General features: G+C 42.7%; 7 protein-coding genes and 2 pseudogenes across 21 annotated transcripts; 2 read left to right on the forward strand and 7 right to left on the reverse strand.

The window, feature by feature from the left end:
• Nucleotides 1-607: 607 nt before the first annotated feature.
• Nucleotides 608-78408, reverse strand: LOC144942147 (unconventional myosin-X-like). Its single transcript, XM_078868911.1, has 41 exons — nucleotides 78070-78408; nucleotides 54143-54241; nucleotides 46331-46489; nucleotides 45383-45570; nucleotides 42239-42376; nucleotides 39609-39733; nucleotides 39039-39052; nucleotides 38165-38249; nucleotides 37854-37957; nucleotides 37034-37163; nucleotides 35778-35896; nucleotides 34417-34563; nucleotides 33775-33875; nucleotides 33329-33395; nucleotides 32708-32800; nucleotides 32090-32158; nucleotides 30666-30748; nucleotides 29904-30012; nucleotides 28825-28905; nucleotides 25584-25708; nucleotides 24905-25019; nucleotides 23820-23926; nucleotides 22250-22483; nucleotides 21742-21772; nucleotides 20693-21595; nucleotides 20470-20590; nucleotides 19694-19937; nucleotides 17791-17886; nucleotides 16619-16712; nucleotides 15962-16017; nucleotides 14855-14997; nucleotides 10246-10455; nucleotides 9036-9193; nucleotides 7498-7621; nucleotides 6544-6841; nucleotides 5886-6093; nucleotides 5028-5164; nucleotides 4388-4535; nucleotides 3440-4045; nucleotides 2576-2767; nucleotides 608-1940 (listed from the first exon to the last, which is right to left on the reverse strand). The coding sequence occupies exons 1-41, from the start codon at nucleotides 78088-78090 to the stop codon at nucleotides 1824-1826; spliced, it is 6399 nt and encodes a 2132-aa protein (XP_078725037.1). The 5' UTR covers nucleotides 78091-78408; the 3' UTR covers nucleotides 608-1823.
• Nucleotides 78409-89367: 10959 nt separating this feature from the next.
• On the reverse strand, nucleotides 89368-101224 carry LOC144942244 (mitochondrial potassium channel ATP-binding subunit-like). Its single transcript, XM_078868992.1, has 16 exons — nucleotides 100701-101224; nucleotides 99240-99573; nucleotides 98673-98828; nucleotides 98367-98461; nucleotides 97983-98088; nucleotides 97699-97860; nucleotides 96302-96387; nucleotides 96115-96212; nucleotides 95847-95952; nucleotides 94972-95005; nucleotides 94315-94451; nucleotides 94093-94187; nucleotides 93821-93954; nucleotides 92567-92714; nucleotides 91542-91792; nucleotides 89368-91086 (listed from the first exon to the last, which is right to left on the reverse strand). The coding sequence occupies exons 1-16, from the start codon at nucleotides 100790-100792 to the stop codon at nucleotides 91003-91005; spliced, it is 2118 nt and encodes a 705-aa protein (XP_078725118.1). The 5' UTR covers nucleotides 100793-101224; the 3' UTR covers nucleotides 89368-91002.
• A 372-nt stretch (nucleotides 101225-101596) lies between these two features.
• Nucleotides 101597-120288, forward strand: LOC144942158 (autophagy-related protein 9A-like). 7 transcript variants are annotated; one of them, XM_078868934.1, is made up of 17 exons: nucleotides 101597-102110; nucleotides 105420-105559; nucleotides 106932-106975; nucleotides 109010-109074; nucleotides 109193-109342; nucleotides 111210-111351; nucleotides 112607-113014; nucleotides 113879-114042; nucleotides 114651-114827; nucleotides 114937-115090; nucleotides 115264-115443; nucleotides 115632-115856; nucleotides 116381-116670; nucleotides 117401-117527; nucleotides 117858-118215; nucleotides 118512-118666; nucleotides 119020-120288. In XM_078868934.1, exons 2-17 carry the CDS (start codon nucleotides 105454-105456, stop codon nucleotides 119023-119025), a joined length of 2751 nt encoding a protein of 916 aa, XP_078725060.1. In that variant the 5' UTR covers nucleotides 101597-102110; nucleotides 105420-105453; the 3' UTR covers nucleotides 119026-120288. The 7 variants fall into 7 exon arrangements, with proteins under 7 accessions (XP_078725060.1, XP_078725074.1, XP_078725067.1 ...); XM_078868948.1 differs by having other exon boundaries at nucleotides 117858-118179; XM_078868941.1 differs by having other exon boundaries at nucleotides 109025-109074.
• Nucleotides 120289-120378: 90 nt separating this feature from the next.
• Nucleotides 120379-143130, reverse strand: LOC144942209 (SWI/SNF-related matrix-associated actin-dependent regulator of chromatin subfamily D member 1-like). 4 transcript variants are annotated; one of them, XM_078868982.1, is made up of 13 exons: nucleotides 142976-143130; nucleotides 132616-132869; nucleotides 131799-131841; nucleotides 129759-129881; nucleotides 128146-128268; nucleotides 127563-127679; nucleotides 124904-125005; nucleotides 123966-124127; nucleotides 123376-123473; nucleotides 123134-123272; nucleotides 122637-122759; nucleotides 122225-122326; nucleotides 120379-120899 (listed from the first exon to the last, which is right to left on the reverse strand). In XM_078868982.1, exons 2-13 carry the CDS (start codon nucleotides 132858-132860, stop codon nucleotides 120846-120848), a joined length of 1431 nt encoding a protein of 476 aa, XP_078725108.1. In that variant the 5' UTR covers nucleotides 132861-132869; nucleotides 142976-143130; the 3' UTR covers nucleotides 120379-120845. The 4 variants fall into 4 exon arrangements, with proteins under 4 accessions (XP_078725108.1, XP_078725098.1, XP_078725094.1 ...); XM_078868972.1 differs by having other exon boundaries at nucleotides 123134-123269; nucleotides 142658-143130; XM_078868968.1 differs by having other exon boundaries at nucleotides 142658-143130.
• A 49565-nt stretch (nucleotides 143131-192695) lies between these two features.
• Nucleotides 192696-393960, forward strand: LOC144942254 (acid-sensing ion channel 1-like). Of its 4 annotated transcripts, none has more exons than XM_078869009.1 (11): nucleotides 192696-192872; nucleotides 214772-215461; nucleotides 380204-380354; nucleotides 381174-381301; nucleotides 384893-385043; nucleotides 387665-387721; nucleotides 388526-388679; nucleotides 389398-389489; nucleotides 389947-390026; nucleotides 390422-390484; nucleotides 391282-393959. In XM_078869009.1, exons 2-11 carry the CDS (start codon nucleotides 214901-214903, stop codon nucleotides 391387-391389), a joined length of 1545 nt encoding a protein of 514 aa, XP_078725135.1. In that variant the 5' UTR covers nucleotides 192696-192872; nucleotides 214772-214900; the 3' UTR covers nucleotides 391390-393959. The 4 variants fall into 4 exon arrangements, with proteins under 4 accessions (XP_078725135.1, XP_078725144.1, XP_078725153.1 ...); XM_078869018.1 differs by lacking the exon at nucleotides 381174-381301 and adding an exon at nucleotides 381874-382001; XM_078869027.1 differs by lacking the exon at nucleotides 381174-381301 and having other exon boundaries at nucleotides 384948-385043; nucleotides 391282-393960.
• LOC144946985 (large ribosomal subunit protein uL23 pseudogene) lies at nucleotides 265960-266433 on the reverse strand (annotated as a pseudogene).
• Nucleotides 393961-423999: 30039 nt separating the features above from the next.
• Nucleotides 424000-502835, reverse strand: LRP2 (LDL receptor related protein 2). Its single transcript, XM_078869039.1, has 81 exons — nucleotides 502648-502835; nucleotides 495267-495374; nucleotides 494287-494409; nucleotides 489393-489509; nucleotides 488078-488188; nucleotides 486478-486591; nucleotides 486112-486228; nucleotides 485350-485493; nucleotides 485013-485129; nucleotides 484609-484737; nucleotides 483888-484057; nucleotides 482168-482391; nucleotides 481074-481280; nucleotides 480266-480468; nucleotides 478508-478648; nucleotides 477828-478031; nucleotides 477275-477467; nucleotides 476655-476789; nucleotides 476398-476528; nucleotides 476136-476273; nucleotides 475042-475323; nucleotides 473593-473835; nucleotides 472582-472701; nucleotides 471520-471636; nucleotides 470864-471244; nucleotides 469720-469968; nucleotides 468565-468776; nucleotides 467699-467883; nucleotides 467245-467473; nucleotides 466480-466657; nucleotides 465869-465997; nucleotides 465478-465644; nucleotides 465146-465289; nucleotides 464854-464963; nucleotides 464206-464383; nucleotides 462859-463069; nucleotides 461785-462024; nucleotides 461116-461301; nucleotides 460166-460593; nucleotides 459315-459638; nucleotides 458117-458285; nucleotides 457026-457191; nucleotides 456119-456277; nucleotides 455445-455734; nucleotides 454476-454679; nucleotides 452858-453100; nucleotides 452241-452366; nucleotides 451607-451726; nucleotides 449941-450274; nucleotides 449168-449463; nucleotides 448495-448649; nucleotides 447645-448006; nucleotides 445749-445901; nucleotides 443453-443623; nucleotides 442431-442654; nucleotides 441158-441335; nucleotides 439801-439997; nucleotides 439434-439679; nucleotides 438101-438229; nucleotides 436976-437095; nucleotides 436632-436748; nucleotides 435427-435543; nucleotides 434726-434863; nucleotides 434215-434337; nucleotides 433843-433971; nucleotides 432933-433064; nucleotides 432351-432482; nucleotides 431794-431937; nucleotides 431417-431582; nucleotides 431138-431266; nucleotides 430445-430665; nucleotides 429129-429308; nucleotides 428436-428555; nucleotides 428148-428238; nucleotides 427948-428015; nucleotides 427649-427763; nucleotides 427412-427538; nucleotides 427119-427220; nucleotides 425701-425799; nucleotides 424846-424920; nucleotides 424000-424340 (listed from the first exon to the last, which is right to left on the reverse strand). The coding sequence occupies exons 1-81, from the start codon at nucleotides 502709-502711 to the stop codon at nucleotides 424302-424304; spliced, it is 13809 nt and encodes a 4602-aa protein (XP_078725165.1). The 5' UTR covers nucleotides 502712-502835; the 3' UTR covers nucleotides 424000-424301.
• LOC144947115 (5S ribosomal RNA) lies at nucleotides 475927-476045 on the reverse strand (annotated as a pseudogene).
• Nucleotides 502836-525831: 22996 nt separating the features above from the next.
• Nucleotides 525832-537177, reverse strand: LOC144942283 (CD63 antigen-like). Of its 3 annotated transcripts, none has more exons than XM_078869052.1 (9): nucleotides 537022-537177; nucleotides 536489-536587; nucleotides 530087-530272; nucleotides 529892-529966; nucleotides 528961-529050; nucleotides 528669-528839; nucleotides 528420-528503; nucleotides 527830-527896; nucleotides 525832-527123 (listed from the first exon to the last, which is right to left on the reverse strand). In XM_078869052.1, the coding sequence occupies exons 2-8, from the start codon at nucleotides 536552-536554 to the stop codon at nucleotides 527831-527833; spliced, it is 738 nt and encodes a 245-aa protein (XP_078725178.1). In that variant the 5' UTR covers nucleotides 536555-536587; nucleotides 537022-537177; the 3' UTR covers nucleotides 525832-527123; nucleotide 527830. The 3 variants fall into 3 exon arrangements, with proteins under 3 accessions (XP_078725178.1, XP_078725187.1, XP_078725194.1); XM_078869061.1 differs by lacking the exon at nucleotides 537022-537177 and adding an exon at nucleotides 536690-536799; XM_078869068.1 differs by lacking the exon at nucleotides 527830-527896.
• Between the last annotated feature and the right edge of the window lie 39539 nt (nucleotides 537178-576716).

Below are 576716 nucleotides of genomic sequence, written 5' to 3' on the forward strand. Positions count from 1 at the left end.
TGTGTTGCAATCGAAACGTCGTATTCTATTATTTAATTTATTTTCTTTCTACGTGACTTTACCGAAAGAACCAAAGAGTAATTATAACAGCCATTTAAAAAAAAGCTATCGGGCAAAATCTGTTTAAACCTGATCGATATAAAACCCAATTTATGAAATTGACCAGCCACTAATGCAGGACCATCAAAAGCGCTTTGAGACTCGCTTCCCTAGATAAATCTAAATCATTACTAGAGTATTATTTAAATTGTTGATTAATTCACAATTCCTTTAGAAAATGTTCCATTGTCTGCCTTTTTGAATGAGAAATTTTGCAACGTTTAAAATGTAGTGCTTTTAAAATGTAAAGTGATGGGGTGACTTTTTACAAAGCATTTTATACAAATGCTACATTTATAGTTTTAACAACACCAAAACGATGGCTGAAAATTAATTACCACCATTATACATTAACACGGAACGCCTCATATATGGAAAATATTTAACCTCTTTCAGGTTACTGAAACTGTTTTTCTGATTGTGTTTTGAACAATGACTAAAACGGGAAAAGTGTCGAAAATATGAAAGTCAAAAAAGTCACACTCGTGCAACCCAAAACATCTTCAGAACTTTGTAAACTTTATTGTAATGTTTTAAAAGAGCTTTAAAAAAACATTTGATAAATTAGTATACATAGGCAATGTACAGGTAAAATATTCACAGGTCACTCGGCGGCATTTGATAAATTCAAGTCTGTTTTGGAAATATGCGTGTAGCAGTGACCATCTTGAGTACGAGTTTGTGCTTGAAAGTAAAGAGACACATGTGAAAATATACTGGCAAGTGATAACAAGTTAGGCAAATTATACTAATTCCCTTAAACGGTAAATCATGAGAGTATGATTTTGCATAGACAACAAACTATGTTTTTTTATGATTGTTTTTTATTTGAGCATAACTGCCAAAACATAATATATTACTTCCCAAAGTGTCTTCCACACTGTCTATAAAACACATTTGTCCACAGGTAGTGAATCAAGTAATTCAACTTAATATGCCTGAGGGTTTCAATTAAACATTTTGGTCATTACCCACACTCACTGCACACCGGATGAGGAATGTGCACATTCTGGTCAGTAATTAAAACAGAGCAGCGTAATATACAGTTAAACAAACTAAATATGATTTTCTTAAAATTATTTGAAAGAATTAAAAAGCAACCATTTGTAATGATCTCTCTACCATCGAAATTGTTTACATTAACACTGCTTGTTTTAAATACCCGATGCTAACTTTAGTAAAAGCCGGGTCATGTATAAAAAAGTTGAAAAAAGGACACATTTCTGGGTGGAAAAAAAAATTAAGATAGATATCTAAAAGTTGTGCAAATCTTAACAGCATAAAAATAACGCTATATATGCAGGGTTAGCACTCACTGACAGTTTTGGAAAACTTGCACTATAGGCAGTGATAGATACTGTAAAAAGGCAATTCAAACCTTTAATTCAAGTTAACATGTTAAACTGGGTAAGCCGCTGTGAGTTGTGTTTTGCCTGTCGGAGCAGAATAACCCATGCATTTACATAAAAGACCACATAGGAATCTCAGTGTTGCCTGTACCTGTTGTAACAACCCAACAATCACTTGGCATGTGTGCTGGGGTCAATCCGTGCCTGGTGTGATGCGGACAGCAAAGAGTAAAACAAACGTCAGAGCACAGCCTTGGAGAGGATGCGAGAATGACACTGCGTTCCAAGTACCCCCGGCCCCCTGGGATCTCTAGGGTGTTTCTGAGCTTCCGATCACCCTATGGGAAACGTTCCTGGCCACACACTCGGCAGGCCTCATCTTGTCCTGACGATGGGGCCTGTGCTGCTGCGGCTGCTGAGAGAGTGGCGGCTGTAGCGCTTGTGCACGATGCTGTTGATGTATGCCTTCATGAGCTTGGCGACCTCCAACACCTGTGGTGAGACAAACATCAAACGTGGAGCAGGCTCAGTGGCGACGTTACAGGAGCATTGCTAAAGTGTGACCAATTGATTGCCCGCGATGGTTCTTTGCATATCAATGCGCTATATAAAAACTACCACAGGCTGTGAAGCAGTTGTATAAATAACAATAATTAACAATACATTTTTATGTTCCCGGGTAAGGAGTCAATAAGAATCTTGTGGATGGTGGAATTTGTTGTTGTTGTGTGTACGCAGGTGTATATACATTTTAGAGACACGAAACACTTTTCGTGTTTTTTTAGATGACAAGTTTAGGCACACATAATTATTTTATATATATGCATAAAACCCTGAACATGATTTTATCCAGCAGATTAATTAAAGAAAAGGCCATTCTTAATACAGTCGGAAAAAAGATTGTATAAGTTACCATATATCAAAGCACATTTGACTGGGAAAGATATTTTATTGACTTGTATTGTAGTTACATTATGGCTGATCTCGTTAGCGATTGCAGCTAATTATTTTACATGTGTCTGTGATATCTGCCGCACGCTTTTAGCGTTTGACAAATCAAGTTAGGCACCGACGATGGCCAGATGCCACACCCCCCCCCCCCCCTCTATGGCCAAGCGCTCACTCACCTGGATGGTCTCGAAAAGCATCTCGCGACCCTCCAGCGCAATCCGGTAAGAGCTGGGCTGTGGGGCCCCGAACGACAGGATCTGCTCGTAGGTGAAGGACTCCAGGGGCCGTGGCTCGCCCCTCTTGTGCACCGCCACGCCGTCCTTGCCCACGGCCAGCCACAGCTCCTTGGGGAATCCGCCCTCCTTGCTCTGCAACAAAGTGGGGTGGGGGGGGCGTGGAAACGCACAGGCGCACATGAGGTTCGCGAGCAAAACCTGTAGATGATGCGGCTCAACCGGGTTTAAATTGCGCGTGTGTGGAAAAGGGAACCGGCAACAATTTTTTTTTTCAAAGAATAAAATCGTCATTCGCAACATTTGACAACGCTTTTCCAATTTCACTTGCTATTGCTGTCATTGTGTACTGTAGTTACATGTAAACAATGTTATCAATAAGGACACGTATAAATGAAAATGTTTAAACAAAAATGATGAACAGCCTTATTTTGTGCTTACTAAAATAAAATACAGCTTAATTATCAGCATCTATTGAAGCTTGGAATGGTGGCAAAGTGGTATGTACACTGTGCAGAAAACCAAGTTAGATTTCTAGCCGTGGTTCAATGTCAGTAGCGAGTTAATTCTAAACTTGGTCCTGGCCTCTCTTTTACCAACCCACACCAACGAGCTTGTGAAGTATGGTCAAACAACCACAACGACCGATGTGACATGGGGAGAATGTCATCCAAAAGTAGATTACAAACGGCTGTTTACGATGACTAATGATCAATTAAGATGACAGTACATTTATCGTATATTAACTACTTATAAATTATTCAATAGGGAGCAGACCTGCATACGGCAATTAGTGGCGAGTCTCACCTCCACGTCAAAGAGGGTGGAGCCGTACCCCGCCCACTCTTGGACGATGGCCATGTAGCGTGCCATGGCTTGCTCCTGCCCCAGGCCTCGCAGCTGCTGCCACTTGTCGAGGATTCCGGCACGAGCCGCCTGGATCTCCTCCTTCACCCACAGCTCCAGCAGCTGGCCCTGCCCTCCTCCAGCGCCGGGCGGGGTGTGCGATGCCCCGCCGCTGCCGGGCGACCCGCTCCCAGAACCGTCGCACTCTTTGCCTGCCTCCACCTCGAACGACGGCGCCTTCTGCCTGCGCAGCGTCCGCCGCAGCGTGCCCTCCAGGAAGCCCGTGAGCCGCCGCTCGCCCGCTCCGCTCGAGGGCGACGCGGGGCTGCCCGGGCTGCTTGCGCCGGTGGCCGGCGGACTCGCTCCCATGCCGACGGGCGTTTTGGTGGCAGCGGTGATGCGCGAGCGAAGGCGGGCTACGGGGTAGACGCTGTCGAGTCCCGGCGGTTGGGGGAAGCTCGCTTGATTGCTGTTGTCACCGAGGATGTACTGGAGGCGCAGGGCAGCCAGCTGCTGCAAGGTCTCTTCGGGTGCCGGGAAGTGTCCTCGCACGAGACCTTCGTGCGCCTGAAAGTGGACGGGAGTGGCCGACGGGAATCACATAACTGCGTCGCTGATTGCTCATTTGTTAACCACCACCCTTGGTTAAGATGCATTGTTTCAGTTGTAATTGCGGTAGTCTGAACACATGTGTTAATGAGTATGGCTGTGCAATGATTTACAAGAGTAGGCCATAATGTGAGCTTGTATCAGAGTTCAAATATGACACTTGTGTATGAGTTTAGCTACATCACCTCTCTGTGACCAATATTGCACATCATATTTGCTTCAGGCTTTGAACTTAAAACGAAACCACTAATTTACGCATGCGTCACATGAGGCGAGTCCCCGTGGGGACAACAGCGTCACCTGCTCGAACATGAAGGCGAACTCGACGCTGTCGCTCGGAACGTGCCCCGTGTCCAGAAAGCAGTAGAGCTTGAAATAAAGACGCCAGGAATTGCTGCTGCTGCCATCATCCATCATCACCTCTTCTATCTCGTTCTCTGCTCCCATCCTGGCACACCGAGCATAAGGGGACATTATTAGTGATGATGCCACTTTCGCTTGAAAAATACTGAAGGAATGGGGTTCAGAACATCCTGCAGCATGGCCCGATTTAGAGGTACGCACACAAAAACTCGGGGGGGGGGGGGGGGACACGACTCAGTCAATGATAAACAAACTTTGAACACATTTTAAACGATTAACAGAATGAGTAATTGTACTATGTACTTTTGTTTACCTATGTATATGACAGGCTGCGACACCCATGGCTTAAATGTACTTATTTTCACTGCAACAACTTAGAAGGGGGCCTGGGTCTTAAGCACGGGGGGCTCAGCCCCCTAACCCCACACCCCACCCTGACACTACTAACGGAGCTCGTTCCAGAGCTCATTCAATAAAATAAAACCTCAAATACGTTTGTCAATACCACTGCCAACGCAGCATCACAAAGTAATTTAGTTGGGGAGTTGCTATGCGAGATTGCTGGATCACAGCGTACTTCTCGAACTTGGCGAGCACGTCCGCCACGATGGTGCGGTTCTCCAGGGCTTTTTCCATTTTCCCTCGGCGCTCAAAGAGTGAGAATGTGTTCCTGCTGCCCTCCATGGCCAGGCCGCGCATCAGCTTGACAACCACCTGCATGGGACCACGACGGGGCGGGCGGCGATGTACGGAGATGGTGGGGTTGGGACAAGAAAAAAAATAACATTTAGTCGAACAGTAGGAAGTTTAAAAAAAAAATTACAGCCAACCCAAAAGTGCCCATTTCATGAAATTATGTCATTTTAATGAAGGTAAAAGTAAATACTGATAGCTCTATATGCAACTTTTCTACAATTTCTGGGTTTAAATAGTAATTTAAGTTTAATAAGAACAAAACTATTGTTATTAATACCGGAATATGCCCATAATATGTCAGCTTATACCCCCCAAAAAGACTCAATTTTCACCTCCCCCCCTCACATATTTCTTAGATTTTTCTTAATTTTACCAACTGTCAGAATACTGAGGAATAAGAAGGCAGTTAAGAAGTTCGTAAATCCACGTAAGATTGCCGTGGTTAATAATTTCAGTCAAAGGTCGTAGGTCACTGCACTTTACGCTCTGTAACGTAATTTACTCAAGTCAGTCCTTTTGACTTAGAAACTGACTGAGTCAAACAAAGTTGTTTTTCTTTACGTGGATACCATCTATTAACATAGGTTGTAACGGTTGTGCTGTATCGCTCTCTGATACATCTTAAAGTTTTACCCCGTGTTTGCTTGGCATGATGTTTGACGTATTGCGCCACGTGCCAAACAATGCGCGGTACAACCCAAAAGCATTTAGACATCACGTGAACAGGCGGGTGTCCCACCTCGCCGGCGGTGGTGTGCGAGTCGATGGTGATTTTGCACGAGCCCCCGCCGTGGCAGTAGATGGTGGTGGTCATCTCTTGCCGGCTCACGATAGCCTGGATCTCCTCTTGTGACGGAATGAATTCCCGCAACTTTGTCTTCCTCAGCGAGTCCAGGATGAAGGAGGCATACTGTTCGGTCTCTGTGCCGGGGAACCGATCCTTTACTCTGTGGAGACAAGGGGCTCTCTATAAGGCCGATTTATTTATTTCCCTTGGCACTGCTTAATTACCCTAGTACACAATGGATGTATACAGATATACAAGGGTATCTCTTTATGATATAAAACTCAGTGCCACTGTCAGGACTCGACATGACAATAAATGTGCCTGGAGAGGATCGTGAAGCGTACACAAACGTGGGTGGAAAAAGGAGTGGGGAAGATTCAAAATCAGGTGGAGAGATGTGGTGGGAAAAGATTTAGATGAAGAGCGCATTGATATTGGCTCAAGAAAGAGAACCATGGGCGAAATTAATTCTGCCCTACAGTTGCTAACGTATGTCGATGGTGATAAGAATTTATATTGGGAGGTTTCAGCCTCCAGTAAGGGTTAGAGAGGGGGGGGGGCGAGGAGGAGGAGGGGCTCACAGCACCCTCCGGCCGATCGCTCGCAGCACCTCTTCAGGTGGAAGCGGACGTATCGCAAGACGACGCGGCCCGGCGGGAACGTGCAGCTCAAGCAGGCGAACAGGCGCCACGTGCGCAGGCCGCCGGTGCTGAGCGGCTGGGGCGCGAAGCTCGTCTGCTTGACGAGCTGGCAGTAGAGCTCGTCGTGCAGCGGGCGCAGGTCATGGCACGTCTGCAGCACCCCCTGGTAGATGGGCAGCGGCTCAGGCACGGCGTCGAGGCCCTGCAGCGTGTGGAAGATGCGCACCGCCTCTTCCTGCAGCGTCGTGTAGCCGCGCTCCTTGGGCACTGCTCTCCCGCCGGGCGCGGCGCCACCGGCACACGGACACCGAGGATCAACGCGGCCGCTCATGGTTTGGTATTTTTAAAAGCGTATTTCGTTGGGTGCATCGTCGATTTCACTGTTAGTAAAATCTGGAGTCACTATATACATGCTGGAGATAGTTAAAGGCATCACATTCTAAGAAAAGTAAGCCACTTACATTTGTCTTCGGTGTGGGTTCATGCACAAATTTATAGATTCGTTTTTTTATATCCAAACTTTATCAGTAGCGCCACGTGTCTAAACTAGACAGTGACGATATGTGACACAGAGTGAGGACAATCTAACAACAACAGAAACTTCCATTTTACATCACGTTCAAATGGAACCTACATCTCAAAAGCGCCTAACAACTCTGAACGAACATACAAGGGAAAAAAGGAAGGTGGAGGCGGAGAGGACAGGAAACATGGCTAAGAGCAACGCGAGTGACACCGTGATGCGGGTCGGGACAAAGGAACCAGAGCCCAGGATGAACCCCAAGTCCCATGATCAGCTGGGGCAGCATCACCACCACAAGATCATAATCATCAACAACATCATCCAGCTTGGTGGCACTGCACCTCTGTGGATGCTGCTTCACCAACGCAGCATTCTGAGGGTGGGGGGGCCTCAAACTCACGGTTGGGGCTGACGTCACCGTATGGCAGTGGCAGCAGCGGCGAGCGCAGTGGGTGTTGGCTGTAGCGCAGGATCGGGTTCCGCTTGTAAATCTGATCCACCACCTCTGCACTGCACATGTTCTCCTGCACCAGCGGGAAGAGCGCCATTACATCACACTCCGGTGTACTGTGCATACGTGTGCGTGTCTGTCAGGAGGTCACGGAACAGACCGAGGTGCCATGGGTGCCAGTCACCTCAGTCAATCAACCCACGGCACCTGGGTCTGTTCCGTGACCTGCCAGGGGGGCATTTAAAGTGCACCTAGCATGGCACAAGCGCCGTGTTGACGTCACTGCGGCTGTTGTTATTGTTGTCTGTGTATACAAGGTGTATATATGGCTATGGATGACATCGGGGTGAGCGAGGTGCAGGGTGTATAAAACATTAGCACTGGGGAGAAAAAGGTGACCCGGCATGATGGATAGCCAGATCACCATGCTGACCTTAATAGGTGCTCGCTAATAGCACTTGCCGCAGTGGCCCATATGGCTAAATGGGGACCCCTTTGTCTTTGTATGCGTATCATCTGAAGATGGCCTGGGCCCCACAAGGTCAACTCAGCCTAAAACGAGTAACCGATTGTTCTCGACAGGGAAGTAGTGCAATGCAATTCAAAGCGAAACTGGTGTTGAATGTCTCTGGTTGCTATTTGTGTTAATACACATGCTTACTTAGACTATGCGGTGTTAGGGATGGTAACAATGTCTGAGCAGCATACAAAATGAATGTTGAATCCTTAAAAAAAAATCAGCTGTATCTTAACTCACTTCTGTATGGAGGCTTCCCCATGACATGGGGGTTGTTTGACCATACTTCTGTTACTATTTATTCTTTTAATTTTACCAGGTAAGGTCCATTGTGCTATATATAAGCAACCTGGCCACAAATTATAGCTTAACGAAGTAGCTTATCATTTGGATATTTACAGAAACCAAACAATCTCAACATATGTTTCTAAATGTGGAGGGAAAAACCGAAGGACCCGGAAAAAAAATGCACGCGACCACGGGGAGAACATGCAAACTCCTAATATACACGCCTCAGTGTCAGGATTGAACTCACGACCTCCTGTATACCAGGCAAGGTAATTATTAACCTCTTTGCCACTTCACCACGCTGGTCAGTGTGAGTGGGTGAAGAGGAGGCATTGACCGATTTAGAGATCACTCTCTAATGACGATAGCCGTCGTTGGGAATTTAATGTTGCCAGGTTTATTGTGCACTTCTCTAACCACTGCGTGACCGCTCTGCACCCACTTCCCCTCTCCCTCCACCACCCTATACATTTTAGGCATAGCCCAACTTCCTATACAAGTAAATAAACATTTGAAAACAAACTTAAAAGGAACATAAACTTGGATGCTTACATTTGTGGTTCGACCGAAACAAAAATGCAAAAATCAATGACAGGAAGAGCGTTGAGTCGTGGCCAAAGAAGATGTCCACGCTTTGGAGCGTGGGACGTGAAGCAGAGGGGGACGTGGGGAGAGCCGCCACCTTAATGTCCTGGATGAGCTGCTGAGTGGGCGTCTCGATGGGAGTCTTGGAGTCGATGACGGTCTGCACAGCGCTCGCCCAGCGTGACGCCTCCGACAGCAGCTTTGTGTAAAGGTGGTACGAGTGCTTGCGTCCGTGCACCGTGATGCTCCAGTAGCCTGGAGGAAGGACAGCATGGACAGCGGCCGTGCTCGGACATTTAAAACGACGACATTGAGATGAACCGGGCAGGGACACACGGCTAGCATCGTTGGGATCGTGGGGTTGACAAACACAGGTTTGCTCCCGGAATAATATAGAATGTTTGTGTGCAGAGCATGTGACGGTGTTACGTGTGTCAGCAACAATGGTCAAAGAAAAATCCAAGTGTAAATTTCTATTCGCACCCGATTCAGACAGATACGATTTCTAAACTAAATAAAGTCAGGCATGGAGTGACACTTGCTTTAGTAGCAGAAAGAGCACTTCTTAATAGGCATGTAATTATGCATGGATAATCATTGATTCTTATGCTCATGATCTATCTATTCAATTATGTATGTGATGATGATTGAATAAATATCCAAATTAGAATCTAATAATTTGCTAATGTGTGTTGTGTTTTTAGGACACAGAACTCTAAAATGAGAAGTAATAAATGTGCCACAATGCAAACTATTAAACAAAATCGATGGGCCAATAAATAATCGATTCTTGAATGTAACTGCGACCACGAATGGTGGCAATGCCTCCAATCACTGGGCGTGTGAACGGCCCGACCTTTCTGACACATTTAATTCCACTTTCAACATCCAAAACTTTTCAGCTAATTTCCATAGCCGTCCCTTGTCACAACGTGCACAGCTCCACTGCTCCGGAAGGTTCTTTTTACAAAACACCTTTGCCCTGTGAGCACCGCTCTGCACGAGGGTAGTGGCCGTCCACTGGTTGCGTGTCTCGTGCTGTGCTTCTTATATTACAACCGGAATGGTCCAGAACGCTGTTCTGGGAATTACTTTGGCATGCCACATCTGTGTCAACTTACTTCGTACTAATTTTTAGAATCCCGTTCACAGGATCATAGGATTACAGGACACGACAATACAGGGTTATTACTGATAGGCTTACCTTGTGCTCTAGTGGTAGTGCATTACGACAATAATCCGTACCCCAAGCAAGCTCGGCAGCATTCCGGATAACATCGAGTGAAGAATCAAGCCCTACTCCTCACCCGTTTCCTTGAAGGTCCTCTCGTCGGGCTGCGTGATGCAGCACAGGCTGTTGAGCACCAGCGTGCCCAGCTTGGTGGTGCCGCGCTCCGAGCTTCGGTAGTAGTCGAGCGAGTTGTGCGTCAGCACCACCCAGCGCTTCTTGAGCCGCTGCGTGAGCGCCGACCTCACGGTGCCCTTGCTAGAGCCCTTCACCTCCTTGTGCAGCCACCCTGGTGGGCAACACACGGAACGCAGCGAGCACAATGCACGTGGTTATTACGCAGCAAACTCTCCATTGTCTCGGGTAATGGGATGGAGGGGATGGCCCGGATAAAACAAAAGCAATGGCAATGTCAAATGTGTTTAGTTACTGCTATATATATATAAATGTAGTGATTGTATACCTGTGTATAGTGTGGGTGGAGATGCAGAATATGTGTTGTCCTGTTTTTCATTGCTAATGAAATGTAACCGGTTTACTTGCCAAACTGATTGCGGTCTTGTGGGAACCAAGTCAATGACCTTTGAAAAGCGAGAAGCTGCTAATAATTATATAACAGACCCAGTGCGCGATTAACAGGTGCGAATTAGCAAGGTTAATCTGCAATCTGGATAATCCACTCACAGCTAATGGAGAGTTAACTGCACTCCTTGTGCGGACACACACACAAAGGTTCCTCGTTTAGCCATATGGACGATTGTGGTAAGTGCTGCTAATGAGCACTTATTAAAGCTGGCATGGTGCATGAAGCAGGGGTGTGGTCAGCACCATGCCTGGTCACCGAAGTTAAGGCTGTCTTGACCTAGACACCTGCTGATACTACTACTTGCTACTCATCTCATCTGTGGACGAGAATCAAACTCGGGTCACCATATTTGTAGCTAAATGCGCGAGTACTATCCCAAACCAACAGGAATCATTCGGTCGTGCATTCTCCGACAATTCCTCCGTGCTTATCCATAGTTTCGTTTGGCTTTATTTCTATTCATTTTCGGAACAGAGATTGAATGTTTCTCATTGGAATTTCACACGCAGCTTAGAGAGCACTGGGGTAATATGAAACCAGCACACGGGGCTCAAGAAGGCAAAAGCTTTCGCAACATGGAATACCCACACAGCTGCAGGCAGCTGTGCAAGTTGAGAATTTCAAAGAATTTCAGAAATCATTGTGAGCTATTTGAGACTTCGCTTCAAGTTTTTGGCTGTTGACATTGTTGTGTGTCACTACAAAGTGTCAAGAATACCTCCCAAGAATGTTCAGGTAGGTGTGTGTGTGTGCATGCATGCGTGTATATGTGTAATAAACGACTGGACCACGATGTCTGGCTCAGTGTCCTTTATTATTCGGTTCGTGCTGTACACCCACACGGCTGTCTTTACTCTGTAGCTTCTCCACGGTGCTGACTCCAATGTCGGCCCGATCCACAACAGCAGCTCCGCTGCTGTTTCTCTCACACAGCCCCCCTTGGCTGTACTCCAGCTCTGACAGCTTCTTGCTCTCTCTCTCTCTCTCCGCAGCTCCTCCTGGCAGCCACACCGCTGCCTCTAACAAGCAGCCCCCTCTCTCTCTCTCTCCGCAGCTCCTCCTGGCAGCCACACCGCTGCCTCTAACACGCAGCCCTCCTGGCTGTCTCCTCTGCAGCTGCACACCACTCCGCAGCTTCCTCTTATCTTCGGGGTTGGCTCCCGATGGCCGTCGGCGCCCCCCCTCTCCACACTCGCCCGCGTGGCCTCACTCTTTTCCGCTCACACCCCGACTGCCTTCCCCTTCCGGTTTACCCGCTTAAGGCCCCGAACCTTCCCCCCACGTCACATGACTCCACCCCCCGTGACGTCACATCCGGAAGGTCGCTTACGCCCGCATTACACCACCCTCCCCCGTAGAAAAATCCCAGCCGACCTCGGCTGACCAATAGCAAATCGTAATGCGGCGAACCGAGCTTCCCCCCCTAAAGGACACTAAGCATACAATGTAACAGCAAGAACAACAACAACAACGCAATTACCTCAACGAACGTACAAAAAGCATGCAATAAATACAACTGTAAGAAAAAAATAACAAGACAGCAACAATCAACGAAACGTAAGCGATTTGGAACGTGTGCGGGTCGCCGGCCCGTCCCGGACGGTCGGCGGCCCACTCGCAGAACGGGAACGCGATGAAAGTCGAGGAATGACAGGGGGTAATCCCCCTGTCGCAGCTGGAAGTCCACCGCCGTCCCGTGTCTCTAAAGAGTTAGTCTTGGGCTTGTCCTGTGACCGTGCCCGCAGCTGGGTCGGAAAGGCTGCAGGGCTCGAAGGTCCCGCAGACCTGGCAGGCGTCCTCCGAGCAGGGCCCCTCGTCCCCCGCAATGTCACGGCCGGCCTGTTTCGGAGGATCTTCAGCCGACTTGACCGGTGCCGAGGCCTCCTGCTGCGGCGGAGCCGGGAAGCGGGCCCAGCAGTCTCTGGCGTAGTGGCCCCTACGCCCGCAGCGGAAACATTCGGCCTCGTTGCGCCGAAGCGCAGGCCTCGCCTCCTGACGGCCCCGTTCTGGTAGCGCCGCGCGCGGTCTCGGCCCGCCGCATCCCGTCCATGGAGCGGAGGCGGCCGTCAGTTGTTGAGGGCCCCGGTCATCCGGAACATAGACAGCCTGCGCAGGGTTCCACCCCAGCGCATCCTCTTCTTTGACGGGCCCCCCCGTCCACGCCGTCACTTGTTTCCAGCGACGGAGGTTGAATTGCGCATCGAGACACTTAGCAGCCGTCCGGGAAGTTAGCTTCTCATGCCCACACACAGGCATGGGGATCCCTAGATCCCGAGACAGCTCCAACATTTTCCCTAATATGAGAGGCTCGAGCAGGTCCTGTGGCGTCTCAGGATAAGCTGCCATGGCCAGCTCCAGCACCGCACCCCTGAACGCCACGGGCGACTCCTCTGGTGCTCGTTGTCGTTGAGCGAATCGCCGATGCGCATCATCTGGTGGCTCATAAGCATCGGCCATTTCTTGAAAAACACCACATAAAGTTGCCTTCTTATCGGTCGTTATGGAACGGAAGAATCGGACAGATTCGTCGTCCAGGAGAGTCGGCAACACCTCCAAAGCCTCCGCATCGGTCCATCTTGCCGTGCGTACCGCCGCCAAGAAGCGGCAGGCGAACGCGCTCCAGTCCCCACCGACGGAAAATTCTTTAACCGTTGTAAGGTGGCGACTCCGACTCCTCTTCCCGCCGTCTTCCAATGGTGGTGGTTGTGATGGCAAATTCAAAATGGCGTCGGCCCGCGGCGTGGCCAAGATGGCGGTTTGGCGCCACGGAGCGCGCAAAATGGCGGCCTCCTGCCGCGTGGGCAATGGCGGCGGCAGGACAGGCAACGTGGCGGCCCGCGGAGCACCAACTGCATCATCCATCGTCCCTGGCGCGACGAGATGGCATAGATGCGCCAGGACGTCCTTAAGTGCCTCCAGTTGTACCGCCATCGCTTGCCATCGTTGATCCGCGTCTGATGATGTCGACGGACCCGCCACCGCGCCAACATCCTCCACTCCTGTTCCCGTGGTCGCCTCAGCCGGGCTCTCCTCCACCACCCCAACAGGATCCGTGGTTGGAGGGAGTTCGTCGTCGTCGGACGAAGAAGCCGATGCAGGCGCCGGAGTAACTTTCTTCCTCACTTGTTTCGACATGCCGTTGCACTTCCGACACCAGTGTAATAAACGACTGGACCACGATGTCTGGCTCAGTGTCCTTTATTATTCGGTTCGTGCTGTACACCCACACGGCTGTCTTTACTCTGTAGCTTCTCCACGGTGCTGACTCCAATGTCGGCCCGATCCACAACAGCAGCTCCGCTGCTGTTTCTCTCACACAGCCCCCCTTGGCTGTACTCCAGCTCTGACAGCTTCTTGCTCTCTCTCTCTCTCTCCGCAGCTCCTCCTGGCAGCCACACCGCTGCCTCTAACAAGCAGCCCCCTCTCTCTCTCTCTCCGCAGCTCCTCCTGGCAGCCACACCGCTGCCTCTAACACGCAGCCCTCCTGGCTGTCTCCTCTGCAGCTGCACACCACTCCGCAGCTTCCTCTTATCTTCGGGGTTGGCTCCCGATGGCCGTCGGCGCCCCCCCTCTCCACACTCGCCCGCGTGGCCTCACTCTTTTCCGCTCACACCCCGACTGCCTTCCCCTTCCGGTTTACCCGCTTAAGGCCCCGAACCTTCCCCCCACGTCACATGACTCCACCCCCCGTGACGTCACATCCGGAAGGTCGCTTACGCCCGCATTACATATGTATGCTGTGTGCATATGTGTGTGTGTGCGCGTATCTTAGTGTGCATATCTGTGCATTTATGTACGTGAATATGTGCAAGCTTCTACACGTTTCTGTGTGCGTGTTAGCAAGCATGCATACGTTCACGCGTGTGTATGTATATGTGTAGGTGTAAACATCGCCACTGGGGAAACAAAGGCGGTCGGGCGTGGTGCTGGCCATCCACCCCCTCGTGTACCGTTCCAGCCATCATAGGTGCTCGCTAACAGCACTTGCCCCTACAGTCTGTTAAGGCCATACGGGGGATCTTTGTCTTTGTACGTGCGTGTATGTGCACGCGTGTACGTGTCTGTGCGTGCTCCCGTATGCGCGCGCCATTTCATCGTGCACCTCGCACGATGAACTCCTGTCCCTCGACGCGCGCATCGCCCTTGCTGCGCTGCAGCAGCGCGATCCAGTGGTGCATCTCCTCAGCCGTGTCAGTGTTGCACTGCAGCACGCGGTTCGCCGTGATGATCACAAACGAGTTTTGTCTGAATGCGCGCCACATCAGAACATCAGAGGATCGGAGCGTCAGAAAGTGTACTAACGAGAGGCGGCCATTCCGTCCATCCAGCTAGTTACTGCAACAAACTAGACAAGCGAGAAGGCAGCCAGAAATCGGCTCCAACAATTGCCTCAGCTCTGTGGTGGGGTGGGGGACACTGACTATGTAGAATCACAAATGAGTATTTACATTTTTAAACATTTTGAATTGCATAAAAAAATTGGTCAATTTAGACCATGACGCGGTCACGCAATGCTAGAGACATCAAGGGATTTTTTTACCATCCGCTGTGAAGTAGGTTAATATACCCGCAGATACATGCAACTATAAAAGACAAAGATCCCCCATATAGCCTGAACAGACTGTTGGGGCAGTGCTGTTAGCGAGCACCCATGAAGGCCAGCATGCCACACGAGGGGGTGGCTGGCCAGCACCACGCCCGGCCGCCTTTGTCTCCCGAGTAGCAATGTTCACACAATGCTCCAGGTACTCATTTGAGGCGGAGTCAAACTAGGGGAAGCCCAGGACCGGTTCAAATAATCGTCACTGGTCTTGGCCGTGAGCGGGAATCGAACCCGGGTCGCCAGGTTTGTAGTGCAGCACGCTAACTACTACACTACTGCACGCGCACACACACACACAGGCTCGATTGTACACGTGTACATACATAAGCTCTCCAGACGGTCCATCTATGCTCCCCACCTTCACTACACTACACTGACGAGCATTGTGAAGTACGGTCAAATAACCCCCGTGACTGCATTGAAAATACAGCGCGTCACTGTCACTCGTGCCATTGGCCTACATGGGACACAGTCGAGGTATGTATGAAAATAAGCACAGTTCGCTTTTTGGTGAGTCTTCATTTCATATTTAATCACTACTGTGGGCAATCAGCCACGGCTCTGAACTACCACCACACACTCAAGGCAACAGAGTATTGTACAAACCTGTCTGGGTTGTCAGAGGCGCAGGCTGCATCTATTAAACCAACATCCAGAGTTCCCTGAAACATTACAGAGGACAGAGAAACAGTCTTATTTCAGAGGCAATATGACCGTATTCAAATTCTCTTCCATCGTATTCGTTTAATAATTGATCATTGAGAAGTTCAAGTCTATGTAATTGTCGGCTGGAAGTGTGAGTGGGGCAGGTGTGAGGAATAGGCAGGGCCACGGGACTGTCAGTTGATTAAATGAGTGGCGAATGCTGGCTTAGCGAGGCAGTGAGGAGCAGCGACCACCGTGCATTTGTGTACTTACCAAACATGCTCATCTAAGCGGGAGCCAATATTTAAAATATTTTGCCCCTGACCGATTTTCAAAGCCAAACATCAAACTGAAAAATAGTAAAAAAAAAAATCCACAGGCCACCACTTAAATCGGTCAGGTTGGAAAGTGTGGAACTGTACTAGGGCTGTTTAACACGTAGGCTTATGGATGTACTGGGGCTCTCAGGCCAGAGGTGTCCATGGGCCAGGGGGGGCTCGGACACTGGGTTATGAAAAAAGGGAGGGAGATCGGGCAGGGAAAATAACCAACTTAATTCGTTGCATCAGGACCTAGAGAAACCAAGCTCCACCACCACTGGCAAGGCGATGTGCTCACCACAGCGTTCTTGGGATTGGCCATCTCGTCGTGCATGGTCTGCAGCTCCTGCTCGGAAGAGCCGTGCACGCGGCTCATAGCGCTGAACCACTCACTGTGCTCGACCGAACACACACATACACACACGCAGAAAGACACATACACACACGCAGAAAGACACATACACACACGCAGAAAGACACACATACACACACACAGAAAGACACACATACACACACACAGAAAGACACACATACACACACACAGAAAGACACACATACACACACACAGAAAGACACACATACACACACACAGAAAGACACACATACACACACACAGAAAGACACACATACACACACACAGAAAGACACACATACACACACACAGAAAGACACACACACACACAGAAAGACACACACACACAGAAAGACACACACACATGGCCACATGGTCACGTCGTGAGACATCCAGCAGCGGCAAACAACCACAGACACATCTGGCAGTGACTCATCACAGGCACAATGCCAGCAGCTGCCATGGATTTTCTGAAGACGGAATTTCTTTGAAATGAAAACATACACGGACAAAGGGACTCTCGTAGGCGGCTGGGCATGGTGCTGGCCACCCACACCTTCTTCGCGAGCCGCGCTGGCCTTCATCGGTGCTTGCTGGCAGCACTTGCTCCTACAGTCTTGTTAAGGCTATACGGGGGATCATTGTCTTTATATATACGCACACACATCACCATAGGCCAATAGGTGCCTGGTAACAGCACTTGTCCCAACAGTCCATTAAAGGCTCACTATCAGAAATTGCCCAAACAGCCTAGGTAGGTTACACAGAGGATTTTCGTCTTTGTACTATGTATATATGTGTGAAGACGAAATAGAGAAATATTAAAAAAACATTGTTTGTAAGTGTATCAAAGCTTGCTCTTATTATTCAATTCCACTTACATAATTGGCACTTATTATTAAAAAAAAACTCACAAGTACTGCATTATATAACTCGCGGGAGCTGATTTCTTTATTACAGCACCTCATTGGATAACCTTTTTACTATGGTTGCATTTGTCTTGTAATTCTCTTCCCACCAAATAGCCCACATGCAAAGGAACACATGTACGGCACCGTGTGCATGTGTCATGTGACATATTTACAGACACACTCACAACATTGCTTCCGGCGTCTCACCTGGCATCTTCAGGAGACTCGGCAATGAGCTGGTACGTCCGTTCTTTCATCACCACGTTGATGCCGTTCTCCTTGTCTGTGTTGTCAATAATTTCTCTGCCAGGGCAACAGCAGCCACAGGACGTGCAGGCAGCAAGGGGTATTTTTTTTAACCATATTTCACCATACCGTCCATAATTAATAGAAGTTTTTTTGGGTTAGATCGCGTAAATATATGTGTCGTTAAAACCCGCCACCACCCGACACAACCAACTAGTAAGGGTTGTCACGTAAACAGAACGTGCCAATTCGTCACTAGTACAGCACACCGGTGTGTTGGAGAGCCAAGCCAAAACAAAACAAAACCTCTATTATGGATGATATTGGTCGCGAAAGCCAACGTGTTAAATTCACCATACCGGTCAGTGACGCAAGAGGGCAGACCAGAACAAGAGGTTGCAATGCACCTTACACCTCTTCTGCCCACAGTGCCTATAACACCTGATTTATGCAGGGTGGTCACCCATCCGAGCACTAACCAGGCTCAAAGCTGCTTGGCTTTCATCGGATGACATTGGGGTTACTTTGGGCGATTTGGTCAGAGACGTACATCTCCTCGCCACTGGTTTCATATCATGCACCACCGGCTCATTGTGGAAGTGGAGCATACATAGTTTCGATCGGAGGCAAAGCTCACCAAAACAATCGCTTAATCGTCGTGACCTTAAGACTAAATTGAGCTAAACTATGCTGTTCTATTCCTGAACAAAGGCTTTCATACACAATGGGAGGAACGAGCCCATGCACATAATCCACCCCATTTCAGGTTGACGAATGTGAGCACAAGTGGCGTGAAGAATGTGCAGGTCCACTGCGGCTGTGAGCGGAGGGAATGAGAGGCCCAGGTGAGCCAAGTGAGGTCACAACGCTCACCACACCAGACCCGATACAAACCAGAATGTTCCGATTCTCACTAATCTTACACTACGAGACATCTCCTTTACCAGTGGCAAAATATAGTCATAGGTTTTTACCCTTTCAACTGGTACAAAAACTGACACCTTTATACAAGGCATCATGTTTGCAATAACCACAACACAAGCAGTGTTGTCGTCATCTGGTCCAACACCAATGGAGACTAGGCTCTAAGAAAAGCTGTCTCGGGTGTGGACCAATCAACTTTAAGAACAGTGCATATCATTATCATCATCAGAGTTGTTTCTTTTTGATTTGCAAACATGATGCCTTGTATAAAGGTGTCAGTTTTTGTACCAGTTGAAAGGGTAAAAACCTATTACTATCTCACTAATCTTGTTCACATAGCCTTGAGCGCAGTGATGTAGTGAGGTATGCATGGACTCTGGTGTAAAGAATGAAATGGCACCCCCCATCCAATTTCCCAATTTCCCATCCTCTTCGGTTCATGGGCCCCCCTGTGCAGTTGCACCATCTGCACACTCGATAGCTACGCCGCTGTTGGAGATGAGCCCGAAGTCACTCGTCACACCCGGGTGAACTTTCCTTCTGTTCATCTCCACTTGTTTCGCTCGACAAAACATCGTGTTATTTCGTTGGCGTCGGTGCATAGCCACAAACAACAAGAGCTCGGGACAATGGTCAACACACTTTCTAAAAGAGAGAAAATAAACAAGTACGTCTATATAAAATTTACGACATTGCAGGAAATGGCCCTTCTCCATGGCTCTGGATCACTGTGTTATGGGGGTCATTTCCCCAGAACGTCACCGATTCGATACTTTTTCTTGTTTATTCCACTTTAGTTTGGAGCTCTGGTCGGAGTCTGTGCCTGTTAAAAACTTGGTTCCATTTCTCCTCGTGCTCCCAACGAGCGTGGATGTTTTGCAGAGCATCAGCCGCCCCCCCCCCCCCCCGCCTGGTGGAAACGCGGCCGAGCTGTTCTCACCTGGCCGAGCGAACGTTGAGGACGCCCTTGAGCTTCTCCTCGCTGTCGCTCTCGAAGTACATGAGCTTGGCGTCGCGCAGCACGAACCAGCGGCGCTTCCAGTTCCGGCGCGACAGCGTGGAGGTGCCGCCGCCCTTCTTGTGGAGCCAGCCGGCCTTGAGGGCCTCCTGCTTGGCGCGGAACCACATGAAGGTGTCGTCCTTGAGCACGCACCAGCGCCGCTTCCACATGTTCATCATGCCCACTGCAGGGTGGCAGCGCACGCACGTGCAAAGACAAAGATCCCCCATAATCCGATTAGCACGGTTGGCTACGTAGGGTGCGAAAGACGTTCAACGTACAGTACATGCATGCATAGCCTTAACAGGCTTTTGGGGCAAGTGCTGTTATCGAGCACCTATGAAGGCCGGCACAGCACACGAGGAGGTGGTTGGTCAACACCGCACCCAGCCGCCTTTGTCTGCCGAGTGGTGATGTTCACACACAGCACCAGGTACTCATGTGAGGCTGAGTCGACCTAGGGAAGACCTATGACCAGTTCAAATATTTTCAACTTATGGATCGTGAGTGGGAACAAACTCGGGTGGCTGGATTCATAGCGCAGCGCGCTAACCGCTGCACCACACACACAGACACATGCGGAAAATCACATGCTCATCACAAGGGGTATCATGGGAGGGAGTGGAAATAAGCAAATGTTCTTTGAGTGAGGTGCATTTTTGTTTGTATATCTTTGGAAATCCTAGCAATGTTCGTCAGCTGGTCTCGCAGCCCACCTTTGATGTGGAGGTAGCTATGGAAGTAAGGCGTGCCCAGGGAGCTGTAGATGGTTTCCCGACGGGATGCCAGATCCTCCTCATCAAACCCTCGGTCGAAATCTTCATCGCTCTCTCCCACCTGACCACAACAACAAAAACAAGACCACATCCGTGCTCACACGACCATCGCACGGAACGCAGTGTCATCGAAGGAGCAGAACGTGGCGGCGTGTGTGCTCACCGACAACTGGGGCCCGTCCAGCGAGCCGTAGGGGTAGGCCGAGCCGTTGTACGTGTTTACGGAGTAGCGGAACTCGCGCTCGGGGGACAGCGGCTGCCGGCTGGTGCGTCGCATCCTGACCGTCTCGGTGCCGGTGACGGAGGCCGTGTCCTCGCCCTCCAGGTCAAACTCCTCGAGCAGCGGGGCGTCATACACAGGCTCCTCCTGCGCCTCGGCCACGGCGGCGTCGGACGCCGTCCTGCCCGCCAGCTGGTCCTCCTCGAACGACTCGTCGCTCGTGTGTATTCCGCTCGTGCGCTGGTCGTACGAGCCCTTGCTGCCCACGACCCCCTCGCCGCTGGTGCCTTCGCCCCCTTCGCCGAGCTCCCCGACGGCACTGCCGGCGCCCGTGCCGCGGCTGCCCGGTCGCGACGAGCCCCTGCGGTGCTCTTCGGCGCCGCCGCCGACGAAGCCCTCGTCGTCCTCCTCTTCGGGCGCCTTGCCCCCACTCTCAGGCCTCGGCGGCCCCTCCAGCGAGCCGCCGCTGCTCCGGCTGAGGGCACCGCCCTCGCTGTCGTAGCCCTCGCCGAAGTCGAGCGACTCGAGGAAGTCTTGGGCGGCGCACGCGGCCTCCTGCTCCAGCCGGCGGATTGCCTGCTCACGAGCCAGCCACTCGCCCTCCGCCTCGGAGCCCAGTTCCGTGGGCGATGGCCGGGCGAGCGGGTCCTTGGCCGGGGCGGCGGTGTCAGCTGCCGCCAGCTGCAGCTGCCGGAGCTCGTCGATCTCGCGCTCCAGCCGCTGGATCACCAGCAGCTGCTCCGTCTCCTGCATCGGGTCCGACCCCGCAGTTGTTGGGTTTTCGCCATCGGTCGCGCCAGCGGCTGCGTCCATCGTGGCTTTCTTCCGCATTTCCTCTTCCTCCTGCTGAAGACGTAAGCATGAAGCCGCATTACTTTGGCACACGAACTGGGAAATTCCACACCAGCTGTGAGTTGTGTCATGCGCTGCAAAGGCTTTAGTGTGTTTATTTTTTTATGGAAAAGGTGCGAATAGGTCACGTGGATAAATACCTTCTGAGCCAGCTCTGCTTCTAGTTTTCGCCTGCAAGTGACAAATATTTTTAGACAATGTGAAATTGTGACGCATACTGTATTTCATGAGCCAAGCAATTTAAAAAAACGTCTTTAATTGTATCGATGAGCCCCCTTTCTCACGTGTTTTCTTTTTCTCCATTTTTATCCCTGGAGGTGTCATGTAGCGAGTTGAATACTACATTTGGATCTCTCGCAAAGCAGTGCAGCCCCTCGTTGGGGAATGGCTCACACAGTTGGAGAGTGTGGCCCTCTCTAAATACCTCTGCCACAACAAGTCATCTTCAGCACGAGAAAGTAAATCCCACGTTTTATTTTTGAGAGCTGGAATTTAACCAAATGAAGTACAAAACCATACTTAATGGGATGCTTTTTTTTTCTTTCATTCAGTAATTTTGTGACCACGCCAAGACCATCTGCTCAACAGAACCTGGCAGCTGAAAACCCAGATTCGAACCCCCAACATCCGAGCGGTGCGAATCCTTACTGCTCCTCCTCCATCCTCCTCAGCTCCTCCTCCCTCCTCCTGCGCTCCTCCTCCTCGCGCCTACGCTTCTCCTCCAGCAGAGCACGGTAGAGGCGGCGGGCCAGCGCGCTGCGCCGGTGCTTCTGCAGCGTGATGGCGCTCGTCCGCAGCCTGGAGAAGCGGCGCTGGCACGAGCGGCAGCGGAACCACGCCTGCACGGCCACGGCGCACGCACGCAGCCGGCGGAAACGCTTCCTGCTCCACGGCACGCGCGCACACACGACACACGCACATTACACTGTAAACATTTTATTTTTTTTTACCAGGTAAGGCCCACTGAGCTATTTAGCTCTTTTTCAAAAGCAACCTGGCCACAAATTATAGCTCAACAAAGTGGCGTATTGTGTGGATATGTATAGCAGCCAAATACTCTAAACTAGTGCTTCTTAACTTGGAGTGCATGCACCCCCTAGGGGTGCGAGATGCCCTTTCTTGGGGTGTGAGACATGCCAGACTTTTTTAGAAAGTAAATCGTCGATACACAAATTAAGCACAGGCACGTAAATACAACTACTTTGTTTAATCAAACCTATGCATTTATTAACATTATAAATGTTTTAACGATTGAAAATCAAAGGGGTGCAAGGCTGCAGTAAAGGTTAAGAACGACTGCTCTAAACGCATGTTTCTAAATGTGGAGGCAAAAACCGGAGCACCACGTGACCACGGGGAGAACATGGAAACTCCAAATATATAACAGGCGTCAGGGTCGGGATCGATCCCACGAACTCCTGTATACCAGGCGAGGTAGTTAACATTTCGACACTGTGGCGCACCTCACATGATATAGAGATTCACAATGCACGCGCAACTATGCGCATGCACATTACACATTACACGCTCACATGACCGCATGGACATCATGTGTACACTCAGATGTACACGATGCACATATATATACACACACGCGCTTGCACACGCCAAGCACATGTAATGCACACGCTCGTATACGGTACACAAACAATGCCCGCACATGACGTTATTGCGTTGCGCTGAAATGTGCGCGTTTAAAGTTCTTTATTTGACATTTGGGAGCTGAATGACTTGTTAGGGATGCGGATAATCATTCATTCTTAAAAGTAAATATACAAAAGGTGATTTTAAAAGTCTATTTGTATCGAGGAAGTAATCATAACCACAATGCACTGCATATGGATATGTAACATCCACTAAATAGTGATAAATGCGGGGCATAAACGCTGTGACATTTTACATTTGCTGCTGATCTGTATCACATTAATACAGCATATGAATGCTCCAAGGAATTATTTACATTCAGAATTCATTTGAATTCGATAGACCTCCTCTGGACGGAGATCCCAGCACGTGGAGAGCAATATCGCACATCGTGGCGAACAATGGGCGGTTAAACATGGGAAACGCTTCGGAGTGCCGCACGTCACAACCGAGATTCACCTGCACAGTGGAGGCAGCAGACAAGCAACAGGAAAGGCAGTGCAAACATGTTCACATGCAGCCTGGCACTTCCATCCACTGCTGGCCCCTGCCCTTTGACCTACAATCTGCTGACCTTGCAAGGTAGGCGAGCACATGCGCGCGGATGAGAGTGGCGGATTTGTGCAGCTCGGTGTCGCGCAGCTTCTCCAGGTTCTGCTCCAGCGTGTCGCGTAGGAACACCTGGCGAGACGACACACGCACGGGCTCGCGTGTGTCACCCCGCGCACCACGATAGCAGAATCCCAAAATCCTCCGCCCCCGCCCCCGTAATCGAGATCACGTCACCCCAGCGCTGCGCTCGCTCCGTTGGCTCCCAATCCAAATCCCAGACGTATTTCATGCTGGCACCGTCTTCAAGATCTTCCATGGATACGCCCCTGCGTACTACTCCCCTCTCATCTCTGTCTACTCCCTTTCACGCACTCTCCTTCCTATCCCTCGCATCGCCCTAGTACTCGCATCCATGCGCTATTATACTCGTCCGCTCTCATCTCACTCTTCTGTCTTTCATGCAACTCTCTTGCCCCAGCAACCAACGCCTGCAGTTGAAGCTCCCCGTCAATCTTCGCTCAGTGGGAGATCACTCATTCTCCTCTGCTGCCCCCAGCGTCTGGAACTCTCCAGTCGTCCGTGCTGTCAAACACTTTGCGACGAATCAAGTCCACGTTCAAGACCTTCTTGTTTTGTTTGCCTATGACTTACTGCCTCTCCCCTCACGCAATGAACGCGCCCACTGTTTCTCTACAGCGTCTGCATATGCGGTCGTTTTAAGACACTACGGTGCAATAAATTCAGCCAGATTGCATTGCACGGTACCTGCATTGCATTGATAAACCATAGGTGACAGAAATAGCGCCCCCTACCGTTTCAACGCAAGAACAGGAGCCCCAATGCCGCCGAACTTCGTGCAGTCTCAATATCTCACTCACGCATACATTACACAGGCTTAGCATTGTGGTTTTCAATGTTCCATGAATAAAGTTTCATAAAATCCTCTACGTCTCTATGGAATAATGAATAATACATTAATGATCTCGGCGAAGCAAAAAATTGCGGCAAAGCAGCTCGTCACAGGATGTGCTTCCAGTTAAATTGATGCCCTTGAAAAAAAAAACAGAAAAAATCGTCAATCAGCGCAGCATCTCTCGTCTCACGCACCTTGGTTTTCCCGAGCTGCCAGGCAGCATTCTTCGCGTCGTACACGCGGAGGAGTGCGATGCACTTGCCCTTGGGGTCGTCGGGCACCTCGCGGTTCCCAAGCAGCACCTTGTACCTGCGGCGGCGAAGGTGCCAGGAGAGTGGGAAGTGGCAACGGAGGCAGAGAGGCGCGGTTTTGCACGACACTACTGTGTGCGGGCGCAGCATGGGGGTGCGATGACGATGGTGGCGATGGTGGTGCCGGAGATCGTGTTTGCATAGTGTTGGTTGTGGTGCCTCACACCTTGTCAATGCAATGTTGGTGCACCGCTGGGTGCGGTGTTAAGAGATTTCATCCTTGAAATATTAGTGACATAACTGGCAGCGGTGTTGACGATTTTGTTGGTGCGGTGCCAGCTCGGGGTCAACGTGGCGTGAGTGCGGCGTCGGCAATGGAGTTACTGTGCTGTCGTCGACGATTTTGCCGGCGAGCGAGCGGGTATCGTCCATGTCGTGTCAGGTACTGCATTGGTGCAGTTCCGGCAATGGTGTCAGTGCTGCGTCCACTTGATGCAGGCCGAGTCTCAACGTGTCGGAGATTTTCTCGGTGTCGTGTTTTTGTTGCCGTGTCTGTGCGATGTCGGCGTGGAACTGGCGCGGTGTCAGGCCGGTAGCGCCGTCGTGGTTTTTGCGCCGGTACCTGCTGTAGAAATCTTGGAAGGGTCGGCGCACTGGGTAGCCGGCGCGGCGAATGCGTACGGTCTCCAGCATGCCCGAGTAGCGCAGCTGGTTCAGCACCACCACGTGCTCAAACCGCTGGGCCAGCTGCAGGCGGCAACGGCGGTGGTGAGATAAAAGATTGCGCACAGAAATGTTTGTTGTTATTTGGTTGCCTTGGTAGCAACAGCTACAAGGTAATGTTATTTACAGTGATCCCAAATAAATAAGGTAACAACGTTAATTATGGCTCTCGGAAGTGCCACCTATGAAACGAAAGTATTTTCTTCGAAAAAAACTGCATTTAGTTCAACAAAAAGAGCAACCGTATAATTTTAGTATTTGGTTGAACACTTACTTAAAAAACTAAGAAAGTTGCATTGTCACAAAATAATTAAGTGGCATGCAGTTACAATAAATGCAACGGAATTAAATGAATCGAATTCAATTACAATGAATGCAATATACAAATACAATAGAAACACTGCGTGTTGCATTTAACATACTTAGTTCATGTTACTAAATGTAAGAGCAGCACTGTGAACATTGAATAACATCAAATGAATGCTGCAGTTACAACACTGATCATGAGACAGAAAACAGCCATGATGAATGAATGAATATAAAGAGAGTCATTTCTACCGGGACTTTTGGAATAGATCACCCACACCCTGCCCGGCAGCCATTTCCACAGTCAGCAGCCAGGTGACTCATCGGTAACATCTCACAGTACTTTCTGTTTTTGTAATGACTCAAAACACACAATGTGTCACACAGCTTGTTCTGTGACGTGACCTACATTAGACTGGCTAAGACATAACGCACAAAAGAACCATCTTACGTGCCATATAATTAGAACGCACCACATATACTTGGCAAATCTCAATAGCTCGTTCAGGATATACCGCATATTTTTTTTTCTCCAGGTTATACCGTGTTTGTTATGGCATGTTGTTCGTCGTTTTGCTCCACATGCTAGGGGCTTCTTGAGGAATGGAATTCAGAAACTGGAGAAGTAGCTGAAGAAGCTACCAGCACGTGGAGCAAAACGTCGGACATCAAACCGAATAGCACGAGGCACAACCCCAGAACATAGCAGAGAGCTTTACAGTACAACCGCGGTTAAAATGTTGCAGCAGATCACAATGCGGCACAAAATTAATGCGGCTAAAAACGTTCACGTAGCTTCAGTCAGATACCTGCTGGCAGTATTCAAGAACAATTACTGGCTTCTGTTTCACTCACATAACTCGAGAACGGACACAGCAGTCAGCGCAACTCCTGCCCTGTAGCATCGGGTCGAGAGGATGCACGGCGCTGACCGTCACGCTCATGTTTACAAGCGAGTGCTCGCAAATAACTCGCGCCGCGACTTTATAGCAGCGCGGCAAAGCTGTGCACTGGCAAACGGAGCCGTGGGGCTAGGAGGGGCGAGAGGGTGCAGTCTGAGAGTGCGGATTCATGTAAACCACAAAACCTAGGGTGCAATAATAATTCCAGCCAGTAACGTGCCACACAGCATTCGCTCACTCTGGAAGAGATAGGACGACTTGGAAGCATAAGGAACCACAGACAGGTGGGAAAGGCCGCAGCCAGGTGATGAGCAAGAGCCAACAATTGGCAAACTTTGTGGTCCCCTATATATTTAGATGTGTACAGCCAATTCACGAGTGTTTACATGTGGGAGGAAACCGGAGCACTCAGAGAAAACCGACGCATGCGAGGGGACAACACTCTATCCCATAAAGACGGAAAAGGTGGAGTCCACACTTTTGCTCAACTGCCTTCTTCTAAAAAGTCAGAGTATGGCACCTCGACGCCCACAAGAAAAGAGTTTCACAACATGTGTGACCCACCAAGCCCTCGGCCTCCACAACGCTGGATCACAGGTGCACGGCGCAACCTAAGCAACCTGTGCTATTTCGCCAAGAGAGCCCACATCACTCGTTCCCGCGCGATTCGGTTATTGCACACGTGCTTTGCAGGAATTGAATATGCAGCACCTGAAGATGTTCCGAGCATGTGGAGTGAAACGTGGGAAATCGCGCCGGACAATAATCGGTACAACCCGAAAACGCAGCTGAGAGCCGTGCGGTGCAACCGCGAATAAACAAAACCTATGCAGCACAGTCCACAATAAAAGACATGAACACATTTTGACCAGAGGGTCCCTTGCGGGAAGGCTGGCTCTGACCTCGTGTGATGCGATCAGCACCACGCTGGGTTCTTGGCATTGCGCACTTGTGGGCGAACAAGTGCGTAATGAGCCCATGCAGTGATCACATGTTATTTTTTTAATTATCTATAAATGGGAAGCTGCCTTTCATTACATCAAGTCTGTGTAGCAATTTCTTGCGGTTGGCTTAAAAGAGATTAATTCAAGACTCGGGTTTCACCGGTGTCATTTTTCACCGATGTCAGTTCGGAAAAGGTCCACCATGAGTTGAAATTGGTTGTGCTTAAAATTGTATGGAAACTCTTACAAAAACAGTTTTGTTACATTCATAACTTCCTTCAGATTTTCATATTTGGCATACTCAAATGAAACTACCATAACATGGACCTGTGAGGAAAAATTACATTATTATTTTACATGACTTTTAAATGGTCATATTCCCCCCCCCCACAGATCAAACCAAGACTGCACATGGAAAGATCCTGTCGATACAGTATCTCATATTAAATGGGGGGGGGGGGGGGGGGGAAGAGAGAGAGCGAATACTGAATACTGTGCGAAGAGAGAGAGCAACACAGACAAGGAGGAGAGTGCAGCCACGTGGTCAGCCGCTATCAAATTCCCCCCACAAAGCTTTGCGGTCCCCTATATGAACCTTATGGCGGCACCCCAGGGTTCCATAGTACCCCGGTTCTCGCATAATGTCCGTGATGCAGTCATTTTTAGCCTGTTGATGGTCGGCGATGCGGCAATCGACTCATCTCGACGAGCTGTACACGATGAACTATTCAAAGTTGAATTTTTCGATAACGGATTTTTTTATGCTATAATGTTTGGCGTTTCGACATCGCGGAGTAGCACTGATGTCGGATTGATTGGTATCCCAGTCGCGGAGTTAAGTACAGAAATAAAATATTTAATTGCCTCGGCCATTTTGTATTATTTGGTACCCCGGGGTACCACCATAAGGATCACATATTAAGGTTTTACTGGACATTCAAGAGATGCCAGCCTCTGCGAAAAGGCACAGCCTGCCGTAGGGTCTCACCTTCTCCATGTTGGGCTTTATGCAACGCACAAAGAATGGGTTGGAAGTACTCAGGCTCGCCATCAGCGAGTGCAGAGAGTCCTGGAGAAGAGATCATGCGCAGTCCGGGGCGAACGCACACAAAGCATGAGCACGAGAACAGATACTCCATTTCACACTTGCAGTGGCAATAAACCATGCAGGCCCGCATAGAGACTTCCTAAGCTACTGCTGTGAGCAAGCAATCCTGAGCCGTCGTTTCAAAATAATGACCTGACAATGATGTCACCCAGATTATAGAGGCAAGTTGGGAAATCAATTATCCAATTGTGTGTGTGTGTCACTGACTGTTTAATTAAAAAGCGCAGCTCTACAAAGTGTTTTTACCACTGATGTTCTTAAACCAAAGTAATCATGTCTTATTCAAGCAGTTGCACTCACTAAAGAATTAACTCTGAGTTGGTCTTTCCTCATTTCCATACCAATTGTGTTTTCAGTGGCATCATGGCAATCAATGTCGATGGCTCGCTCACTATGTGCTCCTCATCTACCCCTGAGGGAAAGTTTGCCAAGTCGAGCCGCAAGTGGGTTATAAACCTGCAACCTTATGATTGTGAGTCAAGAGCTTTAACCACAGTGTCCCCAAGGCCAGATGTACATTGAGGCAAAATTAAAACTTACTACGCTTAGACCAGAAAGAGTCGGAATTAGAATTTGAATTACTGTTTGCAGTCCACGCATTAACACACACTCTCAGTTAGGTCCTTGCAGTAACAGAAGCGACTGAACGCAATAAAATTAGAAACACAGTGGTACTGATTCGTGTGGCCAATATGCTCGCAGTGATGGATAAATATTGTTTGTGATCTGTTTCTAATGGGCCTCATGTCGTTAATGGTCATGTAAAATGAAGCCGCAGGCTGTGTGTGTGTGTGTATGTAGAACTTCTTTTGCACCGTATGTCGCCAACCGTGCTAATCGGAGGGCTGTAGCCTCTCCACGCTTGGTTTCACCGCTGCAATGAAACGCTGTAAAAACTCGTATTCGGACGGCGCTCGCAAGGCCCAAAGTTCAGCACGCAAAAGGGCCGTGGACATCACCTTGAACTGGGAACTGACGGTCGGCCGGCGCTGCTTGGCTCCCGCCTTCAGGGTCTCCTCGCCTCCCCCGCCGCTCACGCGCTCAAACAGGTCGTAGATGAAGTCGATTCTGCACAAAAAGGCGGTGCAGAGTGAGGCGTCGCACACTGCCAGCCTGGCCGCCGGGCAAATTTAAACCCAAACCTGTTTGTTTTTTCTGTGTTATTATTTCCTTGGGGGGAGATTAAGAGCAAAAACGCACGGTTCACGTAATCACCTACTGTACTCATGACTTCATCGTGCAGCCAACGCAATCAAATTACTTTGTTTCCTTGCTGATACAGACTTCACTTCCAAACGCACTTAAACAATTGACAACATCAAGATTACTTTCAATTGTGCACTTGTAATGATTGTACTGTCTTTATTTCCATACATTAATTTACATCGATGGTTTAAATGAAAAGATATCAGTTAGGGTTAACGCTTAACAAAAGTACAAAACAATTTAATGCCCAGGCATGCCCGTTCAGAATAAAAGATCTGTTCAAGCTTATGGTAGTGAACCGTTTCTGAAAATATAATTATTTTAATCACCACTATAATAGCAGACTCCTTTCTGCACGGTTCGTGGAATTTTGAACGTTACAGCTGATGAAACTCACACTGGCAGTTAAAGGCAGTGAGGTGGCGGCCACCCTAATGGGCTAGAAGACAGGTAAGAAAGGGGAGGACAGGGCGAGGGAGGAGGGAGACACGTGTTTGGCTGGGAGGGACTCTCACCCACTCTCCCGCAAGACGTTAAGGAGGTCGTCTCGGAATGTGTCTCTGTTTTTCTCCAGGAAGCCCCTCACATCATACAGCACCTTGTAACCATGAATGCGAACACACAGCGCACGAGTGAGAGATACATGACCAGCACGATCTGAGATACATTGTAGTAGGTTTATACCCTTTAAACTGGTACAAAACTGACACCTTTATACAAGGCATCATGTTTGCAATAACCACAACACAAGCAGTCAAAATGCAAACTAAAATATACAACTCTGATAATGATAATAATATGCACTGTCCTTGAAGTTAATTGGTCCACACCCGAAACAGCTTTTCTTAGAGCCTAGTCTTACATTGGTGTTGGACCAGATGACACCAAAAGGCGTACTGAGATACATTATCACCATGACGACCCAAGCTTCGCTGAACCCCGCCGCTCGGTTCAAGTTAAAGTTGTTTAACCCATGCGACAAGCCAAGAGATCAGGAGGATTCTCATTTGCAAGTGTAACCTGGGTCACCAACATGAACAAAGAAATAACATTAAAAAAAAATAAGCACAACAATGAAGCGAATAGAAAATCGGAGCCAAAATAACCGATTAGAAATCCTTGAAAAAATAACTGTGTTACAGAAGAAATTGAAAACAGTGCACAAACATAATCGTTATTCAAAAAAGTATAAACATTCCAGCAACGAAATTTGACATGGACAAATTACTTTTAAAAATATGCCATGTAAAATGTTTTTAAACAAACATTAAAATGTATTTCATGTAATTATTGCACAACACTGTCAACAGACAAGGCTACATGTCTTTTTATATCATACCCCCATCACTCATAGCGCAACAGGTCAGACCCTAACTACCAGCGCGACGGACTCCGGACTACCATGTGCCACTGCAAAGGCCACCACCCCAGTGCTGGCATGAGGCGTACGCAAAACAAAGCAAAATCTTTAGGGGCCCTGGATTCATGAAAAAAATATCCATTGATCAAATAGCAGCTTGAATTCGGATACAATGAACATAAAGAAGGCAATTAACATGAGAAAGCAAATTAACCTATCTCATATGTATCTTGTTTACAGCTCTCTTCTCTCATATTCCTATATTTGTATCTCATCTCGATCTCTCTTAACTCATCTTATTACACCGCTATCTTTGCCCACATGTTTCTCATCTCTTCCGTCATCTCACTCGGAGTTTATAAAATGAAAGGGTCCCCCCCCCCTCCCCATCGACACATTATTTCTGCTTAGGGCCCCCTATGGGCCAGCAGCATCACTGCAACCCACCTTCCTTTGTGACGTTACAAAATGAAAATGAGATCAATAACGTTTTCATGAACGAGAGCGCGGCGCTGTCACGTGGGACTCAATGAAACGCACACAAGGCAGGCCAAGTGGTCACTGCACAAGGCATTGTACCTCTCCGGCGTAATGCTTGATGCCGAACTGGTGGTCGGCCACTCTTGGCTTCGTGTAAAATTGGTTCGTCTATCGAGAGAGGAAAAAAAAGATTGGTAAAATCATTACAGCGGCCAGCAATGATGAAAGTGGAAAGTGGATTTTTTCACCCATGACAAATGTAAACCGTGAAACAAAGGAAGCTGTCACACTTCTGCAGACAGCCGCAGGGGTTTGCAATGGTAGGAAAAGCCCAGCACACACATGCGTACACACACACATCATTCGAATCGCAAGAAAACAGTTTATATTTTATCGTGATCATTTGCTCGAGGGGAAAGGCAAGAGTAAGAAAATGCCCGAAGGCATGGCTGTCTTTATTTTGCCCCCCTTGAGGATTTTGACTTCAACCTTTGACCTTGCCTGTTAAAAGGGACTTTTCCAGACCCGCAGAGCCACTGAAGTGGAGACTGCGGTTTCTCACCATTTCCATTCAGGACGCTATCTCCAGACATCAAATCGTAAAAGATCGATGGCCCGTGAGCCACAGGGATTCGTTGTCTCTTGTTGGAGAAAGGGTTGCTGGAAAGAGAGACGAGGCTTCGGGAAATGTGGAGAGAGGGGCATGTGTGACCTCACCGCGTGCTGACCGTGCAGCTTCTCCAGCATGGTGAAGTCTGTGCCCTTGGGGAAGCGGCTCTCCTCATTAATCAGTGCCAGCATGCCCAGTTTCTGTCCCGACAAGTGCAACAAAGACACAGATCGTTGTATCAAACAGTGCGGGTGTCAGATATTTCACTACCAAAGCGTTACATTATGTGGGATGTGCTTAAAATCCACTTTGACACATGGGTCAGAAACATTCACATCGGGCCTGACAAATAAAGTGTGCAAAGAAGTGTAGAGAGGTGCAAGCTTAAGATTATATCGAAATATGGAAATAGGAACGCATGGGTCAGACAATAAACTAAAATTGCAGACATTACATTGACTGTTAAGAAATTCAAGTGAACTTGGGTAAGACTCATTGCTCGAAGGGATTATGGCTGATGGACCGAGACTGGTGATGGAATGGCAGCTAAAGGAAAGAACACACTAAAGACAGTGACCAATACAGAGATGGAGTGATAAGATGAGTTCATGTACAGGTGTAGACTGTGACATCTAAGGACCGTGACGAAGAGCGACAACGTGTGAGAGGCATTCATCTACCAGTGGATAGAAAATAGTGATCATGAGTATGATCAAAAGCAGTCAAACCTTTTCAATCAAATCCAGGCACTCTCCATTATCCATCCAGTTTATGTCCTCCCACATGATCCCTTCCCTGGAACATGGCACACATTTCCCATTTAGAAAAGAAACACTTATACAGTCACGGCTCAACCTAAGTGCAAATTTCACATGCGGCATTGACCATTCCAGGTGTAGTGGTAGTTGTGATTCACCACCCTGCTCCCCCCCTGCCCCCGAAATATTTTATGAATCGTTGAGGTGCGGTATCACGATTCGATCTAAGAATCGATTTTTATTGTTTACATTGTGACGACTGTAAGTGGCCACTAACGGCTGCCAGTGGTTACGTGGCAGCCATTTTGTACAATTTTTGTACATGCGATTCAGTGACCTGAGTAATTGACTGACGTGCATCGTTGCTCCCTCAGTGATTGTGTGCCAGCACACATTAGATGTGCCGGCGACTGCACCTGTTGTACTCCAGCTGCTCCAGGGAGAAAATGTGCTTGTTGAAGTACTCCTGCAGCTTCTCATTGGCGTAGTTGATGTTGAACTGCTCGAAACGATTCACCTGTCGGTGGGGAGGCGCGCGAGAAGAGACAGAGCCACGCACATTAATAAGATAGAGATGTATGGATGTTGAACTTCTCTCGCATCGTACGTAGCCAATCGTGCTAATTGGAGGTGCAGGGGGAAGGACAACAAACTAAACACAAAAAGCAGTTTTGAAAAAATGAGTTTTCCATCTAGATTTAAAAGTGCATAGCTCGGTGAATTCCTAATATCGGAAGGAAGAGCATTGCAGATGGCCGCAGAGGCGCATCTAAAAGCCCGCAATGCAGTGACTGTGTTTGTTCGATGGCCAGCCAAAAGCCGTTGCTGTGAGGATGACCGGAGTTCACGTGATGCTTTATGCTCTTTAGAAATGTAGTGAGATAACATTTGCATTTAATTTGTATCAACAAAACATCATAATTTGCTCTCAATGCTTGCATCGTGAGCGTAAGATTCGTGAATTGATGATTCGTTACATGCGTTGGATGTTATGGCCCCCTTTGCTTGTAAATGCCTCCCACGTGCCAAGCCGTGTAACGATCTCACAGGTGTCGAACCTCAAAGTTCTCAAATCCAAAAATGTCCAGGATGCCGATGGACTTGAAGTTGTCCTTGCCCTTAATGCGACCGTTGATCTTCTGGATGATCCAGGAGAAGCACTGTGAGTAAAGCGCCATGGCCATGGAGTTTCTCGAATCCTCGGCCTGCAATTCCAACAGGAATGTATGGGGAGAGGCATAAGCATACAGGGACATACTGCACAACACACACAGATGCACAGTGGCGTAAGTAACGCTACCTAACGTCCTGGTGCTGATTTGGCCAGGACAATCCAGAAACACTGTCGCAGTCTACGGAAGCATTAACAAGAAATCACGATTTTGTCCAAGTTTAACCTTTTCTGGCTTCATGCTCGTCTCACGATTTTGGCAAAGGGGACCTATGAGCACTGTGCGGCGTCAATGGGCGAGGCTCGTGATCGAGTGAGTGTGGCTACGTGAACCTGGGAGGGGCTGACAGAGGGAGTTCGCTGGCGGCTCACTCTGTGTCCCGGTTGAGCCTCCCAGAAACACGGTAGCCTCGTAGATATGATCAAGCGTGAGAAGGCCGCTGCTTGGCATTTTCTGGCTGAGCTGTTTATTTTTCATACTCCACGGATATTATTGACAGTGTTTGTAGTTTTTCTATTCATGAAAATGCACACTCTTGCTTCATTTTGAAATCTGCTCACTCGGCTGAGCCACAGCTGAGTGAAGCCACACCCAAATAAATCCTGAAATCGCATCCATGCAGCACATATGCCAAGATTAGAGCAGCTGGCCTTTCTTGTTAGCACTTTCAGCTGAACAATTATTTATTCCGCATTGTGAAATGCTTATGGAAGCAAAACGAATGCCAATAAAAAAAATCTGCATTTTAGTGGCCTGCAAATATTGTAATTTCCAGGTCACGGAGAATTGTAGCACAGCTGGAAACACAGCCGATGCTGCGTGCAACCCAAATGCGACTGGTTATGTTGTGTTTGAATAAGCTCCCCAGTGGTGGTGCTAGCCCATTGGGGGAACGGGGCCCTGCTTTCAATTCACAAAATCCTAGTGAGACGACAAAATAGAAAGACAAGAGATAGAGAAGTAGTGAGATAAGAGACATTTAGTTGAACATAGAAATGTAGGAAGATGAGAGATGCAGACAAGCTAGGAATGAGAGATGTTAATTTGGCATTTAGGTTAATTAGCTTGTTCTGCTTTTTATAATTTGTATTTCAGCTGACATGTGATCCACCCATATTTTTTTCACGAATCCCAGACCCGATGCACCGCATAGTGCCCTACGCTTTTGCTTGGTTTGCTAACACCGAGCGCTGCCGCTCCTCCCTGGAGCAGGCATCGGCACGAGCAATTGCGCGAGCCGCCCTCACCTGCTCGATGGTAAGCGGGGTGCTGATCTCCTCGCCCCGCAGGATCATGGAGCGCTGCGTCAGCACCTCGGAGAGCTGCAGCGAGTCGAGGCCGAGCAGCTCGGACACCATGCTCACCACTACGACGCGGAGTGAGGAAAACGGAAAGACACGGAACATTGGCGGCAGCAGCAGAAATCGCATCAGCACCACCAGGAGTATCACCAGCATCACCAGCAGCAGCAACATCGTCAGCACAAGCGGCAGCACCAGCAGCAACAACAGCATTAGCACAAGCAGTAGCACCAGAATCACACGCAGCAGCAACATTAGCAACACAAGCAGCACTAGCAGCTTTAGAACCAGAAGCACCAGCAGTAATTGGCCAGTGTCCATTACTTACACCGCACGCACACTCACATACGTAAATACAAGGACAAATAAAAAAAGACAAAGTGCCCCCTTGTAGCCAGTACTTATTTAGGCTCAAATGGCATATGAAAGGGCAGTTTGGTTAGCGCCATGCGCGGCCACTTTCACATCCCCGGGAGTCAATGTTTACACGCTGCGCCAGCAAGTCACATTTACGGCTGAGTCCACCCAGGGGAGGCTCAGGATCAGTAGAGATACCACTTGGAAGTGACGTTAGCCATAACCCAAGTCAAATCACGGGGCTTGTAGCACAGTGTGCTAACCGCTAGACCACAGCTACACCCCACTGTATAATAGATATCCCTACTTTATAGAATATACATATACATATGTTAATCATATAACAGTAATTTTATCCGTATACTGACAACTTTAAACAGGAATACAAATTCAGTTGCTATGCTTGTAGCACAGCCTGCTAACCACTGCTTGCATTTGTCTCCGACACATATAAATACAAAGATCTCATGCATAGCCTTAACAGTCTATTGGGGCAAGTGTTGTTCGCAAACACCTATGGAAAGCTGGCACGGCAGACGACGGGGTGGGTGGCCCAGCAATACAACTGGCCACTTTTGTCTTCCGAGTGGCGAAATTTACACATCACATCGGGTACTCATTTGAGGCCGAGTCGAACTCAGAGAAGCCCAGAACCGGTTCAGATAATCGTCATTCGCCACTAAGTGACGGCAACGTCACCACAGCGCTTGTGCCATGCTATGTGCACTTTAAGGCCACGTGAAGTATCGATCGAACGCCCGCTGGCAGGAGGTCATGGGACACAGACCACCTGTGTCCCCTACTGTGCATATTACGCGCAATCACGATAACCCGGCTTGTATTACCGTCCTTGTTGGAAATCTGAGCACCTCCGGCGGTCACGAACTCGATGTTTCCGAGCTGCAGCACCCCGGAGAGCAGCTTGAGCACCTCCCGCACCTCCTCCGTGCCGAAGCCCATCACCTGCATGGCCGTCTGTCGGGAAACGTGCGGAGAGGAACGGGCGAATGTTGAGTGAACGTCAGCGCAGGTGGCGAGTCAAGCGCCACCCACCAGGCGCTGTCCCACCGAGTTGCAGCAGCGCCACCACCAACACCACACCGTGCTGGACATAAGCACACACCGCCCTCGGGAGCGCTGAGCTCATTTTCCAAGTAGTGTGCCTGTTATCAAAAGTTGTCCCTCACCTTCCCGTCAAGAAGAAACATACGTATTGATACTGGAGGAATCCGATGAGCTATAAAGCTCTTTGTCACAGACACCCAGTAGGGGCGGGTCAGAACGTTACTCGTCGATGTGTTTAACATCAGAGCTGTGCTTATACGAGGTGTGCTTATATCCAGCTGCCACTAACCTCACACCTGGAATAAGCCTCACATGAATGTAGCGTGCAGAGCCCATTGTCAATACACTGGTGAAAGGGGATATTTCTCGAGCCGTTGCCATCTCTCGTGGTTCAATTCACTTGGCGCCTGCAAAGGAGCTGGTTTCATTGCTCCATCTTCATCTCTGGGGCGGACGTTCTCCGAACCTCGGTAAATGGTTACTCGCCTCAAAGAAATGGGGCACGTGTCTCAGCGTGCCCTCCGGCACCGACACATTAAATGGTTCGAGGCATCCACACGCTCACACAGTGCGATGGCCAGAGTCGAGAGATTCACTCACCATGACTTTCTCAAAAGACTTCACATCATCACACGCATCGTCAGAGATGCATCCCGATTGAGCCAGGTACTTATAGCTGTTAGGCTCCGATAGGCAGAGCGATTCTGGAATCGGGGCACAAATAAACACAGGATCATACAAACAAAAACCATGCACCGAAACATGAACTCTTCCGTTTAAGCAATTGAAATCCACTGTAATTTTACATTCAAATGTTCGTGACTGTTTTACGAGGCATTATTAGTGCAATTACTTATTCATGTGTCACAGTGAAATAACTAAAAGCACCCACTCGTCATCACCATCCCCACCTTTCTGCTCAGCCGTCGTTCCCGCGAGTAGCGCATAGAAAACGTGAAAATTCCTCTCCCCAGGGTTCTGCCGCACCACTCGGTTCTGTAACAACAACAAGCGGCACAACGACCATAACAATCGCCGTTCGTCACTAAGAGACGGTGACATCACAACCCATTGCCATAATAATCACTATATGGGGCAGTATGAAACTGGGGCTGTCCAGCGTCCAACGTTTTAGTGCAGCATGGAAACAGCTAACAAACAAAGCAACATTGGCTGTGCACATTGTTCTATTTTTGAGCGATTGTAATTTTCCCGTTTTTTTGTCAACATTCGAAGGTCCCTAATAAACCCCGTTATTTCGAGAACAAACTTTGTGTCCGCATGTTGTTGTGGATGTGCGTGTGTGGGGAGCCGTGGTGCAGTGGTTGGTGAACTGTGCTACGAACCCAACGATCCGAGTTCTATTCTCGCTCACGGCCAAGATTGGTGACAATAACCTGAACCGGTGCCGGGCCTCCCCTAGTTCGATTAAGCCATCTTTGAGTAACTGCTGCGGTGTGCAAATATCAGCGCTGGGGAGACAAAGGTGGCCGGGTGTAGTGCTGGCCACCCATCTCCTTCGTGTGCTGTGCCAGCTTTAATATGTGTTCGCTAATAGCACTTGCCCCAAGAGTCTATTGAGGCTGTATGGGGGAACTTTGTCTTTGTATGAATGCAGCCATGTAAAAGAAAATTCCTTTGTTTGCAAGACACACAGCATACTAACCTCACATGACGAGTCTCAAACATTCCAATCAATCAATGTTTGGTTAAGATTGAAGATCACTCTGGCATTTATTGTCGGCATTGGCATTCAAGTCTCATTCTGCAGGCACTTTATCTTACCTTCTCCAGCAAATCTGATATATGGTCGATGTTAAAGATAGGTCAGAGGTAAGCACAGGCACACAAATGATTCATGATATATGGTTACGTTATGTCCAGGCTTGTAATTTCTCCAATTTTGTTGTGGTCAAAATGAGCAAGGGCCAATTTGCTTTAAAGCTATAATGGAGTACATAAGGAAGCTCAGGGTCTAATACAGCGATTTCAAAATAATTACCGTATTTCGCTCCCCCACCAATGGTTACGAATGAATACAACTCCTCACAAATCTTAAAATCTACTCTTCCATTATACGCCACTGAACTACGTTAAGAAAACATTTCACGCATCCACTGGTGGATGAAGGGCAGCCTATGATGAGTTTAAAGATCAGTTGCCACGAATGTCAGCAGCTTCTGTGAAGTAATCTCTGGCCGTTGGGCTCGCTTGCAGCGCAGTGCGCGAACCACTCGGCCATTATACTTTTTGACCAATGTAATTGTATCCCTGAAAGCAAGGGGGGAGGGGGCTTGTTACGGAGCCTGGGTCATCATCTCGTTGCCCGGCCTCTGCACGCGTAGAGGAGGATACAGTCGAGGATGCGGCCGCCCTGGATGAAGCCCTGCTGCGAGAAGTGTAGCTGGATGAACTTGCCGAAGCGGCTGGAGTTGTTGTTGTACACCGTCTTCGCGTTGCCAAACGCCTCCATTATGGGACTGAGAGACACAGGCAAACCAACAACAACAAAACTTGAGTTACACCGCGAGTGTATCGCATTTGAAGAGGAGAGGTTGCAAACTCACCTTGTTCAAAGCTAAACAAAAACACAAACATGCAAACAATGTTACCCGGTGGTGTTGGTCAAACATCTCAATTGTTGACAGGAAATGTCTCAATATGGATTACACACAGAAACATTAACCCTCTTCTGTGAAGCTTTGGCGGGACCCTGCAAAAAGAGTTGAGAATCGGGCAGGCTTTCCTGTGTAAACAAGTGTAACCATAAAAAAACAGTAATATATCTCAAGCACACAATTATGTGTGAAGTTCTGTGTGTTTGTCTACCCACGTGTGCTCTGAGCCATGTACCTGTGCGAGGTGTGATCCACTAATAAATGATGATGAAGATTAATCATAATTACGTCACGCACTGGACACACAGACATTCTTGGGTAAATATATTAGTAAATTCGTTCAAAAATCCACCCGCTGCGCTACTATCTCCTGGCCACCTCACAGCCCAGCAGATTTTGGAGTTTCACAAATCTACACATGATCCACCAACCCTGGTCTCCAAAGCGCTGGATCACAAGCACGTGGCATCACATTCAGCAACAGCAACTGCAGTACCACCACCACCACCCACATCTGCGGCCTGCAAACCTTGTTGTTTATTTCATATCTCGATGTCCTGTTCAGGCCAAATTAAATAATGATGCAGAATAATTGGGCTGTTTATTACATCTTTCCCAAGGCCAAGATCCATTATGTTGTAAAGTTATTGAATAGTATATCGTTAATGGGTTTGTGATATTTTAATGCAATTCTGAAGGCAATGGGCGAATCAATCCTTAGTTTGAATTACAAAGAGCCCTTGTAGTACAGTATTGGATATGCTCGGCTTCACGTGCATGATCATCCCTCGTGCACATGGAATGAGATTGCGTCTGCGTTGCATTCATCTTCCCTCACCGTCGCTGTCAAATATCATTACTCCGATTGAATCACTAGGAAACGTGAATGCCAATATTTTCGAAATTCACAATGCAGATAACTACAGCGATTACTGGAAGAATATTGCATCACTACCCCCCATCATATTATTTTAAAGAAAGAAACTGGATAAATTGCTTTAGACAATTTCAATGTAGATGCTTTTTCAACCCATTTAGCTCATCTAATATCTCTCTTCATAGTACGTGTCATTGAACTCATATCCCCAATTGTTACATTCGTACACACTCTAATTTATTGCTTTAATTTAGCATTGACACGTGTTTGTCTTTCTACTTTTCGATGCACCTGCTTCTGTATGCTTTTAAAACCCAAGTCTCGCTTGAAAGAGCGACCTGCAATCTCTCTCTGGGCTCTCACCTGGTGAGACATCCTGCATCTCTCGAGGTTGCCGTTGTAGGTGACATAATGGCCAGAGACTCGTGTTATACTGGTAGGAACGAAGTGAACCAGCCTACAATAGATTATATCGTCCGTCCGTCCGATGTCCGATTAGGTGTAGCAACATCGCCCCCTACTGCAAACACTTGGCAGGACCCTACAAAAACCTTTACACTCAGTGAGGCTTTCCTGGCTAAACAAGTGTAATAATACATTATGTTTATATTCTTTGGTTATTCGTTCCTACCAGCCCACCCCGAAGGGACCTGTTATCTGTTATGTAATCATGTTACCTCTTAAATTGATTCAGCGATGCATCATTCCATCCCGAGAATGTACCGATGCATTCTACATAAATGAGGGCCTCTGACAGAAGCTGCCCTCACAACCGCAGAGGGGATACCACCCCGTCCTACGAGATTTAAATGTTTTTATCTGCAAAGAGTGACGACCATAGGTGACAGGTTTAATTATTATTTGAAGGGAGGGGGGGGGATGCTAAAATACAATTTTGGAGTGCTGAAATGGATGTTTCATAAAAATTTTACAATAACGAGTGAATATAAAAAAAATCTGTCATGTTTTCAGACAAAACTAGTGTTCAAAAACGAGAGAGTGCACGGTTGCCATTAGTAGAGCCCCGTGACTCGACTAATGGCGAGAGAGAGCGCACGCGTTCACCGATTTTAATGGTTAACCACGAACTGTGCCGGTGGTGGCCTTGCGCACTCTCTCTCTCACCGAGTCAGGCTTCCAGAGATTGAGCCATATGGGGTTGCGGTTAGAACAATGCAAGCTGTTCGGATAGGTTTGAGGAGCTAGGCCCTGTTAGCAGAGGTGTGGACTCGAGTCATGTGACTTGGACTCGAGTCAGACTCGAGTCATGAATTTGATGACTTGCGACTCGACTTGGACTTGCATAACAATGACTTTGTCCCACCTATGAGATGTGGACTCGAGTCATGTGACTTGGACTCGAGTCAGACTCGAGTCATGAATTTGATGACTTGCGACTCGACTTGGACTTGCATAACAATGACTTTGTCCCACCTCTGCCTGTTAGCCCTTGGCCACAGCCGCCTCCGCCCGTGGTCGACGCGGCTTACCTGCTCTCGAGAATGGCCGTCTCCACGTTGGTGCTCGTGGGGCCAGACTGCGCCGCCCTCCCCGCTCCCTGGCTCGTCTCCGACAGGAAGTTGAGGATGAGCTTCGTGCTCTCCGTCTTCCCGGCACCACTCTCCCCACTGGAAGCAAAACGAGTTGGACGGTCATCAGCGAGATTGCTCTGGCTGCTAGCCATGCATGGGGCGAACAAAACTCAGGAGGGGACAACCCCCCCCCCCCCCCCAATATGGGGGTGGTGGTGACTTCACCGGCCTGTGGGCGGGAGACGCATAAAGCTGCTACTAAATCGATGCGAGTTTTCCATCCACCTAATTCAGCCCCAATAGGGGCAATGAGATTACACCTTCCATTAAGTCACCCAATTTTTCAAAGCTAAAGATCTGCACATGGAGATTACTGGTAATTGTGACAATGACTGATATACCACCTGTATGCAAAGCTACCATTTTCCAAAGCTTTTAATTCTTTGTTTGCATGTTATGGCCCCATTTGGTATGTTATAAAACATCTGGTGAACCATCAAAGATTTTCAAAGGTACGTAACATTTTTATAAAAATTTCGTGTCCAATAGGATACGTCATGATGATATAATATGTCTCCTAAGGTGGCAATGGCACTAATGATGGTGTCAGCGCTATAGTACCATCTGTTGACATCCACCAATCACAACTCGAGCTCATTAAACTTTAACATCTCCACCCTCCTCCGCGTGCCAACTGGCCGTCGCTGCGCATCCTTTCCCTGTGCTGCCGTTAATCTCCTTAAATATTTCATGTATGAGCCCAACCATACGAGGAAAAGAAATACGTAACACAAGTGGCCCCAGAGAATTGGCTAAATCTGCTCGTAATGGATGGCAGTTTTCCTGTCTCGCGCACGCATGCACACGTGCAAGTGCATAGCCGTATGCACTCAAGCACACACATACATGTACATTCTCTGGCGTTATCAGTTGTCAGAGTGGCTATTATTTCCATTAGTGGCTCTACTTTCAAATGCGCATAATTGGAACGAGAACCTCACGTGTCAGAGGGTATGGGTCAGCCTCGTATGAATATGTCAAACACGGACCCTAACAGCATTGCAAACAGGGGAAATGCCAATACTGGTTTTTTTTGCTGTCTAATGTGATCAGAAAATTACCATCAGCAAAGCGATTTTTTTTTAGCCATGAGTACAATTTACTCAACGTATTTATGCTCATTGTTTTAAGCAATTCTGGGACTTTTTCACTTCATTCAAACGTCAAAAAATAATTACCTGTGTTTTCGACAAAGTGAGCTATGGATTATTTGTACGTGCTATGAAGAAGGCCCATTGCCCACAACGTCATCGACTATACTTTTTGAGGCCACGATGTTTTTCGTGAATGAGTTTACATTGCCTTTGTGTGGGTTATTAATTAACAAAACTGCAACGTAACCTAACAAGTTTAACACACATATAACAGCCCTGGCTTAAAGAGAGTGCTTTTTCTGAATTTATTACACACAAACTTAAATAAAATAGCACATGGTTATTTCAAAATCAACAGCATAGCTATCATACTAATTATACAACAACACAAAGATTCCTCATATAGCCTATTAAGACTGTTGAGGCAAGGGCTGTCAGTGAGCACCTATTAAGGCCAGGATTGCACACAAGGGCGGTCCTGTCAGTAGTATGCCTATCCACCTTGGTCTCCACAGTCCTGATGTTTACACACCGAACCAGGTACTGAGTTAAGTTGACCTTGGGGAGGCCCAATACAAGTCCAACAGCACTCACTCATGATGTTGGCCGCGGCTGGGAATTGAACTCAGGTTTCCGGGTTTGTAGCTCAGCGTGCTAACCATTCGGCTACCAATCCCTTCATCACCCACTTCCACATATATACATTTCCAGAACCCTGTAATCTAAGTAATCACCAAGCTTAAATCTAGATTTAAAATGTATGCGTACTGTGAACTGCAAACGACGCGAAAAATTATTTGTAGAGAAGACTAATATAAGCATGTATTGATTAGGACCATTAAATACCACAGTCAAATGCATTTGCACAACTTAGACCGATGCAATGCATGCACATTACACAGACATGCATAACGTAAAGTGGGAGAGTGCATACGTAAGGACAATTCAATACAGCAAGGTTGGAATGATTCACAAATTCCCATGAATCAGCGATGAGTCCATTAAGTTATCTCCAAGGACGTCTGTTTCACACAAAATATTACGGCAGTGGCAGGCAATATGCGCCTTTTATGGGCTGCAGTGTGGAGAGAGCAGGTGGGAGGGGTAACTGGAGGTGGAAGGTGAGCAGGTGGACAGAGCAGGGAGGAGGTGGAGTTTGCAGGTAGAGTCAGGGCTGGAAATGGGAAGAAATTAGTGGGGGATCGCATAAATGATTCACCCCCCCCCCCCCCACTAAATCTGAGGAGGAGGGGGAGGAGCTTTGCTCCATGTGTGGGTCTCTGTGCGTCTCTGTGGGTCTGTGTGTGTCTGTGGGTAGCGGTTGTGTAGCGGTTAGTGCGCTGCACTACGAACCCGGTGACACGAGTGCGATTCCCCGCTCACAGCCAACATCAGTGACAATTATCTGAACTGGTACTGGGCCTCCTCCCCTAGGTCGACTCAGCCTCAAATAAGTGCCTGGTACAGTGTGTAAACATCGCCACTAGGGAGACAAAGGCGATCGGGCGTGGTGCTGGCCACCCACCTCCTCGTGTACTGTGCCGGCCTTCATAGGTTCTCGCTAATAGCACTTGCGCCAGCAGTCCGTTAAGGTTATACGGGGGATCTTTGTCTTGTGTCTGTGGGTCTCTCTATTAGCCTAGGGGTCTATCTGTGAGTCAAATACATTTACAATCTACGAATCCTTGATTCCTTCCAGAACGCATTCCTGGTTCAAATATTCAGTCCCACCATGGCATTCTGGGGGGGGGGGGGGGGGGGTGGGGAGGTTCCAGTCCATTTCCACCACTGGGTAGAGTTAATCAGGTGGATTTCGCAGGTAGAAGAGAGCAGGTGTAGGGAGACAGGTGGGGGAGCAGTTGGAGGTAGCACATCAATTTAGCAGGTGGAGGGATGCGCCGGAGGGCAGCGTGCACACTTCCCCCCTGCGCCCCTGGCTGCTGCCCACCTGATGAGCACGCACTGGCTGTCCAGCCGCTTCCACAGGCAGCGGTAGCACTCGTTGGCTATGGCATAGATGTGGGGTGGCAGCTCGCCCAGGAGGTTCTGGGCGTAGAGGCCCACGGCCGCCTTGTCGTAGAGGCCGTCGATCAGCCTGTACGGGTTCACCGCCGCCAGGATGGAACCAATGTACGTCTGCAGCACCGAAGAGGAGGGACAGATGTCGGAGGCCGGAAAACAACAGTGTGCACAGAGTGGGCTTTTTTCTCTCTCTCCGTGGGAACCGCTTGAGTAATGAGATTAATCAGAAGGCATTGCTCATGAGAGAGACTGATGTTCCTTCCTCATTTCGTGGGCAGCAGCGATGCTTCTCTTTCGTAATAGCGTTTGGTCATTCTTCTGCATATAGGCTAAAAATCTCTGCAGTGAACTAGTGCGTACAGTTGTTTATGAAGAGTTACAACCATCGAACTTGAAGCGCTTCTTAAATGTGTGTATTGCAATTAATTGTGCATCAAGTTTAATTACCGCGTGTCTCCGATAAGTTAAGATTAATGAACGTTCACTGCAAGTCATGTTAAAACAAGCCGTGCAGTCATATCAAGGCAACACAGGGGTGAATAACCTCTCACTCTATCAACCAAATTAATTATTTGCTGGCTGTATTCATAATTAGTGATAATCAACTGCAGTAAAGCAACCAAGACTGGGTCATTTTAAGCCTTGGAGCATGATCGACAAAGCAACTCCAAATATCAGTCCACTGTGCTCATGTAAACCCAGATGCCTCATTCTCTCTCTCGGCCTGTACCTCTAAAGAAGGCCCAAAGGAAATCTCAGAGCAGTTATGTCCACGAGGGGATGGATGACTATTGTGTGAATTGAGTTTTACTGGGCTTTCCAGGTATCTGGTTACTGCAGGAGGGAGGGGGAGGGAATAGATAAAACTGCGTACGTAGATTTTGTTGTCGTGGAACCGCAGGTGCAGGTTGTGCATGATGGCGCCCTCGTGCAGGTCGGCCAGGGCACTCATGTCCTCCACGCCCTCGACGCTGCTGCTGTGCATCGGTGACACCTTGTCGTGAGAGAGCGCGGCCTGCGGGAGGCAGAACGCCTGTCGGGGGGGGGGGGGAGGACGTGGGGGGGGGGGGAGGTCATGAAGATTGTGGAAGGTCAGGGATTTACACGTCGCACAGGGAAGCGATGCTCTTAGATGTTGCCGTTACCTTTTGTTGCGTTGCTCATCCACGCGTGTTTGGCAAAACATTATAGCTTCGCACGAGTTCCCAAAACAAAAACAACAACAGATAAATCAACAAAACTACCCACAATATTAAAGATATACGATGTAATTGGTTTATTATTAATTCAAAGCAGAGATGTCTGCTCTTAAGCAGAGATATTTGCTCTGAATTCCCCGCCACTGCCCGGAGCGTCGACAATTTATCCATCACTTTCCTCTCCAGGGCAGTGCTATTGACGACTTGTGCCGAGTTCCACGCACGCTTGGCTCACACGTCGGACCTGCCGCTGTTCCCTCGCAACAGGGACAGACCGTCTCTCGTGCTCTGCCGTCACGTTAAAATATGCATTAAAGAGATAGTTCCAGTAAGTGTACTTTATTTGTGTAAATAAAATAACGTTGTGAAATTAAAGCCGCGGCTCAACAAAAAAATCAGCATTAAGATATGCAAGTGTGCTGCGAATTATATGAAGGTATCGTTCAGATATTGTTTTTGTACCGTACATAGTCAAATACAAACTAAAGAAGCCACGCTGGCTGAAATGTTGATCTTGTCCTTGCAATAAAAAAACGTTGAATTTTAATTTTAACAAGCCAGATAATTATTTCAACAACAAAAAAACCCACAGATATTTATCCATCTATTAAATACACAGGCGAGCGGTGGCATAGTCGTTAGCGCCTGGTCACCTGAGTTCGATTCCTGGCCACAAGATATCATGAGCAACGACAGTGACATCTGAAGCTGTCATATGTCTGTCCCATACACCAACCCGCACTGGCCAATGTCAAGTTCGGACAAATCAACCCCACAGCCGACACAATTTATGAAGCAATTAATCCACCAGTACATTAACAAAGGGCTGTAAAATGTAAATATAGTTACATGAAATACCACCAATTATTACTTTGCAGAATGGTATTGTTAAACATGTAGCTTGTATATCAAAGCAAATATGAGAGAGCTTTAATTTTGAAGTCTGCGAATGTCAGCATCAGTGCAATGGCATCTGAAGATATGAGAAGCAAGCGGCGTGAGGAGGAAAACTGCGCCGCCATGTTTCATTTCCTCTTCAGCAGAGGACAAGGTTGGCTGCTTCGCTTGCTTAGTGGTTCTTAAGCCAGCCCAGCACCCCCCCCAGCACCCCCAGACCCCTTGGGGACTACAATCCGATCCATTAGATGGGGGATATCTCATCGCTGGTCCAAAGGTTGCGGAGGAAAGGTGAGGGATACACAGGGCTCAATATCACTCATCTCGCAGAGTGGGGGGGGGGGGCTCTCTCAGCAAATGTACGGAACGCAAAAGACAAGGCAATGAAACCAGCGCTTTGAACGTGCGACGAGCGCTCTCTCCAAACAGCCAGCCGTGGAAATGTGTTCATACTGCCCGTTGCAAGGGCAGCATGAATACAACTCACTCTGATGTAAACATTTGGTCAGGATTTACTGCGTGGCGCTACGCAACAAGTCGTACGGTTTATTTAGTAATTTCAACGGTTGTTCGCAAATCTTCAGGTCGAGGCATTTTGCGATGGAGAGCTGGGATGACAATATACACTGCAGATTACAGCAAACATAATCAAATATGACTTGAATGTGTTAAGCATCGCAATGTATCTCACGTGGCTGTATGACAAAGGAGACATGCCTGAACGTCGTTCGTCATTTCGGACAATTACCAGCAGCAAATGAAACAAGTGGTTGGTACGCAATTCTGAAATTGACAATAAATCATGCAGCGAAAAGCGTGGTCAGAACTGTTTCAAATATTGCATTTTTGAATAACAGATGGTAGGCGGCGCATCAATAGCGAAGGACGGGGTATTGATGCATTCATGATACATCCCATTAGGTACAGTGCATGACAGTGCCTTATTGAGCAGTGTGGCTCAGGAGATGGCTGTGGGAGGCACTCAAGGTAATCGGCCAACGCCCCGCGCTGCTCACGGTGCACAGCTGCGCTGCAGACGCTCCCAATATCCACAGCTCCCATTAAAAATTCACAGAAGAACGACACAACTAGAGGCCGCCGATTGGTGGGAAAGCAACGTGAACAAACTGGGTCACCTGTGGACAAAGCCGCTCGTTTATGCGATTGCGACTTAAACGCATTGACTGACAAGCCCTTTATTTCAATATTCCTTTATCCTTCCCGCAGTGGCCAAAACCACGTATCGGGCTACAACGCAACAAGAATGGTCATCGTTGCATTGCATGGCCCCACGGGAAAAGTGCCTTATGACCCGCAGTGTTCCTGATGGACGCACGGCGTAGAGACTGGATTTACAAAAGAACTGCATATATAGACGTACGTATGTTGTGCTCCCCCAGTCCAGTCTCATGATCAGGGGAGGAGTATTGTTGCAGATTAAATAAAAGATACAAATTTTTCACGTTGCAGCTGCTGTTCAATCGGAGAAATTAAATGGGAATTCTTCTCGTGGAGGAAGGTGGATTATCTCTTGTGCTAATAACTGGGGGTGCAGGACCACACCTCTCTCCCCGGGTTAATTTGACTCTCGTGCATCAGAGCCAAGATGCCATTTCAGAGGAGCTGCTGCAGGGTAGTGAACGAGTGGGCCGCTGTGTATTCCGGAACAACCCTGGCGCAGGTCGACACCATCGCCCAGGTGCTATTCACACGAGTCAGCCGTGTGCTCTTCATGAGTCAGCCGTGCACAGGCTGCATTGGCTGCATTGGCAAGAGGTGCGCGATTGGATTGGCGAGTACGGAATTAACATTCCGTTGTCAATTCACCGCTGGATGTCTCTCCAGGTCGTGTTGGTCATGGGGGTGGTTTGCCCAAACTTCATCGTGCTGGTTAGGCCAGGCTGGTGAAAGAGGGAAGCCTAAGATTGGGTCTGTGGTATCAGTTGCCACTGATGTTAGCCATAGCTGAGAATCTAACCGAGGTCTCAGAGTTAAACGTGCAGTGTGCGAACCGCTGCGCCACCACTCCACCATGGCCACTTAACCTGGGTTGAAATTATGCGGGTAATTATTTTTTACGCATGGTAGTTATATTTGGCTTTGAAAAAGACGTTTAATGTATGTGTGCCTGCTTTTCTACACCTGAAATCCCTTTACAAAATAATGGGAAAAAAATCATTCAAGAGAAATTGATGCAAAATCACGGACGAGCCAGGGAGCGATGGCTCTTGTTGTGGCAAAATTCCATTTTGTACGAAACTCTTGAGAAACACAAAGCCACATGGCTCTCAAGCACACGTGACTCGCATGCACACGATGTGACGCCCGCACTTCCCAAAGACCAAGGCAAATATCCCTCGTATAGCCTGGTCAGACTGTTGGGGCAAGCGCTGTTACAGAACACCTATTGAAGGCCGTCATAGCACACGAAGGGGTGGGTGGCCACCACCACCTCTTCCGAGTGCTGTTCCTTTATACATCGCACCAGGTACTTATTTGAGGCTGAGTCGATCTAGGGGAGGCCCAGGACCGGCTCAGATAATCGTCACTTGTGTTGTTGGCCATGGGAGGGGAATCGAACTCGGGTAGTTGAGTTTCTAGCGCCGCACGCTAGCCGCTCCCCCATTTCCCACATGCGCACACCCACACACCCACACAGCTCGCACCCAGCCAAGAGCATTCACTGCGCCTGCTTGAAGGCTTCCGAATGTTTAAAGAGAGACTAGAGCTGCCACTAAAGCCCTTGGCAAGTAAAGTATTTCTGTGTAATTCCATTCCATAATTGAAACCAGAAAGCAAGACTATATATATTGATTCGAGTATTGTATTGAGCAAAGAAGAACCAATTGTGTAGAGAGTTTAACGCTATCCTCCGGGAGTAAGGATTCACATTCCTTAATCAATTTAGTGATGGTAATTTTAAGTAGTGTATTGTATGAATCTCACTGCAGCATTTAGCAATGTTGGTACAGTATATTCCCATTTCAATATTTTCACTCCCATTAAGCTTCATTATAAATGCTCGGCATTATTGATTCATTGCTTCCTCAATTATGGATGATGTATACAACTTCTACAAGGCGAATAGAATGGTCACGCAACATTTCCTTTTACGCACGTGAACAGGCAGTCACAAATAGACGTAAATAATGATTCCTTCCATAGAGGCTGCATAAACCGTTTTAGGTTATTTTTCACTCAAGTGCCATTGCATTAAATGACAGTATCGAACATTTCAATGATGTTTAATTTGGAGACCTCAAAACCACACACACATTGAGAATAGAAAGGGGCTACAGAAGAGGCTACACGTGCAGCAAACACAACGGTCTGGCTATCTTCAAACAGACAACAGGAATGTTTGGCAGAAGTGAACAGCCAAGCCCTTGCCTGTGTTTAAATGTGTGGCTCAGGGTTTTGTAAACGATGACTCAGACGAGAGACGGTGCTTTCATATTACCATATCTTTGCCTTCATTATCACTATCCATAATCAATCCACTGCTGGATGAAGACCTCCCCGAGCGACTGCCAACAAAGATTTAACAATCCATCGAGCACCGCAGCTCGTGCGTTATGATAAATGTATTTGTTATGATATAGGATACATTTGAAATAAAAATAACAAACTATAACTATCAGCCCTGATCAATCCGCTGCAAGATGAAGGCTTCCCAACACTGTGTTGATCACCGAAATTAGTTTTGACCATACTTCGCCACGTCAGTGCAGGTTTGTGACGGGAGTGCTCAGGACCGGTTCGGACATTACTCGTCACTCTAGGCAGCTTTTGCCAAGAATCAAACTCAGTTCACGGGGGTTCCCACTGCGGTACGCTAACTACCGTGCCACCGCTCCGCCCCAGCATACATTTTCGTTTTCGAATAATGAGAGGGCTTCATAATTTTGGACAACGCGTGGCATTGAGATGCCCTCATGTGACTGGTCAAATGTTGCAAACAACAAAAAAAACAAGCACAATTGTTTATTGTCCAGGAATTCCAGAGCGAGGGCCCCGAGTCGGTTTCCCATAGATGCAGAATATTGCAACTGTACGTGGAACGGACGAGGAAGCTTCACCCCAGCGTATCAGCCACGGCGCACTCCTGTGACCACATGACCTGCCATGGAATTTCCGGCCACAATGCCAGGTGGGATTGAGATCCACCATCAGCAAATCACATTTCTGTGCCGTGGTCGCAAGAGCCATATAGAATGAAAAGCAGCAGGGTTGAATGTCGAGTTCTGCAGCGGATTTCGTTCATGACCTACGCGAATTACTAAATGATGTATGGATCAAGGATGGCCTGTGCTCCCCATTGCACGTTAAATAAAACAAGCATTTAGCTTTTTTGAATACAGTTACTCGACCAAGTCTTTCCCTTAGAAGAACATCCTTTATTGTTGAGGTTTCCCCATGAGGCTTCTACTGGCTTTATAACCTTGAAAGCATTTATGCTCTGCATTATTCCTCGTCTACGTTGTATAAAAGGCAACGTGCTACAATTGGCTGCGTGTAATTATGAATTTTGAAATATCTTGAAATGTAATGTTGCAGATTATTTTGAATTAATCTAAAAATATAAAACTTCAAAAGTATTTAAAATAAACAGTTACGCAGTTATGCTCTATCTTAACAATCATCTTCATATGCTCAGAATGTATTTTTCTGAACAAATATGTTCACTACCAGGAAACTGGCATCGTTTAAATCACTACGCATCTGCGGCCACAACCACCATGATACATTCCTTCTAACATTATATAAATATATCACATATTTCGTGGTTTAACCATGCATTAAACGTTAAACAAAACCCACGTGTAGAACTTTGCCGAGGCGGGCTCAGAGAGCGCCAACTTGACACCCAATTGAGGGCTCTCTTGCCATAGCACAAGCGCTGCAAGGCATTTTCAAGTACGGACAATAAGGAACGGCAATCAAACGGTAATCCACATTTGCTCATATGACAAAAAAGTTGTTTCCGCTCGTGACTTGTGGCTTCTGGCACCAGCAGCATTGCAGACAAGTCCCTCTGGCATGGATCATCGTCCTCAAAATCAGGAGCAGGCGTCCCACGGACCCAGACAGCATGTGTGGTTTCATCGCTCGAGTGAGACGCTGCCCGTTATTTCACCTCCCTCTACAGACACAAGATAGCGGCGCTGAAAGGCAGTCAGTGCACGGCTGCCACGCTGATATATTTCACTGTGGGAGGCGTGATAAATGTTTTGTATGCATTGTGCTACACGACATAAATAAGCCAAAAAGGGATATAGTTATTTTCTAAAAAGGGAAAGTTACTAAAAGCTACAACCTGCAGCTGTACGTATTCTTGGTGGCACCAATTACTGCAGAGATAAAGGCGAGACCAATTTTTTTTTTAATCGGACCCAAAAACCCACGAGTGAACTTTTTGTAATCCTTTTGTGGTATTCTTTCATACATTATCCAACGAACAGAGCGAGACGAAGCGACAAACGTGTGACTGGGTTAGTGAAAATTTTACGCGGCAGTCAAACACGCATTCATCATATGCATCTGCAGATGAGCACGAGGTGCTGTGCACGACACCCACGTTCACAGAGCCTTAACGGGACAAGGTGGCAGAGGCTCGGGCTCATCCACCTATTACGCTCATGCCTTAAGCAGGTACAGATCAATGCAGACAATTACAAGGTCACAGGAGCCAGTTATAAATCTGGCACCATGCAATGCAGTTGCAGTACGAGGGCACTTGTTGCTAAATTTTGCTCTCTAAGAGGCTTCATAATATTCAATGTTTGTGACAATTTGGGGAGGTCTTTATGAAGCAGGGGATTCATCATGGCTGCTGATGATTGTTAAAATATACATACAGCAATTAATTCATAGCGGATACAGCTGAACGTATTCGAATGTGCAAATAATATGAATATTTATGTAATTATATACGCAAATATGCTGAAGGCACATGATGGCATCTTTTTTTTTAAAACACTAAACGAAACTGATCGGCCAACCTACTTCCAGATAATTTACTTAGGCTGATTAAAACACTGTATGAACAAATGTCCTTATATCTGGGATCATTGAACCAGTTACACAAGTTAATCCCAAAACAAAGTGTAGGTACAAATTCTAAACACTTAAAAAAGCAGAGCATCCTTCTACTGCCTCCAGTTAATTAAACCTGGCTTAGCAGATCAGCTTTGGTGCCTAAATAGTTGCCTTACAACGGAAACCGGAGTGAATGCGTCCTCTGTTTTTCTGCGTACAGGACTACGTGCCTGACGTTACCATGTTGTATAAAAACAGACAATTCCAAGAGCATGAGCAGGAGACGTCATCATAATACGGTGCGCTCATTTTAACGCAATCATTGCCATCCATTGTCACCAGAAACGAATTCACTGTGAGCAAATATGGAAACTTGGTACCACAGACACAAAAAGTAACAGACTCATGTACTTCCAATGAAAACAGTCTTTTTTTTATGTGTTTTACGAACAAATGATTGGTCTACAGAGCACACAACCTCAGGCAGTCATGTGACCTCTCTATCTGCGATCTCAGTTGCCTTGGTGCTGGTAAGGCATTGAGGCACCCACCTGCCCATAGTCGCTGGTGAGCTCGACGGTGCCAGCTCTTGAGGGGCCCACGGTGCATGGCAGAGTCTGGTCCCCGTCCCGCAGCCACACACGGGCGCCCTGGCAAGGAGATGGCACATGGGGCAAGCATGGGGTGAGCACAGGGTGAGTATGGGGGTGAGAATGTGGGACACGGCACCAGCCGTTGCAAAGCACTGCTCACTTTTTGGGTGACTACTTGGGCATGATGAGAATGGATGTAACATCTATCAGACAGTGTGCATACTCCTCGGCAGTATATTGCCTCTTTTTGAGTCTTTAAATAGCTTTTACAATATTATGCCATTGTCCCAAACACCTTTTTGTCAGGAGTTGAGACTCAGAAGTCTAGTCAAACACTTTCATGCATGATCTTTGCCCATAGTTTAATAAATTTAAAGGTGGCAACCCGAGTTGCTCACCTTCGTTAAACTCCAACCAGGCCTCACTAATGCTGCGTCCACAGAACCGCTCTTTGTGGTAGTTAAACGTTAATTCCATGAATGTTACATCAGTTATGGCACAAACAAGCAGACGGATTATTATCTTGTTAAACGCATGGGGATTTTTACGTTGCCTGTAACTGGACCGTACATTTTTTTTTTCACAAGACAATAATACGCTGTGCTGGTTTTTTTTCATGAGCAACATAATGCATTGGTTTATGAAATTGTGCTGGGTAATACACGTTTCGCAGCGGGAAAGGGCCTTAATGTTTAATCCACTCTAATGGGCTTTATTTTTTTGTAACCTTCTGTCAATGCATGAATGGAGGAAGGCCTTTCCATGCTGTGTATGTTGTGGAGGTTATTTGACCATACTTCACCATGCTGGTCAGTGTAGGTTGTTGGTAATAGATTGGGATGGGGCAGTGGTGGGGCGGGGGGGAGGTGTGGGGGGGAAGCAGGACCAGTTCAGATATCACTCACCAATGATGTTCGTCATGGCCGGAAATCAAACTCACGTCGCTGGGTTCGTGACACATTGCACTAAACCACTTCGCGTACCCCTTGACAATGGTTTATAGTTAATTGGACAAAACATTTTCCACTATTATGTTTTCATTCGCATTCCCGTATATAGCAGCTAGAGTGAGTGTGTGAATGACATAATATGTGAATGTCTTCAGTGCTTTCAGCCAGGACTGTGGGGGTCGGCGACCCAGAAAAAAATTCCCCACCCATCTCGCCATGTGTTGCCCTCTCCCAGTCTACGAGCGACCTAGGAAATGTGCCGTGCAAAATTAACCTCCAGGTGTAGTTGTTGAATGGCGGTCGTCCGACAAAATAAAATCGAGTATACAACATATATCACACATTACATTGTTATATTACGCTTACAATAATGTGGTATCTCATAAATAAATAACTGGTGGTGCGCATGATAACTAGACACATGCGGAAAAGAGTTGTAGAGCTCATCGGATTCCTCCAGTATAAATAAAGCGTATGATTATATCAATATCGCACATTTATAACGGTAAGTAAAAATGTAATCCGAATATATTTTTAGACCACCGAGAAAAAAAACAAGAGCGGCCATATTAGTCACGAGCCAGCACTTCTGGCAACGCTGTGTCAGAAAATAAATGACGAGGCCAGCGGATGCCTCCCTCGACTGGAAGTCACTTGTGCAGTGCAGAGCATTTCCCCTCCGCTGGGAGGCTGTCTCGAAGACTCGCCACCCAGAATTGTGTCACTACAGCTCGTCTCTCTCTGTCATGGCAGTGACATCACTTCTGCTGTGCATTTGTGTTGCAGGAACGCTTTCTATGCTGGGTGGCAGCTGCTTGTTTCGTTAAATGTCGTGGATAATAACCAAAAAACACTGCACCGCTGGAGCAGTCAATTATATAGAAATCGCAGTCTGCTCTTCCCCGCTGCCGGACGCCGTGGAATAGATGGCGGTTACCCACACTTTACCCCACCACAAAAGACCTCCCAATCGATTAAATGCGCTATACTCTTTTACACTGCTGGATGGACAGAAGCAGTGGCGGTGGTGGGGGGGGGGGGATTAAAACAATTCCCATTGTAATTAAACCGATGTGCTATCACACCCCATGGCAGCGTCTCAGGATCAGTCAATATATTTCAGTTGAAAAGTGTTCCAGTCTGCGTTCCTGCTACGGTCAGTCTCTAGTGAGTAACCGCGGTAGGAAACATTAGAGTGTAAGAATCGACTGCAATGGAAAGAGGATATAAGGGCATAAGGCCACGTTGCTCATTATAGTAACTGTGAACAATTAAGAGTATTAAAATACAAATAAAAAACCAATTGCACTTCCTGCCTTTGTAGAATAATAATCGTGCAAAATGAAGTTAAAATAAACTATTATTCACAGAGGGCGATTGCAGTCTGTTTATGACATTGTCAAAATAAAACAAGGAGTAATAGGACAGCTAATTGCTGCTAAATTACTGCCGTGTGCAGAAATTCCGAAAACGGACAATTCGTTGAGTAAAAATAAACATAATAAACACTTAATGTGATGCTCACAAAGTGCTGAATGTAATTTTCTCAGAAATGCGGCCGATTGTTTTTCGGGACCTCAGGGTGTAACTGTACAGTAATAATACAGATACGCATTCTAGCAAATCATTGTATTACTGCATAGGTTACTCTGTTGCGCAGCACAGCTCTCCGATGTGTTTTTGAGTTGTACCACGTGTTGTCCAGCAGAATGATCGACTGAATTTCTATCTTTAGGAACTGAATTTTCCTGAAAAAGCTCCCAGCACATGAAGTGAAATGTTGGACATCATACCGAACACGTGGTTACAACTCGAAAACACATCACAGAGCTTAGTTATTTTAACGGTTAAACGTATTTTCTCTCTCGCTTATTGTATTAGATATGTTTTTGTTATTACTGAATTATACACATATCTTAACCTCATTGCCCAAATAGAGTAACAATAGCATTAATAATGCAATTGGAGTACAGTACTTTGAAAACATGGATTTAAACAAAAGAAGGTTTGTTGCCAAAACCACTTGAGGAAAGTTGGACGGATCCCTTGGCTGGCTGGCTGCCTGACATCACTTTCGGAGGCAATGATAATCATAGATGTTGAAACAAGGGACAGTTTGGGATAAAGGTGGTTTTGGTTGCTCAGATGCCCATGCCATGTCGTGGCAATGAGCCAGCAATCTCTGCGCTCTTCGGCTCAGATTCAGGGAGCCAACTGTGCTTGAGAGCCAGGGCTATCGAGTCGGTTAATGGTCTCAGCCACTAATATTCTGGTTGTATTGATATGCTACGAAAACACTCCTTTGCTGGGCATATTAAAAGTAATAATATGACTTTGAAACCCCCCGCCCACCTCCTACGTATTTCACAAGTAGGTCAAATCACATATCTGCATTTCCCATAAATATGCTAAATTCCTCTTGATATGCAAATTATTTTGTCAAGGCGCTCTTCCACCTCCAACCCAGCTTAAATATACGCTCCAAGCGTGGTGGTGTTTCATTCAGACGCTGTCTCCCCGACAGACCTGGTCTTCACCTGAGGACGGCTGCTTGCGTTATGGCCGAAACGTCGTGAGAATTATTTTATTATGTTTTATTTTTATTATTTTATTATTTCCCTTCTACGTGACTTTACCGAAAGAACCAAGAAGATATTAAAAGTACGCACCGATTGCTGAAGGCAAGGCCTGAGCAAAATTAATTTAGAAGTAGTTCTGTGACGTCATTTTCAATCTCCGACACAAGGTTGCGCAATGATAGCTGTGCCAGTTCCAAAAGTGAATTTCTTCATCTCATTACATGACACCTATAAACACAATGGGGTTTGTACAATTTTGTGGGAAAAATTATATCTTTTATTGGAGGACATGGCAGTTGGAAATAAACTTGGGTTACCAGGGCGAATGACCAGGCCACTAACCCTCACTGATCACCCTATTAAGATTTGTAGTTCAACAATGTGACATGATGTCAATGTAATTCTATATCAAAATACTGTGCACACAAACATTATTTTATATATAAATCATAGAGTTATATGTAATGTAAATATCGTATACAGGGCAGCCTACTATTAATGCGTTTCTATTTAAATAAATATGACAATTTTGTAGAAGCTGCTGCATGATGCGCTAGTCGTTCTGCCCTGGATTTAATGGTTCTTCTGAATCCTAGTGATTATTATGGCACTCTGGTTATGATTATCAGGCAACCACAACACCCACACAATTTGCGTGCTGCGGTGAACTCGAATGACAAGGTCAAAACTGCGTTAACATGTGATGATGCCTATAATATTTACAGTATGCATACATAACCATTTACAACTAGATACACAAACTGGCCAGGTAACACACATCAATACAACACTCATTTGAATGTATACAGCATTTAAATGCCACCGCATCTCAAAGCACTGTAGGAAAAGGAAGACATTTGTGTTATGAGATTGTGGGGAAGAGGAAGGGGTTTTTTTAAGTGAAAGGGGGAAGTCAGGGGGAAGACAGTACAGGGAGAGAAGAATTGTGTACGGCAAAAAGACGTAAGAATATATGAGCCATGGGAGCTCGGCTGGACGACGACCGAGAGCCCAAGTCATCTCTACAATCCCCGGCAAGTCGCGGCACCTCACACGCTCGGCCTGTTTATTCGGCACACATGGGACGCGGAGGAGGGCCGGTTAAGGTTCGGGGATTCGGTTCGGCGAGGGGGGTTCGGCCGGGACCAGGGAGACATTGAATGGGCGGAATTGGGGCATAGAATTGTGGCTGCTTCGGCGGGTTCGTCCGTTGTTACGGGATCTATTGATGGGGTTGAGATTAGGGTGTTAGTGGACACGGGGGCATCGGCAACTATTATATCGGACCTCATTTATAATATTCTTCCGGTCCAATGTCGTCCGCTGCTTCCAGTGGATGTGCCATTTTACGCCGCTAATGGGGGATCGTTGGGCATTATCGGTCAGGTTAGGGCGTCCATTTGCATTGGAGATATCAAATTGTCGGGACCCGTTTTCGTTTCGTCTTCTTTGGCAGTTCCGTGTCTTTTGGGCACTGACTTTTTGGCTAAAATGCCCATTAAAATTCTTATCGATCAACGATGCATTGAACTGCCATCGGGTCGCCGGATTTCATTTTTGACGGGCCCTACTGACATTCGGACGGCGTGCGCTACGATACAAGCGGTGGCGACGCAGACAGTGCAAGTGCCCCCGGGTTCACAGATGTTGATTCCCCTCCGGTTGCGGAAACCATGGGTGAGGGAGGCTTCGGGACAGAGTATGCTTTTGGGTCCTTCTAACAAGGCTGTCGGGGGTCTTGATTTATCGGTGGCTCACACTTTGGTGCGGGCTGACAGGGATCCGTTTGTGATGGTTTTGAACGCGGGGTCGCGACCAGCTGTCATTCCGCAGGGCACCGTGCTGGCTCACGCGGCGCAGGTCCCTGGGGATGATGGGTTGGTTGCGCAGGTGGGCTCGAGCCCCGCGCGGAACGTTGAGCCAAGGGAAGACCTTGAGTGGGTCCATTCGTTATGTGCCGCCTCGGACGATTTGTCGGCGGCGCAGTTGGGTGCGCTGCGCGAGTTGCTCATTGAATTCTCTGATGTATTCAGTAAACATAAGTATGACATTGGGTGCACGGATTTGTTGCACCATCACATTGAAACGGGCGATGCGGCGCCGGTCAGGCTAAATCCCTTCCGACTGAGTCCCGTGGAGAAGGAACATGTTCAGTCGGCTGTTAACGATATGCTAGAAGCCGATATTATTTCGCCCTCCTCTAGCCCGTGGGGAGCGCCTATTGTGCTGGTTAAGAAGCAGGACGGGTCCCTGCGATTCTGCGTTGATTTCCGTCGCCTGAATAAGATCTCTGTGGCTGACGCGTATCCGCTCCCCAGGATGGATGAGTCCCTCGATGCATTGTCTGGTGCGCGATATTTTTCGACTCTTGATTTGTTATCGGGGTTTTGGCAGTTGCCGCTCGACGAAGAGTCGAAACCTAAGACAGCATTTCGGACTCCAGGGGGGCTGTTCCAGTTTAACCGGTTACCCATGGGACTTCACTCCTCTCCAGCGACGTTTCAGCGACTTATGGAGCTGGTTTTGTCGGGCTTGCAGTGGGATACATGCTTGATTTATATGGACGATGTCATTGTTTTCAGTAAAACGTTTGAGGAACACCTCCGGCGATTGAGAGGGGTGTTCTTGCGAATGCGATCGGCTAAGTTGAAATTTAAACCGGCCAAATGTCACCTCCTTCGTAGTTCCGTTAGATACTTGGGTCACATTGTCGATTCTTCGGGGATCTCCACCGATCCCGCGAAGACGGATTGTGTCGGTTCGTGGCCGACACCTACGTCCGTTTCCGACGTGCGTAGTTTCATCGGGTTTGCTTCTTATTATCGGCGGTTCGTTGAGCACTTCGCCACTATTGCAAAACCCTTGCACGCTCTAACGGCGAAGGGAGTGAAGTTCAAATGGGGACCGGAGGAGGAGGCCGCGTTTCGCTCCCTCCGGGACGCCTTGGTGGGTGCCCCACCCTTGTGTTATCCCGATTTTGCCAGTCCCTTTTTGCTGGACACGGATGCTAGCAACACGGGCATTGGGGGGGTGCTATCCCAAGTCGTTGGGGGTGTCGAAAGAGTTGTCGCCTACGGTAGTAGGGTGTTGTCTCCGGCGGAGCAGCGCTACAGTGTCACCCGTCGCGAGCTGCTTGCCATTGTTTTTTTTGTGCAGCAGTTTAGGCCATATCTTTATGGTCGTCACTTTACAGTCCGAACGGACCACGCGGCGCTACAGTATTCATTGAGGGTCGCCCAGCCCTCGGGCCAGTTGTCGCGTTGGTTGGAAGTCCTCCAGGACTATCAGTTTACGACTACGTACCGTAAGGGGTTGCGACACACGAATGCCGATTGCTTGTCGCGGTTGTTGCCTTGTGATGAATGCGCGTGTTTGTCGGGATCGGCGCGCTGTAAACCGACGCTTGCGGGGGAGATGGGGGCACTGGCTGCGACAGCGGGCGCACCGATCGGGGATGATTCCACTGCCTCTCAGGGTCGGGACTCGCTGCTCTCGCTGTCGCTCAGCGAATGGGGCCGCCTCCAGATGGCGGACAGCTCGCTGCTAGCATTGCGCCGCAAGGTTGGGGGTCCCGAGGGGGACCAGGAGCGTACCGGCTCCTATGTACTTGAGCGGGGCGTGTTATTGAAATGGGACAGTTTGTCCCGGCGGAACGCACTCGTGGTGCCTTCCGCTGTGAGGGGGAGGGTTGTCTTGGCGGCACACGAACGCCTCTTGCACTTGGGAGTTAACAAGACGCTTGCCCTGCTTCAGCGTGACTATTACTGGCCGGGAATGGGAAGTGATGTGGTGCATATTCTGAAGGGGTGCGTTGAGTGCGCCAGGCGTAAACCACCGGCCGTGGCAGCTAATCCACCGCTGCAATCTATTCAGGTCTCGCGTACCAACGAGCTCGTTGCACTCGATATTTTGGGGCCCTTCCCAGTCACGCCGAGAGGGAATAAATATTTGTTAGTGGGGGTCGAATACTTTACCCGATGGCCTATGGCGTGGCCTCTCGCTAACCAGTCGGCAGCGGCTGTGACGGATGCCTTCGTCCAGGGCTATGTCCTGGACAAGGGGGCTCCCGAACGCCTGCTGACCGACCAAGGTAAAAAATTTTCGAGTAAATTGTTGCAAGAGGTGTGCGATCTGTTGGGTACCAAGAAGGTGCGTACCTCCCCGTACCACCCGCAGACTGACGGGATGGTGGAGAGACTCCACAAAACCTTGACTTCCATGCTGTGCCAGCAGGTGTGCGAGGCACATGTAGATTGGGACCTGCAGGTCCCGGGAGTCCTTGCCGCGTATAGAATGGCCCCCCATGCAGCTACGGGGTTTTCCCCATTCTATTTGATGTACGGTCGGGAAGCTGACCCGCCAATAGAAACGCAACTTGGCCTGTCCGCCCCACGAACTAATTCTAATTTGGCAGAACATATTAAGTTTAATATTCACAAGCTGACAGAGGCGAGGGAGGCCGCGCGGCTTAATTCGCGGGCTCGCCAAATTGCTAATGAACGGTTGCGGGCACGGAAGGTGTCCATGCACGAATGGAAACCAGGTGACAGGGCCTGGCTGCATTGCCCTCAGGCACCCTTGGCTACGTCGCCTAAATTGTTGAGACCGTGGAGGGGACCCGTGGAGGTCGTGCGCGTTGCACGGCCCCAGTGCGTTCAGATAAAGTGGGGAAAGCGCCGGTGGTACGTTCACCCCTCCCGACTGAAACCGTTCTCGCCTCCATATGGCCTCCCCTTGTGTCGTGATGGCCGGGCGTGTGACGTGACCGGCGACCCAGAGGGGGAAATGTCTCTGCCTGATCCACACGTATTTTCGCCTGATCTGCTCCCAGGTGTCTCGGAACTGACAGCTGCCGATCACCGGCGGCCGGATCTCCGTGGCGGGGCCGGCCCTTTCAGGCCCGTTCCGCGCCGTCTGGAGCAGCCGGAACCGCCGGACGGTCGTCAGTGTCCCGCCCCATACGATGGACCAGCCAGACGGACTCGCGCCAGGTCGTGCTACTTTGCATGACCTGCCTCGTGAGGAGTCGGGGCAGTTGGAGCGCCTCGTCACTGCGTGTAGTCGCAGGGACGTGGGGCGCGTTCGTTTCGAATTTGCTCGTATCGTGTTATTGTTGACTTTTCGGGTTCATTGTCAATCTGTACATAGTTATTCTTGTTGTTGTTGTTGTTGTGTTATGTTACGGGGCACACTCGGGGGGTTACGGGGTTTTTTTTGTTGGTTGTCGTTTTATCGTCGCGGTTGGTTGTTGTTAGCAGCCGGGCCGGCTGCGAGCTATGTGGGAGGGGGTGATGTAGTGGTGATACGCGCTGGGTGTATATGTCGTGTGCCAGCGCGTATGTACGGGTGTGTGTGTGGTGACGCGCGCTGACGGGGAGGAGCAGGCGTCAGTGCGCGGGTGGGGGTAGTGCTGCTGATTGGCTGTGTGCCGGTGACGCGCCCAGAGGGAGTGATCGGGTAGCAGCGCGGTGTGATTGGTCGGGGAGTGGAAACACGCGCTGAGCGGAACCGGATCGTAGGGATAGCGCGTGGGGATTGGGTAACTGAGGAGCGGTGCCGACGTTGAGGTCCGCATCCGCTCCGTCTCCCGGGAAGAAGGGGTATATAAGGTGATGCACAGAGGAGCAGGGGCAGAAGTGGAACCATCTAAGAATGAAGACGAAGGTGCAGAGATAGAGCCCGGAGAGGAGAGTAATGGAGAGTAGAGGAGAGTAAGGTATAAGTGTGTAGCCAGTGAGAGAGAACGGTCTACACGAGCTGAGTAATGTATAGTGTGTAGCCAGCGAGAGAGAACGGTCTACACGAGCTGAGTAATGTATAGTGTGTAGCCAGCGAGAGAGAACGGTCTACACGAGCTGAGTAATGTATAGTGTGTAGCCAGCGAGAGAGAACGGTCTACACGAGCTGAGTAATGTATAGTGTGTAGCCAGCGAGAGAGAACGGTCTACACGAGCCGAGTATGCATACGGTGTAGCCAGCGAGAGAGGAAGGTCTACACGAGCCGAGTATGCATACGGTGTAGCCAGAGAGAGAGATGCAAAGTCTACACGAGGCGAGTGGAGAGTGTAGCAGAGGCGCAGAGTCTACACGAGGCGAGAGAGGAGTGTAGCCGAGGCGCGGAGTCTACACGAGGCACAGAGAGCCGGCAGCACAGAATCCAGAGTCAAGAGAAGCGCATTGTGAAGAAGAGAGGCCACGCGTTGTATTGTTACAAGTCAAGATTTAATAAAAGAAGTGTGTTCCCGTCAAGGAGTTTCCTGCCGTCATTTTCCAATACTTCAGTAGTAAAGGAGACAGGTGATGAAGGCTTGGATAGAGCTCTTTATCTGCAGAGGGAGGAAGAGAGTGGTGGGTGTAGGGATATCTCACAGGTATATAAAGTATACTGAACATATTTCAAACCGTACATAGCCAACCGTGTTAATCGGAAGTTGAGTTGTGAGAGGAAAAATAGTATTCACCATTTAGGATGACACCCAGGTTTTAGAAAATCTTGGCAAGTTTAACACCAGTGTTTCTGAGGAGTGCGTTGTAGGTGGAGGCATTATTGAGGACTGATTTCCTGCCAATGATAAAGACTCGTGCTTTTGGTGCATTGAACGCGATAACGGCAGAGATTATCCACAACGCGGTGTAAAAGAATGGACAGCGATTAGGCTGGATATGTAAAGCTGTGTGCCATCAGTATAGAAATTATGATCAATATTACCAAACAGAAGAAAGTATGATTGAGTATATCTATATGCAAACACAGACGATCACACAACTCACAAATCGATGTGATTACACACACACACCAAGGCTCACCACTGATAGAAGACGTGGGAGAAGAGCCACAAGCATTTTCACAAATACTGTAGACACATTTACCCCTGTGGTCACGATTTTCTGAAATAAAACCCCCTGCTGGCAAGTGGAGGTCTAATGCAATGGACTGCAGGGCAGTGATACGAGCCTGGACATGGTATCTATTCCGTGCTCCAATTCTTAAAAGATAACCGCAAAATAATATATTTGTGTTTTGATGACGTTCTGCAAATGCTGCGTTTTTATAGTATGTACCAATCCCCTTGTGAATGTATTTCATGTATAAATACTGTGATTAAATATTTTACTTCCATGTAAAAAAACTATTATTTTATATTGTAGTTTGCATTGGACATCTACCAATTAGGAACACTTGCTCTATGCACCATGCACCAGACCGTACAATATCTGTATGGGGATGGAGCTGCTGCAAAGTCGGTAGTTCACTGCACTATGAACCCGTTGAACAGAGTTCAATTCCCCCACCATGGCGAAGCATCAGTGGTGAGTGATACTGGTAGGAACCTCCTGGTTACACCAGCCCACAGGGGATTATTGTGTCCGTCCATCGTGCAGGGAGGGGCTGGGTGGGGAGGGAGGGGCTGGGTGGGGAGGGAGGGGCTGGATGGGGAGGGGAGGGCGGGGAGGGGCTGGGTGGGGAGGGTGGGGCTGGGTGGGGAGGGGAGGGTGGGGAGGGTGGGGCTGGGTGGGGAGGGGAGGGTGGGGAGGGGCTGGGAGGGGGGTGGGAGGGGTGGGGTTGGGTGCGGAGGGGCTGGTCACCCCGTGGTGCCCTGATAAAACTCAACGTTTAACCTACTCACGCCGGCTTGTGCCCGCCCTCAGTCGGGCATATTTGCGGAATACACCACGCCGCCGTTGACCCTGGCCATTGACCGAGAAACCCAACGTTCCTACCAACTCCCTCCGCAGAAATGTGTTATTCCGGTCCTGGCTCCACCTTACCCCTTCTCCAACCCGCAGACTGCTAATTTTATCCAATTAATTCCAGACCACAGCACAGTACTTACACCATCTTTAACTGCGCTGAATGTGGATGTTAGTAATGTGTTTGATGTTTTCTGTAAGTTATCTTTCATATGAATTATATATTCATAAATGGATCACTTCCATATAAACTGACTTTTCATGTAGGAGGTAGACAGTTTAATGTTAGTCTACAATAAGAAGACTTAAAAGCGGACAAAATGTACAAAGTTATAATAAAAAAAAATATAAGCTTCATCTAATTTTCTCCCACGAGAACTTGAGCATGTTTGTTCAAAGCAAAGTGAAGGATGCACGCTGATGTGACGGGGGACCCGCATTCTGTGAAATCGCCAAATCCAGCAACGGCTTATATCTGACAACCACAAGTGCAACCAGCCTCAGCTGTTTGCGTTGATATTGCTCAACTCACAGCAACTATGGTTGACACTGATATGTCCATTTTACGGTAAAACAAATTGTGGGCGAGTGTTGTCACATTGGTCAGTAATTTTATTTCGGGGAAGGCCCGTTGAGCTTAAGAAACTCTTTTCCATCGTGACCCAGCCAAAGTGGCTGAGCACGTTACACGGGAAAGAAATGTTTACAGGGTTTTATCGAACAAACGATACAACGGTGCAAGCACATTACATGCAAAAGGGAGGGTTTACAGAGCTTGTATAGAATCAAAACAGGGCCAGTTCATAAACAGGACTAATACATAATAGGAATAATAGATGATAATGATATGAATAACCGTAACTATGTACATTGGAAATCTAGCATTGAGCACTGTAAGAGAGCCTTACTCAGAAAAATGCAATTTTCATTAATTTGATTCTGTAAATGTTTATATGTAACAATTGAATAATTAGCAAAAAAAATGCTACACTGACACTCAGAAGCATTTTGCGCTGATAAACGGGTATGAAAGAGGATTTGAGTGCCTCTCGCATCTGCCCAGACATTCTCAACTTATATCCAATGTCAACGCGATGCACGTCACCAACTTAACTACAAACCACGGGTTTTTTGCGCCCGTCTGGGTTTCGGTTGTGATAAGTTATAAATGCATATCAATCCACAGCCATTTCCCACCCACACCAAACCCACCGAGAGGGAAGTTGATAACACCGTATGGTGCAAAGGATAAACTGCTGTTGTTTTTATGATGCCAATACAGCATAAACGATAGCTACTACTGCAATTATTGTATTTTAACAGAGTAAAACAAATCCAGTACATGCATTTTTACCTTTGCAAAGTGCATCGCATCATATAAAAAATACACCCAAAGAGAAAAACTAAAACTTTAATCTAAATTATAGATCGTTACTTTAAATTTCTATCAAAGTAATTTTAGCATACAAATGTAAATTTACAAAGTGAAAGTGTGCAATTGGCATCCAGTGCCAACACATTTATAACAACGGTGCCATTGAACACTGACACGATGTAAGTCTCGAATCATGATGGAAAAAGAAAATCAATCTCTCTCCACCATTTACCACTCCATTAAGACAAATATGACGGTACAGTGGCATCCAGCTATATCCCAGGAAATTTTGCACCCCTTGCAACCAAAGCCATTTCACCAAAATGACTACAATTTGTTGAATCGACAAAATTACGCTTGTGGATCTTCCTTAAAGAACAAATTACTGGCTTCCAAAGTTTTACAGTTTTATATGTGTAAAAATATTTATTTAGAACAATGCGTGCAAAACATATAGCTTGTAGCTGAAAGTGGGCCAATGCACAAGGACCTTTTGGAATTATCCATTACGGGCACTGCACGTGATTAATGAAACATTCACAACGGTCATCTGAAAATCGAACATCCTTTACCTGGAAAAGTTTGGCATAAAAATAAAGTGCTTTGAATTAATTATGAAAGTGGTATCAGCAAACACAGCCGGGCCAGAAGGACACTGCCATATGCATACTCAGCAGTCGTTCCTGCATTTTCATAGCTGATTTGAAGGGATAATATGAGCTATTAACAAAAGGTCTTTTTATTAAACACAAAAGAAAAAAACATGGCAAACTCTCTCCACAATATAAACATTTATAGCACTATACTTATTATTATTATTTGATCAAATTACCCGGAATATTCCCAATCTCCTCAAATGTCATTACTGTACTGTACTAACATATAACCCACATATCTATGTGCCCCCACCTCCACCAACCCACACTGACCTTTGAATGCTCAAATAACCCCCATGACCAGCATGGTGTGGGGAGGCCCTCATTCAGCAGTGGATAGAATTGTACCGTTATTTCAGCTGGAGTGGTGGAGGAGTGGGCTGCGCATTTTGCTATGAACCTTGCGACGCGAGTATGGATTCCCAACCCCTGTTAACATCGTGGCCGAGCGAAACAGTGTCTGAACTTGTCCTGGTGCACCCCCCCCCCCCCCTACATTCATCCCCAACTAGCCATAGTGGTGAAGGTGAAACACACCCTATGGCCAACACTAGGAGAGCCTTTATCCAGTAGCAGATTTGCAAATTGATATAAACGATTAGTACAGTGCAATGCAATGTGTATATGCTGCAAGCACACCTTACCAATCGCAGTTGAGATATAAGTAATACATCCTCACATTATTTCAGTGCCTCCATCTTTTTGTTTCGAGGCACCCAAAATCACCCCACTGGCCCCTTCGGGTGCCCCCCCGGGTGCCCCCCGACCCTCAAATCCACTCATGGCACTTAACAATCTTGGTGCGTTGTTGTGTATTCTTGTGTTTTGTCGCTGCAACGTGGCACTGACGTTCCCCATGCACATTTTAAAAATGTATCATGCACGGTATCCATGTGAGGGCCTACCCCCCTACCATCTCCCAGTAGGCTTTGGCCTCCCCACCCCCTGGGAGGCGTGCGTGATCTATGGGTTGAAAACCACTGCATTACACAAAAGGGGGTTAAAGGCAATTTTTGTATACAAGCCCACTCGTAATATAAGCACACGTGGCCTCGCTGCCACGGAGTGTGCTTATATCCAGCTTTTGCTATGGTATTTTTGTAAAATATTATCATTCATTTCTGTACATTGGGAACATTCTACTGTGCAGTTTTACATTTCTTCCTTGGCAAGTTAGTACTGCATGGTAGAGTACTTCCAATATTGTAATGTATATGCCTTCAAAGTGTCTTGTATAACAACATCCTGTGTTTATATATATAAACTACACATTATGCATACATCTTTATTCAAAAACGATTTGTCCTACTGCTGAAAAAATGCAATGGTGGTAACATTCCATATCCAACGCTAGCAATGTAGTGCATAAAGAACATTGTTTTATATCTAATATTGCACAGAGTTGTTTATAATAGAAATAACAGAAGTCATCATCCATTACAAGTGACGAGCCTATGTTAGGAGTCTGGAACCGGAACCAGCTTTGTTTGGTATCCCTATCAAGAAGGAGACAAGGATCAAAACAATGTGCCAACAGCCAAAGCAGCAGCACATGGCAGCTAGCCATACAAATCAGCAGAGATAAACATAAGAGAAAGTACACACCCGGCCCTCTGTGTCAAAAACAAAAAAAAGCAGCTGGCTGAGCCCGGCTGCATTAAAGAAAGGAAATCTGGTTTGCCATTCCACTGGTTAAGGGCATCACTGGAGCAGCAGCGTGCGTGTGGCGGATGGGGGTTCGTAATAAATGCTTCACTTGGCACAATACAAGGAGATGCGCTGCTCCCTCTCCGATACCAAGCACAACGTCTGTGTCATTTCCCCAACCCATGTTTATTTCCCCCTGAAGCGCCGCGGAAAACTGCTGAAAGGAACACTGCGCAATTTGCTTAGTCTACAGGACAGTTGTTGATGCTAAACTTGGACATAGTTCAGTTGGCAGAGTAGCAGCGTTCCAGTCATAAAATCGTCGGTTTCATTCCCGGCCGTATTGACTCAGCTCATCAACCCCATGGGGGTGAGTGAAATTCCCGTCATGTGGTTAGTCGACATGTGACGATGCCATCGACTCATTGGATTAAAATATATTCTTAAGATGATGACTCGTGTCTGAAATAATTTACAATGTTCAGTATGCACATCGTTTTTTGTTACATTTAGGATAACACAGTGAACAAAATAGCACAACCGAGAATAACAAATATGAGCGAGATGGGAAATATAATGTAAATTAAAGATCATTGATTTTAGTTTACTCAATTGTGACCCTGAATGATGCAAATTTATAAAACTGCTGGGAATGGAGATATAGGAGGACGAAATTTTACTTGCCTAAGCATTGAAGCACTTCATATGAAATCGTGGAAGAGTTACTTGTCCCTACCAATACAAATGCAATGAATTCTATGCATTCATGTGAAATAAGAGCCATTGGAAATATGCATGTTTAGAGATTCACCAGCAGAGCACGGCTTATCTGACACCCCTACAGTTAGATGGAATGTTTATGGAGCACATTTCTAATTGACGCAGTGAATGATAAATCACAAATCTCTCTCTAGTTTCAAGGCATTTTTGGGCACGAGAGGTTTCTACTAAGATGTTTTTTTTGCCCACTCTCTCAGGTCGTTCCGCTCCCATTACAGCGACCTCGCCTTATGTTAATCCACTGACAAGAGACGATTTTTTCATTCGAGATTCATTCAGCACTGGCATAAACATGACCCCAGTGGGTACCTCCCCAGCGCACGAGGCTAATTGTCTCTGGCTGACACGCTTATCAGGAGCCATGTGGCAGGAGAAACCTGAGCTGTTTGAAAAGCCACTTGGTGCATCATCATCATTGTTGTTCTCGGATTTGCTCTTTTTGGAAAATTACCTGGAAGATTTTGTAACCTTTTTGTTTTGTCATAGACTATATTTTCCAAAAAAAGACACAACAAACAGTTATGCTTTTGGGGGGGGGAGGTTGAGTGAGGAGTGGTGGCAAAGCGGTGAACGTGATGCGGTTTAAACTCGGAGGAACTGCGTTTGGTTCCCAGTTGCATCTAAAACCAGTGGGGTTTGAGATCTGAACTGGTCCTCCCTGGGCCCCCCATTCACAAACATGCATTGACCAGCGTGGTGAAGTATGGTCAAACAACCCCCATGAATGATGCAGGATGGGGGGGGGGGGCTCATCTAGCAGTTGATCGACAAAGGGCTGGGAATTACCAACGTATTATGAACGCGTATTTGACGCAATTTGTGATTTCACGTACGTGTTATCCCGTTAAACAGAAACCTGCCTGACAAGTCCGTTAGAATAAAATTAGCGGAAAAAAATTAGATTATCGACTTGTCATGATCAATATCATTCTATTGAAATAGCAATGGTTTGCGCATGGAATACAGAGCATGGAATTATTCAGCCGCTGTCACAGGTCTGCTAAGTGAATGGGGACAAAGGCCTGAGACGAGACACTCCCCGGCTCTCCGAGTGAGAACCGGTGAGCAGCCTTTTCTCCTGTGAATGCTCCAATCAAAAGCAATCGCAAACCCTGTACAGAACTGTCATAAAACCACAACTAACTTCCCATTTTCCATTAAATAAATAGTTTTCCACAAAAACAAGGCTTGTGAAATATAAATTATGAATATCTATTTTTTTTCTCCCACTCTAGTAAAAAAAAATCGTGGAATTATTTTAACATGTGACGGTGTACAAGAGTAAAACGAGAAAATATAATTTTTCCAATGCGAATAAACTTTTGGACTTGTACACCATTTGTGGGTGTGTCATATACAAGGAGTTTCGCTGTACAGTATTGTAATGTGATCATTAAAATGATTCCAAAACATTCAAATGTATGCTTTACAAGCATCATCAATCTCTGTGATCTATCCGCTGTTGGATGAAGGTCTTGCAAAGTCGTCAGCATCCCTCAATGAAACAAAGATCTCCCGTATATCCTTAACAGACTTTTGGGGAAAATGTTGTTAGCGAGCACCTATTAAGGCCGGGACAGTACACAGAGGGGTGGGTGGCCAGCACCACGCCTTTGTCACACACCACACCAGGTACTCATTTGAGGCTGAGTAGACCTAGGGGAGACCCAGGACCGGTTCAGATAAATCGTCACTGGTGATGGCCGTGTGAATTGAACTCGGGACGCCAGGTTCGTAGTGCAGCGCGCTAACCACTACACTACCGTTCCCCACCACAATCCATCTGGCTCCTGCACACGAGCTCATCTCGTCCTCTTGGGCATGTTCCCTCCTTTGGCTGTTATTGTAAAGCAGTGGGTTTTTTTTACAAAAGCAACCAAAGGACTATTTTACAATACTCTCATGTAAAATACTTTAGTCTGGACACAGAATATATTCTTGATTTGAAGCTTTCGTGACTGCAGGAATCCATAATCTTTGGTTCTTTCAGTAAAGTCACATAGGTATAAAATAAAATAGATCACATGATCTATTTTATTTTAATTTATACCTACGTGACTTTACTGAAAGAACCAAAGAGTACAGAACATATTGTTCAGTCCTACATTCATCCTCAACTACATGCGAGTTTATTGCACCGAGTATCCGATTAACACTTTGCTTCCAGACAAGAGGCAAAAAACGGGCATTTACAGCTCAAGTTAGCGGCTCACGAGTTTCCACACCGTGCCACCAAAAGGACTATCCCCGGAGGGGGTCTAAGTCTGGCAGTCACCTATCCATCACCCAAGGCAGCAGCCGAGCAAGGCTCCACACGTGGGGGCTTCCATTGAAGTGGCAGCACCACAGATGGCACGCCAAATGTCACTGGCCTCTGTGAATAAAAAAATAAAAATAAAACAGCGGCCGCTTGCTCCCTCTCTGGCCTGTTGCCAGCAGCTAATGGTTATGGACTCCTTTTCAAAGGACATTGCACCTTTTATTAAATTACAACAATGCTTTGTTTGCTGTTTACACAAACCCCGCTAATTTTGTTTTTGTTTCTTATATTCCCCACATTGAAACACCAGATTCTCTGTTTCTCGGAGGTTTGCTGGAAGGAAACACCCTCAGCCTCCATCAGCCTCCTCCTCCTCCAGCAACTGTACTAACGTGGTTATTTCATTCGGCTGATCTCAGACCACCAGCTGTCGGGCTGAGAGTGCAGTCATTAAAATGAATTAGAGAGTCAGGGGCTGCGCTACTGGCTTTAATTTAGTTAACAAATGGCACAGCGACGAGAGTAAAGTGCGATTGCTAGGCCAATGACAAAAGACAGTATATACTACAAGATCGTGTTAGTATTTTGTTCATCCTTGCTACGGATACAGTCAAATTATGTTTTCCAAGGGTTATCAGTTCCATACGTGTGAATCACGGCGTCTAGCAACACCGATGGAACTTGACAGAATTTGCTTAACACAGCATTTAAATATTATTCAACAAGAAAGGAAGACCAAGCTCGTAATTTGTTTACTCATATACAGTAATGGGTACGCCACAGTTCGTCCATCAGCAGGTCGTGTGTGGTGGGGTAAAGTGTGGGGACATCCACCTTGCCCATACAAGAGTAGGCCAAAATACCCTCCAGAGGGGGTGGGGGCTCTCGTGATGACCCCCCCCTTCCACGAGACGTGATGCAAGCCATAAATTGCAGAGCTGCACCTTTACCTTAACACAGTAATCACTTTTCATTATTGTGTAAAACTAAGTTGTGTTTGTGGTAAAATAACCTTGTTAAAAGTACTCTATGCAATATTTTGTTGACGTGTGTTTGTATGAGCAGTGCAGTTTTACTATATAAGGTAAAGGGCTCTTTTTTTGGGTGACGTAATCTGCATAGACCTATTGTTCTCAATCTGGGCTGTGTTACAGAAAATGGTTGAAAGATCAAAGATCAAACGTTTTGGTTTGCTACTGTAACATACGCTTTTTGGGATTATGCCTTCCAAATAACACGGACACGATTATGTCAGCCGTGATGCAATTACGCAATTGCACGTGCCATTTGGGCAATGAAGCATTGGCAGCACTAATCAACGTAGAAGGGACCACATGAGTCACAAGCAAAATGGTAAAAATGTCACTTCTCAAATTACTATCCGAATGCTGATCGCAACTGGGATGCAATAAATAAATTAGGGCGTGCCATCAGGCTCGGCGCAATACACTTTCACATGAGCATGCAGATTTCCAATGTACTGTATGTGTCCTTTTCATACACATTACAAGAGGGGGAAAATGTAACGATGATGCTAAACGTTGCTATACGCACCAATGTGCAGATCAATAAGATAATCCATTTAGGAAAGAAAGCATTTAAGCATTCAAAATATAAGAGGCAACCATGTCGCACGAATGTAAAATCAGCATATTGCAGCTTCCCAATGCACACACATAAAGTGTTTAATTCAGTAATGGGCTGTATTTTTCAAGCTGAGAGCCCATTGAGCCAACAGTCTCATTTGCAAGGGATACGTGGGGGTCTAATGACTCAAGTGTAAGACGATGCCTGCATTCCCCACATTCGCCAATGAGCCGAAGAGCATTTAAAAAAACAGTGTTGGCATCTGCAAACACCAGTCAATTCCCCCATACCCAGGGGAGTGTGGATGGAGTCGAGAGGCAGGATGGAATAAGAGGGTGGGAGGAGCAAATCAATTGAGTGCCATAAATTCGTGGTTTCTATTTAGAAGCTAAAACCCAGGTTTTGGGTCAAACAAGTGCAGGGGTGGCGGTGGGAGGCTCCCGTGTGGCCTCTAACTTGGACGCTGTTGAATTTGCGAGGCAACGCTACCGTGAATCACTGCCCACCGAAGCCTCGTTAAGCAGACTCAGATGGTGCGCAGCTTCAACGCTTGGCATTTGCGGAATTATATTTTCACAGAGCCCATTGGGTCCCATTAAGCAAAGCTGTGCACAATTTCAATTATCTAAAATGTATTTTTTTAAACCCCCCCATAACAGAAATGCCGGGCAGTAAAATAATGAGTATATGTTATGTTGACTTAATTTGACCATTTGTTGATAAAACGGTAAATTGTACACATTGCAAAATGTTACATTTTGTAAATTTAATTAAAGATGTTTTCTCCGTACAGAATTATTAGTGGGTTTCAAACAAACATCCGTAAAAATACGCGGACAAATTATGTAAGCACAGTACTCCTATATTACTTGATTTGAATCAGTGATTGATAAAAAAAAACGTCGTTGATAATAAATGTAGCTTGTGCATCTCGTGATGCTACATTTTCAAAATTATAATTTTGATATATTTTTCACCGCTCAGTAATTTTCAACAAAAATGAGCACATTTGTTCAGGCATTATTCAGTCATCCGGAAAATATCCCAGCCATATAAATACACACTCTTTGGGTCTTTCGGTGAATTCCTGCAGTCACGAAAGCTTTAAGTCAACATATAAATACATATAGTATTTGTCTATATTTTTTTTATTAAGCTTACCCATTCACACATTTCCTGCTCAGCTGCTCAAAAGAATATCCATTATGTTATAACATCAACACATGTTAGCTCATAGCAAGTTAATACATTGTAATGTGTCGTTTTAAAAAATAGTGTACATTGCTAAGGGTGTGGAACCAGTTCCAAAGTCAATAAATCAAGACTTTTGGCCCCACTTTGTCCAGGATCCGGTAATATGGAAGGAAATGGTCGCTGATCTCAACAAAGGCAGGAAAACAACTCACAGCATCCACGATGGATTTCAAACAACCCGCAGCAGATGCTGTAGCATGAGCTGTCAACTCCGTCATGACCCCCCCCCACCTCGTGACGTGGCGCAATGATAATACCGCTGCAGTGATCACGCCCGTCCGTCTGTGCGAAACCCGCGTCAATTGCGCCTTGTGTGTCTGTCTCGGTGCCAGAACGGGGACCCTGTCCTTCTGTCTGCGTCACTGCCAGCACCATCCCCGACCTCAAGTCTCCACGCCCCAACTCCCTGCCGAGTTCCAATAGCGACACCGCAGTGCTTCACCGTTCTCGCACCACCCACGTGCCCCCACGACTGCCGTGTTTAAAAAAGTCAACAACCCAGCTGTAGTCACCAATGTCTCACCCACACTTCCTGCCTCCCCGTGAGACAGCGGCTCGAACCAGACTCTCAACGCCACGCTTTCGTCTGAAATGTTAAACCCAGGCTCGCGGAAACCGTTGACTTTTTTTAGGTTCGGGATTTCCACCCCAAGCATCCAAAGTCCGCGCCAGTCAATAAGTTGCTTGTTGTAACGACTGTGGGCGTTTAAATTAAGGCGGGATATGGAGCACCGCGCTGTGAACACTCTTAACGGTGATGTAAATGTTCTTCGTTTAATAAGTTACTCAATGATGTCTACAGCTTAACACAGACTAATGTGAAAAATATGCACGTGTCTCTGTGTCCAGAGTACTATTCATTCATAGTGTCCTAGTTAATGGTACTGACTGAGTCAATGGTGGAAATTCCACATTCCTAAGAGGGTAAACCAGACTATCCATGAGGATCACATTGGACCCTCCACAAAGTGGAGTGTAACTCATTTGAAAGAAGATGTATGAGGTATGATTGGCTGAGTCAAAATTCGACGAACACCACAACAATAACATGTACTGTATATATCTTAACTGATACAGGTTAGGCAATATTAGGTATTGGATTGTGCCAATGATAATATTGGTTTAACACTTAGGCTTTCGCGACCAATATCCATAATACAGTTTTTGGAGGGTTAGAGCACGTAAATTTACACGTAAATTTACGCGTAAATTTACGCGATCTAACCCAAAAAAAACGGTATTATGAATATTAGAATATTGCAGCTGTATGGTGCTTATCAGTGCAATATATAACTAGGAAGTGATATCAAGTTTCAGTTAAGTTGATTGTCACACTCCATGGGATGCGAATCACTAAGTGCACACAATGCACTTTAAAACTTTAGACTGAGCCTGCGCTGAGTGAAACCCATGATAACTTCCCAGCTGTCAGTTTTGGGGCGACAAATTCCAAAATGCTGGTTCATAATTTTTATTGCTATAGTCATGGACCCGACTTTATTTGTGCTACATTATTTTAAGCTTTTTGTAGCCCATTTGGAGCATCATACATATTTACATCAGTTTCTCAGCCACAATTGTTTTTTATGTATCAGATATCAATATTGCCCGAGTCAAGTACGGCATATCTCTTGTAAAATCCATCACAGTTACACAATGTATAGCAGTGCATCTACTGCGACGTGGACACACTCTGGCATTGGACAAGCAACATCTTTGAATTACAGTGCAGAAATGTTCGTGTTGTATAGGCTAGCCAGATTAGTTTAAACTTGCTTGCTATCCGCTGTCAAGATTCCTCGAGGCCATTATAATCAACCATCAATTCACTGCTAGATGAAGGCGTCACCACGCCGTCACAATCTCTCACAATCCTGCGATGTACTAAATCCAACAAGCTCATGCACTTCAACTGATCTCACCGCTCAACATTCCAGGTTGACGTCCTATCGGATGGTTTCAACCCCGAGGCTGCCACGACGTCATTATTCATGACCATCGGCTACAATCCCTTCAAGGGATGTCCTGCCCAAGCCCATTTGCACTTCTTAACAGTTTGGAGTTGGTAATTCACCAACCATTTGTTCCCGAATTCATGCAATCCTCTTTTTGTCTCTCAGTGTATTCCCAAACAATCACATCTCCATGCTTCTGTGCAAACTTTTTAGTTTTTGTTCCTTGTTCATCATTAATGACCATGTTTCGGACCCACGTCTTAGCAGGTAGCATGTATTGATTACAAACTTGAGGTCGTATACGTTCAAAATATTATAGATAGGGCATTATATGAATTAATTGAATGAGTATCCTGCATATAGAGGCGAGTATTAAATTTGACACAAACTCTACTACGAGCCACCTTACGTCTCCATGAGCGCTGTGTTTACTTACAATCCATTGGCACCGAGCGCCACTTTTATTTAGTGCGAGACTGAAAATACAATTGGTTACATCGGTCTACAGTACACGCTCGTTTGATTAAACAATCCTAACCTTAACACCATAGGCATATAGGGAAGTGGATAATATTTGAAGCATCAGCATCATAAACAGTATTTTCAAGTTGAAACATCTCCTGCGATTTTGCAACCAACACCATGGCCGTCTTTGGATCACGTGTCTGCTCTTTTTAGGAAGTGATCATCTCGATTGACCATGGTTGTTGAATATGATGATGAATCATAGCGGTAAATATGGACCTGCAGTAGATCACGAGTACTACACCATGCATGAACACAATCACTGATCTCACCGGGCACAGAATGCGAGGCATATGTGTAAGGATGCGTTAATAAACCAACGCAGCCTGGCCAACGCGTCAAGTATTCCTCGATCTGGTAGCACCTAATGAAAATCAAGTAAGACCCCTCCCCCCCCCCCCATTCATCATTAGCACTGCCTAATAAACATATACTGTATATACAACAGGCTGACGATTCTGGCAATGATCCTTCTTCAGTTCTTAACCCGGCGCCCCACTGCAAGCACAGTCATTCAATTCGTCGTTTCATTTTGAGCAGCAGCAGCATGATCAACAAACAGCAGCAGCACCACGAGGAGTCGAGTGCCCTCAACCCCCAGGTGTGTGTGCAAGAGGCAGCTCACCTCTCGCAGGACGCAGTCCATCCCTGTGCGCTTCACCGCTCCTCCTCCTCCACCACTTACTCCGCTGGCTCACAGCGCGGACATCACCGCCGGTGCCGGCGTTTGCGTCCGCTGGATGATAACACGAACAGCAGCAGTAGCAGCAGCACACGCCGAGTGATGTCGAGCGGTCTAAACCCCAGAATCCTCGAACCAACCTTCTCTTCCTCTTGGTCCAGCTGTTAATCCCGATGGGCGAGTGGAACGGGCAAAAGAAGGAGGATTCTCTCGTGCCGCCGGCAGCCGGCGCGTGCGGCGTGTGTGCGCGCGTGTGGGGAGGGGGGGACAGAGCAACGCACGCGGTTTTGCGCGTTGTGGGGAAGGGCTTGGAGCGTTCTCGCCAATGGACGGGACATTTGCACACCCACCCACCTACCTCCCCACCACATTGCACCCCGCCCGCCCACTCGCCGTGACGCACGGCACAATCCTCACATCCCCCCCCCATCCCTCTCGGTCCTCGCAGCAAGACTTTTAAAAACCTCACGCTGGCGTGAATCGAGAGCAAGAGGCGAGGAGAGCGGGGTAGGCGTGCGTCTTTGTGGTTTAAATTGGAAACAGCACAAGAGCAGCATGGTCAGAATTATATTTTACACAGAAAAAAAATGTGCGGGGAGGTGGGTGGGTGGTGTTATTTGGCCATACTTTGCTCCGCTGGACACGACGGGATTGGTGACGGCAAGCAGCGTCAAGCACGCCGTCAACATTGATTTCCAGCTCAAATGAGCATTGAGGCGCTGCTCATTTCCTGTGTTTACAGCCCTGAGCCAGTGGTGGAATTTCCACATTCCTGCGGCGTGGGTGAGCCTATCCATAGGACAGCCACTCTCGAATTTCCCCAAGAAGTGGTACTGTTTTAATTTTACAGCCCCCTACCCCCGTCAATGATGATGGGCTGAGTCAACCGCCAACCACGATTTGAAGCCACAACCTTCCGATTGCGAGATGCTCGCTCCACCGCTGAGCCACAGGGCTGCCCAAAAGCAGCCTATAACGTCTGTTTTAATGCATGGTGGTCTCACATTCAATCCATGGACCCGATAAACTTTCGCGGATGACTCGACACTGACGCGACATAAGCAGCTCTCTCCGTTATGTTGTCTCCACAAACATACAAACAAATGTGTTTTAGTCCATTAGCCTATAGGGCTCTCCAATACCCATATCGTCAGGGCAGGGAGGGGAGGCATTCGTGCGTCTTGTGTTTTAAATTGGAACCAGCGCAGCATTGATAGCTCGGGCAGAAGAATGCGAGTGCGGTTTTGGGAACGCATTGCTCAATACCCATGGGCGTTGTAAGGAGAAGACATATTGTTTCGACGACTATCGTATTATATTAATCATTTGCCTTTTATTTATTTTAATAACGTTTAGTCAGCAAACACTTATAGCATAGCTATTAATATTTTAGAACGTCGGGAAGAGCCGTAGCACATTGGTCCACGGATGATGCGTTATGGACAAGCTACCTCGTTAGGATAAATTGTACAGCCCTTTGCAAGTCCACTGCTGGATGAAGCCACCCCACGCTGTGTCCGCCATGAGGGTTGTTTGACCATACTTCACCACGCTGGTCAATGCGTGTTGTTGATTAAGGTAGGCAGCACAGGCGTGTGAGCATATACGTACAGTACAACGTAGCCAGGCAACAGCCTATAGCACCTGCAATGCATGGTGGTTTCCCAATTCAATAACTTTTCAGGGCTCGGATAACACATGATAGGTATAATAATCACAAAGCAGTTACTGGAAGCTGACTGAATTGCAGGCAATGCTTCTCCAATTGCATTACATCCAGGCTCCACCATTCTGATTATAGGAGGAAGATGATGGTTGCGAAAGAAGTTTAACATACGTCCGTTATACAACTTGCAAACCGCATGTGCGTCAACGCAGACCTGTGGCCACAGTTTATCATCATCAGCCATGTTCACTCCACTTCTGGATGAGAGCCGATGCTCTAATCAACCCGCCTCCGTCTCTCAAAATACTGCGATGTAATAATTGACCCAAAAGTGGAAAGAGCTCCACAAAACACGAGCCTAGCGAACGTGTTTATAGTTTATACCCAACATGAGAGAAGGCATAACTCGTTTGTTTTATATATTTATCAACAGAAAACAACACATACAGTACTAAACACAACACTCAACACGCTTGTCAATAACACTGCGCTAAAAGAAAACGTCCATGGTATACTGGACTGCCATGGTCAACTGAACTCCCATGGTAAACTTTATTTCCATGGTCAGGGGTCGGAAACAAAAATAACAAGAAGAGCAATTTTTTTCGAATTCGGTAAAAAAAAACACCCCCCTCAATATTTCAATAGCCGCAATGTAGTCCTTAAAGAGGATCCACAGGTTACCGACCAACGGCCTAGGAGATGGAGCAATTAAATGAGCCCGTATGCAGGTGCTAGATGGATTAGTACATCGCAGGATCTTGAGAGATAAAAACGGCGTCGGAAGGCCTTCGTCTAGCAGAGGGGTTGATCATGGCTAATACTAATAATAATTCTGATTTAAAGCTTTCGTGACTGCAGGGATTCATCTTCTTTGTTCTTTCGGTAAAGTCACGTAGAATGGAAATAATAAAATAATAAAATAATAAAAATAAACCATTATAAAATTATTTTATTATAATAAAATTATTTTATTAGTCTTCTTCTTGGTTCTTTCGGTAAAGTCACGTAGAATGGAAATAATAAAATAATTTCATTATGTTTCATTTTTATTATTTTATTATTTCCATTCTACGTGACTTTACCGAAAGAACCAAGAAGAAGACTAATAATTCTCATCATCTCCCAGTCCGTCTGTCCATCCATATTCGCGTGCACTTATTAAACTGGTCGTCCGGTCGTCATCGCAAAAGAACCGTTTAGTTCAATGGACATGACCAGCTGGAATAAAGTATGAGTCTGAAGTGGAAGTGTATGTAGTTGTGCACCACAGGAAGGCGGACGCGGTACATGCTAATTCTTTGCCGTTGCGATGAGAACGCGTTACATAAGAGACGCATGCCCAGGAAAACCTCACGGAGAACCTGCAGGAGGGAGTTCCTGCTTGGGATGTAGGGGCAGTTTCTAGTTACGAGATTGCCTATTTTACACAAATATATCATAGAACTTGCCTACACCCATACCACGCATAATGCGTCCGAACTCGTTAGAGCTCCAAAGATTACACTGGTCAACACACTTTTTCTGGCATAAGGTATTCCAACGGTTTTTAAGGTAATTTTGGGGTGCTGATTCCAAATCTGGCATCAGTTTTTGTCTATCACATCAGGTTTTTGAGATATCAAATATTTTATTTTCAATAAAAACTGCAGAAGAAAAATATGAAATAAATGTGGATATCTACATAAAATTATATTATACACACACTATCCTAAAAATACAGCACCATATTTTAACACTAAAGCAGTCACTGACTCGCAACAACTTGCAATCATAAGTGACAGAGTTAATTTCGGGTAAAATCAATGAAAATGGGGTATGCCGATAGCATAAAAATGAGATGTGATAGAGCAAATCTGAGATCAGATTTGGAATCAGCACCCTGAAATTAGTCTAAAACAGCTGCAAAAGTCCAGGCCAGAAAAAAAAATGTTTTTTTGTTGTTGACCAGTGTTATTACATCGCAGTATCTTGACAGATGGCGGCGGATTGGTTAGGGCATTAGGCCCTCATCCAGAAGTGGAGTGAACGTGGCTGATGATGGGAAATTGTCGCCACAGGTCTCCGTTGACGCACATGCGGTTTGCAATTTGGTGAAGTATGATCATGTAACCCCCCCCCCCCACGGCCGCACGGCATGGCGAGGCCCTCATCCACACGTGGATTGACAACGGGCTGCTCACACAGACAGACAGGTACTGGCGTCGGTGTGATTAACGCGTTAATTAGAACTGTAATTGGATGGAATCCGTTACGTGTGACCTACGGTGCATTGACTTCAATCCCATCAATCAACATCATCGGTCACGATCTATCCACTGAAAAAAGGAATGTCTTCTCGATCTTACAACGCAATTAAATTGAATGTTAAGAACAGCGTGCTCGGTTGGGCAGGGCCCATTGGAAGAAGGGATAATTGCGTATGGACGAGTACAACGGCGTCGTGGCATGGCCACGAGAGAAGGGAAAACGCTCGAGGCGAACGCGATGTCCCCCGCGGAGATGGAACGATGAAATGAGCTCGTATGCAGGAGCTAGATGGATTGTTAACAACTAATTCATTGCGTCCTAAACGCATCGCATTCGCGACAGAGTACAGAGGACACGTTGCACGTTGATCATGTTCTCGAGTTTTAATTGGGGAAGGGATCTGAGCATTTAATATCGGTCAATATCGATTTCCAAACCGATAGTGCGTCGAATAAACGACATGTAGTCAAGCAATGCGAGACAACACCAATTCCAGCGTATGTCTACAGAAACACTTCGCTAAATGTGCTGCTTAGGGACCGCGATGTGATCTCCTCCTCCTATTTGTTTGTATATCCTCCTCCATCCCCATTCCTCCCCTTCATTCGCATCCGAGATCAACCCTTGAGCCCGGGCCACACGGCGCTGGGTATAATCCCTGCCCCTTAGACCAATCGCCCCATGTAATGGGCTACGACGGTGTTCGGTTACAGGCAATCAGCGTTACCAGCAGGAAGCCGCCCTTTAATCGTGTCGACTTCGGCGGAGATGCCATGGCAACAGAGCTAATGGGTAGATTTATCTCGATTGTAAAGACATCTTGGATTGTTTTTGTTTACGGACGAGCTCACTGTGGGGTGGGTTTGGTGTAGATTTGTCGCCGTATCCTTGCATCCACGGATTAATTTCTTACGAAATATGTTTTCGTCCTGGTCGCTGGTTCACCTGAAGGTGGCACTTGACCAGCAGCCACAGCCGACTATTAGCGATGTGGTGGGCCGGGTGTGGATTTTTTGAAATGTGGAACTTATTTCGTACCGTACGTATCCAACCGTGATAATCGGAGGTGCGGATCACCGATCCGGACCCGGGTCGGACGACCGACCCAAACAATGATGATGGCATCGCTTGATTGGCAGACACTGAAAGAGGGTTAGAGGAACTTGCTATCAGACCCTGTGAACTGGCGCTCGGCGTTTAAAGTAACGCGTTACATTACTCAGGGCTTCAAGTGTACATGGGCAAGAAAAACAACGGACACATTCGGCCTTAAAACAGAATATATATAAAATGTGACCTTCTTCCCTGCCGTTCCTCGTCACGGTCCTCGCCCTGAACGTCACTTTCCTACACTGCAAATATATTCTGCTATAAGGCAGTGCGAATGTCAAAATAGTTGAGGTTATGTACGCATTATTGTGTGCCTGTGCATCGCACAAACAACGCAAGGCCGTCAGTCGTGTTTGATATTCGTGTTGCTATTGTGTTGTGCGTGACAACGTTGTTTCGGTGTGCGTGGTCCTGTGGCATTAGCTACTCGACAGTGGTGCAAGGTCTATTGCTGTTGTCTAACTTCTTCTGCAGTGTGCATGTACCAGGCTGGTCCAGATGTCGTGTAACCCCCAAATAATTGACCCCAAACATCATTTTTCCTCTCCATACTCATTTCTGTTTTAAATACAACTTACTTTAACAATATTAAGTTCTAGAGAATTAAATGGGGGTCACGAGACATCTAGACTACCTTTGTACATGTTGTGGATTTGTATTAGCGTGTGCATCCACCGGTTTTATCTGTGAGAGAGGCGAGGGGGGGGGGTCTCGTGATAAGCGCGGTAGCAGGCGCAAGCCTTGGCGGGGCAGATGCGTTGAGAAGCTGTGCTCACAGCACGCGGTATTCACAATGCACGAAGCAGTGTCAGTCCCACGCAAACTCTCAATACACATCCGTAGCCCTCTCTCAATCCACTTCTGGATGAAGGCCTCCGCACATGTGACGGTCATTGAAAGTTGTTTAGTCACTGGATAGTATTTCAATCTGGTCACCGCGGGTTGGTGAAGGGGTAAGCGGAGGCAGGTTGACATTTTATTCGCTAATGAGTTTAGACGTGGCCTGGGAATCGAACTCAGGTTCAGAGTGCAGTGACGCTCACCACTGCTTTGCCGATGGAGAGAAAGTTCCAGTCTCGTCCCTGCGTCGGCTCATGTCGCAAATGGGCACGGGTTCAATTTGGGTACGGAATATACAGGGTGTTTCAAATGGATGGACACAATTTCAAAGCAGGATATTTCACGATGGCAACATGTTACAATTACATAAAAAGTTACAAACGGTTTAATGAGTTATCAAGTTTTATTAGCCATTTTATAAATGCTCTACGTGCCCTCCACCTGCTGTACGGACAACATCGAGACGATAGTTGAATTCGTCCCAAACGCCTCTCTTCTCACGTTTTCCTCTGAGGTGCGTGGTCGCCCTGTGCTCTTCCCCTTACATAAACAGCCTGTTTCCTCAAATCGTCGGTACCAACGACGAATGCTCTTTGACATTGGCGGATCAATGCCAAAACGCCGTTGAAACGCACCCTGCACCGCAATGACGGATTCAGTCTTGCTGAACTGCAGAACGCAAAACGCCTTGAGTTTCGGGGGTCACCGCCTTGCGAATGACTGAGGCTAGGGGCTGTTTGTGCGCTGGGAGAGGCATCTAGCGGTAATCATTTGAAACTCTATGCCCCACCATTTCAAGTGGTAAGAGTTTCATTCATGGGCGGTTCGTGGTTGCAGAGATATAACGATTTCAAATTGGGTCAATCTTTTTGAAACACGCTGTATTATCATCAACCTCTCCTCCACATACAATAGACACCGCCAGAGAGCCTGCCCCACGCCTGGATTCTCTGTCCAAGGGTGGGGTTAAAGAAAACAGGAAGGGAAACAGGAAGGTAAGCTGTCAGTGGGCAGATGCTCATTTCTCTTGCCAGTGACCAGTGACCAAGCCATTCCGAAAATACTCGGAATTCCTTTATCTTTCTCACACACACACACGCGGAAATGTCTTCAAGTAACCATCTCTTCAATGGTATGTAAACACTATTCTATTTTACCGAATATATACATCTTCTGCATACTTATACTAATTCTTACTTTTATAATAATTATTACGTTTGTAATTATTATAGATGTATAACAATGATTATTTTTGGGATGATTCAGTGGTGTAATGGACTGGACTTGCCAATCCAGAGGTTGCCAGTTCGATCGCCTGTCGCGACAGTGGATACAATGAATGTTTTGTTAAATCCACCGGCCTGTCCACCCAGCAGTACACACGGATAGACCAGTTAATATATCTGAAGGTCACGTGTGGTTACGCACAAATCTCCCAAGAGTAGGCCAAGCTTCCCTCTGGAGGGGCTCTCGAGTGCTCCCTCGTTTGGAGGCCCATCCACCAGCAGTGGCATGAGCGAGCAATTGCAGGGCTGCACCTTTTACCTTTATTATAATAATATGAAGTGGTGATCGCATGCACTGCCGTTTTGTGATGGAATGCTTAACGCTGGTCCACGGTTGAGAAAAATCATCTGAATGACGCGTCTACTTAATCCGGCACATTCACTCAGCCTACACAATGGGAACCGCGAGCCTTTTTCCAGACACGCGCACGTGTATCAATCTCGGCATTGTTTTGGGAGCAACATCTTACGGCCAGTTATATTCATGTGTATGTGTGAATAATAATAATAATAACAACCACCTCGTGAAATGTGTGTGTGTGTGCGCGCGCTCGATGAAAGGTTGCTCTGGCACCCCTGTGGTCTTACCCAGAGCTGCTTGCTGAAGAAACAGCTGGGCCAAATTGATGGCGGCTTGAGATAAAGCCAGAATAAACACCACTGCTGTGGGTCTGAATTTCCATACATATTGCGCGTTATGCAATTTAAACATATTTTTGTCAAAAAAATGTGTATGGAAGGAAAAAAACACATAACACTGTATAAATAACGGCAGTCATTTCACCGAGTTCACTGGAAAAAAACAAAGCTCCACGAACATGTAGCGAGTAATTACATGCGTTATTTAAACGCATTTACAATGAAATGTCGCAGTAAGAACAAAATGTTGCTTTGATTTGAAATAATTGTAAATGAAGCCATGTATTACGGGAATTGGAACGTATATTATTCCACACATACAGAACTTTGGAAGAAATTCGGACTTTGGAATGTAACATGTTTTAAAATAAAAAAGTATAAACAAGGCTTATAGCACACAATTATTCCTTGTTACCTTTTTAAAGATTTCTGTCTTGAAACATTTAGCCATTGTTGTTACCCAATTGCATTGCAATTATGCTGTCAGCATCATGTCACGAGACAGAATACATTCAGAAATCCTGCAGTGTGACCTCATGTCACACAATGGCTACAGTAGCATTTTTTTCAAAGGACTTATAAATAAAAACTCAATTGAAGTTCCCTTTTATATAATTTACATAGTTGAGGTCACATTTTCCCACACTACTGAGAGACTGGCGGATGGGAATCAAAATGGTATATTTAATTCTTAGAGCGTGAAACCAAATTTGATGTTTTGTGCAGTCATTGGTGACCGAAAATCGACTATCATCTCGCTATACTTGAGTTGTCCTTCGCCGCACCTCCGATGAGTTAAAAGTACACATACTTGAGAGCGTCGCTTTAATCATGGGTGGCTGAAACATGGATTCGAACCCAGGTGTTGACCCAGTGCTCTCACATCTAAAAACTTCCAGCTTTTCTCAGGTGATTATTAAATGTTTTATAAAATAAAATTGTCTTTTAAAATATATACTGTACTTCCAAGTCGGGTCAGCACCCGGGGAGGGGAGGTGTTCTGGGGTGGGCCCTGTCACCCCCGAATCTCCCTTTGACCAACTTTATTTTATCAGGTAAGGCCCACCGAGCTATATAGCTTTTTCAGAAGCGACCTGGCCACATATTATAACGAAGTGGCTACTCATGTGGAAAGTTATAGCGGCCAAATACTCTAAAAGCATGTTTCTGGACCCCGAAAAAATCCACATGACCACGGGGAGAAAGACATGCAAACTCCAAATATACAGACGTCAGGGTCGAGATCGAACCGACAACCTCATGCATACCAGGCGAGGTAGTTCACATCTCGCAACCGTGGCTCCCAAGTGGCGTGTCACTGTTATGGTGGCTCCACACACAACAGCTCCACTGCCCACCTCGGCACCCGAGAGGAGCTGGAGCCGGGCCTGCTTCCACGTGTTTTGTAAGTAAAGCCGAGTAGATTACTTTCATATATGCACTTTCATGTTAAAACTACAGTACTTGGTATTTGGTGGCTTACTGAGCCGAATGGCAACACTATGGTAAGGACACAAGTTGTGTACATTTTCAGTATGCAGTATGTGAATTAATAGCCACAACATGGTTTGCTCTTGTTAGGTCAGTTGCACAAACAGGAAAATGGAAATGAATACAAGTTCCTTGAAATGCGTACGAATTGCAACATATTACAACAGCACTGTGGTTAGGGCATGGCAAGGTCAGTCATGCCAGATGGTTGCAAACGGTTTCATATCTATACAAGTTGTTTATGTCGCTCAGATGCTATGTAACTACTAAATGCCCGAATACAAATTTAGTGTAGTGCTTCCACAGAATTGTATGCAATTTATTTTTTATGAAACGTTTGCTTCATTAATCACGCAAGTTTTGATCTATTTTTTGTAAAATAAACCTAATGCGGTGCTGCGTATTTTCCCAAATGGAATGTACTCAACATATTGGCAGATTGACATTGACCAACCTGTTCTGTGATAATTATTCTTGCATGTTATATATTTGCATATAACCAAATTACCTGTAATTTGCCCGATTTCTTCAGATCTCAGGTCAGCTGATTTTAGCCTGGGCAGTACTTTAACGGGCAACCACCACACACAAGAGGTTGTAAGATGGAAATAAAGTACAGCGGAATCCATTATTGGTCCTCTATGTTCCCCGTGTCTTATTCACCAATCCGCACAGACCAGCGTCGTTAAATAACGCCAATGGCCCCCATGGCCCGCACAGCGTAGGGAGGTCCTCATCTAGGAGTGGACTGAGAAAGAGCTGTACATATGACTTTAATTTTCTCAATCCATGTTTATACAACCGTTACTGGACACTTTCCAACTGTATCCATTGAACGTGCTTTTAACTAATAAAATCAAAAGAAATGTCACTCGAATGCCATCATATGAAACGCCCTTTCTACATCCACCAGCTCTACAGGAATATGCTACATGAAGGAAAATGTACTTAGTTGATTAAGATAAGTTTTTCACTTTTAAGGATACAACTTGGCAGTCTTCACGACATTACTATAGATAAGATCTACAAGCATTTGCACAATGATATTTGACAAAGAGATATATTTCTGATGGGCCATACAGGGAATAATTGTTTCACTTAATGATTCGAGAAAAAAAACAAGCCTGGGATTTGCAGTGTTCATAAGCGATACGCCAAGTACCCCAATTGTAGTAATTGTAGGGGAAACTAAATGACCAAATTTAATGAAAAATCTTGTTAAGTGCCGAGGTCTATGAATCACCCAGAATTCACCCAAGTCATATCTCAGAAGCTAAGCATGGTTGAGCCTGGAAAGTGCTTTGATTGATGCCCACCATGTGCAAGAGATTGGTGTAATAAGCATTATGGGCAGCAGAGAGCAGTGAAGACAAATCCATAGTTGTACTGCACTCCAGCCATCTTCGACTAAGCCACACGAACCAGTGTGGTGAAGTATGGTAAAATATCCCTTACAACCCGCATCCAGCAGTGGACTGGCAACAGACTGTAGATGTGCATGCACTTGCAGAGACAAGAAAACTCTTAACTTCCAACAGTGACCCCAGAAAAATCTATAAGAACAAGATGGCAATGAGCCCGAGCAAATAATCGAAACTACAATTGCAGGAAATACTTTTAACTCTTCTTTCAGCACACTTAAAGCATATATAGTAGAAGAATGTACATAGCGCAGCATTAACCAGCATCGCTGCCCCATTACGTAAACCACAAATTGGCTTGGAAGCTGGGGATGGGTAGGAATGTATGTATGATAAAAACCATCTGGTAGGGAATGCATGTTAAAGTTTGAGTTGACAACCTCTTACGGGAATATTAACAGGGGTAGCAGTGAATGCTGTGTAGTGTGTACTTTTTTATTTTACTTTCACATTACACTTATTATCATCCATTTCTAGATATCTCACTAAAATGAGCAATTAGGAAAACAGTTTCATTTGGAAGCCTATATACGCCTTCACCAAATCTCAATCCACTTATCAAGTTCATGAACATTAGCCTGATGCACATAGACATGGCGCCATCGCTTCGACAATATTCAATTACTTGTTGAGAATAAAGCTCATTAGAAATCACTGGGGTATATAAAAAATGGATCACCCTGCATGGCACAGAACCGAAATGTTTCACTGGCAAAGATGTGTGCCCTCTACTGGGGGTAAGCGAGTAGAGGCGGTGAATGTTTTGGTTTTACGCGAAAACGCTAAAACATTTCTCACAAAAAATAGCCACAAACATCGCCAAGAGAGACACGAGCCAAAGCGCAATGGGTGAAAATTAAGTGGATCCCTTGCCAATATGCATGCTCGTAGGCCGGCTGGGTCACAAGACCAAATTGATTTAAAGGTGTTCAACTGTAACTATGAATGTTTAATTTCATTTCAGAAATTAAAAACTTTTAACAAGTGCACGCCTTTGATCATTTTTATTTTCACAGTAAAACTGTTAACGTTAGCATAATAAATTGATACAATCATGTTATATTTCACCATTACACACAGACAACTAATGTTTTTGTCTGAAATGGCCACATTTTTGTTCCAAGTTCGCACAATTCTTCAACACATTGTGTTGTATTAATGCCCTTATTCAGTAATGTAGTACATCGTAAATCATCTGAAATGTTGCATTGATTATATACACATACAGTACTAGGATGGACATAAAAAAGGAAGAATTCCAAATCATATTTTCTTATGAAGTACAAATCAGAAACAATGTTTTCTAATTGGTCACAGTCCTGATTCCTGGTCCACACATGTGCAAATATGTCAACAGATAATTAATATTATTTATTTTTTACCTACATGACTTTACCCGAAAAAATCCTAAGAGTATGAATCCTTGCAGTCACGAAAGCTTCAAATCTAGAATTAATATGGATTGTGTCAAACAGTTCTGAAAAAAACCTTTTACAGTATTCCATTAAAAGTACAATTGTGGTGCCATATTCCTTTCTCAAACATTTCACTACATTCCAAGATATTCCACTGTGCTGAGGTGACTTCGTTGCCAATCCCAGTTTTTTTTAATGGAAGACAGAGAATAATTGGATGTAAGTTGATTTGAAAGCCGACTGACAAATAAAGATTCTGACAGACGCTGGTTTAACTTAGAACAGCAATAGGACAGACACACCCCCTTCTGGTAATATGAGCGTACAGCAGCAACATTTTCCACAAGTCATTACAGAGCTCACAAATCTTGACTTAAAGCTTTCGTGACTGCAGGAATTCATATTGTTTGGGTCTTTCGGTCAAATCACGTAGATAGGTTCAAAGAAAATAACAAAAAAACGCTTGTGTTGCGATCGAAACGTCGTAGTTTTTTGTTATTTTCTTTTAACCTATCTACGTGACTTTACCGAAAGACCCAAAGAATACAGAGCTCTTTTTACAGTAATATAGACATTTAATTAAAATCAGTCTTGTAAAACATGACCCACTCAAAAGGGTTAACATTATGGGCATTCAATAGAAGTATTGCTTTTGCCCTGATTTCTCTGCCAATGGCAACACAGTACCACAGTAAAAGCCATGACGCAGGCCGTAAACTTGCTGCTCCCCTTCTTCCACGGTGGAATAATCCACCACGTTACTTGTGTTGCTCCATGTTTTGTCGTCTGATGAGCTCCGCATAAAGGCCCCCTTTCTTCAGTAACTCAGCATGGGTGCCCATCTGTCAGTTACAAGACACAGTCACGTTTATTTCACTGCAATTAAGTATCTACTTGAAACTATCACAGGGCAATGCAACTCCACATTCCAGAGAAGTAGATATCAAGTGACATTTTTCATCCAAATACAATGGGATGCACTGTATCATACACCCTGCAATAGAAAGAACCATCTGTTACATTAAATTTAAACCAACAAATAAAACAATTCAGAGTTGGAGTATTCCGTAAAAAACTAAATTTCAAGTGATTATTTCTTTAAACACATTGTGAACCGTGCCGAAACCGTCAACTCACTACACTTGAAAACTCTGTTACATCGCTGACCCTTAATTCAAATGTATGAGCTCAGCGGTGTCAGCTCAGCCCTCCGACCCCCTGAACGACCTGACCTCTCCTTCCAAGTGTTCTCATTTTGGAAAGAGACGGGACACGAGCGAGACGGCCTCCTTTTCACCTCCTGCACCGTTCCACCGGCCACCACGCAGATGAGGTTGGCGCCAGCGACGGTGCTGAGGCGGTGCGCAATGACAAGCACGGTGCGGCCGTGCGCGGCACGCTCCAGCGCTTCCTGCACGGCGCCCTCGGCTTCGGCGTCCAGCGCGCTCGTTGCCTCGTCTAGCACCAGCACCGCGGGCTGCTTGATGAGCGCGCGCGCGATCGCCACCCGCTGCTTCTGCCCGCCCGACAGCGTGGCGCCGCGCTCGCCTGAGAGTGGCACCGCCGCAAAACGATGGCTCGTGAGCACAATTTAGAGGAAGAGGCATTTCAAGGAATGAGCCGGCCCTGAACTTATAGATACGTAACCTAAGCAGTGGGCTGTCCAACATGGGCTTGAGGCTTCGTTTATCAGAAAATACTTTGTAGTCGCGACATGGCCTAGCACGTTTGACACGTGTTGAAGAAGTTCGAGGTTTGAGGCGAATGGCCGCCCTGGTTAATACTGCGGATATAATTATACATACTCGGGCTCTACATCACTGACGGACGAAGACCACCCAATGGCATGTCGGTCATAGTCATGGGGGTTGTTTGGCCATATTTTACCATGCTAAAGTTCTTGTCATTAACACTCCACCTCCTGATAACATTGTCACGTACACAAAGTGGTTATATGTGCCCATGTATTGATAACATTCCAACCAATGAAGTTGGACTGTTCACTCAAACTGCTTTCAGCTTTAGCATGAAACAAGCATGGGGCCTAACTACAAAACAAATATGGATATTTGTACAGCATTGGCGAAGAAAGCCTATGTTTTAAATTCACCATGCCATCAGTGCGAGTGGGTGAATAGGGGAGGCCTCGGACTGGTTCAGATATAATTCACCACTGATGTTAGCCATGGCCGTGAATTGAACTTTGGTCACTGGGCACGTAGCCTGGTGTGCTAACCACTGTATCACCGCTCCAAGACCAGAACAATAATACCATGGAAGCAGGCCAGATCTTTACATGTGGCAAATGCGCAGCTTTCTTACCAACAACAGTGTTGTATCCATCAGGGAAGCTCCTGATGAAATCGTCGGCATTCGCGAGCCGAGCTGCAGCATAAACCTCATCGTCTGTGGCTCCGGGCTTCCCAAAGCGAATGTTCTCAATGATGGTCGTGCCGAACAGCACAGGCTCCTAAAGGGTGAGACAAGACGACGGTCAGTCTGCTACTCTGTCAAACAGAACATGCGGGATTGACAGTGTGCCAAACAGCAGAGGCTCATGGAAAGAAAGGCACACAGTACCATAGATCTGCTGCTATAGGCTCACAAAACTTCTGTCACTTTGCACACATTAAGAGTTACACAGCAAGCTGCATCAATCAGGCGTGTAATTATTTAATCCCCCACTACCGATTTTATGTACTGCCACAATCTGGGGGTCACGATTTGATTTTCAAAAATATATTATTTAACTATACTGTCTTAATTGTACAGTCTAACCTAGACTGTCATACACTGTAGTGCCTGCATCCTTTGTATGCAACATTTAATCTGGTGTTTTGCTTTTATTGTTTAATTGTACTGTCTCTACCGTCTGATTGCGTGCTGCTGATACTGTATCATTTGTACAGTCTCATTTATTTACCATGTCTCATTTGTTCTGTTTGTCTTGCCAAATTTGCACAGTCCGGTTTATACATGAGCAGTCTCGATTATTGATATCTTTAGCATACAGGTAAATTCAGCAACAATGTGCATTTTAATCAATGAACCATTGCACACTTACTGTGGTGTAAATGGCCGATAATTACCTATCAGTTACATCATGGGACCTCCTTTGCCAGTACCAAAATATGAGAATAGGTTTTCCCCTTGTTTATGGCAACAAAAACAGGTGTTAAGATGTTAAAACACCAAACTGAAACCTTTTACAAGGAATCATGTCTGCATTAACCACAATATCTGTGGTCAGAATAACATCTTAACACCTGTTTTGATGCCAGAAACAAGGGGGAAACCTATTATCATACCTATCAGTTATTGGTGCAGAATAAATAACAATGAGGTGAATATCCCACTTAACTAAGAAGGAGGAGAAAACATGCCTAAGAGACCAACTGCCGTGTAGACAGAGCAATAAGATCAGTTCATAAGCAGGAGTGAGATTGATGGTATCTGCACTGGACCAGGAGAGATTGCGATGGTGTGGGGAGCCCTTGACGCATGACGATGAATGTCCCAGCATGCATTCATCATATCTATCCCTGGAAACTGTGGTTATATTTTTGTTGCCGTTACTTGGTTGATGAAGCCGATAACTCGGCCCCGTAACCAGGAGGGGTCGAGAGTGCGAAGGTCCTTCCCGTCCAGCGTGATCGAACCACTCGCTGGGTCGTAAAACCGCTCCAGAAGCGCCGCGACTGTCGACTTTCCTACGGTCAACGCACAAACATCACAACAATTGGCCTCGTCAAAAAATAGCGGCGCTGGGAGATTCAGTACCTCAATTATTTTTTGTTGTTTTATTTCAGCCAAAATGTACACATGCGAGCACTGCGTTGATCACTCACCTCCTCCAGACAACCCCACAATGGCAATAGTCTGGGAGGGAGGAAGGTTCAGGTTGAAATTGCGCAGGACCACCTGCCCTGGCCGTGTTGGGTAGCTGTGTTCATCACACGTAGGATGCAACAAAATCCCAAAACATTTAAGTCACACACCATAATTTGAGGTGTGCAAGGCAGTAAACACGGGGCGCAAGAACACGCATGCGTGTGGGTGGAAGTACAAACCTGAACGTGACGTTGTTGAAGCGCACGTGACCGAGGAGGGAGTGGTGGGGAATGATGCCGCCACCTCGGACTGGGATGGAGGGCTCCAGCTCCATGTACTCAAACAAACGAGCGCCTGCGCTGAGCCCCCGCACCATCTTCCAACAAAAAGCCACATAAGCCCATCACACGATGATGGTACCACAATGACCAAAACACGCTCGACTCCTTTTAAACGTCAGAGCACTGAGTTGGCACAGGGGAGATCCTCCCTTCACATTAATTAAAGCAGGTTTCAAGTGTAGCGAGTTTGAGGACTCAGCTTGATCACTAATGACTGCAAGTAACCATCATATTATAATTGGGTCTGCAATTCATTTAGCGAAATTTCAGCTGTGAGAATGAAAAATGTTCCTGTGACTGTTATGCAACAAATATTTATCTCTTTAACAGGGTGCATAGGAAAGTGCTTCCCCCTACTGTGTGAAACATTGGTTATTTGAAGATATCTCACAGGCAAGCTATTTGATATCTACTTCCATGGTTATCTTTTTTACATGAAAGATGCACCATCCTGCGAGAGATCCAAACAAATACTTTGTCCCATGCCACAACGCCGATAGCAAAATTGTGATAATTTTTTTAAAAATAAAAAACAAGTGTTATGTTGACACATACCTGTCCAAAGAGAATGGATACGCTAGCCATTGACCTGCAAATAGAACAATCTATTTAGCAAAGGGGGTTGAAGTAAATAGTATATCACTCTACCAAAAGGTAAATGCATTCATCACTTAAAACTTTCGTGACTGCAGGAATTCAAATTCTTTGGTTCTTTCGGTAAAGTCACGTAGATAGAAAAATCTAAATTAAGTGAATAAAAATGTAAATGTTAACATTGACAGAAAAAATGTCTACATCTGATTGGGAACATGTAGATAACATGTCAGCTAAATGTAAAGATGACCTGATTTCCAAGTTCAACCTCCTTTCCAAGAAGAAACCAGATCCACACATTAAAAAGTTATACATTGACAAGGTTGCTATTAATCTGAGTAATAGCCCAATTTCTGATGGTCTGAAGTCGTTTTTGGCTAAAAGGTTGAACTTCACTAGTGGATGACATTATTGCCCAGGTCGATGTAGCTCTTAAGGGTTTGGGACAAATCGCTGCAGACATATTGTAATTCTATAATAGATTAGTAATCAGTGAATTGTTATTAGTAATCAGTTGTCGATTAGTAATTAGTTGTAATGTGTATTATTTAATAACTGAACCCAATCACTATACCCAATCAAGTACATAAATCAGAGGTGGCGGAGGGGAGGGGGTTATTGTAATTATATACGTTAGTAATAAGTTAATTAGTATGTGTTTCCCCTATAATTATTTAACCGGTTTAGCTAAAGTAGCGAATTATTTAAATATTTTTTTATTCTCTTTTTTTTTACAATTTTTCTATCTACGTGACTTTACTGAAAGAACCAAAGAATATGCATTAATCACAACTGTGAAAAATATCGATAAAAAATATAAAGAGATCACAAGGTACCGTTGCACAGTCTGGGAAGCAACCAAAAACGACATGAGTTCTCCAGCAGAAAGCTCCTCTCCAGCCATGAGTGAGCCACCAACAAAAATGGTGCCCAGTACAATGCCTGACGAAGCATTGAAGTTTTACAAAGTGTGTTATTGAAAAAAAACATCAGTGGTGCAAAAAATATATGCTTTGCATAACAGTATGTAAGTTAAAATTATTTCGCACCATATGTAGCCAACCCCCCCAACATCAATTGTCTGGTGTGCTATAATATACTCACAATTAAGAACAATATTGGAGAGGCCTTGAAATATTGCTATTCCAATCCCTAAATTCTCATTCATTTTGCACGATTTATCCACTTCAACTGCATACTGCCTACAAAGACAAATGGAGACAAGTGAGCATATGACATTTGAAGATGGTTTGAAAAGTGTTAATGCCGAGTATCAAACAGCAAGCCTTACTCAGACTTGCTATCTTCCATAGCAAAGGCTCTCACAGTCCGCACATTGCCCAAGGTTTCATCTGCTACTCCAGTTGCCTGGGAAATCTGCAACACAGTAGATGAAAATTACCTGTATGCAGATAATAACATGTACTGCTATTTTAGTGCATACAAAGGACAGGAGGTAAAAGAGCAATGTGCATGCATAATGTACGTTGATTACCATACGAATAACCCACCCGGCAATGGATACCCATTGTCATTTATATGCATTCATTTATCGCACGTGAAGGGCTTACAAATTTGGCTGTCCGTCTGATGATGCTTGTTGTAATTACTGGCGAAACGTCATACTCAGATTATAAATGTTGTGGATTTGCTCTCCAACACACTGGTGAGCTGTACTCGTAACGAATTGGCATGTTCTGTTTTCGTGACAAACCTTACTAATTGCCTGTGTCAGGTGGTGGCGGGTTTAACGACACATTTATATTACCGCGATCTAACCCAAAAAAACCTATATTATGAACAGTACGAGAAACATGCAAGAATTTGCAGCAACAAATAAAAAAACCATCACCTATTGTATTTACAAACACTAATACAATTTTAATGCATGTGTTGCACCATTATTGAGGCGCTGTCTTCTGACTTGTCACCACGCTCACAGACCGATAGGGGGCAGCCGGGAGAGTGAGCGGGAGGTGGAGTGGTGAAGCTAAGGTACCCCCCCCCCCCCCCCGGGTGCCCCGTGACTGGAGGTAGAGACCCCAGACCCCCAAGGGGTGGAGGCTGAGGGCTGACGGTTCACTCCTGACCCTTCGAGATCCCTCTGGAAGGTTCGAGGGAAGGTGTGGCGAAGGGCGGGGTAAGCCCCAACTTGTGTATAAAAGCCGGTCCTCTCAACGGGACCGGCAGTGTTCATCCACTCAAGACTCGAAGACATCAGAAGACTAGACCAGCACCCTGGGACCCTCAACCGAGGCTCTTGTAAGAGCCGGGTTGTAGCGGACCAGCGGTGGGACCCGTACCCTGGCTAGGTCGGGTCAGTCTAGCCTCCCCTAGCTCTCGTAGCGGAGGACCCGTGAGGGCATAGTCCGGAGTCTGTAGGGCCAGCTAGAAGGGAGGCTGTACCTCCCTCAGGTTATCGGGTCAAGGGGCCGTACCCCTTAGTGTTACAGGGGCCATACCCCTTGCTGTTATAGCTATTGTTATCGTTTATCTGAAATAAATGCGTTGCCTCTAAGAAGACGTCCCCCGAAGTTTTTGCCCACAACATGTGTATTTATGGGGTAGAGCCTCACTAAGCTTCAAGACTCTTATAGGTTAGATGTGAGCATCACACTGCTCAGAATCCCAGCAAGGAATATAGTAAGAACACAAAATCTTTTGTAAATAAATTATGTTAATACAAACCTGTTCTTGTGCTCGCCTGGAGAGTTTACGCAGGAATGAACCAATTAAAGCTCCACCACCAACCATGGCTGTCATCACCACCACCATCAAGCCCGTGAGCTTGGGGGATATCAGATACAATGAGGCCACGCAGCCAACAGTCTGCGTCACACTGCGGAGACCCTATAGGAGACAGAGATGCAACAGAGAGCATGACATCAACAGTACACACGAGTCCCATAAAACTGCAACTAGAAAGTGAGACGCAAGTCATGAATGCAAAAGTACAATTGAGCAGACTTTACTTGGGAAATGACAAGTTTGAAGGATGACTTAAACTCTTGCACATCCGAGGTCAGTCGGTTTACTAGGTGGCCTGTCCGGTTAGCATCGAAAAATGCCACGTCCTGCCTGCAAAATCAAACATTCGCTCCTTCAAAACCTTTAAGAAATGAGATATGACAAACATAATACAATAGCGTTGCTCGAAAAATAATTCCTGAAAATCAATGAAGAAAATGTTCAAGTTAAGAGCGTAGCGTACATAAAACGTGGTCATTGAAACATTGGTGATATAGCAGTGGCTGTAGTGTATGCATTAAAATGTTAATCACAGGTGTCCAAAACAAAAAGTAACATTGTGACAGTCAGTTTATGTTAACAATAAGTAAATAGATAAACAAACACACCTGATAAGTGCCTCAAATAGGCTTTTCCTCATAGAGGCTGCAATCCTCTCACCAACTTGGGAGAGCATTGCAATGTATCCAAAGGTCAGTGCGCCCTATATGCAAACAAACATGAATCTGTCAAATAAAGGGACTGCAAACAACATTTCCTGACAAAGTATAATTAGAAACATTACACAAATTTGAATATAGAGTGAATATATCATCTAACCAACTGCACAGCATTTTGTACACAAGTGCAGAGCCGATAACATTTTATTACCAAATGTATATCCCGATTGTTGCTAATACAATTGAAGTATTTACCTGGAAGCCGTACATGACCAGAAGGCGAGTGGCTGGCACCCTCATGTCTGCGAGGTAGTCCCCTGCTTGCTCCTGCACGTAACGAGACACCACGTTCACCAGCTCCCCCAGCAGCATGGGGATCTTAATGTTCAAAATGGCAGCACCAAATGCCAGCTGAAATAAAACATAAACATTATTAAAATCAAATAATAATAGAATACGACGTTTCGGTTGCAACACAAGCAACCATCGTCAGGTAAGAATGAACGAGAAAACTTTACCGAAAGAACCAAAGAATAATTCCTGCAGTCACGAAAGCTTCGAATCTAGTATAAACATTATTCTCAATGTATTGAAATGTTTAATTCCTATTGCAAAACGAGTACATGAATGACATTGCTAATAACATATTTTCTTTCATTTGTGTTCAATCTGTTCACCACTAACAGCTGAAGTCCTCTCATCCTTTTTCCGATGTTGGCACATAATGGGTTAGTTTAGAAAATTAATGTTCAAGTTGGCTTGGGGCACTTCACTTCATTATAAGGAAATAATTACCAATACATATTTTGCAAAACTACTCACCACAACAGCTAAAGCCAATGCCAGTATCTCCTTATTCAAGAACTTCCAGAAGAGTTTCCACTTGAAGGATGGCTCGCTGTTGTTCTTGACATGAATGTTGCTCTTGTTATTGTTAATGTCCACATCACAGTGAACTTTGCTACCACACAGTCTCAGCCCCACTACAAGCGAAGCACTCCCAGTGAATAACACGGCCCGATAGGAAGATGATACCGCAGAGCGCCCGGCAGCTCTGCCCACTCTGGCCACACTTGTCCCCACCAATCGGCTCCAGGTGCGTATGGCACTGTCCAACGTGCCATTCTTGCCGAAGGCAGAGGAGCTCAGAGGCCATCTGAAAAGCGAGTTGTGGGACAACACAGCAAATTAGATTTCGTACATTCACGTGCGTTTATTTAAGTGCAAAGGCATGCAAGTTATGTCAATAATAAATGGCAGATGGTCAACAATAGTCAAGTGGCAGCCAAGGAATGGAATGCATCCACGAGAAAATTAAGTGATGAAATCATTGTGTGTGCAGGTGTTAGATGGATTATTGTATCACTGAAGAGTGGGAGATGGAGACGTCTTAGGGAGGCATCCATCCGGAATTAGATTGATGACCATGACCTTTATTTATCAACATGTAAGCAGCCATTGAGATCAAGTCTTTTTAAAAGGAGAGCTGCCTCTTAAAATAGCAAAATAGATACAAGTTCAAATCACGTATTAGTTGCTAAATACCACGAGAAAACGCCAAAATAAAGAGCAATTAAAACAATTATGTTGATATGAATTGTTGCAAATTTGGATTCCATTCTACCAGTGTTGAAGCATTGGGCTGAAAGCTCTCTTTTAACCTACTCGACCTCAACATCGGCACGGAGTGGCTGTTCCTGGTGCTGAAAGGGAGCACTTTTGAGCAACTAAATTGGGTAACGCATCCTACGGCGAGCGTACAAGGACACACACAGTTCCATTGTTGCTGAAACGCCATTTACGTTATTACCAGTTGTGACAAAACGGAGTGCTTTCGCAAGTCTTAATTCCCTCTCCATTAACATGGGCAGTGCCATGGCTTAGTGGTCGCGCATTTGCGGAAGATAACGATTCTATTCCAGCGGCCGCCCTGGTTATTACTGCGGGTATTGACCATAAAAAAATGCGCACAATCTGCTTCACGGTGGACGTTAATAATCCCATGATGTTATTCGCAAAAGTAGGCAATTGTGTACTGGCGTCATGGTCCAAGTTAAAAAAATAAACTCGCAAATTACTCAATCGGAATTATGCACAGCAATCATCGCAAAAAATTGGCAGGGACTTCCTGAAAATGAGTCACGAGGCTCAATGGGACTTTTGTAGGTAAACAAAAGCATTCTAAAAACATAAACATCAAGCCATACAACTTTGCGCTGTGGCTAATTTTACAACAGATTTAAACGACTGCCTAGGGGTGAAGGGGGGGGAGACACATCTCACCTGTGAGCGACAGCGCCTCCTCGGGCTCTCAGCTGTGCGGCCCCGCGAAGGGTGGAGACGCTCGCGCGCAACGTTGCTGTCAAAAGGTACATTGCGTCCGCTGGAGCCCAATTAAACCTTTACCGATGACATTGGCAGGACAGTAATAGAGTAACACTACCCTGGTTTCAGTGACCCCTTCAAGTGCTCCAATGCTGTGCTTTTCAAGCCTATTGGGACCCAGTCCAACAACCTCACGCACTAAACTTTCAGTCTCTAATACGTTAACAATAAAACAAAAACTCCCACACAACTACAAAACAAGTTTTAAACTTCAGCCGTCATTCGCCACTGAGGCGACGGTGTGTGTGCCACCACTGCCAGCGGCTTTGTGCACTTCAACGAGTGCACATGTTTCGAACACACACACTGCACGCGTACGGCGTCTAAATAAACGAGAGAGAGAGATCTCAGCAAACACAGCAGCGGCAATAACTCCTCTACCGACCTCACCGGGCGCACGTGGGCGCGGCCATGTTCGCGTCAGTGAGGGGTGGAGGTAGCCGGCTATGGACGTCACGTCCGGTACGAGGGGGTTGGGGTAGCCGGTGATGGACGTCACGTCCGGGACAGGGGGGGGGTGGTAACCGGCGATGTGCGTCACGTCCGGTATGGTCGGGGTTGATTAATTTGTTTTCATATTCTTTGTGTCTTTCGGTAAATCCACATACTGTAGATAGAAAAATAATAAAACAAATATCACGACGTTTCGATCGCAACACAAGCAATCGTCATCAGGTGAAAACATATATCGCGGGATGTTATGGACGTTATATCGGTCTTGTTGTGGCGGAAATCGCGCGCGCGCGTGGTGACGTCACGTCCGACTGTGTGACGTCACGGGGGGGGGCGGGGCTCTCCGCGTCAGTTTGCGGCCGTCTGTTTACGGACCGCTCGCTGCTCGGCGGCGGCGGCGGCTTCTCGCAATTCTCCTCACGTTTAAATAACTAAAAAATAACAACACACGAAGCCAATTTAGACGGACTCCTAATGCGTTTTGAAACAACAAGAACAACAGTTATGTACGTTTAGAGTCATTGATGAAGCCGAGTAGTCTCGTCGAAGGGAGAGAGAGAGGCGGCTGCCGCTGTGTGTTTTTTGACAGCGGGACGCGGTGTTGGGTGGGGGGCGGGGCTATCGGGACGATCGTCATCGGCCGCCGAGGAATCGCGAGCGCTCGCCTCGTTGTTTAGTGCGGAGCGCGCGTGGTGGTGACGGTGGTGACGGTCGTGGTGGTGGTGACGGTGGTGGTGGCCCCACCGGCTTAAGCTGAGTTCTAGTGGCTGTGAGTTTGTTCGGCTCCGTGTTTTTTTGTTGTTGTCGTCAGCGGTTCTGCGAGCAAGTCAACTCCATGGCCGTGGCCTGACCCAGGTGAGTCGCGTCTCTGCTGGTACAGGAATTAATTTGGCGAGGTCTCTTTAACGGGATGATGAGAGAGGAAGGTTGCTGGCGTTGTCCCCTATTTTACCAGGGTGAGAGATAGATACATTGACGGGGACCGGTCGATATCTCTCACTCGCAACAGATGTTCGCCTTGGCTGGTTACGAACTTGGGTTTCAGGGCTCACAGGACATTGTGTTCACCATCGCCACACCGCTCCACTCCTGCCATCCTCCTCCCCCCATCGTTTGTGGTCCTGTTTTTAAGCAGATAAGAGGGATGAGGAAGGGGTATTACACACAGTCTTTATTCAACCAGTTGTTGAGAGGTAAATCCTAACGCTTGTCTAACCAGGTGTGAGGTGGGATATTGATGTCGCTTGCCTAACGTAGTTTATAGAGGACAGCTTAGGCCCTTTTTTAATTGTGTGAGGAAATACATCTGTCATGGCATTCGTCTGATCCTATGAGCGTTAAGGCCCGGAGGCATATGTCTTAGCAAGCTGAGCGGTAGAACCAATTGGTTCTAGTAATCGTAGACTTAATTGATATATATATTGTGCATGTGTAACTGTGTGGCAGGTGAGGCAAAGATGCCATTTGTCTTACCAGACGAGAGCGGTCATGTTTATGGCTCTCTTTGTTTGACAAAGACGCAAGCCCACAAACAAATTGTTTTCATTACGTAGATGTGTATTTAGGCTATGTGTCGTAGACTGACACAAATGTGAAGCTTTGTTTAAAAAAACACACCCAACGCATTGTCTGTTGTGGTGCCATGAGGTTATCGTGCAATTTCAGTTATGTACAGTATATGGGAGTGACGTTGCATTGTCATGATTATCGTGCTATGAAAGCACATGTGACGTAATCTTCCATAGCAAACCTTCACATGCGTATCTGGCAGCCCACAACACACATCCTAGGTAGACATCTACAAGCTAAGAGCTGTTTGGTGTATTGTGTTTGCCTCGAAGGAGGTAAGGTTGGTGAAACATTTACTCTCTAGGCCTTTGTTCATGTGAGTGTTGGGTGGCACACACTGGCCCAGCTCGCCACTATCCTTTCACCGGGAAAGAGAGCCCATTGATGTGGTCACCCTTGTAAGGGAGACCTGCGTGACTTGTTAGGCAGGGAGATTTGTGTTAATCTGTATAGCGTAGCTATTAACCATCTGCTGTGCCCAAAAGCCGACATTGGCTGACTAAGCTTGTAAGCGAATTGTTATTGGCCGTGGCAGTGTCTCATTTCATTGGCCCCTCCAGCTGACAGCCAACACGACAGCGTAAAAAATAATTTAAAGACAAAAATGAAACTTGGCCAACGTTCGCCGAAGGGTCACGTTCAAGTTCAAAATCGTACAACTAGCTCACTCTGATAGTACAGTATATGACAGACAGTGAGAGGGCTGTATTGCTCTTGAGTCTTGGTTCGCTAAAATGTGGGCGTTGACCTGTAAGGAAGCACGGCACTTTGGTATGCCTGCCAATGTCCGAATGGTCAAACAAATTTGACGGATTTGGGGTCATGGTAATGGGAACAGCTTCCTGTGGTTTCAGGTCTGCCCCCTGTCAGAAGGTTACTCTGGTAGCAGCTTTGTCCAGCGACTCTCTTTTGTCACTGAATGCCCACTACGACTATTCTTAGTCACTGTAACAAACCGAAACAATGGACTTGTGGTTCAACGCTTCCCCTTTTAAAAGTACAGTTTTTCTCATTGATAACTAGGAGAGTTTTTTCTTAGACAATAGTTGATGCTGGTAGATCTCAATCCCAACGTGTCATTCGTAAGGTCATGATGCTCAAATTCGTTTGTTGGAAAGGTTGAGGTTTAGAAATGGACTGTGGCTGTCTTGCAACCTTGTACAGAAGAGGTGGAATCATCGTCTGAAGCGTCTAGTGGCGTAAACACTGCAGAACAAAACGGCGCCTTCCTGTTTATATTCGCACCCCATTATAGTGAGCAGTGTAAATGTGTGCTTTACACCAGGCTGGAAAACCGGAGAGCTGACATTTGAGTCATGCAACGAATGTGAAAGCCATACCAGGGTTAATGGTTTTGTTGAGAGAGTATAAACGACCTTAAAAATCATTTGTTATTACATGCACAGTATACAAAGTGTATATATTTACTTGCAGAGTTTTATGCCAATGAAGGATAATGCAAGACTGTATTGATATGTTTAAAAAATTATATACATTTCTGTGCAGTTAAACATTTTAACAATGAATTATTTCGAATTTCCAATGTGGGCTTATTTGCATAATGGGTTACACTACCAGGCAAGTTTGTCACGTGTTGCGGTGATTCATAACCTGCGAGTGGAGCAATGCCACAGTGTTTAACGCATTGTACAGTGCTATGAGTCCGTGTCAGTGTGGTTCCCTGCCTTGGCCAACAGTGGCGAGAGAGAGTTGAACTGTGCCTGACCCCAGCTTCACCAAATTGCTCTGACAATCGTGGTGAAGTATGGTAAAATAACCACCTTGAATGACACAGCCGTAGCGGCCTTCATCCAGCATCTGATTGACAAAGACCCCTACATTTATTTGTATTTCATCCTTCATTGGGCCCTGTCACGCCAAAATCGGGTTGTTGTTTGTGGAGTTTCTGTTTCCCAGCCGTTCCGTGATCGGCGTCTTGTAATAAAAATACAAAAAACATATTAATCGTAAGATGAAGTGAACAAAAATTATTCAGAAAATAAGTTTATCAGCATTCCACCTAATACATCTGATAAATCATCGGTTTGTTGGTAATAATAATCAGGGTATGGAATCATGCTTATTTTGTCTGTTATAAATTTAAGTTGTTTCCATACATTTTGAAATGTATAACTTGTGGAGTTTTTAAAATTTGGGATATTAATAGCACATGAGCTAAAAAAGTTTAATATGGCATGTAGAGCAAATTTAATATGTAAATATGTAGTATTTTTTACCGCCTCTTGTCATTCCATTTCTGAATGAAGAGCTCCCACACACCTTGTGTCGGTCATAGGGTTGTTTCACCATACTTCATCATGCTCGTTTCTGCAAGTTAGTGAAGGAGGCCCTGAGGACCGGTTCATATATCACCTCGCCACTGATGTCAGCTGTGGTCAAGAATCGAACTCGGGTTCGCAGGTTCAGAACGCATTGTACTAACTATTGTAAATTGGTATGTAAAGCATATCATAAATATATATGAAAGCATCTATTAAATGAGGTAAACATGTCATACAAAAATAGCAATGCAGTAATGGAATATGAGCGATATTAATATGTGCAGGGTTATGCACCCACCGGCATCTGCTGTAGACATGTAAAGACGCGCTGATCGACCCAGACAGAGATGGCGGAAGCGGAGACAGCCTATCGCAGGCTGGACTCTTACGATGATGAAGAGTCCCCGAACCATGAGCGGGAGGTTCTCGTGCACGTTCCCGAGGGCAGCAAAGGTACACGTGTTTCAGTCACTGTTGAATTTCCGAATTGAATTAAGTTAATGCTTTGTTTTAACTTGAAACTGTTTTTAAACTTGAAAGGAAACAGAGATGTAAAATACTTACAAACATGTGTCCTGGCTTGCTGCCTCGTTTGCACTGTCCTTAGAATTATGGCTCAAATTGTATTGTAAAGTTAACATTTTTGAGAAATGTGTGAGCTGTATATTACAGTGCACATAATAGACGATGCCAAGAGATGCACCATTTGGTGACTTTACTAACTAGATAAAACACATGTCATACAAAACCCGAGCTTACTAAGTGTTTTGAAGCTACATTTTCAGATTGTATTCATCATTTTTTACTTCAAAGTATAAAAATGTAGTCAAGTGGTTCCTTGTACCCCTGAAGGTCAACATGTGTTTTTTTTGTCACTGCTGCTTGTTCATCTGCAAGGATTAAAAGCCCCATAATGATATGCGGTACAAACATAACGAGAATATCACCCTGAATGTTGTAGCTTACGATAAACATTGTTACGTACCCTGATGTCATTTAGAAAGCTATTGATGTAATGAAGATATGTACAGTAGCTTTGCTTACATAGAACATTGGGTTCTTGAGAAAATATTTTTAAAAGTGATGCGTGTCATGTGAGTGGTGTCCTGTTATGTGCTATTTTAAGGGAGTAATCTATAAGGAGGTGACTTTGTAAACGGCATGGTAGGGACATTTTTGTAACTGTTATACATTTAGATTTTAATGCAGGTGTCCCTCGCATAAAGCGTGACATGCATTCCTGAAAAGCAGCACGTTAATCAAATCGCGGATGAAGCCTATTTTTCCATGTGAAAACGGGGGGGGGGGGGGTGTTACTTTACCAAAAGTATAATTTAATGATTTTACCCCTGGATTTACCAAGCACGTATACATTGCATACATAATAATAACATTAAAAATTTCTTAATAAGGAGTTTATAACAAATAAATTAAATATGTTACTAATTATAAAGGTTACTGAACGCTTCTGTGAGCTGCTTGCAGTAGCACACAATGCAAACAAAGTTAGCAGATTTAAAATGGCTATGCCCAGCCCGTGATGCAATGACGCCATCAGAAATATATATTTTTTTACTTTGAAATGTTATAATGGAAAAGATATATTTTTATATTAAATAAAATTAGCGTATAACTATGAAACGCATCGCTTAAGTGTGTGAAGTATGACCCTAAAAGATGAATCGCGTACCTGCGAATTTGCGCTATTGGGGAGTGTGTTACGCAAGGGATGCCTGTGTGGAAAATTATTGGTTTCTTTAAATAACTGCTTGTTTGGCTTTGTATTCATTGTCAATGTTCTAAAAGTATATTTTTATTATTTCAGCCCGGTGGAACCACATTGAAAACTTGGACTACTTCTTCACAAGAATATCCTTTTTATGTGGCGGAATTCTAATATTTAAATGTTTTTAATCTTTCAGGAATGGTGTCATGTAAGGATGATAGGACCATCAATCTTTTAGAATTTAATTCATTGATCGCTATTGCTTTGTCTTTTAACTGCATTTAAACCTTCTGGCAGCTGGGGATGTACATGATGTCATCTACCGGAAAATGAGGTCACATCCTCCTGTTGTTATGACCCAGAAGGTCTGGTTTTCTGAACAACCTGTGCACTTGACAATTCCCACCTGTCTGCTGTATTAGAAACAAATACGGTGAATTGCAGTGTTACCATGAGGGCACTAGTGATTTGTATGTGTCGGCAGCGGTGGTGACTCCTTTATTAAAATACATTGAATCTGGAATTATATAGCGTCTCAATGTAATTTGCATGGGGGTGAGAATTAACAAGCTGTTTGTTGCAATTGCAAAAAAATATATATTTACGTTGTCGCTAATGTAAATCTTATGTAACTCATAATCATTTTCCTTAATGCCAGGCCAGTTTTCTGACACATTGAGATCTTGCTTTCCTCTTAGTGACAGTAGAGAAACGTGTTGATATATTTGTATTCACCTGTTATTTTTTTATCCACAATGTTATCAAGTAATTTATCAACAATATTCTATCAATATATAAAAATGATGAGACATTTAAAATGTATAAATGCTATATAAAATATATACATTTTCCCATTGGTGAGGCTGATTTTTATTTCTCAGCTTATATATTATTTGTATTTGGGAATGTAGTGAATATGTACTTTTTGTTGTTGCAACATTTATCTTTTCAATTAATACTACTTTGGTATAAGAGGAATTACTTTTTACACAATCATTTAAAATGGTGTAGACTTCCCAATTTTTGACTTAAAACTTTCGTGACTGCAGGAATTTATATTCTTGGTTCTTTCGGTAAAGTCATGTAGATAGAAAATAAAAATAATAAAAGAAAACAAAAAATACAAATAAATTGAAAATAATAAAGGCAAAAACCCCACGATGTTTCGATCGCAACACAAGCTGTCTTCATGAGGCGGAAGAAGACCGCTTGTGTTGCGATCGAAACGTCGTGGGTTTTTTGCTTTTATTATTTTCAATTTATTTTTAATTTGAATTTTATTTTATTATTTGTATTTTCTATCTACGTGGCTTTACCGAAATAACCAAGAATATGACACTTCCCAATGTTGCCGTTTCTTGAAAACCTTGTGGTAGTTGTGAGTATCATATGTACAATCTCTTCCAGGAAATGTCCTAAATTGTTTGTCGGTCACTGAACTCCCAACCTTCCGAGTTGTTCCAAAGGTGGTTAGCAGTTACTCTCTAATCAGTTATTGTAATTGGATCCCGATTTTTGAGCCTGTGTATACATCCAAATGCAAATTTGCACATTGGTGTTTATGTTTGTGAAAATGATTATCTTGCGTTTTGGCACTGCTGACTGTACAGTAATGTTTCCATCGTCACGTGTAGAAATGTAATATTTTCCACACCATTTGATCTCTTGTTTTACCTCCACTGAGATGGTTGTTTAGTTAGGCACATTTCCTAGAAGAGATTTGTTTAGGTTTTGGGAGCTTCCCATCAGTATGACATTCGGAGCTCTGTTTAAAAGAACTACTTTTTTACTTCACAGTAACTTTCGTCCAATGTTATATACACTGTCAGACTCACTCTGAAAATGTAGTTATTTGGGCAAATTTATCAGTATAATGTCTAGTGACAAAATAAGATATATCTAGCATTCTGACCTTGTACTTTTTACTCAAACAATTCATCATTAAACACTATTGATAGATCATAGTATTTGTAATAAATATATCATCCATAAAGGGCGGATAGTATGGTAACTTATATAACCCCTGTTTACATTTGATGGTTAAACAGTAAACCATGAAAGGCTGCTATGGTGACATGTTTGTTAATTTTACTGCTGAAGTTTTTGTGTTGAACTCTTAAGTTTCACTTGAGAACACATTGATTGTTCCCCTCATTTTCCTTAATTAAATGTCTTACATATATCATTTCCACCAGAAACATGGTTTTGCCTGCATGATGCTAGCAGAATTCTTTGAATTGGTGTAAGTATATATATATTTTTTTCAAAATTATTTAGTTGTCACAAATGTGAATACTGGTGTTAAGTGTATATAGTCTGTCCTGTTGATCTCACGTCTGGATCACACGTTTGTTTTACAGACAATTCCTCTTTGTTGTGACCTTCACGACGTTTCTGATCAACTGTGTGGACTACGATATCCTCTTTGCCAATAAGCAAGTACATCCACAACCCAGCAGAAAAGTGACTCTCTACGATGCTTTGCTTTCCAGTGAAAAATGTACCGAGAGGTAGGAATGTTTATTTAAAGTCTTGACCTTCACACATGCTTTCAGTACAATTCAGGTTTGCCAAGAGCTCAAATCGAGTGGCCAAGTATAATGATGTACGTACAATGTAAACTTCTGAATTATTCAATGCTCTGACTAATACTCAAGACAGGTACTCTGAGATTTGTTTCCAAGAAAGGTGCTGAACATAAGTCCTTATTGTGTTGTATGTTAATTAAGAGAATATACACAATCAAGTGGTGGGTGATAAACTGCATGATTTACAAGACTTTTAATACACAAAGTCTTATACCTTTGAAACATTGCTCTTGATTATAGTGTATCATATGACACATTACTATTACGTGAATGAATCCATCAAAACCACATGTCATTTTGTGAACCACTGCCAAAATAATTGACAGCTGTGTTTTGAATATGCTTTTTTTTCTTGAACTTGGGTTGGTATACCTGTGGTATTTACAAAACTATTCATCTGTTTTTTAGCATTGCCTACAGTTTTATACTTGATTTATATCTAGGGGGGAGTTATTTTTTGAAAGTCCATTCACTTAAGATACTTTGTTTCTGGCACACAATCGCTCTTTTCAGATGGCAATTATCAGGCTGTCATATTGACAACAATATTTAAAAGTATTATATTGCCTTCAGATAAAAGCGTTATTCAACCAAAAATACAAACACTCTTCATGCATTGAATCAATGCTAAAACGGAAATTTGTGCTCTGCCTCATAATTTGAAGGTTTGCATTCGAAGTTAATCTTTCGAATCTGCTCATGAAAGTGTGAAATTACCTTTGTGAAGTAGATTAAATGTATCTCAATGTGTAGCACTTTTCACGTTCTCAAAAGCAAATAACAATTTGCACTAATGTATTAATTAGCCAAACATTGTTTGATGTAAGTGGAGTTTGAGACTGTAAGTTGGTGACTGTTGTGTTATCAACTAAATTAAGGATTATATAATTTGTGTATTGCCGAGTTGGACTAAAGTATCTCCGTTTCACACCAGTCAAGATGTGTATTCTTGGTGCCACCAGTTAGGTGACAGCCACTATGAAGATATATGTGCGAGCAATTATGAACTAGCACCTGTTTTGACCTGGGGGAGGGGGGAGCGTGGGGTAAATTCTAGCCCCTGCGTCAATTTATATTGAGAAAAGCACAGACAGACTTGTTGCCATGCATTGGTCACATTTTGTTTTGAAAATGTATGTGCGTGGCAAGGACAAAATTAGGAGTGAGTCACATGCTTTTGCTCACGTGTTTCATTTCCCAGTGCAAACCTTGGGACATACACAGGTGCTGTTAACACCATATATAGATCATGTTTACAAAACTGCCATCAGTGTTAGATAAGTGGAATGAAGTATGAAGTTATGATTTCTAAACGGCTATTTCAAATAATTTTAACATGAACAAAGTTTGGAACCCATGACACTGAGTAAGCACTGTACACAATCTGTTATTCGTTAAAAATAGATTTGGCACATGTTTGTTTATGTGTAACATCACATATGTGTGTTTTTATACTATGTTGGGTAAGGGATAATTGTACTAAATGTCAGCTGTAATTGGTGTTTACATATTTAAAAAAATTGTTATGTTTTATAAACTGCTAAATATATGGCAGTTTATCAAGTGGATACCTTTTATAATATAGAATCATAAAATGGGAGCTAGATATGTATATCTGTAATTACATGTGTTTTGGTCTTTAACGAAGGATTTCAATCATATTACTGTTAGAGAAACCTACTGTGACAAAAAAACTCCAAACCTTAAACCGCTTTGCAGTTGTAAACACATAAAAACCTGCACATGTCAAGAGGTGATCATCTGCTCCCCTCGTCTGATGCATGAGCAGGATTCGTGGAAACAGTTGGATCATCTTCCTGATCGTGATGGCAGGGACATTCTGGCTGTATCGTCTCATCAAGGTCATCTACAACTTCTCCAGCTATTTAGAGATCCGTGCTTTCTACATTAACGCTCTCAAGATCCCCATGGTTAGTGGGCACATGCAGTGGGTGCCTTGAGAAAATGTGTGGAACACCTGTGACACTTTTCACCGTGTATATATTGTTTATGTACGCACGTTGCTATGAGCTGACTTGTTTTAAAGTTAAATATAAATGACAATGAGACAACTGATATATTGCATATGCCTTTAACATTTGTAGATAATGTGGTGCAGTATAAACATGGTTTTGGTATTTGTTTTTGGTCATGGCATTTAAAGTAATATATATTTGGGATATTTATTACATTCACATAGTATAACTTTGCTAATATCAGGCATATTTAATGTAAAGAGCAATATTTCTAAATGGAACAAGAGGGTATGTTTTAAACTGAATAGAGCTGAGGATATCCCTAAAAGAACACGATGCCACTTTATTATGTGTTGTGTACCACAACCATGTAGCCCATTGATGAAGCATATATTTATGACCTCTTTGACAATACCTGAAACTTTAACACGTAGGCTTTCGCAGGCCAATATCCATAATGCAATATTTTTTTTTGGTCAGATCGTTTAAATATATAAATGTGTAATTAAACCGCCACCACCTGACAGTCTGTTAGTAAGGTTTGTCATGTAAACCGAACAGGCCAATTCATTACTAGTACAGCACACCGGTGTGTTGGAGAGTAAAGCAATAAAACCTGTATTATGAATATCTGAAAGGTTCCACCTGTTACCCAGAAATAAATACTGTATTGTGATTGTACTTATTTACAGTATGGTAAAAGCATGAAAATACCCACTGAACACGAAAGCAGATCATTTTGATTTATAATAAGTTTGGAAACATCAAGGCTAATGCTTATTCCACCCCCTACTGGCAAGATTTGGAAATGTTTTTAAAGATAATTTGCAAACGTGGATTAATGAAGGTGAACGTTCGGTGGCACAGTTGTTAATTCATTGCACTAGGAACTTAGCGTCCTGAGTTTGATTCCCAGCCATGGCAAACATGAGTGACGAGTTATAGCTGAACTTCATTAACCTACACTGACTAGCATGATTAAGTATGGTTATACAACCCCTGTGATTGACACAGAGTTGGAGGGGCCTTCTTCTGGTATTGAAATGACCAAAGGCTGAATATCCTAAAGATCTCTACCATCCAGATTTTTGCCACTACACACAAATTCATTTGTGAGAAGTTACACATAATCCCGTTCACCATGAAATCACCAGAGAAGAATTGTCATGTAAATATGGAGTTGTGCATTTTCGTGTGGTGGCGTGTACAGGCAGAGCTTCAGAACTTCTCGTGGCAGGAGGTTCAGGAGCGTGTGCTGGCAGTGCAGAAAGAGCAGCAAATGTGCATCCACAAGCGCGAGCTCACCGAGCTCGACATGCACCATCGTATCCTGCGCTTCAAGAACTATCTGGTGGCCATGGTCAACAAATCGCTGCTGCCCGTGCGTGTCCGCGTGCCCTTCGCCGGCGAGAGCGCCCTCCTCACGCAGGGCCTCAAATACAACCTGGAAATGCTGCTCTTCTGGGGCCCTGGCGCGCCATTCCAGAGTGCCTGGAGCCTTCGGCCCGAGTACAAGCGGGCTGGCTGCCGGCTGGAGCTGGCTGAGCGACTAGGCCGCACTATCTTGCTCGTTGGCCTTGCCAACCTCGTCCTCTGCCCGTTAGTCGTCGTCTGGCAGGTACTGCGAGTGTGATATTCCATATAGTGCGCTGCCAGCGCTGTAGTCGCACGTCAGAAATGTATTTTCCACAAACACTGCCCTTTAAAAAGATTGTAAGCTAACATTTTTGTAAATGCCAAAACGTTACATGAATATCGAATGCCTGATAAATTAATACAGTAGACTCTCAATTATCCACGTGCGGGTTTATCTGATTTGTGGATTAACCGCCGCACTTAAGATTTTGGCATGAATGACTCATGGATTTTCCCTCAATCCCAAATGAATAATCTAAAAACAGTTATACATTGTTATTCTTAGAAATTTTGTTTACACGTCACGTGCTTAAACTAAACAAAGATGTGCTCCAGTTAATCCGAAAATTCACGTGATCGCCTCTGCAGTACAATAGTTGCATATCTTTACAAGTGGAGGGAGTTTTATATTGATTGCCGTGGCACTGCTCTCACTGAGTACGTGCATTGATCAGTCGATTTTTTGACTTTTTTTTTCATTAACAAGCAAAATGTTCTTTACTTAAACATAATTTAGACCAATATTAGTGTTTTTTGGCATAGAGATCTGCGGAAAATTTTTATTCTTAGATTATCCGCAATTTTTAATTATCTGCGGCAGTCCTCTCCATCATTGGCGCGAATATTCGAGAGTCGACTGTAATCATATTGCCAATTTAATATAATCAGTTTTTTTGCATGCGATCTTTGTAACTGTAATTTCTACTTTTTCATTGAAATCATGTTCTGGAAATATGCATCAATATAAACTTCGTGAACATATTTGAATTCTTGGCTGCTGTATATAAGGTTCTTTATGTACAGTATATGGAATCTGTATAATTTATGAATGTGGTTCTCTGGCCAGGTGTTGCATGCCTTCTTCCGGTACGCAGAAGTACTGAAGCGCGAGCCCGGTAGCCTGGGTGCGCGCCGCTGGTCCCTGTATGGGCAGCTCTACCTGCGCCACCTCAATGAGCTGGACCACGAGCTGCGTGCGCGGCTGGGACGTGGATACCGCCACGCCGCCAGGTGCTTGTGCCGCACGTTAACCACATACCTGTCAACACATACGGTTTGCCCGTATTCGTGTACAGGGACATTTGAGTTTTCAGGTTCATACGGCGTACAGTCGTTTTAATATGGGCAACATTCTTTTGCCGCTTTTGTGTTTCTCCCTTGTGATGGGACTTTGTAGGATGAACGTTGAGATTTATAAGGGCACGGGGTGACCAATAAGATTTGAATTGGTCTGTAATAAGGTAGGCACTGATAAGGGGTTGACAGTTATGGAACCACTACTGCGCTGAAGTCGGCTAGTAAGGGCTCCCTACAGCTCTTGGCATTCTTAAAGCAGGATACAGCTGCGGGTTTTGAATTGTGGTAGTAAAGGATGCAAATGCTAGTGGGTGTTCAGGATACTTGCAGTGCCTGCAATTGATAGGTTATGTATGCATGACAGGCCAGCATCCTTGAGCTAAATATTTGATGTAATCCATGAGGATTCAATGAAATTCTTGCAGCTAATCAAGTTGGGTAATAAAAGTGCTTTGTTAATAAAATGGTCTCACTGCTCATTGTCAGTTTCAAGTGCAGAATCCTTCGGTTCAAGGGGCTTCTCTCTTGATGTGTCGGGATAGGTACATGGACTCGTTTACGGCACCTATGATGGCTGTGCTTGCCAAGAACGTGACGTTTTTTGCCGGCTCATTGTTGGCTGTGCTGCTGGCGCTTACGGTGTATGACGAGGATGTGCTGTCCGTGGAACACGTGTTGACCGCTATCACGGCACTGGGTGTCCTGCTCACCGTCTGCCGGTAAGTACGATTTCTTCCCAAATCTGATCCCTAATTTTTTTTTCCCGTATCTAGACAATTAGAATATTTTTCTAACCACCCTCTCAATGTTTTGTGATCCTTTCCAAAGGGCATTTATTCCAGATGAACACCTGGTGTGGAACCCTGAACACCTGCTACAGGCAGTTCTTGCTCACATACACTATATGCCCGAGCACTGGAAGGGCATCGCCCACAAGACAGAAACCAGAGATGAGTTTTCTCAACTTTTCCAGTACAAGGCAGTAAGTACTACAAGAGCCACACTGCGTGTATATGTATACCCTGATGTGTATATAGCGTGTTTTTATTTCCCTGATTGCTATGGTTAGATTTTACAGTGAGTAAACAATTAACAACAAGAGTAAACAATTATGCCTGGTAATTGAGAAACTATTTGTGTCCAAAATGCTGATAGGCATTCATCATGGAAGAGCTGCTGAGCCCTATCATCACACCCTTCATCCTCATATTTGGTGTGAGGCCAAAGGCCCTGGAGATTGTCGACTTCTTCCGAAACTTCACTGTGGAGGTGGTGGGCGTGGGCGATGTCTGCTCCTTCGCACAGATGGACATCCGCCGGCATGGCAACCCCACGGTCTGCGGATTCATCCTTGTCCTTTGTCGTCGTGTGTGATAATTACCCAATTTTATCTTTTTCAGATGAATGCTTAATTCATTTAAGTGGCTTAACAACTTTCCAGTCTCAGAATTAATTCACAAGCCAAATATCAATCCATTGCGTTAACTTGGTAATTAAATGTTTCTCTCCCTTTTAAATCACAGTGGATGTCGGCGGGGCAGACGGAAGCATCCTATTATCAACAAGCCGAAGACGGAAAGACGGAACTCTCTCTCGTTCACTTCGCCATCTCGAATCCCCGCTGGCGCCCGCCACGTGGCAGCAATGTGTATCTCAACCAGCTGAGAGAGCAAGTGCAGCGTGACAGCACTGCCAATCCGCAGCCCCTGCTCTTCAGCTCATTGCAAACTATCGAGTCGCAATCAGGGGTCAGTAACATTTGAAACGGTGCATGCACAACAAGATAATGCATTAGTGCTATGTTTTGCTGCCTTAGGTGGTAAACATTTCTGATTTGACCCATGGACTATGTCTTTTCTTCTTTGGTGACCGCTGTTATTAATCATGATGACGGACCATTATCCAAAATTTTTTACTTTGCCTGTTAAGAAAAGTGGGCTGGGCAGGCCGCATTACAAGATTTGGTGGTCGATGGATGAAACCGATGGAACACTTGTAATACTAAAAGTACAGGCTTTTTTTCTGCATGAGTTTTTTTCAGTGTTAAAGATAACTTTTTAATCATCAGCATAATGTGCTTTATGTGCACTCTCAAGTTACGGTACTGTGCGAATCAGATTGAACATGTGGTGTGGCTTTATCAGTTTGGGGTCATGGTGTACTTTAAAAGTATTTCTATTCCGTGTCTTATTACTTTGTTTTTACTGCATTCATGATTTAATTCAAGTCGGGAACATTGTGCTTCTCTTTTACGTTTCGGTGTTCTGTGCAGCCATACGGCTTGCTGGGCAGCATGTTGGGAGGCCCTTCCTCGCTGACGGCATACCGATCGACGCGCGACGCCACCTGCAGTCTTCCTGAAATGTCTGCGGCTACGGCTGCTGCCACAGCACTCATGTCGCTCTCCATGCCATCTGCGTCCCTCACTCCGGGGCCCAGGGAGGAGCTCGCCGAGATGCCGGATGCCACCCCTGGAAATACCACTGTCACCGCACGCCCCGGCACATCCACTGGCGCTGTGGGGGGCATGTCCATGAGCACCGGTGGTAGAGGAAAAGTCAGGTATACAGCATAGTTTCGTAATGAAAACTTTATCACAGTAGTAAATGTCCGGTATCGGTTTTAGATTTGACAGGTCCTTATCTTCATGTGAATATAATGCAGACTGTTTTGACAGAGACCAGCCTCGTCATAAGACATCAGCTCTTGTTTGAACCTTAGTAGTGTCCAACAAAAACCATGCTCTGGTAGTATACGCACTCTCTCTGGTGTGGACCATTCAGTTTCAAAGACAATGCATATACTCTCAGAGCATGTTTTTTTTGTTTGCATAATCACAAGTACGTGTGGTTAATGCAGACATTATTCCTGGCAAAAGGTTTCAGTTTCGTGTTTTTAACATCTTAACACCTGTTTTATTGCCAGTAAGGGTAAAACCGATTCTTATATGTTGATACTGGCAAGAGGTCCCAAGAATAATGGTAAAAATTTGGAAAACTCAAATGTACCCACAAATTGGGATTACACATAGCAGACTAATGCCCGTTGTTAGGCCAAGTGCCTCAGCAACCTTGTGCCCACAGGGACAGCCACTTGGGGTGCATTTTCAAATATTTGAGATTGCATGCAAATTCCTTCTCGCTTGTATCGTGTTCCAAAGATGCTATTGTGTAAAGAGCACGCCATGAAGAACAAATACACTCATAATTCTAGGAAAATGTTTCATAGTCGTGTCTCATGTATCATCAATGCATTGTTGAATGTAATGAGTGTGTTTTGGACACTGTTGCAGTTTCGGAGGAACGGATTTCCGTTCCAGCAGTGTAGGCAGCAGCTTCAGGGAAGGTCCTTCACAAAGCAGCATTTTATCAGAGTTTGCTTCGGCCGAAATGAGCCTGCACGCGATCTACATGCATGAGGTATCTTACTCGATGTTGTGCCGTACAATATCCATACCTTTATTAGACATGGGGCATTTAAACGAAAATCATATTTTAGTAATTACGTTTTTTTAAATTGTTTTGTGCAAACGTTGAAATGATAAAGTAACACAAACTGATATAAATATATTATGTTCCCAAGAAAGTTTGTATGTTAAACAGTATTCCTTTGAATAAATATGTAAACAAAATTTTGTATATTGAACAATAATAAAGTGGGTTTCCAACATTTGGCATAAAGCATTAGTTATCAAGATGCTAGTATTGACGTATTTGCTGAAAACTGTCTCATGGCGTTTCTGTAACCAGGCACGCAGGAATTATGGGACAAGCGACGCCCAGGCTCGGTACCACTGGCAGCAGCCTGAGAACAATGGAGACGAAGACACAATGGACGAGGTCAATGCCCTGTCTGGTTTCAGGGAGTCAAGTTTGCAGCTGCACAACACTGGCTCGAACTCTGGTTCGCACTCAAGCTCAGTTTTGGGCTCAGGCCAAAGAGAGACGTATGTGTCTCCTTCTGCAAGCATAGGCCACTCTGGGGACTATATGCCATCCAACATTGGCTCCTTGCAGGACACTCACGGCGACAGCCTGGGGCTAATGGTGACAAGAGAGAACACAGAACTAGGTGCGTTCCCCTTTCGGCACTACGGCGGCACGTCAGGTGAGCACTCAACTTCACCGGTTGTCTTTTTACAAGAATGACCAGTACTAATAAAAAATATTTGAATACATTAGAATCCCATTACAGTATCATGCAACACCTATAGTTTAACAATTTTGAGTGCCTTATTATTTGTTCTAAAATAACTTCAACCATATTTTGGAAAACATTGTTACTGACGGAATTGTCTTTTTGCCTAAATTTATTGAGAAATGTGCAAACCAATGCTAGTTTTCTTCATGGTTGTATCAATGGCTTGTGCTTGTGCTGCTCCACTTTCATGTTGACCCCTGAAGCATCGGAAAATATGCTGCAGCCCGAGCGAGGCTCTCCCAGGTTTGGGTTAATGCCCATGGGCGGCTGGCAGGAGGACATGGCCGGATTGGGGACCATTGACCCACATGGGGGTGTGCCCAGCTGCATGTCTCCCAACCCGCAACAGATCAACGAGGTTGCTTACACTTTCCACTCGCTGTCCCTCAACACTTGATTTGAGTTTATAGTTAATTACTAATGCGGGTAACAAAGTTTAAGGACGAACATGACTTTGTGACATTACTGAAAAAACCTAAGAATATGAATACTTGCAGTCACGAAAGCTTCAAATCTAGAATTAGGACGAACATGTATTGCCTATATAAAAACTTTGCATTAAATTTAAAACCAGGTACATGTTTTTTAAATTCCTTTGTTAAAAAAGTAGAGGTTTTTTTGTCAACGTTTTGACCTTTTTTTTGCATATTTAGTTTGTCAAAGCAATATTTTAACTTTGAAATGACATGAACCAATTTCTTTCCATTACAGAATTAAATGAAAGGCTGCTCCTGGAAAAATGGAAGTTGAGCTCTACAATTACTGGCATGTCTCATTTGGCCAGCAGTGGCAAAGGGTGTGTGCATCCTGTGCAATGGTGATTATGTGCTCAATGTAACAAAACAAGTACTGCATGTACTGTGTGTTTAATTTAAATGGAAATGTCTGAATCATTTACTGCAATTGATGTCCACTAGGTGTAATTGAGAACATGACTGTGTTCCTTAGAGCTTTAAAAACACATCTCTTTAACCTGCGTAGGCATTTAACTTTTCTTACGTACTTTAATTTGTTATGAAAATGTATTAAAACAAGAATGCATGCTTAGATTTAAAGTTTATATTGAAAACTTTACAGTTTTTGAATCAAAGTGGTCAAAAGCCACATTCTCTACATTAATGCTGCAGTAAAAAAGGTAAAAACACGGTTGTGAATTTACTGATAGACAAATGTGGTAATAGATGCTGCAGCATTTTCTTCCTGGCAAAAACTGGCCAATAAACATATTTTATAAATGTAACCATTGAAACCTAGGTTATTACCCGAGCTGTAAATAATTACCGCTTAGATGTTAACTATGTCATGCATCCACTTTTTACTTTCTCCAAGTATACCGAGAACATAACATGGTCACATGGTCATTATTTTAATTGTTGTTATTTTTTTACAGTTTTAATACTTAAGTGTTAAGATATGTTGTGCTATGTACAACATACACAAATATTACAACGATGGTGTAATACTAATACATGCAATCTGAAAAGAAATTATTTTCTGAAAGTTACCTATTAATGATATATTAACGGTGCTCATACGCTAAGCTTAAAATCGTTTCTGATCTCTGCTCAGTTGTACGACAGCACTTCCCCAAAGCGCATCCCACCGGGTGGCAGTGTTTGACCTTTAAGCTGTCTGATCCATGCCATTGCTTATGAATACATGTACTTTGTGCGTGCAGTGTGTTTAAAAGGACAAGTTACCCAGGTAATGAAAAGTTATAATGATGAATATGTAAAATACATGTGTAAAAATTACTCCGCGTATGCAAGTTATGGTGGAAGCTTGCATACATTGCCATGTAGTGGAATTTTAAGGCTGTTATTCCGCTGCCTATAAACATGGGCTCAGTTTGACACTTTTTTTTAATTGTACAAGAAACGCTAATATAAGAATGTAATATAAACATTTTCAAATAGATTTGTTTTCATAGCGATGCACTGTTAAATTGTAAGATATTTAATAAATTAATATAAAACCATTGCCCGTTTTGTAAACTTGACTGCAAATGACGTGTTCATGTTTTGTTTATGCAAGAAAATAATTTTATTCCTCACTTTCTGAACACCTGTGGACATTAAAAAAAAGCTTTATTTCCATCAGTTTATCGGCATTCAAAGTGCACCACAAATATTGTGCCTTGGTCCCTTAACGTCAGATAAAAAACACTGATTCAACATAGATGCGCTATTATAAAGATATTGCAAATGGCTTGCAAAAAGCTCACAGAGGCTACACAATACAAATGTTATAAAGCAGTACAAACTTTACGGCAGTTAAAGCAGTGCATGTTTTCAAGCAGATACACTACACGGATGCTGTTAATAATTACTATATTAAAATAAATCACATTAACACTTTTTTTTAAGAGTGAAAAAAAATCATCCCGAAGCTTTGCTTGGGAGGCTCAATATTAATACTAGGTTTCACGTTTTAAATGTAATAAGCAGTTTGGTTTTTAACCACGTGTGGGCATACACGCATGTGCATTGGGCGAATACTGTGCAGGGAATGGCTGTGGCTGGCCAAACTTGATGCAGTTAGGTGTTACGGATGCCAAGGGCTTGTTCCAGCTCCTGTCTGCGCTGCTGCACCTATAAGTACAACACATGCAAGCAACAAATCGTGCACCTAAGGACATTCAAGTACATTGTATATGATCTTGCATCATGGTTCCAACTCGTGTATTCGTGAATAAATGTGCTGCCAGTTACAAATACTTCCAAGTGTTAATGGCAATTATTATGAATACTTGGACCAATGAGATTGAGCGTAATGTTAGTCTATATGTTATAAATCATTAACCCTTATGAATATCTGTAAACCTTTGAAGTTGTGAAAATGCTGTTTGCCGCAAGACTGCACAAAATTAAATGAGCGGTTAATGTTTTAAGTGAAGAACAATTTGGGCGAGAGGGGGTTAAGGATGGTTTTGGCTCCCCATTTCCAGGAAATATTTAGCAGCAATGTCTAGTAGCATGAATGCAGCAGTTTACATTGTATTGTCTGCCATTTAAACAGCGACACCATAGACTACTGATAACTTAATCACGAATTAACACCATTCCACAAACAATATAATGCAGCATGTCATGCTGTGCAGACTATTAAACGTAAAATTGAAACATTTCATGTGACTAATGTCAGCCAATCCAAGGATAACATGAAATATGCACCTGACCTCAAGAGGGTTTTTATAATAGTGTGAATCATTTCACCATTGTTATTTAAAAGACAACCGGTTTACTCACATGCTTTGGGTTAAGCAAGATCTGGAATCGTATATTTTCACATTACAAAATTATAAATGAACAAATAATAGCCACTGAAGGCTATTAAAATGGCTTCTTATGATTAGGTATACTATTCATGGCAAGGAAATAAACTTGGAACATTGATACAGCCTGATGTTTTCAATGAGATGAAAAAATGCTGCAGACATGCAGAAAGTCATTCAATAAGGTTGGATATTTGGGGAAATACTTTTTGCTAAATTACATTGTTTATATTCCATTACCATGATGGGAGATTTAAATAACAAACGCATATTTACTTATTCACAAATGAGTGATTGTGGGTTAGGTTTATTTGATCTGCCTCTGTCATCAAGGAAGAAGAGTTCAACCCAGATACATACACTGACATGTTTGGACCACATTTACTGGACTGGCCATGTAACTATATTTTAAGGTAACATCATGCAGGACAGCTCTCTGAAGCAGTATCTGTTTAAATACAATTAAATTCATGAAGATTGTTGGCTGTAGGTTGCCTTTAAGGGATCAAGCTGCTGGTGATTATGATTAAAGTGATGAGAAGGCATCTTATATTGCCTTGTCAATAACAGCATTGATTTAAATTATTAAACAGGCAAGCTGAATTGAAAGTGAATTTCACTGTAGGCAGAATCATGTTCAACCTTGGAATAGAAGTAGCGACAGACAGCCTCCTGCGACCACGGCTGAAAGTAAAACTCAGCACGCCGTTCCTCCTCAGGGTTCCCCACAACATCTGTCATAGTCTGCAGGAGGAATATAAAACAGGAAGTTAAATTGCAATGCGCAAGCAGACAGAATCAGCACTCCAACAGATGGGAGGCACAGCCTGCTGCTTCTGAAAATACCCTTGTACATTTGCATTTTATTGTTCTACATTATTATGAAATATGGAATTTTCACAAAGTAGAAGAAATGCAATATTAATAATACTTTTGTAGCAATGTTAATCCTTTTAAAAAGGAACACTTGGATACAATCAATACTACAGCAGGTGCACTGTTAATCCTGTTTTATTGTGAACCGTGTTTCATGTGAGCCAAGAGGGCTCCCTACTTTGAGGTCGCGGCTCTGTGACTGCAGCCAGTCGTTGATGAAACCCTGTGGGTCTTGTGCGAAGCCAAGCATGAACTCGCGATGGATCTTGAGCTGATTGATCGTTTCAATTGTCTCGTGGATCTGCAGAAGCAACACATGAGCAGGCCCGTACACACGTCGGTTGATCTTGTCTGGAACAAAGGATTCATTATTGTGATTCTGCAATTTTCAATGGCTGCTTTTTCATTAAAAAATACATTTATTGAGACTTTAGGCAATGCGTGGAAAGTGAAAATATGCCAATTAGAAAAACATGCTATTTCAATAGTACAATGTAAACTGCTCCATTAATTTCAGTAAAATCCACATTAAAACATGACTTTATTTTGACTGATACAAAACTGGTGCTAAAATATGGAAATGAAACAATACTTATGGATTCATTATGACAAAGCCATACTAATCTGCAAAGTGGCTAGGCACGTCCAAATTGGACAAGTGCAGTTGGTTGATACCTTGTTATCAAGGGCGGCGATCTCCTGCTGGCTTGCTGTCGACAGCAAAAATGAGTTCATCTGAGCCTTCAGCATGTCATCCACCTCCACATCCACGTCATAACATGCTGTCTTCTTCTGGTCATTCGGGTCAACACTGCTGACAATATCGCATCATACATTTAGAATCGACTTGATTGTTACATAAATGTAAATGCAGTAAACCTACTGATAGTAAGTTCGGGACCTGACCCGCGCACTACCTGATTGTGTGGTTGATGACAATGGGATCTGGAGGCATCAGGAGTCCATGAAGCCGTTGAGGAATCTCAGAGAATTTCATTCTCGGACAGTCAAAAATCTGGGCAGTGTACAATTTTTTAGAAACAAGTTAATTCAACTTACGATTTACACCCAGCCATCGTCCTCTGATCCCCCATTAACATGCTCACTTATCTCACATTAACATAGACACCTCCGCGCACTCAACGTGGAGGTCGCCTTCCGATCTAACATTAACATGCTAATTTCTCGCATTAACATCAACAGCCCCGCCCACTTCGTTAATGAGCCTTGGGCTACACCCATTTAAAACCTTTAAAACAGCCTGCCTCAGCAGCTTTCCTCTCTTTTTTCAGCCTGATGACGACCGCTTGCGTTGCGATTGAAACGTAGTTTTTTTTGTTATTTTCTTTGAACCTATCTACGCGACTTTACCGAAATATCCAAAGAATACAATTTCCACCTGCAAGTAAATGCACACCACTTTGTAATGTTATTTATCATGTGGCAGTGGACATTATTGATGCAGCATGTGGTGAGATGGGCACCACTGGGGTTCGCGGTGGCAGACCTGCTGGAAGTAGGAGTCACAGTTGATGTACTCGCGCTCATGAGAGTCCTGCAGGCGATGTGTCTTAATATACTGCCACAGTGCCTGGATGATGGCGGGCCGAGTCTGCGTGTGGATGCCCAGCAAGCGAGCCAGGTGCGAGTTCAGCTTAAACTGTGGGGGCTGTGGGACACGGCGGTGGAGACAAGCAAAGTGAATTTGCAATACACTGAAAAAACATTCGGAATGGATTACATTAAGAAATGACGAGACTTTTTCACAAAATCAGAACAGTATTGGTACAATGTTGCACCCTTTGTGACATGCACTTTTAGCTTGCTTTTAAGTGCCACACACTAACTGTTCAAGACAACATAAAAGGTTTGCATTTGCATTCAACCTATATTTACCAGCAACCATCTCCACAAACAGTATCCAACTTGGAGGCAGTTCAACACCGTTGATTGTGATTTTAAGTAGTCATCACTGACATAAAAATGTTACTTATACAGTTTCAAAATGCTACAAATGCATCTTCAGATGCCATACAGGGTCAACGTCTCAAAAGCCAATGAAAAATAATATTAAGTAAAAATATTAAGGGAAAAAAACGAAAAACGCAGGTTGGGAAGACTGAGTAGTGGTATGGCACTTCACAAAATCCAATCTCAACCACCATAATCCCACGCAGATGGTGAATTGTACTGAAATGCATATTTAGAGATTGATGCAACATCTCTTATGCTACCAGGAGAAGGAAGTGGGTGGGGGGTGGGGGGGGCAAAGGGTGGGAGAAATTACAAATGCCATTATGTAACCATTCAACAGCAGAGAGGACTTGTCTGAACTTAAAATGTGGGGAGGGAAATCAGCATGGACCAATATATGAGAATCATAATCAACGGTAGCAGAGGAGAAGGATCAACCTCTCAATGTTACAATCGGACTTCTGGCCATACCTGATAATCCAGCATGAGAAGCACTTTGCAACGAACGTTGACGTCACCTGGACGCTTCACCTGGAATCCGTCTGTCTCCTGGGTGGAGGATGTGCGGTGCCACTGGAGCAGAGGAACAGTTAAAGAATCATACATCTCCCACCACAAACCATTCATATCTGCTGGAAATTACAATTTAGTTTTCAGCATATGTCTATGCCCAAACTGAATGTGTACCCAAGACTGCAAGTACTGTGAATGCACTTGTTGCAGAGGTCCACTGCTTGAATCCAGCAGGCCGCCCTAGTTATTACTGCGAGTGTACGGACTATAAAATGTGCTTTCTGGTTCAGAATTGAAGTTAAAAATCTCCTGGCATCATTTGGAATGAGTAGACCATTGTGTGCTGGAATCATGGTCCGAATTTTTTTTTACAATTACACATCGCAATCATCGCCCCTTTTGGCAGGCCAGGTGCATTAGTCTGCCAATAGTGCCTTTTCAACTGCTTGCATCACAATAATTCCTATTATAAAACGCAGTGTGTGCACGTCTGATTTTAATGCTTTTTTCACGCAAGATCTGTGCATTATTCGGCCTGTAGGGAAACATCAATAGCAGGAGTATTGTGGAGGCTTTGGCAGTAAGATGCAGTGTGTTTTTAAAAGAGTTATGCAAAACTATCACCATTACTACTACCACCACTGTTGCTGCAATAACAACGATTGCTGCTGCAGAAATCTTGTGCAATGAAAGACCATTTGGTATATAAAAACAGGAAGTCACTGCACCACAAACAGTTATTCTGCTGTCAGTTGACTGGTATTTTACTAAATCTGCTATTAATAACATACTAAATTATATATTAAATTACAATAACACAATGGGTATACAGGTTGCAAATGTGCAGGCTGTTGTGCAGTCACACGATCACCCCCCACAGAAATCCTCTCTCATCAAGACACTCCTACATCAAGCTAAGAAAGTGTCAGATGGTGATAGTCTGAGAAGTTAAATGAAACATGTTAAAGCAGCGCTGCAATTGAACGGTTACAATGGTGCACAAACCAACAGGGCACTAAATGCCAAAACCAAATCAAATAACAGAGTTGAAACTGACCAAGTCATTAAAACTATTAAAATACCGTACATTGCAGGAGTAACTGATAAACTAGCCAGATGTTTGGAAAAACAAAACATCCGAGTCAGATTTGCACAGTACATAAAATACTGAAACTAATATCTGGTACTAAAGATGTATTACCGAAGCTATCAACAGGTGTGCACCGGATTAATTGCACTTGTGGCAAATGCTATGTTGGGCAGACAGGACGAATAATCAGCACAGACTGAAAGAACACTAAAGAAATATTAAACACTCCCAAATACAACTTTCGGCAGTGACAGAACACACGTGCCAAAAAGTACACTCAATTAATTACTACTGGCCAAGACTAAGATAACCTATCGAAATTGAGAGAAATACAAATTGTAACGTTTGGATAGCTACAGGCTTAGTGCTGCTTGGAAGCAAATAATAAAATAATACATTGTGTAAATGCATGCCTATACAGCTCACCATACATCAATGGGGATTACCTGTACAGAACTACAGGTACTGCTATTTTAATGCACTCAAACGACAGGAGGTACAAGAGCAATATGCATGCATAATGTACGTAGATTACCATATGAATAACCCAACCGGAAATAGATACCCATTGTACTTTATATGCACTCATTAAACCCCCCCCATTCGCACGTGAAAGGCTCACAAGTGACGTCCTCACATCTAACCCTCTATTTAAGGAACAAAACAGGAGGATTTCTCCACAAATCTGGCTGTCCCCCTGATGATGCTAGTTGTAATTGCTGGCGAAATTTTATACTCCGATTGTAAATTGTGGATTTGCTCTCCAACACACCAGTGTGCTGTACTAATAACGAATTGGCATATTCTGTTTACGTGACAAACCTTACTAATTGGCTGTGTCGGGTGGAGGCGGGTTTAACGACACATTTAGATGTATGCGATCTAACCCAAAAAACAATATTATGTTGTGCAGTGTTATATATCTTGGGAATGCTCTGCCTATTAATGTTCCTGACAATCTAATAATTTACCTAACTCGCATTCGTCAATAATACTACATTAAAAAGTTAAAACGTATTATTAAATATATACAAAAATATTAAAATATACCATTTGGGAAATGGTCATTCTTCACGCTATGAAGGGTTATTTTCCCAAACATTGCCAATTATAGATTCTTCCTTTTCAAGGCAACGATGTGCATCACTTCCAATGCAGTATCACCAAATAATTTTCTAAACAATTAACTTCAGTTCCTCATACGAGAAACTAATCCAAGATGTTCATTCTAGCTGTATCATCCTTCAGAGATGCCGCGATGGCACCAAACCACACGGCAGTACAAATGGAATGAATAAATGCATCATCTTCCCAGTAAAAGCATGGATGAAAAACATGTCTGAAAAGAACATTTTTGCAATCATGTGTGCAGCTGGCTGAAGCACCCACGTAATTGCATGGCACAATGGTAATATACAGAATGCTATTTCGAACAAGAGAAAGGCATTTGTAACAGACAGGTGCTGTGTGGTGAAATGGTTCGATTCAGTAGGTGTCATGTCCCATCACACTACAGAAAATGTTTACCTCCACCAGATGGTTGTCAGGTCCATAAAGGTCTTTGTCTAGCTCAATAACTAGACTCTTGAAGAAAGATGAGAATTTTCTCTTCTGCTTGTTGGCATCAAACTTGGAAGAGGCAGGCTGACAGCAGAAATATGCAACACAATGCAATGAATGCATGACACATTTTACAATTCTCAAGCAATATAAAGTGTATTATTAAATCAGCACAGAGCTTGAGGCACAATGATGCAATATGAATTGCAGTAATGTATTTAAATTCTTATTGCATTTTTCCAGTGTGTTCTTCTGCTTGTTGGCATGTTTACAACAAACATTATCGTGACAAATATTATAAATATGCAACAATTGGTCTTAGAAATTTCATAAAGTTTGTCTCATATAGTTCCATTTTTAATGAAACACAAGCAATAACCACTATGAGACCTTCTTTACCAGTGGCAAAATATAATAGTAGGTTTTTACCCTTTAAACTGGTACAAAACTGACACCTTTATACAAGGCATCATGATGCCTTGTATAAGAGTATCAGTTTTGTACCAGTTTAAAGGGGTAAAAACCTACTACTATAAGCAATAACCCTCACATCATCCAGCAGTCGTCCTTCCACACGTAGTTCCCATGACGCCACACTTCCTTCTTCATCGTCTGCATCTGGCTTGGCTGGGTTGAACGTGTTCGAGATGAAAACCCGCAGCTTGCGCTTTTGCTGCCAGCACAATACACACGTCAGAATCATCACCCCTCTCTTGTTTTAGTCTCACCTTTTGCTGTAGCAGAAACCTTCCCCACTAGTTTGCATCAGAAAGGAAATCCTGGAACACTCAGCAGGTGAGCAAACTCAACATTACACACATTCCTCTTTTAAATTGCTCATGTAATTAGGAATTATTGCTTGGTTCAGTGGCTCAACTCGTTTATGCAATGTTATCTCCCTTAATTTATACGGTTTAAAATTATTTTCAAAAGTGAAAATTTAAACCGATATCCTGGCCACAAGGAAGCAGTGCCACAGATCACCCTGTGACTGCATCTGAATAGAAGTTATTATCACCAGTGCCCACCTAAGAATTGCTATTAGAGAATAGGCTACAACGAGATAGATTAAAATTATAGACATGCTGCCAACAAAGCTGGAAAACATACGTGAGAAAAAAAGTTATTTCAGAAATGCATTTATTTTCACGAGCAAACTTGAGCATTTTCTGAATCCCAATTCTTTTTAATTATAACAATTTTAAATACAAGGCACACATAGGGAAAAGCGTTTACAATTTATATTTAAAAATCTGAAAAATTAATAGGAATTGAGTGTGGGTAATAACGTTTTAGGATTTAATAAAGTCAAAATACATTAGCCCTCAGACCTGAAGAGAAACCTAAATTCATTGCAATATAAATATAAAATTTCCAGAGTCTACAAATTTCGACCGGATAAAGAATGGGTTAAGGACCTCACACTCTAGTGCCGTTTTTTTGTTGAAAATTTAATTTGCCGCTCAGCTGCCAGACAACGGGGACCGTTTTATAAAATCTCCTTATAGGCAGGGAGAATAGTGCAGGCGGCGGTGGGGCGGTGAGGGAGATGGGGGAGGGGGCGCCCGTATGTGACGAAGCGCATGAGTGGGAAGGCGAGCGAGCGTGCGCACACTAGCGCCAGTGGGCCACGACGCGGCGGTGCGAGCTGTCAGGGAGATGGATGGCAGCTCCATCATACATCTGCCAGTGGGACTGCGCATCTCCCTTTATACACCCACCCGGATAAACAACAACAAACGTGCCCGCCCATCTTGCGCAGCCGCCCGCATCTGCCGCATATGGCACCCGCAGCCGCGCTCTATTTCTACACCTTTCAAAGCACCGCGTTGAGGTGAAAGCATCCACCAGTGCCGCACGACTTTCCACGCCAATCACAACGACACTTTTGTATTCGTGGAGCAATTTCACTCAGTATAAAACAGTCTGTAAGGACAGCAGGACTTTGTGCAACTTTTCAAAAATAACAATTCTGCATTTTGTTTAAAGCTGATAGGATTAAGAACACAATATGAAACTTTTGGACCTTAAACAATTGCATTGTTTTTTACTTTGTATACAAACGTGTTATGAAATATAAAAATTCGTAATTCCATTTTACATAGCAAGCAGCACGATAATAAAAAGCAAGAAGCATGGGCAATTTCATAGCCAAGGCAACACCTTCATTGGCCTCTTGAGAGCTTCCTGGATGTCCAGACGTTTGCGCATGATGGTCTGGTCCAGCTTGCGCTCAAAAGCCAGCAGGTCCATGTAAGCCTGCGACTCGGGAACAAGCTCCCGCACCTGGATGTGGAAGCGCACATGCCCGCCCACACACTCAACCGGGCTCGCCGATGAAAACATCTGTCGCGCTAAATGCATATCTTATTAATTAGTCTGGTAATATCTTGAAAATGTCTACAATATAAGTTATCAATACGTTGTACGTATCTGCTTGAGGTCGTCTCACAAAATGGTCAGCAAAGAGAACCGCGTTTGTTAAGTGCAAGACATTTGGTTATTTATGAAGAGGGCTTCCAATTACCATCTTGCTTTTCATACGAGCAAATTAAATATTTTAACTATTATATTCCATGCCGAGTTTGTATAAAAACATTTCTTGTTTAGATACATTTTAATTATATTTTATATATATATCCTTTTTTCTACACAGACCTCCAGGTGTTGTCAGCTATGTGAATTAATCTGTATTCTCAACCTGTTATTTTAAGTAAGCGGCTACAGAAATAAGGTGCACGGGGCAAATCCTTAACAAACTTTTGGATGAATGAAGCTCATTGAGCTCCCATGATTGCACAAGAGTTGAGGGGCGCACGGGAAAACATTCCAGTTATTATTCCAAGGGCTCTCTCTATTGAAAAGCTCAGAAATCTTTTATAACGTGTATCGAATTAACTTGAATAGTAGCAGAAGAAGAGGGATTGAATAATGAATTTTAAAGGGAAAAGCAGAGCTCAGGAATGTAAAGATATCTACTTTCTCAGCGCACGGACCACACAGTGTGCAAAAAACATCTTTTGTTCCTCTTTCTCAGAACTGAAATCGTCTGCAGACACTGCTGCCATGCATGCTCATACTGAAAAACCCACAAAGAAAAAAGGTTTTATTTATTCAACAGCTCTGTGGACAGCTCCTCTGGAATAACCAAATCCGAGGGACCATCCCCTGTCACCACACTCCTTTAATCGGATACGCATTTCACTGGCTTGCTTTTCACTGCAGCAATCAGCAACGTTAAGTCTCTTTGGATGGTGGAGAATTTCATTTTTCCCAAGTCACGATCTCATCCCAGCTAGTTACCCACCCTTCCCCCCCCCCCACAGCTCCTCACCACAAGCCAAAGCCAACCCAACCCGTGCTTATAAGATTGTAACACTCGGCTGCCCCAGTCGCCTTCATCTCGGTCTGCGTGTAATCGTGCCGACAATGTGATGAACTGCAGCACCGGTCCCAGCCGCATCGCCGACAGCCTGAGAATTTTCTGGTCCTTAAGAAGCTGGCAATTTTTTTCCTTTTCCTCCCCTTCCCATCCATCCAACCCACCCCTCTTCCCGTGGCCGGAGGATTTCAGGCTCTGTGAAGTGCAGCTTCTGAGCTCAGATTACGCAGACGATTTGCATAATCAATGCACTTTAACTCCAAGGCTGTAGAGGTGTTTATTTAAATTTTGTGAAATGCCCTTAAAACCAAAAAGTAATCTTTGCTGTATTGCACCCGTAAAATAATTGTGCAGTTGAAAATCTTATTTAATATTTACAAGTGCGCATTTAGTTTTACCTTTGTAATTTTCCATCACCGATAAAAATACGGAAAATATTTGGGGTTTTTTTGCATGTAAAAATGTGTTTATTTCACATGAACTGTGAAAACACCTCTGGATATAAAGGTTACGGGAGCTTTGCTTCAGTAAACCACGTTCTGAACATTTCAGAGTTTCAGAATATTACGTATTGTTATTTAAGGTTTCTTTTCTTTTTTCTTGAGCCTCAGACATGAGCGGCCAGGTTCCAAAAAGGACATCTTCTTGAGGAATGTAGAAATAAACTCAGAATGCCACAGAGCAAAAGGGACCACTGTTTGTGCTGCCATTCGGGAGCTGGACAGGCTCTCGTTATGAATAGGGGGCGAGTATATTTATAGTGAGTCGTAAAGAAAATGGAGGTGGTGGGGTGTACAGTAGGTGGGAAAAGCCGACCTTACCCTCTGCGGCAGAATCTTATCAGCCATCTTTTTCTTCTTGGTGCTGAGAAAAAAGAAAAAAACAAACGGTGGGAACAGGGAGGAAAATATCAGTCACCACGGCAACCGCAGAGCAGACACGAGCCATCCATCTGCTAAATTTTAGCCGACACATTTTGTGCAATTCTGCTTCTCCCCACCCATTGCCCCACCCCTCTGCCCAAAACCCTCCCCCCTCGCCCCCCTGCAACAATCTTCCTTTATACAGCAAAGAAATGTAGCTAGTCACGCACTGCAGAGACAAAAATAATGAGCTTTAGCTTCTTGGGCTGGCGAAGCTGCATCAGAGTAAAAAAAACCTGCAAAAGACACATTTTTCGGGTAAACCTGCTCCAATTTTGTGCTGGAAATTACATAAAACTACTCCGCAGTAATTTTCTACCTGCTGTGCGCTTTTTGAAAGACCCACCAAAGTGAAGCACACAGGCAAATTGCAGCGGCAATACGTGAATAACATTTTTTATCAAAATGTTCCACCATTCACGCAGCGATGGAGTTGCTATATTTATAGAGAACAGAACGCACACACACTTCTTGATAGTATTGGGATTAATTTCAGGTAAAGCAAAAGCAGAGTCGCCAGTGGAAAAAAACTAATTGATCAACCCATAACATAGAACACCAAACACTTCAAAAAATTGAATGTGCCTATGGTGCATTCACAATACATTTATTCTTGAATAACAACACATTTATAAAAAGATAATCATAACGACAACAATAACGATAGCACTGATATGAGCACATCACATTGTAAAATTATTTATCGAGGCTTTACCTGCGGCTGCGGCTCTGTGCCTGTTGCTGCTGCTGCTGAGACTGCTGCTGCTGCGATTGCTGCTGCTGCTGCTGGGACTGCTGTCCCGGCTGCTGCGTGAGCGGCTGAGTAGCCGGCCGCTTGCGAGAGGGCTCCATGACGGACTGAAGCATGCCCGGGCGCACCGCCCCACTCCCTCCGTATGGGGGGCCTGACGGAGGACCCATAGGTGTCCCCTGAGGAGCCAGCCGGCTGCCTGCCGGCATCCCCGCCCGCTTGTGAAGGTTGAGCACGTGCGCACGCACCCAACCACATGCACACACGCACGCAAACACACACACACACACACGGAGGGGAAAAAAGCAATAAATACATGGGATGCACAGCTGCACTGCACTCAGTGTGGCTTGGCATATTAACACTGCAAATAACCAAGCGAAATACCTCTAGATGTTTTTTTCATATATTAAATTCCCTACAACAACATGTTTTTCCTGCATTTCTTAGGTATGGAATTGCCCAGACTATTTCTACTCTTTGCCGCAAAGCAAAACAAACACCTTATTCAAACAAGCACAGCTATACAGCGTGACTTTCATTCCAAAGCCTCTTGACATAAAACGTGCATGCAAACCCCCATTTTCTGCCCCCATAGATGAGAACAGATGATTATGAATATGACTTGTCAAAATACTTTAAATGACACCCGTTACTTATATTTATCACAGAAATGAATTAAAATTCCATAAATGCAAGCACCTTTATGATGGCAAATGGAGAAGACAGCTGTTGGGGCCGTAATTGCTTTAATGTCAAGTTTGGTTTGCTCTAAGCATCTAACAAATTCATCAACAGGGTAAAACCAACACTTTAGAGTATTAAAAATAATGGAAGATGGTCACATCGCAGTTATCCATATCCCATTTCGTTCAGCCTCACTATCGAATTACAATGTACCTTCATGGGCTCAAATTGCTCTGCAGTATAGCGCTGTAGATACCGTACAGCGCACAAAGCCTATTCAATATTTTGACCCATAACTTGTAACCTGAGCAGGTGGCCGAGCCACTGTAGGATTTGTAAACCTCAAATCACTGAGTACCAAGCAGAGGGACAGCTGGCATGCAATTATTTTAAGTGCCTGCTTCATCACTAGCCAGGCAACCAAACGCCTAACAAACTGAGCGTGGCACTCAAAACACAAAACCATTGCGCCCTACAGACTCGGCCGACATATTCAGCAATTCCAAGACAAGAGAAGTGCCTCTTGTGCACGACGACAATGTGCCACACATCGACAGTTGAATGAATAAATTATTTGAACCTCTCTATTCTTTATGCAAGCATGGCAACACAATATGCAGTGTGTTACCGGAGCATGCAAAGGGAAGTTAATGGGTATGGGGGTTGGGTGGGGGGGTAACAAGGGCAGATTTTTTTTGAGGGATGAATTAAAGCGGAGGTAATTGGTCAGTTCGTCGACAGTCAATGAAAGCTGTATGCATCCCTCCCAATCGGTTTGCCTGTAGACTTGGAGCAAATCCAAACATCAGAAAAGGGGGGTTGGGGGAGGCAGTAAGAATGGCTTGCACAAAAAATAGGGCCGAGCATCACAATGCATCTAAAACCCTTCCCAAAAGAGGGTAATAAATGAAACCGAAAGCTCTCCGTGGGATTTATCCCAAGTTTGTTCTAGCCACCCATGTACTTACGTGATGAGGTTTTGTAATCAAGAAAGTGCAATTTTTTATAATTTTCCAAACTACTTTAGAAGCCCCATTAATATAAATCTGCACTACTTTTAAGCAAAAGAAAAACTTTTACATCTTGTCACTTCCATGGAAAAACTCCTGTTTAGCTGGGAAAGCTGCAATGCTACACAGTCACTTTAAAAAGCAGCTGTCCCGTGTTTCACTCTTCCCTCAGTGTAATATGGCAACTGTAAACATGGTGCGAATTGGCAAAATTAATTTACATTCCCAATGGTAATTAGCAATGCGTTTATCCAATTATTTTTCAAATTAGTGGCTTCTTTAACACCTGCCCAGCTGCAGTCTGCCTATCGCAGTCCATCAGGCATATGCTTACATCGGCTCCTACTGTACATGTGCCTAATCTCTGCAGGCAGGCTCCCATGGGAATTGGGATGGCGGCAAAGCCATTATGGAAAGCTGCCGCCACCCCACAGGGCTCTGCCTGGGACTTAAATTGGATTCTCCGTATTGATAGATTGCCCGGCCATCAATTGTGGTCGCCTGGGACCAGCCACCTGCACTTGGCTTAAAAAAAAAGCCCTGAAATGAAATTCTTACAGTAAAATCCTGCCAATCGTGACGATGAGCAATTCTTACCACTTTACGTTTGTGGCAGAGGCAGCAAATACTTTTCTGAAGTGTTGTGAACACAGATGTGTGGGACATCTGAAATGCCAGAAGGCTTGGTTGATCCATAGCAGCTTGCATTTGTTTTTGTGAAAATTGCTTTTTTGTAAAAGTAGTTTCAAAAGTTAGAATTTCAGACAGTTACAATGCATTTCTCAAACTGCACAATGTATTTGGGTAGATGCAGAGTTATGCAGGCCGGATGTCAAGATTTTATTACATTTCATCCATTTTGAAACTACTTTTTCATTATCACCACATTATTACTTTTTACAGTTTACATAATTTACGAAACACTAATGGCACGTTTTTATTTTAGTGCAAGATGTTACATACATAGCACCAGAAGGCATAGTAATTTAAGGTGAGCAGCACAACTGCTGACAGAATTTTTATGAAACTTTAATGGACACACTATACCTCAAATGGCAGTGGCTCTAATGTCCGCATTGGAATTCCACATGCATCTGATTCCAACTGCACACATTTTTATTTCACATCTTATATTCCTGCTGAGCCGCGGAATGCTATTTCTATCCATTTATATTAGCATTCATTTTAGTACGATTCTCCTTCCTATTATTACTTATACTTAGTTCCTATGGCAACCTGTGCGTCATTACTTCTCAAAAGGGCAATTTTGCACCAGATTCCCATTTCTTTCCAGCCCATTACTGTGTCTCGAACACTGTACATTAGTGTGCGTGCATGTAGCAGCGTACAGCTGCGGTGCTCCCATTCAGTAGCGCGTCCCGCACGCGGGTGCGCTTCGACACAAGTGCACGTGCAGGGAGGGTGATGCGCACTTGAAGCAAAATAACAAAAAGGCAAAATTTTGGGTTCCCACGGAGTCATCTACTTTCTATTAAATGTGCGCAACAGTTAAGACAACGCACACTTGGGTTGAGGGCTCGCTCACAAAACGTCACAGCGAATTCCATCTCAAATGCAAAGCCATCATGATATTAAAAGTGCCCCGCTCCTACACCGTCCCCAGATCTACTGTTTTACACACAAAGAGAAAGGATTAATTTGAATTACTGTACAGTATATTGCATCGCTTTCACTCACTACGCGCTTGCCAGCAACGAAAGAGTATTAGGGCTGGGGTAGCGGTAAAAATATAGATCTGCATATTCATGACAAGAAAGCTATGCCTAATAGAAATACATCACAGTTCTGTATTTCATCTCAGCAATATAAATGTAATTTTCTCAATACATTTTGGCGAGCATGTGGGCCTTGTTATTTATTTAATATGTAACACTTTATTACCAGTGGCTGAGGCATTTAGAAAACCCAGAGCAGCCTTGACATACCCTATTAATACTGTTATGCAGAAGCCCAAACTTACAACGCAGCTGGCATTTTAATTTGCTCACTCGCACGTAATAAGCTCTATGATCATAAAGTGGACTCGTAACAAAAATAATCAGAAATCAGCCATACGTGAAAATTAACTTTTTAGAATGACATTGCCGCTTTGAATACTCAATGTGCGTACATTTACAGACATGGTTTTATAATTCCCAGCGCTCCCAAGTGCCAATGAGAATCACTGGGATTACAAAGCCCCATTTCATTGCCGTGAATTTCACATGTCAATACGAAAACGACCTCACGTGGCAGCTACAGAAACTGGAAGGGTACAGTGTAAATTATAAAGCTACACAGACAACGGCAACCCTGAATCAAGCACTGAACTACGATACATATGAACAAATCTGCAGCAACCTGAATTGACTACGGATGGCCAATTAAGGTGTACTAGTAGTTGTATGTCCCCGCTGGGGTTAAACAGCTTCAGCAATGCACTTGGCAACACTTCAAATGCAAGTGTGCATACGGTGCACAGTATGTCAACATTGTGAAGTGTAGCACGCTTTGAAAAGGGTTTTGGTTGACGGGGAAACGTACGTGCAATTATAACCTTTTTCACAGAATTGAAGTTTATAAGCCACTTCGATGAGTTGCCTGCCAAAAAAAAAGTGACAAAAAGTGACCTGATTGAGCAGAATTATTAATCCACTTTTGAGCAAAACGACAGCTTCTTAGATTAACGGTTCACGGTATTGAAATAAATCGTACACGTTTTATTGATTGTTAATGAGTACTCTTGCAAACGTTGACAAAATAATCTGAAATCATTGTTGCCACGCAAATGGTATTTTACTTTGAAAAACACATGTTAAAAGCTGAAAATGTGTGCGAGTACACGAGTCATATGCAACGGAATTTGTTTTTTTAAGCCCAATGAGGTTTGCATACTTTTTATTCTGTGCTGTATTCTTGCTTCCAGATTGTTTTTTTCTTATATATAGTTTAATGGTGCAGCATTTCTAAATGTTTCAGATTAATATTGAGGCATACATGAGGCCAATTGCAGAAACGAGGCTCCTGACCAATTTAAAGGATTACAGACAGCAGTGGCAGAATGTGAATACTGCCCTCAGAATTTCAAGCCGAGTGCATCAGACATTGCATTGGAGGCACTGTATTATATCTTTGCCTACAAAAATACAATTCAGGACACAAAAGCTAGAAGCTTTAGCAGCATTTAAATGTAACTAAAGCAGCATTGTGACCTGACAGCCACATTACCATCTCCTTTGTTGACATCCTTTCCAATAGCTATAGCTCAGTTGTCAGGAAATAACCTCTACCCCCAGCACATTTGCATTTCCAGCAGCCAAGAAAACATTAAAAAGTACTTTTTCGCATAAGAGTGTGAATGAAACATGGAGGGTTATAAACTGGCCTTTTATTTTCAAACAACTTATATATAGTAATATAAATCATGCTGCTGAGAACAAAGAGATTGTCGATTCAAATTCAATGGTGTAGGCTCTAGGTCAGCAGTTCCAAACCTGTGGTACGCGGACCCCTGGTGGTACGCGAAGCTACTACAGGGGGTCTGCGGAAAAGAAGACAAATAATAACATTCTCACCAAGGGAAACGTACAATTTTCAAACAACTAGTAGAAGGTCCGCGAAATCTTTGTAGGGGTTGCAAAGGTGTGCGCAAACCCTAAAAACCGCTGCACCGGGTGGGTAATGTAACCGCCTCGCATGTCCACCAGAGGGCGCTGATGAGCGGTCCTGGGCTTAACACAGCCTCTTAACAAACAATTGATGAATTCGGAGGCTTTGATGATTCATATGCATGCCACCCCATAATGTAGTGCAATACGCCTAGTTATGACATGACACCAATGTCCTGCTTGTGAGCAAGGCGAGTATAATGTGCACTTTTCCTGTGAAAGGCAGAAAGCCGACCACATGTTTAACCAGCTCACAAAGCTACATTTTGACTTTTGCACCACTTGATGAAAACGATTATAATTTGCTCTTCCCTGGTGCTGTGGGCAGCTACAACTGCTTATTTAGGAGTTAGTACCGCAGGTACAGAACAGTGTAGCACTCCACATGTAACATGCAACTGGTATCAGGCTAGCAGAGTTGGCTAGAAAAAAATTACAAGACAGGACTTCCTGCCTGCCAGGTCAATTCAGACGACCGTTTTTCCAAAAGCCAATCTAAAAAAGAGGCCAGAACAGGGGTTGCACAGCGCAAATACAAATTTTAGCTGTTTAACGTGAATTTTACATACGGTCAAGTTAATCTATAATGCAAACAAACCCATTTTTCACATGCTATTTGCTTAACACTGTAATGCACCTTTTCCCGGCCCATATTCCAGCCCCTACAAGGCTAATAATTATATGAACCAATGCCAAGCTTATATTTGTGTATGAACGTGCTCACAAACCTTTTGCAAGCTTAAGCAAACAAACTGCAGACAACCTAAATAGACGAGCAATAGGAATAAACAATGTCTGTCCTAAGTCCAGTATTGTATGTCAATTTTGGCACATAACCAGAAATCATGCATACCATATGGCTGTTTGGTCAGTTATACTGTATATGTAATGTCATGTGACTATATAGTCGTTCCAGTGAACATAAAAACAATCAATATTTTGACAAGATAACCCGTATACTGTACTTGTTTCCACTGGAAATTACAAATTTTAGTGGAATTATCCTTAAAAATCGTGGTGTTAATCCTATTTGTATTGCACATGATTGCAAAAACATCAGCCAAGATGAAGTTATGTAATTAAACATGAGCCACCTGACTGAAGTAAGCTGTAATTGGCCAGAGTTCCACAAATTAGGCAACCTCAATCAACATTTTAAAATAATCTAATACATATTGGATGTAAATTTTAAGGAAATTATCTACAGCTTTATACAATAATATTTAGGAATAAATAAATGGTTTGTCACATGCAATATGTGAAATTGAATGCACCATCACCATCTCAGTGTGGATAACACTAGTCAACAAAAAATAAAAACATTTCTGGCCTGGACTTTTGCAGCTGTTTTAGACTAATTTCAGGGTGCTGATTCCAAATCTGATCTCAGATTTGCTCTATCACATCTCATACTCGTAGGAACGAAGTGGACCAGACCACCAATAGATTATATCGTCCATCCGTCCGTCCGTCCGTGTATCAACATCGCCCCCTACTGCAAACACTTGGCATGACCCTGTCCGACAAGATGGCCGCCCACTCCCCCTGCGATCTGTGAAATAAACAAGATGGCCGTCGCTTCCGGCGCCTCACGGCGAAACTTTAAACACTAGAATACAGTAATTTTTTCTTTAACTCCTCTATACCCAGTCGATATCCCTGTACCGGTACTAAGTATTATTCCTACCAGCCCACCCCGCAGGGTCCTGTTTTTATACTAGCAGCATACCCCATTTTCATTGATTTTACCCGAAATTAACTGTCACTTATGATTGCAAGTTGTTGCGAGTCAGTGGCTGCTTTAGTGTTAAAATATGGTGCTGTATTTTTAGGAAAGTGTGTTTATAATATCATTTTATGTAGATATCCACATTTATTTAATATGTTTCTTCTGCAGTTTTATTGAAAATGCAATATTTGATATCTCAAAAACCTGATGTGATAGACAAAAACTGATGCCAGATTTTGAATCAGCACCCCAAAATTACCTTAAAACCGTTGTAATGCCTTATGCGAGAAAAAGTGTGTTGACCAGTGTAATAGATCAATCAGTTTGTTGCAGTCCATCTGATACCATCGTGTTTTTATGAAAGTTTCTCCCTTCATTTTTGTGGACAAGTTACAATATACTTTGCCCAAATAAAACAGCACTTGATTATATTCATGATTACTCACATCTACACTTGATTATATTCATGATTACTCACATCTACAATAAATGTTTGAAATTGTGGAACAGCCCAATTGTAATGTATGTGGCAAACAGAATGTTAAAAAAATAAATGCTCAATACAGTTTCAGGTATTTGATCATCTTGGGTTAGCAATCTCATGAGTCCAATCGATAGGCTGCTTGTGGTCACTTGATCAGATTACAGAAGGAGGCAACTTTAAAATGCTTTCCATTGAGATGGTCAGGTGGCTCAGAGGTCAAAGGTCAGAGCACTGAGCTGACACTACTGAGATCCCGTGTTTCAATCCAGGCAGCCACCTATGATTAAAATGGGTTCTCAATTATAGAGGTGATGGTCTCAGCCGGTCACCAATGGCTGTATGAAAAAAACGATCACATTAAATTTGCTTGTGTACTTATTTTGGCTAAATTCCAGCTGGCAAATATGATTACAGTATTTTATGGGCGAGTGACAAAGTGCTGTTTCTAATTTCTGGACCAGAGGTCACATGAGACTTCAGAGGTTCCTCTGGTGGTATCTGCTTCTGTGGGCCATTCTCTAACATTAAGGGTTACACCGTTTTGCGAGAGCTCTATATTATGCCATCAGTCGCATGGATATAACATCAACATGACACCGATAGCACAATTGTGGAAAAAGAAATGGCAAAATTTGCAAATCTATCAATTTGTACAATGGTTCACATTACCTGTTTTAAAGTTGTGTAAATATGTACCACATTAATAGTTATATCGCGAATATAAAACATTTGTAGCACAGTAATGTAGTATCTAATTCTCAGACTAGAAATATGCAGTGTGTCGCCGACTTTACTGCAGACACAAATATTGTTATATGCAAAGAGAGTGCAATATTGTGATAAAGCATATTTCCTGCCACACGTGCATCCACGTGTTCTCCATACTTTGCTGTAGAAAATAAGTCGCAACTTACTTGACAACTTCTATGTTAACTATGAAGGGCAATGGTATGCCTGTAAGTAATGTTCAAATCCGACAATGACAGCATCATTACGTCATAAATGTCATCTTTGTAAATAATCTACTCGATAATACAGCAAACTACAGTATGACCAAAGATTGTGCAGACTGCATAGACACACTTATCTAAATTAAAAGTCTAGTATTAAATACCGAATGTCTTTGCAATCAGAATACAAGTTGACACTGGGCCTTAATAGGGGGATTGAACTGCATGCCATTAATGGTAAATGGTGACAAATCAGCTCCGTAATAATGACCACAGTGAAAAAAAAGCTGGCGACACCAATACCTAAATGAACAATAAACCCAACAAAGGCAAGCAATTACAACCCATTAATGCTCCGACGGAAAACAAAAAAACCCATCACCCCATATAAAAACAGCAATCCCCTACCAATGCCGCACACCCAAATGGCAAGGTCTATAATAGTAGCCCACACACACACACAAAACCCAGCTGATGTGGCCTGTGGCGTCAAGCGATACTTGATGCCAATCACACGTGGTGGTAAATAGTTTGATAGGGGGGGGTGGTCGTGATTGCGTCACAGAAGTATGAGCTGTTGAAGCTTCTTCACGTCACACAACCCGCTGCCTCCACACAAACCCACCACCACCCACCCACCCTGCACACATGCTCAAAAGCAAACCATTTTTAGAGGAAGTTAATTGCACGATTTAACAGCCAAAAATAAACGAATTGCACATTTGTGAATTGTTTCATTTTTTTGTGGGGGGGGTGGCACGTTCAGCGCCGCCTTCCGTTTTCATTCCACGTCGCCAAATCCACGACGGCATTGTGTGGGGGGCCAAGGCGAGCGGAGCTACAGCTCACCAAAACGGGGGGCTCTAATCACGAATTGGTGGAGCCACACATCTCACATCATCATCATCGACATCATCATCGTCACCCTCGCCACGTCCTTCACCCCCCACTGTACTGGCCACTGTACACCGGGTGGCTCCTCGTCACCGCCGTCCTCATCCTCCCAATCCCCACCAAATCGGCACGAATCGTAGCGACAGCCCCCCCTGGCACCTCCAAAATAACAACAATAACAACAACATACTGCAACATAATGGTATCGTTATTTGTGGGCGGAAATTACACCCGTCGTGCGATTCGGTGGGGATGCAACGTGAACAACAACAACATTGCTCGCATAATCGCAATAACACGATGTACTATTATATATCACGGCGTACTATTACATATCACGGCGTGTATTAGATAATCACACAGCAGCAGCAGCACAAAGTCTCAACTCCACGCATTCGCTACGAACGAGGAGTTTCGCGAACACCACCACCACTACCACCCAGCCTGCAACTCTACAACGTGTGTGGCTGCCTCTGGAATTTCCATTGTGTAGCAAGGATGTAATATGTTGAACTGCAATACAGCAACAGAGAAATGGTCACAATAATCCTGGCTCCATCCATCCAGCAGCAGCGCCCCGTTACCTTTTTCTCCATGTGGGGGGGTGGCGGTGGCCACCTCGCTCGGGCCCCGCGTGGTTTAATCGGCGAGGGGAGGACGGCGCTGGGGGTGGGAGCACATCGCGGAGGGAGGATGGAGGGAGGAAGGAGGAGGAGGATGGGGAAGAAGGGGAGGCGATGCACTGCGCTAAGGAGACGGAGGAAGAGAGGAGGAGGCGGGGAAGGGGTTGTGGGTGGAGGGGGTGAAAACGCAGACGACGGGAGAGAAAGACGGAGCCACTAGCAATGCCACTACCACTGAGCTGTCATCACCACCATCATCATCAGCACCATCATCAGTACCACCACGAGCAGCAGCAGCACCAGCAGCAGCCTCGGCTCTCCCTGCCCCGTTCTCTCAATGCGCCAGGGGCTCTCACGCGACGCTCGCCGTGTGCGCCTGCGTCGTAGCAGAACAGAAAAAGAGTACTACATATACAGTACACACTGTGTGTGTGTGGGGGGGGGTAGGGGGAGGCAGGATGGTTGAGGGTGACCGTGGTGAATGAAATGAAGAGGGGGGGAAAAAAAGATTTTCCAATCGTTTTCACCACCACCACCACCCCACCCCCGTTTAGCTTCCCAACCACGAACCTTGCCGTGCACAAAAACCCAACCACCAAAATGCGCCGAATTAAAGGCAATCGATGTGCTCGGCGTCGTGTCAATGATGATAAACCGTGAGCAACATCGATTAATCGTCAATTCCCGATCGCTGTGTGTATCGCACAATGTAAACGCCGCAGCGCGGGGAATATCAAGAAGCAAAGGAAGACGCCGAGATCCTGAATCGGCTCGTTGTTTTGCGTTAATATTCTATACTGTAACGGTGTCAGCAACGGATATGGTTAATAACACTGTAGGCAATGTATACTGTAGGACAATTACGTTGTCCAAGGCTCCGTATTGCAATGCTCGCGTAGTTTGACTCTCAATAGAAAGTCTTTCTCCATGTTCTTGTGTGTACAGAGAAGAGGGCCTCGGTGGGGTGGGTGGGTGGTGGTGGGTGCCTCTCAAAACCAACAAAGAAGACTCGCAAAGCCACGGGTTACATTGAATCGCACAATCTCTAAATCTCTCTTTTTTACGATCAGTGGAAACAAGACGATGTTCGGTGTAGTCGGCACTTTGCTTCGTTCATCATTTAGTATTTTTTTTATGCTTTGCTTTATGTACCCCCCCCCCTCTCTTCTCTCGCTCACTCTCGCTCTCTCTGCACGCCATCTAATATTCATATTATTATTGTTTTGCTTTTTAAACCAACAAAAAACCGTGCAAACGCGAGAGGGAAAAGAGAGGAGTGTGGAAGGAAGATCTAGACACATAACAACAACAAAACTCCGCCAACATCAGCAACAAGATCAGCACAACCACCTCCCTCTCTACCTCCCCCATCCACCGCTAAGCATTCCCCGCACATCCACGCAATGATCCGTGGGAGAGGAGGGGGGGAGTTACCATGGCGAAAGTTTACACGGCGGCAGGAAGGTGGGGAAAGTTGAGCCGTGGGGAGGGCGTGCGACCACTCACGGGGTAGGCGGCGGTGGCAGAGGTCGCGGGCGACCGGTACAGAGGCAGAGGGCCCATCAGAGGGCCCAGCAGCGGCCTCGCCGGGTGTCCGTGGCCGCTCACCGCGGGGCTCGTCGCAAAGCCACGCGTCGCCATTTTTCAGAAACACACCCAAAAAAAAACCCAGCAGCAGCACGATGGCGCGTCCAGCACAACACGGTTCAGCCACACACACCACAGGCCAGCCAGCCAGCCAACCATACACCACAGGCCCAGCCACTCTAACAGGCCAGCCACACACACCACAGAGGCCAGCCAGCCACACAAACCACAAGCCGGCCAGCCAGAGCCCAACCTACTGTCTTGCACGCTTGTCCAGACTGCTGATGATCATGCAAATTATAACCTCCCCCCCCCCCCCCCGGCTGGTAATTTGTAATTAATATGGACGGTTTCTAATTTTTATTAATATTACTGACGAGTTGTGATGAAAGTGATTGGTGTGGGGGGTGCATGGGTTTGGGAGGAAATCAAAATGGGCATAAATTAAGATAGGTTTATGACTTTGGAGCGAATATGTTGGGAGTGGGATGTGATGTTTATTGGAGGTGACTTATTTGGTACGAGCAGTGTGTGGGATTATTTAGAGGTACAGTATTTGCCAACTGTGCTTTTTATGCAACTGATTTCAACAAGGTCTGGTTCAAGCCAAGCCCTATTTATTGCCCATGGAAGCCATTTGGTACTGTAATCTAGTCCTATACATATAATAGCAGGCTAATACCCCTATATTTAATATCCTACACCAAGTGTCACGGTAACAGCTCGGCTTGTTAACGTGTAGCCGTTATTTCCACTGGGTTGCTCGTTGTATTGTTTGTTGTACAAGACCACTGCTGTTGCATTTACAAATCTCAAATTACAATACATTGCGACATAATTCCATTCCCACACATCACCCCTCATCCTAGTTGGCTGCTGCTGTGTGCTTTCAAACGTCGTGAATGGTGCTTTATAACTGAATTGGTTCATATCAATAAAGTGGTGGAGCACATTTTATTTTGTTTACAAAAAATGTGGACATGACTAGTTATTCTGTGCTCTGATTTTCGACAAGTCACATGTTTACATCTAGAATGTGATGAGATTATGCACCGGCTTGACTGTCGTGACTTGTTTTTCCAAAAGTCCATTTTGAATTTAAACAATCCATGCATTTTTGTTATAACCATGTTAAGATAAAACGTAACGAAAGATATTTAAATTCTCTGTAAGAAAACACATTGTTGCGGCACAGTGCTGTAAGCCACATCTGTGGGAGATTAAAACACCGCACTGTCAGAAAATATCTTAAGATATTATTGAAATTCTATATTTTCAGGATAAAGCCAATTGCAGACAAACTATTTTATTTGTAACCACTGTACTGTACAGTATTCTGAGATGTGGATATTTTCTAAATAAGACTGTATCCATGATATGTAAAGCTTATATTGAAGCTCAATTTTATATACAGTACCGTGGCATATTTCAACACTTTAGTTCTACATTACAGTACAGCATGTTGGGTGGTTTTTATTGAAAACGTACGACAGGAAGTGAATCATTGTTCTCTGGATGATTGTGCCTATGTTGATTTAAATTTTTAAATAATTTTTCTAAGTAGAGAATGTCTCGTGTTTAACTGTATATTTTGGTTTCAATCCAGTTTTAGATACTCTATTTGCCATGGTAAATATTTATTTATTTTCATGACTTGCCCATAAGCTAGAGGAGCTTGTTTAGGAGCACTTCCATCATCCTGCTTCTCTACATGTTGCTTAGAACCACATTTTTGTTGTGAACAATCTGAGCCTGCAGGACTGGGGCGTCCTCTGCTGTCAATTGTTGTGTTCTTAGCTGGATAAAACAACAGGGAGTTCAGGTGAAGTGAAAAATCAAGAAATGAATTCCCTCAGGATAAATGATACATACAGTACTGTATTGTAGTTAACGATTCAAGTTCCGTGGTATTGTTGATGTTCAGGTATACATTTAAAAAGCTATCGATCTATCTGTAAGCACAATACTGTATGGCCATTTTACATGATTGAAGCCCATGGACTATATTTCAAAACTATTCGATTATAATTAGTTTGCAATAGATTAACTGTATACACATTAGACATGTAGATAATATTGACATTAATAGGGCTGCTATTAAGAATGAGACATCCATGCTTTTATCATCTTCATACACTATCCACAGTTGCAATTTAAAAAGGAAGCCACGAATTTGCATGTTCTCTGATCCACGTATTGCACTTTCAGTCTCTCGGTTTAATTCCCAGAATGCATCTGCACGTTTCTTTAAGTACTTTTCAGATGTTTGTTTTTTATGTTCATCAGAGACCACGTTTCCTATCCATATGCCATGCCAGGCAATATGCACTGACTGCACACTTTTATTTTTATTTTGGCACACTGTATTGGTATGTTTCTTTTCATGATCAAATTATGATAATCCAGGTTCACTTTCAATAATTGACCAAGACATGATATTTATCTTGAGCCTTCGATGTTAAGCTTTTAATTATACCGTGTTGCTTATTATCATTGCTTGTTATAATGGTTGTCTTCAGCGAATCACTATAGGTATGCGTTCTTCAAAAAAACACGTGAAATGAAATTTCGTAAATCAGAATGGCTTTTCCCATTAATTTAATAAATAAAAATAAGGGAAGTGTTTTAGATCGTCATTCCATCTATACTCCTAACCTAACAAATATACACCTATATCACTTTTGACAATACAGAGATGAAAATAAATAACATAAATAAGTCATGTAAAATCAGTGAATACACAATACATTTAATAAGCAGGTTATTATGAATATGTATTTACAAAATACATCATGAATGTACATTGTCATTTAATATTTTTGCTGATATTTTATTCCACTGTATGTGCAATATTGTTTGGTGATGGTCTGAGAATGATATGCTCGTCATGTGCAGAATATGTAAAATAATATGTATACCGTGCCCATATTTTATTCAACAAATGTGTTATGTATGCATGAATTAATATTGTATAACATTCTACTCTATCTCATGCCAATACTAATTCTACTGTACTCGGTGTGCCTATGTCAGGTTTTCAGGAATTGGAAAATGTAGCAAATATGGGACAAGCATAGCACATTATTTTTAGTGTGGTCTTATTAAGTCTCTTTAATGCAATATAGTGCTTTAAATATACTGTATATGACTTTACACATTACATTGTACTCCCATATTACAAATGACAAGAACTTCATCCTTGCCATGAGGGCTATATTGATTCCCTCCTCTCACAATTCAATCAATAGTTGCAATTAACAAACCTATGACTTAAAGCTTTCGTGACTGCAGAAACCTATGTTTTACATTGCAGTGGGTTTCGCGGCCTCTAGTGGCAAGAGCAGTTATTCAAACCCATTACATACAACATACAAAATAGCCATATGTTGTATGGCATGGCTGACTAAAAAGCAAATAGTCAACACGGTACCATTGTAAAACTAAGTTATTGTTACCAAAACATGTTCTGGATTCACTTGTTTATTTGCCAAGAACATAGAGAGCTAGTTGGTGGCTTGGCCTGTATAAAACCAAGACCGCGCTCTAAAAAGTAATTCCAGTATTGTAGGTTCCACTGCCAATATACCATGCATCAATCACTTACAATCGCCTCCCACAGGCCTCTGTAAATACTTTGCCTTTATTCTAGATTTGAAGCTTTCGTGACTGCAAGGATTCATACTCTTAGTTATTTCGGTAAAGTCACGTAGGTAAAAAATGAAATAAAAATGAATAAAAATAAAACAATAAAATCACGACGTTTCGGAGGCAACACAAGTCTCCGTCATCAGCAAATCTGGCTGTGACGGTCCCACCTGATGACGGAGACTTGTGTTGCCTCCGAAACGTCGTGATTTTATTGTTTTATTTTTATTAATTTTACCTACGTGACTTTACCGAAAGAACTAAGAGTATACTTTACCTTTATCTTCATGGTCTCCGTCTGCACGGATAGTCACACCCAGTAAGCAAGACTTTCATGTGCAAGGGTTTTCTGTGGATGTGCTGGGCTGCCAGGTGGTGCAAAGACTGAGTTATCAATGAATACTTTTGACCGTATATCCGAATCAGCAGCATCAAATTGGTAATTAAAACATATACTGCACAAGTGGTACGTAGTTATGGCTACCACATTTCTGGGAGGCTCAACAGGGACATTTAGTGAGCTGACAGCCTCTCCCACTGTCAGCCCCACTAATGTTTACATAGCCATGCCCACTAAATAATTAGCTTTATCTACCCACGCAGTGTGACCTCACTCATTATGACCCTGTCCTCACCTACTGCTCAACCCTGTCCACGACTCAGGTAGCCCCGCCATTTTGTCCACATCACGAGTCAAGTATGAAGATATATTTCGATTTAAAGCTTTCGTGACTGCAGGGATTCATCTTCTTGGTTCTTTCGGTAAAGTCACGTAGAAGGGAAATAATAAAATAATACAAATAAAACACGACGTTTCGGCCACAACGCAAGCAGCCGTCCTCAGGTGAAGAACAGAGCTGTCGGAAAGACAGCGTCCTAATGACAGCCCTGTTCTTCACCTGAGGACGGCTGCTTGTGTTGTGGCCGAAACGTCGTGAGAATTGTATTTTATTATGTTTTATTTTTATTCTTTTATTATTTCCCTTCTACGTGACTTATGAGGATATACACTGTCGTGGTGATGTAGCTATTAGCTCACCAACCTGCTCCAGTACTGTTGACAGCTTTGTATATTGTCACATGTTAGCGTGCAAACATGGTAATGTATCACTATTGCCAACGTGTTATATAGGCTCAGGCAAGGATATCAAAGTTACTCATGAAATTTCTACCTGGGCACTTAAATGGGTTGGATGTATATTTTAGGCACATTTAAGATGTAGATAATCATTATTACTGCACTGTATAATTATGAAATGGCTTTTTATTCCGGGATAGTATGATAACCATTCGCATAGAATCAAATTATATACATTTAAATTCACCTTTCTTGATAAGGGAGAAATTCCATGGTGTCGGACATACAGTACTCCGAATTAACTGATTATTTCAACCATGCTGGAATGATGATGGTGCATTCAGTTTCATGAATATGTCAACCAAATTTTGTATTCCATATGCTTCCTATAACTAGATATATAAAAACGACAGACAATCCCCGGGTTACGGAAGGATTAGGTTCCCGAGAACGATCCTTAACCCGAATTTTCCTTACGTCGGACACTGAACAATTTCCCCCCAAAATCAAGATAAATTCCATTCACCTTAGTCCTAGTGAAACTCGAGTGAGACTTAAGGCTGCCCGCCTTACACTTCGCTCCACGGTATCCATCCGCAACCTCCCCGCGCTGCACTACTTGCGTGTACACAACTCAAAAAAATTCCACGTATTGATTATTTTGTAACATGATATATGGGAGGATTTCCGTAAGTCGGGTCTTCCGCAACCCGGAGACTGTCTGTATACCCCAGATGCATTGTTTGGATGAGTTTGAAATGTTTACTGACTTTACTGCTGTGAGTGATGGGAAGTCATGGAAAAATGTTTTTTTGGGCAAAAAAAACGTCAATGTAACGAAATATCGTACAGCAATGTAATAAAAACAATCTTCTATGGGCAGCTGAACAAAGGACACCTAAGATTGCACTCCGTGTGGGAAATTGATGTCTGAATTCGGTGGCTGGGCCTCAGTATGCAGATATGCTGATTAAATGTCAACTTCATTTATTGCCATATATTTAGAAAATCAATACAACACCCCTTGCTATGTGCTTCATGATGTAGAGGTGCACGTGGGAATGCTACATTGAACTTCAAAAATAAATGAATTCTGCGTTTCTTATTAAAGCAACATATTACATTATGGTGGCATTTTAAAATGTATCACGTAATATTGTGCACATATGCATGATTTACTATGACTAACAGTTCCATCAAATTTGCAGTTACTTTGATGTATATGTAATATACTCTTACATGTATATTACTTATATATATTTTTTGTAAAAAAAACCCAGTAAGATGAATTATATAACCTTGTAAATACAGTATTACATACATTGTTCTACATAAAGTTACATTAAAATGATAACGCATGCTTGCATGGTTATGTGATAGACTAATGGAGTAAAAAAAAGTGATATGTAGAAACGTTAAATTAATTTAAGTCAAATACATATTTCACCAATCTATATTCAATTTATATTTTGCGTATAAAACAATATAATGCACAATGTGCAGAACAAAGTGATACCAAATGCGCAATACTGTAACTGGCAAACACAGCAGCAGTTATTAAGCTTACCACCAGATGGAGATACTTTCCCACATCTCATCGGTCGGTGGTTATTCCATCCAATTTCTGAAAAAATAGCACCATTAAGCATCAAGCAGTACACATCATTTCCGTTATTGGCCAGAATGTGATTGAATGTGAAATATTCTATTCACCATAATCATGATGATAATCTTATCATAATTTGCCTTGAACTAAATGACCCTGCATGTGTACCAGCTGATGTCACGTCTCGCACCTCTGATTAGCACGTTGGCTATGTACGGTGCAAAAGAAGTTCAATATACATCTCAGAAGCCAAACAGGGGTTTCCGGGCTAGTAATTGATTGGGGGTGTTCCTGATAATAACAGGTTTTGGCCTGAGAGGTGACCAGAAGACCATTGTATTATTACATCTAGGCCGGGTTTTGAGTGTTCCCCCTCTGTCTCCCTATTTCACACCTGTATCCTCGTCGGTCCTCGTGTCTGACCTGTGTCTGTGTGTATCCCAGTTTTTGTCCATGTCTCAATCTGAATTTGACACGTATCCTTTTTTAATTACACAGTAGTACAATAGTCAACCTGTATCTAATTCATGATTATGTTGCTTAATCTTTTTATATTTACGCTGTGATCATTCTCAGTGTTCAATGAATTTAACATTGATATATACGTCCAATATTTTAATGTGATACCGTTGTTTTGATTTGTAATCACCTCATTGTTGTAATTTATTTCATTTACTTTACTTTGATAATTTTGGTGACCCAAGGTCACTCTTGCAAATGAGACTATCCTGGTCTCTTGAGTTATCACCATGTTTAAACAAAATAATTATGGCAACTTTAACGTCTATGGGCTGTTCTCTAACACAAATGGGTTCACCGCTCTGTAAGATATACCAAATATAATGTTGTCACGTGACATGACGTTGATTGAAAATATTGAATACAATGGATTTTAAACAAAATCAGTTGGTTATGGTGAATCATTACTATCACATTTCACTTCCCTTCAGTGGCACGTGACCTGACTTCATATCATTTAGCAATTTTAAGTATTGTACCGAAAACAAAATGCACGACAGTAATTCAAATACATATTGCATAGAATAAAAAAAATCGGTTTGTTGACAATGTTTTAACAGAAAAAGTAAGATTAATTCATTATGGCAACTTAATTCATTTTTCATTATTCCCCCCCCCCCCCCCCCCCATTATTTGGAGGATTGCAGACTGGTCGTCATTTTTTTTATAATGGTTTAATGTGATCTCATTTACTGCTTAAGCACACTGATGTTATGGGTGAGTCGTGTTGAGCTGTCTGGGTGAGAAATCCCGCTTACTCTGAAAACATGCAGACATTATTCATGTTTAACAGGTTGCAGTGAAATCTATGTTGGGCATTTACCTGTTAACCGTATGCCTAATAACTCTTCCTTTTTCTCCGTCTTGAGTTGCAGGTGCATTTGGATGTATACGTGTAAAATTTATGTAGTATTGTTATTTATACCAAGGTTGAATGTAACATGATTACAATCCAAATGCCACCGGTTTGATTCCATCTCCCCAGTGCAGCAGTTGAAACACGGGAGTAAGTTCCTTAAACACCCATGCCTCTGGCCACACACCAGTAGCAATGGGTACACCACACTTAACCGGCAGGTCACATGCGGTGGGGGGTAAAGTGTGTGTATGCCCACCTCTTCCAAGAGGTCTGGTCAACGTGGAAGAATAAACCAATACAGGTAGTCCCCGACTTACGATGGTTCGACTTACGATATTTCGATCTTACGATGGCGATATGACAAAATTGTAAAATATTTTACATTTCACGCGGCAGGGAAACGGAGCAGCGTACGAGGTACGATGCTGTACGTTGGGACGCTGCCGGGATGTAGGCATCTCCTGCCTTGTGTGGTGATGCCTCACTCTCACCAGTGGTCGACGGGGTTAAGTTGTCCCGGTGTTCAATGCATGTTAAACGTTTTTATAGCAGATAGGACTGTTTCCTGAAAAAACTTTCTATGAAATTGCAGTTCGTATAGGTAGGCTAAGAATTTACCTTGTTTTTTACTTTAAATTTTACTGTGCAATACAGTATTGTAATTAATAAATACATACAGTATATAGTGTATACAGTACGGTATTGTTAATTGCTCTGTTTTGCTAAATTACCACCATTCTTTAAGACTCCTGGGTAGGCTAAGCCATTTTCGACTTACGATATTTTTGACTTACGATGGGGTCGTCGTAACGCATCTCCATCGTACGTCGGGCACTACCTGAACCCTCTAGAGCTCCCTCTAGTGGAGGCCTTTCCCACCCGCAGTGGCACAAGCAAGCAAATGCAGGGTTTGTGCCTTTAGCTGAGAAACAAGGGCGCATGTGATGGGATGCCGTCGTTCTGTGTGTATGTTCATGCGTGCCGGTTAGGGCTTTCGTTACTTAATTCCACTGGAAATTATGCCCGCTTCCTGACTTTCAGAACCGGTAATCGATTTTGAAAACAGTTACCACTTTACCGGTTATCGTTAAACATTTTAACGCATACTCTTTGGTTCTTTCGGTAAAGTCACGTAGGTTTAAATTAAAATAAATCACGACGTTTCGGGCGCACACAAGCGTCCCGAAACGTGATTTTATTGATTTATTTCATACCTACGTGACTTTACCGAAATAACAAAAGAGTATGGATTCCTGCAGTTACGAATGCTTCAAATAATTTTAATGCAATTACCGTTACAGAATAACTCCTCGTATCTCCGGCCCCACAGCCGTATGGTCCGAGAACACTTCTATTGACTTTACCATAAAGTAGAACTCTACATATTGTATCGTTCCAAGAGGGATGAAGAGTCAAGTCGGCCAGGCGCCGGAATTAGAACTCGCAACAATAACTGGAAAGATTAGTTGGTGAGTCGCTAATAAAAATCGAATACTTTTTTGTGGATTACTCAGGCCGCTTTAAAGATTCCGGCTGTCCCATATTTTGCCTCCCGAAGGTGGGAAACCCCCTACAAACCACGCCCAGAGCGACGGGGATTACGATGACCCACATATAAAAACACAGTTAGACTTTTTTTTACAACTATTATACGTTCGTGTTATCCGATGAGTAGAATAATGGAACCAATATTGTGTAGAGGAATCAAACACATTCTTGCGGAGGGAGCTGGTAGGAACGTTGGGTTGCTCGATCAATGTCCAGGGTCAACGGCGGAGTGGTGGATTCCGCAAATATGCCCGACTGTGAGGGCGGGCACAAGCCGGCGTGAGTAGGTTAAACATTGAGTTTTATAAGGGCACCACGGGGTGACCAGCCCCTCCCCACCCAGCCCCACCCTCCCCACCCAGCCCCTCCCCACCCTCCCCACCCAGCCCAGCCCCTCCCCACCCAGCCCCACCCTCCCACCGAGCCCCTCCCCACCCTCCCCACCCAGCCCCTCCCTCCCCACCCAGCCCCTCCCTATACGACGGACGGACACAATAATCCCCTGTGGACTGGTGGAACCAGTGGGTTCCTACCAGTATTTAATACAGTCGTATCCCAGTTCCACTCATAGCCTTTTTCAAGTCATCCACTCTACCGCTGCGCCACCTGGTGGATACTATAACTACAGCATCAATACAATTATTGTATGCATATTCTTGGTTCTTTCGGTAAAGTCACGTAGATAGAAAATAAAAAATTAAATAAAAATTAAAGTAAACAGAATAAATGTAAAATAATAAAAGCAAAAAATGGTATGATATTTTTGAAAATAAAGTATTTCCCCCCCAAGCAATTCGCACCAAGTATTTTACCACACAAGCTTCACCTTACTTACCTTTTTTACAAAAGTTCAGTGATATTAGCATCGGAAATTTCTTCCATCAGCTTCTTGGTTCTTTCGGTAAAGTCACGTAGAAGGGAAATAATAAAGTAATACAAATAAAACATAATAAAACAATTCTCACAACGTTTCGGCCACAACGGCAAGCAGCCGTCCTCAGGTGAAGAACAGGTCTGTCGGAAAGACAGCGTCTGAATGGGCACCACCAGGCGCTGTCTTTTCGACAGACCTGTTCTTCACCTGAGGACGGCTGCTTGCGTTGTGGCCGAAACGTCGTTGGAATTATTTTATTATGTTTTATTTTTATTATTTTATGATTTCCCTTATACGTGACTTTACCGAAAGAACCCAGAAGATGAATCCCTGCAATCATGAAAGCTTTAAATCGAAATTTTCTTCCATCAGCTTCAAGAGTCAAGAACAAGCAGAACAAAATGTGTTCCATCTACATTGAATAAAGTACCTATGACATTCTTTGACGAGAGATAATGCAAAGAGAGCTTTTGTCCTTGGTTACAATGAAAGACTCCATCGGGATTTTTTTTTTCAATAAAACCACAATGTGTTGTGCAGTTTCCTTTTGATGTTTCGTCCGTGAGTGGCTTGCATTGTTGGTCTATATGCTTATATTAGAGTGTTTATGATGAATATGGATGTTTCACTGGTTTTCTCAAGTGTAGGAAAGGCCATTTGTATGAAAATGGTTACAGTACGTTGTTTTGTTTTCTTCAATTGCAAGCGATGGCGAATGCACTGCACTGTGAACTCAACTAGTCAAGTTTTATTCCTGTTCGTTGCTACCACTGAGATAACCATTGGATAATAATTGTCTGTTTAGAATAAAATACAGTATTTAGTTATAAATAAAATTAAGTGTCAATGAGGCTTTTTAAAACTTAATTATAGCATCAAACCAAACACTATTTAGTTCAACTCAACCTGAAGTGTGTGTTCATTAAATGGCGTTAAAATGAAAATTGGGTCTTGTGCTTAAACGTGCCAATTGTATAACTGGCCTCAAGGCGCGGTGTTTTGTATAACACAGCAGGATGTACCATCTGGTTAAAGCAATCCGTGACCAGAATTTCTTTCCTGTCTTGTGCCATATCTCCACGCTGACCCAGTGGTTAAGTCAAGTGAACCTAAGCACACACGTTGCTTGTTAAGCAAACACCATAGTAGATCAGTGCAATATAACCTTTCTAATACCCTTGCCCTATGCGCAGCTTTGTCAAAATTCAATTCCAGCAATAATGGGTCTGACATTAAATTGTGAAGACAATTTTTCAAGGAACAAAATAGATGATGTTTTTTGTGAAATGCTTGGCATCTTTTGAAAAATCTTATCGTGAAAAAACTATTTTCATACTTTTTTTTATTGCTTTGATTACTTGAAAATTTTATAGATATATATGTAGAAGTAATACTGTATGAGCACCATGTGAGTATTACGATTGATTTTAATCATGCATATGCATTCCTTTACCGATAATAGCTGCTCTTGATACTCAGTAGGAAGATAAAACGTGTAAAGATATACATCTCAAATTATAATTAATCTCATTATCATCATAATCTTTGTTTTTTTCAGTAGCGTCACGTAGGTCGAAAGATTAATAGATCACGGCGTTTCGATCGCCACACAAGCAATCGTCCTCAGGTGGGATAGAGAAACAGGCTGCTGAAACAAGTCCTTATATATAGAGAGCCGAGAGTGGGGGGGGGGTTGCCGCATCGAGCAAGAGGGGGGGGGGCTTGAGATTGGTGCCTAAGCCAGTGGGAAATCCAAAGATGGGAACCGAGATGGGGGGGGGGATGCAAGAGCTGCGAGAGCCGAGGGGGTGGCCATTGTATTGTGAGAAATTAGAATGTCAATGTAAACGAACCAACGGCAACGGTGGCTGTGCTAGTGAGACATCCAACGACATTTCGTGTGAATGTTCTCTCGTCGTTAAGTAGATGGCCTTGCTGGGGGTTCGGTTCGATGCGGACTTTCACCTGTTTGGGATTGCGGGATCGAGATAAGGCAACATAGAGCTGGCCGTGCGAGAAGACCGCCGTCTGCAGATCGATTCCAACGTAATCGAACGTCCGCCCCTGCGCCTCCGTCGTTCATGCATGAAAACGACGGAAAGTGCAGCTTTCATCACAGATAGATAAAGTTGTGCGCTTATCTATATATATAAAAGGGAAATTTGCGAATATGTCTCTGTTCGAAATGTTTAGCATACTTTCCAACATGCAACAAACTTGAAATTTGGCATGTGGGTAGCTTCCAGACTGTACACAATGCAAAAAGTATATTTTAAAAAAAGCGGTGTCACCCGCATGCGGAAGCGTCACGCAGTGTGCCTGCTGACGTCACGCATCCCCCCCCCACCCTCCGCGTAGGCCGTGTATCAATCCCAAGACAAGAATCCAAGTCTTGGGCGAAGCCGGGTAATCAAGCTAGTAAGAGTATATATTACTACTCTGAGCCAAGATATCTCCAACCACCACTCCCATGAGATTTTGTTTTGGATACGTTCCAACACACTTAAATTGGAATGCCTATTTGTAATAACAGGTGAATTGTTATTTTTTCATATTGAACTCAGGTAAAATCTCTATCTGCTTGGCTTGGGGCAGAATGTGTGTTTTCCATTAATTCCTGATAGCTTCCGACACAGCATTAACACGACATCCTTCGTGCCAGTACAGCTAAGCTCAAGCCCCATAGTATAGCAATAGTCAGTAACTCTTACACTGGCTTGTTCAGAATATAAATAGGATTGCTTAAATTGAGAACATGAGAACCACCATTCTAACATAAAATAAATACAAATAAGGTTTCGAGACACGTATCCTCTCACCTTTGTGAGTTACTTTTGTTCAAACTTGACATTTTGCAAAAAAAAGGTAAATTGACAATTAGATTCCTGGCAGTTTTGAGATTTAAAAGACACATTCAAGAATGTAGGTGTATCGTAAAGTTCAAACCAAGGAGTGTGCTTTGTTACAATTATTGTTAAAGGCCACCTTCTCACGTCCATTCTGCCTTTGTATATTCTTGAGACCCTTTCAAGTGGCCACATTTGGAATTCAAATGCACACTGGGTTGCATTTACTAACCCATGTATTCCTCATATTTATCATTTTCATTGAATGTATGTGGAATCAAAACGCAGAAAGCTGACACAGCAGTCTGAATTGGTATTTCTATTATCATTGAGATGTCAAAGGCTGGACTGATAAAAAAGTACACAATTTCTGAAATAAATAACACAAAATTGCACAGAATTATTTGAAACTGCAATCCACCTGCAACCATGCATGTACATTCCATTAATTTGGGGCCTCTTGTTGGTTTTATACTTTTGTACATTATGGACCTCAGAGATAGACGACTGATTTACATCCAGTAGCAGAGTGCGGTTAGCATAGGCCCTCACGCAAGGAATGAAATGGGGTCCCCTGTCCAATTTCCTCCCTCTTCATAGCTGGCGACTGGGCCTCTTTGGCCCGTAGGCCCTGGTCAAATGTACCACCTGCAAACTCGATAGCTATACCACTGGGCAAGTCGTGTATGGTTGGGAACAGTTAGATGAAGTGTGTGCAATTTTATGAAAGGATCTGCATGTCTGCCAGCATGGCTATATTTCATCGCGGGCACCCCACACCTTGATTTACAATGTACAAGCATTTGATGACATTTGCAAGTACATTCATAAATAACGATATACCGTATTTCACAAAGAACATTAATTTAAGAGATGTCAAAAATCTTTAATAGTTAGGGATGCTCATGCATACACTGGCATATGTGCATGCATTGTGAAAAAACACTGGCTACACCTCTGTGGCATGGAAAACATGTCTTCATCTGCCTAGCAAAATGTAATTCACTGTCGTCAGATAAATATGTTTTGTGTTTAAAGGAATATGCGAATCCTCTTTACCTTAGGCAATTTCAAATATGAACGCAAGCATTATTAAAAAAAACCTTCGGAAAAATAAAATTTTCTGCTGTAAAAAAATACAAATCTCTCAAAAATGGACTGAAGAGTATTGTGGGATAACTTTAAGCAGAAACCATTTTGATTAAGCCATATTCTCAGGGTTTAAGGACATGGTTTAAAATGTCTGCAAATTATCTTGTGCAAAAAGCAGAGCCATACTTTATTACAGTGCAGTAGAATGGCAAAAACCTTAGCGACATGCAGTTCCATTCCCTTGAAGGATTTCTTTAAAACGAAGCCAACCAAGTAAAGTAGTTTTCTAATAACCACAGATTCCCTAAACAAAAAAAATAATTTCGCAAAATGTGCTGTACCAACGAAGCATCATGCTGAAATTGATTAAAATTCCGCTTTCACCATATGCAACACCCACACCTGATATTGCTGATGTGTTTCACATCATATACACAAAATATCCAAAAGATTGCTTGAATCTGTAACATAGATGATATAATTGGCTGGGACAGCATTTTATTAATATTTTTTTAATTCCTCTTGCAAAGTAAAAAATAATATTGTAATAAATGTTTGGTTAACATACTATTATCACTCACTCTTATCCCTTGATTTAATTTGCAGGGGGAAAAATGGCACTTACGTGGATGTTGAATGCAGGAGGGCAAGGAAAAAGCTCATTCAGAATTTTTGCCACACCAATGCAATGCCAACTGCTCATGGTTTGTCCATAAAGTAATTCTATTCTATTCTTGCATATGGTAACAATATGTTCAGGAGCTAAATATACATGTCCAAGTCTGATATTAATAACAAGGCTTAAGGAGAGAGTTCATGTAGTTTTGCTATTCCTCCTCCTTTGAAGGAGCGCAGACTGCAGTGGTTTACTATATGGTCCATCGTAATTTAAAGTAATTTAAGAGTAAGCATACATGAGGATTTTTTTTCTGCAAAAGGGTGCCTATTTATTCCACAATTATCTGTATTTTTTACAGCAGTGTTCATTCCCTTAAAGGTTCCTTGCAGTTAATCAGCCTTAGGACTACAACATAATATATGACTCTTGTACCAGTATAAGGGCACTAAACCTTTTGGATGTCAGACATTTGGAAATCGTGATTACTGATATGTAATTTATATTTTCTTGTAATAGTGGTTCGGGTACTGCACTACAAAGCTGGCGACCTGGGTATGGTTCTTAGGCAACGTAAAACAGTGACGAGTGATATTTTAAACCAGTCTCTGATAAAACCCCCGTGATTAACACGGTGTGAGGAGGTCTTTATCCAGCAGTGGACTAATAATGTAAATTAATGTAATGATTACATTCGAATAAAGGATATCCTACAAATGAGGGATGTGTTAGCATTTATTGATGCATTTAGCTTACTACATTTCATATGTAGTGTTTGATAATTTAAGTGCAACATATTTTGGTACTTGGCAATGCTGCCCAGAGGGACCTTGCACAAAAGAGGGCTCTACACCGAGCCTGGTTTTTGGTGTTGCTATGAATAAGGGGGCTCCACGTGACATCCTTTTCTGGGCCCTCAGCTCCAAGTTTTACCGTATCCTCTTGGCGGTCCTGGTACTGGGATCCTATAATTTCCACCATTTACTAGCTTGTGAACCTTCATCATTCGATGGGTAAGATGGCACATCTGAGCACGCAATAATATCAATGGTAAAGACTTAAAAACCCCCTCAAATTTCCAAGGTGAAGCCCAGTGAACTATGAGCTCTGTTTCAGAGCTGACCTGGCTAAACTTGATAACTCTTCGAAGTGGCTTATATCATATGTGCGGATATATAATGGCCAAATAATAGAAACACATTTATAAATGTGGAGGGTAAAACGAGAGAACCCAGAGAAAAATCCCTATGACCATGAGGAGAGAATACACGAACTTCAAATATACAGGCGTCAGGGTCGGGATCAAAACCACGCACTCCGACATACCAGATGGCGGATATATCATCGTGCCACCTTGGAACCACACCACGGTAAAGGAGCAGCTCTGCAATTTCTCGCTCATGCCACTGCTCATGGAAGGGCCTCAACTCGAGGGAGCTCTGGAGATCCCCTTCTGGAGGGTATTTCGTCTATTTTTCCACTCTTGCCAAATGTCTTGGAAGAGATGGAAGTACTCACACTTTACTCCACCATATGTGACCTGCCAATTGATGACCTGGCATTTTAGAATATGTACCGTGCTTTTTACTTTGCAACTTGATAGGCAGATATCATGCAGGGTGATGGCTTTATTTAGACTGAAGATGAATCTATTATTCGCACTTTGGATCATTTTCACCTCGATAATTGCACCGATGCTTGCTCATTACTCGATCTATATTACAGTTTGAGGATTCATAGTACGTAGTTTTGGGTCACGTGTTTCTGCGTGTCAGTTGTATTATGGTGCAGTGTGCTTTGGTAAGTTTTGTTGATGTGAAGTGCTCCATGAATACCATCTGATGAAGAAGGCATTGCGGTTTTAAAAAAAACAGGCTGAAAGACATGTATTTTTTTTAAAATAATCTCTTTTATCAATGTAGAACTAATGTGTATGCTTTGTATCGTTTCGTGAAACTTACATTTTTTAAAAATTGTTATGTTATATTTACTTGCGCTGTGACAATTTTATTTTGAAGGGCATAATATCGAATAACGTTTAACTGATTGATTTATTGATAAATGGTTTCCTAATCTGTCTAATTATATGCTTTAAAAAGGTAAAAGGGCAGCCATAGATTTTCTTAATCATACCACTGCCTGTAGAAGGGCCTCGACTAGAAGTAACTAGAGAACCCATCTATGAGGTATTTTGGCCGATTCCTCAATGGCATTTATCGACGATAAATACTCTGAATAGCCTTACAATAATATTAATTTCCCATGCCGTGTTGGTCATGGTGGTTGTTTTTTTAAATCGAATTTCACCACGCTGGTCCGTGCAGGTTGGTGAAATAGGAGGCCAGGCCCGTTTCAGATATCACTCGCCGCGGATGATAGCCATGACTGGGAATCAAATATATTGCGGTGCACTAACTGCTCCACCCATAAATAAATGGACAAAAAATATATAAATATACATGTATACTAATACATTCAGTGACTGTACATAAAGGTGGGCTGCTTGATTCATGAGATGTCAAAGCTACACCGGATGCTATTTGTTTTTCAAACTTCAAACATATGTGTCTGGCATTTTTAGGACTATGCTGTACATATATTATTTAAAACATGGTTGTGTATAACAAACTTTGACTCTGACATAGCCTTTAGCAAAACAGATGTATCCGTTTTTTCCCTATACACTATTCCTTTTCAACGTTCCCAAATGAAGGTTTGATGACACTCACCTCTGAAGATGTATTTTTTAGGTAATTTAAGTGGTAATAACTAGATAGCCATGTAATGATGTATAAAGTAAAGAATAAAAATTCGATTATAATATCCTTTGGTTCTTTAGGTCAAGTCACGTAGATAGAAGAAAAATAGTAATAAAAAAGAAAGTTAATAAAAATAATAAAAATAAAATAATAATTAAACAAAACCAGTAATGTTGACTGTAGACTGGTTCTTTATCGGAGTGAGTGTACTGGCAGTCTATAATCTAGACTGTAGCCTGGTTATTAAGTTTGGTGAGTGTACTGGCAGTCTATAATGTAGACTGTAGCAATGCTTATTAAGCTGGGTGAGTGTACTGAAAGTCTATAATGTAGACTGTAGCCTGGTTCTTAACCTCGGTGAGCGTACTGGTAGTCTATAATGTAGACTGTAGCCTGGTTCTTAACCTCGGTGAGTAGACTGGCAGTCTATGATGTAGACTGTAGCAATGCTTATTCAACTGAGTGAGCATACTGGCAGTCTATAATGTAGACTGTAGCCTGGTTCTTAACCTGAGTGAGTGTACTGGCAGTCTATAATGTAGACTTATTCTTGGTTCTTTCAGTAATTTTAATATAATAAAACATATTTATAAATAAAAATGAAAACTATGACGTTTCGATTGCAACACAAGCGGTCGTCATCAGGAAAAGGGGGGTTAGCCTCTAAAGGCAAACTGTTTAAAAAGGTTAAGAGATGGGCGTAGCCTAAGTGAGTCACCAGCATGGGCGGGGCAGCTGATGTTAATGTAGGAGAAAGCAATGCCAACGCAGTGGGTCTACACCAATCAAAGGGCCGCTAGGCAATCATTGCACCTCGCTCCACACACCACACTGCTGACGGTGGAGGTTGACAAGAAAACACAAATCAAGTCATGACCCAAAGTGGTTGATGACATCTTTCCAATGATTGCTGAGTGTATAACCATCCTCTCGGTTGAAATTGTGTTTGTATACATGGATGGCTTCATGAACGATTTTTTGTTGATAGCCAGTAGGCTTGCAAAGTACCATCGTCTTAGAGAAATAAATTTCGTGTGAACCAGCCGCATTAAAATAATGATCAGCCACGGCAGAAGTATTGGTCCTACCGTGTTTCAAATCTGCCTTATGCTCACGAACACGGTCCGAGACATGTCGCTTAGTTTCCTCCATGTAACTTGTGAACAAAATGTTCACAAGACTTGCATCAGATCTTGCATGCAAGAATGTATTCTGTAAATGCCATGCTAATTATATGTACATGTTGTGTTATAGGCTATTGGAACGAACAAGACAGGACAAATCAAACAAACAAGTATGAATTACACGCAAAATGCAATTATTGAGTGGAAGCTTGTCCCCAAATTGTGACAATCGTATTCTATGTAGCGGGAAGTGGGGTCAGTGAGATTGGGGGGGGGTGAATTCTTACAAGTCAAGCATAAAAGCAAACTCGACCATTTTTATGACATTGAGTATGGCAAAAAAATTCATATTCTTTTAGACTGATGTTAGTGTTTGGAGTAATGTTAGTGGTAGGAATAATGGTATGTTAATTTGCCATCTTTGTTAGTACGAAACGTAATTAGTTTTTTTACGTTACGAAACGGCTTTCCCAGCGAAATGCAACAAATGTTACATTATGAAAAGATGTATGTTGTATTTCTTTAGCATACGCGTATAAAGTCACACGTGTAAAAGTCAAAATATGGGACTACCATGAAATTACAGTACTTGCTCATGCCACTATGGGAGGAAAGGCCTCCGCAAGAGAGAGCTCTAGAGAACCCCTCTAGAGGGCATCTTGTGCATGCTCTTCCACGCTTGCTCTGGCATCTGTGAAGAGGTGGGAGCAGCCACACCTTTGCCCTACCACACGCGACCTGCTGTCGATGGACTGTGGCGTAACCATTTATACTGGCTGGGTGGACAAAGACGGGGAGAGAGTAAAGAACTGCCCATTGTTTCAACTGCCACATCAAGAGACTGCAAGTCCAGCGTGTGAACCATTACACCATGGCAGCATAGCACATGTGTACGTATTGTTAATTAACTTTGACCCTTGAATTAAATTACTCACTCATTATTTTCTGACGATATTTTTTATTTATTAACAATGCATGTGTATGTGCTCTAAGTTACGTAACATTTTATTATTATCACCGCCAGTCGCATATGCAATTAATGCACAAGCTAGCCATCAATTGCTTTCAGTGTCAGATCCATAGTGGATCGCGTCATCGAATTAAATGGTTGCAATGATCTGATCATTCATATTTTATCTGCAAACAGCTTTCTGATCCCTTGAGTGAGAAGCTGGTGAGGGGGCATTTTTAAAAGCAAGAGTTGAGACTTTTACTGTTCGTCTGGAAAATGTATTTACAGGGACAACATTTCCAAAATAACTTTTCTTTAGGCAGCAAACAACGGCAGTTTCAGTTACACTTGAGCAGTGGCTCAGATAGAATATGTGAAAGCTGTTACAGCGCTCCTATGAGGTTGCTAGGTTGGTATCTATCCTTTACACTTCTTAATGCTGTCCAACTAAGGTAAGAAAACAATCATGCTTTAGTTCTCCATGCATCTGTCTGTAGGGGGGTGGGGGTCTAAAGGGCTCTCTTAAGGAAAATGTAACCTCAGTACAGTATGAAGTTGTGCTACTATTGGGTACTTACCCAATAGAAAACCGGCGAAATTGGTCAAAGCTTCATAAGAGTTTTTTTGGGTTAGATCGCGTAAATATAAATGTGTCGTTAAACCCGCCACCACTCGACACAGTCAATTAGTAAGGTTTGTCATGTAAACAAAACATGCCAGATTTGTCGCTGTCGCCTAATGATGCAAGTTGTAATTATTGGCGAAACGCCGTACTCAAATTGTCAATGTTGTGGGGTTTTTCTCCAACACACCAGTGTGCTGTACTAGTAACAAATTGGCATGTTTTGTTTACGTGACAAACCTTACTAATTGGCTGTGTCAGGTGATGGCGGGTTTAACGACACATATTTACGTGATCTTACCCAAAATCTCTTTTATGGAAAATATTGGTGGCGAAAGCCTACGTGTTAAACTGGTCAAGACTCATACTATGTAACATCATCTCATTGTGTGGCTTGGAATGTAATATTATTGCTGATGAAATACTTCCAAGGACAAATGCATTTTGGAAAAGGTTGTAGAATTTTTGCATACGGATGTTTTTTTCTTTCTTGTTTCTTTTTGACGAGGCAACTACCTAGAGTGAATTTTAGGAGCTTGCATCTCATTGAGTATTTATTTCTCTCCTCTTCCTGTACTACGCTTATATGAACCTCACAATTGCACTTCCATCTGTGGATAGTTAAACTCTCATTATTTAAAACATCTCATTGCAATATATCATGTATGCAGCAACATGCATTACAGTACGTACAAAGCACAACACATACACTAAAGATAAACATCTATATTTTATTCTGGGTAGGCTGTTAAGACATGTGCTATTATAAATAGCTATTGTAGCCAACACATCATATAAAGGGCTGGTTTGTCCAAAACTGTATCAGGCCAACTATATTTACTCCATTTGAGTGGTGATTCATTGGTGAACATTTTGCATCAAGAATTTGATGAGTTTGACTCCTGGCCATGGCTAACCTAAATGGCAGGCGATATCTGAACTGTTCCTGCCCCCCCCCAAACTCACCAACCTTCATTCTAGATGTACTTATTCGCACGGTTAAGTATGGTCAAACAGCCCCCATGAACAACACATTATGGGAAGGCCTTCATCCAGCAGTGGATTGACAAAGGGCTGAAAATTAGAATAATCATTTACTGCTGTTCACCCAGCTCTGATGAGTGAAAATTGCATGGGTACTGTACTTGTTTCAGGTTGAGCTAACCTAGTGGATGAATGGATTCCAACTCCAGGAAAATAAATACCAATTATCCATCAGGCATCCTGGTTAAGACACCCACACATAGAAAATAAACACACGGCTTCTGAATACAGGTGCATGTGGAGGATAGTTGGGATTGTATGGAAGGATAAGCAACTTGTAAGTTTATATAGCAGAAGGAAGGAATGTTTTGGGGATTTCACCAGAAAGAAGAGGATTTGATGGGTTGGACACGTGTAGAATGTAGGAGGACAGGTGACCAAGACAGGGATTGGAAGGGCACTCAAAGGTTGACAAGCGCGAGAAAGATTTGAAGCCAAATGGTGGGATACTGTAACAACATCTGTGAGGTATGGTGTCACCAACATTCAACATGATGACCTCTTGACCTCGAATAAACATTTTGAATAGGTATTATTACAGCTTGTGCTCTGACTACTAAGCAATAACACTCACAAACACACATTTCAGATACTGTAATATATGATTGTAATGGACAAACGCTGATACGTAAAAATACTGCATTCATAAAATATCAGCAGTCAAATGTAATCAGTTGGTCCTTTGGGCATATTATGACCTTGACATTTTACCATTTAATAAAAAAAACAATATCAGTTTAAATATAATAGCCATGGTCAATAGAATAAAATGTATAAATTTAAGGGATATTGTGACTGAACATGAAAATATGAGAATAATAGACTTGGAAACCATTGCGACCTGAGTTATCGACCTGCTGTTAACTCTTCACATGCAAGACATATGCGGGTCATTCACTCATTCATACCTTAATATATACACGTCTGGAAATAACTTTAAACATTAGTCTTCGTAACCATTACAATGATACATATGTCTTTGCATGAGGCCCCCGTGGTAGTTTTGTGTGAAAATTATTGTCAATAACCCTCCCACCACCCGACAAAATATAATTTCTAATTTCCAATGTATTGATCAAGTTCTGACCAAAAAAATCTCACCTCGGAAATCGAGTGGGCTGCTTCATCTACATACGCACAGAGTTCGATGAAGCAGTGCACTCGATGTCTCAGCTCACGACCTGATGAAGCTCAACGCAGTTCAAGCGAAATGTCGTATGTTGATGGTTAAATTCAGGCATGAAAAGTCTTAAGCTACTAGTGAGCAGTTCTAGATTTGAAGTTTTCGTGACTGCAAGGATTCATACTCTTTGTTTTTTTCGGTAAAGTCACGTAGGTAAAAAATTAAAATAAATTAAATCACGACGTTTCGGGCGCAACACAAGGAGAAGGATGCTTGTGTTGCACCCGAAACGTCGTGATTTCTTTAAATTTTTTACCTACATGACTTTACCGAAAAAACCAAAGAGTACTAGTGAGGAGATTTGTTTCTTAGCACTTGATCAACACATTGGCACGTATAAATAAAATATTCGTAAATATGATCATCTTGTCGGGTTGTGGAGGGTTAATGGGAACAATTTTAGCATAAAACTACCACATGTCCTAACCCAAAACAACATTTTGGATCATGCTTGCAAATGCTTACTTAAATTGTTGAATGGCTAAAGAGCTGTTAAAACAGAGACACATAAATAATATTAAATACTTCATTTGTCTTCATTTAGAAAGCTACAATGTACAATCTGTGTGGAATAGTTCATGTATATACTGCACGTATTTAAACACTCCAATAGTTTGTTTCAGCAATTATAGTTAATAAGCATTGAGCCGACACACACCGACATATTCATCATATATTAAAGCGTAGCTGAGGTGGAAAATTGAGAATTTTAAGCAAAAGAAAATACACTTGCTGAAAGAGTGGCTTGCCATGTCCCCCATATTATTCCTATTCTTCTGCCACATCCATTGCACCAGATGCGTGGACGTATTTACACATTGTGTTGTTCATCTGCTTGTCTGTGATTAAGTAAGTCACGTAGGGTCGCTAGCTGCCACATATGGAAAAACAAATTGGTGAGAAGAAAAGGCAGTGTTGTAGGATGGTGCAGCAGGCAGCATAAATTTGTGTGGAGAGGCAGTGGGCGAAAGGCACTCTCTTGAGTAGACCAGGCCACTCATTCGAAATGAATAGCCTACGCCAGCTTTGGAAGTTCCTGAAGCAATTCGCAATTAATGGTCTTCCTGTTGACAGTTGTCCCTTCAGGCTTGAACTACAAGTGAAAAAAAAAATCCATCTCCGTACCTGCGAACATGACCTTTCCAGCTTAGCACTAGAATTGAACTCCTTCAGGTGAGTGGAAGATGAATGGTGCGATTCCAAACTCACCCTCTGGCTGTCTGCTATGACGTCGCTGGGGAGAAATCTCTCCCAACATCACCACACAATTCAGAACAGGCTTGAATACTTCAAGGCAGGGTTTTTGCTACATCATATGGCCAATACCCTTGGCACCCAATATGAGCGTCCTCTGATGCTGCTTTGCTCACACTTCAAATTTTCATCAGACCAGGAGGGCATGTTTTTTTTTTATTGCAAATGATATGGAGTCAAGAAAAACTGTCAAAAGGTCCGACAAGACCTGGTAAGACAGTTAAAATCTTCATCATGCCTTGGTAAAAAAACATTTAATCCATAACGATTGCTAATGAGTGTGGCTTTGATGTGCGTTGACGCGTGACATTGACACAATTTAATATAATTTATATCTTACACGGACCGTGGAGATAATAAATACAAATATATATACATAATCAACGCATTAGCAATCAATACATTTTAAGTCCACAAGAACACCCCTACTTTTAATATAATAAATTAATAGAATAAATTAACAGAATAAATCAAATGCATGTGCTTTGTCCTTCAAACGTGATTAAGCTCGGTGGATCCTATGATTGCACATTGCAATGGCTCAACACAGCCAATGCTTCATTTTATATATATATAAACACTGTTTCTTTACCTTTCTAACATATAGTTATGCAGTGCCCAACACGTGCATTCCGATTTACAGAAGTCATCGAACACAATGATTATTTTGTTGAATGTGGTTATTTTATTTGCGATTGACTGCTTATATATAATATGTATTGACTGATAGTATATATGTGGTTGATGAGAATGAAACCTGTTTGAAATACAATTTGCTCATGTGGTTAGTCGTCCTTTCAATATTCTGTTATACTGTTCTTGATTATGTGCATGAACAATTTATATATGTACGATAAGTCTCATGAGTCAGTAATTTTTCAGTGACATTTTAACAAGATTTGGAAAAGGAAAAAATATTCCTCAGTCAATTCGGAAGGCACACATTGTGCATTGCATACACATTCAGTTAATAGGTCCACTATTTTTGTTTGCACAATTGCTCCTGCTCATTTGATGATGTCCAAAGTTATACCATATGGATTTTTTTCATCATTATTTTAAAAAAGTTTTTTTTATCTTGGAATGCTTTATTTTTATCTGCTGTATGCCAATGTGTATAAAGTGACTAATGTGTCTAAAGTGGATGTTTTCAAAGCAGTGTACAGTACTTGCTATGATGTATTGATTATAAACATGGACTTTGACAGAGAAAATGTAACAACTGCTGTGAAGTGGACAAAGAAGTATGGCGAGGTGTATGTTTGGAATTGCAATGAGTGGCAGAAAGAGGAAAACATGAATCAGAGAACATACATAACCTCAAGACACCATATTGACTGTTAAGAAGGTAAGTGGGCTTGGGTAGGTCATGTCACTGAAAGGGATAATGTCCAGTGGTCGAGACGAATGATGGAGTGGAAGCCAAAGGAAGGAACATGATGGAGTTATGAGATTAGCTCGTGTGCAGGAGCTAGATGGATCGTTTCATCACATGACTGTGAGAGATGGATGCGGCTTAGGGAATTCTTCATTCAGCGGTAGATAGATCAAGGCTGATAATGATGATAAAAAAAGAAACATAAACTTTACTATATTATACATTAGCTCCAAAAATTTTAGAAATGTTTTATTTCTTGGATATTTTGAATTTTAACATAGCCCAGACCTTCATTATTTCAAAAGACATTTATAGTGTGCTATCTATGTTTTAATCTAATTTCAAATTTTTTAATCTTTTGTTCCTTTTATTTAATCAATGTCCTTGTATAAACGAGACTATAAATAATTGAAGTTCCATACAGAGACGGACACCAAATTCATAATTCTGTGCCTTGATCTGGAATGACCAAACCACAGTGCAGAGGGGATTTTTTGCAGGGTTTGAGATGAGTGTCTCTAGGCTTTGTAAAAGCTTCCCAGAAGAAATCCTTGTGGTGGCCATCACTGCAGCGTTGGTGTACCCATGCCTTCCTGCTATTATTGATTTTCACTCAAAACATCCATTGACATTAATCCACGTGGACACAAGGAAACCACGTTCAAACAGAGCCTGCCACTCCTCTTTAAAACACATTTATTGGATCTCTTTACATGCTATCGCACCTCCAATTAGCACGGTTGGCTACGTATGGTGAGAAAGAAGTTCAACATACATACACATACATACTTCTGGCACTGAGCATGATAGAGAACTTGCATGTAGGAAACTTGGCAATGTTGTTTCTGTTGAGAAGTAATTCCGAAGACAAAGCACTTTGACATTCACAACTGGCAGTGGTGATGCACATTTCCATCCTCAGATTCAGTTCTTTATTGCACGGGGCATAGTTTTCGCCAAACAGCAGCTCTGACAATATGTTTGCATCGCCTTATTTTAAAAAATTCAAAGGCAAATGCATCAATAATGAAATAAAAATATAAATGGTTAACTGGACTCTTTGAAGTATGTTATCCATGTGAGTTAAGAATGTTCAACGTGGGAATATGTGTGAGGTTTGAACGATTACATTGGGTTCAGGTCAGGGTGACCACTATTGCCATTTTAAACACAATGTCCCTTGAGTGAGGTGTGGTGGCAATGCACGCCTGTCATCCAGTGGTTTGGAGGCATGGGTTTGGTGGATCCGATAGGTTTTTGTGACACTGGTTAGCAGATGGCAGTATAGTAAATGGGTTGTGAGTCCACCTGTGTGAAACCTTGAGTGTTATCCCCTCTAACGTGTCAGTTTTCGCTGGGTACTCTGGTTTCCTTTCATCTTGCCCTCATATTCCTTTCATGTTATAATTTCCCATCATCTTAGATATCACAATACAATATCGAAACATATAACGATGACTATACTCTTTGGTTCTTTCGGTATAGTCACGTAGAAAATAAAATCAAACAATAATAGAATACGATGTTTCGGTTGCAACACTGCAACCGAAACGTTGTATTCTATTATTATTTTATTTTCTACGTGACTTTACCGAAAGAACCCAAGAGTAATTCCTGCAGTCACGAAAGCTTCGAATCTATATGATGACTTAAAGCTTTCGTGACTGCAGGAATTCATATGCTTGGGTCTTTCGGTAAAGTTACGTTGATAGGTTCAAATAAAAGTAAAAAATAACAGAAAACTACGACGTTTCGATCGCAACGCAAGCGGTCGTCTTCAGGAAAAGGGGGGTTAGCTTCCAAGGGAAACTGTTTATAAGGGTTTGAAATGGATGTAGCCCAAATGTCAGCAACCAATGATAATGGAAGTGTTCGGCAGCGAGCCCGGCGGTGGTTCGTGTTCCACCAATCAAAGGGCTGCCAGGTGAGAATTAGTAGGTTAAAGAGAGATTAGCATGTTAATGGAACCTCGCAGAACCGCAACCAAGAGGTTGGCGCGCAAAGTGACTGTGAAAGTGCAAGTATGAAATGGGCGTAAAGCACAACTAACATCGGAAGGTGGTAGGATGAGAACATCATAGCCAGTTATGACTTAAACTGGTTGATAACATCCTTCTAATGATTGCTCAGTTTGTACCCATTTTCTCGGTTAACATTGTGTCTGTGTCTATATATGGATGACTTCATGAACGAATCTTTATTGATAGCCAGTGGGCTTGCAAAGTACCTTCGTCTTAGGAAAATCAATTTCGTGTGAGCCAGCCACATTAAAATAATGATCAGCCACGGCCGAGGTATTGGTCCTACCGTGTTTCAGATCTGCCTTATGTTCACAAACACGGTCCGAGACATGTCCCTTAGTTTCCCCAATGTAACTACTGCCTGTCAGGGATCATAATTGGTTTTTTTGGAAGGGTAAAAAACCAATTATCATATTTTTTACTGGCAAATGAGGTTCCAATGGTGTAAATGCTTACCCCGAGCTCTCATACTCTGATGGTGCATTGTCTTTGAGTTGTGCGCCTTTTGGCGTCATCTGGTCCAACATCAGAGTTATTGTTTTTTTTTGCATTATGACTGCAGGTATTGTGGTCTATGCAAACATGACTCCTTGTAAAAAAAGGTGTCAGTTTTGTTGCCAGATGGAAGGGTAAGAAACCAATTATTAGCACTTGTACCGTCTGGTAAAGGCTATTTGGGGGATCTTTGTATGGGTGTGAATGTTGATACAGTTGTATGTTTTTTTTTACAGATGCTGAATAAAGAATAGCAAACATTTAAATGGTACAGTTCTTTAAAAGTGTGGTATGTGTACCTAGCACCTGAAAAAAAACACTACAAATAAAGTTTGTTAAAGCGTACATAGTTATTCAAATAAAAGTATACGATTGAACAAACATTTTTAACATATTCGTTCCCTTCAACAAATTATCACTGAGTGTGATTCATCTGTAGTAGTAATGCCATCTCATTAGAAAATGTTGTTGCAATACGCCAAGTATTATGTACGATGAAACGATATTTCATGGGCAACATGAGAATATGAAAACTATTTAGCTGCCTCGTAAATTATATCATGGGGGGAAAAAGTTAATATACACTTCACGTGCATTCTATTACTTGCGCATCCTCTACGTCCAATCACAAAGATGTCAACATGCGCAGGTGTCTCATCAAAATACAGGCTATTAACGATATTGGAATTCTGAGACTATAACATAACATTGCCTTCTGTCTGATGGACGGGCGGTCGTGCAATAAAGTCTAATTCTTACCACTTATGAGGGCCTCAAGTCACAGCGATTTGATGGATTAGGCAAGGTGACCGCTTGTATAATGGGATGTTCTCTAGACAGCAGCAGCACAAAGGAAATGATTAGCCACTAAAATCCTTGCTTGTCAAATGAGCTGGACTGGTGTGCGTGCCCCGAAGTAGGACAAAGCAGGTATTGCTATGTCTTATTAACCTTTGAACTACCAATGCCGACCACAATATGCACTGCTTGGGATTCCTCTGCCAGCTTTACGACGGCATACAAAACCCATGCTTGTGAGTGAAACCCAAAGATATGATTTCAGTAATTATTATTCGCGGGAGCTGCATGAAGATTGAAAAAAATACATTCCATTGCATTAGCACCATTGCCGTCTGTAATGGAAATAAGCTGATTGCGAGCATTGTTAAAATGTGCAGATTTAATTTTCACAAAATTTCTGCCGGTGTGAAGACTGCCAAATGTTAGAGTGTAGCAAATTCATGAATAGTCACAAATGAAATATGATATTTGTGACCTCACGATCATCATTATTGTCACATTCAAACATTTGTCATGTCTAATCTTTGTACACTGAAAAATAAAATGTGAAGTGTGTAATAAGGGTAATGATGCACATTATTTACCCAGGAATAACTATCTGAGTTTCAAGAATATTATTTCAGGAAGGTCTTGCATTGTGAGATGTGTGGCTGATGATTGAGTTATTTCAGTAAATCCTCCTACCGAAAGCACTGAAAATGGCATAATAATACTTAACAATGTAGTATGGTTAGATGAGTGTTGGGGTTAGCCTTTGTTAATAAACAATATACAAAGCATTGTTTAAAACATGTTTTTTTGTATAAATATCATTATTTACTTACACATCAAGACAAAGACCCACCATTTGCCTGCAATGTGTTGCTGCTTGAATATATATAAACAATACATGTACTGTATATATATACACCAGAATGTTTTTCATTATATTTTTTTCGTAAATTAAACCTAACGTAAAAGATCTGTCAAAGTCATAGCAATTGTATGCAAGTAATTTTCATGGTTAAAGGGGTTACAATATGACAGTCACTGCATATTGAGGTTCTTAAAGGGTCAGATTAACCATTATTGTGAAAGTAGTTTTATGACATGTCAGATGGTCTCATTTATGAAATCCTGTGTAGGTAAAGATATTGCGTGGTAGTTGCATCCACAGCAATTGATCATGTATGACAGTTTGATGCAGCGACTTCTCATAAGGCTCCACTTTAAGCTAAGAATATGCTCTGCTTATCAAAACGAAACCATGGTATTTCAATACCTGTAATAAAACTAGAGCCCTAGCTTACACTGGGGGTTGACGCTAGATTATTGTCTTTGAATTTTTTTCCCACCTGGCATATTCTTATTTTCTCTTCATTACAGGCATTAATGTCACATAATAGTTATTAATTTTCCTATGCAGAGGATATTTGGGTTAAAATAATGTTAAGTAAAATCAATCACTCAATCAATGACTTGAAACAATCTTTTAAGTAATCAAATACTTTAGCTTCAATACAGTTAAAAGAAAATGCCTTTGGAATATGTAATAAAATATTTAATAAAAATGTGTTGTCTTATTCACAGCATCTACATGTGCATGTCCCCCCAGGTTCAGAGTATGAGGACGCACACACGGATACGTAGAATGTAATTTCAAAGGAAACTAATACAAATCAGACAAAAAACATTGACCGTTAAGGAAAGACAATGGGCTTGAGCAGGACACGCTGCTAGAAGGGATAATGGCTGATGGAGGACACTGGAGACGGAATGGCAGTCAAATGAGGGAACGTACCCACGAGGGTGGCCGCTGTGGGACATGGAGCTACGTAATCAGCTCATGTGCAGACGCGAGATAGATTGTGGCATCACGTGATCATGAAGGGTGGTGGCGGTGTGGGCACACCTTAATCCAGCAGTGGGCAGACAATATCCGATGATGATGATGAAGTAGATACGCATTGGTTTAATTATTGAAATGTATAAAACAAAACCGATACGCTTCAGTATTGCAAGTTGTGTAATTGAAGCCCCCTCACTGTTCATGTATTTGTTGATGTACATACATTCGTTCAGTTTAAACATGTGGTAAGCATTTGTTAACTAATTCTCACCAGGTTGTGTTTACACTGACAAAGTGCCCCGTGCTGTGTTGAGTATTTCCTGGTGCGTGTGAAATACTGCATTTTCCAGCTTCTGAACCTGGCTGGCGCCTCGAGAGTGGATACGAAATCAATGTTGAATTGGGAATGATTTACAGTGATTCATAACCACTAATTAAAAAACACCACCATTTGAAACCTAACAATCACACTCTTGAACCGTTATAATGAGCTCATTCTGCTGGAAGAATGTGACACGGGCATGTTGTTGGCAGCAGGGGTATGACTTGCCCTGTGAGATGACGTACTGAAATGATCCTGGCAGAGAACCCCTAACACCCTCCTTTTGCTGCAGGCATTTAGCCACTCCGCCTCAGTTGGTAGCCGACGTTTAATAAATTCTGCAGCTTCTTGCGGCTTTGTCGTGCTGGTGAACGATGGCTTTGCCGCAAGAGTTAAAATCATATCGTTTTGTTGCTTTTGGAGAAAATCGAGGTTTTTGGACGGCCTTTAGGTTTCAAACAAAGAGGAATTGCTCTTACCCAGGGCATTAAGGAGGCTTCGCACACAGGGGGCATGGTCGTGTTTGAGCACTCGTTGAGATCATGAAATTTGTACTGTATGAAAACGTGTGCTTGCATGCTGAAACAGGTTGGGGAATGTAATCAGGTATTGCTAAAGGGCACATTTGTGGGTGTGATTAGTAGGTTTACCACATCAATGTTTGTGACTGTGTAATGGTTCAGTTTCACTCATATAGGCACAACCAGAGGTGTGTGCATGATTTACCACGTTATTCCATTATCATGTCATGTTTTAGTCCCAGCAATGTACTCAATATATTTTAAGTAGTACCACATACAAGTTCGATAATTATATATTTTGTAGGTAATGCTCATTATTATTGGTATTATTAAGAATCTCAAGACTCTCTTTATGAAGGGTCCTGCCAAGTTGTACAATGATAGGATGATTTTGCAATGCATGATCCCAATTAAGTCATTTTGAAATAATTATTTTAGCATTGGGATGTTTGTTTTTTTGTTTGTTTTAGCTATTGGAGGAAACCGGAGGACAGGAATCTCAGTCGGGAGTCGAACTCAGATGCTTCTTGCTCGAGGCACAACTGTTACCCACCGCACCACCCTTTCTGACGTGGTTTCCAAGAAGCGCCTTGAAGGATTGGTATGCCATCATTTTCCTTGCTCTTTTTAATAAGCGCTCCCTAAATAGACACTAAGCACACGCCGTTCAGGTGAAGCCATGCTTGATGCTTTTTCTCATTATAGCCCAGATCAGGTTCCCTGTGCGGTCAAAGCGTCACGCTGTTCGTGAATGTCTTCCTGAGATGGAACATTGAATGCACCTTTGGATACCATTAAAACATTTTTTTGTGCCTGCCTCAGTAGTGTACTAATGCTGCAAGATGTTGAACATGCATGATATAGCCACGAGTAAACCACTTGTGATTTTTATTCATGCTGCTTATCACATGCAGCTGTTTTATGTAAATTGCTACCATCGTCATGTGCAGCAATGCCTATCTCATTCGTCTAATAACAATTAAAGCCCTTTGTTAATCCCCTTTGAGATGAAGGCCTCCCCATGTTAGTTCACAGGGGTTGTTTTTCCATACTTCACCACCCTGGTTGGTATGGATTGAAGCAAGGGCGTGTGCAGGACCGGTTCAGATATCACTTGCCGCTGATGTCAGCAATGGCTGAGAATCTAACTTAGATTGCTTGGTTCAAAACGCAGTTGCCTAAACCACTGGGCCACTGCTCGACCCCTGCAAAGGGCTGATTAGTCTTAGATATGCTCTGTATCCGTCGCAATAGTGTCATGCCTTGAATACGTCAGATCAGGCCACTTGTCGGCATTGGGCCGTGTCTAACTACTAATGCCACATTTAACTCCTCCATAACTGTCGATCCTTTGCCAGTTCCCAAAAAACGATCTGGTTTCTCCAGATTTTGTTATCCCGTGTGGTGATAATCCCGCCATGCCCAAGTCTTTTCCCCAGATGGTATTTGGTCAACCGCCCCGATCTTTTGGCTTGGGAGATTCCACTTGTATATTCACTTTGCCAATATATCTTCCATCCGTAATACATGGCCTGCCCACTTCATTCATCTTTTCCTGATGCCACTGCTTAACTGTGCTTGCTTAGTCATTTTTTGCCTGATTGTAATATTTGTGCATTTTCACTTTGTGTTATTTGTCAAATTCGCCAAAGCACATTTGTTTTCACACAAATGCAATAATTTTTCATTGGGTGTTAGGCTCCATAATCCACTGCCATATATATTAATACGGCATGCGATATGTGAGATCAGCAAATATCCACATACAATTTGTCGTGCATATTTGCGCCCTGCTTACATTGCACTTTCTTGTTCATTGCATCGAGGTTCTTGCCTCTGGCCGTCAAGTATTCTAGCTACACTAAGAATTTGTTCATGAGATTGAGTGATGAATTACTGCATTTACAGGAAATAGTAAAAAGAAAATCACCTAATATGCAGAATTGAAAACTTTGCTTTTTAATTAGAATTTTGCCTTCTCTTTTGGAAATCTTTCATATAATATCAAGCATTATACTTTTGTTATCTTGTTCCATTAAACCTTTTCCACCACCTTGACTTTGTCCTCATTCTGTCTTTTACAGTAATTCAAATATTTCTGCTCGAAGCCAGCGCATCTGGCTGCATGCGCATGCCCCATTACATAGTTTAATGTGTCCTTTTGTTGACTCCGCGAACATATGTTTCCATTTGGGATTCGTTATTTGGAATCGCAAGCAATAAGACGCCCGGGGTGAGCAATGGCAATGAAAGGCGAGCAATGGCAGTGAGGAACCGAGAGGCCCTCTGTAGTTGAAATGCCAGTTATCTTTCCAGTCCAGGTGTGCGTGCGGCACACAAGGCTGGTGGACCATGCTGCGAAGCCACGGCGCGTCCTTCACTGTTGCCCTCGCAGCGAGACATGGTTTTGATGGCACAGGCGAAGGTGGGTGGATTAACATGTAGCCCGGGCAGCCTGCCGGACAGAATCTGCTCTATGGGATAAGAGCTCATTCCCTTTGGGAGGATGAAAGCAGTGTTACATCTTGGCACAGGAATATAGGATTAAGAGATTTTAAGAAACCAATTATAGTCCCGTTACAAGTTAAGGTTTCTTAACATGGTCAGTTGGTCATTGTAAACATGACAATGTGAGGTACTGAACTTTACACGGGAGCATATTTTTTCTGAATGTTAGCAACTTAATAGCAGCAGACTCGATTATATTGATTTCCTGTTTGTCTCACTGCAGGACATGATGCAACGCTGCTATTTATTTGTTAAATATTTTAATGCGCTGCATACAAATGCGTTTGCAGGAATTGTGCGCGTGCAATATATACAGAGAATACTGACAACATGTGAATTTCTTTTTCACTCGTGCTTTCGACTGAATGCAGTAGACATTTGTGTATACAGTTATACAATTCCCCCAACCGCCCTGCAATTTATTTACGTCTGACATTTTCAACTAACGTGTGTTTACCCAAGAAGGTGGGCGGAGAGCGTTAAGCAGGACGGTGGCTGAAGCACAATGGCTTCTCAGCTTGCACCAATATTGGAGGGGAGGCTTCTAAATGTTGTTTTGTTGGAATTTTTTAGTCCCAGAAGTGGTGGCCGCGCGCACACATGAGTATCGTTTGCTATATTTTATTTTCACAGTAATTTCTGTGAAATTGTAAACAAAGGTTTTTATTTACACGTGACTACGGATTATTGTGATCGGCAATCAGCCAAGAAACACGATGCATCTATTTTTTTTAACACAAAGGGTGGAAATTACATTAGCGTTTGGTAACGTCCGCATGTTACCACAGCCGAGTACAGAGTAGATGTTAAGCGAGACACTGCATCCCCATGATCCGCTGCTAGTTGAAGGCCGCCTCGCATGATTTTGTTTGGTGACGTGTCCCGCCCAAGCCCGTAGTAGATTTGATGTCTCTAACTCTGCATTTGCAAAGCATCTACCGATATCCGATCAATAATTGTGTTCTCCTTGTTTGTAATAATGTACTCCCTGCTTGTTGAGTTCATAATTGAAATTGTCTCTTCAACAATCTATCGTTTCAAAACTACAATACAGCCGAGAAAGGTCACAATCATGTCAACTATCTAACCAATTAATGTGTTTGTATTTTTTTAATTGAAACTCAGCTTGATAAAAAAACAATGGAAAGTGTATTTTAATTAGATAGTTTTAGCAGTTGCTCCACAGAGACCCACCGCCTTATATGTCTTAATGATCATAATCATCACACTCCATATATCCAGGCATTGCCGACGTTGATTGATACACATCTCACTATACCTTCCAATGTTCCTGTCTTCTCTACATCCCCATCACTCTCCAGTGCTGTCCTCTCTTTTACGAGGCCTTTATACTGGTAGGAACCTCCTGGTTACACGAGCCCACAGGGGATTATTGTGTCCGTCGTGCAGGGAGGGGCTGGGTGGGGAGGGAGGGGAGGGGAGGATGGGGAGGGGCTGGGTGGGGAGGGGAGGGGCTGGGTGGGGGGTGGGAGGGGTGGGGCTGGGTGGGGAGGGGCTGGTCACCCCGTGGTGCCCTTAAAAAAATCAACGTTTAACCTACTCACGCCGGCTTATGCCCGCCCTCACAGTCGGGCATATTTGCGGAATACACCACGCCGCCGTTGACCCTTGCCATTGACCGAGCAACCCAACGTTCCTACCAGCTCCCTCCACAGGAATGTGTTAACATTGCCTTCTCAACTCCTTCTTGGCCCTACCTCTTGGTATTTCCCCCTCTGTCCACGTCTCAAAAGATGATGATCCCACAAATCGGTTTCCTCCATGCACTCGTGTGACCGCATTGCTCTAGGCCTAACCGACACCATCCTGCCTTCACCATCCGTTTGTTCCTCACGTTGAATTGTCCGGATTTTGCCACGTCGTCTTCGAGAAATCACATTTCAGCTGCTGGTATTTTACTCTTCTCTCTCCAGTCTGAAAGTCTCACAGCAAAGCAACGTCGTTTAAACAGCTGCACCCATCAGTCTTTAATATCAAGCTTCTCTTCAAACACTGGATGCCTGACAATGTGCTTGCACATGGCCAAAAGTATTATTGGTGCACCTGCTGTTTTTGCAAATATTGTTACAAGTATCAAGGTGTGTTTCATCTCTACAAAAATACAAATCGCTTTACTGTTCTTTGAGCTCAATATATGTTAATAGTGTAAGTGCAAACCGAATATTTTAGGTATATCACTAATGGTATGGAATGAATATAACTTCCCACATATAAACATGAATAAAATGCAGGGCAGTAATTTAATGTCATAGAAAAATAAATACAGTTTGAATATGCTTTCTCTTGTTTACCATTGCAGGATGGAGATGCATTTGGTCCAATAGAGCATTAAAAAAAATTGTTTTCACAAAAGTGATTTTATTTTTCATACATTTAAATGAAATGATTTGTTAACTGGACAAAACTGACAGCTGCTGTTTTAGATATGGAAATAAATTTCCTTTACTGTCTTGCTACTCGATTAGAATTTCAAATGGCATCCTATCTCTGCCGTAGATGCTGTTTAGGGCCGACAATGCACTTTTTGTGAACAGGACATGGCCAGTGTGAGCAGCTGCTCTTGCCACAATATTGATAACTGCAATTTCCTTAATTAAAACAGTGCAGAGTGCATGGCGACTTACCTTGCATGAATGCACTGTATATAGTCTTACGAAAGAGCATGATGAAAAGTGGTTTTCATAATGCGGTGTTTAAGGTTAATATAATTTGTGTGCATTGAGCAGCGCTCCACAATGCGTTCATAAATATACAACTAATTATACAAAATTGACTGCAATAGTACGTTTAATTTGAATACTTTTCTATATGTGTTGCAAAGTAGAACATGTGGAAAGCAGTGTTTTTTATTCCATTAAACACAACAGGACTTCAAGAAAATGTAATGAGTTGGCTGCTACAGCTTATCATAAGTAGATGCTAATTAGCAGTGCTTTATCGACATCAATCCGTATTTTTCTTACTGCATACAATAATCAGCGAATATATCACTTTCTTCTTGATGACATTGCTTGTCCACCAAAGATTGAATACATACCACCTGTCGAAAAAATATCCTTTGTGAAGAGTTAGAAGAGGTGTATTTGCTAGTTCATGCACAAATGACTGAAGTCTAAAATTCCTACATGTAAATTATATATATATCTAAATGATAAGTAATAACGTGGCAGTCTATCACATCAATTGATGACGTTGTGGGGCTTTTTGCCATGTGGCTGACAATGTTAATTGCTATGTTTGTTGCTGAAACAACAGCCTTGTAAATTTGAATGTAAATTGAAAATCTATGTTGCTGTGACTGCTTGCAATTATAGCCGCTTTAGGGCTTGACACATGTGGCAGGCACAAATTTAGACTGAGGGTTGAGGTTTGTCATTGTCTCTCATTAGATCAGGCCAAAGGCTGTGTCCTTCATGTTATTTCACACAGACGTTTTGAAATATCAATTTACCATATTTGTGAAAACTCAGAACCACGGATACCTGAATTGTAAATGCTATAAAAATGAATTGCCAAATGCTAAAGGGAAAATGACACTTCACTGAATCGTTTTTGGAAAGATTCTCCTTTAGTTATATTGCTGGCTAAATACTCGGTGTTTAAAAAGATGGACCCAATTTCAAAGCAGTATATTTCACGATGGCAACCTGTTACAATTACACAAAAGTTACAAACGGTTTCATGAGTTATCAAGTTTTACTAACCATTTTATAAATGCTCTATGTGCCCTCCACCTGCAGTACGGACAACATCGAGACGATAGTTGAATTCGTCCCAAACGACTCTCCTCACGTTTTCCTCTGAGGTGCGTGATCGCCCTGTGCTCTTCCCCAAATTGTCAGTACCAACGACGAATGTTCTTTGACATTGGCGGATCAATGCCAAAACGCCGTTGAAACGCACGCTGCACCGCAATTACGGATTCAGTCTTGCTGAACTGCAGAACGCAACACGCATTGTGTTGTGGGGTCACCACCTTGCAAATGACTGAGGCTAGGGGCGGTTTGTGCACTGGGAGAGGCATCTAGCGGTAATCATTTGAAACTCTATGCCCCGCCCTCTCTATGTCCCGCCCTCTCTATGCCCCGCCCTCTCTATGCCCCGCCCTTTCAAGTGGTAAGAGTTGCATTCATGGGCGGTTCGTGGTTGCAGAGATATAGCGATTTCAAATCGGGTCCATCTTTTTCAAACACCCTGTACTTCCTTCAGTGGAAAAACTAAATGAAATTGCTGAGGGTGATGCACCTTGCATTACAGGAAATGAGTGTTGGACATCATTTTAAATGGTTATACATCATTTGTAAAAATGTATTCCGATTGTAAATGCTGACCTGTGGACACAGTCATGTTAAACTATGCATACAATACATGTCTGGTTACATCGTCCTTGCTACAATAGAGGCATTCTCACATGTTAATAGCAATCAGTGGTTTATGGGCTATTGATGGATTGGCAAGGAACTATTTTGTCGGATGAATGAAAGCCTTATATGAATAAATTTAGAAACAGCCCACTGTAATAGGCTATAGCACAACACAGAACGAAAGTAGAAGTATCCAAAATGACCTCGAAGAAAAATTATACGGAACTGTATGATGATCAATGTTATTTAGCTGATTTAGACCATCAATGGTGTTAACAAAAAATTGCATTTGTCTAAAATAAAAGTGGGAATAGTGTAATGTAATTTTACCGTAGCTATCCATATTCACACTAAGTATTTAGTCCTAGGTCATTGCATGCAGAACTTTATGTGCATTTTCAAAATGTTTTACAATTCTCTGGCTTAGAGCAATGGTGCATTGCGCTATAAATGCGGTCATCTGAGTTATATTCCTGGCCATGGCTAAAATCAGTGGCGCATGGCATCTGAACGACTTGCACTTGGGCATCCTTCCATTGACCATCCTGTATTGACCAGCGTGGTGAAGTATGACCACTTCCCACAATTCGTGCAGGATTGTGATGTTTGTTCGGTGAGTTTTGCTTCACGTACCGTTCATTTGAATCATCAACAAAAGTGCTTGCTCTTCATATGGCCAATGAATTGAATACGTAAATACACTTTAAAATTGGTAGCTCATAAGTATATCTTTTTCCCATTACAAATTCATACGCAACTATCTGTTGCCTCCTCAGGTGGTAAGTGAACTATCTGATCTTGGGCCCATGGGCCAAGACCTGAGTCCATTTACCTTCCCGGATTTATTTCACTGCCTTTTTCACCAAATCACTCAGAATGCACCCGACCTTGTCAGATCTCAGAAGTTAATCAGGGCTGAGCCTGGATAGTGCTTGGATGGATGGCCACAGTGCACACATTGTCATAGCACTTGGGGGGGGGGTCTATACGGTGGTGGGCATCAGAGGGCACTGCAGCAACATCTATCATTGTGCTGTACCTCTATGCAACAATGTCCACGCTCCCTGCACTTGACCAACTCGCTCTGACCAGTGCAGTGAAGTATGGTCAAATAACATCTTAGACTCGCATGGCGTGGGGAGGCGCTCATCCAGCAGTTACTTGATAAAAGGGATGTACAAAGTTGTTTGGTACATCGATTTACGGATAACAAAGTGCACTGAAAAGATCATTACCTATGTATTACATATCTATTAATCTTGGTTAATCAGGTATTTGCTGCCAATGCAAAAATATGGTTGGTTTTATAACCGGGGCTTAATATACGGACACATTTTGTTCGGTTTTACGTTGTCACACATGCCCATAAATGTTCCCACAAATTAAAATATAATTAAAGATGGTCTTGAAATGCAACACTGCATTTCATACATTATAACTAGCATTTGACGAATTTTTTGGAATAAAAATTCCCAACAGGATGTGATTAGTTCACGAGCTAAGATTGTCATGTGATGCATGCCAATCTTACCTTTTAAAAATAAAATCCCATGTGCATTTGGTATTACAGTTAAGATTAGACCCGAGTATACTCACAGCAGGCACCAAGAAGACTAACAATAAACATAATAGGACTAAAATACTCTTCGTTCAATTTCTATTTGTTCACACCTATAACTTGGTGCCCATTTATACACATGTGTGCTGTAGTCGAAGCAGATCCAGTATTTATGACAATAGGGATTTAGGGAGAGGTGTATTTTATGAATGCTCCAGTTTTATGCCTTGGGCTGCAGGAAAACGGGTGTCTTACAGAAAATCGAGCCGTTACTGAGAAAAAGAGCTGAGAATGGAAAACTTGGCGTCTAACTGCAATCCCTGAACCTGAGAGTAAGTAGCGTGTGGTGGAGCCATTCACAAGCTTTCCGTGAGCAGGGTAAGGTTGTGAATGTTATTAGTTTCACATTGATGCAACCAATGACAATGATACATTGTTGTTGATGGCATCAAAGCAGAAATCACACACGTAGACATTTCCCGACTGTAAAGTATTTCCTGGTTGTGGAGCTTTCGTGAGGACAGGCATCCTAGGCCTTGGCTACCATAGTAAATACCATGGGTGGCCAAACTTCCTGACTCTGAGCCACATACCAAACACTTCATATGGCAGAAAGCCACAAAGCAGACACACTCGTGTACACGTGCATCTCGGGTCACATGGGGTGGACACACGACCAGGATAACTCATGCTGACTAGTTGTGGATTTGTTTTGAAATTTAGAAATCTGCAGGAGCGCCCTGGGAGTATTCATGTCTGGTTTGAGCCGCACTTTAACTTCTGATTGAGCCATAGTTAAGCCAACCCTAGTATATACTATACATAGCCAACTCCATGGTAATGGAATTCCAGAGACACAGAACTTCATCATTGCAACATTCAACATTCACGTCATTTTGGCTTTCAGAGTTTCTAAATGTTGCACAATAGGTTGGTGTGCTGTACAAACGTGTAGCAAAGAGCCAGTTTAATTTCCATGTCTAACATGTATGCATTGTTCTTTTAATCCTGGTACCATATGCCCTTTCTTGACCATCCATCAACAAACACTGTACTGCAATGTCTTCAGTTAGAGGCCTCTTTATGGTAATCGTCTGGTTCAGGAAAAAACTATAAGATCTGCCACTATATTGTAGGGGCTTTTTCCTTAGGGCATTTATGTCAAATAAATAAACTATTTTGGCATCCATATATGATGGGGCATCCCATGGAAATAATACACGTATCTTTGATGTTCAAAAACACACTCGGATGCATTTAATTATTTATTGCTTTTTTACACTTTCATGCTGGAAAAAGTCGCTGATGTGTTTGTGTAATTTTTAACCTTCAATGAATAAATATTATATTTTGAATTATGAAGGCCAGGCAAGGGACTCTATAAACCTGTATATAGTTTTCAGATGTTTTCTTCTTTTGTTTCGACAAATAGTGCGTGTGGACCGGTGGTGGGTCATCGCGACTTCCACAACAATCGACCTTGTATGTATGTATGTTGAACTTATTTTGCACCGTACGTAGCCAACCGTGCTAATAGGAGGTGCAGGGGAAGGATAACAAACTAAACACAAAAAACACTGAAAAAGAAACGAGTTTTCAATCTAGATTTAAAAGTGGATAACTCCAGTGGCTTTTTTATATTGGAAGGAAGAGCGTTCCAGATGGCCGCAGAAGCGCATCTAAAAGCACGCGATGCAGTGACCGTCTTTGTTTGATGGTCAGCCAAAAGCAGCTGAGAGGACTACCGGAGTTTGCCTAATGGTTTATGCTCCTTGACGAGATCAGCAAGGTATTGTGGTTCATTTGTGACAAGCACTTTATTTCGAATGAGTGCGACCTTATAATGTATTAGTTCGGCAACCAGAAGCCAATGCAAGTCTGTGAGCACTGGGCGGACATAGTCGGATCTTGCAGTACTCGTCACAACACATGCCAGAGAATTTTGTACACGCTGCAACTTGGTAATGTTTTTTTTCAGACGTTCCATAGCATAATGCATTGCAATAATCGAGCCTAGTCAATATTATGCTACACGCCACCGTGTTTGGATTTATCACCTTGAGCTCCAGGCCCCATCAAGCCTATGGCTCAAAACCCGAGTTAGTCCTGATCTGCTACAACCATGTATGCCTCTTCCAGCTTCATTCTGCGGTTCATTCGAATAGCAAGCAAAAAAACCCGGGTGTGCCGGAGCCAGATCATTCAGCAGGCAGACATAACTCGTCAGATTCCTCCAGTCTAAATAAAGATTCTGATTCTGATGCCTGACAAGCGAGTGATGTCTTCTCACCATTACAGTTCCAGTACAGCAATCGCCCTCAAAGTCAAGTTTTATGTCAGAAGGTCGTCACGGCCATTGCCGTTGATACATCCATACATCACCGTCACTTCCTTCTTTTATGAAAGCATAATACTTTCTTCTGCCTGATGACAATTGCTTGCGTTGCGATCGAAACGTCGTGATATTTTTTATTTATATCTACGTGACTTTACCGAAAGACCCAAATAATATGAATATAATAGACAAGGCCTTTGTAATAAAGATGGATGAAAGGATATTTCAAACATTACAGTTCCCTTTTAGATTATGCAGCCTTTAAGTCAAAAAAGATATATTCTCTACAAAGCATACAACCAAACATCTGGTTGAGACATGATATTTATATATTTCCTCTCTGGTAATTTTTTTTAAATCTAGGTGCTGTCCAAGCTGATTTAAATGTAGCTTTTTATGTCTGAAATGATTATATTTTAAGGTGGTATACCTGCAGTGTGACTGATAATTTAATTGCTAATGATGTAACAGTTTATAAAATGCAACAGAGCATGGCACAAAGTGGATACTATTTTATCAAGCTGATGTCTGCCAACCTCTGTACCCATAATATTAATGACCAACCATTTACTGGCAGCATGCTCAAAATGTATACATTAAACAATGCTGTCGGGATCCCAGTAATTAAGACCGTTAGCAAAATCTACCACAATTCCTTTTGGTTATCATATATTAGGGCTGACTAGACTTCTGTTTGTTTACGTCTTGGTCTCAACCTTGGGCTGGACACATATATTCAATCGTCATCACCCAACTTTATGAAGAATAAGAATTTCCGTATGACAGGTCCCTCCAATAAAATTCCAAAAGCACCTTCACTAACATTGCCTTCCTTAATGATGGGTACTATGGTGACAGGTCTAAAGATTATAATACATCAACAGTGACTGACAGTGGGTTGGTTTTGATTATTGCTCTTTACGTAAAGGTGCAGCCCTGCAATTGATTGCTCACGACACTGCTGGAAGTAGGGTCTCTATTCGAGGGAGCTCTCGTAAGTCCTTCTGGAGGGTATTTGGCCTACTCTTTCATTGTGTACAAACATCCTAGAAGAGGTGGGAGTACCCACCCGCTTACCCTCACGATACACAGCCTGCCGAAGGACGAATTATGGTACACACGTACTGCTAGGTTCGACAAGAGGCAGAGGGATTTGGGAAACGTACTGTAATACAAAAGTAATTCGACTTTACTCGAAAAGAAACGTCAAAGTATGCATAACTTTACTGGTGTTAAACTCACATGGCATGCATGTTGGTAAAATAAAAATCGCAATTAGACATTCAATTTTCATTTCCCTTTACCAGGAAAGAGCGTATCAAGATATAGTTTTTCCTTAGCAATGATACCTGCGCAATCTATACAAGGAATAGATCGCTATTTGCTAAGTAGTTGCTAAGTTGTGGGGTTTTCTTTTTGTATTATCTGTGTATGGAACTTGATAATTGATGTGCAGCGTTGTAGGATGCAAATGCATGAATGATGTATTATACAATTGAATTATTATTTATTTTCAAATTTATAGTTTGGGTGATACTACCTTGACCAACAATACAGTTGTAGGTATTCAACTGTCCACTTTATAGCAGATGGTGTGCTTTACTCATATCCTGCAGAAATACTTAAGTGGGATCATGAATTGGACCACTGCGTGAGTAAAAACGACTCTTTTGAAAGTAAGCTCATCACTAAGCTATCTGGTCACGATCACATACCTGTCAACCCTTTATCAGTGCCTAGCTTATTACAGACCAATTCCGACTTTATTGGTTACCCTGTGCCCTTATAAATCTCAATGTTCGTCCTAAAAAGTCCCATCACATGAGAGAAACACAAATAAATAGACTTTTTTTTTGCCCGTATTGAAACGGCTGTACGCCGTATGGACCTGCACACTCAATTCCCTTACACAAGAATACGAGTAAACCGTATGAGTTCAGTTTTTCCATTTATTAGGTATAGCCCTGTGAGCCATGCGGCTCTTGACTCGGGTGCAACCGCAACAAAACAAAAACATGAACAACATCTTAAAGTGACTAAACATAACAGATATGCTACCAACGCGAAGGCAAACAATCGTTTACCTGTGTCTCCTTGATTGTGCAGCACAGCTCAACAAAGCTCCTGTATCCAGGAACAAAGAAGGAAAGTTCTAAAGTCTGAACACTATTAAGCCGGAAAACTGGAAGTTTGGACCCTATCTCTGGAAAGTTAAACACACTGACAGCATTACCTTTGTTTTGTGGTAATGTTTATTCAAAAACCTCATGCATATTAACTACAGTCTTAAATAAATAAATAACCCCACCCCTGGTTAGAGTGGAATGATAATGTGGAGTAGTAGATGAGAGGCTGAAATGTCATGACCCGAATATAAAAAAACCAACCCTAACTTTAATCATTGACGGCCTGGACATTTGGAGTGCCGTCAGATAACATAACATAACCTTTTATACATTTTCTTCTTAAAACCAAGACTGACTGATGCTTACACATTTACATTCAAGATTTGAAAAATATTTGCAGGGTAAATATGTTCATATCAAATTGTCCGTATGGGCAGTAAAGGCGTACAGATGCATTCATTCACTGATTAATTTGTATTATTAATCTCACGATACATGCATTGCATCACATAAGAATCTATGTTTTTTTCCATTTGCATTTTATGTAATGGCATCACATTATTCCAGTGGCCACTATCTGCTGCTAAATTTCAGCAACGTAAAAAATGTCATATTTTTCAATAAAATGTTTCCATGAATCGTGAGAACTCGTTGAATTGTTGTGGGTTGGGGTATATGCATATGCATATACGGTATCTTGCATATGTTTTCCATTCATTCTTATGGTCATACAGTCAAATGTGTCTAGTTTGCGTTACATTGTTATCTTCAAATTGAGTTCTACATTGTTTCATTTAATCATACCAGAGCCATATGCATTTACGTCCTCCGCTGAGCGGACAAACCGCCACTCTATTTAAATCCGCTCATGTCGCGTTGAATCTCCCACCACGCGAGCACGTCACGTAGTGGGCTCTTGTTCAGAGTGGTCCCCTACTGCAGGTAATGTTCGCTCTAATAAGGTTAGTCATTCTTAAGGGACATTTAAAGACAGTTTCGTGCTTGAAGAATACGTTTATACATGCACAGCTGTCATGTCAATCCACTGCTGGTTGATGGCCTCCTCACGTGGTGCAGGTTGCGGTAGTTATTGGACCATACTTCCCCACGCGAAAAGCAATAGAAAGTACAATACAGTACAAACGACAATTTGTATTCACTCCCTCTGCTGCTCACCACATGGCCCTGCAGTTACTCATGCCAACCTAGCATAATTCTTGGTGGTCACCCATCCAAGCACTATCCGAACTCAACCCTCCTGCTTAGCTTATGAAATCTGGACTGGAAGTAATTTACAATGCATACTTCTGTGTTTAAGACCTGTTGCCTTTCGTAAATGTAGGACAAGCACAAACCTAAACAAACACATTTCATATGTGACGTGCACAAAACCAGCAAGAAGTGTCATTTAATGATATCCATTGCTCAAGAAAGGTTCCATTTGTGTAGGTTCATAAATGCTGTGTCTGTGGTCAGAAAGCTTAAAAACTGTGTACACAGCACGCTGAGAAGAACTCGATATAAAATGTATGCTCTCACAGACGGTTGAGTGTTGGATGTCCGATGATGCATTACATTTTAGAAGCGAACATTTCATGCAACAAGCATGCATGGATTTCCTTTGTTTGACATTACTGTGAAGCACTCAATTTGTTGCTGTTTGGTTTTAGAAGTCTGTATTTGATTTATTACATATCTCCTGGAACAGTTTTTTAAATATACATGTAGTAATATATAATGGGTCACACAGGCACCGAGCGCCAGTTACTGATAATAGAGGGCAACTGGGAGTGTACTAGCCCTCTCTGCAAGCAGGGTATGCTATGTCATGGAAAGGGTCCCTAGGGGAGCATGGTTCTGGTGGCTGGCAGAGAGGGGGCATCTGAGGACGTGGCAGCCCGGTTGGCTGGCGCGGGCACGTGACAGGACAGGGTAAGGTTGTTGGCCAAAGGTGATAGAAGGGACACGTGGTGTAGGCCCAGAACCCTCTGGTGAGGTCCAGAAGGGGGCGTGGCTGAGAGCGGAGCCAGGCCACGCTGGGGGCCATAAAAGGGAGGTCCGGGGCCGCATCGGGGCTGTCTGCTGAAATGGAACCCACCGTGTTACGGCTTCTCCTCGGTCTCCGGTCTTCGTGCTCGGCATCATGGGTCAGGCAGTGTGCCGACTGACCTGACCGATTTATATAGTTACCGTGTGGTGGCTACCGGTTATGTAGTTATCCCGTTGTGGTTACTGGTTATGTAGTTACCCCGTTGTGGTCATAGAATAAACGTGTTGCTTCATGAATAAGTGTGTCTCTCAAGTGAACCCACTACATATAGATTGATTGAATTTATTCCGAGTTTTACCAATAATTATTTATGTATTTCCTATTCATATCAATGACCAATCCCATCTGTGTTACTTTGAATGGCAAACAGCTAATTGTGTGTATAGGGCAAACAATTGCATTGACAGTGTAACTTTTACTTTATTTACAATGATAATTTATTCTCCACGCAATATTTCACGGACAAATAACTGTGACTGAGTTCAGCGTTACTCGAAAAGCCAGGTGATAGAGGGGGGCCTTAAGTGTCTCTCCTGATGAGATTTAGATTGAATGCTGTGAATGTACAGTGGGACGGCGTTGCAGAAAGTGGGGTTGCCAAGGAGATACGGCGCCTGGTGGGTTGATGGTCTTGTTCTTTGATATAGAGAGGGGGTTGCGAGTCACACTGTGGAGAGTTCTTAGATGAGCTGTAGTGCGGTGGCGACAGAAGCCGATGAAAGATGCAGTTAACTACTGAAAGTAGAAGCGATGTTGTATCGGACCCTGCTGGCAATAGAGACGCCAGTGGAGGGAGCAGAGGGAGGTGAGGGAATCCAGACGAGAGTGGTAGGCTCCGCGGACGATGCGGGCGAGATGTTTTGCAACCTTTGGAGTTTGTTGCGGTGACTTGGTAAGTATTTTGCCCTCCCTTTGATGTTTCCCCTGTATTCTTTACTCTTGAAAAAAACACGCTTTTAAAATAAAGAGAACGAACAAGGACCGAGTTAAAGAAGGCGATATCTGACTGTGCTGCATGCAAGGGTGTTGGCAATGTCAGTGACGAGAAGCAAATGCAGGTCTGCGAGCACTGGACGGACATAGTCGGATCTTGCAGTACTCGTCACGACACATGCCAGAGAATGTTGTACACGCTGCAACTTGGTAATGTTTTTTTTTTTAGACGTTCCGTAGCATAGTGAGTTGCAATAATCGAGCCTAGTCAATATTATACTACACGCCACCGTGTTTGGCTTTGTCACCTTGAGCTCCAGGCCCCATCAAGCCTATGGCTCAAAACCCGAGTTAGTCCTGATCTGTTACAACCAGGTATGCCTCTTCCAGGTGCATTCCAGCTTCATTCTGTGGTTCATTCGAATAGCAAGCAAAAAAAACCCCGGGTGTGTCGGAAGTAGATTGCGCAGGTCCCTGAGGTGTTAGTTAGAACATCTGTTGTGGTTAGCTGACGAAGGATGAGGTGGAGTTGAGAGTGACGCCCAGGATCTTGATGTGGTGAAAGGGAGCGTGGACATGGTGAGATGATGTCTGATGCCGACCAGGGTGGTTTAGATTGGAAGCATTCAAGGAGATGTCGTGAGCTGATAAGCATTGCTGCCGGAGCGGTGGTGCACTCCAAGAGCCTCTCGAATCCAGAGGCATCATTGGAATCAATGGAGAAGAGTAGGGTGTCATCTGCATATATATATTTTTTTCATTTTTCATTATATGCCAGGTAACCTTTGATAGCTTGTATTCTTACGAACAACAATATAAAAATGATGGAAATGTAAAGGTTTTTTGCGTACGTCTCGGTTATCAGGCACAAAGGACACAGAATCTCATATTTTCACTATTGTATTCTATCTTTACTGGCAACAATAGTGAGCTGAGAGTGAATAGATGATTTGAAGGGGTCGGTGCGGTGGGGATTTCTACGTGGGAGTTGTATCACAGGCCTGGGAACCAATGATAAATCTAGAAAATGTCAATGGTACATCGCGAACAAGATGTGTAGGAGGGCCTGTTACCAAGACATGCTTTAGAATGTTCTCCAAGAGTCCGGTGATCAAAGGAATGACCTAAGAGCAGTTGGTGGGATCTTGTGCGGGCAGATCTTGGAGGTCGCGTGTCTACTGCGCAACAGCTACGGAATCTAACAGAGGCTGTAAAGTGTTTGGCAAAGAGGTGCAGTGGTGGCATCAGTGGCTTTGGCCACGGTGACTTCTCGATCTCGGTCGCGTGCGTGTATTCCTAGCGACACTTGGTGGCATACGCGCACGTGCGCAGTGTGTTCACGACGCCAGTGTGGTCAGGGAGCAGCATCGCCGCAGCTGCCGCTGCCGCTGCAAATCCCATATCTCGCTCGCAGCTTTGGTTGCTGTTTTGGATTCTGGAGAGCCAGCGCAGGACCCAGTTAGCCCAAGGGGAGGACGGGAGGGGCGTGGGGGGGGGAAGAAATGTGGGGAGGGTTTTGTGGGGGTGGCGCGGTGTTGAATGCTGATGGGGTTGCCGGCGGGTATTGATCTTAATCCACTGTGTGGTGGCAAATGAGTGCGGGCGTGCTGCGTGTTCTCGCTGGTGCCTGCTGCACACACCGACCGGGGGAAGCTCGCAAACTGTTCCGCACAGCGCAAGTCTCCGGGATTCTGCCCCCATATCCTTGTACGTATGCGGAGGAGCGTGCATTTCTTATGCATGCATATATTTTTTTTTTACGTGTGTGTATATGTATAAAATAACCCTTTTCCGTGATTTGTAAAAGGAGTATGTTGTGGTCGATGCGCGCGTTATCAACCACAAAAGGGAGTGAATAGTAGATGCTGCGTCATGGTTCGCACTTCAGCTGCCCGCTGTTGGACAGCACTTTGCATGCGCGGTTTCTCAGAGCTCGTTGTTACTCCCATCAGTGTTACCTCCTTGTCCGGCTCGTGATTGTGTGAACATCTATTACAGGAGGTATGCGGAGTGTAGTTATTTGGATACAAAGGGACGATTTAAGACGTGTCTTTTTCTGTGCGCACATCTTTACATTACCAAGACAGAGTATAAAAACTAGGCGGGCTCAGGTTGTATTTAATGCCATCTGCGCGTACTTTACTTGATACACCGCGAGCTTGATGCGAGCCACGTGTAGGAACCGTTACATATTCACGCAGTTGTGTCTTTTTCTCCTCTCAAGGGCAACAAATGTTCCCAATGAGTACGTGCCCACCTGCGTGAGAGTAATCTGAAAGGGACTGCTATGTGTTGAATAATGCATGCGAGTTGCACTCCGTGCCACCGTACCTGTGGGCACAGGGTCGCTTCTTTCCTGCGCGAGAGTTCCATTTGTCCACCACTGTCGTGTCATCTTTGCTTTGGTCACCGGCCTCTTGAAGAACATCACGCCGGTTGCGCACTGTCAGTGGAAAGGGGCCACGCAAATGTCAGAAGAAACACGAAGCGTTTTTGTTCAACACGTTGACCCTTGCTCCCGGTGTGCATATAAATTGTATGAAGACGTACGAACAACTGATCAAAGGGCATAACCGCACTCCACGATAGTGCAGTATATATCGGTTATCTTTTTTTAGGCAGATTAGCACGGTTCAGTTTTCAGTTTCAGTTTTCATTTATTTGGTATAGCCCTATGAGCCATTCGGCTGTTTGGCTACGTACTGTGTGAAATAAGTTCAACGTAGATATACACACACACGCACGTGTCAAGTAACTATTTTGATGGGAATTAAATAGTTTATATAAAATAACATCTTAAAACCTTTTTTCAAACTGCATTTGATCAGCGCGGTGAAGTATGGTCAAACAACCCCCCATTACTGACACGGCTTTGGGGAGGCTTTCATTCGGCCGTGGCTTGACAATGGCCTGATATCTGTCTTGTATTGTTGTCTTTAAATATTAATTCTAGCATTGTAACTACACAACATATTGTATGTTAAACAAAAATACCAGTGGTTCAATGCTCAAACAAGCATTGGCTGTAGCTCATATCCATTGATGGTTCGGAAGCAGTAAACAGAAACTCGAGAATCGTAAAGCGGGGATCAGTCTCTCCACAGGAAAACACTTGAATCCCCACTCAGTGGTGCAGACCCCGGCGGATATGTGGGTCGAGTTGACCTTGCTCAGGATTTAAACCTCGCAACCTACCAAGATAGCTATATCGTGGCCATATATTGTGTACGGTCGTGTGCGGATTATGCTATTTAACATTGACGATGCGTAACCTGACATAGACACTGATGTCCACTAACACTGACATGAACACTGTGTGAAAGAGTCACACACACACACGTTTGTCGCTGTAACAAGAGTAGAGCTTTCAAAGTGTGGCTCTTGCATTACAAGATTATGGATGTTGAGATTTGAGCACAGCACCTCGAAGTCAAGATTGTTGTCACTTTGAATAGGGTGTGCGCACTTGAACGGGAACATTTTAACACAAATTTGTTACACAACCACTGCAATCAGTAAACGAGCTGTTCGTTGTTGTTGTCGTTGTACATCAATAAGGTGCTGTATGTGTTATATTTGTTAATGTGTATTATAGTGATGCAGACACCACAAAATGGGTTTTGTCACAGATTCAAACATCAATAGTATGTATGAAAATGAAAAAATACCTTCAAATGTATTCGCTCAAATGGGTGATTAGCTCTGGCCTCATGGTCCATAGAAAAGAGGGGGTATTGTTTATGCTATTATGGTAGGACGTGAAAAAATATTTGATAATGGATTATGGGCAGCCTCTCCATGAAAAGGATTTGTTAATTAAAAATGTAAAAAAAATATTACTTATATTTTTGCAATAGCCGTGGATATATGACCACCCTGAGCAAAATTTTTGGTGACAGGTGCATACTGAGTTCCATTCTACAAGCATTGTAGTTTCTCAAATGCACAGTCGTGAAGATAAAGATGTCTACTTGTAGGTGGCCCTTCACGTCCAAATGATCTGTATATTCCAAGATTTAGCGAGATGACTATTAGCTGACGTGATATACAGTACGGTTTGTCCCTCTTTGAGAGTAATGAGATTGCAAAGCACTCATGCATCCATACAATTTGTGGTTCAAACACCTATTGTGTCTTACTCACTTAGTAATTTTATTGCACAAACTATTCTCAAAATACATTAAGCTTGGAAGGGATGATTTGAGAACACATTATGTTTTTTCCACAGAATAAAAAACAATCTATGATTTAAATGCACATAAAAAGTACAATTGATTATTTTCAAGGGAATACTTTTATGAGATGAACCCAGGTTATAAATGTGAAATTTGCATATAACTTTATTAAATGGTGAAAATAAATCAGATATTTGTACGAACGTTTTCCAGCAATTCAATAAATAGTCTGGAGCACATGGTGGAATTGTAAAATGTATTACCATTCCCGAATTCCTATATTGAAGATTGTTTAAAATGTTAACCCTGAGTGTGTATATGTAGGTATTGTGTAATTTAAGTGGGGAGCGGTGGTGAAGCGGTTAACGCGCTGCGCTACGAACCCGCCGATCCGTGTTCGATTCCTACTCACGGTGAACACCGGTGAACCGGTAATGGGTCTCTCCTAGGTCGATTTAGTCTGAAATAAGTACCTGGTGCGGTGTGTAAACATTGCCATAAGGGAGAGAAGTGCGGCCGTCCATGGTGATAGCCACCCACCCCTTCGTGTGCCATGACGCCCTTCATAGGTGCTCCTATGAAAGAAGTTAAACGTATGCATATTATTTCTTTAGAACTGCTTTTTGTATTTAGTTCGTTGTCCTTCCCCTGCACCTCCGATTACCACTATTGGCTACGTACGGTGCAAAATAAGTTCAACATGCATACATGCTCAACAGCACTTGATCCTACAGTTTGTTAAGGCTATACCGGGGATGTTTGTTGTTGTTGTGTCGTTTCTCAAGATAAGTTACATTCCCTCATTGTAATACTCTACCGAGTGAAGGCATCCTTATTTGAACATTTTTAATTGGTACATTTTTGTTCTGTCAGTATCAAATGTGTGCTTGGGCATCTGTCGTGTATAAAAAACATAAACACGACATGGTGCATGAATAAGCATGCCCTATATCGTGCATTGCGTTCCTAAATGTTTGATGCCTTGTGCGTTTGAGGTCCTCTTGCTTCCTGTTAGCACATGGGTCAGTAGGCACATTGTTTGAGTAACCATGCCTGGAGAGAGATATCTGTGATTCACACTTCAATACCTAGCACATTCTATTGCTTCCATGCTGTTTTTGTGAGTATAGCCTTTCGGAAACATTGATTTGGAATTTCATAGACTATGATATTGCGTTGAAATAAAATCCGTTTTTAGCTGAAGGCTGTACAAACATCTGGATTCATAAGGAACTTTGGTTGATATCAGTCAAACATTTTTCAATTAATCAAGACATTGTTACGACCTATTTGATCAAAAACAGGGCAATTTAAAACATGGTGCCAATTTGCATCATGTCACACTAACCCAACACTAACATTGTACTGATTGGATAAGTTTTGAATGTGTGTTTAAGTTGTAGTGTTCTTTACTCCAATTAAGGTCTTCTTTCCCAGTTCATGGAGTTATTGGTGAATCATAAATTCTGATTACATTTGCAACAAACATGAAACTAAAGGTAGCAATTTATGTTTCCTATAATTCTACAGTTGATTATAATTGTTTCAGCCCACTGCATATCTACACTGGAGGGCTTCTCTCTCCATGTTGTGTCAGCCTCGAATTAATTGAATTCTGCATTTAACAAAATGGTATTTTACAAGAGCCAAGGGAAAAAAACTCTTCATAAATAACATTAAAATTAACTGTGAAACAATCAAGGCAGCATATTTTGGAAATGTTACTTTGTAATTTTATATCAAATTAATCAATCAACATCGCGTGTATCTTTACAAGGAATTTTAAATCACTTTAAACTGTATTTGACTACAGAGATGTCTTAAACTAAATATAGCTTAGCAGCGTGTGCATCGCCGAAACTGAACGTTCTGTTTCGATTTAAAGCTTTCGTGACGGCTGCTTGTGTTGTGGCCGAAACGTCGTGAGAATTTTATTATGTTTTATTTTCATTATTTCCCTTCTACGTGACTTTACCGAAAGATCCAAGAATATGAACGTTCTGTCTTGCCTTCCATTGTTGGAGCCTCCAGTATATTCAGTAAAATACCATCATCTTTCTACCTTCATGACACAAGTGTGATGGCATTTTGATATGACGTGCAATATAGTACATGACTAAAGAATGGCATATTAAAACAATATTTGACATTCAGTGTCTCCTCTTGTTGTGTTCAAGACACGTACGACACATTGAACGGTGGTCATGATTTGCTGTTCTTTTTTTAGAATGTCTTAAGTGGGCTTTTGTACATAGTTACAAAAGCTAACATTAATTAGAAATGTTCATTTATAATCAAATAGAACAAAAATAATGCATGCAAGATAACTGTGTGTGCGATCCCTAGCTTCCCTGAAAGAGGCAATATCCTATGTCAACGTGCAATGCGCTTCGTATTTGCTCAGTCCCGGAGAATGACTCGGGGGGCGCGAGGTACCACAGACAAGTGGGAAAGGCAGCCAGGCGGTGAACCGGTACCAACAATTACCCAAGCTCTGTGGTCCCATATATATTAAGATATTTTCAGACAAATAATGAGTAATATTTTTATTTAAAGCTTTCGTGACTGCAGGGATTCATATTCTTGGTTATTTCGGTAAAGTCTTTCTGTGGATTTCACACCTGATGATGATTGCCTGTGTTGCAGTCGAAACGTCGTGAGAATTTTTCTTGTTTTATATTAATATTATTTTATTATTTCCCTTCTACGTGACTTTACCGAAAGAACCAAGAATATAAATAATGAGTATTTACATGTGGGAAGAAACCAGAGCACCTGGATAAAACTGACGTGTCCGAAGGGGCAACACTCTATCCCATACATAAGGAACAGGTGGAGTCCAAATTTTTGCTGTTCTACTTTCTCGTGACAAGCCAGGGTAGGAATTACTCTTTGGTTCTTTCGGTGAAGTCACGTAGAAAGAGAAAATAATAAATTAAATACTAGCATACGACGTTTCGATTGCAACACAAGCAATCATCATCAGGTACAAATGTAATGTAATACAACACAGATAGTTGGCTAACATGATGTTAGCCGTTTATCTGTGTTGTATTACATTATATTTCTAAGTTTAGGTTTTGTTTTCTCTTGCATTTGTACCTGATGATGATTGCTTGTGTTGCAATCGAAACGTCGTATGCTATTATTTAATTTATTGTTTTCTATTTCTACGTGACTTTACCGAAATAACCAAAGAGTAAGTTAGGGTAGAGCACCTCGACGCCCACAGGAAAGGAGTTTCACAACGTTATGCTATCTTCTTGGTTCTTTCGGTAAAGTCACGTAGAAGGGAAATAATAAAAATAAAACATAATAAAATACAATTTTCACGACGTTTCGGCCACAACGCAAGCAGCCGTCCTCAGGTGAAGAACAGTCATGTACATTCAGACGCTGTCTTTCCGACAGACCTGTTCTTCACCTGAGAGGACGGCTGCTTGCGTTGTGGCCGAAACGTCGTGAGAATTGTATTTTATTGTGTTTTATTTTTATTATTTCCCTTCTACGTGACTTTACCGAAAGAACCAAGAAGATGAATCCCTGCAGTCACGAAAGAAGCTTTAAATCGAAACATTATGCTATCCATCAACCCTCGCCTCCACATTGCCGGATTACGGGCGTGTGCCACGTGGCTATCCCGGTGTGGCGCATAGGCAGTGCGAGGTGGTGATGTCATCTTGGCAGATGCAGCCGTTGCTCCGTGATAGGTCGAGCATGGTCTGCACAGGCTGTGTGACCTTTTAATTGGGGACCACTTGCCCGCCAATCTCGTTGCACATCTCGTTTGATGACCAACTCAGAACAGGTCACAGGATTTTTTGGGTTCACTTAGGAAGTGCTTTGGCCTCACCTAGATAAGCACCCGCACAAGGCAGATTACCAATTAGAGAATGTGGTGCAGGTGACGGTTCACTAGACTGGGACAAAATATATAACAGAATATATAACTACTGTATATTCTGTGTAGTGTAGCATTCCATTCACCCCATATGCTTAGTTATTTGTGTATGTGAATTTTCACCTTCATCTTGAAATTAAAGTACATGTGGTAATAATGAATTGTTTCACAAAACAAGGAAATAAGCCATTAGCCTCCTGGCTATGAAAATGAATTCCTGACTATTTTTTTCCCCCCTAAACATTCTAAGATGATACTTATTTTTTGTTATTTCAAATACAATTTCACGACAATATACTGTCAAGTAAGCGACATATTATATGAACTGTATGCTGTAGACCGGTATACCGTTACACATAATGGATGTAGATATCCAACATTCTAGTTAGACCTTTTTGGTGTGATTTATGACTCGCACCTCAAGACCACTTTTTTAAAACTTATATTGAAGTAGGCTTTAGGTCCTTTCGGATAAAGGCTTCCCGATGACAGCGCCCAGAATCCATATCTCGCTCTTGCACACGAGGCCGAACTCACCAGGCCATCTTCCTGGTCTTCCTCTCGGGGTGTTTACTTCTTCCGGTTGTCATTCCATCAGCAAGCGTCATCACTTCCACCGTCTTCCCTTCTCGCAATGTGTGTCCTGCCCTAGTCCACTTATTTTTTTACAAGTCATCACGATGTCCCTAATGTGTTTGTTTGTGATCCGCGAGTAAAATTTTACGTCTCAGTGTCATTCCAAACACGCCTCGCTCCATACTTCTTTTCAGCTTTAGTTCAATGTTTTTTTTATGTCAATTGTCTCTTGTTTTATCCATGCCACAGTAGTTCATATGCACTGATTGAAAACTGCATTCTTTAGGCGCATTGGCATCTTTGCTTTTCATTGTTAAATGAAGTTTTCCAAAACACACTGCCACCATAAACTTACTTGCCTCTGCATCTCTTCAATTTAATCATGGTAGTCTTCAATAATTGCCTTAGGTATATATTGTGTTGTGTTTACCAGTTTTTTGTTATCAATTTGTGGTATTTTGCTTTGCTCATCTTTATCTTGACACCAACTACAGGCATGTTGCTGAGTTCTGCTATAATTTCCTGTAGTTCATATCCACGAGTTGCTATAATGATCTTATCAGCAAATCTGCTGATGATTAAATGTGTTTCGTTTATGTTTATGTCTTTATTCATAAAATAAAAAATTATAAGAATACCTTCAAAATATCACTGTGAATGGCCTTGGTGAAATATGTTTTTGATGAGTATGGTATAGCCAGACCCTTCTTATGATTAGAAATGCTAATGGATATTTAATTATTGAAGTTAGTCTTATCGCCCTCCTATTGAATATAATGATCACATCAATTTTACGTAAACATTGAGGAAATAGTTTTGCCAATTAGTTTCAACGATTGTCCCCATATATTTGATTGATGTCTAACGTTATGTCATCTCATCCAGGAATTTTCCTTTTTCATACTATTAAGGTCAGTAGTTACCTCTTCAAGTGTGAGATCTGGAACATTCTGTACATCAGAAAAATAAGTAAAAAACTTTTTTTTAAACACGCTTTTATGAAATGTACTAGTAATGGCAGAACTCCACGACTCCAGGAAGTGGCCCCGGAGCTTACCATAACGTAAGGGACCGTGGCCAATTACAGCCAACGTCAGTTGACCGTGGACAATTAGACCCAAGCCGAAACATAACATTAAAATAATGTTTACAAATATATATATATTTGATGAGAGAATATAGCAGAGGTGGGACAAAGTCATTGTTATGCAAGTCACAAGTAAGTCTCAAGTCTTTGCTCTCGAGTCCCGAGTCAAGTCGAGTCAAAGATGAGGCAAGTCCAAGTCGAGTCTGAAGTCATCAAAATCATGACTCGAGTCTGACTCGAGTCCAAGTCGCATGACTCGAGTCCACACCTCTGAGGTGGGACAAAGTCATTGTTGTGCAAGTCACAAGTAAGTCTCAAGTCTTTGCTCTCGAGTCCCGAGTCAAGTCGAGTCAAAGATGAGGCAAGTCCAAGTCGAGTCTGAAGTGATCAAAATCATGACTCGAGTCTGACTCGAGTCCAAGTCGCATGACTCGAGTCCACACCTCTGGAATATAGTATTGTCATCAGTATGACATAAGTATACCAAGTTTGCAGTCGATACCACATTGGGAAGTGGGTTAAAATTGAGTTACAAGATTTGAGGATACAACAACGACAACAACATCGACGACAACAACAACAGAGTGAGTTAAATGAAAGCGTGTCAAAACGATTAATTCCATTTGAGTATATGCAGATGTTTTCTGTATAGAAATACATAATATTATGAAGATGTTATAACAAGAAATGGGAGTCTAATAGGAAGAAAAAGGGAAGTAATTTTTTGATAATTCCCAAATTATTGCCCTTAGAGAATGAGCTGGAACCATAACGTGTGATAGAGACAGAATCATGAGGCCATCCAGGCGCTTAAACACCCGATGTAATGTGGCTGGTCACAGACGATAGATTTTTGTGATGCTTTGCTTGCTCGCTGTGTCAACTCTGAGGTTCATCCCCATCCACCAGTGTGACACGAGGTCGGCTTTAATCAGACCTGCAGCACAGACTGGAGATTGGCCCACCCCATCTCCTTACAGTTCATGCACCCTGGGATTCTCCATCCTTCTACCCTCAGTCTCCAGGAAGTACCAGCGAAATCGTCCCTCAATGTATTTTTTGTTTTCATGATTGTAATATTCGGACATTTATGCATACTATCCAATGCCATTGATCCCACAAAACTAGCACGTATTTATATTTGTGAGTGACACACTGGCATAAAATGAATTTGCCAATTAATTTATTAATGCTGAAGACTGATTGAAGTTCACTTATATGTCCTTCATTGGACGATGACAATAACATTACCGTTTGCATATTCTTGGTTCTATCAGTAAAGTCAAACCGACTTTACCGAAAGAATATGAATTCCTGCAGTCACGACAGTTTTAAGTTAAAATTACTGTTTGCACTTGCAAAAAGCGTCGATTAGAAATGTAATTTTGCAAGTGTTTAAAAAAACTATCGCATTGAGTAAATCAAAGTATGCTATGCTGGTACTTTGATAAACATGCAGTATAGATTTATGAACCTATCATTATGTTTGTTTACCCAGAAAGGCCTCAGAAAAATAGACTGAGTCTCTTTTTTTCTCATTGTAAGGGACAACGATGTCTACGTATAACTCTAATTGAGTAACAACGATGGCTACGTATAATCCCAATCGAGTAATTTTCGGGTATTTTTGGGGATTTAGCATCGAAATTTTGGACAACATTAAGGTGAGTAAAATGAACATGAGGCAGAATAAATACCAATATGCACTTTCGAAGCAATTTTCCTCCATTCAATTATACTTGCATTCTCCTGTCATTAGATAATATGGGGTTTATAAAAAAAAAAGGCCACGGTGGGATGATCAGTAATTAACAGACTTATTGGGTTTCTTCTGACAGTAAATCATTAGGATCACATCTTTTGTGAGGTCACCTTCTGTGGTATCGACATTTTAAAACGCGTATCAGCATATGGAGAAAACAAAGTGATTTTCATATGCAGAACGCCATGCAGAATATCGATACGTATTGTGCAAATGAAATCCGGTACTTTCTGGAGCATTTTATAAACCAGAGTATACGTTACGTTTATAACCAATTAATGTGCAGATTTTTTTTTTTTTTACAAAATAGGCCTCGGACATGATTTAATTTAATCTTCAGATCTTCATGCTGGAAAGCTAATACTCATGGACCTATGCACTCCTGCATTGCACGTTATGTAATGCTGAGATGGTCATCTCTCTGCTGGAGGTCACATCCATGAAATTGCTACTTAGTATCAAGCAAAGTAATACAATAGACGCGTGTCTCATACCAATGAATCCATATGTAGCAGTCATCATTTGGCCGATTCGAAACATGATTTGTGAATCATGTGTAATGGTAATAACGATCAAAGTTTTGACACCGTAAGGGGCCATCCATTTTAGTGAGTTCGCAAAAATCTGTCAAAACTTGACCCCTCCCCCCCCCCCCCTGTACGCTCGCGTACTTTTTACACCCCCACCCCCGAATCCTATAGAATGGCCGATATTTAATCCACGCAGAAACGATCAAAGATTCATAATATTAACTTGTTTAAGCAAACAGATCGTCCACCGCCGAAATATCAAACTCATTTGAAGTCTAATGTAGACAAATTATCGAGGCTTCACCCCCCCCCCCCGTTTCCTATGTGTACGTACATTGTCAGTTGACCCCCCATACGCATTTGGGTTAACCCCCCCTCCCCCTCCATGCGTACGTACTAAATGGATGGCCCCTAAAGTCGCAGGTCTCTTGATATCCAGTGATAGAACCTGCTATAGGTGTGAATTCCAAATTGTATCACGTTTTTGAAACAAGGCCCATTTGTAAGTAATTGTGTACAGACTAACCTGAATAAATAATGTCGTCTGAAATTACAAGCCTCCATGAAAATTTATTCTCACTGTTCCCAAAGGGAAACTAGTCGTCATTGCAGTCAGAAGTCAGATTTGAATTCATTTTGCAATGGCAATGGAAACCAACTGAATGGGGTTATGAATGTAACAAAATTAAAGTTTATTATAGCCTTTCGTCTTTAGCTACATTTTTGTATGGAACATATGTGCACATATAATGCAGGATTGACTACATGAAACATTTTGATGACAATATTTTTACCGTTGTTAAACTTGGCTTCCACATATACACATTTGTATTGCATAATTTTAGTATCTTTCATATATTACATTACATTTAATGTGATCAAGGAGTTACTAGGAACTGTCAAACTGTATTTTTTTTATATGCTATAAGTATATGTGCAGCATATATTGATTATGTACAGCTTCATTTAATTTTTTTTAACTGCATATGACTGGAATATATATAGAAATGTATGAACCATAGCAAAATAAATCAAGGCTTCTCTTGGGCCTTGAAGAAAATGTGTGTTTTGATGAGCCATTCCAAATTACAGTAAAAGGGACTTAATCTCCAATAGCACCGATGCATTTCGCTTGGTAATGGAAATATGGATTAAGAGGTGGAATACACAACAACAAAAGCTTAAAGTAAAACATTCTGGGCTTTTCTCTTGGAGTTGAGTGATGGTCTTATAATAAACTGCAGGGGAAAAAGATACATTTGTTAATGTGTATTCACTGCATGCATATTAAGTTAAAGAAACGCACATCATACACATGCTATGGTTGGGTAACTTGTAAATGAAATCATTTAATATTTTAGAATGTTGTTCAATAACAGAAAGGGTATTATGTAAAGGATGTTACAACAGTATTGAACTGTTTATTAATTTCACAGTGAAGAAAAACGTTAGATTACAACGATAAATTAACAGTAATTTGAGATAATTTTCCAATGCATGATTGATAAAACTAGGACGTTATGTTAAATAAAATAATCTAAAAACATGCAGTAATTATTTATACTCATCAAAATAATGTTTGCTCAGTTTAATTTTCCATCCATATGGACTGAATTAAGTGTCCAATGTGGCACATAAATCATTGCATCATTTACAAAATAATTTCGATATCCGTGGGTTTTGTGAATCTTAGTTGTTTTCTAGTGAGATGGATGTAAGAATTGAAATGTAATAATGCCCCTTTAATGCAATATGACCGTTATACAGTATTTGTTTTTTCTGATACATGTCTTGCATTAACTTATGTCTGTAAATTATGGTCACACTGAATTAGATGTTTCCACATTCTCATGAGTCACTTCAGATACACACAATAATTATACATGAATTCGAATTTAAAATAACTATTACATTGTTGCAATTTTATGATACGAGTTTTAGTATTGAGTGCGAGTACATTTCACAGGCAAAGAGATGTTGACTTTTCAGATGGTTTTAGAATAGACCACCAAATTTATTGTAAGTATTTTATATGTACAGCTCTTTTGTCAATCTACTGCTGGTTAAGGACGTCTCCATGCTATGCAGGCCACGAGGGTTATTTGACCATACTTCACCACGGTGGTCGTGCGAGCCAGTGAAGGCAAGGTGCATAGACATTGGAGCATAGTACAGTGCAGTAATTGATTTATCTGCATTGCTGTCTGCTGACAGTGTAGCCCTGTAGCAGCCTATATAAGTCCTCTTTTTAATGCATGGTTCTTTCCCATCCAAACACTACCTAGGCTCATACCCGCTGATCTTCCGAGATCTGACGAGACTGGGCACATTCTGGGTACGTTTGTCATAGGCAGTGTGATAATAGTAATCAAAATGTGATAATAGTCATGAAACTTATCTACAAAAATCCATTTTTGCCAATAATGATTATTATAAAAAATATATATTAATCTGTCATCATCTGCCTTGATCAATCCACTGCTGGATGAAGGCATATCCAAGTCAACACCATCCTTCATGGTCTCATTGTCACAATCAGATGAAAATAAGTAATATTTAAAAAAACGTTTTTAAAAACACGCTTTAATGAAATGTACCGTACGAGTAATGGCAGAACTGCACGACTCTAGGAAGTGGCCCCGAGGCTTGCCATAATTACAGCTAACGTCAGTTTAGCTTGGACAATTAGACCCAAGCCGAAACATAAAAGAAAGAAAATAATGTTTTAATTTGTTTTTTTTAAAATGATAGAATATAGTATTATCATCAGTATGACATAAGTATACCAAGTTTGCAGTCGATACCACATTGGAAAGTGGGTACAAGATTTGAGGATACGACAACAACAACAACAGACACAGTGAGTTAAATAAAAGCTTGTAAAATAATTGTTAGTATCATTTGTCTACATTAACCTTGAAATGTGTTAGATAGTCCGGCGGTGGACTATCTGTTTGCTTAAACACGTTAATATTATTAATCCTTGATCGTTTCTGCGTGGATTAAATATCGCTCGTTCTATAGGATTCGGGTGGGGGGGGGTAAAAAGTCCACGTGCGTACAGGGAGGGTTCAGGCTTTGACAGATTGTTGCGTACCTACTCAATGGATGGCCCCTAATCTGTTTTAAAGATTAATGGTCACACTGATTTTACTATATATATATTACAATGTTCAATGTATTCATATACAATGTGTAATGGACACACACAAAAAACCTCACACGTATTGTTTATGGGCGAATTCAGGTAATGACATTGCATACGTGAATGTCTAACATCCAGATACGGGTATAGGTCAGGAGAAGTACTCATAAATGATGCAAAATTGTCCAGACATGAAATCAATCATGGGAATGTATGGAAAAGCCTAATGTTTTATCCCTTCAACAATCACATGAAGTGCAATGCATCCCCAGTAACATGTCCTCGTCAGCACGTGTTGTAAATATATGGACGTTTAGCATACTCGTGCCAATGGCATTCATCATGATAATCAGCTGCGATCAATCCACTGCTCGATGAGTGCCTGCCCCCCACACCGCGGCCACCTCTCACGATCCCGCAATGCAACAACCCACGCGTCTCATCGCTCTCGACCTCACGAGGAGGGAGGAGGGCAGCAGCCTGCTCAGACACGCTCCATTCCTTGGCATTGGCATCGATGAAACCATTTCCGTTCACGATATTTAGAAAATAGCCGTATCATAAATATGAAAGGAATGCGGACAAAAAAACCCCAGATTGTCTTCATTAGCAACACATGCAACACATACGTTCTATGCTAGACGTGGTACGTTAAAACGCAACGCTCCCTTCCCTTTCTCCAAAACCGCTGCCTATTTCTCTCCGCAGCTCCCATTAATCTTGGCACAGTCGAAGGTCAATCCCTCTTCTCCGCAGCTTCTACAGGACGATGATGATGATAATAATACATGATATACATCAGCCGCCGTGTGTGCGTCAGCATGTTTGGTCATTATCCGTGTCGCGATTCATCGAACGAAGGAAAAAATTCCGACGCTCGTGATGCACACAACGTCGCATGCAACGACGCATGTCACGTCGCTCGTGATGGAATTAGAGCGCACGTGCAGGCGTTGATACCACACCTATGAATTGTCCACGGAATGCACGTTTTGCATTCATTTAAATGAGTGGCGTTTGTAAATGGTGTTACATTTAACGAAATAACAGAAACAATACGAACATTTAAACGTATATACACGCAATGAACTAAGCAATACTTTAATAACAATGAACTATATACTTACCAAATTACGGACACTTTAATGGCACTTAAAACAATCTATACTGTACAACAATAATTGGAGTCAGTTATACCATCATCATGAAACAGCGGTGGAAGCTCGAAGGCTCACGTGATATGAAAGGCAGAATAGATTTTTCTGACGCACGGAATAAGTAAATTGTAATATAAATGTGATAAATGAGAGAGAGCAGGCACGATCACAGTACGTGGATAGCAGAGGCTTCCCACGCGTTCGCCACATTGCATACACCAGATATGAGTGCATCGTTTGAGAATTAACACCGCGTGGCCATTCGCCACGTAACCGCCACCGTTACGTGAATTGCCTCGTGCACCACCCAAAAGGTGTCACGCCTTCCATACACCAGAGGTGTGCACGCCACGGCGTGACAACATTCACTGCTCTAGAGTCATAGAATGCGACTCCATTCACAAACATTGCCGGTAGTGACTGCAGGAATCCATACTCTTTGGTTCTTTCGGTAAAGTCACGTAGGTATAAAAATAAAATAAATCACGACGTTTCGGGCGCGACACACGCGTCCGTCATCAGGTGGGAAAGCATGGTCTGCTGCTGATGCAGACTGTTTTAAAAGAGAATAGATTTTTAAAACAGTCTGCATCAGCAGCATGCCATGCTTTCCCACCTGATGATGGACGCTTGTGTTGCGCCCGAAACGTCGTGATTTATTTTATTTTAATACCTACGTGACTTTACTGAAAGAATCAAAGAGTATTACCAGTAGTGTAATGGAATGGGCTACATTGTTTGTAAACCTTACCTTTAAAGCAATAGAATGAGACATTGCAGAGCAGCATTGTCAACTTCACGACTCTCAAATGTTTTACTCTACATCCCTCAAGCTTTCATTGCTTGTGGTGATGGCTTCAGTGATTCTTACTGTGATGTCTTTAATGCGTGCGTGCGTTGTGTCCTTCAATGCATTCTCTCATTCTTTACCTAATCGTTGTACAGAGTCTTGTGGATTCGATCTTTAGTTTAGTGTTATCGTCTCTCGATCTCTGCCCCCTTCCTCAGCATGTATTTTCTGGTTTCAGGTAATTTGTTTTGCTATGTAACCTTTAACACCACTTTAAATGTACTAAATATCACTGCACTCGGCATTGCATTAAAGAGGCATTATCCATTTATAATACTGCTCCTCTGAGCATTTGAATCTTTGTAGAGAAGAGGGTTTTCCCCTTTTATCTGGCAATAAAACAGGTGTTAAGTGTTTTCGTTAAAGTCACGTAGGTAAAAAAATCGCTTAAGCGGTTGTGCTTTCGCTACGTTATCCCCACCTGTGTTGCGCCCAAAACGTCGTGATTTAATTTAGTTGTTTACTTTATTTTATTTTTTACCTACGCGACTTTACCGACAAAACCAAAGAGTAAGAATCCTTGCAGTCACGAAAGCTTCAAATCTAGAAGGTGTTAAGTTGTTAAAACACCAAACTAAAACCTTTTACAAGAAATCATGTCAGCATTAACCACAATACTTGTGGTCAAAATGCAAAAAAAACATACTCTAATAATATATGCATTGTCTTGAAACTGATTGGTCCACACCAGAGACAGCTTTCGATGCAAAACGTGCATTCCGTGGACAATTGATAGGTGTGGTATGCGGTACTCAACGCCTGCACGCGCGGTCTAATTCCATCACTCGCGACGTGATGTTTGCATGCGACGTTGTGCATCACGAGCATCGGAATTTGCCTTCACTCTATTCTCGAGTTTTACCTGCGATGACAAACAGATCAGAAACATGTACATTGATAAATAAATTGAAACAGAAGTTTCAACGTGCACAACGAAGCATGGAGGGGTTGCATTCTTGGAATCACAATGAGGGACATAAATAAGAAAACGTGGATCAGATAACATACTCATCTTAGAGACATCATATTTACTTAAGTAATGTGGGTTTGGGCAGGACACCGTTACTAGAAGCGTTGCTGGCCGGTGCTTGACACGAAGAATGGAGTGGCAGCTAAAGGAGGAACATGCCGATGCAGATGTCCACCGCAGAGATGGTGTCATGAAATCAACTCAGGTGGAGAATCTAAACAGATGCTTGCAAGCACCATACCGTGAGAGATGGTGATGGCTTGGGGAGGCCTTCATCCAGCAGATATGGTGATGGCGACTGTTACTGATTACACAGTATGTACACATGTGTAGTGCCTGAAAGTACGCGTCACGCGGCGTACAGTGGGAGCAAATAAGGACACGGGGCGCTGATTGGCTGGTCGTTGTTGTTGTCGGGATGTGGGGCCGCGCTGTCTGAAGATGATAGCAGGTGGCAGAGAGTAATTAAGGACGCCGGGCGCTGATTGGCCGAGAGGGTGTTGTTGTCAAGGAGTGGCGCCGCATTGTCTGGAAAAACATGGCAAGTGGCAGGGGGGGGGGGCGAGTGGCGTCGCGGGGGATGCCCCTGATTAATTGGGGATTAATTGGCTCGGGGATAAAGACAGGGGGTTTTTGGAGGAGACGAGAGTTCGCGCCTGGGAGGAGACAGAGGATGGAAGAGTCGGAGCAGCAGAGCTAGTAACAGTATAGAGTAGCAGTGGAGAAGTGTAGGGTGGCAGTGGAGAATCGTAGGGTAGCAGTGGAGAAGTGTAGGGTAGCAGTGGAGAAGTGTAGAGTAACAGTGAGACGACGAAGCCAGTAGGAAGCGGCTGGAGTGTGGGAAGAGAAGCTGATGTAGTTACGACAGAGTGAGACGGCGGAGCTGATAAAGAGCAGCCAAACTGTGGCGGAGAGAGTGGAGAGGAGAGTCGACGGAGGAGTGATTGGGAGCGAGTGAGGCTGGCCGAACGCGGCGAGCGAGCGGAGAGCGCGGAGGAGAACTGTAGATCGGTGTTAGCGGGAGGAACGTTGAGCGATGCTGGATGGAGGAGTGTTGATCGAAATACGCTAAATAACGTGAAGAGGAAAGACAAGAAGCTGTCGTGTCGGTGCGAGCACTACACATGTACACGCGATGTTAGAGAAGCACAGGCAGCATTTAACAATTGTTTGGCGGGGAAATGAGTGAACAAGTATTGTCTTTGGTTACGAGGTGCCGATTAAAATGCTATGACGTGGAGAAATGAATTCCCTGGAAAATATACATTATATGCCAACTCCCATGAAAGGTAAAAAAAACATCTCATGCACAACGTCATATAGCTCTTCTCTTAATGAAATGAGAGTGGATGACAATCATGCTTGGCTGTACAACAAAAGTCAAGCTGGCAGGAGGCAACGATTAGACGGATGTGTAATTCTTATCCTGCCAAAAGTATCTCGGCAGCTCACACTAATCAGAGGACTTGTATGGGCATAATACTAAATGTAAGGAGTCAAACTACCAATGGCACTAGCAGTGCCTGCAGTGTATTATCACTCCGCCTCCCTGAGAGTCATGGGGTTCAGGAAAAACAATGGTGTCCATGCCCCTTTCATATTGTCACCCAGTTGGTATGACTTATAAGCATTTAGTTCATGCTGGTTGATGCATCCTCCATATGGTATCTGGAATGATCATTACGCTCTGCGCCAGCCATATAAATTGGCTGATATTGCTGTGAAACAGACGGTGGTATTTTGTGCAGAATAGCTGGGGGCCGAGTCCTTTTTAATGTGCTCTAAACATCAGCCTATTTACCAAAACATGCCACTTTAGTTCCTGAAATAGGATTTCTGTTGAATTTAGAAGTCATTACAATGTCACTTACCTTTTCATGCCGCACTGCTCAAGTGGTATAAAAGTTAAGCTGGGTTTTGAAAACTGAAGATCGCTGAACGGGTAACGTGTGCAACGAGGGTATCGTCCACAATATGATTTTCCACATACTAGAGCACAACACACTCGTGGCAAATGGCAGTTCATATACCAGCTGTTTACATTACAGTGAGTACAAAGCTTTCAACATCTTGCTATCTGAGCCAACCCATAAGGTTGACAGAAAGAAAATGCATTCTTACTACCCATTTAAAATCTCTATACAGTATGTTACATACATAAGCGTTTTGTGGATTATGTACTGCATAGGTTACATGTTTTTCCCTCGAAAGAACGGTATAAAACACATGCCCCTGCAGATTATCATTATCATTGTCATCAGCGGCCATGGTCAATCCACTGCTGGATGAAGGACTCCCCAGCCTATCTTGATGGACATCCGCTTTGGCTGCCACTCCTGTGTCAGTATCAACCATGGGATAGCGTCCCTTCGAGTGGTGTCCTGTCCACGCTCGTGTCTCCAACTTCCTGTCTCTCGTTTTAATCCCAGGCATGCACCTCTTAATGATTCTTTGGGCACTTTTCAGTATCTGTTCCATTTTCTTGGTCAATGTCAATTCTTCTCATTCATATGTCAGAACAAGTAGTATACTTTACATTGATGAAAACATTTCTTATTTAGGCACATTGGTAATTTGATTTCCATCTGAGTATTAAGTAATTTTTTACAAAAGTATTCCAACCTGCTCTTGTCCTCTCTATTTCAATGTTTTGATCCCCGTCTACCTTCAATATCTGCCATAGATATACTTTATTTATTTTTCTCCAGTTGTGCTCCTCCTGCAGATATCTTCAGTGTTTTAGATACATTCTTGTACGTGACTTTTGTTTAGCGTATACCTATTCTGAGTCTAACTTAGGAGCCTTTTTTATAATTAAGTTCTTCAATCATTTTTCGTACTTAATTTTAATTGGTAGTCATCATGACTATCATGGGCAAATCCGAGATGGTTAATATTTCATCCATTTACGCGTGTGTCTACCCAATACTGTTTTCAGACATCCATGTCCCTGTGTACAACTTTGGTGGAAGCGTCTTGCCTTGTCTGCCTCCCCCTTGTAAATGTATTTACATTGTTATTTTCTTCACACAATATTACTGTGGCTGTTGATTTGTTGCAAATGGGTTTAATTTATGCATTTATATTTTTTTGTTTTATTTAGGTCTTTGTGTGCACTTCAATGAATGCATCAGAATTTATAATCAGAATATTTATTTCTCCTGGAGAAATCGGAGGAGCTATGACGCTTTTTTTTTTTACAGATGTCCAGTAGGGGCAGGTCAGATAGTTACAACAAACAATACAAAAAAACGATTGGAGTGCAGTCTAGGAAAAATAAGCAAATCACTCGAAATAAGTAGAATGAACGAAACAATGTTTTATTTTACAAGGTAAAGCCCATAAAGCTATGCGTTATTTTTCAGAAGCGACCTGGCCACAAATGATAGCTTGACGAAGTGGCTTATCATGTGGAAATAAATAGCATCAATTTACACCCAGTTAATGTATTTTTATAGTCTAACAAAGGCTCAGTATAATGCTACAATATTTGTTATTAATTCATCACTTCGACAATCTGATTGCTATATCAGTATAGTATTTTGCATTATATACGTATATTTGAGTAATATTTTAACATAAAGCATATATTTATATAGCTATCATGTGGTTTCCCTGGGTTTTATCTCACCAGGGATGCTGTGGTGTAATGGTCAGCGGACTGGGCTTACAGTCACCGGTTCAGTACCTTGGCGTAGTGGATGAAACAATGGCAACTTTTATTAAATCCCCCACCTCTGTCTGCTCGGCTGTAAAAAATTAGTACACCATAGTTAGTCTATCGACAGGTCGTGATTGGTGGGGTAAAGTGTGAGTACGCCCATCTTTTCCAGGACTTATGACCTACTTGGAAGATTAGGCCAAAATACCTCCTAGATGGGCCTTCTAGTGAGCCCTATCTTGCAGCAGTGGCACGAGGAAGTATCTGCAGGACCGCTGCGCCTTTACGGTTTTATCTCATTAAAAAAGAAATCACTTTCAATATGTGTAGCCATGGCAGTTCTTCGAGGTGTAGTTTTTTTTATTTTACAAAAATTGCCAGAGATTAAAATGTACCCTGATGTGTTTTTGTAAAAATCATCATGGGGAGTGTGAATACATGTCCAATGTCTCCCTGGTAGTTGGGAGAAGAAGTTAAAGTGGGTTCCATTGTATATTGGATACAGATAAACCAACAGCTTTCATATGAAAATTAACGCAAAACACCTCAGTGGTACAGGTGAGAGGTTGAGTTACAAAAAATATATGGTTCACAACAAAAAAAATACGAGATTATTTAATTTTGCAGCATAGCAATGGTAATACCATAATCTTTGTGTTGTCCTTTTGGAATCGGGTAAAATGGCACAGCGTACACAAATTATTCTCGGGAATTTGTTCCTTTTTGAGCTCCGCTGCAATATCAGAGGTGGCTTTTGCATCTGATGCAACTGGTTAGTGGGAAGATTGGATTGTAGCCAAATAGCAATGGAAATGTGCATAGCTGCTCTTTTTGGTCTGGCTCCCGAGCACCTTTGGGATGTCAAGCAAATGTTAAGGTTACTGTATGTGTTATACACTTCAGGCATATCATTATTGTGAGAATAGGTTTTACCCTTTTTTCTGGCAACAAAACAGGTGTTAAGATGTTAAAACACCAAACTGAAACCTTTTACAAGGAATCATGTCTGCATTTACCACGATACTTGTGGTCAGAATTCAAACAAAAAACATACTCTGATAATATATGCATTCTGGTCTAACGGTGTTAGACCAGAAGACACCAAAAGGTGCCTCGAAAGAAAGCTGTCTCTGGTGTGGACCAATCAGTTTCAAAGACAATGCATATATTATCAGTGCGTTTTTTGTTTGCATTCTGACCACAAGTATTGTGGTAAATGCAGATATGATTCCTTGTAAAAGGTTACAGTTTGGTGTTTTAACATGCTAACACCTGTTTTGTTGCCAGAAAAAAGGGGAAAACCTATTCTCATATTTTGGTACATGACATATAATTATTGTTGGGCCATTGTACCACACAGTTACATTTGAAATGCAGAATGTAAAAACAATTAAAAGACGCTTTCAAAAATTATTTCTACTTGCAAATAAACATCACTTCAGTCTGAGGCTAAACGGAAATAAATGCGGCTGATGCACAGCATATGAGGACAAAAACATCACTGATAAAGGAATTAGGTATTGCAAATTCCAGATTGCTTGTTGCTGTGCTATATTTGTTAACAATTTAACATTCCTTTAAACACATTCTTTAGATTGCTTTGCAGTCATTTATGATGATGTCGTGGCTGCCGCAGATTAGAATGAACCGATTTTACCCACGTTTCCACATTAAGTGCTTGAAAAGTACTTTTACTTAAAGAAGGTATTACCACTGCAGCATAGTCTTCTGTCTGGAGTAGCATTTGTATTGAAATGTATTCTAACACATTTTTGTTGTTGTTGTGTGCAAGGCTTGAAAACGAAAAGACAAGACGTCGTTCGTTCAAAGGTCACCACAGTCTGACACCTGCAAATCATTTGGCGGCAGAGTGTATGACTTTTTCATCAATAACTGGAAGAGTGCAAAGTAGCCTTCAGAGATGGATCTAAAGGTTGGCTCAGAGGACAGCATTGACAGTCTTCCGCCGTCCAACCTGCAGGCATTTGCAAACAGCTCTACGCTCCATGGCATCAACCACATCTTCGTGTTCGGGCGTCTGTCGGTGCGACGCGCCATCTGGACTCTCGCCTTCTTGGGTTCGCTGGGCCTACTGCTGCTCGAGTGCGCCGAGCGCGTGCAGTACTTCTTCGAGTACCCGCACGTGACCGCGCTCGACGAGGTGGCCGCCCGTCGCATGAACTTCCCAGCCGTCACGTTTTGCAACCTCAACGAGTTCCGCTTCTCCCGCATGACGCGCAACGACCTGTACCATGCCGGCTGGTTTCTGGCTCTCCTCAACGAGCGCCTGGAGGTGCCCGACCCGGACCTGGTGGATCCCCACATCCTGGCGCAGTTGCGGGAGCGAGCCGACTTCAGGAACTTCAAGTCTCGTCCGTTCAGCATGCGGGAATTCTATGAGCGCACGGGCCACGAGCTCAAAGACATGATGCTCAACTGCAAGTTTCGAGGAGTGACCTGCACGCCCAGTAACTTCACAACTGTGAGTTGCATATCGCACGATAAGACAATGTCGTAATGATAAAAAAAAAATTCGGTGTTAAAATTTCAATATTGTTGACCTTGGACTTGGCAGAGATAGTTTTTTGAAATGCCATGCTCTCTGCCATTGCAAGCACAGTCAAGTAACTTCCTTTCCTTTCCTAACCTTTCGAAATGCCTGTTTATGCATCCAAATGCTCAATTACACTTGGTATGCTGGCGAATTGCTTGGAGGTCTAGCGCATTGATATTTAGAATCAAGGCTAGAATAACATCTGCTTTGTTCACATATTGCTCATGGCGTGCTCGAAACACAATATTTTCGTGCCTAATTAAACATCTTAACCTACCAAGATCCCGAATGAGATTTATGAAGGTCTCTAATGTCTAATTGTGCATTTTTCAAACAAACTGACAGACCTACATATTACTACACAGTCTACAGTAATATATCGAAACATTTATTCTTTAAGCTCTCAATACTCGCGTGATATTCATATCAGAATCGATGTTTATTTTTTACACTTGTTTGTATCGTGTAATAGGCTCACGTGATACCTGCAGCCACCAGAGGCTGCTACATTCACTGGAATGTAAAAAAAAAAATCTTATGACCATGAATCAGGACAAATAAGCGAATCGCTGGGGCATGAATCGTTAACAAACCTAATCACAGCCTCGCAAGAGTGTTGCAATAGTTGTAAACTTGTTTAGCAAGAGAAAGGCAAGATACAAGTTCTTGCTCAACTTCTCAGTGCATAATGTAAGATGCACATTTTAGAAAATGTAATTTCCAGTGCTACAATACAGCTGATGATGTAAGATGCAGACAATATTGGTTTAAATTGGTATAATTGACAGTATTTAATGTTTTTAAATTTCACTTTTAAAGTATAAATGTGTTAAGGTGCTATTTATTTATTAGTTGAAGTGGAAACACGGGTAACATGAAATATTTAGTAAAATTGACAATTACATCTGAAAAACACAGGTTTTGGAAAATTATATACAGTACTCAAAAAACACACCAATATAATGCTTGGAAAATGTAGAAGTTGCTGTGTGCCATTGCACCAGTAAAATGATGATAGTTTTTTTTTATTAACATGAAGGCCAAGAGTAAGAGGACACATAACCAGTTAAGATTGTTTTGAAATTTGCATGCGGGAATCTCATATATGTAATGTGTTCCCTTTTTACACATCGACAAATAGATTTTGTTTTAAGTTCACTGAATCCTTGCCATACTTATGTGAAAAATGTGCGAATCAGTTGGCTACACAGGGTGCTAAAAGAAGTTCAGCATACATTTTGACAAATTCTATGGCAGCAACACAACTTCACAAGTGGTTCTCATCTTTTGAGTATATTCTAAATTTCTTTGGTACTGTTGATGCTGCGTCATCTGTCGTAGAGAAACAGCTGACGTCTACATGCTTGGCTTTTTGGGGCTTTTTAGACATGCATGTTGACCATCGATTCAGAATCCTCTAAGGCACAGTGAAAAATCAACCAAGCACACGTCCCTGCCGCTGGAAGGTTTAAGGCGTGACCTAATTGCTAGAGTCTGAAAAGACTCAGCTATCAAATGATGGATAGGTGAATGTTATTACCGCGATGAAATAAAACAGAGCAAATGCGACTGTCATTTCATGAAAGACATGCATAGCAATTTTCACAGCATATGGCAGCTCATCACAATTTGGAAAAATGCACCAGGATGCAGAATATCAACTTCGATTTCTATCGAATGTCCCATCTAGGTTTAAGTAAATGAGGTCATGGAACAGCACAGTAGAAACAATATTAACTCAGCTGAGTGGTAGCTGTTGGCTTAAGATTTAAAGAAAAGAAAACCCCCATAGAGAATCCCTGTGACTCTCATATCTACTACAGGAGCTTGGTAGGATACGAAAAATGACAGTCAAAGCAAAGTTTTCAAATTAAAAAGGCAGTCTAAGAAATATGTACTGTAGCACAATGTGATAGACTCAGCGCAAACCATGTTTCTCTGCACCTGATTCAGAAAACAATAAACCAATGCCAAAATGGACAAATATCCACACGGTCACAGTCTAGTATCACCTGCTTTGCACAAGTGTTGGGTGATACTTTCAGGAATTACTTTTTATCTATGGGAGATAAACACGTATTCAACTCTACAATTCCCTTAAAAGGGGTCCTCTACAGGGATTCTGTCACCAAAAGTAATCATCATGTAGAACCAAATTCATGCATATGGAGATGCAGGAATCACCATCAAAATGAATGATCCGAAGAATAATTTGGTAGACTACCTGTTCCTTCCAATGGTGATTTATGTATCTCCATTTAAAGAATTGGTATTCCATGAGAGTCCGAAGAATTGTCGCCTAGAATCCGAATCCATTTCAATAGCAATGGCACGAATCTTTATCGAAATGAGTGGTGATTGTTTTAATTAATAGGAATCATCCAGTAGAAACCCTATTAATTTCAATAGCAATACTACAAGGCCAGCCAGGCAATATGAGCCTCCTTTCTTGCCTGAATTCCACACCAAGATTAAGGTGAATTTGGGCCAATTCCATGCACTAGGCATCAGGCATACATTTCAATGCAAATATCGTCAATATAGAGTGGCTGGTATTGACCAGAATCTGGTCGATACCAGCTAGTTAGACCAAGTCAGGCCCAATGGGTCCTCCCTTCTTGGCTGAACAGCACACAGGACTATATGTTGGCCGTGCCTCCCGCACAACGATTCCAATATTCCACTGTTCCCCCCAAAAAACCTGTTAGGAATTGTATTTGATTCTAAGAATACGGTGGTGACAATTTTAGCCTAGGATTCTGGGAAATTGCCCAGCTCTATTTGCTAGATATGTGTAATCCAGCTAAACGTATGCCCTCTTTGGTTAATGTACACTAACGTGAATTGGGTGAAATATCAAATGCGGTAAACAAGAAGATACATAAGTAATGGATGTGTTGCCTCTGAGACTGAGATGATTCTGGAAGTGCGTGTTACGAAGGCTCTCGTTATCTCACAGACACAAAGTCTCTTACTCTTCGACAAAAAAAGGTAAATTCCAGAACTAATGGTGAATGTGATTACAACAAACCGTTTACAGGAAATAACGCAAAAAATGTTTCCTATATTGAAAAAATGCTCTATTTCAATCAATTGCAACAAGATTTCTTTTCAAATGTCAAATTGGTCCAGTAACGTTTCTAAATAGACCATCTGCTTGGCCGTAATGCTTTACTAAATCGTGTGCAGTGTGCAAAAAAAATAGAGCCTTACCCTTGGCCACAGCAAATTATTTTACTTTGATGGTCATAAGAACCAGAAAGCTCCCCTTGACCTCGGAAGAGCATTTGTGCTTTATGTTCAAACCTGGGCGTCTATCATATATCCTTCGGCTATTAACTGTTTTTTTACACTAAGGTCATTAAAAACGATTGTGGCTAACCAATTTTGACTTACCATTCTTTTTAACGAATCTTTAATTGAAAGGTTTAACGAAGTACATATTACCTATAAGTTAATTTTGCGTGTAAATAATTTATAAATAATTTATGTTTTGGAGATTGTGAATACAATGACTTGCTTAATTTGACAACATAAACAGAATTAATCATTTAGTCTGGTGCAGGCTGAGTAGGGTTTTCAAATATAGGGCACAAAGAAAGATATATTGCTAATTGTCACCTGCAAGCCTTCACAATTGAGAATGTATGTAACGGAGCAGTAAGTGATAAAATGGGTAGAAATGGCATTACAGGAATTATTCAGAAATATTGCAGACATTCCCCTAATCTCGTAAGGGTTAATAATTGCCAGATTAAAACCCATGGATTAATTTCAGCCACGTCTGGGTCTGCAACGTGGATAATATTCCTCGACATGGCAAACCATATCCACTGAACTTCGACTCTGGCTCTGGATATTAGTCGAACGCCCATTCTAGTCAGTCTACCAGTGACTCAGTATATAATCAGTGATAAATTTAGTGCCGTTTAAAGTTCAAATGAACTGGTAAAACACATTAATTATTTACGTTTTAAGTCATAGTGCTGTCATTACGATTTGGGAAATGTTTACATGAAGTACTGTGTTGGAAATACACAGATGGTTAATATTGGTCTGATGACAACGTGTGTTTTGATCTGGAAAAAAATAATTTTCCACATAAATCCTTGACAGATGTTGTTAAAAATCATGTATCACATCGTGTTGAATACGATATTGCTATGTTTATCACATGGGAAATGTAAACCGGTTTATTTGGCATCTGGGATTTCGGATGAGGCATCAGTGAATTGTTGATGTTTGGCTTTTTGTGAGAAAGCAGGTGAGAAACGGCAGCAGCTGTCCTGTGTTTCAGCAAGCCTGTTATTGTTCTAATTTATCGAAAGGCACATCACGTATATTTTACCCGACAAATGTGATAAGGTTATCCGCACATGTTGTGTTAACTTTTATTTTTCTCCTTGAGAAGTGGAAGAGAATAGAGTTGACACAGCCGATGTCTGTGCAACTTTTCACCTGGAAGATTTATATTGATTGCAGCGCCGAGTTTGTTACAACCCAGCAGACTGGTGGGTGGGGGGCATCTCACGAAATCCCAGCAGTACATGTTGTTTCTAAACTTTTCTTTTTATACATATAACTGGGCTGTATACAGATAAAAGCACAGGATATTATATAATACATTACCGTATATGTTTGTAGACAATAAAGTAGTTGTATATATTATATATGCTGTACCAGGGTGGAATGATAGTGCAGTGGTTAGTAGGGTTGCTAAACCGTTAACGGATATCAGAATTGATAACTGGTTTTGAAAGTGAGAAATTCGTAATATGGGGAATCTTTGTCTTCATGGAAATATATGCAAATGTGTGCATGTTTGTTTCGTGTTTATTTTGTAGATCTTTTATTTATAGGAAATGTCTCAGAATATTTCAGAAATTATGTATATGAAGTCAGGCAACTGATATGAGAAATATGATTGTAGAATCAACAGAACATGTTATTATGATCAATTTGTTACCGGTGTACTGAAAGGATATCGAAATGGCACGTTTTGTTTACGTGACAAACCTTACTAATTAGCTGTGTCGGGTGGTGGTGAGTTTAACGACACACTTATATTTAAGCGATCTAACCCAAAACAACCTCTATTATGGACAATTAAGTTATGATGACTTGAGTTATTACATTCAATGTTTTTGTTAGGCCGTAATGTCACTGCCAAATCTATGCAGCTTGATACTAGTGTAGTAGGTTCCAATTAGGTGCACACACACGCAGCTTGGAGGCAACACTATTTATTAAACGGTAAGTAATATAACACTGTACATAAGGTGGTGACCACCTTCCTCAACTCACTAACACTCTGGAACACGACACAGACTGGACCAGGCAGGCAACGGCCTGCCTGGCCCAGGACGACGACTCGGGACTTGACGACCGATGATGTCTTCACTTTGGAGTACAGTACAACAGCCTTGCTCTCCGTTCACACCACGCTTATATCTCCTTTGGCGTGGCCGGCTCCGCCCAGGCGTGGCTGGCTCTCTCCAGGCCACGCCTCCCTTCCCAGGACACGCCTCACTTCCCCCACCTCTGGGAAGGTCCGGATCCCTCCAGCACGTGACCCCCCAGGCACCCCCTTGGGGCCTCCAGCCCTCGTACGGGCCAACACAGTAGTGACCGTTCTATGTCACTACACTAGAACCTGGGAATCCGAGTTCAATTCCCAACTATGGCTTACATCAGCAGTGAGTAGAGTATACTCTTTGGTTCTTTCGGTAAAGTCACGTAGGTGGAAAAAAATAAGAATAAAAATAACTAAATTAAATCACGACGTTTCGGAAGCAACACAAGCTTCCGTCACAAGGTGGGACAGCCAAAGCAAAAAACTAAATTACTGTAGTGGGCAAAGACACAGTATTTAGTTTTTTGCTGTGGTTGTCCCACCTGATGACGGAAGCTTGTGTTGCTTCCGAAACGTCGTGATTTAATTTAGTTATTTTTATTCTTATTTTTTTTCTCTTTCTTCTTTCACTTACGTGACTTTACCGAAAGAACCAAAGAGTATGGATCCTTGCAGTCACGAAAACTTCAAATCTAGAGTGAGTAGAGTAATTGTTTTAGGTCCTTGGCAATCCTTCTCACCAACTCGCACTGGCCAGATTGGCAATGTCTGGTCAAACAACCCACGTGACTAATCCCATCTAAATAAAAAAAACCTGTCTCTTTACTTATTATTTATTTTTATTTACTACTTACCCTTCTTATGCTATTCGCAATGCAGGATTGCACTTTATTTTGCGCGCGGTTGAAAATTTACTTTGCTCAGTCGGTGTTAGCCACTGAGGTCGTTGACGGGTCTCTTTTTGTCATTCCTGTTGCTCGGTGCCTCCTGTACAATTTCCATTCCGTTGTAATGTGCACTGGTGCATACTTTATTGAGGGCAATATTGCCACGTAAAATAAAGATTTATTTATTGATTGAGTGTGGGCTGACACAAGGTTGTAAATGATCACCATCAGCCGTGATCTATTCACTGTTGGATGAAGCCTTCTCTAAGCTGTTGCCATCTTGCATGATTTAGTGATGCAACAATCAATTGAGCTCGTATACATGGGCCGATCTCATCGCATCTCCATGGTGGATGTTCTTCCAGGGCTATTCTCTCCTTTTGCTGTCACTCCACCATGAATCTCAACTACCGGCCATCATCCCCTTATAGCGACTTGTCCTGCCCATGCCCACTTATGCATCTGAACAGTTAATACTGTGTCGATATCTTACATATGTCGTCTGATTAATGTTTTCCTCGTTCTGTGTCAGTGTAATTACAAGCATGCACCTTCCCATGATTCTTTGTGCGCATTTTAGCTGTTGTTCTTTTTTCGATGGCAATGTCCTCATCCATTTGGTAGCAGGCAATGTGCAATGATGATCACTTTCTGCGTCAGGCGCATTGGTATGCTGCTTTTCACGATCAAATTCAGTTTTACAAGAGCGCTGCAGCCAGCTCCACCTCTTTATTGCATAATTTTCGTCCCAGTCTGCCTTCAATAACTAACTGGCTTCAGTATTTACACTCTGATATGTTTTGCAGTTGCGTCCCTGCATAAGATGCGATATCTTCAATTAGTAAGCACAACTTTGCGGCCTTATTAAATTACATTTTCAATAATGTCCTGTGTTATTACATTCATCTTACAGTATTAGTAACAAATATAAGCAAAGTGATATCACTCTCATTGTTGCAAGTGCGGTGCAATGTGTTTCAGGTATTCGTGATTAAAAAGTAATGCAGGTAATGCTAAAAATATCTAAAAACAACAACAAAAATTCTGCGAATTTATTTTAAGAGACAAAACATAACAAAAATTAGCATATGTAACGGAAATCATAATACTAAAAATACAACTGAAACTATATTAATAATCCTCATATGTAAAAATGCGGGTTTAAAGAATAACGTTCAGTCTTATTTTCTGAAAAATCTCCAATTGAAACATTTTTGTTCATTCAGCAGAGCACCGTGCAAAAGGTGAATGCACGTGCTGTTCAAGGTGATGGCTGCTTTAGTCCGACCTGCGTTAATACCTCAAGTCGGTAACACCGACAGGCTCTTGTAAGACTGACCTACATTACAATGTACACGTGTAAAAAATAAAGCTTTAAAATAGTGATATTTTAATACATAGCTGTCAACTCATACGGTTTACCCCGTATTCTTGTACAGGGAAATTGAGTTTTGAGGTCCATGCGGCGTACAGCTGTTTCAATACGACAACAACATTTCTTGTTGTCGATTTGTTTGTGTTTGTCCCTTATGATGGGACTTTGTAGGATGAATGGTGAGATTTAAAAGGCCACGGGGTGACCAATACGGTCTGAATTGGTCTGTAATAAGCTGGCACTGATAAGGGGTTGACAGGTATATTAATATAGGACAGTTAAATGAAGATACAGTGATGTTAAGAGGCCTTCAGCAGTGGATTGATAAAATAATGGTTGATATACAGCATATACATTAATAACCCCAATAACAGGGCCGAATTAAAGTTCTTGTAGGTCCTAGGCACTTCTGTTTCGTCGGCCTTCAGTGATAACTTTTCAGTTCGTACTGCTGCTGCCCATGTCATGACCACCGCTGTCACTTGCTTGTTTCACACATACTTCATCTAGAGAACAACAATGCTCGTCTTCCCATGCACTACTTCCTATTGGGAATGAGAGTGTGCGTAAAACACCATTTGAAGATGTTGTTGCTAATTTTGCAATACACACTCGAAAGTTCATCTTCGGCGTTAATTTCTCACCTTTTGAAAAAAAAAAAACGATTGACATTGACGTGACTCTGCCTCTTTGGCTATATACACTGTGCCTATCCTTGCTATATACATCTATTAAGAACATATCTTGGTAAACATTTTTTTATCATAGACAAAAAAACACATGGTATTTTTTTTTGTAGACCCTTTAGTTTGCATAGGCCCTAGGCACAGTGCCTACTATTTATTTTGCATAATACGGGCCTGCCCAGTAAACATTGAACGTTGGGCGAACATTGGGCCAACAGTTCCATCCACTTGCCAACATTGGGCCGACTCTGCATGGGACAGTCTATATACTTCATGTGTAGCATTAGCATCTACTATACTATATACTGCACATCCATTACATATACATTGTGTATATTGTGTATTTACATGTGTAGAGGAGTAGAGTGAGCAACCATGAGAGGGCGTACACAGGGAGGTGCGAACGAGTTGACAGCGGAGAATGATGTCATGTCACGGGTGCTGTAAGGGGGTACCTTCGGGAACAAAGGCAGGTCCGAGCTAGGGGGAGGAGCCGCCAAGGGGTACTTAAGGGGGACCCCGTGACGACGGTGGGGTCGCCGTAGGGAGAGTGAAGTTGTCGCCGTTGGGAGAGGAATGAGAGCCTGCGTAGATGACATCCCAGCCGCCGCCAAAGAAGGGCTAGAGATGTAGAGGTCTCACCTCATTGCTGGGCGGTGATGGCTGATCCCCCGCCCGGGCAGACGAGGGGGTAGACAAAGGGGAGCCATACCGGGGCGTAGATAGCTGAAGGGATGTCCGCGTGAAGGACAGAGTTCTGACGTGCGCCATAACGGGTGTAAGCGTCGAGTGCAGAGAGTGTAACAACCAGTGAGTGTACAGTGGACAGAGTGTGTAAGAGTGTGAATAAACGGCAAACAGCCTTAAGTAAGAATCCTCGTCTCCGTCTGGTTCTACAAGTCTCCTGGGTGTCAAGAAGTACTATACAACACATGTGTAGTGTGCTAATTCACACACTAGTAGGAGGTACTCTCATATATGCTGGCCTTCACAGCCTTAGGGGATAACTATATACCGGGTCGGGACAGCCAACATGCTGCCAGACCCACAGCTTGCAGAGGGCGAAGATGACGACGACGACGGCACGACGAGTTCCACTCCAGATTGCAGCAGCCCCGACTGTGAGTCGGAGCTCACCTTATATTCTGAACATCGTGGCCAGGCTTCGCCCTCGGCCCCACACCCCTCTGGATCCCCTAGAGGGCTCCGTGCCTTGCTCACAGGTGCAACTGGTAGAATGGGCTGTTACCCCTAATTCTATTGTCTATAAATCTCCCAGCAGCACACGCTACCAGTGACTCATTCAATGTCACTACATCACCCCCTCCCCCCCCATGAAAAAAAACCAGCCGTCCCGGCTGACTGCCATACATCGCGTAGCGGGACAACGAACAATGCAATATCCACGCAAGATTTGCAATGCATGTCAACAATCCAGCCCTCAAAATAACAGCAACCCAACAACGAGTAGGGGCGGTCATCTCATATGGGCCTGGCATGGGTTTCCCAGGGACCCCGGGGGAGACTTGCAGCTGGCTCAATGGGCGTGGTCCCCGCCAGGACGAAGATGGAGGAGAGGAAGAAGCGGGTGATGGTTGTACCGTCCACCCTGGTCCGCCTGTGGGCGGCACCGCTGGCGGTTCCATGGGCGTCAAGCCCTGGGAGTCTCGCAGAGGCACAACCTCCGTAAACGTATGTCTGTCCCTGGTGGACATATCACACACTCAGCCATCAGATGGTAGAGATGAATGCCCCTCAAGGTGGAAAATATGGTTTCAGTCGTGACGGGTGCACATACCAATGCCTGCAACCAACCTGGATCCATACACACTGTGGCCTCCTAACCTCAATTACCTCCAGCGGGCCCTGCCATGGCCTATGTAATTTAGGAGGCGCCCCCATTCCTCGTGCGCAAGACTAATAGTATTATTGCATGCCACCCCTGGTATGGGTAGCGGAGCATCCACCGATGCTACCACGGCGCCCGGCTCTCCCGCATCCACCTGCTTACAACAGCTGGCGCCCATGAAACATGCGCACTGGTTCTTCGGCGATAACCGTGACAGAGCATCCAGGTTGCAGTGGCACAACCCTTTCCTCTCGGTGACTTCGAATGAATAATATTGCAAGATTTCCAAGCATCGCTACGTGGAGCGGCTTGGCGGCGGTAAAATGACACAAACCCCACAAAACTGCAGACCTCAGCCACCGACGTGGGGGTCAGCCATTTATGCATGCACTCTTGTCAGGTCCGTGGAGATGCCAGACTCGCTAACAATGTGCCCCAGGTATTGAACCCATTTTTGCAAGAGGTAACATTTCTGTGGCTTGAATTTCAAATTAACCGCCCGCATTTGAACAAATACCACACGTAACTGCTGCAGATGTTCCTGGAACGTGCGGCCAAAGACAATCACGTCATCCAAATAAATCAGACATGACTCCCATTGGAGCCCCGTCAGTACCAACTCCATAAGTCGCTGTAATGTGGCCAGAGCCGAGTGAAGCCCCATCGGAAGCACGTTAAATTGAAACAGCCCTTGTGGTGTCCTGAAAATGGTTTTAGGTTTTTAACTTTCTTCAATGGGCAACTGCCAAAACCCTGACAATAGATCCATGGTGGAGAAAACCCATGCCCCCGACAGGGCATCCAACAAATCGTCCATCCATGGGAGCGAATATGCGGCCGCCACAGAGATTTTATTTAATTTCCGAAAGTCTACCAGAACAATGGGAGCACCCCACGGACTGGTTCACGGGGAGATTATATTGGTGGCCAACATCTCGTCGACCGCTTGACGAATGTACCGCACTGGCACACCTTCGTAACTCGTATCCCTATGAGGGGCGATAGTGTGTGCACCCAACACGGACTGCAATGGGGATGCATGAGATGGCTGTGTCGGCCGGGTGTGTGACGTATCGCGACCTGCCTTTGGACCCAGAGGAGCGGAGGCCGGCAGGGCTGAGGACGGCGAAGCCGGGAAAAACTGCCCCAAATCAGCACGGCAGCCCCTGGAGATGTGGCCCAGCAGGCCACACCTGAAGCAGGTATCAGGGCCCTGCCATGGCGGAGGCAAGGTCCCCCCCCTGCTGGTCCCTTCGTCGTCCCGACTCTTGGTGCCCCTGGTCGCCCTCTTCTCCCGGAAATCCAGCCCTGGCCGTCACCCCGGCACGTCATCGCAGGTTACAGTGGGCCTGGATGCATCGGGCTACCTGAATCGAGGACAAGTCGTCCTCGGCTGTGGCCGGCAAAAAAACATTCATTTCTTGAGCCAGCATCAACAGTTTCTCTCGCACCAGAGAATCCAGTCCTGCCCACTTCATCCTTGGGTATGCATCCTGGGCCAGCGACAGTAGTGCGCTGCAGAAGGCGAGGGGTGTCTGTCTCCCCCCGACTCCGCATCACGAATTTCTGCCTCGCGTTGGATGGCGGGTCAAAAATTGCCGCCAACTGGGCATACGGCTGACGCAGCGTCGTTCTGTCCGCCTCGGGAATGGAAAAAAACGCAGCCAAGGCTGTGTCGTCCAATGTGGTGGGAAGAATACGTAGCACCTCTGCATCGGACCATCCCGCGAGCTCGCAAGTGACGGCGAACCACCGCCAGAAGGCCACCCAATCACCCCCCGCAGCTGAAAACTCTTTGAGAAGGGTCAATCGAGAAGGTGCCCCCGGATGAGCTGTCGGCGGCAGGTTAAATTCAGCGGGACCCGATTCTTGCCCTTGGTCAGCAGAGACGGCGGAGTCGCCCCCTCGCTGCCCCCGAGCCGCAGCCCCTTCCTTCGGCACTTCCCTACCCAGCTGCCCCACCAGCGTTGACATCGTGGAGAGCAGCCCCACGATGGGCGTGCTGAGTGCCCACAGTCCTCCTTTAGCCGGCGGCGGCATGGAACCGTCGTCCTTTGCCCGCTGCCCCGCTGGGATCGCCACTCCGGGGCCCCCCACAAGGGTCCCGGCTGCCGGCCCCGCCCGGGAATTCTCATCGCCCGAGGATATGCGGGTGAGAGCCTTCCTCTTCACGGGTTTCAGCATAGTCTATTTCCCCCTCAAGGATTCAAAAGGAAAAAAAGAAAATTCCGAACAACCCTACAATATATATAAAAAAAATGGTAACACTCCTGACACCAAATGTAGTGTGCTAATTCACAGACACTAGTGGGATGTACTCTCTCTCTTTTATTCCGGCCTCAAAGCCTTAGGGGATAACTATATACTGGGTCAGCCAACATGCTGCTAGACCCACAGCTTGCAGAGGGCGAAGATCACAATGATGACGGCACGATGAATTCCACTCCAGATTGCAGCAGCCCCGACTGTGAGTCGGAGCTCGACTTATATCCTGAACAGCGTGGCCAGGCTCTGCCCTCGGCACCGCACCCCTCTGGATCCCCCAGAGGGCTCCGTGCCTTGCTCACAGGTGCAACTGGTAGAACGGGCTGTTACCCCTAATTCTATTGTCTACCAATCTCCCAGCGGCATGCGCTACCAGTGAATCATTCAATGTCACTACACATGTATCTCCTCTATATACATGCTTCTCACATGCTTCTCACATGCTCCGCGTAATCCTTATCACCGTAAATCACATTCAATTCCAGCCGCGAGATCTGTACGCACGGTACTGCACACGTTCAACTTCGTTTGCATCGTGCGTTAGGCAACCGTGCTATTCGGAGGTGCGGCACCGCAATATTGATAACCGATGTCCACGTGAGTCTCTTCATGTCAAGTGCTTAGGGGCCATCCATTTAGTACATATGCATGGAGGGAGGAGGGGGTAACCCAAATGCCTACGCTTGACAATGTACGTGTAGTGGGTATAAACGGGAGGAAACTTTCTTTTGAGGCAACACGTTTATTATAACATTAACAACTATATAACACAAAGGGGTAACGGCCCCTTCCACCCGATACGCTAGGGAGGTTTCTTCTCCGGGCTAAAGTGTGTCTCTCTGGCTATGTTCTAACTCTACACTGGTGAAGCTTGAGTCTTCACTGGTTAAGCTTGAGCCGACCCTAGCCAGGGGGTTGGCTCTGCCCGTTGGGCTCTTCTCTTCGAGTCTTCAGGAGGCTCTTCAACTTCAGGCGGACGACGACTGCCGGGACCGTTCAGAAGCTACAGAGCCGTGGCTTACTCCGCCCCCGGCCACACCTTTCTTTTCGATCCTTCCAGCAGGGCCTGGGGGTGATGTCATCCCCCAGCCCCGTCTTGGGGTCTGCACCACTGGGCATGCCGTTCCTTAGGGGTTTCCGTTGGGTCCCGTGGGACATCGTCCCTCAGCCCCTCTTCTGCCCCCTATTGACACGTGGCCGGTACTACTGGCTGAGTGTATTGGAGATGGCGCATCGTGCCCAATAATACCCCTACATACGTATGCATAGGAAACGGCGGGGCGGGGGGTGAAGCCTCGATAATAATTTGTCTACATTGGCCTTCAAATGAGCCACAGTTTAGTTTCTTCAGCTGTCAGAACAACAAGTACTACCGGGAGAAGTGGGACTGTGGAAGAGGTGTCACTTGTATGCCACTGTGCCCCTGACTGCAGCTATTACGCAGCTCAGCAAAATAAGTGGCCAAGGTACGCAACTTAATTCTTTAATGCAGCCGGCGGTGGACTATCTGTTTGCTTAAACACGTTCATATGATTAATTCTTGATCGTTTCTGCGTGGATTAAATATCGGCCATTCTATAGGATTCAGGAGGGGGGGGCGTCAGGCGAAAATACGCAGGTGGGGGAGGGGGAAGTCCACGTGCGTACAGGGAGGGGGGAGGGGTCAAGTTTTGACAGATTTTTGCGTACCCACTAAATGGATGGCCCCTTAAGTCGCCATGTTGTCCACTCCTATTTCCTCTCCACCCGCGCGAGTAGGCAGACCAGCCCACGAATCATCCCCTCCACCCCCAGTTTTATGTCGACGTTAAAGAACCTGCGCTCGCCAAGCCCCCCAACGTCAGAACCTTCTACATTTTCGGCGGAGGTAATTTATCTGTTGCCCGAAGAAGGGGGAGTGGATCCGTGCCACAGGCGGTTTGGCACTGTAATGGAACCATTTGACCGAATCGCCTAAGGAGCACGCTGCCTGAGTCTCTCTGAATTCTGCCAGCGTCCCGCTGAGCGGCTGACAGCCCCGTCCACTCTTCCCTCTTCCTCGGCGGCGCACTCAGTCAATCACCCACACCACCCAGACCAAAATGCCATGAAATAATTGATGGATCGTGTGGTCTCGATCAGACAGGTCATGCTCAGCGTGCTGTGCGGCGTCAATTGAGGCTCAGCTTGAGCGCAGACCTACAGAAAGTTTACTTTGCATTGTCTAAGTCGCTCTTTCTATATGAAAAGCAAGGCCGCTTGCCAATGCATTGTCTGTTGTTTATATGAACAAATATAACAGTATTTGACAAAAAAATACGTGAAATGCATAATTTATTCTAGCACAAATGAGCACAAAAAGGAGATGCTCATCTCTCTTGGTGGTCCTGAGTTACTGGTGGAAATTCTACATTTCTATAGTAAGAGTTGCGGGACACAGCTTACAAAGTGGTTCTAACTTTATTGACCCCGGAGATGTCATAGGCTAAGTTTTGCTCTCCGATACTATTTTCGGGTTGCACTGCGCGTTGTGCGCCATGATGTCCGACGTTTCTCTCCACATTGAACACCATTGAGCTCATGATACAACCTGAAAACAGCACAACCGTGAACGCTGACGCAGTCGTAATAAGCTCCGTTGAATCCCGAACCAGGATTTGAACTAGCAACCTTTTGATTTCGAGTCAAGCTGTCTAAACACAGTGCCTCCTTGCAAAATAAATTAAGGTCTTACGTGACATATTCAAATTTGGAACTGTATTAAAATTGTCAATGATTTTAATATCTTATTCCGTCTCTTTAATAGAAAATCCAGTTCTAATTTGTTCTTATAATTATAATCAGAGTTCGAAAGTCTCAATAATAACCAATATAACTTGTAACACTAACCAATGTAGGTTTTTACACTGACTCTAGCATTTTTGTAGGTTGATAAAGGGCTGTAAAACCATATTTGTTGTGTTGCCTTCTGTCAATAATCGGGTTTGTAAATGAGTAAATCCCTTAAAATATTCCAATAATTAAATGAATAACATATGCGCCATTCCCTGGCCGCTTCCTTTCAACGTCTTTGCCATCCAAGCCAACTGCTTCGTCCAGCTGCCGAAAGACTTGTTTCCACGAGGGATGCGATTGGCACCAGAGCTTCATTTATAGCCAAAGCAAGGGTCACCAAGGTTGACGATAAGAAAATGGGAACTGGGGAATGGTACGGACGTGATGAATGGTAAAAAGTAATCTACCACTGCATGGAACCGTGGTGTATGATGCTTGCATAACATATGGGAAAGGTTTTTGTTAATAATTTAGCTGATAGAATTATAATTTTAGCACCAAGGATTGTGCTAATATTCTTCTTTCGTATGGCTGATGTAGATGCAGAGCAACATCTACAATTTCACATTCAGGTGGTCAAGCCAGATTAACAGCGTCAGGAGCAGCAGAGTGTATCGCTGTAATGTCTCCTTCGTGTTTTTAGATCGTACATTGTATAGTATTATGTTGTATGGTCTGTTCTGGATGACCACAGTCACACACTGGAGACTTTGCAATTTTCCATATTACAGGTTTTTTTGGGTAATTTTACATTTTTCATTTGCGCATCAGGTATCCACATCTGCCATGGTTTGTGCGGATGCGGTTTAGGGTGGACTAGGGATCTTCTGCATTGGGTCTTTCACTGTGCTAATGAGGGTCACTGTTTGGTTTACAGGCCTGTTCATGTTAATACTATGTGGAGTACAAGATACACTTACAATGGGGAATCAAAAGGAATTGAGAATGGGGTTGTACAAGTATGCACTGTTCATTGTTGATTCTTGTTTTAAAAGGTGCTTTGGTAACATAAGAGTGAGTATACATGTTATCTAATAGCATTGCTGCAGTTCAAATGGATGGGGTTTGTAAGCTTTCTAAGTTAATATTATTGCAGTAACATTTTGTTAAAATTGTAAATTGGATATTTTGTAGACTGCCACATCAATTTGCTTGGCGCAAAGGCAAATGTCAGGAGGGAAGCTAAAAATGCTGATCCTGCATATCAGTTAGATTAGACAAAAAATAGGATGTGAGACACATTGTTTGCTTTATTGCTGTACTCTGGAGGAAATTGACCAGTCAGGAAATTTGAGGGTGTCCATGTTTGGTATGGCCAACATATGCAATATTGATTGCATAGGCGACAGCCATTAATTTGTCAGCAAGAAGCACCCATGTGGTCAATTTGCTGCAAGATGGACACTGGAAAGGGCGTCGGTGTCATTCGCCATTTTACCCAAGAACTGGTATAGGAAAAATATTTGGCCAAAACATAAAAAATAAACCAATTAATGAGGTCAGTGAGAATTGTGCTAGATTATTAGCAATAAGTTGTTTTAATTTAGCATTTACAACAATGGCTTAGTACTATCAGTTTATCTAATAATAAAAAGGTGCCAATTTGGTCCATGATTGACATCTATGAATATGATAAAACATGGGTTATTACGTATAAAATAATACAAAAAATACATATATCATTTAATTTAAATATTCTTATAAGCATTTTGAAGAGCCCTTCAAGTGAAAAGCTAAAATTAAATGATACAATTACAACGTCTGAATATCTATTTTGGTACTTTTTAAAAAATCAGTTCTGTTCATGTAACGTTGTTTTATGTTGGATGTCAGATGTAGAATGATTGTTCATGGAAAAAAGCAATCAAATCAATTTCAGATTAGAATTATATATGCAAATAGAACCACAGCTTAGAACGTTGCACAATGTGGTTAAATTAGAAGCAAACATTTAAGCGGTAATAGATAAAGAAGAGGCTTGCATACAAATGCTCGTTTACAGTCCTTTGTCAATGCATTGGTGGTTACAGGCTTTCCAATACCGTTCAGTTGTGTGGGACGTTTGACCATACTTCACCACGCTGGTCAATACAAGTTGGTGAAGGCAGTGGGGCGTGTGGACAGGTAGCTGGACTGGTTCAGATATCATTCATCACTTGAGTGAGCCGTGGTCAATGGTCGAACTCAGATGGCCGAGTCCGTAGCGCAGTATGTCACTGTACTGCACGAACACTGTGCCACTGCATGACAATACACATTGTTTGTTGAATGCATATTTATCTATTGTAGACGCACTTCTTGGGGTCAGAGACCCCCTTTGGTGGCAAATGTAAAAAAATATTTGCATACAGTCAATGAAATTATATCTGTGTATATGGCACTGTATTCACAGTAATTTCAATTAAATACTACGGTGTTGTGAACAGTTCAACAAAAGGCATGCAATGTTTACCCTCGTGTGTGTAATATTGGTCATCCGAGCACAGTAGTATTACCAGTGCAGATCTACCAACAAAATAGTATTTTTTCTTATTGTTGAAAAAATGTCATCTTGCCTTCACAACATTAATTAGATGAAGCGAGGCATGCAGCAGGGATGCAGAGGGATATGAATGGACGTTGGCTTCAACAATCGACCTTGTGCTGCCCCTCACGTGCCTCATCCCCCCTCTCCCCTCCTCGTAATGTGTGGCTGGAGAGCGCTTGGCATGCAGATTAGCGGCCTAATGATGCCATTTGACATCTGGTGTAGGGACAGTTGTCATTGCACACAAAAAGGATTACATTTTTTGAAGGGACTTCTCCTGCTGTTACTGGCAGTTTAATGAGCACTTGGCACACTCCATGCTCACGATTCTCCCGAGTATACCGCCCTAACTTGCTACCACTGCTGGAAAGCTATAGGTTGCAGGGCTTTGTGACTCAGTAATAAATCATGCAGTCTTCTCCGGCAATGCTTTGGGCATAAGCTTGTGTAAATAAAGGGCAAGAGTTCACATGCTATAACGGTGTTTGTGGAAATGCAGCAAACTTTTCTCTCCTGTGCAGCTCTTTATAAATGGAGGAGACTATATTGCGTCTCTCACAGCAGCATGCCACTTACACTGGCAAAACGAAACAGTGCTTCAGACAGGCACGTGGAGAGTGTGTAGGTGTATTTTAAATTGAGTGAAACGTAATGACAAGAGGTATCCAATTAAACATTACGTGAAACTTTTGAGGAACCGTGAGATATAATAATAATAATAATGCAATTTAGAATGAGCACATTATTTGACAGACATAAATTACCAATACAAATACCCCATTTTCCACTAAGTGACGGTGACCTCACCACGGCGCCTGTGCCAGGCCATGTGCGCTTTGAGGCCACGTGAAGTGTCGAAGGTTCGCTGAGAGGAGGTCTCGGGACAGACCCAGGTGCCTGACTGAGATGACATAAATGACCGTGACTCTTCTGAGGTGCATATCCAAGCTCAGTGTCGCTCAAAATCCAGGCGAAAGAGGTGGGGAATTATAGTAGGTGTAGATTGAATGCTGCGAATTTTCAGCGGGATGGCGTTCCAGAAGGCGTGGGGGCTGCCACGGATAAATGATACCCAATGGTGATAACGACTTGGGGATGCCTTTATCCAGCAGTGGGTTGATTATGGCTGATGATGATGACTCTTTGGATGGGTTGTGGTTTAAATCAAGTCCTCAGAGCAACATTATGAATTTATTATCTCTGTTTAAAATATATATCGGATGCAATTTCTGCCTATTATCCGTGGAGCAAAAAAAAATCTTTCTTCTTATCTGCAAATATCATTCATGGTAATAGAATGCATTTAGCACAAGATACAGTACCATGACTATTATCCTCCAGAATGGTTTGATAAGGTGATTTTGCTGCACAGTTATCCGTGATAATTGATAGAGGATGATGCAGAACATTGCAGTGTAGGTTGTGGGCAAGCAGAGTGCAGTGTAGCATCCATTGTTGTACTGTACCAGCATGGTGCAGTTTGGTCAAACAAGCTCCCACGACCCACACGGCATGGGGAGGCCGTCATCCAGCAGTGGATTGACAAAGGGCTGTGCATGTACATATGTAAATATACAGCGAGGTGTACTTATCAGCTTCAGTGACATTGGGGCATCCTCAATTTCGTCAAGCATAATCATCAATCATATTCATCCATCATCTTCACCAGCCCCTGTATCCATGAGCAAATAGTAGGAATTTGCTAGAGTACTCTCACAGGTGCAATGGCATCGGCATTGATAGTGACTGGAGAGGCAGCAGAGATGATGACATCCTCAATACCATCAAACTCATCATTGTTCAGTATCCTCTTCATCCTCCTACAGTGTTCTTGCTTATATAGAGAGGTCTACTCCTAATTCATCATACATGCGACCCAATCATGTTGAATTTCAGGGGCTAAGCATAATTGTACCTGGTTAGTAGATGGGAGACCGCCAAGGGAACACCAGGTGACCGCGAGGAGGCCAGGAGATAGCGCGACATCAAGGGATTAAGTCTGTGCCGAGATGCGTGGGATTTCTCTGCCTCCTCTGGTTATCCCCCTACATGAAACCAAACACTCAATAATAGAAATGGCCACACATCCCCATGCAGGAACCTCCCAAAATGTCACGAGGCTTAGTGAGGTTTTCCTGGGTAAATAAAAGGCATTATTTATTTGCTGTATCTCCACGTCCCATCGTGTCTGTGAATTTGCCGCTTCAGCATCTGTCTTTGGTAAGCGACCTCAGATTCAGTGACTAATGATGGCGACAACGATGATCAAGCACCATCATCATCACAATCATCACCAGCCATTTACAGCGGTGATAGTCAGTTAATAACGATGGAGCCGACACCTACAAACATCATTGTCTTTATCGATCAGCTTGTTATGATGTGATGGAATTTAGACACTTTTAATACATTGTCATTATAGTCATTGCCATTGTCGTTATCCACCGTCCATCATCATAATCTATAATCACGAACAATATTTGACTTTACCAACTCTTTGTACATGCTTTTCATATTATCTGGGAAAAAAAACAATAATAAGGTCGATCAGTTTGATAACAGGAAGGCTGATGGATTCAGAATTTGTATTTAGACTGGAGGAATCCGATTAGCTTTGAAGTTATATGTCACAGATGCTCACAGATAACGGGGAACAGCGAATACGAGGGCTGCAGGATGGAGGTTTCTCGCACACGAGGAGACCCTCTGAAGTTGTGGGAATGCTGTGATAAGCTGATGTATACTGTAACTTTCAAGTTAGGTGAACACAAACCTGCAATTGTTCACACTCTCTGGCTTTTAAGTAAAATGTATAACTGAGGTTTATCCTTTGCTAATGACATTATTTATACGTGTCCTTTTTTAGCTTATAAACTAATTTTATTATATAGGGGAAATAAAGTTCTGTATTCAATTAAAGTATAAAATAAAGTATGATGTAGATTTGGAAAATGCTTGGACGTTTTCCAAAATGTAAAAATGAAGTGCAAATGTAATTATCTTATTATTAAAGTAGCGTTTTTGCCCGTCCAAGGACGGGTGTATATTGCAGAAAATCTGAAATATTTAATAGAAAAATAGTTCAGCTCATGATTATTAATGAGGGGGGGTTGCCCCATGTGGAGTGACGTCACCCGCTAAAGGTTATTGGAGAGGGGTGCGGCATTTGGAGTGACGTCACCCCTCATGGTTATTGTGGAGGGGTGCGGCATGTGGAGTGACGTCACCCCTCGTGGTTATTGTGGAGGGATGCGGCATGTGGAGTGCGCGAGCTTTTTGTGCGTTAGTGTAAATTTCCACGTGGGCATGAATATTAATTAAGGGGGGGGGCTCTTTTGTAGTGACGTCACGCATGGATGTAGCACTGCTGCGTAGATTTATTTTGTACCGTCACTTTCTTTAAAGAAACGTCATATTTGAAGCGACTTTGCGTAATAAATTATTTAATTCAGCTCGAACTTCCTCTGCGTTCGTGTAAAAATCCACCCACTCATGAATATTAATGAGGGGGGTGGGCCTCATGTGGAGTGACGTCACGCGGGGGGTGGGCCTCATTTGGAGTGACGTCACGCGCGGGACGGACAGACATTTCTTGGTGATTATAGGAGGTGATTATCGGATATAATTACCAGAGGTGGGACAAAGTCATTGTTATGCAAGTCCAAGTCGAGTCGCAAGTCATCAAATTCATGACTCGAGTCTGACTCGAGTCCAAGTCACATGACTCGAGTCCACATCTCATAGGTGGGACAAAGTCATTGTTATGCAAGTCCAAGTCGAGTCGCAAGTCATCAAATTCATGACTCGAGTCTGACTCGAGTCCAAGTCACATGACTCGAGTCCACATCTCTGATAATTACCTTAGTATTACATCCAATGGTAATGGATAAGTAAAACTGATTGTCGAGAAAGGCACTTCCACTGGTAAAAGGTACAAACCGAAGTGTGACCATTGATAGGAGGCTAAGAGAAGACACGTTGAGCGTTGCAGTACAGTGGAAGGAATAGTTTACTTCGCAAATAAATCACAAACTATTACCAGAATGACAAATGTTTCTAATGAATCAAAATATTACAGTACATTGGTAAAAGTAATATACGAGTATGTTATGGAGATGCACGTTGAGGCCACTCATAACTTTGAGAAGAAGTTTTGAAGAAAAAGAACTAACTGATTTTGTGCTGAAGATGACACTTTACCATTTGATTAACAGCACCCTCACAAGAAAGCAATATTATAATCTTTCACCATACAATATTTTAATAGATTATGCAAGCATTTCGATATAATTCTAGATTTGAAGCTTTCGTGACTGCAAGGAATCATCTTCTTAGGTTTTTTCGGTAAAGTCACGTAGAAAGTAAAATAAAATAAAAACAAAAAACAAAAATCACGACGTTTCGGAGGCAACACAAGTCTCCGTCATCAGGTGGGACCGTCACAGCCAGATTAGCTGTATCAAGTGAGGCAATGATTCAAGATGTAATCCCTTAAAAGCGAGTTGAGGGGGGAGGGAGAGGGAGGGGGGAGCTCATCAGACTATGGTAGCCAATGAAAGGAACGTATCGGGAGGGAGGGGGGGCGAGGCCAAAAGGGTGGGCGATGGACGTGGAAGCGCTTGTGCCCAAGCGGCCAATTACTGCACACGCCAACACAATGGAGCGATTGTGCGCAAGCGGCCAGCCACTGCACCCGCCAACACAATGGGCAGAGAGGAGGAGGGGGAGGTCTAATACACATGATAGACAAAAGAACGAAAATGATGATGGGTACAAACTTAGGGGGAGCTCATCAGACTATGGTAGCCAATGAATGGAACGTATCGGAAGGGAGGGGGGGGGGCGGGGGGGGGGGCGAGGCCAAAGGGTGGGCGACGGACGTGGAAGCGCTTGTGCGCAAGCGGCCAATTACTGCACACGCCAACACAATGGAGAGAGAGGGGGAGTGGGGGGTCTGATACACATGATAGACAAAAGAACGAAAATGCCCATGTTTATACCAATGCTGGCTGAACAATGAAGAGAGTACTGTTAAAATAACTGGGGATGTTAACACTCGGTAAAGTACAGTAAAATAGTGCCTGTCAGATAAGATGGTCCAAAAAATTTGTGATTAAGTCTTTTTTGCGTGGTTGATAACATCTTTCCAATGATTACTAAGTTTGTACCCATCATCACGGTTGAAATTATGTCTGTGTTTGTATATGTGTATGGCTTCGTGTACAAACCTTTGATGATAGCCGGGAGGTTTGCAGAGAACCTTGGTCTCGGAAAAGACAATTTCATGAGAGCCCACCGAGTTGTAGCAATGATCGGCCACGGCAGAAGAATCAGTTCTGCCGTGTTTCAGATCTGACTTGTGCTCGCGGACACGATCAGAAACATGACGTTTCGTTTCTCCAATGTAGCAATCACCACAAATGCAACTCAATTTGTAGACTCCAGGATACTGTAAGTCAGGAACGACATCCTTCCATCATCACGTTACCATACATAGCTGGCGTGACCAAAAAGATCTCCAAAATTCTAAACAAACATAAGATCCAAGTCCGATTCAGTACAGTGCATAAAATCCGTGATCTGATTCCATCTGTGAAAGATGTCGTTCCTGACTTACAGTATCCTGGAGTCTACAAATTGAGTTGCATTTGTGGTGATTGCTACATTGGAGAAACGAAACGTCATGTTTCTGATCGTGTCCGCGAGCACAAGTCAGATCTGAAACACGGCAGAACTGATTCTTCTGCCGTGGCCGATCATTGCTACAACTCGGTGGGCTCTCATGAAATTGTCTTTTCCGAGACCAAGGTTCTCTGCAAACCTCCCGGCTACCATCAAAGGTTTGTACACGAAGCCATACAAATATACAAACACAGACATAATTTCAACCGTGATGATGGGTACAAACTTAGTAATCATTGGAAAGATGTTATCAACCACGCAAAAAAGACTTAATCACAAATTTTTTGGACCATCTTATCTGACAGGCACTATTTTACTGTACTTTACCGAGTGTTAACATCCCCAGTTATTTTAACAGTACTCTCTTCATTGTTCAGCCAGCATTGGTATAAACATGGGCATTTTCGTTCTTTTGTCTATCATGTGTATCAGACCCCCCACTCCCCCTCTCTCTCCATTGTGTTGGCGTGTGCAGTAATTGGCCGCTTGCGCACAAGCGCTTCCACGTCCGTCGCCCACCCTTTGGCCTCGCCCCCCCCCCCGCCCCCCCCCCTCCCTTCCGATACGTTCCATTCATTGGCTACCATAGTCTGATGAGCTCCCCCTAAGTTTGTACCCATCATCATTTTCGTTCTTTTGTCTATCATGTGTATTAGACCTCCCCCTCCTCCTCTCTGCCCATTGTGTTGGCGGGTGCAGTGGCTGGCCGCTTGCGCACAATCGCTCCATTGTGTTGGCGTGTGCAGTAATTGGCCGCTTGGGCACAAGCGCTTCCACGTCCATCGCCCACCCTTTTGGCCTCGCCCCCCCTCCCTCCCGATACGTTCCTTTCATTGGCTACCATAGTCTGATGAGCTCCCCCCTCCCTCTCCCTCCCCCCTCAACTCGCTTTTAAGGGATTACATCTTGAATCATTGCCTCACTTGATACAGCTAATCTGGCTGTGACGGTCCCACCTGATGACGGAGACTTGTGTTGCCTCCGAAACGTCGTGATTTTTGTTTTTATTTTATTTTACTTTCTACGTGACTTTACCGAAAAAACCTAAGAAGATGATTTCGATATAATCCTATACATTTTTGCAGACAAAGAATTAGTCGTAATATAATACAAACTTAATTACTGTTATTGTAAATTGTCTTTGAGACTTTGGTCATTTAATACAATACATTCAAAGACATTTTATATTGCAGCATATTAAAATCACTGTACTGTATTCATAAGATTGATAAAACAAATTAGCTTGAATACTTTAGCATGAAATACAGTCCTTAGCATTAAATACAAATTTGCATTGAACTAGAAAATGTCAAATGGTATTGAAGGACAATCTGTCATTGTTTCAGTGTTAAGTATGAAATCTACTATAGAGGCTTTTGGGAAATGAATGGATGAATGTGTCAGTGTGTTAAGCAGAATGTAAAATTAGGTTTCCAGCCAAATTGATGCAGAACTCTGTTGCATGTGAGCTATCGGGATGACATTTTATGCTGTCGACCTCACTTGTGTTATTACGGCTCATGCAAAATAAACATATTTGGTCATAATCTAATTATGGTTAACAGCCATTTGCCATTCCACTGCTGGTCATGGGTGTTGGGCGTACTGCACGTGATCTAATTTCGCATGCTACCAAACATGGTGCACCTCAACCTTACGAGTCATGAGTAAAGACAAATTTAGTTAATTGAATGTTAACTAGAATATATTGTTTAACCCCTTCAGCTGTTAAACATACGGCACACTTGCCCACGCATGCACTTGCACACACCCAAAGAGAGGGCAAAGATAAAATATTTCCCGATAGCTGTAGAGACTGTTTGGGCAATTGCTGTCAGGGATAATGTATAAAGTGTGGCACAGCACACGACCAGGTGATGTGGCCAGAACACAGAGAGTACGTAGAAAGATAAAGATTCCCCGTATAGCCTTAACATACTGTTTGGGGCAAGTGCTATTAGTGACCACTTATGAAGACTGGCAGGGCACACGAGGGGGTGGGTGGCCAGCACCACGCCCGGCCGCCTTTGTCTCCCCAGTGGCGATGTTTACACATCGCTCTAACTACTGAGTCGAGGCTGAGTCCAACTCAGGGAGGCCCAGATTCGACTCAGATAATCCTTATTGGTTTCGATTTAAAGCTTTCGTGACTGCAGGGATTCATCTTCTTGGTTCTTTCGGTAAAGTCACGTAGAAGGGAAGTAATAAAATAATAAAAATAAAACATACTAAAATAATTCTCACGACGTTTCGGCCACAACGCAAGCAGCCGTCCTCAGGTGACAGACCTGGTTTTCACCTGAGGACGGCTGTTTGCGTTGTGGCCGAAACGTCGTGAGAATTATTTTATTATGTTTTATTTTTATTATTTTATTACTTCCCTTCTACGTGACTTTACCGAAAGAACCAAGAAGATGAATCCTTATTGGTGTTGGCCGTGGGCGGAAATCGAACTCGGGTCACCGCTCCCCAAACGAGCACACACGTATACACGGACCACAACATGATCATGTCAGTCGTGGAAGAGTGAGTTAAGCAATGAAAGAAAAGATAAAAAAAATCGTAATTTAACCCAAGACTAAATCATACAATATACAAACATGTTTACAATTCCAGAGCCATGGAAGAATACAGAACTGAACAGGAATAAAATGAAGACCCCCCCTCGTTCTCTATGACTGTGCTCCCTGTTAAAACAAAAGTTCATGGTTAATTAGTGCTGGAGTCAATACGTGCAGAGGTGTTGGAGTAATGCTTGCATCCCGGAGAAGTACAATGCATTCACACACTGCGATGGCTTCTTATTTTGAAGAGGTGGTCGTTGTGCTGCATTAATATATTTTGCATTCCTCGACCTCACTTTGCTTCTTTGGGAATTAAAGCATGTTGAGTACACTTTGTGACAGCAGGGTGTATTTTATTTATTTAATTCTACATCTTATGGTGAAGAGGACATTTATTTGTGGAGGGGAGAGTAACGTATGTTTAAGTATCATGCTGTATTTAGAAAATGCATGCCAATTATTATTTTTTCGAAGTGGTTATCTATGAAATGATTCGTAATTAGTTTATTTTGGGTTTGTGTAGGTACGTATTTTTTTTACTATAACCCAACATGACCTGACAGTCAATAAAATCAAGTTATCACGTAGGCAAATATGCCAATTGATTTGGGGTTTCAGCCAATCGGAACGTTGAAACGTGAGCAAAAATGTTCAATTTTATACGAGCTTTCCCTCGAGATTACACCCAGCATCATCCGGTGCTTAACAAAAGCCCAGCTCCTGTCTGAAAGCTTCCTGATCCGTGTCCTTCAAGTAGGTGCAATGCCATCTTCAGGACAGCTATACATGTGAACCAGTTTAATAATTAGAGTTGGTTGCTGATTGGTTGGTTTTGATTGACAGATTAGGTTAGTATAATACTGTGAATCCAGCTTGTGGTTGGTGAAAATATGCTTTCTTTAAATTGCTAAGGTATATTATGTGAGTTAAAGCTGGTGTTTTAATGCTGTTATGATTCAAGTTAAGCATTAATTGGGTAATAGGGTTAATTCAATTTGTATTATGGGGATTAGCGTTGCGGAATTAGTGGTAAAGGTTGATTAAATAGATTGTTGGTGTTACATTATTAGCACAAACAATTGATGTAATATAAATTGGGAGGTAATAGTTATGAAACATATCTGAAATGTTTATTCATCAAGAGATGTGCAAAGTAATCTTTACTCGAGAAATCGGCACTCTGATTTATTCAGGACGCACCAGCGTGTGAATGTTTTAAAGGTAGGCGTCGGAGCATGTTTGCTCGAGTGACTTTTACTCAGTCCACGAGGGCACAACGTGAAGAGCGCTATTCTCGTTGGGCAGTTGCATGGCCACAGCCACAGCGGAGCTCTTTGGCAGCATCTTCCCACTTCTCATTGGCAGCTGTGACGAAATTATCTTAATTATTTTAGTGTTCAATTTTCATTAATTCTCATGGCCATTTTATTTGCATGAGTATGTTGGAAAAACCATGTCGGATGAAGATACACTATTTAATGTCTCTCCTTGGTGTGTAATTATCAAAATAATTGCGTGCTGGATATGCAATTACATGGATATATCCACATTTTATTTAGGTAAATGTAGTTGATACGAAGCAAAAAAGTAAAGCATGCACGTGGATTATGTACCATTTTACAAAATTCCTTTGTCCTCGGAAGTGTTTAATTAGCCATATGTGTAACCTCACAAGATGGTGTCACAAGTGATGAATCATAATTTTAGTGCTGGTTTTTTATGGCAAAGTTTTGGGAAATGCTTTGATCAATTTGTCTGGTTTTCTCTTGGGTAAGTCCCTCATAGCAGTACCACTATATTAAAATGTCATTGATATTTGATTATATTTATGAGAGTTATCTTGTGTCCGCCAACCTGGTGAGACAGACGGTCAGAGCTAATGTATTAATGCTTTCAACCTCATTTGGCAATCAAACAAAAGAAGCTGAATACTCTTTTGTCACATCAATGTTTTTTTACTTACTCTTTAGTTCTTTCGGTTTTAAAAGATGATAACAAAACTGTAAAGGTGACCTTCATCTCCATATGACTAAGCGAATATGTGCAGATAACCTCAACAATGTGCACAATCTGTCCTTACCAATGTTTTCCTGAAAGATACAAAAAAATCTAACACTTTTGAGAGTGGCGGTGAAGTTCAAGATTTACAGGCACGTTCACACTGAGAATAAATGTATTTTGTTGAATGTTCCAGTGTTTGTCATCAGATAATCTGTTTTCTTTTTATATATATATACAATGCACACGGTTTTCTTTGGTCTATTACGGTCAGAAATTATGGTTCGAAAAGTATCTGCTTCGAACAAGCAATGGAGATAGCACTCATTTCTATCTTTCCATGACGGGGGTCAGTGTTTATGATGAGCACAGTTGACTTCTCACGAAGTGTTGTTTATTTTGTTCTCGCTAGCGAGTAGATAGGAATATCATCGAGATGATCTATGACTGATACTTTGACTTGCAATTTTCTGAGTGTGAGTTGTGTGCTCCAACCACACGCCAGTTATATAACTTGAACTTGCTACGGCATAATGGAACTTGAACGTCCTCTGTTTTATAAATGGTTAATCTAGTGAGATATTAGTAAGATACATAACACATCAAATAGATTGACTACATCTCGAACAGATTCTGTAATATATTTCAATCACATCACAAAGTGTTTCAGCATCACTCTGTGTTCATATTGCAATCATAACAACTTAATTTTCATATCCAAAGAAAACTTTCCTTCAATACAGTATTTTTAATCAATCTAAGTTAGCTTGTTAACAGCCCTGAAAACCAACTACAGAGTATAATGAAATGTATTACAATGCAAATTACCACGAGCAGAATACCCCCCCAAATCAACTTCATTTAATTTGGTCTAATCATTCATCAGCTATAAACATTGTAATATTTTTTTCGATGTTAATTATTTAATGTTTGAATTCTCCAAATAGCTTTAAAGAAAATACATGTGTGCCTTGGAGCATGTAATCGTCTTTGGTACTGATTCAATATCGTATTACAACATTGTGGATGGATTTAACAACAGTTGAATATTTCGGCTGACATGGGGAGAGGGTGGGGAATAGTGGTGAAGTGGTTAAATTCTCTACACTTTGAAGCAAGCCACATGAGTAAGATTCTTAACCATGTTAACCGCAGTGGCAAATTACACCTCAATCGGTCATGCTCCCCCCCCCAACTTCACCAGCCAGCACCGACCAGCGTGATGGAATTGTGGTCAAACAACCCTGGCAAGTCACGTGAAGTGTGAAGGGCCTTCATCCAGTATTCTTCTAGCAACCAATACAATGTACTGCTTGTTTGGATGATTTCTATAATAACATTAAGGAATTTTGAAAGATCCACCATACTGTACATGTTTGGTGCCAGGATAAATTAAGTGTTCTATATATATTACCCTATATTTTATGAGAAAGAGATGGGAAACGCTATATATAGTGATATTAATTTGCATAAATAGTTATAATCATGTCCAATTGCTTATGAAAATGGACAAAATTAACCCTGTTCATGTGTTAATGCTTCAATAAACTTAATTTAGATGTTTGCTGAGTAATCCATGGTTATGGGTACAAATGTATTTGCAACTAAACACATTTTTTCATTTGTAGTACTATACATGTAAATAGAGTAGATGGGGTTATGCAATCAGCTTTTTGTGTAGGTGCTACGTGGACGATCACATCGCAGGATTGTGAGGCCCACATTCAACAGTAGATTGACCAGAGTTGATCATGATTGATGTTGTATAGAAACCTTAGCATCCAGTCACCTTAGAGTGAAACCAACTTTAAACATCCTATTTGTAATTTGTAAACCACAATGTATAATGTTCACAGTGTTCGGTCATGCCTTGACCAAGCCACCACTTATATTCTTACTCGCTTGTCAGTAACACCTTACCTGAAATGTTGCCACTTTTTATATTTCGGACGAAGCTGTGCATACCAGGCCAGCAACTGTTCACACTCATCGCCACACTCAGCGATTTGAGGACGCAAATCCAAATGCAACCTCAATCAAATGTTTACCTCTTTATTTTGGTCTCGTTTATACGGTTTTTAATAAATTACATACCATTTTATTACATTATAACTAATATATTGTACTCATGCACATGATTTGATGCATATGCCGATAGTGTAAGAATCAATTTTAGCCCATGAAGCGACACGTGGATTCGTGTCTGCTGCGTATGCCGCAGCAAGTTCACAATGAAACAGCTTAAGTCTGAACACAAGCCAGGCTGTGTAGCGCTAATGTATATGAGCGCGAAACAACTATGAGACAAAAACTAAAAAAAAGCCCTCCTTTTGACATGTTACCATGGAAATTCATGCACATTTAATCAGAAATGTCGTCACTCAATCTCTTGAACCGCCCTCCACTTTCATTCGAGCTGCGTGGCCGTGAACTTGGTGAGGCAACGAGATGTCGGGGATGGAAGTCTTTTTCCTGGTCGTTAATATGAGATCCAAACATATTTACAAGTCAGCTCCAGCTATGCACAATACAACACTGTACATGGGCAAACCAGGTGCACAAGTCCCCAGCAAACATCCCCAAGCAGTATACTACTGGCTTATACTGAAAAGAGCTGGCGGTGAATTTAATTTACAATCTGGCAGCGGCTTTCTCTTATCAAGCTGGTGTGCCAAGGTGCTTCAGCACACCTAGAGTAGTTGGTTGCTTTTCTACTGGATGGATCTGAGGCCTGTTAAAAATGTACTGCCCGTTATCAAATACAATGTTGGGCAAAGGCCTCTCCACGATAAAGCACAAGGGTTATCTGACCTTACTTCACCTTGTTGATCAGTGCAGGTGGGGGAAGGATAATGTCCAGGACTGGTCCAGATGTTGCTCGCCACCGATATAGGCATGGCCGGGAATTAAACTCAAGTAACCGGGTTCATACTGGTAGGAACCTCCTGGTTACACCAGCCCACAGGGGATTATTGTGTCCGTCCGTCTGTCGTGCAGGGAGGGGCTGGGTGGGGAGGGGAGGGGAGGGTGGGGAGGTTGGGGCTGGGTGGGGAAGGGAGGGTGGGGAGGGGCTGGGTGGGGAGGGTGGGGAGGTACTGGGTGGGGAGGAGCTGGGTGGGGAGGGTGGGGCTGGGTGGGGAGGGTGGGGCTGGGTGGGAGGCGTGGGGCTGGGTGGGGAGGGGCTGGTCACCCTGTGGTGCCCTTATAAAACTCAACGTTTAACCTACTCACGCCGGCTTGTGCCCACCCTCACAGTCGGGCATATTTGCCGAATACACCACGCCGCCGTTGACCCTGGCCATTGACCGAGCAACCCAACGTTCCTACCAGCTCCCTCCGCAGGAATGTGTTAACACAGGAGCTAACCACGAAGCCACCACTCTCTCCAAGAGTTATTTAAGTGACCTTCCCCAACGTATAAGAATGCAAATTGAATGCCCCAACCTGTCTTCCTTGCAGCCATTCTTTGTGATGGCCATTATTTATTTAATATGCTTAATTTACTTTTTTACTGGTTCACACTGTGTGAAAGCCCTTAATCAATAGTTATTTTATAGGCAATTTAAAATAACCAACAGGGGAAAAATGGGCAACATAAAATACTGGAACAGCAAACAAACTGGCAAGCCTGGAATAATGATGACATTTTCCCAGACTGTATTAATCTAGCTTGATGCTTTAAATCACCATAGCAGCATTGTTCAGCAAATGACGACACGCTGCAAAAAAATGTGAATTGGTCATCCATTACTCTTTTTTAAAATGGCAATTAAAGGGTGGTCACTATCCTCGCTAAGGCTGCTGCAATGTAATGGGAAGCTTTTATTTTGGGGGAATTATTAAACCGGTGTCTCAAGTTGGCTGGAATTCAGTTAATCCTTTGTAACTTTATCAACATGACTTGATACTTTATACCTGGCCAGGTTTGGGATGCATCCATCAAAGGCAGAAGCTTAAATGTGGCCACTGCCACCATTCAGGATTATCAAACCTGATACTTGTTCCAAAACAGCCATATCTCTGACTCCCGATGTATAGTTATGGAACACTGATGCGTTTGTTACATTTTAACTTATCAATGACAGATAACATCAATAAATAGACCACTACTCAATTTCTCGGGGTTTAAATCGGAAAATTGGAAAGTGGTGGAAAGTGACCCTCATTGAAGGTTGCAGTTACTGTATTGTATTTAAAGATTGGTTGCATTTATAAAACATCGAGTTTATAACAAGCTGGGAACGCTTACTGCTTGTTAAAATGAGTTCAATTGCAGGCCCATTCTATTATAATAGATTATAATCAGTGATACTGCCTCGTTATACGCAAACACATACACCCATACTAAAATACGATTCACTGTAATAATTAATTACTGTTACTTGTTGATGCATTTTTTGATCTTCTATTCATTACACTTTTGCTCTTTTTATTATTGGGACAAAATACATTCAATGGGTTAGGACTATGAAAACAGCTCTTGTGCACAGCATGACATGAAAGCAGGCCAAATTCAAATGTTTGCGATTTAGTATTTAAATTGGCCAGCGGGAGTGCGTTCTATGCTTGTTGCAGATAAATGTTTGCGGCTGTACTACGACAGGCCACCGTACTGGTTAGAATTGCAAGGGCACAACCATGAAATACATGCCGTAGCTTCACAGTAAACGTTAAAAATCCCATGATGTAATTTGACGAAGAGTGGGCCATTGTGTACTGGTGTTATGGTTCAGGTTTGAGAACATAGTCCCAAAAAAACACTGAATTCGTAACACATAGCGATCATCGTCCCTTTCTGTGAAGAATGAGCAGGACCCTACTGAAAGAGAGTCTTCGAACTTAGTGAGACTTTCCTGGGTAAATAATTACTAAACATAAGAAATGTTGAAGTTCGAGTTCACAAACAAACAGAACAATATTTGCGTGTGGATAGTTGATAATTGCTTAAGTTTGTCACACGTATGCGTCGATGTGATAAAGTAACAATTAAGTACATTGTGTAAAATCCCCTTTTATGTGATATATATTAATCAACAGATCATGTATAAAAAAAATGCTTACCGATGGTGTTAAACTGCTGCTTCTTACATTTCTCCTAAAAAAATGACTCTATGAATATGAACTGTCAGCACCCCGATTGCATAGTGGCAATCAGCATTGGGCCTTCGTTCAATTGCTCATCGTGGTTGGTGTGTGCACTCGTGAAAATAATTAAATGGGACCCCTATCCGCCTTGGCACCGAACCCATGGGGCCCCGGAGCACTTCCACTGCCTGTGCACTGCATTGCTACGCCACCGACTTCAAAGCCCTGATGAAAATTTGACAACCGAAGCATACAGTTATTCATATTTATAACAAAATATTATGCTTTTACGTCAGATTTATAAATACAATAGAGTACTTGATTTTCACCACAATAAACCATTTGCATATTTTGTTTATGCCTTTGTTATAAGTCTGCTGCCTAGCACAGGGTTTCGAGCGCCGTATTCAGGTACCTGTATCATTCCGTTTTCCCATCAGCCAGTATTTTACATTTGTATGGAAATGAAGTGTTCATTCATATGCAAAATAAGCAATATTCTTTGCTAACAGATGTTCATATGATCACACAAAAATCTGGGCTATAGTTGGCCCTGGCAAATGGAGAATGATTTTTTTTTTTACTATAGATCTCAAATTTAAGCAGCTAGGCTATCTTTTGATCACAGCCATTCCCACAGAGCAGGCTTGCAAAGTGTCCACGGTTTGATTTGTGCAGGTTTCCTGAAATACCTGCAAGGCGTGACAATCCACAAATGTAAAATATAATACAATTTGGATGTAATTAATGAAAATAGGTATTTTTTGTGTAAGTGTTATTCGTTAAAATCCAAAGCTAAATATCATCATCATCATCAGCTCTGATCTTTCCACTGCTGAATGAAGGCCTCTCCAAGCCATTGCCAATCCTCAAAGTAATTTCATACAGAAAGCCATCGAGCGGCTGCACACGAGCTCATCTTATTGTAGAGAAGTTCCGACGGACGTACTCGGAGACGGAGGTAAGTTAAGGGCTTTCGCCAGGGTTTAGTAAAGCTGTTACAATATTACACACCAGGATACACAACTCCCAGGGGCTAGGGGTCCTACTCTGAGTCCGGGTCCCTGCCGGCTAGCTCCGGTCTCTCTCTCTCATGTCGGATCGTGGACTCTGCCGACTCCACCGACCGGAGAGAGAAGCACCTCTACGGCTACCACCGGCTTCTCCCCAGACTCCCTATTCGATCCCTCTCTCTACCCCTGGTTCCCTCTTCACCCTGCTTACTCTACCCGTTCCCACAGTGACCCCGCTTACGTCACGGGGTATCCCTTAAGTACCCTAGGAGACGTGACGTCATCGCCCTGAACTGCACACCTGACGTCACGTTCCCGTTTTACTCCTCTTCATTATTGTTCCATATTCGAGGCAAACATCCTCTTGGGGATATTCACTCCTTTTCGGTAGCACTTCGTCTTTTAATCTGTGTATTAATTACCCTGACATAGATCACAAACGTGGACATTGACAATAAAAGTGCAGAGGTGCATACTGGGAAATATGCCAAGAGACATAAATAGATGGTTTCGAGAACAAACACATGTTAGAGATATCACACTGATTCTTAAGAAAAGCAAGTGGGCTTGCCAAGGGCAGGTTGCAAGAAGGGATAATAGCCGGTGGTCGAAAACTAAAAATACCCACAACTAAATTATGAATAACTAATATAATTAATCCAGAGCTCCCTTGCAAAAAATAATTCAAATATTTACGTTTGTAATCTCTCGAATAGCAAAGGCTACATTAAATTACATTGAATCCCATTTAATAGAGTAATGGATAATTCTCTACTGTACGTATACGGTGTGACTGGCACACAATGGCCTAGTTGTAATCTGCCACATGACGATGTGATCATCAACCATTGTTTCAAATGAAGTTCCTACACTTGGTAAATATATATGAGAAACAGAACATATGCACCATATAGACATACTTTTGACTGTTAGGCAGAACACCTAAAGGGATAGATAGATTAATGAGATATTTTATTTATTTCAGCAGGAAAGGCCAATTGTACTGTTAGCAGAGGTGGGACAAAGTCATTGTTATGCAAGTCCAAGTCGAGTCGCAAGTCATCAAATTCATGACTCGAGTCTGACTCGAGTCCAAGTCACATGACTCGAGTCCACATCTCATAGGTGGGACAAAGTCATTGTTATGCAAGTCCAAGTCGAGTCGCAAGTCATCAAATTCATGACTCGAGTCTGACTCGAGTCCAAGTCACATGACTCGAGTCCACACCTCTGACTGTTAGTCTCAATTTCACGGACGTCCTGCGATCATGGCCTATGCGTGATAATAACGATGGAGTCACAGCCAAGAGAGAGATGACACCCGAGTGGACGTCCACGCAGAGATCAGGCATTGAAATCAGCTCATGTGCAGGTGTCAATCCACTGCTGGATGAAGGCTGCCCTGTGTCATGTTAATCGTAGGGGTTTGTTTGACCACATTTCACGATGGTCAGTGTGGGTTGGTGACGGGAGTCCAAAACCGGTTCAGATATCACCACTGATGTCAGCAATGGCTGGGAATCGAACTCAAATGATGTGCAGTCCAGTGCCCTAACTAGTGCCGCCACTCCCCATATATACAGAAATACAAAGCATACTAGTAAATGAATAACGTGTCAAACATTCTGTACTGGCAAGAAGACACTGTGGCAACACCGAGGGAGTTGGAAGAAGCCATTGGCTTCTACCCCCCCCCCCTTTTAAGCTTCGGTTGTTTGCAGAAGATTGTTTCAAAGGCTAAGACAATGGACAAAAGAGGTAGTGAGGCATGGCCTTTTTAATTACTTGTTATGTTTTCTATTTATAACGAGGTCAATACTGCACATTGTGTAGCTGGACCTCAAGGACCAGGTAACTGGTTTGGAAGTGATTTTACCTCTGTATATTGGCTGATAGTCAATATGTGAATACATCAAATGCACACATACACACATGGTTGCATGTGACCTAAGGTGGAAAAGACATTTGAGCCTGAACTGGTTTTCTGGTAACTGGTTTGAATGCTATATGAGCACAATGCCCGCTTCTCATTACAGTGGTCACTGGGATTCATCGACTGGCTTAATGTAGATCCTATTTCATTGGATTATTTTTTTGTATCAATTTTGCTTTAATACAACTCTGGATGTACATACAAAATAGTAGCACTGTCTGATTCAACGATTGGAGATTGCCATGAATGCTCCAACGGTTTCACCCAATTACCATTACAATATGGTGGAGCTAAATTTATCTCTAAGATTTGAGAGTTTTTGCACGACTGACCATCCATATGTGTGTGTATTTCATCACTGTTCCAGAGCACAGGCCCAATCGCACAAGCAGCCAGCAGCATACCATCGCTGTAGAGTTAGAGTAGATAAGAGTTATACATTTCTTGAGCTCATATTCAGCACCAAAACATTTTTAAAAGCATAGGAGACTCAAGTACGCTCGACTGTTACGTGAATACAACATGGCATGAGTGCTTTTTGTATGCGTAAGTGAAAACAAGGTCTTGCCGGGCAACCATCTTACAGTAAGAGTGAAAATGGGCGCGTGTACGAATACATTTTCTTTGCTGGCCGCACATTGTTCTGCAGACCAGCATTGCAGTCATATATTTGGAATGCCTACTGGCAAGGAACTCTGGGATTTGGAGTGCCTCCAAGAAAATGCACCCATTGTGACTGTCAGGTGGTCAGTGTCTTCTTGGTTCTTTCGGTAAAGTCACGTAGAAGGGAAGTAATAAAATAATAAAAATAAAACATATTTGTATATATTTTTATTATTTTATTACTTCCCTTCTACGTGACTTTACCGAAAGAACCAAGAAGATGAATCCCTGCAGTCACGAAAGCTTTAAATCGAGGTGGTCAGTGCTCACAGATGTCTAGCAAGCCTTTGATGGCACAGGTGTATTACATGTTTTGGTGATGTTCAAATCCAAAACTGAGGGTGATAAAGAAAACGAGAAACATACAACACAGCGTTGCGAAACATGTCTTACGGTTTTTAGGTAAAACAATTATGAGCATTTGCTGAAGTTATGTGCTTCGTAGCTACAGCTCCCATGGAAAACATGCAAATACTAAAGTGGATTTTTCTTAAGACAAACACAAACATAATGGCCCTTAGTAGCTTTAAATCAAGGAAATCTATCTAGACTTACTACCCAACACGCGTTGTCAATCTCACCTCACCGTACTTTATGCATGCGGCAGAGTTTGCTGTTGTGTAAGTTATCGTTGCTGTGCTATTTTATGGATGGGTATAAACACAGGCCAACAAATTTTATTGACTTGCCTCTGGCGTTCATCTGGAAACCTTATTGAGTGATACAGACCAAATCCAAGCTATTTCTCAGCCAAGAGTTTATCCCATGGGCACTCAGGCTTGTGCACAAGGTCTTGTGTCATGTGGTTCTAGTCCTACTTTGTACATTCTCTCAGAGTAATTCGACTGTGCACAGTTGTGAAACACCATTAATTTCCAATTGGACCATGTCAAAAGGGAGCAAAAGGGAGCAGTAGGGGCAGGGATACCACGTGATTATGTTAAAAGAGAACCTGGGAATGCAACAATCGTCTCCAATTATGACCTTACCAAATCATGACGATATTAAACATGAACGTAAGAAACGTAGAGAATGCTGTACTGATAATCCCTCACGTTAATAAAGCTGTTATTCAGCTACAATAGTTACTTGTCACAAATATCCAGTCGTAATGTTGGCAGTAATATATTATTGCCTATACGTGGCAATAATGTTGTACTATCCCAGATTACCTTTTTTGAAATATTACAAACCCTTGTGCATTTTATACCTTTTGCATTAATAGTTAGATTTTAATGAAAACAATTATGAGTGGCCTTTGTTCGAATTTTGTATCTATTACATATATATTGTGAGTTTATGTCACTATTAATAACGCAGACTTATTTAGAATATTGTAGGTTGAACTTCTTTCGCACAGTATGTAGCCAACTGTGCTAAACGGAGGTGCAAGAAATTGTACCTTTTAATAATTCCACCAGTTTGTATTCTTTGGATTCTTTCTTTATTTAAATATATTTTCCTATCTTAGAGATTGCATATATTCAGTGTTGTTTTTTTGTCTGTAATTAATCTTAATTACAAAAACTATTTACAGTCCTTTGTCAAGGGGAAGCTTAGGACCTGAGGGTAGTAATGTTTAGCAATTGCACTCATGTCCATAGTGCAGTCCACCTGCCAGACCACCACAGATTTTCCCCTTATTGCCCTCAGTATTCTAAACACAAATGTTACATATTACAGCAAACAAAAAGTGCAATCATGTTCAAATATATTGTTGTTTAGTGTTACTTTAAATTTGTATTATTATTTATGAAATGTCTGTTTAACATGTAGGCTTTGACGACCAATATTATCCACAATAGAGTTTTTTTGGGTTAGATTGCATACATTTAACTGTGTCGTTAAACCCGCCACCACTCAACAAAGCCAATTTGTGATGTTTGTCACTTAAAAAATGAAATATATTTGAAATACACACTTAAATGTCAGGACAGCTCAATATGAATGATCAAAAGCCATGTACGATGTGCACACATATGTGGTGCATGCGTAGTGACATAGAATTGGTCACTAAACAGCATAGCGCTGGCTGCTGGCAGGGAAGGGGATCTGCAGCTTGAAGCACCCCTGACTGACAGCAGGTCACGTGATAGACCCGAGAGGAATCTAGGGGAAAGGTTATGGAAGGGACACGTCGAGAGCCCGCTAGTAGGTTCCAGAAGGGGGGCGTGGGCAGGGTGGAGCGAAGCGACGCTGACAGGATAAAAAGGGCCCCGGGAGGGAACCTCGGGGCTGTCGTTTGGAGTGGGATCCCTCTCGTTGTCGTCGTTGTTGCTGTTGAAGATCGTCGCCATCACCGCTGTCGTCTCCACTTGATAATTGCGCTGCTAGACGTTGTTGGCTGTCTCGGTTCAGCGCCGTCAGTGTCAGACGGCTAGCGTTGTGTGTAGGCTAGTAACCAGTGTAGAGTTGCGTATAAGCGAGAGACAGAGAGTGTGTAAGAATGTAGGGTGTATTGTATAAAGTGTACAAAGTGTGCTCGGTGTTTAATTAAATAATTGCCTCCAATAAAATACGTCTCCAAGTCATTCACTACACATACATAATTTCAGTGTGGTTCATCAAATGATATTGTGCTTTTTAAACTGAAATTTAGGTATTGTCTTAGCTAGAATGTTGAATTGTGATTCTATAAATGTGTAATAGTTCCCCGTAACAGTCCCCACAACATTGTCATTCCTTACCCCTTACATGCTGATGTTAATCCCTGCAACTAGTTGACCAGGAGTAATCCCAAGGTATGAAGAAAGGGGATTGGTTGCTGGAGACGAGGAGATATGGTCCGTGGTGTGAAGAAAGATTGATGGCTGGGAATGAGGAGACAGGGATGAGGGGAGGAAATGGTAGAGGGGGCCATGTGGATAAGGGAGGGATGTCGGAAAGAGTGACGGGGGAGAGAGTGCTGTGGATGAAGGAGGAAGCTTTGTGTGGGTAGGAAGGTAGAATACAAGGACTGGAACCGTTATCTGTCTTCACATGGTGGTGAGGAGAATGCATACTACACATGTATACAAATTACAAATACTCTACTTAAATTAATAGTTGTATTGAAGGTACCTGTTTCAACTGTGTAACAAGTAAAGGAGGCAAATCACAATTCAGACCTACCTGATTCATGTGGTTATTTTTCCATGCATTCCGCCACATTTTGGTGCAACGATGGCTTGGAAAATGGCCTTCATTCCACCCAACAGTGGCCAATTTACACAAATTCCAACTTACGTGTGGCTGTATAAAAACACGAATTCAACCAATATGAATGCTACGATTGTAGAATTGCCCAAAGTAGGCGGGGTTAGGGCAGGGCCAACGGTGGCGAGTAAATTTTGCATCGTGTACAAATCTCAATATGCATACTTTGGGGGCATGGCTTTTTCTGGGAACTGAGAGGGCATTATGGTTCATTCTACAAAAATCCTTGTGGATATTTGATGACTAGGTTGTAAAGCTTTCTCCCCCTACTTTTCCATGAAATATTTAGAGCAAGTTTTTAACTAAAAACCTTTTGAAAGGATCACCGTGCCCTACCATCACTTTCAGCAAATTCCATGCCCCCAAAGCATTCCAGACTATTTATGAACGGCAGGTGTAAGAAGCATGGTGCTCTAAACTTTGAAGAATGGAAGTGCAAAGACAAAGACACACGCATGCATGCATGATGAAGATGGAGAAGATGATGGTAATGTTATTTGTGATAATGATATTGCTATTTCTGTTATTGCTGCTGCTTATGTTGCTTGTGCCTTAAATTAGTACCTGGTATGGTGGTGTTCTGGTGGTAAGGATTGGTGGATTGCCACAGGATCGTCTTCATTTATAATAATTTATCATCACCATTATCTTCACCTATCATCGTCATTTGTTATTACCATCATCTTTACTTACAACCATTTATCAGAATCATCATCATCATCTTCACCTATTATCATCATCATTTATTATGACCATAATCTTAATTTACCATACTAATTTATCATCATTTATCATTAGAACCACTATGAGTTCCAACTTTATCATCATCATTGTCTTCCTCTTCATGATTATCATTATCATCCAAGCCAACTTTGGCTAAGTGTGACAATTCTTTGCATAAGCGAAGTAAAGAGAAGGTCTCACACGGACGAGGCCTAATTGGTTGCCTCAGTCCATTGGCAGGGTGAGCATGCTGATGAATCCCATGACTGCTCCCCTGGCTACTGACCCGCTGTGTGGTTGTGTGTGGAGTGCAGTTATAACCATTCCACAAGGAAATTTCAGTCTCATGAGTAAGATTTGCAAACGAACTCGAGCCCCGTGTATCAGCAGGGAAGAAGTGTCTTTTAGACTAGGTGGTAATGAACAGACTTTTAGGGGTTGATTGCTAGTAGTAGTTGCTATTGACTACAGATGGACTATTTGTGAAAAACAGGTGTCTGAGGCATGGCTCTACATCCCAAATGGAAGAACAAAAGAAGGATTGTGCAGGATTGTGCATTCACATGCAGCCCTGTGTGATGGTGTTGCGACTCTTGGGAGTAAGCTGCGATAATCACATTATCTGCAGAGAGATTCATAGGTCAAAGCCAAGCTGGTATTTTCTGTCCTTGCATGCATGGTTTCTGTAAACATTAATGTTCATGCATATGATATGGACACATTTAGGACATTATCCGTCATTAAAATTAACATTCACACTGGAGATTATCCTAAATTAGCATATTGTGTTGGAAAAGGTACATTTCTTCCCACTCACCATTCCATTTGCCACTCACCATTCCATTTGATGAATTCTGTCTTTTACAAAAAAAACTACAAGCCATATCTTACAAAATAAATCATCACCAATTTTGTTTTCACACAAACCCTATGCCTCCATTCACGTACATTCACACAACACACATGATCAACCGGTGCGTGCGACTCAACCTTAAACACTCACGTGCGATGAGTGGTGTCGATGACTGGTGTTGGCTGACCTCGGATGAATTATAATTACAATTGCGGGAGCTTGGTCAGCTGAAATTACAATGACACTGTGATTGCAATTCAATACATGTTACACAATTGTAATTGTAATTATACACTGGGTGTCAGTGTCAGGTTTAAGGAAGCTCGTTGCAAAATTCTTCACCATGGATCTTGGCGACAATATGCCGTGCCGTTGCCATTGCTGCATGGCCGTGTTTTTTGTTATTCAGAGTTTGTGTTGGTTGTATGCACTTTTATTGAACTTCTTTTGCACCATACGTAGCCAACCGTGTTAATCAGAGGTGCAGAGGAAGGACAACGAACTTAACAGAAAATGTTTTTCTAAAGAAATTAGCTTTCAATCTAGATTTAAAAGTGCATAGCTCCAGTAGCTTCCTAATATCGGAAGGAAGAGCATTCCAGACGGCCACAGAAGCGCATCTGAAAGCGCAGAGAATATTTTACGTGTGGTTAGACTTTTGCTGGAAAGGCGGGATTCCCTCACAAGGCCTGCGCACCCTGCTTTGCAAGAACTTTCCTTCAGAAAGGCATATCCGATAGCTCAGTGGATCTACCAGCTGCTTGGTTGAAGAGATGGATTACCCTGTGTTATCGTAACTCAGGTCGGTGGTGCTCGTGGAAATTTACCCTCACGTAACCGATAGTGATGGTGACAATGGACCTCCAATGATGGCCATTGGTAAATTGGCCACAGAAAGTACGCTGGGTTCCTTTATCCAGCACTATAGGCTGGACACGTTGGCCTCCGCTGATGTCGCTTTTTGGTAGGGGTGTTCTCTCCGCTGCTGTGTCATTGATCAACGTGGTATCCCACCTCCTCAGTTTCATCTCTGGCAAAGGTTAATCATATAGAATGGTGAGGGTGGCGGTGACACTGAGAATAAATATATTTTTAGGACTAATGTAAAAAAAAACGCATACATGTCACCGCCACTCCAGTTCCCTCCCACCTCCCCTGTTGATTGTCTGATCATAGGTATTCAAGAGCTGTAGGAGGACATTCAGAGTCAAGGGCGTTGATAGCTGTGAAGCTCTCCATTACAAGTTGCCACCTATGGGATTTCTGAGTCATAGGAGACTGATAGCAGCCGGAGGTGATATCACTTCAGAAAGGGCTGGATGAGTCCATATCCGCATGTCATTGGGTATAGGTCACTGCAAGGTGGCCTGTACCATTCAAAGTATAGCTGAGTTGCAAACACATGTTACATGAGTTGAATGGTGGATACATGATGCATTTGTGAGATGTGCCTGATAGTGTGGCTGAGTAGACAACATTTTTCATATGGAATAGCGCAACATGGTGGTGATATGAAGGAGATATTAGTTTTAACGTAAGTCCTAAAAAAATCCTTCTATTAAAGAACATGGGGAGAGGAATTCTCAGAATATGTCTTGAGTGAGTACTTGTTTAAAGGATCAACGCGCTATGTTAGTCATCCTACCGAGTGACAAACGGGAATGGTCACCAATTTTTGGGAACACAATGAGGCTATTCGCCCGTATAATCAATCTAAAAAAAAATTGTGAGGGCAAATGTGTCGGTGGGAATGTTTTGCTGTATTTAAAAAAGATGTTGACAAAGTAAATATTTTATACAACATATGCGGTGCTACAAAATTGAGCCATTTTTAAACGCTGTAAAAATAATTTACTTTTCTGGTTAAATGCATGTTGGGGCATTACACCAAAATATGCAGTCATAAGCAAATATCAAATTACTTTCACAGTGAATACTTCTACATGTGCCTCCATATTTAATCCAGCTACAGTTTATTAAATAAATCAAGCAATCGTCGTCAGGAGAAAAAAGAGAGGAAAGCTACTGAGGCAGGCTGTTTTAAAGGTTTGAAATGGGTTTAACCCAAGGGTCATAAACGAAGTGGGCGGGGCTAGTGATGTTAAAGTGAGAAATTAGCATGTTAATGTAAGATCGGAGAGCTACCTCCACGACAAGGGCGCGAAGGTGGCCATTGTATTGTGAGAGATTAGCATGTCAATGTAACATCGCATGCGGAGGTGGCCATTGTATTGTGAGAGATTAGCATGTCAATGTAAGATCGCATGCGGAGGTGGCCATTGTATCGTGAGAGATTAGCATGTCAATGTAAGATCGCATGCGGAGGTGGCCATTGTATCGTGAGAGATTAGCATGTCAATGTAAGATCACATGCGGAGGTGGCCATTGTATCGTGAGAGATTAGCATGTCAATGTAAGATCGCAGAGCCGCCGCCACATCGAGGACATGAGCAATGGCGGCTGTGTTAGTGTGAGACATTTAACCTGTTAATGTAAAACCAGAGAGTCGAAAATAACAACTAACATCGGAAGGTAGGATGGAAACATCACAGCCAGTTATGATTTAAACTGGTTAATAACGTCCTTGCAATGATTTCTCAGTTTGTACCCATCTTCTCGGTTGAAATTGTGTCTGTGTCTATATCTGGATGGCTTCATGAACGAATCTTTATTGATAGCCAGTGGGCTTGCAAAGTACCTTCGTCTTAGATAAATCAATTTCGTGTGAGCCCACCGCATTAAAACAATTATCAACCACGGCCGAGGTATTGGTCCTACCGTGCTTCAGATCTGCCTTATGTTCATGAACGCGGTCCGAGACATGTCGCTTAGTTTCCCCAATGTAACTACTGCCACAGACAACTTAGTTTGTAGACGCCGGGGTATTGCATGTCAGGGATCACATCCTTCACAGATCTCCTGATGACGATTTACGATTGCTTGTGTTGTGGTCGAAACGTCGTAGTTTTTTGTAAAAAAAATGTTGTCCTATGTGACTTGACCGAAAGACCTGCAGTCACGAAAGCTTTAAGTCAAGATTTAAACATGTAATATTAACCATTTCTATAATTTGCACACAATGAGTCTGAAGTCTTGCATTGATTTTAGAACTTTTTCTAGATATTGATAGTGCTTTGTAACTATTAATTATACAATGCTATTTAATACTTTTTGAGAAGTATTTTCAAATGTCATTGACTTCACGAGTGGTTTCACCGTTGGAGACGCTTCAAGTGGGAGCCTCTGGTGAGATCCCCAACCACTTATGAACCAGGGCTGGTGAAACCAATTTCAACCACCCCCCAATGGACAAAAACTAGGGGGACATTTGATTGATCCAAATGAATGCGATCAATGACAGCAAATTTCTTTTAAAATTAAAGCAAGCGTCCCAAGTTAGGTGCACTGAAGGGGAGGATGGATTTTAGTGATTTAATTATATATTTAAAGAGTGGAGTGGCCAGAATAATATGCAGGGGTAAAGGGCATGTGAATGACAGACATGAAAGGGTAGTGGGACCACTGCTAGATTTTGTTATTCACGGAGTGCAGACTTTCATGGGAATACATGTGCATCTCCCATAGTAGGATGTGCTCTAACAGCAATCCTACTTGCCAAATCTCATATCTCTGGATACATCACTCAACATTGAGTCCTCCTGCAATGGCACGTTGTTGAGTTCTAACACATCTATAAACTCTACCTTGATTGGACTATTCATACTCTTGGGCTTGGGAATGTTTCATCCTTTGGCTGCCATTTCATCACCAGTCTCATCCATCAACCATGATCCTTTATTGCGATGTGTACTTCCCAATCCCCCTTACTTTACTCAAAACTCTTTTTGATGCCTCTTCAGTGTAGTTGCCAGAATGCATCACAGCATAGTTTTCAACTTTTGTTACGTTATTTTAGAGTCCGTGTTTTTGATCCATGTCACAGTGGATGATATGCACTGATTGAAAACGTTCTTCTGCAACACATTGCTCTGTTATATATATGATAAAATTGTTTTTTTCTAAAGCACCCCACCTTGTTCTTGGGTGCCTCTTTATTTCATAACTTTGATCCCAGTCTGCCTTCATTAATTGCCCAAGGTATACATTTTAGGCTGTTGTTTTTCAGTTGTGTCCTCAAATGGCTGTTTTAATTTGTACAAACTTTTAGATGTGCCTTTTTTTGCTCTTTATCTTGAGCTCAACTTTGCAGCCTTTTTTTTATTCTACCATTTCTTGTCGTTCATATTTATTATTTGTTTTAGTGTTGTTAGCAAATGTCAGATGGTGAATATTGTCTCCATTTAAATGTATGACTTTATTTATTCATTCAAATTTTCGGAACATATCTTCTAATTATTATATCAGTAGCCTTGTATATTGTTTCCTGACTCCTCTACTAATTTGTTACACACAATATAATTGTAGCTGTTAAATATTTAAAATGGGTTTGATCTTGTATATCTGATTAGGGCCTTCGTTAATGAGAGCTTGGATGACTGCATCGGTTTCAAATGACGCAAATGCACTTTCCTAGTCTATGTTTGTATGTTGAACTTATTTTGCACCATCTGCCACATCCTCTTGAGCCTTCTGCTAATCCTTCCAGCACCATGAGTGGTAACCGTCATATCCCTGTTGGCTGTGAACTCTAATATATGCTTTCCTCTGTTTTTCCTGTCTCTGATGTAATAATAACCAATCCTCCTATCTCTGCTCCTTACCCCTCACGTTGCATTGACGTCTCCCAACGTGATGGTGTTGTGTGTTTTGCCCATTTACAAGTTGGTTAATTTCTTCATACATTCGGAATGCTACATCGGCATGACTTACTGTTGGGGCCTACGTATGAAATACATTGATGTTGTAGTGGTTTGAGAGCTTTAATATTAACTAAACAACTCTCTCTGAATTACGATTGAATTCTAAAATGCCGTATTTGATTCACAAAAACGCTAAGAAATCCACACCTCCATAATTGCTGTCATGTCACCCTCTGCAAAAGAAAGCGTTGTCACTATTGACATATATGGAGTGTGCTCCTTTCTCCTCACCTCAATTTAGTTTTACGTCCGAATTTATTTCTCCCATTTTTGTCTCCCGTTCAGCAAGGTTTGATTCTGAAGAGGAGTATGCATGTTTTATGTATCATCTTCATCATCATCATCTTCAGTCGCTTGGCCCTGGCCAAAGTGCAGTGGTCCCCACAAGATGTCTCCAGATGACCCTATCCTGAGCACACCACCACCACCACCACCACGCTGAGCACAGTCCAAGACGGTGATGTTTGAAGTCAGCCTCAACAGTGCGCGTCCACGTCAATCGTGGTCTGCCCAGAGGTCAGCTCCAGTCCCACGGTAGGCTGTTGATGATTCTGTGCGAGGCATCCACCCGCGCAGACCACAGTAGATGCTGTTCAACGGGGAACCTCAGCGTTGGTGATGTGCTCACTGAAGTGGATGCAGACACACCACTGCTTTCCTGCGTGGCGACGTCGTTATAATGCTGGAGCATCAGATGTATCTGTCGAGCGTGGCAATATTCAAATACAGAAGTATATAGTCAGTGGTGGAAATAAATAATCCAGCATGCTCATGTGAATGGTTGGCCTATAACATGTCTCGGTGATTATTAGAACCCCCTGCTCCTTCACCTCCCCAGCCAAAGTTATGGCTCGTGCATCCAGAGCTGCTGGGGACTGGGATCTGTGAAATTATGGGTGCTGCTTCACAATACAGTACATTACCATTCAGGGCAGTACGAGTTGAATAAGGGAGCACATTTTGTTTCACCTCTCACCGATTATAATCGAACCAGTGGGGGTAACCCTGTCCAGTATAGCTCCTCAGATCTTAAAGCAGGGATGGGGAACCTTTTCATTTTGTGTTTAGCATTATTCAAACATTAACCAAGACCGCAAAAAATTAGGGCTCACCAATAGCGCAATACAGTAGGACCTCGGAAATCGAACGCACTAGAACTCGAACAAATCGGTGTTCGAACGATATTTCCGAACATTTTTTGCCCCGAAAACCAAACGAAATTCGGAGGTCGAACGGGCAATCACGACTTGAAAAAAGCCTGTACGGCTGAGACGCGTATGGCCAGCGTGCATGACGCTTGCCCAGACAAAGGGGACTCCCCTTCCAAATAATAACACCACCACCTCCTCCTCCTCACCACCTTCCACTCAAGCCATCAACTCTCCTTACTACAGGTAAAGTGAAGTTCAATGTTCATTTATTTCATTTATTCCATATATTTATTCATTTATTCAATTTATTTATTGTGTTTCTTGTTTTTTTGTATGATTTTATGCATGTAATTACTGTAAACTTCGTGTAAAATGCTTTATAATGAGATATTTTTTGTGTCTGGAACCAATTAATGTCATTTACATTAATTCTTATGGGGAAAATTAATTAAATCGGTGTTCGAGCAAATCGGTGTTCGAATGGCTTTCTGGAACGAATTAAGTTCGATCTCCGGGGTACCACTGTATTGCAATGCCTGTGCCTTTTTCCTCCCACTAACGTATCGATGTCAGGTCACATTTTCGAAATAGACACACAGCTGAGATGCTTGTAGTGATGGATAAATCTACTTTGTCGGCCATTGAGAAGTGTTACGCCTCATGTGCCTGCAGGCTATACGAGACAAAGTCATAGCCCATCGACCTCTCGTGCTTCTTTACCCCATTAAGACAACGACCCATCGTCACTGAAAAAGAGCTTTGTTAGCTCAGTGGGCCCTACCTGAAATAAACTGACTGACTGACACTTGCCCTTATTTAATGGTTCTCCCTGTGTTGGAGGGGAGGGGAGGGGAGGTGGAGATTAATCTGAATTATATCAAGCTCATACAGTAAGGCAGTTCATCCATTTAAAGCGTGGTGCTTATTTACATTTTCATCTCGATTGCTGACGAAGGCACCTTCCTATTTATCGTAATTATGGAAAAATTACCCTTTCAAAGGTGCTTGGGATTGTTGTTTGTTTACAAAATTAGGCGTCTGGTGAAGTTACACTTTTCAGGAATAACAATGAATATATTTTAAGGTTAAATAAGCTTACCATTTTTGTAACAAAAAACTCACATGCGTCAATAACACTGCCTTATAAAGAAAGCGTCAGCTGTAGAGTATGACACGTGACGTTTTGGGCGAAGGACGTTCTTTACAGCCACAGAGAGTGCAGCTCATGGACACTATTTTCGTTATTTGTGCATCACTGCCAACATAGTATCACCAAATAAGTGGTTTCATTTTAATTGACTTAATTTGTACATTTAATTGCTCCAAAATTAAGAATCTAATTGAGTTATTTACAGTGCACATTTTTTAAAAATATCTCTATTCACAGTTTACTATATTGCATTGTACAACTACTACATTCATGTGGTGAAATTGGTGAAATTGAGGTTGGCTCAAATAGGGTGTGATATTATTTTGCCATTGGCTATAGAATGGTATATGAGGTGCTGGCTGTCATCACAAGTTAAGCTGCATAATAATTTTTTTACCATAAAATATACTGTACAGCGGCACACATCCACAGTTTACAAACCGCTTAAAAATTCCGGAGTGATGTAGACTCCTTAAATATATTTGCCTTTGAAGAAAAAAAATTAAATACGTGGTTTTGTAGGTGATCCATAACCTTTTGGAATGTCTTGTGGATTATTTAAGAATGTGGCAGGTTGCATGTTGTAAGGAGTCATATTCCATACCAGGAGATTTACGTGAACTTGAAGGCCGTCTACGGGACACTAACATTTAATGCAAGATTTTAATAAACTATTCATAAACTGTTTTAACCTGAATGCAGCATCATGTTTTGGCCGAATGTTCAAAAGCACATTCAATACGGTGTTTAGCGGAGGAGTATCTTTCCATTTACTTCAAGAGCATTTAGATACCAGAGGAAGTACCCCGGTCGCTGGGCGATGGACCCCCAACATTCCCATTTCCCCACCCCCTGGTGCCCGCCCCCCCTCATGTGTGACAACCCCATAATATGCTGTATTTTCACTCCTGTGTTGAAAAGCATAAACAAATTTGGAGCGTTTTACATGGGAAGTAGTTGAGTTTGTTTAACTTACATTTATACTTTTAATTTATAACACCCTGTGAAATGTAATTACCGTAAACGTGTAACAGAAATGTTGCACACTCGAAATGAAGTACGTGGGCAGGTGCTCCAAATCGAGGGCAAACACATTTATTGTGGTAAATCTGTAAAATGCACACACAGCAATCTTCAACTGAGTCACCATTAACCATGTGACTGGTGTACAAGTGCAGTTAATCAATTACCTTGCAAGCCCCCTACAGGCCCAACTCCGTTATCGCATACTGGTGTACACACATGCATCGATGTACTGCACAGCACATAAGGACTTTCACAAAACCACACTTTACTCCCTTGCTGCACGAGGAAATAATTAAAAGAGTGGTCCATTCCTAATGTGCCACACTCTCCCCCACAGAATGAGTGTCATTTCGACACTCCATTTTCCCCCTTGCAACCTTTTGCAGTCTTTTTCCTTAAACTGGCCATGAAAGGAGTTTATAAAATCGTGAAAACAATTTCTCTAGAGATATCCCTTCCAAGATAGCGCCACTCCATAAGCTCTCTTTTTTGGGTGAGCTCCAACTCTTTGTGCACAAAGAGACAGGAACCCAAGCATTAGATTATGCTTTTGGAATTACCAGACACTCTGGTATTAATAAACCATGCTTCACATTTTACTGACCAGAAATGGTTAGGATTCTTTTCCCAGTACCTGTTAAAATAATGCCTTGTGGAATTTAGTTCTTGGGTACTTACATATCAGCCTACCAACATACTTGAAACCTTTTCCTCACCATTTTTTTCCATCTTAAGCAATAACCCCTTCTTAACATATTAAACACAACACTAACAAAAAATATCTTAAACAACTTAACAACCAAATGACCACAGCTTATATTTTGTCTTGATCACCCATGTTATAGGGCTTCTTCACCGCCAGCTTGATTTGGTGCTTGTTGGTGCGCACGTCTGTGATGAACACCAGCGTGTTGTCCTCGATCTTCTTCATCGCCACCTTAGTCGTCAGTGGGAACTTGATGATGGCGTAGTGGTCCATCTTGTTGCGCGTGGGTGCGCTCTTGCGTGGGTACTTGGGTTGCCGCTGCAGCCACAGCATGTGAGGCCTGGAGAACGTGGGGAAGGTGTGCACCTTGCGGTGGCGCACCGCGTGCACCCTGCGCAGCACGTTCTTCTTGGCCTTTAGTGCCTTGGCCCTCGCCTCGCCTTTGGGCCGCGCCTTGGCCCCCCGGTCCTTGCCACCCTCGGCCCCGTGGGCCTTGCCGCCCTCAGGATGCCCCTTGCCTTTGACCCCCTCGGGCTTGGCCGGAGCCGCGGCCGCTGCTTCCTTGCGGGGCTTGGGCACCATGATGTGAAGAACGTTCAGATCCTTGCACGACTGTCTTTACATTTGGTGCCCGTACAATTTCTTGGTCCGTCTCGTTGGAAGAGCTGATCCCCATCAGTGAACTCTAGGAAACTCTCCTGTCTGGCTCGCCATAAAATGTTGCACACTCGAAATGAAGGACGTGGGCAGGTGCTCCAAATTGAGGGCAAACACATTTATTGTGGTTAATTTGTAAGATGCAACAGCACGTGTGTCACACACAGCAATCTTCAACCGAGTCGCCATTAACCATGTGACTGGTGTACAAGTGCGATTAATCAATAACCCTGCCAGCCCCCTACAGGCCCAACTCCGTTATCGCATGCTGGTGTACACATGCATCGATGTATTGCACAGCACATAAGGAGTTTCACAAAACCACACTTTACTCCCTTGCTGCACGAGAAAACAATTAAAAGAGTGGTCCATTCCTAATGTGCCACAGAAATTTACCCGAGCACTGGGAAATTGAATAAATCAACAAGCAATTGACATGTTTGAACTGTGACGGTTTCTTTGTAGATCATTTTACAAGTTAGGAATATCTCGGTCATACATGATGGTATGTTTAGTGTAGCCATGTCTTTCCCGCAGACAATGGCGGAGCCAGGATTTTCACGTAGGGCGGGCAACCCCTCCAGCAATTAAAATGATAGGAGCTGTTAGTCCTGTCATGTGTTCTCAACGTGCTTGGTTAAAATGGAGCATGCCAAGAAGGAACATTTGTAAATTTACTTCCTGCTGAGTATAAAAAAAACGAATCCATTAAAAGTTTGATTCTCTTTGAAATTGTGCTAGAAAACAATTGTAAATTGCATAGCATTCACAATGTAGTAAAAATTGGTCGATGATAACCAATTGTCTTGGTGATTAACAGGATGTGCTGCCCAATTTATGTTGAGGTTGAAAGTCACTGTCGACTGGTGGTGCTGTAGTTTATACAAGACTTGTCGTCTCAGGATTGCCAAGGACAGGTGATGATGTCCTCTCAGACAGCTGGGACCATAATGCCATGTCATGAAGCAAATACTGTAACCCAGTGGCGGCTCCTGCAAAATCTCTCAGGGGGGGCAAATGTCTGGATGATTGATAAGGATAAGGTCCACCCATGCAATGAATAAACTAACAGCTTAAGCATGTAAAGGCAACTTCACTTCTTTAATATTAATGAAAAATAAAGTGACTCTTACAATACATCTTGTTTGTTTATATACTCACTATTAAAACAAACCACTCAAGTTTATTTTATTAAAGATTCCACTAGGTGGCAATAAATTATATTGTTGGATGAAACGTGCTTACGTATGATGACGTTAGCACGTATGATGACGTAAGCACGTTAGTGCATGCCCTCCCGGAAGCCATAGAGAATGCATTGCAGCGCCCCCGTTCGAAAAAAAACATCTTTGAATGTAAGTCTATGAGGCCACTCGGGGCGATTCTCAGCCGTAGGGAAATCGCCCAAAAAGAGGCGGTACTCCACAGAACGTGACATGACGCTGATTGGACTATATCCAGAGGCTGACAGTGACGGCTAGCGTGACTCTGTGGTTGAATGACATTGGTGGTGCGTCGCCCAATCGCCCTAATGAAGAAACCGCCCCTGCTGTAACCCATTTGTTCAGAGTAGGGGCACACCGCATATCACTTTTTATGCTTCGCTCATATTGTGAATCCGAATTCAAAATTAAAAGAGTATTTTTTGTGATTTTGTTGCAATTCGCTAGCAAGTCCCTTTGTCTCCCTATGTCACCCTGTATTTTCCCCTGTCTATGCGTATTTCTGTCTCCTTTCTCTCTGGTATCTGCCTCTGTATCTCCCCTTCACAGTGGGGGTTGTATAAAGTGTAGAAGGAATTCATTTTCAATTGTAGATTTTAAAAGAACTGTGAAGTCTCCCCCCCACACACTTTTTCTACTCTGAATAAATTCTTATTTTATTTAAACATGCTTTTGAGATACTTTATTTGCATTCCATCAATGTTCATTGTCTTTATGACACACCATTTCAAATGCCATAATGAAATAAAAAAACATAATTGTCATCTGTGTGTATGACCAAATCACCGTAAAAATGCGCAATCCAGTCAGATCACACAAGGCGGGTTGACATCTGGAATATACTGTACTTGAATGGGTTATCGGCAGGGCTTGTCAGTAGGTGTGAGCATGGGGCAGCGCGTGGTGTACAGGGGAAGGTAGTGCTGGGCATCACCCCCTTCCTCTGCGTGAATTTTCTTCGGTTTCCTCCCACGTGAAGTCACACATTGATGGTGTTGGCCCGACATCCCAATGTAGGGCCCCCATGGAAAAAAAAACTAATCTTGAGACTTTCCTCCATAAATCATTGGCAAATTGTGTATTATTGTAAAAAAAAAAAATGTATAATGCACCGCTACAATATTTTTTTTAATTCTGAGATTCCACGGTGTACAGGATAATCTACCCCATAATTAACATGACTGTAATTATTAACATCCTTTAATAGTGATGCAGACCAGCACAGTCGGTGGTATGTGCAATATTACATTTGGTGATAATTTGTACTTGCAGTTTTACACCTGCAGACACCACCCTGGCAGTTGTGCCCCCACTGTGGCGCTCCACGCATTATGCTTGATGCGAGCAGCTGTCTATAAACACCGTCTGTGTGCCTCGCAGTGATCCTGCGCTTGTGGGTATTATCAAGGGACCTTGGACAAAGACTGCACATTACATTTTATAACTCTTCTATTCGTATAATGTGTTCAGTGTGTTTACCTTCTCAGCGGGTGCATACACAGTTTGGAATCCAATGGAACATTCTCACCAAGTTATATTATATATGTACAGCTGCTAGTAAACATTATCACCGCCGACCGAGTAAAGGTGAAGTCTACTGCAAGAAAACGTCTCATTGCTAGCAAAGTCATCGATAGTTATGATGAAATTGGTTTCCTATGCAACATACACGCTCGTAGTGTGTACATGCTTTTATTGACGAAGTTTGCCTTTATTGTGATTTGCTCAGGTGTCTACTCGAGATACGATTCACGCTTTCCGTAAGCCATTATTTCAAAAAGTTAAATCCATAAATGACACCGTGCACTGTCTGTTCTACCCCCTTTCCCTTCCCCCAAACATGAATGAGTAAATTGTCATCGAATTTGCTGTAGAGTGACTAGGTTCCCACAGAACAATATGATTGGTGTTGTAATGCCATGCTTGTTTCATTCGCAGTTTATTATAGGCACGATGCTCATCATGTATAGATGGCTGGAGGTGAAAACAAATAAGTAATGCCACGGACCTGGCACCCTAATAATCTTTGTCACTAAATATTAACTTCCCCAATAATTCGTGAATAAATAATTGAGTTTATGGAAAACATAAAAAGTATACAGCATTGCTTCATTTTAAAAGGAGAAATTGAAGTTCCAAAGTACTTTGGATAGAGTTGAAATTATTAACGTTTTCATAATAATTGTGAATTTTTTTTTCAAATAAAATTAAAACGGACTGAGTTGACAAAACATTCCCAGTTGATTCAAATTAGTTTTTGGTAATTACTGGACACTATTCGCTGATGGCATTAAATTGGGTTACATTCACGTAATTCAGTTTTTTATCAGGATGGTTTGTGAGTTTTTTTAATTGGCTAATTATTGTAGCTGCTTTTTTTTAATATTCTATGGATGCAGCAGGACTGTAAATACTGCAATATAATATATATTAGGTTGATTCTGATAGGTTACAGAGAGAGGAAATATGTGCACACTGAGATAATCATAAAAATGATTATTTATTTAGATGTTCAGTGTGCTTACAAAATAATGTATGATTTGGGTTAAATATTGTATTTAAGGTAACCCGACTTTAAATGCATGGAACACTGGCTTCTTTACAGAAAAAATATGAATATTATGGTTTGTGCTTAACATTCCATTGCATGGCAATTTCAATGCCTGCTTATTATATTCACTCTCCATTACCAGACATTAAACTGCATACAAAAATAATGATAGTGAGGTAATTGATTCTATTACGCCAATTTTAAGCAGACTAAAAATATATATCCAACCATAATAGTTTCAGTAAGCTATTGTATTTTCGCGTCGTGGGTAAATACTGAGTGAAATTTGGCATATTTTGGTTGAAAACATGAATGTACAACTTGCTTGACTGGCATTTGCCTGGAGTAGATGCACAATGATAAGTACATTGTACAACAAATATAGTATTGGAGGCATGTATAAGCACACATGTAGTTACAATAGCCATTACATGGAACATACACAAGCAGTTTTAGTCAAATACATGTACAGACACATTCATGCACAAAAACACACACGGGGACGTACATACATAGATATTCAGTCGACTTAGAGAGTACACGCTGCTGCATGCACTTGCACTCTTCTCAAAAGCAAACGAATGTACACAATTGCTCAAACATTCAATACATACCATAGACGCAATATAAAATAAAAAAAACACGTCTTAATGCATATTTATTTACAGCCCCACAGCGGCCTGTTGTTTATTATTATTAAATCCTTTATATTAAGTTCACTTGCTTGCTTGCTTGTGCGCTTACGACCATGCAAATAACCCACTTCCCGTGATCCAATCGAGCTGACATTTTGCACACAGACTCGTTGTGCGTGACAATTTATTTTCGTGAAAAAATATTTCCATAACTTTACACTTTTTAGGAAAAAAACATTTCTATTTAATTACCAATTGCTTAATGGTAGCAGGCAATCATCTGACCCATAGGTGGCAGCCATCTCAAGCCAGAGGACGAGAGGACTCTAGCCGCCACGCATATAAAGGATTTATAGTGAAAAACTTTTTTTTACGGGTTAATTTTTTTAAAATGTTAATGGTGGTCGCTCATGCAATGACTATCCAGGCTCAGCCTTACTTGTATTCTGGGATCTCATGAAGTCAAGCACATTCCAGGTGATTTGGCCAAGGACATTCATACTTGCTTGGAACTATTAAATGACAGCCATTTGCTAGATTGAGATTTTTAAACGTGTACATATTTTGACTATTTTAAAATGCTATTAAAAAATATCTGAGAAAGCACAATGGTTCGTCATTATAGTTATCTGTAGTCATAAAGGGTACGTCAAATAAATATTCATGTGTTGACGTTGGAAAGGTGACCTCTTGATCAGGCTACATTGTTAAAGGAGATACAATATCAATTAAAAATGTGTTCCTTTTTATTTTATAAAGCCATTTCCATGTAATAATTGATACAAACACATGTTGGTACTCGAGTTATGGTAAAACGTGTTTTTTTTTCTCTATTGGACTCATTAAAAAATTCAGTGTAGCCACCATTCTAATTAAACTTTATTTGTCGATCAAAAATACTTGTACATTTTAAATATACATTTTTTCAACCGAAAAAGGTTGTTTGAATTAGCAAGGGAAAGGTCACGAGCAGGGAAAAGTGGTGTTGGTATCCCACATTGATGCACACTGCCTGTGTTGGTCAATGACCAAGCCACGAGAGCAAAAAAATCTGACAACAATGTGCTTGTTGCCAGCAGTCGAGCCAAGCAAATGATATTTGACATGCAATTACAGAAATGCACAGTGAGAATTCCCTAGCATTACACTTGATTTATCATGCCACATGGGCACAGATTATCCCAGTGGTACAATGGGCGACCTTGGAACGTTTTCTTGATTGATTGTTGTTTTTGTTTGCACAAACCTACGGTTTCTTTTTCAGACTTAAAGGTTGTGGATCCAATGCTATCTCTAGCAATCAGGCACAAATGCAGGCTGTCACACACAAAGTCATGCTTGCTCACATGCATTGACACTCAGACACATTCGTGCACGGACAGGCACACGAGGGACCTCACTGACAACTTGGCAAACCTCCCCTGAGCCCTTTAACCCTTCCTGCTTCCCGCAAGCCGCCGACTAAAATCAATAAACTACAAATTCAAGCACAGGTAGATAAGGTGTGTTTCACTACATGCACGTGTCGTTTTAAAGTCAAACTGCATTCATGAAGCTATATTTCATATTGTAATATGTTATACCGTGTGTCTTGTAAACATAAACAATGCTGTAAACTAATATTTGAAAGGCAGAATTATATTATGAACACCTATCACATACAAGGCAAGTGCATATTTCTTGCTGTGTCAAATAAAGGTGTAGTAATAAGAAATGACAAACCTGGAGTAGATTTAACAACACCTATCTGACATTGGTGACTGATCTTATACCTTACAACACGTGTGTAGCATGGGTAACGGCACAAATAATATTTGTGCCATATTTCCTAAGAAAAGCTCCTTCAAATCCTATTTTCTATTGGCTGTGCAATTTAGGCCAATGTGGTCTGTCTTTACTCCTCGTGAAGAGTCATGCAGTTCCATCAAGTCACTAAAATTCAATTCCAAACAGCTGTAATTTTTACTTCAGGGTAATTTGCTCACCAAAATCGGTCGTGTTCTCAGTGAGGATGAACCCGTGCATGTCAATGGCCCCGTGTACACTGTTTCACGGTGATAATTTTTGACGTACCCAGTCACTCACACATTCCTCGATTTGGCCTCGCTCAAAAGCCCTGGCAATCTGTGCCTAAACCATTGCTGTTCGTAAAACTAATTCATTCAAATTACAGATACTATAGAATGATTGTCAAGTCACTTAGACTGTCTAAATCTGGGACTGGGCTCTTATTCCCTGATCCATTGAGAAAATAAATTATCTCCAGTTCAGCAGTATGGGGGGAAATGTGCTGGAGATGTGTTTGTAAAATGGTTTATGGAAAAATGTATCAAGCCTCATTACAAATAGGTGAGAATGTCTTGGAAAGCATTTGACTCTTGATTTATATATATTATCTTGTTTCCCTACATATAAACCCATAATTAAACAATACATGTTTATATTTGGGTAAGAGTGTAAAGTGTACTTTTAAATGTGATTATTGAAATAGACAACCCGTATATATAAATTATCAGCAATTTTCACGGGATTACAAATAATAAATGATTACCTGAGTACTTCTCTGTGGTTGTTCAGACTGGCTGAGATCCTCTTCGTATTCAGCAGTTGAAGAGACTGTTCAGGTAGTACGGTGACTACAATTTGAATGTTAATAATTGACATAAATACGGCTGATTCAACTCACATAAAAAAAATTAAGCTTAAAATCTAACAACCATTATGAGCCATGCACAATAAACGTAATGGAGATACTGTGTGGGCAGTGCAGAAAACATCCATTATTGTGCTATACTGCTATGCTCCCCACATATATGCTCCCTGTCTTTGTCAACCCACACTCACCAGGATGATCAAATAACTCCCACCCCCACTTGGTGGAGAGATGCCCTGAAACCAATAGTGAATTGACATTTATACTGCAGCAGATTCACTGATTTGGTGTGAGTGAAGCTTCAGGGCATATGCATTTCCTAGAATTGCAGCGGTGTCACTGGAGAAAGGGTTGCGGTGTGAAGGAGATGCTATACATCTTGCTTTATGTGTAATCACTTTATTGCAGTGGTAGCAAAAACATTCAGATATTATGGTTCAACTCACAAAATCAGCACGTTGTTTCTGTAGGGTGGACGATGTAGAGTTATATTATGACCAGCAATATTGTAGTGGGAGTTGCTCTCGCAATCACTTGCTTCGTGTCATATTTGTTAGAGAAGAGCTTCAATAAACACTTATAAAAAATCGTACGTCTTGTCTGCTTGAATGAATATGTATTTACCTTTTAAAATTTTAAAGTGAATGTCACAAACTGTATAGACAGTATATACAAAATAAATGTATTAGTATAAATCACAACATACGTACTTTTTTTTAAAATACTGTCTTATTGTAGACTGAAATGCAATCATTTATGAAAATTGTGGTGAAATTATTTATATACCTTGGCAGATGGCCCTACGACTTTATGTTTTCATCACATAATGGTACTTAAAGCAATGGCAAGATAATAATGTTTTGTAACCCTGGAGGGAAGTTAATTACCTCGGACACAGACTGAAAGCAGTCATAGGTTGTACAATATTGCGAACATTTATCACAGCGAAAAGCCAATGTTTGTACTATATTATTTATGTAACAATTTTAGGAGTAAGTGAGGGTCAGGCCCTCACTCTGCTAATGAGTGGTGGACCCTGACAGTGTGAAAATACAATTGCGTTTTTTGAACACTAGGTCCTCTGAGAGGCAATTACTTTCTCAAATGAGACATGTCCCTATCACGGTTGTTTATATTCTACTCTGGTAGCGATAACAAGCATTAACGCTTTCCTTACTGATGGCCTTCGCAGGAAATTCACCAGTTTTTGATGCAATCTGCAGGACAAACAGATACATCATATTTACAACTATCAAACGCCACTTCAAATCCAAAATTTGCCTGCAGTCTTTCATTGATTTCTTATGTAACCAGATTCTATAATTATTTCATCATTAAAGCATAATTTCATTCAATTGCTTTAAAGCAACTTATTACACAAATATCATCAGCAGCCTTGTTCTATCCATCGCTGGTTGAAGGCCTTCCCACATCTATTCAATCCTTCATGTAGATGTAACAATCCATCTAGCTCCTGCACATGGCATGTTATCTTCTTTAGCTGCCGTCTCATCAGCAGTATTGTCCATTTGCAATTCCCCCTGTCCAAACCCACCTCCCTTTATTAATAGTCAACATGACATCAGTTAATTTGTGTTTTCTCTGTTATTCATGCGATCTTTTCCCTGTCTTTCAGTGCAGTTCCCAGCATGCATCTCTCCATGCTTTGCACACATTTCAGGTTATGCTCCAAGTTTTCAGTGCATATTTCCAATCAATTCGTTATTGTAGGCAATATTCACTGATTGATAGTTTTTGTTTACAAGTTACACTTCAATATTTCCGAACAGTGGATACATCTAATCACGGGCAAAAACAAGACGTCAAAATCTAGTGCGTGACACAAGTAATATTATATTGAATCTAAGCAGCATCATAACATCTTTCGAGATGGGAAATGTTAAAATGAATGTCACCATTTAAAATGATTAAATAGCTAACATTGATTTTAATGGACAGTGCACTGACAGTGAGGGGGCAAAATTAAATAAAAACAAGACACGGCTGAAACTACAATATGCACGTTGCAAAAAAGAGAAAAATACGAAAAGGGATTTAAAGGTAAAATAAGAGAATATACATAAATCTGTAAATCCTTAAAGAAAAGAATGAGAACACAAATGAGAGGAAAGCGCCACACAAAAGTTATTAAATATGTTATAACACGAAGTAGCAAAAAAAGAGGCTAAGTGCAAGATGTAACTGTGACAACATCCATGGAAACAGTCGTAAAAAATAGTGGCGGAATTATATAAAACCAAAATTACAATGCCCAGAAAAGAAAATTATGTTTCAGGTGAGAAGGGTGTTTTTCATGCCACACATGAAGAGGCAAACGCTGTCCAGCACATAATGGAGAAAGGATAATAAAGCTCTTGGACCAGAATAAATCATAGTAGACATCGTTCAAGAAGCTCAAGTAACTTATGGATCAAAATTATAAACTTTTTTTCTACAAAATGTAATTCATATAAATTAAGTACCTCAATTATTCAGTGACATCTCTATCATTCCTCTGTGAATAAATGGAAACAAACAGATGTGTAGAATATAAGACCCACTTTCCTATCATGATACATACAAACGTCTTACCAAGGTCACGGATAACCTAATCACAATCAGTGTAGTGGCTAATTAGTTACAAGAGCGAACCTATTTTCTAAAATGGTTTTCTATAATTTATAACATAGTACTGTCCTATCAATCAAATCAAAGACAGGACAAATGAGTTGGCAATGCTGCAAAGCCATGGAAAATTTACTTTCGAAACCCATTGTCTGTGTTAATGCTTCAGTCTCCACTGAATGCAAGGACATGATGCAGTCTTTCAAGGTCTCAAAAACCAAGGCCTTAATAAAAAAATATATGAAAATGATCAAAACCAGGAAAGGAGATATGCTCTCACCAAGACTATTCACAGTGACAATCGAATATATTTTCTCATAACTGGATTGAAGATATAAAAACATAACCAGCAATGGAGTAAGTATGAATCATCTCAGATGCAGTGACGACACAGTCATTGCAACAACCAATGGTAATATATTACAGGAAAAGATGAGAATAACTTAGCACAGGAAGCTATGAATTAGGGCTACATATAAACGTCGTGATTTTTATTTTTATTTTTCTTCTATCTACGTGGCTTTACCGAAAGACCCAAACAATATGAATTCCTGCAGTCACGAAAGTTTTAAGTCGAGTAAAACTACAGTGAAATACAAATTGGTGTTGAACGGACACCATTGGAGATAAAAATTATGATTTTAAGAGGTGAGAAAGATGCCGATTGAGTAATTTTGGAACATTCAAATACGATCACGAAAAGCGAGATCACAATGTGCCGAGAGAAGAAGGTGACAGTATCCTGTGCATGTGAAAGATTTTTGCAGGCACTCACAAATCGTGTAAATAAAGATTGTGAGTATGGATAAAATCCAGAAGCAGTATAACGCTCTTATAAACGTAAACAATTATTGTGCATGAAAGTTTATCTGAACACTGTTAATGGAGTTTGAGAACCCCCGATTGTACCCATGCAATGTCATTAAAGCAGACTTGAAAATCCAAGTGCGCAATCTCAGGAAGCATTTCTGTTGGTAATTTATTCATCTGTGAGGTTGTTTTTGTTTCAATAATTTGTTCCTATGGGTGATGTTGATGTCGAGCAACAACTTTCATTTTAAACTTAGGTGGTTGAGCCAGATTATTGTATCAGGAGGAGCGGAGTATGTAGCTTCGTATTTGTGAATTGGGTGTTGAGTCGTTTTATGTCCATGGTCTGTTCTGGGTGACCACAGTCGCACACTGGACATTATTTTTTATTTTCCTTTTGTGCATCAAGTAACCGCATCTGTCTTGGTTTGTGCGGATGGATAGCAAAGTCAATGAGATTTCCTTAAATAAAATTGACAATTTATTTCGTGATGCTGATTATGTAAGCATTATTATTTAAGGCTCTTAATGTTAACACTTTTGATGTATAGTATTGCTTTGGCCTGTTATCATCACTCGTCGAACTGTAAAAGAACAAAATTAAGTTTGCAAAGCTTAAAAATTTGTACGCTGCAGAAAATCTTATCTTTTATTATTTAAGTAGCACCTTTATCCAAGGCGCTTTACAAAGGTTATGAGTAGAACAATGAGGGTAGGTAATACTGATATGGTGAATAGGGATGGGGTATGTGGAGGGAGATTCGATTTAAAGCTTTCGTGACTGCAGGAATTCATATTCTTGGTTCTTTCGGTAAAGTCACGTAGAAGGGAAAAAATAAAATAATAAAAATAAAACAAACAGAGCTGTCGGAAAGACAGCGTCCTAATTAGGACGCTGTCTTTCCGACAGCTCTGTTTCTTCAACTGAGGACGGCTGCTTGCGTTGTGGCCAAAACGTGGTGAGAATTTTATTTTATTATGTTTTATTTTTATTATTTCCCTTCTACGTGACTTTACCGAAAGCACCAAGAAGATGAGGAGGGAGGTTAGTGGGTGCAGGAATTACTGGGGTACCTATCGATGGATGGAGGGAAGGATGATCAAGGGAGAAGAGGTGGATCTTGAAGGATATTGAACAACACTTGTAATATAACTAGTTTGGGTGTGTCTGAAAGTTAATGTTATTCATAATAGAGGTTTTTGGGTTAGATCACGTGAATTTAAATGTGTCGTTAAACCCACTACCACCTGACACAGCCAATTACTAAGGTTTGTCATGTAAACAAAACATGGCAATTCATTAATCGGACAGCACACCAGTGTGAATTGGTGTGCTATATTAGTAACGAATTGGCATATTTTTTTAGGTGACAAACCTTACAAATTGGCTGTGTTGGGTGGTGGTGGGTTTAACGACACATTTATATTTACACAATCTAACCCAAAAAACTCTATTATGGAGAACATTTGTCGTGAAAGCCTACGTTTTAAAGTGAATGTTATTATTACAAATATACTGTACGTATATTCCTACCGTTTTAAAGCAAATTACAATTTTCTAAAGTGGCTTTTATTGTGATTTATGTTTGTGATTCATTGTCTTTTTCGAATGTACTTTGACAGACAGCCACACAATTTTATTTTGCCATTACAAAATGTTGCTCAAACAAAATGGTAAGTTGATATCACCTAAAATGAAAATGAATAACCTAAAATAAAGTCTGAAAGCAATTATAGTAAATTCAGACCAAATCTAATGTAAGAAAATGTATTGATATTTATATATACAATTGTATTAAAATAAGAGACAACAGTAACTAAACCTCATGGATCAGCATGCCTATTGATGAGCTCAAATAGAGGCATGCGGGTTGAATATACGACGAGTAACCGACTGTAATAACACATCAAACATTGTAACGGTTACGTCACCCACATTATTGAGTATTTAAGCATGTAAATTACATCTTCATTTACTTGCACTTCCTTCACCACTGCCGTAGCGTCTCCCCGTCGCCTCTTGGGGTCGTGTGATGAATCTGATCTCTCTAGCTCATGGAATGATCCAGAAGACAGTGTTCCAAGACCACGGAGTGAAGGGACGTGGCTTCTGATGACGACCCCAAAAGGCTTGGATGTTCGAGGGTGAAGGTGATTGAGCCCAGGTGTATTTGCCGAATTAATCTCAAGTGTTGCCTTGATTTAATGACAGGACTGTTTCGTTAACTCTCAATTATCCATGGGCGGACTATATCTGGTTTGTGGATTAACCGTGCCTGCCGAATAAATTAAATATTTTACATGCATGCTGGTTTAATTAGACGCAGTGGCTCACTGCCCACTTGCCCGCAGGCGTCCACAGGTACACTGATTTAAGTAAGCAATAAGAACAGACAACATATTCTCCATGTTCACCACATTATACGTAGGCGAACGATACATCCGTTTCTGTACGCTGATCTGTGTATAATTTGCAAGTATCCGTGTGTTTTTATTTATTTAATCCAGACCACCCCTTGGCCTCCCATCATTCAGGATAACCACAGTTAACCGATCGGCAGTTCACGCGTAGTGAGGTAAAGTGTGGGTCCTCTGACCTCTTCAAAGATGCTCTGACCAGCGTGGAAGAGTAGGCGCTCTTGCGCGCCCTCTAGTGGAGGCTGCTCCACCAGCAGTGGCACACGAGCAAACATTTGCATGGCTGTACCTTTACCTTAATTCTAGATTTGAAGCTTTCGTGACTGCAAGGATTCATATTCTTAGGTTTTTTCGGTAAAGTCACGTAGGTAAAAAAAAACATTTTTATTTTATTTTACTTTTTAATGTTTTTTACCTACGTGACTTTACCGAAAAAACCTAAGAATATGTACCTTTACCTCTTAAAGAAGCATAGCATATCAACACGAGTGATACAAAGGGTTTGGGTGAAGAGGTGCATCGTGTATCTGATGAACTGAGTATCAGTAATTTCTGGCCAAGGCTCGCCTACATAAGTGGCGAGTGATATCTGAACCGGTCCCAGGCCCCTTTTTCACCAACCCGCGCTGACCAGTGTGGTGAGGCAGTTTCATTTATTTCATTTATTTGGTATAGCCCTGTGAGCCATTTGGCTATTGGTCAAACAACTCCTTTGACCAACACGGTGTGAGGAGAGGCCTTCATCAAACAGTTTCCTCTTTTCCTGGAGAGGCATTAATAGCATTCCTCCACTAAGTTTATGATTCTGTTTCAATAAGATGCCAAATATTACATTTTAACGATCAGAAAAGGTGTGAGATTTACAATTAAATGAAGAAATATCATAAATGACAATGGGGGAGCATTTACTCTATTTAAAATCTGTGTGTATGACACTACATGTTTATTTAACATTTGTATCGGGTATCTAATACTGACTACAATTCACCATCTCGGCAGCTTTTTGGCTTCCTCTACCCTTCAAATTGGGCTTTGTGAGCATGGTTATATAGGACAGCAAACAAGGAGCAATAATTATAAATGCATGACAAGATAATAACTGGAAATGTGCACATCAACACACAGAATATTGTAAAGAGTGGATTCAATATGCATGCTTAAATTGAGCAATGTTCGCAGCTTTATCATAGCTGCAGTAATGCACAAACTCATTGTACTAACGAGCCATTTGTTACTCAACACCTTCTGCAAGCAGAACATTGGAATCCATAAATGTCGCTTTACGAATTTGGCCATGAAGTCCGAATAAGAATTAAGATGTTCTATGAAAAAAGCACATTAAATGGGACTTTAAAACAAGTTAATAAACGAAGCTCGTTTCATAGCGATGCCTATGAGCTGAAACACTGTTTCAGCATCCACGGTGTCTTCTGGAACGGTCTAAAAGAAAATGAATGGAAATTGTTTTTGGGCTGACATTAATTCACGAAGACTGGTTCAACAAATTAATTAACATAGGGCTGTAAATCAGCTAATAGGTAGGCAATAGCCATCAATATTTAAACATCAGTTTTAGTATTTCCTTTGGTACCATGTCCATTGGCGCCATATTATACAAGCTGCTGGTTTTCGTGATATCGTCAGAGACTAAGGAAATGACCTGTTCATGTCTCTCTTAACGTCGTAAGATGTTTATTCAGAGCAGACAACGTTACACCATCTGTTGTCATATTGTGCACTCTGTGTTGTTGCAACTCGTATCTTTCAGCCTGCACTGATTTCTCTGTTTTGATGGGATTTTTCATCATTTACATTTTTGAAAAATCATATTTGTATCTATAATACCTCATACCTCGTATGAAAACACTACATTTTGACAATTTAGCAATGCAATTAATCACTTTTGGAATTAATAGCATAATAATGCTATTCATTGGAGAGCTTACCTTTGGGTAGTTTCCATTGAAATGGCCACATAGCCAGATGGCTATTGTCTGAGTGGAGGCAGAGTGGCTGAGAGTCTGGGCTTGGGCACATTGTGCGATCATATATTGACATGCTAATCACTCGCATTACAATCGCCACCTCTGCAGCTTCGTCGTCGTGGAGGTAGCTCTCCGAACCAAAGAACACAGATTCTGACACATGCTATTAATAACATGTATTGTGTGCTCAGGGATCAATATTAATGGATCGAACTATTCATTTGTAGTGTACTAAGTCACTAGTAGGAGGTACTCTCTTTTATTCTGGCCTTCACAGCTTTAGGCAATAACTACATACCGGGTCGGGACAGCCAACATGCTGCCAGACCCACAGCTTGCAGAGGGCAAAGATCAAGACGACGAAGGCACGACGAGTTCCATTACAGATCGCAGCAGCCCCAACTGAGTCGGAGCTCGCCTTTTATCCTCCCCAGCATGGCCAGGCTGTGCCCTCGGCCCTCTAGATCCCCCAGAGGGCTCCCTGCCTTGCCCACAGGTCCAACTGGTAGAACAGGCTGCTACCCCTAATTCCATTGTCTACCAATCTCCCAGTGGCACGCGCTACAGTGACTCGTTCAATGTCACTACACATTGTTAAACTCCTAGAATGATCACTGTATTTTGGTTCACTAATAAAAAGACTGGCTGCAGCAACGGTAACACAGTGGTTAGTGCACTGCGCTATGAAGTGGACGTCCTGAGTTTGATTCCTGGCCATGGCCAACACGAGTGGTGGGTCATGTCATCTGAACTAGTTTTGGGCCTTCCTCCCCCTCGCCCCTTTTCACCAACCCCAGTGACCAGCGTGGTGAAGTATGAGCAAACAACCCTCACGATATCTATGCCGTGACAAAGGGTTGTGAATGATCAACATTCTTGCGTTTGTTTTCTAGCAGACTACTTTTGTTCATCACTGCTTCTTCTTTCCAGTTGACCTCCCCCATTGCATGGCAATGGAAACCATATTATGTGATCAAACATTCTTCCCATAATGTTATTTCTAAATTAAACAAATTTATTTAGTCATGCTGCATTGGCAGTGGTGAACAAGTACAAATAAAAACATTCCTCAATAACTTTTCCTTAAAAGGAAAAAAATCTGTGACGTTCCGAGCAATGGCCCTTTTCCACAGCAGATTATTAACACATTCCTGCGGAGGGAGCTGGTAGGAACGTTGGGTTGCTCGGTCAATGGCCAGGGTCAACGGCGGCGTGGTGTATTCCGCAAATATGCCCGACCGTGAGGGCGGGCACAAGCCGGTGTGAGTAGGTTAAACGTTGGGTTTTATACGGGCACGACGGGGGGAGCAGCCCCTCCCCACCCAGCCTCACCCCTCCCACCCCCACCCAGCCCCACCCCCACCCAGCCCCTCCCCACCCTCCCCACCCAGTCCCTCCCCACCCTCCCCTCTCCACCCAGCCCGACCCCTCCCATTTTTGGATTCACGACGGACAGACGGACACAATAATCCCCTGTGGGCTGGTGGAACCAAGTGGTTCCTACCAGTATTATGCTTCTTGAATAATTTTTACTTTTTCCTCAAATATAGGTCATCTGAAATATATTTCTGTTAATTTACCTCTTCTAATCAATTCTGTACAAAAGCATCGAGCTTCACTCTTGCTAATAATGAATATCAACATCGTAGAATCTACTTACTGTACAATTTTCACCGTTAATATTTGTAGTAATTTAAATGTTTTTTGTAAATGATATTGTACTTTTGAACTAATATTTTTTTCAAAACCATAACAGCGTTTATGAATGTCCTTGACTACATTTCGAATACGTGCTGACATTCTGAATACAATGAGTAATTCATTTTTGAAAATTGCATCCCAAAGATATACTGGAGGCTGGACGGCTTGTTTTTCCCAGTGGGTTCATGCTGGGTGATTAGGAACTACATCAAAGAGGCCAGGCTGAGGACAATAGCGTGTTTAAAAGAGAAGAAGTGCGTTATACTTAGTTACAGTTTCACATTTCATTGCCTGAACTTCAGTGACTACTTTCATTTGTTTATTGTTAGATTTCGCTTAGTTTGTGATTTTCTCAAATAGAAAAATCACGATGAATAATACCATATTTTATATATTGTATATGAAACCTATATTGTATATGACACCTTTATAACCAGGTGAAAGCCTGTTGAGATAGCATTTATTTTGTAAGGTAGACTTTCTGAAACTACTAAGTAGAAGATGAAAAAAACCCTATCAATATTTATTATTACGTGAGCAATGTGGTACAACAGAAACACTGTACTTGCTCCTAATGTTCCCACTACACATAGTTTTACATTTTTAAAATTTTCAGCAGTCTGTGATTATTACCATTACGAATTCACAAGGCCTCCTTTCCATGCAAGCTTCTCACGCAAACTTTATAGATTTTCGAACTGTGTGCAAGATCATTATTTGGGGACCGTGGGCGTCTACATTGACTTTTGCACTATGCTGGTAATACAAAAAAAATCAGATTCAGTGAAGAAGTGAGGATAGAAGTCATCATTTTTAATAAGTGAACAGACAATGTTTTTGGGAAATGGATCTGTAGTGGCACATCAATATTAAAATGATAATTTTAACAGCGCGCTTTTGCACATGCTGCTCAGCATGAGTCCCTTGTTGAGAGAGATAATAATGTGTTAGAATAAATTCTTAGGTAGTGGTTATACAGTCTTTGGTGTGATATTCACGTCGCTGGTGATTGTTTTTCAGATGGAGAAATCCCAACACTGGTACCCCCTGAGTGTTTTTGATATTAATGTGTGGTAATTGCAGAACTCAAGTGTTCTTCAGAAAATGAGAAAATTTAATAACTTAGAGTTTTTTTGCGAACAACAACAAGAGGGGAGGTGTTACGCAAATTATTTGTAATATCTGTTAAGTAAATGGCTAATCGGTATGCATGTGTTTTATGCTCCACAAATTTCAATGAATGAGGTGTCAGTTGAAAGCTTATGATATGTCCGTAGGTCGTGGCACGCGCCTGTAATCCAGCACTCTGGAGGCAAGGGATGGTGGATCACATGAATGTTGTGAAACTCTCTTCCCGTGGCCGAAGAGGTGCCATACCCTGGCTTGTCAGAAGAAGGCAGGACTGCAAGTGGACTAATCCACATGTGCTTCCACCTGTACAGGGACACAGTATTTCCCCCTCATGTGTGTGGGGTTTTTTTCTGGGCACTCTGGTTTCCTCCCACTTGTTTAGAGACTCATAAGTTGGCTGAAAACATAATGAAATACAAACTCAATGCTGGACCTTCCTAAAAAAAATAGAGTCATTGGGCTCTGTTCGGTTTTTCTGGATACAGTTTTAATGAATTACCGTTATTAAATATTATGCAAATGATGTCAACATTTTGAGTACATGTGAAATTTAACCCAATCGTTTGGCTAAGTCAGCTGATTAGTCCTGCTTTTGCTTCATAGCTCTACCATTTACAATAGCATGGTGGATCACATAAAAAAAACATTAAAATTAACCCGTAAAAACAAAGTTTTTCACTATAAATCCTTTATATGCGTGGCGGCTAGAGTCCTCTCGTCCTCTGGCTTGAGATGGCTGCCACCTATGGGTCAGATGATTGCCTGCCACCATTAAGCAATTGGTAATTTAATATAATTTATTTTTTCCTAAAAAGTGTAAAATTTTGGGAAAATTTTTTTTTCACGAAAATAAATTGGCACGCACAACGAGTCTGTGTGCAAAATGTCAGCTCGATTGGATCACGGGGAGTGGGTTAAACAACGACCGAAAGATTTGCACGGTCGTAAGCGCGCAAGCAAGCAAGTGAACTTAATATAAAGGATTTAAAAATAGATGTATTTTTTGTTACTGTTACCTCACGAACCTAGGGTGAGTGGTTGGCGTGGGTCCGTGGTTTATGAGTGGCGGTGGTTGGGTGGCATGGGTCTGTGGTGATGTGGGTTGGTGGAAATCGGTGGTGGTGGTGGCAGTTGTGTGGGCTATTTGTCGGTGGTGGGCCGTGGTTGGGGAGGTTGGTTGGTTGTTGGTGGTGGTGTTCCAGGTTAGTGGTGATCTCTGGTGGTGGTGGTTGTTTGGAGTGCTGGAATAGTGGTCATTATGTCCCGTCGTGTTGCTGGACTTTTCAAAGTGACTGTGTGTGCCCAGTGTGTCTGTGTACGGGTGGTCACCGTTTATTCTGGGGTTTCATTGTTTTCTTGTTCTACCTTCCCCCTTTTCTAATTTTCCATCTTTACTTGTTACACAAAATATCTCATTAAGCCTGCTACCCAGCTTGTTTGCAAGGGAGATCCGCAGTGGATTAGCACAAAATAGGAATAACATGAAATGAATACTTACGGAGAAACAAGGCAACATCAGAATACAATGTGTTGGAGGTTTTTGTCCTGGTGATGTCGTCTTTTCCTTGATTGTGTTTTGTCAAGTGCTTTCGGTTGTCGTGAATAACTGCAAATCCTTATACTTAAGTAAAATATACTGTATATTAAAATTTATATTTTTTCTGTTATATATACAATACTGTAAAGTATCTATTTTGTATACAAAATATCAATGTCTTTTTAAAAACCATATATGCATACATTGAATATTATTGCAATCGGAACGTAATTGGTCAAATGAGAAATGATGGTAAGTCAGTGAAATAAATATAAAGGATTCGTTTACTAATGGAATCCATATCTTTACAATGCACACTCGTATTGGTACTTGTACTGGTTATGGTCTCCACTTTGACGGCTGCTCCCCGCACAGCTGGAGAGGAAGGTGAATGTGGAAAAGGAAAAATCCTTGGCATTAAATTGCATGCTGGGAATTACACGGAGAGATCGAAAGAGGAACACATGGATCACGGAACAAACGAAAATTACAGGCATCATGCTGACTCAATGAAGGTGGTCTTTGGCAGGACACATTGACTGGTGATGCAGTTGCAGCCAGAGGAGGGATTACAACTCAAACAATATTCACCACAGAGATGGAGCAATGAAATTTGCTCATGTGTGGATAGAACATGTCCGGTGATGATAAGATCACATAAGGATTGAGCTGTGTAGAAGTGAATCGCTTTATTCTGTGGTAAAATGTTAATAAAGTACTATTTTGCTTTACATTTTTGTTACAAGATCTAGTTGTGTGTAATTTACTGTTATAGCTTTAGAGGTTAAGCATACATGCAGCAGTAATACTCGTCATTTATTAGTTGTATTAATTTACTTTAAATGTATTGCTCCTAGTTAATGGATTATGTATTACATTATAAATTATTTCTGCAAGCATCTAATGAAAATGGATTGTAAGGCACTGAAAACGAGAGATCTTGTCCCTTGTGTTGTTTTAAATACTGCATTTGGGTATTAATTGCAGTAAATCCTGTACTCACCTTCCAGATGGTAGGTAAATTAAAGCTTACAGCAAATAGAGTTAAATAAAAAAAAACTACCAGGCCACAATTATTCCAGAGTACAGGAGTTTAACCTGCTCAATATTGTATGTGTCCATTTACCGTGCTCTCTTTTTCATGAATTGTTCTTTTTTTCATAGAATTGTCAGATTTTATATAGATTACATATTTTTTACATGGTTTACTATTTGGTGGTGTTGTTTTTTTTGTTCTTCTTGTCCTTATTATACACTACCCCGACAAAGATGAAGACCCCTATTCAGCATATTGTCTTGTTGGTGTAAGCACTGTCAGTGAGCCCCTAGTGAGCCTGACATCACACTCGCAGGGGTTGTGTCCCGCATCACATTTCAGCTGCCTTCATCTCCCTCGTGCTGCTATTGCTGCTTTGTATCAAATACTTAATTTAGGCTGAGTTGGGCTTGGGGGAACCACAAGCCAGGTTAAAATACCGATTATTGTTGGTGTTGTGGATAGCCAGGAATCAAACAAGGTCCACTGGGAGTGCTACGCCATCATTCCAGCTTACACACACACACACACAAAACCACAACACCACAAAAACCAGAGCCACAAACTTTCACACACAAACTGCACCAAAAAAAATCATAGTAGAAGAATCTGAATCTTTATTTATACCGGAGGAATCTGATGAGCTATAAAGCTCCGTTTTCACATATGTCCAGTACGGGCGGGTCAGCGAGTTGCAACAACAAATAGTATACAAACACGGCAGGAGTATAAAATAGAGAAAAGGAAAGCAAGTCACAACCTCGCTTGTGCCAGACTTTGTGCACTTTGAGGACATTTATCATCTTACAAAGCTGGGAGAAGGTCACAGAACAGGGCCAGGTGTTATGGATTAACTGATTGAGATCACAACCGCACACACACACACATGCAACTACATCAAGACACAAAATAATATTGCTTTGCCATTATAAACATCGCCTTGACATATGTGCACCCTAACTAACCTGTCTCCCACAAGGAGATAGTGGAGGATGGTGTGCACATGATTAGTTGATTTAGAAGATGAAGTTCCCTCTTAAAGCTGCATCACGCCCACTGATTCGAGCGCCTTGCTGTGTTTAGCCTCCTTTGGGAGAGATTACTGTGCCCACAACAACTGCAAACTGTTTGAACAGCTAAGCTTGTTCTCGCAAACATGCTATATTGGAGCATAAATCATGCATGTTTGTTGTCCAAGCTCTCTCATGCACCACTTGCTTTTGATTTATTTCAGAGAACTAATATATCGCAATAATTTACAACCTCTGGGCCAATTAGTTAAGATATCCAATGCAACTGAAAATGCAAGCTTATGACTTTAAGACTGCAGGGTTGTTTTTTACGTGAATTGTTTGATACATTGTAATATTCAGGGGCTTTGAAGAATGAAAATGTGTTTGTGCCTGTGTAGTCAAAGTTGTTTGAGGGATAAGTATATGAGCCAGCTTAAAATTGTATTTATTTATAAGTCTATCTGTTTCTGAGGTAATTTATATGTTTCTATTAAAGACATAATTTCTAAATAACAGGGGATATAAGAGATGTAAAGTTGTGTGGATATGAGCTTGAAAAAGGCCTTACGAATTTAAATCCATTTTATACTACCTCAGTTTCTGTCATAAACTTCACATTTATACTGCGCTTTCTGTTGTAACATTATCCTGCAATTAAACATATACACTTCACGTACAGTAAAATGTTATTTAGTTTTTTTAGGATTTGTTACATTCAATAAAACATATTTGGGATCTCTAATGCTTTTTTTCTATGCATAGAGTCATTACACACCTTTATTTGCTCAGATTATGGAATTATAATAAAATATTAGCAAATGTTTAGGATTGCAAATCTTAGGTGGCAGGGTGGCTGAGGAGTCAAGAACATTTAACTGGCACCATTGTGACAAATATTTCTGCAGAAAGGCACGTGTGAATGGACAGCAGCCCTCCGTGTCAATAACAGGTCTCTTGAAGTGATCTCAGCAGTAGTTCTGCATTTTGTGCTTCAGCGGGTCATTCTTTACCCGGGTAATATGCACCGCTCTGCGAGAGTTCTAAATAGAAATCCCTTCATCTAATGGCGTTGCGTCAATATAGCAATGAGAATAGAATTGCTGCAAAGACTTTTTTTTTATTAAATTCACTTTCAGGAGGTCTTCCTGGGATGATTTTAAGTGACCCGTAGCCTATAATGCTCACCCAGCCCAGTGGTAGCGTAAGCAGCTCAAAACCAGAGTTCAAATCATGATCCGGATCGTTGACTCAAGCCTTTGTTGTTGACTCAGTGCTTTATTGACTTACCCCTTTATTGACTCAGCGATTGATCCGTTCAGGGTCAATACAATGAGTACCTCTTTGTGGGAAAGTCAGTAGTGGTTTTAATATTTAAAGATTTGTCCCCACCATAGGAAATGTGACATGTTCATCACTGCCACAGGCCTGTCAACAGAAGGTGGAGTGACTGAGTGGGAAACAGATTTTACATTCTGTAGCTAAATGGTGTTTTTCTACAACTTTGCAAAGGTTTCAATAATTAATTACCTGTCCCAGATTTGTTTGTGCATTCTTCAATTAAAATGTGTTGCCGAATGCACGTATTCGGGAAGATTGAGTAGTTTCTCAGATACATTAAGAACTAAAGAATATGGATTCCTGCAGTCACGAAAGCTTCTAATCAAGATTAATTTATTTACCAGAAAATCTAAAATGTCTTGATCGTAAAATGTTAATAATCCATGTTGACGTGATTGTTGATCCCTTAATCCGTGTGAAATGTTCAAATTCGCGCCATCGCAGTAATTTGTGGATTTCAGGAGTTTTTAGCAGTGTGACTGCGAATCCCCAGGAGAAACACGAAGTACAGGAGAAGCATGGCACGTAACTGCCGACTCCAATATATCAGAGGTGGGACAAAGTCATTGTTATGCAAGTCCAAGTCGAGTCGCAAGTCATCAAATTCATGACTCGAGTCTGACTCGAGTCCAAGTCACATGACTCGAGTCCACATCTCATAGGTGGGACAAAGTCATTGTTATGCAAGTCCAAGTCGAGTCGCAAGTCATCAAATTCATGACTCGAGTCTGACTCGAGTCCAAGTCACATGACTCGAGTCCACACCTCTGCAATATATCATCTGCAGGAAAAAAAGTGGATTAAAGGAGTTTTACCATGTTTTCCTTAAACGCAAATGGAGCAAATCTGTTAAATTGGTCTGTGTTAAGTAGCAAACATCATATAACTACTCAACTGATTACACCAGCACAGCTAGCCTGTACAACGTAACCAAAATAAAAAAAAGGTCTGCAGCGTACCTCTGTTTTGTCTCTCTGGAGTCCGATTTGTCTGACTGAATCTCCCTCTCTGTGTTCCTCACGTAACACGCAGAAAGACAGAGACGTGTTATAATTCTTCAAACACATTGTGAGACTTCACAAAGAGAAAGGTTTGTTTTAAGTGTGAGGCTGCTTTTAAGCTAGGCACGCTTAAACAAAGTCAGCTCTGCACACATAATCTGGTGGATTATATTATTGAAGTTCTACTGCAATTGCCTTAGAGCCAAGCACACGTATGCATATACTGTTTATGCGGCATAAACATCACTGTTGTAAATGTGACGTTTAAAAACATAGATTAACAAGGCATGTCTCTCTGTGTGAGATTTATTTTTTATATATGCAAACGTATGCAGCAATTGATAACATCTATACGACGTCTTGACTTAAAGCGTTCGTGACTGCAGGAATTCATATTCTTGGGTCTTTTGGTAAAGTCACTTCGATAAGTTCAAATAATTTTTTTTAAAAATAAATAACAGAAAACTACGACGTTTCGATCGCAACGCAAGTGGTCGTCTTCAGGAAAAGGAGCCCCCCCTTTTCCTGAAGACGACCCCTTCCCTTTTCCTGAAGACGACTGCTTGTGTTGCGATCGAAACGTCGTAGTTTTCTGTTATTTTTTTAATAATTTTACTTGAACCTGTCGAAGTGACATTACCGAAAGACCCAAGAATATCTATCCGAAGCTCTTTACACCTGGCCCAATATGTAAAGAATGGGCTATTTAGTCAGGTAATAGTAAAACCATTAAATTATATAAGTGTATCGTTATCAATACAAAGACCTAGTGTAAATTTTATAATTTTCTCTTCCATTTTCAAATTCAATTATTACACTTTTCACTTTGGTTGTAGTTCCAGAAATAACAAGTTATTGTCGTTTTATTTCAATTCATGTATTTCAAAATGACATTAAAACTGAATAATTAATATATTTCACTGCATGGTGATCTACATATTTGAAAGGTAAAGGTACAGCCATGATGGCTTGCTCGGACAACTGCTATCAGAAGGGGTCTCTATTGGAGGGAGCTCAAGGGCACTCAGCCGACTTTTTCACCTTGGGCTAACGTCTTGGAAGCGATGGCAGTTGTCCACACTCGACCCCACCGTGCACGATCTGCACACATCGACTAACCCTGGTGTACCCATTACAGTGCAAAAATGTAAAATATACTGTACTTTTAAGATATGTTTTATGTAATGGAACTGTAAAGGCATCTTATTGATAAACAATTAGCTACCTTTTATACTCTTTGGTTCTTTCGGTAAAGTCACGTAGGTATAAAAAAAAAGGTTATTGCAATACTTATATATATTTTTTTGTTTTTATACCTACGTGACTTTACCGAAAGAACCAAAGAATATGGATTCCTGCAGTCACGAAAGCTTCCAATCAAGATTAGTTACCTTTTACTTTGGATAAGTAAATGTAGCATGCAAATGCTGTGGCATTGTTATCCGCATATTTGTAATTTCATGAACTTGAATAATTCGGTGAATTGGTGGTGCAGTGGTTGGCACTACGAACCAAGCAATCCGCTTTGGAGTCCTGCCCTTGGCTGGCATCAGTGGAGATTAATATCTTATCTGGTTCTGGGCACCCCTATCACCAATCTGCACTGACATCCATCGTCAGGTATCGTCAAACAACCCTCATTACCGACACAGTATGGGAAAGCCTTTATATAGCAGTGGGTTGACAAGAGGGCTGACATTGTTTTAATATCATGAATGATGAGCAACTTAATAAATGAAGCATTGCAATAACCTACAAAGGGATGCTTTTTTGAACAGCACAATGAAAAACAATGAGGATATTCAATGGCCCGTGTCTCCACTTGCACCATATTTGGATTATTTCATTATGCAGGAAAAGATTATTCTTTGGTTCTTTCGGTTAAGTCACGTCTAAAAATAAAATAATACATTAAAATAATAGCGACGTTTCGATTGCAACACAAGCAATCATCATCAGGCATAAAAGAAATAGCAATACAAATCTAACTAGAAAACTATAGACAGACATAAGCAGACAGACATCACAAGGACACACAGAGAGAGGACACATATCGGCACAGAGAGAGGGGTCGTTTCTGTGACGGTCCCTTAAATATAGGGAGGGGGGGCGGGGACGGAGAGAGGGAGGGGGCAGAGAAAATTAGCATATCAATGAGTGGACGGCAACGTGTTGCTGCTGCGCAAGTAAGATGACGACGTGGCACGGCACACAAGCTTGAAACATTCCAAAAGAGAGGACACAGGCAGAGAGAACAAATAGCCAGAGAGAGAAAAAAGATAAGCTTAAAACTTCCCCGTAGAAGTGGTTCAATCTTAATTTGGAGCTTTCGTGACTGCAGGAATTATTCTTTGGTTCTTTCGGTTAAGTCACGTCTAAAAATAAAATAATAAATTAAAATAATAGCGACGTTTCGTTTGCACACTTAAATTCTAACTTAGCAATCTTTGAAATACGTAATCAACCAGGCTATGCGTTAATTGTGTGTTGACCGACTCTCTGTGTTGTATTACATCACATTTCGATATTTTGCGAGGTTATTTAATTTTAGTGTGCCATTCTCCTAATTTTCAAGCTTGTGTGCCGTGCCACGTCGTCATCTTACTTGCGCAGCAGCAACACGTTGCCGTACACTCATTGATATGCTAATTTTCTCTGCCCCCTCCCTCTCTCCGTCCCCGCCCCCCCTCTCTATATTTAAGGGACCGTCACAGAAACGACCCCTCTCTCTGTGCCGATATGTGTCCTCTCTCTGTGTGTCCTTGTGATGTCTGTCTGCTTGTCTGTCTATAGTTTTCTAGTTAGATTTTTATTGCTATTTATTTTATGCCTGATGATGATTGCTTGTGTTGCAATCGAAACGTCGCTATTATTTTAATTTATTATTTTATTTTTAGATGTGACTTAACCGAAAGAACCAAAGAATAATTCCTGCAGTCACGAAAGCTCCAAATTAATAAGGAAAAGATTAATCGATAAAGGAAGCTGATGTCTTAATCTATTGAATAGTTTTCTTTTTCTAAGCAGAGCAGCCCTTTACATTAAATATGTATATTCTGAGACATCTGATATACGACTGCCGAGCTGGCAGCACACAAATGCACCCTTTATGAAGAAAGCATAATTTCCAGTAAGTGCACCTACGTGAATTCCAATTTAATCCAGTACAGAGTGTGCGGTTGCAAAATATAGAATTTATACCCGTGGAGTAATGGTGAGTACACTGGACTGGGTCTCTTGGCACGACAGTTGAAACAATGGGCACGCTTCTAAAATCCACACCAGTAGAATAATATAGGTTATTCGCAACTCTGTTACTTGAATAAGCAGAGTACTGTGTCAAAGAGTGGTGCCTTGTTCAAGCTGATGTATATTTTGTATTTTTTTTTACAATTTAACAGCATAAATGAGATCGTTCAAACAAAAAAAATACTGGCCTCTTGCATGCACCCGAAAAAAAATTTTCACCTGCACGTTTCATGATTGTGCACATTCATTCACTATCTCCCTGGTCTCTCGATGTGATGAAGGGCTATTGCCAAAATATTCACCTCCAATATACTTTGTTCAGGCAATGTTATTGACAAATATGAGGGGGTTTGTTTTGTTATTTGTACGTGTGTCCCACAGCCAATGGATTGATATTTTAGTTTGAGATAAAGTAATAGCTGCGTGAGGTTCATTAGCCAAGTTGCCAAATTAGAATACGTCCATACGAGTCACTCATGTTGGGCCAGCGGAAAATCACACGACGCTGTCTGCATCTTAATCGCGAGTGATACAGAAAGCATTTTTATTCAGCCACAGCTGTCTAACAAGTGTGCTAATTGAGTTAATCCTGAGCAATGCTTTAACGTATATTGCTCGTGGTACCTTTATATTTATATATGATGTGGAGCATCCCTTGCAGAATATGTACCAGCCCACACGGAATACGTACCATCACATAGACTGATGTACATCTTAACTCAAATGTATTTTACAAATATTTTAGAATTATCATTAGTATCGTTGTTTAATACATGTATGATGAGAATAACAACAATAAAACACCTACCTGGAAGTCAACACTGACTAATAAACATACTCTGAAGTGCAACAATGCATCGATCCATTGATGCTCAGGAAACATGCATCAAATTGCATATGTAACAAAAATGAAGGATTTTATATTCATGTAAAGTACTGTTGTAATTGGTTAATAAGATCCTTGCAGCTACTAGACACCGCTACATTCACCACATTGTTTGAAGATATAATTGATGCTTGAATCGTGGCCGTCAAACACGGCAGTTAATCAAATGTTGCGGTGAAATATTTAGAGAGTAGACGTCATTGAATAGCAATGGCTCGTAATTAACATTGAAATAAATTTAATTTTTAAAATTCCTTTCCATGATTCTTAAATGTTGTGCATTATGCTATTATTCACAGTTGACGGTTTAAGCCGTTTAAGTTGTAAGGTGCCAGAAGATGTCAGTACAGCATTGAGTTTGGTCCACGAGATACTGGATTGAGTCTGCCTGTGTAGATGGGTTTACTTCAAGTATTGTACTCTGGAACCGGCCAAACATCCATATGCAGGACTCTCTTTAAAAAGAGTTGTGAGGCTCAGCGAGGCTTTACCGTGGAAATTATAGGCATTATAGTAAAGAGGCTAATTGTAAAATAGAAATACACATTTATTTAAACATCTACGTAATCCAACATGGGCTTTTAAATGTCAGAAGCACAACATTGCGTTTTATTTCGATTTAAAGCTTTCGTGACTGCAGGGATTCATCTTCTTGGTTCTTTCGGTAAAGTCACGTAGAATGGAAATAATAAATAATAAAATAAAACATAATAAAATAATTCTCACGACGTTTCGGCCACAACGCAAGCAGCCGTCCTCAGCTGAAGACCAGGTCTGTCGGGGAGACAGCGTCCTCAGGTGAAGACCTGGTCTTCACCTGAGGACGGCTGCTTACGCTGTGGCCGAAACGTCGTGAGAATTATTTTATTATGTTTTATTTTATTATTTCCATTCTACGTGACTTTACCGAAAGAACCAAGAAGATTGCGTTTTATTTTAACATTTTCCTCACATATAACGTTTCACTTAATAGTTTCAGTGATAATTCAGATGTTATCGCATAGTATGTATGGATTCAATGGCATTGGGGACTAAGGAAGGTCTTTATGCTGCTGCTGGCTTGTGGATGCACATTCTAAGTCGTTTATGGATATTTTTACTCCAGTGTCCGTCAGGGATGAATGCTCTTTCCTAATTAACGCGAGCTGCCACTAACTGTCTGTGGCCCCTCTGTTTCCTTTCTGTCATTGCACTCATAAAAAAAATAGCAGCTAGCAGCTGTTCATCTCGGAGTTTCGCTATTCTCAGGTGCTTCGTTTAATAAATTGACTGTGTATTTATGCAGTGAACTGATTCTTTTAGCTTAGAGTTTTTTCCCCAGGCTTGGAGGAGACATGGATGACACTGATTTAAAATTCCAACGCCATCTCCCATCGACTCAACAACTATATCCCCCCCTCCATTCTTTATTCTAGTACAAGAGCTGCAAGATTGCTATATGGCATGCAGACAAATTGCTACATTAATTATGTAAGGCCTTGAGATGACTTCACGCTGATCACTGGATTTTCGAATGGCAAGCCCAAGCAAAGTCTCAGAGAGGTCCAACGGTTGCAATTAATTATTTGCTTTCTGGCAAAGATGGATTTTAACTCATTCCAAACACTGTACACGGCTTTGATTTATCTTCCTGCCTTGCCCTTTGTACAATTTCTTATATTTTTTATTCTGCGTTTCTACAGCATATTAGTTTTCAATGTTATCTCGTCAGTGCTTGTAAGTATTGTGCTAGAATAATTGTGTACATGAGTACAAGTACCATACAAACGAAAGGTGTGACACGTGAATTGATGCATTTCGAAAAATTATTTGACTTGAGCTTAACCTCTCGCAAAAGATAACATAAATATTTGCATTTGATATTGTGATTGGAATAACCATACATTTATATGTTTCATTGTTTATGTTATATTGGTATTCAGCATAAATGGCACCAACATTAAATAGTGCACATTGCCAACTAAAGCCACATGTGTTTAAATTATTTTTTCAAATTTAAACGCTTGAGTACGCAACGAGCCATTTCCTTTAAAGTGTATATTCAGCGGTATGTTGTGCTTTTGCGGACTTTGCACTTTGAAATAAAGTGCGTTGTGTGACATCACATGGTAAACCTCTGTACAGAATAACGTGAAATCTGCAGTGTTACATTTGTCAAGGTATAAGTACAATTCATGCAGTAGTTAGAACCAAATAAATACATTTATAAGACTGTAGAATCATATTTACCTATTAAAATAAGCCTTGTTCAGAGATATTACATTTGCATACAGCACGATGCATGTACATGCATATTATGCACCTTTATAGATTGCTTTTAACAACAAATAAAACATACTGTAACAATAAGATACTCACCTTAGTCTATCCACTGTTAGATTAAGGGCTCCCCATGGTGTGTCAGTCATCAGGGGTTATTGGCCATACTTCATCACATTGGTCAGTGTGGCTTGATAAAGAACCGGTTTAGATATCACTTGCCTCTGATGGTAGCCGTCCCTGGGAAACGAACTCAGGGTTCTGGGTTTACAGTGTGTGTATGTATGTTGAACTTCTTTCGCATCGTATGTAGCCAACCGTGCTAATCGCAGGTGTGGGTGGAAGGACAACAAGTTAAACAAAAATAGCTGTTTTCAAGAAACGAGTTAATGTAGTGCACTCCTTCCTAACCCATCTCTTTATTATATCTGGGAAAAAAAGAAAAACATATATATGGTGAGTTTAAGCAATTACTGCACATCTAATTTAAAATGCTGTAATCCTTAAAGTTTAGGGCAACACACATGATGCCAGTGACATCGTAGCTGGAACATTTTGAGATGAAGTCTGTCCCAGTGTCACAGGAGAGACTTTCATGGTAAAGTCCTGTCTGAGGGAAGATTTAACAACTGTCTGTGGGACTGCAAATAACAAAATTCCCTTCTATACAATACTTTGTTTAACACCGCGACGTTAAAATTGTCTTCATATTTAAATGGTCAAACATTCCTGTTACCAGAATACCTGGACCAAACCGTCAACAAGTAATAGGTATCACTAAGTATGGGGTGGGGGGGGGCAAGCAATCTGAATATTCCCCTTTAAAAATCACAGCTGCACATTAAACTAAAACGCTTGGATAACTAATTTCCCATGAAAATAGATTTTTTTTAAACTGATCGTGATCTGTGTGCATCACAGTGATAGGTATATATTCAGCAGCAAATATGTAGAACTTCAGCCACATAAACGATCACGTGCAGAGTACATAACTGAAAACAAATAACCACAAAATATATTATTCCTCAAAACTGAACCTTGAACCGATATTGATTTTGCATTGTGTATTGCATTCTGAGTTTTGACCTTAGCAATGGAAGCAAAAAAAGTTATTTCCTCTACAACATAGCAATCCGATAGGCTGCACACAAAGCCAATGTTCCTTGAAAAGATCTCCACACATTTCATGCGGCCAAGGAGTCTTCTATCTGCAACAGTTGTACGAGTTCTCAAACAATTTCCTCACTCAAAACAGACTCGAGCTCTGCATCAACAGAACCATTTTTGTCATTATAATCTAAAATAAGTGTGAAGAAAGATCAAAAGAGCAAATGTGATTTTTTTTTGCAGTGTGATTTTATATCTTTACAATTGACGTTTTTGCACTGTCTGAATCGATCATGAAGAGCCTTGAATTGGGGGCACAATTGTTAAAATGTTTGTTGTGGCACTATTGCTTATCCAGCCGGTTGGCACTGCAGTTTGAGCACTTTGCTCGCATTTTGGATGGTCGCAGGTTCAAATTCGCGTTTGAGGCTTGTACAAATCTTGTATTTCCTCTGGGGGCCCAAAGATGAATAACCACTTTGTGAAATGTCAGCGATGATTGATAAGACTGACGAATGCCATGAGAACGTGAAAATTCCACCATAGGAAGGGAGTGTCCCACAAAAAGGAGTAGCATCCCATTACCCATTCGAGCAAGGATATGCTGTGATTTTGTAAATATTGTTTAAAATCTTTATTATTTATACAATGCTCTGTTCTACAAGTAAATTATTTAAACATGTAACATGTACAGTCTCTACTGTACTGTACTTCTACTGCTTTTTCAGCTCTGCATACTTAATACCTGCTTGGAATTTATTTGAATAATCCAAGTCAATCATCACAAAAGGACAGGGTTTTCTCTTTAAATGAAACAACATCTGCTGACGATCACGTGCTACATTACATAATTACAGAAGCATTATTGTACATTCACCTCTAACATTCAAGATGAAGTCAGAAGAAAAATGCGTTTAGCTTACCGATGCACGTTCTCCCTGTAACGTGAGACTTCTTATTTAATATTCCTGATGCACTGACATTTAATAACTGGTATGTCCTCATACTCTTAGGTTTCTTCGGTAAAGTCACGGAGGTAAAAATAAAATTAAAATTAATAAAAGTAATAATAAAAATAAAATAAAAAATAATAAAATGGTATGCCCTCATGGAATTGACTGCAATGACTCGTAAAAGTGACATTGTTTTGAATTGATCACATTCTTCGGATTAATTACTTCAACAGGTCTTTAGGTACTGATCCAGGTATTTTGTAAACAATTACCTGATCATTAAGGCTTTTACTGTTTTATCTCTAGAAGAATAATGCCCCTTGAAGGTTTGGTGAAAAGATGGGGGAGTGGTTTCAGAAGCTTGAGGTGAAAATATATTGAGAGGTTGGGGGGGTAAGAAGTGTATTTTGGCAATGTTCAAAATAAATATTAGCCTATTCTTAAGTTTTTTCGGTAAAGTCACGTAGGTAAAACATCAAAATGTTTACCTACGTAGGTAAAACATCAAAATGTTTTACCTACGTAGGTAAAACATCAAAATGTTTTACCTACGTAACTTTACCGGAAAAAACCTAAGAATATGAATCCTTGCAGTCACGAAAGCTTCAAATCTAGAATCAAATCTAGAATTAAATATTAGCCGCCCTTATTTTTAGTCAGAATGGCATTATACTATCATTACTTTTTAAATTTGACTGTTTAATGTTAGCCTTTGCTTAATTGACCAAATGATTTAAACTATTTCAATATTATTGTTCTGGGGGCATACACTTTTTCATATGTGCAATGTTAAAAACGATATTCTAGCAACATGACAATCATTTACCAACCTTCTGGCTTTCCATTTGTACTTTTCCAGAAATAAATACAGTACTTTCAACTTCATATTAAGTGGAATGTTAATTACTAATTTATGCTCAAAGGTGTGCTCATTGCACAGAATATACAGGTCTGCTGGATGTCATGATGGATGCATTTGACATTTTATAACAGGACTTGCATGATCTTTTTTCTTCTTCTGCGAAGATAGCTATTTACAAATTGGAACAAACAGTCTTCTTGGCTCATCTGTCAATGTCTCATGTCCACACCTATCAGTTTAATGACACAAGAGAAGATGTATGGCTAACACATAGTTCAAACTCAAAAGGTTTACAAGAGATTTCACATGCAGCTGACATCTAAATATTACACGCCAAAAACAATCAATTACCATGAGATACGACTGTGCTGGCAGGGATATGCTTTTACTTGTCATCGTTGGTTGAAAGCAATATTAATTTTCAAAGAAAGAAATGTATGTACAGTATTTGCATTTAAGCTAGAAAGGTGATTGGAAGAAATGTCTTCTTGATCATTGATTAAGTTTCACAACATTTCAAATATAATTTATGCTTCACTGTTTACATATTGTAAACATCGTATACACTCTTTGGTTCTTTCGGTAAAGTCACGTCGAAAGAAAATAAATTTCGATTGCAGCACAAGCAATCGTCATCAGGTAGAAAGCAAACCTAGTAAACTTATAAATACAATGCAATACAACACAGAGTGCCGGCTAACACAACAGTCAACACCCTACCTGGTTGATTACGTTCTTCCAAAGATTGCGAAATTTGAGAGAGAAATAAAACATAGACACGGGGACACACAGACAGACACACAAGCAGAGAGACAACACAAAGACACACAGAGAGAGACACACACACAGACACACAGAGACACAATGCCTATGTGTCGAGGCCTTAAATAGAGAGAGAGGGGGGGGCAGAGAGAGAGGCGGGGGTGCTGGAGCAGATAAATTAGCATGTCAATGAGAGAGCTGTGTGGAAAACCACCCCGCGGCGGCCGGGGGAAAGAAAGACCCATACAAGCCTAGTACATTTTAGAGAGCGTTGTGTGGAAATCCACCCCGCAGCGGCCGGGGGTGGGGGAGAAAGAGCAAATTAACCTATGTAAGCCAAATAAATTTATGAGAGAGAAATAGGAAGTTTGAGAAAACGAACTTAGTATACTCCAATGAGGCTTTAATAACGCATGCAGACCGTTCATTAACATCCTTGAAAAATCGTTAGGGAACTAATTAGCATTGCACAAGCATAGCCATATACCATAACTAGCTAACACTAGTTACCAATGGTGCTACCTCTTCCCGCTTATACCATCCCTTGACAATATCATAGATCTGTCTTCATAGAACACATAAAGAGGCTAAAGCTTAATTAGATGCTATATGAATGCAATTGGATGACATTTTCCTTAAAATTACGTCACTAATAATGTATTATTTCTCACAGCAATATGCATTGCCGAATTATTTATCTTGTTGTGAAAACGTGAGCATATATACTACCTAGTACACCATATGCTTCATAAACATGGTCATCAAATAAAACATAGAGCAATAAACTGAAAATTGTTCAAAGAAGCATGGAGAGATGTGTGCTTGGAATGACATTGAAAGGCAAAGAAACACGTGGTTCAAGCAACATCCTTCTGGTGGTACCCCGGGGTACTAAATAATACTAAATTAAATGTTTTTTTTCAGGGACACTATTTTTTCCCAGGAGTTTACTTAACTCCGCGACTGGGGTACCAATCAATCCGGCATCAGTGCTACTCCGCGATATCGAAACGCAGCGAGGACGATTGCGCCGAAACCCTGAACGCTCGTACGCACCATAGTGGTGCATCGTGTGCAGCTCGTCGAGATGAGTCGATTGCCACATCGCCGACCATCAACAGACTAAAAATGACTGCATCACGGACATTACGCGAGAGCCGCGGTACTATGGTACCCCGGGGTACCGCCATAGGGTTCATATGCAAGTTAATACTGGTAGGAACCTCCTGGTTACACCAGCCCACAGGGGATTATTGTGTCCGTCTGTCCGTCGTGCAGGGAGGGGCTGGGTGGGGAAGGGAGGGTGGGGCTGGGTGGGGAGGGTGGGGAGGGGCTGGGTGGGGAGGGTGGGGCTGGATGGGGGGTGGGAGGGGTGGGGCTGGGTGGGGAGGGGCTGGTCACCCCGTGGTGCCCTTATAAAACTCAACGTTTAACCTACTCACGCCGGCTTGTGCCCGCCCTCACAGTCGGGCATATTTGCGGAATACACCACGCCGCCGTTTACCCTGGCCATTGACCGAGCAACCCAACGTTCCTACCAGCTCCCTCCGCAGGAATGTGTTGACATGCTTTTAACTTTGTGGGTTTGGGCAGGACACTTCCTGTGAAGGGATGATGGGTGATGGTAAAGAATAGCAGAGGTGTGGACTCGAGTCATGTGACTTGGACTCGATTCAGACTCGAGTCATGAATTTGATGACTTGCGACTCGACTTGGACTTGCATAACAATGACTTTGTCCCACCTATGAGATGTGGACTCGAGTCATGTGACTTGGAATCGAGTCAGACTCGAGTCATGAATTTGATGACTTGCGACTCGACTTGGACTTGCATAACAATGACTTTGTCCCACCTCTGAAGAATAGTAATGGAGTTGCAGCCAGGGAATGGAATGTACTCGAGAGGAAGTCCAGCGAGGCGATAGAGCCATGAAATCAGCTTGTGCACAAGTGCTGGGTGGATTATTACATTGCTGGATTGTGAGAGATGGCGGTGGTTTGGGGAAGCCTTCACCCAGCAGTGGCTTGCCCATGGCCGAAGATGATGATACTCATTAATTTAACCAATGGTCAAGATATTTAATTGGATTAAATGATGTAATGAAGATCCGATTAATCAAACTGCAGTGAAGTAATTAATTACACTTTATTTAAATACTATGTTTTTTTATATATATACAGGGTGTTTAAAAAGATGGACCCAATTTCAAAGCAATATATTTCACGATGGCAACATGTTACAATTACACAAAAAGTTACAAACGGTTTAATGAGTTATTAAGTTTTACTAACCATTTTATAAATGCTCTATGTGCCCTGTGTCTTCTTCCACTAAAGTCACCGCTGCCGTGATTCTGTTTTTGAGGTCATCCAGATTAGTCGCTAATGGTGTAAAAAAAACATGGTCTTTGACGTATCCCCACAATAAAAAGTTGCAGGGTGTGATGTCTGGGGATCTTGGGGGCCAAGAGTGTAGCGCCAAGTCTTGGGGTCCCGTGCGAGCTATCCAACATTGAGGCAGTGTGTCTTGCGAATGATTGAGGCTAGGGGCTGTTTGTGCGCTGGGAGAGGCATCTAGCGGTAATCATTGTGAAACTCTATGCCCCGCCCTCTCTATGCCCCGCCCTTTTAAGTGGTAAGAGTTTCATTCATGGACAGTTCGTGGTTGCAGAGATATAGTGATTTCAAATCGGGTTCCATTTATTTGAAACACCCTGTATAACACTAAAATATAACAAGTTTATCTTCATCTGGATTACTTTTCCTGTGATCTTTTATGCCATATGAATAACCATTGTTCATACAGCTACATGCCATGAGCAGGATACACGTGTTGGCTTTTATATTTGTGCAGTGCAGCTGTCCATTGTTTTGCCAGGTTGTACTGGGTGTTATTCAGTAAAATGCCCGACGTTTCGCTCCACATGCCGAACAAACCGGGCCAGAACCTGAAAACGCATCTTAAATTGAGAACACAAATTATTTCTGATTAATAAGTTGGATAGTCCAATACATGTGAATTATTGAAATAGCTATATATATAAAACACCAAACCGTTTATGTTGCTTTGTTGCCCCAAAAAAGCATGCATAAGCATTGCATTCAGAGGTGTCACTGTTCAGGTGCATGGTAAAAATATGTTTTAGAACACCAAGCTCATAGGGGCTTATCAAAGCACAGCGTATTCACAAATGGCCAAATACAATTCAAAAGCAGGATCGTTCAAATATGTATGCTGATGCCTTATCTAATCACATAATGCACCATGTGTGTGTGTCTTGCAAAATGTCAAAGATTAGCATCTCGAGAAAAGTTATTTGGTTTCACGTTAAAACTGTAAGTTTAGATTTTAAAAATGCCGATAGTTTTTATGTATCATTTTTCAAGTACCATATATTAATAGCATACTATGCTTGTCCTTACAGATAAAATAAAATGGAAATTGTGTTGATAACCTCCACTGTCGACAGTAGGGTTTTCTTTAGAATACAAACACATTCCTGCAAAATGTTTTTTCATGGTCAGGCATGTTCATCGATGTAAACAATAATGTAGGAATATGGCACCAAGTTAATAAATGAATGTTTTAAAAGTTACGTAAGCACCACAATGTCATCTCTGCTATAAACACTGGCTATTCCTCAAAACATAGCCAATTAAAAAAATAAATCTCTTTAGGGCAATGCCAATGATGAACATGTTGATTAAAAACATATCTAAAATTTTGCTTGTGAGCCACTGCCAATGCCAGTAACACATTTTTTTTTACCGCAATGTCAACTCTGTAATGACTCCTTGTTTAAAAAAAAATGACCAAAGATTGCCACACTGTTGTATTATCCCACTGGGCTTTCCATCAAGGTTTTGAGATAAAACTATCAGGCCCGATGCTCACTGGCTTCAGCGGTGGCTTTGATTGCCATGACGAGGAGTGGGTCTGACAGTTTGGTCCCATTTTGGGGCTAGCTATTCAGCATGACGGATGGCTATGAATTCTTTATTGCTGTCGACTGGGTGGATATCTTTTTGGCTCATCCTCATCTACCTACACTCTAATGACCCTGAATGTCAGCGCCAGCATGCGAAATTGGAAGAGAATGGCAGGTCAGCTGATAAACTACACCTTTGTGCGTACCTATCATAGAAACCCGGAGCTTCACAGGCCCTCTCACAACTTCTCCATTTACAACGTATATTTCTTTGGTAAGAAAAATACAGCACGGACGATTACAATATACTACGATGAATTAGTTACGTTATACATGTATAACTTGAATGCCAACATTTAATACGTACGGATATCTAAGATTAACCATCTTGTACAGAAAAACACATTGGTGCTAATAACATTATAATCGTCTTTTATAAAGTTAAGTTCATCCTTTACAATTAAGGATGTAGGCAAGCTCACAATCTCGATATGTATGCCTCCGTGTAGAGATTGAGAATATATTCACTTCCGAATACACCGTCTATATGCATGTCCAAACAAAGTGAACATATATTATTTGTTGTCGGCTATAAATTATTTATCATTACCTTGTAATGCGACTGATATAGCCTCTCTATGACCCAAGGCTAATTCAATGTGAAACCATTTCCAAACTCATTTCCTAACCCACCAAGTTTTTCTGCTTTCCCCAAACATCCTACCATAATCTCTTTTATTCCAGACATGCCTGATGTAAGTTGGCCAGTGGCGATGGTCTTTGATTTCCCTTTTGTTAAATCTACGTCTTCAAAATCCACTTAAAATATATGTTATAGAATTAAATTTTCTGCTGCTAAACTCTCAGAAACCAGATCGAGGAAACTGGTAAACACACTTCATTTACTCTCCATACTGCTACATTAAAGGACTATGCCACCTGTTAAAATTGCACCCCATTGTATGTGTGTTCAGCTTAATTTGTGGATCAATCAAACATAACTGCGGTGAGAGGGCACTGTTTGGCCATTTTCTTGAGTAAATGTTTGTTCTAATCACCTTAGGTGACTCTAGGTCAAAGAGATTCTTCACGTGAAAGCACTGTGTAATGGTATCATGTAAAGGTAATTGCCTGGAAATCTAAAATGAATGTAAGTTCGCCTTATTGGAATTGAAACCGACAGTGTTTATAAGTTATCACACAGGCATCATACATTATTGAAGGGTACAGTTATCATCGAATTTGATGTGCATTGTTATTTTGAAGGTTGTGACATTGAAAGCTACGGACAAATTAGGTTCAGTAATAATGGTCTGTGGCTGTGCTACAGAAACTAACTTCAAATAAAAGCATTATACCACATATGCAAATCCACGAACAAACTATTTCCAGTGCAGATTTAATTTACATAATAACACTCGATACGTGCATTTTAATCGGATAACCACAGCTGATGTCTCACAAAGTGGTCCTAATTTTATCTACCTTCGTGGGGATGAGACTAGGATTTTCATTTGCAAACTTTCGAACGTTGATCAAGTATTATAGCCACATTGCCCCCTGCCAGTATATTGGAATGCTACATTTGCTCGTACATGACACTTTTGACGATTGTAACCATTTTTGTGGTTGTGCCATGGACAAAGGATCCACATGCAATGATGTATTCTCCATTATATGGATTTGAAAAAATATAGCTGTTGAAAAAAAGCACTTGAATTGCCTGCTCTACCCAATTTTCTCCACTAAAAAAACTATCCTTGCAAAATTGTAGTAAATGCTCAAAAACAGGTACGTTCGTCCTAACTAATGAACTAGATTAAAAAACATATTTTAATGGATGTGATATCGCATGAATGCTCTAATGCTCTTTTATGTCAATTTACATTATGTTATTTTTAGTAGATAACCTTCAATTTCTCATGAAAATTAAATCGTAAAACATGAATTACGTCGTTTAACAACAACACGCACGTAATTGGGATTCAAAATGAGCCACTGATGATAAATAATACAGATGAGATTCATATCCCACAGAGAGAAGCTCTTTTAATCAGTGTAATACCACCACAGATCAAAACTTTGACAACATCCACTTATCCTCATACAAAATAAAGTAAACATCAAGTAACTTGTGATCTACAGTTAACATCTCAAAACGGAGTCCATCAGATTAACATTCTTTCGGAACAGTGTATTCTCTACAAATTGACGGAAGATTTACGACAAATAGCATTGAAACATTACGCAATAATGTATTCATGTTAGGAGTTCTGGTAGTTTTTTTTACTTAGCACCACAATGTTTTAGGTTTGTGAATGGTATTCTCATCATTTGGAGATTTGAATCAGAATGATAATGCAGTCAATGGAAGAAAGCAGTAGCTTCATGACCACGAGCTGTGCCAATGATACGACTGTAATATCAGCCAAACGAGCACGTGTCACTCTATGATGTCATAGCTAGTTGTGAGTAGCGGTGACGTCACAGAACAAGTAAAATAGCGACACGCGTTGACTTGGTTGACATCGTTTGTGCGGCTCTCTATTGGAAAGAGGTTAGTATGGTTTGCGTATGTTACTGTATTACATTTCCATTTGAAATAAATGGTAAACACGTGTCAATATATCAGACGAAGGTAGTGTATATATTTCTAGATTTGAAGCTTTCGTGACTGCAATGATTCATATTCTCAGGTTTTTTCGGTAAAGTCACGTAGGTAAAACATTAAAAGTAATGAAAGTAAAATAAAACAAAACAAAAATAAAAAATAAAATTCACGACGTTTCGGAGGCAACACAAGTCTCCGTCATCAGGTGGGACCGTCACAGCCAGATTAGCTGCATCAAGTGAAGCAATGATTCAAGATGTAATCCCTTATAAGCAAGTTGAAGGGGGGAGGAGAGGGGGGGGGTTCATCAGAATGTGGTAGCCAATGAATGGAACGTATCGGGAGGGAGGGGGGTGGGAGGGGGAGGGAGCCAACAAAACATTTGGCGACGGCTTGGACGCGGCTGCTGCGCACGCCAACACAATGGGCAGAGAGGGGGGAGGGGAGGTCTGATACACATGATAGAACAAAGGAACGAAAATGCCCATGTTTATACCAATGCAGGCTGAAAAATGAAGAGAGTACTGTTAAAAATAACTGGGGATGTTAACACTCGGTGAAGTAAATTAAAATAGTGCCTGTCAGATAAGATGGTCCAAAAAGTGTAATTAAGTCTTTTTTGCGTGGTTAATAACATCTTTCCAGTGATTACTGAGTTTGTACCCATCATCACGGTTGAAATTATGTCTGTGTTTGTATATTTGTATGGCTTCGTGTACAAACCTTTGATGGTAGCCAGGAGGCTTGCAGAGAACCTTGGTCTCGGAAAAGACAATTTCATGAGAGCCCGCCGAGTTGTAGCAATGATCGGCAACGGCCGAAGAATCAGTTCTGCCGTGTTTCAGATCTGACTTGTGCTCGCGGACACGATCAGCAACATGACGTTTTGTTTCTCCAATGTAGCAATCACCACAAATGCAACTCAATTTGTAGACTCCAGGATACTGTAAGTCAGGAACGACATCCTTCACAGATGGAATCAGATCACGGATTTTATGCACTGTGCTGAATCGGACTTGGATCTTATGTTTGTTTAGAATTTTGGAGATCTTTTTGGTCACGCCTGCTATGTATGGTAACGTGATAGTTTTGGTCGGAGTTTCATGTGGTTGTTTCTGTGTGGTGGGAGAGACAGCTTGGCGGATAGTACGGTCAGAGTATCCGTTCATCCTGAGGGCCCGATGTACATGTCTTAATTCATCAGTCAGGTGGTGTTGGTCAGAAATGCCATGGGCTCTGTGGTATAGCGTTTTGATGAGAGAATTCTTTTGAGATGGGTGGTGGTGGGAATCCGGTTTCAGGTAGGAATCTGTGTGGGTGGCTTTCCTGTAGACAGAATGTCCCAAGGATCCGTCAAGCCTCCTCTTAAACAGAATATCCAAGAATGGTAGTTTACCGTCTTTCTCCACTTCCATGGTGAATCTGATAGATGGGTGTCTAGAATTGATGTGGTCCAAGAAGTGGTTCAATGCTGGGAGGCCATGTGGCCAGATGACGAAAGTGTCATCCACATATCTCTTCCACAGGGAAGGACGCAGGGTGGATGTCTGGATGGCGTCTGATTCAAACTTTTCCATGAAAATGTTGGCTATAACTGGTGACAAGGGGGAGCCCATAGGGGTACCCTCATTCTGTTTGTAGAAGGTGCCATTCCAGGTAAAATAGGTGTTGGTGAGGCAATGCCTAACCAGCGCAGGTACATCAGAATTCAATCCCTGTTGGACTAAGTCCTCAATTATTGTTAGGGTGTCCGGTACTGGGACTTTGGTAAACAAAGATACTACATCAAAGCTGACGAGAATGTCATCAGGAGATAGTACCATGTCCTTAACCATAGAGACTAATTGGGTTGAGTTGAGTACTGCCGAAGAGGTCTTGCCTGTGAAGGGGAGCAGAGTATCTGATAGAAAACGGGCTAGTTTGTACGTCGGAGAGTTTATCGTCGACACGATGGGTCGTAGCGGGGTGCCTTCTTTATGGATTTTAGGAAGACCATAGAGTCTGGGAGGTCTTGCCGCCGATGGTTTTAGAGAGGGACGTTTGCTTGGTTCGATTAGGGAAGTCGAACTCATGATGATACTGTTGGTTTTTGTCGTTAAAAGAAACCAGAGCCACACATCGCAAAGCTGGATGTTAACAAGACCGTGATTAATCAGAGTAACATTCCAATCTCTGACAATCTAAAAACGGTACTGGCCAAAGGACTAAATTTCGCCGTCACCCCTAAATATATACCAGTAGAGGATATGATTTCTCAGATTGATGTAGCCCTCAGAGGCATAGGACACATCCATGCTGATGTAGCAAGAGCTGAAATAGCTACTATTCTCAAGAATGCTAAGAAACCCACTAGTAACATCAGCAAAAACGAACGCTCTGAACTCGCGAATTTAAAAAAGAGAGATGATATAGTCATCCTCTCGGCAGACAAGGGCAATGCCACGGTCATCATGGATAAAGATTCATACAACAACAAAATCCTGGACCTTCTTAATGATGGGAGTTACTCCAAAATTAAAAACGATCCCACTAAAAGCCTAACGACAAAAACCAACAGTATCATCATGAGTTCGACTTCCCTAATCGAACCAAGCAAACGTCCCTCTCTAAAACCATCGGCGGCAAGACCTCCCAGACTCTATGGTCTTCCTAAAATCCATAAAGAAGGCACCCCGCTACGACCCATCGTGTCGACGATAAACTCTCCGACGTACAAACTAGCCCGTTTTCTATCAGATACTCTGCTCCCCTTCACAGGCAAGACCTCTTCGGCAGTACTCAACTCAACCCAATTAGTCTCTATGGTTAAGGACATGGTACTATCTCCTGATGACATTCTCGTCAGCTTTGATGTAGTATCTTTGTTTACCAAAGTCCCAGTACCGGACACCCTAACAATAATTGAGGACTTAGTCCAACAGGGATTGAATTCTGATGTACCTGCGCTGGTTAGGCATTGCCTCACCAACACCTATTTTACCTGGAATGGCACCTTCTACAAACAGAATGAGGGTACCCCTATGGGCTCCCCCTTGTCACCAGTTATAGCCAACATTTTCATGGAAAAGTTTGAATCAGACGCCATCCAGACATCCACCCTGCGTCCTTCCCTGTGGAAGAGATATGTGGATGACACTTTCGTCATCTGGCCACATGGCCTCCCAGCATTGAACCACTTCTTGGACCACATCAATTCTAGACACCCATCTATCAGATTCACCATGGAAGTGGAGAAAGACGGTAAACTACCATTCTTGGATATTCTGTTTAAGAGGAGGCTTGACGGATCCTTGGGACATTCTGTCTACAGGAAAGCCACCCACACAGATTCCTACCTGAAACCGGATTCCCACCACCACCCATCTCAAAAGAATTCTCTCATCAAAACGCTATACCACAGAGCCCATGGCATTTCTGACCAACACCACCTGACTGATGAATTAAGACATGTACATCGGGCCCTCAGGATGAACGGATACTCTGACCGTACTATCCGCCAAGCTGTCTCTCCCACCACACAGAAACAACCACATGAAACTCCGACCAAAACTATCACGTTACCATACATAGCAGGCGTGACCAAAAAGATCTCCAAAATTCTAAACAAACATAAGATCCAAGTCCGATTCAGCACAGTGCATAAAATCCGTGATCTGATTCCATCTGTGAAGGATGTCGTTCCTGACTTACAGTATCCTGGAGTCTACAAATTGAGTTGCATTTGTGGTGATTGCTACATTGGAGAAACAAAACGTCATGTTGCTGATCGTGTCCGCGAGCACAAGTCAGATCTGAAACACGGCAGAACTGATTCTTCGGCCGTTGCCGATCATTGCTACAACTCGGCGGGCTCTCATGAAATTGTCTTTTCCGAGACCAAGGTTCTCTGCAAGCCTCCTGGCTACCATCAAAGGTTTGTACACGAAGCCATACAAATATACAAACACAGACATAATTTCAACCGTGATGATGGGTACAAACTCAGTAATCACTGGAAAGATGTTATTAACCACGCAAAAAAGACTTAATTACACTTTTTGGACCATCTTATCTGACAGGCACTATTTTAATTTACTTCACCGAGTGTTAACATCCCCAGTTATTTTTAACAGTACTCTCTTCATTTTTCAGCCTGCATTGGTATAAACATGGGCATTTTCGTTCCTTTGTTCTATCATGTGTATCAGACCTCCCCTCCCCCCTCTCTGCCCATTGTGTTGGCGTGCGCAGCAGCCGCGTCCAAGCCGTCGCCAAATGTTTTGTTGGCTCCCTCCCCCTCCCACCCCCCCTCCCTCCCGATACGTTCCATTCATTGGCTACCACATTCTGATGAACTCCCCCCCCTCTCCTCCCCCCTTCAACTTGCTTATAAGGGATTACATCTTGAATCATTGCTTCACTTGATGCAGCTAATCTGGCTGTGACGGTCCCACCTGATGACGGAGACTTGTGTTGCCTCCGAAACGTCGTGAATTTTATTTTTTATTTTTGTTTTGTTTTATTTTACTTTCATTACTTTTAATGTTTTACCTACGTGACTTTACCGAAAAAACCTGAGAGTAGTGTATATATTCCGCTTTAGCTTATTGATAGAAGGCAAAATGATATATGCACTGCACAAACGTGCACTGTATACTTGTGCAGTGTATTGTAATTTCACATGAAATAATTTGTTATTATAAAGTATAAAAGTACATGGTCCCTACATATGTTGTAATAGTACAGCACTGCCAATATTGATTTAAACTAAATATCGCGTTTATTTATTTTAATTTTAGTTTCAAGTGCAAGACATCAACACGAAATATAATGACAATTTATCATTACTCTACTAGAGTATGTCTAAATTTATCATTGGGAATTATCCTAGATTTTTTTTTAAGATGATTATAACAACACATTGCATTCACAATTCTATCGTAGTGTTAACGATTTAGAGACAGAGTTTCTAGGAGGCACTTTCTTCATGAACAACTTTCACGGTCTCGTCCATACACTCTCCACAGAAGCTCAACCTAGCCTGTACATTACACTCGCCGTCTAACACTAACGGCGCTGACTGAGATAGCCAACTACTATCTTGTAGCGCAATATCTAGCGGAGACATTTAGCGACGACGGCGACGAGACGACAGCAACGACGAGACGAGTCCACTCCCAGAACCCGCAGCCTCGAGCCCCCGCTCTCGGCTCCTTTTATGCTCGCAGCACGGCCTGGCCCCGCCCTGACCACGCCTCCCTTCTCGAACCTGCTAGCAGATTCCAGGGGCCTCCAGATGGGGTCCTTTGTGACCCTTGCCCCAGTTCCTCCTCTCCTCCTCTCTGCCCACACACCGTGCACACCCTCACTGGCGTGTGTGCTGTCTGTCCACCACAGTTGCCGCTGCTGTCCACCAGCCGGCGCTATTACACTACACTCTTACACCTAAAGGTAACCCATTCAAAACAATTTCAGTAGTTTCACTTTAATACAAACTTCCAATAATTTCATAATAAAGGTTTTTGTGTCATATCGCGGAAGTAGAAATGTGTCATACCCCTCCAACACCCGACACAGCCAGTAAGGTTGTCACCAATTAGTTACTATCTTCAGCCCACCGGTGTATTGGAGAGTAAATCCACAACATTTACAATTTGAATACGACGATTCGCTGGTAAGTAGATCCATCGTCATCGGGCGATTTGCCAGAATAGTGAAGCCATCCACCTGCTTCTGGTCTTAAATAGAGCAAGACGAGGTCATCACTGAACACATCAATAATTTACTTAAATATACATCTGTTTGTTCTATATCCCCATGTACGGGAGACAAAACAGAACATTACAAAAATAGAATGTGTTTAAAGGGAGGAACGTATTGCGACAAGACCATAAAGCACAGTGAGCAATGCTCTGAACTGTCTTGCAGACTTATGTTACAGTACCACCACAAATGGCCCACGGGACAACGTGAATATATGACTGATGTCATCTGATACTTGACGTGGCTAATGAAGTATGCTCCAACGAGGCAGTGCAAAATATTGATGTTTGTATTGTATCTTGCTTTATTTAAAATGTATATACATACTGCATACGAGTTTAATAAAATAAATGTGTGCCATGTTCCTGCAACACTTTATGTTTGTTTTGCTTTAAGTTGCATTTACAATATTACTCTTTCATCCAAATATGTAAAACTGACAAGTAAAACAGTGAATGAACTCCTCTCATCAACCGGTTTATTGTTCACTACGCAATAATGTACATATTTGTAAAATAACATAGTTTATCTGCCAATTCTGTAAGTCTTCAAGTCAATAATGTTCCATTTTATGATATGTACATAATTGTAGTTGATAAAATACATCATTTGTGTGAATGGAAAATTATAGTTAGCATTATTAACTTTCATGAAAAAACGCATGGTAAGACGAGGTAAACTGCAATATCTACAGAGGAAATATATTACATAGAGGCTGGTAACCTACTCTCAAAGGTTAAGTCAAAAAAACATTTTTGGGGAAATTTAACAGCAGAATTGTACCACAGAACTACCTCTGGATTTCACAATGTGGATTTTGGTAAGTGCACATTCTTGTCATTTTAAAGGAAAGGCCAGTGCTTGGAGTAATTTTCATGAGGGATAATGTGATCGCTCGGTCTGCGACAATTTGTATCCAAGGCTTTACCTTTTTACTCTGACTTAGGTGAACATCGTCAGTGCTGTCAAAATGTCCCAGCCAAACCATACCCCAGTGGAAGATAACTAATGTGTACTTGCCAGTCTAAGAGTTTTCATTTGATTCATCCAACTTAAGTATGAATTACTGTGGCTGTGCTGTTTAAGATTCAAGATGATGCATGTCTATTGGTAGAGTGAATTGCGCAGAAATATCATGAAATATGGTTTTCACAAAGTCAACCTACTGCTGCAAATATGCTAATAACGAAGATGTTTGATGCCGGCTGCCCGCAGTACAACAACAAAGAGGATTTGAAAATCCTCACAGTGCACTCCTAACACCCAGTGCACTGGGGACTGGTGAGGCTACAGAAGGACTAGAAAGATAATTTCCCTGGCCAATGCAGCTGTCTCAGACTCCCTTGGATAGGAAATAGAATGTGACATTTCTAAGCACCTGGCCACAGTGAAAAAAAAAAGTCACAACAGGCGGTGTGGCCTCCGGAACCTGTAATTGTTCATTTACCGCAGGGGTGATGTAATGGACACGAATATCAATAGCCACATATTTAATGGAACATACATATTGTGAAATATACACCCATACAGCATGCACAATGTATTATGCAAATGTAATGTAGCACTCAGAGACGCTGTCTTCTTAAGTTATTTATATATATATTTATTGTACAATACAGCCCACCCGACTTGATGACAGGTAAACAGATGGATGCAGGTTTAATCATTTACAACTGGGTGAATTCTATGTAACTGCTACATGATGCTCACTACATAGCTGACTGACTATATCAGAGCAGATCGACGTAGATGCTACGGCGAAAATATATAACTCCCTTCGCGAGTCTTCCAAGACGATGAGGGCGATCCACAGAGATGACAGCGACGACAGTCCGGATTCCGACTCCCCCACGACAGCCTCGAGCCCCGCTCCGCGCTGCCTTTAATCTCACCTCGGCTCCGCCACGCCCCCTTTCCCGAACTCTCTCCTGTCAGAGGCTTCCTTAGCATCACTATAACACCTCGTGGGTTCCACCCCTCCCCCTTCGGTGACTCCTCACCCAGTTACCTCACTTGACCCTGCCTGTCCTCATCGCTGCAATCCTTATTTGCGGCCATTAGGCCCCGTACTGTCCTTACACAAATACAATGGCGTTATAATATTTGTGTAGGCCACCTCGTCACACCTCTTTCAGGGAAGATGCCACTAACTAGTGTGTGCTGACTGAAGCACCTGCTTTGGAATTGAGGTATATCTGCTTGGAATGCCACCAGAGGTCATCCTGAACATTTTCATGGACCGGTGCCAAAAGTTACTTCCATGGACTTTCAAAATTTGTGTCAGGTTAGCACCTCCAATTAGCACGGCTGGCTAGGTACGGTGCAAAAGGATTTCAACACGCATATATAGGTTGTAATTTACACTAAACCGGTCAAGGGGTTTGATATTGACAGCAGTCAGGGTTCACAAACGTGAACCCTGACTGAAGAGCATATGATTGAGCTTTGTGTGCTGGAAGTGCTTGAACTACTCAGTGTTATTGGCAAACTGTGGTGGCCACAAGAAGACATACTTATTTCACTGGCATTTTTTTACTCAGCAGGTAGATAGCCATAGGCCATGTCACCTCTGACCATTGCAAATGTTATATACAACAACACTTCCTAACCTTGCTGCCCTCCATCCCCTTGGGCTGATGCCTCATAACCGCACTGCAACCCACACTACTAGTGGGCCAATACTTCACGCAACGGCAGGAGACCCAAGAGCACAGTTATGATCAGCACGGAGGAATTTTGTCAACACATTTTTAATATTCGGGCATGTCACATAATTTTAAGAGATTCCACAATAATTTTTCTTAAGAAACAATAATCCATCATTTCAATATCCATATGTCGCATGTGAAACCAATGTATAGAAAGCATAAAAAACCCACCTTAGTGTGAGATGTTAGACAACGTGAATGCTCTCCAGAGAGAGGCTTTCATAAATAACCTTTCAAGTCTGTGCTTCTGTGGGTGGAACCTTGCTTTGTTCAAACAGCATCTGGAGAAAGAAAACACTCCCATGTGACTTCATTTCTCCTTCGTCATACACTCACAAGGCAGGTGACTAGAGCCTGTCAATCTGAAGAATTCAAGTAGGAATATCTGTTAGGCGCTGATTGTCATGCTCCAATGACATTTAGAAACTGCCAAAGCAAGATGTGTCCCTGTAAATATTATTTCATGGTGCTACCTTGATAAGGAACAGTTTATTTTATATTTCTTTAGGTTGTATGATGACATTTCCGGATACCTATGTTCAGTTCACTGGCACCTAACTTACTGCACTTATATAAACCTTGGCATTTGTTAGATTTATTATCACTGCCAATATTACACGTATCCAATTGTCTTCCTCCACAGAGCACCATGGATGAAAAGATACTTGCTCCTTCTATATGGAGAAGTGACCTTCTGTAGGCTTCCATGAACTGTTGTGCTTTAAAGTATTTTACCATTGTTAAATCCCCAGTGAGTTTCCTAGGAATTGGTATAATGTAACTCAGAGATGGCGTGACCTCAGATGTCATCTTGTTTTATGTTGCCTTTGGGAATTGTGAAAGCTAGTCAGACACTTGAAATACATAAGCTGAATAATGTAACACATAGTACTGTATTATTTCTTGATTGGCACTTGGTTTTGTTGATTTAAAACCTGGCCACAGAATTGGACATGATGAGGTGTTTCATATAAACAGCGTAGTCGATGGCACCCGTATGGGGTACTGCAAGCATTATATTAAGGTTGTAAAACATCCAACTTAATAATCATTATTTTATCACCAAAGATAAATAATTAAAAATGAAGGCATTATGTTCTCCATGTTAGGCCATTAAAAACTGCTTCTCTTTATACAGGAGAAAGATGCAATTTAATGATTTCCCTTCTCAACTAAATGTGAATCAGCAGAGGAAGAGATACATTTCTTCCCTTACCAAATAAAATATTCCCAGCCTCTTATCATCTTCACAGCTTAGGATTTTTACTTGAAACATAAATGGTAAAATATATGTATGTATCATGGGACCTCATTTGCCAGTACCAAAATATGAGAATAGGTTTTTCCCTTTTTTCTGGCAACAAAAGAGGTGTGGACCAATCAATTTCAAAGACAATGCATATATTATCAGAGTATGTTTGTTGTTTGCATTCTGACCATAAGTATTGTGGTTAATGCAGACATGATTCCTCGTAAAAGGTTTCAGTTTGGTGTTTTAACATCTTAACACCTGTTTTGTTGCCAGAAAAAAAGGGGAAAACTATTATCATATATTGGAATAATGTCGCAGTATTGCCATACCGTACATCTGTGAAACTTTAACAAAAAAAGATGTACACTGTAAAACAGAAACAAATGCACACAGTGATCTATAAAGACCCCTGGCATTATAACATACGCCGCTATGTCAGGAGTTGTGGCACTGTTTGTTCTGCCAAAGTGAAACGGAGGCCACTTTGTTATTACGGCACATCACGGTTACCGCCTCAGGCTTCCTAAGGGTGAGCGGCTTCCCACACCTTTCGTAGCCATGATGCATGTCTGCGCAATAGGAAGTGGTGAACATTTAATGCAAGGCATTATCGACATAGTCACCAATTAACACCGACTGGGAGCTCCCTGAATTAGTATTCTTGTGGCACGAATAGTAGTTGGAAAATAACATTGTAACAATGATGAGCGTTTTATTGGAAATACAATATCAGGTATTCAGGATGTTTTTTTTTATTTAAAATCCTGGTTTGTTGAAACCTAAACGACTGCACCTCAGAGGCTGTTCCATTATTCTTTGGGTCTTTCGGTAAAGTCACGTAGATAGGTTCAAAGAAAATGACAACAATTTACGAAAAAACTACGACATTTCGATCGCAACACAAGCTTTAGTCATCAGGAAGAGGGGGGGGGGTATCTTCTATAGGTAAATTGTTTATAAAGGTTTGAAATGGGCGTAGCCCAAATATTCTTATTTCTATTTTTGTAAGGTAAGTTTAAGTGCATTAGTCTTATCCACAACCCTGCTTGTCCTGTGGTTGGTTGGCCTCCACATTTTTTTTAGTTGTCTTTCTAGATTTGAAGCTTTCGTGACTGCAAGGATAAATACTCTTTGGTTTTTTCGGTAACGTCACGTAGGTAAAAATAAATAATAATAAAAATAGAAATAAATTAATAATCCACGACGTTTCGGAGGCAACACAAGTCTCCGTCATCAGGTGGGACCATCACAGCTACAGTAAATTTAGCTGTCGTGATTTATTATTTTATTTCTATTATTTTTATTATTTAGTTTTACCTACGTGACTTTACCGAAAAAACCTAAGAGTATAGTTGTCTTTCTGTTCCCAATGGTCTTTGTGACAATTTTGATGCGTGTAATAAGAGGCCGTTGAGTCTCTCGATTTTAAAGTCTCGGTTGTCACCATTTGTTTACTGGAAAGATATTGAAGTATCATTCCATGATTGCAGTGTTTCTTTCTGCGTAAACATTCAGCAAACAAGTCCACCCATCTTGTTCCAAAATTTGGTCCCGCTTGTTACTGTCTTGTCCAGGAGTTTCCCCTGGCCTTTGTCATTCTGCAAATGCGTGAATTTAGTCCTTCACGTTTGACATCGGGAGCTTAATCTCCTTCATCTGAGTAACATTTTGATTCCTGTGATATATAATTTCCATAAGAGATCAGCATACACGTAGAATATATTTAACAAAACAATTGATTGGATAAACAAATGAAGACTTTATTAATGTGGAGAGCATTACCTATTAAATTTTCCAAAAGCATAGTGGCTATGAATGACAGGAAATATTAGAGGAGCTGAGAAAAAAAGCCAAGGTCACATACAACAGGTTCGCTAAACTATTGTAGATATCTGTCAGAGGAACACAAATAGAAAATGGCAGAATGTTTACCTCGGATAGCTGTTGAAAAGAGTGGGATGCGAGTGGGTTGGAGTGGTATTGGAAAGATTAACTTGAGAAGGAATTGCAAACTATCAACACGTCTAAAGAAAAAAAAGTGTTTAATGATTGCATACTACTTGCTATGCAATATGGATCAGAAACATGGTCATTCAAAAAATGGAACAAAAAACTTAAAGCGTGCAATAAACGATTAGATTTATAAAACGAATGCAAATTAGAGACATCATCTTGGCTGTTGAGAGGAATAATTGAGCTCAGGCAGGATATATCACTAGAAGAGATGATGGCCGGCGGTCTAGAATAATGGTGGCAGCCAGGGAAGGGAGCACACTAAAGAGTCCATCCATCAAAGGAGATGGAGCGATGAAATCAGCTCGTTCGAAGGTGCTCGGTGGACTGTTGCATCCCAGAACCACGATGGATGACAGCGGCCTGTGGAGACCTTCATCCAGCAGTGGATCGGTCATGGCAGTTGATGCTGATGGAACGACTCTATGGTAATCATTTTAGATGTGGCAGAGGTGAAATCAGGCAGGCTTAGATCTACTAAATAATGGGGTTCCATAATTTGTGCATGGAGTATTTTTTTGCTTGACTGCTCGATTTGCTTATTCCCTGTTTGTCATTTCCATTTCAAGAAGCTTATTCCTTCTCAGTCTTCTCCAAGTTTGTTTAGTTCTACTGTCTTCTTCTTATATTTTCTTTCACAATACATCATTGTCTCCTGCACCGTAAACATGCGGTCTAACATTTAGACACTGTTTCAAATAATGACTTAACTCATTTATTACAATGTCAATGTTACACAACGAATATTCATGATTAAGGATTTAATTTAAAAGCAACAAAAGCTGTTTGATTATCAATGTACTCCTTTAGAAAGCTGATGCACGCGAGCATTCCTAAATTTGTCTTCACCAACTATTCTAATCATGTTAATGACAAAATATTGCATTAATTTATTATGATTGTTTTTGAACATAGTTTAATTAGCTAGCGTTTAGCTGCTTAATTGTGTTTTATGGTTCAGTAGTTACATTGGTGAATAAATACGTTTTTTTTACTTTTATCATGCATAAAGCATGCTATGTATTCTGAATAATTACACTGATGTGCTGCTTTTTTCTAAATATCTTGTCTAGTTATGCCATCAGTTTACAGAAAACAAATTACAAATAAATACGTCTAAGGATAAAATAAATGTAGAATATTCGAGCATTATTATAAATAAATAAAAATCCTGAAATAGATGGACATCAGTATATATAAACAATATCCTTTGTTAATTCTGTATATACCATATTACAAATTGTTAATTTTACTGCATCAATATGGATGCTATCCTCAGCAATCTAAATGGAAATATATCTAAAAGATTTAGATCTGAGTGGAGTAAAATAAGGTATTTATACATTCATATCAAATATTTTCTTTAAAAAAAAGCTTTAACTCTGATTTTGTTGTCCTTAGGTGGTACCAAACAACGTATGTTATGCATTGTCAGGTGAATTCTAAAATATGCAGTCAACAGTGGATAGAATGTAGATGATGCGCTTGAGGACTGGAGTGTCCTATTGCTGCAAGAGAGTGGCATCCCATTGTAAAGAAGCTCACGTTACATTTTTCAGGGGAATGATGTTTATTTTCCGAAAACATATTTACAAAGGCGAGAGTGCAACTGTATTAACTCGCGACGGCTATGACGATCTGCAGCCCCGTTGATTCTCACTGGATTAACTTAAACAGTCTTTCTAGATGTTTTCCACGATGTAGATCTTGAGTAGTCTTCTCCGATGTCGTCCACCTCCAGTCGTCAATCAGTCCCCGCGGGCTAGCTCCCCCTTATATACCCGCTCGGCCACGCCCTTCTCGAGCCCTGGTAACTTCCAGCACTTTCCCCGGTAAATCCTTCCAACAGTCTCCACCATCTTCTACTTCCCTTCTCGAACTTTCCCCCGTACAGTACCCTACACCTGTTTCCACCCATCTCCACTCACCACACAGGGGAGGCAGAGCATCACCTGTCATACTCCAATGAAAATAGATGCACAAAAAATAAAAAAATAAAAAATATTAAGATTTTTCCACTGATTTGTGTTCTAAATGTCATTTCTGTATGATTCCAATCATTTTTATAGTCAAAATGGGCAAATTTAAGGAGCTCCGCTGCAAATACAGGGAGAGACGAGAGGTGAGGCAGCGACGAGCTCAGCCTCCCCTCTCTTTGCGCAAACCCTCAGTAACTGGATGGAGCGCGGGCAATAAGCGCGTGCCTGTTACTATCTCAGTATGTCACCAATGTAACGTTTGTAGACCCCTGCATATAATAGGGGACTGTATGTGGGCAATAATGGGATCGCACAAGGGATTCAACCCTGGGGGCATGGAGTACATGACATTTAACCTCTGGGTTAATGCATAACATCGGCCCTTTAATCAAGGGGGGAAGGCGTTACAACCCAACTTGACCGTTCTGTACCATAATTAAACACTTCCGTGGGTTACCCTGTTAAGAGTGTACATTAGAAGGCAAGCAATACACAACATCGTCAGCCATACATTTAGAGCAAGCCGTTAATATCTATGTGGTCGAGCAGGACATTCAACCCGGTGACTCTCTCTCTCGGCGCCTCTCTCAATGACTCCGTCGGTCCCCCTCACCGCGGCAATCCGCATTCCGGTCGTTCCTGAGAAGATGGAAAGAGAGCGCAGGAGCAATATTTTTCCGAGAAGGGTGCCACCCTCCACGGCATTTGTCACGATGCCCCCGGACCCGGCCTTTCAGAAATTGAACGACATCTTGTGTCGGTGGTTCTGTATATGGTTTAAGGCGGCTCGGATGAACCACCCATTGCCGGCGTTTCATTTAGATGTGAACACTTTGTGGGCGGAGGATTTTGACAATTTCCACTGGGCCTTGCCAGGGACGGTGTAGTTTGGCTGAAGTGTCACCCCGCACCTGGGAACAGTGTAACCAGGTCCAATCGCCCAGCTCATAGGGTAGAGGCATCTCCGTTCTATTCTACAACCATTTGTTCACTGTTTGCGATCTGCCCGACTCCGCTATCGCGGCTTTCGCGAGCTTCACGGAGCCTTTCTAGTGGCAGCCTGAGGGAGGCTGGCCACGAAACAGCTTTAGCATGGAGAGCCACCAGTTGATCCTCAATAGGTGGTGCAGGGTCTCATCCGTACATCAAAAATAAGGGGGAGAGCTCGGTCGATGCATGTGGTGTTCTGAGATATGTCCCTAGGACCCCCTGGGATGTGCAAGTCCCACTCCATCTGATCATCATTGACAACATGGCACAACATTGGGGACAGCGTACAGTTAAGCCTCTCTACTTGTCCATCACACTGTGGGTGGTACGGTGACATTCGAATTTAGTGCCCATGACATCTCGCAACAGTTTAGCAGAAAAATTCCGACCCTGTCCAATACATAGCCGTAAAGAAAAGCTTCTGCTATGGTCGCAGCCGTTTGGTCTGGTATCGACCATACAACGAGCCAGCGTGTGCAATACTCCATCCCCACGAGCAAATATTTATTTTCCCTTGCTGTTTTAGGAAATGGACCCAGGATATCCAATGCCACTTGCTCGTTTACCCTCGACACTGCGATCGACTGTAGTGGAGGCTGTATGGGTTGGGGAGGAGGTTTTCTTTTTGCACACTCCTGACAACAGTTTGCCCACTTGCGTACATCCTTCATCCCTGGCCAAAAATATTGAGCCTGCAGCGTGAGCAAGGTTTTTCGGTGGCCCAAGTGTATTAGTTGTTTGGCGTGCACTTCTAGTAGCAACTGTTACCGCAAGGGTTTTGGCACCACTCGGCAACGACGCTGCATTTTCGCGTTCCACCTCATCAGGAGTTCTTGCCATGTGATAAATGGCGCCCCTTTTTACCATTTTGAGCATATTCAGCTGCCTGTGCAGCAAAGGACTGTATACTTTTATAATATTTTTGGAATTGGATCCATTCAGTTCTTATCAGCCCGAGATCATGATCTGCGGGCAGTACATTATATTCTATCATTCCTGCATTTATCGACGTCGCCTGTCTCGGAAAGTCAGGGAGGGTCGGTCTACACTGTGCTGCTCCCGTAGCACATGCACATGGGTCTTTGCATGGCAATCTCGATAAAGCGTTCACATTACAATGACGAGTACCCTTCCTATGTGTCACATCATAAGAGTACTTCTGGGGTTTTTCAATCTACCTCGTCATTTGTCCCGAGGGTTTATCCATTTTAAGTGAGAATGATCGGTCCTAAACCGGCGGCCGTATAGGTAGGGCCGAAACAATGTGACAAAATTAACTGCTGCCAGGAGTTCTCTACGAGTGACGCATTAGCGTTGTTCAGCGGAAGAAAGCATGTGACTATCGCATGCAATTACAACTTCCATTTCCCCCTGTATTTGTGACAGGACCGCACCTATACCAACATCACTCTCATCTGTATCAAGGATGAACTGTAGCGGGAAATCCGGATATGGTAGTGGGGGAGCATTAGCTAACCGCGAATTAAGAGCTTTGAATAATGATGATTTCCTCTTCCCCCCACCAAAATTGCACCTCTTTTGGTGTGAGGGCGTGCAAGGGTTTGGCTACTGTTGCGAACCGGGGAACAAATCTTCAATAATAGGAGTCAAATCCAAGGAATTTCCACACCTGTACCGAAGTGGGCATTGGCCAAGTGTTCATGGTCGACGATTTGTCAGCGTCGGTTGCTACCCCTTTATCACTGACCACATGACCCAAATATTTAACGGAACCCTGCACAAAATGACACTTAGATGGCTTCAATTTAAGTTTAGCGACTCACACTTTCAAGAAAATCTGTCGCAGTCTTGTCAGACGAATGTCAAACGACCTACTAAAAACAATGACATCGTCTAAATAAATCAAACAAATCTCCCATTGTAGGCCCAACAGTACAAGTTCCATCAGGTATTGGAAGGTTGCCGGCACAGTGAGCAATTCCATGGGGAGTCTATTACATTGTTACAATCCCTGCAGTGTTCAAAAAGCAGTTTTTAATTTGGATTCGGCGTTCAGGGGGACCTGTCAAAACCCTGATGATAGGTCTAAGGTCGTAAAATATTTTTCTTCTGCTAATTCATCTCGCGAATCATCAATGAATGACAGGGGATTATTGTCCGCAATTGTAACCTTATTGAGTCGTCGGAAAGCAACACAAAACCTCATGAAACAATCTGGCTTTTTAACCAGTACTACTGGTGCTCCCCATGAGCTGGTTGGATAAATTATTTCCGCTCTCAACATCTAGTCTGTAGCGCTTTGAATAAGCTCTTTTTCGGCTGGTCCTACTCTATATGAGTTCTGTTTCATGGGTTGAGAATTCCCTGTTTCAATATGGTGCTGCATCAAGACTGTGCAATCCAGATCATATGGGCCCTTACTTAAAACATCTTTAAATTCTAGGAGTAGACTTTTAAGTCAGTCTCTTTGACCATGAGTCAATTCAGGGTTCCACCAAAGATTTCCTCTGCCCAGGGAGACTCTACTTCCTCCTTTATTTCCTGTATCCCCACTACTACTCTATCCTCTTGAATATCACTCGCTGGGGAAATCTGTGCAATTACTGTCCCTTCCCGCAGTGTAATCACCCATTCCGATGTGTTTTAAACCTGCATACAAAGCCGCTGGTTACGTCTTAGAATGGTGTCTGCCACCGCTAGCGAATGTCGAGCACGTGAGGTGATTAACGGCGCTTGATATCTCAAAGGAACCAACACCTGTGCCAGTGGTGGAATCATCATCGATTCCTCAACCAGGGCATGAACTCTGGCATGCTTCCCTATCTCCGTATCACGCCGCAAAAATATATTCGTTTTCCTGAAGGCTTCTCAATATATCCTTGGTCCATGATTATCTTAATGGGTAGCCGACTTAAATAATCGGTACCCAGTAGACATGGTACTGCTAGGGAAGAGGAGACCAAAATGGGGCCCGTAAAACACATTTCCCCGATACGAATTTCTGTAATGACTTTCCCGACGATTCACAGACTACTGCCATTAGCTGCCACACATTTGTTATAAACCAATTTTTTTTATTCGTGGGTAGCATATCAAAACGATGGTTACTTAAGCTCCCGTGTCCAGGGTGTCACAACTAGTCTGGGTCCTTCTTGTAAAGTCTCGCGATGCTGTCTGGAGCTGACTTTGTTTGTCTTGGGTCGACTTCCTCTCGGCATCCTGTCGTGATGTGGCCCGGCCTCCCACACCGGTAGCATTGGATCACCGCACGGTCCTGGATTCTTCCGCGGTTCTGCCATGGCCACTACTGCTGTAGTTGGCGCCTTGGATCGTTGAACCCCTGGATGGTCACTGCCATCTCCTCCAAGTCCGCCTGAAGATCATCCTCCACGCTGGGCTTGGTGGCAGTCCCCGCTATTGCGGGGACTGCCACTACTATTTCACATGGCACCCTGGCTTCTTCGTGTTCCCAGAGACATCTAGCGAACCACATTTACATTTGGTCGCTCTCTGACATGATCGGCAATGCATTGCTGTTCTGATGGAGAGGCTTCGCAGCCACTCTGCCAACAGCATATCGCAGGCCGCCTCGTCCATCTTCAAGTACGCCACAACTGCAAGCGCTAACAAGGCACTTATTTAAGCCATTGGTGGCTCATTCTCTTCCCTTCTACGGGCTGAAAATTTCTGCCTTGCGCTGGATGGAGGGCAGAAAATCTCGGCCATCCCTTCACAAGCTTGTCATAGTGTGGCGCATTGATTTTCCAGAATCGTAAAGAAGGTCGTTAGCGCTCCATCATCTAACACCGTAGGCAGCGCTCGTAAAGCTTCTTTGTCACTCCATTGGCTGACTCTCACAGCTGTTTCAAATCCTTTGATGAACACCGTAAAATCGCCGTCCATTGCTGTAAATAATTGTTTGGGTCCCGGACTCCTCGTATTCTCCTTCAAGGTGGTCGAGGTCTGCAGTGCAGCTTCCAGTTGCGGTTGAACCGATTGATCGGTTTCTCCCTGCTGCTCACTGAGGGGAAGTCGTGACTGCCGCCCTTTGGCACTTTCTCCTCGCCCCAGGGTCCATGGCGGCGGCGGCAGCTCCGTCTCAAATTGTGCAGCACCCACTCCCTCCTACTCTCTTCCCTTCAGGATTGCCGTAAATCCGTTGATCCATCCTGGACATAAGGTGGTCCAATCTCTCAGACAGCTGCCGCCAACTCTCTTGGTCCAGCGACACTGATTCTTGTGTTTGTGGTGGGGCCTCCACCTCCGTCATGAACCTGGCCACCAATGGGGTCCGGCTCTCATTCCCGCCACATTCCGGGTCTCAGGAACCCAGGGCGCTTAGGGTCAACGACTCGTCTTCAGTAGGAACTCCTCGGTGGGTCTTCGTCCTTAAACTTGTTGACGAGATCCTACCGCTGCCACCAGTGTAAAGAAGCGCCTTCGCAGGTTCCATTTTTCAGGGGAATGATGTTTATTTCCCGAGAACGTATTTACAAAGGCGAGAGTGCAACTGTATTAACTCGCGACGGCTATGATGATCTGCAGCCCCGTTGGTTCTCACTGGATTAACTTAAACAGTCTTTCTAGATGTTTTCCACGATGTAGATCCTGAGTAGTCAGCTTCGATGTCGTCCACCTCCAGTCGTCGATCAGCCCCCGAGCAAGCACCCCGACCGCGGGCCCCGCTCCCCCTTATATACCCGCATGGCCACGCCCTTCTCGAGCGCTGGTAACTTCCAGCACTTTCCCCGGTAGATCCTTACAGCAGTCTCTACGATATTCTACTTCCCTTCTCGAACCTTCCCTCGTACAGTACCCTGCACCTGTTTCCACCCATCTCCACTCACCGCATTATAACCTTTGCCATGTACAGTACTCAACACCATGGTCTTTCTTGCCGGATGGATATTAGCTGACGTAAAACCAAGTTCTTGCCGATACTGTTTTGTATTGTAAGGCTTTTCACTTAAATGCAACCAATGTTTAACCTTGGATTTCTAAGGGGGGGGGGGGGGGGGGGTGTGAAGACCATAGCATTTAAAGAACATTTCTGGCTTGCCAAAATTTGTATTCACTGATTTATAAAATACAGGGTGTCCATCAAGGTAGCATTCATTATCTGAGAATTATCATGGTTGAATATTGAGGTTGCATGCTTGGCAACCCCTCCCCCCATCCATAAAAAGCTTGTATAATCTTCAACAAATACGACATAAAAGCATCTTAAGCATCCTATTCTTCTGTCGGTTCAATTGTAAGTGTGCACCTCTGCCACTTTTCTTTGTTCCATTTTGTTTGTCAACATCCAATGTTTGCGAATCATGTCATGCTAATTAACCTACACCAATTAGGAAACATTTTCTTTTCTAGGGACACTAATATGTTGCTTCTCATTACATGTTCCTAAATAAATCCACCCTCCTCTCGTTTGTTTTTTCAGTTCATTATTCTGATCCTGGTCCGTCTTTAATAGCTGCCCCAGATATAAATGCTCTGATGTGTTTTCCAGTTGTGTCCTTCTGACAGATATCTTTAAATGTTCATTCAATTTGCTATCCATGACTTGTTTTGTTCATTCATCCTAATTTCCACTTTGCAGCTTATTGTTTTATTACGTTTAAACTTTTAAAAGTTATTTATTAAGTTCTTAAATCATATCCTGTAGTTCATTTCTGCAATGTGTTAGTTTTACAAAATGTCTTTTGTGCAGCCCTGGCTGACGTCATGGGGAGTTTGGGTTAGGTACAATACGGGTTGGGCGAAATATAATAATGCAATTAAATTGTTTAATTAATACACATACTGAATTTGTGTTCAACTATAACATTTGTCCCGACAGTAGCCTTTGTCATCAATAATGAGTACCAGTAGTGGTAAAATATGTTTTTATGCAAAATACTTTAGTTAATGTTGTACTAGATTACGATGAATCCATTGTGAGCATTGTAGTCACGAACATAACCCTTTTCTTTGCAATGTATTTAATAAAAGCAATGAATCTTATGTCCAGAGCTCTTAGCTGTTAAAAGTAGAATGTTACCATCGGTTTTTTTCAGATATAATTAAGTTCATAAATCAACATGTCAAAAACATTAAATGGCACAATAACAATTATAAATACAAATGTGTGTGAGAAATCTCTTGTGGGAAGACATAATAACAATCAAAAGATAGTGCTCTGATATTTGTTTTTATATTTGTATCAAATCATCTTTTTTTCAATTCTTTTGATCGGCTGGTAATTGAAGCAATTTATCTTACAAATTGCAAAGTGTGAGAGATACGGGGGCGAAATTTGATTTTCGACTGCTGTTCAATAACAACTGTAGGCGGTTCCCTTTTGTCTTCACAACCAGAGAGTGATTCTCGTGAAGGCCAGAGTGCGGTGGTACTGTGAACTAGTCGGTTGTTTTCTTCTGAAAATGTTTTTTTCTTTCAGTCATTGGTGCTCAATCCTGTGGGGTAAAACCCACTAAACTTGGAGTAAACATTCGGGATCAAATATTACGAAGAGAAAACACATCGTGAAAAATGTTTAGGCAAGGCCCTAGCCATGAAGTCAACATTGGGGGGGGGGACCAAATCTTCCAAGGTGTCTGGAGGTCCCAACCCAGAAAAATATCTAAATTTGAAAACTCATTTCCTGCCTAAAATATTAAAAAATTCACTAACACATGGGATGGACTTTTTTTAAAAATAATGTCCAATAGTGTATTGTATTACATTGCTCTGTTTTTTCTTTTTTTTACCTTTTCTTGTTTCATTGTATGTAATGGCAGAGATTAGGAATTAATAAAGTACAAACCTTAACCACAATCATATAAACATAATTCTTTGCATTGATCTATATGAAGACAAGTCCAGATATTGTGGCCAAGGTTTAGCAGTGTTGTTTTTATTTACATAGCATCGCAATTATTTTTTATAGCAATATCTTCGGGGGGATGTGTCCCCCCCATTATATATTATAATTACGGCCTTGTGTTGAAGGGTTGAAAATGTTAAACACCAATGCACTCGGCGTAAATAAGTCACAGAATCCCATTTACATTACATAAGTATTTGTGTAGCTACAAGACAAATTACATTGTTGGATCCGATAACTTAATCATTACTACTGATACTCAAACCCTTAGGAGTACATCACTTTTCCGCTGTTGGAATATATATGAGTATGGCCTTATTTAGAGAGATTATGAAGAAGAAATGCTATTACAATCCATACTTTTATTCCATGAGCTATACATTCTGTATGCTGTTCAATGTGCCATGAGTTGCTCGGCACGATGTCTGTCGTTTTGCTCCACGTTCTGGACGATTCTTCCATTGTTTTACTTGTACACCAGGCAGCAAGAGTAGTGATTTTGTTCCTACACTTCTGATGTCCTGGGCTTGCTTTTGCCCACGAAAACATTGCACGAAACACTATAACATTAAATTAATAATTACATTTTATAACAGGACCCTGCGGGGTGGGCTGGTAGGAATAATACTTAGTACCGGTACAGGGATATCGACCGGGTATAGAGGAGTTAAAGAAAAAATTGCTGTATTCTAGTGTAACGTTAATTAAAAGTGTTTGTTTTGACAAGAAACGCTGTGAGATTTAAAGACCCCCCAACACCACCCTCAACACCACCCCTCCCACCAGCCCTCCCACCAGCCCTCACCACCCTCCACCACCCCCCACCACCACCCCCCACCACCACCCCCCACCACCACCCCCCACCACCACCACCCACCACCACCTTCTGCACTAGGCCTCGCGAAGCCTGCCGCACTAGGCCTCGCGAAGCCTGCCGCACTAGGCCTCGCGAAGCCTGCCGCACTAGGCCTCGTGCCGTGCTTTTCGTGCACAAATAAGGCGATTAAATGTATCTCGTCTCTGTGTTAATAAATGTTTCTTGTCTCTGTGTTAAAAAAAACGTGCTGCGTTTCAGTAAAGTAATTTTTTTTTAATAAACGTGCTGCGTTTCATCTCTGTGTTAATAAGCCTGCCGCACTAGGCCTCGCGAAGCCTGCCTCACTAGGCCTCGCGCCGTGCTTTTCGTGCACAAATAAGGCGATTAAATGTATCTCGTCTCTGTGTTAATAAATGTTTCTTGTCTCTGTGTTAAAAAAACGTGCTGCGTTTCAGTAAAGTAATTTTTTTTTAATAAACATGCCGCGTTTTAGCTCTGTGTTAATAAGCCTGCCGCACTAGGCCTCGCGAAGCCTGCCGCACTAGGCCTCGCGCCGTGCTTTTCGTGCACAAATAAGGCGATTAAATGTATCTCGTCTCTGTGTTAATAAATGTTTCTTGTCTCTGTGTTAAAAAAACGTGCTGCGTTTCAGTAAAGTAATTTTTTTTTAATAAACATGCCGCGTTTTATCTCTGTGTTAATAAGCCTGCCGCACTAGGCCTCGCGAAGCCTGCCGCACTAGGCCTCGCGCCGTGCTTTTCGTGCACAAATAAGGCGATTAAATGTATCTCGTCTCTGTGTTAATAAATGTTTCTTGTCTCTGTGTTAAAAAACGTGCTGCGTTTCAGTAAAGTATTTTTTAAAATAAACGTGCTGCGTTTCAGTAAAGTAATTTTGAAGCGAAGTTTAAAGTTTTGCCGTGATGCGCCGGAAGCGACGGCCATCTTGTTTAATTCACAGATCGCAGGGGGAGCGGGCGGCCATCTTGTCGGACAGGGTCATGCCAAGTGTTTGCAGTAGGGGGCGATGTTGATACACGGACGGACGGACGGACGCGGACGGACGGACGGACAGACGGACACATTAATCTATTGGTGGTCTGGTCCACTTCGTTCCTACCAGTATAATTATGCTATTGAATCCCACAACGCTGCACATCAATTATCTAGTTCCGTACACAGATATAATACAAAAATAAAACCCCCACTACTTGTGAAAAAAATAAATGAATATTTATTTTTTAGACATAAGACAACACTAAGCTGCAAATTCTGATAATCAGATGAAAATAATACCATTTAGCGCTGAGGAAATACCAAATTGTTAAATTATGTCATCTCTCATATGCTTCAAATGTAGTGTGTGTGCTATAGTGGAAAGAAACTACATGCACAGTCTCTGAAATCTATACGTAACAGAAAGAGTGGGCCCAAGTCCTTCACTGACTAACACATTCTTTGTGTGGTGATGTTATTGTACATTATTTACAGTCGACATCCTGTGTTATGCTTGAGGTATGTATTAGTACCCTTGAGGGGTGTTTAGTCATAGACTTCACATGTTAAAAGTGCCAATACAATCCGTTTGATCAGTGGGAATTGCTTGCTGAATGTACTTAAAGGCTATTAGGCTGCTAATAACGTTCTACAATTTTGAAGAAAAATTGCTTCCATTGCCACTGCAAGGATAGCGTATAGTGTGGTAAACATGTTCATTAACAACACTTGTCTTGTTTTCGTTAAAAGCGTTATATAAACAACATTCTTGAAAGAGGAAAAATGAAACATCTTTTTGATGCTTGTGATTTTCGTTTTCAATTTGGTAATTAAACCAGCATCAATCAGGCACATCCAGAGTACACATTGACTCATGCATAATTCACAATCACAAACAGAGTGAGCGGTATTTCTACTGCTAGTGCGAGATTATTTACAGCAGGATAAAATATATCACTGTGATATTAAAATGATCAGTTTTTATTCCATTCGTTAGAAATGGTATTTACCGTTCAAAATGATTTTACTTCATTTTTCAGAACGTTCAAAATTAATTATGCAATACTTTAAGGGACTGCTCGGCATTCAGGAAATTACCTCAAATAGAAGGTGGAATCATTGTGTTATATCAAACACGGTAGTAACACAGTATACTTTTGTTTGTTCTAAAATCTGTTTCCAAAGAAGCCATGCATTAAAACAAGACACGAATTGCCAGGATAGTTGATAATTTTGCATGTACTCTATCTTCGTACACTATTTTTAAATTGCTTTATAGAAACAGCAACTTTTTTCCATCATTAAAATAACGCAATAATGTAGCCATATAGACGAAAATGCATTAAGTCCGGTGCATTTGCATGAAATATTATATTATTGTTAGAGATATAGTAATTTTGCTTGTTTGCTTTGCATACTTGGCATTTACAAATAAAAAACACATGGGAACACGTAACAATGAGAGTGGTGTATCAATTACTGTGTAATGACTGTACAGTATTGGACAAATCTTAGCCGAATATATTCTGCTGTGATGAAATCACACAGCGATGACCATGATATGGTATTGCTCATCAATTTTAGCAACAAACTGCCCAGATCTACAATCTGAGCAACTATTTTACCCGCAGATATTTTAATATAAATTCCACAATTTGCATATATTAAGCAAATACAAAAAAATCGAAACGGAGAGTAAATATTGATCGTAAGCCTCATTGCAAATGTGTTTCCCTATTCTGTTTGATTGCATAAAAAAATACATAGTTGATCACCCTACAGCTTGACAACACATCCTTGCCTTCTCACTGTTTTATGAGTTATACACTGTAGATAATGTTGGGGAAAGAGCGGTGGCGCATTGGTCAGCTCACTGTGCGATGAACCTGGAGACCTGAGTTCATCACCCGGTCACAGCTGACATCAGTGGCGAGTGGTACCTAAACCGGTCCCGGGTGCAACTATCACCAACCTGCGCAAAGCAGCTTGCTGATAGTATGGTCAAGGAACTCCCATGACTGCCACAGCATGGGTAGGGGCCTTCATCCAGTAGTGGATTGAGAATTGACTGTAAACGATAAATATTGTCATTTATCTGGTACTCTATTTATTGTATAGACGTATTATGGTCACGTTAAAGAAAGGGTCTCTTTTGAATGTAATATTTGAACACTTTAAGCCATCTGCTTGTGACCTCTTCCTGTTAAGAGGACCTTGACCAGGCAGCAATAACATTTAAAAGGCATCTGCAAGTCAAGTGTTTATGTTTAGTCTGCAAATATTTGAAGCTGCTATAGAAGGTACCCTTAGCGCGTGTGCTAAGTTGACAGCTCAAAATGAAAAATGTTTTACATTTCCAATTTGTACCCTGACAAGAAGCGCCTAATTTGTCCCAAGGAGAATGGCTCTGTCCCATATGAATTCAACCAAAAGATTAATATTGCATGTCCTTCTCGTTAGAAACAAGTTAAGTTCTCTCTTGTGAGTGTCTCGAAATGTTTTATGTACAATTTGAAGCTTTCATAAGTACCCTATTAGACGACATACTCTTAGTTATTTCGGTAAAGTCACGTAGGTAAAAAAAATGAAATTAAAATTAATAGAAATAAAACAATAAAAATCACGACGTTTCGGAGGCAACACAAGCAACACAAGCTTCCGTCTTCATGTGAAGCTTTTGCTGTGACAGTTTCACCTGAAGACGGAAGCTTGTGTTGCCTCCGAAACGTCGTGATTTTTATTGTTTTATTTCTATTAATTTTAATTTCATTTTTTTTACCTACGTGACTTTACCGAAAGAACTAAGAGTATGAATCCTTGCAGTCACGAAAGCTTCAAATCTAGAACCCTATTAGACTGTTATCTTAAAAAATCGGGTTATTTTAATGTTAACTGGTAACTTTGATTTTAACACATTTAACATATATATTAAATGCACGTAACCCAATACAATGTTAGCACTGTTTCGTCACAGCGCTACTCTTCTAATATGTATAATCTACTTAATCAGTTTATAATATGTAGGCAATTCCTTTGAACAATGAAATAATGCATTAAATGAGTATTAGGTAATACTTGCGTAAATTATTAAAGAAGAACATTTTATGTAAACCGTTTGAAAAGTGTGAGATGCTGACATTTATGGGATCTTATACAAATGGGCCATACTTTCCCATTTGGGCTCCACAAGTATTGCACATGTTTAGTTGAATTAAAATGCTGTAAAGCAACTCTCTATGCATATTTACCACATTGTTGTAAAACCCCACGTGCAATTTTGTTTCACAGTCTATAACAATTCATAAACGTATTTACTTAACGCTGTATATACGGCCATAGTGAGAGTGAGGACAAGAATACGACAAATCTACGATTAAATGGTGTCCTAAGGAACGAGTACAACATTGCCCTGTTGGTTGTTTTTTTTTTACTTTATTCTAGGCCACTTCGTATGAACAGAGAAAAAACATCCACAATGAGTATAGGTCAAGCACAATCAGTCATGTGCATTAGAGGACAGATGGGTCTACAATTTCGATTGAAGGAGTCGGGGAGAGTCGGGCGTGCGCAACAATAGGACGGTTACACTAATCAAAAATTAAATTAAATCCTTCAGTCCCGGAAGGCCATATGTAAATCAGATAACATTAGTCATGTGCTGTGCTCTATCGTGAAACGTGTGCGTTTCACATTATGCACTATTTTATAGGCAGTGATGGCCATTCTTTTGTGTCAGTAGAAACATTGAAAATTTGAATCTATGCACAAAACTCATATATTGTGTACAGTATATTACATATCACTGTCCTGCAGTAAACAATTAACACGGCAGAATTTGATTATTATTGCTTGAAGCTGGGGATTTTAAAACCTCCCCTATTGTCAAAATGCAGAGGTATTAAAAAAAACTTGTGTATCAATAATATTTTTTGATGGTGACATTCACCATTAATTACTTAACATAAGTAAAATCATGACATTTAGTTGAATAAAGTGTACTTTTAGATACCTTTTGTCCTAGACGATGACCCGTTGTGAAAGCATTAATGGATCCCTTAACCACTGAATCACCCCCCAGAGGCTGTATCGTGATCCTGAAAGAGTAAGAGTCAATACATTTTTACATGCGCATGTAATTGTAGTCACGTTCAATTATGCATTACGTTTCATACCGTTTTAAATCCAATATAAATTGTGAGTACTGACTGGACAGTACTACCGTTGTTTATAAGGTAAAATATGGTGATTGTGCAGCTCTGCAATGTGCTTGGTAACCTCACTGCTTACACGAGGGCCTTCCCTAGATGCGCCTCAAGAGCCCCTCCTCAGAGGGCGTTTGGCCAATTCTTCAATACTGGCAAGACATCTTGGTGGGAGTAGCCACACTTTACCTTACCACACACGACTTGCCGATCGACTGTGTTGTATACATTTATACTTCTGGGTGGACAGAGGTGGGAAGATTTAAGAAAGGTGGCCATTGTTTCAACTGCCACACCGACGACCCCTAGATGGAAAGTCAAATGTCCGAACCATGCTATTGTACCGTTGCAGCGTTGTTTACATGATGTCCATTTAATCTCGCTGAGTAATAGACTTTGCAACCTACAGGGTTTGATCTTGTGCTCACAGTACATTTATTTTACATGATGGTTAGAAGGTCTGTAGGTAATTGCTTTAACTATCTATTCTCTATACTCTTTGGTTATATCTATTCTCTACTCTGTGAAAATACAATAAACAACATTCAAACCTAATGGCGTTACTGCGAAAATTCTGAAATTCAGTGAGGACACGTGCTCAAGAGAATCACTAGACATTCATTAAATGTGTTGCTTATTTGCATTTCTTTATCAATCCACAGCTGGATATAGGCCTTCCTCACACTGTGTCTGTCATGGGGGTTGTTTGACCATACTTCACCATGCTGGTCAGTGTAGGTTGCTGAAGGGGGGGGGCACAGACCGGTGGCTCAGACCTTATGATGTTAGCGAGTGCTCCACCCCTGATACTCCTGTGGTTATGGAGTGACTCATGCTGCCAGCTATGGCTGCAAAGTTGGTCAGACACGTTATGTATATTGTTTATTGTTACATTTGAATGACAGTTCCTATGATCACTGTTATATTGTTTTTATAGCTTTATTTTGGTGATTTCGAAAACGTTTTGGTTTAGCCATGTTTGTTTGTTGTAGTACAAAGTTAGACTGATAACTTTAATCTAAATTGTCTCATAGTTGTTATCGTTTGACTTGCATCCCACTGGGATTTTTGCACACAGCGTTGATATACTGTGCTTTTTCTAGAAGACTTTGCTGTTTTTTCCTGGATTTTTCTGTTGCACGTAGTCACTTTAAGGTGTTTCTTGTTCATGTTTTTGTTTGTTGCGGTTGTACGCAAGTCGAGCCGCGTGGCTCACAGGGCTATACCTAATAAATGAAACAAAAAAAAACGAAAAAAAACCCTCCTGAATGATTTGGGAACTTTTATTCGTCCACTCCTCTTCACCAACTCACACCGACCTGCATGGTCCAGCTGTGGATTGACAAAAGGCTGTATATTATAAAAGACAGTAGATTCATTGGCAGTGGTATTATCATGGCCATATAACACAAGTGCCCCAGGTTCGTCCTTTTATTGTCTTGCACTTCTCTCTTTTATCAAAAGCCATACTTCAAGTAGCTTTCATTACACTGTTATGGTCGTCGTCAAAGCTCCTGCTTGGCATGTCAATGCAGGTAAGCTTCCTCTTATAGGCGAACCTTGTAACTCATTTGGATGCATTCATTGTCATCTTCTCGAGTCTTTTTTTTTTCGAGGATACATTTGACACAAAAAAGGCAAATAGTGCCCTATGCCTCATCTAATCAATGCTTATAAAAGGCAAAGACTAAATAATGCCATGACGGGACAAGTGGTCTACCACATCTGAACAGATTGTCTTAAAAAAATCAGATTGTCTTGGAAAAACATGAATTAAACAGACTTGAAATATGAACAACCAAATTGCAGGCTTGTGACTTAAGTTGTAATTTTTTAAATCACAATTTATAAGCTCGCTCATCAGACTGGGCCATACATTTCCATTTGCATGTTGAATTATATCTTAATTGACCACATTTTTTGTGATTTTTTATTGTTTGTATGCCTCTAATTTACAAAAATGTCAGAACAATAAAACGTGACATTTCTCCACATAGCTTGGGTCACTTTGAGAATGGGCTTCTAAAAAGGTATTGTCATACACCTATTTTTCTGAATATTTTACAATAGAAAATTGCAAACATTCACCTTTCTCTGTGAGCTTACTCGAATGTAGAGTCAACAGAAATGACCAAATTTCCTCTGAAGTATCTTCAATGTCTTTAAGTAATTGTATACATTTCAAAGGTGTCATGCAACGCTTTAATTTCCAGTAATTTGGCCAAAACATGCAATTTTCTCCAATGGCGAAGATCTTATATTTGTATTGCAACATTGCATGTCATTGTGTCTATTTTATCAACGCGACAATGATGTGTATTATTAATTCGCGAAGAATTTGCAGTTTTTAAAGGGGGTTGCTATCCAATTATTGTAGATAATAACTGACTGTTTAATAACTTATACCTCATAAATAATGAGAGTTGATTGGACCAAGATATATCACAATGTAGGTTTTTTCTTCTTGGTTCTTTCGGTAAAGTCACGTAGAAGGGAAGTATTAAAATAATAAAAATAAAACATAATAAAATCAAATAATTCTCACGACGTTTCGGCTACAACGCAAGCAGCCGTCTTCAGGTGAAGAATGAGACACTGCCAAGCTAGGAGCTTATATATATAAGCTGAGTTGGAGGTGGAAGAAGAAGAGAGCCTTAACAAAAGAATGTGCATATCAAGAGGAATTTAGCATATTCATGGGAAATGCGTAGGAGATGGGCGGGGGGGTTTCAAAGTCATATTATGCCCATGCATTATGCAGGATCAGCAGCACCAAAGGGAGGGGGGGGGGTAGCATTAACAAAGGGAGGGCATGTTAATAGTATGTAGAAGCAATGAAACATGTGAATGGGAAAACGGTGGCAGGAGATCCGCAGCGGAGCAAATAATGCATTCCCTGTGGAGAACACAAGATACACAGTTAATGCCAGTGAGTGGACTGCGGTCTGAAAGTCACCATAAACGTGAACAACAATCAGTTAAGATCCGAAGTGGTTTATTACGTCCTTCCAATGATTGCTGAGCCAGAATCCATCTTCTCGGTTGAAATTGTCTCTGTGTTTGTATATGTGGATCGCCTCATGAACGAATCTCTCATGGTAGCCAGATGGCTTGCAGAGAACCTCTGTCTTGGAGAAGTCAATGTCATGTGAACCCACTGAATTGTAACAGTGATCTGCCACGGCTGAGGTGTTTGGCAGATCACTGTTACAATTCAGTGGGTTCACATGACATTGACTTCTCCAAGACAGAGGTTCTCTGCAAGCCATCTGGCTACCATGAGAGATTCGTTCATGAGGCGATCCACATATACAAACACAGAGACAATTTCAACCGAGAAGATGGATTCTGGCTCAGCAATCATTGGAAGGACGTAATAAACCACTTCGGATCTTAACTGATTGTTGTTCACGTTTATGGTGACTTTCAGACCGCAGTCCACTCACTGGCATTAACTGTGTATCTTGTGTTCTCCACAGGGAATGCATTATTTGCTCCGCTGCGGATCTCCTGCCACCGTTTTCCCATTCACATGTTTCATTGCTTCTACATACTATTAACATGCCCTCCCTTTGTTAATGCTACCCCCCCCCTCCCTTTGGTGCTGCTGATCCTGCATAATGCATGGGCATAATATGACTTTGAAACCCCCCCGCCCATCTCCTACGCATTTCCCATGAATATGCTAAATTCCTCTTGATATGCACATTCTTTTGTTAAGGCTCTCTTCTTCTTCCACCTCCAACTCAGCTTATATATAAGCTCCTAGCTTGGCAGTGTCTCATTCTTCATCTGAAGACGGCTGCTTGCGTTGTAGCCGAAACGTCGTGAGAATTATTTGATTTTATTATGTTTTATTTTTATTATTTTAATACTTCCCTTCTACGTGACTTTACCGAAAGCACCAAGAAGATGAATCCCTGCAGTCACGAAAGCTTTAAATCGAAATGTAGGTTTTATTCAGTCATCGTTCTAGAGCTGCGTGAATGTAATATTCGACTATGATATGCTTTTGAGGGGGGTTTAGAATGACACTGAGGCGATCAACACTTACAACTGAATAACAGGCTCTGCAATAATTCATATCGATTAATCAGCAACTTCATATGAACACATGAAAATGGTTCACCTGTTTTATTCGGAGAAATATTTATTTTTCCTACTTAACTTTGTTGGTTCGTATCATGCGCAAAACTGGGCTTCATTAAAATAGTAATTTTCACTTGATTTCAAAATACGTACAACCTAACAATGTACGGGAAAGCATAAACTCACTCTAGTCAATCGTTTTTAACCATACTTAATCATGCTGGTCAGTGTATTTTTTACAAAAGGGGTGCTCAGGATTGGTTCAGACATCATGTGCCGTGGATGTTCACCGTGGCTGGGAATTGAACTCGAGTTGTAGGGTTCATGACCGCTTACCGTTCCTACCTCTCCAAACACCCCATATTTTTGTCACAATCTAATATATCTCCTAAAACACCAATTGCATGTAAGTGTTTGAATAGAGTTTGTAGCTGATATCTAATGTGCTAAAAGAGATCACCGAGAAGACATTATTACTTCATGCTGGAGTGCATATGCAGCAGGAATCTGTGGAATAAATGCATTTTAAAATATTGCATTTGTCTAAGAACATACGTGAACGACAATAGCTTCCAAAGAGTATGCATTTTCATTTAAAATGTATCTCTATATTACCAAGGTAATTTTATCACGTCATATGGCTCCGTTCAAATATTTAGCGCTCATATTGTGTGTTCTATTATTGATATTTGGATAAAGTATGTTTATGGCAGCAATAGTCTGAAACCCTGCCTCAGAATACTCACAGTGGTACTTTAGGTCTGTTTCTAAGTCTGCACCACAACCACCCCTGCTGGGCTGCTTACGACAGGGAATTGAACATTTCATAAAACCAAGCATTGTCTGTGTAACACAACATTGAATGTAATGTAGATAACTGTTGTCAATACACTGCTGGTAGAAGGCTTCCCCGTGCCGTATCAGTCATGAGGTTTGTTGTTTCATCATACTTCACCACGCTGGTCAGTGCGCGTTGGCGAAGGAGGGCAGCCCACGACCATTGTAGATGTCACAATTGGATATCACTCACAGACAACATGGCATCATTTAAATATTACACCGAATGTAAAAGTAAAAATAAATGCAGCTGGTGTCCTGCTGTAGACAATGTGAATCTTGTGGCAATTATGCCTTTCCTGCTGGTGGCTCACTGCCAGGCTATGGAGGGAACAGGGGGATACCATTTATGGCTCTGTAGCTCATTCAACACCACTCAGAACTGTCAGAGAGGAAAACACGCTGTAAATGAAAGCAGAGTGTATCTATTTGTCCCATAAAAAGTGCATAAAACATCAATATTTTGCAAACTTTTGCAAACCTTTTAGGATTTTGCCTTAAACTATGCTGTGAGTTGTCAGTTTATTTAATCTCCCTTTATTGTTTGGCTTTGTGAGTTGCATTAAAGGAAGATGCACCCCATATATAGATACATACCAATGCTGCGTCCACCGACTGTCGGACATGAGTTTAAAGGTTTATTATTATTCTATTTAAAATCAATCAGGAGTGCTCTATTGTAGTTGCTGAGCAATACAAATGAATCAACTAAACAATAATACCGCATCCAACTCTTTTAAATCAAATATTATACTAATAAATTCGAACACATGATTAATTTAAATAGGAATACGCCATTTTGCTATAATAACAATATTGAAACAATTATATTTTTAAGACTTTAGTCCTTTCAATTAAATTGGATGTGGGCATCATTAACTTAGCAACTTATTAATTTGGAGGGTGAAGGAGTGATAGTCAGATTATAAATAGGCAAATTTATATAACAGGAGTTGAATGTTCATTCTTGAAAAAGTATAATGTGTGTCATGGTGATTAAACAACACGTAATTTTCCTACATTATTAGACGTGGGAATGACTTTTATTTCATTCCGGTAGGAAGAGACTGTTGGCATTAGCCCAAAAGCAATTATTTCTGATGGTAAAAAAAGCCCTGCAAGGTACTAGAAAGCAGAAATAAAATAAGTCCCTCAAACAACAGCCGTACAAGTAAAACAGTGAGGTGGTTTGAAATTGCATTCGCACTTCAAGTGTTGGAAATAAGAAGACCCCCAAGTCTTTAAGGTCGATTATATGTGTTCTGCGTTATAAATTATTAAAGGGCAGTCCATTAGGGCAAGTAAGCGCACCTCCCTCCAAGCAGGGAGGGTTTCCACAGACGATAATTCTCTGTCTACATCGCTACACAAAACTGCTCTCACCCTCGCAAGAACCTTGTAATTACTACAGCGTCGACAATCGGCGCGTCCACGTTTCAAGCTGCCTCTTTGCTCAAATTGAACTGTACAATTTCAGCTTTTGAAGTGGGGTTCAACGAGGATATTTCTGAGCCAGATTCAGTTGGGATACTGGAGCAGTAGACATATTTTTTTGTGTTCGGTACATTCATTTTTTTTTGGAATGCCAATAAATATAATTTGCACCATCCCCTTGCCTCGTGAGGAGGATAGTAAGCTAGGTATTAAAGAGCGGGGAAAATCAGAGCAGGACTTAAAAGACATGCATTCTATTGAGGAAGATGGTCAGCCACAAGCCTCGGAAATCACAGAGTTTGCGAGCGAAAGCACTCTGCATGGTATCAACCATATATTTACGCCGGGTGAGTTTTCACTCCGGCGCGCTCTCTGGGCTTGTGCCTTCCTTGCTTCATTGGGCATGTTTCTATACCAATCTGCTGACCGCATTGTCTTTTACCTGGAACACCACCATGTCACGCAGCTAGATGAGCAAGAGAGCCACGTCATGCTGTTCCCAGCCATTACCCTTTGTAACTTCAACAGTTTCAGGCGCTCAAAAGTGACACCCGTCGACAAGCATTATGCCGGTCCCATCCTGGGCATCCCAGACAACGACCCTGATTTAGCCACTGTAGATGTCCGCTTGCTGCGTGCCTGGAGCCGCTACAGCACCTATGAGTTTTATGACCGTGCCGGTCACACCATGGAAGAAATGCTGCTGCGCTGCCGTTACCGTGACAAAGAGTGTGGACCCACAAATTTCACTACCGTGAGTAACTTTAAGCGCCTTATTTTACACTTTCCTTGCTTGTGATGCGGTCACCGTTTTTTTTTGTTAAGTGGAATGATCACTTTCATTATTTATAAAGTGTTGAGATTATATGACATGCTTTAAGCCGTAGCTTATGTTTCGGATATGCTACCATTTCAAATTGTAAGTGTAAATTTTGTACCAATTAAACAGTGATAATGTAAATCATAATAATCATAATTTACAGCTCTTTGTTGCGGCCGTTACGTCCGCAAATTTGCGCGCGTTATAGATTGCATTATTACGATTAATCTACTGCTAGATGAAGACCTATCCTTACGTTTCACTTGTTTAACCATACTTCCCCCTGCTGATTAGTACGCTTTGGTCAAGGGTGCGGCCCTGCCTGTTCAGCTAACTGTTATCTATTGTCAGGAATCAAACAATGCAAAAAATATGTATTGAAGAATATAAAACCAAGCGTGGGTGTCTTTACGAGCAGAGGTTGTCACCATAGAGGTGGGAAGGATGGACTTGTGCCTTAAGAATAATTCTAGCTTGTATAGCACCTTTCATAAGCAACGTTAACATTGAGTACACAAGTTGCCCTCATAAATGATCACAAAACAGTAACAGTACGTTCTTTTCAATATTGTAAATCCCATTATGAATTTAAGTATTCACTTATTGATCGTAGACAAGTAAAATGGTAATAAATCACCTCAAAATTGGTGCAGCTTTGTAATACAAGTGTACGGCAGAGATGTAACATTCTTCTGCACATTATGTACATTTACAAATACACTTAGAAAAAGAATACGTACACATTGTGCATTAAAGCGCCATGAAGGTATGTTGGCATTCATAGTTTTGCAACTTGGCGATGTCAATGAATATTAATAAGGAAAAAAATAATGATGAGAATGTTTTGTCGGTGAAGACAGATAGTGTGTCCTTGTGAATTTACACATTGCACATAAATTAATACATTATTTCAGCAACGCTGACAAAATCCATTTATCTAGCAACTTTATTTAACAAATTACAGATATATGAAATCAGTCAAGCTGATTTATTGTCTATACAGTCTTGATAATTAAGCTAAATTGTGCTGTGATGTGACTGTTTTACATCAACGCTTTATTATAGTTTTTTAGTAGTTACAATTAATTTTTATGATTGAAAGAAATGTTTTGAGTACGTGGTTGAAGATAATAAAATTTTACAGAAATTTTTTACGTTGACAATGATCAGTAAAATTCCGGTTTTAAAGTATTGCACAATTACACAACATATTCTTTTATATGGGCAACATTAAATTATGGCATGTTACATGTATTTTATTAATTGACTGGCTTGGTTGATAAGTTGGGATTGTGGTCTGGGATGTAAGATAATGGAGTAATTTCTCTCTTGTGATAACTCTTTTGCCATTTGTGCCTTTTGTTTTTTGTGCAACTTCTTTATTTACTCTTTGGTTCTTTCGGTAAAGTCACGTATAAATAAAATAAATAAAGTAATAGAATACGACGTTTCGATTGCAACACAAGCAACCGTCATCAGGCAGAACTAAATTTGAGAGAGCGACAAACACAGACACGGAGACACACAGACAGACACACAAGCAGAGAGAGACAACACAGACACACAGATAGAGACCCACAACATAGACACACAGAGACCCAATGCCTCTGTGTCACGACACAGAGTAATTCCTGCAGTCACGAAAGCTTCAAATCAAATTTCTTTATTTGTTTCTTTTTTTATTTTGCTTGGTAGTAGGGTTTTGATTTGCTTGATAATAGCTGTAAAGAGGATGTCTTCATATTTAATTAGTGTACAGCGTTATGGGATGCAATTAGCTCCAATGACGCGATATAAAATGAAAATATTAGTATGTAAACATATTAATAACTTAATTTACAAATGTTTTATTTCTAATTCTCGATAAAAAAAATTATTGATGCATTATTACACACTGGTGTATCAGTGTGTTCCCTAAAAGCAGTAAGAGAACATACATATACATTACAGAGCTTTCGTGAATTCATCTTTCACAGCAGTAATCGTGCCTACTTTGTAAAAAAATACTTCTTGTGTGACTAAACACTAAAAGATACAAATGGTGTTATCAGTTATTTTAATTAACTATTGTCAGATATCTATGTTATCACTGCTAGGCAAAATCATAGAAACGGTTGTGACCCATTCCCTGTATGATGTTTATATGTCAATAACCTATCGACATATCAATCTGGTTTTAGAGAATATTATTCCATAGATACGCTGTTGCTCAAAGTCACAATGACATTCTTATGGGTACGAATAAGATGAAAATTACTTCTGTAGTTTACCTTGATTTATCAGCAGCATTTTACACTGTATACCATGGTATGCTGTTGCAAACTCTTAATTGGCAAGTTGTAATTGCAGGTTCAGTTCATTATTGCCCGAGTTAATTTTGTGTATTGGGAAAAATATGATTTAAAAAAATGGTTATCCTTTACTGGTGTACGACGGAGCTCGGTATATGGCCCTATGCTGTGAAATATTATATTCTACCCATTGCTGAACGGACTTCCTGACCATATCACTCCATCAACGAGCTTAAATCAATTCAAGAACAGACTCAAGACTTACTGTTGATCAAATTACAAATGAACAGTAGCTCATGTGCATTTTATGAGCAGATGGGTATTGAATGTTTATTTTGTTATATGGTATATATTTGTATGTTTATTTATACAGTAATTGGGTGTTGTATAGATTTGTGAACATTTTGTGCATATGAAACCATTTTAAATGTTTTTTGAGATTCAATAACAGCCATCGTCTTTGCAAACATCAGGCAATCTTTCTTCACCAACATTGACATCACAATAGTTTTAACGAGGAAAGATTTCGAAAAATATTTGTTTCCCAAGTATACTTAATTTTTTTTTACCAAAAATTGGAATTGATATTATAAGTATAGCAAACACAACATAATGGCATAAATGTGGCTTAGGCGAAGCCATTCGATTTAAAGACGGAGCAGACAAAAGGTTAAAGTCAGTTTTGTTTGCAAAGAGGATGCATGTTAATTAATATTTTTTTTACCAAAGCCCGATATACAATAATCCATAGATCGAGAGTACGGTACATACAAATTCGTTTTCAGACACATTGGTGTATTGGCAAATGTGATAAATGATCAAGCTAAAAACTGTGGAATTACTTGATTTTTTTATTTGTATGTTGTTATTTACCCACAGTATGTGAATTTTTTATTACTGTGTAGACTGGTGGGGCAGTAATTTGGGCACTTCGCTATGAACCTGGTGATATGAGGTCGATTAACGGCCACAGCTATTTATAATGAGTAATGTCTGGGTCTCTCTCTTCACTAACCCACTCTGGTCAGTAAAACAGTATGACCAAACAACCCCCAAGACCTTACACATGGCATGGGGAGGCCATCATCCAGGCATCGACTGACAAATGGAATGCAAAATACGATTATAATATCTATATTTAATTTGTTCTAAAAAACATTATTTAAAGAAGTATGTGATTAAAGCTGCCAAATATCTAAATTTTTCCAAAATAGTCCCGTTTCAGAAAGGCCATCTCGGTGTTTTGAAGCTGTTGTGAAAATTCGGATTTGAGCCCTATTTTACTCTCGTCTCATGATCGACTCATGACAAGCCCAAAGGGTGAGGCTACCTGATAAGTGGGCCGCTTTGGCTGGGGAGGAGGTGGAGGCTCGGGCTTGCGTGCGCCTGGCTACGGAAAATTGTGCAGGGTTGCTGATGACATTAACACAGATGCCAGGCCGCTCATTTTATGTTTTGTTTCCCTCTGGGGGGCCAAAGCGATTTTAAGTATCAATTTCATTGTATATGCACGACCATGAATACACTCATAGTGGCTAAGATCGTAGCACAATGCATTAGCCGCTACACTGCTTACATATTGTTGGTCTATTTTGAGATATTTGTGAGTTGAATTACCATGTATTGCAATATATTGCAAAGTCAATGCATGTATATCGTGTGTCTTCTAAATCCGTATTAGTCACAGTTACTTTAATTACATTATATTCCTTATAAATTACATGTTGTTTTAGGACTGTAATAAATGTGTATTTTAAACTGCAACTGGTCATGACTAAATCACCCAGAATGTTCACGAAATCCCATAAAAACTTATGGTAGAGCCTAGATAGTACCTGGAAAGTGCTTGGATGAGTGACCACCATGCACAATCTAGATGTAGGAAGCATTGTGGGTAGTAGATGGTAGTACAGCAAATTCCATTGTTCTGTACCATATTCCTCATACTCTCACCAAGAAAACAATATATAATAGGTGACGTTTCTGACAATGGCTGTTCTCCACAGTACATAAATGAAAACTAGCCTCTGTCTGAAACACTGCCTATCAAATGCTTTCCTTTTTAGGCAATGCTATTGACGAATGTGTTAAGTTTAATTGTTTTTTGTGGTTGTGCACCACTGCCGACGTAGCATCACCAAATAATGCTATGTGTCAATACAACGTCTCCTTTTCACAGTGGTACATTCTGTAAATAGTGCCCTTTCCACCTCTCTAGGCATCACGCATCCAATACTGGAAAATAGCCAATGATTTGGATGCATTAAAAAAACGTTAATGACCTAACGTAATTTAATTTGGAATAGTGGAAAATACACTTTGGGCTTTTTCACTATATTTAGTGTTCACTCGTTGATTACCACTCTTAGCACCCTGTTTTTACAGCTAAATGTTACATATGCACGGCTATAGCGCACTGCCTTGAACTGTATATATCTTTGAAAAAAAATCTTCAAAGTTACTCTTTTAGGACAACCGAATGTCTGTGCAAGTGTGCATTCTCCACGTCGCCACACTGCCTGAAAATACCTCTAACGTGTAAGGCAAAACATCGTGAAGAAGGAGCAGCGCTCGCCACTGCTATCACGAAAGAGTAACGTTTAAGATCATTTCTCATACATCGAGTCGTGAAAAACTAAAACAAATGTATAGGTCTTAGTTACTTCAGTTAACCGATTGCTGCATACATGTTTGAGAGTTGCACACTGCACATACGTTCGTGAGTTAAAGCAATGTTTCCTTATTGAAGGCAATAACACACAATCATTGCAATGTCCCTGCTGCTTGATTACATTAATACAATATTAGGATTTGAGGATTTAGGCATTTTGTTCCTGTATATGTTTCAAAAGCCGCTCCAGGCATTCAAGGTGTGATCATCTCTGATAACACCCATTAATCGAGATGTCGCTCGTGTTTCAAAAAAAAAATGGCCACAAAAACCTATCGAGGGTTATTGCTAGATGTTGTATTCTTCATGGGAAGGATTTGTCGAGCATGATTAAACCATTTGTAGAAAGATATTGGAACATAAATATAAACTGTCGCCTTGTGTCACTGTGTAGAGAATACAGAAACCCTTGTATATATTTTATATGTTCGTGTTGAGTTTTATGACCGGTGAGCCGGTTGAAATGCTGCATTGAACCGCACATGTTGGATAAGCACTTGCGTGACATTTGTTTAGAGGATATCTGTGACATGTCTATAAAGATACGTCACCGTGTATTTCAGACTTCTCCCTTTGTTTATCATGGTTAACGCCATTAAATCCGTTCCTTTACTCGCCAAATAAAATGACAAGGAAGGTGTCATCAGTGCTGTAAAAGCACAGATTAAAAATGCGTTACTGCCATCATCGTTAACTAATGTTGCTTCACGTAACTTTTAAGTTAATCATGAAATAAGGGGCCGTCCATAAATGACGTCACGCACCTAGGGGGGGGGGGGGGGTCAGACATTTGTGACGATGTGTGACGAGGGGGGGGGTTGAGACATGTGACGTCACGTAAAAATGCGCAACTTTCAATAAATATAAACACGTTCTACTTAATTAAATATACTTTTTTATAAATGTTTTCTCCTACAACATCAGAGTGCAGCGCCACATTAAATACGCACTACAATGACAGTAGTTTAAAGCGATTTGAAGCATGTTTTATTTTTGTGGGGGGGGGGCAGAGCTTTGTGACGTCATATTTGAGGGGGGGTCTGACTTTTTGTGACGTCGTGTGACGAGGGGGGGGGGGTCAAAAATCGTCCAAAATCGCGTGACGTCATTTATGGACGGCCCCATACGCGGTAGGTTGGCTCGGATTACGAGCCCTATACCCTGCAGCTTGCACACGAACTAACGACACATTAAATCCTGTAACTGAAAGTAAACATACGCGGCAGGAATGACGATATCGAAATATTAAATACAGTACTTAAAAACAGGCCACACTATGCCACAGCAATTAAACACGACTTGCGTTTGTTTTAATAGTGTTGCATTCATTGCTGTGCACCTCCCCCCACGCTTCACCTGCCCGGGGAGGGAAAAACTCGCGCACCAAAGGGTTAAGTTACCCCCCACCCCGCACTACGTCCTCCGTTGCTCAGCGCTGCCTCGCCAGGTCGCTACATTGGTATGGCCCCAGCTCCGTGCCCTGCTGGGGGAGGGGCTGACCCCTCGCGGCTCCGTGACACCGGCTTGGAGTTCCCCGGCCCCGCCACTAGGCGGGGGACGTACAGCCTCTTCAACCGGCGAAGAGCTATCTCTTTACATCTCATATAGACACATTTATTTATATCTCACATAAAGAACCAAAACGGCAATGGATACCCATAGTCATTTATATACGTTAATTAATCCACCCCCCTCCCCCCCACTTCGTCTCCACTTAAGAAACGAAACAGGAGGATTTCTCCACAAATCTGGCTGTCGCCTGACGAAGTTAGTTGTAATTACTGGCGAAACGTCGTACTCAGATTGTAAATGTTGTGGCTTTGCTCTCCAACACACCGGTGTGATGTACTAGTAACGAATTGGCATGTTCTGTTTACGTGACAAACCTTACTAATTGGCTGTCAGGTGGTGGCGGGTTTAACGACACATTTATATATTTACGCAATCTAACCCCCAATAAACCCCTGTATTATTAATGATATTCGTCGCGAAAGCCTACGTGTTAAACTGAGCTATGTCTGTTCCCCGTATCTCCATGGTCCACTTAGAGAGATGGGCTGTACCACTGCCAGGCCCGAAACAACTTTCCCAGCATAGAGCCATACCTTAGACCCACAGTCGTAGTGAAGGGGGCTCTACCCAGGTCCTCGTACCTTGCTGGGTCGAGAAATGTGGGGTGGTGCGGTATGCGAACAGCGCATATTGAAGGTGTCGATCCCAGTCCCTCTGGTTGGCCCCAACCATATGGGACAGCTTGGTGGCCTCGGTTGAACCGCTCCACCATCTCGTTAGTCTGTGGATGGTAGGCGGTGGCCCGCAGCTTGGTGATCTCCAAGCACTGACACAACGACTGGAACAGTGGCCTCGAGCTCTGTGCCCTGGTCCGTAATGAGACGTTCGGGGATCCCGTGCGTGCACACTTAGTAAGTGGTGAACACCTCTGCCACTGTTTCTGCACGCAGCCCCATCAGGTCCAGTGACACCGGGTAGTGCTCTGGCTTCCGACTTTGCCGCTGGCAGCCCCGGTACCCTTGGACCCATGGCGTGACCTCCTCAGCTAGCTTTGGCCAGCAGTATGAGCGGCGCAGGATGTTCCTTGTACGTCGTTGTCCATCATGACCATTGAGAGGATGGTCGTGCACCAGGCGGAGTAGATCAGGCCACACTTGCACCGGCACGCATATCCACAGTCTCCCTCCATCCACTTGGGCCGCCGCTTGCACTATGCCATCATGTAGCACCAGTCTTGGAAAGAGTTGTCCTTTTTACCTGGGACGCCTGGAGGACCTCCACCAATTTGGCTTCCTTCTGTTGTTTCTGGTGGAGCAAATCAGCCATCAGTCCCGGGAAGATGCACCCGATGTCCTCCATGATCCGGTCCTCATTCTCTCCCTCTGATTATCTGCTCCCCTTGTCCAGGTCTGCAATACAGGCCCTGCACACATGCTCTTTGGAGGTAAGGTTGGGTTTGTGTATTGTACTCACCCGTGGTTTAGTAGGGGAGACTGGCCTGTTTTTCAGGTTCGCCTGGCACCGCCCTCCCCTGAAGCACGTGCAAGTGTCCCCAATCGGGGTGTTTGGGTCAATGGGGGGGCCACCGTTTCAGCGTGTTAGCATTGCTGTGCGTTCTTCCTTCTTGATACTGGAGCTGGAGGCCATACTTCTGGATCTGGGTGAGTCACCGAGCCAACTGCCCCCACTCTTTCCGGAAATTCATCAGGAAATTTAGGGCAAAATGGTCGATGCGAACCTGGCAGGCCCGTCCATATAAGTAAGGGCGGAACTGTTTGCACGCAAACATCACCGTACAACGGAGTGTACAGCTGCCCCTGAGACAATACAGCCCCCAAACCACAGCTACTTTTTTCAGTGTCCAAGGTAAAGTGCAGGCAAAAATCGGGGTAGGCAAGGATGGGGGTATGGGTCAGTCGGCGTTTCAGTTTGGTGAAAGCTTCCTGGCACGCCTTGGACCATGAGGGGGTGGGCAGCCGTCACTAAATCCCTGCACACATTCTTGGTAATAGGAACGACCTCACCTCCGTGATGGTATTTGGGCGTGGTCACTTATCCACAGCCGTACCTTCTTCAGGTCGGTCCTTATCCCTTCGGTGCTCACCTGGTGGCCCAGGTGTGCAATCTCTTGACTTACGAGGAAACATTTTCGTGGCTTAAGGTTAAGATGAGCTGCCCGGAGTCGTCAAAACACTGCTCGTATACTGGACAGATGCTCTTCAGGAAAATGAGGCACTATTCCCACTGCAATCCTCGCATAACGAGTTCTCAGTCACTGAAACGTGGCTGGTGCATTAGTCAATAAGAAGGGCTTGACCTGGAACCTAAAGAATCCCTTTGGAGTTGAGAAGGAAGTATTTGGTCAGTCCTAAGGGGCCATCGCGACCTGCCAAAACCCAGAGGCAAGGTCTAGGATGGAAAAATACCTGTCCCCCACAAGACTGTCAAATATCTCGTCGATTCGTTGTATCGGGAAGGCATCACCTGGGTCACGGAGTTCAGCTTCTGGTAGTCCAGACAGAATCGCATTGACCCATCCTTAGTCACGCACACCACTGGGGCCGGCCAGGGTCTGCTGGAGGAAACAATAATACGATCATGCAACATACCGTAGACGGCCTCGTTAATCTGGGCTCACTCTGGGGCACCCACTTGGTACGGGGGAATCGTCATGGGCCACATTGTCCCAGTGTCTGTGTGTTTCACCCGAACGGTGCGCCCCACATCTGCACCATGACAACTGAAGACGTCCACGTACTCGGTCAGGAGAGCCTGCATGTGGCCCAGCTCCCCAGTAGGGAGATGGCCGCAGGGGAGCTGCACCACGTCGTGGAGCGGTATCGTCTGGCTCGTCTTCACCTGCCCCTACCTCTATCTCCTTTGCTCGTCGGGTCGTCTGCCAACAGGGCAAATACAGACTCTGCATGATTACTTAGCATGGCCAATACTGACCACTCTGGCGTACACTAAATAAAACATATGTGGGTGTCTCAGACGATGCAGTTTCTGCAAAGGGAATGTGAACAAACGGCAATGTACTTGAAATATAGTATGGCAAGGCGAAACGGTGAGTGTGTGCATAAAAACGCATTAATTGCTTTATACTGCTTGTTAAGCAATCCTCTCGTATATATTTTTTGCAAGTGCAGCTCTTGTTTTTTCGTGTGGAAATGGCTGTGCAATTTACAGTGTTGATTTTCAGTTGATGAGCCATTCACCAAATCTCCGTGCAGCTGTTATTTTAATATTTTTGTCTTTCCCCACAAACTATTTCAATTGTGCTATCCGTTGTCATGTCATAAGACAAAGAATAATTTTGGGAATCTCACGGAGCAATGCACCCCATACATTAGAGAATGGCTGCAGAATAGACTTATGGAATAAGGATTTACATGTGCCCCAACATCTCAAAGTACCTTATATCACATCTGATCTCCATCTTTCCAACACACAACTGTAGTATTGTCTCAATTTTAGCTGTTGGTTATACCAATTGAGTAGTTTGCAATTCATTTTTCAAATTTATAATATTTTGACAACAATTCCAGTAACAAATTTCGTTCAACAAATCCCTCAGATGGCATCTCTATCTTCATATAGTTGAGGTCTCATTTTATGCTAAGAGATTGTTTAGCCGAATCAAGTATTGTGCAGTCTTTGGTGACTGGGCTGAGCCCATCGACTCACTACACTCGAGAACCTGGCTTTATCAAGGATTTAAACCCAGAATCTCAAAAGTGGCTGCCTCCACAATTTTGATGTCTGAGCCCCCTGGCCACTTCATGTAGTTGGTTATTATAATTAGTTGTTTATTACATCATATTAGCAACTGCATGAATATGGACTACAGTTCTGAGAAAAAGTTTGTGAACCCCTTAGGGTTTTCACATATTTCAAATCTAAAATGTTAACAGATCTTAATATAAGTCCTAATAATAGAAAAAGATAACCTGATTAAACAAATGACACAAAAACATGATACTCTTTTAACATCTATTCCTCAAATGATTCTAAATTCAGTCATTGGTGACACCCCCTTGAGCAATAATGACTGCAACTAAGCGTTTCCTGTAATCCTTGGATAGTCTCTCACATCGGATTTGAGGAATTTTGTCCCATTCCTTCTTACATAATTCCTTCAACTCGGTGACATGTGAGGGTTGCCTTGCATGGACAGCTCGCTTCCTGCCACAATATGTCAATGGGGGTTAGGTCCGGACTTTTACTAGACATTGTAAGACGCGGAATGTCTTCTTCTGCAGCGATTATTGTGTAGATCTGCTTGTATGTTTAGGATTATTGTTTTGCTGCAAGACCCACTTTTAGTTCAGCTTCAGCTCACGGACGAATGGCCTGCCATTGTCCTCGATAATCTTCTGATACAATGCAGAATCCATGGCTGTGTCAATGATGGCAAGCTATCCACGACCTGAGGCAGCAAACAAGCCCCAAACCATTACATTCCCACCACCATGCTTGACTGTTGGGATGAGGTTCTTCTGTTCAAAAGCAGTGTTTAGTTTTTCGCCAAACATAACGTTTCTCATGGAGGCCAAAAAGTTCTACCTTTGACACGTCTGTCCAGGGAACATTATTCCAGAAGTCCTTTGAATCATCTATGTGCTCTTTGGCGAACTTCAGACGGGCAGCAATGTTATTTTTGGAGAGCAGCGGGTTTCTCCTTGCTACCCTTCCATGAACACCATGCTTGTTCAGTCTTTTTATGATAGTGGAGTCATGAACACTCACATTAGCCAAGGCTATAGTGGCCTGCAGATCCTTGGACGTATCCCTAGGGTTCTTTGTGACTTCCTTGATGATTTCCGGTTTGTTCTTAGAGAGATTTTGGTAGTACAACCGCTCCTGGGTGGAGTGACTGTGGACTTGAACTTTCTCCATTTGTGGACTATCTGTCTGACAGTGGATTGGTGGAGCCCGAAATCCTGCAAAATGGTTTTGTAACCCTTTCCGGACTGATGAGCATCAATAACACATTTCTTTTAAGGTCTTCAAGAAATGTATTTTGATCATGGCATGCCTTATTTCTACACACCTGTATGGTGAAGACCAAACTCACAAAGTTTCTGATCTTTTTCTAGGGTGGGGCCTCCCAAACGTATCCCTGAAGATGTACCCAACTATTTACACACCTGATTCTAATTATTCCCTTGAGCTAATGAAACTAGGTGTTCACTACTTTTTCACATACCCTGAACCTTAATTACGCATTGTTTGTTTAATTCATACATCATTTTGTTTCAAAATACATGGAATTGGTGAATATAAACCCCATTGGATATTTAGGAAAATGCCGGTTTTGATTCAAGAGGGATTTGGTGGTAAAACTATGAAATTTCCATAATTAACATTGGGTTTGACAAACTTTTTCTCAGCACTGTACCTGTACAATGCAGGTAGTCATGTGCATATGTATTCCTTACACAGTCACTGCACAATGCTCGGTGATATTTATTGTACCATTACAATCAGCACAATTTAACACTGAGATCATATTACATGGATGACATTTGTTTCCTTCTTTTGACATTTGTAGGCTTTAGATATCCAGATGGGCTGCCTAATAAGGCAGAATGACAAGTGCGTTGTATCGCATGTTGAACAAGTTTGGGCTGCTATTTTGTAACGGTTTAGTTCCAGCTGTGCTTGTTGCATTTTAAATAGTGTTCAGTGAAATGCTTGAGTGAACTGTGATTGCTTTGAGATTCTTGTGGTAATTTGCTATTTATAGCTTACTTTTGCCTTCTCATAATCGTAAATGTGTGAAGAAATATAATTACATAAGTCTATAATTCCACATTGCCATGACATTACTCCTTTAACAGCTACTGCTATTAATGTTTCACACCGTTGGACAGCATTGCAACATTCCGAGCTTTACATCTGGAACATACTCTCATGGACTGTGGCGTGTAGAAGCCTGTACATGCCAGATTACTGACACTGTTCATCTGGGAGGCATCCTGTATTTTGTGCGTTGTCATATTTTAGTACAGCTTGTACGAATGTATTATAGTGCTTCATTATATATTTAAAACCACATTGAGCTAAAGCACATACCACGAAGTGGCCAATGAAGCAAAAGCTAGAATAATGACAGTAGACAAGAGTGAATAAGCACCTTGAAATGAATTTGATTATATACGGCTGGATAAACAGCAGGGCTAATAGCCATCAACCTCAATTCCTGCGAGACACTTTGAAACAGTTAATCTCAGAATCAGAATATGTATTTATACTGGAGGAATCTGATGAGCTATAAAGCTCTTTTTAACAGATGTCCAGTAAGGGGGCGAGTCAGAAAAACAAAAAAAACCACGAAGGGAGTGAAAATTATAGGAAAGGTAAACAAATCACTTATAAAAAATATACAAATAAAACTAAACTATATATTTTTTTATCTTACCAGGTAAATCCACTGTGTTATTAACTTATTTTTCAGAAGCAACCTGGCCATCGTATTGTTTTTTTCAGCATTTTTTTTATTCAGTCACAATAATCAAATTTAATAGGCATCTCAAAAAAGTATTCTTGGAATTATGATCGGTCATTGTGCTCGCCAATTTCGGGCCCTCAAGCAGATCTGTCTTTAAGTGCGGCACGTGACTACAAACACATTATGGACAATCTCCATAGCTTTATAATATCATAGTTGCTTTAAATACTTACGTAATTATAGTTCAACTTATTGTAAGAGTGTAAGCTAAAATGTAGGTGTTTCTTTTTTTAAGGATCTTTGGTATAACTTTTTTTTTTAAACCATGAATCTGAGGCCCGTTGAGCTGCTTGGGGTCCTGAACTCTTGCTTCCCTGTTCTTCTACCCAGCGCCTCCACTGATTACAGCAACAAAAAACAATTACATTCCTGACACGTTAGTGTTTAACTAACTTCATTAATAATTTACCTATTTTCATTATGTTCAAAAATAAACGATCACTTTCAGTTTCCCCCCACAAGACTTTATTGACTTGAGTGTGTAATTGCCCCCCTGCGTTACATTTGACTCGACTTCTGCTTGCATTGTAATGGCTTTACAATTTATAGCAGCTTAGCTGCTAATGCAATGTCTTCAGCGAGGAGCTTTTCAGAGTGATTCATATGTGACACTGAGCCAATGAAATGCCCTGTGGTTTACATGACAGGGCACTTTGAAAAGTAGATGTAAGGAAAGAACAAAACAACAACAGCGTCCTTTCATTGTCTTCTGTTGAGGAATGTATTACTGTATCTTCAAATAGGAAGGTTTTCCTGAGTGATCATCAGCGTTTTACAATATACCATATGACTGTGAAGGTATTTGTTGTTGATAACAACATTTAACGATATTACTGGACGGTATTTGTTTTTTTAGTGTTTAACTTTAGTTTCTCTCCGACGCTTTTTCGGGTTGTGCCGCGTGCTGTTCGGAATGATGTGTGACGTTTTGCTCCATGTACTGGAAGCTTCTTTCGGAACTGAATTAAACATGCCGAACAACACATGTTAGAACCTGAATACAGATCTGAAAATTATAAGCTGAACTGCAAATACCTACACAGTGGAATTACTTTTGTGATTTGAAAATGTGTCGTACTAATATAGTAAGTTTGTTATCCTTCCCCCACACCTCCGATAGCATGGTTGGCTAAGTATTGTGTGAATGTTCAACATACATACATACATTTTAATGATTGAAAATGTTTAGCACTTTCTCAATTAGTCTGTTCGTTCATTCACTGATTGACAAAAACTTGTAATGCTAATTCACAACCGTGACTCATCATAAACAGCAGATATGGCCAATCCACTGCTAGATGAAGGCCTCCCACAAGTCGTCGTCGTCATCTCTCATGGTCTGTTTTCCACTTTTAAAACATTGCATGAGTTAAACCATTGAGACCAGGACTGTGGCACAGCCAGTGCAGCAGTTGTATGATTACATTTTAAATATTTACGTCTGTTTTTACTGATTTTATCTCAACAGAACCCATATTTTAAAGAGTTACATTTATTTTATCAACTGCAAAAGGATTTTAAGCTGAGATTTTGTTGAAACATAAGTAAGAATATGTCGCTGAATATTAATAGTGAACACAAGAAGCATTAACACTTGAGTCATTTAATAGCGACGCAGTAGAAATCTCCATTGATCAACAACTGTAGACTGGCACGTTACACAATTAAAACTCTTAAATAGCAAGAACAGACTTCACAAAATTAAATCTAAGAGTTAGTGGTGCATGCCATATTGTTAACTGAAAACCAAGACGAGGGTAGATTTCAATACACTAAAATATTCATGAGCACATAATACCTTACCCCAGAGGCTTACAGTCCCCTGAATGCTGATAGAGATTATTATCACGGCAATGACCTACACATTTTTCATTATTTTGTCTTACTAATATTTAATAACATCGGTTAGTTTATGAGTATCCTCTTAGGGAATATACAATATTACAAAGAAGTAAAGTTGTTAGCAATCTATACGACTATAAATGGTTAAGGTGATGTATTCTTCATGTAATTACCAAACTTAAAGATATGTAACTGAAATTATAATTGCAGTAGTCCATCATGATTTACAGACGCCTGAGAAAATTGAAAATTGAATTTATTTTAGTTTGATAAGCTTAATTATAATGTGGTCAAGCGCTGAATGCATAAATGCAGGGGACTTCAATGCGGCGTATGTAAAATGCCGTGAGCAATGGCAGCGAGGTACTGATCCTGGAATGTAATTTATTTTTCTATTAAATAGCTGATGTATATTGCCACCTGCTGTCCAATGTGTATCGCACCAGGACATAGCGCTAGGGCCAGTACTTGCAATCCTGAAATTGTATAAGGTAGTCATTCTAACATGGTCGTCAAACGACAGCCACTAAACCGGTGACCTTTTCCGAACGGAGTATTGGTTGTCAAAGTAAGGAACCAGTAACCGTTTCGAGTGACATTTTTTTAGTAAAGATTACAACTGAATGTCAAACGTGAACGTACCAGCCACACGTTTCTCAGTTAAACAGCTATAAAAGTTCTTTATTACTCGACATTTTTAGATGTGCAGCAAACCAGTAACCGTTTTAACCCTTTTTTATTTGGTTACCGGTAACGCAAAAACACGCAATTTAACATTACGATATCAGATCGCGTGAGTAGAAAAAAAAAATCTATTTCGAACGCCAACACTGTATTTAATAACATGAATAATTGTGAACATGAACTTGATTGGTGGTGATATAACTTTTTTTTTTATAAACCTTTCTAAGATGTACTGCCCTGTATATGTTACTCTGTCTCTGTCTAGTGCCTCGTAATTATTTTAAGTAATCTCATTTAATTGCAAACTTATATTTCCATTTTCTCTTTCTGTTTCTTGCCTCATACTGCTTGGGATTCCCTTTCCATTGTCTCTTTTCCAACAAAGCTCTTATAATCCATGGGGTTTTGTTGGGCTAGATCGCCAATCAGTAAGTTTTTTGACATAAACAAAACATGCCAATTCGTTACTAGTTCAGGACATGGAGAGTAAACCCACAACATTTACAATTCGACAGCCACCTTTGGTTGTCGCCTGATGAGGCTAGTTGTAATTCCCGGCGAAACGTCGTACTCGAATTGTAAATGTTGTGGGTTTTGTTTACGTGACAAACCTTACCAATTAACCGTGTCGGGTGGTACCGGGTTTAACGACACGTTTATATTTACACGATATAATCCAAAAAAACTTGTTATGGGTAATATTGGTCGCGAAATACGATATGTTAAAGCGCTTATAACCTTGCTTCATTCAAGAAACATGTTAACTCTTATCTAATATAACTTTTATGGTGATGTTCGTTACTGGCCTTTTGACGTTTTGGTCACGTGGACCTGTGCTCAACGACTGTAAGTGGAACATTTTTATACGGTGAATCACCAGGGTAAATGCAATATGATTTTGAAGCGACACGTTTAATGAGCGCCACACATGTGCACGAATGGGTCACGACGATTTTAATGCATTTCGTTCTTTCCGTTCATCGGTTTCTCTTATACATTACTGGAGTGGGAAATTACTCATTATGAGCCCGTGGATATATATTTGATCTGTATCCTTTTCTCTGCAACTTGCAAGCTCGACACCACCCACGATGTTTGGCGATGAAGTTAAAGGCAAGACTGACCTTATGAACTGCACATTTGTTAAAATTGTCAATCATTGTAGCTTTCCCTGAACAATTGTTAGGCCCTCCTGTCCTGTACCCCCCTCGAACTGAGACCTGCAAGAAAGGGTGAGGGCGGGGGGGTTAATGGGGGGGGGGGGGGTAATGGGAGGGGGTATAGACTGATTCATATATCACGTCCCGGAGGGAAATCAAATTTAGGTTGGTCGCCCCAAATTGACCATGTTCACACTTCTTAAGATGTAGCCAAACAAAATCATCTCATCAGAGGTCCTAAGGGTGGGTAGCGGAAGAAATATTTGTACAGGTTTGTTCACTACATGCATTTATAACTGATCTATTCTCACGCAGGAGTGTGAACGTATCGTAAGCATCATATTTTATTTTAATCAGTTAATCAATACATTGTGCGGTAACTTTAATTTTTGATTAATTTACAATTTACACTGTGTCTAGATAATGGTGGTATCCTGTACACAGGTCTGTATGCGGTGTATACTAAGCTTTATTTCAAAAGTAGAATTCTTATTATCCGACATGTCATGTAAAGTCTGTATCAAACGTGGCTTTGATTCAGCCATATTAATGGTACCACCTAGTGGACATGTTGTGTCATTATATAGGACTGAACGGTGGTGACCATGAATCATTATTATAAAAAGAAAAAAATGGTTTATAAAAAAAAGTGAAAATTCTTGGTACGTTGTTCAATTAACTGTTTGCATGAGCACTGCTCTAATATCAGATAGTGTAACTTTCTTTTTATCCAGCAGGTGCCTGGCATAGGAGGCAGTTAAGAAAACCCATGCGAGCCTACATCTTGCACATCCCATATACTAGTTCATTCCACTTTTTGGAAATGAAATTAAGTTTCAAAGTGTACATATTAACTACAGCACTTTTCACAATGATTGAAACAGCTACGATGCATGTTATATGCAACCAGTTATGACAATATACTCAGCCTCTTGGGATACAAATGGATTTGATCATACTCCGATGTGTTTCTGGATTGTCTCAGGTGTTGTTCGGCATGATTCCCGACATGCTCCACTTTCTGGGAACTTAATTTCCTCGGTTTTTGAAGAATCTCTCAGCAATTGCACTTAAATGTTGGACATCATGCCAAATAACGCACAATAACAACCCGAAGACACATCAGAGAGCTATGCGGCACAATCGTGAATATTCTATATCGTGATATTTGACAGTATTTTTGGCAATCATTTATATTTTAAAAAAGACTGTAAAAGTGTGTTTATATAAATGATGTAGATTAAGATAATTCACGTATACGTGGTACTGTATTGCATTTACATTTTCTACTTTTTTGGTCTGAGAAATGTAAATTGAGCAGGGATAATTAAGAGTTTATGACATGAATGGAAATTGCCTTTTGTGTGAAAGCGGTGGTGTTTGGTATTTAATAGTCGACAATAATAACCTTATAATAATAACCTTACAACTTTCCTACAATTTTCAGGTGGAAAGCCAGATTTAATACTCTACTGTATTTCACGAAGCCAATGCTGTTCTTCAAGAAACGTGCATTACCCTACATTAAATGTCCTTTATATTTCTAGATTGTACAAATGTGGTTGCAACCATTAAATATTTACAGCAGTGTAAATGTCACAACCTTACAACTACTCTCGTTGTTTCCAGATTTTTTTCCAGAAGCGATGCATTAATCCAACTGGAGAAGGCACCACATTCAGTCCCTTCTATTCCATTTGAAGGTTATGGTTACTTGAAATCAATAAATGAACTGATTGAGTAGTTTATTGAAATACCAGGGAGCTTCATTAGAGCTTTGTTCCACAAGACCAGCCTCATTGAAAGCTGGGGTGCTTGCAAATTGTCCAGCCACCGCGTTCGTGAGAAGGCTCACGGCTGGTATATTTACTGCCCCGTTAGTGTTTGTTTGAAATGGGACGATAGGGCATGCGTTTCTGGCATGTATAGTTCATCTTGGATGTTTCCAACCCTGGCTCTGTTATATAGAATGCATGGCCTGCATGCTTACATATGCTGAAAAGCATGCACAGCAATCGCAATCTACAGACTATAGCAGGCTCTTTGGGAAGAGCTGATAGTGTATTATGCTGTATTCAATATTTTAAAAGAAAATCTGTGGCAAATGTGCATGGTGAGAGCATATTTTCATACACATGAAAAAACATCGTTTTAAGCAATCTTATTTGGCAGGTCTTTTTTATCTTCTATCTGACCAATTTTCAAAACACGTTGTATCTGCTGTATCCGAATGCAAATGAACGTGCATTTTTTTTTTAGTAGAAACCGGTTCTCAATTGGGAAGGTAAGAGCCAAATAAAACAAGATGGCTTTTTTTAATAGCTGTGTTAAAATTAGGGGAAAAGAGCTTGTGTGACGAGCGGCAACAAAAGAAGCACTTTACATTAATTTACGCAATGCAATATATTTTTACCCGTAAATTAGCAAATGCCGTATATGACGCATTGTTCCTGCAGTCAGGACGGTCGTGGAACATATTCCTCTTTGCTCAAATGTTTACATTGGTTTTGAAACCTAACGTGCAATGCCTTGCTTTTCCAATGAGTGTCATTGGTCGTCCAGTGTTGCCAAACAAATGGAACGTCAAATCCTCATCCCGCCAGCTTTAGGATTAAAATGTGAAGCTGCTCCAGCCACACATTACCAGAGCTGGAATTGTTACTGACCTGGAAACCTTGTGACCAATTCTCATTGCCGAGATCAATTCCAATCAGTAAAGATGTTGATCTTTTTCAATCAGCTATACGGAGTGAAGGCTTCATAATGGATGTCGACTGCTTGGACAAATGCTATCACATCTTCTAATGACTCATCGTCAAGCTAAGTGTTAAGTGGACGCCTGCTGCAGTGCCGTTACAATTTTTTTTGAACACGGTTGTAGGTTCCGATTGACTATGCTCAAAGTATTTGTCATGAATTTCTGGGCTGTGTCAGCATATTATTTAGGCTCTTCAGCCGTTTTTTCTTAAAATATACAGCATATTATGTAGAGTGTATATGGAGATGAATCTTATTTCTTTAAATATAAATACACTCAAAATGTTTGTGCGGATGGGCAATTCCCTTTCATAAATGTGCTGTCTCATGTGTGACTGTGTCAAGCAGTTTGTGATAAGTCTGAGTTGATGGAACCAAGTTGTTTTATTTTGCCGTAGTTGAAATTTGAACGATAGTTTTCAGTTGTTACCTCCCAATTTTCTGGGGCTCAAAATAAAAAAATGTGGGATATCATATTTTTCTAGTTAAAACCATATACTCAACTATATTTGTACCAAAATTACAGCTCTTCATGTCTTCTAGAGCATCTTCAGACTTTCTATCAGTCAGTCACTCAGTTATACCCTAATAATCACCCATCAAATTTCGATTTAAAGCTTTCTTGACTGCAGGGATTCATCTTATTGGTTCTTTCGGTAAAGTCACGTAGAAGGGAAGTAATAAAATAATAAAAATAAAACATATTAAAATAATTCTCACGACGTTTCGGCCACAACGCAAGCAGCCGTCCTCAGGTCGTGAGAATTATTTTATTATGTTTTCTTTTTATTATTTTATTACTTCCCTTCTACGTGACTTTACCGAAAGAACCAAGAAGAATCACACATCATTTATCCACTGCTGGATAAAGGCTTTCCCAAGTGGTTGCTATTCCTCATGGTCTCACGATGAAATGATCCGTTTACTCCTGCACATGACCTGCCTTGTCGCTCCATTCTATCAATCTCAACCATCAGCCTTCATCCCTTCCAGTGACATATCCTGCCCAAGCCAAATTGTCTACTAGGCAATTTTATGCGTGAAATTTGTGAAAGTTAAACATCAACAGTCTTTGTTCATGCGTATGTTATATTGTTTCATTGCATATGCATATATTATATTGTGCAATTGTTTAATTTGGCCAATGATTACGTGTTCAAATCCACATTTCATCTACACTGTGTCGGGTCTATACTATATACATTAATGGGCACTAAATTTATGTAATGTAAAAAAAACAATAAAAAGGCATTGACTGTGACTGCTGCAAATGTAATAGAACATCCATCATCAGGTGATGCCTATTGATCATTCATCTGTGAAATAAGTTGAACACTAATCACCTTTTGGGTCACAATTAATTATGTTTTAACTATGAGTTTAAACTTTAGCAAGGACAGTTACTGGAATTTGTTTCAGGGCAGGTGGGTAATAATTGTGTAATTCTCCACAGTTTTGTGCTACGGTATATGCACATCATCTGTGGAGTGATACGTGTTATCCTGAGAATCTGTGGAGAAACGGAAGAGGGCAGCATTCACTGATGGGACTGCTTGCAACGTAAATAATTAATCAAATAGTGACTTGTCTGTCACACTCTTTTATTTAAGTATTTTCTACGAAATGCATTCGTGTTTGCATACTCCAGCGAAGGTTTATGTTGATAGTATATTCGTATGATACAGGACTATCATCATTATCAATTGCATCTCAAGTAGATTGCATAGACATGCCTAAAGGCACCTTTTAGATATTTTGATGTTTGCAATGTCCAAATTTGTTGGAATTTTTGTATTATAAATTTCCTTAACTTGTAAAAGCATCTATGGCATACATTTATACATTGTTATATACGTACATACACTGTTTCGTGATGCATCTGTTCATAATTGGGATAGTCATCTTGGTAAACTAAAGAAAACCTAGAATGTAGACAATTTGACAAAGCTGTTAGACGTGCATTACAAAAAAGCCGTTGTGTGATATGCCTTTAGTATTTGGATAATTTCCAAAATAGTTCAGTGTGACTGTAAGGCAGGGTGTGTCTCCTTGACATTCGGTGTGCTGTAAGACATCAGTTAAACCTTGTGAGGGCAGTGTGCATCCCACTGTCGATAGCAAGACAATTCCAGGCACTGTTGTTGCTTTTGTAAAAAAAAACACTCGCAGCGTGAAGTCACCGTTATCAGAACATCGGCTCGGTGAGCTTCTGTGTTGGAGGCTGCCTGCTCACTGGGTGGCTCATCAGCTGACACGTCACATCTCTGGATATGCGCTGGCGTGAAATCTGACGAGGAATACTATTCGCGCCTGTGGAGAAAGGTCATTGGAGCGCAGTTTGCCGGTAACACGGTGGTCAAGAGTGCTGCTGTGTTTGGAATTTGAAAGGAAATCGGAAAAAACACGTGGAAACTGCTGCGTTAGCGAAATGGAATACTCAATGTAAGAGCTGAATGAATTGAAGATCAAGTTCCCGTCAGTGAGTTCATGATTCTGCCGATGGGAAGTACAGTATTTTTTCACATTTCTTATTGTATTATGCTTGTCTTGAATATATAAACGAAAGCATTATAATTGGATACGTGTTTATAATAGGATAAACGTTACATTTTCATATACTTTTACTTTAATAATGTATATAAAACATTTATTGAATGTAAAATATTCAACCATCTTTGCTTATAAACTATACACTTAGGGAAAATAATAATAGTAGTATGTGCACATCCAGAAACTAAATTGTTAAAACAGCTAGCTTGCTTTATAAATTCTTGGAGAGTTGTATTTTATAGAATCTTGAGAGTTATTTTTGTTGGTATTCTATTCTGATGTTTGGCCAACCTTGCCATGATTGAACTGGAAGAGACAGAGCGTGACCAGGAGCCAGAAACTATTACAAGGGAACAGAATGCATTACCCTGCCGACCGAGGTTGCAAACCCATCATCACTTTGCCTACAACACCAAATTACACGGTGTGAAGTACATCTTCCTTAGCCGTCATTGGTTTTTGTGGCTCTTGGCTGTCTTGACATCAGTGAGCCTCCTACTCACTTGGTCCAATAACCGAGTGCACTACCTATTGTCCCATCCAGTACACACGAATATGCAAATGATCTTTGTTCACAACCTCACCTTTCCGACCGTTACCTTCTGCAACAACAACTTGCTGCGTTTCTACAAGATGACACGGCAGGACCTGCACTTGGCAGGCAACTGGCTGGGTCTGTTGACCGATAATGGCACAGCCAGGCCGGAGGTGCTAGATTTTCTGGAGGACACTGGTAGAAAAACCTGGTTCAAGAAGTTCGCAAACTTTTCCATGTTCCTGCCGGCACCCGTCTCCAATTTGGAAACGCTCCATCTGATTAACCGGTCAGGCCACCAACTGGATGAAATGCTCCTTGACTGCAAGTTCCGTGGGAGACATTGTACCCTGACCAACTTCTCCACAGTGAGTTGGCATTTAATTTCCATGACCGCTGTGCCATGTTTCTGTTTTTACTACAAATCTGTATAAATGAGCCATTAAAAATATACCAATAAGTTATGAAACGTACAGTTGTAGCAACAATGATATTCAACCTCTGTTAGATGTCCCTCGTTAAAGCTAAGGACATTTGAAGGGAAATCATAATAATTGTAGGAGATGCTTCTCGTGGGATGAAACGTGACAGTTTTGTTTTTGTGCCATCGTTGGTCTTTGTTCGGGTAAAAATACAGTACTTTATAACATTGTAATGCTGATTGGTATTTATATTCGTGTAAAATATAAATTTTGGCATGTAGTCATGATCTAGTCTTAATAAAAGATTACAAATGCTTAATCATTAGCGATTCATGGAACTTATTTATATTATGTATATTGTGTACTTCAAATGTATGGATACTGATGCCAATATGTTTTTAATTATTCAAGCATTGGACACCCAGCCTGTCAATACAAAGACATCTAACCTAGTAATGAAACTCAGAGAGTTAGTTAACATTGGTAGAAAGGATGGAAACATCATAGCAAGTTAAGATTTTACCTGGTTAATCATGTCCTTCCAATGATTGCTCAATTTGTACCCATCTTCTCGGTTGAAGTTGTGTCTGTTTATATATCTGGATGGCTTCATGAACAAATCTTTGATGATAGCCAGTGGGTTTGCAGAGTACCTTCGTCTTGGAAAAAGTCAATATCGTGTGAGCCCACAGCGTTAAAACAATAATCAGCCACGGCCGAGGTATTGGTCCTGCCGTGTTTTAGATCCGCCTTGTGTTCACGAACACGGTCCGAGACATGTCGTTTAGTTTCCCCAATGTAGCTACTGCCACAGACAACTTAGTTTGTAGACACCGAGGTATTGCATGTCAGGGATCACATCCTTCACAGATGGGATCAGATCACGAATTTTATGTACCGTGTTGAATCGAGCCTGGATCTTGTGTTTGTTCATGATTTTGGAAATATTTTTGGTGACCCCTGCTATGTATGGCAAGGTGATGGTTTTGATTGGGTCCTCAGATGTTTTTTCCCCACGGTTGGGGTGACAGCTTTGCGGATTGTATGGTCCGAATATCCATTCATCTTGAGGGCTTTGTGTACGTGCTCCAGTTCATTGCCTAGGTGGTGCTGATCGGAGATGCAATGGGCCCTATGGTGTAGGGTTTTGATTAGGGAAATCTTCTGGGTTGGATGGTGGTGGGAGTCAGGTTTTAGATAGGCATCCGTGTGGGTGGCTTTCCTGTAGACAGAGTGTCCCAATGAGCCATCTGGTCTCTTTTCGATTAAACATCCAAGAATGGTAACTTGACATTTTTTACACTTCCATGGTGAATTTTATGACTGGGTGTATGGAATTTACGTGGTTGAAGAATTGGTTCAGTGCTAGCGGGTCACGTGGCCAGATGACGAACGTGTAATCTACGTCTCTCTTCCACAAGGAAGGACGTTGAGTGGATGCCTGGATGGCATCGTCTCACATTTTTTTCATGAAAACATTGGCTACCACTGGCGATAAGGGAGAACCCATTGGGGTACCTTCATCTTGTTTGTAGAATGTACCATTCCAGGTGAATTAAGTGTTGATAAGACAATGTCTCACCAGGGTTGGTACATCAGTATTCAGTCCTTGTTGGACCAAATCTTCAATGATTGCAATTGTGTCAGGCACAGGAACTTTGGTGAAAAGAGAGACCACATCGAAACTAACAAGAAAATCACCTGGAGATAGTGAGATGTCTTTAATTAGAGAAACCAAATGAGCTGAATTAAGTACAGTGCCAGTGAATGGAAGCAAAGTCTCAGACAGAAATCGGGCCAGTTTGTAGGTGGGTGAGTCAACAATACAATGTGGGTTTATCTTACCTATATAAATGTAAATGCATGTGTTTTATTATAATTACGCGCTGTATTTTACATTAACGAATTCGTAACAGCATTTAGAATATGCGAATATGATTAAAACAAGTTTTACCGATTTAAAAAGTGATTTCACGAATATAAAAAAAAATCAATGTTGAGAATAATCGTAGTGCAATATTAAGTTAATATCACTGCCAGTTCATATCACCATATGTCACGATATATCATATGCCACGATGTAAGCAGGTACACGTTTATTTAAATAATCTAATCATGGACTAAAAAAAGTGTTCCACTTCAATCATAAAACATGCGCATTCTGCTTTATATGCTGTCAACATCGGACACTTGGGAGCGGGATCCATACGATGATATTCTTAGGTTTTTTAGGTAAAGTCACGTGACTTTACCGGAAAAAACCTAAGAATATGATTCCTTGCAGTCACGAAAGCTTCAAATCTAGAATCCATACGATGCTTCGGCAAAGGCCAATGTGTTAGAATGCATGTAGTGTACATTGTGCATAGCAACCACATCACCTATCTCATGCAGACCTCATTTGTATCATGTTAAGTGGATTTTTTCGAATCATAACCTGGCTTTTATTGGGGGGGGGGAAGAAGTTGGTTGTTATGAAAAATAATCTAACCATCATTATTTAGAAGAGTTAGCTTGAATTTAATGTTAAAAACTTAAAATGTAACTGCTGTATACCAAAATTAGTTTATGCTACACAAAACCTTTCATATGAAATTGTGAATCAAATATAAATAGTATTCATATTAAAACACTTATTTTAAGGTTTTTACTCATTTTAGGTATGTATAATCATTCTTATTTAACACTATCCTATTAGTCGCCACTCTTGTGGGATCCACGTGAAATTGATATTATCTGCGGCCTAATACTTTTTAATTTCTATTATCTGCATTTTCCCTTGCTTTGTAGAATGTCTTCCTATTATCCTGAAGGTTTTTGTAAGGAGTGGATTGCAGGAGTTCCCCATCGTGAATTATCATATTATCCGTGATTATCCACAATGTTTCCCCCTGTAGATAATTGAAGCAAATCTGTGGATTACTGCCATACATCATAGGATCTGCCATATTGGTCACGGACATCACTGTGGCTTAGAGAGGCTCTCCTGTGCTTTAAAAGCTATGCATACAACTATGCAAATTTTATATAAATTATGAAAGTCACTATGTTTTACGTGATCTAAATGAAGGTGGATTCTGAATAATATTTTTGTCCGGACACAATTGACAATGACACACCTAAGAGCAAGGTAGTAGCCAAACATAGAATACAATTTGGACTTAGCGAGGATATTAATGTGGCTGTATCTGAAGACATGCTATTCAAATAGGGTTTATAAGATACTGCAGGGCAGACGGAGAGTATCGTGTGGTAAGGTGCTGTTTAAACCAATTCAAAGTGAAGCTGCAGTCCGTTATAGGCAGAGGAGATGAGAATAATTTTGAGTTTGCACTCGAACAAGGTAAGGGAAGATGTAGCATTTCAGTTGCTACCCAAATAGATGAAAAATAAAGACTACTTTATGAAATTAAAAATACGATTATGGCATTTTGATTGAGGGTGGTGTTCACTAAACACGTTGCCTTCGTGGAATTATATGGTCCACATTGAATGCAATTGTGAATATAATTTATATGTGCGAGTGCCCAGATTGGATTATAAATATTAGAGTTCTCGGCATCTATAGCTACAGAAACACGAGTTACACGTGAGGTAAATGATGCGATTTATAATGCCGTGTACTTTGAAGTATTCTGTTTTGTGTTATAAGTGTTTAAAATTTTCCATCATGGATAATTGTTTATTTGTGAAAAAAGTTTATTGATAAATATATGCTTTATGTTATGGCTAAAATCTATTATGATTGTAATACGCTGTTGAAGATATACACACACAAAAATGAGTATGGTTGTTATTGCTAATATCCCTCATACATTCCCTTGAGCAATATCGTTGCAAGTTAGAGTGATAATTGTGCCCATGTACTTACAACAATCAGATGTTCAGCTACAAGGATGACATGTGCAGCAATATAATTTTAAGTAATGTGCAAAAAATGTGCAACAATATTCAGTGGAATTTAATTAAACAATGAATGACATTTCAGAACTCTTGTGAAATATATGTTCCTGATGACGACCACTTGTGTTGCGATCGAAATGTGATATATTTTTTGATTATTTTTGTATTGACTTTATTTTAATTTTTAGTATTTTATTGTTATAATATTTTTTTATATCTACGTGCCATTACCGAAAGAACCATAGATAATAAATATCTGGATATTTCAGTACAATATGATTAATGCATACTGAGGGGTCTGTTGCTCAAATGGGCACATGTAAGTGGCTTTTGTAAGACAGCCAATAGGCCAATTTATCTTTGCTCATTATATATTAGGCCCGCCTGCCAGTCTGTCCATACAAGAACACTAAATCAATGAAACCACACAGTGATAATATATATGTGCATTAGAATGTGTACAACGGTGTAAGTGCAGGCGTCTAACATTTGTATGTTGGTTAGCGTGTCTCTATGGGCACATTTCCGTGTGCGATCGAATTGGCCAAACAATGATGGAAACTTCATTAGAGGGCAGGATTTTGCCAGCCTTTTTGCAAATGGAAAAGGAAAATGGTGTTTCGTCTCATATGTGTAATTATTGTCCTCTCACCTTGACTTCATCAATATGCAAAGTGATGGAATCTATCCTAGACTATCAGCTCCATGAATTGGAATCTTCTTAACCATTTATTGGTTCTGTTAAGATGTATCTACAGGTGACCTGTTAACTTATGTAATTCATATTTCGGGCTCAAGCCTGTCATTGGTGAAATGACAGTAGACGTTATTCATTGTACTCATTTAAATCACCAGCTGAAAGCATGAGTCATTTAGCTGCACGATGTGCAGATAATTTACTGTCAGCTACCACTGACTGGTATTCAATTCTTGATTGGGGTGACAAACACCTGGTAACGTTCAACTAATAAATACCCAGTCAATAATGAAATCAGGTAAGTCTGGCAATCCCATAGTTTCTCCCATAATAAACAAGAATATTCTTATCCATAGCAAACTATTCATCTGATTGACACAACAATTTTATCTGGCTTGCCATAGAATGGCTATCTTACTAATCTGGCGAAAAGAGGCATCGAAGAAGCTTGTTTTTATTTTTTGTATCAAACATTTTTTCACTCCGAACAGCTACGAAACAAGCACAAATTTGGCCCAATTTGAAATGTTCTTGTCATATCTGGGGTGGAGCACCCAGTTCTTAAATAGGTACACTTGATAGTTGTCGATGGAAAGCAGTCCAGGGTGATTGATGATCCAACACTCACCAATTCACTCCAGTCAATCGCTCACTGGCGGTCAATTGCCAACCTTATTTCTCTTTTATCAACCATAGTTAATGTTTTCATGAACTGAACTCAAACTGATCCTTTTATCTCATCCACAGTGTTCAACCAACGCACTGCAGGTCACAATACTTGTCTCTCTGTTTCTTTTCTTGAACTGCTCCACTTTAGAATTCCCTCCCACAGTCTCTTTTTCCAAAGTCTTATCATCTTGTACAATTCAAGAAGGGTGTTAACTCTTATCTAATACAACTTATTTTGTATGTATCTTGAACTTCTTACATACGTAGCCAAACGTGCTAATCGGTGTTGTTGGCCATTTCATATTCTGGGCCTTTGGTCCTGTGCGGATTTTTTTTTATTTATAAAAAAAAAATACTTTCCAAAAGAATACACAACATAACACAACATAAAAGAGCAGCTTGCTTCCTTCACAGTTGCATTCACTAGTGGATGTGCCAATTGTGGGTGCCTACTATTGCACTGGATTTGGCACCAGTAAGTGCCAGCAAGCAGACATGCAATCTTCACTATAATTGCTCTCCAGAGGTCTGAAATACAGAGCAGAGTGCTTTGTCTGTGGCAGGGTGCTTTGCAGGGATTGTAAATCATGTCTTCAGAGTATACATGTATCCCCTATAGCAATACATCCAGACAAACGGTATACCTTTTAACCTGGACTCTTCGGGCAAGTGTTGTTTGTAAGAACCACTGCCATTTTTCATATGTGCACACAACAACGATTTCCCTATAGAGGAAGTGTTCTTTGTGAGCACCTGTTGGCAGGAAAAGCACACAATGGGGTGACGTGGCCAGCACCATGCCTAGCCACCTTTGTCTCCCAAGTGCTGATGTTCACACACCGCACCAGCTCCTCATTTAAGGCCGAGTCAATCTAGTGGGGGCCCAGGACTGATTCATATTTCACTTGCCATTGACATTGGCAGTGAGTGGCGCAATGCGCCAATCATTTAACCACCACTGATGCATGCACATACACACATGCAAGTCCTTTATTTAATCACTTCAATAAACACCAAATGTGGCTGTATTTCTCATGGCTCTCTTCCACATTTTAATACCCTACCATATACTGTACCTAATATATATAATGTATTCAAACCTTTAATTGATTTGTCTCAGATAATTATTGCTCCTTTATTATTAATTATTATTCCTTCATTATATGTTATTGCATATTTCACATGGGAGTATTTTTGTAACGTCTTCTAAAGTGTCTTTGCTTATCTGTGTTATATCAAACAAGCAATACAAGTAATACAAATGTAAGTATTATTACACATGTATTGTGCATATTACAGTTCTAATAATTTACAGCCATTTTGTCAATACACTGCTCTATGCGGACGTCTCCATGATATGTCAATAATGGGGATTGTTTTTTTCAGTGTCATACTTCACTATGCTAGTCAGTGAAGGTTTTTGTAAGGAGTGGAAAAGGAACAGTTATAGCTTCATAACGCACTGCACCACTGCTCTGCTTTTGTATAATATGTTCATTGCTGTTCATACCCTGTAGGAATGTGTTCTTGGTTTTTTATTCATATATAATATTGTGAAAACCAGGCCTATAAGCGGAGTTTCGCATAATCCCAAAAAATCTTTCAGAATTTTCCTACATTATAAATATAATTGCAGACAAGAATATGTATCACTAAGAGTAGCAGTTTGAGTGTTTAATGGGCACATTCATATTCAGCATTGAATATCTGTTAAGTTGTGAGAAAAAAAATCCACCCGCATTAGCAATTTTTGCACATTCACTAACGGTGGAACAGTTTTTAAGTTTTAAAATGTGAAGTTTAAAATATGGAATGTTGTTGAAAAGAAAGTGTTTTTTTAGTCATTGTAGTTTTGAGTTGAAGTGCACTTAAATCGAATTTAACATGTTTTTAAATGTCTCCATTATCCACTATTTTTACTTTTAAGAGCAAGCTCTAATGCAGGGGGTCCTCATGGGTTCCAAGATAATTTATTGAAAGTCGGTGCATTCCCATTCGCGGTGGTGGGTGAATCATTTTGATACATTGTGAGTAAACGTACGTTTCATAGCTTGATTTAATTACAGCATTTGCACTCTTGAATTCGGTCGTGAAATATGAAGCAGGCCCCAAATGTGAGGCGTGTCTCACTGCTAATTGTCTAAATCATTTAGTCGACGACTTGAAAAAAATGTTCAAAGGGAGGCCCTCCATTTTAAAGGTCTATCAATCTGCCAACACCAATTTTTTCTTCCTGTTCAGTAGCAATACTGAAAATGTTGTTTATTATCAGAGAAGACACTTTTATTTTAATACTGTACCATTTTCTAAAATATAAGCGCTGTATTCTGTCTGAGTAATGGCCAAAGCGACCAACTTCTGTGTTAATATTCATCGCGGAAATGTGTTTAACACACTTGAGAACCCTAATGGAACAGCCTTGTATCGAGTCAAATGGAAATAATGACAATAAAATTGGAAATATTTTTTAAAGTGAATATAGAATTGTAGCCAATCTTATAGTAAAATTCCTTCATCAAAAAGTAGCAAAATAAAAGTTGTGTTTTCGTCAAGAGTCAATAAACCAGTTAGATTTGGTCAATTTAGATGGTTTGCAAATGGGCTCAACAATGACCAAATGAACACCATCATTATTCTGCAGTACCTCTCACCCCTTGCCCATTGCTGATCGCAGCAAGCTCTGCATGCTTATTTGTTTCACTCTGAAGACCACAACCTACGTTTGATGGCTGTGTAAAATTATTTGTTTAGCTAGGTTGCTCCCAGTATGAAAGGTTTTGTGAAAATATCTCTCTACAGCCTTCATTGCGTTTTGCAGAGCATCTTGGGATACACTTGCATTTAGACACGATATAAATCCAAATGTCATTGTACATTTCGATTTAAAGCTTTCGTGACTGCAGGGGAAATGTGTTTAATTTTCATTGTACATTATTGTCAATATAGCTTTATATTTGTTTTATGTGACTGACAGTATTATTATAAATAAAACTATTTGGTGGTAGTGCACAAAAAAGTATAAGGCACTGTTATTGTGCATTTTAAAAAATACATTTAGTGAACTAATTCAATTTCATTCAGAATTTTCATTCATTCAGTGTATGCTTTTTAACGTCTATTTTGGAACAATACCGTTCATTTGCTAGAACTGTAAATGAGCAACTCATTGCCCATATCGTAAAAATTACAATACAGTTAACATTTAAACATGGTACTTGCAATGCACATGCATTAGGTTAAACATAACATATTGGACTGTATTGGAAGTGATGTGCAAATATTAATAAAAGAAACTCACTTGTATCATTAACATTGCTTTATAATAGAAACATATATCACGTATATTACGGTAGTATGAACCTTCTGCTCAACGAGAGAGAAGGTATCTTCTTGATTCTTTCGGTAAAGTCACGTAGAAGGGAAGTAATAAAATAATAAAAATAAAACATAATAAAACAATTCTCACGACGTTTCGGCCACAACGCAAGTAGCCGTCCTCAGGCGAAGAATGAAACACCACCAAGCTTGGAGCGTATATTTAAGCTGGGTTAGAGGGGGGGAGGTGGGAAGAAGAGCGCCTAGACAAAATAATTTGCATATCAAGAGGAATTCAGCATATGGAAAATGCGTAGGAGGTGGGCGGGGGGGGGTTCCAAATCAATACTATGCCCGTGCATTATGCAGGATTAGCAGCATCAAAGGGGGGGGGGACATTAGCAAAGGAAAGGAATGTTAATAGTATGTAGCTGCAGTTACTAAACAACCACGTAAAAAACTAAAGTATAAACTGCATAACAAACTAAAGTATAAACTACATAGCATCATCAGTATACTTACTATACTCTACAATAAGCTGAATTACTAACAGTAAGTAATACATAAAAAATCCTACGTTGCAAAAAATGATATAATATGCTTCCATCTAAACTTTATTCTCTTACATCACACGCGTCTATACCGTACTATATACTGCCATAGACAAACCCAACATTACATTACATACTGTATTGCTATAAACCACCCTAATATAACACTATGTATTATTCTACCCACCCTAATGTGTATCGAAATGGTTTATTACGTCCTTCCAATGATTGCTAAGCCAGAATCCATCTTCTCGGTTAAAATTGTCTCTGTGTTTGTATATGTGGATCGCCTCATGAACGAATCTCTCATGATAGCCAGATGGCTTGCAGAGAACCTCTGTCTTGGAGAAGTCAATGTCATGTGAGCCCACTGAGTTGTAACAGTGATCTGCCACGGCTGAGGTGTTTGTCCTACCGTGTTTCAGGTCAGCTTTATGTTCACGGATGCGGTCCGAGACATGTCGTTTGGTTTCCCCAATGTAACTGCTACCACAGAGAGAAGGTAGATAGTTGTATGAGGCAGCGTTAATGATGAATGAGGTAATAGTTTTTAATATGAGCATTTGGTTATATTAAGATACATATTTAGTTTAGTTTTTGTAAAGTTCTTGAATGATATTAAAACAGTACATATATTAACAGTAACTTTTTAGGTAAAAAAAACTGGGTATCAAATTATCTCATTACTGTTCGTTATACTTGGGCAGCAGGACGGTGTGGTGGTAACACTTGTGCCTCACAGCAACAAGGCCTTGGGTTCCATTCCCCCGACTCAGGTATGTTTTGTATGTTCTTCGGGTTCTCCAATTTCCTCCTAAAGCAAAAAAAACCCAAAACATGCAATGTACCTGGTATTGGCCAAACATCCCAATGCTACAAATGTACCTGCAAACGACTCAATTGGGATCACACGTAGTAACATCGCCCCTCTACAGGGAAACATTATTGTGACCCTCGTGATAAAGAGTTGAGACTCAGGAATGAAACTGCGGGCGCATTCGAAATGTCTACTTTGTCAGATAGTACTCTTTATGTTGCGCGTGGTTTTTCGAGATGAATACTGCTTGCATATATGTGCGTGCACGTAATGGATGTTAAGCACAAATATTCCTAAGTGATAAAGCTTCCATTAGCCTCACAAAATTAAGCTAATATTTATGGAAAACATCAGATCAATTTATTTGATGATTTAATATACATTTTAATATGAAATGTGTACCACATATTGTTGTTTATAATTGTTTTGTAAAGGGTATGGGTGCCTTCTAATGTTTGCATATTTATATTAGTATGCAAACTACTGTAGAAATTCACAAGAAAGGCTGCCTGTGGTTATGATAATAGGGGGTTCCCCTTTCTGGCAATAAAACAAGCGTTAAGATGTTAAAACGCCAAATTGAAACATTTGCAAGGAATCATGTCTGCATTAACCACATATACTTGTGGTGAACATGCAAACAAAAAAACATGCTCTGGTAGTATATGCATTGTCTTTGTAACTGATTGGTCCACACCCGAGACAGCTTTCTTTAGAGCCTCGTCTCAAACAGTGTGAGACCAGAGGACGCCAAAAGGCGAACCGCAGAAAGACAACGCACATTGAGAGCTCGGGGTGAGCAGCTACATCATGAGACCTCCTTTAATGTTTCCTGGTGTAGTGGATTCAACAACGTACTCCTTGGAGGCAACACATTTATTGATACCAACACAAAGGGGTAACTGCCCCTTTACCAGATAATATCCTATGGTGGTGGACCACCAGGCTAACAACACTAAATACACTGGGAGTAGCTACAACGGACAGGCTCCCGGCTTGGGTCCAGGTCCACGTGTTGGTGACTCTTCTCGGACGTAGAACGTAGATCTTCAGATGACAACAGCAACGCTGAACCCCGGTCCCTCTGGGGACCCGGCTTATATCCTCACTGGTCGTGGCTGGCTCCGCCCTTGGCCACGACCACCTTCTCGAATCCTCGAGCAGGATCTCACCCCGACACGTGACCACCCCTAGCCCCCCACTTGGGGCCCGTGTGTAGACTTTACCAGTCACGTGCCTTCCAGGGTCAACAAGAGTGCCATGGCCTACAGTAACCCCATTCATGGCCGGCACCCTCACACCCCCTCCTATAGGGGACAGCACTGCACGCCGAGCGTGGTGCCACTCAGCGCTCTCTATCAGCGCTCACCGAGCCCCTCTAGAGCTGGTTCGGGGTGTCCGCGGTGTCGGCATTACCCAGTGACATCCACAGTGACATCCACGATGTCACTACACTGGCAAATGAGGTCTCATGATGTAGCTGCCTGTGGTTGTTACATTAAATTAAGAGTGCAGAAACATGATATGCAAACCAAGTATAGCACATATTGCATGGGAAATTTGTCCGTGCTTCAGTAAAAAGAGAACATATTAAGGTGACATTTTCTATCTATGAAGCTAGAGCATCTCCCTTCCCTTATGCATATTGTGTAGTAATTGGTTTCTAAAACCACCACTTAATGAAACCAACGCTTGTGATAGTGTTAATACTCGTATGCTGAAGCCAAATGTATCAAGCACATAGTTATGTAGCTTCTCTTAATCCACGTTGAAAATGTAACTTTTTTTTGTTACCTTTCATTTAATATCTAAAGGAAGTACATTTTGTCGACAGCACTGCACTCCAAACTCTGATTAAGGGGCCGTCCATGAATGATGTCACGCACCTGGGGGGAGGGTCAGATATTTGTGACGATGTGTGACGGGGGGGGGTGAGAAATCTGACATCACATCAAAATGCGCAACTTTAAATAAATACTAGCATAAGTACCCGGCGTTGCCCGGGTGAAAAATATATTTCTTAATAACCTTACATATATACACACCCTCACCACTCACCACTCACCCTCACCATTCTCCCTCACCACTCATCCTCACCAATCACACCCTCACCAATCAGCACTCACCACTCACCCTCAACACTCACCCTCACCACTCACCACTCATCCTCACCATTCACCCTCACCACTCTCCCTCACCACTCATCCTCACAAATCACACCCTCACCACTCTCCCTCACCACTCTCCCTCACCACTCATCCTCACCACTCTCCCTCACCACTCTCCCTCACCACTCATCCTCACCAATCACACCCTCACCAATCACCACTCACCCTCAACACTCACCCTCACCACTCACCACTCACCCTCACCATTCACCCTCACCACTCTCCCTCACCACTCTCCCTCAGCACTCATCCTCACCAATGACACGCTCACCAATCACCACTCACCACTCACCCTCAACACTCACCCTCACCACTCACCACTCACCCTCACCACTCTCCCTCACCACTCATCCTGACGAATCACACCCTCACCAATCACCACTCACCACTCACCCTCAACACTCACCCTCACCACTCACCCTCAGCACTCACCCTCACCACTCAACCTCCCCTCACCACTCACTAATCACCACTCACAATCGCCACTCACAACCGCCCTCACCATTATATTTTTTCCCCAGTCAACGGCGGATATTTCCAATTCGTAGCAGTTTATATCAAGTCTATAAGCAACTTATATTAAACAGGAAGCGTGATCCTAAAGTAATTTACAACCTTCGATTAGTCCTTTGTGCGATTCAAATAATCGATTCCTGGCATGTTGGGGGTTTACATTTTGAATGATAGAGTTTCATTTTCATTGTTATTTAATTTTTTTATGTTTTCAGGAGTTTTTAATTACATTTTTGCCCCGGTCAAAGCCGGATATTTTCCGTTCGTAGCAGTTTATATCGACTTTAACCAACTTATAGTAAACGGGAATCGTCCGAATCTAAAGGAATCTACAACCTTCGATTCCTTTGCGCGATTCAGAGAATCGATTCTTGGCGCGTCGGGTTTAAAAGTAATTACACAGTTGTTTTTTCATTGGTATGTAATGTTTGAAAGTTTTCATAAGATTTTAAATGTATTTTCCCCCCGGGCAACGCTGGGTATATCGAGTTTATACCACAAATGCGTGCGCATATTTTTAACGGGAATGAAAAATGGCGTCCACCCGGCAGCGAATGCGTCGCTACCCGTTGCCAGGGGCAACCGCCGTCCAATGAAACTGCGTATGGTCCGGCGACACACAGACACACAGACAGACAGACAGATTTGCGATTTTATATATATAGATAGACAACACGTTCCACTTAATTAAATATACTTTTAAATAAATGTTTTCTCCTACAAGATCAGAGCGCAACGGCACATTAAATACGCACTACGATGACAATAGTTTAAAGCGATTTGAAGCATGTTTTATTTTGGGGGGGGGGGGGGGGGCACAGCTTTGTGACGTCATATTTGAGGGGGGTCTGACTTTTTGTGACGTCGGGTGACGAGGGGGTGGATTAAAAATCGTCCAAAACCGCGTGACGTCATTTATGGACGGCCCCTAATGGCAATACTTACATTTATCAAATTATGTGCAAAGCATAACACATTTTTCACTTTTGAATGGACGTTAATTTTACAACTGAGATTATTCACGACAATTTTTCCCCCCCACAGACTTATTCAAAAGACATTGTACTTTTTTCTCATGAGTTAAATAAAACAAGATTTGGTGTCGCGATTTAAGGAGAAAAGTTACGTGTGAATGCCCAGCCGGTTGACAAGAAAAATGGTTTTAAATACATGTATATGTATAGTCATCGTGATATGAGACCCTCAGAGGCAGTTGAGATAAAGGCTTCCAAAGTTTGTATGTGTAGCTTAGTTATTGGCCTTACCGGCCTACCGAAATGTGGGAAATTGCATGGTAAAACCTGACAAGCATGTGAGTGGGCCTCATTGATCTTGTATTTTGTCAACTGATTCTATGTTAATTTACAGCTTTTTGTCAACCCAGTATTCATTGAAGACCTCCGTATGCCCTTATCAGTCATGGGGGTTGTTTGACCATACTTCACAACGATGGTCTGTGTGGTTTATCGAAGGGGGTCTCTAACAAGTTCAGTTATCACTCGTCACTGATGTTAGGCATCGCTGTAAATCGAACTCTGGGTTCACAGCGCGATGTGCCACCACTCCACCCCAATGCGACTTGATGCAGTGTATGTGATTTTTTTTATGAACAACGCTGGTGTTCGTTGAAGGTATTTGATTCCCCAAAGACACTCAACAAACCGGGATAAATCACTTTGATCCTGTAATCTAATAAAGTCGGGTTGAAAAAATGCAGGAGTGCCTACGATTGGAAAGCATTCATCATGTCGAAAAGAAAAGTGGAAGTTACTAAACAATCGACAATTTTGACATCTACAGTGTATTATGCAATGCATATGTGTTTATGAAGGATTGAGCACTCAAAAAGAATATGTTATAATTTATAACTTTGATCTAATAAAAAAAAATGTCTAACTACTGTGGTGTATTTCATGAATTCTAAAATCTTGGGAATTGCAGCTTCATGATAAAACACAAACGAATCTCAAAATATATTCTGGTTCGATATACTTTGGAAAGAAAACATTATCACAGTACACTATTAGATTTCTAGTGGAGTGACTAACGTGTGTGTGCAGTTTTAATTCTGATATTTTTTATTCGTAAATTTGGATACATCTTGAAAAAACCCATACATTTAAAGATTGCTAAGTAAGCAACACAAATTTAGCACGAACAAATTTTGAAATGTTTAAAAGTGATTTTCAGCATCCAGTACACTGAATTTTTTTTTCAACGGATACAGAACGCGAGGTAAATATTGAGAGCAGAAATAAATAATTGCAGAACACTGTGAACTAAAAATGATAGAACATTTATTTTTTCGAGACTTATGATGCAGCAAATAATTTGCATATTTTTCTCACCTGGGCATTTATACATTTTTTACATATTATTTGTTATGTTTTATATTCGTTATGTTGCATAACAAATACGCCTGTTGAGATTCAATGGTAATACATTACCTGAGGGAGCTTATATCCCCCCCCCCCCGACACCGGCAAATCAACAAATGAAATTGTATTCATGATATTTGCATGATAAAACAATAACAATTGCTATTATTGTTGTCCGTCAATCACACCTCCGGTTACCACGGGTTGGCTACGTACGGTGCGATCGAAGTTCAACATACATACAATAATACGATTACACAATATTTACTCAAGATTTATCCCAGTAATGTTTAAAAGTAGGTTCGTGAGGTGAATGATTTCAATGTGATGCGAATTTGTGTTGATAGCCATATATGAGAGCAGCAAAAGGTTGATGATCATACTATACTGATATGGACGTACAGGGTATGCCGATCTAAAATAATCCTATGTTATTATACCCAATATTGTATAATCTTATGAACAGGTTTTGAAAAAATATGTTGACAAAATATGTCAAAATGAATCTGGTGTGCCAAAAAAATTCCTGCAACAGCGCTCTGACAAAATAAACAACCATGTTTACAATGTAAACCAAGAACATTTATGCAAACTAAACTCAGAAATGTAAAACAAGGGTTACTAAATGGACAGTAAACTTGCAACGAATGGCTCCTTAACGTTTCCTTCGTGTTCTGCGGTGTAAATTCTCTCTTTTTGCAGCCAAGTTTTCCAATGAGCGGAACTCACATTAGTGGCACGTAACCCGTTTTCTTTCCTCTCGCCAGGTGTTCACGCGCTATGGCAAGTGCTACATGTTCAACTCGGGCAAGGATGGGCGACCGCTGCTCACGACGCTGAAGGGCGGCACGGGGAACGGCCTGGAGATAATGCTGGACATTCAGCAGGACGAGTATCTGCCCGTGTGGGGCGAGACCGGTGAGATGACTCCGAGACGAAGGGGGCATCATGCCGGACAGGCGTTGAGTGGCAGGAGGCAGGGAGAGGGGACGATTCATGGGATGAATTACTTGAATTGGTTTTGGTAATTAAGTGCTTTCAATTAAATTTCGATTTAAAGCTTTCGTGACTGCAGGGATTCATCTTCTTGGTTCTTTCGGTAAAGTCACGTAGAAGGGAAGTAATAAAATAATAAAAATAAAACGTTGTGAGTTATTTTATTATGTTTTATTTTTATTATTTTATTACTTCCCTTCTACGTGACTTTACCGAAAGAACCAAGGAGATGCTTTCAATTAGTTCACAAATTTAAAAAAAATACTCAGTAAAGCCAACAATCAATTTTCGAGATCTTATACATTTGCTCATGAGCTTTCAAATTCTTCCCATAAAACTGAACTCTGTATTCCCACCAACCTCCATCTGCACTATCTTCAGCACCGAGGGCTCCTCTCATCCACTGCTTTAAGAGGCAGTTGCATATTTTCGAAGTAACATTTTATTCTGAGCTAAATTGTATTGATGTCTCTCATAACAAACATCGTTTACTTTAGTTATTTAAAAATAAAAATATTACAATTTGGAAACACATTCCAATTAATTCTTGTTCACGTTAGCCCTACAAACGACACTGTCTCTATACCATTGTGCATTCTCTGCGCTCACATTACTATGGATGATGATACGCTTTCCTTCACTTGTTTTAACCACCCGTTTTTAGCATTATTCACAGCCTCCACACTTAGTGACTCTGTGCTGCTTGTCAGCTGGCAACGCCCCTTTACCGTTTACTTTCAGATGAGATCTCCTTGGAAGCAGGTGTTAAAGTACAGATACATAGCCAAGACGAGCCTCCGTTCGTGCACCAGCTGGGCTTTGGTGTGGCACCCGGATTTCAGACTTTTGTCTCCTGTCAGGAACAGCGGGTATCTTGACAAAAAAATTATAATAATAAAATTTAAATCGAGAAAAGAGCCCTCAGCGATGGAGGAAGTAAATACTGAATACTCATGAAATGATCAAAAGTGGCTTCCACAGATGTTTGCTTTATTAGAGGTTTCTTTCTGCAAAATACGATATAGATGTTTGAAAGGAATTTACGTAAAATAATTTACATTTTGTAGCGGTGTAATATTTTTTTTAATTCAACCATTAACCTGAGGACTCTTTTACTATGTAATCGCAGTTTAAAGTCAATCAGCACTGACCATTTAAAAAAATTGTTGCAGCTACAGACGTTCTACCACCAAATTCTATTTTTTTAGTCAATAAATATCCTTACTGACTAACATGCAGGGTAAGGCACATGTTTAGTCTAGGGAAAGGTATAAAGCTACGAAGTAAAAGAGCACGTAATTACGGTGAAGGTTATAATATAGATGTGTTTTAAGTATGTAACATCTGTTGTAAATGGTCAGTGTGGGATTGATAATGCCGCAACTTTGTTTGGTTTCTTTTCGGTCATGTTTCACCTCATCTCACTGTGTCCACATGGAAGATGAAACCTCGTTCGAGGCCGGTGTTAGGGTGCAGATTCACAGTCAGAGTGAGCCGCCCTTCATTCACGAACTCGGATTTGGAGTTGCTCCCGGCTTCCAGACTTTTGTTTCCACTCAAGAACAGCGGGTAGAGTCAGTCGGGACTTGCTGCCTGCATCTCTTGCTTCCCTGCATGTTTCAGTGTGGTTTTTGTTTGTTTGTTTCAAAGTGCTTATTGGCATGCTGACAATGCATGTCACTGAGGCAATCAATGCTGGCCCAGCCTCATGCAATTTGCTGGAACAGTTTCACCAACGTCGTGTTGTTAAATGTGCTATCCTTATTGCATGCACAATTGAATGTAAAATTATTCAAGCTAGTAGTGACGGGAATGTAATGTTTAACATATGTGCAAACATAAGTCATGCTTAGAACTATTTAATATTGTTTTATTATGCTGTAATAATTCACAATATTACGATTAATAATAGATGCAATATAATTTTCAGATGTGGACCACCACTACATATAATAGTTGGTGGGTTGTGTAAAAATGAAATTTTCTGAGACTCCTGATCTATGGAGTAAAATAAAAATAATAATCATGTTTTGCAAAACATTGGGGTAAATTCCAGAAGAACCTTCCCCGACTGAGCACCCTACCACTATCCGTGCTTGGAAACCCACCAGTGGCATTTTTACAGGCGGATGCATGTTTGATTTTGAATGCGGTAACAAATATATTACAGATATTTATAGTAAGTACAGTCCCGATGACACATGGGCTTTTGCAACCAATGTTACGATTCATCATAGATTTTTTTGTCAGATCGTGTAAGCAAAATGTGTGTAATAAGCCCTCCTCCACCGGAGACAGATATTTAATAAAGTTGTCACATGAACAAGCGTCTCAATGTATTACTGCTTCAGCACACCGGTATGTTGGAGAGCAATCACACACCATTGAACAATTGGGTACCACGTTTTGCGGATAGTAACAACAAACATCATCAGGGAGTTGCCAGAACTGTGGAAATACAGTTGATGATCGATTATCGGGAACGCGATTATTCGGCTTCCAATATTATCTGGGGGTTCCGGGCCGATCCGGCAAAACCGCTCCCCAGTCCGGCGAACGGCACCATGTGCATGACAAAAAAAGTAGCTATGCTTGATTTCAGTGTCAAATATACACCGTACATTACACGCTACATACAACAACTTAAACAATGAAAATACTGCACGTATATCGATTTTTCGTGACTAATAACTTTAGTAAAAACCCCCAGAAAATATGCAGTTCGATCCGGCGAAAAGGGGGTGTAATTCAGTTCGCGCAGTACCGGTCTAAATACTACATCAGTCTGGCGATCATCAAATACATAGTTGTTGAAACAAGAGCATAGTAGTAGGTACATCAACCTATGCAGTTAAAATGGGACCTTTTTACCAGTATAAAAGTATGACAAAATAGGATGACGGTTAACTTTTCACAGTAGGACATTTATTTTTGCCTATTTGTATGTTTACTTATGGCAAGTTCGTATCGTAAACACGTTTAAAACACAAGAATAGGGTTTTCCCCTTTTTCTGGAAGAAAAGGGAAAAACCTATTCTTATATTTTGGTACTGGCAAAGGAGGTCCCATGAGGTTTAAAACACTCCAATAGTATATATACACACACATAACACCTGAAAAAAACAATGTGATGCACTAATGTGAAAAAATAAGCTTTTTTAAATAATATGATCATTCGGCTTTTTTAATCGATGATCAACTGCGTTCTCCAGTCTTGGGCTCTTAAATAGGGCGCATTATGTCATTTGATGTGACCCCCCACAAGGGAGAAGTAGGTGATACCGTAAGCGTAATGAATCCACGTCAATTATATTACCTTTAGCCCATAATAAATTATGTTGGCATGTTAGTTCATGGGATGCTATGAATTGGCTGTGTTGGGCAGAGGAGGGTTTTACGACACATTCTACTCACGCGATCTGACCAGAAAATCAATGTACAGTCCAATTGATTATCGTTCATCACGAATGATGGTACAGCAGTAGCTGGATATAAACACATCCCGTGGGAGTAAGGCTATTGCGCTCATATCTTAAGTAGTGTGCTTGTATAAAAGTTTCCCTTTGCACTGATATCCAGCTTCTACTGCATTAATGTGGGTTTTTTCACCTGAATCCTAATGTACACGTTTATTCAAGATGTTTAGCAAATGGTATTGGAATGAACATGGTATGGCATAATTGTTGCTGTTTGAGTTTTTGTTTGATTTTCCACAATGTATTTAGTGTATATTATCAGCAACATTAAATAAGCTATATACTATGTTGTTGATAATTTAGGATGTATTGAATACATTTTTTAAGTACATTGCTGGATTTCAAACCTTTATAACTCATCAATCAGTACAACGAAGAGCATACGATATTTAGCTGCACGTGATTTGCCAGACCAGAGCATTTTATCACGCACACTATCCAACCAGAATTGAACTTATATAAAATATCAGCACAAGCAGTAGAAAACCGACAACATTGAAATGCAGCATATTTATTCATATATATGTTTGATAATTAAACGTGTTTAATACATCTTCATTCCATGTTGTCGATGATTGAGGATACATTAAATACGTTATTTAATAATTGAAGAGAAACTATTACACTGTTTTCAATAACGGAAAATCGAACATAGGTATAAAATCCAACACAGCAACAAATATCATGCTATAACATAGCCTGGCATATGCCAGTGGTAAGCATCATGTTTTTTTTTTTATAATTTGCATGCCGGTTTTTGTGGATGTAAAACTGATTTTCATTTCATTGCTTCATATGAGTGTGTGCAACATACAGCATACAAATGGTACGTACCATCGTAAATCCGAACCATGTGTATAAATATGTTTTTCCTTATTCAAACAAAGCAAATTAATTTGTGAAGCTAAACTTTGATTTTTTTCACGTTAGGGATAAAAAAAGCCCGTCTCAGCCACTTTCTTCTGTGGTGTGGTCTCCTCACAGCTCATCTACTTGCCTTCCCCCTGGGGCGATTGCAAGGCTGACCCCATCAATTCAGACTTCTTCGACACCTACAGCATCACGGCTTGCCGCATCGACTGCGAGACGCGCTACGTGGTCGAGAACTGCAACTGCCGCATGGTGCACATGCCAGGTCTGCCACACGCTTAATTGTTTGCTAATTAAGGGAAACGCGCTGTGTGTAAAACAAAAATCCCATTTTGTCCGTACAACTACATACTCTATATGTTTGGGGTTGTGCTGTATCTAGCTTTCCGATGTCTATTTGGGTTATACCGCTTGCTGTCCAGCTCCAACGTGCTCGAACTGTTATGTGCTTGTTGATTTTACGTACAAGTGCGTTGGTGTTTGATCACTCAAAGCAAAATTGTGTATGTATTTGTCGAGCGATAGTTTTCTTCAAACTGTGCTGTTTGCCTCTTATAGGCGTGGAATTTCCCACTTAAGGACCAGATGGTTCATTGCCTTTATAAAACAGAAATAACTATTTTGATAATTGTTTTTTTACCGTTTTATCTGGCAACAAAACGATGCACCATCAGAGTTGTGTTTTTTGTTTGCATTCCGACCGCATGTATTGTGGTAAATGCAAACATGACTCCTTGTAAAAAAAAGGTGTCAGTTTTGTTGCCAGATAAAAGGGTAAAAAAACAATTATTCTATTTTGCTCCTGGCAAAGGAGGTTCCAATGGAACTATTTTGATATTTGCTGGTACATTCTAAAATGTACATCTCTAGATCTAACATTAAAAATTAAAGAATGTATTTTTTATTTAGAAATACAACTTGTACGTAAATTTATTCTTATGGATTCCAGGACACAATAATTATTTTTTTCAAAATACTAAATTACTTGGCTTGCACCAAACTACAACTCTTGGTGTACCTGCATGCTTGGCTTAATCTAATTACATAGATGGTTTCACATGGCAGCCAGCGTATATGTCCTTCCAACAATTCCTAATCGGCTGCACGCACTACAACACTTGGCACCTGCTAAGTGTGGGTTTGTGCATTGAATCATATATCTTGAAATATCAGTACACCAAAAGGTGCAGGTCCATTTCTTGTTATATATGGTATTCATTAAAATTGTTTGCTGCTAACTTTGATTCTTTAGAGAATGATTATACGAGCCATCCATATACAGTGTATTTAAATTTTTATTTACGAAATCTATGATAATGATTAAACAATTGTAGTACCGTATGAGGTAGCTAAAATGCTTGTGAATACAGAAGGCTGTTGTCACTGGTGGTAATGTGTCATCGTGACCATTATTGGCATAGTGGAACAAACATCTAAAGTGGGTTCTTTCCCACGTGCACAAGCAAGAATGTGACAGCCCTCTTCTCCTGTTTACAGCCCAGAGAAAATAGTAAAATCCATCAATATGAAAATAAATTTTGCAAAATATTTGTTTCTTTCTAAATTACTCCAAAAAATATACACAATAATGAAGCAATATTATTGATATTAAATCGTATGTTATGCAGATGCATGCTTGCAGGGTTGCATAGGTTGCTTATGTAAGCAATTAAACAGTATGCCTCCGAAAGTGTTTTCCAGTCATAAATTAAGACGTAAAGGACATTTATGTGCTTGTACTTTAGTGCAATTCATGACCGTGTTAAGAAAAAAACATATATACCAAGTACTCAAGTCAGAACATTTCAATTCAAGACTGTGCTCTTAGGACTGTTGTTCCCACATTGAAATGTTGAATTGTTGCTTAGCCAAATTTCAGAGTTTGCGATGGATACCGTCATTATTTAGCAGAGAGGTTTTTTTCCCCCTCTGATCAATTTCCTTTAAGTCTTCTAAACAAGCTTAAAAGGAAACGAGTGCAGCTTTTAAGAGCATATAATTCTTAAAACATGCAGACGTCCATATTGTGTGTTCATATATACAGTGTAAGCTGTCAATAGTATCATGAATAGTGCTGTACATTACTTTGGTATTGTACCAAATAAAATTGCATATCCACTGAACACAGTTAAAATTGAAGGTGGTCGTGAAAAGGGTCTTTCACATGAAACACTGGTTCAGTAAATGTCGGAGAATGTTTGAAATAAGAAATATAAAATGACGGCTGTGTCTGCGAAGCATAAAAACCATGACGTGGGATGGAAACACAAAATAATTTTGGGTTTAGAGTATTGATTGACTTCACTTAATTTTATGTGGCCACAAATTCGCGGTTGATTTTATTAAATGTCTGAACGGAAAATGTATCACTGTCCTTAAAGTGGCCTTGAAGCTAGTCAACCAAACGTGTTCGTGTTTGAAACATAATCACGTATATAAGATTACAAACGCATAAGCGTTTGATTAGAGCGTTCAATTTACCATGTAAATGTATGCAGACTTAAGTTAATTATTCTGGTGTTTTATTATTTGATTTAAAAATTTGATCGATGTTTCGAATGTCTTCTCATGTTTAGCCTCTTCAAAGTCATATACAATTACAGGGAATTATATTTTCACACGATAACAAGTATTGCCTTGAATACCCTAATTGTTATTTTTTCTACTATTAGTTAGAAGTTTTTTCTAGATCATTTGTCTCCACTGCTAAGTTATTAAAATGTATATTAGTTTATTGTAAAAAAAATTTCAATTTCTCTTTTATGAGCATGTATTTACCTTCCGAAAATAAATTGCATTTAAAACAAGGCTGTACCTGAATAGATGTGAAAGGGTGCTTCTTCTTGACTGGAGTTTATCATGTGTGTTGTTGGTCAAATCCTGCAGGCGATGCACCATACTGCACACCGGAGCAGTACAAAGAGTGTGCAGACCCAGCCTTGGGTAAGCATCTAGCTCTGATGCTACGAGAGAGTTCTCTCATCGTGTTCCACTTTTTTGGTCATGCAGCACCCCTTTTTGAAACATTCTGACCTGTTTCACCCCCCCCCCCCCCCGAGTGTTTGAGATTATGTGCTGCTCTTTGCGAATTTTGATGGTGCTTGAACGCTTTTATTTGAGAAGGGTACCGCTGTCAGTGTTAAATCATAACAAATTACTTTGTTACCGCACTGGGAAAGGGCATCACAGATCATTGCCGTGATATTTCCTGGTTTTGTCCAGTGCCACTGCAAATGCAGTGAATTCGCCGTAGATGTAGATTTACACTTTCATCAATAAAACATGATTTATAATCAGGAGTTCGGTTGCTTTGAAATGTCAAAAATAATATCCAAGGTGATGCGTATATAGATATCCCATGCAAAACAATACGGAGCAATTGAGAAAACAAAATTTTATTTCAAAGCCTCCACATTTCTCCCACCGATCTCAATTCACTTGTTCAATCTTTTAAAACTCTCCTCTATAAGATAACGAGCCATCACATTCATGAGATGAAATCACCTCTCGATAAGAAAGTACTGCAAATGAATCACTCTGTATAACAAATGCCCGTTAAATACATTGTAACAATATTTCACGTATTGTAATCAATGTCATATTATAATATTCAATTACAAAGGTGTCCTAACACATTAACAATTTTGTTTCATAGAAATCATTGAGATTTTTTTTTTATTAAGGACGTACAAAGACTGTCTGCTTTCCGTGTTCTCAGCTTTGTGCTTTCACTGAATATCCTCATAGACTTTCTAGTGGAGAAGGACGACAACTTCTGTGTCTGCGACACACCATGCAACACCACACGCTACGGAAAGGAGCTCTCCATGGTGAAAATCCCAAGCAAGGCTTCGGCAAAATATCTCGCCAAGAAATATAACAAGACCGAAGATTACATCCGGTGAGATGATCAAATTACCCAGAATGTGAACCAATTAGGCTTGAGCCTAGATAGTGCTTTGATGAGTGACCACCAATCACAACACAGGTCTAGTAGGCTTTTTGGTTAACAGGGAGCAGCGCAGCAAAAGCCATTGTTCTGTACTTTCACCCCCCCTCCTTCATCAAACCACGCTGACTAGCATGGAGAAGTATGTTCAATGAACACATCCTGCATGCACGGCATAGGGAGGCCCTCATCCAGAAGTGGATTGACACACTGGCCGTATATGTACAATACTCCTTAGCACTGTTAATGTACTGCCATAACGTGTCGGTCATGGGTTGTTTTCACTATACTTCACCATGCTTGTCAGTGCAGGTTGGTGTATGGGTTAGGTTAGGGGTTCTTCTTTTTGTAAACTGAACAAGAAAAAAAGAAAAATACCCTCACAATGCATATTACCATCAGCCGTGATCAATCCACTACCATGTTACAATCCATCTTGTGCCCGCAGATGAGCTGATTTCATCACTCACAACCCCACAGTGGATGCCCTAGTGTGCTAAATTCTCTTCATTGGATGTCACTATGTCATTCTACTCCATCACCGACCACAATCCTTTCTAGCGTAATGTTATACAGTAGATGCATATAAATAGCGAATAAATGTTTGGCTCACATAGAGATGTCCTATATAAAAAAAACCACGTGTGTTTTTTTTTATTCCACCACGCAGGGAGAATGTGTTGGTTCTCGACATATTTTTCGAGGCTCTCAACTATGAGACGATTGAGCAGAAGAAAGCGTACGAAGTTGCTGGCCTCCTGGGTAAGGGATCATGTAATTCAATTATTCACATGTTGGTGACTTTTTGCCAAGAACACATGATTCGAATGTGTAATACATTGGTCACTGTTTCCTTCCAAGTTTTTATTCAGAGGAAAAAGAAAACTGAACAAAAAACAATTGCAATAAATATAGATTTTGAAACGTTATCTTGTGTCAGCTTTATAATTTTCGCAGGGAGCTAAACATCCATAACCAACCTCCTTAATGAATTCACGTTTACACGTAAAGTAAAGCCAGTATACAAAATTAGAATGGACATCTGTCATTTATAAATGACGCGCATAGACTATTGCGTTTTAATATTTATAGTTTTTTTAAACGTATTTAAGCACAGCTGGCTGGGATCTTGCAGTGCAAATAAGTAAATGTACCCAAGAGTGATACTCGTTGCTCGTAAAAGCTCTACGTTGCAATGCCTGATGTGTGTTGGATGCAGGTGACATCGGTGGCCAAATGGGTCTGTTCATTGGAGCAAGCATCTTGACCATTCTGGAAATATTTGACTACCTTTATGAGGTGATATGCACATAACGTATATTTATTTATTGTCACGTATCTTTAATTTTATTGTATATAACGTTTATATTAAATGCAGTACTCAAAGTCCTTAAGGTAGATTTTTGTTTATGAAAATTATTGTGTTATGTTCATCGTTACATCAAGTGTCATTGTTCTTGCAAACACATTTCTGCTATTTTATTGTTTTATTTAATGCCTAACTCCATACAATTCACAACGTTTGCAATTGGTTCTTTTGTTTCCCTTATTGAGGGTCATTGCATTCCCATTGAATGGTTAATTATATTTTTAAAGTTCAAAATAAATGATATAAGTTTAATGATTTTGGACAGCACTGTCAATTCAATTATACAGGATTATAATTATATTCGTGATACTTGTTTGCCAACTAGGTATTAAAGGACAAGGTTTGCAAGTGCCGCAAGAAACACAACAAGAAAAGAAGTGAAAATATGGTAAGTTATCTCTTAGCTGCACAATTCATAAAATACATCTGTATAATGTTGGTATTTAGTCATCTACGTATCATGCGTGCTATTTCTTTCCACAACATGGTAACCCATGACAGTTATTATTTTATTGATGTAAAAAATATGACCATCATACATACCCTTGTGTTAGGTTGACATTGTGTAGTATTTTGTAAAATATGTTGCATGTAAATAATGCTAAACATTGTGAAAAAATTTAAACCAAGATTTACTATATATCCTGTGTAAGATGTGATAATTGATACATACGTATTAAGGTTATAATTTGTCATGGAATTAAGTTTATTTGCACCTTTATGAAAATAAAAGAACATGTTGATTAATGGTGCGCTTTAAGCGCGGCATTTTAGGTATTTTTGTTAGAGAATTGCTCTTAATTTCATATCCTATTCTGGTTTCTTTTTTTCAGATATAAATCTATTCTTTTGCCACCGCATCCTGTGTACATTATTTTTGCTCTCTCTCTCTAAGCATCTGATGTGACATCCAAGGCTTTAATATTTCACTGAATATTTTCTGGGTCCCTGGTAGACTGTCATAGAGTCGTGACGAGTAGTCACGGCAATCAGGAGAGAGTAAACTAGATCTGGTGTGCAGGTGCAGCACTATTTTCTGGATCACCGGTAGACTGGAATAGACACGTTGGCGTGTAGCCATAGCCACTGCGCAAAGTAAACTAGAATTGGTGTTGGCAGCTGAACTCAATCCGTGGTGACATCGCAATTCGTGGTGTGTTCCCCTCTGCTGTGTTGTACTTGTAGACACCTTGTGAGACCCTGCGGAGTCACCACTCGCAAGACGTGCACTTCAACAGCAGCATTCTACCTCATCACACCGTCAGAGGGACGTTTGAGGATTTTGCGTGCTAATGGCTTATATTAATCTCCTACATGTATTTACAAACAATCGGAAGGGTGAGTTAGCGATCTCCAATAAGATGAGGAAACACAACAAACAAACAAAAAATCCGTTCCACTAGGTGCAGAGTTTTGTAAAATAAACTCTCGATTATTCAGGGTAATGGGGAGGAAGGGGTAGCACGGATAAAATAAAAACACGGGCAACGCAGAACGTACGTGATTCAGCCGATGGAAACTAGTTAATTGCTTACTAATTTAGAATGGGGGAAAAGACGATGACTGTGCTCTTTTTATTCTTCCTTAAATTAACAGGTTTATTTGCCGACATGCTTGCAATCACGTGGCCACTGAGTCGTTGACCCTCTCGAATGAGAAGTCGGTAATAACTAAAGCAGCCCATGTAAAGATTTACATTTTTATTTTGGAAGCTGAAACATGGTTAATCCGCAACCCATGTAATCCACCCACGGATAATTGAGAGTGAACATAAGTAATACACCCTTCGTCCTAAGTGATTTTTGCAAACATTTGCACACATGACTGCCAAAGCCTAACCAGACGCATATCTACTCTTCACTCACATCATTATTGTAAGGTAGACCAATATTAATTGAGTTTAACACGTAGGCTTTCGCGACCAATATTAATTAAGTGAATGAAAGATTGAAATTCACTGTTTTAAACAGCTAATTATGGTACTTTTATGAGTCAAGGTAAATCAAATCTGTTTTAACACGTAGGCTTTCACAACCAATATCATCCATAATAGAGATTTTTTTTGGGTTAGATCGCGTAAATATATACAGCACACCGGTGTGTTGGAGAAATAAGCCATGTCCTCAGATTGTAAATGTTGTGAAGCTAGTTGTAATTACTGGCGAAACGTCGTACTCAGTTTGTAAATGTTGTGGCTTGGCTCTCCAACACACCGGTGTGCTGTACTAGTGACGAATTGGCATGTTCTGTTTACATGACTACCCTTACTAGTTGGCTGTGTCGGGTGGTAGCGGGTTTTTAAAGACACATTTATATATTTACGCGATCTAACCCAAAAAAAACTCCATTATAAATCAAATCTGCTGTATTGAAATATACTTAATCATTTATATAATACTTTTTTATTGCGGTAATGAAATTTTCAGCTTAGGTTTAAAGAACACACATGCATGTAATGGTATTAACAGTTTTTGTTTTATCACATGACAAAACACACAGTGGGCAAATATGAAAATAGATAAGTGCTAAGGCAAATATCAAACCATAAGTGGTAATTTTTTGTCATTGTATAATGGGCACTTTTTCAATAATAACATATTTATACTACTGTACTTCTTCAAGTATAGTCTGTAATAACTATTAAGCCGGAAAAAATATGTTTGTTCAGATAACAGGGTTATGATTATGTACGTAAGGTTTGAGAAAAAATGTTAACATAAGTATATAAATGTACGTGTTCACTTTTGGCGCACATATTTACTGATAATACTTTAGACTTCACGTGAACAATCCTATACACCATTTAAAATACAATGAGACAATTTTGGGGTTTCTCTTTCAAATTTGCTACCCATTTGTGCTTTCATATATAATAATTCAAACCAGTAATGATATGCCAATAGCATTGTAGCAATCTGACTAATGTAAACATGTTTTGGGACTGCGTTGACAGTGGTGCACAAAAAAATGACAGAAACTCAACGCATAAGTCAATAAGACTGCCCTAAAGAGTAATAATTGTATTATAAGCGACGTTGCTGGCAATGGCACTTCTTCGGAGCAGAGAGATCAAGCAGATATTCATGTTATGTAGAAGAGCCATTGCCCAATATGTTGGCTATTATATGTGTCCTCTTAAGAGCAGAGTTATTGATGAATGTATTGTATCTTTATCTTTATTGTTTAGCTAATGCAGTAACTCTTGCAGTTCCCCGCAGGAGCTTTCTACCACGGATAGCACACAATAGGTATGACTTGATTTTATTCAATTTCTTTGTGAGTAATTTACATTTTTTTTATTTGGACCATGCCACCAGCAAATGATGGCCCATACATGCAGCATACGTGTTCTTGTAAAACACATTTTCTTTCATCAACAATTGTTAGTTTTTTAAGCTGAATATTCTAAAAAATGTAGTACAAATTCATAATTAAAGAGTACTTAATTTTGGTAAATGAACGTTGCTTGTAAAGATTTTTTTTCTGGAAATTTCTATCGCATGTATCTGTGTTATTTTCCCAAACTGATTTGTAGCCATGCTTGTATTGTCATTTATACGTAGCATTTGAAATATTATACAATATTCATAGATTAGGTAACGGTGAGCATAGATATACACATTATAATTGTATTTTTGTGCCTAAATTATGCTATACATTATATATTTACTGTTTGGATTTAATATTCCTAATATTGCTTATTGTTATGTTTTGTGACAAATATATGCCTTTAAGCGTTTATATTTTAAAAGTCTAACATAAAATAGGAATTATAAGATTCCTTTATCTCCATATCTTGTGCTATTTATTTTTTAATTTCAAACAAAAGCATCAATACATTTACAATGAAAAAAGGTGGTACATGTTTTGGAGTATTATACATTGGAGAGGGAAAAAAATACCAATATTTTATTCTATTTTCAAAACTTAGTTCAGCAGGTGCCTCCATCTATTAAATTAATCTTGCAGCCTTAAACAGAAATCAATCAAATCGACACCTATTTTGATTGCTCAGTGGGTTCATTTAAATCAATACGCAAACACAAACCGTCCTCAGTGGCATTATTTTTTAGCGATTTACAATAATACAATACGGTATAATTATACAGAGAACAAGTTAGGCTTTTATTACCGAAGTATTCCACTTCATTGAAGTGTAGGTGATGCACAGAGACTACTCACAATTATTTAATAAAAATGTTTTTTCTTCAGACTTTTGCGTCTTTATAACACAAAACCCTTCAATTGGTAGTTAATAAACAATAGGCTTTACCCTTTCCGGAAATAATACAGGTGTTATGATGGTCAAACGCCGAATAGATACCTATTGCAAGGAATTACGTCTGCATTAACCACACATGCCTGTGGTAAACATGCAAACAAACGTGCTTTTATAACACTATGTAACACCATTTTTGTTCCTGCTTTTGTGACCAGGACTTTATGTGAATGAAAGACACAAATGCACACGTTTTCTCATTGAAAATAGATACATTTCTAAATATCACTGTCCTGGTCACAAAAGCAAAGTTTCTGTGGTATAATATCCATTTCTGTACTTTTGAGGCATAAGCAATTAGGAAGTAACTCTTACGACCCAGGAACAAAAATGTGTTTTTTGTTACAGAGTGTAATAAACTATGCATTGTCCTTGAAACTGCTTGGCCTACACCAGAGACAGCCTCCTTTATGGTATTATTTAATCGGCGTTAGACTAGAGAATGCCAAAAGGTGAACAGCACAAAGGCAATGCAAATATCAAAGCATTAATAACTCGGGTGGAGCGGTTATATCTATGGGGCCCTTTTCACCAGTATCAAGACTATGGAAATAGGGTACCATAGATATAACTGCTCAACCCTTAAAAATGTGCTTAAATTGTAGCAACAAATAGGGACATTCATCCTCGTTGTATGTGGTTATTTTGTTTGCGTTATGATGCTGAGTTGTTATTGTCAATACCATTTTCATTATTTAAATTTGGAGACGTTGGAATTTTGTAGTGAAATTTCTATCATATCCACGGGCGTAAACATGTGAAGACGTAAAAGCACAAAATGGCCGACACTATGGAATGCTGAATTACTTAAATGCATCAGCTGTTTTACGCTGATGTTCATATTTGATTGGCGCCTTACTGATACTTGATTTCCACATTCTTGAATACCTAAATTATCATCAATGAGTTGTAAACATGTACACGAGTCAAAACAATCAAAATAGCCCTTCTGATTGTGTTTCTCTAAGACTATTTTAAAATATCTAACATCTGTCCAAATTTATTCAAGTTGAACACATAGCTTGCAGGTTAAAATATACTTTAATATGAAAAGAATGTTTGAAATATGAAAGACTGAAAGAGCATACATTTTATTTCAAATATGAATGTGAGAGCATTCCTGATTATATACTGACGAAAGTTACATTCAGTCTGCCGTTTCGTTCAGTGAAAATGTGGGGTTTATGATTTGTAATGCTTCTTACAATGTTCGCTACATAAAATCCCATAAAACACTTGTACAGCACATAACTGCACTTGCATATTAGCAGCAGAATACGGTGTACGTGAAGACGACATTCTTCAATGCATTGAAATTGTGCTTTTAAAAAACCGTACTGTAGTATGTTTTTTTTACAATATGTATTATTTATATCAATATACAGAAGCAAATAATGCGTATGGCAATGAATTAATCGACTCTGTGGGATAATTTGTATCGTAGCTTCTTGTCTTCATTCTATAAACAATAGCTTACACGGTATGTGTCATTTTTAGCTTTTAATGAGCAACTAATTGTTCGGTGCGGCAGAGTTAAAACATTGGAACCAACACACTTGAATATACGATTGATTTGCCTGACATTCTTCAGTAATTATACAAAGAAACAGTTCCGATCATTAATGTTTGCTTTGGATTGACGAGTGTATTTAATGCATATACCTGCTGTGTAACTGAAAAATACTTCCTACAAAAAAACGGATAGCATGCAAGGAAACATGATTATGAACATTGCTTATTGGTGTTAGAGATTCACATCCATTGATTGAAGGTGTTTGTTCTCTTATACTGCTGTAACTACATGGATGTATATGAAAGGCTCGCCATGCGAATGTCATCGAGTGAAATATGTATCGTAAAATACAGGCCACTGCTGGATGAAGAAGGCCCCCCACTACAGACATGCAGTCGTGGAGGTTGTTGGACCCTTCTTCACCAAGTTGGTCAGTACGGGTTGATGAAGGGGGTGCCCAAGACTGGTTCAGATATCACTCGCCACTGATGTTGGCCGTGGCCAGGGGAAACCACTGCGTAATTCACATACCTGTCAACCCCTTCTCAGTGTCTACCTTATTTTACAGACCAATTCGGACCTTATTGGTCACCCCGTGCCCTTATAAATCTCAACGTTCATCCTACAAAGTCCCATCACAATGGAGAAACACAAACAAATAGTTTTTTTTGCCCGCGTTGAAACGGCTGTATGCCGTATGGACCTGAAAACTCAATTTGCCTGTACAAGAATACGGGTAAACCGTATGGGTTGACAGGTATGAAATCGCACAATGCGCTAACCACTGCATCACCGCTCCACGCCATCTAGTGCAACCCTGAATATCAGTATAATCTCAGCCAAACTCTCTAAGATTGATTGATTTATGGATATGGTAGCTTGGGTGCTTTTATACTTATTTTGATAAAGAGAATATGTTTAAAGATACATTTTATGCAGTGTGATATATGCTTTTTAATATAACTGGTTTTCATGTTAATGCGTTGCATGGATTATTATTCATGTGAAATTGTTAATTAAACGATGTCATGCGAATATCAGTAAATATACCGCATGTTTATGATATTCCACCTAACTTTGATTTCATGCAAAGTTGCATGGTTTAGCAACCTACCATTGGCAATTGAAAAATAACCCATTGGAACAAGTCATTGCAAGTGCATAACTCACATACATTATTAAATATACAAAAAACTGATAAGAATAAAGTTGTATCATATATTAAATATGATTTACCCTATTTATTTATGATGCTGAGTTGTGCATGTTGATCAATGTCAGATGTATAATACCTCCATTCCTGCTAAACCAAACGTTGAGGTGACGTAATATAAAAATACAATACAGTAATAATGTTAATACTGTAGTAATGACCACGTTCTAGCGCACGTGCACACAAACACGTACAGAGGGACAGCATCGATATTTTTTCCAGATGAGAGCTCTATTATGAGCAGTTTCGGAATGGGATTTCGATAAAGTAACCTCAAAGTTATCTGCAGAAAAACAGTATTGCTGCAGTAGCCACGGGGATGAAAAAAACGAAAATCTAAAGTGACTTGTACGAACGTACACACCCGTTGTTTTTCTTACGCTTCATAGCCTCTCATTCATTTATTTACCGATCTTTCAAGTACAGAACAGGGCTGCAGCAGTAATCGACAAGTGGTCAGATCTGCTGTGGGGTAATTAAACATTTTTTTTAAGTAGATCCCTCTGGCTGTGCTAATAGATGACAAAAGTACAGCCACTATATGTACATGTTTGAAAGTGGGAAGGTGGGAGCAGAGGAAGTGAGAGCAGGAATGATGTTTATAAAAAAAAGTGTTAAATGAAATAGTTTTTTAGTACTGTATACCTCTGTAACAAGTACATGAATATTGTGTTCTTTTGATGTTTCAACATATTTTAAAAGTATACATGTGATTTGTGTGTATAAAATGCCTTATTATGACCATGGCCGTGACACTGATTATTGTTTAATGTTTAATAAGTGTATACAGCTTCAATGTAATGTTGCCTTGTGTGATTGTAAACGTTAGAACAGAGCTACCATGAGAGATTGATGGGACAATGTCAACGTGCCACACACCAAGGGAAGATTGAGGATATCTCTTGCAGCTCTGTCTATGGATAGTGACAATCGTGTCTCTGAATACAAGTGTAGTGATGAGGCCTCTTCAGGTGGTATCTGTAGCAGACTAGCTTGCATCTGTCAAAAGTACATTTTCTCCACCTACTCTGTGTTCTGCTCTGTTTAAATGGGCGTGCACGTTTCACTGCATACATGTAATATCAAATGAAACAATAAAATGCATTATTCATACAATGTTATCTGAGTCTTTGTACACAGTTGGCTCTGTTGTCACGAGGTGGCATCGCTTTTATCGAAGTATTTAACTCAGCACAGATGCTGCCGTGGTGTTATAATGGCTCGCACACGAGACTTTTCAATTCGTTTTAATCCGGGCAGTTGAAACAATGTGGACATTTCATAAATCCAGTTCGTCCATCACCAGGTGGCATGCGGTGGGGTAAAGTGTGGGTAACTCCAATCTCTTCCAAGACGTCTGACCAGTATGGGAGAGTAGGCCCAAATCGCATCTGGTGGGACCCACTAGAGCTCCTTCTAGTGGAGGCATTTCTACCAGTTGCAAGGAATATTAATTCCTGCAGTCACGAAAGCTTTAAGTCAAAAGTAATACTTTTTTAATGCAAATCAAAGTTACGTTTGCGTTCATGAAATAGCTCGCGTAATTTAATTATTTAGTTTTCCTTTGAAGTTTGGTTTTATGTTATCATGCTACAAAAGAGCTGAGAAAAACGTGATCTGTCGATCCATTTATGATATACAGTAATTCATTGTGCTAATCTCCCACCTATTTCTTCTAGATGCATAAGTGATCCTAGATATGAAATAGATTTGCCTTAAGAATATAAATTACACTGACCTACAAAACAGTGCTCATATCTCCAGGTTGTAATTTTCGTGCAGTGCTGTCACACATCGTTTTGGATTTATAAAAAAAAATGTTTTATTACTTTAGGATGTGCAGGCACAACTTCACTCTAAAAACAGCATGTTAAAAGATGTATCCATAATCATGATAATGGAAAAAAAACAATGACATTTCACTTATCACATTGTCATGTATACATTTGTCATAGATTATTTAAGGTTTCAAAAACAGCATCATAAAATGTAGTACATGGTATGCAACACGTGCATTTAAACATCAATTATTTTCCAGGAAAGCCTAAATGAGTTTCAAAACTTTTCAGAAGGGTCCTGCATCAGAAAGTTCGTCAATACCATTGAGAATATTCGCCATATGGGAGTAAACTGGAGTAGCCACAGACAGCCCATGCATACGAGGAGATACCACTTACAACTCCACACAGATGCTTTCAATCGAATGACATTTTCAAGCCAATGAGTGAATCAATTCACACTTTGGAACACACCCAATGCTGTACTACAATATAGCATTATATATATACCATTAGCACATGAATTGCACTTGTGGTCACCCATCCAAGTGTAGTGACATAGAACGGTCACTACTGTGTTGGCCCGTACGAGGGCTGGGGGCCCCAAGGGGGTGCCTGGGGGGTCACGTGCTGGAGGGATCCGGACCTTCCCAGAGGTGGGGAAAGTGAGGCGTGTCCTGGGAAGGGAGGCGTGGCCTGGAGAGAGCCAGCCACGCCTGGGCGGAGCCGGCCACGCCAAAGCAGATATAAGCGTGGTGTGAACGGAGAGCAAGGCGGTTGTACTGTACTCCAAGTGAAGACATCATCGGTCGTCAAGTCCCGAGTCGTCGTCCTGGGCCAGGCAGGCCGTTGCCTGCCTGGTCCAGTCTGTGTCGTGTTCCAGAGTGTTAGTGAGTTGAGGAAGGTGCTCACCACCTTATGTACAGTGTTATATTACTTACCGTTTAATAAATAGTGTTGCCTCCAAGCTGCGTGTGTGTGCACCTAATTCGAACCTACTACATTTGGTGTCAGAAGTTGTGGAAATATAAATATTGCTAGGTGTTATCCTAGGGAAGTAAAATGGGCACACGAAAAACAAAGACAAAACTCATCTGGACGCCTTCGTACGACGGGGATGGTGTGACGACCATCCTTCGGACAGCCCCGGGGATGGCAGCCCCGGTGACAGAGAGAGAGAGATGGCGCTGCACGCGGAGCGGCGGGACTGGCATCGCACCGCTGCTTCGCCGCCATCGGGAACGGAGCGATGGAGCCGCGGGGAGAGGACACCGTCGTCTCTGCGGGGGCTGGCGGGGGGAGGCCCAGGCATGCGGGCCACGCGGTGGGGCCGCCAACTCGGCGGCTGATCGTGGCGCGGTTCCCGCCAAAGCGCCGCTCCCACCATTTCGGCGGCGGGTCGGGGCGCTGTTCCCGCCAAAGCGCCGCTCCCGCCGACATCAACGCCTGCGGAGGGGGAGTTCCACACGTGCAGGTGGCGCCCCCGTCTTGTGGATGGGGGTTCGCAAGAGCAGGCCGTGTTCACCATGCAAGATTCTTCGGGCCGTCCCAGTGCTCCACCTTGCCGCCCTCCGATATTCACAGTTTGCCAGGCGACACGCTCGACTGCCTTCTACCATTCGGTGCATTTATGGTTATTTGAGTTATGGACATACACACTTTACATGGGCAGTTCTACGAATTAGGCAACCTCTGTAAACATTTCTAAAATAATCTAATGATGTATATGGAGTGCCAATTTGAAGGCGACTGTCAAATCATTTCTATGGACCCCGTTGTATTTTTTCATTTACAAATAAATTCTTCAGGCAAAGTCTAATTACGTCAAACAAAACTCATTAAATACCCATTTGTGTGCAGAGATGAGGCTCCCTGTGACCAACAACATCTATCGTGATGCCAAAGTTATTTGTTTATTTTTTACTGGAACCATCTTTGCTGATGCCTTTAGAAACATCAATAAGTTGAGGTCAATGGCTCCATTGGGAGTTGATCCAGAAGAGGTTGCTATTACAAAAAGATTGGAAATCAGCCTGTGCAGCCAGCATCACATGCATTCTTGACATTGCCAATTAAAATATATCAAATATTTCCTCAGCCTACAGAATTGTCATGCAATGTTGTACAAAACTAATGTATGGACGTGGAATTATTACGATTTTATGCAATTTTTTTCTGGTAAAGATTTTTCACTTTAGCATGAAATAATACAGTTTCAATTTCTTTTATTAGGTAGAGCCCTGTGATCCATTCGGCTCTTGAATCGAGTGCAACCGCGACAAACAAAAAACAATAACATGAACAAGAAAACATCTTAAAGTGACTATGTGCAAACAGAAAATCCAAGAAAATCCAGCAAAATATTGCAGAAAAGGCACCGTACACCAACGCCGTGTGCAAAAATCCCAGTGGGATGCAAGCCAAACAACAACAACTGCCTGTCTAGTCCCTTCAAAATAATGTGCCATCTGTTAAGTTCAAGATGTATTTCAAATCACGGTAGGTCTCGCCTCATTGCGAACATTTCAGGAAAAATGCAATAACATTTGTGATATCTACCATTTTGTAAACAATGCAATCCCAGACATGAGATGAACTCCCTAAGTTTTGTTAAACTATCTTCCTTGGCCGTTCTTCACACCTAGGAATATGTTAACAGTGACACGCGAATATTTGCATGCCCTATATTCTAAAGTATGACCTGCAAATATCGCAAACTTGTTTCAAAGCACTTTTTCTCGTGTCATCTCTTGTTATAGTCATCTCGAACAGCAATGCATCATCATGCTCAATAGAAAATGGTTAATGTGAGTCACTAAAGTAAATAGTTTAACTCCACTGGGAATGCAGACCGTCCCATTTTCAGAAGGACTCGTATTCATCACATCTATAAAGCATTGACGTACACTGTTTCTGTAAATCACAACCACGGACAACAATACGTTGTGATTGTGAAATAAATAAGTGTCTGAAAGTGAGATGACCCGGGCTTAAAAGCTCTGGAGATAACCATGGAGACAGATAATGGCTTTGTGTCGAGTGGGAACATGTTTAAGAGTGGGGAAATTAAAACTCTCATAATATTTCATGTTTGTTGTTCCTAGCAACACGAAACATCGACCTGCAAACTATATCCAATTATCCTTTACAGAGGAACATAGCATAGTCACATTCTCATCAGTCGGTGTTCTCTGAAATATATATGTAGTGAGTCACTTCAGAGACACAACGTGTATTCTACACTGCATAACACCGTTATACATGGGACCACAATACACACCTCTTACACTCGTTACACACGGGACTATAACACGCCTATCTCTGGCGCACACGGGATAACTATAATCGGGTCAGAACAGCCAGTCAGACCCACTACGTCGGAGACGAAGACGTAGAACTTGGGTTCCACTTCACCTGTAGACAGCCCCGATATTCGATCGGGGCTTCCCTTTTATCCCTCTCGGCGCGGCCTGGCTCCACCCTCGGCCGCGCCTCCCTCTGGAACATTCCCGAAGGTTCCAGACGACCTTGCACCTGCCACCTGCCCGGCTCCGCCCATAACCACGCCCTCTTCGGGAACTCTCTAGACGATTCCTGGATACACTTCCCGTGTCCCCTCGGTCACCTTTCCCCCACATTCCTCACCCCGGCCCATCACGTGCTTCACCCGATGCCGGAGTGACTCGTCCTCATATGCCCCCTCCCGCCAGCAGCCCCCACCACGCTCCCCAGTGACCAATGATGTGGCAATTACTCGCTGCACTGGCGGAGTGGCTGCTACCCCCCCCCCCCCCCTGCAGCTGACCTCTCCAGTGCTGCTGCGGTGGTCCACTTTACTCTAGTGACCCGGGTGCTGCTGCGGGGTCCACTTTCTGCCGCGCCCCCTCTCTCCCCCCGTCTTCTCTCTCCCCCCGCCCCCTCTCTCCCCCCGCCCCCTCTCTCCCCCCCTACTGCCGAGGCCTATATAACCTCGTGCCACGGCAGATCTCTCGCCTACTTCAGCAGTTCTTTCTTGCTGTGGTTGTCCCACCTGATGACGATTGCTCGTGTTGAGATCGAAACGTCGTGATCTATTATTTTTCTACCCACGTGACTTTACCGAAAGAATCAAAGAGTATGGATTCCTGCAGTCACGAAAGCTTCACATCTAGATTATCCCCTACTTGTCGATAGGACTCATTTGTCTCTCTCTGCTAGCACCCTGTACCACGCCCCTAGTAACCCACTGCATGGTACTGCACGGTGTGCTCGCCTCTGCACCCATATGTCCTTGTTCTACAGCACTTAGCGCGACGCGCCGGAGTGATCCGTTTAACATCACTACATATATATGATCTCATTCTTACATTAGTTGGTAAACCTTTCATCCTTAGAGCGTGGCTTCAAACACATCAAACAAGGCACACAACTTAAGAAGGAATTTGCCAACACAAATTATGATTTTGTTTTTAATGAGCATATATGAATGACTTATTTAATCACGTTTGAATGTGTTTGATCTCATTACAAAAATATAACATCGTGATTAAAATAATAATAATTTACAGCCCTTTATCAACCCACTCGTTGATGAGTGCCTCCCCATGCCCTGGCAGGCATCGGGCTTCTTTGACAATAGGGGCCGTTCATAAATGACGTCACGCGATTTTGGACGATTTTTGATCCCCCCCCCCTCGTCACACGGCGTCACACAAAGTCAGACCCCCCTCAAATATGACGTCACAAAGCTCCGCCCCCCCCCCCCAAAACCATATTTCCATTTTGAAAATAAAACATGCTTCAAATCGCTTTAAACTATTGTCATTTTAGTGCGTATTTAATGTGGCGCTGCACTGATGTTGTAGGAGTGTTGTTCTAACAATTAGTGTTGTTATAACAATTCTATATTTATTTAAAGTTGCGCATTTTGATGTGACGTCACATTTCTCACCCCCCCCTCGTCACACATCGTCACAAATGTCTGACCCCCCCCCCTAGGTGCGTGATGTCATTTATGGACGGCCCCATACAGTACAGTACAACACAGTACAAATTGGAAATGTTGTGGGTTTACTCTCCAACACACCGGTGTTGGAGAAATACATTATTGTCAATCAGCTGGAGCAACTGTGTCATCCTGTGCTTTCCAATACAGACTTCCATCCCTATTGAGAAAAGCAGTATGCAGGTCCTTATTTGTAAATCCATAAGGCATTGTTGCTTTGACATTTTCAATCCCCATTCTGTGAATGTTCCTCAGGAGGCATCAGCATCAGCTGTTTTTTTTTATGGTGACACTGATGCATTATGAGCCAGAGGAGTATACCACAGGTCAGGACAAATTGACCAAAAGCATGAACCCAATGCCTGCCGAGTCAGCCGTGCGAATCTGATTGTCTTGAAAATGAATGTTCGCCACGGTGGCGAGATGTTAACTACCTCACCTGGAATACAGAAGGATGTGGGTTCGATCCTGACCCCGACGCCTATATATTTTAGAGTTTGCATGTTCTCCCTGTGGTCGCGTTGATTTTTCTCCGGGTCCTCCAGTTTTTCCCTCCACATTTAGGTACATGCATTTAGAGCATTTGGCTGCTATACATTTCCACGTGATAAGTCACTTTGTTGAGCTATCATTTTTGGTCAGGTTACCTGGTAAAATAAAATAAAAAACAATAGTTTAGTTTATAGTTTAGTGTGAAATGTGTATCATGCCAAATAAATGTTACATGTATCATTTACGTGAAATATTCACGTCCATACTTAGTATAATTGCAAGAGTAATTTAAATATACTATTTGTTTCCTGTTGAAATTATTAATTACAAGTATATTATATCACCATGAGGCCATCTAATCTCAGATCATAATGACCAAATATCCAGTCCATTTAACACAAGAAGAAAAATCATGCACATGCATGGATTCTATGCTTTCCAACATGATTTTGTCTTCACAAGTATTTAATTACCAACAATAACATTACATCCCAAGCCCCGAAACGAGGTAACATGTGACATTGGAAGATTATGCCATCATCTCGCGATGCCATGCGAAATTATTATGTATTAACCTAGGATGGCAAGGAAAATCTTTTAAGCGCTTGTTTTTATTACCATGTTTCATCAAAATGGTCAGTTTTCTCTACAGCATAGGTTCCCAACCTGTGTTTCTCGGAACACTGGTCTCTGTTGGACCCTGGCAAAGTATGGCAGTGGTCCAGAAAGATTGGGAACCACTGCTCGAGAGTAGGTTCCAAATAGCACTTTTTTTTTAAAGATAAAATTATGTTCATAATGCACTATATTTGCGAGAGTTCTTGTGATTCCCAATTACAGATAGGTGGAAAGATGGGCAGAGATAGCGCATTAAAACTTCATTCATCCACACTAATTACTTGTGAAACTATAAGTTGGCATATAAACTCAACCACTGCATTTCATAAATTATGAGCAGACATTTATAATTTGTTTTTGAAATAGACGATTATTTTATAATTAGAATAGAACTACCGGTGAAAAGTTATTTTACCATTTATATTTTAGCCGAGTGAAAGCATACATTTGTAATTGTGGGAAATATTCGCTATACAGTTTCCGTAATCTTTTCAAGGGATACATGATGCTAAGTCAATGATAATGTCATAACGTACATAGTAAATCGCATACGCATATGTATTAAAAATGCTTGCATCTCTTGATAAAAATTCATATGTGCAGTAGAGTATTGATATTTTAAAAAAATCGATAACCTGTTAATTCCAGACTATACCTTAATACAATTTAACCTGCTGAAATAATAATAAGTACATTACATTATGTTGCAAACATTACTCTTAGGCAACAGCATGGTGCGACGTTGATCTGCTTTTCCTTAATATACAATCAATACATTTTGGAAATGTTGCACCGTAACAAAATGTTCTTTCAAACATACCTGCATATTGCCAAAGCATATAGAGCCTTAGAGGAGCAATACTAATCACGAATGGATTAAAAGGTAAAAATTACAAAACAAGGATTATTTATTATCCTTGGCACTTAATTCGGGTGGGAGTGATCTTTCATAACCTGCACTAATTGTGTGCGCCAAATCACATTAGAGCGGCAGACGGCTTCGTATAAAAAAAACATACATTCCCCGAGCAGTATGGATCTTCTTTTAATTGTCGCTGTCAACAAGCATTGCCTTGAACGGGACTGTAAATAAAAATTAATTACGAGGTAATATGTCACCGTGGCTTCCCGCAGCATTCAGACATATCAAGAGACTGCTGTAGTTGCATGAACTGAGAAATTACAATGTAGGGAGTTGCACATCCAGAGCAGAATTGGCTGCTCTTCCTGCAGTCAAGAGTCTCCGGATACAAAGAAAGCTTAAACAGTTGCTTGCTATGTGCGTGGACTTTTTTTTACTACAGCTTCTTCTCTCTGGATAACATCTGCACAAATTCAAAATCAAACAAATTATTTCGCGATGCTGATGCTGCACTGGCAGTGATGTACAAGCACAATTACAACAAAATCAACAAATTTGTCAACAACAGTGTTAGCTTGTAAGGAATTGTTTTGTTATTATAGGCAACATTTTCAGCAATGGCCCGTTTTTCATAGAACACAAGTTAAATCATAAACTTGCTTTAAGAACATTTCTGTAATGTGCAAAACATATTTTTTATTCCATTACTTGATCAGTATAAAACATGTGTGACATACCGTACGTCTCACAGAAATTATTTGGGTTAACAGGTGGAATAATTAAATACAGTAACAGCAAAACCTGTGTGTACAAATCTAAAAATGAAGCATTGCAAAATGTTGCAGCTCTTGCACAAGGATGAAAAATCACGCATACGCATGAATCTTGCATACACGTCACATCTCAAGGATTACCTGAAATGGGGAATGTGGCATTGACTCAATGAGCAACCCTTGAGGCTCGCAGTTTATCTCTCAGTGTCTCAGGTATCACTGAGTTTACTGGGCATCTGCTTCTGTTTTTTTCCAAGGTTTTGCAGTGGGGGGGGGGGGGGGGTCTCAGTAATTTGAACATTTTGGCGTTGATATGTATGATCATGTAACGCTTTCCATTGTATGCTTTTCCTCGTAAGTGTGTAATTATCAATAATATTGGTGAGCGCTCGCACCAGGCACGGGGAAGAAAACCAACTACAGGACGCAATGAGAGAATGGGGCTCGGAGAGCAGCTCTGCTTTGCCCAGCAGGGTTGGTTTGGCGAAGTGAGGAAGGTGGCATTGACTCATATTATACCTTGTTGTTGTGAGGAACTATTATTATAGCGCGTGTGTAGAAGCGAGATGGATTGTGGTATTGCTAGACTCTAACTCTATTTTTCTGCAATATTTTGCTGTCTTTTCTTGGATTTTCTGTTTGCACATATTCACTTTAAGATGTATTCTTGTTCATGTTTTTGTTTTTTGTTTGTTGCGGTTGCACCCGATTCAAGAGCCGAATGGCTCACAGGGCTATACCTAATAAATTAAATAAAATGAACTTGAACTTAAGGGATAGTGACAATGTGGAGAAGCCTTCATCCTGCACTGGATACATTGTGGCTGATGATGTATACGGCGGTATTATTGGCAATATAAACCCTTTTAGAAATGATTATTATTTTTGCCAAGTGTTGAGTAACCGTTTGATCAATGTGGCTAGTTTTCTCAGGTAAGTCCATAACAGCAACACAACGCTTTGTTAGTTTTGTTAATTTTGGATCACTTTTACGACAGTTGAGTCATTTTGAAGACATTCCAAATCAATGAAGGTAAAATAAATTATAACCTATGAGTCTTTATGATCAATGTTGTCTCATGGCAACACATTCACCGTGGTTGCCATGGTAAGGTCGGCCTTCACTGCGTGTCAACTGCAAAGAGAGACTCGTTGAAGAAATGTCACGAGATGACCTAATGATTATTCCAAGACTTACAAAGCAGGGTCCGTATTTCTGTGTTTTCTAAAGCACGTACATAATTTCTATGGCCTCACAAAAAAGCTCCAGGCTCAGTCTCACTTAACAAAATAAGCTCACTTGTTACTCCGTTAATGGAACAGTGTATTGATTGAATGGCACACCGTCCACATCTTCGCGCCATGAAATCATCCACCCAATAAACATGGAACATTGGTCCAACAGATTCAACCGAATGACAACGTTGGCCCCAAAGTTGCATGTTCACGGGGCAACTTCCACGATAAGTCAGCAAAAGAGGGCATGCAAGGTGTTGCTTATGTGTGGTGGGAGCTTTCATCGTAAATTATATTTATTTCACTATGAGATCTCTTTTACCAGTGGCAAAATATAATGGTAGGTTTTTACCCTTTTAACTGGTACAACTGGCCTTGAATAAAGGTGTCAGTTTTGTACCAGTTAAAAGGGTAAAAACCTACCATTATATTTATTTCCATGAAAATGGCAAGAAAATTGACCACATTTACATGCTATTTACAGTTTAAAACCACATGTAAAATTTGATACCAATCCAATGTTACAGGTGACACTGGTTTCTGACTTATCTCTGTGAAGTGTGAGCATTGTTCGTTTGTGGCTTGACATGTGCATATTCAGATGCGGCGATATGTTTGACATTTTTGGCCTGTGTGACATTATAAATGACAACTCGGCTGACATATTTAAGCATGCATGCCGTTAAACCACATTAAAATCCACGACTCACCAGCTGTACACCAAACTTGGAATACTATCGCTGCATTCCACAAGCCTTGTGCTCACGATAGAAATCGAATAAACATTTATTCATCGCGTGTATGTCAGAATAACAAGTTCCCCGTGCAAGGTTACACTTGGATTAAGGCAAAAAGTCAAAGTGATTTCCTGCTCAAATGGGAATTGAGACGGTGCTCATCTCTTCTTTATATCCCTGAGCCGGTGATGGAAAATTCCACAATTCCTATGGGGGGGGAGGGGGTTAGTCAATCTGCAGGAGGATCACTGTGGGCTTCCCCACGAAGTAATACTCATTTTAATAATCCCCGAGAAATTAGGGGCTGAGTCAAACCCCAACCAGACTGAAAGTTGCTGTATGTACAGTATATGTTCAACTTATTTTGTCTTTTGTAGCCAACCATGCTAATCGGAGGTGCAGGGGAAGGACAACAAACTAAATCAGTCCTTTAGAAATGAGTTTTCAATCGAGATTGCTCTACTGTTTAGCCATCTGGTTGGACACATTATAATTAATCGGTGCCTTGAATTCTTGGAATTTGCAGTACTGTATCTTAAATCTGTATTACATATTCTATGCTTGTCGATAAAATGAGCACAAAACAAAATATGGCAGAAATGTTTTAATATGATGCATTTTAACTTTTGGATAGCATAAGTTAACAAAAGTGTAAGTTAAACCTGATTAAGAAGGTAGAGGAAGAGCAGCAGGTAGTATAATTGGCGACGTACGGCGTGAAAGAAATTCAACATATAGAACATACATACAACGGAGGGAAGAAACGAAGCTCATGGAACCATACATTGGGAAAAGACCTGAATCATGCCAGGTCAATCCAGAAATGGCCTAGAGTTTATAATCATTGTGGAAATACAGCAGAGCTTAGGATGGGTCGTGAGTGGAATGGGTAGATGGAGCGATCTTGTTCTTTTCTGCCACAGCCATGAACACAACAGATCTGATCTAAATATCCACAGAGCATTGAGGCATCAGCTCCCCAAACACGCCTCAGTTTACAAAAAAAAAATCGATTCCGTGTTTCCCATGAGAGGCAGACTGTACATTTATAGTCGTACAGAAGCTGTAATTCACTGATCCTGCAGTCCTTATAAGAGACATACTGTACTGTTATTTGAATTACATTAATATCATCTTGAATCAACGAAGTCTTTTGCATGAACAATTCTTGCACAGGAACTGTATTTCACTGCAGATGGCGAGTATAGCTCAGAAGCAATCACGTTTCAGTGAAAACATTAGAATAATGGCCCGTATATTTAAAATTCTTGATTTTTTTTATATTGTAAATACATTATTGTAATTATAATTCTTCGAATGCTAGTTTCATCATATTTCTTCCACTTTTATATGCACATCAGAGCATTAAACACACACGGTTATAAAGTTTGTGTTTCGTAGAATAACTTTTGTGATGGTAATTTCCAAAGTCAAAACCAACGAGACAGAGAATAGTGAATTGTCCAAGCTTTGTTAATAAGATGTACAGTTTAAGCAATAATCTCGCATTAATCAACGTTATAAGAGGTGTTGTACGATGAAAGGGCAAAAGCTTTCGTGACTGCAGGAATTAATATTCCTTGGGTCTTGGGTAAAGTCACGTAGATAGGTTCAAAGAAAATAACCAAAAAACTACATTTCCATCGCAACACAAGCGATCGAAACGTCGTAGTTTTTTGTTTTATTTTCTTTGAAACTATCTACGTGACTTTACCGAAAGACCCAAATATGAATATTCTTGCTATGCTGGCTGGGTACGTTAGCTCTCTTTAGCATTTGTAACACTTAAAACATTACAAAATGCAGCAAGATAGTTCTCTCCACTCCGTGTTCGTCCTAGTTTTTTTTTTACCAAACTGAACCATGCTGGTCAACGTGAGTTGATGAAGTAGGGAGGGAAGAGTGGCTTGGACCGGTTTAAATGCCACTTGAATGCTTATGTTAGCCATGGCCAGGAATCAAACCTAGGTGGCCAGGTTCACATACTGCAAAGCGCCTACTTTATTGTGAAGCCACCGTTTCAACACATAACGCTATCAGGGTAATTGATCAGCTCTGCGACTTGCAATGTAACAAAACATACACGTTTTATTTGCACCTGAACGTAAAAAGAACATTTAAATGATCGTATGTAGGTACACATTTCTAGTATTTCTTTCATCTGTATTGTGCTTGTCTATGAGGAAGACTGCAGGTTTCCTTTTGGTTCATGAGCACCCACCAAAAAACACACACATTGAAGTTTCGAAACAGATCAAAAGGCTTGACATGAACCGAAATGCTGCTGAATCCACTTTGCTTCTCTGCTTTGTGTCCTCAAGCATCAGCGGTCCATGCTTCAGTTATCTTTTTAAACGAACGTGTGGAACAGTTCATTACAAAAATCCATTCCCGAACCCATCCGATCTGCAACTCCACAGATCTGATACGGGAGTAGTCCTTTAATCTGATAAAAAGGGATCAGATTAAAATTATGCAATACGTAAAAACTAAAATACGATACATGTATTGTTATATTACGGTAGAAAGTGAGTAGTGGGAGAAAATCCACACATATCAAGGGATACAACTCAAACGTCCTCTCAACAAGATTAAACACCTTATTTGCCATTCGCTTGGCCACATCCCAGTGGGTTCAGGAGTCTCACAAATCTCTGTATGATCCACCAACCATATTCTCCAAAGCACTGTGATATACGATTTAGTGGCGACTGTAACAGCGGTGGTGCAGTGGTTAGCACGCTGCGTAATGAACACAGCGACATGAGTTTAATTACTAGCCACGGCTAACATCAGTGGCGAGTGATAACTGAAGCGGTCATGCCCTCTGCCCCCTCACCGACTCGTACTGGCCACCATGGTGAAGTTTGGTGAAACAACCATCACAACTTAATGGCTTTCATTCAGCAGTGGATTGACAAGGGGGCTGCACATTAGTCTTTACCAGAGGTGTGGACTCGAGTCATGTGACTTGGACTCGAGTCAGACTCGAGTCATGAATTTGATGACTTGCGACTCGACTTGGACTTGCATAACAATGACTTTGTCCCACCTATGAGATGTGGACTCGAGTCATGTGACTTGGACTCGAGTCAGACTCGAGTCATGAATTTGATGACTTGCGACTCGACTTGGACTTGCATAACAATGACTTTGTCCCACCTCTGGTCTTTACCAACCAAAGTCCTTTTCCAAATCAATGTTGAATAAGTACAGCTCACGGTAAATTTCAGAATACACCATTTGAAACTAAATAAAACACAGTTCTCGGAATGTATTTACACATGCAAAATATAAAAATGCACCAGAATTACTACTATAAGCCAGGAATGTGTGTCCCGCGTGTGACGTCACTCCACATGAGGCCCACCCCCCGCGTGACGTCACCGCAAAAGAGAACCCCCCCCCTTCAAGAATATTCATGCCCGCGTGGAAATTGACACTAACGCACAAGGTCGCGCACTCCACATGCCGCACCCCTCCCCTCATTAATAATCATGAGCGGGTGACGTCACTCCACATGCTGTATCCCTCCACAATAACCATTAACGGGTGACGTCACTCCACATGGGGCAACCCCCCCCCCCCCCATCATTAATAATCATGAGCTGAACAATTTTTCTATTGAATATTTCAGATTTACTGCAATAAACACCTGTCCTTGGACGGGCAAAAAAGCTAGTTGTTAATCTATATATATAAAATCGCAAATCTGTCTGTCTGTCTGTGTGTGTGTCTGTGTGTCGCCGGAAAGTTGCAAGCGAGAATTTCATCATCGCTTGCAGCTGGGGTTGGCATCGTCCCCCACTCCACCTGATGTCGAGGGTAAATGGGCAAGGTTTAAGACTGTGACTCATGCAGCTGCAATGGCTGCTTTGGGTACGCGGTCCAGACCTCCCCAGAAACCCTGGCTGACGGAGGAGGTGTTCAGGTTAATTGAGAAAAAGCGACAGGCCCACTCTCATCGCCTACAGCATCCCACGTCAGAGAATGAGGAGGTTTACCGCAGCCTTCGCTCGGAGGTTCGGAGAGCCGTGAGGCGCTGCAAGGATGGGTGGTGGTCGCGGGTTGCTGAGGAGATGGAGTCTGCCTCAGTGGCCCGCGATCACAAATCACTATTTAACTCCATCAAAAAAGTAACCTGCAGCGCCACACCTATTACCATCATTAGAGGAAAAAACGGTGATCCAATCTCCGACCCCCAGGAACAGGTTTGCAGATTTGCTGAGCATTTCTGTGAGGTCCTGGGGGAGGGAAAATCTCTCAGCCAGGAAAACATCATGGCACAAAGTGGGGATAACCCTGCTGAGGCTGCGGTGCCTCAAATATTGGAAGAGGTCACCCCCTGTGAGTGGCTGGCTGAGGTGCCAGCTGTTGAGGAAGTACTGAGGGCGATCCGGAGTCTGAGACCAGGGAAGGCACCGGGCAGAGATGATCTCCCAAGCGAAATGCTGAGGGAGGGTGGCGTTTGTGCACAGACTGCCCTATATGACATCATAACAACAGTCTGGACCACTGGACGGGTTCCGCAGGACTGGAAGGATGCCCTGGTGGTCCCCCTCTTTAAGAAGGGGGACCGTGCCGACTGTAACAACTACAGGGGCATCTCACTCCTCAGTGTGCCGGGTAAGGTCCTGGCAAGGATTATTCAACATCGCCTTGCTAGGCACGCTGAGGAGAGGCTTGCGGAGCCCCAATGCGGTTTCAGGAAAGGGCGGTCCTGCACAGATGCCATATTTTCTGTCCGTCTGCTACAGCAGAGGTGTAGGGAATTCCAAAAAGACCTACATCTCTGCTTTATTGACCTGGTCAAGGCCTATGATACCATCAGTAGGACTGGGCTCTGGGTTGTTCTTCGTGCTTTCGGAGTCCCTGACCCTCTGCTCACGATTATTAAGGACCTTCATGATGGTGAGCGGGCCCGGGTAAAACTACGTGGCCGGGAGTCGGAGCCTTTCCCTGTACACCTTGGGGTGCGACAGGGATGTCCTTTGGCTCCCACATTATTTAACATCTATTTCGACTGCGTAGTTCGTGAAGCCTTCAATAGCTGTACCGGGGGAATTTCCATTTGGTACAGATATAATGGGAGGCTGATCGACGCCCGGGTGCGATCAAGGGATGGCTCCCTATTGGTCAACCACGTTATGTATGCCGATGATTTGGTAATAGCTGCTCATTCAGAAGAGGAGTTGGAGACGCTGCTGCTGAGACTGGAGCGTGCCACTAAGAGGTGGGGCCTTACCATCAGCCCCACCAAAACTAAGCACCTGCCTGGGTATTTTGTACCATCGGACACTCCACCCCCACAACTCCCAATTGGTGATGGGGCAGTTGTGGAGAGAGTGGAGAGTTTCCCATACCTGGGCAGTGTGCTTATGACCGGCTCCAGTTTATCAGCAGAGGTCTCACTCCGAATCAGTCGAGCGGCAATATCTTTTCATCGGTTGCGTAACGCTGTGTGGAAGCTACCTGGTCTGTCGCTCCGCACGAAGCTTCAGGTTTTCTCGGCCACGGTCATTCCCTCCCTTCTCTACGCTTGCGAAACGTGGACCCCCCTAGTGGAGCATCTTCGCCGGTTGGAAACATTTAGGCTGGCCTGCCTACGATCCATCCTGGGTTTAACCAGGCTGGATTGTGTGAGGAGCTCACAAGTCCTTGAAAGATCTGGGCAAAGTCCCATCAGTGAGCTCCTCCGGCAGGCAAGGCTGCGTTGGCTGGGTCATGTAGCCCGCATGCCCAGCCACCGCATGCCTAAACAGCTTTTGTTCGGCCGGATCGAGGGGGCTAAACGGGCGCGGCACAGGCTAGAGAAGAGATGGAGTGATGTGGTACAGGAGGACGTGGAGCTGAGTGGACTTGCCGATGACTGGTACCAGCGGTGTCAAGATCGGCCTCAGTGGAGGAGGCTCGTGAAGGACGCTACTGGGCAGTTGGAGGCAGTCGCCCTCCAACAACAACGGAGGGCGGAGGAGCGACGCTCACAACAACGAGCGGAGCGCCGGGTGGCTAAAGCACAGCAAGTTGGTACAGTAGGGGGCACAGGTGGTGCATCAGCCAGTCATCTCGGTCATCTCGGTCAGTCGACCCGTGGCACATGGGTCTGCCCCGTGACCTCCTGCCAGCGGGCGTTCGACACTTCACGTGGCCTCAAGGTGCACATGGCCTGGCACAAGCGTCGTGGTGACGTCACCGCCACTTAGTGGCGAATGGCGGTTGTTGTTGTTGTTGTTGTGTCGCCGGACCATACGCAGTTTCATTGGACGGCGGTTGCCCCTGGCAACGGGTAGCGACGCATTCGCTGCCGGGTGGACGCCATTTTTAATTCCCGTTAAAAATATGCGCACGCATTTGTGGTATAAACTCGATATACCCAGCGTTGCCCGGGGGGAAAATACATTTAAAATCTTATGAAAACTTTCAAACATTACATACCAATGAAAAAACAACTGTGTAATTACTTTTAAACCCGACGCGCCAAGAATCGATTCTCTGAATCGCGCAAAGGAATCGAAGGTTGTAGATTCCTTTAGATTCGGACGATTCCCGTTTACTATAAGTTGGTTAAAGTCGATATAAACTGCTACGAACGGGGCAAAATGTAATTAAAAACTCCTGAAAAAATAAAAAAATAAAATAACAATGAAAATGAAACTCTATCATTCAAAATGTAAACCCCCAACATGCCAGGAATCGATTCTTTGAATCGCACAAAGGACTAATCGAAGGTTGTAAATTACTTTAGGATCGCGCTTCCTGTTTAATATAAGTTGCTTATAGAGTTGATATAAACTGCTACGAATGGGAAATATCCGGCGTTGACTGGGGCAAAAATATAATGGTGAGGGCGGTTGTGAGTGGCGATTGTGAGTGCTGATTAGTGAGTGGTGAGGGGAGGTTGAGTGGTGAGGGTGAGTGGTGAGGGTGAGTGTTGAGGGTGAGTGGTGATTGGTGAGGGTGTGATTGGTGAGGATGAGTGGTGAGGGAGAGTGGTCAGAGAGAGTGGTGAGGGTGAATGGTGAGGGTGAGTGGTGAGTGGTGAGGGTGAGTGTTGAGGGTGAGTGGTGAGTGGTGATTGGTGAGCGTGTCATTGGTGAGGATGAGTGGTGAGGGAGAGTGGTGAGGGAGAGTGGTGAGGATCAATGGTGAGGGTGAGTGCTGAGTGGTGAGGGTGAGTGTTGAGGGTGAGTGGTGAGTGGTGATTGGTGAGGGTGTGATTGGTGAGGATGAGTGGTGAGGGAGAGTGGTGAGGGAGAGTGGTGAGGGTGAATGGTGAGGGTGAGTGGTGAGTGGTGAGGGTGAGTGTTGAGGGTGAGTGGTGAGTGGTGATTGGTGAGGGTGTGATTGGTGAGGATGAGTGGTGAGGGAGAGTGGTGAGGGAGAGTGGTGAGGGTGTGATTGGTGAGGATGAGTGGTGAGGGAGAGTGGTGAGGGTGAATGGTGAGGGTGAGTGGTGAGTGGTGAGGGTGAGTGTTGAGGGTGAGTGGTGAGTGCTGATTGGTGAGGGTGTGATTGGTGAGGATGAGTGGTGAGGGAGAGTGGTGAGGGAGAGTGGTGAGGGTGAATGGTGAGGGTGAGTGGTGAGTGGTGAGGGTGTGTATATATGTAAGGTTATTAAGAAATATATTTTTCACCCCGGCAACGCCGGGTACTTATACTAGTAAACTATAAAAAACATTGCACCATCAGTTTGGACACACAAGCGCTGCAAAGTTTTATTTAAAAAATATGCCGTAATTAAAGATTTTGATGAAATGGACATGTCAGTGTTTTGGAAGAAAATCACTTTATTTATAATGAAAACCTATCGCCCCCCCCCCAACCGCGACAAAATCAAAGCGTCATCATACGAGACTTTGAGAGTGAGAAGGGGGAATAGTGTTTGGTATTTTACAAAATTGTTTACAGTTTGTATGCATGTCAAACACTGCAGTAGTGCATAATTTAAACGTTTACGTGTTAATCAGCCTCGCAAAATGAGTCACAGGTAGAATAACAACAGCTGAAACACCCACAACTGCGCAAATCAGTAGTCAACACTTCGGTATGTAGGTCAAATGTCTCCATGTCTTCATAATCAACAGGAAATTAAATTGTAAAAGATTTTAGCCAGTGTACACATTACATTCAGGTTATCGGCACTTGGCTCAGTGTGAGATAATTACACAATTACATTTGGATTAAAATAGATATAAGATCAGCAGTAGGTGGCTATTCTAATATGTTAAATAACAGACTTGCATTAACAGTGAGCCATTGGAAGAATAAATTATAGAACAGAGGTGTGTGATTCTTAGTCTGGTTTTACATATGTAAATAATGTAAAATAAATTAGAGGTAAAAAAATCTTTAAAAAAAGCTTATTCCTTAACTTTAACAAATTAGCTTTGACAGGAACATTGTAAAAAAACCATCGAAATACTACATTTGTTAGAGACACAAACTCTTTATTCGCTTTGGTGTTTTCTTTGGCATTTTTTACCAATGTTTATCTAAGCATGTAATGATGCATTGGTTTAAAATTGATTCCTACGCTCACGATAAATGTTTAGAATCCTGGCCATATTAGTTTATATAATCGTATAGGATGCACAATTATTGCTCCTAATATGATACCGTTACGTTTAGGCTAAAGGAGTAAACATGGTTGTACAAGTGTAGAGGTGTAATTGTGTATGGGCGCGGATGGCTAACAAACACAAGGGGCGTGGTTAGGGCCATACACAGAGGAGGTGCTCACACCGACGTCCGCACCTGCATCCCCCACGGGCCCCTCCCGGGGGCCGAGTACTATAAAAGGTGGTGAGCCGGAGGGCTCGAGGTCGAGTATCAGCTTAAACCAGCGAAGGCTGAAGACCAGCTAGAATAGGCCCCGGAGCTCCCCTGGCTCGCTGTCCTTGTCAGGGCCGACCAGGGCAAGCCGGTGGTGTGGCCCTGAGAGCCCAGACTGACGTTCTTATAAGAGCCGGTCTGGAGACTCAGGGTGCCGGGATCCCAGCTTGACCAGGGCTGGGATAGGTAGCCTCCCCTAGCTCCGTAGTGGAGGACTTGGGCTTAGGTTAGCGGGGTTAGATGTTGTGTCTCCCTGTTAGCCGAGTAAAGGGGACGATAACCCCTTAAGTACTGTGTGTACCCGTTACTGAGCACAGGTTGGTGTTAATAAATAAGTGTGCCTCCGACCCCGTCGTCAAAGCCTCCTGAATACTTACTACATCTGGGGTCAGAAGTAAACGTTCAACGATGGACACACGAGGGACGACACGTACCAGGGAGTCGGAGATGGAGCACACCGCGGCCGAATCGCCACCAGAGATGGCCGAGGTCGGATCGGAGCAGCCGGGGCCGAGTACACCCGCGCTGCTACGACAGGAAGGGGGGGATGCGTCGGCCGAGGGACTTCGGCTGGCTCACTCCCGCCTGGCGGAGCTGCTCTACGCTGCGGCCGCCGCGTTGGAAGAGATCACGCGGCTGGGGGCTGGAGGGGCTGCGCGGGACGACGACAGCAGCCAACGCGCGGCGACATTTCCCGCCACCCCGACGCGGCTCGCGGTTAAATTTCCCGCCATCACTACAGTGCGAGCAGAGGGCGGGGCCGGTCCGCGTCAGGTGACTGCTGAGGGCCAAGCACAAGCCGTGACATCATCAACACCGGCCAGCGCGTCAACAACAGAGCGACCGGCGATGCCATGCTCGCAGCCCGCCCACACTGTAACGTCTACTGGGAACGACGGAGCGCGATCCGCAGCCACGGACATCGCGTTACAGCAGCGACTGCCGCCTCTCAAAGAATTTGTGGGCGCGGACGGAGACTGGGGCGGCTTCAAAAGGCGGTTCATCGCTCATCAAGAGATGGCGAACTGGACGGACGCCGAAGCACTACGCGCGCTGCCGGCGATGCTGGACAACGACGCCCTGGCTACTCTCACCTCAGCGCCTAAGGAAAAGCGCGCCACGCTGCACTTGGCGCTACAGCTGCTGTCAGCTGTCTATGGCCCGCCTTCGGACTGCAGGCAGCTATTCCACGATCGTCATCGGGGAGCCAACGAATCGCCCCTGGCCTTCTGGACGGCTCTCCTGGCCCTGGCGAAGGCAGCTTTCCCGCGGATGGACGAGGAGGAAGTGGACGCTATGGTGGCTGAAAAGCTGCTGCTACTCGCGGATGAGCTGGACGTCGCCGTCTTGGCTCAAGACAACGCAGAGATGTCGTCCTTGCTGGTCGCGCGCCACATCCACGGGGGCTTGCGGTCCCTGCGTCGCAAGGCCGCAAAGGGGGTGGCCGGCCATGCCATGGCGGCCACCACCCTCCCATCGGAGGAGGTCTGCGGGGTGGAGCGGCGGGGGGAATGGAGATCGGCGGCACCACAGGCTCGGAATGGACCGAGCCGCCAGGAGCAGCCCAGGCCATCTGGGGCGCTCACACGCTGCTACAACTGTGGCCTTCAAGGCCACGTTGCTTCAGGATGCCGGGCTCCCCGTCAGCGCGGGGCGACACCTCGTCAGGACGCCGCGCCGTCTCCACCCAAGCTCCAGCAGAGAAATACGGCGAGTCGTGGCACCTCACACGTTTGGCCCATGCACACATCCGACACACACTCACGCGCTCAACCGAACAGGGCTCGCAAATCGACGGCCGTTGCGCCCGATTGTTCTGAAATGCGGCGAGCGCTCCAACCGGGTCAGTGGTCGGAGCTCGCCCATCGTGTCATTGCAGCGTCGGCGGGATCGTCGGTTGTGGTCGGTCATATTGATGGGGTAGAGGTGCGGATTTTAATTGACACAGGAGCGTCGGCGACCATTATATCTGATTTGATTTATAACATTCTTCCCGTTCAAAGTCGTCCCCTGCTCCCCGTTGACGTGTCATGCTATGCTGCTAACGGGGGCTCACTAGGCATCATTGGCCAAATCCGCGCCAAAATTTGCATTGGAGACATTAAATTATCCGGCCCTGTTTTGGTTTCCTCCTCACTGGCGGTTCCGTGCCTGTTGGGGACGGATTTCTTGGCCAAAATGCCCATTCGTATCTTGATTGACCAGGGGTGCTCCCGTCGGGTCGACGCGTAACGTTTTTGTCTTCCCCCGCCATGGAGCGTCGGGCGTTTGCAACCGTGCAGGCGCTCGTGGCAAAAACTGTGCGCGTACCCCCGGGGGCTCAGATGCTCGTCCCTCTTAGGTTGCGTCGGCCGTTTGCTGAGGGGGTTGCGGATCGAGGGGTCTTGTTGGGACCATCTCGGGCCGGGGTCAATGGCCCCGATTTACTAGCGGCTCAGACCATGGTGAAAGGGGATGAGGACCCCTTCATTGCAGTCCTTAATGTAGGATCGCGAACGGCCGTGGTTCCTCAAGGGACCGTGCTTGCACACGCAACGCCGGCACCCTATGAGGAACCACTCGTGGGTCAGGTAACCACCGATCCTCCGTCGCGACCGCATTCGGACTGTGATGACGGATGGCTGGATGCACTTTGCGCGGGATCAGTGGACCTGTCCGACTCGCAGCGTGCGCAGCTGCGAGTTCTCCTGAAAGAATTTGCCGACGTTTTTAGTCAACACAAATTTGATATTGGTTGTACTAAATTGCTGCGACACCATATTGACACGGGTGACAGCGCGCCAATCCGCCAAAATCCCTTTCGGCTGAGTCCCGCCGAAAAGGATCATGTCAAATCGGCCGTTGATGACATGCTAGCCGCCGATATCATTTCCCCTTCCAACAGCCCGTGGGGCGCGCCGATCGTTTTGGTGAAAAAACACGACGGCTCACTGCGGTTTTGTGTCGACTTTCGGCGATTGAACAAAATTTCTGTGGCAGATGCGTACCCGCTTCCTCGAATGGATGAGTCGCTCGATGCCTTGGCGGGGGCGCGATTCTTTTCCACCCTCGATTTACTTTCTGGATTCTGGCAGCTTCCTCTGGTCTCTTCGAATTTAACCGCTTGCCGATGGGCTTACATTCTGCGCCGGCAACTTTTCAGCGGTTAATGGAACTGGTCTTGGCAGGCTTGTAATGGGATTCGTGTTTAATTTACTTGGACGATGTCATCGTCTTTAGCAAATCCTTCGAGGAACACCTCCAGAGGTTGCGTGCTGTTTTTCTCAAAATGCGGGCTGCCAATTTGAAATTTAAACCGCAGAAGTGCCATTTGCTCCGCGAATCCGTGCGGCATTTGGGTCACATTGTTGGGCGCTCGGGGATATCCACTGATCCCGCCAAAACGGAATGCGTCAGCTTCTGGCCGACTCCCACCTCGGTGGGAGAAGTCAGGAGTTTCATTGGGTTCGCGTCGTACTACCGACGGTTTGTGGCTGACTTCGCTACGATCGCAAAACCATTGCATGCCTTGACATCCAAGGGAGTCAGGTTTCATTGGGGGCCGGAGGAGGAGGCTGCTTTTCGCGCCCTCCGGAATGCCCTGGTGGGGGCTCCGCCGTTGAATTACCCCGATTTCTCACAACCCTTCTTGCTCGATACAGACGCAAGTAACACGGGCATTGGGGGCGTGCTGTCCCAGCTCAATGGGGGCGTAGAGCATGTGGTGGCTTACGGTAGTCGGGTACTGTCTCCAGCGGAACAACGGTACTGCGTTACCCGTCGGGAATTATTGGCAATTGTTTATTTCATTCAGCAGTACCGCCCGTATCTGTACAGTCGGCGTTTCACCGTCCGTACAGATCATGCGGCTCTACAGTACGCCCTGCGGGTTCAACAACCATTGGGCCAGTTGTCTCGATGGTTGGAGATTCTCCAAGACTACGACTTTGTCACCACATATCGTAAGGGCGTCCGCCACACGAATGCTGACGCCCTGTCGCGGTTGCCACCCACTTCGGAGTGCGCTTGCCTCTTGGGTTCGGGGCGTTGTAGGCCCCCGAACGTCACCACCGATTCGGTCCTCGTGGCCGCCGCCGATGCGCCTTCGGCTTCGGGTCCTATCGAGCAAGAAGGGAGGGATTCGTTGCTGGGGTTGTCGGTCGCGGAGTGGGGACGCCTCCAAATGGAGGACACCTCCCTCCTCGCTCTGCGCCGTCGCACCGGGGGGGTTGGTCAGGGGGTGGCGAACGTTGACTCGTGGGGGTTGTTACAGGGTCTTTTAATGCACTGGGACGGAAAATCCCGCCGCCAACGGCTCGTGGTGCCTGCAGCATTAAGGGATAAGGTGGTATGGGCTGCTCATGAGCGGCTCCTGCACTTGGGGGTTCACAAGACCTTTGCCACGCTCCAGCTCGATTTCTTCTGGCCGGGCATGGCAAAGGACGTGGGGGATCTCCTGGGGTCGTGCACGCAATGCGCGCAGCGGAAGCCACCAGCAAGGGGGTCCAACCCTCCGCTGCAGTCCATAAAGGTTTCCCGGGTTAACGAGCTCGTTGCTCTAGATATTCTCGGGCCATTTCCCGCTACACCCAGGGGAAATAGGTATTTATTGACAGGGGTCGAATACTTCACGAGATGGCCTATGGCCTGGCCCCTGGCCAACCAGTCGGCAGCAGCCATCGCGGAGGCCTTTGTCCAGGGCTATGTCCTCGACAAGGGTGCTCCGGAACGGCTGCTGACTGACCAGGGTAAGAATTTTTCGGGGAAACTCCTCCGCGAGGTGTGCGACCTCTTGGGTACGGAGAAAATTCGGACCTCCCCGTATCACCCACAAACTGACGGGATGGTGGAACGGCTGCATCGGACCATCACGTCCATGCTGTCCCAGCAGGTATCGGAATCCCAGACAGATTGGCACCTTCGCATTGCCGGTGTGTTGCAAGCCTACAGGATGGCTCCCCATGCGGCCACCGGATTTTCCCCTTTCTTTTTAATGTATGGCCGCGAGGCTAACCCCCCTGTGACGACCCAGCTGAAGCTCTCGGCGCCTCAGGCGAAGTCTACATTGTCCGAACACGTTAAATTTAACATCGGCAAATTATCTGAGGCGCGGGAAGCGGCCGTGCAAAATTCTGAACTCCGCCAGAAGGCGAACGAGAGGCTTCGGCTGGGGCGGGTACATGTGTTCAAATGGAAACCAGGGGACAGGGCATGGTTGCACTGTCCCCAGGTGCCGCTGGCGACCTCGTCAAAGTTGGTACGGCCGTGGCGGGGGCCCGTGAAGGTCGTACAGGTCTTGCGGCCGCAATGTGTACGCGTCAAATGGGGGAGGCGTCGGTGGTACGTGCACCCCTCAAGGTTGAAACCGTTCATTGCGCCGCCCCGTGGTTCGCACACACACACGCATGGCCAAACGTGTGAGGGGTCCGCCGACTCCCCGACGTCGCTGCTCTCGCCTAACCTGACATCAACTGTTCCATCTCCAGGTGCAACTGGAGTGATGGGTCCACGATCGCCAACCCCCCCCGGGGGGTCGGGGGTCACTCGGCAGCGAAACCAGACTCTCTCGCACCCGGACCGTCAACAACCGCCACTGAGCATGCCGGGACGGGCCCTTGTGACGGGCCCGCCGCGAGAACGCGCGCCAAAACGCGCAGACTATTGTGAGGTCGGCCGTTGGGGGGCCTTTGCGGACGAGGGGGGGAGGCGCCCGGAGCGCGTGTATATATGTTGGTTTTGCGGAATGGGGTATTTATTCGGGGGGGTGCGCCGGGTTATTTTTTTTCTCTTTCTTCTTCTACCTGTTTCCTGTTGTTGTTGTTATGGTTGTCATTGTTCTTGTTAAAATTATGCGAGGCACACACGGTTTTGGGGAGGGATGCACCTTTATTCTGATTTTGTTGCAGCCGGGGACGGCTGCGAGCTGTACAGGGGGGGGTGATGTAGAGGTGTAATTGTGTATGGGCACGGATGGCTAACAAACACAAGGGGCGTGGTTAGGGCCGTACACAGAGGAGGTGCTCGCACCGACGTCCGCACCTGCATCCCCCACGGGCCCCTCCCGGGGGCCGAGTACTATAAAAGGTGGTGAGCCGGAGGGCTCGAGGTCGAGTATCAGCTTAAACCAGCGAAGGCTGAAGACCAGCTAGAATAGGCCCCGGAGAATAGGCCCCGGAGCTCCCCTGGCTCGCTGTCCTTGTCAGGGCAAGCCGGTGGCGTGGCCCTGAGAGCCCAGACTGACGTTCTTATAAGAGCCGGTCTGGAGACTCAGGGTGCCGGGATCCCAGCTTGACCAGGGCTGGGATAGGTAGCCTCCCCTAGCTCCGTAGTGGAGGACTTGGGCTTAGGTTAGCGGGGTTAGATGTTGTGTCTCCCTGTTAGCCGAGTAAAGGGGACGATAACCCCTTTAGTACTGTGTGTACCCGTTACTGAGCACAGGTTGGTGTTAATAAATAAGTGTGCCTCCGACCCCGTCGTCAAAGCCTCCTGAATACTTACTACACAAGCAAGATAAAAAAAAGGATGGAGTACAAATGAGACGGAAAAAAAATTCCAATCAATTAAATTAAATCATGACCATATTCTTTGGGTCTTTCGGTAAAGTCACGTAGATAGGTTCCAAAGAAAATAACAAAATAACAAAAAACTACGACGTTTCGATCGCAACACAAGCGGTCGTCATCAGATGAACCTATCTACGTGACTTTACCGAAAGACCCAAAGAATATGAATTCCTGTAATCACGAAAGCTTTGAGTCAAGATTGAATCATGACAATTAATCATAACTATGCATAAAATTTCTGGGGAGGTGAATCATTGTGAGCCTAATAATGTATTAAGTATCTAACCTCTTTGTGAGTCCCTGACACATGACCAGTGTATCGGTGGATCCGAATAACAGATTAGCTTCAGGTGTCGCCTGTGTTTCCCTCGTGGTCACTTTGTTTCTGAAGTGGAAAGAAAAATGTTAAAATGGTTAATATCCACAATAAAATATTTTCCTTTATATTGGTGAATTTCACTTCAGCTGTCGCTCCCCATGATGTCGCTACAAACTGAACTTCGTGCAACACTGAAGATGTTAACCAAAAAATAATACATTTATCTTCGCAATGCTCACACAATGTGGACCGCAAGTCTTGGGCTCTTTCAGCATGACTTTGAAAGTGAATACAAAATTGTCTGGCAATGAAACAAATGTGCGCCTGAGGCAGTGACAATAGGTAAGGACCAAATTTGTTTGATGGCAGCTTGCTTGACATTTAAAACTACAGAGTGAGCCTTATAAATTATTTGTTTATATCAAGAAGAAAAAAATACTTCATTTAAATAAAAAAAATGTGAGTGCGTATAAAAACATAATTGGAGGTAAAACCTGCAGTGTTGCGTTTTCTGTTTTTCCGTTTAAACTAGTGTTAAAAAAAACTATGTCTGTGCAGTGCAGTTAGTTACCTGAGAGTATAGCGGATTTTCAAAATTGTTCTCAGTTTTCTCCTTCTTCCCAAAGAAGCTAAACCTCTTCTTTTCCTGAAATTAAATATTGAAAACATAATTGTCAGAAATAATTTAGCTTAATTTATTCTGGCGAATAACTATATAGAAATTTTCAACAAACACCACTGACGCGCTTTCACCGGCTCTAAAGGATAACGATAACTTAGCATGGTTTGAGTAGAAAAGGGTGAATTAATAAGAAAATTAATATGAAAAGGCTTGCGATGTGCATTGAATCGTATATATGAACTGCATTGGTTGTGTTCAAGCAAGTGCTTGTCTTCCAGTCTTAGAAAATGTATCTGACGTGGGATGCATCTCCTTTCACTTGCCCTCAACTATGGGAGGTATTATACCTCCAAACCTGTCTTGGACCTTAAAGGATTTGGGGATCAATAGCATATGAAAGGATGTTTCCCTTGCTATCCTAAAGGGAGGGTAATAATTGAGGTACAGAAACATGATTTCCAGTGGGTATGAATCTGACAAGGGAAATCCTTACAGGGGATTCTTATACATTTCCAGTCAAGTATTAGAAGCCTCTGTTGAGATTTAAGAATTGACAATATTACTCCAATTACTTGATTGTTCCATGGGCAAAAATGACAAGTAGATTCACACCTATGGCTTATTGGGGAAACAGCTTCCAAATTGCAAAGAAAATGTTAGGGAGATCAAAATAGATGCATCTTGTCCAATAAAATATGCTTCTGGTCATCAATGAAGATCAGAGTTATGATGCCTTGAGTGCATCTAGAACTTCATGTTTTTCGTGCACGTGTGGATTTGCATGCACACATCTGTGCTCCATACCTGTGATGCAGCAGCATCTGCTGTACTTGAGGCCTCTGATGCAAAGCTGGGGCTTTCAGAAGCAGCAGCTCCCTCCATTTGTCCAGAGCTCACCATTTCCTACAAATCACATCTCACATTATTTCTGGTCTGAATCGGCTCTTACAGCACCTAACAGACAAAACCAAAGGGGGCTAATAGGCGATCATGGCACTCTGTGCATCCTCAGCCCCTTCAATTTCTTTCCCTCGAGTCAATCAATTCTTGGATGCATTATCTCAGTCGATTTATGTTGTTATTATCATTATCAGGCACGTGATGCTGTTCAAAATTGTAAGTGTAATCATGATAATCATCCCCTGTTCATTCACTGATGATAATAACTTACAATTTATATTGCACACTATCAAATAAGAGCCGTATATTGTAAGCAAAACGTAAAAATAAATACTGTATACAAATAAATATGTAATTCAATCTCAGTGTAGCTTTTCCATATTTGCCAATTTGTTTTTAATGATCACTTCTAAATATATTGTATTCAGGCTTTCATTTGTCAGCCCTTAGAGTACTGAATCCGTCTCCATGAGGCATAATGATTTTATTTTTATGAGTATATTTCAAAATGTAATCGATAGCCCAAATTCGACATTCGAAATTTTTTTTCTGAAAATTGTATTGGAGAAATAAAGGTATTTATTAACCGTAGAAAACTTTAACCATCACATATATTTGATGACATAGTCATAGCCAACATGAAATAAATTTACAGGAATTACCGAATAACTTAACAAGTATGGGTTGCAAAGTTTGGCTGCAAATAAAATGAGCAATACAAGTCTAGTATAATACGTTTGCTAAACCAATGTTGTAAGAAACTGTAAATTTTCAGAGTACGTATATGTACCTATGGCAGTTCTTGAAAGCAGGCCTGGATTACAATGATGAAATATTCGAGCAGATTGGAGCGCTTTTGGAATTTCCGAATGAAAAGTAACATACCAATGTGCCGAAGGAATAACTGTTTGAACGAGTGCATTTATAACCTGCTTTGATATATGGATTGGAAACGTGGGAAACGTGCTGATGCAAGCTTGGAATTACACAGACAAAAAGCGGAGCCACGTGGATCAAAGAAAAAAGTACAAATGAGAGGCATCACATTGACTGCTAAGAAAAGTGGGCTTGAATAAGACAAACAGCTCAAACGAATTATAGCCGATCGTCATTATTGGCGATGAAGTGGCAGCCAAAGGTGGGAACACATCCAAGACCACACAAATGGAACGAGGAGATCAGCTCCTGTGTGGGAGCTATATGGGATTGGTGAATCTGTGAGATTGTGAGAGATGGGAATAAGTCAAAGGCATACATTCTGCAGTGGATAGATCATGGCTGGATTCTGATGAAATCATTGCAGTCTTAGATGAGAACCTGACCTTGGGAAGTCTGGAGATGCGCATTTCAACATCAGCATGGGCTCCATATAAAGGGTTTTCGAAATTCACTGGAGGCCTCCCTCCATCTGCCATATTCTTGTCCTTTGTAAAGAAAATAAAGAATTAACACTTTACAGCATCTGAAATTTCACTGAAAGCATTTATGCATATGCAAAAAAGGTGTAAGAAGATCAAAAGAATAACGTGATAATCACAACATAATGTATTATTATATATTCTCTCACAGACAAGCACATGTAAATAATAATAATGTTACAAATCAAAACATTTACCATTTCCACGGCTGCATCAATAGCAGCGTCTGTATTCATCCCGGGTCTCTCAATGTTTACGTAGACATCTCGTCCCCTCTCAGCCTCAGGTGCACTTGCTCTCTGTGACTTGAACATGCTGACAATGCTACCAGAGCACACATGGACACGTGTGAATACATAATAAATAAATGACAAGGCACAAGGCACAGATGCGTTACCACGGTGGGTGTTATGTAAGTGAATGAGACAGCTCACCTGGTGAGATTGGGCAGTGGCAAAGGCAATCCTCTGTGCTTGTAATTGAAGTGGGCAAACGCGAGCAGTCCTCCGATGAGACCAATGACGACCATAATAACAATCACAGCCACAACTGCAAAGTAGTGAACAGGGGGGGAAAAACCCCAACAGCAAGTGAATGGATATTCGTATGAATATGTTTAGAGGTTCTACGTAACAATTTATACTGAAAGACAACATTTGCATCAACAGTTAATAATGTCTACGTGTGTGACCAAAAACGTGAAATGATGCTGAACAGATCTAGTGAGACTCACCAGAGGAAGATATGAGTCCGATAAATGTTGACATCTGACAGTAGTCCCCAGTGTACCCTGACACGCATCTGGAAAGAATAACGAAGACATACTCAATCATTACAACAGCTAACCGTTCATCACATATCATGCCATCGGCTAAAACTAAAATAATCAAGGAAAGTGGGTAATTAAGAGACAGGACAATCCCAGTCACAAACCTGCAATGTGCATTCCCATCACTGCTGATATAACAGGTCCCACCATTGACACAGAAGCAGGCAGGTGGCATCGTAGGAGGTGGCACAATAGCTGTCAAACACATTAGAGCACGTCCGAACAATTATTTTGTTTTGCGCTGCATATTATTGCATCACATCCAAGAAAATGCTTCATAGCATCAACACAAAAGTCTTAAAATATTTTAAAATGCTTGCAAATGCGAATCTTTGGTGTATTCCATTTGCGAGCGGGTGCTGATGCACTGCCCGTCAATGGAGCATACTTACCAGCATCACACTCAGTTTCACTGCCTGGAATGAATTGTGCATTTTGGGGACAGGCACAGGTGTATCCCTGTGGTCGGAGCAAGCACAGGTGGCTGCAGGTGCCTTTGCATGGATTTTTTACTGCAGGGAACAGAAAAATATTTGGGTGACATGTCACATGCAGATGTACTTTACACGATGTCCATTAATATATATTAAAAAAACAAATATGACATGTAAATGGTTTCTGATCTGGTTATAAGTGGTCTTATTTCACAAGTGTCACTGTTGCGAACATGCTTTACAGCAAGCAATTTTGATAAATATACCAGTCTTTTACTATATATAAATAATAAAGTGTGTGATATTCTGCATACTATTCTACACAAAATAAATGTACAACACCCTGGCTTGTCCGTACGGTTGATGCTGGTCTGCGGTTATTCATCTTGGGCTGTGCATTGCTCTCTCTCTCTCCTTTCCCCTGTTTACCTGGCCTGACCCCTAACTCATCCCCTACAACTTATCCCCCCCCTCTAATCCTGTTTTTTTTGTAAAGCGTCTTGTAATGTGATTGCATTCAGACGCGTTATAAATTTTAATCATGCAAAATAAGCAAACCAGCCAGATTAAACGCTATTAGAAAAAAAAGAGACAATGATCACGGCTGAAATTGGTTTTGAACACGACCAACCATACGGGTGGGGCACTCACCATTGACATTGTAGCGATGCTTCTGAAAAACCCGCGCCTGGGACAGCCAAGAGTTGACCGTGAGAATGTGGCTCTTCACACCGCTCCCAAACTTGTTCTGCTGCCAGACTTGTCCAGTCTCCCGTGTGGTCCAGTACACATTGTTCTCAAACACGTCCAGCGTGAATGGGTTTCCGAGGTCTATGAAAGTGAATACCAAACATATCGCACTTTCAGTTGCGCTCAAAAACTTTAAAGAATCAATTAATTGAATGCTTACGTAAGACATAAAACTTAACAAACACCTGTTATTATTTCGTGCAAAAAGATAAGCATTGGTTGTGGCATTTTCCTTATACTAATAATGCCCATTAATTATTTACCAAGAATTGTCTCACCGAATCCCAAGACTATTTTAGGAGGGTCCCGTATTTGGATGTTTTGCCAATGCCATGAATTAGTGTTTGGTCTCATGGGATAGGATATCCGAAGTAGCAGGAACAACCCTACATATACCAGAGACTGAGACTCAGTACTTCCATCTCATGACTACCGCAGCCCAGAGGTCGCAATCGGGTACCCATTACCCGTACCCTACCCGATACCCGGCTACCCGTACCCGGCCGGGTACGGGTACGGGTAGCCGTTTGCGACCCTGGTGCGGCCGGGTACGGGTACGGGTAGGCCGTGAGTCACTGGTGAGTAACCGTTTGTCACTCATGTCGATTAGGGTACGGGTAGGGAACGGGTACCCGTACCCGGCCGGGTACGGGTACCCATTTGCGACCCTGGTGCGGCCGGGTACGGGTACGGGTAAGGAATCAAAACCCGTTTGCGACCTCTGCCGCAGCCCCACGCCTATAACACCTGGCACGCCCTGCTGTCAGGGCCGGATTAAGGTACGGGGCTTGAGGGGCTGCAGCCCAGGGGCCTCCGCCAGCTGGAGGGCCTCCAGAGATGAAGTGAAAAGTTATTTTACTTGTGAATGCTGAATTTTATTTGTTGTTAGCCTTGTAAAAGTAAATTTTATTTTTCTTTAACTTTGTTTTCCTTTTGAAAATTTTACTGGGGGCCTCAAAGTACCTGTAGCCCAGGGGCCTACACAATCTTAATCCACTCCTGCCTGCTGGCCAACCATCCAAGTACCAACTTGGCTCAACACTGCTTAGCTTCTGACATCTGATGATAATCAGGCACAATTAGTGTGATTTGCTCATAGGCAATTTCAATTTTATAACATAACAATTACGAAGAATTTATTGCTCATTCATTCCAAGTGTTGCTTCAGAGCATTTTGCTATTTTTGCTATTTAATTACCAAATTCTCCTCGACCCACCTCCAGAGATGACAGTCCGTCGATCTCCTCCATCAGGCCTCACCGATTCGATGACATTCTCCTTGGCGTCAGACCAATAGATTCGACCGTTGTTGGTATGGTCCACAGCTAGGCCTGTTGGCCATCCCAACAGACCTTGCACAAGATGCTGGCGCTGCTGGCCATCCATCCACGCCATCTCAATTTTGGGCACCACACCCCAGTCTGTCCAGTACATCATCCTTGTGAAGCACGTGAGGAAAAAAACATCAACTCTCACGCAATTGTCAAGATAAAAAAACCATTAAACTCATCGTCAGCAATGTTCAAATCCACGACTGGATGGAGGTCTCCCCAAGCCTTGAGTGTCATTCACATATCCTGAACTACACTTTATGGAGGCATATAAAACGAGCATAGTAATATTAACTTCTTATATACTTGGATTTCATATTTCCAAATACAAAACCATTGCAGTGATATCACTCGAGTCCTCCTGACATAAATTTAAACGCTCCTTTAATTCATTTACAAATTTCAAAACGTAAGTCAGACAACCCAGCACACACAGCCTAAGTATATAAAACACAAGAGATACAGAATTTTTATTTTAATTAAATCTTCCTTTGAAGATTATATTTCTTCCATGCTACATGTACTTTATTTTTTATCAAATGAAGAATAAATACGATGTATTAAATCAGCTTTCCATACCCGAGCCTGGGGTTGAGGGCAATTGCCGCTGGCTTGTCTAAGACAGAGTTGATGAGCTGCTTTCGGTATCTGCCGTCCAGCAAGGCCACCTCAATCCTGCTTGTTTGTGCATCTGTCCAGTAGATGTGCCTGTCATAGGTACAGAAATAATTATACGTCAACACGATAAGGCACCGACACTCTGCATCGTCAATCTGTCAAGTCACATTTCACTACCCGTGTGGAGAATACGAAGGTGGATATGAAAAGAGATTTTCTCCACGGACACTGTACACTCACCTCCCGACCCAGTCCACGGCAATGCCATCTGGCTGACTGATGTAACGTAGGCCCAGGTTGATGCCAGTTGCAAAGTTTTCGCTGGAATTGGAGAATGCCGCCAGGTAAGCACGTTTAATAGAGCCAAACTTTCCGCCACTCCTCAAAACAGTGTAGTACACCATACCTGGGAGATAAAGAAATACAGATATGCACCTTCTACTTGTGAAAATATCATGAAGAAAGGCAAGGTTGGTTACAGAAAGAAAGCCATAAAAATACGATGAAGTAATATGCTTATTTAATCATTTGTTTTTCTACCAACTGACAATTTCATGTAATAACGACTGAACACAGCACATCAGGGTGAGCACATGACAATGTGGAAAGAGCCGTACTGAGCCCTGTGCCATCATGATCCCAGTCAAAGTCCAGGGCTTGGATGTCTTCCTCATTAGATATGTAATCCGCTTGCTTCTGCGATGTCAGGTCGTACTTGCGCACACGCACCTTGTCAGCCAGCAACAGCAGCGGCGAGTTATCTGTAGCAATGAACGGCGGTGCACTTTAGTCAGTAAATGCTGTCACATCAATGAGCAACTCCAAATACACTTTAGTCATCACAACTAACAATTTAAATGGAGTGATATTATGGCAGTTTGCCAAAAATCCATTATTTATGAAAACTATGGTACACCTATCAAATGTATCAATAAGCCAGGGCACACTAGAAGTACCTTAATTTAATTGTAGAGAGCATGGGATGTTTTTCACTGGCTGTGCCTGACAATTGCTCATGGAGTCATGCTAACCATGACTCCAATCATGCATTCTGGGATTAATATAAATTCGGAAAAAAGAGGATGCTAACGATGCAATGGAAACTATGGTGCATATTCCACTACTGTAGTGAAACCACACGTTTGCTGATTTCCCTTGGCAGGACGTGTCTCACCGTTGGCAATGCAGCGCTTGCCGTAGCTGCCCGCAGCTGAGCGGTAGCCATCCACACAGAAGCACTCGTAAGTACCCTTTGCATTCTGGCAGTCCTGAGGGCATGTTCCGAACACCTCACACTCATTCACATCTGCCCAGGAATGAAAACAAAGCAATGCACAAATGGATGGTTGAAATCATGTGGTTTTAAAAGTACAATATACTCTTCTTCACTGCTTATATCTTCAATGCTGTGTTACACCAGAGACAGCTAAGACAACAGCAATATATACACGTGACACCAATATTAGTTTTTCTTTAATGTTGGTGAAATCTATGATAATGATAGTGACTATGATGGTGCTGGTTAACACACGAATAACAGTTTTTACAAAAAAAAATGCATTGATCCTAGAAATGACATTCGTCTGAGTGTGAAAGTAACGTCCAAAATAAGAGAATACCGTGTGAATGTTCTGCTCAACTCTGTTATTCATGCGAATTCGTTTTTTCTCCCTTTAACGTTGCTCGTGAATTGATTGTTTCTCTTGTGAGGAAAGTAATTTCGTGACCCCCCGCTATGAACACAATCGTGTTTTACCATCACAGTTGTTGCGGTTTTCAGCATTGGCCGTGAAGCCCGGTCGACAGGAACAAATGAATCCATTCTCAGGTAAGTTTGTGCAGTTCTGCTCACAAATCCGCTCGGCGCAAGTTCGGTCCTGTCCCTGGTCTTTGTGATAAAACAAAGAGAATTATATAGGAGATTAAAAACTTTCAAGTTGAAAACTTTAAATCTTGACTTAAAGCTTGCGTGACTGCAGGAATTAATATTCTTTGGGTCTTTTGGTCAAGTCACGTAGATAGGTTGATTACGATCGCTTGCGTTGTGATCGAAACGTCGTAGTTTTTTGTTATTTTATTTCAACTTATCTACGTGACTTGCCCGAAAGACCCAAAGAATATGAAAACTTTAAATTGAGTTTAAAAAGCAATAGACTTTGGAAAGGGTGGTTGAGAAGTTGTAAGATGAAATTGCCCACCCATTTAAAATGGCTATATGCAGTTAGGTTGCTCAGCCAGTCGTTGAGCGATCTCAATTTCTTGGTGGGGGGGTAGCCTTTGCAAATCATCCCCTCAGGGTTAATAATAAAAAACAAGTACCGTTTTTTGTGTGGAAGTCAACAGTGGTTAGTTTAACATGTAGGCTTTCGCGACCAATATCATCCATAATACAGGTTTCTCGGGTTAGGTCGCTACTAATTACTAATTGGCTGTGTTGGGTGGCAGTGGGGATTAAGGACACATTTACATTTACGCAACCGAACCAAAAAAAACCTGTATTATCAACAGTAATTGCCTCATAGATAAACTCACTCCTGTCGTAGGAACGTGGAATTCCCATCACTGCTGTAAAACAGGAGACGAGCTCCCGTATGAATGCTCATTTGTGATTTATTTGACTTAGGACAAAGCAGCCCAACAGACACATCAATAACGTGTAGACTTACTGCATCCGGTCTCGTCGGTGTTATCTCTGCACTCGTTGTAGTTGTTGCAGACGGCTGCCATCGGAATGCACCGCCCACTGGTGCACTTAAACTCCTCCTCTGTGCACGGCGCAAAAGTGGGCTCCTTACCTGCGCACAGACAACGGACGTTACATCCGACGCTGGTAACGGTTCAGAATCCGTTGAACATTGTTATTATCATCATCAGCAGCCACGCCAATCAACATTGACAAGTGATCCAGAGAAACGTATCGCAGCTGAGTAACGTAAGACGTTAATCTCTCGCGAGTGTACTAGGAGGCGCAACCTGGTAAGTTCAGTAAATTGCAGGCATAGAAACAACATGCATTATTGTCTGCAGCTTTTGCTCACATTTGTCGGGCGTCTCATCGCTCCCATCTCCACAGTCATCCACGGTGTTGCAGATCTCATGGCTGTAGATGCAGCGGTTGTTATCGCAGCGGAAGCGTCCGGGTGGATTGCAAGGTACGTCCACTGTCAGCGCAAGGGTGACGCAGAGGCATAACGAAATTCCACCAGCACATAAAATAACATGACGACAAACTTTGGCTTACGTAAAATTGTCAGCTATAGAATTTGTGGAAGGGTCTGTCTATATCTATTGGGATCCTTTTTGTGCAATGAAAATGCATAATTTCCACATGTGCCTCCTACATAAATGTACAGAGACCATCACCCTGAGGAATATTTGACTGACATTAAGAGATGACCCTTGAAATAAGATGCATGACCTGTGTGTAAGACATGCTGCAACTAGTGGTAGGCTCCACAGATCACTCAATGTCTCTCGTGATCATAGGACCACATTTTGGGGATGATGGAAATTTGCACAAGAACAGATAGATCGGCAGCTGTGGCTCACAGCAGTGGTGCAGCTCCTCATCCGAGCCGTCGCCGCAATCATTGTCTCCGTCGCACTTCCACGAGGGTGGGATACACACGTGGTTGTCGCACTCGAACGAGGATGGTGGGCACCACGTCCCGTTGGGATAGCGCGTGGCTGTTGAGGACACACCGAAAACAGTGGAAAGGCTGTTAGAGTGTTTAAAATAGGTAAAGAAAACGTTATACTGGTAGGAACCACCTGGTTCCACCAGCCCACAGGGGATTATTGTGTCCGTCCGTCCGTCGTGCATCCAAAAATGGGAGGGGTGGGGCTGGGTGGAGAGGGGAGGGTGGGAAGGGGCTGGGTGGGGAGGGTGGGGAGGGGCTGGGTGGGGAGGGGAGGGTGGGGCTGGGTGGGGAGGGGCTGGTCACCCCGTGGTGCCCTTATAAAACTCAACATTTAACCTATTCACGTCGGCCATATTTGCGGAATACACCACGCCGCCGTTGACCCTGGCCATTGACCAAGCAACCCAACGTTCCTACCAGCTCCCTCCGCAGAAATGTGTTATTAATCACTCTAAAGTATGTTGGCGTCAGCTTATCATCCTCCATAGTTCTTCTATAACACATTATTGTTCCTTGTGCACCCACAAGCCAACACCTTCCTATCTAACCCAGACAGTTCACACTTGGCCTAAGAATGTTAGTGTGCTGAACGGGGAAAGGGATACTTACGACACATAGACTCATCAGAGAAGTCCTGGCAGTCAGCAGAGCCATCGCACTTCAAGCGCTCAGGGATGCAGTGACCGCTCCTGCATTGGAAGTAGCCAGGCAGGCACGTCTGCAGTTCTGTTACAAATTGCGACCAATGTATGATTTATTACTTATGTACACATTTATTTATTTTCTTCCCTTGGCAGCACCCATAGCTATTACTGTTAGTTATATTCTCCAGATGCCACTAAGTCATGCATAGAAGAATTCTCTGGAAGGTCACCTTACCTCCACCTATGTCTATAAAATAAGGTGGAGATCTTCCTTTGTCCACCTTCTCCAGACTTTCTGGGAATTCCTTTCTCTGCCAGAGGGATCTGCACCCAACCATTCAGGGCTCCATTGCTAAATCGGCTACTCTCTGCTAATCAATGCCCATATCTATCACGAAACTCGCCATCTTTGCAATGTCCGCAAAGGCCTTGCGGGCCACAGGACTGTCTGCCCTAGAGAGGCATAATGCTTTTAAAGAGCAGCAATTACCTTATGCTGGCAAGGCTCTCCGAGCACTGCCGGATCCCTGGGCTCAAGGCCCACCGATCAAAACCTGCCGGGGCTCACGGCGTATAGGCACACCATGCCCTGCTGGCATGCCACGGGACTGGTAGCAAGGCCCGAAAAAAGGGCCAGAAAGACATGCCAAGCTCGGCAACCAAACAGTTGGTACACACCGCATGTCAGTCTGCCGAATCAACAAAGTGTCAACCACAGGGGCAGGTCCTCGCCATCAAAAAAATAACAAAGCAATAAACTAATATAATTATATATATATATAAAACTGTTGTTTGGATCAATATCTGCATGTCCAATCCCATGACAATTTGCGTAATTTTCATAGAAGTCTTTTCACGACTGCATGGTGGCATCCTGGGAATATAGTATACCTTGCCAGTCCTGGTGGTGGATGCACTCAGGCTGTATACAAAAGCATGTATTGAAACACTCATCAGAATCTTAAATGCACATTTGGCACACACGTATACATTAAATTCGCATTAAGTACACACAAAAGGCGGTAATGCGATCATGACTAAACACAGTTAAGTGATTAATTAGCCTAAGGCCAGATGTGCATCTGCATGATGTGCACTTATGTCGAAACTGTCCATAATTGGTAAACGTTACTGACACGCAGAGTGGTGAATGTTTGCTGGATGTCTCACCACAGTCGCGCTCGTCTGAATTATCACCGCAGTCATTTTCATGGTTGCAGACCCAGCGTCCCGGGATGCAGCGCTGGTTTGTGCAGCGGAACTCGCTTTCGGAGCATGGCCTTGGGGCTGAGCAGATGGGGAAGAGATCGATGGCTGAGACAGAGCAGGGCTACCACAGAGCCACTCTTCGGAAGTGAGCTAATTGTATTGTTTTTTACGTGTTTTTTTATGATTATTATGATTTTAGTTCCCCAATAAACAAATAAACAATAAATATCAAATGGGAAAATGTTTACATTGTTTGGAAAAATTAAAACACTGCAACGTTTTAATGTGTGTGGGTTTTCTCGTACCACAGTTGCGTTCATCAGAGCCATCGCCACAGTCATCGTATCGATCGCACCTCCATCGCAGTGGGATACAGCGGTGGTTGTCACAGCGGTAATCACCCAGAGGGTCACAAGTTATCTCCGCTAGTAACATAGTACAAACGGAGAACAGCTGTCGGTCAAACACTCATCATTCGAGGAGGTCACCATATGTGGAATCCAGTTAGTTTCACATGGATGGATGAAAAGCATGAATCGCGAATGCAATTAAACATGACGCACACTTTCATCAACGCTATTTGCCACAACATTAGATAATGTTTTCTAAAAATTGGTTTGGAGAAAAAAAACACATAAATATACTTAAAAAATCTATAAACCACTGCACATTTTGCTAATGAGTCTTATGACATTCAATGGAAACGAATTACATGATGGAGGAGCTGAATAAAGAAGGCTGCAAAGTGGGGATTGAGATAAATGTGAGCAAAGCAAAGGTCATGTTCAACGCAATCACTAAACTACTGGAGATATATTTTGGAGGGTCACAACTGAAAACCATATGAGAGTACGCATACCGAGGACAGTTATTGAAGGTGGACTGGGATTAACATTACGAAATAAAGTACTGTATGAGAACAAATTGGAGTGTTTTTGTAAAACTGTACTTAATTATCAAAAGCCACATAGTAATGTTCCAAAAGAATAACATTTTAACCCATGTATATTATCTACTGTCAAATATGGATCAGAAACATAGACACTGACAAAGAAATTTGAAAGAACTGGAAAGCGAAAAGCAATATGAAGATGTGTACACTTGGATTCCACTGAGAGACGGAAACAGGAGCACAAGGACTAGAGATATGTGCAGGTTAGAAACCTCATTGTGACTGTGAAGCAAAGTAAGTGGGCCTGGGCAGGACACATCAACGATGGCCAATGGTTGAGACCAATGACAGAATTACACCCAAAGGAGACAACACTCCCAAGAGGATGTCCTTTATGGAGATGCAGCAGTAAATTCATCTCATGTGGAGGTGCAAGATGGATCGTTTCCTCACAGGGTGATGAAAAATGGCAGCAGCTTGGAGCGGCTTTCATCCAACAGCGGAAAGAGCATGACTGACGATGATTACACGAGCTTACCACAGCCCCGCTCATCAGAGTTGTCACGACAGTCGTCCATGCCGTTACACACAGCCCACGTCGGGACGCAGCGGTAGTTGGTCCTGCAGGCGAACTCTGTGTGGTTGTCACACCGGTGGCTCGGACCCACTGCACGCACACGACGATCGACAGAAACTTTGAGAAGGGCAAATGGATCCATCAATGCAGTTATTGAGCACAGTAAGAGCAAGTGCTGACGATATGTCTTGTCCCTTGCTCCAGTTATAAAGTGGATTGTCAGCGACATGGATACTACATTTTTACTTATAATTCATTATCCTCATTCTTATATAACTGGGCACTTATTTATGATTGAGTTCATGTATCTAGATAAATAAATGGAATAAAAGTGCAGCACAAAAGACACGCCACCACTCCTCTTCCCAAGAGGGAAGATGCCTCTATAAGCTTGTCATTTACCTATGATGGAAGGCATTTCCTCTAGAAGCATGTAATGATTTATCCCCAGGAAATTTGATGAATTGTCAAGTATCAGCCAAAATGTTATTCAAGAATTGATTATTATTGTTGTCTGGTTTATACTGTCTTGTTTGAGCTGCCTCATTTGTCCAGGCTTGATTATTCTTTCTTGTTTTTTCTATTAGTTTAAAAGTACCATTTGCACACGATTTGTGTATGACTTGCACAGTTAATATATAATATACTCTTTCCCGCATAATTCGACACATGTATCGTGAGCTGAGGTATTGATTTACATGATTAAATCGATGAATCATTATATCTCTCGTTTAACTGTGCTCGCTAAAAGGAATGATGAATGACGGTGTAGAATAACGATGAGTGGCAGCTAAGTGACGGAACACAACGTAGACGACATCCACAGAGGAGATGGAGTGCTGAAATCGGCTCGTGTGCAGGTGCTAGGTGGATTGTTACACAGCAGGATCGGAAGGGATGGTGATGGCTTGGGAAGGCCTTCATCCAGTAGTGGATTGAAGTGTGTTTCGCAGGCACGTGCCATTTTTATGGCAGAGAGCGCAGCAGACGACGGTATGTTTGTATGTATGTATGTACGTATGTTGAACTTCATTCACACCGTACGTAGCCAACCGTGCTAATCGGAGGTGCAGGAGGACAACAAAATCGACACAAAAAGCAGTTCTGAAGATATTAGTTCTCAATCTAGATTTAAAAGTGCATAGCTCCAGTGGCTTCCTAGTATCGGAAGAGCGTTCCAGACGGCCGCAGAGCGCATCTGATGGCCAGCCAAAAGCCGCTGCTGCGATGATGACCGGAGTTCACGTGATGGAGTATGCTCCTTGACGAGATCAGCAATGTGTTGTGGACTCACTGCAGGTGTCGTGAGGCTCGTCAGAGCCATCCCCACAGTCGTCGTCCACGTCACACACCCACGAGCGGGGGATGCAGCGCCCATTGTTGCAGCGAAACTGCCCCGGGGCGCATGTGCGCGCGGCGCAGGTGGCGGAGTCCTCATCGCTGCTGTCCTGACAGTCCGGCCCGCCGTCGCACAGCCACGCCGCTGGGATGCAGCGCTTATTCATGCACTGCCACTGGTTGCTGTTGCACCGGTGGTTGACTGTGCGTGCACACACGCAACATAGAACGGCATCAGATAGAGGGAGCGTGCAGTTGGGTCGATACGGGCGAGCGTTCGAGGTTCAGTTGGCAGTTGGCAGGGGTAAAGCGATGCAACTCACAGCATAGGGTGTCCTCCTCGTCCGAGCCGTCGGGGCAATTGTTGTTGCCATTACAAAGGAGGTTGGAGCTGGTGCAGTTGCCGTCGCGGCACTGGAAGCGCCCAATGGGGCAGTAGCGGTGAGGGCACGTCGCCGGCTCGTCCGAGGCATCGCGACAGTCCCGTTGCCCATCACACTTCCACCAAATCGGGATGCACCTGTCAAAGTGCAGAGACAAAAACCACACATTTTGGACGTCATCAGGACTATTTTTCAGCAAAGCTGATCTGGTTAATATTTTTCCACCATTAATATTCCTGATTTTAAGCCAGCAGTGTTTTGACCCATAATTGATGGTGAAGATTCTACAAAAAAATTGCCTGTCTTGTGCATATCCTGAATGTTGAGTAGACAATATTATGCTTGTAAAGTTCAATTGATTGATCGATTAAAATCGATTACTACAGTCACAATATATGCAACAAACCGATGTTTTTGAATTAATATATATTGCATGTGATTGATTAATGGAAACCTTGCAGCCACGATAGATTCAGAATGCACAAGGGAAGACATTTCCATTTTTTTCTATCAAAATATTACTAAACATGACAACGTATAACTTTGTAGGTGGAGTGAATCATTATATATCTTGAATATCTAGGAAAATACATAAACGATATCATGGGACCTCCTTTGCCAGTACCAAAATATGAGAATAGGTTTTCCCCTTGTTTCTGGCAACAAAACAGGTGCGAAGATGTTAAAACACTAAAACCTTTTACAAGGAATCATGTCTGCATTAACCACAATACTTGTGGTCAGAATGCAAAAAAAAACGTACTCTGATAATATATGCATTATCTTTGAAACTGATTGGTCCACACCAGACAGCTTCTTTTGAGCCTCATCTCAACCTGCTCTGACCAATATGGTGGTGTATGGTCGAGGAAATCCTATGACTGATGTGGAATTGAAAGGCCTTTATTCAGCAGTAAATTGACAAAGAGCTGTACAATTACACATTAATTAGTTTTTGGACCTCTATATACAACTTGTTTACACCTGTCCAGACACACGCAAAAATAGTGCTGTATCTGTATTTTTGTTATTTTGATTCCTTAACACTGCACTCTGCTGATTTGTATTTAATGTTACTGTTGTTTTTGGGTCTGGTGTGGGATTTACATCCGTGCCTCTCTTACATTTTGTACAAACCTCTTTCAACCTTTGGCGTGTCGATAACACGATAACTTTTTTTTTACTCTGCAAACATAACACTTTTTTTTACTATGACGGTATCTTTCTTCACAGTGTAGTAGTGCGGCACCGTATTTAACGGTTGCTTTGCTGTCTTCTGTGGGTTCTGCGGCCTTGCCTCTCATCGTCCTGGCAACGGAACTGGGTGCTGGTGCAGCGGGCCAGGCAGCGCACGGTCGTGCCCACGTGGATGGCCGCAAAGTCGTCGGGGCACTCGCACTGGAAGCCGGCGCCACCAGCCGCCACCAGGCAAAGGTGGGAGCAGCCGCCGTTGTTGCTGCCACACGGGTTGGGCACTTGGTGGCCGCAGGGAGGGAGGGAGGGTGGGGAAAGTTGATTGAGGCCGTGTTAATGTTTTGCGGTCAATTCAGTTAAAGTTTAGAAACAAATGAAGTAATCTTTTTTTTTTATTAAACAATTTTGTATTTTTTATCAGGTAAGACCCACTGAGCTTCATAGCAATTCTTTCAGAAGCGACCTGGCCACAAATGACAGCTCAACGGAGTAGCTTATCATGTGGAAATGTATAGCAGCCAAATACTCTGAATGCATGTTGATTTTAAATGTGGAGGGAAAAACTGGAGGACCCGGAGAAAAATCCTCACAACCACGGGGAGAACATGCAAACTCCAAATATATAGGCATCAGAGTCGGGATCGAAGCCATCAGGCGAGGGAGTTAACATCTCGTCCCTTTTTACACAGGGTATCCCATTTATAGATGCCCCACTAATTTAAAAAACGGCCCTCTTGCTTTCTTTTCAACAGGTGCTTGGAGATTGTGAAAGCAAAGGCTCCATATCTCACAAAGGAGAGTGATAACAGATTTATGAGTGTATTGATATTGGAGGGAGACAAGCAGAGGCTTTGAAATAAATGTTGATATCTCTATAATTTATCATCATTATTTTAGTTTATATCACTAGCTCACACTGTATATATGTTAATAGATGACACGAATGAAAGTATGTAACAAAATCTATGACTGATATTGTCAAATTGTTATAAATATTATTTTATTTTACATGAGAGGTGTTGAATTGTGGAAGAGTTATACAATTTTTTTCTATTTAATTGTAAAATCTGCTCATTCAAGTACAAGTGAATGCAAAGTGTGCATTGTCAGTGAAATTGATAATGTACTTACTGTCATAAAAAATATGCAAGGTAAGCATTTAACACACAGAGCGGTCAACCAGTCACTGATTTAAATTGCATGTAGGGAAATTGATGACAGATCAAGCAGTAATGCTTACACAGATTAATGCAATGCATATTTAACACACAGACTACATCGGGCGTGAACATATACATTTTACAAAAAATTCTGCCAGGCAGGCAAGCTGACGGGAGGGCGGGAGGTGTCCTTTGCAAGGTCCTCATGGAGCACACCTGGCGGCTGGCGGTAGGGGTGATACACGTGGATGTCAAAGGGCCGGTGCGTGGTGTTGGCCAGCATGGTGCGGCCTTCGCCCGTGTACTTGTGCGCGCTCTCAATGCTCCTCGTGTTCCAGTCAGTCCAGAAGATCGTGTCCTCAAAGACGGTGAGCGCGAAGACGTGCGGCAACGAGCCCGCCAGTGTTGTGTGCCGATGGCTTCCATCTAGGTTTGCGTACCTTGCATTCGGGAAGCAAAGCAGATGCAATCAATGCCGTACTTTGGCGGCCACTTTACGGGTTCAGGATTGAGCAAAAACACGTACACTGACGGCAACAGAAATGCATGAGATTATGGTTGCAGTTATTTGGATTCAAGGGTTCTATTTGATTGAGTGCTGTCCTCATAACTGAGGGTTAATGCCCTAGACGGACAGATGCCTTCCATCTATTGCGATATTTAGTATCTGTCATGGAGGGGACCGTCAAACAGCTCAAAAGGGGTTGGTGGAGCAGCTATAACTCCAAATCCCAATTGGCTGCAAGGTGGTCTGGAGATAACACCACTTAAAAATGAAATGGACAATTAACCCAATGCAAGAATCTCCTGATGAAAACTTCAGATTTGATGGGTGGTGCTTTCAGTGGGAGAGTGGGTGACTCGCAATCTGAAGGTTGCGAGTTAAAATCCCGGTTGGGGGTTGACTCCGCCCATTTCTCGCTGGGGTCAAAGCAGTGAGCACCACTGTGTGGGGAAGGATGGATCCACCTCCACCACAGGAATGTGGAATTTCCACCACAGGCTAATGGGTACCAAGAGGAGATAAGCACCACCTCAATGCTCATTTGAGCAGGAAATCATTTAGATATATATTTTTTTATCATAGACAGATAAACGATATTGCTATTATTATACATTTTATATACCCCCCACACACATCTAGACCCATCTTTGCAATAGGAATAACATCAATGCCCTGACATTCCACCCCACCAGGGGTATTAATTGTGTGAGGTCACGTAGGCTAGCACACTTACTCAATGTAATTGAGATGAGCATCCGACCAGAATATGCGATCCGTGGTGTAATCGATGGTGAGACCATTGGGCCATTCCAACTTGGTGCTGATCACAACAGACTTATTTTTTCCATCCATGCCCACGCGGGCAATGTACGGCGTGGTTCCCCAGTCCGTCCAGTACAAGTACCTGCAGACACACAATGTAAGGTTTAGTTATCGCTGAATGTATTTTCATCTGACGATGAATGTCTTATCGTGGTGGTTAATTTTTGCTTAGCAAAAACTACGAGTTAAAACTGAGCATGGTACCATATATACACACACATATATTTTTGTTTTACAAATTTACTAAACAATAGCAGTGGAATGTAATAGATTGAAAAGAGACAGGTGCGAAATGAGAGATTGGGGTTCAAGGAGACTCCCAACAGGCAGGGAGATGTAAATACAATACGCAGTGGGGCCGGGAGCAGATGGGGATACAACACAGACAAGGAAACAGAGAAAGACAGGGAGAGAGAGATATATAAACCAAAACACAGGCACCACGGAGACGGGGATACCGAGAGACAGAGACATAGAGACGAAGAAAGAACATGAGAGACGAGGAAACAGAGACAAATTGAAATACACTACACATAATTTTTGTGGCCACAGACGGTAGCTGGACCCCATCTCTGTGTAGTCTGGCACACGCTTCAGCCACATCCCTCACGCGAAGACACCAATGGCTCTATAGTATACACCGACCTAGTCGTCAATAATGATAATGATGATAGTGCTCCGCACACTGCCATTACTTTCTCGACTTTGGAGAGGGGTTTCTGTGATGGCCCATTGACTGGAATAAAATATATAATGGTGGGAGCCTGCTCACGCTGAAGTATATGATCATAGGCTCCGCCACCTAGGCTCCAGAACATGCAAACACGCAAAATAACTATAATTAAAATAAAAACTATTGCTTGAATAAGTTCCTTTTTATATATAAAGAAAATTATTCAGAACGTCTTTAAGATGGATAAAAATGTTACGTAATATTCATGATCAGGATATACATATATATATGTATGACGCAATTAGTTGTAAATCTAATACGCTGCACGTGAAGTTTAACACGGTATAATCAGACACATTGCGCATCAACAACATTGAAATCACATTGATCACAGTTCACGGCACCAACAGTTGCCATTAGAGAGGCAATGTTGGTTTGTAAAACCTTGATTCAAAGTATTTAAATACATTTTGATTCTAATAAACGGCCATCCTCCAGCAGTGGATTGACATCTGTAAAAAATAGCATTATAGCTAATTGGATTCCTCCAATATATATAAAAACATTCCGAATTTGTTTCTGAAAGGTTGCAAAATTTTTACTTTCATTAAACTGAGATGTATCTGCTTTAAAGCTACCAATCGTTCTGGTTTGGCCGGAACAGAATGGTGGTTCCTCTGTCCAGAAACTTTAGTGAAAATTAGCATTTTGTCAACTTAAGATAGTACTACAGGCAAAGGGTGGGGCTACCTGAGTCGTGGGTGGGGCCAATGTCAGAAAGCGAGGCCACGCCCAGTGGCTGGGCCAGTGGTTGAGTGGGCGGGGCTATGTGAAGTGGGCGGGGCTACGTGAAGTGGGTGGGCTTACGGAGAGAGGGATGGGGCTGCCAGACTCCTCACCATGTGTCCCGGTTGAACCTCCAAGAAATGTGGTTGCATTACTTTCCCATGAATCTCAATGCACATGTCCCTTAAAACATGCATCAGTGGTACCATGTGGCGCACCACGAACTCGGCGAGCTGACATCAATTTCCTACCATGGCTAACATCCGTGGAGAGTCATATCTAAACCAATTATGGGCCTCCCCTAAGTCAACTTAGCCTTAACATTTCTACTTGGTACTGGGAAGGGTGGTTCTGGCCCCACCCACCCTGCTGTGTGCCATGCAGGCCTTGACTGGTGCTCGCTAACAGCCCTTGCCCCTATCCCCACCAGTCTGCGTCCGCTAATATGGGAGTTCTTCTTCTTGGTTCTTTCGGTAAAGTCACGTAGAAGGGAAGTAATAAAATAATAAAAATAAAACATAATAAAATAATTCTCACGACGTTTCGGCCACAACGCAAGCAGCCGTCCTCAGGTGAAACCACGGCTGCTTGCGTTGTGGCCGAAACGTCGTGAGAATTATTTTATTATGTTTTATTTTATTATTTTATTACTTCCCTTCTACGTGACTTTACCGAAAGAACCAAGAAGATGAATCCCTGCAGTCACGAAAGCTGTAAATGGGAGTTCTTGTCTTGTGCGATAACTCGCCCGAATCTGGGGTGCAGTGTGACCCCTCGTGGATTCTCCATGCAGTACGTGTGGTTGGTATCCACGCATCCCGACAGCAGCTTCTTGCGGTAGCGTCCGTCCAGCTCAGCCACGTTCACGCAGTCCAGCACGGCGTCCGCCCAGTACATCTTCCTACAGCCACAGAGCTCCGTTAGATCACTCAATATTGTACAGAGAACAGAGGGGGGGGGGGGGGCCTTGCTCATTAGATCGGGAGAGCGATGGAAAACCGGCTTTTGAACAATGAAGAGTCCTGCGCGAACGTAATAACAAACGACCGCGCCACCTGGCGGTCACGAGGCCGAACGTCAGCTTAAGGAGTGCTCGAAGATCAGTGTTCTTCACGAATTTTCAGAGGGAGACTCACTTTAGACGATAAAACATCATCAGTGTGACTGTGTGAGGGCCTTCACACATTTGAAACCATTGGGGTTGACAGCAGAACGACGGGGGCCTTTTCACTCTTTGTGTATTATCGTGGGCCGCACGTCAGAGGCCGCACTAAAAGGCCACCAGGGACCGCCAGTGAAGAACACTGTGTCGTGCATAGTTATCCGATGTGTGTGCATCGGGTTGTGCCGCGTGTTTTTCTTCGGTTCCGAAAGACGTTCCCGGCACGTGGAGCGAAACATCGGACATCATTCCAACAACACGCGGTGCAATCTGAAAACACATCGTGATAGCTATCCAACACACCCGCAAACAATGCCATGCAGCAGTCATGTTCTTATACAGTCTCTGTGCTGAGAAAAACATCAGTTAACGGCAGCAGCAATTGAATTTGCTCTAACGCATACATCCATCAGCATCTCAAGATAGCAGGTGTAGTAGATTCATTTCCACGGGAATTAGTTCAACGTTATTATACATCACACTATTCCATTAACCATAAAAAAAGAAAATGTGACATTTGAATGGGTTTTAAATAATGTTCGGTGTATGCACACACTGCATCTTCTCGGGATAATAAGCAGAGCAATCCAAAAACATGGATGACGACCATGCAAGTGGCTTGTTCTAAAAGACACAGTACGTTGACATTTCTCCAAGGCTACAATTGAAAGCATTGCTCAGAGCTAAGGGACACAATGCTTAAGGGTGCTTTTGCAACTGGCCACAATGTTCCAGTCAAATAGCTCTGGTTCCAATAACAAAATAACTGAGTTGAATTCACCAGGTGAGAGCCCATTGAGAATGAAATTCTCGTTTGTACGGTTGACCTCGGTCAACAAGCAACACATTACAGCCATAAAATATTTAACGTTCAATGTCAAACCTGAGGAGGTAAGAAATATATGAGAGAAAAGGCATGTTTAGTGGTGCAGTGTTAGATTCGATAATTGGAAGGTTACCAGTTCTGAGTGCACTTAGATTGTCATCTTTATGGGGTAAATAAATTGCACAAATTGTCAACAGTAGCCTTAGATACAGATTATGCATTTGTTTAAAGCAACTGTTTTGACTGAAACATGAAATAAAGTTACGAGTGGACTAAAATGGTAAATGTTTTCAGAAGTGTATCGTTTTAATCTGGAATTACATGAATGGTTTAGTCAAATAAATTGCATTAAACTGGCTTATTCGTAGGATAATTAATCATCCTACAGAGACTGGCCCATGCCTTAAGAACGTGGAATTTACAACACTAGTTCATGGCTGCCAACATTGACGGCTACAACCCAATTGCAAGTTTAAGCCAGGAGACACGTTGACATTCAGAGTATTTGGCTGCTATATAAATTTCCACTCGATCAGCCACCTCGTTGAGCTATCATTTGTGGCCAGGTCTGAAAAAAGAGCGAAAAAACTCAGTAGGCCTTACCTGGTAAGTATAAGACATTGACTTTCTTACGGTTTTTCACCTACACCACTCACCTGCCCACCCAGTCAATGGCCAATCCTTCCGGTGCTGGCAGATCGTGCTTCATCACCGTCTCCAGCCCCGTGCGGTTGAGGAACATGCGCTCGATCGTGCGCCGGCCGTAATCGACCCAGTAGAGACGGCGCTCCACCCGATCAAAGTCCAGCGCCACCACGTTGGTGAGGTTTTGCAGGATAGGCGCGTAGCTGCCGCCGCCCACCGTCATGTTGCGTACGTAGTAGCGGTTGGAGAAGATCAGGTACGGCTCCACCCCGCTGTTCTGCCGGCACGTGCGCCCGTCGGGCAAGCGCACGTAACCCGGTGCGCACTTGCAGAAGTACGAGCCTGCCGTGTTCTCGCACAGCTGGCTGCACACCTGAGGCCGGGCGGAATGCATTTGCGCCTTAGGATGCATCATTTGGGTCGTGCACATTTTTTTTTAACCGTATCTTTGTAAACAAAGTGGCAATGTCACTTGTAATAAGTAGAGTCTCCTTTATTGTGAACACCTTAGGGTGGCAGCTGTTTAATGTGAGTTGGACATCTTGCTGCGTGTTGTTTGGCATGATGTTGTCCGACGTTTCACTCTCCGTGATGGGAGCTTCTTTAGGATGTGCAGCGAAACGTCGGATATCAAGCTTGATGAATAACCCACAATATAACCCAATAATATTTCGGAGAGCTATACAGCACAACCTTTAGGCTAGTATTCATTCTGTAGACAGATTGATTTATAAGACAAATCAGTGAGTCTAAAAACAGACTCTGGTACCCATGCATTTGGAACTCCATTGCATTCGCATTACAGAGAGCATGCTTGGAGACGTGATGAATGAAGCAATCTCTGCATCCACGGCATCTTACCTGCGGGGTCTCGTTACACTCGTCAATGTCCTCACATGCCCTGCCATTCGCCATGAGCCGGAAGCCAGCCCAACAGGAGCAGTAGAAGCTCGTGAGGGTGTTGGTGCAATTGTGGGCACACTGGTTTATGGATGCGTAGAGGCATTCATTAATGCCTGAACAGAGAATGCACGACAAAAGCCAAGAATAAAACAATATAGTGTTATTAAATAACATATTTTGTACACTTTTTATTTACGTCTGAAACAGTTTATATACAGGAGTGTTCTTGTTCGTTGTTACATTCGCACGTATACATTACTGTAGCTCCTGTGTATGTTGTTGCAAATCCCATGAATCCACACATCGACATCTACATTCGTCAGGTGTAAAGGTAAGCCCCAATTTACAATTAAGCGACGACAATTCTCAGATTATAGAGATTATGGGCATGGGTATCTCGTGTCCCATAGAGACCTTTTGTGTAAATAAAAACTGATGAAGGTAAGCCAATTGTTGTGTGCGTTTGCAAACATTACATCTCAATATAATTCACATTAAACAAAATCTTTAAAGACAGACATTTCGCTGTTTTGTAACCCACTTACAATGTAATTAAATTAAAAGCATTATCAGGACCAATCATCACAAGTGGGTCAAAAAAGCGTTTCTTGATAGGAATGAGTACACGTACCACATCCCTTCTCGTCGCTGCCATCTGCGCAGTCGTTGGCCTGGTTGCACACCAGGTGGACGGCTATGCACTCTCCCCCACCGCACTGAAAGAATCCCGGAGCGCAGGTGGGGCGCGGCTGGTGACACAAGTGGGTGTCTTCATCAGATCCGTCCCCACAGTCGTTATCTCCATCGCAGGCAAAGATTCGCGGGATGCAGCGCCCGTTCTCGCAGGTGAACTGGTTCTGCCGGCACGTGGGGTATGTGCAACCACGCTCGTCTGACCCATCACCGCAGTCGTTCCTCCTGTCACACCTGCACGAAATAGGAATAAAAACCATGGGTCGTTCTCTTTGACCGGGAAGCAACTTTTAGCTGTGCTCTAGTTCTGGGGTTTGTCAACCGGAGTCCAACAAATTGTTTAGTGGCCGGGGATAACTTCACGTGGCCACAGCAGCTGAAATTACACATTGGAGGCATGGGGCGTGAGGCTGTGAATTCCTGCAAAGTTTGCAACTGAACGATTATTTGTAGATTTTCTTTTTTCCCTTTTAGGCCGGTGTCGACAACGAGGCTCAAAATACCCCTCCAGAGCTGCCCTCGAGGAGAGGCCCTTTTTGTCGGAATGAGTCTCAAGCGAGAAATCGCAGGGCTACGCTTCCTTGCCGTCACGCGTCAACTTTTGTTTACGGTGACGTAATGTTTTAACATTTGCCGGGACCGCATGCAATCGATCAAAATCGCGCGACCGTTGACAACGACGACAACGGCGGCGCTTAGTCCGTCCATTACCGGTATGGACTGTGCACGCAGAGGCCATTGTCGCAGGCGAACTCGCTGCCCGTGCAGGATCGCCGCGTGCAGTTCTGATGCTCGTCGAGTGCGTCGGAGCAGTCGGCGTCGCCGTCGCACACGAATCTGCGCTCAATGCAGCGCCGCCGCGGCGGGCTTGCGTTGGTGCACGTGAACTCGTCGGGGCCGCACGTGCGCGCACCACACGCGTGCCTCCCGTCCTCGTCGCTGCCGTCGCCACAGTCGTTGTCGCCATCGCAGATCCAGCTTCCAGGGATGCAGCGCCCGCTGTCGCAGGTGAACTGCGTGCTGGGGCAGGTGCGTCCCGGGTCCGCTGGGAGGACACGGGTTTTTTTGAAGCGTCAGGCCATTGTGATTGTGGCGGTGTTTTGTTTTGTGCGGAAACTATGTTTGTTTGTTTGATGACAACAATCCTTATGCAAAGGTCAACATAGATAATTTTCCTGTTATCTATTGCCCATATTGCATACAATTTGTTGTTACGATTACCTTGTAGCAGCATGTCAATACGCTCCTCGATGAGGGCATCTCTGGGCTGTGCTTGTCCTGGGGAGCTATTTAATTATACTTCACCATGTTGGTGAGTGCAGGTTGGTTAAGGTGGGGACCATGGGTGTGCAAGCTTATTAACAATTAACAAAGTAGAACCATTCGCTTTGTTACAATGCCCTCTGCCGCCTACCACGTAATCCCACAGCCCGATGGCAACCTGTTTGTGCATTGTGGTCACCCATGCAGGCAATATCCAGGCTCAGTTCCTGATTAGCTTCTATGATCTGATAAGATTGGGCCGTTTCTGGGTTATATTGTCATAGGCACAGCATTATGATGCTGCTGTTTGTTCCCCAATTTTGATCACCTGCCACCCAACCACGCTGGTGTTCCCTCTCCTGTTGAGTGATATCTTCAGTTGCAGTTATATTATAAATCCAGATTAGGTTGACATTTTACATTTTGCAATAAAACATTCTGCCAGTGGCAATGAAATTTTTTTTACATATTGTGTACATATAATGAAAATGAGGGTTTAAAAAATTATACTTTTCAATGGCATAAGTAATAAAAAAATCATGAGGACTGCTGACCTACGTCAGCAGTCCTCCTGCTGTGTTTGTTTCACACCTGATGACAGTTGCTTGTGTTGCGATCGAAACGTCGTGATCTATTATTTTTATTTAATGTTTTCTACCTACGTGACTTTACCGAAAGAACCAAAGAGTAATGTTCCTTTGTCAAGGCACCCAGAGGTAATGTGTTGTTTGACCATACTTCACCATGCCGGTCAGTATGGGTTGGGGAAAGGGAAGGGACAATACCAATACAGATATCACTCATCACTGATGCCAGGAATCAAACTCTAATTTTTGGGTTCTAAGCACGTGGCGCTAACTAATGCATCACTGCTCTGACCACACGTGAATACACATTCTAAATGCAGTACGTCACATATCCGACTCTCTGGGGACTGAGGTATAGGCGAATATGTGAACAGGCCTGATATGTAAGCATCTACAAAGAATGACAGTTACACCGTGCACAAATACTGCATGAGTTCAGGGCCGGATATGTGACGGTCGGATATGCAATTTTGTGCTGTTGTCAAACTCTCTGACTTGTACAGTTCTGTGCTAATGGTCGCACTCACAGCAGGAGGAGGGCTCATCTGCGTTGTCCGTGCAGTCCTGCTCACTGTTGCACACCCACGCGAGGGGGATGCACTGGCCGTTTCCACAGCGGAACTCATTGGCGCTGCATGACACGGAATCTGCCACCCAACAGGACATGCGCGGCATCTGCAAGTCAAGCTCGGCCGAGGAAAACGTATCGTGGAAAATGTTACGCATTAAATAGCTTACGTACAGGAATTATTTTGTGTGTTCATGTTTCCAAGTTTCCTGTGACGTTTCTATCCAGGGTACAATATGGTAATTTAGTAACATTTGTGGCATTCGCAACAAATTCAAATAATTGATGATAACATTCAATTAACATACAGCCCCTTGTCGATCCACCGCTAGATAAGAGATGTTATTTGGCTATACTCGTTAGTGTGGAGTGGTAAAGGGGTAGGCCCAGGACCAGTTCAGATATCACTCAGCACTGACATTACCCATGGCCAATACCTCAAATCGTCGTGTTTAATGTGCAGTGCGCTAACCGCTGCGCCACCACTCCACTCCCACAAAATTGCAGTGCTGTATATCCATTGAAATACAGAGAAAAGTGAACGCTCTCGCGTGTGGTGTCATCGTCGCAATGGAATACACAGGGCAGCGTACGGCAGAAGATGGGGTTTTCGTCGCTGTTGTCGCCACAGTCGTTATCGCCATCGCAGAGGTAATGTCGAGGTACGCAGATGTTAGTCGTCAGGCACCTGAGGAGGCCTGGCCGGCAGGTACGCTCAGCTGGGGAGGGAACATCACATTCGTTATTGAAGAGATGAAACATGCGTTTAGAGTATTTGGCGGCTATAAATGTCGACATGATAAGTCACTGTCATAGAATTCGAGTTTCCAAAATGTTAAAAGGCACCAAAAATAAAATTTTCAGTAGAACCTGTATCCTCACTATATATATATTTTACCAAAGCTGAAAGGGAAATATAAATTTTTTTCACGGGACTTTAAAACTTCACCTCTTTCATACTGAATACATCCTTGTTATCAGAGCTGTTCATAATTTGGACACAAAGGTGACAGACCCGCATCTTAGTAATTTTATGCGTACAGATACAGAGTACACCGCGGATAACGTGGTACCAATATTTTATTTTCTCACGGCAACGTGACGCTCACAAACATTTTCCGCTCAGAGCCAAGGTTGCCAGTTGAACTTTCACCTCCTGACGAGTTAAAGGGGGGGGAGGGGGGGGGCCCAACAAGCAGCGGATTCTCACGGCAGTGCTGCTCGTCCGACGTGGCGTTGTCGCGGCAGTTGTTGACGCCGTTGCAGACTTGGGAGCGGGCGATGCAGCGCCCGTTGGTGCAGGCGAACTCGGCGGCCGGGTCGCAGGTGCGGAAGGTGCACCCCTCCTCGTCGCTGCTGTCCCCGCAATCGTTGGTGTGGTCGCAGCGGTAGCCGTAGCGCACGCAGCGCCCGTTGCGGCACGTGAAGTCGGTGGGCTCGCACGTGTGGAAAGCTGCGGGGGGCGAAGGGGAGCACTGGTGAGGAGCGCGGTCGGCTACGTACGGTGCGAAAGAAGTTCAACATGTGTGCATACGTGCAATTTTGCAAAGGCGTCGTCTGCAACTGTTTATGTTGACTCCTAGTTTTTTTTTGGGGGAATGCTTTACGACTACAAAATCTTGAAAGCCTCAATGCATTAGCTCTGTCCTTCTGTCTGTAACTGTAAGGGAGTGGGGGTCATGATTAGCACCTCCAAATAGCACAGCTGCCTAGTATGGTGCGAAAGAAGTTCAACATACATACAGGATAAGCGTTGTGTCGCTATTAGGGAGTTAACTTATAGTCGTTCATTCATCAAAGGGTTGCCCAAAACTTAAAAGCCAGTGCAAAAAGGATTGAGCTCATTGGCCAAGGTGATGACATCGTGGAATCTCTGTGACGTTGTCAAGTTGTACGTCTAGAAATGTAACGTTATCATTGCTAAATAAATACTTCCATGGACAGAAGCATAAATGCCACACATTCCGAAATCCATTTTTCGTTCTTGCTTAACCTACCACGACATGTAGCAGCTACGCCTATCATGCAGGGATCGTCATGTAGAGTGGTGAATTGCGTGGATGATGCAGTGGCGAAACGAGGTAAAGGTACAGCCTTGCGATTGCTCGCTCACACCACTGCTGGAAGAAAGGCCTCCTCTACAGGAAGCTCTTGAAAGCCCCTCTCTCTCAGGTAATCTGATCGACTCTTCCACACTGGACAGACGTTTTGGCTGAGGTGGGAGTACGCAACACTTTGCGCCGCCACACACGGTGGAGGGCGTGGGATCTTAGAAACGTGCCCATTGCACCAGCTGTCGATGTTCCCTAGATTACTCTAGAAGTCAGTGTGCTAACCATGACACACCAGGGCAGACAGTCCGAATAACGGAAGCTAAATTATACAGGTTTTTCCCTCGCTTCATGCAGTAGATGCGTTGCAAAAAAAAGGGCGCAAAAAGCGAAACTGCACGAGACAGCTGCCTGCTGAGTAGCGCACACAATATACACACACACACACACTTGCAATACACACACAATACAAACACTCGCAATACACACACACAACACACACAAACAATACACACACACAATACACACAATACACACTCACAATACACACACTCACAATCTTGTCCCACTTCAGACCGCATAGCCTCACATGAGTGAATTAAAACCGCATATGATGAATGTTGGGTAGAAATAGGTTTGCCGTATCTACGCGAAATCGTACAAATCGAACCCCCATAAAAGTATATATGCATATTGAACTTCTTTCACACCGTACGTAGTAAAGTGATAATTCATCGGATGTGCGAGGGAAACCCGTGCTTGGCAGCACAAACTCACCACAGACCCTCTCGAGCTCATCGCTGCCGTCACGGCAGTTGTCCCGGTTGTCGCACTTGTTGCGGGATGGAATGCAGCGGCCATTGAGGCACGTGAATTGGCTGGTGGCACACTGCTGCCCGTTGTCGTCGATGCAGTCCTTGCCGCCGTTGGCCAGGTACCAACGGCCCTGTGCAGGGCACTGGCACTCCACGCCACTGGGACCTGGGCGCATTCGCAAAGCGGGCGTAAAATTGGACGTGAGCGTTAAGTGTGCTGAACTTTCATTACACGGGGCTATCGGTAAAAAAAAGACAATTCGATGATGGTTTCAGGTGCAGAGATTATCGTACATGGAGTGAAGGGGCAAATTTAGACTGCCCACGAGCGTCCAACGGTCCCAAAGAGGCGTATCTGATTGGTGCATCCACACGTGCTAAGCGGCCAATAAGACCGCCCCGCGAGCATCAGTTTCAGTTTCATTTATTATCGATAGCCCTGTGAGCCATGCGGCTCTTGACTCGGGTGCAACCGCAACAAACAAAACATGAGCAAACAACATCTTAAAGTGACTACGCACAACAGAAATGCTGAGCAACTCCTTCGATAAGCACATCTCACTTGGAGGAGAGAGCTATGATTTGGGCATAGTTTGCGAAAATACATCTTCAAGTTAGGCAGACTTTGGTTTTGGTTTGGGCATCATGACACCTAGAGAGAACGTCAGGGCTACAGCTGCTGCTGTGAATGCGGTTGCTGGTTTTTGGAAGTTCTTCAAGGTATGAATGGAAACGAGCTGCTAGCTTTGCCTCATCTGATTTGATCAGTGTGGATGCAAGTGAGCACTATAAACACTGAAAGAGCCACGTGATATGCGCCCTCAGCAGTTCCCCACGAAGCATAATTTCCCTGCGATTGCCACCACAGCGATGGCACGAAAAGAAGAAATACAACGAATCTCATGAGGGCACGAATAAACGGCTCGAGCACCTGGCACACAGATGTGGCTGCAGCCGCCGTTGAACTGGTTGCATGGGTTTGAGCAACGCTGCTGCTTGCTGGCCGTCAGTATGTGAATGTCCATGGGCCGGTAGGGCAGGTTCTGGATCATGACCACCTGGTCCGCGCCATCGTCCTTGGTGGCACGGTACACACTCTTAGTGTTCCAGTCCGTCCAGTAAACGTGCTGCTCGTGTATGGTCAGGGCGAAGGGGTACACGGCCATGCTGACGATCACCTCACGCCTGTCGCCGGTCAGCGTGGACCGTTCGATCTTCTGCCTGTGGCAGATTTGGACGGCGCCAGGTAATGTTACACCACGATACGAGGCGACGCAAACTGATTTCGCTCGCTCTGAGTAGGTCCCCGCACATGGAGCAAAAGGTCAGAACATTGTGACGAACAACACACAGTACAACGCCAAAATAACAAAAAAAACATCCGATAGCTAAACAACAAAATATGCTCGTCGTGGAATTCTGCTCCTTCAATTGATTTTATCACAAGGTTATTATATTATCCATAAAATCGCCATCTAAAAAATGTTTGTATGTGGTTTCATTGTAAAAAATAACAATGAAGGACAATAGATTAATGAATCGATAGCTCATCAATTAATACAGATAAGATATAACAATGGTGGAACTTTTATAAAATATATCTACCTGTAAGCATCAGCCCAGTACAGCATGTTTTCTGAGTAGTCGAGTGTGAGTCCATTGGGCCACACAAGGCTACTGTTGATGATTGGAACTCGGAAGTTTCCACCCAGCGTGGCCCTTTCAATCTTGGCATTGACACTCCAGTCTGTCCAGTACATGTAACTGATGAAAGAACATTTTGTCAGAGGAAACAAATGACACATTGTGAAACATGGCACTCATTTCTTCTTCTTTGGATACTCACTTGGAGCAGAGTATTCAACCGAACGCGTCAAATGTTTTGGCAGTATCTGGATAATGTAGCGACAAAAGGTGTTTAGCAAAGGGAGAGCAGCATGTCCAATCGATGGCGTGTTCTAACTAATGGAGACGCTAATGCTTGGCTGTCTTTTATGTAAGCCCTTACTGACAACCAGGATTTAAATTTGCTCTTGAAATGTCGGGGTAAACACGGGTGGTTTTCATTGGTGCAGCACGTATGTATGTATTTTAAACTTATTTCGCATTGTATGTACCCAACCATGCTAATCGGAGGTGCGGGGGAAGGACAACAAACTAAACACAAAAAGCAGTTCATAACAAATTAGTTTTCAATCTAGATATAAAGGTGCATTGCTCCTATGGCTTCCTAATAACCTAAAGAAGAGCATTCCAGACGGCCGCAGAAGCACATCTGAACGCTCGCGATGCAGTGACCATCTTTGTTCGATGGCTCAACAAAAGAAACGTGGCCCCCCGTCCAATTTTCACCCTCTTCTCCGTAAGCCCGGCACCTGGGCCCCTCCCGCTGTTGCGGGCCCCGGTGCAGTCGCGCTGCCTGCGCACTCAACAGCTACGCCATTCCGCGCGCTGACGAAAGCTGGTGGCGAATGAAGTGCACCGTTGGAGGCAGCGAGACGAGAGCGCTCACCCCTTGCACGGGTCCAGCATGATGGCACGCGGCCGCGGCACGAGCGCCACCACTGTGCGGTTGCCGCCGTCCAGCCCCATGGAGCCGATGGTTTGGTTGGCGTGGTCGCTGTAGTAGATGCGCCGATTGATCCAGTCGAACGCGATCCCGTCAGGGGAACCCAGATCTGGTAAGGGAAATGCGCCATGTGGACAAATGCGTTTGTGTGTGTGTATGTCGGTGGCGAGTGGATGGGAGCAGTGACGCAGCGGTTACTGCTCACGGCCAATACCAGAGACGATTATCTGAACCGGTCTTAGGCCTCCCCTAGGTCGACTCAGCCTCAATTCAGTACCTGGTGTGGTGAATAAAACATCACCACTGGGAAGACAAACGTGGTCGCGCGTGGTGCTGGCTCCCCACCCCCGTGTGTACTGTTCTGGCCTTCATAGCAGCTGGCTAACATCACTTGCCCCAACAGTCTGTTAAAGAATATAAGTAAATATTTGTCTTTGTTACTTGATGGGAATGTTGTATAACTCCAAGAACTGAGTGAATGTGAACAAAATGCATTGCATTCAAATGTAAAATTATGCAGAGGGTAAACTTCTGCATAATTTGGCCTGTTGGTTAATACTCATGACATCACTGAAATTGTACAGTTTCAGAATGTTTTAAGGCCAATGCCATGAACCATGTCATGCTAAATATAATTATATTCAAACTTATTTCATGAAATGAAAAACCAATTCGGATATTTGACAATTTCGAATGTTGTATTTTTTTAAATTTTATTTTTCATGTTTTCAACTAAAGATATATTTCCATGTGCAATGGCATTGAAGTTTTTGTTTCTGTTAAGCTATAACTGTTGGAATGGGACTTTATATAATACATGTTTAAATTCATTATGATAAGGTATGGATGGGCTAGATGCTTCTCTGGGTTCAGTTGGTATTCCACAATGACAGTGATAAAGTACATCGAGGCTGGATGTGGGCCTGAGTGCTATACCACACTGACACTTACAAGGTGGAAGTGGGTTGGTATGGCATTCCACAATGGCAGTGATAAGGTATTGGTGGGAGTGTATGTGTGTTGAGATGCCATACCGCTGGCAATTACGGTGACAGAGGAGGGGGAACTCAGACTGAAGAAGCTGATTCGGCTGCGAGCCAGACCCATGCTCTGCGTGAAGTACACTCGCCCATCTGCGATGTCAAAGTCCAGCGCCACTGCCACTCGTGACACTTGTGCGGTTGGGATGGGCAGGCTGTGGTCCTGGGATTGGCGAAAAAAAATCAAACGCTCGTTATCGCAGTTGTTGTTGCAGGCAAACACATTCGTTGATTTAAGGTCCAATTTCTTTGTGCAGTGGCAGCTCTTGTGTTTTTTGAGATCCACGGTAGAAGCTGTAATTGGGAGAATCTGGTCATCATATATTGTACATGAGAGTATATTAGGTAGATCAATATAATGAGATCAATGTAGTACCTTTCTAATGTAAAGTTTATGTTTAATCACTGTCTTTTTGTACAAATATAGTACGATAACAAAATATTACAGTGTTATCTATGTGCCTAAAGAGGAACGTTTTCAGTGTATTTTATCTACTTTGAGATGGATTGGAAACATGCACACAAAATAAAGCACGAAGATATGCATGCCCCTGAATGACACTGAGACACAAAAAGAAGATCTCATGGATCAGAGAACAAATGCACATTAGAGATTTCAGATTGACTATTCATAAAGTGACCTTTGGCAGGACACATTGCTAGAAGGGAAGACGGTCAATGGATGAGATTTGTGTGGAATGAATCAAAGCTGGGGACATCTCCAAAAGAAAAACGGAGAAATGAGACCACTTCAAGGGCAGGAGTGAGATGAGTTGTGGCATTGTGGCATCGTGATGGATGGTGATGTCATGAATAGGCCTTCATTCAGCAGTGGATAAGTCAAGGATAATTATGAGACCACTAACTGTACCTATTTAAGAAATACCAACAGCAACAGAGACAAAAACCTGCGCATAGATATGAGGTATCTGCAGCCTTCATTTAAATTCATGAACATGAAATCCATGCACATGTATTATTGACTAGAGTATTAAATATGAACACCATACAAACAATTCAATTTACATGAAAACACGTTTTAAAATAAAATCATTATTTTATATTTAGAACATAATTATCTTGTCCAAAGCCAGGCATTCCTCAGCACCTATCATCAGTCACGGAGCACCCATCGGCGTATGATCGTGCCCACTGCTGCTGCTCACACAGTGAGCCTGAGCGGGGTCATTACCTCTGGGTCGAGGCGCATGCTGCGGATGGAGTCTTCCGTAACAAACACGAGGTACTCGTCGGAGGGCATCACACAGCTCACTCGGTCCGAGCCCAGCTCTCCGTGAGCGCAGGCGCACGTGGCTGTCGTGACATTGGGCAGGGCGAAGCAGAACTGCTGGCAGCCGCCGTTGTTCAGCTGGCATGGATTGAAGTTAATGAGCTCGGGAGCTGTGGGCTGCACACGTGGGTCGAAGATGGTGACGTCACGCAGTGTGCCCAGGTTGTCGCGAATCACCTCTGGTGGCGGTGGAGAGGCCTGTGGCTCCTTGCTGGCCTGCAGCACCTGTGAAGGACCCAGCAGGGGGAAAACAGTTTCACAGGAGGGCCAAAACATCCAGATTTTTTTTCCTAAAGCCTTTCACCCAAAATGAAGGCAAAAAAACCACGTCACTTTTCCAGTCCTAGATGAATAATGAGTATAACAAGTGTCACACCAATATGTATTTTATCATTTTAAATGAGAATGAGCCATGTAGTGCATCAGTGGACTGTGCCAATTGCAATTGGAAAGCTCCGAGTTAAATTTAGTTTTGGCGTCGATTTGGTGTTATATCCCTCCGTAGTCGATAAAGTGAGTAACACATTGAGGGGAAGTCAACAGTGGCTGTACATAGAAGAAGAGCACCTCCACATGCTCCATTTAGTGGTAGCCACTAACTTATTTTTTGTCTAAAACTCTAAATATGAACTTCAAATGCCCTTAAAAAACATATGCTAAAATAACCCACAAAAATATAACTGTAATTACACTACGGCTCTATTTCTTAATAGAAATTGCACATTAACAACGGAAGGCTGAACCACAGATACCTTGCGCAAGTTTCGGTCGACCCAGATCAAGTTGCTGCCGTAGATCGCCAGGCCATAGGGGGCCGGGTAGCCACGGCCCTCTCTCACCACCTGCCACGTGCTGCCATCAGGAGCCAACCGCCCGATGCGGTCGAGCCCGTCGTCCGCCCAGTACACCCAGTCGGTGGCGCGGTCGATGGTGAGGCTACGGGGCGAGAGGAGGCCCACATCCAGCACCACCGAGCGGTTGGTGCCATCCAGGAAGGCTCGCTCGATCTTGGGCCGCTGACCGGCGTCCACCCAGAAGAGGAAGCGTGCGCGTGGGTCTACGGCGAGGTGGCGCGGCTGGTCCACACTCGTCTTGAAGAGCACGCGCCGGAAGGACGTGTCCAGACGCTGCACCTCCAGGTGGGTCTCCGACGAGAAGACGTTGGTGAAGTAGAGGTTTCCTGCGTCACGTTGGCAGTGTGCGGTGCATTCAGCGAGGCATCCGAAATCGCCCACTCTTCATTATTGATCTTCATAACTTTTAGAAAATTTTACAACTGATCTTCATGTAAACGTACAACTTGTATGCTGAATTTAACAAACTGATTGGAAACAAGCAATCTGCAGAAAAGCTATGAAAACCTATTTTTTATTAATATATAGTAAAACCTTGGATTGCGAGTAACTTGGTCTGCGAGTGTGTTGCAAGACGAGCAATTTTTTTAAATAAATATTAATTTGATAAACGAGCGAGGTCTTGCAATTCGAGTAGTACGTATACGCTTTGTCTGCCGAGCGTCACGTGATCACAACTGATATACGAGTGCTTTGATATACGAGTGCTTTGGATTACAAACACGTTTCCGGAACGAATTATGCTCGCAATCCAAGGTTTTACTGTATACAATTACTTCTATTCACAACACTTTGCCCTTTTGAGGGAGCAACGATTGTGTGTGTTCAAAGTAAAGGCATTCTCTGACCTGCCACCCAGTCCACAGCAATGCCTGCCACCCCGCTGGGCCCGATGCCGCTGAAGACAACGGTCTGAAAGCCGGATCCATCTGGTTTGATGCGGCGGATTCCTCTGTAGGCAGACACTGAGCCGTGGTCACACCAGTAGAGGAAGCCCGATGGCATATGGACGTCCACATGCAGCGCGTTGCGGCCTATTCACGAACAATGCAACAGACCTCCGCTTTAGCAGGCATAGCCTCATTGAAGAGCTCATACATCAATGGTGTAAACAACGCCTAGAAATCCTCACCTACTGGTAATTGCAACATCACAAACATAACCCATGAATGTTTAAATGACAAGGAATAATAAAGGTATTCTACTTTGTAGGGTTTTGCAGTTGTGCTACACAGCTCTCCAATGTTTTTTCAGGTTGTATTCCGTGCCGTTGGGCACAATGCCTGAAATTTGTCTCCATGCTCTCGGAGCTTCTTCCTGTATGTATGTTTATTGAACTTCTATTGCACCGTACGTACCCAACTGTGCTAATCGGAGGTGGGAACTTTGGTTCAAAGAAGACATTATGCGACCAAAAAATGTATCAGAGTGCAATAATATCATTTATAATAATGCAAAATGAAACACATGGTAGGGATAGTCACAGCCCATAGTATTCGCTAATCATTCACGCTGACCTGTTCCAGCTACGGGCACCATAGCCTCTGAGTGGTCAGTGCTGTTGATGTGAAATCCACGAATGGCGCCGAGTTGGGAGACAATGACGAATGATTCGTAGAGCTGGCAAGAGATCTGGTCAGGTGCCAGCTGGAAACCTGTAGAGCAGCCACAAGCACGCTGGGCATTTGGCCGTGGCAAACACAGCTGCTGACAGCCGCCATTGCCACTGCTGCAGGCGTTGGTTGTGCCCGACGAGGCTGTGAAGAAGAGAAATAAAAGCAGGGGTCAGAGTTCAAAGAACATTGCGATGAAGCCAAAAGCCTGACTGAATACTAATACATTCTAAGGTACTTATTAAATGCATACCATGATGAAGCACTTCAGTAAAATAAAACATAAAGTGCTGCGGCTGTGTTTTACGTTTGAAGAAACTTAAAGTTGAACAAAAGTAGCTTCTGCAAAAGACATTTCTGAAGAAGATAATCTTGTGAAGATAAAGGAAACAACAAAGATCAGGAACGAAAAGTTTAACTTTTGTATCAGAGGGAAATCTGAAACCTATGATGAGTTTTTTGCATTCAAAAGACCTATACAGTGAAGTAATGAACTCAAGTGCTTTAACGATACTGTGAACAGTTTTTCAAGCTGTGTGGGTTTCGTACACTGTTAATTAATCAGGATTTTAGTGTTAGTCTAGTCGATGGCAGTTGAGTCAAATCTTAATGTGTGGAATTAATTTAGACAGAACCAAAAATGCAGACTAAATTGACACTGGTGTTACACCTCTAAGGTGGGTGGGTGTGTGTTATGGAAGGTGTGTGTGTCTTTATTTTTTTGCAACTTCAATGCGTGTGTGGTTATATTGCTGGCCACCCACGCCCTCATGTGCCGGGCCAGCCTTCATAGTTGCTCGCTAACATTACTTGGCCCAAACAGTCTATTAAGGCTATACGGGGGATCTTTCTCTTTTTTGAGGATTCAAGGTGTAAGAATGTATGTTGAACTTCTTTCGCACCGTACATAACCAACCGTGCAAATCGGAGATGGGGAATGCTGTGTGTGTGTCTGTGTTCGCCGGTGCTGGCTCTCACTGTCACGGAAATGCACTTTGAGGCACTTGAGGCCCGGAATGTTGGAGCGCATGAGGACAGGCGTGGAGCCGTCCTTGCCCACGCGCTCCACCACCTCGTAGTCAAAGTCGGTGTAGTAGAGGTGGCTCTCGTGCACGGCCACGCCCCACGGGTGTGACAGGTGCTGCACCACCGTGATGCGGTTGAGTCCTGTGATGTCGCCACGCTCAATCTGCAGGGAGTGGGGAGGTGAGGAACGAAGAGAGGTGGGTGAAGTTGCAAACCAGTAACATAGGCAAATTTAGTAAAACTAGAATTTTCGGCGGCATGTGTGGCCGCCTTATTCCAACTCCTCCGGAGGGCTTCTCAGTGCTACGCCACTCGCCCATCGCCCCCACTGATGTCCTCTTCTCGCACCCCCCCCTTGCCAATATGTGCAGATACTACTGAGTTGTACCTCAAAGTTCATTAGATATTCTTTATTTCACCCTCCATCCATGACCACAACTATCAAAACGTTATATAAATGCTCAATAAATGGAAAATTTAGTATTTCTGGATAATGGATGAAAATATAATTGATGAAACAATAATTAGATTGATCATACTGGTTCAGAAGGCTCTTATAATTTGGTAAACGGACAAATTGAACGCCAGGCTTTTATAATAGATTTCTCACAAATGTCTGAATTGGGAAAAGCTACGTAGATACATCGCCACCAACTGGCAGACTAGAGCCCATTTGCAGGCCGGAGCTGCATTCACCTTGTGCCGCACAGGGACTGCTGCCATCGGGGGTTCCCTTGGCTAAACTACGTCAAAGCTTGGATGGGATGTCATGTAAGACATTTGAGTTATCCTGAAATTAAACTAATATGTTTCATATTTTAGATATAATTGTTTGCTCCAATTTATTTATATGATAATGTTATAGGAAAAAGAAAATTCTAATCTTTGACATTCTCAAAAATTATACTTTACTTGACACATTTTTTAATGTAATTAAAAAATACAAGACATGAGATTATTATTTCATCAAACTTTGAAGAAATTAAATAATAGCATAAAAATGTATCTCTTCTGTGTGCTTTTGGGTTGTGCTGCACAATGTACAGCATGATGTCCGACGTTTTGCTGCATATGCTAGGTAGGAACTTCTTAATAGCAAATAACATTTCTGATACCGAACATCATGCGGCACAACATAAAAACACATCTGAGAGCTATACACCACAACTGCGAAAACATATACAATAGTATTTCAATCCATGAAAACAACTGTATTGAATTTGTGCCAATACAGGACACTTTTATAGGCTACACAAAGCCTGTGTAGGAAAAAAATTTATTTTGAAAAGCCAATTATACCACGCCGGTGCCAGCCACTGCCCAGTACAGCTTTTGCTCCCGCGTGTCGAGCGTGATGAAGTCCACGTGATCCATGTTGCCGCTGAACAGAACCGTGGGGTTTGAGCCGTCCATGTCAGCAGCGGCGACCTTTGCAGGGACCCCACTGTCGGAGCCATGGTCTGTCCAATACAGCCTCCTAAAACAGTAGTGATCAAATCCATTCAATTAATTCGTACGTTGGGTGTCGCAAAAATGCTTTGTATAGTGCAAGGTGATAACAAAGGCCCCGTGTGTTTCACAGATAATTACAGTTTGCAGTAGCCGTACAAAAGGCAGGGATGTTGCTATGTGCCTTTGCCAAGTATGAGGTAACTGGCGAGTACACCAGGGAGGCCTCACCGGGCACGAATCAGAAGCCTTTGCCACAAGTGGCAAATGTCATAACCACTTGACCATGCCATGATAAAGTGATAATGTGGTTACATCTTTCAACTCTGCTGCAAACTTCACACCACACTAGGGCATTACAGTCTGTGTAGGAAAAAAAACTTCGGCAAGGTGAAAATGCTAAATCTGTAAAACATGAATTTTGGCTGTATGCAGAAAGAAACCTAAGAGTTATGGTTGACATTATAAGATAATAATTTTCAGTGTGCATGTCCGTACCCGCGAGATGGATCGAGAGCAATTCCCACTGGGTATCCGACTCCTGTTGTCTGTCCGTTGTTACCAATAATTGTTTTCCGGTAGTTTTGCACTCCATCCATCTTTATCACCTGATGGTGTGGGGGAAAAAACGTGGCTGTTTAATTGCTGCAAATTTATATTTTTTTAAATAGAAATAAATAATCACTTTCTGGTTCAGTGAAAAAAGTGTTATCGATCACTTTGTACAGCCATGCGAAACATCTCTTGCAAGCTTGCTCATTAATGGCACATAGATCACCGTGCTCCTCACCTCAATGGTCTGTGAGCGAGGGTTGGTGTAGTAAAGATTTCGGCTTATCCAGTCAATGGCCAAGCCCGATGGGGCGCCGAGGATGGCTGACGGAGCAAACTCTGTCCTGTTTGTCCCATCCGTCTTCACCCGGTGAATCGACCCCTGAAATGAATGGATGCAACACATCGCAATGGAGAATCAGGACGCGAATATATCAGAAGCTCGTAAATTGGATTGCTAAATTTGCAGCCAATTAAACTTTATACGCATGTTTGTCAACAGGTCTTGCAGTATGCACAAAAGAGTGTGTGTCTGCTGAGAGGTTCCGCGGAATGAAGCCAGCGACTCACAGGATTCTCCACCCAGTAGATGAACTGGTCGCGGTCATCAAAGTCAACATCGTAGCCATTGCTGATTCCAGCGATGGGCACCATGGCATCGTTGCTTGTCTGGTTGGGATCCAGTGAGATGCCAAAGATGATGCTGCTCCTCACCACAATGAGGAATGGCCGATCCTCTATACATTCACACACAGACGCAAGCTCGCAGCATTAAATTTCGTTTGTGCATAAAGGTGTCATCACTTCCGTGAGAACAGCATCAATTATATAAATCAATGTGTAACATCAGAATGTGCTTAACACAATATGTAACGATTCAATTTTGAAGGCCACAAGTGCCCTGAAGGGTTATTTGTGTTAGGACTCCCCTGTGTTTTTAGCCACATGTTCTGCCACGTACCCTTCTGGCAGGTGCGGCCGTCTGGCCCGAGGTTCCACCCCGAGGGGCAGGCGCATGAGTAGAAGAGGGGTGTGATCGGCGAGAGCAGACACAAGTGGCTGCAGGGCTGGCCCAAACAGGGGTTCGTAGCTATCACATAGACACCAACGGAAAATGTGTTAAAACAGCCACACAATTTGAGTGTGGCTGCAGCCACACAATTTGGCCAATTATAATTTTTTGTTGAATCGTATATATGCCCAGATTTGAAAAAAGAAAAACAAGGCACGCAATTAAACAGTGAATAAAACGAAACATTTTGGAATTACACGTCGAGAATAGATAACTGAATAACCTCATGGGATGGCGCAGTGATCCCCCAACTGGTTTGTAAAAATCTGATGGCTCGATGCCTGTGGCTGCTCAGCGGTGCTTTCATGTGGATATTGAAGGTGGCGGAGCCATTTCTTTTAATCGAAAACCATTATATGCAGCCCATACTCCAAAAATTGGTAATTACTCACAACAACTCATGCAAATCCTCATGCAAATCCCCCTTGCAACAAAAAAACGGGAATGTATCTCAATTCTCGTTCACCCGAATTAAAACCAAAACGACAAGAAGAACCCACCTGTGGGTTGTCTGACGGAGTGGCTGGCCACCAGCCCCATGGGCTGCTGTAGGTTGTAGATCATTGTCGACTGGTTGCCGCCATGCCACTTGTTGGCTCGCATCACGCGGTTGGTAGAACGGTCGGTCCAGTACATAAAGTCCTCAAAGATGGTGATGGCATGGGGATGCTGCAGGATCTGAGTCAGAAAATATACTCATGATTAAACGCCATTCCATTGTGTTCATATTGTTTTGTTAGCTAAACTGTTGAAATAAATGAGCATAGCATAATAGTTTGACACAGTGTTTATTTGCATCTTAAGAGAATATGAATTATACTTTAGTGTTGTATCCATTCAAATTATACTGTGATTGTTTTCCCATGCTTAGGTGTTTAAGAGTAAAATTACGATATTAAGTAATGGCTTGCTTATTTTACTCAAAGTCTATATATCTGGCTATTTTTGTCAAAATAAAAATGTAATTCATAGTAGAGTGTAATTAGCGAGAGTTCATAATTTGACCTATTCTGCTAAAGGCTTGTTTGGCTTTCACTATTCTTCAAACATTTAATATTCAAATGATGGGTTTTTAAAATATGTAGTTATAACTGCTTTTAAAGCAATCCTCCCCCCCCCCATGGAAATCAAAGAATAATAATGCCTTACCTCGAGCCATTGTATGACCCTCATTATGATTACCACGTGAGGATTACTGAGTGAGTGTGTCAACCGAATTGAAGTTTCTCTTCCAGTGTGAGCCCTCCGCAGTCCCCGGTGCTCACCAAGTCGCTGGCGAGGACCTGATGCCGGTTCTGTCCGTTGAAGTCGCAGAAATCAATGAAGTCCAGGCGTGCATCGGCGAAGTAGAGCAAATTTGTGGCGTAGTCAATAGCCAGCCCGTTGGGCCAGTACAACTTGCTGCTCACGATCGTTCTGCGCAAGCGGCCGTCCATGCCGGCTCGCTCGATCCGCGGATTCTTGCCCCAGTCCGTCCAAAACATTGTGCGTGAGCTGCGCCGATGGGAACACACGTGAGGCACAACACACCAGCCGTTGATCTGCCAAACCATATTTAAACCAAATTCATTTCGACGTATATCTCTCAAAGGTGGCTGCGGAAATGTGGGCAGCTGGACACAAAACCACAGGCCCAGTCTTGGCATGTGTGCATATTAAATACATTTAAATAGTTCATCAGCGCCCGGTCCCGCGTGTCTCTCCAGAGAAGGGGCTCACCCGTCACGGGGGTCCAGCACGAGGCCGCGAGGGTTGGTGACGTTCGTGCTGATGAGCACCGTGCGGTGGCTGCCGTCCAGTCGCGACACCCCGATCGTCTCCAGCACAAAGTCCAGCCAGTAAAGATTCTTGCCAATCCAGTCCACAGCCAGGTTTTCGGTAACCGTTAGGCCACTGTTAAAAATCTAAGGGTTTTTGGTGGCAGAAGGAATGCGGATGGATTAGGATGGTTAGCGGGTTAACTTGTTTTAGCTGTTTAAATTTTATTTAAGCATAACTGAGAAAAATTAGGCAGATTGTTACATTGCAGAGTCGTGGGAGATGGCTGCGGTTTGGGCAGGCGTTTGTCCAGTAGTGGATTGGCCAAAGCCAGTGATGATGATGGTGAACTAACAAAATGTTGGGTGAAATAAATTATTCCATCAGTAAGAAAAAAGTTAAACTACTAACACCATGGTGTTTAAAGTGTGCATGCATGAAGCATCAGAAACTGGAGTACAAATTATTTGCCTTCTCAAGCACCTGCAACACGAATGTCTCCATCACCGTGGCCCCCGCCATCCCATTACAATCCTGACGTTTGTATGTATATATGTTGAACTTCTTTCACACCATACGTAGCCAACCGTGCTAATCGGAGGTGCGGAGAAAGGACAACAAACTAAACACAAAAATCAGTTCTAAAGAAATGAGATTTCAATCTAGAATTAAAAGTGCATAGCTCCAGTAGCTTCCTAATATCAGAAATAAGAGCGCTCCAGATGGCCGCAGAAGCGCATCTGAAAGTGCACGAGGCAGTCAGCCTTTGTTCGATGGCCAGCCAAAAGCCGTTGCGAAGATAACCGGAGTTGAACTTGTTTGTGTACCAGCTGACGGTCAGTGCCATTGTGAAGGGCGCTCCAGATCTTGTCTTCGGCCACGTCTGTCCAGTAAATGCGGCCAGCGCTTGCGTCAAAGTCCACGGCCACGATGCTCCGACCGTTGCGCACGACGGAGCTCAGCACGTTGGGAGTGGCTGTGATGTTGTCAGAGTAGATTTGGCTCCGGCTGGGCACCAGCAGCAACACCTCATGTCGATCTGTTTGGAAAATAAAACGGCAGTGTGCATGTGTGTAAAAGTGCGTGCATGTGTGTGCGTTGGAAACAGAGGTGGGCAAAATGGTTCGCAGTGATCGAAAGATGAATCGATTAAGCTCACGATCCATGTTTATTTGTATTTGTGGTATGTTATGTTTTTAAATTGTTTCTGCAGCCAATAGAGACACTATGATATATGGCAATGTCATTTTATTATTATTATTCACAGCTCTAAATGCTGACAACTGGGGAAGATGATTTATTCCTCCACTAGCGGCTGGTACATTACACTGCAGTCTCATTGACCTGGGTTCCATTCTTGGCCATGCACATCAGCTGTGGCAATTGGCATCTTAACTTGATCTAAGCCTTCTCTAGGTCTTACGAGCTTATAATGAGTATATTAACCCATATGAGAACATCAACACTTGGAATAAAAGGCAGTTGGGCACAGAAATTACCCTTTTGCCCCTTGTGTAAAACAGGCCCCAAAAGGCATTCACTCATGGTGCATGCATTAAGATTAGCTCATGCAAAATGTGGATTCATAGTTTGGTATGAATTTGTAATTAGACTGTGAATTACGTTTTTTGTGTGTCAAACTCTATTGCATTCGGGATGCTGCCACAGTGTAATGGTGAGGTCACTGGACTTCGATCTTCCAGTGCGGCAGTTGAAACATCGGGGAAATATATTAAAAAGCCTGTCCACCCACCAGTCTAAATGGGTACACCACTGAGTTTATCAGCAGGATGTGAGTGGTGTGGTAAAGTGTGGATACTTCCACCTCTTCCAAGACATCTTGCCAGCATGGAAGTGTCGGCATGAGCAAGCAATTGCAGGGCTGCATCTTAGCCAATTGGGTGTAATCAAATTTTGACAACGATAATAATATGATCGTGAAAGCGTGGCCTCTTCCTCTGGCTCGGACAGCAGCGCCCCACCATTAGCCTTGCACGTGCGGCGGTCGGATTCCATCGTGTAGCCCAGGTCGCAGTGGCAGCGAAAGGAGCCGTGCTCGTTGACGCACTGCTGGCTGCAGGTGCCCGGGGGCTGGCATTCGTCCACGTCGGCGCAGTTCTTAGTGTCGTCGAGGAGCTGGAAGCCGGGAGGGCAGGTGCACTGGGCGCCAAACGGTCCCTGGGCGCAGCCGTGCGAGCAGCCGCCATTGTTCACAGAGCAGTCGTGCTCATCTGCCAGGCAAAGGGGGAACGTTTGTAACACGGCCGGTTGAGAATACAAAACGGATGAGAGCTTGTTTAAAGGACTTTGTTTTGGGAATGTTATCGATGTGCTAACGTGATGCACTGGCGTACAGTGCATCCGACAGTGAAGTGACAAGTTATTTTAAATGAGTTGTTTTTAAATGTTATTGGAAATAAAATGGCGACTTTTTTGGCAGTTTGGTTACCAATGACTGCGCAAAAAAAAAAAACACGTATTTAGTTTAATCTTGATTTGAAACTTTCATGACTGCAGGAATCCATACTCTTCTGTTCTTCGGTAAAGTCACGTAGGTAGAAAAATGAAAATATTTTATTTTATTATTTTTCTACCTACGTGACTTTACCAAAAGAACCAAGGAGTATTTAGTTTAATGTTTCATTTATTTGTCTACGTTCCAGCTCAGAAATAAAAAAAAACCCATTGCTTTCACTGTCACTGTGACAGATATTTCTCTCATATAGCAGGGAATGTCAGAAAGGGCACCCCTTGTGGTGTGTGGGTTAAAACAAATCAACTGAAGAAACAGTATCTCAGAATAAGTGTTGTGCAGTCAACTACTGTGGTCTGTTCCGTAACAAATGGGAAAAGACACAAAAGATAAGCATTATTTACTAATTCGTGAATGAATCCTCAAGAGGGTAAAGTTAAAACGTTGACCATCCTCTATTTTGCTTTACTGGGCAGATAACATTGCAATGTATGAATACGACATTAAAATAAAAATCAGCCAATCTGTGCATTCTTTACATTCACACTACCAAAGCACCGTCATAACATGTAAACCCGCAGAATTTTGAAACGTCCACATTTCTGCAGCGAAGGCGCGAGCCTGAACACGGGCCCTCCGCACTCGGCACTCACTGCAGTGCGGGGACTCATCGCCGCCATCGGGGCAGTCGAAATCCCCGTCGCAGACCTTGTGCAGATCCACACACACTCGATGGTTGGGGCAAAGCCACTGCGAGGGCGACTGGCAGCGGTAGGACGGCGTGGGGCAGTCGCGCTCGTCCGTGCCGTCACGGCAGTCGTTGTCCCCGTCACAGCGCCACGACTCGGGCACGCAGTTGCCGTTGTCGCAGCGCAGGTGCCCCGCAGCGCAGGTGCGCGGGGGGCAGCCGGAGTGCTCGTCCGACCCGTCATCACAATCCGGGTGCCCGTCACACTCCCAGCCAGCCGGGATGCACAGCCCATCCGACTGGCACTGGAACTCGTCGTTGTGGCACAGGCCGGGTGCACGTGTGGCTGAGCCCACGAGGGTGGCGGGCATGGGTGGAGGAGAGAGTGGTTAGCAGTGGGTCTCAGCTTCATGGCAGGTAGCCCTGCATTTCAACCACGCTCATACATCATGTTGATGATGACAACGACGATGTTTTGGCCACGATCACGATCGGGGTTATTACACGAATTTCTTCATTTTGTGTCCTTTTGTACTTGTTGCGCTTTATCTTATTAAAACATTTTCGTCAAAATAAAGGTGTAATGCATGTCAACAAATACAACCAAGGAAAATCACTTACGACAACCGACTTCATCTGAACGATCCCGACAGTCAAGGGCTCCATCGCAGCGGTAGTAAGTGGAGATGCACTGGTCTCCACTAGAGCACGAGAACTGGTATGATGTGCAATTGAAGACTGTAAAAACATCAAATTATCAGTGAAAGCATCACTCGGGAACTCTCAAACAATGCACGGATACATCTGTAGTGGATCAACAGCTGACATATACAGTAGGTTAATCAGTTTAACACATAGGCTTTCACGACCAATATCATCCATAAGAGGTTTTTTTAGGGTTAGATCGTGTAAATATATAAATGTGTGGTTAAGATACACTAACGAATTTCTAAATCATCTCAACTAGCAAAACCCATCCATCTAGTTCACCATGGAAGTGAAAGCTAACAGAACTCTGCCATTTCTGGATATTCTGCTCGGACGGGGTCCAAATGGAAAAATAACACACAGCGTTTACCGTTAGAAAAAGTATATTGACGCCTATCTGAATGCAGAGTCACACGATCACCCCGCACAAAAATCTACTCTTATAAAGACGCTCATTCATTGGGCTAAGAAAGTTTCAGATGGTGACAGTCTGAGAAGCAAAATTCAACATGTTAAAGAAGCGCTGCAAATGAACGGTTATAATGATGCACAAATCAAGAGGGCATTGAATGCCAAAACCAACTAAAATAACACGAGCATTGAAACTGCTCAAGTAATTAAAACGATCAAAATACCGTACAACAACTAGCTTCATCAGGCTACCGCCTGATGAAGCTAGTTGTAATTACTGGCGAAACTTCGTACTCAGATTGTAAATGTTGTGGCTTGGCTCTCCAACACACCGGTGTGCTGTACTAGTGACGAATTGGCACGTTCTGTTTACGTGACAACCCTTACTCGTTGGCTGCGTCGGGTGGTGGCGGGTTTTAACGACACTCTTATATATTTACGCGATCTAACCCAAAAAAACCTCTATTATAGGTGACATATATCTACGTACTGCAGTCCTAATTCATGCCACATTTATTGTTTTACGTAAGCAGCAACACTGGATATTAAAGAAAAGGTCCTCACCACATCCTCTCTCATCGGCACCATCAACACAGTCCGAGTCCCCATCACACACGTACGCGTTGTCGATGCATCTGTGATCAGGGCACTGGAACTGCATTGGATGACAGGTTCCAGACATATCTGGGAATACAGAGGACGCAGTCAAACTTGGTGGCATTTATCTCAATCAGAGCAGAAATGTGCATAATATTTTGAATGTGCCTACTTGGTAAATGTGTTCTGTAATAAAGTTGAAAGAATGCAGTAACATTTTGATATTTCATTAGGTTCCAAATATGGCTCACAGACCAGTTTTTAATATGGCAATAAATGATAATTGCAGCGAAGTTCATCCTAATATGTGTACGTATTAGTTATGAATAAATGCATCACTTAAAACTAATTCTTACACTTATGATACCTTGATTTAATCATCTCCATACCTGTCAACCCATACGGTTTACCCGTATTCTTGTACAGGAAATTGAGTTTCAGGTCCATGCGGCGTACAGCCGTTGCAATAGGGGAAACAACATTTTGTTGTTTATTTATTTGTGTTTCTACCTTGCGATGGGACTTTGTAGGATGAACGTTGAGATTTAGGGCACGGGGTGACCAATAAGGTCTGAATTGGTCTGTAATAAAGTAGCCATTGATAAGAGGTTGACAGGTATGCATGTCTGTGCATATCAGTTATTTAGAATACATATATATCATAAACGACTTATTATGCGCTGTCAAATTTAGGCTAGTGTACACAAGAGACATGAATTCATGAACCCCATATCATGGCAATTTATTACAATCACCGGAAAGATGAATCGTTAAACGTCTGACGAGTATGCACATAGAGTGCAAAGTCGCATATCCGACTCACTGGGGACCGAGGTATAGGCGGATAAGTGAACATCTATAGAAATGTGAAAAGGTTAGATTTGTTAAAAAATCTGTAGGAGGTAACCTTAACACTGTGCACAAATAATACAAGGGCGAATATCTATTTCCATCGCTTCAACATAGCAAATGCCTCACCACATCCACGCTCGTCCGAACCATCCCCGCAGTCATTGTCGGTGTCGCAGATCCAATAGCGAGGGATGCATCTGTTTCCCGAGGCGCAGGTAAACTGATCGGCCCGGCAGGTGGTGGCGAGACGCGTGGGACAGCTTTGCTCATCGCTGTGATCTCCACAGTCATCCTCGCCATCACAGCGCCAGTCGATCGGGATGCAGCGCCGGTTGGTGCACGTAAACGCGAAAGGGGAGCATGTCACGTCTGAAATGAAAAGAATTGACATTGCACTTAATTGTAAAAGTACACACGAAATCCCCCCCCCCCCCGCGCTACGCTTAACTCCAATGAAACAAGTGATTTCCCTTCGTGGCAAATGTTCACTTCAGTAAAAAATTGCATCAAGAAAAAATGAATTGAGCTCAGACGTGTTGATGGCTTGCACAGCATGTGATTCGAGAGTCATGCCGCCTCACAGCAAGCAGTCCAAACCGCAAACACATGGGAGACATGCACAGCACAACCATGAACACCTGCAGAATGGTATCATCTTATTGTTGCACACTCGAAATGAAGGACGTGGGCAGGTGCTCCAAATCGAGGGCAAACACATTTATTGTGGTAAATCTGTAAAATGCAACAGCACGTGGTATCACACACAGCAATCTTCAACCGAGTCGCCATTAACCACGTGACTGGTGTACACGTCTGGTTAATAAATAACCCTGCCAGCCACCCACAGGCCCAACTCAGTTTTTGCTGGTGTACACACGTGCATTGATGTACGGCACAGCACATAAGGACTTTCACAAAACCACACTTTACTCCCTTGCTGCACGAGGAAATCATTAAAAGAGTGGTCCATTCCAAATGTGCCACACTATTATTCTTTGCCCTTCAAACATTGATGGGACATGTTTGTGTTATTGCAATTGGCTGTGGGTGACATTACTAGAACTGCATTCTATTAGGTGGGGTAAAGCCAGATTTTACCGATGAATGGGGCAGTTTGCACTAAGGTGGAGTTTGGAACACACATCAGAGAGCTACACAGCACAAGAGTATATATGACTGCATGTTGAACTTTTTTGCACCGATAGGCGAGCAGTAGCATAGTGGTTAACGTGCTGCACTACGAACCTGGCGACCCGAGTTCAATTTCTGCTCAAGGCCGACAACAGGGATGATTATCTAAACCGATCCTGGGCCTCCCCTAGGTCGACTCAGCCTCAAATGAGTACCTAGTGCGATATGTAAACATCGCCAGGTGTCGTGCTGGCCACCCACGCCCTTCATGTGCTGTTCCGGCCTTCATAAGTGCTCGACAGCACTTTCCCAAAAAGTTACGCAGCCTTTGACTGTACAATCTTCATGCTTTAACGGCATTTCACAACAAATTCGTGACGGGAGAACGTTAAATACACACACGGGTTCAAGTGGCGGCATGCGTGGCAGCAGAAGTCAACTCACTGCCAGTTCCGCATCCACGCTCGTCGCTGCCGTCGTGGCAGTCGTCGTGGCCGTCGCACAGGAAGAGGCGAGGGATGCAGCGGCCGTTGGCGCAGGCGAAGAATTCGGCGGAGGAGCACTGCGGCGTGGGGGGCTCCAAGGGGTTGTCCGCGCACATTCGCCCGTCCTCGGCGAGACGCTTGCCGTATGGACAGCCGCACACGCGCGCACCACTCGGGGCCGGGAAGCAGAAGTGGGTGCAGTCGCCGTTGGGATTCGCTGGCCGGTTGCAAGCATTGCTGCCTTTAAAGAGCAGAGTTATTACGACGTTACGAATGGTAAGTGGCATGGCGGAGTAAATTAGCACAGAGCCCGTGGATATGTACTTCCTTGGATAGGAAGCGGCAAGGGGACACATGTTATCAGAAATCCGAAGAGAAGTGTGGATTTACTTTTGACCTTTATGTTTCTTGATTAGTGTTCTTTTAAATTAAGTAAAGGCTCCTTGAGAATATTGCATTGAGATGTTTGGCCAATTCCATTCATGAGTCTTTGGCACGTGGGAGAAAACCTGCCTGGAGAAGAAAACCCATATATACGAGAGGGCAGAGGTGTGGACTCGAGTCATGTGACTTGGACTCGAGTCAGACTCGAGTCATGAATTTGATGACTTGCGACTCGACTTGGACTTGCATAACAATGACTTTGTCCCACCTATGAGATGTGGACTCGAGTCATGTGACTTGGACTCGAGTCAGACTCGAGTCATGAATTTGATGACTTGCGACTCGACTTGGACTTGCATAACAATGACTTTGTCCCACCTCTGCGAGAGGGTATCATGTAAAAGTATATACAGATTCAATAATCCATTGATGTACTGTCATCTCGCCGCTTCGCAGCGCGGGCCTACAATGCCTGGTATTCCCAAGCCATTTCCCATATCAGTACTAATCAGGCTACACTCTTCTTAGCTTTTGAGATCCGATGAGATCATGTGTATTCAGAGTTATTTGTTCGTAGCCAACGTCGTTACATTATTCTCAATATATCTATTTAAAAACATCTATATTGGCACAATCTGAGCATGTGTCTCGTGACTCTGCAGTGCTTACCTGTCTGTATGGCTGTGTCATAGACTTTCACATTCGTCAGATATTGAATGCCTTGGCGGATGATTACTGCCTCCCCACCGTCCATCTTCCGCACACGCACAATTGAATTCAGTCGCCAGTCCGAGAAATAGGCAAATCCTGCACAGTGTCAGTTCGGATGAGGGCATAGGAAGAAGAGGTTATGAGACGAGAAGTATAAAGAACCCTTGCTACAACAAGTTAATTGTGGCTCAGAAGGCCTAGTGACTGGTGAACCACATACCTCCGTGAATGGAGATGCTAAATGGATGAGCGAGATGACTAATACGATCCAGCCGCTGTCGGTTCTGTCCATTGAAGTTGCTAAATTCGATGCGGTCAAAAAATGCGTCCACCCAATACAACTTGGGGTTCCTGCAAGAGAAACACATGGCTTTACTTAAGGAGTTTGTCAATGAGCTGTTGGCTGTTCAGAGTGGCCATTCACAATTTGAAATCTCTGCAGAGAAAATTAATGCTCATTACTGATATCTGTCTCACCAGGGGCTCTGCCAGTCGATGGCCAGGCCATTGGGCCAGCCTAGGGTGGTGTTGACAATCGGGGTGGCATGAGAACCATCGCACCAGGCTCGCACAATCTTGGCTGGCCGGTTCCAGTCACTGTAGAAAATGTACCTGGAAAAAATAGGGCGTTCCACATCACCACAAACATGAAATATTACTTTTATTGTAAAAATCTTTATGAAAAACACATTTTCACATATCTATGGGACCTTTAACCAGTATGAGAAATTATGAAAAAATAAGAATAGGCTATAAAACATGAGGTATTAAGGTGTTCAAACACCAAATAGGCGTATTGCAAGGCATCAAGTCTGCATTAGACACACATACTTGTGAAAAAACACGAAAACAAAGATGCTCTGATAATATATGCATTGTCTTTGAAATCGATTGGCCTTCACTAAAGACGTCCTTCTTTATAGCCTTATCTCACCAGTGTTAAACCAGAGAAACGTCAAAAAGCGTCTAAACCATTATGCCATGTAAACATTTACGTGCGACAATAAATGATGGGCATTACAAACATATAACTGGAACTATCCGTCTGAAATTTTTCTGTCTCTCTAAACGGCGCATGGTGGGCGGGCAGTGCTGACCCCTGCAGTGGGTGCACGACAATGGAGCGCGGGTTCTGCAGGTTCGCGAGGACGTTGCGACGGGATTGGTCCACGAGCCGCATGGCAGTGACCACCCGGCTGTGCGTGTCGGTCCAGTACAGGTTCTTAGAGATCCAGTCGTAGGCCAGGGATTCCACAGACGAGACATCGCGCGACGTCAAGTTCACCCTCCCTGAGCGAGAAGAGTTGACGGACTCATGAGGTGTGTAACACAAACGCCAATGTGTTACCTGGTGTGAATTAGTCTATTCGTGTTTGTTTGAATAGGTATGCCGATGATCACATCCTTCAAACGCAATACTCGTTTTAAGGATAATTTTCTTTAAGTGTATAACAATAGATAGCATTCATGTAAATGTAAAAAAGACCGTTTTTAAATGATGTCCAAATACTTTGAGAATATAGTATGCTCTATTTAGCCACAAATCAGCACAGGATGAGATATAAATGCAGAAGAATATCCTACAGACCGCAGCCAATTGTGGCCGCGCGACATGGAAGAGGTCGAGGGAAAGAAACCCATCGTGCTGACCGGTGCCGTCGAGATTTTGCTGGAATATTTTCCCCTGAAATGCATCGGAGACGATCACTCGCTGTGAGGCGGCATCGAAATCGATCCCGACAAAGGTCACACGGCTGCCCGTGACGGGGAGGATGACGTCCTCTTGCTGGGACTGGTTTAGAGGGATGCCCCGCACAGATGTCATCGCGGAAAACAGTAGAAACTTGGTGACAGCTGTAACAGAATGCACAATAACAGTTATTGTCATCATAATGATCAATTTCAATGTTCAATGATCATCATCACCATCAATTAGTCGCCTGCCTTGGTTAAGCCAAGCAGAATCTCTTATATATTGGTTTAGAGACATTTTACTTAATCAAGCATTTTGGGACAAACATGAACACTTGCAAATTGCAATAGTTTTTACACATCTATTAACAAGTAGTTCAGAGCAGAATATAAACAAAAAACGTAATAAATTGAAAAATTACACGAACGTAGAAGAGTGTAGAAAGTGAACCTATGGACAATTGCCAGTATTGTTTAATCAACTACAATCCCCCAACAAAAAAATATATATTCCTCTTTCATGTCTGCCTTGCAGGAAGTACGGAACTTTAGCCACTGCAAAAGTGAGGCCTGGCCTCACATCTGACACCCAAAGTGTAAATCCCAGACATGGCCACGGGGGACGAGCCGTGGCTTACGGAAGCAGTGGAGGCCATCGGGCTGCAGGTCGAAGCCCACGCGGCATTTGCAGCGATAGCCGAGGCCCACGTTGTCCGTCCGGTGGCTGAGCACGCAGATCTGCTCACAGCCACCGTTATTCGGCCCGCACGGATTCCGCACTGCACAGTGCCACGGACACGAGACACACACACAACGATCCCCACACGCCTCCGTTAGCTCAGAACTGGTTTCACTTTTTTTCTATTAGGGGCCGTCCATAAATGACGTCACGCGATTTTGGACAATTTTTGACCCCCCCCCCCCTTCGTCACACGACGTCACAAAAAGTCAGACCCCCCCTCAAGTATGACGTCAAAAGCTTTGCCCCCCCCCCCAAAAAAAAAATATAAAACATGCTTTAAATCGCTTTAAACTATTGTCATTGTAGTGTGTATTTAATGTGGTGCTACACTCTGATATTGTAGGAGAAAACATTTATTTAAAAGTATAATTAATTAAGAAAAACGTGTTGTCTATATTTATTTAAAGTTGCGCATTTTGATGTGACGTCACATTTCTCAAACCCCCCCCCCCCCTCGTCACACATCGTCACAAATGTCTGACCCGCCTCCCCCCTCCCAGGTGCGTGACGTCATTTATGGACGGCCCCTTATGGCCTTTATCAGAACCAAACGAACAGTAACACCATTTAAATTACACATTTTAGTCATTTATTAATTCACTGCTAAACGAAGGTGTCGACATCTGTGGAAGTTTTTGGGGGTTCATTGACCGTATTCCACCGTCGTGGTTTCTGTGGAGCTGCAAAGGAAGCGGTGGCCGAGAACCAGTAAAGATATCACTCCCCCCTGCCGTTAGCCGTGGCCGAGAATTGAATTAAGGTCATTGGGTTCACAGCGCAGAACCATAATCCCTTTGCCATGCTCATCTCCTTATATTAAATACCGGTACATATCAACTAACATTGTCGATTTGGATATAGGTGTGTTTGTTCCTTGTATCCACATAACATGGTCTAACGTACATTTGAATTTAAATTCTATGCTATTTAATAAACGTATTCACAGCTGAAGTTATTACCTTTTTTAAAGTCACATGTCATTACAGGTATTCTAGATTTGAAGCTTTCGTGACTGCAAGGAATCATCTTCTTAGGTTCTTTCGGTAAAGCCACGCAGAAAGTAAAATAAAATAAAAACAAAAATCACGACGTTTCGGAGGCAACACAAGTCTCCGTCATCAGGTGGGACCGTCACAGCCAGATTAGCTGATACAGCTTTACCGAAAGAACCTAAGAAGATCATTACAGGTAGATATGGATGTGCGCGCCTGTGATCCAGCGCTAGAGGTAAGAGTTAGTGGATTTCACAGATTTGTGAAACTCCAAAACTCGCTGGGATGTGAGATGGCCAGGCAATGGCAGCACGTAAAATGGATTTTTAAATCCATTTGTGTGGAGCTTAGAATGTTATCCCCCTCTCGAAAAGCGTGAGATTTCTCCAGGTACTCCGATTTCCTCCGACGTGCCCATAAATAATGGAATTGGCAAAATATCCCGATGCAGTGACCTTTTGAAAGATAAATTTGAGAACTCGGTGGAGGCTTTCCTCTTTAAAGTGAACCATCAAAAATGGTCAAATTTTTTTTTATATGCGATTGCCTTCATACAATTCCAATTTTCATTCATGTAGTAGTCAAACATAACTGCATCTGAAGACGCTGCATTTGAGATGAACAGACTTCTAGGCAGAAGCCACCACCATACGCATACATACCCTGGGGCTGGCGCAGAGAGTGGTGGACGATGACCCCATAAGGCCGAATATTGGAGCGGTGCACCACTTGGAGGTCACTCCCGTTGAAGACATTGACGCGAGTCACCTCCATGCGCGTCCAGTCCGTGAAGTAGACGTAATGCTCAAATGTGGTGATGTCAAACGGGTGTGGAACATTCGCACCGCCGCTCAGGAGCGTTTTCCTGTGAGTGAGCGAGAGGGTGACTCGATGATGATGATGTAACAACGCGAATTGAGAGCCACGCTCGTTATCTCACAGGCCTCGCAAATTTAAATTTTCACGGTTAAAAAAATTATGGAAAGGGCAACTTATGAACCAGAAACAATTTATAATTAAAATATAATTAAGAAAGGATGATGTAGTTATAACATAATTATTCACAAATTAAAAAACGACCCAATAAAAAAAAAACATCTCATTTCATGCAGAAACAGTGTTCAGTATTACTAGTCGGGTTGCCACCTCTCCTAGGTTTCCAAAAATCGTCCTCTCTTGGGGATAACTACTTGGGAAATCCACAAGTTTTCCAGGTACAATGCAGTGCAACTTTTTTTGTCATTTGTGTGATAATTATAATGCACCACGCATGACAACGTATTTACCATTACAGTAGTTTTTCTCTGTTCCTGTAACGAGACCCCCCACCCCTCCCATTATATTCCCTGGTTTTTATATCAAACCTCAGAAGTGGCAACCCTAATTACCAGTCATCCCAGAGAACCGAGCACCAGTTCGGCTCAACACCTCTGTGGCTTAAAAACGCTCTCAACAGGAGAGGCGTCGCACCTGTTCAGGCCGTCGTAGGTGACACTCTCGATGTAGTCGAAGCGGTTGTCCACCCAGAAGACGCGCTGCAGCACGAAGTCGAGCGTGATGCCGGCCGGCCAGCCCAGCTTGGTGCGCACAAGGGCCAAGCGGTTGGTGCCGTCCATGTACGCTCGCTCCAACCGAGGGTTGCCCGACACGTCGTCCCAGTCTGAGAAAAACATGTACCTGTGCACACAGGTGTGTGTATGTATGTGTATGCAGAGTGGGGAGAGGTGGTGTAGCGGTTAGCGCGCCGCACTACGAACCTGGCCACCCGAGTTCGATTCCCGCTCACGCGGTTAACACCAGTAACGATTATCTGAATCGGTTCTGGGCCTCCCCTAGGTCGCCTCAGCCTCAAATTAGTACCTGGTGTGGTACGTAAACATCGCCACTAGGGAGACAAAGGCAGCCAAGCGTGGTGCTGGCCAACCACCCCTTCGTGTGCCATGTCGGCCTATATAGGTGCTCGCTAACAGCATTTGAGCCAACAGTTTGTTAAGGCTATACGGGGGATCTTTGTCTTTGCAGAGTGAGGAGTGGTGACCCGATGGTTATAATGCCCTTCTCTATGATCAGAGCCACCTGGGTTCGATGCGCAGCTACGGACATCACCAGTGACGAGCAGAATCTCAACCTGTTTATGGTTGACGCGGCCTCAAATGAGGAACACGGCGCAATGCATAAACATTGCCGCTGGGGAGACAAAGGTGGACAGGTGTGGTGTTGGCCAAAGCAAAAGGTATACTGGATGTGGTGTTATAGGGTGGAGAAATATTTGTAGCTTGCAGACCTGGCTAGACCCTACGGAAATTGAGTTCTTTATACAAGAGATATTCATCTTTAGTGAACTTAGATATAATCTCAGCCAATCCTTGTTCAATTCCTGGTCATGCATATTAATGGTAAATATATATTAGCACCTCCCATTGAAAGTTATTTCATTGGTCATTCATATTCAGATCAGGTGGTGATCATCGAGTTTATTTTGCATAGCTCATGCGGACATTCATGCTGAGCGATGACAACACAAGGGGAGAGCATCATCATCGTCATCCGGCGACGTATCTCACCCGACGGTCGGGTCGAGAGCGATGCCCCGGGGTCTCCCCAGATTCTCAGCGATGAGCGTTAGTCGGTTCGCTCCGTTCAGGTCAGTCACGTCGATACGGTCCACCGAGCTCTCCACAATGTACAGCTTGTTGCTAATCCAGTCCACGGCCAAGTTCTCGGGCATGTCCAGGGCCACTGACAGCACCGTCTCCACTGCCAATGTGTCCATGTTTACCGAAAGTACCTGTTGCATAGCATAGACGTGACTTTAAAAGAGGAGGGGGGGGAGACTTTGCTGTGCAGGATGTACACGTACAGCCCCCTGTGTCAAGGAGGGTATCCCCACACCCGCTTGGGCCATCGGGATTATTTGACCACACTTCACCACGCTGCACAGCGCTGGTTTGGTGATGGCACACAGACGGTGGGAGCGTGGCAGTGCAGCAAACAGGAGCTTTTTATGCACTGCTCTTCGTTTATCAAAAGGTAGGCCACTGTCTATGGCACCTACTGTTGCATGATGGTTGCCCCTCTAAGCACGAGCTGGGCTCTATCCTGCTTAGTTTCCGAGATCTGATGAAATGCCGTGTTTTGGTCATATGTGCTGCACAGTTTATCATGATTAATTTCACTGTTAATAGTACTTGTTAGCCTTTGAATTTATCATAATTTAGCTAAAGGAGACAGCAAACAAAATATCAAAAGGTTACTGGAATCTGTGGCAATTATGGCTCAGGTGCACACTTTCGGGAACATCTATGAAGGTATTGGTGTGAAACACACACTTGGCAGTAGATGTCATGATTCGATCGAATAATCTATCACTTTTTTGACATTGTGATTGTGATGAACTGGTGGCTGCAGAGGTCAAGTGAACCCATCACATATAACACATTAAACAAATAATATTCTTAAGTACAATATACAATTCTACGTATTAATCATGTGCTGAATGTACGTATATATGTTGAACTTCTTTCACACATTACATAACAAACCGGGCGAATCGGAGGTAAATAATCAATACGAATATATTAATTAAATATAATTCCCTGCTCTTAATCAACAGTTAACCCACACACTGAACTCATCATCATAGCTATTTGCTTGAAATTGCAGCCAAGTCCTGGTGTTATCACATGACCCAAACAGTTCCTCAGGTGTTTTATTCGGGGCACTGCATTGGACAGTGTTCAAATGTTTTCCCTGGCTCTTCCACATTTACATTGTGATCATTCCTGAGCCTCCACTTATTCACATTGCCACCAGCCTTTGCCTCCTCGGCTCTCACTAATCTCTTCGAGTACATCAGTGTTTTAATTTGAAGGCTTGAAGGCAGTACCTGGTGGGAGTTGTTCATAAAGGAACCAGGTTCCTCAAGGCAATCGGGATTTCCTGCCATTGTGCTGTATGGCTTCTGAATTAGCTTCCAAGAGCTCCCAACGCTCGGAGCGAATCGTAGGACATCATGCCGAATAACCCATGGTACTTAAAAAAGGTCACCCAATCTTGAAGTGGCCAGGTGGCTCGGAGGTCAGAGCTTTGCTGAGATTCTGGATTTCAATCAGGTTCTGAATTTGTGTTGAGTTGATGTTCTCACTCCATTTACCAATGAGTCCGCAGAAAGAAAACTATCGCCTTCAATTTGGTTTTGCGCTTTAAAAAACATAGTACATCACATCATAAAGCTATTGTTACGCTACACCTTTCACAGTATTATTTTGGATGCGCTGAACGAACCTTGTTTTGCATGGTGTCAGTCCAGAAGACGCGGCGGAGGATGTAGTGGTAGTCAACACCGACGGCCACTCCGCGGTTCTGCGAAGGCACCAGCACACGGACGGTGCGGCCCTGCAGGTCGCTGATCATGAGGTCCTTTCCGTTGGAGAAGAGGAGCGACGCAACGCCACCTTCGTCAACACAAGAGCAACGGCGTGAGTGGTGCTGCTACCCCAGGCCTTTAAAACATTTGAACACTGTGCCGTGACACCCAAAGGACAATCAGGATAATATTTGTGGGAAATTAGAAAAACGTTTAAAAACTACATGTACACACCAAAAACAACATAATATGTACGCACTTTTTATTGTTTTAAAAGTTAAATTACAAGTATGTAACCACATATCAAGTAATTGATTACAAGTGAGTATTATGCTCATGATACATACATCAAATCATATGGTGTGAAAATCAATTACAGTACAAATTATTTAAAAAAATGGATGAAAATTATCTACCAATGTTACATTCAGGTGAACTGAGCAAACATATGATAGAGGTAAGAAAATATATGAAACAATAAAAACCAGACAATAAAACTTAGACAAAAAATGTGATTCTTGAATCTCATAGTGACCTCGAATCGTCACAACTTCATCGATCTCTAATGGGATGGGGTGAACTGCAACATGTCGACTAAGCAACAACGCAGCGGGTTTGTTTCACAGGAAACAGACTCACTGGCCACGTCAGCACGGCAGTGCTTGTTGTATTCCAGCGAGTAACCAGGGCTGCATTGGCACGTGTGTCCTGCCGGGCGGTTCTCGCAGAACTGGTCGCACACTCCCCACATCTTGCAGTCGTCAAAATCTACAGGGGTCATGCAAAGAATTGAAATTGACGGTCACAAAAACAAAGAGGACTCCAATCACAAACTCTGAGCAGTAAAAAAAAAACAGCCAAGTAGTTTACATCCAGAGGTACATTTCTCATTTAATTATTTCTGAGCCCCCCCCGCCCCCCGCCCAACATCCTTGCAACCCGCACCGCCCCCCCCTTTAGCCGCTCCCCTCCTCGACGGCCAACCCAGCTAAAACGATGGCCCGGGTATAGCACGGAAAAATGTTGTCTTCTTGTGTGCTCACCCATGCAGGTGATGCTGTTGTTTGAGACGACGAAGCTGGGCGGGCAGTAGCAGGCGCCCCCCGCGGGCGAAGCGTGGCAGCGATATTCACAACTCAGGGCTCCACAATTCTCGATAGCTGCAATGTGTAAAGGTCAGAAAGTTATTATCATAACATTCTGCAGTACTGTAAGGCATGTCAAATGAGGTACGAAACAAAGTATTTCGTTTTTTTTCCACTCCCAAATGAGAGAGAGGATTCACAACAACCAATGTTTGCCCTTTTTGTTAACAGAAAACAGTGACATTGACACTTCTACTTCTTCTTCTGAAAGGTTTGAATGCGAGGGACTACTCACAGCAGGCGAGTCCAGCAGTGGAGTTGCTCTCATCTGTGCCATGCGGGCAGTCGCGTCTCCCATCACAGACCTTCCTGAAGGGGATGCACGCCCTGCTGCCAGGACATGGCCACTCCTCCGGGTAGCATTCTCTCTCCTCGCTCGCTGCACCCACAGTGAACAACCGATTGTAGCAAGTGTTTCCGTTTTTTTCATGCACGTAAAAAAATTACGAGGTTTTTCGCCTCATTTGATATTTAATGCAATGTGCTGGAAGTGATGTACGGTGCACAAGCTTAAAATCTGAGAATAGGTTGTCCCCTTTTTTCTGACAATAAAACAGGTGTTAAGATGTTAAAACACCAAACTGAAACCTTTTACAAGGAATCATGTCTGCATTGACCACAATACTTGTGGTCAGAATGCAAACAAAAAAGTACTCTGATAATATATGCATTGTCTTTGAAACTGATTGGTCCACAACAGAGACAGCTTTCTTTTGAGCCTAGTCTCAAAACGGTGTTAGACCAGAGGACGCCAAGAGGCGTGGTAAGTTAACGTTTTGATTCATACAACACTTCTTACAAATCCGACTCCAACTACGTCACTATTTCCCACCTCTACTCTGATTAGAGCCAAAGCCCAAAATGTTAGCTTACTTTTCACTCATCGGACAGTGTTCATAAAAATGGTGATGCAATTTAAGAATGTGTACAAATGATGGTAGTTTGTATTATTGTTGAATCACACATTAATGTGGAAAGTTTGACATTGGTGGCTCACCACATCCTCTTTCATCACTCCCATCAAAGCAGTCATCGTCTCCATCACACACCCAGCTCTGCAGAATGCAGCGGCCGCTGGCGCAAGTGAACTGGTTACCCTGGCATGTCCCGTAAACTGCCACCAGAGAAAAGCCAAACGTCACCTTTAGATTTCGGTTATATCAGCAAACTCTCCTCATGTGTGTTAAGTGTGCGGTGTGTCATTCAATTGTATGCTTTCAAGTACATTTAATTCACTATTTTCATTTTGGAAGTATATACTCTTTTTTAATGCAATTGACCTGCACAGTAAACAAAAAATCAACAATGTTCCAGGCTATATATAATTCAACGTGGTTAGAAGTGTTGATTGGTAATAGCTCACCACAGCCATTTTCATCACTTCCATCCGTGCAGTCATCAATGTGGTCACAGCGATAGGACTGGGGGACGCATCTTTCATTTGCACACTGGAATTCACCCGCTGGGCATCTTGCGGCTAGAAAAGTCAAAGGCAATTTAACGCTCTGTGGACCAAGTTATTCCAATAAAAATTATATTCATATGTTGCCTAACATTAGCATGTTTACATCACAAGCTACCAATCACTACTGTTCTGGCAGAGTACACTTACATAGCTAATAGTTGGGTATGGTGGCACATGCCTGCAAATCTAACAATGTGGAGTGATCGTTATTGGACCATGGAGATTTGTGATACTTCTGAATCCACAAGCCTCTAAGGTTGTTAAAGGTTGGCAGTACGGCAAGTGGGTTTGTGGACTAATATATGTTGACCATTGAGTGTTATTCTCTCTTATGCATGCATATTATTGAGGTAAGCTGGTTTTCTCCCACGCACAAAAACTCAATAAAGTAACTGGTCAAACAATTAAATCCATCTCCCCCAGACTGCCTTAGGATTTAGTGAAATGTTCCTGGGTAAACACACTGACACCCCTGGTCCGTATCTGCCCCCCCCCTTATCCTCCCCCTGGAGAAGCTAATGATCCAAACAGTGGCGACCAAATCCTACAAGCTGCAACTCTGCGAATCTCGGTCTCAAACGCACATGCTAAACAAACGTCACTACTTGGATGTTTAGGCTGTAAATGATTAAGCAAGGTGAAGGGATCAATACAAGCAATATATTACATAACGTTGTAATTATAGATAGGTGAAGTTCATAACCAAGTAAGATCCCATTGAGTATCTTTGTATAGGGAGACCTGGGATTGGGTTAATCAAAAATGCAAATAACAGCGTATTAACAAGAAAACATGCAGAAAACACCACTTGAAAACATGCAGCATAAGTAATATAAAATCCTAGATCTACAAATGATATTACATAATATGAAACAAAACATGATATGGGTCCCTACAAATTTTTTTACAAAAAAAACATCTTCATAAATGCCAAATAGTGCTAAATAGCATTATGAAATCTGAATGAGGTGAAAGGAACGCTAAATGTAGAAGTCAGGTCAAATGATGATCTACCACTCGCTGATTCACTTCAGTTAATCGCTCACCAGCGGCGAGTCACCTCCGTATTACTCGTCCATCGCTCCTGCCATGGTTACAATTCACAGGGACTCCGTGAAATAATTCTTCCACCCAAAACAGCCAGTCCGGTCTACCGGATTGACGATTTTGTCTCATCCATGCGATGTTCAAGCACCACACTGCAGGTGAAAACACTTCTGAGCTTCTCGACTTTGAAACCCCACCTCAATCTCTTTCCATAAGTCCTTACAACCTTGCCCATTTCAAGAAACACCTTAACTCGTATCTATTACATCTTAAATAAGGGCTGATTGTTGCTGGCCGCTGGGCATTTTGTGACCTTTGAGCCCCCGTGGTCAGCAAACCGCGATTTCATTCAATACCTTCCTCGCATGTGTGTAGAGGCAGAGGTGTGCGTGTGATTGAATTGGTTTGAGCTCATACAGCGGGTGAAGAGGAGAGTTCGTGCCACACTTACTGCAGTTGGCTTCATCAGACAAGTCCCGGCAGTTGACCACCCCGTCGCACCGCTGCGCTGTGTTGAAGCACGCTCCGTTGGCACAGGTCATCTCCCCGCATGTCGGGTACTCTGCACGCCGGCGTCACATATTCAGCAGACAGCGGTGCATAATTGTGTCCTGCAATGTGTAACCTGTAGCATCCCGAACCCGCTGCGCTCAATCTTCCGTGACCTGCTTTATGGCCGTGTGTGCATGTGGTCGCAGGCAGTTGTTGGTAAAGTGCACAGCTTCTGCATGTTGAGTTGAGCAAGAACATATACCAATGTGTAGTACAACCGGTCCTGGGCCTCCCCTAGGTCTACTCAGTCTCAAATGAGTACCTTGTGCGGTGAGTAAATATCGCCACTGGGAAGACAAAGGCGGCCGGGCATGGTGCTGGCCACCCACCACCTCGTGTGCCGTGCTGGCCTTAGTAACGTCCTGAAAAGTATGTTCAGGCTATACAGGGGATCTTTGTCTTTTGTACAACCATCAAATAATGGTTTATTTGTTTTAGGGCTGTGAAAAAGGATCATGATCATTAACACCAATAATTATTAACAATGCAGATCGCCATAAGATTGTTCATGATTGATTAACAATACATTAGTGACCTTTTGCAAGTGTGGAGTTTTAGCATTATCCGTGATGATGTCGAATACGTGCGATTATTGTTGCAGGTTATGCTTACTGCACTGTTAAGGATCGATGGCACATGCACTGATGGCGACGTGCATAATACATCTCATGTGTCAAGCAAAATATGCATTTTATTTTACTGGATGTATATGTTCCAAAGTGTACTAAGCATGATTTTAGCAAATATAAACAATGTCCAAAAGGTATTCTGTAGCAAGCACTAACAGGCTAAAAGTCTTGAGTCTCGTGAGCAAAGGTACTGTTTAAAGGGCTACTTCATTCGATGGGACGTTGAGCGTGGTACACTTTAAATTACGTTAAATAAACAGTGACAGAAGCGCAATGCACTTAGAAACCTAGTACAGCATTTCCAGATCAAACGAATTCCCTTCGAGTACACAAGCATGTGCTGAAAGCCCTATGGACATGCCACCGACGCAGGAATTAAAGGACCAAGAGGAAGACCGAGGGTGAGATGGAAAGAGGGAGCGGAACGAGGATGTCGCCGGTGTAGGGGGCGCATTATATAGGTGCATGGCGAAGCAAGATCCGAGCTGCCGAACCCGTGGAGCAATGGGACTTTGGGCTTAGAAGGGGCAAGAGGTGTTTGTGGCCGTGCCGCGCACGCCCCCGTGAGTCGGCTGTGCAGCTCACGGCAGCTCTGCTCGTCGGAGCGGTCATCGCAGTCCTGGAAGTGGTCGCAGCGGAACGCGCTCTGGACGCAGTGTCCAGAAGCGCACGCGAAGTGGCTGCTTGAGCACGTGCTTCCAGCTTCAGTGGGGAGGGCGGAGAGGATCGGTACGAACAATAGAAAGAGTAAACAGTCATTTTTAGGGCAGGGTTATTTAAATGGACATGGGTGTTATACAAATTAACCTTATGGCGGAACCTCGGGGTTCCATAGTACCCCGGTTCTCGCACGATGTCCGTGATGCAGTCATTTTTAGTCCGTTGATGGTCGGCGATGCGGCAATCGACTCATCTCGACGAGCTGTACACGATGTCCTATTCAAAGTTGATTTTCGATAACGGATTTTTTTTAATGCTATAATGTTTGGCGTTTCGACATCGCGGAGTAGCACTGATTTCGGATTGATTGGAACCCCAGTCGCGGAGTTAAGTACACCCCTGGAAAAATAGCGTCCCAGAAATATAACATTGAATTGCCTCGGCCATCTTGTATTATTTGGTACCTCGGGGGTACCACCATAAGGATCAAATGTAACGTCTAAGCCGCACGTCAATACACTGATGGATGAAGGCCTCCCCATGCCCTATTGGTCATGGGAGCTGTGTGACCACACCTCACCATGCTGGTGGTCAGTTCGGGTTGGTGAAGGTGGTACCCGTGACCAATTGGAATACCACTCGCCACTAACGAATCTTATCTACGGTGTTGTCAGCTGGGCTAATGTGCAAATGGTAAGCAGTGAAAATTAAGACTTTGGGGGAGGCATTAGGGAGGGATGGTGAAGGAAATAAAGAACATGAGGTCTGACGGCTTTTGGAGCAGTGTTGTTACCAGCGGTGAATAAGCACAAAATAACAGAAAGAACTGCACATAAAATACCTGCAGAGAGACGGCAGTAGGGATGGAGTGGTCGTATGTCTGAGTTATGTGTAGAAAGGTGTCATTAAAAATACCTTCTTGCACTATTAGAGTCTGCAAATGGATGTTTTACACATTTTATCGCATTAAACTAGTATAGCTATGAATTATATATTATAATAAAGTATGCAGCGTTGATAACTAATTAATTATATATAATCTCACCACTGAATTAAATGAGTAATTTGAAATTCATCCTAATAAAGCATCTCCTCTGCACATTAGCTTTTATATAAATTGCATGACATTCTTTGCATATTCTTGGTAGATTTTTAAATTGATGTTATTTCTGTACCCGGCCCAGCTTACCAATAGGCCTCAGTTCTACTCCTGTGATCAATGCATGAGGCTTCACATTGAGAGACTGAGGAGGTAAATGAATTGTAATATTTGTAGGAGTCAGTTGTTATCGTTAGCTCCGATATTAAGAAAAAAAACCCTATAGAATGCCAACCACCAATCTGCATTCACAAATTCACGAATCATTGACATTTTTCTCCATATAAAAATTAATCATAATCATTTTTCATTCAGTATTTTTAAAGGCGTTGCAATTACTTTTTTAGACAGAATACTGGCATTAATTCTAGATTTGAAGCTTTCGTGACTGCAAGGATTCATATTCTTAGGTTTTTTCGGTAAAGTCACGTAGGTAAAAAATTTAAATTAATAAAAGTAAAATAAAACTAAATAAAAAATCACGACGTTTCGGAAGCAACACAAGCCTCCGTCTTCAGGTGGAACCGTCACAGCCACGACAGCTGTATCAAGTAAATGATAGATCACAAGAAATACCACCCCGTATATATAATGGTTGAGGGGGGAAGGGCCAGGAACGGCACACTTTTTTATTAATATGATAAGGTGAGGCTTAAGACTAAGAATAGACTGCATAACAAAGGACTGAGCCTTTGTTATGGAGAGGTGCGGTTTGTAACTAACACCTAGCATACATAACAAAAGTGTGAAAAAAGAAAACAAGTAAAAACTAAAACTGGTAAAACAACAAACTGGCTGTCTATCAATAACCTGTAATAGTTGTCTGTCAAATAAGATGGTCCAAATAAGTGTAGTTACATCTTTTTTGCATGGCTAATCACATTTTTCCAATGATTACTCAGTTTGTAACCCTCATCACGGTTGAAATTATGTCTGTGTTTGTATATTTGTATGGCTTCGTGTACAAACCTTTGATGGTAGCCAGGAAGTTTGCAGAGCACCTTGGTCTCGGAAAAGACAATTTCATGAGAGCCCACAGAGTTGGAGCAATGATCGGCAATGGCCGAAGAATCAGTTCTGCCGTGTTTCAGATCTGACTTGTGCTCGCGGACACGATCAGAAACATGACGTTTCGTTTCTCCAATGTAGCAATCACCACAACTGCAACTCAGTTTGTAGACCCCAGGATACTGTAAGTCAGGAACGACATCCTTCACAAATGGAATCAGATCACGGATTTTATGCACTGTACTGAATCGGACTTGGATCTTTTGTTTGTTTAGAATTTTGGAGATCTTTTTGGTCACGCCTGCTATGTATGGTAACGTGATAGTTTTGGTCGGAGTTTCATGTGGTTGTTTCTGTATGGTGGGAGAAACAGCTTGGCGTATGGTGTGGTCAGAGTATCCGTTCATCCTGAGGGCCCGATGTACATGTCTTAATTCACCGGCCAGGTGGTGTTGGTCAGAAATGCCATGGGCTCTGTGGTATAGCGTTTTGATGAGAGAATTCTTTTGAGATGGGTGGTGGTGGGAATCCGGTTTCAAGTAGGAATCTGTGTGGGTGGCTTTCCTGTACACAGAATTCTTTTGAGATGGTTGGTGGTGGGAATCCGGTTTCAAGTAGGAGTCTGTGTGGGTGGCTTTCCTGTACACATTCTGACTGCATAACAAAGGACTGAACATTCTGTGTACAGGAAAGCTACCCACACAGATTCCTACTTGAAACCGGATTACCACCACCACCCATCAGTATTTTTAAAGGCGTTGCAATTACTTTTTTTAGACAGAATACTGGCATTAATTCTAGATTTGAATCTTTCGTGACTGCAAGGATTCATATTCTTAGGTTTTTTCGGTAAAGTCACGTAGGTAAAATGTTTTTATTAATAAAAGTAAAATAAAACTAAATAAAAAATCACGACGTTTCGGAAGCAACACAAGCCTCCGTCTTCAGGTGGAACCGTCACAGCCACGACAGCTGTATCAAGTAAATGAGAGATCACAAGAAATACCACCCCGTATATATAATGGTTGAGGGGGGATGGGTGGTAGTAGGAATCCGGTATCAAGTAGGAATCTTTGTGGGTGGCTTTCCTGTACACAGAATTCTTTTGAGATGGGTGGTGGTGGGAATCCGGTTTCAAGTAGGAATCTGTGTGGGTGGCTTTCCTGTACACATTCTGACTGCATAACAAAGGACTGAACATTCTGTGTACAGGAAAGCCACCCACACAGATTCCTACTTGAAACCGGATTCCCACCACCACCCATCTCAAAAGAATTATCTCATCAAAACGCTATACCACAGAGCCCATGGCATTTCTGACCAACACCACCTGGCCGGTGAATTATGATATGTACATCGGGCCCTCAGGATGAACGGATACTCTGACCGCACCATACGCCAAGTTGTTTCTCCCACCATACAGAAACAGCCACATGAAACTCCGACCAAAACTATCACGTTACCATACATATCAGGCGTGACCAAAAAGATCTCCAAAATTCTAAACAAACATAAGATCCAAGTCCGATTCAGTACAGTGCATAAAATCCGTGATCTGATTCCATCTGTGAAGGATGTCGTTCCTGACTTACAGTATCCTGGAGTCTACAAACTGAGTTGCAGTTGTGGTGATTGCTACATTGGAGAAACGAAACGTCATGTTTCTGATCGTGTCCGCGAGCACAAGTCAGATCTGAAACACGGCAGAACTGATTCTTCGGCCGTTGCCGATCATTGCTACAACTCTGTGGGCTCTCATGAAATTGTCTTTTCCGAGACCAAGGTGCTCTGCAAACCTCCTGGCTACCATCAAAGGTTTGTACACGAAGCCATACAAATATACAAACACAGACATAATTTCAACCGTGATGAGGGTTACAAACTGAGTAATCATTGGAAAAATGTGATTAGCCATGCAAAAAAGATGTAACTACACTTATTTGGACCATCTTATTTGACAGACAACTATTACAGGTTATTGATAGACAGCCAGTTTGTTGTTTTACCAGTTTTAGTTTTTACTTGCTTTCTTTTTTCACACTTTTGTTATGTATGCTAAGTGTTAGTTACAAACCGCACCTCTCCATAACAAAGGCTCAGTCATTTGTTATGCAGTCTATTCTTAGTCTTAAGCCTCACCTTACCATATTAATAAAAAGTGTGCCGTTCCTGGCCCTTCCCCCCTCAACCATTATATATACGGAGTGGTATTTCTTGTGATCTCTCATTTACTTGATACAGCTGTCGTGGCTGTGACGGTTCCACCTGAAGACGGAGGCTTGTGTTGCTTCCGAAACGTCGTGATTTTTTATTTTGTTTTATTTTACTTTCATTAATTTAAAATTTTTACCTACGTGACTTTACCGAAAAAACCTAAGAATAAGAATACTGGCATTTATAAATGTTCAGTTCTGTAGAATAAATGTATTTTATGGCATTTTTTTTCTAGCTTTGCTAATGTTAGCATTACTCTGGGTGGTGATAATGCAGCGTGAGTTTTCAAACCTCTCTCAGAAGATACAGGCACCTTTAAATAATGTAACGGAATATGACATTACATCACTCTGTTCCTGACAACTAGGGTGCTGCTTACACACCAAAAACTCTACCTGTTTAATAGCATGTGTGAGTGAGGAAGCACTTTGATTGCAGCGTATGAAACACGGGACAGCTATGGGCAGGAGACACGGACGACGGCAAGACTGAACTCACGGCAGTTCTGGTGCTCGTCTGATCTGTCAGCACAGTCCGCTTCTCCGTCGCACACAAATGCGCGTGCGATGCACCGGTTGTCACTTAGACACCTGAACTGGAGCGTCGAACATGTTGCAGGGGCTGCAAATGCACAGAAGAAAAGTTTAAGAATTGGCCTGCGACACACACACACACAATTCTTCATCACATATTATAAATGCAGTTATGAAATGCATGTAATATTGGTCCAATAGACCAAAATACCCTTGAGAGGGGCTCTCGATAGCGCCCTTCCACCAACTGCTCAGGGCTGCACCTTTATCTTCGTTACGTTTAAGAGTATTTGGCTGCAGTACATTTTCACGTGATAAGCCAATTCTTTGAGCTATCATTTGTTGCCAGGTAGGTTCTGAGAAAAGAGCTATAGAGCTCAGTGGGCATTATCTAGTTAAAATAAAAAAAAATGCAAATTGTTTGGTTTAGTTTATGTATTGTAGAATAATTATAATTATTTTAATATTGCTTTAATAAATCAACATGTCCATATTGCTGGTTGATGCTTTGAGTTACATGAAATATAGTATTTCTTTAATGCAAAATGCTGTGTAAACTATTGTGCAATATACTGTGCTTTCTGCCATAAAACCTAAATATAGTAATCGATTATTTACTTCACTTTTACATGTATAGCCATGGCAGCAGTAATGAACCGGGGAGAGTGAGCCAGTGTGTTTTGTCATCTCAAACAAGGCTGCTCTTTGAACTGAAATGATTTCCACTCTAATGAGGAGACAAGTGGTTTGGAGATCTTTGTTTTGGACAGGAATGTAATGAACCTGCTGCACAAGCCCTCCCCTGGCGCCCACCCTCTCCCCTGTTATGCTCTAGCTCCAAACAAAAATATCATGGCGGGTGCCCTTGTACTCTGTCATATCGCCTCCTGAGTATCGATGGAAGCATTCGTCGTAATGAACGTGCGCAAGAAGAGCGAGACGCACAGCAGCCTCTCTCATCTGAGTTGTCGGAGCAGTCGTTGATGCTGTCGCAGACCCAGCTGCGGGGAATGCACGCGCCCGAGCCACAGCGGAACTGCCCACTGTCGCAGCCTGGGTGGACAAACCAGCACATCATGCGTACACGTACATGTATTATACACATATACCAAAGCAACTCTCCAATGTGATGTCCTATTTTCGGTCAACATGCTGGAAGCTTCTTCACACGGACTGAATTCGTGACAAATAACATGCAGTGCAACGAGAAAACTAGCCCATCACACGTGTATATGTGTATATCAGAGCAACTCTTCAATGTGATGTCTTATTTTCGGTTTCGCTGTGTAGCTCTCTGATATAGTCTTTGGTTGTACCGTGTGTCGTTCAGCATGATGTCCAACATTTTGCTGCATATGCTCAGAATTCAGTTGAATTCAGTTCTTGAAGACTCACAGCAAACACATTGGAGACTGAAGCAGGAAAGCACGACTTCAAAAAAAACCTACTCTGCAGTAAACATCAAAGCACTGAAAGGGAGAAAGAATCTATGGTGTAGGGAAATGGAATTAAAGTTTTTGGTCCAACAGAGTAGATTTGTATTTAATCATAACTCAAGAATTACAAGGTCAACATTTGAAACACACTGCTACCTCGATTGCTGTTCCAGTTTGTATTTATAAAGGGCCCTTTGCAACCTGAAGCGATTTGTAATAAATTTCGCTCATGTCAATAAATAGCATCATTGGTTAATCTTACAAAGCAATATACTTGCGCACGTATTATTTTTTGTATGTTTTTTTTATCATTAAACAGGCGTTTTCAACTACTTGTCCACCCTCCCTGTGCAGTGTCAGTCCCGCAGGCCGGTTGACAAAACTCCACCACCACGCGGGCCGCTGAAGGGCCCCGAAAGCCAGAACCAGGTCAGATCTCACTCGCCACCGATGTTAGCCCTGGCTGAGAATCAAACCCAGGTTTGCCGGTTCATAGTACATTTCTTTAGAACTGCTTTTTGTATTCTTGGATCTTTCGGTAAAGTCACGTAGAAGGGAAATAATAAAAGAATAAAAATAAAACATAATAAAATTCTCACGACGTTTCGGCCACAACGCAAGCAGCCGTCCTCAGGTGAAGAACAGAGCTGTCGGAAAGACAGCGTCCTAATGACAGCCCTGTTCTTCACCTGAGGACGGCTGCTTGTGTTGTAGCCGAAACGTCGTGATAATTTTTTTATGTTTAATTTTTATCATTTAATTTTTTCCCTTCTACGTGACTTTACCGAAAGATCCAAGAATATGAATCCCTGCAGTCACGAAAGCTTTAAATCGAAATCTGCTTTTTTGTGTTTAGTTTGTTGTCCTTCCCTCCCCGAACCTCCGATAAGCACGGTTGACTACGTACGGTGCGATAAAAGCTCAACATACACATACTGCATGATCCACTGTGCCACTGCTTCACCCTTTGATAATTATGAATGCGATGTGAAGGTAGTGTTGAATGAATTGTAAGCTTTTAAAGTAACAGTTGGCCATCCTTAGCTGCTGCTCACTACTCGTCTGCCAGCCCTGACCGCCCTGAAGTCATCGTGTTAATAATGATGGCGAGGTGAGTGCAGTTCTGCGGCTTAACTGTGTATACTATATACACTTTTCTTGAGCTCTTTCTAACGCGTGTTACTTTAGACTCGTCTATTAACCTACATTTGTAATTTTTTACGGGTGCATCTAATGTGGGCGTTTACGGGTTATACAACAATCTTCACGAGTCTCCTGTACATTGAATAATTAACGTCACATTTTCTCAGCCAGATAAGCTGACACACACTATCATTAGCTGAAGTGTTTGTGTCTCACTTATGATCAAAGATAACATTTCTATCATTAGATTTTATCCTTAAGTGGCACCGTTTACAAACAAAATTGTATTTGTGTGTAAATCGGAATGCCTAAGTATTCGCTTATGTGTATATGTTTACAGACTTAAGATTTAGAAAATGTATACTGCAATAAAAGTGCCTACAATAAAATAACTGTAAAATAAAGTTACGCGTACTTATTTCGTCTATGGCATATTGGAATCCGCATTATATAGCATATGCATTTTTATTTACATGTCATATATATTATATGTAAATATATATCAATAAATTATGATTGCACGAACTAGTTATACAAAAATCATACTTGTGAATTGTATTTAAAGATATTGTATCAAGTCGTACATTGAATTCTCTAAAGATTTAAATTACCAATATGTGCACTGATTTTTCACTGCTATATTTCTTTTCTGAAACGTAGTTGCTGGGCACAGGCCCAAAATCCCCAAAACGTGAAGAGGCCAGCAACTGTCAGCACCATCAGAGGTACAACAGATAAGAGTTAACACATTTATTTACTTGAGCAAGAATAGAAGAGCCTGAGAAAAGAGAAGATGGGAAGGAATTCCAAAGTCGAGCAGTGCGAGGGAAAAAGCATTAAAGAGAAGAGTTTTGACATGCAGTGTGTTGGTTGAACACAGTGTGGATAAGACGCCAGAGTCAGTCTGGTAGGTGTAATCCCTTAACATTAAAGCAGGAATCAATGAGCGAAGGGGACCGGTATCCATGGTATAAGAGTCATCAGGAGGCGACTGACGATCGTGAGCGAGTGACCGGAGGGAATTTGTGAGTGCTGGATCATCAATCTCCCTGACTGCTTTACGTTTTAATTATATCAAGTACAGTGAGGTAGGACGTGGGTGGTCCACCTTCCACGTGACAAAGAGCTGTACGTTTTACATTGTAGAACATTAAGTTTGTTGTAAAGTGGACTTATGACAGCTTGGCTCTAGCACAGAATGACTACCCAGTAAAGTGCACAACGCACTGACATTAAAGGCACGAATGAGAGCCACTGGGTCAAAAGCGTTTTGTTCACTCCCCCAAAATTCTCCTTCCAGCCTGACCCTTAACCTCCAATAGTCTACTCACACACCCTTAATCATGCTTAGCAATGCTAAGTCCGCTGTCCTGAATCTAGACAAAAAAGTTTCAATGGCTCTTTTATAAATGCCTTCCTGACCTATAAATAATGATCGACGTAATGATTTTTTTCTTTACTTGGGTAGAATATCATAAATACTGCACAGTATATCAGAATTATAACCACGTGGCCTGAATGTCCACATTAATGTGGCACCTAACAATGGAGATTTCTGCTAATAAAAACAAATGTTGTCTATTTTAGAGCATTAAAATGTCTGTTTGTCAATTCCCAGCTAATGTTCTGACTTAGAAGGTAAATCCCCTTGCTTAAATATATCAATAACAAACTCCTAACAAAACTGCTAGTTATTTTTTTTATGATAAATACCATTTTAAGACATAACACCACATTTTACAAATAAAACATTTAAATCCGTCCGATGTTTCTACCAACTATGAAAAGAAAATGATCATATATTATTAATATATGTTTAATGTTATTATCGTACAGCGTGGAACGCGTCAACATCCCGCTGCATAATTGCGCTGCCCTTGGGTAGCGTGCAATGCCATTATAGATATGCTTTCGTTAAGCCGCACAGACACGTGTTCCTGCCAGCTGTCAAATTCGGCAGCCCCCCCAACCCCCCATGTGCCGCAGAAACCATTCTGACAGCGTTGTGCTATCTCTCAGGTCGGGGCTCTGGGATTCTGGTACCAGGCCTCTCCCTGTCTCCCAAAGGGGCCAATCCTACTGATAGCATCGTGCCAGGGAGGGGAATGTTACTGCCTGGTAGTTCCCTTTTTGCTATAAATATGCATTACCTGGAATGCATCTGACTGATGGATGCCTTGAACTTTGGGATGGAGGTAACTTTTGTGGAGCGTATTAAAACATTGTTTAAATTCTTGTCATATTTGACACCTGAGCTGTTACAAGATACTATCGCAAGTTTGTGTTGTATTAGTAAGAGAGACATTCTGTTTGCATAAACATATATAATATATAATACATATAACACAAACCTGAAATGTAAGAATAACAGGTGTGTTTTTTGTAGCTATGCTCTTGTGTAATGCGTGGTCACTGTTGGTGGGTGTTTACAGAACTTTATGCCTGTGGAATGTTTTCCTTCTCTACTACTTTGAACATGACAAAGCAAAGTGACACTGCCAATAGAGTGCATGGTGTTAAGTTTAAACGTGATTCAGGTGGGAATGAAAACATTATTAAACAGTCATTTAAAACATTGATTCGCTAACCACATGGACCTTTGAACAATTCCTGTGTTTTTTTAAGGGAAATAAATTACCAAATTCTATACCCCCCAAGCCCCCCCTACTCCCTTCCCATTTAACCATTTACTTTGTTACCAATATCAGAAGAAGCCCTACCAAGCACAACGTTTTATGCGCCGTCAGCATAGCAAGGGTTAATTAGTTATGGAACACTTAATCGTGTGAACCATACCAATCTAGCTAGACTCCCAAATTTTGCATAACGGTTAATTAACCGTTCATTGATCAATCAAACTACATACAAACATTCTCCCGTATGTTGTACTCAAAACGTTATCACCATAAAATCATGGATTAAAAAATTAGTGATTTGCATCACTAACTGTCATCCGCTTGTGGCCAGTTAGCACAGACGCACGTAATAATGTGGCTCTGCGTAATGAAATTGACTCAAGAAAGCATACATTTTAAAATAACATTGTTAGTTTAACACATAGGCTTTTGCGACCAATATCACCCATAATACAGATATTTTTTTGGGTTAGATCCCATAAATATAAAATGTGTCGTTAAACCCGCCACCACCCGACACAGCCAACGAGTAAGGTATGTCACGTAAACAGAACGTGGCCAATTCGTCACTAGTACAGCACACCGGTGTGTTGGAGAGCCAAGCCACAACATTTACAATCTGAGTATGACGTTTTGCCAGTAATTGATTAAGCTATTTGTAATTACTGGTGATACGTCCTACTCAGATTGTAAATGTTTTGGCTTGGCTCTCCAACACACCGCTGTGCTGTACTAGTGACGAATTGGCCACGTTCTGTTTACGTGACAAACCCTACTCGTTGGCTGTGTCGGGTGGTGGCGGGTTTAACGACACATTTTATATGTATGGGATCTAACCCAAAAAAACCTGTATTATGAATAACATTGTTTTGAGTTATTGCAACCTTAAAGGGTTTGTTGTGTACACCATACCTGTCAACCCCTTATCAGTGCCTGCCTTATTACAGACCAATTCAGACCTTATTGGTCACTCCGTGCCCTTATACATCTCAACGTTCATCCTGCAAAGCCCGTATTGACACGGCTGTGCACCTTATAGACCTGAAACTCAATTTCCCTGTAGAAGAATACGGGTAACCCGTATGGGTTGACAGGTATGTATACACGTATAATTCAGAGGTCACCCTGTTTTTTTAACACTAGAAATTGTAGAACACACGAGGCAATGTGTATACTATATACTTTAAAATGCTGTACTAATATATTTAGCATTCCCAAAATCTAGAGTGAGAAATGTATAGACAAATGTATAATATTAATAACAAATCAGACATATGGTGCCGTTTGTCCAGGGATCACTATGATTATGATCACACAATGATCAAAAGAGAATACGAACATAAAACATTGTTACATTTCTACACATAATTTCTTACCACATTCATTCAAATCTATCGTAACTATAACAATTATTTGCAGCCCTTTGTCAGTCCACTGCTTGAAAGAGGGTCTGCCTATGCTGGGTCGGTCATGAGGATTGTTTGACCATACTTCATCACGCTGGTCTCTCTGCAGGTTGGTGAAAAACTGGTTGACTTATCAGTAATATAATTAAGCACTGATGTTAGCCATTGGCAGGAATCAACGAAGCTCACTAAGTTCATAGCACCCTGAACTAACCGCACTACTTTTCGCATAATTAACTGACATATATGTTTCACTGGTCTCTATCCTACAGAACATTTAAGCACTACCCAACAGCATAACAATGCAACATATTTTTCTGTTCCTTGCAAAATTGATTTCCTCTTTCATTCCTGGTAAGACCATTTACATATTAATAACGAAATGCTTGCTACTGGCTTAATAAACAAACGGATAAAGGGATTAAGACTGTGGGTCTAGTCATGTGTATTCAACATGTCAGTTGGCAAATAAGGTTAATGAGTTACTACTCAGTAATTAAGAGAAGATATGTGGTGACATCAATAATCAATGGGTCGATCTTGGCAGCCTTGGTAGCAGTGCTATTACCTTCAGCATACATTTATATCTCTTCGATAGTCCTCACACTTAAATTTAGGAGTATTATGTTTTAATTAATCGTTCGATTTAAATTTGATTTCAACTAATGTAGTGTGTACATCTAAAATAATAATTATCTCAGCTTCCCTGAATAAACTGTTTAAAACGTAGGCTTTCGCGACCAATATTACCCATAATAAAGGTTTTGGGGCTAGATTTCGTAAATATAATTGTCTGTGTCAGGTGTGGCGCGTTTAACGACACATTTATATTTACGTGATCTAACCCAAAACCCATCTATTATAGTTAATACAATAGCAGACAACCTGCCACCATAATTCTTTGACCTTATTCATGACAAAATGTTATTCATTACCCTGTGGACTTTATACTTGGACCTGCTGACACAAATTATTTCTCAACGTACTCCTGATGAGATATAAAGCAGGGTTAATTTGACGAAGCAGCAATGTATTGCGTCAAAACGATTTAAATTTCAAGCCCATATTTTGCAATTAGCTTTTGAAACAGCTTTGGATTTACTACATTGTATGAAACATCACGTAAAATAAACACATCTATTCACACTTACTGATAATGCATCCAAGAAGGAACTGTTCATTCTTTATACACCTGTTTTTGATTATTCTAAATATTAAGTTTTCCTAGCTCATGTATTATTTTAGAAATAAAGCAACTAATAACTACATGATACTAGAATAGGAAAAGTGCATCTCAAACAATGGTTATATAAGTTTCCTTATGGTATTAGTTGCATAAACTAGACAGAGAAAGTAAATGCCAGTGTTGTATACAACAGATCAAAATAATATGATTTAGGTTGATGATTTTTAAATGTCAATTATATTAAAAGCGATATTTCACACTTAGAGCTAATTTGGAATGTTTGCAATAAATATCACGGAGCATACTGGCATGTAACACTGATTCGTTTTTATCGCTTCGAAGCTCCTGAGTTTTTTTCCGCACCTGCAAAAAAACACATCAACTAATTATGAATGCCCTTGTATTTGTTTTGCACTCAAAACAGCCACAGCACAAACTTACCAGGGACCTGCCGTGTGTAATTTTACAAGACACTCCTGGCACCCGCTAAATCTTCTGGCGCCTGCATCATCTCCTTACCTTGAACAGCTCCACTGAAAATACTGCAAAGGATCACGACAGTTATGAGGAGGTGGCCAGCCATTACAGCTGTCACACCAACTCTTTGAGATTATTTTGCTTTCCACGCTAAGGTCAGAATGAAATTCTGCTTGCTGAGCTTAACACATAGGGCCGGATAGAGTTGTGTGACCACCCCCTCCAGCAGAGGCACGTCTCCTTGGCGTCCTGCAGAGTAGTATCTTGGGGAGATCGTGAGTGTGGGTGCAAGATGCACTGGCATCTCGGCCTTATTTGAGGGAAGTCGAGATGTTTAAGACCCGCCCCCAATTTGACCTCCCCCTGCATGCGACGGACTCCCTCTATGAGCTATTCTCTACCCCCCCACCACCACCGCCCCCGACCAACACCACAAAGTGCCTCCCTTCCTCTCCAATAAATATCTAAGCCATGCCCTGGTTGCCCATCAAACGGGAGGCCAGGATTAAACGGTGGTGCCACAACAAGTTAATGACACACTTCATTTTCCACAACTCTACTGTACTCCACTTTCCTACGACTAAATAGAATTAAGTAAAAACGAGCTTTTTTAAAAAAAAGGTCGTCCTTTAAGTGAAGTCATCTCGGAATTCCAAAATCTGCCTTTGCGAATGTTCCAAATTGGTCCTGGCATACAAATGTAAAGCCACGACACTGTGCACAGCAAGCCTCGTATTAAAAAATTTTTTTTATTATGTTCAATGTTAGTCGATGTGGAAGAATAAAAAAAATCGGCGTGTTTGCGTCATTGGGCACATTTTCTTTTTTAACATTCAAGGAGTCATTGAGGGAGGGTCGCGTGTGTTGGAAGAGAGGAGTGGGGGCTGAGAAGAGGAGGGAGCCGCGGGACGCGTGGTACGGCACGGTACCAAAATCCGCCCCGGGCGCGCTCCAGTGGAGAGGAGAGCAAGCAAGCTCTGCTCTCTCAACAACATTCACGCCGCTCGTGCAAACCACAACCAACGCGACTCGTTTGTGGCTTTCTTACCAAGGCTGAGAATTGCCTCGTTAAAAGCGCTGTCTATGCAAATCGCTTCTCTTGAGGAATTCATTTTTTTTACAATTGTCTTTATTCGTGTCTTCCACGGTACAATACAATTCCAGCAAAAAAAAACGGTCACGAGCATTTAAACACTTGTTTTTGTGATCTTACCCGCTTTTTATTGAGAGAATATATGAATGAGTAGAGTATTTTTTTTAATCGAATAAAAAAAGCGGGGAGACCAGTGGGGGAGAGGGGGAGTGCTTTAAAAAACAATTTAATCCAGGTGTTCTTTCATCATCGTTTAAATACATGTTTTCTCTGTGAGAGGTGAATAAAAAAAAATCCTGAATGAATGTCCCTCTATATAGTGTTTACGTGATTCCCTTTTCTGAAAAAATAAACATGGTTAGCTTTGACTTAACATTTCATTTATGAGATTAATAATGAATATTATAACATACTATTTCCCTCTATCATTGTTAAGTTTTACGTATGCATCTGGTCAAACCTTTCGCACATAATAAACATAACGTCTGACAATGTGTGCCCTGCCCCTCCTCTGTTGGAGCTGCCAGTTTGTAATCGGATAAAGAGGGCTGAGCATGGTGCCTGCAGTTACAACCGGTGTAAGATTCAGAGCTGTTTTACCCTGTGATTCTGAAAATTCCTCAGGTACTTTTCTGGGAATCACAGTGTAGTTCCATTATTGCAATGCAATCATTAACTCACAATTCATTACAGATGTTAGTGTCAGCGTCACAGCAATCTGGACCTACAGACAAAAAGTGTCACCAGAAGAAATAATAAGCCCGGTGATAAGGCAAACCAACACCCAGTTAAACACTCCCCATAATAATTTGTATGGCCCAGATTCTATACTTATAGTATTCTGTGGTATTATCTGTTACTTGTTCGTTTGCAGATTTAGGAAGGACATTTGTGGGAGAGTTGTGGAAAACAAAACTCTTTTTCAGCTTTATTAAACAAAAATACATTTACTGTTCTATTATAAAGTAAATGTGCATCTGGGGTATGATAGAATAGTTCCATCACATTATAATATTCAGTAAAAAAGATACAAATCTAGGGGAAATATTACATTTATAAATCCAATGTCAATACAGTTAACACCCACCGAAAAGCATTTGCATTTGACGGTGAGAAAACTGTTCATAATCAACGTTTTTGGGTTAGATCACGTTATTTATAAATGTGTCGTAACCCTCCACCACCCGACACGGCCAATCAGCAAAAAAAGTGTCACGTTGACAAAAGACAAATAGTTCACTACTTTAGCCCACCGGTGTGTTGGTCGCGAAAGCCTACGTGTTAAACTGAGAAAACTGTTTTTTGTGGTAATTAAAATAAAGTAATGCATATCATTGCCAGTGGTTATTATATATATACCATTGATGGGAAGGCCTGTTTTTAATTGGTTAATAATGCATCCCTAAAATCTGAACATTTGAAAGCGGCGCATCCTTGCTGTGCTCTATTGCTGAATGGAATATTTCACTCAAATCGTAAATCTGCCCGAAAAAATGTATAACCAACATTACAAACTTAATTAAATGGAACACGGCCAGCCATTAAACTTGAGCTTTCTTTCTGTCAAATAATTTATATGCGACAAATATAATTATGATGAATATATACTTATATTTGTGCCATTTTGTCACCCATTAATGCTCATGTACGCAATCATCACACAATGCCTCACACCTGCGTCTCAACAAAAGTGCCAAAAACCATTTCCAGTTTTTTCGAGACTGCCATAATGCTCCCGTAATTAACGTATAATCTAATTTTGAACAAGGCAATCCGTTTCATATTTGAGCACACCTGCCCATGAATACAACAGTATCCTCCCATTTAGCAAAGGACAAGCAAGAAATGTGACTAGGAGCTAAAAGTGTGAACATTTTCAGAGATAAAAGGAATCTTGCATTGCACATCTTTCAAACTTGGTCATAGCCGATTGATTTCAGGTGTAAATAATTAGCCTCGCATTGTGCTGCTATGCAGTTAAAAGGTAATTGAAGCTTGGCGAACTCGTCTGTGTAGGCTTGTGTCGTGCGGAGGGTTCATTTTGTTGAGTTATTCAACAGCTAATGCGAAGGACTCCAGTATTCCTGCATCTTGTGAGTGTTGTTCCTCTTGCCAACAAATTTTGAAACGACACAATGATGCATGATATACTGTGAAAGTGTACCTGTATTACTTTGCATTGATAAATAATGTGGGCATGAAGTGTACCAGAACCATGATTGAGTTGTTTTGCAATTCTGAAAATTGTACACTGGATAGAAAATTACCCCTTTTCCCGTTTTCCATTTGAATGATATATTAACCAAAAAACTACAGCCATGTAGACCATATGCATTTTAAAATAGCAGTAAGTCCCATAAAGTTGAGTATAAATAATAACCTTCCATACGCTGCAGAGGCTCGCCGATCACGCATTTGATGTTTCATTTCTCCATCTGAACAGAGAATAACCTGGGCTAGAGGGTGTTTTAAATGGGCTCGCACATGTTCTAATCCATCCAAACATCACTGTACGTGCTTGTACTTTACATGACAATCTAATCAAATTTTCTGTCCTGTGAGAACCATAAAAGTGAGAGAGAGAACTCCACAAACTTAGTTTGCAGTGCTTCGCTCGAGCAGCTTACATTCACAGATTAATCAGTATTCTGTAAAGTGAAACAATAGTGTTTGCAAAACAGTGGTTGGTTACTGAAATGTATAATACTAAGCCATAAGTGAGCTACGGGATAGCGGTTAAAATTGCCTGAAGGCAATGCCGAAGTCAAGTGCAGAAAAGGAACACCTGTTGGGGAATGGAAAAAAGCATTTTACACACAATCATAATTTATGATAAAAGTCCTTTGGCACACGGAACAATGGATTCAGCAACCAGTTTCATTCTTCGCAACGGCTAACAACACCGATGCTCATAGCTCTCGAATGTTTGGGGGTTTTACGGTCTATTTGGCATGATGTCCGACGTTTTGCAGGCAACAATGATACATAATCTAGTCAGAAAGTGAGATTCTTCAATCCGTACCTAATAAGAAGCTCCCAACACATGGAGCGAAGCGGGGCACGTAATGTCAAAACAACACACGGTAACAACCTGAAAACACATCAGAGAGTCACACATCACACCAGCAAAATAAACCCTACGCAGTAGAATCAGTGGTGAGTAATATTTGACCTGGTTCAGGGGTTGCCCACATCCCTTTACTGACCAGCGATCTGGTCAAACAACCCCCATGATCAAAACTGCATAGGGCGTGCCCTTCGTCCAGAATTGTATTTAGAAACCGACAAGACAGCGATGGATGTGTGTTTGTGTTCTGTGCAATGCGAAATACTTGTGAGCGGAGTCAGGGCAAATGTGTGTGCTCGGCCTCTGTATGGGCTGTAAATTATTGTTATTACTTAATAATGGCAGTTACTTACCCAGAAAAGCCTCACTTAAGCTCAATACTAGTTTTTTTCTCCAGAAGGGTCACCCTGCATTGGGAAACTTGGCCAACGTTATTTTTTGAGTGTTTGGTACGTAGTAGGAAATCATCAGAGAACCAGGAGAAAAATCGAGCATACCCAGGAGGTGTCATTCATAGCTCCACACAGATCGTTTAATTTACACGCAGACCCACTGCAGTAAATCTATATAGTATGTGGACCGAGACAATTTGCTGTACTGCCACCTACTGTTCACCAAGCGACCTGTTGCCCCTCGCCTTGCATCGCATGGCAATGAATCAATGCCTGGTGGTGGTTCACCCGTTCAAGTGCTCGCTCTGCTCGGTTAAATGAGAACGGGCGCGCATTCTGGGTGATTTGGTTACAGGCAAACATTGCACGGCGTCGTTTAATTACAATCCTCTACCTACACCCACGTGTTGTATGTCCTGTGCGTATGTTGAACTTGGTTCGCACCGTACGTAGCCAACCGTGCCAATCGGAGGTGCTGATCGGAGTTGTTATGGGGTGTAGTGTGACGCTGTCTCCCCGACAGACCTGGTCTTCACCTGAGGACGGCTGCTTGCGTTGTGGCCGAAACGTCGTGAGAATTATTTTATTATGTTTTATTTTTATTATTTTATTATTTCCCTTCTACGTGACTTTACCGAAAGAACCAAGAAGATAGTTTGTACCATTGGGGACCTCGATGAGTTAGAAAATGCCGTTTGTTCATCCCCAATTTGTATTTCTCCCGAGTTTCTTAGAATTCAGGCTGCACACCCATGGCCAACTGATTAAACTCAAGAGGTCAAACACAGCTGGCTTAACAGTCTACACAAACTCAAACTCCAGCGCCAAGGGTACCGTGAGTCAGCTGATGTGAGGACCACATCACAGTGCATTTTCTCACAGCAAGGCATAGCTTTTAAACCGGTATGTTTGGGGTGAGATAATACCACGTATTTGAAATATGTTTTAACCACAAGGTAAGCAGATATATATACAGCACTGCGTATGTTCCAACACAATGTTGAGTGCAACGACAATATTGTCACCGTGAAAACTGGGGAAATTATATGTTGCGTTTTCTCCTTCGACCATACCGATTCAAGCCACGTTCCCGACAATGAAGCCCGCCGTCAAAAAGGGCGAGAGAAATGCCCCTTCTGGCCCCAAGACAAAGACGAAAGTGGCCAAGTCGGAGGAGAAACGACAGCAGGTGGCCAAAACCGTGAAAAATTCTCAGGCTGGCAGCAAAAAAGGTCAGATGCAAGAATAAATGTCTTACCGCCGTGCCCTCATCCCCTCTGACAACCCGTGTTCGTCACCGTGAAAGTATAACACATTGTCTGCGATGTGAACTTTGATATTTGTATAGACAGCAAGCAAATACTGCAAACTGGGGTAGCTTGAATAATGCAATGCGTGTTTAGTATGTAATGTTGTACGGAATTATGGAGAAAAAGATTAAGTGTTAGCAGCATCTCATCTGTAAGACAATGCCTTGAGTAATTATTTTAATCCGGAATATCCCATCATCGTCCCTAATCGTGTGTAATAATGTACCATCAAAGCGCTGCTAAATTGTAATTGCAGCTGTTGGATGTCGCGGCCAGCAGATGGCAATACATTACTGGAACAGGAGAGTCCTGAAAAATAACCTGCAGAATTTGGCTTGGGAGACATTGGAGGACAAATATAGCCAAGGCTACATTAATGCAGAAGCATATGCAGTTAAACCTGCTGCAAAGGGCATAGGTAAATGTCTAATATTAACGTATCGAAAAATTACCTCCCCAGCTGTTGCCACCACTGGCTTGTCAGAATTGCAAACGGTAAGAGGCGATTAATAATCACGATGTCCATGTAACGTGATCTGATGCAAGACTCGGGGGGGCTTGCAAGATGAGTATAATAATACGACAATATGCCACCCTACATGCCATTCCCTACAACGGCGAGATCATTTTTGTAATAACAGATGATCAAATTGACAGGATATTAAGGCAAGCGGTATCCTATCACGCACGTGTTGTTGGGGCGATTTTAGCGTACTATATATATTTTGTGTAAACCTATTTAACCCACGTTATCCATCGTGTGACCGGCCGGCCCCTCCTTATCCCCAATAGCATCCTCCCAGGTGCCCAGGCAGGGTGTTCCCCAACTCTCCTCCCACGCTGCCACCGACTGTTACGCGGAGGCGAAGGTGGTGATGCCTTTGGCCAGGGGATTTCGCGGTGGCGTGCGGCCAACGAGTGCCAGAGGCAAGGCTCGCTCGCCCCTGTTGCTCAGGGTTTGTTGCCGCACGAACACCAACGCCGCCGAGCATGGGTCCACTCGGAGGAGTGCACGCAGCTATGGAAACTGTAACCATGATAACAGTTCCCTGGCGACCCATTCCTAATCTTCAAACAGGGCAGAGTGGATTAGGGAACTCGCCTCTACAAATGACGGGGTCCGTTGGTAGGGGGCGCAATAGTTGCGCGTTGGCTCAATGCGAGAAGACCTCTGTTATCCTCACCCCCATGGTGTTGTGCTACCAGTGTGCTGCAGACTTCGGGGCAATTGATTCTAGCGTGATGTAAAACACAATGACCGCTTTGTGTTGTTTAACCTATAACATGAATCAATGCATACGTGGTCATAATCGTATGTCCACAAAATGTGCATGCGAATAATGTAAAGCATTACAGTACCGTATATTTATTTGGCCAACCGTTATAGCCATTAGTATTCCACGTCAATTTCCACACACATTTTAAAAGGAGCTGTGAAAGTAATTTTAGAAGCTTTTACGTGACGTGTCTTATGGAACAAGTGGGGCAGTTTTTTAGCACACCGCTCTCGGAACCCACAGCACAGATTCAGAGCCCACAGCACATATTCAAATTCCACAGCACAGATTCAAATCCCACAGCACAGATTTAAATGCCACTGATGTAAGAAGGCATGACCGAGACGTAACTGCTTTGGTAACGACAGTTTTATTCATGCCTGATGAAAATTTGACATCCCCAGGCTTTTCTGCCATAGGGATAATTTGGCCACACTTGATCATGTCTGTCTGCAAGGCATGGGAAGGCTTTCATGCCATAGGCATAGGGGATTAACAAATGGATGTAAATTATCATAAATTTTTAGTGCTGCATTTATGATCTTCAAAGTATAATTCTTAAAACCATCATATCAACACATATCCAGTAAATGAAATGTTTTTTTTTATTGCTGCTGCCAGGATCATTTTACATTCTTTCAAATTGCATCACAATATTTTTTTTTTATAAAGCATACAATATTACAATACTATACAGTAGAGCAGGTACACCAGGTTGGTTAGGATAGACATAATTAGGAATTGGGAGCGAAAAAAACCACTTCATACTTTTATCATCAGTAGCCATGATCAATCCACTGCTTGATGAAGACCTTCCCAAAGCCGTCGCCTTCTTAGTCCTACAATGTAACATTTTCTGTAACGCCCTCGGGCAATGCTGAAGGATTGCACAATCCTTGTATCGAGTGCCTCAACGTTTGTACACAAGGATTAGTGCTACCACCCAAAATATAGTGCATGCGTTAAATTAAACATGTATGCAGTATTTGTTTTGCATGACATGTATTTTTTTGTAATATTACATTTACAGGTCTTAACCACCATGGGATGACAGTGATGGATCAGAGTTGGCTGCACGGTGCTAAAGAGTCGTCAAATGTCGATCAGGGGCTAAGCCAGCCGATTACAGACAGAGTCCACAAACCTGGGAACCACATCGTTGAAAATGAGGATGGTACCAACAGCACCAGCCACCAGGTGTCGCCACCAAAAACCCACACAGTGAGAGAATTGCTTGTGGAGCTCAAATCCTTGCTCACAGGACAAGGTAGAGGATTTATTTTTATCTGCATGTACTTTACATTCAGACCTCTAGTGTTGTGTCAGCTGGCATTCTTACAAACAACACTGCGAGCATTGCTGTTTTTTTTTTTTCCCAAAGCCCTCTTAAACCCATCTGGCAATTCACACTGAAGAGTCCTTCCTGTATATTGTATGGCTGCAGCAAATACAGTATACAGGTTGACCCATGTGTTTCTAGGTACCTCACAAAAATGATAGCGACACATTCTGGAGAAACAATATTTTCATTTCGAGCCTGTCCTCCCACCAATCTCAATACACATAGATATTAAGTCTCTGAACACTCTTTCCAAAATATAACACTGTCGCGTTCACAATATTTCATCACCTGCGGAGACGAAAGAGGGTCATTAGAAATCAGTGTGGAATAAATAATCAATCAATAATCCATTGGGTCTTTCGGTAAAGTCATGTAGATGGGTTCAAAGCCATCGCCTTCTCAGTCCTGCTTTAAGTCAAGATTTGGAATCAATAAATTAATATATCACTAGGTATAAACTGTACCATGTTTTCCAGATTATAAGACACTGGAGAGTGAGACACACCCCTAAACCTGTACTCAATGCCAATAAAGTTATACAAATCTGGTCACGCATACAAACCACATAAGACACCCCCCCACCCCAACTTTTGCTTAACATTAAAGGGGGGGGGGGGATTCCAAAGAACACAGGATGAGATGTTACTATCCTTTGTGCAAGCACTTCCAAGAGTTCATGAACAGTGAGCCTGGTGAAATTTGGGGAGCGCATCGTCAGTAGTGAACCTTTGGTTCCTAGGGTGTTTCGGCCTTTCATACTATACACCCTCCCCAAAGGCGGCCAGCGACAGGGTGATCAATCCTACGCTTGCGTCCCATTCCCAATTAGTCATAGGAGTTGCCTTGTTGTTGATAGCCAACATCCCATGGGACTATGCATGGCAGGGGTGTCCTCCTCCCTGAGTCAAGCATTGTTGACTGCATACCTCCTGGCCCTCTCACTTTGGGGCCCAGCTGGGGTCTTTCCTCTTCATCCAGAGCCACTGACTGCTGCCTTCTGCCGCCTCTGATACAGCTCTGATTGCCGAACGCTGGCTCTGGCCCTTAATTCCCAGGTCTCTAAGCAGTCTGGTTGTAGATGTTGCCACAAAACCTCTGCAGCCCACCTCCACTGGTCGGACTTCTGTGTTCCAGCCATGATGCCGTGCTTCGGCAGCTAGATTGGCATAGCGCAGATGTTTTCGCTCATAAGCCTCATCTACTGAGTCCTCCCAGGGTACTGTGAGCTCAATGATGAAGACCTTCTTGAGCGAACGGGACCAGAGCACCATGTCAGGTCTTAGGGTGGTGGTTGCGATCTCCGGAGGAAACACAAGTTGCCGGCCAATGTCAGCTAGCATTTTCCAGTCGCGGGCCAAGCGCAGCTGGTCTCGCTCTATTGGTGTAGAGCCGCTCTTCGGTGGTTTAGCCCCTTCGTGGACAAAGGTCGTCCGTAAGGGGTGTGATGCTGCTGGGGGTGGTAGGGAGTTGGTGGCAGCTCGCTTGTCCTCCAGGGCGGACGCAAGGTTTTTAAGGACTTGGTTGTGACGCCAAGTGTAGCGTCCTTGGGTGAGGCTTGTTTTACACCCTGTGAGAATGTGCCTGAGGTTGGCTGGCATGGAACAGAGGGCACAGTCCGGATCTTCACCATACCATTGGTGAAGATTAACTGGTGTTGGAAGGACGTCATATGTTGCTCTGATGGAAAAGCTCAACCGCCTCGCTTCCATGGCCCACAGATCCTTCCAGCTGATCTTCCTCTTCTCCACACTGTCCCATCGAGTCCACTGTCCCTGTTTGGCAAGAGAGACTGCCTTGGCCCACCTTGCAGCCTCCTCCTGATGGCGTACTTCCTGCACTACCATCTTCCGCCGCTCTGGTGCAGTGGCCTTACTCCAAGCAGCACGGCTAGTTAGCCCAAGGCCTCCTCTCCCTTGCTGAACATGACCCACAATGTCAGCATGTCTGAGGGCTGCTGTTGCCTCCTGGACTGCTTTTCCTGGCCTCCATTTGCGCCCAGTTGCCAAGGTCGGCGCATTGTTGCTCACCACTGGGTCTCGAGATTCATTCATCTCGAGAGGGGGGTAATATGCACATTATGGTTTCCTATTTGTGCAACTACAAATTGATTTGTATATTTGAAGATAGATTATATGTGCACACTATACCTTCAAGTGGAATGCTAATTACCATCGCTATCAGCTAACCCTTACAAAAAAGCATGTTCATATTCGTGTGTTAAAATAAAAAGGTAATATACGATAAAGCCCTCTGCCAATCAACTTTGGAATGAAGATATTCCCAAAGTGTCAGGGGGTTGTTTGACCATACTTTACCACACCCATTTGGATGGATTGGTAGAGGTGAGTTCACAACCCGTTAACATATCAATCCCCACAAATGTTAGCCGTGATCAGGAAATAAACTGTGGTCACCATGTTTTGTAGCAACTAGACACTACCCACCTACTACTAAATAACTGAGAGAGAAAAATAGACTCCTACTGCGATATGTAGCACGCTATGGAGAAATAGTCACCAACTCTTACAAGTAGGGAAAGGTTGAAGGCAGCGGTGTAAACAAGGTCTTCTGGTTTTATTGGTTGGGCTACGTGTTAAAAATTATTCTCTCAAGCTTTTCCCATGTGTTGCTCTCAGGAGTTGATTTGGCTGCAAAAAACTTTCGTGTCAAATTGAAGTAAAATATGACCCTCTAGGACACAGGATAACTAAACTCGTACAGTAGCTAAATTTTTTCTATAAAACATAGCTGAAAATAATTGCAATTTTTTTGTCATGCACGTACGATCATTTTACTGGCAGCTCAACAATTAATTCGATTAATAAGGCTTCCTTAAACAATGGACCTTTGATCGCTGAGCATGGTGAAGGATGAAAATAAGTAAGTAACTGGGGAGAGAAATCCTAAAAGAGACAAGATAGAGAACTAAAAGAATGTCTTTTAAACAGGTGGGTCGTCAACATGGACGTAAGTCTCCATTGACTACGAATTCCCCAACCTCTTCAAGGGTTGGGAATTTCGAAGGCTGGGCACTCGACAAACAGAAGCCGTTCGCATCCCCCCAGGCTCGAAACGTGGGGCATGGGTATCACGAGTAGGGCACGATCGATATATCTCATTGGAGTGTACGGTTGAATTCACTCCTGAATGTGTGGTGTAGCAAGCCCATCTAAGCAAAACCAATAGACAAATAGTGCAAGAGAAAATAGGAAATGAAAAAAAGTGCAAATATGCAGACAATATTTGGGTTGAGGTAGAATTCTATTTTTTGTGACTGCCCTTCAAATGAACCTTTTTTTCGTGAACTAATATTTTTTTATACCATTCTGAAAACTTTGTGATTGGGAAACCATGGAGGAGAAGTGGCACAAATGTTTTCATTTACGGTTGGATTGTTATTTCTGCGAACGATTTCCATTCCATCATTATATAAGTAATCAACAACGCTTGATTACAGTAATGCACATTGTGTACTGTATGTGCATATATTGTTCTCAAAACATTGCTCCCACAGTGTAAATATATAGTATTGTTCTATTATGCATTGTTGTATACAGTATAATAATGGCCTGTTTATAGTGTAAGGTTTATATTTCAAAATATTTCGCCCAGAGGGTCTCTATGACCCAGCTTCCCACCCTTCTTCCCTGCGGTGCCTGCCATATTCTTGGTTCTTTCGGTAAAGTCACGTAGATAGAAAACAAAAATCTAAATTTAAAGCAAAAACCCACGACGTTTCGATCGCAACACAAGCGGTCTTCATCAGGTGGAGAGAAAAGAGGGGGCCAGCCTCCAAATGTAGCTGCTTTCAGGGTTCCAGAGTGAGTGGGCGGCGGAAAGATCTATGCAAGCGACAGGGGGAGAGGGATGGGGTTGAGCAGAGATGGGGGGAGAGGGGTAGAGATGTGAGGAGGGAGGAATTGCACCTCGGTACACCCATCAGACAATGGGGGGGGCTGTCCTGTTTCCTCACGCAGCAGGGGAGAGGGAGTAGGAGGACAGGGGAGCTCCGTGTGGTTGAACACATGTACGATGTTGATTCTCTATTATTAGGCACACAACAATGCACACACAATGTCACGTTAATATCCCCTTGGCTAAAAGGAGAACAAAAAAAGACTAGCATCAAGTTGATAATATGTTTTTGTCAACTGCATCCAACCTGCACCTACCAGCATGGGTGAAGTATGGTCAAACAACATCCATGCGCTGGGCAGTGGATTGACAAAAGGGTTGTAAAGAAGTATTATTCTCGTTCCTTGGAAATATATTTGCAACACTGCTGATCTAAGGTGGGTATGGCAGCTGACCGCAACTATTGGTAACATTTCTGTGCGACACAATTGGCCAATAGGGTTGAGTGTGACTGATTTGACATTAAACAATAATAAGCATTTACCGACGTGCTAGAATGACACGCGCGAGTGTTATAGAGTATCATATTTTGGTACATGACAGCACTTGGCAGACAGAGAGCAAGGCACAGACCCTGCCAGGCAATCCCTCAAGACTGTATGTAGTGTGTGTGGGTTTATCTCTCGAGTGACAGAGTTAAATATAAAATATATGGGGTATGCTCATGGCGTAACTGTTTAATGTCTGTGCAGGAGAGAACGTAGCACGCCTGGTGAAAGAGCTGGAAGAAAAGGTCCCAACCTTGCCGTCAGCAGTGAGCGGTGTTACCACCCAGGCTGACATCGCTTTGGCCTTGCTGCCTCTGCGCAGTGAGAACATCCAACTGCGAAGGTGGCACTCATTACATTGACACCACGTTGAACCAATGCAACTTTCTTAATAGGGAAAAAAGTGAAAATGCATTGCCATTCACGGACTGTATATGTTTTTAGCATCTTCCCATCGAGGTGGTGAAGGCCATTCCATTTCCCTACCTCATTCCCCATCTGAAACACTTGTTCTCTACCTTGCTCTATGCTATATAGCACAATTACATTCCCACGTGCATTACAAATTATTCACTGCAGTAATAACATGTAACTAGATTTGCGCAATGAACCTCGCAACCTGAATTTGATTTCTGGCCATGGCTAGCATCGGTGACGAGTCATATTTGAACTGGTCCTGGGCCCCCCACCCCCTTCACCAACCTACACGGAGCAGCATGGTGAAGTATGGTGTGCAGTGGCCTTAATCAGGCAGCAGAGTGATAACAGCTTGTAAATTAAACTAAATGTATTCAAGACATGGAGTGTTGTTGTGACTTTAGACACAACATTCATATTATAATCCAAGACTAAAATATACTCAGTAAATATGTAAAGAATGTATTTACACTGAGCATTCTCCAATTACACCTGTTGACATACACTTCGTGCGGCCAGATGGTGTTTGACTCAGAATATGAAGTTTGTACGTTCACTCTTCAATCAAACTGGCGAATTATCTGAATGCAATGCCATTCTGAAACTTAGTCTTAGGACCCAGTCTTAAGACTCGGTGAGGCTTTCCAGGACAATTAAAAGGCATCATTATTATATTCTGCCCCAGCCAGAGAATATGAATGCTGCCATATTTTACGTGAGAAAAAAATATATAAACATGTTAAAACACTTTCAATGTGTTATGTTTAGAAAAATTAAAGAGATGAATGAAGAACTGAGACAACATGAAAGACAAGCGAATGCAACAACAGCAGCATCAGACGTGAAAGGTATGTACAAACTCTAATCTTAAAAGATGTACTGACATTTGTGCTATAAAAGCAAAACGCTGCTACCATGACGGCTCATTCATTTGAACAGGAAATTATCATGTGGTACAGTACACCTTTAAGTGCTGGTTGAGTTTGTAGGGCATTGAGTCTATTGTATTTCAGCAATGATGCATTCTGCAAGACCTCCTGCTAACAACTAAGATTAGCAGATTATATTTAGCTTCATTGCTAGTGCATTTACTTATTCGTTTCCTAACAAACACTTTTTAATGTACAGCATATGAATGCGTATATTGGTGAATACTTGAGCCTTTTACACCCCTGGTGATATTAACATTCGGTGTGTAACGATGCATCGATTCGATAGAAGGGTAAAAAAACAATCATCATATTTTTTACTGGCAAATGAGGTTCCAATGGTGTAAATGCTTACCCCGAGCTCTCATACTCTGATGGTGCATTGTCCTTGAGTTGTGCGCCTTTTGGCGTCATCTGGTCCAACACCATGTGAGGCTAGGCTCTAAGGAAAGCTGTCTCGGGTGTGGACCAATCAACTTCAAGGACAGTGCAAATATTATCAGAGTTATGTTTTTTGTTTGCATTATGGCTGCAGGTATTGTGGTCTATGCAAACATGACTCCTTGTAAAAAAAGGTGTCAGTTTTGTTGCCAGATAGAAGGGTAAAAAAACTATTATCATATTTTTTACTGGCAAATGAGGTTCTAATGGTGATGCATCGATTCGTCAATTAATATAATTTTTTATGCAGACGATAATTGCATAGAATCTCATATGTAAGAATCGAGTAAGGTAATGTGTTCATATAACTAACCCCACTCGTGGCCACTACATTCACCACAATGTTAAATAAAATTATTTAATGGAATGCAATACTGAATTGCAATAACTTTACAAAAACGGGGGGTAAGGGGGGGGTGTTGAATTGATACACCTTAGAAACATTAATTTAATGGATAAAGTATGTCTAATCTACATATCAATGTTATTCTCTATGCGCAAGACTTTCTATCTATGAGGCCCTTCGTGGTTTTGGGCCTGTATATTTACAAGAACTGTTGGTAGCTTACGCTCCATGAATGTTGAACTCTTGGTAGTTGCTAGATGTATTTGAAAGTGGGCCAAGTGCCTTCAGTTGGTATGCTCCCTGCCTTTGGCAATGGAACTTTGTCCCAAGGAATGCTGATGTGACACATTAAATGTATTTGCATTTGCTTATCCTTTGGCTGGATTGATTGGCCAGTGGTTTTAGAGTTTTTTTTGTTAAGTGCCCTCGGATGCTTTTCATTAACAGCGCTGTACAAAAGCAACATGTATTGAAATGTATGTTCACTCTTTCCCAAGGATTAGCACTTCATGAAAAAAACTCATTTCTGCAAAAGCAACTGCAAGAGAGCCGGAAGCAAGCGGAACAGTTGGAGAAGGAAAAATGGGGCCTACACGAGGCACTGCAGCAGCAGAGCGAACAGCACGACAGGGCAGCACAGAATCTGCAAGAGCGCGAGAGGAATTTCCTTTGCCAAAAGCAGCAGCTGGAAATTGAGCTAAGGCGTGCAGAGTCAGGCATGTTATACAGTAAAGTGCATGTGTATGAACAAAAAAAACCCATCTATACAGAACAGTTTCATACAAAATGTAAATTTTCAGATTCGGTGCCATATTGTTAGTTCGTCGAGCTAGATTTCAGCCCTTTGTCAATCCAGCGCTGGATGAAGGCTTCCCCACACCATGCTTAGGGGGATTGCTTGACCATACCTCACTACACTGCTCAGTGGGGGTTGGTGAAGTCGGGGAGCAGGACCTGTTCAGAAATCACTCGCCACTTATATTCGTAAAGGATTCATCACAGATTCATCACAGACCCATAAGGTTGCATTGCAGTCCCATAAGGATTTAGATCAGTGTTTAAATGTAATTAGGCTCCTTCGGCAATTAAAAATAATATCAGACGAGTGGAAAAACATTTTGATAATCAAGAATACCTACTTGATCAGAATGACAATGAAAGTGCTCAGGGCACTCTGGGCTCTCATTCAATTGCCTTTCATTTTCATTTGACATATTGGCACGTGTTAGCCCACAGATTCATCATCTATCCTGAGAGTAGATCAATGCAAAAGATTTGTATACAATACAGGGTATATCAATTTAACTACTGGTTCAAGGATTATTACATGATACTGTTATATCGTACAATGCCTGTAGAACTTTCTCAATCATCATCGGGTACGGTCAGTCCACTGCTAGATGAAGGCCTCTTTATACCGCCGCCGTCCCCGTCATATATGCACACGATGCCGCTATCCATCTCACTCCCACACTTAAGCTGTTCTCATTACTCCCACTCTGTAGTCGTCATCCTCTTGGGAATGTTTTCTCCTTTGGCTGCCATTTATCCTCAGTCTTCATTGGCCATTATCCCTGCAAGTGATATGTGCTGCTCAAGTCCAGTTTCCTTTTTTTTTTCAAGGACATAATACACCTCCTTCCCATATCTGTCCAGTCACATAAAAATATATAAAATATGTTTTTATACACCCCATCAGCCACACGGTCTTCTGAGTGCCCTTCATTTACACAACATTGATTCAACACAAGCAAACTAGATTTATGTTGACACTGTTTCACCACAAGTCAGACTTGCTTCATCCAATGCTGGTAAACTGACAGATGTTTATGGGAAAGGACTCTCTCAGATATGTCCCAGTTCAATGCAAAACTATATAATACACATTACAAGATGATAATAATCATAATTGTGAAGAATATAAGTAATAAAATAAACATGTAGACCTCCCCAAAAAACCACTATTATGGAGAAAACAAGTACTTTATACAACATCCCAGCAGCCGCACTATTTACAGTCAATATGACGTCTTTGTTTGTGTCCGTTCCCTGATCCATGCATCTCATTTTTATTAAGTATTTTATCCCACTTTTGATTGATATCCACAGATAGTAGCTTTCATTATTTTATCCTGTGAAGGCGAGTGTTCAAGTTTTAAATTTCACATCAAAGGCTTCCCCTCATTTCAAAAACATTATTTTGCTTGAAAGAGCTGCATAAAATTATTGTGCTAAAAAAATTACACAGGGATCATAACACGTAAGAGGTCACAACAATGGAAGCATGAAAGCAGCAAAAAGAAAGTTTATGATTGGGGAATTGTAAATACTCGCTCCTGGTAGAGAACATTGGATTCATTATCTATGCGAAAGAAAGTAACAAGATACACATTAGAAGAGGAATAAGACAATGAGATGGGCTCTCATTAAGGTTTCTAAAGTAACTTTGGAAGGACTTTCTGCACTAAAATAATTTATTTTTGGGTAAATATGGTATCTCATTACGAAAAATGTTTCCTGAACCACAAGCCTTTAACATCCTTTATTGTATAACTTTCAATAATTGTTCATCAGATTGAGTGGCTAGCCTATCTCATATAAACTGTGGTCAATCTGTATACTTAGCATAATGTTCACTCTTTCATACTAATAAGGGGTGCAACTATTATGATCATTACTATAATACAAACTTCTGTAATTATACTTATTTTACAGGACACAGACATATATAATTCGAGCATGGATTAATAACATTGTGGCCGGGATAATGAAGTCCATACAGTACGACAATTTAGCTTTCATTTCACAAGTCGAGGTGCTAGAGCGTTGAGCCATTTAACATAATTCTTGACTGTATAATATTATAATTAATCCATGCTTTCCTACTCTGTGAATGGGAAATGATTAACATGGCAAATGCAACAGAATGAAGCAGATTAAAAACGTAGCTTTAGAACAATTGGAATGAAATGAAAGCTCAAGGGTTTTTTTTCAAGCCACCTGATGTTTCGTTGCCCCAGAGCTCCTGGTGGAGGCCTTTTCGACCAGTAGTGGCACGATCAAGCAATTACAGGGCTGCACCGTTACCATTTCATTCAAATACATGTTGCACAAATGTTATTCTTGTGAGTTTACTGCGAGTCACTGCGTGACTGGCCAAACGGCATCAAAATATGTACTATGTTATGAGCATTAACCAGAGGTGTGGACTCGAGTCATGTGACTTGGACTCGAGTCAGACTCGAGTCATGAATTTGATGACTTGCGACTCGACTTGGACTTGCATAACAATGACTTTGTCCCACCTCTGAGATGTGGACTCGAGTCATGTGACTTGGACTCGAGTCAGACTCGAGTCATGAATTTGATGACTTGCGACTCGACTTGGACTTGCATAACAATGACTTTGTCCCACCTCTGGCATTAACCATGATCATTTGTTGTTGTCAGACCTGACAGACGTTCATATCAGCGTACAGAACCTGCACGAGCAGCTGGAAGCTTCTGATCGAGAAAAGCAGATCCTACAAATGAGCTTGAAAGGGAAAGAATTTGAGATGAAGAGGATGCAAGACATGACAAGGCAGGCTATACAATCACATTAACGTACTCTATTTCATGCTTTATATATAAAAAGGTAAACTATTTTATCGGTGTATTTTCACAGGGCCCTGCAGCATAAAATGTCTCTCCTTTTGTTGGACTTGGATGTAAACACTGTCCGAAGTAAATGTACATCTCAAGACAACGACTATTCAACTTGGCGCCTTCCAGAACATGAGCATACCTCTTACTTATCCATAGCAATAGGTACAAATAATAACTCGAGTAATAATGGTGGTTTGGTCCAAAGGACTGATTCACCTGCAATTAAACAATTTGTTAACAATGAAGGAAATGATGCTACGAAAGGAGCTACATGCAATAAAGGACGCCCATCTCGACAAAAGGAAGTTTGTAAGCTTCCTCACGTTCCAATCTCTCCAGCTTTGCTGATAGAAACAATGGTTCCTGAAAGGGACAGTGGTGTTGCGGTTGAAGAAAAAGAACAATCGTACAAATCTCCAACAACCAATGCGATAAGTGTGAACGAACGCCATCGAATGGAGGACAGTGGTCTCTTTACCCCATCTGGACCCATGGTGATCCGTAATTCATTGAACAAGGAGACATACCAACCAGCAGAAAATGTCAGCTTTAACAAGATGCAAGTGCAGTCGGCACTCTCTGACAGCTTATCTACATTTTCCTCATTTACAACTCACGATGATCAAGAATTTAGGAATGGATTGGCAGTACTGGATTCTAATATCTCCAGACTGCAAAGCAATCTGAGATCTGAATGGTTACGAAAATAAGAAGTAAATAGCTGGACACAATACTTTACATTAACACCTGAACACATGTTTGCAATGTAAAACGCAATGTTTTAATGCAGCATAACAAAAATCGTATTAAGTATAATGACAGCATGGCAGCAATTGGTATTCTTAAGCCAATGTTTGTGTTTATGAATAAAGATGTTTTTAATGATTAAAATGGTGCGACTATTCTATGCCATCAAGTTGTAATGGACATTTAACACTTTGAAGACACAATAATGAAACTACAACGTATATATATTTTCTTTCATGTATCAATAAATTAAATAAGTCCACTTTTATAACCAAAATTCGTGCGAATCACGAACATGTCGGTTGACGATGGTTATTAAATTACAACAAAGCAATTTACACTGTAAATAGTGTAATTACAGGTTGCAATCCACAATTTCCTTCCTAATTATACGAAACTCAATTAACTGCAAAGATAGTTATAACAAGAAAATCTTCTGGAGAATCCGGTTATGTCCTGGTGAAATTAATTTTTCAAAAAATGTCATCAACGGGGACAAAATTGAGATAGGTCGGTAGTTATTTGGATCATCTTTAGGGCCCCGTTTGTGAAGTGGACAAACATAGGAATGTTTCCATTCTAGAGGTACTGATGCTTCTTTGATGGACAGGTTGAAAATATGGGATATAAGTTTGTAAATTAGGTGACCAACAGTTAGCAAAAACGGGAATGCTATCCGCTCCGGTAGAGCGGGGTTTAGAAATGAAGTATGTAATAGATCAGTAATCAGCCACTTATCATGTGACACACCTGTGTAGTGAGTTCAACTGAGTCGAAGACGTTGTCTTGGGAGCAACACTTTATTAAGCAACTTCAACCTAACATCACACAATATACACTCGGGTATCGAATGCCCATCTAACCACGCTACGGCAGACCTAGACACGGTTCGCTATCCTGGCCCGGACCAGAAGCTGGGTCCCGGACCGCGTGGCTAGAGGCTTATTCTCCCCGACGTGGATCTTCTTCACACCAGCACACGAAGAACCCCGAGCTCCTCACGGGGCCCCCGTTATATCCCCCTGGGCTGGGGCTGGCTCCGCCCTTCACCCCGCCCACCTTCCAGATCTCTCGAGCTTTCTCGAAGGCTCCCGAGATATCTTTTAGAGCACGTGGCCGCCCAGCAGCCCCCCCCCCCCTCCAATATCATTCGGTCACGTGTCAGCAGGTCAACCAGCGTATCATGCCCGAACGTGTTTATGAATAACGCGATCTCGCCCAAAAACCTTTATATATATAAAAAAGGGAAATTTGTGAATGTGTCTGTTAAAAATGTTTAGCGTACTTCCTGACATGCAACAAACTTGAAATTTGCCATGTGGGTACTTTCCAGATTGTACACCATGCAAAAAATACAAAAATAGACTTTTGTATTTTTTTTGGGGGGGGGGGGCGCAATAATGTATATATTTTGCACGGCAAGTGAGCTGTGACGTCACATCTGTCATGTGACCCGTATGCGGAAGCGTCACGAGTGTGCCTGCTGATGTCACCCCCCCACCCTCCGCGAAAGTTGCGTGTCTGCAGCAAGCGCGTGTATGTGTACCTATGGACGCGCGCGCACGTGTGTGGGGGGAGCGGTAGTGTAGTGGTTAGCGCGCTGCGCTACGAACCCGAGTTTGATTCCCGCTCACGGCCACCACCGGTGACGATTATTTGAACAGGTCCTGGGCCTCCCCTATGTCGACTCAGCCTCAAACGAGTAACTGGTGTGGTGTGAACATCGCCACTGGGGAGACAAAGGCGGCCGGGCGTGGTGAATCCAAGTGTCGGGGCAAAGCCGGGTAGTAAACCTAGTTATGAATAATACTGCTCGCGAAAGCCTACGTGTTAAACAGATTGTAAATGTTGTGGCTTGGCTCTCCAACACACCGGTGTGCTGTACTAGTGACAAATTGGCAAGTTATGTTTACGTGACAACCCTTACTAATTGGCTGTCGGGTGGTAGCGGGTTTTAACGACGCATTTATACTGGTAGGAACGAAGTGGACCAGACCACCAATAGATTATATCGTCCGTCCGTCCGTCCGTGTATCAACATCGCCCCCTACTGCAAACACTTGGCATGACCCTGTCCGACAAGATGGCCGCCCGCTCCCCCTGCGATCTGTGAATTAAACAAGATGGCTGTCGATTCCGGCGCCTCACGGCGAAACTTTTTGATCGACTGACTATGGTCGAACTCATTTATTCTGGTGGGTGAACAGTGGCGGGGAGGGGTGGAGGAGGAATTGATGATAAAAACAAACTTGCACCATCGTTACAGCTGCCGCGACGAGAGATGTGGGAGGAGAAGCGGCGACCGCTGCCTTGCAGGTGAGAGGTGCGTGTGTGTGTGTGCGCGCATGTGTGCGCGTGCGTGTGTGTATGTGTGTGCGCGTGTGTATGCGCGTGTGTGTGTTTGCGTGCGTGTGTATGCGTGTGTGCGTGCGTGTGTGTATATGTGTGACTGTGTGCGTGTGTGCGTGCGTGTCCGGCCCACTCGAGCGGCGTGATGAATGGGCGCTATTGGGCTTCGGATCGTTATTCACGGCGAACTGGAAGCGTAGCAACACAACTTCATTACGTGTGCGTGCGTGCATGTGTGTGTACGTGTGTGTGCGTGTGTGCGCGTATGTGCGTGTGTGTGTGCGCGTGTGTGTGCGGTCGATATCCCTGTACCGGTATTAGTATTATTCCTACCAGCCCACCCCGCAGGGTCCTGTTATATTTACGCGATCTAACCCATAAAACCTCTTATGGATGAATGGCCCAATTTGCACTTGAATTTGTTTTGAGTACACTGCACCATGGCGACACATGCATAGGCATTTTATAAATAAAAAAATGCAATGAATACACTCTTGTAGAGTATTGAAGTGCCCTATCTGCAGTCTAGAAAGATATTGATTTTAAGTTTCATTCCAGTTGTAAAGTTTATTAACAATATTGATATATTGCTGCTGTAACTGTCATTGTTTATTGCAACACCCCATATTAAAACTAGTGATGAAGAGCTACTAGATTTGTTTTTAAACATCTTGAAAATAAAATGGGTCTATCAAAATAACCAGAAACACTAAATATCTACACTGTACAACATTTATTTATTGGAATGTTCGAATGATAAAACATTTTGTAGAAATAGAAATTTAAAAGATTACAATATTTTTTCCCCAAAACTTCCTGTTTGAAAATTTTGGCAGAAACTTTTTACGTTCAAGGTTTTATTCAAATTTAATTAGCAGCGGCACACGCCTATAATCCAGCACTGTGAAGGCGATGGTTGGTGGCTCATACAAATATTGTGAAACTCTCTTCCCATGGGTGCTGAGGTGCCATACCTTGGTTTGCAAGAGCAAGGTGGTAGAGAAAATGTATACTTCCAACTGTTTTTTCTGTATGGGATAATGTGTTGCCCCTTCGCACATGTGCATTCTCTCTGGAGGGGGTCCAGTTTCCTCCCACATGTAAACTCATTAATTGGCCAATTAAACCTTAATATATAGAGGGCCACAAAACTTGGGAAATGTTGTGACTGTTCACCGCGTGGCTGTCTTTCCTTCTGCCAGACTTATTTTTCTCTCTCAGAGAATAAGTGAATACTGTGCGTTTTACAACTTGAAATTACTGTATTAATTGAAGGTGGTGACTACAACAATGTCCCTATACGATAATAACAGAATGACAAAAAACATCGATTGAAATCAATATACCATATAGGTCAGTGTCCTGCACTAAGGAAATATAAACAGGGATGTTAATATATTTTAAAACTAGACACTGCAGGAGGGATACAACAAAACCAATACATTATGTAAAGCACCAGACAATGTTTAGGTGGCACAAATTATTTTATTTCCTATAGCTTTACAATACCTAAACACAAGAAGACATGGCAAAGTCCAAGCCCAGTTTTGCATGCAGCTGTAACATTTCAAAAAAGCCATTACAAGGCAGACATTCATTGCAAAGCGGAGCTGTGGTTACCAAGTTAACGGTCAGAAAAAGTTTAATATAAAACTTAGTCTGCAAAATAATCTACTTTGGTCCACTTCGAAGAGCAAATAAAATATATACCATAATTCCAGGCACTGTGTTTCAACAAGCATAAGAAATACACTGAGGAAAATAAAAATAATTTCAACCAACGACCTACTCTGTATGAAGGTATAAATCAGAAAAGGCATGCTAGCCAAAATAACATTCATATTCTGATAAACTTACATGCACCTTTTGCACTAAACCGTATTCTTTAATATTAACCATTACATTAACAATTACCTATGATGAAGCAAACTACAACATATATAGCAGATGTTGCGTAAAATGCTTCCAAAACATGTCGTGCAATACAAACATGTTATTTATAAAGTGACTAGCCAATCAGAAGGCAATACATGGAATGAACAAATACCCATTTTAATGAATATAAAGCATGGTTAGTTTCTGAAGACCACATTGGTCTAGACCCATTTTAATACAAAGTACATCATTAGTCGGACTGTAGCCATCCAGTGCATTCTAAAATGCCAGTATATTTAATTTTCACAAATGTAGAAAACAATAACTTATCTGGCCTAAATTACCTTATTCTCTGAAACACTTGTGACAATTAACTCTGACCAACAACCCAGCAGCTTCATCCAATCATTACTGTCTATCCTATTCCAGGAATCACTTACATGAAGTTTGTTTCGCTCACTATGGATAAGCCAGCAAATGTGAAAATGTTATAACTCATTCAGCAATTTCGTTATTATTCAAATATTTAAGTTAGGGAGTAATTTAAATTAGAAACGTGATTCTCCATGGACACCTGCACAATCGATTTATCTTGATATTATAGGTTTAAACTATTTTGAATTTTTTAGAAACGTGATCAATATATTAAATTGATAGCCTATTTGAAATTATAAAGCATGAACATTCAAGGCAAACTGCAAAATGAGAGATTTTGCTCAATGTCTTTTCCTGGACATATTTTTCATTCGAAAATATATTAAAAAAATGGGGTATGCCAGCTGGAAAGAGTTAGTATAAGCAGTGGTGCTGGCCACCTCACATCACTTCATAGTCGCTTCGGATTGCCTTCATGAGGAGGCATGAAAGAGCTATGCCGATCATCTGCAAAGATAAAGAATAGAAATGCAGAAAGTAGCATGCAAAAACTTATTAGTAAACATGAAGGAACTGGTGTTAGTTAAGAAAGGTTAAAATATTAACAGTAAAAGTTACAAAAATGTGAGTGAGAAGGAAAGAACTGTGGACAGAATTTATAGCAACATTTCACGTACATTGAAAGCAAAGAAAAATGTGGAATAACGGTAACTCTGGATGCTGCTCATCATGAATGCTAAACCCTTCATAGCTATAAAATCAGAATATAATACTCATTAAAACATTTTATGATTTTTCAAGGATGGATACAAATATTTTATGCCTAATACCTTTATTAAAACTATTAAGCAAAACATCACTATTCTGATACGTTATGGGAACAAAACTGGTCAAAACAAAAAAACATCCACTAACCAAATGCTCAATTTTCAATAAAATAATAATGTTCAAAGTTAATATTCCATCAAAAACAAAACCTTACAACCACACAATTTACATAAAATGTATGTATAAAAATCCACAAGGTATGACATGGATTTGCATTCCTATGGTTTGACATACGTAATCTATTGAGCTAAACATAAAAAGCATGCACCAGTAAGCGGCATTAACTCATGTTTTTAGCAACAAGGACACTAAGCAACAAAAATCTATGGCATAACTTCAAAAAAGAAAAATTAAGAAACATTAAGCTGCGTCGGAGAAAGCCGACCTCAGACAGCCTGGTAAGAATTCTTGATGCCACGCATGAGGCAGCAAGCAAGAATAATGCCAATGAGCTGCAGAAAGAAAAACATTGTTCAAGTATCATTTGCATCAATAAATATACATTCTAGATTTGAAGCTTTCGTGACTGCAAGGATTCATACTCTTAGGTTTTTTCGGTAAATTCACGTAGGTAAAAATGAATAATAAAAATAATAGAAATAAAAATTAGAAATCACGACGTTTCGGAGGCAACACAAGGTAACCAGTGGTTACAGTAAATCTAGCTGTGACAGTCCCACCTGATGACGGAGACCTGTGTATAATAATATTTGAATTATTCAATTTTACCTACGTGACTTTACCGAAAAAACCTAAGAGAATAAATATACACCTCACCATCCTACTCAACAATTAGTTAAAATCTTTACATTTTACCTATTAAAATGTTCCTTGCAAAAACGGTTACCATTATCTAATGTAAAAACATCAACACCAGTGATGCTATATTGTGCTATTCATAACTTTACCATTCAGTAAAAATAAAGCATTGTTTGTTCATATTCACCTTTATACAGTTACTTATTCATGGCTTACCTGTGCAAACCCGATGCCAATGGCCACCCCACCAACAAGGACAATGTTTTCCTTCATTGTTGCCTCAAGCTTCTCCACACAACCCTAGAGATGGCAGCCAGGAGATGAAAATATTCAGGAGGGAATTCTATTCACAGTTTTAAAAAATGATGTTTTGAGCAAGTACTTTGTCAATTTTTATTCATAAGTACAAAATAAGTAAACAAATATAGAAATATTTTCAATGGTTACGAGGTGCTCATTCAATACCTTAGTATATATGATGGCTGTGGCATTCTTGAACCGGATGTCCTGGCCACAGCCAGATGTCACATTGCGGCAGCATGAATCTGGGACACTATTCGGATTGTTGGGGTCACTAGTAACCCAATTAGTACTGTTAAACCAGTCCTGGTAGTGGACTACACCACAACATTGAAGCTGGCAGTCACATAGAAAGGATGAGAACGAAAGAGGGGGTTAAATTACATTAAAATCAATCAAATGCTTTCAGGTTTATCTAATCTTCAACAATTTAGACATTCACAATATATGAACCTACCTCTTTCTGCATGTTATCCACAGGATCCTTGTTCTTGGTGGGATACTCATTTATAACCACCTTAGCTTTGGTCTCCACTACATCTCTAAGCTGTTAAAAAGGGACAAAGAAAAATGTTTTTGCACAGAATAGAAAATGATAGAAACAAAATAGATATACTCATGAATGTAAGATGGGTACCAATATATACATTGAAAGTTTAAGATATGTCCAATGACGGACGTATGTACACGACCACCTGTAATTTGTATATTGGAATAATAAAAGCAAAAATTATTTTGCTATTCAGAAAGTCACTTGTTAGCTCAAAGTATTGAAAATGTCACATTTCTATGGTGTGGGCAAGTGATTATCCCACTTACTTACCACAAAGTGATATTTATTTCATCAACACCGAAGAACAGAAAGGGTTGGGTCAACCTCTGATGGACAAATTAATTTACAACCTTCTAAAATTGTCACGTGTTCTAATAAATGCACAACCACGTTACCCCATGTTCCCTATATAATGGTAAATGACCTCCCACCTAAACTAATCGGCATGGTGAAGTATGGTCAAATGAAGCCCATGACCAACATGGTGTACAGATCTCCACGTAGCTGTGAATTGACAAAAGGGCTATTTTGTAAAGACCTTAGGAAGTATTAATTATTCATACAACCTATTCACGCTCTTCTAACTTCTGTGGTTTCTATCACCCCATTGTCCCATACTCATCATGAATCCAGTCTCACCACAACTCATCTTGCCTTTGTCATCATGCAGTTTATGAGGGTAGAATATTGTTTATGGTAGAGATAAGGATTTATTTGGTAGCAAAATGCCTTGTGGTGCAGTTGTAGACATTTACACTCAAGTAGTATTTTAACACTGGCAATTTATATTCAATCTGAATTTATGTAGTGCATATAAAGTTATAGTATCATGTACTTGATCCTTGAATATGTAGGCTCCAATCCCAGCAGCCAGCTCCGCCACGAATATCAAGAAGAGGAACACTGAAAACTAGGAAGCAAAGACAAGCAGCATTTAAAATCCATGAACATTTCAAGTTATTTATATTGCAAATTTACTCGCATTATTCAATAAAATATGCATTCAAGGAAAGATTTTGTCAAAGCGTACCGTAGCCACCATGAAGTAGCTCTCCTTGTGAGCCCCACAACAACCAAAGGCAGCGACCACAAAAATGACAACTCCCACTGCAATGATGACGTAGGGGGCACCACTGAGGTTACCTGTCACCACGCTGAATGCCCCGATATGCATCTGAGCCATGGCGCCCACAATGATAAGTCCCAGTCCAGACAACTGCAAACAGGATATAAGCATATGTTAGTATGACATTTTTTAATCAAACTCCAGTAATTGAATGGAAATACAATGGCAGTCTATTTAAGATTTGCAACTCTGCTTTGTTAGAGTTCCACATGATTATGGAGATGTGCATATATCTCCCGATTTTTGTCTGAGACCTTACAACCATTCACTGGTAAGACCACCTCAGCTGTACTTAACTCAGCTCACTTGGTATCGTTAATTAAGGACATCTCACTATCTGCAGCTGATTTGCTCATTAGTTTCGATGTGGTATCTTTGTTTACCAAAGTTCCTGTGCCTGACACCATTGTAATCATTGAAGATTTGGTCCAACAAGAACTGAATGCTGATGTACCGGCCCTGGTGATACACTGCCTCACCAAGACTTACTTCACCTGGAATGGAACATTCTACAAACAAATTGAAGGTACCCCAATGGGTTCTCCCTTATCTCCAGTTGTAGCCAATGTTTTCATGGAAAAATTTGAGACAGATGCTATCCAGGCATCCACTCTACGTCCAGCCTTGTGGAAGAGGTACGTAGATGACACGTTCGTTATCTGGCTACATGGCCGACCAGCTATGAACCAATTCCTCAACCACATCAATTCCATACACCCAGCCATCAAATTCACCATGGAGGTGGAAAAGAATGGCAAGTTACCATTCTTGAATGTTTTAATCACAAAGAGACCTGATGGCTCAATGGGACACTGTCTAAAGGAAAGCCACCCATACGGATGCCTACCTAAAACCGACTCCCACCACCAACCATCCCAGAATAATTCATAGAGATCAATGTATTTCCGACCATCACCACCTAGCCAGTGAACTGGAGTACGTACACCAAGCTCTCAAGACGAATGGATATTCAGACTACACAATCCGTAAAGCTATCACCCCAACCGTTGGGAAAGAACCATCTGAGGACCCAATCAAAACCATCACCTTGCCATACTTAGCAGGAGTCACCAAAAAGTTATCCAAAATCATGAGCAAACACAAGATCCAGGTTCGATTTAACATAGTACATAAAATTCGTGATCTGATCCCATCTGTGAAGGATGTGATCCCTGACATTCAATACCCCGGCGTCTACAAACTGTGTCTGCGGCAGTAGTTACATTGGGGAAACCAAGCGACATGTCTCGGACCGTGTTCGTGAACATAAGGCAGATCTGAAACACGGTAGGACCAATACCTTAGCAAAATGCAGTGGGCTCACACGAAATTGATTTCTCCAAGACGAAGGTACTTTGCAAACCCACTGGCTATCAACAAAGATTCATTCATGAATGCATCCATATTTATAGACACAGACACAATTTCAACCGAGAAGATGGGTACAAACTGAGCAATCATTGGAAGGACGTCATTAACCAGTTTAAATCATAACTGGCTGTGATGTTTCCTCGCCGTCGTCTCTCACATTAGCATAGCCACTTCCGTGCCCTCGTCGTGGAGGTTGTCCTCTGATCTTACAGTTGCATGCTAATTTCTTACATTAACATCACTAGACCCGCCCACTTCATTTATGACCCTTGGGCTACGCCCATTTTAAACCTATAAAACAGTCTGCCTCAGCAGCTTTCTTCTTTTCTCCTCCTGATGACGATCGCTTGTGTTGTGATCGAAACGTCGTAGTCTTTTGTTATTTTATTTCAACCTATTGTGACTTTACCGAAAGACCCAAAGAATAGAAATATATACAGTTTACAACAATTTCAATTGCACTCAAGTGGAGATAACACCAGAACATTAACAAAGTACGCCTTTATTACAACTACCAGACTATCGCGTATGAAAATGTACAATGCTGTCTACAAATGTAACAAGTGCCTGATATCCTCGATAAAAAGTGTAACTGCCATATATGCTAGCAACATTTTTGTGTTAAGGAAGCTTTACAGAAATAGAATTTCAGCATGCAAATCTTCACATAAACTACATCTCTAAAACAGTCCGATTTAGATATACATAATAAAAAAGGAGTTTTTACCATTTCTTCAACCAGGCACAGCTGGAGAATAGACCTTATTTACCATACTCACAATTTATTATCACTAAATAATAATTACAAGTGTCAAATTTATGTTTTTTTAACTAGTGGCACAACTGAGAATAAAACTGGTCTATCTTAATGTCTGGTAGATCAGTGTAATAAACCATTCTATCCTTGATTAATTTTATAATTGAAAAAAAACACTTCCCTTGGGAATAAGGCAAGGTGCGCTTATAACTAAATTGTTATTTTATCAAAAGTAGGCCTTTGCCTTCCCCGGACAAGTGCAATGTGCAGTTGACATTGGTAATATGCTTATATTAGGTCCAGCTTTGCATTAACAGGATTAAACCGCATTCCCATGATTAAATTATTGTACACACCAAATTGTATTAGTTATTTTAAACGATATATTAAACCCCATTACATGTTTTCTAATATGAAAAGACAAACAGTAGTTTTAAACCTTCATTCAGTACTCTTACAATCCATTAACAAACTATACTTAGTTTAGCTTTGCTTGCTCAGCTGTGGAAACAAGGAAGAAGCCGTTTAAACAGCAATTGACAGTACTGGCAACTAAAAGAACATATCATTATTACCCAGCACCAAAACAATGATAACGTTGTATATCAACTGTATATTGTACATATACACGACAATATATACACATACAGTTTAGAGGTTCTACAATGGAGTAACGTTGCATTTTCCATTTCAGCTTTTTTTTTACATCCGACTAGCATCACGTGCTGTCTGTTAGCCACGTTGATGCATATAATAAAGTTACTACCGCATAAAATACAATACCACTGTAAAAAAACAGATGTTTCTCGATCTATGTTATGTTTTTCGATCTGTATGTACACGAGTGGATACTGCTCATTGTACACATCATTTTAATATACACTTCCGTGTTTTATTGTTTGCAAATATAGTATATCGCATCTACATTTATTTTCAAAGCGTTACTACGACAGCTGTCAACGTTAAATGTCTACCATTCACGACAGTATAAGACACTTCTGTTTTCGTAATTGTATTGTTTACCATAGACTAGCTGAAATATGAGCGTGTCCACACAATGGGTTCCTTTGATAAGCATACTGCTTCTTTTACTAAGCTCAAACAGTGTAAGCTCAGCTGGGCATTGTCTACTAAACTCATAAAGTATTCATAACACGTAATGGGTTTGCCTGGAAAAGCTCTAGAAACAAGGTAGGTCCAACCACCCATACAGCTGTCCAATGTGAGTGTGATCATTAATGTATGACGAGCATTTTGGTACATTTGCATAGGAAAACAAACAATGCATAATTAGTATAGCATGCATGTGTAAATGCTATATTATCAACAATGCAAACCCTGCTCAATTCTGCTGATTGTGGATATTTTTATAGTGAGTCAGACATATGTATGACCACAAGATTATGTACAGTACAATACGGCAAGTTTTCTAAGGACATTGGTGGTCTAATTTCGACATTGACAAACAGGCAATGTTCTCACAGGGCATGCTGGATATTCCATGTGCTAAGGTGTAATGCTTGCACTGTAAGCAATGCCTTTCTGTAATTTACAACACCATAAACCAGTAAGATTAAATATGCACACTTATTGAGATTGCCATCAACAAATTATTTGGAAACTAATCACATTTTTTCTAGTAAAATATATGCATTCTAAAGTGTTGACCACATGGCATCTAGCGAATTACACACAATACTTGCAGGCCATGTACTTTCAACACGTCACTTTAGAATATGAAAAGATGCCACCTTGTAAAATATGCAACCTTGTATCACTGATGTGCTATTATCACTGTTATAGCTATTATTATTGTTGTAGCAGTGATAATAGTTTATATATCATTCTAGTTTGCTGGTAAAAGCATAAACAGAAATGACAGTAAGTTGTTTTAAAGTTTAATATTATGAGGTTACTACCCCATTCATTTCAAGGCATGGCTTCAAGATGGTGGGAAATGTCATTTGCAATGTTTTCCTTGATTACTGTACGAGTGGTCTGCCCTCAAAGATGCCACTAATTTTAGTCTCTCATTCAGTTGTCTGCCACATTTAAAACCAGCATTTGCTCTTACCCATGAATATCTAAAATAGTTTGATTGTATTAGGGAATTAACTTTGACCAACACATGTTGTACAAATTAAAGTTTGTATCTTTTTCTTGACATAACTGACATTTACATAATTTCTAAATTATTCAAAACAGCAAGATTAATCCATAATTGGATTTATACATTTTTAAATAACCACTGCCTTACATTGATTCAGGAATTATTTACTGGAAAATGTATCCGTGGTAATCATGTCTAATGCATCATCATTACATTTATTTTATTATGTTTCACTACTAATGAAAAAATATTATGCATGGCATTACTTTTATGTTCAATAATGAGTTCACAATGCATTTAAAGTATTATTTATGACCGAAATATTGGGAAATAGGGAAACACTGTGAATTCTGACTGATGAAATTCATTTGTTAATTAGTACAAATGAATGGCTGTTTATGAAAAAGTATTTTTTGTGGTTATAAATTGATAACATTAAATTAAATTTCACATTTTTTTTTTACCTGACTGATTAATTATATTGGTGACGATGTAAACACTGTAGATGCAGGATTACCATAACATATTCATCAAGCACACATCAAATGTTTGGCATGCAGCAACCTCTTCCAATTAGTTTAGAGGCTTCTCATGTCAGAGAGCACTTAGCAAGAATTTGAATTGGGGTTTTTTTCCAACTATAATACAAATACAAGATGGCTTATTTAGATAGGCCTATTTAGATAAGCATATTTAGATAGGCCATCTTGTATCTTGTATTTTATGGGATATTTGCATAGGCTATCTTTCATTTCCGTGCATTGGTAGAGATTACTGCACTTTATGATCTGAGTTCGATTCCCTGCCTCTGATAAAAATCAGTGGTGATATCTCTCACCAACCCACTATGACTAGCGTAGAAAAGTATAATTAACAAGCGTCATTAGTAACATGCTGTAAATAAGCCTATATTTAACAATTTATTGACAAAGGGTTGTAAATATATTGTTCAAATACTTACCATTGTCACAACACATTAAGGTATTACTGTTATTTGATTTGAACCAATTACCTAACATACATACACACAAGCTTACTACATATGAATTGTAATTCCAGGTTTTATTACAAACGTAGGACAGGTATTGTTATTTCAAAAGGAAATTCTCATCTGGCTTTAAATAGAGGTTATGATCAACAATAACTACTGTATATTACACCTAACACATGGCAAATAATGTACTGTACGTTGCTGATTAAACTTGGTGATAAGTGTGATGAACCAATTATGAATTCTGAGATGGTGAAAGGAGGATTGTGATGATGATTTTAAGGTGGTGAATGGTATATGATTAATTAAAGTGATCAGTGATGGGTGACGTTGATAACAGCAATGAGTGACCGAGTTGTTGGCACCGAAAAAAATGTTTAAGATCATAACACAGTAGTTTGAACGGATGCAATAAGCGAGTTGGGGTGATGAATGCCGTGAGAGTGGGTGACAGGTCAAAATGGATAATGGATCGTATTCGCACGCGATTATTGTGGTCATGATATGTGGATGATGGTGGCGTTAAGACGGATGACTTTCATTGTCACAATGTAAATGTGTTTTTTCTGCGTGATCATGGTTATAATGACGAGAGTGAAAAGCTAAGTATTTGTGCACGATCATGGTAAATACAATAAATCACACGGTGGTGGTGGTGATCATACGATTTTCGCACCATGGTAATCGTCATGATGGCATTATGGTAGTGCGACTAATTATTCTCACGGTCACTAGAAACCGAGAATATTCACACTCGCAGTGATGACAAATGCAGCGATGCTTTAAAAAATCATGAAAACCAGCAACAATGAACACATCCGCCAACATCCTCGTGACTATGGCACAGACTTGAGCGCCACATGACGATAGCATTGCATAATCTTGGCAAGACACCGTGAAACATTCATGCACCAAGCAGCGAAGGGGGCACTTGTTGACAATTGCCACCGTGATGATGGGTTTGCGGTGAACGTCGGAGGGTGACGAAGCCTCTCTCTCTCTCGTCGTGCGATGCGGATGCGGTGTTGGATGAAGCGGATAATGACACGTAGCCACCCCAATGAACCACGTGCTCACCCAGAACAACAGGTTGAAGAGAAACACCAAGTACTTGATGCACGCCATTCCTCCTTCCAACGCCATCTCTGCACGGTTTGCGGTGTGGCTCGCAAAGTCCTTCGCACACACAAAACAACACCGAATCGAGATGTGCGCCTCACAGTCGACGATCACTCAAAGACAACACGACACGGCAAACACATCGGCAAAATTGTTTACGGTTAATTGTCGAAGGGTTTCGTCGTCAACGTCCGCGTTGCGTATTCGTTTGTTGCGCAACACAACACCGACAACGGTCTTCTTCCCGCTGCCGAGTCCCGTTAGAATAACCACAGAACACGGGCGGGAAGGGTAGGGTAAGGGGTGGAGGAGGGTGGGCCTCGTTTAAGATTTTTTTTTTGTGCGTGGAAGCGGCCAACACAACAACGAAACGCGCGCGAAAAAAACCCGCACAACGACGCCAAAGATTAAAAACGCAACGTTTGTTCATTTTAAAACGTCGGGGGAAAAGCGTGCGTGTTAGTTGAGAAATAAAAAAAATCATTCCTTACGGTTAAAGTATGAAGAGACGAGAGGGGGTGGAGGAAAGAAAAAACCTCTCTGCGTAAGAAGAGCAAAAAGAAAAAGACGTCGACGGCTGTGGCGGCTGCTGAGGCTGTGGAGGAGGCGACGACGTCAGCGGCCGTGGGTTGCCGAGCGGTGACGTCATCGCCGTTTGTATTCCCCAGCGCGGATAAGCGCGGCTCGCAACGACAACAACAACCGCAATCTTGACTTAAAGCTTTCTTGACTGCAACAATTCATATTTTTGGGGTCTTTCGGTAAAGTCACGTAGATATGTTCAGAAAAAATAATAAACAAAAACTACCACGTTTCGATCGCAACACCAAAAAACGACGTTTCGATCGCAACACAAGCATGCGTTGCGAACGAAACGTCGTAGTTTCTGTTTATTATTTTATTTGAACCTATCTACGTGACTTCACCGAAAGACCCAAAGAATATAAACAACAACAACAACAAAAAACATCCTCCAGTGACGCCGCCGGCCAATGCGCGCTGCGAAATCAAATGACCCCGTTGCAGCTCATTTTAATAAATCACAACAGCGACAAGAAGTCAGACAAAGGGCCACCACCTCCTCCTCCACCACCACGTCCTCCTCCACCACCTCCACCACCACAACCTCCACCACCACCTCCTTCTCCACCACCACCTCTTCCTCCTCCACAACCTCCACCACCACCTCCTCCACCTCCACCACCTCCACCACCACCTCCACCACCACCTCCTCCACCTCCACCACCTCTTCCACCTCCACCACCACCTCCTCCTCCACCATCAACACCACCTCCTCCACCACCACCTCCACCACCACCACCTCCTCCACCACCACCTCCTCCACCTCCACCACCTCTTCCACCACCACCACCACAGCAGGGAAACTGCAAACGTCGTGATCTATAGATGCTGTTATTGTCTCACCTGATGACGGTCGCTTGTGTTGCGATCGAAACGTCGGGATCTATTATTTTTTACCCACGTGACTTTACCGAAAGAACCAAAGAGTATGGATTCCTGCAGTCACGAAAGCTTCAAATCAAGATACATTTCTTACAATTTACCAATTGCTGACTTTCGCAATTGGTAAACACAATTGTCGTTTCGAACGCTCATCACGTAGACCGTCAAGTGGAAGTTTTGAAAATACTACAAAGAGCTATTGCAAAGTAGGTTGACAAGCTACTACTGTACTTGTAAATTAGGAACCAGTTTTCAACAAGCTAAAAAGCAAGCAGCATGTGCAGTGTGATATATATTTGTTGAGGGGGGTGGGCGAGACAAATGCACAAGGCACACGGTCAGTTTTGTTTAACAACCTGCATTGCAGGTGCCCATGTTCGCGTCACCATGTTATTTAAAAGTGAAAAATATACTCCACATGTTAATAACGATAATAGCACTGCCTTAAAAGGAAAACGTGCATAAAGGGACCGTTTTGTGCAATGACCCTTGTTCATTGTACAAATGAATACTACATATCTCAGAGGTGCTCATAATTTAGCCACCTCTGAAGTAACATATACAAAATGTGGATTGGATCTGTCAGTGCAGGAAGGATCTCGCTTTCAAAGCCATCGATATTTCTAAATATAATTTGATATTTGACCAAGAAATAAGAACTAAGATTAATGTGTTAAAGTATTGCTTAGCAGAACGTTTGATAACAACACACTGTAACAAACGGAAATAATATTTGAAATATGGTTGCTTGATATCAATGGGAGTGGTTCGAGTAATCTCGCACAAACTGTAGTTTTAAGAATTCAATTTTAATCAGCAAGTCTCCCCGACAATATCCAGGAAAAAACCCGCATTCAACTAACATGCACACAATACTTGTACTGTATGTGAAAAAGAGAAAACCAGTCACAACTTCACAAGAGGTTTTGTTAAGTCTGTGAATTACGATAAAAACCCCATCTCAATAGAATAATAGTTTAGGCCGGAAAACCATGTTTCAAATCATACAAAAAGCACAGCCCCTGGGCATATACAAAAACCAACATTTCATGACAAAAATTCAGTGATCCTCTTGTCTAAGATGACCATCAAAATAAATTTGAGAAAATGTGATTGACAGGAAGCAGTGAACAAAGATAATAATTGTGGACCGTTTTTGTTATTTTCTTGACTCACCAGTGCAGAATAGTCACTGCAAGTTTCCAAGTATTTTATATCGACGTAGCATATTCCTGAAACGTTGTTATTTAAATATATATTAAATTGTGGTAGGTCAACAAATGGAAATATATACCATACTGTGGTCTTATAAAATATGTTGATTTTGGTTTTCAAACTGGCAATTGTGGTTGGGTACACTCACACATCAATGTATTTAAGTCGTAAATTGTTTCCTTATATATTTCGCTCAAACCAACCACAACACTTACATTTGCAAAAGGCAAGAACGCCCGTAAGGATTTCCATCACAGAGATTGAATGCCGAGATTCGCTTGTGGGAAGGAGCAAGACCATGAGGGATGACAATGGCTTGTAGATGCCTTCATCCAGCAGTGGATAGACTATTACTAAAGATGAGGTTATGGACATTGAGTTCAAGTGGACCATGTTCAGGACCTGGATTGTCGATGCAGCTGAGAAAAGCTGTGGCCTGAAGGCAGTTAGTGCCTGTTATGGCGGCAACCCTAGGACCCGCTGGTGGACACCAGTGGTGAGGGAAGCTGTCAAGTTGAAGGAGGCTTTCTGAGCTATGCTCGGAAAAAGGTCTCCCCATTCAATTGAGAGGTAATCAGCTTGCCAAGAGGGTGGCCGCGGTAGCAGTCACTGAAGTGAAAGTCATGGGAGTATGCTTCTCTGGTCTACCTCTATTTAGTAGACTTGGAGAAGGCATATGGCCGTGTTCCTGGAATGTCTTGTGGGAGGTGCTGACGGAGTAGGATGTACTGGTGCCACTTTTGTGTGCTATCCGGTCCCTCTATTCCCGGGGTGAGAACTCTGTCTGTATTCTTGGTGTTAAATCAAAGTCGTTCACTGTGGGTGTTGAACTCCGTCAAGAGTGTGTCTTGTCTCCACTCCTGTTTGTGATTTTCATGGACAGGAGGATATCAATGCATAACTGAGGTATGAATAGTATCCAGTGCAGGGGCATGGAGGTGGCGTCGCTGCTTTTAGTAGATCACACTGTCCTCTTTGCCTCTTCAGTCTATGACCTCCAGCATGCACTTGAACGGTTTGATGCTGAGCGTGAAGCGGCTGGGATGAGGATCAACTCCTCCAAATTTGAGGTCATGGTTCACTCGCGGGAGACGGTGCAGTGCACTCTCCAGGTGAGGGAGGAACAGCTGCCCTTGAGGGTGTTTAAGTGCCTTGGGTCTCTTTCGCGAGTTATGGTAAGTGGGAGCGGGAGATCGGCCGGCAGATCAGTGCGGCTTCCGCAGTGATGCGGGCGCTGTGTCATTCAGTGGTAGTGAAGCGGGAGCTGAGTTCTCGAACAAAGCTCTACGTTTACAGGTCGATTTACGTTCCCACCCTCACCTATGGTCATGAGCTTTGGGTAATGACTGAAAGGATGAGATCGTGGGTACAAGTTGCTGAAATGAGGTTTCTTCACAGGGTTTCTGGGCTCACTCTCCATGATTGGGTGAGAAGCTCGGTAATCCGGGAGAGCCTCCGGATCAAGAGGAGCCAGTTGAGGTGGTTCGGGCATCTGGTAAGAATTCCCTCCTGGAACTCTACTGGGCACGTCCCATGGCCGGCCAGGACCCCCTGTCGGCACTATAGATCTCGGCTGGCCTGGGAACGCCTGATAATTCCCCAGGAAAAGCCATAGTCCGTTGCCAGAGAAAGGGAGGTCTGGACCACCCTACTCAATATGCTGCCGTTGCAACCCTCACCAGGACGAGCGGATTGAGAAACGAGAAAGAGAATGGGTGGGTGAGTTCTTGGGTAGGTGAGTGAGGGGGCGGGTGGTCTGTAATTCAGTACAGTAATGTTTGTAGCGTACATTCAAACAGAGAGAGTTCGTGTGGGTGTGTGAGTGACACGTCCCGGCCCCTAAATGTTGGTAACTTGTTTATGTATTAAATTATTGAGATCTCCGATCAGAGACAAACATGGCCTAAAGACACACAAACAGGAAGAGTCAGACAGACAGACGGACACAGACAAACGGATAGACAGATCGAGAGACAGCCACAAACAAACAGACAGCCAGACAGTAAGGAAATCAGACAGACACTTTCAAACAGAAAGACAATCAGATAGTCACAAATATCACTTCCCGACCCCTTGCATACTGAAAATCATGGGCGTCCATGGGAATTTAAGCAGCTTTAAATCTGTTGTAATATTCATCTACATTATAATACAGTGTCAGGTTACCTGTAGTTCGAGTCATATCATCTCCCTTGGTCAAAAACAGATGGTCCAATGCTGGATTATGCTCAAGATGATTGTTATAACACAGGCTGTACAGTGTACAATAATGACAAACCTTAACATTTATTATAAAAATTCATCAGCCAGTCGACCGAGTGTCTGGGGAACGAAGCTTCTCAAAGTTAAAATTGATAATAACAAAAATTTGTAGGACTTGCCACAATGTCAATCGAGTATGAAATAGCTGGAAAACTGGATCGAAAATAACTAGTGACTGAATTTTAAAAACTGAAAGCAGGAAAAGTAATGTTTCAAGGGTACAGTGTTTCATTCGGAGTATTATTGAATTACAGGTTAAAGTTAATTGACGAGTTTTCATAGATATATCTAAATTGGATGTGGTGGTAATGACAGGATGATTTTGGATTTGTAATAATACAAATTATAATTAAACATTTTTATGCATTTTTATTTGAAATCAGACTGAAATATCGTCTGGCTGTTGTGTGCACATCTATTCTGAAAACGTCGTGTCTCTGTTTTATCCGATTTCAGAAACATTGCTTGGGCAGACGAACGGACGGACACACCGATTAATTATGCCCCTGTTTAAAAACATATGCTTAAAGAATTTAAACGGAAAATAGGGGCAAAATCTTTCCCAGTTTACCAACAATCTCAGCCTAGATCTGCCCTTGGCGTTTGGGGGTGGGGGCGCCAATAGCATGGTTCGCCTAGGGCAGGGGTCGGCAACCTGCGGCTCCGGAGCCGCATGCGGCTCTTTTGAACCTTGACCGCGGCTCCGGGGCGGATGCTAGCGAGGGGAGGAGGCGCACTGTGACACCTGCTCTGGCGTTGCCGCTGCTGACAGGTCGCCGCTCCGCTCCACACTGCCCGCCCGGTGACAGGCAATAACGTTGCCGTTGCTTTGTCACATGTTTGGAAGAAGTAAAAACCTTCCTGGGCAGCAAAGAGCTCACCTTTGCTGAGCTGGAACAGCCAGAGTGGCTGGAAAAATTACATTTTATGGTAGACATGACAGCACATCTAAACACGCTAAATACAACCCTTCAGGGGAAAGGAGGCACAGCCCTGCACATGCTGGAAAGAACCAAATAATAATTCCTGCAGTCACGAAAGTTCTAAAATTAAGATTGAACCACTTCTACGGGGAAGTTTTAAGCTTATCTTTTTTCTCTCTCTCTGGCGACTTGTTTTCTCTGCCTGTGTCCTCTTTAGAATGTTCACACTTAAATTCTAACTTAGCAATCTTTGAAATACGTAATCAACCAGGCTATGCGTTAATTGTGTGTTGACCGACCCTCTGTGTTGTATTACATTACATTTCGATATTTTACTAGGTTATTTAATTTTAGTGTGTCTTTCTCCTGATTTTCAGGCTTGCTTGCTGTGCCATCGTACTCGCAGCACCACGTTTTCTTTTGGACCACTCATTGATATGCTAATTTTTTCTAACCCCCCTCCCTCTCTCTGCCTCCGCCCCCCCTCTGTCTATTTAAGGCCACCCCACAGAGACGATCACCCCTCTCTGTCACCTGTGTTGCTCTCGCTATGTATGTATCTTGTGATATCTGTCTGCTAATATGTCTGTCTATAGTTTTCTGGTTAGATATTATGTCGCTATTTCATTATACCTGATGATGATTGCTTGTGTTGCAATCGAAACGTCGTATTCTATTATTTAATTTAATTTATTATTTTATCTTTAGACGTGACTTAACCGAAAGAACCAAATAATAATGCTGGAGGAGGTTTTGGCATTCGAGCGCAAGTTGACAGTGTTTGTCAAAGATTTACAGAGAGGTACACTGTCTCACTTTCCCTCTTTGAGAGAGTTCAAACAAAGTCATGATACGATAAATTTGGAATATTTCAAGTCTGCAATCACCACAATGCAAAGTTCGTTTGGGAAACGATTCTGTGAGTTCAGAGAGGAAAAAACGACATTATCCTTCCCTGTCACTCCCCTGGCGATCGATCCATCCCTATTGAATATGACTGCATTTGCAGGTGTAAGTCAACCTGATCTTGAGATGGAACTGGCCGATATAGCCGACAAAGATATATGGGTGTCCAAGTTCAAATGCTTGACCGCTACTCTTGAGGATGTTGCCCGTCAGAAGGCCATTCTGGCTCAGAATCATAAATGGAGTGATATTGAAAACCTTCCCAAACAGGACAAACTTGTATTCGAAACATGGAATGCCATCCCCAACACTTATATAAACATGAAAAAGTATGCATTTGGAGTCCTGTCGATCTTCGGCTCCACATATGTATGTGAGCAGGTCTTCTCCAACATGAACTATATTAAAAACAAACATCGATCACGCCTCACAGATGACAGCTTGCAAGCCTGTGTGAAAATGAAGGTGACGTCTTACAGCCCTGATGTGCAGACACTGTGCACTGAGGTTCAGGAGCAAAAATCCCATTAACCAGGTAATTTAGCTATTAATTTGCAAAAATATATTTTACATTGTTAAGTGAAAAAGTCCTTTTTTTATTCAGATTGACAGCTGACTGCACGATCCTGTATATAGCAATAAGGTAAGAAACAATATATGCAGTGTTATATTTGTTTTAAATGTTGCAATGGTTTTGCGGCTCCCAGTTTATTTTTTCCTTCGGAAACGGGTCCAAGTGGCTCTTTATGTCTTAAAGGTTGCAGACCCCTGGCCTAGGGCACCAGTTGCTGGCAGCTAGTCTAGGGCCGCCGCTGGGTGGTGTGATTGTCTTTGCAGTGCAGCTTGCTGATTGAGGGGCAGGAACTGGTCCATCATTTTTTGTGGAGTGGGGCATTTAAAATATGTGAGTTACAAGTGGTGCTGCTACAAACCTCACAAGCAAAAGTTACGCTCCTATAAAGAGTGTAGCGAATGGAAGAAACGTATTAATTTACTGGATATGTCAAGTTTTAAGGATTGCCATTGAGACTCAAAGTTTTTCACAATTTTGAGCATCTCAGGCCGTGTAATGAAATCTTTCTCTTTTTGTTTTTAAATCTGAAAATAATACTTGGCTGTACCCATTGCAGTGCAGCGGAAGCTGCCAATGGTTCAGGCTTCATGTAAGGGTTAGCCCCAAAAATGTTGTCTTTGCTTACAAACTTTTTAAATGAGAGAAACAAAGCAAGAAACCAATAATTATCCAAGGTTATTCATTTGCTATGGAGGGGTCAATGAGTGGTGGACATTAGCCTATTGCTGTTATATAAACGCTTAGCTACCCGCCCCATCTGTTCTCCAAAAGCAGACTCGCCCTTGCCTGCGTGACATTTGAATATTTCTGTGCTGCGGTTTCTTTGGGTTCTCTCTCAGTTTTTTGGGTCTCTCTCGGTTTCTCGGGGTTTACCCATGGTTTTGTAAGTAGAGGTCTCACTGAATTGAATATTTTGGGGTTGACGTTAATGCATATTGGAACACTGCATCATTTGAAATCCTTTAAGATTTGGAAAATGAAACACATGGGAAATGTACAACTTTTAAACAGCTCCTCATCCACCCTTTCCAAAAACATTTGTATAGATGTTTGTACAGTCTCTATTTTTTATTATATGTGGGCTTGTTCATTGTCCTACAAATAAAATTTTCCTTGTTAGAAGCAACTAAGTTTGGTTATCTAAGCCTCAGGCTTTGCCAGTCTTAAGGATTCTAATAAAGGATGATTTATGTTTCATATTACTGCATACGACTGTGAAAGGGGGATTTATTTATATTTTTTGGGTTACCTTGTACAGTAATAGCACGAGTTATAAATACATCAGACTGTCGACTGAAGATTTTAATTGAAAATGTCGATTCAGAAAATTGCCTCAAAATGTAATTACGTTGTAATTTGAAGCTTACAGACCAACTGTAGCTTGCTTTGTCAGTGCTATCGAGACAAAAAAACGGACCACAGTAATTGTAAATCACGGAATTGGAAATACAGAACTCCAATAAACCATACTCGTCTTTTTTCGTTAGGCAAGGTGATATTTGCAACATATTTGTATATTGAGGTGATCAAGCAATTTAATATCCTTTTTGGAGGCTTAATGTACGTTAGTGATATTGCCTGCAAATCAGCGGTGAGGGCAGTCTTGGATGATGTGATCCATGGGCTGGTGACCGTAGCCACATTGCGGACTGCTCTTCATGTTCCATCAATAATTATCCATGTTGATATGGAGGGACGTGGTGGAACATGGAGGTTTGACCAAAGAATCGTGAAAATGTTTGCAACGACGCGATGTGTCGCAGATTATGGGAAGAAAGAGCTCCGTGATTCCATTAATAAATACAAATGTGTGGATTACAGGGGAAGTGCGGCATATGATGAGCAGCTAAACACGCAATAAATTAGCAACTTATTACGGTGTATTTGATATCCAAGTCTAAAAATTGAAAAAAAATTACGACTTAATAACTTTGTGGAGGCTGCTCGCCTCTGTCTCCATCGTCCCCTCCGTATCATTACCCCCTGGCTGTCTGGTGGGGTCCGGACTTTCGTCCCCCATCTGCTCCCTATCCTGTACCCCCGTGAGTGCTGCGGATCGTGTGTGCATGCTCCCCCTGCGCTGAGGTTGGCCGCGGAGCGCAAGTTGCCGCCGCCGTGCGCGCGAGATAAACAGTACAGCAATGCGCAGCCGATTACGCGCTCGAGCCGCGGGGTTGGGGGTCAGGGGCTCACCACCGCGCCGCACTTACGCAAGTAACGAGCACACGCAAGCGGGGCACACGCCGACACAACGACTCAAGTTGCCGCCGCCGTGCGCGCGAGATAAACAGTACAACAATGCGCAGCCGATTACGCACTCGAGCCGCGGGGTTGGGGGTCAGGGGCCCACCACCGCGCCGCACTTACGCAAGTAACGAGCACACGCAAGCGGGGCACACGCCGACACAACGATTCAAGTTGCCGCCGCCGTGCGCGCGAGATAAACCGTACAACAATGCGCAGCCGATTACGCGCTCGAGCCGCGGGGTTGGGGGTCAGGGGCCCACCACCGCGCCGCTCTTACGCAAGTAACGAGCACACGCAAGCGGGGCACACGCCGACACAACGACTCGTCCCCTCCCGCACTCGCGCGTGTACGTCAACACAAGTATCGTACAAGGACGATTCTCCTCTCACACGGCTGCGTAGGCACGCAAACACACAAAAGTACTCTCCCTCCTCCTCTTCTCGCTCCCCCCGGCCGTGCGATCACAGCGCGCTCCGGCGCCGCGGCTCGCGGGTTCACCGTGTGCGGCTTGCGGGTTTTACCGAGCGCGGCGTGCACACACGCGAGCGACGCCCACGCTCGAGCGAGAGCACGTAAAACCCTCCTCTTGCGCGGCCGCGCGTTTATACAAATACACTGTGCGCTCCCCGGGCGTTAACACACACACCTCCGTACCCGCACAATCGTACAGAGACCACGACCTTTACGCATACAACGACCACACACCCGCGAATGCAGTGCACGCTAATACCACGTTCAAAAACACCCAACAACACGGTTTTGTTACTACGCTCGAGATTTTATTAGCCCTTGTTAACCCACCGAGCCACCCGTGTGTGTGTGCGGGCCAGCAAGGCGCTTCTAACCCACTCTCTGGTGGCGTGCAGCCCTATTCTATGCTGCGCTCTCTGTTAAACCGCTTTCCTACTCGTCCTTACCCCGAACTAACCCTCTCCTACGGATCCTACTCTCCGCTCTGAGGTGTTGTAAGGCGCGTAATACGATACCGTCTGTAGTTCTTTGTGACCTTGCGGCGCTCAGATCGTCCTGCAGACAATCTAGCGGCTCGCCCGATGACTCCCTCGTCGCTGACTCCGCGTCAAAACTCCAGAAGAAGAGAGTTCCCTACTGCCCCTGCGTTTTCTTTTAAACTATTCACATCAAAGGCTAGGCGCCCCCGTCCCGACCGCCTTGGTCTCTCGACCAATCCTGAGCCTAGGATTTCCCGCTCTTTTGCGATCCCACCGGCCTTTGACCTTTCGACCAATCAGTCGCCCCGGGACCTGATCCCAGCTATCTGCCCTGCTGACCCGTGTTTGTGTTTGTATGCGTTTCTAACTGCGGGGCTCTCTGAGCTCGTCGTGGTCGTGCGATCTCAAATCCGCCCACGGCGCCGCAGTGTTACTTGGCCTGGGAAGGGTCCTGTCCAATTCCCTGGCCCTGAGAAACCGTGGGGTAACCCCCCGAGGGGGCCCTCGGGTGAAAACTCAGGGTAGGTGACCCGACCACGAGGCCCTACGTGGGTGCGGGTGCGTGCTTATGTGGGGGGGGTGATGGGGGGCAGTGCGGTGGTGGAAGCCGGGCGGCTCCCTGGCTCGGCAGAGCGGCCCCGTCGCTGTGGCACCACATAGCCCCCCGGGGTGCCAGTCCCCGTCCCGGGTTGACTGGAGCACCTCGCCTGGGTTGCCCCCACGAGGTATCGCCGCGGGGGTCCGCGGGATTCGCCCGGCCCTTGTGGCTGGCCTCGGGGGTGGCGGCTCCGTCTCCTGGGGCTCCGGCGGTGGTCTCCTCCTCCATTCCAACGGCTCCCCTCGGCCTCTGGCACCTGCGGGCTGGGGAACAAACTCAGAGGCGGTGGGGTTTAAGGGTCGCCGTCCTCGTCGCCCCCGGCCCAGCCCGGGGCCCCTCGGAGCCCGGGGCTCCGTGGGGCCCATATACTGCGCGAGGCCCCCGGGCACGGGGGGTGGGGGGACCCCGGGGTTTCGGGGTACTTGGACGGCGGGGCTCCCCCCCTCGGGGGCTGCTCGCCACGGCTTCAGTCGGCGGATGTTGACCACCATCTCCCGGCCCCTCTCTCCTCCCTGAATCAGCACCGTCCATGGTGAGATCTGCCGTCTCACAATCCAGGGTCCTCGCCAGTAGGTGGTCAGCTTCCCCACCTGTCCGGCACCGACGCGGGGAGTGTACAGCCACACCTCGGAGCCCGCAGTGTAGAAGGGGGGCTCCATACGGGGTCGGGCGCCCTGCTCTTGCCGCTGGTGCGCGGCCTCTCCGTGCGGGTAGGCTCGGCCCCTGGCCCCTCGCAGGGTCTCCAGCAAGTGCTCCACGCGGTGGCTCCCTTCCTCCCATTGCGGCGGAGGGACACCGAACAGCAGATCTGCGGGCAGGCGAGACTCGCGACCAAACATCATTAGGAACGGGGTCTGTCCTGTAGATGTGTGAACGGCGGTGGTGTAGGCGAACAGGGCATAGGGGAGGTGTTCGTCCCAGTCCTGTTGATTCGCGGCCGCCATGCGTTTAAGCTTCCCGGCCAGAGTCTGGTTCATCCTCTCTACCATCCCGTTCGCCTGGGGGTGATACGCCGTGGTTCGGTCCTTCTGGATCCCGAACTCTCGGCACAGTGCCTGGAATAGTTCGGCCTCGAATTCACTACCCTGGTCGGTAATGACTCGTTCGGGGATCCCGCACTTAAGTACGTAGTTTTCCACGAAGGCCCGGGCCACTACGAAGGCTGTTTTATCCGGGATAGCCACCGCCACGGGGTAGCGGGTGAAGTACTCCACCGCTACGAAAATATATCGGTTGCCCCGGTGGGATCGTGGAAAGGGCCCCTGCAGGTCGATTCCGACCAACTGATTCGTCCGACTGACTCGGAACGGCCTCAGGGGTACCTGGTACCTCGCCGGCTTTTGCCCACACTGCTGACAGGCTCGGCAGCCCTGCACCCAGGCGGCCACATCTTGCACCAATTTAGGCCAGAGATACTGGCGACGCAGAGTCTCCCGGGTGCGCCGTTCCCCATCATGGCCCCCGAGCGGGTGGTCGTGTACCAGTCGTAGTAGTTGGGGTCGCACATGGGCGGGAACGCAGATGCACCCCGGCTGCCCAGCGTCGGCCAGTTCCCTCACCACCCCGTTTTCTACACACAACCGGGCATACAAACCGCTCCAGGGCCCTGGTAGTGCATCCTTCTTCTCTCGCAGTGCTGCCTCCACCGCCGCCAGATCCGGATCCCGCTGCTGGGTTTGTCGCAGCTGCTCGTCGTCCAAGCCCGGGAAGGCGCAGCCGACATCCTCTTGGATCCGCCCGGTTGGGGTGGGATGATCCGTCTGTCCCCGGGCTCCTTCTGCAGGGGTTCCTGCGCCGCACACCGCATTCTCTCTTGGGGGGGGAAGTTTAGTTTCCGCGCGCTCCTTGGGTTCTGCTGCCTGGCGGCAGCGTCCCCCCGTGAAGCACGGGCAGGCGTCTCCCTCCCTCGTCTCAGCGCGCACCGCGGGCCGTCTTGACAAGGCGTCCGCGTTCGCGTGTGTCCGCCCCGCTCGGTATTCGATCTGCAGGTTGTACTCCTGCAGCTGCGCCAGCCATCGAGCCATCTGCCCCGCGGTTCCTTGAATGTAAGGAGGAACTGCAGTGCATAATGATCGGTGCGCACACGACATGTCCTGCCGTACAAGTACGGTCGGAACTGTTTACACGCGAAAATCACGGCATACAGTTCCTGACGGGTTACGCAATAGTTCAGCTCGGCCCCGCTCAGGGTCCGACTGGCGTACGCGATGACCCGCTCTGTCCCACCCTGCACTTGCGACAGCACCGCGCCCAGCCCACTGCTGCAGGCGTCAGTGTCCAAAATAAAATCGGTGGTGAAATCTGGGAAAGCCAAGGTGGGGGTGTGGGTGAGGTGGTCTTTGAGTGTGGTGAAAGCCGTCTGGCAGGCCTCCGACCACTGATAGGGGTTCTTAGGGGAGGTGAGTTGGGTGAGGGGGCGTGCAATCTCACTGAATCCCTTTACAAATCGACGGTAATAAGTGGCGAGTCCCAAGAATGACCTGATCTCCGTCAGGTTCCTCGGCCGCGGCCAATCCACTACGGCACGCACCTTCTCGGGATCGGTGCTCACCCCTGCCTCACTGACTCGGTGTCCGAGGTACCCTACCTCGCGCTGCGCAATGTAACACTTACGCGGCTTGAGCTTGAGATGGGCTGCTCGCAGTCGCTGGAATACTTCCCGCAGCCTGGACCAGTGCTCGGACAGCGACCTACTGAACACTATTACGTCGTCCAGGTAAATCAGGCACTGTTCCCACTGCAAGCCCCGCATCACCAACTCCATCAACCGCTGGAACGTCGCGGGCGCGTTAGTGAGTCCGAACGGCAACACTCGAAACTCAAACAGGCCCATCGGGGTGGTGAATGCTGTTTTTGGCCGATCCTCCTCCGTCATCTCCACCTGCCAGTAACCGGACGTCAGATCGAGGGTGGAAAAATACCGCGCTCCTGCGAGACTGTCGAAGGTGTCGTCGATGCGTGGGATGGGAAAAGCGTCGCCGAGGGTGACTGCGTTCAATTTTCGGTAATCAACGCAGAACCGAGTCGATCCGTCCTTTTTCGTTACCAGTACCACCGGGGCAGACCAAGGGCTCGCGGAGGGCTGGATTATGTTATCGCGTAGCATATCCGTGACTGCCTCTTTGATCTGGGTCCGTTCAGGCGCGCCCACTCGGTATGCGGGGAGTTTGATGGGTCGGGCTGCACCTGTGTCAATTTGGTGCTTGACCAGGTCGGTCCGGCCCACGTCCGAATCGTGCTCACTGAACACGTCGGCGTACTCCCGCAATAACCCGCACAGCTGATCGGCCTCCCCCTTAGGTAAGGCTGCCCAAGGCACATGTAACGCATCCTGCAGTGGAACAATCTCGGCTCGGGGGGTCGGGCCGACCCGCCAGGCCAGATCCTGGCTGTCCTCGGGGCGGCCAGGGTCCTCCGCCCAGAGTGCGAACACCGAGTCGTTCGAGTGGCGAGCGTGCAGGGGGTGTACGGTGGCTACCGGGGTGCGTCGTCGTATCATTGCCGGGGTACTGTGTGGGTTAAACACACGTATAAACAGCCGGCCCCCATCTGCGTTTACCAGTGTGGCTGACCCTACCACCCCGTATCGCGATGCCAACTCCGGGTGAGGAGTCAGCATTACCTTGCCCGATGGTCGGTGGGTTGGGTCGGTGGAGAGGGTTGCCACTGGCACCAGCATCTCGGCGAGAGGCCCGATGGTGACGGCCGACACCAGCGTAGCGGCCACGGGTGTGAAGCGTGGGCGATTCGGCTCCTGTCCTAGGAACGGAATCCGCTCCCCGCTGCCCTCCACCGTAGCGCATCGTTGCCGGGGCTGTACGTTAAGTCCCAACTTTTCCAGGAGGTCCGTTCCTGCAATGCACTCGTGGCACAACACACTCGAAACGTAGAATTCCTGTGTGCACACCTGGTTTCCTAGACGGACCTCGAGGGAGACCTTCCCCAGCAACCCCATCCCGGCTCCGCTTGCCGTGTGCAGCGCGCGATCCGGGGCCTGCAGACAGCCCACGTCCACCCCGAGCATGCTGCAGTGCGCGGCGCTCATGAGAGAGGCCACGGCGCCCGTGTCCAGTAGGATCCGGGTGCGCTGCCCGTTCACCTGGCCTTCCACCAGCGACGTGGCTCCCGTTATCCCTGCCACCAGCTCCCGCAGCCAATCGCCCGAGGTCCCCGCGCCCTTGGGTGTTGTCGTTGTAACCTGTTTACGGATCACTCGCTCGCCATTATTACCGTCTTTTTGCCATCGGGACCGCTTCGATTGCACCCCCAGATGGTCCACTCTCTAGGGGGCGTTGGAGTTTAACCCCCGCGTCTGCCTAGCTCGGGTGATTTCAGGACAGTCCCTCACTAGATGCCCTCAGCGATCGCACATATAACATGCCCGGGGAGGGGGGGCGGTTCCGTAGCGGGTCCCCTGTCCGCTCCCTCTCCCTCCCCCAGTACGCAGTTGCCCCACATCGGACTCTAATTGGGACACCCTCCCGACTAGCCCCCCTACTGTCGAGCGTAGTTCCCCCATCTCAGACTGGAGTGCCTTCATATTTTTATTTGCTTCCTCGCGTGCTTGGGTTACCTTACCGTCCATTTGGTCTACCCGGCCAGCAATATCTCCCATGCCGGTCTGTAACCCAGCTACCCACCCCGGGGTGGTCTCGCTGGGTCTCTGGGGCTCCCTTGCCTGTCCCCTTACTGCGAATGCGGGCTCTTCCTCCTCGTCAGAGAGTAGGCTCGCTACGGCGCGCTCTCGTCCCAGCCCCCGGAGCTGCGCGCATTCGCTGTGAATTCTTTCACACTTACGTGCGCGCTCGACAAGGGTGTTAAAGGGAAGACGTGGGCAGCTCATGTCTGGCTGCCACCACGCCGTGCGAGACAGGTACCGCTGGATTTTCTCGGCGGCCAGTTCCTCAATAACATCAGTTGCGTACCCCGGGCGAGCGATCTTTGTTAACTCGCGCACATCCTCGGCGTAATCACGTAGATCTTCGCCAGGTTGGCGACGGCGCACCTCTAAGGCCGATTTTGCTTCCTCCTCGTCACGCGTGCCAAAACGCTGATCGAGTCGGCGCATCAGCTCCTCTAGCTGTGTCTGTGCGCTCGCGGGTAACGCTTCTACAAAATTGGCTGCCCGCCCATCAAGATTCATATTAAGTTGACATACTGCCTGCGCGTCCGTCCATCCATTAATTTCCTTGGCCCCTAAGAGATTGCGGGCGAATGCCTTCCACGAAGGGGCCCCCCGGCCGGTAAATATTAGTCTTATTTTAGCGTGAGGTAACGCGGGGGTCCGTACCGCTTCTGACACCAATTTGTGGAGGCTGCTCGCCTCTGTCTCCATCGTCCCCTCCGTATCATTACCCCCTGGCTGTCTGGTGGGGTCCGGACTTTCGTCCCCCATCTGCTCCCTATCCTGTACCCCCGTGAGTGCTGCGGATCATGTGTGCATGCTCCCCCTGCGCTGAGGTTGGCCGCGGAGCGCAAGTTGCCGCCGCCGTGCGCGCGAGATAAACAGTACAGCAATGCGCAGCCGATTACGCACTCGAGCCGCGGGGTTGGGGGTCAGGGGCTCACCACCGCGCCGCACTTACGCAAGTAACGAGCACACGCAAGCGGGGCACACGCCGACACAACGACTCAAGTTGCCGCCGCCGTGCGCGCGAGATAAACAGTACAACAATGCGCAGCCGATTACGCGCTCGAGCCGCGGGGTTGGGGGTCAGGGGCCCACCACCGCGCCGCACTTACGCAAGTAACGAGCACACGCAAGCGGGTCACACGCCGACACAACGACTCAAGTTGCCGCCGCCGTGCGCGCGAGATAAACCGTACAACAATGCGCAGCCGATTACGCGCTCGAGCCGCGGGGTTGGGGGTCAGGGGCCCACCACCGCGCCGCACTTACGCAAGTAACGAGCACACGCAAGCGGGGCACACGCCGACACAACGACTCGTCCCCTCCCGCACTCGCGCGTGTACGTCAACACAAGTATCGTACAAGGACGATTCTCCTCTCACACGGCTGCGTAGGCACGCAAACACACAAAAGTACTCTCCCTCCTCCTCTTCTCGCTCCCCCCGGCCGTGCGATCACAGCGCGCTCCGGCGCCGCGGCTCGCGGGTTCACCGTGTGCGGCTTGCGGGTTTTACCGAGCGCGGCGTGCACACACGCAAGCGACGCCCACGCTCGAGCGAGAGCACGTAAAACCCCCCTCTTGCGCGGCCGCGCGTTTATACAAATACACTGTGCGCTCCCCGGGCGTTAACACACACACCTCCGTACCCGCACAATCGTACAGAGACCACGACCTTTACGCATACAACGACCACACACCCGCGAATGCAGTGCACGCTAATACCACGTTCAAAAACACCCAACAACACGGTTTTGTTACTACGCTCGAGATTTTATTAGCCCTTGTTAACCCACCGAGCCACCCGTGTGTGTGTGCGGGCCAGCAAGGCGCTTCTAACCCACTCTCTGGTGGCGTGCAGCCCTATTCTATGCTGCGCTCTCTGTTAAACCGCTTTCCTACTCATCCTTACCCCGAACTAACCCTCTCCTACGGATCCTACTCTCCGCTCTGAGGTGTTGTAAGGCGCGTAATACGATACCGTCTGTAGTTCTTTGTGACCTTGCGGCGCTCAGATCGTCCTGCAGACAATCTAGCGGCTCGCCCGATGACTCCCTCGTCGCTGACTCCGCGTCAAAACTCCAGAAGAAGAGAGTTCCCTACTGCCCCTGCGTTTTTCTTTTAAACTATTCACATCAAAGGCTAGGCGCCCCCGTCCCGACCGCCTTGGTCTCTCGACCAATCCTGAGCCTAGGATTTCCCGCTCTTTTGCGATCCCGCGGCCTTTGACCTTTCGACCAATCAGTCGCCCCGGGTCCTGATCCCAGCTATCTGCCCTGCTGACCCGTGTTTGTGTTTGTATGCGTTTCTAACTGCGGGGCTCTCTGAGCTCGCCGTGGTCGTGCGATCTCAAATCCGCCCACGGCGCCGCAGTGTTACTTGGCCTGGGAAGGGTCCTGTCCAATTCCCTGGCCCTGAGAAACCGTGGGGTAACCCCCCGAGGGGGCCCTCGGGTGAAAACTCAGGGTAGGTGACCCGACCACGAGGCCCTACGTGGGTGCGGGTGCGTGCTTATGTGGGGGGGGTGATGGGGGGCAGTGCGGTGGTGGAAGCCGGGCGGCTCCCTGGCTCGGCAGAGCGGCCCCGTCGCTGTGGCACCACAACTTACATCAACCAAGCTAGTTTGTACAGATGTCAAACTAAAAAAAAATTGCTAAACATGAAATCTTATCACGTTACCTTGCAACTCCGCTCCTGCAGCTTCGCGTCTACCTCGAACTAGCCTCACAGACTTCGACAGATGATAACCCGGGGTATGGAGAGTATCTCGTATGGGGGGGATCGAGGTGGCGTCGCTGCTTTTTATAGATGACGTGTCCTCTTTGCCTCGTCAGTGTGTGATCTCCAGCATATGAAGCGGCTGGGATGAGGATCAACACCTCCAAATCTGAAGTCATGGTGGATTGTTCTCTCCAGGTCAGGGGGAAACAGCAGTGCTGGATTATTCTCGTAGCAAAATTAGCATATGCTATGGGCCCTGCATTTTCAAGGGCCCTACGCTAAATGCTTTGAAGCTATCAATTCCGGTTCAGTGATTCTGCACTTGCTCTATTACTATAGTACTATACTGCCTTAAACTTTTATGAACGACTGGATATTTAAGGTTGGCGATGTGTCGTATTATCTGGCTGTATAGCAAGTAAAAATAGTATGTGCTTTAATATTTATGTGTTTTAATTTAGGGCCCCTTAATAACATACTAGCCTTTTGCCCGTCCAAGGACGGGTGTATTGCAGTAAATCTGAAACTTGCAAGCGAAAAGCAGACCGCGACGTGATATTCATTGCATCAATTCGTGTGCAATTTGCAAGGCCGCGGTGACACAGACCTATTTCATTTAAAGGTTATAATCCCTTGATCATAATGACGTCCTTTTTACTTCTATATCTCATAGCGTTACGGAGATCGCGTGACGTGAGGGTTCTGCCTTTGTAGTGAGGGTTGTAAGTTGACGCTGAGGAGGGGGGAGGAGGCGCATCGCCCCCCATTGTGGAGTGACGTCGTTCGCTAATTATAATTAATGGGGGGGTGTCCATTTGGAAGACGTCACCTCTTCATTATTATTAAAGAGGGGGGCTGTTTGATGTGGAGTGACGTCACCCGTTCATGATTATTGAGGGGGGGGGGGTCCATGTGGAGGACGTCACCTGTTCATGATTATGAATGAGGGGGCCTGGCCGACGTGGAATGACGTCACGCACGGGACACACAGACATTCTTGGCTCATTACAGAAGTACATGCTACAGGCCCCGCACTAGCTTAATCCGCCACTGGGGAACAACTGCCCTAAGTGGATGAGTATAAGGACCTCGGGGCCTCTTTTGCGAGTGATGGTAGGTGGCAGCGGGAGATTGGCCGGTGGATCGATGCGGCGTCCACAATGTTGCAGGCAGTGTACCGTTCCTTGGCAGTGAATTGGGAGCTGAGTTCTCGAACAGATCTCTCGGTTTACAGGTAAATCTAGAATCCCACCCTCACCTGTGGTCATGAGCTTTGGGTAATGACCGAAAGGATGAGATCGTGAGTACAAAGGGCCGAAATGAGGTTTATACGCAGGCAGTGGCGGCTCGTCAATAGAGGGCGCAGGGGCGCCGCCCCCATCAAGATTCAAGAATATACATATACAAAAATAATATAAAAATACATAAATAAAATATTTTTTTCATACGATGTGCCGGCTGGTAGTAAGAAAAGCATCAGCATTTAATAAAAACTGACTTTAATCGGTCAACTATTTTCTATGTTTTTCAATGTGTTTCATGCGGGGCGCCGGACAAATGGATGTCTATGTGAGACTTTAAATTTTCGGACAGCATGTGACCTGAAGCTGGTCTCTAATTGGTTTCTTAAAGATTCTCCTCGGGGCGCAAGTCGTTGCGTCCCTGGCCAATCAGAATTGGATACATGTTATTTTATCCAATCTGATTGGTTCTCGTCACCTGTCATTCAAATTTACGCTCTGGGCCACTACTGCGAGTGCGCAGGCGACACCACTTCGACACTTGCTAGGCTGATCAAATTTTTTGTGTAAACAATGGCAGCAGTTCATCCAAATTCTGTAATTTATTTACAAAAAAACCCTTTCACAAGGCTTTCGCTGGAAGAAATAAAAAAGATAAAGGATCTCGGACCGGACCAACCCGATTTACAAATCCAGCAGCAGGCCAGTGACAGAGGACGAAGCTACACACGAAGCTTCACCCGCGCTTGTTATGAGAAACGGAGGTGGCTGGCTGGATGTGATGTTAGCAATTCTCTTTTTTGTTTTCCCTGTCTTTTATTTCAAAGTGTCGGCACTGAAGTTTTGTGGACAACGACGGGGGTAAGAGACCTCAAACATCTCTCTGACAAATGCAAACGTCATGAAAGTAGCCGCAGCCGTATTGATAATAGCATGAAACTAACGTTTTTATGTTCAAGTAGGAAACATGCTTTTTGGTACTTTGGTCTGAAATGTATATAAAAGAGAAACATTTATGTTCAAGTAGGAAACATGCTTTTTGGTACTTTGGTCTGAAATGTATATAAAAGAGAAACATTTATGTTCAAGTAGGAAACATGCTTTTTGGTACTTCTTTTGGTCTGAAATGTAAATAAAGATCATCAAAATTTATATTCAAGTAGTCAAAATGGTTTTTGGTACTGCTTTATATTTATTTGCCCCCCTCAATAAAATAAAAAAAATGCGCCCCCCCAAAAATAAATATCACCAGCCGCCACTGCACGCAGGGGTGCCTGGCTCACTCTTCGTGACCGTTTCAGGAGCTCTGTAATCCGGGAGAGCCTCCCAGTCGAGCCACTGCTCCTCGAGAGGAGCCAGTTGAGGTGGTTCGGGCACCTGGTAAGGGTGCCCCCCGGTAGACTCCCCCTGGAACTCTACCGGGCACGTTCCACTGGGAAAAGATCCCGGGGCCGGCCCAGGGCACGCTGGAGGGACTATGTCACTCGGGTGGCCTGGGAACACCTGGGAATTCGCCAGGAAGAGCTGGAGTCTGTCGCCAGGGAAAGGGAGGTCTGGACCACCACTACTCAACACTCTGCTGCCGCGACCCTCACCAGGACAAGTGGATTGAAAAACAGACGAACGAATAACCCATTCACGGCATATCGCTAAGTAGACAAGAGGATTCAGGAAAATTGTGCAATGTTTCTACGACTGCCCCCGAAGTTCCAGTCTGCTAACCAATACACACCGTGGCAGAATTTCCAATGTAAAACTGTCAACAATGGCTTCTCTCCACGACCTAGTAAACATGGAACGTTGGCCCAACGTCCTGTTTGCTGAGAAAGTGATTTGTCTAACTTTTTTGCGATAAAACTTTTTTTCTTGTTTTCTAAATTGGTTTCTTTTTTTATGCATGAAAAATGTATGCAATTTGCAGTGCATACAATGTATTTTACAATTATTTAATGAACTACTATGTCACAGCACTGTACTGAATTTAATTACTGTATTTGAATCAGTACCTTCATTGCGTTAGCTTTCCATTCATCAAATCCGGACAGAATGGTAATTTGTCCAAACCAATTTTCCTCGTTAAATAATTGAAAGTGTTGAATCACTGTAAGTTGTCCGTTATTAAAACACAACAACCTGCTGTTGCTAATGACAATGGATAATTCAATGCGGGGATGTACGGTATTTATGGTACTGTACCTAAATAATAAAGGTTGTCATTTTATGCCATCTAGTGGAGCACTATTATTGGTGACCAAAATATATGTTCATATGGTGCGCTTTTGCCAAAGTACAGTAACATAACCCACCAGCATAATATGGAAAATATCCACTGCAGATAACACGAGCTATTTTTTCCTAGGATTGTCTAATTACTGTGCAGATAAGGACTTTGCTAACCAGGTCCATGGACATCATCAACGTACACGTTTCGTTTTAGTTAACGTAGTTTAGGCAAATTGAATCTCACAATCGCTGAGGAACCACGGAAAAGCTGGGAAAGCTTGAAAAAATAAGAGTAGGTTTTACCCTTTCTGGCAAAATACATACGATACTGGCAAAAGGTGGCATTTTGAAGCGGGAAGGCTGTCAAACCACAGGCAAAATCATTGCTTATGATTTTCGGTTTTTAACTGGTGACCACGGCCAATACAACGAGAAAATAAAAGTATTGTTTATTCAATAAACTCTTAAAGCACCGAAACGCGTGTTGTTTTTTTTTCCATTTGTGTTGGCCTCGTTGGAAAAGGTTACACTGTGACAATGTTCAAAGAATGTAGGGTGCAAGGTTAGCACCGTCAGAGCACGTGGGAGAATTACACAATTGGTGAACCCCATACACTTGGGCACCCTCGATCCACCACGTGCTTAGAGTGTCCTACTATGTATATGTTGGGGAATTATTGTAAGCAAACCCGTATCAAATAGACGTAATAAAGTGGTATTTCTTTTTTCAAACTGCACTTAATAATGAACACACCCATATTGTTTAGTAATGAAGGAGCATTGCCCGAAACGTCACCTATTGTATATATTTTTTCCCATTTAATGCAGTGTTATTTTCTTTACTTTCATGACGCTTTGATTCTGTTCTCACGTGTATTGGAACAAGGGCAGTATTAATGTGGGAGATTGTTTTTGTGTGTGACCGTTTACATTACAAATGAGATGAATGTGTGATGCCAGGAGACGACGTTAAGATGTGACGTCGTCTGCAAACGCAACACTTTAAATCTTTTAGCGCTAGTTTTTTGTCCACATTTTGGAAACAATTGATCAGTATGGCCGGTTTCCGAATGCTTAAGTTTTGAATGGCACAATTACCAAAGTTTCATTCATACTGGAATCATAATTAGGATAGGTATTGCGTCCTCCCCTGGTTTATACAGAGACGGACATAGTTATAATTCAGCAACGAGTTATAATGCATTAGCTAAGGTTTTCAACGTTGGTATTGTGCTATTGCCTTATTTGGAACGCGTTAAAAAGGAAAGCACTTGTGTTTTAGATATATACATTGACCTCTAAAGCTTCGAAAATTAAACTCCAAAACACGTCATTAATAAACAATGAAAATCAGAAGGCCTTGTATAATGCAAAATGCAATTACATAGTGTACATGGATAGGTTGTTAAAATTTTACCTGCATAGTTGTTTTTCATATAGACTATAGCGAGACAAATGGAATATATCATGCCATTACAGTAATTTTTAAACTACTCAATTAACAAGTGTGTTGAGGGTATTTGCTGCAGTGAAGTAGCAAGCTTTTTTAAAAAATGTGTTCATAGTCATTTTTATGACGGTTGTAAGAGTGATAGCTTCCTTTATGGGTACAAATTCATTCTGCTGTCAATGCATGCTTGCTGATTTCAAACCAGGAGTGAAATTATGAACTCAAGCCATACAGCAGATGACAAGGTTTGCTGGGAACATTTTTCACTTACACCTAGAACACGACTAACAAAGATAATCATCTGTCATTGCACGTGGTACCGATCATCAAAAGTGATATATTTTCTGCACACTTGTGAAAATTACTATAAGTAGAAATTGCAAACTATGACATTGTGCAGTTATAACATGATTCATTGATATTGCTGAACAGTCAATAATGGATAAGCACACATTAGTACAACATATATAGAGCATATTACAGTTATTGTATTAATAGTAAAACAAATCAGAGTGAAGGCTCATTAAGGAACATACTATAATTTTCCAAACACCATACACATTGTGCAGTAGGTGGCAGATTAAATGATCTCAACAGAGTAAACACAAATAGACACGAGGAGTAAATGGAAATTCGTGAAAAACTATTCCGGTAATTACATCCATTATCTGAAGCCAGACAAGCCAATGTTTACTGCACGTATATATGCGTACAATTACAAGTACTGTAGATATAGTGGCATTAAATATGTAATTGTTGTTTTAAAAATAACTCAACTCATTTAACAACAAATCTGTGGCCTTAAAAATATAGTATAGGTGACGTTTTTGGCAATGTCTGTCTTCATATCACATAAGGGCCTTGAGCTAAGGAGCTCTATAAATATACAAGATAATTATAAGCTGTCATGTGCTATGAAGAAGGGACATTGCCTGAAACATCGCCTATTTTATATTTTCTGAGTTTACGGCAGTGTTATTGACAAATGTATTGAGGTGTTTTTTGTGTGTGTGTTTTACACCACTGCGAACACAGCATCACCAAATAATTTGTTTAGGTTTATTGTACACCTGAATTATTTTTGTCATACAATTACATATTTTAAACATAATATTAGATATTTGTTTCATTATCACTGAGCAATGGCCTTTTACCGTAGAGTGTTTTGGAATCCCAGAGCGCAGGGAAATCGTGTGTTTCCCAGCATTCACTGCCTCCTATTTGCGATAAGAGGAGGGTTACTTGTAGCAATGTTATAGCAACTCAGTAATCAAGGTATCAATTCTAGATTTGAAGCTTTCGTGACTGCAAGGATTCATATTCTTAGGTTTTTTCGGTAAAGTAACGTAGGTAAAATATTAAAATTAATTAAAGTAAAATAAAAAATAAAATAAAAATCACGACGTTTCGGAGGCAACACAAGCTTCCGTCTTCAGGTGGAACGATAGGAACGATAGCTGTATACAGCTATCGTGCTGTGACGGTTCCACCTGAAGACGGAAGCTTGTGTTGCCTCCGAAACGTCGTGATTTTATTTTATTTTTTATTTTATCATGCTGTATACAGCTATCGTGCTGTATACAGCTATCGTGCTGTATACAGCTATCGTGCTGTATACAGCTATCGTGCTGTATACAGCTATCGTGCTGTATACAGCTATCGTGCTGTATACAGCTATCGTGCTGTATACAGCTATCGTGCTGTATACAGCTATCGTGCTGTATACAGCTATCGTGCTGTATACAGCTATCGTGCTGTATACAGCTATCGTGCTCTATACAGCTATCGTGCTCTATACAGCTATCGTGCTCTATACAGCTATCGTGCTCTATACAGCTATCGTGCTCTATACGGCTATCGTGCTCTATACGGCTATCGTGCTCTATAAGGCTATCGTGCTCTATACAGCTATCGTGCTCTATACAGCTATCGTGCTCTATACAGCTATCGTGCTCTATACAGCTATCGTGCTCTATACAGCTATCGTGCTCTATACAGCTATCGTGCTCTATACAGCTATCGTGCTCTATACAGCTATCGTGCTCTATACAGCTATCGTGCTCTATACAGCTATCGTGCTCTATACAGCTATCGTGCTCTATACAGCTATCGTGCTCTATACAGCTATCGTGCTCTATACAGCTATCGTGCTCTATACAGCTATCGTGCTCTATACAGCTATCGTGCTCTATACAGCTATCGTGCTCTATACAGCTATCGTGCTCTATACAGCTATCGTGCTCTATACAGCTATCGTGCTCTATACAGCTATCGTGCTCTATACAGCTATCGTGCTCTATACAGCTATCGTGCTCTATACAGCTATCGTGCTCTATACAGCTATCGTGCTCTATACAGCTATCGTGCTCTATACAGCTATCGTGCTCTATACAGCTATCGTGCTCTATACAGCTATCGTGCTCTATACAGCTATCGTGCTCTATACAGCTATCGTGCTCTATACAGCTATCGTGCTCTATACAGCTATCGTGCTCTATACAGCTATCGTGCTCTATACAGCTATCGTGCTCTATACAGCTATCGTGCTCTATACAGCTATCGTGCTCTATACAGCTATCGTGCTCTATACAGCTATCGTGCTCTATACAGCTATCGTGCTCTATACAGCTATCGTGCTCTATACAGCTATCGTGCTGTGACGGTTCCACCTGAAGACGAAAGCTTGTGTTGCCTCCGAAACGTCGTGATTTTTATTTTATTCTTTATTTTACTTTTATTAATTTAAATTTTTTACCTACGTGACTTTACCGAAAAAACCTAAGAATAATCAAGGTATCATTCAACGTTGACCCAACGTTCCATGTTTACTGGTAACTTCTTCTGATCATCCGCTTGTATTCACATATTTTGCTTGCACACAAGTGGAGTAAAAACACAAGTAACCTGTGGAATAATAGGATCCGCAAAGTTCGCCTCTTACTTGGGCGTGAACAAGTGGAGTTCGACCGTGCCATATTTTCACATTCATACAGCAATTACACAGTAATCGCATCTCTTGGGACAAATAACATAAACATTTCTGAATTTCATGCAAATGTACCCATCTGCCTCACAGTGCATAACTTGCTTGGAATTCTGTTAAACATCAAAAAGTATCCCCTTTATTAAGAGCTCATTATGAGTTACTGAAAGTAATGGGAACATAAACAGCCCTCTGAATCTTCCAGTGTAGAACATCAGGTCTATTGTATAAATTTGCATGAATTGGAAATAAGAACAAGCAAATGGAATCAGATGGCTTTCAATTAGATACTCAAGCAATATCTCACAGCTATAGAGTAATTTATCTATAGAAGCCTTATTCTATGTTTGTTTTTCAATTTATTATACCACTAAATGTTAATACAGGCAAACAATATTTTCTTTCACCTTTTAACTTGTTTTTATGGTGATGAAGCTAAAAAAAACTGGCCATTGAAACCACGTATCCACATTCTGCATGTGAATATATTTTCCCGTACTGTGTTTAAAGAAGCTGGTTCAATGCAATATTTTTGTTTGATAAATATTTGCGGCTTTATGTACTCTCAATAAGTTACCTTGACACTATTATTTTTCTATGTCTGTGAATTAAAGCAGAGGGGATTCTTATTTTTGTTTTATATCCGTTCAATTCTGTATGCCGAGAACTTAGCATACATCAATGTATAATGTAACAAATCCAATCACAGTTATTTATTTACTCTTTGTCCTGGTGTCGAGGTACACTGAAAAAATAATATTTGTGCACTAGGTGGCCCACATTAGCTGCTGAAAATGTTAAATGAAAGAAGGGTCATGATCATATATATTTAATTAGAAGTTTAAAGATGTAAGAACTGAGAAATTATTTTGGACTCACCATTTAAAAATGCACTCACGCTATATTCAAAGGTGCAAATGTAATGCAGCTCCCAAATGTTGTATTACTTCCAGGGCCACTCTTGCCAAGAGCTAACCAAAGCAGATTATACCTTGTCATGGGCCATTAGTCAAATGCCCATTGTAAAACAGACTGTGATTTTTTATATAGCTTCCCGTGTAGCAAGCAAACCTTACGAAAATCTTGATTTGAAGCTTTCGTGACTGCAGGAATCCATACTCTTTATTTTTTCGGTAAAGTCACGTAGATAGAAAAAAATAATAGATCACGACGTTTCGATCGCCACACAAGCAATCGTCCTCAGGTGGGATAGAGAAAATGTTGATTTTACCATTTTTCAGCATGTTAATATCTTTTTATTGACGATTTAGCCACATGAGATGCTATATATAAATGAATAATATCGTATATTTGTCTCATTAAGTATTTAAATCTTGAATCCTTTATCACATTACCGCCACCGTGAAATAATGAAGCAGGGTCATCAATCAACTGGTGTTTGAGTACATTTACTAACAATCTACAGACACGGAGAGACATTAGAAATATATACGTGTATTTCCAAATGAAAACACAAATAATATTCTCCTTTAAGGCTCCCATATGTCTATTTGCGTTACAGATGCAAAGGAAACTATTTTGTTATGAAAAATTTAAATCAGGTTTCAGCTGTGAATGATTGCAACGTAACCCGCAACAGATATATGTTTTTCACAGTTTAATTGGCTTCACCTGCTGCTTGAGTCACAACTGTCCATAACAATATTGTACACTGGTTCAAGTTTGGGTAATCTTGATCTTCACCGACATTCTCGCATTTTTATCACTGGTATCATCAGCCTCACATTATTTTGGTATTCGAGGCAAAATATAGCAATAATTTATTACGTTGCACCAGTATAGGTTTATCTGATTCATCCAATACTCTTAAGATTTACGGCACATAGAGCATGCAAACGCGTCTGGGACAGAATATAGAAATGGGTTCTGTGGGCCACAGCAACAGTCCACTACCACTCGTCACAGCTTGTTGCCCCCTCGGGTGTCTATTTTCCTTCCACAGAGGCATAAACATGTTTGGATTTGCCATAACTATGAATATTATTTACGTGTGGGGTGGTTTCCTTTTTAAGGGTTTCTTAAGGTCACTCCAATGCAAACAATGTTTTTCAGCCATTTGGCATATATATTAATGATGGTCATATGTGTGTGTTTTTTAATTATTGAGTGAAACTTCGATCATCCACTCTTCAATAACTTACAAATCCTGTAATTTAAGGAAGTCCCCACAGTTTGCGGCAATGCCCGTGATCTGCGGGGACAGCGATCCTGAAGTCTGTGGATTTGCGCAGATTTTTTTTATCACTTCCAGGAATGGCTAATTCCTCTTATAATGAATCTGCGATGCACCGAGATTTGAGTATATATTAACATGTGTTTAAAAATTCTGCACGCATCAAATAGCCCGGGCAGCATGTTTTAAAAAGTACCGTGACCTTCACAGAAGCAGCCACATTCTCTTTGCAGAGGAAGAGAGAGATGTGTTTGAATCAGTTCAAACACATCTCTGTCTTTTTCTGTGTACACGGAGAAACGCAGCTGCAGAGAGACAAACGAAGGTGCAGACAGACTCATCATTGAAGCACAAGCAGTGGTGCTTCAAAGATCCCCCCTGGCCACGCATTAAAAACAGCGTTTCAGTCGCTAATTGAATACTCTTCCAATTACGTGCACATTTTTTTTGCGTTAGTGGAGTTACATAGAAAATTCCCTAAATTACCCACGGGTTATACAGATATTGACCACCATTTCCTCTCTGTTATCCACACATTCAGCAGACAAGGAGATGAGTGGCATATTACTTCAATTATCCTCGAATTTTCCCATGAATAAGTGGAGTACATTCCATGGATAACTCCGTGATATTGGTCGTCTATGTTGTCACGGATAAATGAAATTCTGTATCCCCGAATTATAATCCATCACCTGCTTTCTGGTAGAACAAAACAAGGTAATGTTCATATGTGTCTTTGAACCTTATCGAATAATAATAATTTACATTTATTTGTAAGGTGCCTTCCACACATCTATTTACAAAAACTGTACATGTAGGAGAGCGCTTATGTCAAATTTAAGTGTCTCCCTGCTTAAAAACCAATGAGATGACACGTCATAATTCGTACCTTTTGGTGTTCATGCCATTTATAGAGCAGAAAGATATCACTAAGGTGCTATATTTCACAGATGATTAAAGACTGCCAGTAGTGGACAATGTTGCTATGTGGTTTTACTCAATTAAGTAATTTACAGGTAATTGTAATTGTTACATTTTCCAAATTTGAACCTGAACACCTGCCCACATTACGGAATCTTCAATGCCCTTCATTGAGAAGCAGACTGCATGTGTATTGTGTTAATACACCCACATTATTAGCAAGGCCTCAAAGTGTAAACCTTTGCAATAATTGGGAAATGCACGACCACTCTGCCATTTTACTCTATTGGCAGAGCTGGTTTACTGGTGGAAAAAAAATGCATATTCCTATGTTGAGTCATAGGAGAGTGAAAATACAGCAGCTTTGCCAAATGTGTCGTTTCCAATGTACCCAACAATAAAAAATAACATGTGGTTATATTATTGTTAATTAATAATAATAAAGCACGCTGGGACAAAATATCAGAAAATAGACAGTGTTATTCTCAAGCAAAGAAGTAAATAGTCTGTGACTTTGTTGTAAGCCCAATGGTGCTATTTTTTTTACGTGGGCCACACGCAAAAATAATATTGTACAAAAGCCAAGCCTGTTACAATAAAAAAATTAAACCATTCAAATTTTATTTTCCACAGTGATATATAAATGGTACTTGATAACATCATGCATCGTGGACCTATTATTAATTGCTCCTGAGATATTAGACATTTCAGGGGATACATGAGGGCCTCAGACTATACTGCCATTCTTTACGCCCTCCTTTGGGGCACGGGTGGTTTATCTGGCCGCCCACTTGCATGATGTGTGAACCGAGAGTATGCTATGTCACCATCGTCCATCTTCATGAGAAGAATAATGGTATCTGAAAGATACAGTGGATGAGGTGGACAAAGACACACAACAAACTGGGTGACAGTGATTAAATGCCCCATTGAAAGCACCTCCACCTCCAACAAATGAAAATTAATAACGTACCAGTATCAGTAGTATTAGGTCATATTACAAAAAAATTACTCTTTAAAAGTTGTCATTAAGACATGTTTTGCATGAAAGCTGAAAATTGTAATTGCATTCAAAATCACGTTTGTATGTACTTTGCCTTTTTAACCTATACAGTACTTATTTGGTTTAATTCATTTACCTTTTATGGAAAATTGTATTATATGATTTGAAATAAAATCACGTACAGTACATATATGTTAACACACTTTCGTTAAATGTCACCTCAACACAGATTGAAAATATTTGCTTTAACAAAAACATTATAAATGTACATGCAAATTTGTGATTAAAGGAACAAACATTTATATTGCAGTTTTATGTTTTTATACACATTATCAAATAAATTAGCAGGTAAATTAAATCTTAATTTGATTTTAAGCTTTCGTGACTGCAAGAATTACCCTTTGGTTCTTTCGGTAAAGTCACGTAGAAAGAAAATAAATTAAATAGAATACGACGTTCGATTGCAACACAAGCAGTCGTCATCAGGTAGAACTAAATTTGAGAGAGAGACAAAACACAGACACGGAGACACACAGACAGACACACAAGCAGAGAGAGACAACACAGAGACACACAGAGAGACACACAACATAGACACACACATTGTGTGGATGAGGTGGACATTGTGTGTGTCTATGTTGTGTGTCTCTCTCTGTGTCTCTGTGTTGTCTCTCTCTGCTTGTGTGTCTGTCTGTGCGTCTCCGTGTCTGTGTTTTGGCTCTCTTTCAAATTGAGTTCTACCTGATGACGACTGCTTGTGTTGCAATCGAAACGTCGTATTCTGTTTAATTTATTTTCTTTCTACGTGACTTTACCGAAAGAACCAGAGTAAATTGAAATTCTGGATTTGAAGTTTTCGTGACTGCAAAGATTCATGCTCTTTGTTTTTTTCGGTTAAGTCACGTAGGTAAACATTTTTTTTTTATTAAATCACGACGTTTCGGGTGCAACACAAGCGTCCTTCTTCAGGTGGGGACAACTCAGCGAAAGCACACAGCTTAAGTGAAAGCACACCGCGAAAGCACACAGCTGAGTTGTCTACACCTGAAGAAGGACGCTTGTGTTGCGCCCAAAACGTCGTGATTTAATTTATTTTATTTTTTTACCTACGTAACTTTACCGAAAAAAACAAAGAGCAAAAAATGAAATTGTTGCTGTAATGTACAGTGTATATATACACACACACATAGTTCGCTACATGTTATTTAGAAGTTACGTGAGTTGCATGAGGTCTCGATTTAGTTGAACAAATGCAAAAAGAAAATGAAAAGACTAAAGATATGAAAGCATTTTCTTCCATGGCAAAATCCTCCATACATAGCTCTATATCAAGATGTGTGCTTGCTTTAAAAAAGTGACATTCCTGTGACTTTGGAATGCAAACTTATTTTTTTATTCAGAGAACATTTTGTTATATTTTATTATATAACCTGAAAGTTGAGTTTAAAATCAAGAAAAGGTATTATATTATACTTACCTGTGCAATTAGAATAATTTAATCCTGTGCCTTTAAAAAAAAGTATAAATGTACCCTATAATAGTAATGATTTCAACATTTGTAAATGTGCCATGTTCATTTAGAGTGAAGACAAGTGGAAGAGCATATGAGTGGAAGGTATAATTGTAGTCTTGTTATAAATTCAATATTGTGTCTATGGTAAGTGCTCACAAACAGAACCTATTGCAAATGCTCTGTATTGTGATTTTCTTTTTCTGTGGAAATATGATAAAGTACTGTAAAGCACAAAGTGCTATTAGGGTGTTAAATAGATTCCTACCAGAAAATATAAGGACATATGTTAATAATGATTCGTCCAATGCTCTTTCTTTAACAATGCAAATACATTTTCGTTCACGAAGAAAATATATTTAAATACGCTGCAATGTTTGATGTAATAAATGCCCTAGGCAATCTTAAGCATCTGCTGGTTGGGGTTGAAGGGGTGAACAAGGTCATGTGAAGAGAACGTCAGATCACAGCTGTCATTTTTCATGATGTGCCAAGAGTCCAGATTTAAAATGCTTTGAATTGTATTAAATATATAACATATATTGCATATACTGAATGAAGTTACAGCAATACAATTGATCAATATTCTAAAACATTGCTTCAATAAATTATTTGAAATTATGGTAATGCTTATGCACTAAAAGCTTTCTAAACTTTATTTTCAGATTTCTGTATTATTATTATTATTATTTTGAACCTTCCTGGTTGAATATCATCGTCACCAAACATGATCAATCCACTGCTGTATGAAAGACTTCTCAAGATTTTGACATTTTTCACATTTTTGTGATGTGGAGGCAAGGATTGGTGGATCATACAAATAACAAAATTTTACAAAACGCCCTTCCCGTGGGCATTGAGGTACAATCGTCTGGCTTGACAGCAGAATACAGTACAGCAAAGTGTGGACTGATATCATCTGTCCCTTCTGTGTCGGAGAGTGTTTCCCCCCTCGCCTGCGTGATTTTTCTCTGGGTGCTCCAGTTTCCTCCCATATGTATATAAATTTACGTTCACTCAGTCTGAAAACATATGAATTTATAGAGATCTACTGAACAATTGTTGGAGCCTGTCTGTGGTTCTTCGTCAATTGTGAGATTGCATTTGTGTGAACGATGCGATATCAAATTAATGATTAGATTTTAGTTAGACTTTTTTTACGTCATAGCAGGCAAAATTCGCTGGTAAAAAATAACCCTTCTCTTCAGGAACATTGTGTTTGTTTTGCTTTTTATTTCCATGCTCAGCCTTCTCAAGCACTCACATTCCCAATCAACCTTTTTTTATTGTTGCTTTCATGCCTCATTGCTTGCCATGACATCTTCAATATTTTTTCTTGTTGTGTTCCATTATTTATTTTCTCCTTTGTTTACAAATATTTATTGTAAGAATTCTGAGTTCAATGTTTTGTTGAGCATCTCCATCTCTCTTCACATTTCTCATCTTTCGTAACAGGTATTTTGTGGTTTCAGAATTTTTATATTTATATGTTTGCTTTGTAACATTCCCCAAACTTTAAATGCATTATCCATTACTATGTTAGTTAATGCATTATTGAATGTGGTGACATCCATTGCAACATTTTTTTCTTAAAAAATGTGAATGTTGCTTTATGTTAGTCTATAATCAGTTACCTTTTGGCTTAGATTTGTTTTAATTAACTATCTTGATTTTGCCTGTAATTAGCATTTCCCCTCCATGTCATCAGTCTTTGACTGCTTCCTGTGTTAAGGACAGATGTTATTCCATCTTTTTGATGATTCGTAATAAGGATAACACTGGTCGACAGTTGGATTTTTCAAACTTCAAATCTAGATTAGTTGTATTTTTGTTTCACTGATGCCTGTCGATTGATCACATTTTCTAAATTTATTGATGGTGATCTAAGGCAATTTGACCAGAATGCCGTTTTTCTGACTGGATGGTATATTAATGAAACTGGGTTTCCTGCCTACACGATGTGTGTGTTGGGATGGATTTTCTTGCCATTTAAAGATTTTGATCTTGTGTGTTTGCTGGCTGCAGTCTCTAAAATCCACTCATCTCTCTCACGACTCACTCCAATGGCAAACGTAACAATCAACTTCTCTGGACCTTTTACATACTTTTTCATATAAGTAACCTATTACGCTGTTAAAATAAATTTTATCCCAATTTATAATTTGGATAATTTCTTCATACATTTGGTCTACTTCTTAATCAAAATGGCTTGTTGTTTGGACATATAATGAAATCATATTTAGACTATAGGGTTTCGACAGTCTTCGTGTAAACTGGGAAACTATCCCATGAACTCTTGAATCCTAAAACTATCTATTTAATTCCTGGGGAGACAAAGAATATTCATAAATCTTTATAACTTATACCAACTAACCCTTTATGATAGAACACGTTACCCAACTTCATAAGTGTGGTGTTATCTCCTACCAACCTCACCTTACCGATGCCACCTATGTTACAATTTCTTTATTTAAATTCTGCGTCCGTTTCGACCAGGTCTGAGTCTTCAGATAATTTCCACGTTGTATACAATGGTCAATTCAAGAAGATGTCCTGTTATGAGGTGCTATGAAAGGATACATGTACCATCACATGTATCACTCGCTCTCTGTTTACATCATATAAATATTGTATTATATAGAACATTTGTATTTCAAATAGTCATCAGATCTGCCTAATATTGTTCATGAGAGTGGGCCATTTCTTGCAGTTGTCGAAATTAGAATATTTATTACTCCGCAGTGAGCGCAAGCCTGAATTCAGAGCACGGGCTTTGCATCTTCTTATTTTATTACATGGTAGTGCCAAAAACCCCTCGGAAGGCAGCGATAGAAGGAGGGTGTAGTGGGGAAGCGTGGCAGTGAGGATTGTGATGTGAAAGAGACAATTTCAATAGTTTGAACTTCGCAATGACCACTTACAATCAAGAGCCGACTGGTAAGCTGTGAGTTCTGATAGTATCCCACTATTTGTGAGACAGAAAATGTCTGCAGCAATTACACTCGGCTTTATTTTAAACAGTGGTGTCAAGTGGATTATGTACACAAAGTGCAGGATTAAGAATAGTATTCATAAATTCTAATAATGTCATGAAAATATCATTAATCACTTCTATACGCACAAGGTTAAGCACACAATTGTGTACTTAGTCACCATTACTCGTGAATTTACACTGCTAATACATTTGCTGTACGTTTTCGTAGATACATACAGCACTAAATCATAATAATTGTTATTTTACCTAATTTTCAAATGCATTCTTATTTTACTCCACACACTACTATATTTGGCTGTAATCACATGCATGTGAAATATGAGAATTTATTTTAGAACCTGTTTGAAGGTAATTTCTCTGACCACAATGAGGCACGGTCAGCCATAAATCCGACACGTGTGTACATAGCACCATCAATAATATAGTATTTACGATGTACCTATGGGAAAGTTAACACTCGTTTGTCAGCCGAAGTTGGACCATGGTGCTGGAGGGAGTCAGGATAGGGATGTACTGCCAATGAGTTTGTATAAAGGGGCTCTGTCATACACACTGTCTGCCTGTCCGTGTATTAATAAGCACTGTAAATGGCTGACAAATGATTTACTTCGACATAAAAGGACAACAACAACAACGGCAAATAATGTTTACCTGTTCTAATCTCATTACTGATTTAAAAAAACCATGCATTTTATTGAGTGGCCCATGGCCATACGTAACTGCTGTAATGTGAAGGTTGGGAATATCATGCTAAGGCAGCACATTCGAGCATAGCGAAATCATTTAAATTGGAGATGTCACTAAGTTAACATAATAATGTGTATGTAACAACGTTTAATTTGTTACGGAATATTTTACAGGGACCCCCAACCCTGCCGCTGTTTGTGAGGGGTAGATGAAAATTAAGCCTCACTACATCGTGCTAAGAGCCTTATTGTTCTATCTTTACTTCTTTCTTCCAGTGTTACATGTATTGTCAGTTATTGTCAACAATAAATGTTCATGTGGTGTAATACAATATTGCTATGTACGTCTCATGATTACCTATTTTATTCAAACCTATGTAGTTTTGTTATTTGTATTGCGCAATTTTACGGCTTTATTGTTTACTGCCAGTCTTGAATGTGGGAGGGGACATTTCTCAGAGGCAACCTACATGATTTCAAATAAAGGGGTTTGATTTATGTTGGCAGAATGCATAAAAAGACAGTCACGTTTTCAGTATCTATTTGAGCTATTGTGTTTATAAACAAAACATAAAATAGACAAAGGACCAAATCAAAACTCCACACGTTAATTCTAGCTTTACAACGCCATACAAATTGAAAACATTCTTTAATACCTGAAATGATGAAAACATGCACGTTCATGCTGTATAAATTTAATTAAACTCTGACATCCAAAACAATCAATGGTCGTGAAAGCCTGCGTGTTAAACTAAACTCTGACAGTTAATCAAACTGAAAGCTTGATTTGTCATATAGTTCTGCATAGATCAGGGAAAAACTAATTTCAGCTGACTTTTCACAGCACTGTCAAACCAAATAACGAGATATCAAGGCTCTTTCCAGTGCCCAATATATTTAGTGTCCTTGCTTTTTTCCACAACAGCAGCCTATATACATCAACTTAGCAATTATATTTCCACGCTTGATTTATTGTGTAGTGGTGATACGCGCTGGGGTAAGGATCGTGTGCCAGCGCTTAGTGATTGGCTGTGTGTGTTGGTGACGCGCGCTGACGGTGAAGGATCATGGGTCAGCGCGGGGTCATGGGTTGTGAGGCAGTGATTGGCTGGGTATCGGTGACGCGCGCTGACAGCGAAGGGATCGTGTGGAAGCGCGTGGGGATTGGTCAACTAAGGGGGTGCTCACGTCGCGGTCCACATACGCTCCGTCTCCCGGGAGGGGAGGCTATATAAGGCGGTGCGCGCAGGCGCACGGGGAGTTGGTGACCAGTGAAGACAGAAGACGGAGGAGGAAGAGATAGGGCCCTGAGGCACCTAGTCCCGCTGTCCTTGTGAGGACCGGGGCCCTGTGTGGCTCAGAGGCGGGACCTTGGGACCCGGGGCCGAACGTCCGTGTGAGGGCCGGCCCACGGGACCCAGAGGTCGAGACCCACGCCCAAGCTGGGGTGGGTCTGTAGCGCCACGGATGCTACGGGGCTGGAGTGCCCGGGAGCGTGTAGCGTGAGCTGTAGTAACCACCAGTGTCAGGTGGAGTGTGTAGCGTGAGCTGTAGTGACCACCAGTGTCAGGTGGAGTGTGTAGCATGAGCTGTAGTAACCACCAGTGTCAGGTGGAGTGTGTAGTGTGAGAAATAGTGACCACACGTGTTATTGTGGAAGACAAGTGAAAATAAAGTGTGCTACCCGCCAAGTGGTTTCCCGCCGTCATTCCGACTACTTCAACTGGCGTCAGAAGTGAAACAGTCTTCCAGGCATGGATACAAGGAAGACTCTTCGGACTCACGGGATTAACCGCGAGGATAACCTCGACGACTCGGGCCAGCTGGCATCAGGGGGAGAGGACGAGGAGATGCCGACGCCGCAGGACCCACCGGGGGCGCCCGACGAGCGGCTAGGGGCTGATGCCGGACTCCGCGAGGCGCACTCCCGTCTGGCAGAGCTGCTACTCGCCGCGGCGTCCATCCTGGCGGAGATCACCACGTCGGGAGGAGCGGGGACGTCGGCGGACATTCAACAGGCTCGCCTCGCTGATTCCCGCCAAAATGACTTGGCAGTTCCCGCCATTTCAACCACGCGGACATCTTTTGGCAGGAACGGCGAGCAACACGTGGCGGGAGTTCTCCAAGCGCGCCCGCTTACGTCATCAGCGCGCGCTACGGACCGCCATCAGCCACCCGCCATAGGGGCCGCCATCTTGCAGACCGACGGTGGGGCGGAGAGGAACCACGTGGCAGAGGACGACTTCATCTTCCAGCAGCGCCTTCCCACGTTGACAGCCTTCAAGGCGGAAGGCGGGGACTGGGGCACATTCCAACGCAGGTTTCTGGCGCATCAAGAAATGTCGGCCTGGTCCGACGCTACGGCGCTGCGGGCACTGCCTGCCATGTTGGACGACGATGCGCTCGCGGCCTTCAGGTCCGCACAGAAGTCGGACCGCTCCACGCTTAAGGCTGCGTTGGGCCTCATGGCCAAGGTCTATGGACCTCCCTCGGCTTGTCGCCATCAGTTTTACGAGCGACGGAAGGTGGACACGGAGACCGCGCTCGCCTACCGCACGGCGTTGTTGGCTCTCGCCGACGCCGCGTTCCCTCGTATGGACGAGGAGGGCCAGGATGCGATGGTCTTGGAGCAACTGCTCAAGTTGGCGCAGGACCTGGGGGTCCCCATCAACACGGCCGACGAAATCGACATATCTTCTTTGCGGGTCGCAACAAGTATACAGGCGCACGAGGTCCTCAAGCGCAAACAGGGGGTCATCTGCACTGCTGCCGTGGGCTCAGCTCCGGGCCCGGTGGTCACCGAGCCCCAAGTCGTCTGCCCACGGGAGGAGGCGTTCACCGCTGGACGACCGGGGGACTGGAGGTCCGGGGGTCGTTCGCCTCTGCGATCGGCCCGCAAGCTGGAGCAACCGAGACCTCCGACGTCCCTCATCACGTGTTACAACTGCGGCCTCCGGGGCCACGTGGCATCCGGTTGCCGCGCTCCACGTCAGCGCGCCATGGGACCTCGGCTGGACGACGACCAAGGCCCCAAGTCGTCCCTACTACCCCCGGCAAGTCGCGGCACTTCACATGCTCGGCCTACATGCACGACACACATGGGCCGTCGCTTTGCGGCGGAGGAGGGCCGATTGGGGGTCGGGGATTCAGTTCGGAGAGGGGGGTTCGTGCGGGACCGAGGGGACATTAAATGGTCTGAGTTGGGTCACAGAATAGTGGCTGCGTCGGCGGGTTCATTGGTCGTTACGGGATTCATAGACGGGGTCGAGGTCAGGGTGTTAGTGGACACGGGGGCGTCGGCAACTATTATTTCAGACCTCATTTACAACATTCTCCCTGTCCAATGTCGACCTCTGCTTCCGGTGGACGTGCGATTTTACGCGGCAAATGGGGGCTCGTTGGGCATTGTCAGGCAGATTCGGGCGTCCATTTGCATTGGGGATATTAAATTGTCGGGACCTGTTTTCGTCTCCTCTTCCTTAGCGGTTCCTTGTCTGTTGGGCACAGATTTTTTGGCTAAAATGCCCATTAAAATTCTCATCGATCAACGTTGCATTGAGCTACCATCGGGTCGCCGTATTTCCTTTTTGTCGAATCCTACGGAAATTCGGACGGCGTGCGCTACGATACAAGCGCTGGCGACACAGACCGTGCACGTGCCCCCGGGTTCGCAGATGTTGATTCCCCTCCGGTTGAGGAAGCCATTGGATGGGGAGACTTCGGAACAGGGCGTGCTTTTGGGTCCATCAAATAGGGCTGTCGGAGGTCTGGATTTGTCGGTGGCTCACACGTTGGTTCGGGCTGACAAGGACCCGTTCGTTATGGTTCTAAACGCTGGTTCGCGGCCGGCCGTTATTCAGCAGGGCACTGTGCTTGCTCACGCAGCACGGGTCCCTGCGGAAGAGCGCCTTGTTGCGCATGTTGATCCAGTCCCGGCGCAGAAAATTCGATCGGGGGAGGACCTTGAATGGGTCGATTCGCTGTGTGCGGACTCAAAGGATTTGTCAAGGGTACAGTTGGGTGCGCTGCGTGCTTTGCTGATAGAATTCTCTGATGTGTTCAGTAAACACAAATATGACATTGGGTGCACGGACCTGTTGCGCCACCATATTGAAACAGGCGATGCGGCACCGGTCAGGCAGAATCCCTTCCGGCTGAGTCCTGCTGAGAAGGAACACGTTCAGTCGGCTGTCAACGATATGCTGGCGGCCGACATCATTTCGCCTTCTTCCAGTCCTTGGGGAGCACCTATCGTGCTGGTTAAAAAGCAAGACGGGTCCTTGCGATTTTGTGTAGATTTCCGTCGCCTGAATAAAATCTCTGTGGCTGACGCGTATCCGCTCCCCAGAATGGACGAGTCCCTCGATGCATTGTCTGGTGCGCGATATTTTTCTACTCTTGATTTATTATCGGGATTCTGGCAGCTGCCACTCGACGACGAGTCTAAACCTAAGACAGCATTTCGGACACCAGGGGGCCTGTTCCAGTTTA

Source organism: Lampetra fluviatilis, chromosome 2 (assembly GCF_964198595.1).
Source record: "Lampetra fluviatilis chromosome 2, kcLamFluv1.1, whole genome shotgun sequence".
Classification (NCBI taxonomy): domain Eukaryota; kingdom Metazoa; phylum Chordata; class Hyperoartia; order Petromyzontiformes; family Petromyzontidae; genus Lampetra; species Lampetra fluviatilis.

Bases quoted from the DNA above. Each gene is read 5' to 3' on its own strand.
- LOC144942283 (XM_078869068.1), bottom strand. From the start codon at position 536,554: ATGGCGTTGGAAGGAGGAATGGCGTGCATCAAGTACTTGGTGTTTCTC. The intron at 529,051-529,891 runs GTACATGATACT...CCTTTTTAACAG, and splicing joins CCTACATATTCAAGGATCAA to CTTAGAGATGTAGTGGAGAC. The intron at 527,124-528,419 runs GTAAGCCATGAA...TTATCTTTGCAG, and splicing joins TTGGCATCGGGTTTGCACAG to ATGATCGGCATAGCTCTTTC.
- LOC144942254 (XM_078869002.1), top strand. From the start codon at position 340,816: ATGCCAATAAATATAATTTGCACCATCCCCTTGCCTCGTGAGGAGGAT. The intron at 389,490-389,946 runs GTAAGGGATCAT...TGTTGGATGCAG, and splicing joins CGAAGTTGCTGGCCTCCTGG to GTGACATCGGTGGCCAAATG. The intron at 390,485-391,281 runs GTAAGTTATCTC...TTGTACTTGTAG, and splicing joins AGAAAAGAAGTGAAAATATG to ACACCTTGTGAGACCCTGCG.
- LOC144942209 (XM_078868968.1), bottom strand. The intron at 124,128-124,903 runs GTATGGCCAGAA...CGTGTCCCACAG, and splicing joins TTCTCATGCTGGATTATCAG to CCCCCACAGTTTAAGCTGAA. The intron at 123,273-123,375 runs GTAGTGCGCGGG...CGATATTGTCAG, and splicing joins GTCATCAACCACACAATCAG to CAGTGTTGACCCGAATGACC.
- LRP2 (XM_078869039.1), bottom strand. From the start codon at position 502,711: ATGGCTGGCCACCTCCTCATAACTGTCGTGATCCTTTGCAGTATTTTC. The intron at 458,286-459,314 runs GTAATGACCCCG...CGCCAATCCCAG, and splicing joins GCATGCGCCTCGACCCAGAG to GACCACAGCCTGCCCATCCC. The intron at 425,800-427,118 runs GTCAGGTTCTCA...TGTGATTTGTAG, and splicing joins GCATCTCCAGACTTCCCAAG to GAAATGGTGAGCTCTGGACA.
- LOC144942244 (XM_078868992.1), bottom strand. From the start codon at position 100,792: ATGTACCTTTTGACAGCAACGTTGCGCGCGAGCGTCTCCACCCTTCGC. The intron at 98,829-99,239 runs GTGAGTAGTTTT...GTTTTATTTCAG, and splicing joins CATTGGCTTTAGCTGTTGTG to CTGGCATTTGGTGCTGCCAT. The intron at 93,955-94,092 runs GTGAGTGATCAA...CGTTGACCGTAG, and splicing joins TGTGGGGTTGTCTGGAGGAG to GAAAGTCGACAGTCGCGGCG.
- LOC144942147 (XM_078868911.1), bottom strand. From the start codon at position 78,090: ATGGACTGCGTCCTGCGAGAG. The intron at 22,484-23,819 runs GTCAGCAGATTG...GCCGTGGAGCAG, and splicing joins GTGCTCGCCTACCTTGCAAG to GAAGCGTTTCCGCCGGCTGC. The intron at 16,713-17,790 runs GTGAGACGCCGG...GGTCGAGCACAG, and splicing joins GAGTCTCCTGAAGATGCCAG to TGAGTGGTTCAGCGCTATGA.
- LOC144942158 (XM_078868921.1), top strand. From the start codon at position 105,454: ATGGCGGAAGCGGAGACAGCCTATCGCAGGCTGGACTCTTACGATGAT. The intron at 111,352-112,606 runs GTTAGTGGGCAC...TGGCGTGTACAG, and splicing joins ACGCTCTCAAGATCCCCATG to GCAGAGCTTCAGAACTTCTC. The intron at 115,091-115,263 runs GTAAGTACTACA...AAATGCTGATAG, and splicing joins AACTTTTCCAGTACAAGGCA to GCATTCATCATGGAAGAGCT.